The 576,716-nt window shown below is 45.9% G+C and overlaps 4 protein-coding genes, 2 long non-coding RNA genes and 1 other non-coding gene across 10 annotated transcripts; 4 read left to right on the plus strand and 3 right to left on the minus strand.

Moving 5' to 3' along the window:
* Positions 1-34,735: 34,735 nt before the first annotated feature.
* Positions 34,736-361,198, plus strand: XKR6 (XK related 6). Its single transcript, XM_019032720.4, has 3 exons — positions 34,736-36,016; positions 307,216-307,412; positions 333,154-361,198. The coding sequence occupies exons 1-3, from the start codon at positions 35,253-35,255 to the stop codon at positions 334,116-334,118; spliced, it is 1,926 nt and encodes a 641-aa protein (XP_018888265.2). The 5' UTR covers positions 34,736-35,252; the 3' UTR covers positions 334,119-361,198.
* Positions 202,726-202,837, plus strand: MIR598 (microRNA mir-598). The gene has a single exon (NR_106302.1). It is a non-coding gene; the product is annotated as a microRNA mir-598 (primary transcript).
* Positions 361,199-385,562: 24,364 nt separating the features above from the next.
* Positions 385,563-392,174, minus strand: LOC109028082 (uncharacterized). 2 transcript variants are annotated; one of them, XR_008667940.2, is made up of 3 exons: positions 392,010-392,098; positions 390,348-390,449; positions 385,563-385,851 (listed from the first exon to the last, which is right to left on the minus strand). It is a non-coding gene; the product is annotated as an uncharacterized lncRNA (long non-coding RNA). The 2 variants fall into 2 exon arrangements; XR_002007154.3 differs by lacking the exon at positions 390,348-390,449 and having other exon boundaries at positions 392,010-392,174.
* Positions 392,104-467,474, plus strand: PINX1 (PIN2 (TERF1) interacting telomerase inhibitor 1). 2 transcript variants are annotated; one of them, XM_004046635.4, is made up of 7 exons: positions 392,104-392,348; positions 397,304-397,413; positions 399,492-399,584; positions 400,733-400,811; positions 406,241-406,333; positions 412,249-412,325; positions 466,708-467,474. In XM_004046635.4, exons 1-7 carry the CDS (start codon positions 392,330-392,332, stop codon positions 467,230-467,232), a joined length of 996 nt encoding a protein of 331 aa, XP_004046683.1. In that variant the 5' UTR covers positions 392,104-392,329; the 3' UTR covers positions 467,233-467,474. The 2 variants fall into 2 exon arrangements, with proteins under 2 accessions (XP_004046683.1, XP_018888282.1); XM_019032737.4 differs by lacking the exon at positions 412,249-412,325 and having other exon boundaries at positions 392,199-392,348.
* Positions 467,475-501,850: 34,376 nt separating this feature from the next.
* SOX7 (SRY-box transcription factor 7) lies at positions 501,851-508,777 on the plus strand. The gene is made up of 2 exons (XM_004046634.5): positions 501,851-502,327; positions 505,880-508,777. Exons 1-2 carry the CDS (start codon positions 502,090-502,092, stop codon positions 506,809-506,811), a joined length of 1,170 nt encoding a protein of 389 aa, XP_004046682.3. The 5' UTR covers positions 501,851-502,089; the 3' UTR covers positions 506,812-508,777.
* Positions 505,033-506,615, minus strand: LOC134759061 (uncharacterized). The gene is made up of 2 exons (XR_010134919.1): positions 506,542-506,615; positions 505,033-505,286 (listed from the first exon to the last, which is right to left on the minus strand). It is a non-coding gene; the product is annotated as an uncharacterized lncRNA (long non-coding RNA).
* A 23,090-nt stretch (positions 508,778-531,867) lies between the features above and the next one.
* C7H8orf74 (chromosome 7 C8orf74 homolog) lies at positions 531,868-559,337 on the minus strand. 2 transcript variants are annotated; one of them, XM_004046633.5, is made up of 4 exons: positions 559,252-559,337; positions 557,442-557,634; positions 534,421-534,827; positions 531,868-532,223 (listed from the first exon to the last, which is right to left on the minus strand). In XM_004046633.5, exons 1-4 carry the CDS (start codon positions 559,297-559,299, stop codon positions 531,987-531,989), a joined length of 885 nt encoding a protein of 294 aa, XP_004046681.5. In that variant the 5' UTR covers positions 559,300-559,337; the 3' UTR covers positions 531,868-531,986. The 2 variants fall into 2 exon arrangements, with proteins under 2 accessions (XP_004046681.5, XP_055205047.2); XM_055349072.2 differs by having other exon boundaries at positions 557,442-557,655; positions 559,252-559,318.
* Positions 559,338-576,716: the final 17,379 nt, after the last annotated feature.

The raw sequence follows: 576,716 nt of genomic DNA on the forward strand, positions 1-576,716 counted from the left end.
CTCTTACCCCAGGAAATGAATTCAGTGTGCCTGGGTAGGGCCCAAGGTTCTGCTTATTTTGCCTTTTCTTTTTATTATCGTGGCTTTTTAACTTTTTATTGAAATATAATATACATACAGAAAAGTATACAAGTCACAAGTGTTATCACAAGGTGTATAATTTTTTACAAAAGATACACACCCATGGAATCTATACCCAGATCAAGAAACAGAGCATTGGTCAGGTGCAGTGGCTCATGCCCGTAATGTCAGCACTTTGGGAGGCTAAGGTAGGAGGATCACTTGAGCCCAGGAGTTCAAGACCAGCCTGGGCAACAAAGTGAGACTGTCTCCACAACTTGTTTTTAAATTAGACAAGTGTGGTGATGTATGTCTGTAGTCCCAGCTACTCAGCAGGCTGAGGTGGGAGGATTGCTTGTGCCCACGAGGTTGAGGCTGCAGTGAGCCGTGATCACACCATGCACTCCAGTGTGGATGACAGAGTGAGTCCCTGTCTTAAAAAAAGAAAAAGAAAAAGAACATTGCCAGCTGCCACCTCTTCAGGGGCCCTCATTACACTCTCTTCCAATCACTAAACTCTCAAGAGTATGTCTTCATGACTTCTAACAACCTAGAATCATTTGTCTATTTCAAAACTTTATAAACATGGAATCATATAATAGGTACTTATTTGTATCTGGCTTCTTTTCACTTGACATTATGCTCATAAGAGTTTTCTGCATTGTTATATGTGGCTGTTTTTATTCATTCTCATTCCTACATAGTAGCCCCTAGAGTTAAATACCTATTCTCCTGTGTACAAGTGTTTGGCTGCTATGACTAATGCAGCCACGAATAGTCGTTTAAGTGTCTTCTGGTGAATACGTGTACCTTTTTATGTGGTGTATACACCTAGGAATAGAAATGCCGGGTCATTACAGCAGGCATATGTTCAGCTTTATAGAGACTGTAGAACAGGTTTTCAAAGTGGTCCTACCAATATACACTCCTATCAACAGTCGATGAGAGTTCCAGATCTGCAATACTTAGTATTTTCTGTCTTTTTGATTTTAGTCATTCTGGCTGGCATAAGGTGATATCTCATTTTGGTTTTAATTTGCATTTTCCTGATGACAAATGAAGTAAGCACATTTGCCTAGGTTTATTGGCCATTTGGACGTCCTCTTGAAGTGACTGTTCATGTATTTTGCCCATTTTTCTATGGAGCGGCATGTCTTTTTCTTATAGATGTGTAGGAGTTCTTTATATATTCTGCATAAGAGTTTTTGTTAGATATACATATTAAAAATATCTCCTCCCATTCTATGGGTCACCTCTGATTCTCTTAATGGTATGGCTACCACCTTGTGCACCTGGGAGGCAGAGCTTGCAGTGAGCCGAGATTGCACCACTGCACTCCAGCCTGGGCGACAGAGCAAGACTCCGTCTCAAAAAAAAAAACAAAAAAAATCTTTGCCTACTTCTAGGTCATGAAAATGTTCTCCCTATTTTTTTTCTAAAATCTGTGTTGTTTTACTTTTAATATTTAGATGTGCAATCCATCTGCAATAGTTGTTTTGTTTGGTGTGAGGTAAGGATCATGATATTTTTTCCTTTATATGGAGATCTCTTTGATATGAATCCATCTATTGAAAAGATGACCCTTCCCCACTGCACCTCCACATCACCAGTACTGTATTCAGGTGACTACATACATGTGTGTCTGCTTCTGGGCTCTCCATTCTGTTCCATTGGTCTGCTTGTCTGTCCTTGCACCACTACCATACTGTCTTAACTGTTACAGATGTACATAGGTTTTTATACTGGTGTTATAAGTCCTCCAGTTTTCTTGGAAACCTTTCCCTCCAAATCAGGAATGGTAAGGTTATTCACTGTCATCGGTTCCACTCACCATTGTGCAGACAGGCCCAGGACATGCAGTAAGACAAAAGGAGAAGTGGTGCAAGAATTGGAAAGGAAGGAAGAAAACTGTCCATATTTGCAGACAACATGATTGGATAATAAGTAAATTTAGTGAGGCTATCAGATACAAGGCTAATATACAGAAAGCACATGTATTTCTACATATTAGCAAGACATGGAAAAACAGAAATTTCTAAGTAATACCATTTACAATGGCATCAAAAGCTACCAACTGGTTGTGCAAGGCCTCTCCTACATTGAGTACTACAAAAATTTATTGAGAAATTGTATGGAGGGATATACTATGTTCTTGGACAGAAAGATGTAATATTTAATGTTGTCCTAATCAAAATCCCAGCAAGGTGGGGGGTGTGTGTGTGTGTGTGTGTATATATATATATATGTGTGTGTGTGTGTGTGTGTGTGTGTGTGTATTTGAGTCCATCAGAGATAGGAACTCTCCAAGCAGTGGTTAGAATGGAAGCACACCCTTCCCCCTAAAAAAAAAGAAAAGAAAAAAGAAAAGGAAGAGCTAGCTCTGGGAGGCCATTCCATAAAAGGGAAAGTGTTGGCATAACATCATGGATGTTAGCATGTGCACAGCACATCCTAGGAACTTAAATAGCTTGGTTGCAGCTTAGGCTGAGTGAGGGTGGTATAATGAGAGATGGGGTGGGGAATGCCAACCAACAGCCAAAATGTTAAATATTTTAAATGCCAGGGATAATTCAAATTAGAGTATGAGCTTTATCGCTGGTTCCTTGGATTGCCCACACAATCCTTTTAAGCAAGGTAATAACATGCTTTGCACGTGTTAATTCATAATCTCCATGATTATCCTGACAGGAGGTGTTATTATTATCATCCCCATTTCATAGACAGAGAATCTAAGGCAAAGAGAGGTTAAGAACTTGCTCAACCCAAGGACACAGCTCATCAGAGGGGAGACTTGGAGTTTGATCTCAGGCAGTCTGGCTCTAGCATCTCTAAATATTTTAGTCCCCACACTTTGCTGCCTCTGACTATTAAAACTTCATCAGACGGTGAACTTTGGCAACAGTATGAGGGTTGGTTTGAGGCTGTGATGAGAGAAAATATAGGCAGAGAGACTTCTTAGGAAGCAATCAGTGGCAAGTTTCTGAAATCGAGCAATGCCAATGGGAATGGAGAAGCAGGGATAGAGCTGATCAATGTCACTGAGCTGAGATGACAGATTTGCTAATTGGGGGTCAGGGGACAGGAGAAGGGGAAAAGGGAAGTCAATGAATAAACCCTGAATAAAGGTGGAAGTTGGCCGAGTGTCACCACATTTGTAATCGCAGTACTTTGGGAGGCTGAGGCAGGCAGATCGCTCGAGGCCAGGAGTTCAAGATCAGAATGGGCAACATGGAAAACCCCATCTCTACTGAAAATACATAAATCAGCCAGGGATGGTGATGTGCGCCTGTAATCCCAGCTACTCGGGAGGCTGAGGCAGGGGAATTGCTTGAACGCAGGAGGCGCATGTTACAGTGAGCTGAGATGGCATCACTGCACTCCAGCCTGGGTGACAGACCCAGATACAGGCATACTTACACTTAGCATTGTAGGTAAGGAGGCCCTTGCTGTGGGTGTGGGAAAACAGGGTTTTCTATGACAACAGTGCAATAGCTTAAGTGTATATAGTTCTGTTCCCAAAAAGTCCCTAAGTCGTTTCCAAACCATGGCTTCAGCCTTACTTTCTTTATTGCTCAGGGCTCCATTCCTTCTTCTTTTCTTTGTCTCTGATTCATGTCCCATATAGAATAGTTCAGTAATTTATTTCTTGGTCTTAGCAAGGCTAATCCTTGCCCTCTGGATATCAGGGTCCACACCAAGAGGCTTATCCAAGAAAGTTCATCTCCAAGAGGAAGTATAGCACCAGGTGTTAGGATAATACATTTGCTGCTCCATTATAGCACGAAGGTCTTTCATTACTTCCTACATTTAACTTCAAAGGGTCCGCCTTCCACCCTGAAGCCTCCCTCTGGTGTCTTCAACTGTGGGGTGTTATAGTCATGTGTCGACTCTGTGTTTTGATTTGTAAACTGAAACCTTAATCCAGCTCTCTTAAATGTTAGAACGAGTTGAAAAATCACTTAGGGAGCTTGTAGAAATGCAGGGTCCTGGACTTCCCTCCTAAAAATAGTCCTTTTTACTATGCCTGGAGTAGGATCAAGATAGCTCCCTTTCTGACGATTTTTAAACCCCAGCCTCTGTTCCAGATGGTTTTGAGGAAGGTGGTTCTCACACCACACTGAGAGGCATTGCTGTAGTGGGTGGTGGGGATGCTTCCATCTCCCGTGCAGCAAGCCCTTTCCAACCCCCTGAGTGAGGGCCTGGATAAGCCCTTGACATAGTGGCTCATTCTGCCAGCAACTCTGTGAAATAGATGCTATTATTAGCCCATTTCACAGGTAGGAGAGAGTGGCTCAGAACGATCAACCTGCTCCAGGTTTCACCGCTAGTTCATTGATTCACTCACTCATTGACGCTCCATCATATGCTAGACCCTATCCTGGGGGCAAGTAGGTGTCAGAGGAAAGGTATGAACTTACAACTCCAAACCTACATTCTTTACCACCATGGCATAATGTCTTCCTGAAGCATTGTGATGTGGAGGCCTTGTGTGACCGGGCAAAGGATGTAGGAAATAGGGAGGCCCCATCTGGCTGACCTGTGCTGGCTCCCAGGGAGGTACTGTGGGGGCCTGTGGACCTGCAGAGGGCATCCACGGCCAAGCATACACTCTGCAGGTGGAAGGTGTGGGGCCACTGGACCAAGGAAGGCACCGCGACATCAGGAGAGGCAGAAACAGAATCCGCCCGAGCTGGGGGTGCTGAGATTGAAGGAGAGAGTGGAGGTAATGTTACAGCCATCTACTTTCCCCCAAATTCCTCTTTCTTTCCTTCTCTTCCTTCCCGAGTCCTCTCTGCCTCCCTCTATTCATCTTCCTTGTTCCTTCTTCAGCCTCCCTTCTCACTCTTCCTTCTCTCTTGATCATCTCTTCTCTCCCTCTCTGGCTACCTGTCCTGGGAGGTCTGAGTCTCTGCGGTAACAGCTGTATGGCCCAGCCCCTGCAGCTCTCCTGCAACTCCCCTTCCCACTGCTGGGGACATTTTAGGACTCTCTCAGGTCACCCCTGAGTCCCTGGACCAATCATGACAGAAGACAATGCCAACCCTCACCTGAGCCCAACTTGTGTTTGAAGGACCAGGCAGGGAGCTAAGAAGTACAGAGGGAAACGAGGTCTGTGCCTCCAAGACCTCATGGACACAAAATGCAGAGGGTGGGGATGGGTCATGGTATAAAGTGGGAAAATGGAATGAGATAGGTACGAAGGATTCCACCCAAATATCCTCATATCCCGCCAGGTTTTCTACGTCCTGACTGTCATTGCCTTGGTCCATTGTTCATCTGGACCGTTGTCCACCTGGATTCCTGCAGAGACCTCCTTTAGACCCTGGGTGTGCATCAGTATCCCTGGAGGGCTTGTCAAACATAGATTTGCTGATGCCACCCCCAGCATTTCAGATCCAGTAGGTCTGGGGCGGGGCCTGATAACTCACACTTCTAATGATTCCAGGTGTGGCTGCTGCCCCTGGCCCAAGCACCACAATCAGAGAATCCCTGTTCCAACTGATCTTAGACCCAGCTCTCACCATTCTAGCCACTACATTATAAGCGGTATGCGTTATGATTATTTTTTACTTTATTTTTTTTGAGACAGGGTCTTGCTCTGTCACCCAGGCTGGAGTACAGTGGTGCGATCTCATCTCACTGCAGCCTCAAACTCCTGGGCTCAAGCAATCCTCCCACCTCGGCCTCCTGAATAGGTAGGACCATGCCTGGGTAAGTTTTTAATTTTTTGTAGAGATGGGGTCTCACTATGCTGCCCAGGATGGTATCGAACTCCTGGTCTCAAGAAATCTTCCTGCCTTGGCCTCTCAAAGTGCTGGGATTACAGGCGTAAGCCACCACATCCAACCAGAGTTATTATTATTTTTTAAATAGAAATCTGATCATATTTCTCTCCTGCTTAAAACCAGTTAGTGTTTTTACCTTTGTTTGCAGGTTCACCTCAGGCCTTTGAGTCTATCCTGCCAAAAATTCTGGCCCTGTTCCCTGGAACCCAGGCGAGCTGCTCACTGACGGGCTCTCCGCTCACTGACAGGCTCTCCACGGCTGTGCTGCTTTGTTCATGCTGTTCCTTCTCCCTGGGATGCCCATCCCCTTCCTCTGCCTGCTAACTCCTAGCTGTCTTCAGGACCTCCTTGGCTCCTCACCCCTGGAAGCCTTTCTTGCTCTCCCCTTCTCTCCACACCCCCATGCATCCTGAGCACCCCTTGCGCACAGTTGCTCGTCTCGACCACGCTGGTACATCCTCCTTGCCTTTCTGACCCCCTTCCTCCTCCAGGCACACACTGGGCATTCAGCAGTTGATACCTGTGCCCGGATCACCCGTTCTCTGTCTTATAGTCCCCTCCAGGCTCCCATGGTGCATGCATTCCTGTGTTCATTTGTTTATTCATGACCCAGATCACTTACGCAGCTGTACACCCACTTCCTTCTGAAGCACCAGCCTTGAGGCACTTCTGTTGGAGTCTCACCAAGACACAGGCTCTGGATCTGAGCCTCTTCCTTGGGGCTCGTTTCCCTTCCAGCCTTCTGTCTACTGATCTGCCTTGACCACAGTCCCCTTCTAGGGGATGCGACAGTAGATGCTCTGGAATGTGTGCCTCCGCTTCCATGTTTTCAGCGTTGGTGGTGCCATCTATAAAAGCAAATTTCCCAGCAGAGTGAGCCCCCCTCATTGGTCCAGGTAAACCCTGCTGGGCTCCCAGCCCTGTGAGAGTGGGAATTTCAGCAAAAGCAAGGCAGAGCTATCTATGTAAAAAAGGCAAATATCTGTTCCTTAGCACTTTCAGCAGCACAATAGCAGCAGTCCCTATTTTAAACCCTTGGATAATTTGATCTTAATTATGTGGTGTGCAGAGGCACTAATAAGTTTACAAATCTGCCAGCAACACTAAACACATATGTCTCAGAAAATGCTACCCCTTTCTTTGCTTATTGTAGGACTCGGAATGTGGGTAATTGTGAACAATTAAGAGGGAGTGACTGAACGGTGATTCAAGGGAAGCCTCTAGATAGGTTGGTGGAAGCAGCAAGTCTGCAGGGGGATGAAGGGCACCTGGAGGCTAGGGAGGTGGCCCGGAGCCTGCAACGGCAGGAATTGCAGTTGAATGGGATCCAGAAAAGCTCGTCAAGAAAGCCAAGACATGTCTGTAATCCCAGCACTTTGGGAGGACAAGATGGGTGGATCACTTGAGGTCAGGAGTTCGAGACCAGCTTGGCCAACATGGCAAACCCCTGTCTCTACTAAAAATACAAAAATTAGGTGGGCATGGTGGTGGGTGCCTGTAATCCCAGCTACTCAGGAGCCTGGGGCAGGAGAACTGCTTGAACCCGGGAGGTGGAGGTTGCAATGAGCTGAGATCGCGCCACTTCACTCCAGCCTGGGCGAAAGAGCGAAACTCCATTTCAAAAAAAAAGGCAAACCAAGGTGTTGTTCTTTCTTACTTCAGATGGGTACCAAGAGGCCCAGTGATAGGTTTGAGGGTTTCAGAAGAAAAAGGCTGTGTAGCAAACCCAAGCTTCTGCTACCAGCCCCTTGTACCATGGTGGAGTAGAATCAGCGTGGGCTTTGGAATCCACAGTTTGCATGACTCCCAGCTTGGCTCTGCTGCTCGGCAGCTAAATGCCATCGTGCTGGTTACCGTGGCTGTTTCTTGGCTTCTTCATCGTAGAAAGGGGGAAATCCCTGCCTCCTGGGAGTCATGGTAGCACTGACAAGCAAGTGTGAAGCCTTAAGCAGATGTCTCGGCGCACAGTAGGTACGTGAATCACATTCATTCATTTCATTCTCTGCCTCCTTTCTTTGCAAGCAGATAAAATGCTTTTATCAAGGTCTTTTATGACTGGTACATTTCCAGGCCCATAGGAGGTACTTGATCAATATTTACTCAAGGAAGGAACCAATAATCAATAAATACTCTTTGTTACTAAGTCAAAGAACTCAAGCACAGAGAGGTTAAGTAACTTGGCTAAAGCATACAGCAAGTGGATGATAAGCTGGCCTTTAGTTATAGAGGGGGTCCGGATTCAGCACAACTCAAATTCAATCTAGGGCAGAACCCAACTACAGCATGGGGCTGGGCTATATTCCCTGATCTTTATCCTGAAATTGCAATATTTTACAAGAACACTTATTTCACAGAGGAAAAAAGGAAACACCCCAAAAGCTGAGGGAGTGTGAACGCCTGATTACAGGCTTCTTTGGATAGAATACAAACTTTGCTTCTGTGATACGTGTGTTTAGGCAGATTAAACTCATGTTTGATTACAAACCCCAGGATAAAAGGAAAATAAATATGTTCATAAAGCCGAGGAATTCTCAAAGGGAGGAAGACAAAAAAATCATCAGTTAATACTCTGATGGCTGCCTCTAGAAGAGTCTAGGATAGATCCCACCGAGGCATCCCTGTGCTCAGAGCCCCCGTGTTTCCCATTTCCCCCACACTATTCACTCTTCCAAGCATGGTGTTTGTGACCGTCTAGTTCTGTCTGAATCCAGGATACGTTCTGGCTTCATCTCTCCAACTTTCCCCTCCCACACCAAGGCTAAGCCAAGCATCAGACTGCCTCCTGGGCCCTGAAGACCTGAGCTTTGTTGCCCAATGGCCTTTGCCCCTCTTCTCCTTAACCTGTTGGGAAATACTAATCAGTCTTTAAAGCCCAATTGAAATGTATAAATTCCCTCAAAGTCCTCTCCTAGCTCCTTGACAGGAAACAATTGTTTCCTCTGCAGTCCTAAAGCACTTGGTAGTTTTCCTGTTCCATTCATCGAAATCTGCCTTTTATTAAAATATTAAATTTATCTGGGCATGTGTCTGATTTACCCCTGAATGTGTAAATACACTCTTGTCCCCTACCTTCAGAAACCTGAACACTGAATAAGTGTTCAAAGAATGTGACTGGATGGAAACCTCTTTAAATGAACAAAATAGAGGCCCAGGTGATTCAGGTATGTCATGCAGTGAGGTTTCATGCAGTCATTCCAAAAGTCATGTGCATATTTAAAGATACAGGCATATAGCTAGTAGCCTTTAATTTCTACTGCTCTGGCATGGCCACAGCTACTCACTGAACATTCCATCTGCTTGTATTTTTCCTATCCCCTTGCAGTGAGTTATGCAGGGTCATGTGAATATTCTAGCCAATGGAACATCAGCATGAACCATTTGCTAAGGCAGTGAAAAGTCCTTGTGTGACTATCTGGGTTTCTTTCTTTTGCTGCAGTGACTGAGACAGCCATGGGGTCCAGATAGTCCAGCTACAAAATGGCAATACTTCCATCACCTGGATACCTGAGTGACCACACGGAGCAGAGGCACATGTAGGCTAATGTGACAATCAAGTGATATTACACTATATACATACAGTGCCTAAAACAGCCCTTGGCTTATTGTGGGTACTTGACAAATGCTAGCTCCCATCTTCCCTTTCATTCTTCCATGTGGCAGACTTAAAACCGTCCATTTGTAAACCCAGTTATTTAACAGAGGGAGCCCAGGATAAAGAAGTTGAGATGGAGGATTCAGAAGTCCACAGCATGAGGTATTGCTGTAAGAGTGGGCCAGGTAAGCTGTGACGGTGGAAACTCTGGGAGGACCTGCGTGGATGAAGAAACGGGGAGCCTGAGGGTGCCCCTAACTTTGTAGTTTGACATTTGGCTTGCCTGTCCTCTCTTACGTATTGATACCGTTCAGTCCTCGCCCTGGTGGGGCAGAGGATAAGGGAGACAGAGAGGAATCTCTGGACTTCCACCATGACAGCAGAAGAGAGATCTAGAGGGTGGTGTGTAGGGATAAAACGTTACAAAAGGAGTGAGGTTTAGGAGCCTGCAGAGAAAGAAAAGCATCCCACTTAATCCTATTTGTCCTATGGGAGTTTTCCAAAGCCAGACAAAGAAAATCCTATCTAACGTCGGGTCTCCACGCGCACACTGTCCAGGACAGTCTTTATGTTCTTTTTTAACTCAGCATACACTTGGCTGCACAGATTTTAAGAAGGAAAAAGGTTGTTTTAATAGTGTTAATGGGGGGTGATGGGCGAATCATAATCTTATAACCAAAATGGCTCACTCATTTGTGCAGCTATTGAAAGCTAAGGTTCTTTGGTAGGGATAGAAGAAAAGGACTGGAAATAGCTTGCCGCCCACCTACTCTGCAGGAGTGCTGTGTGCATTTGTGAGGGGATGCTTGGCGCTGTGAACTCCGGGGAAGGAAGTTGCTTTGCCAATCCCAAATATTATTGTGACTTGCTTAGGCAGAGATGAAGGAGCGATGGGGGTGGGAGGCTGGCTACTGCATGGGGTGTTTTTCTTTTGGGGCTCCCAAGATACTTCAGAAGCAAAACTCCTGCTGAGAAAGACCCCAAGGAGAATGGAATATATACTCTGGAATCTTATTCCTATGAGCCCCTAGTCGAGAAACAGTGCCTTGTTGTGGCTTCATGGCTTCATGTATCCCAGCTGCTGACTTTTAACCTTATTGAAGGAAGGACACATACAGATCTTGCAAATAACTTAAAGCTTGTTAGAAAAATGGAATGAAGTAAATAACATTAGAGTAATAATGTAATGAAAGTAGAGCAAGAACATTTTGTATCGTCATCCTTGCAAAATAGCTTAAAGTGCTTCTCAGGAAGGACTGCACTGGTATAAAGCTGTGCGTGGAACTACTGAAGTGCAGTTGGGTGGCAGAAAATAATCACAATAATTATCACTGTCTTGCATTTGGAAAGCAGTTTAGAACTTACAAAGCATATTCCACATGCTTCATCTCCCGTTAATCCTATAGCACGGCATTTAGGAGAACACTCGGGATGCTCTCCACTTCAGAGGCAGGAACCATGAGGCCCACCCGGGTGAAGGGATTGGGCATCACGGCTAGTAAAATCCTCCTGCGTCCAATCCATTTTGGTTCCACCAAACAAGAATTCAAAAACAAAATACACCAAGAAAAAGAACAAAGACGCATAATCAGTGATTTAAAAAGCAGCTTGTAACATGGTAAGGAAAGGCTTTACAGAGAGAGCCTTCCACAGTGATTTCTAAACACATTTTGTTTTGTTCCTTGCTTAAGGAAACCATGCTATGGTTTGGTGGAGGAGAGAGGAAAGTAGGCTTTTTTTTTTAAATATACGTAGAAAAATGGAATTTAGAGAGCTCGAAAGGCAGGAGGGAAGATGGCATTGCACTGAGCTGAAGAGACAATAGACCCAGGAGGTGGGAAGACAGGCCTCTTAGATAAATTAGTGGAAATGTTAATTTAACTCAAGAAGAAATTAGGCCAGGCGTGGTGGCTCACACCTGTAATTCCAGCACTTTGAGAGGCCCAGGCAGGAGGATCAATTGAGCCCAGGAGTCTGAGGCCAGCCTGGGCAACCTGGTGAAACCCATCGTCACAAAAAAATACAAAAATTAGCCAGATGTGGTGGCACACATCTCTAATCCCAGCTACTTAGGAGGGTGAGGTGAGAGGATTGTGTGAGCCTGGGAAGTTGAGGCTGCAGTGAACCAAGATCACAACACTGCAGCGCAGCCGTCTCAAAAAAAAAAAAAAAAAGCCATTAGAAGCCCATGTAGGTTTCTGAGAAAGGGCATGACAGCAGCAAACCGCTTGAGAGATGATTCTTACGGCACCCCAAAACATGAAAAGGGGAAATGTGTGTGCAATTGGAGAACATTATGGAGGAAGGAAGGACAGACAAGACTTTGTGACAGAACCAACTCCAAGGGAGACAGAGGAGTCACACCTGACAGAGTCCAGAGCAGCAGGCTGGGGATGGGGCATGCTGGAAGCTGCCAATCAGAGTCACCTAGAAGCTCATCTGCACCACAAGAACTCATCCTCTTCACCCACCTGTGCTCGAATCTACCCTTCCAATTCCACATAGACTCTCTGGAGGTTGGGTGTTGATATGGTTTCGGTCTGTGTCGTTGCCCAAATCTCATGTTGAATTGTAATCCCCAAGGCTAAAGGAGGGGGCTGGTGGGAGGTGATTGGATCATGGGGGCAGATTCCCTCTTGCTGTTCTTGTGATGGTGAGTCAGTTCTCATGAGATCTGGTTGTTTAAAAGTGGGTAGCATTTCCTTCTTCTCCCTCTTCCTCCTGCTTCAGCCATGTAAGATGTGCATGCTTCCCCTTCACCTTCTACCATGATTATAAGTTTCCTGAGGCCTCCCCAGCCATGCTACCTGTACAGACTGCAGAACTGTGAACCAATTAAACCTCTTTTCTTTATAAATTACTCAGACTCTGGCAGTTCTTTATAGCAGTGCAAGAATAAACTAATACAAGTGTGTATTGGGAAGAGCTCCCCGGGTAATTCTCCCATGGGTTACCACGGCATGAGATAAAAGGATAAAAATTAAGACCGCAGTGCCAGAAGAGCTTAGGTCTAACACGAGTAGATAGGAAACATGAACTGCAACTGGCAGTGCTATGTGATAGGGTGGGGTATGTAGAGAAGGCTCTAGGAACTCACATGACAGGGATGGTTCACCCTACATAGAGAAGGGGAGAGTCAAGAAAAGAGACAGTTGAGCTGTTCTCAATCCTAGCTGACTATTTCAAATAACCAATTAAAGCAGGCTGGAGGGCTCCGGGCGTGGGCTGGTGGTGGGGGGACGGGGCGGGGTTGCCTGGGTAATGAGCTGGTTTTTTGCACGTGGTTCTAATGGAACCAGGGTTGAGAACAGCTGTCAGATTTTTTTTTTGAGACAGGGTCTCGCACTGTTACCCAGGCAGGAGTGTGGTGGCACGATCACGGCTCACTGTAGCCTCAAACTCCTGGGCTCCAGTGATCCTCCCACCTCAGGCTCCTGAGTAGCTGGGACCACAGGTGCGTGCCACAGCACCCAGCTAATTTTTTTTTTGGAGACGGAGTCTCTCTCTGTTGCCCAGGCTGGAGTGCAATGGCGCGATCTCGGCTCACTGCAAGCTCCGCCTCCTGGGTTCGCACCATTCTCCTAACTCAGCCTCCCAAGTAGTTGGGACTACAGGCACCCTCCACCACGCCCGAGCTAATTTTCTGTGTATTTTTAGTAGAGACGGGGTTTCACCGTGTTAGCCAGGATGGACTCGATCTCCTGACCTCGTGATCCTCCCGCCTTGGCCTCCCGAAGTGCTGGGATTACAGGCGTGAGCCTCAGCGCCCGGCCACTTTTTGCAATTTTTTCTAGAGATGAGGTTTTTGTTTTGCCATGTTGCTCAGGGTGGTCTCAAACTCCTAGGCTCAAGTGAACCACCCGCCTCAGCTTCTGAAAGTGTGGGGATTACAGGCATGAGCCATTGTGCCTGACCCATAAACCATTTTTTGGAAGAGAGCTATGACACAGCTATGTTTTATAACAATTCTGGTGGGGGAGTGATCTGGTTAGGCTTTGTGTTCCCATGTGTGGAGGGAAGGGAGTGATTGGATTGTGACGGTGGTTTCCCATGCTATTCTCACGATAGTGAGTGAATTCTCACGAGATCTGCTGGTTTTATAAATGGTAGTTTTTCCTGCTCTCTCACACGCTGTTTTTCACCTGCCGCCACGTAATACGTGACTGCTTCGCCTCCCGCCATGGTTGTAAGTTTCCTGAGGACTCCCCGGCCATGTGGAACAGTGAGCCAATTAAACCTCTTTCCTTTATGAATTACCTAGTCTCAGGTAGTATCTTTATAGTGGTTTGAGAATGGACTAATACAGAGAGGATGCGTAAAAAGAGATGCAAGAATTTCCAACATTTGGCTAAATTTATTCAGGCTATGGGGCCCCCTTTTGCCTGCAGTGGTGATTAGGCAATGGCCAGTGAATCTTAGAAAAACGGTATGTTTGAAAGCCACAAAAATGATTGTCTTACTTCTCCATGAGATTTTTGTTTGTTTAAATAAAATGAAAGGTGATACAGTACACTTCCCTTCCAAATTCCAAAGTGTGGAGTTGCCTCACCTCTAGCTAATTGAAGGTTATGAAAATAAGTGATTTCAAAAACACCTGTCCTTCCAATTCAGGACGTAAAATCCATCCCATCCTCAATTTTTGTAAGAGTTTCAGGCAGTGTAATCATATTTTAAGTATCAATCCAGGCACTTGGAAAAGCAGTTCTAGTAAATGAGGTAGGTCTCTGCCTTTGGACTAATGTGAGCATGGAGGGTGGCTCTTCTCTTCCTTTTCCTGGCCCTGTTCCTGCCTTCTTTAAGAAATCTTTGTATTAAATTGAAGTTTCTTTTCATTGTTTATAGTTTTTAATTGAAAACCTTTAGTTCTCTTTTGACTTTAAAATACGGGTGAATTAAAGTTTATATTTAACCCTTTTACACCTGTAATCCCAGCACTTTGACAGGAAGATCGCTAGATACCTGGGCAACGTAGCAAGACCCTGTCTCTACAACATTTTAAAATTAGCTGGGTGTGATGGCATGCACCTGTGGTCCCAGCTACTCAGGAGGCTGAGGCAGGAGGATTGAGTGAGCCCAGGAGATTGAGGTTACAGCAGCCATTTCTGTGCCACTGCACTCCAGCCTGGGCAACAGAGTGAGACCTTGTCTCAAACAACAACAACAACAACAACAACAACAAAACACCCTTTTAAAAACCATTAAATTAAGTTGATTTTTACATGTATGTTCTTGGATTTTACCCTCCTCTTCTCCTTCTATGAATACAAGATACTCATAGATATCTCTTAGTACAAAGTACACAAACACAGACACTGTTTCCAGATGGTCGTACAAGTTTAATGGTGGGTAGGAGCACTGTAGGCCTGAGTTTACAGATGCTTCATTTTATTTTTAGACTCCTCGGATGGATTTCCTTCCTCAGTGTAATCAAGCATTCATTAAATGCCCAGTAGATCAGGCCTGGGGGTGAGGGGCAGAGAGATGAATAAGCTAGGCTTTGCACACTCCTGATCTGCCTACTAAATTTAAGATATAAGTATGGGAACGAGATTATTTTTTCTATTTTAGTGTAATGAAACTGGGGCCCAGAAAGGTTCAGGGCATCGATTGAAGCTTATAGGAGTGGATCCAACAGGACCCTTCTGCCTTGGACCCCATCCAATCGTTCTGTTACATGATGTGTTTCAAGAATGCCTGAGTCAATGGGGAGGTGGCAGTAACTCATCATTTACTTTACTCTTACAGAAAAATTGGCATTTCCGTTATGTACTGTTTTTCTGAGCTTTTTAAGCATGGACTAAAAAAAATGATAGAACCTGCCTGGTAAAGTGCTTATTAAGTGTAGGGAATCAAATATTATACCCTTAACTGTTTCCCGTTAGAAAAGACCAAAATGTTTTAATAAAATATTTTAATAAATGTATTTTAAATGTTCAGTATTTTACTTAACATCCTTTTACACTCATTACAGACCATTAAAAAGTATTAATTGAGCCAGGGACTATTAAATTCCATATGATTGGTACTCATGTTTTTAAAATTGTGTGAGCACTGTAAATAGTGCTGACAATTTTACATTTTCACATAACTACCCTAAAACTTTGAAGTTCCTTAACTATTAAACCACAAAACACTAAAATCCTATAATAAATTCTGGCAAAACCCAAACCACTGTTTTATACCTTAAAAAATCCTAAAGGAATCCTATAATTCTTTTTTTTTTTTTTTTTTTTTTGAGATGGAGTCTCGCTCTGTCACCCAGGCTGGAGTGCAGTGGCGCAATCTCGGCTCACTGCAACCTCTGCCTCCTGGGTTCAAGTGATTCTCCTGCCTCAACCTCCTGAGTAGCTGGGGCTACAGGCACCCGCCACCATACCTGGCTAATTATTTTTGCATTTTTAGTAGAGACAGGGTTTCGCCATGTTGGCCAGGCTGGTCTTGAACTCCTGATTTCAGGTGATCCACCCGCCTTGGCCTCCCAAAGTGCTGGGATTACAGGCATGAGCCACCGTGCCTGGCCAGAATCCTCTAATTCTTTATGTCTCAACTCACTCTTGAACTTCGTTAAGAAAAAAAGGCAACCATAAGTTTCTGAGCTATTAGACACATAAATTGTCGTATTGTCCCTTTTTACTTATTTCTTTGTTTTCTTCATGCATGCAATAAATCTTCCTTTTTCTGTTAGATAGTAGAAGTGACTCCTAAAACTTGCTTAAATTAATCTAAGTAAAGTGTAATTCATTAGCTTCATATTTTGTGTTTTCAAAGTTGAAATTTTAGCCACAGCAGTATCAAGGATTCCACTCTATTTCCTACCCCAACCTTGACAGGTTCTCTTATAATGCTACTTCAACTACTGGGAATACTGGAAATAGCATGAACTTTATATTAAGGTGGGCCTGAATTAAAGTCCCAGCTTCACCACTTTTTGGCTGGGTGACTTGGGCAAATTACTTCTCTGGGTCTGTTTCCTCATGGGCAAAATGAGAATACTTTATCTTCAGGAGAGTGGTAAAAATCAAGTAATAATGAGTGTTGAACTCCTAGCCCAGTGCATGGTGCAAGTAAGTTCACTGAGGTGAGTTTTCTTGTCTTTTTCTGGTAAGCAAAGAAATAAACAGACAAACAAAAATCTTACCTAGCACCTCTTTCTTCTAAGTCACAAATCACACTCTTAGACTTTTCATCCCAAATCAGACATCTTCAAATGTGCACTCCACAAGAGCTGGCTCTTATCTCTATTCTCTAGAAAACGAGGAGCTTTGTTAACTCTCCTCTCCTTTGGGAAATGCTAGCTTTCACTTCAGAAAGCAGAATCTTAGGAGTTTGAAATAAAACTTTTAAAAGCCAGTTTGGTTGCAATTTTAAGTACATTAACAGTATATTTTATTAATTTTTTTTTTTTTTTTGAGAGACTGAGTCTCACTCTGTCACCCAGGCTGGAGTGCAGTGGTCGATCTCAGCTCACTGCAACCTCTGCCTCCCAGGTTCAAGCAATTCTCATGCCTCAGCCTCCCAAGTAGCTGGGAATGCAGGCATGTGGCACCATGCCCAGGTAAGTTTTGTATTTTTGGTAGAGACAGGATTTCACCTTGTTGGCCAGGCTGGTCTCATACTCCTGATCTCAAGTGACTCACCCACCTTGGCCTCCCAAAGTGCTGGGATTACAGGCATGAGCCACTGTACTCAGCCAAAATTTTTTTTTTTAATAATAGTGAATATTGAAGATGGATATTCTTATCAGTGGAGACCCATCAATGGGTATAAATGGTAAATCTGTTTGTTCTGGACTTCTATGAAATTTCCTGCCCAGAATCCTCCTTTTCTTGGGGGCTGAACCTTCCTGGAGCCTTCCCTGAAATGTTCTGACCAAACTCATCCCCCACTACCCCAACCATAATTAATTGGCCCAAGAGAGGGCACCTGGAAGCGGAGCCAATGAATTCTTTCTCTACAATTTTTGACCTATGGGCAAAAGAGGTCAATTAGCACCTGGTGTTACAAACTACAACATGTGAAATTTGAGAACAATATGGACATACTTCCTACCACCTGGATAAATCTGGTGAAACAAGTAGAGATGAAAGATGGGGAGGGGGCCAGGCACGGTGGCTCACAGCTGTAATCCCAGCACTTTGGGAGGCTGAGGTGGCCGGATCCCCTGAGGTCAGGAGTTTGAGGCCAGCCTGTCCAACATGGTGAAACCCCATCTTTACTAAAAATACAAAAATTAGCTGGGCGTGGTGGCAGGCGCCTGTAATCCCAGCTACTGGGGAAGCTGAGGCAGGAGAATTGCTTGAACGCAGGAGGCGGAGGTTACGGTGAGCTGAGATCACACCACTGCACTCCAGCCTGGGCGACCGAGTGAGACTCTGTCTCATAAGAAGGAAAAAAGGATGGAGAGTGAATCTCGGGAGTCTCAGTGCCAGTCGCCACATCCTCCCGCTGTCAAGTGAACTTGTAATTCTTCAGTAGCTGCCAGCCTGGAGGGTTTGCTTTGAGACAGGGTCTCACTCTGTCACCCAGGCTGGAGTGCAGTGGTGCGATCATGGCTGGCTTCAACCTCAGCCTCCTGGGCTCAAGCAATCCTCTTGCCTCAGCCCCCTGAATAGCTGGGACTATAGGTATGTACCACAATGCCTGGCTAATTTTTGTATTTTTTGTAGATTCAGAGTTTTGCCACGTTGCCCAGGCTGGTCTCAAGTTCCTGGGCTCTAGCGATCCACGCACCTTGGCCTCCCAAAGTGTTGTGATTACAGGCGTGAGCCACCACACCCAGCCAAGGGTTTGCTTTTCTTTCTTCCTGAGATAAAGCATTTTGAGTGTGAAAGTGGGAGACGGGGGAAAAGAGGGAAAGTAAGTTCTCTCTTCTTTAGGAAAATCTTCCAGAGAGGGAGGTGGTTTTAAATCAGTCAATCTACCCATAACAGAATCTAGCATCACCACGAGTTACTGGAAAGTTTGCAGATTACAGCCTGCCCTAACTGATTTATTGGGTAATCTGCCTTATATATTATTCATGGCTCCTCCTCTTTGGCTCATTGGCTCATACCATTGATAGTGTACTCATTTGGGGCAAGGATCAGAAGACTAAATGTGTCTGTTTCAGGACATGTGTAGCACAATATTTCAAAATTAAGTAAATTACAGCTAATACTTCTTGTGTGCCTACTATGTTGTATGCACCCTTCCAAAGCTTTCTACATTTCAGCTCATTTCTCTTTTACAACCACCTATGTCAAGGTCATTGTTGTCATCCTTATTTTATGGTTGAAGAAACTGTCGCACAGAGGGGCTAAGTAGCTTGTCCAGGGTCACCTAGGTGATGTGGGGTAGAATCAGAATTCAAATCCAGGCAGCCTGGCTCCAGAATCCTTGCTCTTACTGCCCATGGGATATGGTACATGTGGTTTTCCTTTAATGACCAGATACAGGATTTGGTGCTTCATGACAGTACTTCCTGAGCCCTGTGGGATCACTGGATTCCTCCTGGGGAGAGAAAGTGGTTTTAGACCCGCTGCCATTATCTGCCTATGGTGGTTCAAAAGCTCAGGGATTTGTCCAGCCACTGATAACTGAAGTTTGTTGGAATAACGTAAGCTGTGGCCCAAAGAGCATTATTCCAATTATTCTGTATGAAATTCTGTAGAATTCTATAAGAATTTCCTTATACACAGTAAACATCTAATACCTAATCAATGAATTAAAAATGGAGCAACACCTAGTTATAAAGAGTATCTAAATGTATAATAGGGATTGGACATTGGCCATTTCTGGGTGGTAAGAATACTGATGATTTTTACTTTGTTTTTCAAGTTTTTGTTGGTTTGTTTGTTTGTTTGAGATGGAGCCTCGCTCTGTCGCCCAGGCTGGAGTGATGTGGTGTGATCTCCACTCACTGCAACCTCTGCCTCCCGGGTTCAAAGAAATTCTCCTGCCTCAGCCTCCTGAGTAGCTGGGATTACAGGCAACCGCCACCACGCCCAGCTAATTTTTGTATTTTTAGTACACATGCGGTTTCACCATGTTGGCCAGGGTAGTCTTGAATTCCTGACTTCAGGTGATCCGCCCGCCTCAGCCTCCCAAAGTGTTGGTATTACAGGTGTTAGCCACCGCACCCAGCCTGTATTTCAAGTTTTTAGCCAATTACATGTATCCTTATTTTCAAATCAGAAAAAAAGTATTTTTTAAAAGAAGACATTTAGATGCAATAATTATCTTGCGTCAGTTTTTGTTTCATTTTTGTGTTTTATACTCCAAAATAAATGTTTTACTTTGCATGTTGCATGTCCTAAGTATAAAGTTTTATGTAAATAGTCAATAAATACCTGTTGTCATATTTGTCAATATATTCCATTTTCTTAAGACCCTGTCATTCTTGATTTTTAAAAAATCATAAAATTTAAAAATACAATAATAGATGAAACTCTTAGAATAATGGAATTACATATATGCATCAATCATATGTAACTAGTAGTTTAAGACCCTAATTTTTCTTACATTTTTTGTTTCTTTCAATTCAAGCAAATGCTTCATCACCCCAGGGAAGCTTTCTGCAGGCAGGAAGCAGGAAGAATCTATCAGCTTTCCAAGCCTTCGTTTAGAAATGGCTTCATTAAGAACTATAGGGTATGAAGAGCAAGGGTCTTTCCAAAACAAAGAAGACCTTCCCATATGGATGACAGAAGTGAAGACTAGGGGTGTTAGAATAGCAGAGGCCTCTGTCACTCCCCTTGGGGTGCAGGGAGACGTGGTGGTATCTTGCATGGGGTGTGGTGTAATTGGAATGTGGGGCCCTGGGCACTAGAGGGTCCTGGTCTTATGAATGAGTCCTGATAGCCCAACACTGCCTAAAAACAGCAGAGAGCAGTAGGCCTGCAGGACCTGGCACCCGGTGGTCAGAGATGAGGCTCTTATCTCTGTGTGGATGACTGGTTCATGGCCAGAAGGAGCAGCCCCGTACCAGCCTGTTATAGATTGAGATGTTACCTCTTAAAACCTATGTGTTGAATACGACTGTGTTTGGAGATCAAGTCTTTAAACAGACGTTTAAATTAAAAGGAGATCATATGAGTGGTCCTTCCTCCAATACAATTGGTATCCATATAAGCAGAGGAGATTTGGACACAGAAGCACATAGAGGGATGATCAGATCAGGACACAGGGAGAAGATGACATCTACAAGCCAAGGATAGAGACCTTAGGAGAAACCAACCCCACTGACACCTTGACCTTGGACTTCCAGCCTCTGGAACAGTGAGAAAATAAGTTTCTGTTACTTAAGTCACCCAATCTGTGCTAATCTGTAATGGCAGCCTTAGCAGACTAATGCATAGGCACTGGTCCTATGTGAGACCCCAGAACTCTCACATCCTCAGGTGGGCAACCCCAGGAAGACTGAGGCAGAGAGCTTGCCACTCTTGTAGCATTAGGGCCGGAATAGCAACTCAATTGTTTAATTAAAAATAAAACAATGCCTTATTTCTTCCACATCTAAATTTGCACCCTATAATTCAAACTTATTACCCATGTTCTTTTGTTGCATGTTGATTTTGCTGTACTATATTTTGAGGAATCTGTTTTTATTTATACTATTTGTTTTTTTTAATGTATCTCTCTTAGAACTCATTATTTTTTTACCCATTGTAAGGTTGTTCAGAATCATCTAATACATTTCTTACTTTTCTAGGAAGATTGGCTATACTGATTTTTGTCTTAAGTGTTCAAAACTGCATACACATGCTCATATGCGTGCACACACGCACACACACACGCACACACACACACACATTTTCTTTTATAGGAAGTCTTCAGAGGGAAGTTTCACTATAGAGGAGAGACTTAGGAGAAAGAACTGGAAGCCAGATCTCCCAGTTTTCAGCTGATTCAGCTGATAGGAGGCAGAACAAACCAACAATAAACAGGAAAAGCATTGAAAAGGACTTTGAGACTTCTGTGATTTTTATCAGCAGATGGCAAGTGTAATTTAATCTAAACAAACTAATAATTAATTGGGGAGCAAGAAGGTTGGTGGGCAGAAAATAATCCTCCAGCACACAGATCAAGAAAAGGATTTAGGGATTATTCTTGAAAAATCATTAAAACTATCAGTCTAGAGCATAGTTCTGGGAACAAAGGCAAACAGCATTAGCAGAGAGAAAGCATAGAAAACTGGGGGTGGTACCAGTTATTTTGAAAAGAACTTGTTTGATCTAGTCAGGAATATCATCATGGTAGCAATTGTTATGTAAGAAAGTAATATAAGAATGACAAAACCCAAGAATCAAATGCATCCACTTACACAGGGGACTGCAAACTCCAATGCCTTCAAGGACCAAGCACATAGGTGAATGTGTGAAGTCACCATGGGAATGGTGACTTTTAGGAATGGCGGCAACTGAGTTAGAATGGAGGGCGCTTAAAGGTTTTCAGGTTTTTGCACACACACCCACACATGCACCCACCCACCCATCCACCCACACATTATATTTGCCAAACAAAACCTGTGTGCCTGCTCGGTTCAGCTCTTGGCTGCCAGTGTAGATCTGGGACTAAGAGTTTTGTTTGGTGCCTCTCTTCTGCCTCCTCCCTACTTGGAGGGTCCCTGGAGGGCAAAGCTGTGTCTTAACCTTATATCCTGGCTGCACTGCATCTCCCTTGTTACTTTGCCCAATGAACACTGGCTGCAAGTGCTGAAATGAAGAAGGCACTCCTGCTACATGTAGCAGAAAATGGCTACTGACAATTGCTGTACCTGTTATTCAGTGGCCATGACCTCTGAAGTTGCACATCAAAAAGAGCCCATGTGTGGGCCAAAAATGCCAATTCTGTGCTTGATTCAGCCTCCCTAAACCTACTTTGCATGTGATGTGTAAATTGTTTTTGTCTATATTCCATATAATGCTGCACTTTTTTTTTCTGTTCAGTCTATTCCTCCCTCCAAGCTTGACCTTTCTCCATCCCGATCTTTCCCTTCCTGTCTTTAGCATTATAAAAGGGAATTTCTCTGTTGGTTTTTCGTTTTCTGCTCTCTCGTCTTGGTTCCTTTTGCTCTTTATCCTTTCTTTTTTCTCACATTTGTATTGCAACCTCAATGAATGGTATTGTCAGGGAGCATGATCTTCTGGTTAGTAGAGTTTGTGTTCTTTAACTGAGATTCTACTCTCTCAAACAGTGCAACCTTTTTCTGGTGGGTAATGTTTCTGGAATAGATAGATAGTGAAGAAGTACTTTAGGCTGATTTTTATTTATCTGTTTAAATTCTGTACTATGAGATCTATATAAAAGAATCTACATGACATATATGTAATAAATATGTAAATGATATATATATAAATTATAAAGCATAATAAAATGAATACCTCTGAACCCACCTTCCATCTTAAGAAGTAGAACATTGAAAATGCTGTTGACATCTTGTATTCTACTCAGTGTTTCTTTGATGCCTGCCAATCCTGCCTTAGGGTCACCATTATAAGCATCAATTATGACTGTACAATATGATGGATGCATAATGTAATGCTTTAGTCAAAATGTAAAATAAGCCTCTGAGTTGCTTCTTGCATCTGTCATCTCTTCTCCTTCCCAGATGTCACTGCTGTGGCATGGGCCTTGAGGAGCTCATCTATACCATGACAAGAGCACCCTCATTTGTCTCTCAGTCTCCTTTTCACCCAAGGTTGAACCAGGAGCTGGATACAGAGGCAGGCCTCTAGGAGGGTATGAGTAGGGGGGGATTCAGTCCATACAGACAAGAAAATATGTGTATCAATTAGAAATATGCTGTTAGTTCAGTTTTTATATAACTCCAAATAACTAGCAAAATATGAATTGATTCTATTTACCTGCCGCACTAGTTTCCAATTGTTCTGTGACAAATTACTACAAATTAAGCATCTTACAACAATGCACATTTATTATCTCATAGTTTGTGTTGGGCAGGATTTCAAGGCAAAGCTTGGCTGCATCCTCTGCTCAGCCTCTCATATGGCTGCAGTAAAGGCATTGGCTGGGATTGCACTCTCATCTGGAGGCTCAACTGGGGAGGAATCCACTTCCAAGCTTATTCAGGTTGTTGGCAGAATTGATTTCCTGTGGTTATATCACTGAGGGTCTCACTTTTTTTGCTGGCTAGTGACTGGAGGCTGATCCTGAGTTCTCGGGGTCACCTGTAGTTTTTCTTGCCACATGGGCTTCTCCAACATGGCTGCTTGCTTCATTGCTGCACGGAGAGTCTCTGGCTTCTGTCTGCTAAGGTGAAGTCTTATGTGATGTAACATAATCCAGGAGAGTGACATCCCATCACCTTTGTCATATTCTGTGGGTCACAGGACCTGCCTACACTCAAGGGGAGGGGATGACACAGTGGCATAAACACCAGAAGGGGAATCACTGGGGGTCATCTTAGCAGTCTATCTACTACATATACCTAAGTGGACAGTGCTTTGGAGCAGGAAAAAAATCCTCATCAGGCAGATATATTTTGTTGGGGTTTCTTCCCAAAGATTGTGTGATTATAATTAACTGAAAGTTGGCGTTCTACTGAAATTTTAAAACCAAATGATGCATTATGTAGTGCTGAGTATTTGGAAGGAGAGATTTATTTTATTATTTAAATTTTAAACCCTAAATATACTCCCCAAAGTGCTTTAGTTAAAAAAATTATAAAGTAGATCCGATGAGAGAAAAAGTATATAGTAGAGGGAACTATTTTTCCAATTTTAGAAAAGACAATTGATTCTGTTTGGACTAGGAAAAATTAATCTGGTCCTGAATATGACTTTTTCAAAAGAAAATTCATTTCTTCCTGTTTACATTAAATAAGTATTGAACCACAAAAATCCTGGTTTACAGGGATACAAGTTAATTAGTCAGCCCAGCGTACTTGTCAACTTTTGCCCTAACTTTCACACTGTCATTAAAGCTATTTGTCTTAAACACAAACTTGGTTTTGTCACCTTTCTGATAAAAGCCTCTGAGAATTTCCCATTGCCCATAGGATCAACTTCGTCTTTTTTTTTGAGACAGAGTTGTGCTCTGGCACCCAGGCTGTAGTGCAGTTGGGCAATCATAGCTCACTGCAACTTCAAACTCCTGGCCAAAAGCAATCCTTCCACCTTGGCCTCCCAAAGCTCTGGGATTACAGGCAGGAGCTACTGTACCTGGTCTTAAATCTTAAGCCTGATATTTATGAATCTTCAAAAATTGGCTCCCTTCTACACTTACCATCTTCCTCTCCTTTCATGCCCCTTGCTCCATCCAATGCTGTGAGCAAACCCACAGTTTCATAAACCTCATTGCTCCTCTTTCTTGTCCCTGCCTCTGCACAGGTTATGCCCTGTACTCGGTGTGTATCTACTCACTCTTTGGGAGTTCCAGAGACTTTGCTTCTAGGCCCCAAGGAGAGATGTATCTATTTCTCTTACCAATAGATTCCTTGGGGATAGTGCCTGACACACAGTAAGTACTCAAGTATTGCCTGAATACTTAAATCTCAGATTTATCTTATTTAAAATGAGGGATTAGATGAAATGATGGTTCCTTATAGCTCTAAATTTTAAAAAATCATCACATGGATTAAGAGAATGTAAGACTGCATATAAATAAACTGTGTGGAACAGATTCTAAATGCTACAGGGTTTCAGAGGAAGAAGGTATTATTCTGTGCTGGAATAGTCAAGAACATTTTTTGCTAAAGGAGGTGGAATTTGAAATAGGTATTGAAAGATGAGAGGGAGTTTGAGCCCTTCCTAACATGATGCCTTCTTTATAGTAGGCCCTCATTAAGTTTACTGATTTGAATTGAAATGTAGACAAAGGGGGAGGAGGAAAGACTTTGCAAATGAATTAAAGCAAGACCAGGAGCTCCAGTGCAGGAATGAGCACTGGTAAATGTGGACTAGGAGGACATTTTCCTGAGCAAAGTGTGTTCTGGCCGATAGTGAAAACTAATAGTGGCTCTGTAGGTTGAAGTGAGATTATGGAAGATCTGAAAATGAAGGAGTGCAGTTTGGATTGGTATGGTAGGCAATAGTGAGCCATGACATCTCCTCTAAATAGGATGATATTATAGTATTTTAGGTTTATTAGTCTGATGCTGGTAAGCAGGCTAGATGGGCAAAGAAGAGGATAGTCAGGGAGATTCGGTAGGAGGCCTTCACTTGGATAAAAATAGTTCCTTATATTTTTACACCTCTGTGATTTAGAAGATACCCACTAAGCCTACAAGAGAGGTTACCACAAGCCTTGTAGGAAGGTAGAGAAGATATTAATATTTTAGGAGATATTAATATTCTTATTTTACATGAGAACTGTGATTCAATCTGAATTAGGCCAAGGTCATATAGCTGGTAAATGGTACATGGTAAACGGTGTCACTGGAACTCATACCTACTTTTTTTCTTAACTTTTGTGGATGATTACTTTTATGTGTCAACCTGACTGGACTAAGGGATGCCCAGATGGCTGGTAAAACATTATTTCTGGATATATGTGTGGGGGTGTCTCTGCACGAGATTAACATTTGAATCTGTAGAGTGAGTAGAGGATCACCCTCATCAATACATGTGGGCATCACCCAATCTGCTGAGGGTCTGAATAGAACAAAAGGGCAGAGGAAGGGCAAATGTGCTTCTGTTTCAGCTGGGACATCCATCTTCTCCCACTGCTGTGGTTCTCAAGCCCTCAGACTCGGACTGGGAGACTGGGATTTACACCACTGCCCGCCTTCCCTCAGTTCTCAAGAAAGAACAGATTAAACCACTGGCTTTCCTGCAGTGATAGGTGTCTCTCTCTCTCTCTCTCTCTCTCAAGAAAGAACTGATTAAACCACTGGCTTTCCTGCAGTGATAGGTCTCTGTCTCTCTCTCATTCTGTTTCTCTGAAGAGCCCTAACTAATACAACTTATAAGCCCAGTATTCCTGCCATTAAGAAAAAGACATTTCAAACATTAAAACTGAGGAAGCTATGCAACTTTATAAGATATGTGTATCAGCATAATGTAGTGGAAAGAGCCCTGGCCCAGATATCAGGAATTTAAATCCTAGTCCCCAGGCTAAGGCAACCAGTGTGGCCTTCAATAGAAACATTCTTCTGTGGTCAGCTTCCTTTTCCTCATCTGTCACAGGGCAGTTGTGCTCAAGTTCATTCTGGCTCACTCGTCTTGGAATTTATGTGTCATCAGCTAGAAGTTTCGATGACCCAGTGAAGCTGGCATCATGGCAGCACAAACAAAAAACAACGAAAAACTGGAGGAGATGGTTCATTTTTGGGCCAAGGGTGATGAGTTCAGGTTTGCACATTAGGAAAAAGCTAAAGGGTGTGGTAGACAGAATCATGGCCCCTTAAAGATGACCACAACCTCATCCCCCAAATCTGGGACTATGTCGCCTTATGTGGCAAAAGAAACTTTGTAGATATGGTTGATTTAAGGATTTTGAGATGGGGAGATTATCCTAGATTATATTATGGGTGGGTCCTCATAAGAAAAAATAGAAAGGCAAGTCAGAGTTAGAAAAGGAGATGCAGAGGCAGAAGCAGAGGTTGGGTGAAGTGATTCCCCTCTTTGAAGATGGAAGTGGAGCAGAAGCCAAGGAATGCAGACTATAAAACCGAGAAAAGACAGCAAAATGGATTTCTCTCCTAGAGGCTCCAGAAGGAACACAGCTCTGCTGGCACCTTGGTTTTATTTCATTTAGTTTTTGAGACATCTCACTCTGTCACCCAGGCTGGAGTGTAGTAGTGTGATCATAGCTCACTGCAGCCTTGAACTCCTGGGCTCAAGAGATCCTCCCACCTCAGCCTCCATAGTAGCAGGGACTACAGTTTTTGTAGATACGGGTTCTTGCTGTATTTGCCAGGGTTGGTCTCTAACTCCTGGGCTCAAGAGATTCTCCTGCCTCCGCCTCCCAAAGTGTTAGAATATGGGCGTGAGCCACTGTGCCCAGCCAACACCTTGATTTTAGCTCCGTAAGGCCCCTCTTGGAGTTCTGGTCCTCCAAGACTGTCAGATGAACTTGTAATGTTCTGAGCCACCAAGTTTGTGGTACTTCATTACAGCAGTCACAGAAAGCAAATAGCAGAAGTGACTAGGGAGGGAGGACGAATATTTTTTGAGCCCTTTGTGTGCGTCAGGCATTGAAGTCACAATAAACTGGTAGGGGTAACAGTGTGCTCATCATTTCAAATATTAGGAAAATAAACCTAAGAGCAGAAGTAACTTGCCCAAAGTGACATAGTCAGGAATTGAGACTGGGGGCTGTGTGCGTGCTTATGCATCATGCATATGCTGTGCTGAAAGGCAAAAGCCCACAAGAAGCCTACATAGCGACATCATCACACAATGCTGGAAAACCAGGAAAAAATGTGATTGTGTACAAATCAATGGACCAGGGAGTTGGCAATGGGGAAGACCTTCAAGTGAATGGCCAGGACCAACTGTGTATCAGTAGCAGGTGCTTTTTATACGTGCTATTTCATGAAACACTCACAAAACACCCTGCAAGGTAAATTTTATTCTGCTTATTTTTATGGTTAACAAAGGGAGGCTTCAATTAAGAAAGTACCTTGCCCCAAATACTATAGCTAGTTAATGGCAGAGCTAAGATTTAAATATAGAGCCTGCCTCCTGTGATTAAGAAAAACAAAACATTTTTATTTTAAAAAGGGAAGACCCAGAGAAGGGCATAATTTAACCATCACTTGGCAGTATATGACCCCACCACACAGAAAGGATCAAAGTTAGCTTCGTGGCATGAATGTTTATATAATTATTTGTTCTCCAGGTGTTTAGCACAGTCCTGGATATATTATAGGCACCCAATGTATACTTGTGTAGTGAAATCTGACAGTGGGACAGAGGCGCTTCTGTGTAAGGTTAACTAAAAAGGCTGAAACCCTTAAAGTCTAGATGATGAAGGCTGAGATCTGATGGGGCTCAAGTATAACAAAGTCCATTCTCTCTTTGAAGGATTTCAGCAGGATGAATGAATCACCAGTCTCCTCCCTTTCTCCCCTTCCTGACTGCCCAAAGCACATACCCTTAACACCAAGCCCTTGGGCCCTTAGCACTTTACTTCACCCTGCTGTCTTGACTGTAGGGGCTCCCACTGCCTCCAGCATCAAGCATAACTTTCTAGGGTGCCCTAGCCTTCTCCCTACCTGCATCTTCCCTCTCTAGCCTCATCCCTTGTCCATGCAAATCTTTGTCTCCGGTCAGCCTGATGCCCTGATGGGAGCCCATGGAATCCTTATCTCACACCCATCCCTCCCCTTACCTACATCTCTGTCCAGAGCTCCAGCATTTTGGTGAACTCGCCCCACACCCCGTAATGCCTTCTTTAACTCTTCCTGCTCCTCTCCCTAATTATTTTGTTACTATTGCCAGTGCCACTCCATTTGCACTTAGAATAAAATAAAAATTCCTTAGCACAATTGGAATGCCTCTTTCTTCCATCTCAGTCTCCCTTGGATCCCCTCTCCTTTTTGCCTATGACGTCACATACCGGCCTCCCTCAGGTCGAGGAGCTCACAGCTCAGGCCCTGACATGGGTATTTTTCTGCATTTGGACCCTGCCATCACCAAAAATAGTCCCTCCTGTTTCAATTACAGCTTAAATGTCACCTTAGAGTTGGCTTCCTGATTCCTCATGTTTCAGTAGATCCCATTTTGTTTAAACCTCTTGGTTTTTAAAAAACCTTTTATAAATGCTTTCTTGTTTTCATCTTTATAATTATTCATTTGTATGTTTAGTTGATCACTATCTGCCACTTCCGCTAGAGTCAGCTCCATGTACAATGTGTTTTGTTTTCAGCACCTAGCATGATGCCTGACATGTAGTAGGTGCTTACACACTTGTTCACAAATGAATCTCTTATGTTAATCTCTCTAATCACTAATTGTTCTGTATATCTGAGCATCACTTCATGACTTATCTATAATGCTATTTTGTTGACTCATGTTGCTGGGTGTCTATTTCCTGTCAATAGGACTGTACATTGCAGAAATGATCTCTTATATTTCTTTGTACCAAAAGAAGTTAGATGCAAAGAATCAATGAAGTTAGACTTAATTTGGTGTCTGTCACATTCTGAAATACTATAACCAGGATACGTGTCTAAACTTGAAGGAGACATCACAGTGGGGTTTCATGTTACTTAGGGTCCTGGTAGTATTGGTTGGGATCTAAGGTCTGCACTGAGCCTAAGAACTGTGTATACCCCAAATTTTCTTTGCACTGGAGACATCATATCACTTGGCCAAAAGGCCAACGGAGCCAGCATCAGATACAACCTTGTATCTTTGGTTGAGGACCAGAGAAAAGACTTGGCTTGAATTGGGAGGGCATGTGGGAAGACAAACACAAGGCTTTAAGTCCTAGAATCCCACTTTGTCTGGGAAGACAATCATATTAGGAACTAAGGAACAGAGGTCTACAGTGTTCTATTTCCCATCTCACACTCAATCTGGGGACATGTGCTCTATGCTCATTCTCGGAAGTGGCCTGTATGATTTGATTTGTTATTGCTTGATCTTCATTTTCTTTCTTTCTTTTTTTTTGAGACAAGGTTTCACTCTCTTGTCCAGGCTGGAGTGCAGTGGTGCAATCACAGCTCACTGAAGCCTCGACCTCCTGGGCTCAAGTGATCTTCCCACCTCAGCCCCCCAAGTAGCTGGGACTATGAGTGCATACCACCATGCCAGGCTAATTTTAAAATTTGTTTTTTCAAAGACAGAGTTTTGCTATGTTGCCCAGGCTAGTTTCCAACTCCTGGTTTCAAGAGATCCTTCCGCCTTGGCCTCCCAAAGTGTTGGGATTACAGGCGTGAGCCACTGCACCTGGCGATCCTTATTTTCTTTTGGTTGGGCATGATTAGTTGACTCCACACACGGTAAGTGTACGTATGATAAAGTTACACTGTACTCTGCTCTTTGGGGAGTAAATACATGAAGCTTGTTATCCTTACTTAGACAATACAGTGGATAAAAATATAAAGAAGCTCAAGAAGGGTTTAAATCAATTCACAGATGTCAGAGTTATAACTAGTTATTAAGAGACAAAAAACTTCACAAAATACTGCTCAGTGATGTTGCTGTTAGAGAATACAGATGTACCTACCCCCGCCGATTCTTACCGATCTCTGTGACACTACATATGGGTGCATATTCCCTGCGACCTCCCCAAACTTCCCCCCAAACATTTATTATCTTTCTGCCATCCTTGTTCCTACTCACAGCATTTCTCTCCACCATTACCACCACCCTACAGGTAATCACTTTGTTTCTTAGGTATCTTTCCAGAGTTGCTTTATGCAAATACAAACAAATAAGAAAAGATAACCTTATCTCTTCCCCTTTCTTACAGAAAATGCAGCATGTTCTATTGTTTTGCACTTTGAGTTTTGTGTAACAAAGCATCCTGCAACTCTTTGTATATCATTAAAAAGAAAACTATCATTTTTCAACATCACTGCACCATATTCTGTTGTGTGGATGTACCATAATTTATTTAACTAGTTCCCCTTTGGGTGGACATGTGGGTTTTTTCCTTCCATTCTTTCTGTCAATTGTAAGCAATGCTACATGAATAAACTTGTACACACATACTTTCTGACATCTATGTATTTATCTGTAAGATAAAGTCCCATAAAAGGGATGGCTGTCTCAAAGGGTACCTGCATTTGAAATTTTGGTAAGTAGTGCCAAATTCCCTTTCATAAAGATTGTACCATTTTGCACCACCAGCAACAAAGTATGAGAGTGCTTGCTAACACTTCAATTCTTAATGTCGAATATAGAAATGTAGCTTCTAGGGATAATGGGTTCTATGAGCTTACTCCTCAGCACTCAAAGAAGTCCTGTTTCTATAGAAGTCAATAAGATATAAGGCACAGAATTGATGAGGATGACATCCACCTACTCTTTTGAAGCTTTATGTAGGCTCAAACTAGGAAAATCTTATGAAAAATGTATAAGACAGCCTCTTTGTAATGCTTTTGCTGAGGCCTATCCCCATATTGGAATTGAGGTGTTCTGTTTCCTAGTTGCATACCAGCATTGTAATAGGGTCTCTACTCTGAGTAACACAGTAACACTAATTTCATTTGGAAGTGCCAGTAGCTGCCTGTCCCAGGACAATGGCAGGGTAAGTAGCAGGCTTTGGAATTACACCTGCCTGGATTCTAATCTATGGCTCCCCTTACCCATGTGACTCTGGGTAACTCATTTGACAGACTCGAGTCTGTTTTCTAGACCATTAAAATGGGAATACTAATCCTCATGCCTTTTTGGACTGCCATATAATTAAAAGGAGTCACGTATGGGAGACTGTTTAGTACATAATAGCATTCAACACTAACTTTCCTTTGTGCCTTTCTGAAAATAGAGAATTGGGAAGAAAAACCCCAAAGGGCTTCTAAACATTTAAAATTTATGTCACAATTTCTGTATGTTAAAGCTTTTTAACTTTACTCATAGAAGAGGCTCTAAAAATCTATTTAGTATTGTTTTACATGTAACTCCAACATGCTTTGTTGTTTGGCTTCTCTGTCTATATTAAAGTGTAAATACAGGGGCCAAAGTTGTTAATTGACTGAATAAATAAAGAAAGCAGAGATTAAAAAATACTGTTAGAAAAAACCACCACTGCTACCACCACCACCACCAACCTCAACAACAGTTGGTGCTTAGCAGGCCGGCGCAGGCTCAAAAATAGTTAGAGCCTCTTAGCATAAGGCCACTTCAAGGTCAAGTTGTCAAGAAAAGGTCAACTTTCTGCCTGATGTGCAGAGCACAAGCCAATGGGCAATGCATTTCTTTCACTTTCCCCCCACTTTAAAGTTTTGAGGTATCTCTGTAATGATTGAATTTTATGGAGATTTACATCATAAAATGTAAAATACAATTTTTTTGGCACTTAAAGGTGAAATTTCAGTTATCTGGAAAATTAATTTGCACTAATTTAATCAATACTTATAGAGTGCCCACTATGTGTTCAGCATTGTGCTAAGTGCTGGCTTACTTGGAACAAAAATCGCCCCCAAAATTCTAGGTAAAAGTGTGCCATCCAAAGCACAGTCCAGATTTATGTTAACTTTTCAGTGAGTCTTCATGAGAGGTTTATTATCATTGTAACTGATTTTAATTTTAGAGCCTTCTGGGTTCCATAATGTATCCTTCTTCCAAAGAAAGTAGAAGGACAAAATTGTTGAAACAGCAAATGTAAAGTTGAAGTCACTTGACAGTCTGAGAATCTTACATATCTACTTGAAACTTCAATTGTAATAAACACTTTTGACTCATAAGCTCATTTGTCAGCCTTATATAGTGAGTGTAATTTACTTAGCTAATTTCACTAGTTTATGTTCTTTCAGGGCACACAGAAATAGGAATCATAAATACACCATTACTGCCTGCTTTTGTATCTCATTTCACAGCCTCATAGCTTAAATAGAGAAAATATATTTGAAAGCACAAATTAATTGCACCTATTTTCTAGAAGTATTTCAAAATGCTTTCTTTTATTAGAGATACCAAATACACTCAGCGATAGAATTTAAGTAGAAACATGTCAGTATTATGCAAACATAATAATAACAACAGTAATAATAATAGCAGTTACTCTCTAGTGCTTAGCTGCCTATCAGGTATCATATTGAGATCCTTGAAAGGATTACCACCTTTACTCTGCCCAGCAACTTTTCAGAAAAGTCACTGTTGTTATTTCTATTATATCAAGGTGAAAACAGATTTGAAGAGGTAATCTTGCTCACATTATTCATGTTACTATTTTAGTGAAATTGGGGTTCATACCTGGGCAATCCTACTCTGTATTTATGCCATGTAAGGTGTTATTCATTCAAATTCAGCAAAGAAACAGAATCCCATCTATATGCAGAAATAATCTTTACCTGCTGGCCTTAAGTTTTACTACCATAGGCAGTATAAGGCTTACATATGAGTATGAGTTTTACATACCATAGGGAGTATGAGGCTTAAATCATAGCATGAAATACATGGATACAGTTATATGGCTTGTTTCTAAAAGTTGATTTTGGAATCACTCCCCTCTTCCCAATGTATGGGAGTAAAAATTCACTATTAGTAATTTTTCTAGTCTTCAGAGATTTCACACTGGCATATATACTCATGAAAAGCTGTGTCCTAAAATGTAGTATCCCCATCTACCCTGCCACTCCCAAAACTCATAGGTGCCATAGTATTCAATAGTATCAAAGTAACTATTGAAGTTGTCAAACGCACCTTTCTGCCATAGAACCTCCAGCCATATAAATATTACCGAATTTGTATTCTTAATATTCTAAAGACAGTTATTGGCATTATTAGAAGACTTTAGTGAAGGGAGAAGTAGACAGAATCACAAAAATGAGTTCAAAAATCTAGGGAGGTCAATGAGAAAATTCAGGGATTTTTTTCCCCCTCATTCTTTTTTTAACTGTAAAATGTTCATTTCATCTGATCAGGAACAACTGTAACCATGTAGCTTGCCCTATTTTGGCTATCTGGCTTCAAAAATACTTTCACTGGAAGATCATTGTAATTCAAATCCATTCAGTGCTGTTTCACTTTTGTAATTTGTTAGCTAAGTTTAAGTAGTGTATCCTGCACCTACTTTAATGATATAGCACATTGATAACATTTTTTCCTTATTTAAAGCAATGTTTACCCACAGCGCCTTGGCACCAAAAAAATTCTAAAAGGCACTCCTTACACATTTAAATAACCTGAACAAATAATTGATACAGGTTAAGCCCTGGCTAGTTCTGCATTTTCCAAATTAAGATCACAGAATTTAAAAATTACATATTAAAAAAAAAGTTGGTAGAATATATTTCCATAGGGCAGAAAATATATTCAAGGTCACAATATGCCCATTCATTCCTTGCTCCAACATGTAAGACCCAACCAGGCTGATTTCCAATTGAATTTTGCCTGAAGCTTTTTTAAGGGAATGATGGAAACTTTATTACAAAAGGTGGTAAAGTTGTCAGTGACAGGAAAATCAGGAGGTCAGCAGAGGTAAGAGGAGAGGTGTCTAAATGGAAGTGAGAATCAGTAACTTGCTTGTGAAAATCTGACTTATGTAATTTTTAAAGACCCTCAAAATAAGAGAAGAATAAGAGAAATTTAAAAGAAAATAGAAACAGCCAAAGAGGTGAGACATAGACATTTTGATGGGGGGGGGGTTGTCTAACTACACAATGAGGTCATCCCATCTCCCGGAAGTGACACGTAATCACCTGCTTTGCACTAGCTCCGCCCCTTCCCTCAGAGGTCCCGCCCCTCCACCAGCAGCCGGGAGGGTGTTAGGGGGCGTTTCTCCAGGAGGAAAGCTGTGAGCTGCGACGCTGAGGAAGGGGACCCCAAAACGTCTGGCACTGCCCCCTCCAGGGATCACTTTGGACCGCCTCACTCGGCCCAGCCGGATTCTGAAACGCCGAGGGGTCAACCTGATGGGTTTCGGGGTCAACGGAAGAGGGGAAGGGGAGCCCTGGCGGGGAGAACCCCCCGGTCCCCCGCCCAGCAGCTGAGGCACAGGAGGGCGGCCATCTTGGCCGGGAGGGTAGGGCTGGGGAGCTGCGGGCGCCGTGCGATTGGGGGGCTCGCCCGGAAGTGACGCCAACTACCCGGAAGCGGAGGGGGTTCCCTGGCCCACTCCCCCCTCGTTCGTTTGCTCCCCCGCTTCCTCCCCGCCCCCCTTCCTCTCCATTCGTTTCCCCCCCTCCCCGTTCCCTGCCTTCTTCCCCCCCCCGCCGTCCCTCCCCCCCAACCTCCGGAGCTGGGAAGAGAGTCAAGATGGCGGCGAAATCCGATGGCGGTGGCGTGGGGGTGGGCTTCGCTCAGCTGCACAACCTGGACGAGGCGGTGGGCAGCGGCGGCGAGGAGGACGGGGAGCCCGGGGGAGGCGGCTGCGGCGGCGGCGGCGACGGCAGCGAGCCCGGCGAGAGCAGCTCGATGCACATCTGCCACTGCTGCAACACCTCCTCGTGCTACTGGGGCTGCCGCTCCGCCTGCCTGCGCTCCCTCCTGGGCAGGAAGCCGCGCCGCAGCGCCGCCGCCGACGGGGGGGACCAGCCGCTGCAGCCTCCCGCGGCCCCCGGCGCCGGCCGCCAACCCCCGACGCCCTCGGCCGCGCGGCCGGAGCCGCCGCCGCCGCAGGTGGAGCGGCCGTGGCTCGACTGCCTGTGGATCGTGCTGGCGCTGCTGGTGTTCTTCGGGGACGTGGGCACCGACCTGTGGCTGGCCCTCGACTACTACCGCAAGGGGGACTACGTCTACTTCGGGCTGACCCTCTTCTTCGTGCTGGTGCCGTCGCTGCTGGTGCAGAGCCTGAGCTTCCGCTGGTTCGTGCAGGACTACACGGGCGGCGGGCTGGGCGCCGTGGAGGGGCTCACCAGCCGGGGCCCCCCAATGATGGGGGCCGGCTACGTCCACGGCGCGGCCCGCGGTGGCCCAGGCGTGAGGGTCTCCCCCACGCCGGGGGCGCAGCGCCTGTGTCGCCTCTCCGTGTGGATCTGGCAGTCGGTCATCCACCTGCTGCAGATGGGGCAGGTGTGGAGGTAAGAGCACTGCGGGGTGGGGGCGGGCCGGCCCTGAGGAGCCCCCCTCCGCCCTTCCGGTGCTTCGCGGGGCGGCCCCTCGGACGGGCCCAGTGCGGGGGGCTCGAAGGAGGGACCGGCCGCGCGCCGCCCCTGGCGTCTCCAAAAGACCAGCGTTTGATCTGGATCCCTGGCCACGCCTTTGGCCCGGGGAGGCCGAGACCTGCCGTTGGCCCGTCCTCGTCCCCGCTTCGCACTCGGCGGGGCTCTTGCCCCAGCCTGCCCTCCCCGTCCCCTCTGCAGAGCTCCGTTCCCAGGCGCCCCTTTTCCCTGCCTCCCGAGGTAACCAGCTGCGGGCGCCCTGGGCTGCACCCCAGCTCGCTGTCCGGGGGAGCCTTCCCTCCTCCAGCCGCTGCATTCGGGTTTGTTCCCAGGTGAGACATCCTCCCCTTTTCCCCCGTTCTCCCTCTGCAGTGGCCTGCGTGGGGCCCTGTGGAAAAACCCTTGCTGCCGCCTCCGAGCACTCCTGGATTCCACGCCCCTTCCCCCTCCTGCACTCCCAGCCCCTGTGAATGACTCCAAACCACTGCTCTCCGAGAAGGAAAAAAGACTTTTTTTTTTTGGTTTGCTGGATTAGACGTGTCCTTTTCTTAGCGACAGGTAAAAATGGGATAAAATGTGATGGGCGCGAGCGTTTGGTGTTAACTCTCACTTCCAGAAAATCAATTAAAGCCACCTGGATACCTATTCTGGGGAAACGATGTTTTTGGTAGCCAGGCCAGTGTGTAAGTGATTTATATTTACACAAGACGCAAGCTCGGCTTTGCGGCCCTTTCTCGTTTTGTAAATTTCCTGTGTCCCAGTTCAGTCCCTCACAAACCACTTGCAGGTGTTCTTTCTGCCGTGGCCTTCACTGACTGCCTCACTGGCTAAACTGAGGAAATGAACCCATTCACACCTGGGTACATCTGTGCCCTCTTACTTAAATTAGCTTGTGTGTATTCTGGAAACAGTGAGTTGTAGGTGAGAGCATTTGCAAGAGAAAAAAATCTTACTGAAGATAAATTACACAGGGACAAGCTCTTCAAGTGCATGGCTTCTGTGAGAAGACATTTTGCCTAGGCTGCCCTGACTCCAAGCTTAGTAGGAGATTTTAGGCATTTAGTAGTTCAGGTAACAGATATACCCAGGTTAGCTGAAATAAAGTCTGCTGTCTTTTTAATGGTTTGTCCAGATCTCTATTCAGAACTTATTTAAATAAAAACGTTTCAGAAAACATGGGATTGAATTAAGTCAAATCATGAGAGTAGATGCAAGAACTTTGTCTCCTGCTGGATTTACGTGCAAATTCAGGCTAGGGGAAGTGAGGGTGGTTCCGTAGGCCCTGCACCACCCAGAGTTGTTTACTGGCCTTTCTAGGCTGAACCAAACAGCTTTTTTTCTAGCTGCATTTGTCTGCAGATAATTTGTTTCCTGCTGATAAGTTTATAAGAAGTGAGAGAATAAAATAGGAAAAGGCCGATTAACTTTTAGCTGTTATAAGCATAGCTTGGGGTCAAATAAAATTCTGAAATATGTTTTAAATTTGAAATCTAAATTCCCAAACACCCACACACTCAAAGTCATATCGAATGAAAGGTAGTGTGTTTGGTATTGGAGATACCTTTTTTTTTTGGGCGGGGTTGGGGGGTGTTTTCTGGTTGTTAAGATGCCAGGAATGAAGCAGGGGAGGGACAAAAAGTATGGGGAAGAGAGATTTTAACATACCAGTAGAATTCAGCAGCATGTACTGGTAGGCTTCTGCTGAACAAGCCGAAGTGTGGGCAATAAAAATGTTGGTGTCAGGTTAAAATTCCTGAGAGAACTGTTTCTAATGGAATCTGTCCTGGACACTTACTAGTAGTAAGCTTTGAGACAGAATGAAATTGGAGTAGAATAAAATCCCACCTCCATTCACCTAAATGTTAATTGTTTCTTGGCAAAGTGGAAGTCCAGATTTTAGGGCAAACTGAAAAGTACATTTAAAATGTCAATTTAGCTTTTGTAGTTGTATGTAGGGTAGTATTTTTTTTTTCTGATCTTAACTTTGCTCTGCAGTGATATAAAGTGCCTGTGACTTTACTGTCTAGTTTTTTTTACATCTTTTTTCAAGATTAGAATATATCTCTAAATATTTCCTAAAGTTAACTTATTAAAAGACATGCTAATTTTAGTAAGTTATTTCTTCTAACATAGCTATACTTCAAAAGCAGTATTTACTGAGGAAGGATTTTATTAAAAAAATTTTTTTTCCCAGTTAGATGGTTTTGCTTGAAATACTGCAGGAACAAGGTCTGCTGTTTTAATACCTGCTAGCCATGTTGTTTGCGTTGAAATCATTCATATGTAAAAGCTTTGGAGGAATTCTTGTTTTAATCTTTCGGCAAACAATTGCTTGTCAATGTGTATGAACATACATCATCTCTGTTTTTATTGAAGATCTTTTGGGGTTATAGTTGTTTCCTTAAACATATTTGATGTGGAAACTTTGCTATTTCTTATGGTCACATAACATAAAGGTTAACATCTAATATTTCTGTCATTTGGTTTGGGCCGCATCTCTAAGAAAAGATGTCAGTGAAGTTGTACATTGTCAAAACTGATTCCATTAACCCATGAATACTTGTCTCTTTACATTTTTTAATGTAAAATTATTTGGTTATAGCTTGGACAAAGCACAACACCTATTTAATAAAACTTAGTTTCCCTCGATATTAAAGTGGGGCCCTTCTGTGCATCTTGCCATTCCTGTCAAGATGGCAAATACTTGACGTCTTTTATCAAATAACTTTACAGAATGTAAGAAAATACTTTTGGCTGGGCTGAAATTGGAGCATGGAATAGTGGTTGTCTGTAGAATGATGTGGCCCCATGAACCTGCTTTGCAGAGCACTAGTGTGTGATTAAGGTCTTTTTCATGCATGCCTTACTCCCACTAATTACTAAACATGTAACAGCTTCTGTACAGCTTGATGTGCTTTATTTTTCAGGTGCTTTTTGTGGGGATAACAGGCATGTGAATCACTTATTCCAGGAGCATGAGTCACATTGGGCTTCACTTTTGTACAATGTGTTGTTAATAGAGAGTGAGAGCATTTTCTTGGAGGGTTTGGCTTTAGGAACAGTGTGATTTAGTTTGCCTATTGCATTGATGTATGCAAGTTTTCCCTTCAGCTATTGTCCTTTCTCTGTTTTTGTGTTACTTTTAGAGGTTGCTTAGTGCATTGTCAGTTCTCTTCAGTCAAGAAGCAACAGTTCTTTGACCAAAATTTCATGGCCACATCATTCATCTCCCATTTAATGAATGTAGTTTTATGTGTGTTTGCACCCTTCTATTTCAGAGTAAAAAGAATTTACTTAACTTCTTTGTACGACTTGCCATATTTAAGAGGATGGTCAGTGGTTCTTTATCTTGTGAGATGGGATGTGGTAGAGGGTTGCCTTCAGGAGAGTAAAAAGGAAAAGGCATTTTGCATTTTATAATGGTACCATCCAGCTGAGCAGTCTACAGCTCTGTTTTAGCGTTGTTTTCTGATTTGAGACTGGTGGAAGTTGGATATGCAGCTCTCTACACAATCAGCAGTGAATGTTGCTGGGCTGGTGAAGATGCTTTATAATTTTTTTAATCACTCCCCTGCCCTCCTGTCTGCTCCTCTATGTAGGGATACTTAGCTTATTATGGGTCTTTGTTCATGTTGACTATTTTAGAATAGTGGTTCTTAGTTCTGGCTGAGAATAGAATCTGTTGCAGCACTTAAATAGAAAGGCCGAGGCACTGCTGGACCTGCTGAAGAAGACTCCCTGGGGAGGACGCAAGAAGTCATAGTTTTACAAGACCCGCAAGTGATCACGTGGGAACCCCACGCTTGAGAACTGGATTTCAGGCTTGTTCCACTTGGACAGGAATATTAGATTTGTGTTCTTAATAAATATGATGGCAGAATTGGGAAAGGAATGATCTGGTACCATTAAGTTTGGCCCCTGGATAATACCATAACAAAACGACTTTACCTTGGAAGCATGAGTGTCTAAAAGTACCTCAGGCATACTCAAGGGTGTGCACTAACGGTACTCCATGTTTTCTGTTTTTTGTTGTTGTTGTTGTTGTTTTTTGTTTTTTTGAGCTCGAGTATTAATCTCATTCTGAAAGAATTCGCAAATTCAAAGCAGTCTTCAATAAATGTAGCCCACTTCTCTTTGCCTTTTATAGGTTACAAATAATGTTTATGTTGCGTGCGAAAGGTATAATAATTCTGTTTAATTCTGAAATGATTCTATTAAATAGGCTTGAGGAAACATAACTGGGATTATGAGTGGTGTTGGGATAAGTGATCTGTAATGTCCCTCTAATGCTAAGATTTTGTGGTTTAAGAATGGTAATATTCAATATTTAGATACCTACAGATGAGGAGATTCGTTTGTGTGGGGCCAGGGTACCATTATAGACACATTAATAGATGGTATACTTGTATTTGTGGGCTGTGTGGGTGTGTGGGTAGAGAGAGAGTGTACTTTATATGCTTATTAATGGGTGGGAATCTAATTGTAAAAATAGCTTTTTTTTTTCATTTTATCCATAAACTTAATGGAATTCTGGTTAAAAAGAAACTCAGTGGGAGGCCGAGGTGGCGGATCATGAGGTCAGGAGATCGAGACCATCCTGGCTAACATGGTGAAACCCCATCTCTACTAAAAAATACAGAAAAAAATTAGCCGGGCGTGATGGCGGGCGCCTGTAGTCCCAGCTACTCAGGAGGCCGAGGCAGGAGAATGGCGTGAACCCGGGAGGTGGAGCTTGCAGTGAGCCAAGTTCGCGCCACTGCACTCCAGCCTGGGTGACAGAGCGAGACTCCATCTCAAAAAAAAAAAAAAAAGAAACTCAGTGGGATTTTTCTGAGGGGAAAGTTGAGTAAAATTGATCTAAGAAAAGTATAAATGTGTTTGAGTAGTCAAAAAAAACTTTGAAGAATGTTGAGACTTACCTAATCAGGAAGTGGATGTGCTATAATGTGTCAATAATTAGACCAATGTGCAGAGAAATTAAGCAGATAGTTCGCGAAGGAGAATAAAGAGTCTGTACATATATTGATATGTTAGTGAGAATTTAGTACGTAGTAAAGGTGGCATTGCTCATCAGTGGATAGAAAAAGAATTATTTAACAAATGATATTAGCAGTTGACTATCCATTTGGAAAAAAAAATGAATCTCTACCTTAGGTAAACAGAAATGCTAAAAGAATGAAAGGCGTAAACATAAAATGTTAAACTGTAAAAACACTAGGATGATTATTTTTTATAATGTTGCAGTGGGCAAGACCCTTTGGTACCATCAAGGAAAAGAAGGAGCAGATTTAACCACATGAAGTTGCCTCACCTGGTTTCTTCCCTGCTCCCTCCTCCCATCTGAAAAATCCAGAAATACATGCTTAGCTGTGAGGGTAAGTGGGTTGAATTGAGACAGAGATACTTCCTCCAGGAGAATGAATAAGAAGAGAACATCTCTAAAGATTTATTTCTTGTTTTTGAGTGAACAGTAACCCTAAAAACTTGACATTTATGGTAAATTTTAAAGGGAAGGGGATGAAAAAATGGCATGCTTTGGAGCGAAATTGCAACTGGGGATGCAGCATAGTATTTCCAGAAGGATCCAGAAACAAAGTATCAAAATCTGTATTGTAAGAAGGCTGGTGCTCCTGAAATCTAGCAGGCAGGTGCTTACTAGAAGTCACAAGTTGTTCATTTCTGTCTTCAACACGATTTGATACTATAGACTTATTCATAAGGTCAATTGCCTAGTCAGGCTTATGCAGTGGATAGATTCTGGAATGTTGGAAAGATTCTGTGGGATGCAAAAAGAAACTGTGTCTCTGATGTTGCCATTTTCACCCCAGGATGATTTGCTTTACAACGTGCTGTCTGCAAATAAGTTTGTGGTTAAAATTTTAGTTTACTCCCCATGATGTGCTATTCATCTAGTTTCTTCTCATCAGAAATTCTGGATTTCTTATTTGCCTCTTAAAAAGTAAAACTTTTAAAAAATTTATGAAAATATAGCCTCATTTAACAAGTTCATTGACTTTTGACTAATTGCCTAAAGACAATCCACTGCTTACCACTATTGGAGATACTTAAGAAAAGCACAGGACATAGCCTGGTATGAAGGGAATGACTGTTGGAATTAAGAAGTCAGGTTTCTCACTCTGCAAGTTACAAACAAACACTGGCCTCAGTTTCCTCATATTTATCAAACAAGCAGTTAAATGGATTGATCTTTAATGTCCCTTCAATGTAAAAAAGTTCTTTATGCTACAGGTATTTGTGCTTTGAAAATAGCTTTAGAGAGGGAATTTCAGATTCTGGTTTGATCAGTTAAACTATTTTTAAAGCAAGTGTGTATGTCTCCTAGGTGCTGATTCGGAGTAGAGTTCTAAGTCCTGCCATGGATTGTTTTGACTTATTAAACAAATTCTCATTTTGTGTCACCTACATATAGGGACATTTTGGACTTCTCATTAGTTAATGTTAAAATTTATGGCAGACTAAACCTACTGAGAAACTTGTGCTGACTTTATCAGCTAATTTTGTGAATTTGCAATGTCAGCTAAAATTAAACTATTTTTCAGTAGTCTTTTTTTGTAATCTGTTTAAAATTTTTAGTGGTAGATTAAGCTAAAGCAATATATGCATATCTGTTTAAGCCATGTATTTTGGAGGTTTTTCTGAATTGTTTACCAAGGTTAATTTCTTTTGTTGGGGGGGAGTCAGAAGCTTAAAATTACCTGCTGTAATTTGTTGTCTGAGATGTGTTCTTTAACTTTGAAAAGTTAGTGTTTGTAAAAAAAAATTTTTTTTAGTGATACCATCAGGTCACTTGAGCTCTTTTAGGAAATAATTCTGTTAAGTGAATTTTTTTGTTTGTTTAGATTAAGGTATAAGTTCTCTTTTGGCAGTAGTCGAATTTTTAGGAAAGATGGAATTTGCTAAGAGAATTCAGTGGATATTGTTACAGTGACATTAATATAGTTCTACATTAAATTCAACATTAGATTTTTCATTTCTTTATTTCTAATGTGGGTAGATCTTGGTATATTGTATTATTTTAATATAGCTCAAAACGTACTACAGCACCCTATGGTATTTTACAGATTTCTAACAAAAAATTTCTTCTCATTGATCTCTTTTACCTTGAAATATTAAACAAGTGGTTTAAAAAATAATTTTTGTTTTGAATGGAGTGTTTTTGTCTTCTTAGTTTAAATGAGGAAGCAATTTCTGTTTTATCTTGGTCACTGATTTAGAGCATGGACTGTGCTCATCATTCATTTCTAGGAAGAAATTAGAGTATTCATTTCACAGAGAGCTACATATTGTTTTCTTCACCACCCTCTTGGAGGAAAGGTAGGGTTGATAATTACAGTTTGCCCTTGCCACATGCTTTCACTCATGGGTAGGTGAGCTAAAACATTCGTATCACCATGATGCTTCCTTTTCTTTCTGTCTTAAATACACAGGACAAATGAGGAAAGGCAGCAGATTTGAGGAAGATGCCAAACTCATGGCTTGGGAAGCTTGCCATTGAAGTTGAGCAGGCAGGGCAATCCAGAACTCAGGCCCCTCCAGAGGGCAGGTGCCTGACTTTCTCACTTCAGCTATGTTTCTTCAAGTGTGGCAGAGACTCCTGTGTTAGGAGAGCTCACGGGGCCATTAACATGTGGATTCCAGGCCTTACTACAGACTCCAGGATCAGAGCCTCAGGGAGTTGGGCCAGGGAGTGTGTATTTTTGCTCAATTTTTGTTATTGAAGCTTTGAAGCGCACAGGGAAGTAGAGCAGTATAATGAACACCTGTTACCATTCACTTGGCTTCAGTAATTTTTTTTTTTAAAGAAACAGATTCTCACTCTGTTTCCCAGGCTGGAGTGCAGTGGCATGAGCATAGCTCCCTGCAGCCTTGAACTTCTAGGCTCAAGCAGTTCCCTTGCCTATGCCTCCTGAGTAGCTGGGGCTTGAGGCGTGTGCCACCATGCCTTACTCGTTTAAAAAGATTTTTGTAGGCCAGGCGCTGTGGCTCACGTCTGTAATCCTAGCACTTTGGGAGGCTGAGGTGGATGGATCACGAGGTCAGAAGATCGAGACCATCCTGGCTAACATGGTGTCTATTAAAAATACAAAAATTAGCCGGATGTGGTGGCACGCGCTTGTAGTCCCAGCTACTCAGGAGGCTGAGGCAGCAGAATCGCTTGAACCCGGGAGGCGGAGGTTGCAGTGAGCCCAGATTGTGCCACTGCACTGCATCCTCAGTGACAGAGTGAGACTCCATCTCACAAAAAAAAAAAAAAAAAAAAAAATTTTTGTAGAGATGGGGTCTTGCTATATTGCCCAGGCTGGTTTTGAACTCTTGGCCTCAATCAGTCCTCCTGCCTTGTCCTCCCAAGGATTATAGGCGTGAGTCGCTGTGCTTGGCCAGTTGTTAATATATTTATCTGTATGTGTGTGTATTTAACACATATCCTATCCTGATGTTGCACCTCTAAATACTTCACCTCAAATATGAAATGTTTAGAATAATTCTACAAAGCTACAATATCATTATTGCACCTAAGAAAATTAAGAGTATTTCCATAATTATCCTTAATTCTGTAAAATCATCTAATAGCTGCTTTGTACTCAGATTTGCCTAGTTGTTGTCCCCAGCAAATTTGCTTGTGGGTTTTTTCTCCCCTCCAAACAGGGACTTGATAAAAATTTATGAATTACATTGCTGTTTCTATAGAATAGTCCCTCTCTGTTTTTTTTTTTTTTCTCATGACATTGACTTTTTTCCAGGGTGCAGTCCAGTTCTCTTGTCTACTCATATTTTGCGTTCCTGAGTGTCTCTTGCAGGTGTCGTTTGCACTCTGTATTTCTAGTAAACTTGAAGTTGCATCTAGGGGCTGAATTACATTCAGGCACAAATTTTTGTCAGAAGTACTGCTTTCTTCATGTTGGCATCATATCAGTAGGCACCCCATACCTGTTTTGTCCCACTATTAGTGATGCTAAGTTTTATCCCTTGGTTAAGGTTGTGACTGCCAGATTTCTTTATATAAAGGTAGTTTTTCGCTTTGCAATTGGTAGGTAACTTGTGGGGTCATATGTTAGCAAAGTATCAGTGTCTCTTTTCCTAAATACCGTTTACCTTATGGTTTTAGTGTCTTTTGGGAATCCTTGCTGGAATCAATTATTAAGTAGTTGTTGGTGGTGGGGGTATGTGTTTTAAACAGGCTCCCTGGTAATTCTAACCTTTAAGGTTTGATAGCCACTGCTGTCCTATTAATAGAACTAGGAGCTGAGTTATCAGGTCTGTTGAATGGGTTGCCAGTAAACAGTTAATGAGTTTAAGCTTCGTGTTCATTTTAGAGAAACTAAGATCAATAAAGTGCCTCCTAAGGCCTCCTACGTCCTAGTTTAGTTGTTGGAGAGGACATGTGTGTGATACTTGCAGTAAACTTGAGATGAGCCCTGCTAGTGTGTTACAATGTATGACAAAAATCCAAGGAGAGTGGAGGAGGCATAGAGAAATTACTAAGGAGGAAAGGAAACTATATTGAATATTCTGTGTATGTATATATATATAGTCTCACTTAATTTTCACAAGCATTTTGTGCCCATTTTACAGATGAAGAAGTGAGCTTAAAGTGATAAAGTAACCTATGGCACTGGTGGAGGAAACTTTTGAAGCCAGAGCTCACAGAGCTGTGGGCGGGACAGAATTAGTTTGCTTTACCTCTGGGGCATTGTTGTCTGGCTTATTGAAGATGGAGGAATGATATACTTCAACCTCTGGGGCCTCTTGGTATATAGGCTGAGGTTCTTTGAGACCTCTGATGTCTAGTCTAATGTATTAATATTAAACTCTGCGGAGCTTAGGGTAGGCTTGTAAGTCTTGTAGTTGATTGTAACTGCTGATGAATCAAACAGCTGAGTAATATTAATACCTCTGGATCTGTGTCTTAGGACACAGTTTTCAGTACCTCACTCCATTCTCTTTCTTAGGGTAGATGCACCTTACAACCCCGTGACTTCCACGTTACACAAAGGAATATGTAGGTTTGGCATACCCCACAGGTCCCATGTAAATACTGCATTCAAATATGTTGGTTCTCTGTTGACCTGTTGGAAACATTGAGAACAGCATTTGTATCCCAAGGATATAAAGAAGCTGTTTTCTTTTCTTTCTTTTCTTTTCTTTTCTTTTCCTTTCTTTTCTTTTCCTTTCCTTTCTTTTTTCTCTTTTTTCTTTTCTTTTCCTTCCTTCCTTCCTTCCTTCCTTCCTTCTTTTCTTTTCTTTTCTTTCTTTCTTTCTTTTTTTTTTTTGGGACAGTTTCACTCTTGTTGCCCAGGCTGGAGTGCGGTGGCGCGATCTCGGCTCACTGCAACTGCTGCCTCCTGAGTTCAAGTGATTCTTCTGCCTCAGCCTCCCATGTAGCTGGGATTACAGGCATGAGCCACCATACCCGGCTAATTTTTGTACTTTTAGTAGAGAAAGTGTTTCACCATGTTGGTCAGGCTGGTCTCGAACTGCTGACCTCAGGTGATCTGCCCTCCTCGGCCTCCCAAAGTGCTGGGATTACAGGCGTGAGCCACTGCACCCGTCCAAAGCAGCTATTTTCAAACCTTGGCTGTGCATCAGAATCACTTGAGGAGCCAGATATTTGAGATCCACCATAAGAGACTGTAATCCAAGAGATCTGGGATGGGCCCAAGAATCTATATATTTAAAAAATCTAGGTTTTCAGAAAGTTCCCTAAGCAGTACACAGACAGGGATGAGAAGCATAGTTGTACAGGCTGATTTGTGCCAATATCTATGAGTTAGTTATCAAGGAGAAGGAGCATATGTTAGAATTGTTTGGGAATTTGTTTTTTGTTTTTGGTAAACTTTTTATCACTAGGCATCTTAGATTTAGAGGGGCGGAATGGATAAAAGAAGGTCCTCAGGTGATTCTAATGGATTACCAGTATTTAAACAATCTGAATGGACCTTTTAGCTGGAGTGGCTTGGCGAAAAGTCTGTATTAACCAAGGAGTTGCTGTTGCCATATATTATGCCTGGATTTAGAATGCAGGAAAGACATTTAACATTAAAATTATGACATATAATTGAGGATTCCTTTGATCCAAAAGCTTCTTTCTTTGGAAGTTTGAAGTATTTCAAGGTCATTATTATGAACGCAGATGATCCCCATTAGTGCTCAGAAGTGCCAGGTTAGAGGCATTTTATTATGCTTGGAAATTGATATTTCAATCCAGTGAATTTTGTGTCTCAAATTTAGAAATGTTATATTTGTTGTAATCAGTGCCAAGGATAAGATTCCTAAAAAGAAACTGGTGAATTGAAAGAGGAGACATGACCTAATAGATACTGAGTGTCATTAGAGACAGGAAAGAAGGGAGCAGAGAAGAAAAATGACCTACCTACGTTTTGCTTGATAGATTCGTGGGGAGAACAGCCAGGGGAGGGGATGAGGGGGAGTTGGATGGTGTATGCTGGTAAGATATTAGTGTGGCACATCAGCAAGCATCCCTGCATCTGTGCACACTCAAATACCTTCCCTTTGCACTCCACCTAGAAATGTACATGGGAATGGTGAGAAAATCCGAGAACCTTGTCACGGAGAAGCTCAGGGCCAGAAATCCTAGGAGAGGCTGGGCTGGCAGAGGTGGGGCCTGGGGTCTGTGGACTTGCACAGGGCAGGGAGGGTTAGATCCTCTGCTCATTAGTGATTCCGCATCAAAATGAGCAGAACTCCAAATCTGTCATTTTGTTTGGTCATAAGGAAGACAGCTTTTGAGTAGTCAACTGAAGAGTTAATAAGTCACCCTACACTGTACATTTAAAAGATGCCACTTTGCCTTCAAAGCTGAAGAAAACTCTGAAGGAAAAGATGATGTCTTCCAAAAAGGAATTCTGTGTTCAAAGTTTAAGCAATCAAGTGGTTTTGGTTGGGCCTAGAGGGTGATGGTATATATGGCTGTGGGTTGGAAGGGAAGAGAAACTACAATAAAGGACTCATTACTCAGTTTGCAGATGAAACAAAAGTTGTCAAAACGAAGCTGAAGTTAGAGACAATCACATGATGAGTTTGGAAAAACAGAATTTGAATGTGTTTGTAGTATTTGTGGACTGTGTTTGGGGCGTCCACTATTTGATAGGAACTGCATACTAATTTTTAGGTAGTTTCTGAGCTGTAATGTGGGAAAGGGTTGGTGTGTACCCAAGCAGGCCTTTGTGATTAAATGTGATATGTGTCAGGCATGTTACCTGCTTTTGGATGGGGTCTGATGAGGTTGAAGTGTATTTTTTTGCTTATTGCTTGGCATTTCAACTCACTATCTCAATTAGCGATGGGCTCATACCTACTGTAATGTGATACACACATTCCTGAAAAACCTCTCGTTCTGCAAAATCATACACTAAAAATAACAGGGCTGTAGAAAAAAAACAGGATTAAGGCCAGACTACTTAAAACTATGTAACTTTGTAAGTGGAACTTTAACAAAAGCAATGACAGTTGAAGTAAAAATACAGGGAGGCTTAACTCTTCCTTGAAACTTGCACTCAGCATTATACTCAGATGATTGTAGGGGCGTTATTTTATCCTGGGACATGTTTATCGTGGGTTATATAGATTCATTCTTGGAGATGTTAGTTTATTCTGGAGGCCAGTTTCACCAGAATTAAAGCTCTGTTTCAGAGTGTAGCCTTCATGTGCCCCCACACCATCATTGGGTGATGGAGAGCCCAGCAGATACTGAGGTGACTAAACCAGCCACCCCCATGCCTACTGCTTGCACAAAAGGAAGGTGCTTTGATATGATTGATTTTTCTTAGGGTTGTTTTCTTTTTTGTTGTTTTTTTCTAAGTCTTTCTCATTATTTGTGAAAAACTCTTGGCCCTCAATAGCTTCAAAACGTTAACATGCCGGGAAGAATCGCTCGTGAACCAACACTCCTTCTCCATGATACTGTTGTCATTCCCATTTTGCCAGTCATGTGGGAAGGAATCCATGTCCCGCAGACATGTGTTGCAGCAGTTCTGGCATGTTTTTGAATCAGCGATGGTGTCACGATGCAGCTTTTGAGAATGTCAAGTTTCAGTTGCGTTGGGAAGTTCTTGTTTGGGAGATATCCTATAGTGTTTCAAGGTTAAGTGACATTTCTTACCTTTCTTATGCTTTGTTGGCCCTTGTCTACAATAAAGAACTGAAGTGGAGCTATTTTTGTCCACTTTTACATTCTGCCTCTAAAACCTAGCCATAGGGTGGGATGCTATAATTTCTTGATGCGGCATTGGTATTTGAACAACACACATGAAGCAGGAATGGTTTTACATTTTGGTTCATTTGAAATGTGGTTATAGTGAGGTTTTAAATAAATCATCTGAGCTACAGTAAACAAAAAAAGAGCAACAGTAGCCAGTTGTCAAGGAAAAGACTGATGGGTAGAATAAACAGACTGCTTTCTGCAGTGTAAACAATCTGTTTTCATGATTTTTTTCTCTTTCTTTTTGAAGGGTGATTGGGAGAACTTCCAAATTAAGTAGAAGTTAAATATGAGAGGCAGTAAAACCACAGTGCGTATGTTAGTGATTATTACAGCCTGTTTTCTCAATAGCTCTAATAACAAAAATGTCAGTGACTGAACACAATAGAACAGTCTTGTTTGTCGTGGGGTGGTATGGCTGGTGGTGGCTTCGACGTCCTCAGGGCTCAACACCTCAGCATTCAGTCAGAGAAAGGAAAGAAACTATAGAGAAAGTATAACTGTTTCTTAAAAACTCTAGCTTGGGCCAGGCGTGGTGTCTCATGCCTGTAATCTCATCACTTTGCAAGGCTAAGGTGGGAAGATCACTTGAGTCCAGGAGTTTGACACCAACCTGGGCAATGTAGGCAGACCCTGTCTCTACAAAAATTAAAAATAGATGAGCTGGATGTGGTGTGGCACACCTGTGGTCCCCAGCTAGTTGGGAGGCTGAGATGGGAAGACTACTTGAGCCCAGGAGGTTGAGGCTGCAGGGGGCTGTCATTGTGCCACTGCAGCCTAGATAACAGAGCAAGACTCTCTCTCTCTGTCTCTCAAAGCCCTGGTTTGAAGTGAAGTGAAACATATCACTTCCACTCACATGCCATTGTGAAGAACTAGCCGTGGACCATACCTAGATCAAGGGTGGCTGGGCAACACCTTCACATCACAGGAGAGGGAGCCTGCATTTTGCTGGATAGAGACTCAAAGAATTCTGTGTAGATCAGGTACCTTCCAGATTAAAGTGGGATGGGGATGGGGGGGCATGAATGTGTCTATGTGTGTGTATATATAAAAAAAAAAACGCTATTGATTGCAGAGTACAAGAGACGATTTCCTTTTAAAACTTTGATTTCTGTTTTGATTCGGGACTTGGCAAGCTTTTTCTGTAAAGAAGTATTTTAAGATGTGTAGCCACAGAAGGCCTCTGATGCACAGTCCCCTCGAAAAATATAAAAAGCATTCTTAGTCTGAGGGTCGTACAGAAATAGCCTGAGCCCTGTTTCCATCGATCAGCTCAAACAGGTAACTATTTAAATTAGCTTTTAAAAATACTTGTGAAGTTTAATGAAGAGTGAGTCATACTAAATACACTAAACTATCTTGAAATTATACAACTGGAGTTTTAAATAATTTTTCTTTAGATGATATTTCATTGAGGTAAAAATGACCTTCAGGGACTCAGTGAAAAGTATAGTAGCCATGTGCCCAAGACTCATCAATGTTCCAGGTCTTAAGGAAAAGTTCATTCGGTTGAGGAAAGATTGGATCTTGGTTTGTGAGCACAGCTTATGTACTCTTACAAAATCATGTCCCATCATTGGAGACTTTATTGGGTGCCATCTCCCAGGAAACTATCCCTAAAAGTGACTACTTATTCTCATCTGTTGAATATATAGACCACCAAATAGATATTTTAAAAATGTGCAAAATTGTACGTACATTTAGAAATTTACTCTAAAACCCTATACAGTAAATCTTCAATGTCATCAGTGAGTTCTTAGAAACTGCAATTTTAATTGAAACTACGTATGTGGAAACCAGTTTTCCCATAGGCTAATTGATACAAACAAGATTAAGTTTCTGTGGCATATTTCTGTTCACAAAAACACCACGAAACTTTTACGTAAAGACCAAAACACTTCTAGCATTAAACGTTGAAATAAATGTGAGCCATACGTATATTTAAGAAAGATTAATGCAACGTGAGATAATTCTTACCCACTTATTCCACCTGGTCACAGGTGGTCAGAGCCTATCCTAGGAGCTCAGGGCACAGGGCGGGTACCAGTCCTGGACAGGGTGCCATGCCATCACAGGGCACACTCACACCCGCACCCATGTCCTTAGACTGGGACCAGGTAAATGCATTAATAAACCTAATGTGCCCAGCTTTGTCTAGGAGGAAACCCAAGTACCCAGAGAGAAAAACCACCAGACAGTGGCCCGGTTGGGAATGGATTTTTCTTATCAACTGTGTAACTAAATGATGGTCAGTGAAACGATGTTATTTGAGGATGTGCTGTATACTAAAATATATGGAATTCTATTTGGTTTGTGTGTTAGTAACCCCTGGGGATGGATTCAGATGATCTGAAAATTCCTTATTGAGGCTGTGCGTGGTGGCTCACACCTGTATTCCCAGCACTTTGGGAGGCTGAGGCGGGTGATTGCATGAGCCCAGGAGTTTGAGACCAGCCTGGACAACATAGTGAATTCCCGTATCTACAAAAGTGAAAAAAAGCTATAGGAATTCCTTATAAAGCTGTTAAATATCTAAATATGACTTAAATGTAAAACCAAACCAGAAATGTTTTCATCGAAACAGGTCAGTATGTTTTGTAAGTTCTTATAGAAAACCATAAAATATTTAAAAAACAGAAATCTACCATTCTAGCATTGAAGTTTCTAACAGTCAGCTGTCTTAAATACCTGTTCAGTTAGTTCCAAGTGTTAAGTTACATTTTCTGACATTCTTAATGGGCTTTTAAGAATTAGGTTACTGATAAATGTAATATGTGTGTGTGTGTGTGTGTGTGTATAAAATATGTATTTATTTAGAGGCTATTTAATAATTTAAAAGTTCCTTTCCATAGTATCTCCACCAGTTGAGACTGTACCAGGGGTCTGCATGAGGGCTCTTGTTTCTTCTTAAAAAGCCAAAATCTGTGACCTGTGTGGGTAATAAGTAATTATTATCTTCTCAGACTATTGTACTTGAGAGATTAAACTGCAAATTATAATTAGAATAAAACTATACTCTGAAACCTTTAACAGACTCTGTATGGTGTTAGAGGTCAAATATACACTATGTATGAGATAATTTTTTTGTCTAGCTGATCTTATTAATAGAGTTTTAACACTTTTCATTATATTTGCTTGTATTATCTGGTGCCGGCTCCGTCTTGCCCTTACAGTGGAATCATCTGTTGTAGCCAGGGGATATTATTGCCCAGACTACAGACAGTCCTGACTTATTGGCATTGTATAAAGCATGCTCCAGATAAACACTACTATGTACATTGCTTCCAAAAGTTCATAGTACTGCAAATGTTATAACCCTTATGCTGTCTTTAAACCCTTATTCCTGAGCCTTTCCACTTCATGAGCCCACTTGGGCAGACTTTCCAAAAACCGTATTTAGGGGCCTTATAGTAATATTAATCAACACAGATCTTAAGACGTCTTTTCAAGATCATATAAAAAATGAATTGGTTAACCTCACATTGTAGTTTTTTTTGACTAGCACAGATGTAATCTTAAATAATTTTTAAAAATCCAGAAAATAAGCCATGTGTGCTGGCTCATAGCTGTAATCCCAGCCCTTTGGGATGCTGAGGTGGGAGGATCACTTGAGGCCAGGAGTTCAAGACCAGCTTGAGCCCAGCGTGGTGGAACCCTATGTCTTCAAAAAGTTAAAAAAAAAAAAAAACTAGCCAGGTGTGGTGGCGCATGCCTGTAGTCCCATCTACTTGAGAGGCTAAGGAAGAGAATCACTTGAGCCCAGGACTTTGAGGCTGCAGTGAGCTACACAAGACAGTAAGTGCTAACAGTTATGTGGAGAAATTGGAAGCCTTGTGCAGTGATGATAGGCACGTGGAATGGGGCAGCTGCTGTGGAAAGCAATATAATGATTCTTCAAAAAAGTAAACATGGAATGACCACATGATCCAGCAATTTCAATTCTGGCTATATATCCAAAAGAAAGCAGGGTCTTCAGGAGATATTTGTACAGCCACATTCATAGCAGCACTATTCACAGTATCCAAAAGCGGAAGCAACCTAAGCCTTCATCAACACAAGTGAATAAACAAAATGGATACAAGACGCATTCAAAGGAATGTTTCAGCCTCAAAAAAAAGGCAATTCTAACACATGCTGCAACATGGATGAACCTGGAGGACATTCTGCAAAGTGAAATAAGGCCACCATAAAAGGACAAACACTATGTGATTCCACTTACAAAAGGGCCCTAGAGGAGTCAAGTTCATAGAGACAGAGAGTAGAAAGGGGGCTGCCAGGGGCTGGGGCGAGGGGAGACGTGGAGTTACTGTTAATATGGCACACAGTTCCAGTTTTACAAGATACAAAGTTGCAGAAATGACTGATGATGCATTGTGAATGTATTTAATGCCACTGAACTGTACACTTGAAAATGGCTCAGATGGTAAATTTTGTTGTGTATACTTTGCCACAATTAAAACAATTTTTACAAATACTGTAGATGTTTTTATTTCTTCCTAGCTCTACTACAACTTGAAACACACAAATGAACGAACAAACAAAATCTTTTTCTCTTCCTCACTTAGGACTGTTGCCCAACTTAAAAAACAAAACCACTGCTAACATATCCACACAGCCGACCCATCTGAGTTCAAGGTATGCCTCTTATCAGTGTCCTGGCCACACTGACCAGCTGAGGACCAGTCTCAGATGTCACCTAAAAATACTTTAAAACTGATTACTTGCACTTCTACCGCACAGTGTGACCATGACCAGGTACAAAGTTAGTCCTGGTGTTAATGCGCCACAGTGATGCCTGTAATGACAGGGTTTAAAAAGACAACCCCAGTCTCATTAAGGCTGAAATTATTCCAGTAAAGGACCTGGGTGGTATTTTAAGTCAGAAGAGTGCTCTTTCAAATTCCCCATCCTACGACGTCACCTGTGGTCATGGGGCTCACCACCACCTTATAGCAAGGTCAACAGCCTGGTCCTCCCTTTTGGAGCCCAAGTCCCTAGCCCTGCCATGGACCAGTTAACTTGGGCAAGGTATTTACTCTAAAACCCTGTACTGTAAATAGTGTTTATTTTGGTTAGAAAGATTAGCAACAAACTGGGCGCGGTGGCTCATGCCTGTAATCCCAGCACCTTGGGAAGCGGGTGGATCGCTTGAGTCTGGGAGTTCAAGACCAGCCTGGGCAACATGGCGAGACTGAGACTGAGATGGGAGTGTGGCTTGAGCCTGGAAGGCGGAGGTTTCAGGGAGCTGAGATCTCGCCACTGCACTCCAACCTGGGCAACAGAGCCAGACCCTGTCTCCAAGAAAAAAAAAAAAAATCAGGAACAGCTTTGTGGAAGAAGATACTATGTCATAGGGTTGTTTTGAGTTAAGAATTAATACATGCCAAGTCTCAGAATAGTGCTTGATGCATATAGTAAGTACGTACTGAATGTTAGATATTAACGGCTTTTTCTACCTGGCTCACTACCTGCCCACAGTGTTGAAAATTTGACTTGGCATGGATGAGGTTCTTCCTCACCAAATTTTCCTCCTTTATATACCTTATCTATTCCTCTTTCCACATATATAAATATACAAAACAAACCTTGCTTATGTGTTCAAAATATTAATAAATTCTCCAAATAAAGGTCTAACAATGTTAAAGCAAGTTACAAATATGTCCCTATGACATAATTGTTCTCATTGTTGAGTGGAACCAGGAGAAAACTATAGTCACTTTGTAATCTAGTTATAGGTTGATATATGCTTATATAAAAAGGCTATCCATATTCAAGAATAAAATTAGGCAAGCATGTCATCTGAAATACAGTCTGTCTAAAAGTCAAAACATTGTCTAGCACCAAAGAATCTAAAAATGCTTATATAAGTTTTTAAGAAAAAATTTCATTATGAAATATCATACATATGTAAGCTTTTGACTGAAAAATGTTCACCACTCTTTAGATGATGAAGAAAATATTGAGTATAAATTGTTTGTACAACAACCCTTTAAAATCCCCTCACCAAAGATGGACATTAACCAACCATTCCTCATCCTTTCCGAACAACATTACCAACAAGTCTTAGTGCACTTGTTAGTCTCAGGTCAAAGACCTTTTTTGGTTCCTCTTCATTCATAGAATACATCCCAAACTTTTAAACGAAAAGTATGAAGCCTTGTGGGTCCAGAAGACTTCTAACCCTGTATGTCATTACTGTATTGTGTTTTAGCCCTGACTTTCATAATGAATTGTTACAGCGTTTTATTATTTTTATATTGTAGAGACAAGGTCTTGCTCAGTTGCTCAGGCTGTAGTGCAATAACATGATCATAATGCACTGCAGCCTTGAACTCCTGGGCTGGTGTGCTCCTCCTGCCTCAGCCTCCCGAGAAGCTGGGACTACAGGTGCAGGCCACCACACCTGGCTAATTTTTGTATTTTTTTTTGTGGAGATGGGGTCTCGCTGTGTTGCCCAGGCTGGGCTTGAACTCCTGGGCCCAAGCATTCCTCCCACCTGGGCTTTGCAAAGCCCTGGGATTGCAGGTATGAGCCACTGTGCCAGCCAGTCATGACACCTTTGTATTTCAACCAAATCCTTCTCCTGCCCTGTACTGTTTGTCTCCATGCTTTTGCACATGCTGTTTCCTTTACTTGTTCTCAACCAGGGATGATTTTGCTTCCCCCACCCTTGCAGGGTATGTGGCATGTCTAGAGACTGGTTGTCACAGCTGGAGGGGTGCTACTGGCATCTAGTTGGTAGAGGCCAAGTGTGGTACTAAACTTACTGTGATACAAGGAGAGGCCCTCACCACAAAGAATTTGTTAGTCGAAACATTCCTTGTGCCATAGTTAAGAAACCTGACCTGGACAGTCGTTTCCCCTGTTCTTTGTTCAGGTTCCAGCCATTCTTTATGCTCTCTTGTTACCTCTTCTGTGAAAGCTGGTTCTGATCATTCCATCCAAATAATCAATTTTGACTTTGAATTTTCCCAGACAAAGCACTTTTGTTACTTAATACCTTTTATTATTTTTATTTTTAATTTTTTTTGAGACAGGGTCTCACTCTGTCGCCCATGCTGGAGTGCAGTGGTGCTTATCATAGCTCACTGCAACCTCAACCTCCCAGGCTCAAACAGTTCTCCCACCTCAGCCTCCCAAGTAGCTGGGACTACAGGTTTGTGCCACCATGCCCAGCTGTTTTTTATATTTTTACTTTTTGTGAAGATGGGGTCTCACCATGTTGCCCAGGCTGGTCTTGAACTCCTGGGCTTGAGCAATTCCTCTACCTCGGCCTCCCAAAGTGCTGAGATTACTGGCATGAGCCAGTGTGCTGGGCTACTTTTTAAAAAGTCCTGTTTATAATCTGTTTTCTCCCTTGGTAAACTCCTTTAAGGTAAGCTCTGTATTGATTGATCTTTGTCTCCTGCACAGTGATTTGTATATAGTGGAGAGCATTATCTTTCTGGGTGAACAAACAGCATGAAAGTCCTGCAGTGTTGACACCGGGCAGTTGGGCCAAGAGCAACTGAATGATGGTTGGTGAGGACGTTGGAAGGTGGAGGAGTCCCCTGATGAAACCTGAGTTGGGCTTCTGATGAAGGGTGGGACTGAAACACTAGTGTTTTGAGGGAGGAGAGACAAGGCTATATTATGTAACTATAAAGAAATGTACATGTGGACACGCACACACATGCATGTCAGGGAAGTATTTAATTCTGATAGTACCTTGAGAATAGCCTCAGCCAACCTGGAGGGACTGGTGGCTCAGATGATGGTTTTAATGTCTTGAGTTTGAAATGTTAGGTGGACTGAAAGTATGTAGAGGTTTAATTTAATCTGTCTTTTCTGTATGGTGGCTAAAGTCCAGTATTACCCACTAGAAAATTGTCAGTTAACAGTCACCTAAAGGAATCTACATGTGTGACAGCTGTCCACCTTGCAATGGGTCTTCTAGCTAGATGCTTGTTCTTTTTTGGGTGACTATACTCCTTTAGTGCTCAGACGGAACCAAAACCAATCAGAAAATGAATTGAAAGAAGAGGGCTGGGTGTGATGACTCACACTTGTAATACCAGCACTTTGGGAGGCTGATGCGGGAGGATTGCTTGAGGCTGAGAGTTCGAGACAAGCCTGGTAACATGGGAGACCCTCGCTCTCCAAAAAAAAAGAAAATTAGCCAGGTGTGGTCGTGTATGCCTGTAGTTCTAGCTACTCGGGAGGCTGAGGCGGGAAGATTATTTGAGCTTGGGAGACCGAGGCTGCAGTGAGCTGTGATTGTGCCACTGCACTCTACTCTCCAACCTGGGTGCCTGAGTGAGACCCTGTCTCTAAAAAAAAGAAAAAGGGGAAGAAGAGTTCACTTGATATTTTAGCAGCTAAGTGCTTTGTCATTGCTTTTGTGAGTTGTATATAGAGCCAACGTTACCTACCATACGTAAAATTAGAAATTTTCTGTTTGATCCAATCTTTCCTCCATCCCCCCGATATACATATATATATATTTATCTGTGTGTATATATATATATGTGTGTGTGTGTATATATATATTTCTGTATATATATATATATATTTGTGTGTGTGTGTGTGTGTGTGTATATATATATATTTACCTCTCAGACGTTTGGACTGAAAAATTTGGTGTGGTTTTATTAGTGATTTCTCCATGGTTAGGACATTTGGTGTCCTTTATTTTGAACCTCAATGTGCATGTACAAAAAGTTCTTTCTGGTTGGAATTCAGGTGGTGCTCTTTCATAGCTGCTTGATGACCGAAGCCACATAAGACTCATGAGATAATTCATTTTTAATACCTTAAGTTTTTTGGCCCATTTGTAGCTTTTAAAGTTTCTTACTATTATTGATCCTTGAGGTTGCTACAGGTCCATCCGGAGCTGATTGTCTACAGTAGACAGATTTGTTGTTGAGAGTGCAAAATGACTAGTTTGACCGGAATGCATATTTGCAGCCAGTTTTCAGTAATTTTACGCTTAGTAGTTTTCTTTAAGATAAGCTGTTTCTCCATGGTATGGTTTCTTGCCTCTTCTGCCTGGAGTTTGGAAGGCCCGGCTCCTACCCGGTCACTAGGCCCTGCACTCTGCTTTCTGTGCTGTGGCAATCTCCTGCCTCTGTTAGTAAACCAGGCGCGATGGGATCCGTTTTTTTGGTTGCAGTGGAGAAGGACCTCAGACTTCAGGCTTTCCGTCTCACAAAGGGGCTCAGGTGGAGCAGGACATTAGCTCACTGTGTGAGTTTTCTCCTGGGACCACCATCACAAAGTATTTAATCGCAAGAACTGGGTGGGGTTAAACAACAGAAATGCATTCTCTCAGAGCCTGAGGCTAGAAGTCTGCAGTCAAGGCGTGAGCAAGGCAGTGCTCCCCTGAGATTCTGAGCAGGACCCTTCCATGCCCCTTCCTACCTTCTGGGGTGGCAGTCAACCCTTGCGGTTCCTGGCTTGCAGCCGTGTAACCTCAGCATCTACCTCTGCTGTCACTGGTGTTTTCCCTCTGCGTGTATGTCCAAATTTTCCTCTCCTTATAAGGAAACCGGTCATGTTGGATTAAGGGCCTTGCCTATTCCATTATGACCTCACCTTAAGTTACTACATCTGCAGTGACCCTATTTCCAAATTCGGTCATGTTCTGAATTTTTGGGGGAGGGGGTTAGGACTTCCATCTATCTTTTTGGGAGAGAGAATTGAGCCCATAACACTCATGGTCTTTTCTTAGCATAATGGGTTTTGAAACTCTTTTGTAGTTGACCCAGTGTCAGTATGACTAATAAAAAATGAAGGCAGTTTGCTTCCTTGAAGTTTGAGTGTAGGTAACCCTTAAGATAAGGACATTTTGTGTTTATGAAAATATACTGTAATGCAGGTCATAACGTTGGCAAATCTACAGCTTCACTATAGGAGAGCAGGAAAGAGTCTTTGTAGCTGTGGGAGGTTACACAGCCTGTTGCACCTACCTGCGTGCCAAAGCCCGTAGAAGTGTGGTGTGCCCTCATTTTCCATCACTTCAACCTGGCACATGGTGCTTTTTCTCCGTTTCCGTAGTGCCGTGGTCCCAGGCTTTGGAACAAGTTCTCAGATCCTTAGCTTCTCTATCTTTAGAGTGGACACTCTACCTCCCTAGCACAACGTTTGGATGAGATGACATTGGCGTCCTGTCACCAGTGCACGCATGTTTGCCCTCTCCTCCCCACCTTCTCTTAGCATTGGCCACGCTGAAAGTGGTTGTCAGTGGCACTGCTGGATTCTGTTGCTCTGGTAGCAGGGGCATCTTGCTGCCAGGGTGCCAGGCTTTGCCCAGCATCCAACTACCTAAAAGTCACCAGGAAGACAGCCAGAGGAGGTCTCCTGCTAGGATTTGGTGGCTTTGCGGGGTGGGGGTTTTATTTGAGGAAGATACTGCAGATCTAGGGAGATGCCCTAACTGCTGATGGGGCCTAAGAGTCTTCAAGGCTGTGGCACTGTGACACCCAGAGTGGCTGGGGCCGACTTCATCTGCCTCCCACCCTGTACTTGAGTAGTCTTAAAATTTTGGGGGATGAGGAATGCTGTGGAGCAGTATCTTAATATTTAGGAAAAGAATTTGATGTAAAATCTGGCTTGACATAATTTCTTTAAAAATATATACATACATTGCATAAAGGAATATTGTAATAAAAACACCAGTTAACCAGTATATTTGAAACCATTTTTTCCCAAGTATTGGTGTCATGCTTAAGTTTTCTTTTAGGTGACTTTATTTTTGACATAGTACACGTAACAGATCTTCATTTACCATTTATTATATGAGACATGCCACTTGACTCAGCTAAACCTCAGTTTCTGATTCTATAAATTGGAAATAAGAGTAACCATTTTACTCATCTTAGAAATGGTTATAAAGATCAAAACAAAGGATTTATGCATATGTTGGCCAATTGGAGGAAATAATTTCCTTGGGTTATTACAGCTGTGAGATTTTTCAGGTTTCAAAATGGGATAATTTGTAAAGGTGTTTTAAAGATGCTAAGCACAGGTCAGTGATGATCATGTCATTTTGGAAACATTCATTATACAAGCTGGGAACCTTGTAAAATGAGTTTCACAAGGTCATTTGCTTTATACCCGCAGAGTAGTGTATATTGCAGCTGATCACATTCTTAGGGGTCAGAAATTAATATTAATTTGTCAGGCTTTAAATGTAAATCAGCATTTCCCTGTTTTTCTTTTGAGAAGACCAAAGTTGCTAACCTGTATTCTTGTTCTTGGATTATGCTGTTTGTACAGTAAAAAAGATGGATCATGATGAATGCTGATTAGCACCTTGGGGACTGCTGACGGACGGATGTGTAGTGTATTTTGGAAGGTATGGTGACCACGTTGAGGTATCGCTGGGCTAGTAGGAGAAGGAAGCATAGTGTACGGGCTTTAAAAATCATATACTGCCTTCAGATTGAAGTAATTATCTTCAAGTAGTTAATCAGAAATTAATTTTTTTTGAGGATTTACAGCAGAGAGACCTGAGGAGTAGATTTTGCAAACAGATTCTTTATTTTTCCTAACTTTTGATTGCATTTATTTTATGCTGAATTTATTCCTGTGCCATAAGTTTTTATTTCTTCAGTTTCTTCTCGGGTATCTGTTTCTTCGGTGCAACCTCTTCTTCTGATTTAGGAACAATTTGTTCCTTTTCAGTAAGGATCATCTCGATGTGGCTGGGAGAGCCCATGTATGGGTTAGTCCAGCCATGAGCTCTGTAAGTCCGACGGTGCATCTTAGGTGCTTTATTTACCTCGAAATGCTCAATGGCCAGAGAATCTACATGGAAACCCTTAAGTTCAGCGTGACTTTCACCGTTTTTAAGCATGTGCAGCAAAAGTTCACCTGTGTCCAGCCCCACTGTTTGGCCTGGGCACACCTACCGACTCTACCATTGTAACATCAGAATGATACGATTTCTGTAAAGTGACATCTTTCAGTTACCTGGTGGCTTTTCATATATGCAACCTTGATGGCCTGGGTAATGTCACAAGTGTTTATAAAGTGAACATGAAGATTTAAACCTCTTGATTTCATGATTGTGTAGGGTTTTCTGGGTCAAGTGAGTAGTGAACCGTTTTCCCAGATCACCTCAGGCCGCTTAGGGGAAGAGCAACAAATTCTTTCAGTTTCCTCTCCCCTGTAATTTTATAAAGTAAATTTTCATGTACGTGTCCTAGAAAGAGGAAAAGGGAACCTAGTAATTCTAAATTACTGTGGAACTTTAGTTAAATACTGTCTTGTCCAGAAGGCAGACTTGGGGCATTTGAAAAGGTGAAGGGGTCCGTTGATCATCCGTTCTCTTGTGCTTCTCTGGTGCTGTGGATGAGATAATGAGAAGCCCTCTAGTATGTGCTCCCGAGACTCCAGGTGAGAGCTAGACTTGGAAAGTGCAAAGGGCAGGGCCTCTGTCCTGTAACTGAGCGTGACCTCTGGATGGTTGGTAAGTAACCAGAGGAAGACACTTGGTGCTCTTTGTAATAGTCGCAGCCGCTTTGTTCCTTGCCTCACAGGAAAGAACAGAATGTCTAATTATAATAATCTTCTAATAATTACAATATTTTGTATTCATTTTCTTTTAAAAATCTATTTGAGTAACTACTAGCCTTCAGAAGATGCTGGAAAATAGTATTTAGGCAGCAGCTGGCAGCTCCCAGTGTTGGAGTCGATGCGGTGCTCGGCTCGTAAAGATTTCATTAGCTGGACATACACTCTGATTTCCTTCTTTCTGCACAAGTACATTCTGTTGAGCAGCTGTTTTGGAAAGGGAGGTACAATAAACACTTCTGCACTTGTTTTAAATACGTGGGTTTTGTTGCAGTGTCGCTTGCCATCTGGAAGAGAGAGGAGTGAGTGACTTACTGCTTGAGAGGAAGGGTTTGGAATCTCCACGTGTGTTCCTAATGCAATTTGAGGTTCCCTCTCATTTTCATTCACTGAGAGGTGATAATCGGCAGCTGTAGTCATTTTGTTTTGTCAGAGCCTTAGCCAGTGTGTTGCATGGATTAATAGAATTAATAGAAACTAATCGAGTTGGACCTGATCAGTGGTGGTTTTATTTTTTAAAGCAAATGTACAAAGGAAATACATGATGTTGTCAACAAGTCAGAGAAAAATACAGATATGCATAGAATAAATTGTGAAAGTACTCCCCTTATCCCAGAGCACCCGAGGGTAACCCCATCAGCAGTAAGTTGTCATGTTCTTCCCTCTTTTTTTCCCGCTGTGTCCCGTCTAATAGCTAGGTGTCCAAGTGATCTGTGAGCATAATTCTTTATTCTAGTAGTGACTTGTGGGTGGGTACATACTGGCAGTCGCACACTGGTTCTCTTGAGGCGGCAGTGGCATCAGGGAACTGGTGGGTGGGTTGTGAGCAGAAGAAAACCCTTAAACAGGACCACTGGCCAAAAAGGCTCGCTGTCCAGGTGTAATTGGAATCCCAGTAACAACTGCTTCCTCACAGTGGGAGTTTCCCATGTACAGGACACCCAACGCTGTGCATGTGTGTCACTCACTGAACTCTCATGGTGACCCCATCTTACAGATGTGGAAACCCAAGCACACAGAAGTCAGCAGCTTGTGCAGCATCCTGCAGCGTAATAAAGAGATTCCAGTTTAGTCAGTCTGGCTCCAGAATCATGTTCTGACAGTGCTGTGCCATCTTGTAGGAGCAGAACTCTGTTCTCTGGGAGCTGTTATATATATATGTATATGTATATATATATATGTATATATATTTGTGTGTGTGTGTGTGTGTGTGTGTATATATATATATATATATATTTTTTTTTTTTTTTTTTTTTTTTTTTTTAAGGCGGAGTCTCGCTTTGTTGCCCAGGCTGGAGTGCAGTGGCACGATCTCAGCTCACTGCAAGCTCTGCCTCCTGGGTTCACACCATTCTCCTGCCTCAGCCTCCTGAGTAGCTGGGACTACAGGTGCCCGCCACCATGCCCGGCTAATTTTTTTTTTTTTTGTATTTTTTAGTGGAGAAGGGGTTTCACCGTGTTAGCCAGGATGGTCTCGATCTCCTGACCTCGTGATCCACCCGCCTCAGCCTCCCAAAGTGCTGGGATTACAGGCATGAGCCACCGCGCCCGGCCGGAAGCTGTTATATTTTTAAGTCATACCTTTTTGGCCCCCAAATCAGGTAAATGGAAATTATAGATCTGTTAATGGCTTAAATACTGGATAATAGATTTTATACAATTGATTGAATGTATAACTTGAAGCAGTGTCGCCGCTGCCAGCCTGCCTGCAAGAATCTTTCTTGTGGTTTTGCTTTGTAAAAGTAAATTTTTTCCCCGTGAATCTTCTGTAGTGTTTTATTCTTGGTGTTTTTCTTTGGGGCCTGCATGCTTTCTGGACTTTGCTCCTGCTGAGTAGGCAGACATACCTGGAGAAAGCCATGGAGTAAAGGAAAAGCTTTGGAATTTAAAATTGATTTATGTGGAAGCTTTTTCTGTGGTTGAAAAAAAGTAAAGAAAAACCCTGCTTTCTACATTACCAATTCCCGGCAATAGTAAGCCAAACCTGTTGTATTTGGGAGCAGGCCTGGGTGCATGGAAACTGCTCAGAACAGGGAGGTCAATGCCATTATGATAATCCAGTGACTTCCATGGGAAGCCACCATCATTGAGAAAGGGTACTTGCGCAGATCTAAAATTTGGAACAAAACACCCTGAAGATGGCCAAACTGATGTAACGTTATGTACCTTGGTGGAGTGTCTTGGTCTGTTTGTGTTGCTTTAAAGGAATACTAGAGACTGGGTAATTTTGTTTATTTATTTATTTTTGAGACAGGGTCTGTCGCCCAGGCTGAAGTGCTGTGGCTTGATCACGGCTTGCCGCAGCCTCGACCTCCCAGGCTCAGGTGATCCTTCTACCTCAGCCTCCCGAGTACCTGGGATTACAGGCGTGCACAATAATGCCACGCTAATTTTTGTATTTTTTGTAGAGATGGGTGTTCGCCATGTTGCCCAGGCTATCTAATTCCTGGGCTCAAGCAATCTGCTGGCCTCAGGCTCCCAACGTGCTGGGATTATAGGTGTGAGCCACTGTATCTGGCCTGAGACTGGGTAACTTTTTTTTTTTTCTTATTTTTTGACAGGGGATCTTGCTCTATCACCCAGTCTGGAGTGCAATGGCTTGATGTTGGCTCACTGCATCCTATGCCTCCCGGGTTCAAGCAGTTCTTTTGCCTCAGCCTCCTGAGTAGCAGGGATTACAGGCACCTGCCACCACGGCTGGCTAAGTTTTGTATTTTTGGTAGAGATGGGGTTTCACCATGTTTGCCATGCTGGTGTTGAACTCCTGACCTCAAATGGTCAGCCCGCCTCAGCCTCCCAAAGTGCTGGGATTACAGGCGCGAGTCACTGCACCTGGCCCGAGACTGGGTAACTTTTAAAGGAAAAAAGTTCATTTGGTTCATGATTTTGCAGGCCGTACAAGAAGCACGGCACTGGCGTCTGTTTCCAGTGAGGGCCTCAGGCTGCTTCCACTCATGGCAGAAGGCTAAGAGGGCTTGTGTGTGCAGAGATCACACGGCAAGAAGGAAAGCAGGAGAGAGCCAGAAGGGCTAGGCTCCTTTTAACAACCAGCTCCCGTGGGGACTAAGAGTAAGAATTCACTCCCTGTCCCCAAGGGAATGAATCTATTCATGAGGCATCTGCCCCCATGACCCAAACACCTCCTGTCAGGCCCCAGTACTGGAGATGAAATTTCAACATGAGATTTGGAGGGGAAAAATATCCAAACTCTATAGCATGGAGTAATGGCATTTTGAGAGCTGCATCTCTTGATCTCTGGTAATTAGTGGTTAAATAGACATAGGATATTTTTCCTTGGGCATCTTTTGAACTATGTGTGTGTGTGTGCAGTCGCGCATGCTTGGGTGTGCACTTAATGATAAAACCGGCAACATTTGTAATGGCAGTTCGTGTTACACAGTGCCTCGTATGCAGGTCGGCTGTGTGGTGGACCACACTTTAGCAGATCCTTTCTTTCTTAGCAGTTCTGTCCTCCTACCCAACCAGGCAGTTGACATTTGTGAAAACACAGACTTTAGGATTTTAAGAACAAAGTATATAAAGATGGTGAAACATTTTCTCAGTTCTTTTTCATGATTTCTAAACTAGGAAGAGTCAAGAATTCAAGATTGCTAATCTAAATTCTTAAGTTGGAGTAGTCGTTTATGAAGGGTGATAGAACAGAGTATCATTCTTAGTTACAACAGCAAAGGTTAATTACCTAGTTACCTAGTTCCTCTGTAAATTATTTAAATCTCAGAATATTCTCCAACATTACAAAGACTTAAAAAGCACAGGAGAATTTTGAGAATGTACTCCATGCACAGATGCTATTGTTGCGCCCCGTGAGATTTTGCTTCAGCACTTGAGATGTGTATCAGAATGTTGAAGGGCAGCAATGATGTGTAACAGTTTTATTAAGATATAATTAACGTACTACAAAATTTACCCACTTAGATCATGCGATTCTGTGTTTTTTGTATCTTCACAGAGTTGTGCAACGATTACCACAAATGTGCTAATTTTAGCACATTTTTAATCCTACAAAAAAGAAACCCTGCATCCATTGTAGTCACTTCTCATTTTCCCTTTCCCAGCCCCTGGGAACTGCTAACCTGTAGTCTGTGTCTGTAGAGTTGCCTAGTCTGGACATTTCATTAATGAGTCATAGAATGTGGTCTTTTCTGATTAACTTCTTTTACTTTCACATAATGTTACAAGGTTCATCCATGGTATAGCCTGAATCAATACTTCACTCTTTTTTATGACTGACTAATATTTCATTGGATGGATCTACCACATTTTGTTCATCCTTTTAGTATTTGAGGAACATTGGGCTGTTCCCACTATTTGACTTTTATGAACATAATAAGGCTGCTAGAATTCCTGTAACAAGGCTTTGTGAGGATGTGAGTCTTAATTTTTGTTGGATATATACCTAGGAGTGGAGCTGCTGGGACTTACGATAATTCTGTGTTTAACTTTTTGAGGAGCTGCAAAGGGCAGCAATTTAGCACTCTAATTTATTCTTTTTTTCAGTACAAGACGTTATCTAATAACCAGAAACTTGTTCAACTTAGATCTAACGTCAGATCCAGCTAGGAGTTGCAGACTTCCATTTTTAAGTCTCTCCAAGAGAAATTTTGTTATGTATGTCTATGAGATCACAATGACTGTCCCATCTCTCTCTCTCTTTTCCCCACTTTTTTATATTAAAAATTTATTGTAAAATATACGAACACAAAATAATACCATTTTAATCATTTAAATTTTTATTGTGTTAAAATATATATAGTATAAAATTTATCATTTTTACCATTTTTGCACTTGATCTTAGCCAAAAGGCAAAGAAAGAGTTTAATCATTTTAAAGTGTACAGTTCACTGGCATGAGGTAGATTCACAGTGTTGTGCAATTATCACCACTGTCCATTTCCAGAACTTTTTCATCATCCCAAGCAGAAACTCTGTACCCGTTAAATACTAACTTCCCATTTTCTCCTTTCTCCAGCCGCTGATAAACTGTATGCTAATTTCTCTCTGACTTTGCCTGTTTTAAGTGCCTCATGTAAGTGGAATTGTATGATATTTTGTCCTTCTGTATCTGGCTTATTTAACTTAGCATAATGTTTTCAAGGTGTCCATGGTCTAACATATATCAGAGTTTTGTTCCCTTTTTTTTAAGACCAAATAATATTTCATCCTGTAGATATATACTACATTTTGTTTGTTGATTTCTAGCTTCAGTGCATCATGGTGGCAAAGTATACTGTTAGAGTCTCACCAATGCACCACAGTGTAGCAGTCTCTCATTGTGAGGTAGCACCTGAAGTTCTTTGTCTCATGAGTAAGAAAATTAAGGAGCATGGACACAAAGGGTGAGCTTGGAGCAAAAGTTTAAAAGTTTAATAAGCAAAAGAAGAAAGCTCTCTGCCTCAGAGAGGGTGCCTGGAAGAGGGTTGCCAAGTATGAGGCTAGATTTGGGGTTTTTATGGACTGGGCAGGGAAGGAATGTGCTGACTGGTCTTGGAGAAAGCCTACTCAGCTTGGCCTGGGACCACTCAGGAGCTGAAGTGAAAGCTTGGTCCAGGACCTTGGCCTGGGACCTTGTCCTGGGACCAGTCAGAGGCTGAAGATATGATTCATAGAGGCTTGGCAAACAGTCCAAATCATGTCCAAAACAGGAAAGCAAAGTGCCCACAGGAACCCAGCAGAGCCCACTGTGTACATGCCCACAGAAGGAAAAGAGACTATTTCCTGGAAGCCCACTGGTTATACAAAGAACAAAGGCATTTCTGGGTTGGGCCTTGTTCCTGTATCTCAGTGGGCTGGAGGTTTGTGCAAGTTTTCTTATCTGTGCCTGCAGCCTGACTTTTCAGGCTATTTCTCTTTTTAAAGGAGTTTTGCCAAGGACCTACCCTAACTACCTAACTTTCTGTATCAATACTTTGTATGACTTCAGTCTCTTTAAATTCATTGAGACTTGCTTTGTGGACAAACATAGTCTCTTCTGGAGAGTATTCCATGTAAACTTTAGAAGAATGTGTGTTCTGCTTTGTTTGAAAAAATGTTCTGTATATGTCTGTTAGATCTAGTTGGTTTATGTGTTGTACAAATTCTCTGTTTCCCTGTTTATCTTCTGTCAAGTTCTTCTATGTTATTGAATAGGATGTATTGAAGTCTATTATTCTAGAGCTTTCTACTTCTCACTTCAGTTGTGTCAGTGCTTGCTTCCTATATTTTGGGACTCTATGTTTGGTGCATTTATGTTTATAATTATTATATCTCTGATTGAATTTATTCTTTAATCAAATATAGTATCCTTCTCAACTTCAACAACATATTGATATTAAGCATGTTTAAGAAAGTTGCTTTGTAAAGTCTTTGTGTAGTAAGTACAATGTCTGGCCTTCTCAGGGAGATGTTCTGTCAGTTAATTTCGTTCCTTTGAATCGGCTATACTTTTTCCTTATATGCCTTAGGGTTTTGTTGCTGTTGAAAATGGGGTGTTTGAAAATTACAATGTTGTGTCTCTGGAAATCAGAGTCTCCTCTTTCACCGAGGTTTGCTTTTTTTGTTGTTTTTGGTTTTATGTATCTCTTTTTTTTTGTCAAGTGACTTTTCCCAACTATTTTTGTTGGGATTATATTCCTTGTCTTGTGTGGTCACTGAAGTCTCTGTTTCTTAGTTAATCTTCTGGTACTGTTTTTTCTTTGTGTGTTTTTTTTTTTTTAAGAGATGGGATCTGACTCTGTCACCCAGGCTTGGCAGGAGCCACTGTGCCTAGCCTGGTAGTGTTTTGACAGAGATTTCCTTGAATGCCAGGAGCTAAAACAAATAAACAAACAAAAATACTTTTTCTAGTTTTTGCAGATTGGCTCTTTGCTGGGGCCCTCCTTCAATAGTTAGCCAGACTTGCGTCTAGGCTAGTATTTGGCCTAAGGTAAAAAAGCTTAAGGTCTTCTTGGGTTTTATTCTTAGCATGTGTGTGGCTTTCTAATTTCACCCATATATATGGATGCTTTTATTGCCCTAATTTCCTAAGGTAACTTTCTTCATGTCTTTTCTTCCCAGACCTCAGGTCATCTATTGCATGTCTCATTTGTACTCTTTGACCCCAGGTGTCTGGATTGTTTTTGGGCAATGCCAACCACTTTTCCAGCCTGGATAAGTTTTGAGTTTTAAGCATGAACCTTGTGTCAGTTCTTCAAGTATCCCTGACAGGTTGGAATGGAGTTACTAAAAATTTATGAATACGTTCTACTTGTTCCTTTTGCAACCAGGGTCCAGGGTCCCATTCTTGGAATATGGGCTGCCATCATACTGGGAGGAGATAGGGCAAAGGCAAATAAGAATGCCATAAAGCTTTCCTATCCTTTGAAGTTCTTGATTCAGTGTTCAGTTGGTTGCTGTAAGCATTTGACTGTTTTCCAGAGTTCTGACAAAGTTAGTTCTGACAGTTGGTGCTTGTTTTTTGATGTTTTAGGTGCAGGGAGGTGTATGGGCACTTGGAATTGCCTACTCTGACATTTTTTCGACATCTCCCAGTCAGCCTTGTTCTCTTGCAGTAGTCCATTTAAAAACCCACAGAAGCCTTTCCTTCTACCACCGCCACACACGCTGCAGGCAAGAGATGCCACCTTACTTGTCATACCCTCTTCCTGTATCTCCCTGGCAATCACCTCCATTTCTGTTGTATTTTTGGTATAGTTATTAGCTGAATACTAGTGTTAATATTTTCCCTATTAAATGTTAGGTTAAGCCGGGTGCGGTGGCTCACGCCTGTAATCTCAGCAATTTTTGAGAGGTCGAGGCGGGTGGATCACCTGAGGTCACGAGTTCCAGACCAGCCTGGCCAACATGGTGAAACCCCGTCTCTGCTAAAAACACAAAAATTAGCTTGGTGTGGTGGTGGGCACTTGTAATCCTAGCTACTTGGGAGGCTGAGGCAGGAGAATCGCTTGAACCTAGGAGGCAGAGGTTGCAGTGAGCCAAGATCATGCCATGGCATTCCAGCCTGAGCGACAAGGGTGAAACTCTATCTCAAAAATAAATAAATAAATAAATATTAGATTAAATAAACATTAAATTAAATGCACTAAATGTTAGATTTTTGAAAAATCTTTCGTGATGTCTTAGTCCATCGGGGCTGCTATAACAAAATCCCACCATAGACTAGGTTGTCCATAAGCAACGGCCCTTTATCTCTCACAGTTCTTGGGGGTTTGGTTTTAATGCATGAATTTAGTCGGGAAACAAACTTTCAGACCATAGCAGGTGCCTTGTGATCTTCATGACACCTTGAGGCCACATTTTGGGATTTTTCCCCCACTGTGAACACGCAATCCTGAAATGACCCAAAGCAGCGATAAATATGATTTGATGTATATACAACTTTATAGTAACATCTTCACTGGAAAATGAAGGATAGTTCAATGGTCTTTTTCCTCTTCAGTGAATAGTATGGCTGGCCAACATGGTGAAACCCCGTCTCTGCAAAAAATACAAAAATTAGCTGGGCATGGTGGCACGCGCCTGTAAATCCCAGCTACTCGGGAGGCTGAGGCAGGAGATTTGCTTGAATCCAGGAGGTGGAGGTTGCAGTGAGCTGAGATCACACAACTGCACTCCAGTCTGGGTGACAGAGTGAGACTCCATCTCAAAAAAAAAAAAAGAAAAAAAACCCAAAAAACTATATATATATACATGAATGTATCCATCAAACAGTGGTCATTGCACGTGGCTTTTTCAGAACTTATGGTTCCTTCGTGTAACGTGAGATATAGTATAAGACACAGTATATCCAGGAGAAGACAAGTTCTACCATTGTACGTGAGCTAGAAATGATCATCTCAACAAGAATTTCAGGCTCTTTGATGCAAGAATGTATGGTGTCTTTCTGGTGTTCCTTGGCCACTTCTGTCTTTGATGAATCATTTTGATACTGGCTTGGGATTCACTGTTAATTTTTCAGGAGTACAATCTAAGAGTTAATATACTGCATTTATTTTGAAGACTGAATAGAGGAAAACTAGAAAAAGAGTTGCTAGTAAATTATAATTATGGTTTCTGCTAATCAAATAAGGATGCCGATGCCCAAGAGAGCATGCCATCTTCTTCATCATCCCTCATTGCTCCCACCTTGTGTGTCCAGGCTTAAACTGGAAATATCATTTGGTTAAAATTCTCCCTAAAACTAAAGAAAGTACACCTGTAGTTCTTTTCTTAAAATAGCGATAGCCAGCTGGGCACTGTGGCTCATGCCCATAATCCTAGCACTTTGGGAAGCCGAGGTGGGCAGATCATGAGGTCAGGAGTTCAAGACCAGCCTGGCCAACATGGTGAAACCCCATCTCTATTAAAAATACAAAAATTAGCTAGGTGTGGTGGTGCACACTTGTAATTCCAGCTACATGGGAGGCTGAGGCAGGAGAATCATTTGAACCTGGGAGGCGGAGGTTGCAGTGAGCCAAGATCGTGCCATTGCACTCCAGCCTGGGTGACAAAGTGAGACTCTGTCTCAAAAAAAAAAAAAAAAAAAAAAAGATGATAGCCGAGGGAATGGTTGTGTTACTTAGTATTGACATGCTGCTTCAGGGGATTTTCTTGGATTCAAGGCGTATCTTAACCCTGTTGGTACCTCTGGTTCTTTGGTGTACCTAAGCACATATCTCCTTTAAACCTCCTATTAGTAAGGTGAAGTGGGAAGGTAGGCAGGTGGGATGACCTTTGTTTCACAGATTTGTAAGCAAAGCTTTAGTGCCATTGTTTCTTTATTAAGTGATGGTGTTGGTATGGGAGACAGGTCTCAGGTATACAAGGCTAGGAGTGGTCTTGAGAATGTTTTACATGTGACAAATGGATATTGAGAAATAGTTACATGGTTAGAGAAGAACAGTGTAGTTAGGAATTAATGGTTGGAAAAGAAAAGGGGGATCCTAAGAATCAAAGACCCTCTCTATTGTGGCATGTATGTTTGTGTGTATTTAGTTGTATCTGTCTGCGTGTGTTTGTTTATTGATTGTGTTTTGGCCACATACCTTATAATGCAATGCTTGGTTTTTGAAAGTGACAAAGCCATATATCTTTTAAAATAGGGACTTAAAACAAGAACCTCTCGAATTTTCACTTTATTTCTTTCTTTTCTGCTTTTTTCCCTTTCGGATCTTTTATTTTCCCCACAGGAACCCATAGGGGAGAAGACTTAGAATAACATAAATGCAGGGGCAATGAAACTGAGGGGAAAGGGCTAATGACAGCCCTGAGTAAGTGCTGGGAAAAGAGCCTGGACCCCAGGGGTGGAGAAAAGGAAAAAGTCTAGCGAGTACCTAAGTAATTGACCTCATTCCTAGCATGGCTGCTATGCCACACAATTACAGAGTGTGATATTGTAAAGGATCAGAGAACTGTGGGCTCTGCTTGAGGCACTTTCAAACCTCACTGCTCTACCTGAATTGAAGCTGAAGCCTGTGGGATGATTGACTTCTGACTTTCTGGCAGTGAATAGGCAGACCCAGAAGGGAGGTGGGTAGGAAGTAGTGCTGGCCTGGCCCTGTTTATCTTCCCCACTGTAGGCAGGGGGATTGTACGCTTGAAATCAGCATGAGAGTGGCCCCCCAAAACATGCCCACATTACTATTTGGAAGCGTGTGTCTGAAGTTAGCTACATAGCTGGGTTTGAGGGATGGTTGTCTTTGTGATGTCTCTCTCTACTTTTGGCCTGCGTGTATTTTCCAATGAGGGCTGGGGCAGGGACCACAAAGAAGATTTAGAACAAAGTTAAGTTCCAACCCTTCATTTAGCCCTGTGACCTAGGTAGAACAAGCTACTCTACTCTCTTTGCCACAGTTCCTCAACTGTAAAATGTGATAACAATGATACATTTACCTCAGAGGAAGATGAAATGAGTTTATGTGCTCAGGCAGTGCCTAGCACAAAGTCAGTGCGGTAGAAATGTGGTCTGGGGTAGCAGACCACGCAAACAACAAAGCGATGCGTTCTGTTCCTCCTGAGTGCCTCGACCACATTCAGTGCATATTTTGTTACTCATATTTTGTTTTCTAAATGTTTGCCCTTAGACTTTGTTGTAGGACTTCATTTTGTCGTAGTTACCTATCTCCAGCGGATGCAGGGAAATAGTTACAGATGTGACGAAAGAAAGACATGGTGTATGCAGATTTGGTGGATTTTGTGAGCTTTTTAATTCTAGGTGAGGACTTGGGAAATGATAATGGTGACAAGAGATAAAGTCTCTGATGTGCCAGTCACATTTTCCCTGCAACAGTAATCATTTGTTAGAACTCAATGCAAATAGAAATATACTTGATAATACATTCTTCTGGGTAATATAAGCTGTGCAATGCTTGTATTTTATACAAAACTATATGTTTAAAATCTGCTCATGTTTAAAAGAATGGTGATTATTACGACTGGCCCTCACAGAGCATGGTTTAATATTTTCTAACAATTTTTATTATTAAATTTGTGGATTTTATGATCATTTTAAATGGCGCTGATTTTATTCGAAAATAATTTTAGGTTTACTGTGGTATTATTTTATTAAAGGGTTCTAGTTTCCTTGTTTTCCTGTACAAGTAGAACGAATTGGATAAAATAACCTGTTTCTCTTTAAAGAAGAGCTGTTTTCTTTTTCTGTAAGTGACATTTTTGCAGGCTCATGGTCCAAAACGATTAGCTAGACTGAGAATAAGGTAAGTGATGAATTAGCAAAAATTTCTGTGAACTCCTAAAACACTCTTACCTTGTAGCTATGCTAGGATAGGAATATTGGAGGTGACATCACTGTTAGTGGTAATGACTTAAACTGAAACACTTCGGCTTCTTACAAAGTTCTTTTTCTGGCTCCCAAGTGTCAGCCTGACAGACCGTCTTAAAACCTGGAGGTTCAGTGCCTTACTGGGTTAACCAGTAGGCCTTTGGTAAGAATGTTTAAAAATTTTTAGAAAGTCAGAAGTTGGACTGTTTTAAATAATCAAAATAACTAGTGAAGTTTCTCCTTTGTAATTTATGGAGAAGGAAATATGTTTTGTAATTTTTACCTGCCAAATTATTGAAATTTTCACTTTGCAATTTAGCTGCTTTTAAATGAAATTTGAAACAAAACTACCTGGTACTTGATTATAATTAAAAAAGAGGGTTTTTTGTTTTTTTTTTGTTGTGTTTTGTGTTTCCTTCCACAATTGATCACGATTACTCTACTCTAGGTTGTGACCTTGGTGAATCGGATATCACCATTTGGAAAATTAAGGCCCTAAAGCTGGAGTGAGTTTGGGAGGCTGGAGTGTAGCTCTTCAGGGCCAAGGGGGAGAAGGCGGCTTTTCCTGGGTTTACTCTGTGGTGAGCAGATCAGTCCTTGTTTCATTTAAACAGCCCACAGGCAGCAGCCACTTCTCCTCAGCTTTCCCAGCTTTCTCTACTCTTTAACTCTTGGATTATAGTTTCTTTGCTAATTCTTTTGAAAACATTTGGCTTCCTTTTACAATTAGGTGGGTCCCTGTGTAAGCAAATACAAAGCTTTCTATCTTGGGCATATCACTTTATTTCTCTGGGTCACTTTTTTTACATATAAAATATGATGAAGTTGGATTGCTTTCTAGATGTAGAACTCTGTGAAGTGGGATGAGATGAGAAAAGGTCCTCTGGTGGGCCTTCCTCTTTTTCTTTTTCATTTTGCTCAGTTCCTTGTATTCACTACAACCTGGGTAAGTAAGTAAAATTTATCTTTAGAAAGGCAAGCTAACCTTTCTTTCATTTCCGTCTTTTTCAGTGAAGCCAACCAGAATTTTGAGTTGCAGGTACCTGATGATATACTTCAGTAAATATTTTATAATTTTACAAATATATTAAATATTAAAGTACCAATAATAAGAAAGTTTCTGTGATAGCTTCCAAAGTGACTGACTGACTAATCAGTAAGATTTACTGAGGACTTAAAATGCTCCCAACATAGTAAAGAACTATAGGAGCCACTGAAAGTGTTTACAGTATATGAGAAAGATGAAAACATCTGAAAGAAAGAACTGCCAGGCACTAAATCATGCTCTGCTGAGTGAGTGTGCCCCAGCATGGGGATGATGTGTGCATTGTGGTCATTGTTAGCACCTACTGAGTTTAGTTGTAGTTCAGTTGTAGTTTGTGAGATGCAAGTTATGGGTGAGTGAAAAGAGTTAAAGACAATCTAGGTTTTTAGGGACATCATGAGCAAAGGCACTAGACGGGAATTAGGCTGGTTCAGGTGAGGAGAGGAGAGGAATGAAGAGAGGGTGTGGATAGCTTTGTGATATGGACACTGAGTAGGCACTTTAAGGAGTAGAAGACTTACCAAGGTAGGTACTGGTGGTGGCAAGATAACTCTAGACCCCAGTCAGAGGAGTTTAGATTGGAGGGAGGGAGATACTCGGAAGCGTTTGTGTTGGTTCCTTGAGTTCCATCCTATATCTTTGATTTCTTGAATTTAATTTCTACCAGGTACTCTGCCTAGATCAGTTCCTGTTGGCAGTTTTGATTTGATTGGATGTTTTAAGTCCTCTTAACTTTGCTTTATTCTAATCTGGTTATAATATTATGGAATCTTAAAAATCTTAAGGTTAGAAGGGCCCATATTCACAACCAGTACAGGAGCCACACCCTGAATTTTTGAAGTAGTTATTCTGTTTCTGAATGTGTGAACCCTTTTTTTTTTTTTTTTTGAGACGGAGTCTCGTTCTGTTGCCCAGGCTGGAGTGCAGTAGTGTGATCTTGGCTCACTGCAACCTCTGCCTGTCGGGTTCAAGGGATTCTCTTGGCTTAGCCTACCGAGTAGCTGGGACTACATACAGGCAAGTGCCACCATACCCAGCTAATTTTTGTATTTTTAGTAGAGACGGGGTTTCAGCCTGTTGGCTAGGCTGGTCTCGATTTCTTGACCTCGTGAGCCACCCACCTTGGCCTTGCAAAGTGCTGGGTTTACAGGCGTGAGCCACCACGCCCAGCCTGTGAACCATTTTTTAAGGCATCATTACATTGGTAGATTTCATTCAGAGGTTAAAGTCTGCGTTTCCTCACTTTATCTGAGCTGTACAAAGTCTACTTTTTCAGTATTGGAGCCCCTCAGATAGTGGAAGACAGTTATGATGCCTCCTTCTAAACTTTATTTATTTTCTTTGTCTAAATATTTCACTGTCTCTTCCTTTTATTTCAGGATTCCCCATCATTATTCCTTTTTTTTTTTTTCCCCATAAAGGCCATCTCAGCTTCAGACTCACCATTATTCCTGTCCATCATCTGTGTATGCTGCATCTTATTGAGTACTCAGAATTGAACATAATATCCTTTTAAAAAAATAAATTGTGATGTTTTTAGCAGCAAACAACAGAAAATCCCTACTTATCTGGCTGAAACAATGAGGAATTTACTTTTTTTTGTTTCTGATGTACATTTTCTTCATATGTGATTATTTCTGAAATTGAGACACGTGGTCCATTTAAATGCATGGTGTGTCAGTTTGACAACATTTTTTCCTCACGATGATTAACAAAATAATGATGCATCTTAACCACTGATGAGTCTTACATTTGATGAAACGTGATAATATCTCACATATCAGCAGCTCCTATAGGTAGTGCAGATTCCTGGTTGGTTATTTTATCGGCTTGATTCCATCAAGGACCCAGCGTGGTGGATCTGATTTTAGCTTGCCCTTGGGGTCATGAGATAGCTGCAGTGGGTCTAAGCATCAAATCTCTAATCAACAACATCTAAAGGCCAGAAGAGATAAGGTACCTTTTTTGTGTTCATTTTTAAGAGTAAGCAAAATTTCTAGAAGTTGCCCCTCCTTGGCTAGAATTGTTGTATACCCCATTTCTAAACTTAGAGATACGCAGTTGCCATTATTAGTTTAGTGGTTCTTGGTCAGTGGTTTTCAAACTGGTCTGCATCAGAATGACTTGGAGGACTTATCAAAACACAGATTGCCGGGCCCCACATGAAGAGTTTCTGCTCTAGTTTGGATTGGGGACTGACAATTTGTGTTTTTCACAAGTTCCTGATTGAAGCTGATGCTGCTGATGTAGGGAATGGGGATGGGTCCAGCCTGCCTGAAAGCACATGGCAAGCTGATGGCCATACAGAAGCAGGGTCTGTTAGCAGAAAGTGAGGCGGGGCAGCTGTGAGGACAGCAGCTGTCCTTTTCTCTCGCGATCTAGGTCAGTATTTGCCATAGCTGTCATAACAGACTGCATTGTGGTCATTACTTGGGGGTTGTATAGACTGTTATTAGTAAAGTAAGTCTTGAGAATGACTTACTTAAATTATATGCAGCAGTGGATCAAGTAAGTTGAAGATAATGTTTGTTATTCTCTGATGACATGCTTTCTAGAGGGTGAAGGACAAGGTGGCTTGTCATTGAGACCCCAGAGAATTGGGTACCCCTCTGGGAATATATGGTGGATGTTAGTAACAGCTGATGTGTATTAACTCATTGAAACAGCCAACTAAATTCATGAGCTAGTACCGTTAATGTCCCCCTGTCTCAAGGAGGAAACTGTGGCTTAAAGAACGTAAGTAATTTGCCTAATGTCATACAGCTTGTAAATGGTAGAACCAGGTTTCAGAACCATGCAGTTTGGCCTCCCAAGCCACACTTTTAATCACGTGTCCTACTGAGTGCCGGCAAGCGGGTCCTCAGTTGCAGGAAGGGTAAGACGGAGAGGTTCATTTTATGTTCTTGGCTTGTATGCAGTATGGTGGGATTAGTGTTCTGGTAATTATTCCTTCTCCTAGGCTTATCTCTGCCTATATTTTTGCATTTGATGTACTTGAACCTAAGCGTAGAACTTAAAAAATTGTGTTAGCTGTGTCTGTCCGTTTCGTCATCTTTGCATTTAGAAGCCTGCCATTCCTGTCTGTGCACATGCTGGAGGGAAATACGATTGTATAAATAGAATTGAGCACAGAGACCTGTGTTTAAACATTTTGTTTTGTTTTGTTTTTTTGCTGTTGATGGAGGTGGATTCTTTTCATAAGAGGGATTGTGTTGGTCAGGGTCTTAATGGCGACTAATGAATTAAATACAAAGGTTTTTAGTTGCTCCATAATTGTTGGGAAAGCTAAAGAAACTCAAGGCCAAGTTTCTAGGCACAGCTCCTGAAGCAGACTGAAAATCCGGTTGTCTGATTTCTTGCCAGGCCCTGCCTAGCACTTTCAGCTGGAGCCATCCTGAGCAACTGGTCATGTTCTCTCGCTTGTAGTCTTTGTGGATGCTGTTTTCTTTCTCTGGTACACTCAGTCTTCCTCTTTTCTTGGCGAATGCTTCTCATCCTTCAGGCCCTATTCTAAGTGTTACTTTTAAATTTTTCCTGGTCCTTCCATAATAATCTCGCTCAGACCGTTAGATGCTTCTACTCTCTGCTTCCATTGCACACTGTATTTCCCCTGTCATTATGGCTAACAATTGATTATTGCCTTTCCCCACTCCTCACTGAGTCCCGGTGCCTGGCACAACACCATGCTTGAATGTAGCAAGTTGGGTGGTTCAGAATTGAAAAGTCACTGATTACACATTTGAAGCTTCATCATCAAGAAATAGATACCAATCACCAACTTTTAAGTTGTAATTTATAATTTTCATAATTGCAATTGACTCAACAGATTTTTGCTTTGGTTTGAGTGTAACACCCTTTATAACATATCTAATGCCGCTTAATGGAGATTGGATAACTGGCCTGTTTGCTAATAATTCTTTGAAGTTTGGAAACTGGGAATCTCAGAGATTTGTAACTAGATAAAAGACTCTAAAAAATAAACCTTTTGGCCAGGCATGTTGGCTCACGCCTGTAATCCCAGCACTTTCGGAGGCCAAGATGGGAGGATTGCTTGAGACCAGGAGATTGAGCCCAGCAACATGGTGAGACCTTCATCTCTACCAGAAAAACCCCAGAGAATTAGCTATGTATGGTGGCATGCACCTATAGCCCTAGCTAATCGAGAGTCTGAGGTGGGAGGATCCCTTGGGTCCAGGAATTCGAGGCTGCAGTGAGCTATGATCACGCCACTGCACACCAGCCTGGGCAACAGAGAGAGACTGCATCTCTAAAAATCATATATACATACATACATACATACATACATACATACATACATACATACCTTTTATTTTAAAATAATTTTAGGATTTTTATGTTTACAGAAAAGCTTAAAGATAGCACAGAGTATCCATATACACCTCATCAGCTTCCCCCACTGTTAAAATCGTTTGTGACCATGGTACATTTGTCCAAACTAGGAAACCATCATTGGTATGTTAGTATTATACCCCAGGGTTTATTTGGATTTCTCCAGTTTTTCCATTTGTGTCTTCCTTCAGTTCCAAGGTTCAGCCTAGTGGACCATCTTGCATTTTGTTGTCATGTCTCCGTCTCCTCTGGGCTGCAGCAGTTTCTTGGTCTTTCCTTGCTTTTCATCACCCTGACAGTTTGGAGGAGTGCTGGTCAGGCATTTTGTAGGATGTTTGTCAATTTGGGTTAGTCTGACATTTTTCTTATTAGGCTGGGCTATGGATTTTTGGAAACAATACCCCAGAGGTGAAGTGCCCTCTCATGACCTCAAATTAGAGCATGTGTGATAGTCACATGACATCATGGCTGAGGTTCATCTCCGTCACTTGGTTAAAATCCTGTTTGCCAGGTTTCCTACTGTAAAGTTACTCTCTTTGCCTTTTCCCCCATCTTCCTTGGAAGCAAGTTCCTAAGTGTAGCCTGCCCTGAAGGACTCTGTGTGTGTGTGCGTGTGTGTGTGTGCATCTGTGTCTGTGGTGGGTGGGGTGTTAGGCGTCACCTCCTGGATTGGGGAGTATTTACCTACGTCATTTAGAATTCTTCTGTAAGCAAGATTTTGTCTTTCCCCTTCCCACCCCAAAATAGATATTTTGATTTACCACTGTGCAGTCACTTTGTAGTATTTTGATGACAATTGAATAGATAATGGGTGTCTACTATATGTTAGATACTGTGCTAATTTTGGGGGCAGTAATTTTTAACTTCTTTGGGATCACATGCCTCTTTGACAAACTGATATTTGCTATAGACTTTTTCTCCAAAAACATTAAGATACACAAAATACTGCCTGCAATTTTAGGTGTTTCACAGATCTTTGAAACTCTTATGATTTCAGTTAATGTAATGTCTGCCCTCCAGGAATTCAGCCCAGCTAAAGAGGCAGGCAGGTGGGGAGATAGAATAGGATGTGTTGCATGCTCTCAGACATAGTTTTACATTGGATGAGATGGTAGGGAAAGCTGCAGAGAGGAGATGTTATTTGAATTTCGCCTTGATGAGTGAGGAAGAGTTAAATCAACAAAGGTTGGAAAAGCATTCAGAAGAGAGGGAGAAAAACCGACAAAGGCCTATGCAAAGAAGCATGATGCACTTCGGAACTGATGCAGATTCTGACCTTGCCACAGTAAAAGGTGAAGAGGGAAGGGACTGGATGTAAAATTGGAGAGGCAGGAGAAGGCATAGAGTGGAAAGAGAATTGGATAAGTTTCTCAATTTATGAATTTTAAGATGTTTAAATGACTGTTTATAATTTTGTATGTAAATTATTTTCATCTTGAGTTTTATGGCTTAGCAATCTACTGCTTCACTTGCATAGGGCCTGCATGAGTTCAGGAGTGAGTAGGAGGTGAAGAGATGCGGGCTGCTATTTGAAGAAGTTTGGGTGTGAACGGCTTGGGCAATGAGAGAGGTAGTTGAGGGGCCCAAAGAAGTGTTTTGTTGCAAGTCGGGAGAGACTTGAATGTGTTTAAATAAATAAAGCACTAGTAGAGAAGGAAAGCAGGTAATTGAAATAGCTCCTGCAAAGGTGGAAGGGTTGAGTTCACATAGAATAGGCGCCTCCTTCATTGCATCAGGAGAGAAGGAGGACATGATCTAAATTTGCACTAAATTGCTTGTGTGGATTGTATTTAGAATGATCAGCTTACACAAAACTTACGGTTGCCTTATGGGTAAGTTCAGCTCTGGCCTGAACTTCCATCTTGCTGTTATGTATTCAGTGTGCTTATTTAATTCCTTCTATTAGTGTATTTAAGGTCTTTGCTAAGTTCTGGTGATAGAGGTGTGAGAGCATCCATGTCCTTGATAAACTTAGTTGAGATGATTAAGGTTACAGAATAGGTATATAAAAGGATAAAAAATGGATGTAATGAGAGAAATTCGACAGCTCTTTCTCATGCTTTGGGCTGCAGGCTTTGACCACAGCAGCCATTCTGCTTCATGCTTTTTTTAGGGTTCTGAGGGAAATGAAGCTAGGGTCTGTGGTAGTTTATTTTGTCCTAGATAGTTTATTATTTAAAAATGAATTCAGTTGCTTCTTTACAGTGTGATTTGTTAATTTCTAATCTGATAGATACTATTTATGAAGAAATTGAGCCTTTTATGAGGAAATTGTTCCTGAATAAAACATTAAAATTTTGCTCATGTTTGAACATAGGGTTGATTCTATGCTTAACAAAAAGAGGTTTTTGGTTGTTGTTGTAAAGCCCTTTGGGCATGATATTAATTGACTTTGGAAATTAATTTAAAACAAAACTTCATTAGGCAGCCATTACTTTTGCATTTATATTCTTTCTGCTCTAAATTCCTGGTGAAGACGTATGCACTTCACTCCAAACACTCAAGAACTGATACTGAAGTTTTATTGTTGAAAAACTGTCTAGTATCATAATTACAAACAACTCACTTCAAAGAAAAATTTTCCTTTTGCAATGGATTTTTGCAAAGAACTGTTAATGAAAATATGTGATTTGAACTGGTAATAGACTTGAAACCTTTAGAGTCAGTACATTTTCTGCTTCTGGACTCATTCATTCAACAAATCCGTGCAAAGCACTTTGAGTGTAGCAGCAAGAAAGACATGGTTTCTGCTCTTGAGCTTCTGGTCTAGTGAGAAGACATATTGGACTACAGTGGTTCATGATGGAAAGGGAAGGTGTCAGAGGGAGTAGACGTGGGAGTGACCTTGTTTGTGAGAAGCTATCACCTTTCTAGTATGGTGAGATCTGCACCTTGAGGGGTAAGGAGGACCTGGAGGAACATGGGGGAAGAATTTTTGAGGCTGAGGGGACAGTGTGAGAGATTGCTGGGTGAGGGGAGAGAGATACCTTGTGATGAGGGCAATGTGGTGCAAGGTCTTGTAAAGATTTTGACTTTATCCTGAAAATGCAGGAGAGCCATTGATGACAGAACATCATGTTTGCATTTCGAGTAAGATCACTTTGACTGCAGTGGAATGGAGTGGGACAAAGTGGAAAAATAGACGGGTGGGAGGTTTGAGTAAGGTAGGGAGGCCAGTGAGACTTCTGTAGTGCCAGTGTCTCTGCAAGTGATGAGGATGGTGCTTTGTAAGGACCTGTTACACTCTGTGTGCTGAGATACTGCTGAAATTGTCCAGAGAAAACTGTGTCTGTATATAAAACAAACAGCTGTTGCCTCTTGAAGGAAGAGTAAAGCTATATTTGTGTGCATATAGTTCTTGAATCCCATGTGAGGATCTTGAATTCCATTAAGGCTCCTTATCCTGAAGATAATGCACAACGATTGTGAAGTCTTTATTAATTTTTTTCTCTTGAGAGGGGTCCCTTGTTCACTTTATAAAATGAGATTTTAAAATTTTCACATTATAAAGTCTTTGGTCATACTGGTTTAAAAACAAATTTTTCCCTTCAGTTTTAAACATATCAGACTACCAGTATGGAATACTTGACTCCTAATTAACTAATAATGCAAGGAATCCAATCTGCCCAAATGTTAAATAGTGCCGTTTAAAATTTGGAAGCCTGAAGCAAGACAGTAAGGCTTTGGTAACCGTGGCCAAGCCAAGTGGAATCTTTCTGAGTGATAAAATGAACTTGTAAAATGAGCACAATTGTGGGAGTATGCAGTATCAAGACTGGTGAAGCAGGTGCCAGTGGTTGGGGGCCTCAGGATGAAACCATGGTTCTGGCCAAAATATTGCTGTTTGTTTTAATCTCTAATGCAGCTCAGATAATATGAAGCTGTGCTGCTTGAAAACATTTTATATTTCTTGATTTGTCTTTCCCTTCCAGGAGGAGTAGATGTGTTGTCAGCAGATTTATAAGAATATGATAGAATTTTAGAATTAAAATTTGAGTCCCTTAAGAATTGTAGACTACTGGGAAGATTTGAAGAGGGTAGAGGCAGTCAATGGAAAGAAAAGAGGACAGAAGACAAGGTTCTTTGAGTTTTCTCTTAAAAGAGTTGAAGGGTAGACCCTGTCTATAGGCAGAGAAGGAACCAACAGAAAAGGAGGATTACATATATTCTAGAAACTCTTACTTAATTTTCAAGAAAACTGTAAAAAATACACTGACTGATACCTTCCCAGCATTAGCCAAACTGTGAGTTTTGAGGTGTGATTTCCAAGACTACTCTCACTTCTCACACCAACTGCAAGTTTGGGGTGTTTCCAAAACAACCTTCAGGTCTGACAATTTGCTGGAAGGACTCATAGAACTCACTGAAAGCTGTTACACTTATTGTTATGGTTTATTAAAGGGAGAAGGTACAGATCAAAGTAAGCCAAAGGAAGCCATGGGGCAGAGTCTGGGAAGGTTCTAATGTGAATCTTCCGTTCTCCTCTTCCATGGAGACTGGGCAGTGTTACCCTCCTGGTACTGATGTGTGACTGTACGCATGGAATGTTGCCAACCAAGGAATCTCTTCTGATTTTTGGTGTCTAGAGTTTTTGTTAGAGCTTCCTGAGATAGCATGTTTGATTGATTGATTGCCCACAAAGTTGAACTCCGTCACCATGTGTACTGATATCGTGTGAGCCAGAGCTCCCACCCTAAATCACATGATTGGTCCTTCTCATATGGCCAACCCTACCCTAAGATCCAGTGTGGCCAACCCCCACGCTAAACAAGGACACTTCTGTTAGTTATGACACAGATTACCTCCCACTAGCCGAGGGCAAAGGCCAGATGTCTCTTCTCGGCAAGGCCAGCTTCTTTCCTACCCACCTAGGCTTTTAAAAGGATTGCATTGAGTTTTATGTTGGGAATGGTCTTGAAGGGCAGGGGTGGAAACGGAGAGAACAATTAGGAAGAATACTTGCAGTAGTCCAGAGGGAATATTCATTTGTTTCACCCCTGGTAATGGTGGTAGGGATGATAAGTGGTTGGAGTCTGGAAATATTTGGGAGGAAAGGAGTATGAGGATCTGTTGATGGGTTGGATGCAAATATGCAAGAAAGAGAGAGGAAGGAGTCCAAGATACCTGTTAAGGCTTTTGGCTTGAGCAGATCAAAGAATGGAGATCTCATTACTGAGATATTCAAAAGTCAGTTGTCCATCCTAAGAATTAGATGGTTACTGCTGCTACCACCGATTAAGAGGAAATCACAGAAACCAGCCCTATACTGGTTGGTATATTGCAACTCATTTAAAGAAAATTATTCCTTGTATTTCAGATATTTGAAAAAAGAAATCTGTTATGGCTTATAATCCCCATGTCAGGAGTTCAAATGAGCAAAAGACCAGTTTATGTGATGTTATTACTTTTATATTGACTTTATCAAAGTTTCTAAACTGTATTGAGATATTTTTAATTATTTCCAAAAAGCAGTAGTAGTAGAGTTTTTGGGGCTAAAGTTATCCAACCTATTGATACTGCTCACATTTTCAGAAATGCTTGTTCTGTATGTTATACATGATACATGCACGAGTAATTCCATATTTCCTCACTTCTAACAGAGTCCTTAGTTCCTTCATGCTCTCTCTTGACCCAGTAAATTGGTTTATTTGGGTCAATTGGGAGTAGTTATCTGAAGGAACCATTAAGGTTGAGTTCAGTTGTTCACGTAGCTTTTCTTCTGCTTTGGTGGTGGTTATTTTTATATAGGCTCAGTTTCTTCATTGGATTAAACTGTGAATGTTGGCACCTATAATAATTCACTGGGTAATGTAGAATAATCCAATTGTATTCTAATTGTAATTCAAAAATTAATAATTCTTTCAAATAGCAAGATTTTGTTAGTATTACTCTGTGATCATAGTCAGAAGCAAACCAAACCGTGGCATTCTGTGAGCTAGTGCAGATCTGTGGGCTACAGCTTGGGCCATTTTAAAGCCCCAGTAATCCAGTAATATTTTTGCTGAACTATGGAAAGTAAAACCAGTATGCTTAGGACTGCATAGGAAACTTCTCATCATTCAGAATTTTGATTGGATAATTATATTTGTTTATATCAGTGGCTGAAAGGAATGACCAGAAAAGAAACACTCTGTCCACAAGCTAGTTGAGGATCAACATGTCATTTCTTGGCATGGCGCTTTAGTTCTCTGGGTTACTTAGTTCTGTTCACTTGTTATACAAAAGCAAACAGATGAATGAAATAAAGCAAACTGGGTGTTATTGAAATCAGAATGAGAATCTTCGTTCAAAATTTGTATTTATTAGGACAGACGTTCAGGGAAAGTTCTTCAGGGGCAAGACATCTCATCCTGATAGGAACAGATTATGCTTATGTGGTGAGGTGATTTACTTTTCCATTCTCCCTTCTTCTTTCCTTCCTTCAGACTCTTCCTCCATCTTACCCATGATTTATTATGTATCTAGATTTTTAAAAATCCCACTCAATATATTCGCTTAGCTTTAAAAATGCATTCAACCTTGACTGGCGTAGGTAAGGCCAGCAACATGCCCAGATATTTTCTGGAATCAGAGGCCTGATGGCCTTCTGAATGTTTCAGGAAGGACAACTGTAGAGAAGCAAAGAGCCCTTAAATACTTCAGAGAAGTTTGGGTCATAAACTTCCCCACAGCCTGTATCTCACAGCTGATAGCACTAAGGTCCTTAGCATTCAGGCCCTAAGATTCCCAAGAGTGTCACTTTTTACTGCAGGGAAATTTTTCTTAAGATTCTTATTTGAATTCTATATACTTTAGCAAAATCCTGTGTACCTTAATGTAAATTGAGAAAAAAGGGACCGCTTTGTTTTGATAGTAATTTGTTAATAAGTTTGGTGATTACTATTGTTTGCCTTTTTCTTGTGATCTTCTTGATTCTAAGTAGTATTCAGTCTTCAGTTTAATATCCTTTTGAACGGGACTTGTTTTTTTCCTTCCCAACAAGTACTAAGAATGATCCCATTTGCTTTTACATAGCCAAAATTGTAGTATGAGTACAGGTTTATTAATTGTTCTTCCCCTTGCTGATGGGAGCTACTGGGAACATGTAAAGGCTGATTTGTAATGGCGTTTTAAAAGGCGGAGCGGGGGGATGTAAGGCAGAAGGGAACGTGGATGGATATATTGAACAAGCTTGAGAAAATTAAAAAAAAAAAACTTGTTGAAAGATTGACAAATGGATCATGGGTCTGGATTTTCTGAACTGAGACTCTGGGTTCATCTCTGAATCCACCGTGCTTCCAGACTGCGCCGTTGATTCTGCTATCAGTGCTGCGTGGTTTAGCATGAGCTTTTAGGGAAATGTCACATCTTGTTCACATGGGTAGAATTATATTACATCTGTTCTTACTGAGCATGAACCAAGATTAAAGTCTTGCCATTCTCAACAGAACAAATAATAGAAAATTACAGCAAATGATGTGCATGTTCTTTGCTCTTAATCAATTTTCTGCAGTCCTACAAAACTTTTCCAAAGTAAATGTAAATATTTTCTTTATATACACCTAGCAAATGCACAGTGTATGATTATATTTTTATTAGTATACATGAACTTGGGTTAAAGTTCAATAAATACGGTTTAAAATTGGGAAGGAAAAATTAAATAATTTCAAGGTTGCATACTTTCACTAGTAGAAATTCTCTACTTTTGGGACAAAAATTATTATTTTCTAAATATCCAGTGAGTATGTCACTTGCGGGGGAGAAAGAGGAACTGGAAGAATATCCTGAAGAGGTTAGGGAATGTGGTAAAAGGGGCACATTTTAAGGGCTACTCACAAAAGAGTCTTATATGAAGCATATTAGTTTAGGTTTATTTTTTCTTGGGAGGAATTCTAACATAATTTTAAGTTAAGATAGCACAAAATAGCATTCAGTGAATAAAGTGAACAACACGCATCTTTATTATGGTTTGAGGAGATAGAAGAAAAGAGGAGAAAAAAATAACTGATTTCAAGGTTGGAAGGAATTTTTTTTTTTTTTTTTTTTGAGATGGAGTCTTGCTCTGTCACCCAGGCTGGAGTGCAGTGGCCTGATCTTGGTTCACTGTGACTTCTGCCTCCCGGCCTCAAGCGACTCTTCTACCTCAGCCTCCTGAGTAGCTGGGATTATAGGCGCCCACCACCACACCCAGCTAATTTTTGTATTTTTAGTAGAGACGGGGTTTCACCATGTTGACCAGGCTGCTCTCAAACTACTGACCTCAGGTGATCCACCCGCCTTGGCCTCCCGAAGTGCTGGGATTACAAGTATGAGCCACCACGCCCAGCCTGGAAGGAATTTTAAGAGATCATTCTGTCCAGCTCCTCTTTTCCAGATAGTTAGATATTCCAGTTTAAAAAATGGGACGGAATCAGAGAAGTTTCCAGAACCCCGGGGGGAAGGGGACTTTACGTAATCAAATTTACTTTCACCTTGTTTTCTACAAATGGCTTATGCATAAAGCATAAAACAACAGTGGGTTTGAAAAATTGATACATGATATTTTACATATTCATGGGGTACATGTGGTGTTTTGTTACATGGATAGAATGTATAACGATCTAGTTGGGTTATTTGGGGTATCCGTGACATTGAGTACTTATCATTTCTGTGTTTGGTGAACATTTTGAGTTGTCTTGTAGCTACTTTGAAATACACAAAACATTGTTGTTAACTATAGTCCCCCCACTCTGCTATCAGACATTGGAACTTAAACCTTCTAGCTGTGTGTTTGTATCCATTAGCCATCCTGTCTTCATCCATTGACCAGCCCTCTCCCCCACCCAACTCTTCCCAGCCTCTGGTATCTCTCATTCTACTCTCTACCTCCATGAGATAAATTTTTTAGCTCCCACATGTGAGTACATGCAATATTTGTCTTTCTTTGCCTGGCTTATTTCACTTAATAACCTTCAGTTTCATCCATGACACTGCAAACGGCATGATTTTATTCTTTTCTGTGGCTGAATAGTATTTCATCATGTATATATACCACACTTTCTTTTTCCATTTGTCTCTTGGCGGACACTTAGGGTGAGTCCACATCTTTGCTATTGTGAATAGTCTGCGAGATTTCTTTTTGATGTGCCGATTTCTTTTCCTTTGGACAAATGCCCAGTAATGGGATTGCTGGATCATATATAGTGGTTCTGTTTTTGGTTTTGTGAGAAATCTTCATACTGTTTTCTGTAGTGGCTGTACCAATTGACATTCTCAGCAACAGTAACAGTGGTTTTTTTTTTTTTTTTTTTAACGTGAAGCATAGGCATTCTTGAAATATTTTCATCTCATTAGCTTTTAATATTTTTTTCATATTACAAAAGTATGATGCAGTATGATTTTAAATATGGAACCATTCTGAACATGAGATGTAGACAACATGTAAAGTATCAAATCTGATGTTTTGAATTAGAGTTATGTGCATAATGACATTTTGGTTTACAGCAGACCACATATACGACGGTGGTCGCATAAAATTATAATAGTGTATTTTTACTGTACTTTTTTTCTATGTGTAGTTAAACAAATACTTACCATTTTGTTATAGTTGCCTACAGTATTCAGTATGGTAGCCTGCCATGCAGGTTTGTAGCCTAGGAGCAATAGGCTGTATATAGAGTCGAGGTGTGTCGTAGGCAATGCCATCTAGGCATGTGTAAGTGCACTGTAATAATGCATTTCTCGGAATGTTTTCCCATCTTAAGTGACACATGACTGTATCTCCCACGGGCTCCTGATTCCATCACATTAGGGGTTAGGCTTTCAACATCTGAATTTTGGGGGCACACAAACATTCAGGTCCTGAGACCCCCACAGTTTCCTTATGTGCCTTAGTCATCCCCTCCCTGTCATCCCTCATTTCCAGGCAACCACTGATATTTCTTTCATCATACATTAGTTTGCCATTTCTGGAATCTTACGTTGATGGAATTACACACTGTCTTCTTTTCTGTTTAGCTTACTCAGCATAATTATTTTCAGGTTCATTCATGTTGTTGTGTGGTATTAATAGTTCATTCCTTTTTATTGGTCAGAAGTATTGCATCATATGGAAACACCAGTTTGTCCATTCATCTGCCAGTGGATGCTTGGGTTGTCTGCAGTTGAGGGCTATTACAAATAAACATGACGTGAACATTTGTGTACAAGTCTTTGTGTGGACGTGTTTTTATTTCTCCTCGATGAATACCTAGGAGTGGAATAGCTGGATCATATGATAGGTATATGTTTAAGGTTTTAAAAAACTGCGAAACTGTTTTCCAGAGTAGTTGAACCACTTTATATTCACATCAGCAGTCTGAGAATTGCAGTTGCTTCATATCCTTTCTGTGTTTGTTTGCTAGCACAGCCATAACAAACAACCACAAACTGGGGCGCTTAAACAACAGCAATGTATTTCTTCAGAGTTCTGGAGTCTCAAAATCCAAGATCAAGGTGCCAGGAGCATTGGTTTCCTCTGAGGCCCCTCTTCTTGGCTTGCAGACGGCTGCCCTCCACCTGCCTTGTTACATGGGCTTTGCTCTGAGCATGCACATCTGGTGTCACTTTCTGTGTCCAAATTTCCTATTATGATAAGGACACTAGTCAGATCAGATTAGGGTCCACCATGATAGCCTCATTTTAGTTTTTTTTTTGTTTGTTTGTCTGTTTGTTTTTGAGACAGGGTCTTGCTCTGTCGCCCAGGCTGGAGTACACTGGTGCGATCTTGGCTCTCTGCAACCTCAGCCTCCTGAGTTCAAGGGATTCTCCTGCCTCAGCTTCACAAGTAGCTGGGACTACCGGTGCGCACCACCACGCCCAGCTAATTTTTGTATTTTTAGTAGAGATAGGGTTTCACCATGTTGGTCAGGCTGATCTCCAACTCCTGACCTCAAGTGATCCGCCTGCCTTGGCCTCCCAAAGTGCTGGGATTACAGGTGTAAGCCACTGCACCCGGCCCTCATTTTAGCTTAATTACCTCTTTAAAGACCTCCTCTCCAAACACAGCCACATTCTGAGATACTGGGAGTTAGGCCTTCCTATGAATTTTAGGAGGGGTCAGTTCAGCCTGTAATACTTGCCAGCACTTGGTAAGATCAACTGTTGTGATTCCAGCCTTTCTATTAGGTGTGTAATGGCATCTCTTTAATTTGCTTCTCCCTAATGGCTTGTGATGTTGAGCACATTTTCATATGCTTATTTGCCATCCATATAGCTTTTTTTTTTTTTTTTTGAGACAGAGTCTCGCTGTGTCACAAGGCTGGAGTGCAGTGGCACGATCTTGGCTCACTGCAACCTCCGCCTCCCAGGTTCAAGTGATTCTCCTGTCTCAGCCTCCTGAGTAGCTGGGACTATAGGCGCGTGCCACCACACCCAGCTAATTTTTGTATTTTTAGCAGAGACAGGGTTTCACCATGTTGGCCAGGATGGTCTCGATCTCTTGATCTGCCTGCCTCAGCCTCCCAAAGTGCTGGGATTACAGGCGTGAGCCACCGCGCCTGGCCGCCATCCATATATCTTCTTTAGTGAAGCGTCCGTTGAGATTTCATGCCCATGTTTTGATTTGTTTGGTTTCTTATTATTGATTTTTGAGGAATCTTTATTCTAGGTACAAGTTGTTTTTTAAATGATTGACACATAAAAAGCTGTACATATTTAATGTATACAACTTGATAAGTTTGGGGATACGTTCATGCCCTTGGAACCATTAACACCATCAAGAGCATAAACATATCCATTACCACCCCAAGTTTCCTTTCACCCCTTTTATTTATTTATTATTATTATTATTATTATTATTAATTTTGTGGTAAGAACACCTAACATGAGATCTACCTTCTTAGCAAATTTTAAGTATACCACACAGTATTGTTAGGTTCAGGCTGTATTTTTTCCCTTTGACCATCACCTCCCCATTTTCCTCTTCCCCAGCTTGTGGCAACTAACATCCTACTCTCTGTTTCTATGAGTCTGACTATTTTAGATTCCACATATAAGTGAGATTATGTGGTATTTGTTTTTCTGTGTCTGGCTTGTTTCATTTAACATAATGCCTTCCAGGTCCGTCTATGTAGTCACAAATGGCAGGATTTCCTTCCTTTTTAAGAACAAATGTTTTTTCATGGTGTGTGTTTACCACACTTTCTTTATTTGTTCATCTGACAATGGACATTGAGATTATTTCCATATCATTCTCATAATAATATCTTGTAATGAGTGGGAGTTTTTCATTTTGATGAAGCCCATTTTGTTGTTGTTTTTTTTTTTTTTTTGACAGGGTCTCACTCTACACAGGCAGGAGTGCAGTGGCATGATATTGACTCACTGCAACCTCTGCCTCCTAGGCTCAGGTAATTCCCCCAACTCAGCTTTCCACATAGCTGGAAATACAGGCACATGCCACCATGCTCATCTAACTTTTTAAAATCTTTCTGTAGAGATGGCGTTTCGCCGTGTTGCCCAAGCTGGTATTGAACTCCTGGCCTCATGCAGACCGACTGCCCCAGCCTCCCAAAGTGTTGGGATTACAGGCATGAGCCACCACACTTGGCCAGTTTTTTCTTTAACAGGTTGTGCTTTTTGGTATCATATTTAAGGAATCTTTGTCAAGCCCAAGGGCACAAAGATTTTCTCCTATAATTTTCTTCTACCAGTTCTATAAAGTTTAATATCTAGTTCTGTGATCCATTTTACATTACTTTTTGTATATGGTATGAAGTGTGGATCAGAGTGCTGGTTTTGCTTTATTTTGTTTTCTAAACAATATGAATATTCAGTTGTTCTATTACTATTTGTTGAAAGGCTATTCTTTCTTTACTGAATTGCCCTTACCCCTTTATCAAAAGTCAATTGACCATAAATATGTATTTCCGAGGTTGATTCTGTTCCATTGACCTTTTTGTGTATCTCAATGCCCACACCACACTGTCTTTATTACTAGGTTTTTCATTATAAAGTCTTGAAGTCATGTAAGTCCTCAAACATTATTCTTCCTTTCCAAAATCGTTTTGACTATTGTGGGTCCTTTGCATTTTTATCTGAATTTGGAATCAGTTTGTTAATTTCTACAAAAGCAGTGTGCTAGGATTTTGATCGTGTTGAGTTAGTAGATCAGTTTTGGAAGAATTAAAATCATGACAATATTAAACCTTCTGACCCATGAATATGGCGTATCTCTCCATTTATTTAGATCTTTAATTTCTCTTAGCAATTATGTTGTAGTTCTCAGTGTAAAGTTCCTGTGCACCTTTTGTCAGATTTATCTCTGTTTCATTGTTGATGCTGTTAATGTCATTGTCCTATTAATTTCTATTTTTGATAGTTTATTTTTATAGAAATACAATTGATGTTTTTATCTTCGCGTATCCTGCAATCCTGCTAAGTCTTAGTTCCAGAAACTTTTTTTTGGTAGCGGCTATGGGAATTTCTGTGTAGATGATCATGTCATCTACAAATAAGTTTTATAACAATGTACTTTGATGTGGATCTCTTCATCTTTTGTTCTGGTTCTTGGCCTTTTCAGCAAAGAAAATTATTATCTTTAGTTGTGGGAGACTTGGAGACGTTTCTGGTGCAGACTGAGTACTCCTTATCTGAAACATTTGGAACCAGAAGTGTTTTGGATTTTGCATTTTTTGGATTTTGGGAGTATTTGCATCATGCTTACCAGTTGAGCATGATGTAGATATCTGAAAATCTAATCCAAAAATCTGAAATCCAAAATGCTCCAGTGAGCATTTCCTTTGAGTATCATGTCGTTGCTCAAAATGTTTTGGATTTTGGAGCATTTTAGGTTTTGCATTTTCAGATTAGAGATACTCAGGTAGTTTGTTTCCTTCCTTCCTTCCTTCCCTCCTTCCTTCCTCCCTCCCTCCCTCCCTCCCTCCCTTCTTTCTCTCCCTTTCTCCCTTCTCTCCCTTCCTCCCTCCCTTCTCCCTTCCTCCATCCCTCCCTTCTCTCCCTTCCTTCCTCCCTTCTCTCCCTTCCTTCCTCGCTTCTCTCCCTTTCCTTCTTTCCCTTCCCCTTCCCCTTCCCCTTCTCTCCTTTCCCGTCCCTACCCCTCCCTTCCCTTCCCTTCCTCCAAACTGAGCTGTCTTTGTTTAGGATGTGAACAAGGCAGGGCTCTGGAGATGAGGACTTTTATTTAATTATCTTATGGAGTCAAAATGGAAGGTAGTGTTTGAATGTTTCAGGCAGGGCTTTGAGGAAAGAAGGAAGGAGCTCGGCGGCTTGCTACTTTGCCCTCACCCTATACTTGGGTCTATACCTGGAGAGCAGTTATCGAGGTATCTGCCTGAGTGAGGGAGGACAGTTACCCACAGGTAGCTGCTGCAGGAAAGCATCTGGGACTCAAATTGTTCGTTAGTCAAAATCATTACCAGCCGAGCTCTCAGCACCGTCCTGCGCCTGCGGCCTGGTCTCCAGATTACGTGGTCCTTTCATTTCCTGAACTTCCTAGGGTTCTGAGTTTTGAGTCTACTTCCTGCTTCTCGAGTTTGCTCCAGCAGACCCCTCTGTCTCTTTTCCACTTTCTCAAATGTGACCATCTCTCATCTAGTATCATCACTTCTCACTTCTGTCTTTCCCTCTGGGGTTATACCTGCTTGTTCCTTTATTTCATGAGAGTTTCAGGAGGGAGCAGAGAAGACCTGTAAAGCCTACTTTAGATAGACACACACACACACACCTTTTTATTGTAAAACAAAACTACATCAAATAAATACATACAGCGTTTATGGACTGAATTGTGCATCCCTCAAGCCCCCTCAGCAAATTCATATGTGAAGCCGTGACCCACAGTATGACTACGTTTGGACCTTGAAAGAGGTAACTAGGCTTAAACGAGGTCATTGGGGGGGGTCTTAATCCAGTCTGGCTGGCAACTTCTTAAAAGAAGAGGGAGAGACCCCAGGGACACACATGCACAGAGGAAAGGCCCTGTGAGGACACAGGGAGAAGGTGGCTGTTTGTGAGCCAAGGAAAGAGACTTCGGGAGAAAACAACCCATTTGAGACCTAGATCTTGCACTTCCAGCCTCCAGAACTGTGGGAAAATCAATTTCTGTTGTTGAAGTCACCCATTCTGCAGTATTTTTTTATGGTAGCCCTCAGAGTCGAATGCAGTAGCTTAGCGGATTATTGTAAAGTGAATCCCCTTTAGCCACCATCCAGGACCACAGCAGGAAATTAGAAACTCCCGTATGTGTCCCATCCTAATCACAATCCCTTCCCTTCCTCCAAAGTAACCACTCTTCTGATTTTCCTAGTAGTTGCTTCTTTACATTTCTTTATAGTTCCTTCACCCCATCATACATTTCTAGACACTAAATAATTTAGTTTTGGTAATGTTTTTAGACTGTGTCTTTTAAGTCTCCTAATCTGTAGGTATCACTCCAGCTATTTAATGTTGTTTCTCAGTCTGCGCTCTGCTGATGTAATTCAACATGTTCCTCTGTCCTCTTGTGTTTTCTGCAGATTGGCAGCAGAATGCAGTTACATTGTCGGATTAGGATTTAATCCCTTCAGCAAAATTATATGTTGTAGTGTGTTTTTCTTTTTCGTGTGTTTTAAATAAGGGACTTGGTCTTGCCATATCACCCAGGCTGGACTTCAGAGGGTATTCACAGGCACAGTCCTGCTGATCTTCATGAGAGTTTTGAGTAGTGTTTGTGTTTTATCAGAATGTGTATAGTCTGGTTTTCACTCTTTCTTTCTTTCTTTGTTTCTTTTTTTTATGTTAGCTATTGATGCTCAGTTCCTAGATTTATTAATTTATTAAGGATTGTAAAATGGTGGTATTTGATTTTGTCATTCTGTTTTCATTTATTAACTGGAATAATTGTATAAGAAGATGCTTCTCCTCATCTATTTGGTTGTTGAGTTTATTTAGGAAAGTCAAGATGAATATTTGATTCTTTCCTTTTATTTACACAGCTTTCAAAATAATGAATTGATTTCCTGTCATCCTTAGAACGTGACCAGTTCATTTCTTTTCTTTTTTAAAAAAATCATTGTGATCTCAGAGCTTTCAGCATAGTTGACAAGTTACAATTCATTGTCATTCTCATCCTCATTGAAACTCACATTGTTCCATCATTGATGTATTAGGCTGTTCTTGTGTTGCTATGAAGAAATACTTGAGATGGGGTATTTCTAAAGAAAAGAGGTTTAATTGGCTCATGGTTCTGCATGCTGTACAAGAAGCATGGCACCAGCATCTGCTTCTGGTGAGGGCCTCAGGAATCTTCCAGTCATAGTAGAAGGCGAAGGGGGAGAAGGCATCTCACATGGCAAGAGCTGGGGCAAGGAGCAGGGATGCCACACACTTGTAAGCAATCAGATCTCGTGTGAACTCAGAGCAATAACTCACTCATCACCAAGGAGATGGTGTTAAGCCATTCGTGAGGGATCTGCTCCCATCATCCAAACACCTCCCACCAGGCTGGACCTCCAACACTGGTGATTACATTTCAACATGAGATTTGGAGGGGTTAAACATCCAAACTGTATCAGTTGGCCAAAGGGAGCCTCCTTAAATTGACTCCTGAGTCCTTTTGATCAGACCTTACAAGCCCTTATAGCTTTCTTGCTGTCTGGTATGTCAAGATGTTTCAGGTTCATTATCTACATTTCTTGCCCAGGCCTAGAATCAGCCATTTTCAAAGAAGTCCTAGTTTTATTTAATTAGAAATGATGCTTCAAGACCTGAGTATAGATGCTGGATGCAAATTGTTACTGGGTTTATCATTGCTTCTGTGCCTTCCCAGTAGACAGGGCTGAAATGTATGTGTGTGTATAAAAATAAAACATCTTGAGTTCATACTGATATTTTTACTTCAAATTCAGAACAACTTGTCTTGGTGTTTCCTTTTTTCCTTTTTTTTTTTTTTTTTGGAATATAGTATATAAACAGAAAAAAATGGACAAATCTTATGTGTCCAGCTTGGAGAATTTTCAGAGTGACAATTTGGTGACATCCCTATAACCAGTTACCAGATCAAGAAAGAAAACATCACCAGCACCCTAGACCCCTCCCCAGTCACTCCCCGCTCCCTACTCCACCAAAGATAATTAGTGTCCTACCTTCTAGTAGCATAGATTGGTTGTGCTCCTGGACCTTTTCCCTCTCAGTTGTCATCCTTTTGAGAGTGTGGCTAGGGTCACCAGTCAAGGGCTATGGAGACAGATAGGCTCCCATCAGGAGCTGCCGTTCCACTCCTGATACTGGGCACACGATCACTCATATTGGGGGAGAGCTGTGGAGCCGTCAGTGACGTAACCAACTGGAGCCTAGTTGCTGAGCCAAGAGCACTGGTCTGGGAGTCCTCAGAGCTGGGGTCCACGTCAAGAGTACGCGTTTGACTTGTTTCTCTTTGCAAGCCACCTATCCTCTAAGGACTGCAGGTCATTTGCATCATCTCTTATGTATTACAGCTCTATTTTCCTTTTTCTACACTGAGAATCCTGGCTTCCAGCTTCAGATGGTGCCTTAGTTAAGGCTGCTTGTGAGTCCATGAATCCCATCATGGGGGGGTCTACCCTCATGACCTTATCTAAACCTAATTAGTTCCCAAGGATCCTGCCTCCCAGTGCGATGGTGTTGGGGATTAGTGTTTCAACATAGGAGTTTTGGAGGGACATATTCAGTGCATAACACTTGATGATAGACTATTATAGAATTACTTATTTGCTTTCTCCCACAATACACATAGGAAGTCTCTGAATAAGAGTACTAGTACTAACAGCTTCCGTTATGACTACTGAATACAGTTAAAATCTTTTGCATCTGTTCTCCCCATTCTCCTATGTGTCTAATTGTTGTACTATGTTGACTTAGCATTTAGCCATTACGTGTTGTAATCTCTGCCTCTTAACTCTCATTTTAACTTGGTTCTGCAAGTAACTGTGTAATCAGTTTATACTCACAGCAGTCTTTCATATATGTCTTTGGAGTGATGTTGATTTTCTGAAGCTTATTCTCTAGGAGGTTTCTCTGGAAGGTTTTTTTTTTTTTTCTGAAACAGAGTCTTGCTCTGTCGCCCAGGCTGGAGTCCAGTAGTGCGATCTCGGCTCACTGCAAGCTCTTCCTCCTGGGTTCACGCCATTCTCCTGCCTCAGCCTCCCAAGTAGCTGGGACTACAGGCGCCCACCACCATGCCTGGCTAATTTTTTTGTATTTTTAGTAGAGACCGGGTTTCACCGTGTTAGCCAGGATGGTCTTGATCTCCTGACCTCGTGACCCACCCGCCTCAGCCTCCCAAAGTGCTGGGATTACAGGTGTGAGCCACCATGCCAGGCCAGGAAGGGTTCTTAAGAACAACATATCTTGAATCCTTGTATAGTGATAACTGTCCCCTTGATACTTGAAGGTCACTTAACTTAGAGATAAAATTATTGGCTTGTATTTTCTTTCCTTAAGTATCTTAACTCTCTTTCTCTGTTTCCTTCTGGCATAAACTGTTGCTGGAAATGTGCAGTGATATTTCCCTCTGTAAGTCATGTGGTCTTTTTGTCTCGATACCCAAAGGACTTTTTCTTAACCTGGTGTTAGCCATTTGTGGTTGATAGCCTTAGATAGGTGTGTATAGCTTCAGATCGTTTTTCATTCGGAAAACGTTTCTTGGATTGTAGTCTTCAGTATTTGTCCTGTTCCATTGCTTTATTGTTGCTTTTATAGTCAGACTCCTGTTATCTGTTTCAGGTATTCTTTGCCTGTCTTTAGTATTCATTTCTTCTCTTCCATTCTTTTTATCTCTTCTTTTTTTTAATTAAAAAATTTTCTTCTTCGAGCCGCCTGTTTCTCTTAAAGCATTTTTGTGTTTACGTGTTCTTGTCTTCCATATAATGTTTATGTATAAAACGAGTTTCTCCTTTATTTGTACTTCCTAGAGATTTGCCTGCTTTTTGAACTTTAAAAAGGAAATCATTCTGGCTTACCTTCGTTCATGGCTTGTATCATTTTCACATGCTTTAGCTCAGTTTGAATTGTATTTTCTTCAGTGTGCTTTCCTTGTCTGTGGGGATTTTGCTGCTTAAATCTTTCTCTTATAGTAAGTTTGTGTGGGGTCTGACCTCAGTGCTTTCAGTGCTTCTTTGTATGTGACGCTAGTTTTCCTCAACTCATGGAAGGAGACTTGAGAGATACACTGCCCTGTTAGAGCCCCTTCGGCTGTGGCTTTTGTGCAGGTTTCCTGCTTCCCCTCTCCCAGTTTTACCTGCCTTTTCTTTGTCCATGTCCCTGTTTTGCTCCTTTGAATCCAGTCCCAGCACTTTCTCCTCAGTGTGAGGCCTTGGCTTGGAGTGGGAGCCCTGGAGCATCTGTTTTCCGAGTTCCAGGAGGTGAGGCTTATCTAGTCCCTCGGACCGGACCGCACTCCCTGTCTCTGTGGAGTGGCCAGATCCCTCCTAGTAGCAGCTGCTGGCGAGAAATGGGTCTGCTGTGCTTTTCAGTGAGTGCCTCAGGCCGTTGGGGTGTTCTCCCTTCCCGAGAGCCCATGCCTCCTCTAGTGGCTGGTGCAGGGGCAGTGACTGCTGGGGCCTGGTCACTGCCTCCCTACCTGCCTGTGCCTTGCTGTCGACAGGATTCTTTGAGTTATGTCAGAAATGATGTCTGAGTTTCGGTTTTGCTACTTATTCTGCTTTTATATTTCATTTAGAGAAAATTATAATTTTGTACAGAAAAGTGAAGAATTTTACCTTATTTCATGGAGGAAAGAATCTTTTATAAAATAACACCCTTGTCATGGAGGCCAAGAGAGTAAAATTGCCTGTTAAAGCTTCGTAATTTGCATTTACTATTAAAGGTTAATGGTTTTATTGTGAAATTGCCATAGAGTGGGTTAGAGAACTAATTGCTTTTATTAATAATTAACAAGTTACTGAAAATTATCCAGAATGTGGCAACTAGCTAACTATATATATTAGTGAATATGAATATTATTGAAAATTTCATCTTGAGGTCACGTTTTTTTTTTTTTAATCTGCCAATGAAATGGCCCAGATACTTCATTGTAAAAATATTCCGGCTTTGGAACATAAGTTATTTGTTTTATATAGTTTGCCTGTTTAGAGAATATAGAACATTTCAAATAAAATTAGTCATTTTGTGAAAATTCAGAGGACTGGGAATTTAACTGTCCTTCTGGCTGTAGGAATCATAATCTCCCCATTTTCATCAACCTGAAGACCTCTTGGTTGTAAGAATATTTGGGTTTTGATGTTTTAAAAAACTGATTATTTTAAAAAACTGATGCAACCTTTGTTGCATGGAGATGAGGAAGGCCCAGGAGGGAGGATTAAAATTAAATAAGAGACAGTTTTGCTTCTTAGTGCTTTCTCCACTTAATTATTTTAGTAGGAATCTGAAATCAAATATAGAATGGAAAACTAATGTAGCCAAACCATCTGAGAGCCAATAGTAGAGACAGACATTTAATCACAGCACTTGTTCACTAGCAGTTTGGGTACCTACAGTATGCTATATTGAATGATAATTGTTAACAGCTAGAAACTTGCTTATAAAATGTGGTGATGTTTCTTTATGATAGATGCCTGACCAGTGTCCTATTCCCTCAGTAAGGTGGTTCTAACTCATAGTTGTTCATACTAATGGGAGAAGATGGTGGGAGAGTCTTATCATCTGCTAACATTTCAACATGAGACACCACACATGTGTGTCCTAAGTAGGTGATGCATTGTTGAAGTACCTGCAGGATTTTCGTATGATCTTTGCATTTATAATATCTTTCTGGAATGGGTCTTAAAGTCAGGTCTGAGCAGGTGCTTATGGCATGTAGTCAGATTCCATGGTAGAGGCAAGCATTCTCCCTAAGAATGTTGTTTACATTGAAGACAGCGATGGAGGATCCCACCCTTCTGGTCTGATGTCTTCAGAGGCAGAAGGGGTTGCTGACGGCTTCATCAGGGCATTAGAGAGAATGAGCCTGGTGGGTTTACTGTGGCCAAGGTCGAGTTGTGTCACGAAATAGGATTTTGGACGTAAGTCTTATTCTTTAGTTTATTTAATATATCAGTCTTTTTCCATTATTTCCTCATTTGCCTTAATTGAAGATTCTAGAGTTGCGGTGCAGTTCAGAAAGCCTGAGGTTTAAGGGGAAATGGTAAAGAGAAAAAGGACCGGAGCAGGATTCGATTCAGAGCCAACTGGTTTTCTTCTTTCCTATTTCGGGGGAGTAGCTTCTTCAGCAGACTCTCCGCTGCTTGTGCTCCACATTGCATTGCTCACACCATGGCATGGTGTTTCCATTCATTGTCTCCTGAGTTCATTTGGTGTAGAAGAGCGGGTTCTAAAGAGAACTTCTCCCTGCTGTCTTTTTCTTCCAGAACACTGGGGTGATGGGTATACCGCAGCAGTTGCCTGGCCGTCTCCTAGGTTAGTGTAGCAGAGATTCTATTCTCAGATAAGACTTCCGTGAAGGCTGAAGATGTAAGGGACTGTCCACGTTTGAGAGAGAATTTCTTCTCACTATTCTAGCTAGAATATGTGAATGAAGAAAGATTTCTATTATCCTGGACTCCTTTGTATTTTTTACAATTGTTTTCTTTTTCTCACTTATGCTCTGATATGTATTGGTTTCTTGAAGGAATTAGAACTTAAAGCACTGCTTTAGTAGACATTTCTGGAATTCCTGTCTCCCGCTTTCCTCACCACATACAGCTCTTCTCCACTGCCTACAGCTGTATGTTTTAGCATGATGATGGATGGATGGACTGGAGCTAGAGCAAGGTTAAGCACATATGCTCTGGTTTCAGAAACATCAGAGAGGGAGGTGGTGACATTTATAAGTATTCATCTTTTATTTACAAATTTCACGCACATTTGTAGTCTACTGTAAGCAACATGGTGTCTTCTACCATCTTTTTCCTCTTAAGGGTCAACACTACTATTCTATTTCATATTTACCATTTTTTTCTTTTAAAAGAATTCATGTGGTGGGTCATTGTAGAAAATTTAGAGAATATGCAAATATGCAAAAAGAAAAAGAAATGATGCAACCTGTAACCACACTGTGTGTAGGTGTTCTCTGTGTGGGTATCTTAGTTTGGGCTTTTATAACAGAAATATCATTGCCTGGGTGGCTTAAACAATGGAAATGTATTCCTTATAGTTCTGAGGTCTGGGAAATCCAGGATTCAGGTGCCATCCGAGTTGGTCCTGGTGAAGACCTCTTCCTGGTTGGCAGAGGGAATGTGTTCTTGCTGTCTTCACGTGGTAAAGAGATCATCTCTCTTGTCTCTACTGATAGGGTACTAATCCCACTCACGAGGGCTCCATCCTTATGACCTAATTAATAACCTTCTAAAGGCCCTACCTGTAAGTACCATCACAATGGGGGTTAGGGCTTCAACTTAGGAATTTTTTTTTTTTTTGAGACAGAGTTTCGCTTTTGTTGCCCGGGCTGGAGTGCAATGGCTCAATCTTGGCTCACCACAACCTCCGCCCCCCAGGTTCAAGCTATTCTCCTGCCTCAACCTTCTGAGTAGCTGGGATTACGGGCACCCGCCACCACACCCAGCTAATTTTTAGTAGAGACAGGGTCTTGCCATGTAGGTCAGGCTGGTCTTGAACTGACCTCAGGTGATCTGCCCACCTCGGCCTCCCAGAGTGCTGGGATTACAGGCGGGAGCCACCGCCCCAGGTCAGGAATTTTTGAAAGACATAAACATTCAGTCCATAGTAATGGAGGAAACCAGCATGTGAGTCCTATACGTAAAGTCCCATAAAGCTTTTCATCCTTTTTTATTGCCTTGCAGATACTTCCGGTGGTGGGATGCACTAGTTTTTATGTTCTAAGAAAGAAAAAAAATGGCAATAATTTATAAGGTGCCATCTATTGTAAGAAATATCTCAATTCCATAGATAAAAAAAGAATGCCTCTTAGAATTGTTGAAACACTGGTAACTTTGAGTTATATAAACAATATATTAATCTATTCCTTTAAAATGTTATCAGCCTTTTTAAGTGGTTTTTGCATTTTGGGAGAAATATTTTCTGCTTTTAAAAATGTAGTTTTCTGTATTTTTATCTTGTTTAGTCTTCCTTCTTTCCTTTTATTTTTTAAGTATTTAGATCTTGAATTTATATGAAATGTTTTTCTGTATGGTGGTTTTTTCACTTTTTTTTCCTTTTCCTTCTTTAATTTTTTTCTCCTTTTATTTGAAATTCTACCTCAGAAATTACACATGTACATGTTTTCAGACATTTTTTCATGAATTCACCCATTTTCTGTTCCTCTGTTCATACCGCACTATTTTAGCTAATGTGATTTTAGAATATAGTTTAATATCTGATAACAGCAAGAATTAGAAAAGACCTAAATGACCGATAATAGATCAACTATTTAAACTATAGTAAAAGTCATCTTTCTTTGGGTCTTTCAGTCCTAATTGTTACAATGATATTTAAAGATAGCAATATTAAACTGTAAATAAATCATGATTAACTTTTGGTAACTTTATTCTATCTATCATGGGGGAGATTCTAAATTACAGGATGGCAGAAACTCAATATTTTTGTCAATTAAAAAATTTAGTGCTTTTTGGCCGGGCGTGGTGGCTCACGCCTGTAATCCCAGCACTTTGGGAGGCTGAGATGGGCGGATCACGAGGTCAGGAGATCAAGACCATCCTGGCTAACATGGTGAAACCCCATCTCTGCTAAAAATACAAAAAATTAGCCGGGCTTGTTGGTGGGCGCCTGTAGTCCCAGCTACTCGGGAGGCTGAGGCAGAATGGCGTGAACCCGGGAGGCGGAGCTTGCAGTGAGCCAGGATCGTGCCACTGCACTTCAGCCTGGGCAACAGAGGGAGACTCCGCCTCAAAAAAAAAAAAAAAAAAAATTAGTGCTTTTTCTATGCATTTTTGACATTTATATACTTAAACAAATACAATCAAAATTTGTAGCCAGCCTTTTTACTTCAGCAGAGTGTAATGGAAATATCTTTCTGTATTATTAAATCTCATTCTATGACATAATTTTCTATGGTTGTATAGCATTTTATTGTGGTTGTACTGTAGTTTAATTAGTTGATCTATTATTGGTCATTTAGGCCTTTTCTAATTCTTGCTGTTATAAATAACACCACAGAATACATTTTTGTGAATATAGTATTGTCCATGATTATTTTGCTGGTAGGTTAATTTGTTTTGGGGCTGTGTGTGTGTGTGTGTGTGTGTGTGTGTGTGCGTGCGTGCGTGTATTCAAATAGCCTTCATAAACGGTTGTACCAGTTTACATTCCAACTCACAGTAAAAAGAACCATCCAATCTCTTTTCCAAAAAATATAAAAATATACGAAATGTAAGTCTTCTGTGTTTCAGTTCCCTAAAAATCTAACAAATGCCACACATTCATATGGCATCCACTGAATGTCTGCCATTGTGCCTAGGAGACAGAAATGAGTGCGTAGAATTGTAACTTGTACAGTGTTTCCACTTGGAGTAGTCAATGCCAAGTTGTCCAACAGTGTATGATGCTACCCTTTTCTCTGTATCCTTGCTAATACTTATTAGTTTCAGATATTTTAATTTTTGTTAATCTTGGCCAAAGATACATATGACAGAAGTCTTTGTTTTCCACGGCCTTAAGGCACTGGGATAGGGTATGGAAAGGGAGGTAATCCAGATGGGCAACAGTAACACACACTGTGATCAGTGCTATGAAAGAGGTGGGAGAGGGTTGCTTGGGGACATAGAGGAGAAGGTAAGGGTGGGCAAGGAAGGTGTCATGAAGGAAGGGAGGCTTGGCTGTTTTGAATGTAGAGTGTAAGAGTTCTCCAAATGAACCAGGAACCAGGGTGTGGTGATGAAAGCCATTTATATAGAACAGCAGCATGTTCTGAGGCTCAGGGCTGTGGGCCTGAAGGATGCATTAGGGGAAGTGCAAGTAATTGCAGGATGAGGCTATTTGAAGAAAATCAGGTCAAAAAAGATAAGAGACCAGCTCATGAATAGCACCATAGACAAAGTTGTGGGGTTTAGACTTTATTCCATAATGAGAGGAAGTCTTGCTGGGTTTTAGTAGGAGACGACATGATCTGAATAGGTCTATGATATAATGGAAAGCATAGAGTTAATTATGTTTTGGATGTGGGGTGGTTGTAAGACCTGACATTTCTTAGGGAAGTAACATTGGTCTTAAAAGGAACCAGGCTATTGAGGACATGGAGGATTTTCAACATAGGGTATTTCAGCCACCTCCCTATTTCCAAAGGAGGAGGTATAGCCCTGCCAGCATGCTTTTCCCAGCAAAGGTTAGTCTATTCTTAGACACACAATTCTTTGCTGAGTCCTAGCCTGTTCTGTGTTAGCATTTATTCCTTTTTCAGTCTCCCCAGAGAGTGTGTACTCTGAGAAAAACAGCATTCCCGCCAGTTCAAGGTCCATACTCCGAAAGGTCTTGGACGTTCCTAAGGAGAGCTTGGTCTCCCTCTAGTTTTTGCCCTCTCTCCAGGAGGCAGATCTTAAGGGTATTGTTCACATGCTGTGCCCCAGGGTCCTCTGAGTTAGGTCCAGCTCAGAGGCCCTAATCATTACAGAGGAATGATTATTGCTACAGTGCACTTCCACCTTGCCTCTCACAAAGGAGGGCCTGATGTGAAGCTGACGCCATATTTTTGTAGATCTGTCAACCTGTGATTCTAGCTGGTTACAAGCAGAGCAATGATCATGTTTTGATACCTTACTTCTGATGACTGAAAGCGATAAGCTTTTCATAAATGTGCGTTTAGATTTCAATTCCTAGTACCCACACCTCTCCCTTGTATGCTTGTATTTAAAGCCAACTATATTCATATATTTGCTTTGCAGTACAACTTGAAACTCACTGTCTCCTCACTGTAACATTAGATGTCAAATGAATTACTTTTTGCCATTTTTCTTACAAGATTTTTGATCTCAAAAATGTGTAAATTTATTTTTAACTCTTCTTTTTTACTTGTATCTTTTTAGTCTAAATTGAAAAGCAACTTTTGTCTTTAGAGCATTTATTTCTGGCATCTCCATTGGAAGATTTTTTTTTTTTCGCACGTCATACAAAGCATTACAGGTGAAAAGAAATGTAAGTAATAAAAAAAGTCTTCCAAAAAAAAAATGTGCGTGTGTGTGTGTGTGTGTGTGTGTGTGTGTGTGTGTGTGTATGAATGAAGGGACAAAGCCAGTATGAAGAAAGTAAAAGTTGAAGATTAGGCTGTTACCAGGTATGACAGAGAACTTTCAGTAAGAAAGTTGACCAGGCGCGGTGGCTCATGCCTGTCATCCCAGCACTTTGGGAGATCGAGGTGGGTGGATCACTTGAGGCCAGGAGTTCAAGACCAGCCTGGCCAACATAGTGAAACCCCGTCTCTACTAAAAATACAAAAATAAGCCTGCCGTGGTGGTGGGCGCCTGTAATCCCAGCTACTCGGGAGGCTGAGCAGGAGAATCGGTTGAGCCTGGGAGGCGGAGGTTGCAGTGAGCGATCCGAGATTGCACCACCACACTCCAGCCTGGGTGACAGAGCAAGATTCCGTCTGGGAAAAAAAAAAAAAGAAAAAGAAAGAAAGTAAGTTATTTAGGTTTGGTTAAGAGGCAACTAGTACAGACTGCAGAATAGTGTTGTTTAGACAGTAGCTCTGTAAGTACCACCTGTGACTGTGATGCATTCACTTTGATCTTGAGGATAACTTGTCTCAAAGACAACTGATTACTTGATTTTATCAGATCAGGCTTTTCAAAGTATGGGCCTGGCATACCTGGGAGTTTGTTAGGAATGCAGATTTTAGGGCACTGCACCAGACCTACTGCGTCAGAATCTCAGGGCAGTGGAGTGCAGCATTGCTGAAGTTTGAGACCCACTGTATCAGAGCACAGAATGCAGAGAAGATAATGGCTCTTTGGGCCAGCAGCACTAGGGGAAAAACATACACAGTCATGTATCACTTAACAATAATGTTCTCAGAAATGCATAGGCAGTCTTGTGCCAACATCATGGACTGACATACACAAACCTAGATGGTATAGTCTACTGCACACCTACACTGTCTGGTATAGCCTGTTGCTCTGAGGCTTCAAGCCTGTATACCACATTACTATACTGAATAGTGTAGGCAGTTGTAATGCAAAGGTAAGTATTTGTGTATCTAACCTATCTAAACATAGAAAAGGTGTAGTAAAAATATGGTATAAATAATAATCTGGGACCACCATTAGATATATGGTCCATGATTGACCAGAATTTTGTTGTGAGCGTGTTGCATGACTGGAAAAGGAGAGCTAGACAACACTGACTACTTCAGGGGAAGAGAACTGGCGGCTAATGGCAAGGATGAAAGGAAAACTTTTTATTGTGTACCTTCCTTTACTTTTTGAATTTTATGCTTTTAAGCCATTCAGAAATATTTTTTAAAAAGTTAGCTTTATTTACATCATGCAGTTTAAATATGTTTCTCAGGAATTTTCTTCTTTAACATCATAAATAAAGAAAAACTCAAAAAAATGATTTCATCATGCCTTCTATGTTAATTACTCTTTCTTGTATCTTACATCTTTCCAGTAAATTTCAGTTCCTAAATTCACACACATTTCCACATAGGAAGCTAAAGAGGCGTAATCCAGATTAAGAACCAAAAATGAAACAGAAATAGGATACGGTTGAATCATCTGTGTAACAAATAAAGAAAAAGCCTGGGAACTATAAAGCTATGGAAAATGAAAGAGGCTCACTGAGATGAACCAGAGTGTACAAATGCTGAATTCAATACAATGCCAAGTATTTAGAGTGTTTTTTTTCATTGAGGTTATTATGGCTGTGAATAAGGATTACCATCCACAGCTAGAAGAGAAATCCCCCGGGACAGAATCTCTAAAACACGGTCCTCAGTTACATAACTAGCGATTTATGAAATGTGCTTATATTGTATGTGATGTCATGACATCATTTCTTGGTCTTCTGCTCAGAATTAGGTAGTTTGACTATAAAATCTACTATTTGGGGACACATTTGCTCCTCTGCAAGGTTACTGTTACCATTGCTGCAGACAAGTGGCATATACTTAAGGGACTGCAGTCGTGAAGGTCTATGTTGATTCTGGGAGGTGTGCACATATGTGGGTCCAGTGTTCTTTACAAAGGCCCCCTGTGCGGCATCTGTCGTACTTCTTATTTGTTCAGCATATCCCTTGGCTTGTGATGGAAGATCCACAATCTGTACCTTTGTCTGAAGGAGATACCACCTCCTGAGTGGCCTTTTACATCATCCTTAGGTGGGGATAGTTAACTTAAAAAAACAAACAAACAAAAAAAAACAGGCGAGGGAGAAAAGGCCGTCTTAGCCATAGTAGGCAGCTCCTAGCCCTTTAGCCTAAGGAAGTCTACAGACACTATGGCACTTGGGTGCAGACTTTTAATAAACCCATCTTTTGTTGTTTTTGTCCATTGCACTGTCTGTGTGTAACACACATGTCCCGGTTCTCACCCCTGATCCTGATGGTTCCAAGGAGAGTGGATGGATACTTTAAAGACCAACCACACTACTACGTGGCTTAGTGTAGATATGGTGATAGAACACTTGTGCTTTGGAAAACGTAAAAATCCCGAACTTAGATGTTGACCAGTAAGTGAAGAGGAACTGAATTTTAACTATTTGCTGAAAAATCTATCATTTTGGAAGCATTAAAAAAAATTAAACTGTAAACTGAGTGCACACATCTTAACCCTAAATACATACACACATACACACAACCAGCTACAAAATAGTGTTACTTCCTTAAATGCTGAACACTGTCTAGTTCTAGAAGTGAAAAGGACCTTCTTGTCTTTTCAGAAGTGTGTGTTTTGAATATGTAATGAGATTACCTTTCTGTGGCTTTGGAGAATTAATTTCAGCGCTTTATTGTCAGATCTTTTCTGTAAGAAATGTGATAGGGATTTCCCATTCAATCTGGAACTGAGAATTCAGATTGACACTTGAGCTTTGTACCTCAGATAGCGTTTTTCCTCATCTCCTGTTACATATCAAGCAGCTGAGATTGGTTTTTAAAAAAGTGAAGATTGAATTGTCTTCACACATTTATTGTGAACTTGCAGAAAATGGAAAGGATTATGCTTTAAAGACAGTTGGCTTGGCTGGGTAGAAAAGATCCCTCTGTCCTGTTTCCCTGTCCTCCTTCCCACATCGATTTAAAAAATTAGATGCAAATGCAAAATCCTTAAATTATAGATTTATGATGAATTTAAATTCTGGTAGAATCAAGGTTTTATAACGTGTAAAGTGTCTGACACTAAGCGTATATAATCTTTTAAGAAACGTCTTCTTAACAGTGCGTGGTATTCTGTGACTGTTCGTGTACCATGAATATTCTCATTGGGTTCTAGAGTTAGTTACTGACTCTTGAAGATGGGCATCTAATGGTCCTCCTGTGGAAGTGGAGAGCAGCTCTCCACTGTTTGATAACATTTAAAGCCAAGGGTGAACCACTCAAGAAACATTTGGTGGTTATAATATATTTTTTTTGTTGTTAAGTACCATCAGTAAAACTGAAAAATCTCTTAAGTACCTGACTCCTGCAATGATACAACTGCAGTGATAAACCTTTTAGCTTTTTACATCAGGGGTATTTTCTCACAGAAATAGCCTTTTGAGGTGAAATTCACATAACATACAATTAACCATTGTAAAATGAACAATTCAGTGGCATGTAAGAGTATGTTTACAATGTTGAGCAACCATCACCTCTGTCTAGTTGCAAAATGTTTTCATCACTCCAAAAAAAACTCCTTTATTCATCATAGCCCAAAGTTGGAAGTATTTTCTTGATTGGGCTCTTGATTACATGGATGCATCTGAGTCATTGAATTGAAGCCTAAGATCTGCTTAATTTCACTGTATGTAAGTTTCACCTCAGTTAACAAGAGAGAGCAGAACAAACCAAAAATCTTAATTCTTTTGAAAGAAAGACTTTCTGGCTGCTGTATTAAACAAGCCAGGGGAACAAGGGTAAAAGGAAATCAGTTAGCAGTGACCAAGGCAAGAGATGATGGTGGCTTGGCTGAAGATGGTAACAGTGGAGGTGGTAAGGTGATCAGATTCTGGATATACTTTGAAGGTTGAGCTAATTTGGTCAGCTGATGGGCATAATGGATGTGAGGGAAAGAAAGTTGGAAAGGATGATGTGAAGATTTTTAATGGGATGGAATAGCTATTTAATGAATAGCCATTTAACAACATCAGGGTAATTTCATCTTGTGTATCATTCTCTACAACAGGGTTATACTCTAGGACAGTAGAGTACTACGGGTACTCTAGGTGGTACTTGGATAAACATCATTAAAACTGCCTCACCTTGATGACTAAACAACTCCTTTCCTGCAGTCCCACTTAATGAGATGTACTACTAGAACTGGTCATTTGGAAGATCAGGCATTTGGTTTTAAATATGCATATACCTATTTCACATCTGAGATGGGCTATCAAGTAGGCAGTTGTGATGAAGGAGACGGGAGTTCAGAGGTCTGACTGAGACCTATAAAATCTGGAGCATCAGCACAGATAGTAAAGCCCTGAGATTGAATGACTTTCCCACAGGAGTGAGTGTAGACAGGAAGGCCTGGGAACTGAGCCTGGGAGCACTGGGGCTTTAGAGGTCAGGGAGAGGAGAAGAATCCAGCAAAGGGGAGTGCGAAGGTCTGGCCAGTGGGGTAAGGTGAAAACCAGAGCAGTGTGGTTTCCTGTTTCTAATAGAAAAAGCTCAACCAAACATTCAGATTGTCTTTTACATATTAACTTCCTTCTAGCTAATTTGTTGTTTAATTAGTCCCATATTAATTGGTAAAGCCGTAAAGACTTTGATGGCTTAACTCTTCTATTTTTTACCCTCCACTGATAAATCAAATGCATGTCGTTTTATGTGAAAACTGAAATAGAAAAATGCAGTCTAATTTTAGTGTGAACTATGCATTGAAATAGCCATGTCCTCCTCAGGTAACAGTATTCAAAATTTTAAGATAAAATCGTATTGCTTCATTAAATTTCAACTGGTTAACATCAAATCAGTGTTAAAACTATACCGTAATAGCCCTGGGGTAGACACATTAATGGCGCCCCCCGCAGTGTCCATATTCCAATCCCCAGACCTATAAATATGTAACCGCACATTGGAAAGGAGATTTTACAGAGGTGATTAAGGATTTGGGGATGAAGCAGTTACCCAGGATTATCTGGGTAAGCTGGGCCTGATGTAGCCACAAGGGGCCTCCTAAGTGAAAGAGAGAGGCAGGGTGGTCAGAACTAGAGAGAGATTTGAAGATGTTACACCACTAGCTTTGAAGGCAGAGGAAGGGGCCACAAGCCAATGAATATATGTGGTCCCTAGAAGCTGGAAAAGGCCAGGGAGTGGATTCTCCTCTAGAGTCTCCAGAAGAAATGTGGCCCTTCTGACACCTTCATTTAGTCCACAGAACTATAATTTATCTTAGTTTAAGCCACTGGTAAGTGTAATTGTAATTGTAATTTGTTACATCTGCTATAGTGAAACTAATACTGAAATTTAGAAAAGATGGGTAGCTTATTATGTGTTGAAGTTTAAAAAAGATAAGTAAGTCGTTGAAGATCACATAATTAGAAAAGAAAGCAGTAGAGCTTGGCCTTGAACTCAACCAGTGTGACTCCAGAGCTTGTAGAACAGAATAACCACCTCCAGGCCAGCTGAATCTGACCACAGTCTGGTGGAATTCTAGTACATCTCATTAAGAAGTGGGATTGCAGGAAGGGAATTGGTTATTCATGAAAGTGACGCAATTTTCAATGATGTTTATCCAAGTACCACCTAGAGTACTCTTAGTACTCTACTGTCCTAGAGTATAACGCTTTTGTAAAGAATGATACGCAAGACAAACTTACCCTGATGTTGTTAAATATATGTTAGATGAGCAATTGCTTTGATTTCTTTGCTCAATAAACATTGGATTACAGCTGGTTTCCTGTGTGGCGTGCCTACATGGAGGGAACACACTGAGCCAATGATTTCATCATCTGGGTCCCTTTGGTTCATATCAGTTTCCAACATGACTTGTTTGTGGGGCTTGTGGGAGGGGCACATACATTGGCTCCAGGATTCTAACATCTCCTGGTCTCTGAGGTTATAATTTTCACTTAACATTGTCGAGTCGGCATTTTGGTTTTAGTCCAATGGTTCAGTTCTTTGAAAGTGACTCCAGAGATGGCTCTATTCATTAATAGATTGTTTTGTTGACCCTGTGAGGATTAGTCTGTGGATCTTGGAAATTCGGCAGGTGACTACAATTCTAGAAGGCCTCTTGTGAGATATAAGGTGTTTTCCTTAAGTGACATGGCCCTGCGTTGCAAAGCTGAGAAGTAATATGAAGGAGCATTTTGTAAGTTTGAATCTCTATAATCAAAAACCAGACTAATGACACATTCGCTTTTAGAACTAAAAAAAAAAAAATTCAAGAACTGAGTAGTAGGCCAAAAACAAGATAAAATGTAGCATAAGAAAATGTAGAGTTTTGTACTGTATCACTTAAAAAACGCCAAAGTAAGCCGGGCACAGTGGCTCACGCCTCTAATCCCAGCACTTTGGGAGGCCGAGGTGGGCGGATCACGAGGTCAGGAGTTCAAGACCAGCCTGACCAATATGGTGAAACCCCGTCTTTACTAAAAATACAAAAATTAGCCAGTCGTGGTGGTGCACGCCTGTAATCCTAGCTACTCAGGAGGCTGAGGCAGGAGAATAGTTTGAACCTGGGAGGCGGAGGTTGCAGTGAGCCGAGATCATGCCACTGCACTTCAGTCTGGGCGACAGAGTGAGACTCTGTCTCAAAAAAAAAAAACAAAAACAAAAACCACCAAAAAAAAAACCTGCCAAAGTATAGGTCATAGAACAGCAGACTTACTTGGTATTTGCAAGAAAGACAAAGAGATTTAGAGTTTCTATCAAGTTTGTTGTGAGTTACTAGGAGGTAGTGCCAGAGAAGCAACATGGCATTAGGCTGCATGGGTAGAAGTATAGTACTGAGAACACGGGAGAGCATCGGTTTTGTTGTACTTGGTACTAAACATTCTGAGGGTCCTGGACGTTTTATGAGGGGCTTTGGTAAACTGAAGAGTGATGTAGGTACAGATGCACAGATGTAGAACAGTGGACAGAAATGGAAATATTTAACCTGGAGAGGAATGTAGAATGGAGGAAGAGAACACAGTTGTTTTTAGTTTTTTGCAGGTATGGAATTTGTACTGCAATTAAGGAACAGGGAAAAGTCCTCTCTGTCCTTCGCACGGCTGTTTATTAGGTATTTCAGTTAGAGTGTATAGGTTTCAGGAAGCCATGAGGATCTTCCCTGGGTGGTGACAGGCCTCACATCATCTCCGTTATGGCCCTGCAACAAAACTTCACAATTCTGTATGTTTCCTGCCTAGTAAGCTCACACCTGTTCTGTGGTAATTAATCTCATACTCAACCATGGAGTTATGTTTCTAGATCTTGGTGTGTTGTCCTCCCTCCCCTTTGCCTAAAAACAATAACCTGAGCACGCCTGAAGGCGTCTTCAGGCCTCGATGTGCCCTGTGAATTGTGCGGGGTTCTAGGGTCTCTGTACGTAAGGAGGTGGTCTGCATTTGCCTGGCCCCTCTTGCAGGAAGAGCAGCAGCGGTTGCCTCGCCTCCCATCCTCAGCTTGGTCCTTAGCAGGGTGAGCAGGGCCAGAGTCATGGGCATGTGACCTGTGCACTCCCTCATGGCCCCACGCTTGCTTTCACATTTTCCTACTGGCATCAATACTTTTTTTTTCTTTTCTTTTTTTTTTTTTTTTTGAGATGGAGTCTCGCTCTGTTGCCCAGGCTGGAGTGCAGTGGTGTGATCTCGGCTCACTGCAAGCTCCGCCTCCCGGGTTCACGCCATTCTCCTGCCTCAGCCTCCCGAGTAGCTGGGGCTACAGGCGTCTGCCACCACACCCGGCTAATTTTTTTTTCTTTTTTTTTAATAATAGTAGTGACGGGGTTTCACCGTGTTAGCCAGGATGGTCTCAGTCTCCTGAGCTCATGATTCACCTGCCTCGGCCTCCGAAAGTGCTGGGATTACAGGCATGAGCCACCGCGCCAGCCCAGCATCAATACTTTTTTTAAAAAGTGCCCTGTATTTTCATCATGCCCTGGAAATAATAGAGCCGTCTTTAACTCACTGCTCACTTCTCATCTCTGTCTGCTCCTGCTTCCTCTTGTGGGCTTCCTGTGCCTCCCCCCAACCTTCTCCTACCCCCCTGCAGTGTTTTAAACTCTCTTTTCTTCTTCTTAATTTCTGTTCACCTCAACCAACCCTAAAGTGCTCTTGTACTCACAGTTAGGCTTTTATAATTGCTTGATCAGTTTACCAGTCAATTTCAGTATTTTGTTGAGCTTTGACAAAGATTTTTATTCTAATTCTATGGAGCCCATGTAATAATTGTTTTTTCAGCTTCTGCCTGTGACTTCTCTACTTCAAAAAATGTATGTGCTTGTTTCTGCCAGTTACATCCCATGTTTCACTGGATGTGTGTACTGTGTTCACATCGAGTTGGCCCCACAGCTGAGTGAGTTATTTATGATCTCAAGAGTCCATTAGAAATGAAGGGTAGAAACTTAGCCACATCCTGGTTTGTGTTTTGCCAAAAAGAGGGGTTTCACTCTCCTCTTTGGTAAGATGAATATGCTTGATAATAGAATAGCATTAAGGTTGGCTTTTTTCTCTCTCAAATGATTAAACTATAGTTTCATATGTAAATGCCAGTAAATTAGAATCATTCTAGTAGGGAAGATAAAGTAAATAAGTAAAAATATAGTATGTTAGTAGGAAATCGTGCTAGAGAGAGAGAGCTCAAGCAGGACAGGAGGGGCCTAGAGATTGCTTGGGATTTGATGAAGAGACAGGACTGTTTTAGAGAGGCTGCTCAGGGCAGTCCCTCTGAGCAGGTAGCACTGGAGCCAATCCTCTGCTGCGATGAGGTGGCAAGCCAAGAACATCATGAGGGAGGGAAGGGCAGTCCCAGAAGAGAGAGCACAGTGCAGGTGCCAGGTGGGGACCACGGGACACTGGAACTGCTTTGGTGTGTTTATTTCCAAATAGTGTCTGGCATTACACTGAGATGAGGAGACTTTTTGTTTTTCATTTTTTGTTTTTTTCTCTGGGGTAGCGGTGCATATTGGATTTCTTCAGGAGATTCAGCCTCTTGAAAAATATGAAATATAGACATGTATATATACATAAAGATATATTTGAGTATTTTAAACTTTATATAGTCAAGTATCTTAAACTCTGCACACTTGAATTTTTAATCCTCATGTATATCCATTATGATTATTTCTATTAGTTCCAGTTTGAGGTTGGTGATGATATTGTCATAAAAGCTTTGTCAGGCTTCACATTGTAGCAGATGGTCTTGAAGGTGGGGCATATCCTTGTTCAATGTGACTACTTTAGTTGCCTGTCCAATATGAAGTAGAAAAGCAGATTTCTGGATTACAGTATTTGTCAACAAAGAATTCGCTGATTTAAAAAAAAACAAAAAACCTTTATGTTTATAATGACAAGGTCCATAATCAGATTGTTGTTGGCAACTTAAAGCAAGTTGTCAAGAGAAATATTGTAAATGGTTTTGTTTGTGTGTGGGCTTGGGCTTTTTTTTTTTTCCTTCTAGACAGAGTCACTCTGCCACCCAGGCTGGAGTGCAGTGGCGCAATCTCGGCTCACTGCGACCTCCACCTCCCAGGTTCAAGCCATTCTCCTGCCTCAGCCTCCCGAGTAGCTGGGATTGCAGGTGTTTGCCACCACACCTGGCTATTTTTTGTATTTTGAGTAGAGACGAGGTTCCACCATGTTGGCCGGGCTGATCTGGAACTCCTGATTTCAGGTGATCCACCCACCTCGGCCTCCCAAAGTGCTGGGATTACAGGCGTGAGCCACTGCACCCGGCAGAGGCATGGACTTTTTAATCACTTAAATTTTAACTTATTGTGTTAGTGAGCTTGTTTATTCCATTGCTAGATGAATTGTGTGTTACTTTTTCCTGTCTAGTTTTCCTCTGGAAAACAGAATCAACCATACCAAATATTAGTGAGGGTCCAAGTCAGATTAAATAGTATGAGTCAATCTGCCCTCAAAATAAATATGAACTAAAATGAGATGCTAACAGATTGACAGTGATTACCAATGGTAAACAGACCATGAGGAGAGAGGTTTAAGCTGTCGCTAACTTCTTGAAGAACAATTACATTATTTACCAATTATTGTGGCCTGATATCTAAAGAATTGGCCTGATATCTAAAGAATATCTTATTTTCTAAATAAGAGTGCCAATGCAAAAATGTCAAAATCTTATACCTGCCACTGCTTACGCACCCATTGCCTAGTAGTCAGCAGTGACAATAATTGTGAGACTCCTGTCATTTTGGGCAGGTGGAGGGGCCTGTGAGGGCCAAAATCTAGTCATGCTGGCATGATTATGCCTCCTGTCATCCTGCTGAATGGTTCAGCTATATAACTAAAGAATTCTATCTCTGGTTAGTGTTGATTTGGGGCAAATATGAGATCTGTAAAGTAAAATGGACAAATAATAGTTTCGTAGCACATTCAGCTTTGCCTCCTGCCTAGAGACTGATCTTCAGTGACGTTTTACCAGGCAGCCTGAGTGGTTTCTTGTCTTCTGTCTGTAATAGTGGGTGTGCCATAAAAAGGCAAGAGCGTATTTTCAAAGGAGCTGGGCTTGGAGTCTTAAGATCACTGAAAGAGACTGTGGCAACAGCAGTTCACCTGGATTGGCCTTGTGTCTGGGATGGAAGAGATGAAAAACAATTGATTATCACTTACTTTGTGGCACGCTCTGTGCTATTGAATATTGAATATCCCATTGTGTGTGATGTTCCCCTTCCTGTATCCAAGTGTTCTTATTGTTCAATTCCCACCTATGAGTGAGAACATGCGGTATTTGGTTTTTTGTCCTGGCGATAGTTTGCTGAGAATGATGGTTTCCAGCTTCATCCACGTCCCTACAAAGGACATGCACTCATCATTTTTTATGGCTGCATAGTATTCCATGGTGTATATGTGCCACATTTTCTTAATCCAGTCTATCATTGTTGGACATTTGGGTTGGTTCTAAGTCTTTGCTATAGTGAATAGTGCCGCAGTAAACATACGTGTGCATGTGTCTTTAGCGCAGCATGATTTATAATCCTTTGGGTATATACCCAGTAATGGGATGGCTGGGTCAAATGGTATTTCTAGTTCTAGATCCCTGAGGAATCGCCACACCCACTTTCACACCAACAGTGTAAAAGTGTTCCTGTTTCTCCACATCCTCTCCAGCACCTGTTGTTTCCTGACTTTTTAATGATCGCCATTCTAACAGGTGTGAGATGGTATCTCATTGTGGTTTTGATTTGCATTTCTCTGATGGCCAGTGATGATGAGCATTTTTTCATGTGTTTTTTGGCTGCGTAAATGTCTTTTGAGAAGTGTCTGTTCATATCCTTTGCCCACTTTTTGATGGGTTTGTTTGTTTTTTTCTTGTAAATTTGTTTGAGTTCGTTGTAGATTCTGGATATTAGCCCTTTGTCAGATGAGTAGGTTGCAAAAATTTTCTCCCATTCTGTAGGTTGCCTGTTCACTCTGATGGTAGTTTCTTTTGCTGTGCAGAAGCTCTTGAGTTTAGTTAGATCCCATTTGTCAATTTTGGCTTTTGTTGCCATTGCTTTTGGTGTTTTAGACATGAAGTCCTCGCCCATGCCTATGTCCTGAATGGTATTGCCTAGGTTTTCTTCTAGGGTTTTTATGGTTTTAGGTCTAACATGTAAGTCTTTAATCCATCTTGAATAAATTTTTGTATAAGATGTAAGGAAGGGATCCAGTTTCAGCTTTCTCCATATGGCTAGCCAGTTTTCCCAGCCCCATTTATTAAATAGGGAATCCTTTCCCCATTGCTTGTTTTTGTCAGGTTTGTCAAAGATCAGATAGTTGTAGATATGCGGCATTATTTCTGAGGGCTCTGATCTGTTCCATTGATCTATATCTCTGTTTGGTACCAGTACCATGCTGTTTTGGTGACTGTAGCCTTGTAGTATAGTTTGAAGTCAGGTAGTGTGATGCCTCCAGCTTTGTTCTTTTAGCTTAGGATTGATTTGGCAATGCGGGCTCTTTTTTGGTTCCATATGAACTTTAAAGTAGTTTTTTCCAATTCTGTGAAGAAAGTCATTGGTAGCTTGATGGGGATGGCATTGAATCTATAAATTACCTTGGGCAGTATGGCCATTTTCACGATATTGATTCTTCCTACCCATGAGCATTGAATGTTCTTCCATTTGTTTGTATCCTCTTTTATTTCCTTGAGCAGTGGTTTGTAGTTCTCCTTGAAGAGGTCCTTCACATCCCTTGTAAGTTGGATTCCTAGACATTGTATTCTCTGTGAAGCAATTGTGAATGGGAGTTTACTCATGATTTGGCTCTCTGTTTGTCTGTTATTGGTGTATAAGAATGCTTGTGATTTTTGCGCACTGATTTTGTATCCTGAGACTTCACTGAATTTGCTTATCAGCTTAAGGAGATTTTGGGCTGAGACAATGGGGTTTTCTAGATATACAATCATGTCATCTGCAAACAGGGACAATTTGACTTCCTCTTTTCCTACTTGAATGCCCTTTATTTCCTTCTGCTGCCTGATTGCCCTGGCCAGAACTTCCAACACTATGTTGAATAGGAGTAGTGAGAGAGGGCATCCCTGTCTTGTGCCAGTTTTCAAAGGGAATGCTTTCAGTTTTTGTCCATTCAGTATGATATTGGCTGTGGGTTTGTCATAGATAGCTCTTATTATTTTGAGATACATCCCATCAATACCTAATTTATTGAGTTTTTAGCATGAAGCGTTGTTGAATTTTGTCAAAGGCCTTTTCTGCATCTATTGAGATAATCATGTGGTTTTTTTCTTTGGTTCTGTTTATATGCTGGATTATGTTTATTGATTTTCGTATGTTGAACCAGCCTTGCATCCAGGGATGAAGCCCACCTGATCATGGTGGATAAGCTTTTTGATGTGCTGCTGGATTTGGTTTGCCAGTATTTTATCGAGGATTTTTGCATCAATGTTCATCAAGGATATTGGTCTAAAATTCTCAATATGTTGTATTCAGGGAACCCATCTCACGTGCAGAGACACACATAGGCTCAAAATAAAGGGATGGAGGAAGATCTACCAAGTAAATAGAAAACAAAAAAAGGCAGGGGTTGCAATCCTAGTCTCGGATAAAACAGACTTTAAACCAACAAAGATCAAAAGAGACAAGGCCATTACATAATGGTAAAGGAATCAATTCAACAAGAAGAGTTAACTGTCCTAAATATATGTGCACCCAATGCAGGAGCACCCAGATTCATAAAGCAAGTCCTTAGTGACCTACAAAGAGACTTAGACTCCCACACAATAATAATGGGAGACTTTACCACCCCACTGTCAACATTAGACAGATCAACGAGACAGAAAGTTAACAAGGCTATCCAGGAATTGAACTCAACTCTGCGCCTAGTGGACGTAATGGACATCTACAGAACTCTCCACCCCAAATCAACAGAATATACATTCTTTTCAGCACCACACCACACCTATTCCAAAATTGACCACATAGTTGGAAGTAAAGCACTCCTCAGCAAATGTAAAAGAACAGAAATTATAACAAACTGTCTCTCAGACCACAGTGCAATCAAACTAGAACTCAGGATTAAGAAACTCAAAACTGCTCAACTACATGGAAACTGAACAACGTGCTCCTGAATGACTACTGGGTACATAACGAAATGAAGGCAGAAATAAAGATGTTCTTTGAAACCAACGAGAACAAAGACACAACATACCAGAATCTCTGGGACACATTCAAAGCAGTGTATAGAGGGAAATTTACAGCACTAAATGCCCACAAGAGAAAGCAGGAAAGATCTAAAATTGACACCCTAACATCACAATTAAAAGATCTAGAGAAGCAAGAGCAAACACATTCAAAAGCTAACAGAAGGCAAGAAATAAGTAAGATCAGAGCAGAACTGAAGGATATAGAGACACAAAAAACCCTTCAAAAAATCAGTGAATGCAGGAGCTGGTTTTTTGAAAAGATCAGCAAAATTGATAGACCACTAGCAAGACTAATAAAGAAGAAAAGAGAGAAGAATCAAATAGACGCAATAAAAAATGATAAAGGGGATATCACCACCAATCCCACAGAAATACAAACTACCATCAGAGAATACTATAAACACCTCTACGCAAATAAACTAGAAAGTCTAGAAGAAATGGATAAATTCCTTGACACATACACTCTCCCAAGACAAAACCAGGAAGAAGTTGAATCTCTGAAGAGACCAATAACAGGCTCTGAAATTGAGGCAATAATTAATAGCTTACCAACTAAAAAAAGTCCAGGACCAGATGGTTTCACAGCTGAATTCTACCAGAGATACAAGGAGGAGCTGGTACCATTCCTTCTGAAACTATTCCAATCAATAGAAAAAGAGGGAATCCTCCCTAACTCATTTTATGAGGCCAGCATCATCCAGATACCATAGCCTGGCAGAGACACAACAAAAGAAAAGAAAGGTAACATTTTTTTAAACCAGATTCCTTGACAGACAGTTGGGCTTGTTTTGCAGATTTTTTCTTACATTGTTTTGTATATTAAGAGTACTACTGTATTGTGGTTATAAACAATGTCCTCGTACAAATATTTTTGCTTACATGTGAGAAGAAATAAGAATCTGGTCCCAGAAGTTAAATTTCTGGGTCAAAAGCATGCAGATTTTAACATTTTGGTAAATAACGTCATTATTTTTCAAAAAGTTGGTGCTGGCGTATACCTCTCCTAACGGTCTGTTTGGATGCCTGGTCCCCCACACTCTTGGTATTCCCTGTCACTCTGTTAGCGTCTCATTTGGGTTTATATTGCTTTTGAACGGGTTTGAAGGTATTTTTCTGTATTTATTGGTCTTGTTTTCCTTGATGAATTGTCTGTAATTGTTGCACAGTTTTCATGGGGTTTTCTTTTTCTTGGGAATTTATAAGAACTGTATTCATATTAATATTTGCTAGAATTTTTTCTCAGTTTATGTTGTTTGTTTATAAGTGGTTTTTTGGCCACTTTTTAATCAGTTGTGTTCTTTTTTGGCTCCTAGGGTTTATGTCATAATTAAAGTTCTTCATGTGCCTTAAAATGTACTTTTAAAAATTTTAGCCATATTTTCTTTGAACATTTTTATGGTTTCACATTTTTATGGTTTCACATTTTCAGTTTAAATGTGACATTTCTGGAATTTATTTTGGCTTAAGGAATGGAGATAGAGATGCAGCCTTAAGTTTCCCAAATGGCCAGCCGCTGTCTGCGCGCCGTCATTCAGACATTCTGTTTTCTTCCTGTGGAATCCTTCAGTTTGGGATTTTCTGACTGATAAATGCATTGTGTTTAGGGTGCAAGCTGCATATGTGAAGTTGCAGGACTCCCACAGAAATTAAGAATGCTGTTGGTTTTTGCTGGGTTAGGAGACAAGAGGCGTATGTGTCAGACAGGAAATCTTAGAATCTGTCAAGTGCTGGGAGCAGAAAGAAAACTTCTAAGAGGGTACTACAGTGTTCAGGTTGCAGGTTCACCCCTAGTGTATCATGGGGCTTAACCCTTTCTGCAAAAAAGATTCAGTCTAAACTAAGGAAACAGTTTTTCATGAAAATATCTTTGACGTTGAATGTTCTTAAATAAATAGCATTTGTTTTTATAGAAGTTTGACTCTATAGTTAGTCTAAATTTGTAACTAACTCACTAGAATTCATCAATCCTCTTAAATCGGAGACAGTGTAATATTACTGAAGTGGTGGATGGAGTTTTATGAGTAGTAAAACTTAAGACTAAGTATATAGTTAGTAAGCTGAAATATGCCTCTGAGGATTCAGCCTCCTTATTTTATCATCAAAGGCCTAAAGTGGAAGTAGTGAAGGTTGTGGAGTTAGGACAGTGTCGCAGTTGTTGTCGACTGTAACTTGCATTACACAACATCAAGTGGTTGAAGGAAAAGGGGGGAAATGGCAGCTGTGACTGTGGCATGGATGAGGTTGTGAGATGTAAGGGGGACATCTGAATTCGGGAGGCGAATGAAGCCTCTCAGCTGCTTTTAGTTCTTGCCAAAGAATGGTAGCAAATAGGCCTGGTGTAGTGGCTCCTGCCTGTAATCCCAGCACTTTGGGAGGCTGAGACAGGTGGATCACCTGTGGTCAGGAGTGCGAGACCAGCCTGGCCAACATGGAGAAATCCCGTCTCTACTAAAAATGCAAAAATTAGCCAGGTGTGGTGATGGGCCCCTGTAATCCCAGCTACTCAGGAGGCTAAGGCAGGAGAATCGCTTGAACCCAGGAGGTGGAGGTTGCAGTGAGCCAAGATTGTGTCACTGCACTCCAGCGTGCGTAACAGAGCAAGACTCTGTCTCAAAAACAGAGAGAAAAGTCAAGTAAGAGTTGAGCTGTGGGTAGCCGACAGGTTCTCTGTGTTGACCCAGGACAAATTTGGGATACAAAGATGAGCGCGTTTAAGACTTAGAGTAGAAAAAGGGTATCTATGAATTAGTTATGTTTTCTCTGAAGCTTCCTATGAACTGAAAAGAACAGTGCCCTCCGACATACCTGGGAAAGGAGGAAGGGTTTCACTGCTTGCACATAAGACCAGCATACAGTTTTCCATGTTTAAAATTTGAATGCAGCAAAATCTAAAACTTAAGAATCATCTTACGAACATCCATGGGAAATGTACTTTCAAAGCTTATTGATTTGCTTAAAACCCAGATATGACTCCCAATAGTTCTTGTCTTCTTTATTCTAAGTATTTAAGCATTAACTGCAGTATATTACTTTAAAGTATTTTCTGAGACCTATGAACTTCAGAGTCAAAACATTTCACTTGGTAGTATTTGTCAAGTTATTAAATTTAGTTAGACTCCATGAAAAATTATAGAAGATAAGCCAACTCAGAAATGTATTTATTCTTCTGGTTTTAACCCATTTATGCTGGAGGTTGCGGATTTTTTTTGTGAAAAATCAGGCCTTGGTGATGATCTTGAGCAGTAGGACACAAATAACTCCCACAAGCTTAGCGTTGCAGTAGTGGGACCGTAGGCAGAAATGGGTTAAGATGAACATGGAGCTTAATTTGAATCAGGTGCATATATTTTGACTTTTTTTTGGTAATGTATCATATTCCCACACAATTAAAAAATGTCATTGGTATATGTAGAACCAGCATAGAAATGCAAAACATTGAACAATAATGTTCTTGTAGACTATATGTGATAATTTATGAATAATATTTAATGGTCATAGATGAATGGTGTAAAACATTCTGTAACATATTTGTCTTCATTACAGTATAGCTAGGGCCAATTCTTTAAATATAACTTTAGCAGCAGAATTTCTGAATTTTAAATTATGGCTTCAGTTGAATGAAGTACTCTTAAAATAAATGGTTTTTGAAGGTACTTGGCAGATTTAACCTTTCAAAATAGCCTGAGGCATTATGTTTGGGACCAAAACCACCAGCATTCTCCAAATGAGAGAGAATTAATTTCCAGGATTAAAATAGGATTTTGAAAACATAAGCTTCATACTGAAGAGACAGACACATGATGAGTTGAGGTCATTGACAGCGACAGCAGAGAGATTCAGGGTTCTCAGTGGATTTTGTTTCAAATCTTGCAGCCTCATTCTGTTGTCACTTAATACATACTGCCCTCCTACCTCTTGTGGAATCTCCTTAGCATCATAGCCCAGACTTGAGACCTCAAATTAGGAAATAGATGGCTGAGGACTCCAGACTCGCTGATGAGGTTTAGAACTCGTTCTGTCATACCAAGCACTTAATTCCAGTGCTTAGAAACATTCGGTATTTGTTGAATGAGTGAGTGCCTTATTTTGGTTACAGAAACAGGTTAGTTTTCATGTTCTACGAGTACTGCTATTGGAACCAAGAGTTGTGAATACACAAAAATATATTTCTGAGGGCCAGGCTATTGTTACGGTTTAGCATTGCACTGACCTTTCTTGCCCTGGCACATATATATATGTGTGATCTAAGTAGCTGACTTCATTAAAATATTGTTAAATTTAACTCTATTAAAAATAAATGTTTGGCCAGGTGCGGTGGCTCACGCCTGTCATCCCAGCATTTTGGGAGGCCGAGGCGGGTGGATCATCTGAGGTCAGGAGTTCAAGACCAGCCCAGCCAACATGGTGAAACCCTGTGTCTACTAAAAATACAAAAATTAGCAGGCATGGTGGTGGGCACCTGTAATCTCAGCTACTTGGGAGGCTGAGGCAGGAGAATCGCTTGAACCCAGGAGGCAGAGGCTGCAATGAGCTGAGATCCATGCCACTGCACTCTAGCCTGGGTGACAGAGTGAGACTCTGTCTCAAATAAATAAGTAAATAAATCAATGTTTTATAATCTCAGGAAATGAATCAACTATGACTTCAGCTTTGTAGAACCAACTTGGATTTCAGTTGTTACGATACCCAGCGGCTAACAGGATAAGACGGGCACCACTCCATTCAAAATAGGATTGTGATTCTCTGTGTAGAAATGTGTACATTTTCATTTTTCTGTGATAAAAATGGCTTCTAATATTTTATATTTTAGTGTCATGTTAGAGATTTCATTCCATGCTCATTTGTTCATTCACATGTATTTTTATTTTTAGCTCTAAGCGAAAGACATGAGGCCTCAGCCTGAAATGAGGTTGTTTTGAGGTCATCTGATTTCTGACTAGAAGGTGAGCGATCGCCTCGTCCTGAAACCACTTCAGCCCGAATGGTAAATGGCAAAGCCAGCGAGAGGGAGGCCTTCATGTGTTTCCGTGTCTGTGCTGCCCCAGTTGCTTCCTCTTCAAGATTAAAAACATTTTAAAGTTGTAAACCAAAGGTATTAAACAACATACTGACATATCGTACCTAAATTAGCTCAAATGTTTTACAAAAGGGCTTACATCATAAATGCTAATTAAACCTTTTAGAGCTGTTTTAACATGGCTTTTTAAAGTGAGCTCTTGTGAGCTACCTAATCAGCAACAAAATATTTATTATATGAAAAAACCTGAGCCATTAGGAATTGGAGATTGAAATTTTTTTTTAAACAATAGGGTTTTGCTCTTAAACAAAAGGGAATCCAAACTTACAGGTTTTTAGACTAGAAAGTAAGGATTCTTGCCACAACTTTTTTTCTATGTTAAAGAATTGTAATGTTTTATGTATATGTGTGTGTTTGTTTATTTTACTTTTTAAAATATGAAGTGCCTATGGAGAATGTTAGTTGTATCAGTTAGCTTTAAGCTATTACATGTTCAAATATATTTTTTAGTTGAAGATAATACAGTGGCTTCTTTTTACATTTTAGTAAAACTCTTTTGGGTGGAGGGGAGTGTTATTTAATTATTAAATGTATTCTGATGGACCATGTCCTTTTAAATATGTTGAGGTAGTGGTGCTTATAAGGCAGTTACTATGTTTAACTCTCCTAAAAATAGAATTCCAATAAGGTTTTTGCTTGGAGTTCAGATTCACACTAAGCTATTATTTCAAATAAGTGGTTCTTTACGCTACTTCATTTCTTTTACTACATGTAACAGCATTAATAACAAATATAGTATCACAGATTTACTTATGTTTAGCCTATATTGTGCAGTCATTTAACTGATGAGATGGTAAGAAAATCAAATTTCATCTCATTCTGGAGGGTGCTACAGAAGGCAAATTGTAAGGAACTGAAAACATCTTCATTTTTTAAAAGTCATCTTTATTTTCATGTTTCTCTTCTGGAGGCTCAGTTGTCATGTAATTCTGTGTTACTTAATTTCCCTACAAACAGTATTTTCTTACTGCTTAATCTCAGATGTTGAGAGTGATTTAACATTTATAAAATGTGTTCTTTTTCTTCATGTATGTGGCTTTCTGTAATGATAGGGAGAATTATTCACATACGCTAAGAAAAAATTACTCACAAGCTGGCCATGGAAATCTGGGCCCCATTAGGTTGACTGGGAGAGCAGTGATTTTATGTGTGTGGGCTCTTAATAATTTCTGCTTCCCCAGGCCAGCTTCACCTTGTTCTTAAAGAAAAACCAGTGTGCCCTCAGTGGTTCTTTGTTTTACCATATCTCCTGATGTGTTGTTTTATGCTTTTGAAAATATGAACTCTGAACTCTTGATTTTCTGTGGAATAATTAAATAAGCTGGTCTAAGTAGCATGGTCTTTAAGCCTATAGTAAATGTTTTGTTCATACAGCTCACTTTTGTATATTAATATTTTTAATGAGAAATAACACTGATGTTTTTACTTTTGGAAATTTTGATTTCTTTTGCCAAAAAATTGTTTTTTTTTCTTTTTCAAAAAAGGCCTACCTCTTTGTGGTTAGAACAGCTTTGAAGAGCATGTTTCTTAGTTCATGTGCTAAAAGTTAATGTAATAGAAGCACAAAGACTGTAACCACTATTACTGGACTAAAAAAATAGTTTCTAAAAGTATGAGTTGCATAAGAACAAAATCTGTAATTTTAGTTATGCATCTGAATGTCTGTCACCATGATGACAACTTTTAAAAGAAAATAAAGACAGAACTAATGCCACTTTAAAGGCTCAAATTATGAATGTGGAGATATTTTGACCCAGTAAATACTCTATAATTAAATAGGTGGTGTGGATGAGTATTGTGTAATATTTATTTTGCTTTATGAAAACTGCCTTGTTTTTAAATAAAACTTTAATGTGAGACTTAAGAGCTTATAATGGTAAGATGATAAAAAGTATTAACTTAAAATGTTTTGAAAATTATAAAAGTAATTATTGACCATTTCTAAGAAAGTCTTTCCTTTGACATTGTTTAATTTGTTTCCTTTTTGTTTTTTAGGTTTGCAATTTTTTTTGGTGATGGCATGTTCAGAATCTTGGATCCCTAAGTTCAATATATTGGACATATTTAGGAACTCTGGAAATTATGTTTTCACATATCTAGTAACTTACTAGATGAATCAGTAGATTTCATTAAAGTATATCTAATAACAGATAATTATGATGTACTTCTGGGTTGACATGCATGTCTCTCATTATCAGCTATCAGTATTAGTGTCATGCTTTGGAGACAGTTATCTTTTGAAGGTTTTGGGGTTCTTATGTACCTCATTTTTCCCAGGCAGTTTATGTAATTCCTCCTATGCCTATTGTTGTCTTTTCTATCTGCTTGCAGTGTAAGTTATTTAGATCAGAGACAATTATTTTTCAGGAAGAAAGAAATCATCAAGTGACACTCCTAAAGGCAGTAAAGACAAAATTTCAGTCTGGAACCGGTCTCAGAATGGCCTGTATTAGAATATGCAAAGTCCACCCAAATTATATCCAAATATACTTGTGGCACAGTGCTACCAGTTTTTAAAATGAGACGTTACTATGGAGGGCAGAAGTGCCAATGAGGAGAGAGAAGGAGCTGTTCAGTTTGTCCTCCAGCTGCCACCTCCTTCTATTATTGGCTGAATGAATTAGTGCAAAATTAGTAGCCAAAAGGGTAGACAGTGTGAATGGAAGGGAGGAGAAGGAAAGAAACTTTAATGTCCAAGGAAAGCTTATTTATCCTTTAAAAAATGGAAAGTTGGCCAGGCGCAGTGGCTCACGCCTGTAATGCCAGCACTTTGGGAGGCCGAGGCGGGCAGATCACGAGGTCAGGAGATCAAGACCATCCTGGCTAACACAGTGAAACCCTGTCTCTACTAAAAAAAAAAAAAAAAATTAGCCGGGCGTGGTGGCAGGCGCCTGTAGTCCCAGCTACTCGGGAGGCTGAGGCAGGAGAATGGTGTGAACCCAGGAGGCGGAGCTTGCAGTGAGTCGAGATCGCACCACTGCACTCCAGCCTGGGCAACAGAGCGAGACTCCATTTCAAAAAAAAAAGTAAAGTTGAGTGTATTCCATGTACCTGAACATGCTATTTAAAACTGTGGGCTACTTTCAGAATATAGACTAATGTGTTCTCGACCATTGGAATGAATGAGAATTTGTATTTGATAGGAGAGTCAGAAAGTCCTTGAGCGGCTATCTTTTTTTCTTACCTGTTCCTGGGATTAAGAAAGTTGAGAAGCATTCTGGGGCAGATACATACGATGGTCAAGTAATTGACCAAAGCAGAGAAAGACTGACTTTTAAGACGACATTCAGAGCAACTTGGAAATGGACCAAGGGGAAAGGATGAAGAGAATGCACAGAACTATAGAGACTGAGTAGAAGCTCAGTGGAATGTTCATGTATTCGTTTATTGAAAGTTTCATTGTTGGTGGATTATCCAGTATTTCCGAAACTAGTGTATAGCAGAAGTTTTCATAACATTTCTATTAGATGGCTTTTGGAAGCTGAATAGTCTACCCCAGTACCCCCTGGCTTCTTTTTGCTTTGCTTGTTTTAAGAGAAATTGGCTGGTAATGTATTTAATATAAAGCACAGTGAAAACATTAAGTAGGTTTTTTAAGGCTAGGCGCAGTGGCTCACGCCTGTAATCCCAGCACTTTGGGAGGCCAAGGTGGGCTGAGCACTTGAGGTCAGGAGTTCAAGACCAGCCTGGCCAACATGGTAAAACTCCATCTCTACTAAAAATACAAAAATGAGCCGGATGTGGTGGCGGGCACCTGTAATGCCAGCTACTCAGGAGGCTAAGGCAGGAGAATTGCTTGAACCCGGGAGGTGGAGGCTGCAGTAAGCCGAGATCATGTCACTGCACTCCAGCCTGGGCGACAGAGTAAGACTCCATCTCAAAGACAAACAAACAAAAACAAAAAAAACCACATTAAGTAGGTTTTTAAAAGTCACGTTAAATTTTAATCTGAACCTCTATTGCCTGTTTAGTCATTTTCTTATTACGACAGGCTTTTAGAAACTTTTATTCTGTGATACTTTCATCAATAGAGGTGTTTCCTCTTAGCCAGTTCTAGCCACAATATTGACTGGGCCCAGGCATTTGATACACTCAGAAGGAATTAACCAGGCAGGAGAAAACTTGGTCCCTACTGGAATGAATCGTTTAGAGGCCATCTTAGATTCTGAAAACTGTGAGCACAAATGAAAGCGACCCAAGAGGGAAAAACTTCAGAGCCTAAGAATAAAACATGGTGGTAGGGTTGGGGGATAAACTCGCCCAGAGCTGACTTAAAGTGCTGTCAGGGAAGGAAGTGCCTTTCCTGGGGAGGATGAGGTGGTGCATGCAGGGTCTGGAGCTGTGGGCGTTCTGATGTTGGATAGCCCACACTAGCGGGCTGCAGTGTCTTAAGGGTAGTGGCATGAGATCTTTGGAAGTATCGATACATTTCCTAACAGTGAGTTTGATTTTGTTCTGGTATGTTCTGAATGGATATGTGGCTCAAAGATTAACTTAGCTGAAAATAAGTATATTAGATATTAGGGAAATATTGTTAATAAAGGTCTTCTGTCCCTGTTGGATAACTTCCTAGGAAATAATGTAGACAACTGAACGTAGTGGAGATGATGGCATGAATACAGTCAGGGTTTGATGCTTGCTTCCTAGAAACTTCCTAGAAATAGAACACATCTAGACGTAGGGAAATAAGGTTCCAAATAAAACCTTACACTTTTATTCAGATTTTGTATTGGCCTCAGTTGTACTAGAAGAGCGTTTCAGTATGTGTCTCTTGGGGAATCTGCACCTTCTGGGTCACTGCACTTCACAGTCCGGCATATCACTGAGAATTCAGAAATCTGACTCTTTACCCAGGGACGAACACATCGTTATGAGTTCAGGTGCACTAAATACATAGAACACCCAGAGAAAATGAGCCCGAAACAGTGGTTCTTTTTATTTTGGAAGTTTCAGACAAACTGTTTGGAAAATTGAAGAAATCTATGGATCCTTTTCCTGGGAAGACTGTACAGACATACCTATTCGTGTGGTTTCTGTGGGTGTAGGGCCTGGCCCTGGTCATGTGTCAGGAAGCCCCAATCCAGAAGATCGTCTTCATTTTACCTTGGCCGGCGATCTGACTCTGTTCTCGCGCCCATCTGTGATTGATTCTCTGTCGCCTTGGAATGGAGCATCAGATCTTGAAGGTCGCTCACTGCTTTTCCACGCATAGAACTGAGCCACATGGCAAGAGCTTCCTAATGAAATGGACGGAAACTCTCTGTAAAGGGCTGCCCCAGAAGCACGGGTGATAGAAATAGAGTCCAAGGCGCTAAGGCTGCTGAGCCACAGTCCTCCTAGGCAATGCCTCCTGCTAGCTTAGTGGGTTTATTTCATAAGTTGAGTACTAATGTCCTGTTTTTTAAATGAACATATTTCTTCTAACATTTCTAACAATTATGAAGATTTTCTCCCTAAGTGTGACTTTTTCTTATGTCTTGGGGTATCAGATTTACAGCGTAACATGTGTACTTCAAATTATAGTAGTGACTGGAAATTTAGGATTCTGTTGTTTCATAACACTTAAATCTGCAGCAGATTTTCAGGAAAATGGTCAAGATTCACAGATAATTCCTTCCTTATTCCTTTCAGATTTTACAGTTGTATGGGTATTTCTGAATTTGGTTAATTTGTTGATAAGTGTAGTGGACGTTTAACAGAACAGGTGCACCCGATTATCTGATGAGAAATGTGTTTCAACACAAGGGTCCCTTTGCGTGGTTCCAATCTCTGTTTTGGGATCTGGGATTCTCCACCTGTTACATCGTTCACTGGAGCTTTCCTACAAAATACAGCCTCACTGAGAGGCACATCGTGGAAAAATGAAGCAGCCTGAAGAAACTCTAATACTGGGACCGAGTGGAGAGTTGGAAGAGCACCATCAGCGTGGTGCCGCCGCACATGCAGGAGGCATCGCAGGCAGCATTGCTCTTGGTACATGAGACAGGATACCACTGTCTTTTATGCGTTAGACTGGTAACCAGATAAAATAACCTTGTAAAACAGATCTTTTATGTAAGAAAAATACAACTCTCACCTCGCAAACATTCCTGTCTGTTGCGGATGAACCCAGCAGCAGGAGAGGAGCCAGGGTCAGTCCACTTGGCCTGAAAGTTAACGTCATATATTCAGATGTCAGTGGGTTTCTGTGCATGCTTTTGAAGTATTGTGTTTGGGCTTTTACAACATGTGCCTCACTGTTTCGCATCTACAGAGAGAGTGCCGCTGAGAGAGGAGCCTGAGTGGATCCGTGCCCAGATCTGCATTCTCTGTCCTCACTACTTCTCCCTGCTGGTTGATATAAATGTGGGGATAACGTCGAGCACAAAGGAGTCAAAAATTGATCAGGGCTGGGTGTGGTGGCTCACGCCTATAATCCTAGCACTCTGGGAGGCCAAGGCAGGAGGACTGCCCAAGGCCAGGAGTTAAAGACTAGCCTGGTCAACATAGCAAGACCCTGTCTCTACAAAAAATAAAAAAAATCAGCTGGGCATGGTGGTGTGCACTTGTAGTCTCAGCTGTTTGAGAGGCTGAGGCAGGAGGATCTCTTGAGCCCAGGAGTTTGAGCATGCAGTGAGCTGTGATCGTGCCACTGCACTTCATCGCAGGCGATGGAGTGAGACCCCATCTCTTATTTAAAAAAAAAAAAAATTGGAATCCTGTTTATCCGTGTTGCTTTTCTTTGCCAAGTAATCATAGTACAGTTCCTTTCTAGCCCTTTAAAATATTGCTCATTTTTAGCCCTTTTGTCATAAGTCAAGATAGAAGCATCACAGTTTGTTCCATCTTCTTTCCTCCCATTGTCATGTTTTGCTCTGGGGATGGGAGGTTTTCAGTTGCCTTAAAGAGTTCACTTGCTGCCCTTGATTTCTGTCTCCCTTCCTGTAGGTTCTTGAGGGGAAGTAGAATAGATGTGGGCTTAAGGATCTGGGTTGTCTAAGGTTTGCCTGTAAACATTTTGTAACGTATCTTTTTTACTCTTTTTTTTTTTTTTTTGAGATGAAGTCTCACTCTCTTGCCCAGGCTGGAGTACAAGTGGCATGATCTCAGCTCACTGCAACCTCCACCTCCTGGGTTCAAGTGATTCTGCTGCCTCAGCCTCCTGAGTAGCTGGGACGACAGGTGCCCACCACCATGCCCAGCTAATTTTTTGTATTTTTAGTAGAGACAGGGTTTCACCATATTGGCCAGGCTGGTCTTGAACTCCTGACCTCAGGTGATCCGCCCACCTCGGCCTCCCAAAGTGCTGGGATTACAGGCATGAGCCACCGCGCCCAGCCAGCATTGTATCTTAAAGGTAGCCTTTTAGTTGTGTGGATGACAGTTGTCTCCACTGGACATCTGCTTCATGCCAGGCCCTCTGCTGGGTGTTGGTGTGTCCACTCTTCCCTCCAACCACCATATTCCCTTGAGGCCAGGAATGGACCTAAGGGTGCCTCAGGCATGGGAAGACTCGATACCGGCCTCTCTGGAGCTCGCTGGCTTCTGGAGTTCTGAGTTAAGGAGGTAGTTGAAGAGACCCATGTATGACCCCCAGATGCCAGTAAAACCAATCATGTGCAGAGAAAGTGGTCACGTCAATAAGATTTTGAAAGCAGGATTCATCAAAAAATAGGCCAGATTTGCAGTCTCACATGAACCTGCATTGAACCCTCATTGACTATCCAGGTATGTATTACTTTAAAAAAATAAAAACTAACATAACCTTAAAACATATTAGCAAATTACCCTGACATACTGAAAGTAGGATATTATTCTAAAATTTTTCGTTTATGTATGTAGCTTTTTAGAAACCCTACAAATGTGTTTTGTTTAAAAGGATGTAGTCTGCAATCATTTTCTGACTCTTGCTGTAATAAAAATTAAGTGGCCTAATTATTTAAAAGCTGGTCGTTTGAAATTATTTTTTGAGAAACAGTTTAAAGCATGATACTATTTTTGCTTTTCATGTAATGTACAAGTATTCGCAGAAGCTGCTTGTATATGTTTGTGTTCCACGCATGAAAATGTTGTAAACGGGGTCCATGTATTTCTCCAGTGAGAGTTTCTGATCTTTGGCTGTAATTACCAACTGCTTGAGGTTGGGGTGGCTGGAAATGAATATCAAGCTTTTTGGTGCCTGGAGCCAACTTTGTCCAAATAAAATAGCTTTGTACTGTGAAGGAAGTTTACTAAGTAAATTTTGTTTAAAAAATCCACGTGAATTAAAGGAAAGGAAATGAAGAAGAAGATCGTATCAATACGATGATCTAAATCAGTGTTCTGCAAGTTTTCTACCCAGTCACCAGTGGGAGTGAGTCAGTAGGAATGTGGGGAAGGGAGTGAGGGGAGACCCCCTTGTTGACTCAGCAGTGGTGACGATCGGTGTGTCCTGCAGACCTGAAGCCAAGATCAAGGGGGCTTGAGCACCAGGAGCCCCCGCAGTTCCTGAATGACCAGCGGAGGGCAGGTGCCAGCCTGTGGCAAAATAGGAAAGAAAAGGACAGGATGGGGACTTCACCATTTTTTTCAGCCTTAAATTGTTCTTAAACCTTCATGTCCTTTTCTCTAATGTATGTTCTTGTTTGGTAAAATAAAAAAGTTTGTAACCCTGAGTTCTCTAAAGATATACATTCTTTTCTACTGGTTTGTGAAGTCAGAAGGATGAGAGCTGCTCTTTCTTGGAACCGTGCAATAAATAGCGTATTCATTCTCAGTTCTGCCTAGAGGACCTATTTGCTTTTCTTTGTCTCATAACCCATAACTCACAGGACATTAACCAGGGTGTCCAAGAACAGTCTGGGAAAGTTTAGATAATTACTCCAGCATTGCTGTGTGATGGGAGACGTTTTAAAAACCGAATGTGGTAGAGGTTAAAAGGACAGCCGTCATCATCCTGTTTCACCAACGCTTGACTGAGAACTCTTTCTGCAAATCTCTTGAACAGACTTCCAAAAGTTATATGTGAAAAAGCACCGAAACCTCACATAACGCAAAGATCCACTGCAATACAGGCATTTAGGAAATCATTTACACTACCTTGCTGATTTCACACTTGATCTTAGCCAAAAGGCCAAGAAGCGATGTGGATAACTTTTCAACCTGTAAAATAGCCACCAATCTGCAAAAAAACTAATTGAACACTAATAAATGACCAAAATTGATGCAATGGTTATAACTGGTATTATTTTTATTTCTGATCATCTACAATATCAAGTTTAAGACTGACTGTATATGTCATAGTTTTGTGTGATTAGACTACTTTTATTAATTGTTTTTAAAGAACTGCACAAAAGGGCCCTGAAAGAAGAGAAACCAAGGATGAATCCATGAGGGATTCGGGCTGTGTGGCGATTGCCTTCATTTTCCCAGTGGAAGGACATTTTCCAGAAAAATTTATGCTGAATACCCATTTTTATATCTCGTCCGATTGAGTGCCAACCACTGTGCCAAGGGCTGTATATATACTGTGTCAAGGAGAAAATTTCCAAGAAAGATACTGAGATTTCTTCCTTGGCCTATTTAAAATTGGGGTTGATACCCTTCCTCAATGGATGCCAGCAGGCAGGAAGTTCAGAGGAAGTTGGTGATCTCCAGTCAAATTCACAGTTCTCCAAAGTGTGTCCTTTTATTTCCCAGGATCTTGCAAAACTCGTGCTGAATTGCTCATTAGGGAAAGCTTGCCATACGCTACATTAAGTGTTTCCCTTAGAGACGTTTTCTTAGGAGGCCCAACATTGAATTATTAAACCCTGGGCTATGATTAGTGAGGCAGACACCTGCTTTCTGTATTCTGTGGGACTTGAAAGCAAGAATGAAATTACTGAATAAAATGAAATTGGTACGAGGGATATTTTGGACTTCATTTGCAGTATTACTCCGCGTCTCCTCCCAAGGGTACGACAGCTGTCAGCAAGGGCTTTTAAATTCCACAACAGTGGAAGGCATTACTTTGCCATTAAAATTTTGAATTGAATTTATTTTGAACATTCCCAATTTTGCAGCAGAGAAAAGATGCTAAATCAATACTTATTGAAATGATTTTGCCTAAAATATGACATGAGCAAAAATTGTGTAGATTTGCAGTTTTGTATTTTGAAGAGAAAGCACAAGTTTTTGACTGGGTCCCTTGACACAGAAGCAGGGAGTTTATCTCAGTCTCCCTCCAAAGCAAGCTCCATTTTTAGTCAAATAATATCTCAGAAGTTCTCCCTTAGGAATTAGGATTTTCTTTACTACTTGAATGGTTCTCAGTGACCCTTTACAGCCCCATTTTGACCTTAGAAACCCACATCACAGAATGGATTAGCATGCCATTTTAAAAGCCCCATTTGTGGAGTCTAGAAAATATTGAGATCATTGTCAGGTAGTTTTTCCACTTTCAGAAATAAAGAATTACCTTTCCAAATGCGAGCAACTATGTGGCTCTGGGACAGCTCAGACTGTCTCCCTGAGTTCTTGTGGGGCCTGATTCAGCTGGTGTCTGGCTGGGTGGCTTGATTGAACTCCTGAATGGTTGGAGCTCTTCATGATTTTAGGAAGTTTAAGGCAGGTGTTAGAGCATTGCTTTTCACACTACCAGCGTAAGCAATTCCTCTGTCTTTTTTGTTCATCTCTCTAGGAAGTCACTGTAACAAATTGTAGTTTCTGTCTTCTCCCTGGATTTTATTTTTTGGATTTATCTGTGTAAATTGAGATTAAGTAGGATTAATTCAGTAGCTGCCATTTCTTCTAAAATTAAAAAAACTGCCATCAGCAACTGATCTAAAACTCCATCTTACACTAGTGTTATATATAATATATCAATCTTAAATTCTGGCAAAAAAATGAGAATTTGGTCTGAGTGGAGTAAAAGACTCCATAAAAGCCGTTTCTCTAATCTTTGTGTGCCTGGTCTTTGCCTCCAACCTTCCTGGCTGTCTTTCCTCATGAGGTTGATGACCACCTTATAGGTTTGAAACTCAGAGCAAGAATAAGAAGGCAGTGATGGAAGGGAAGTGCCCAGGGATGGGGTGAAAATCCTCCAAATGCAGCCATTTCTGAGCTAGGGACAGGCAGTGTTGGTTTCTCTCTAGGTTTTCATGAGTGCTGAGCACTGCACATTAACTCTTCCCATGTCAGCTCTGTCCCTCCTCATCTTCCTCTTGCCTGATGGAAACTTTGAATGCTGAAGTAGCCTTTCAGTGGCACGAAACTGTTTTAGCACACTTACACTGGTGCCTCGGTGGGCTTCCGGTTGTGAGTGGGCAGAATTTTCCATAGACTTAGGTTCTGCTGAATTATTGAAAAGATCACATTTCTCAACAATTGGCGTTTGTCCCTTTCCATTCTTGCTTCCTGTCTGTCCCCACCTTTTTCAGAATGAGAGTACAGTAAAATTGTCTTCTCAAAGAGCTATTCAGTAGGGGAGCTTGAGAAGCACAGTGCAGCTGGACATAATGTTGAAGTAAATTCTTTATTGTTGCACATTGATGATGCTTACTAGACTTCAGGCACTGTTCTGGGCCCTTGGGAAGCAAAAGACACAAAGCATGGAGTTGCCATTCTAGCAGCGGTAAACTAACGGCATAAGTGAATTCGAATATGGGAGAGCTCATGGGAAAGAGCAGGCAAGTCCTCGGGATGCTGGGCTGGGATGGAGGGCAGGTCTCAGTATTCCAAGACGAACTTGCAGGGGAAAAGATGTGAAAAAGACAATGTTTATGTCAGTTGGGATTGACCCACAGGTTTGTCTTAAGGAAGAAAAGAACTGTTGAAATTTTTCAGCCAGTGACTGCTTTTCCAGCCACTCCTGGACCCATCCAGGAGCCCTCGGTGTTTCTAAATGCTGCTGGGCACATCATCCTCGTTTCTCCCGCCGTCATTCCTCTTGCCCAGATGGCATCTCCGTGACATTATTTATGGAGGTGGGCATGATCGTAACAAACTAGACTGCAAGATACAACACTAAAATTGTGGCGGGTCGGCTAAGGGAAGGAGAGCGTTTCTAGATGGGGCCTTAAAGGGTGAGCCACATCCCTAAAGGGCTTAGGAGGACACTCCAGGCCGAGATAAACCCACAAACTAAACAGCATGAGGAATGGTGAGCAGGGTCAAATGCAAGGGTGCTTAAAATGCAGATCAGGGAGGGCTGCAAACTTGATGCTAAGGAGTGAGAGTTGCACAGGAGAGGCCACTTCCAACTGCCAGGACTTCTCTCCTGTGAGAGTTTCCACCAAGGAGGGGGAAAATTCATTGGCTCTTGTGGATTCCCAGTTTTTAATCTCTGGCAGATGAGGAACAGAAGAGAAGGTGGTTAGTAAAAATTTCCTGTCTTCCATCTCTCCATCCTTGTTTTTCCAAAATTCAGATAATTTTTTATCATAAAAATGACATAATTTGTAAATAATTTTAGTGCACAAAAATGAACCGAACAAAATTCACTAGGTCACTACTGCTAATACTCCATTCATTGTCATTTCAGATTCCTTTGTTCTCAGCCGTGTACAGTGTACATTATCCAATCACGGCATCTTTTTCAAGGCCGCTCTGCATGAATGTAACCAACTCCCTCTTGCTGGAAGTCCAGCAGTTTACAATTCTTGTTATTTAGGTTCTTTCCAATTTTTGACTCTTATAAACTCAGTTTCAATGACTCTTATGTATAATTTCTGCACTTACCCAAATGTCTCTTGCTATAAATTATGGACACTTTCAAAAATTGGGATGTCTGTAGCTGAGGTGTACAGTACTAGAATTCTGTACTGCAAATACTACCCGTGAGCATTGTGTGTGTGCACGTGTGTATGCTTTTCAAAGCGTTTTAGCGACAGCCTCTTTCGTCAGATGTGCATGGTACCACTGCAGGGTGGGTAAGGGAGATGGAGGTCTCTCCAGGAGGTGGGTGAGGAAACTGTCTCCTAACCACTTCCTCCGGCACCACCTGCCCATAAAGTGCATGCCCCCGGCAGCACCTTCCCATAAATCACATTTGCGGCCACCTTTCAAAGCACTGACTCGGAGGCCAACGCCAACAAAAGCTTTTGTAGTATAAAATGATTGGGACAAATCATAGCCAAACTAAAAACAGAACTTTCTACCTTCCTCCCCAGAAACTGCTTTGATTCCTAGTTCAATTAGCCTAATTAGGCAGATCAAAGAGACAACACATTTTTCTGAGAAGGTGAAAATCATACAGCAAAATTCTGTTGTGTTTCTCAGTGTAGGAAGTTGTTACAAGGGTTAAGTGTGAATGCTGTCTTAGTTGTAGGGGAAAGCACCTTCTGGAAGTGGTCTGATTGGACTTGCACACTTACAGTTGCTCAGTGGTGGCCTTCTATCCGTGCCATCCTCGCAGCCACTTTGTGGTCATAAGATCTCACGATAGTTTGTAGACTAAATCATTGCGTACTAAACACAATGAGTGGAACACAAAGTCTTAATTAAGGACTCCGTGTCCCATTAGGTGGAAGGCTTGGATTAGGTGGAAGTCATAACTTCTATTCTTTTTTAAAAATGAGGCCAAGTGGATTGGCTCACACTTGTAATCCCAGCACTTTGGGAGGTCGAAGTGGGTAGATTGCTTGAGCCCAAGAATTTCGAGACCAGCCTGGGCAACGTGGCAAGACCCCATCTCTACAAAAAATATGGAAAATTAGCTGGGCATGATGGCTTATGCCTGTAGTCCCAGCTACTTGGGAGGCTGAAGTGGAAGGATCGCCTGAGTGTGGGGAGGTCGAGACTGCAGTGAGCTGAGATTGTGCTACTGCACTCCACCCTGGGCGACAGAGTTAGACCCTGCCTCAAAACAAAACAAAATGAAAAGAAAAAAATGAGCCCTACTTAAACTGGCTGCACCTCCTCTCCCTCCCAGCGCCCAACCCGCTAGGGTGCCCTACTCCCCCGTTCCTCAGGGCCCTTGCACTTACTGCTCGCTTTGTCTAGGATGCTCCTCCCCATGTGCTTATGGCTCCATCTCTGCTAAATTGTCTCCTCCGCAGAGAGGGCTCTGCCCAGCCTGTCCAGAGTGGCACCTCTGCCATGGTCTCGCTTAACTTCCTCATCACCTCCATCATGACCTTTCATTATAGTTTTGTCTCCTCCGCTAAATATAAGCTCAGGGAGGGCAGGGGCTTTGTTCTGTTGGTGGCTGTTTTTTCAAGACCTAGAACAATGCATGAGATACATTAGAAATTCAATAACTATATAATATTTGAGCGAGTGAATGAGTAAATCCTTCATTGCCCTTGCCTAGGGAGTTGCAAGGAAACTTGGAGATTTTAAAGAATGTGGATTTAGAAGTAAAGAAAGTAAAGGAGTTATGAAAAAAATCCAGCGACTGTAAGAGAGGAGCTGATCTCAGAGCTCGCTCTCCAGGCAGGGCTGCCCTGCCCAGCAGTGCCATTCCTGCCTCCAGCCCCTTCTCTCCCAGAATTTTCACTTGAAGCCAGAGCCTAAAATTCCCCCAGTTGGAGGTTGACTTGTGCTAATGATAAGCATCATCTTTTAAAAATGTTTTAGTAGATTCATCCATTTAACAGGTATTTATTGGGCAGCAGCAATGGTGTGGCTATTGTGTTAGAGGCCAGGGTGACAAAAGTCAGCTGGACAGCCTTGCCAAGCTTCCAGATTTTCAATGTGACTTTGGTTGGACGATTGCCCTCCTGCTGTACCCAGCTAAGAGAAGACCTCTGAAGAAAGGAGATGTGCTTCAGTGGAGCGGGAGCTGTAATAGGGTGCCTGCCTCTTCCCAGGGAGGTGGCAGCTGCTGCTTTTTGGACAGAAGAGGGCGAAAATGGACAGCGTGCCTACCTGGTGGGGCGTTGAGGGTGCCCAGGGGCTAGGGAAGGGGGAAGAAGCTCATTATTCTCCTAGACTATATCCATAAAGAAAATTCTTATTAATATCTCTTGCTATGTTACACCTACATGAGCTCAATTCAGAACCTAATAATCATTTTTTTTCCATGGGGGAATGTTCCAGAAGTTTCCAAGATTCAAAGTCTATTTAAAACCAACTTTTGAAACAGAACAGAATTTGTATTTCTCCCTCCTATCCCCGCTTAAGATTCAAAAGAAAGTAAAGCTTTTTATCCCTCCAAGAATGTGAATAGATTAATAGTTAAGGGAACAAGATTTCTAAGAGGTTGTTATCACTTGTGCAAGCAATAAATTATTCAAAAATAAACTTTCCACATACTATAAAAGAGGTACCTTGAACATTTCTGTAAGGGATATTTAATTGGAAACAGGAACATAATTGAAACATGCATGACCACATAGTCATCCTAGCCTATGGAGAAAGCTTTTTGGCATAGCTCTGATGAGACAAGATTTCCTGTCCCAGCTGTGAAATTACCAAGATACAGTTCCAAATTGTGCTTTCTGACACCTCGTATTCCGTGAGTGAGAAGTACACACAGCATTAGTAGCATCAGGAAAAACTAAAGACTGCTAAAAATAGGACCTCAAGTTCACCCAGTCCACTGGGTCCTCTTGCTCACGTACCAGCTCTTAGAAATAATGCTACCAGGATTGATAGGCCTCCAGCTCAGTCCTCAAACTGAGTGTGTGTGTGTGCGTGTGTGCGCGTGCACGCATGTGCGTGTGCGCCTGTGTGTCGTGCATGTGTGTGCATGCGTGTGTGTGTGTTGTGCGTGCGTGTGTGTGTGTGTGATTCACCTGGGGATCTAGTTCAATTGCAGATTCCAATTCAGTATTTCTGGAGTGGGTCTTGGGATTCTGCCTTCCTAACAAGCCGGAAGGTGAAGCCAGTGCTGCTGGTCTGTAAACTGCAGAGTCTAGCAAGGCTCTAGCTTGCCAAGAACTTTCACAACAGTGTATGCTGGGGGAGCCCCCTGCAAAATTGCACCGGTTCCCAGAAATCACCAGTCTCACCAGTTGATATTACGTATTTGATGGGCATGTGATTATTTTTGACTTCCACATGAATTCTCTTCTTGCCTTAGATGTTACTAACACTATAGCAAATAGCTTTAAAAAAAACCTGTAGAATTTACGATGTATTTAGTAGTACTTTACATTTGTATAATTTTATTTTTTTTTTGAGATGGAGTCTCGCTCTTGTCCCCCAGGCTGGAGTGCGGTGGCATGATCTTGGCTCACTGCAGCCTCCGCTTCCTGGGTTCAAGCGATTCTTCTGCCTCAGCCTCCCAAGTAGCTGGGACCACAGGTGTGCACCACCACGCCCAGCTAATTTTGTATTTTTAGTAGAGATGGGGTTTCACCATGTTGACCAGGCTAGTCTTGAACTCCTGACCTCGGTTGATACGCCCACCCTGGCCTCCCAAAGTGCTGGGATTACAGGTGTGAGACACCGCACCCAGCCTGTATAATTTTTTTAACCAAGATTTATTGCCTTTTTTTAAAAAAAAAAAAAAAGAAAATATTGCCCTGTGTGTTTAGCAGTGCTGGTATTATCTACTTTTACACATAAGAAAATGGGTTCAAAGTGGCATATTGCTCAAGTTTATGCTGGAACCCAAGTTTTCTAACTTCTCGTGGAATGTTTGCATTGTACCAACTCTGGCTGCGGTATTGCATCCTGAATGTAGAAGTGGTGAGTGGGAGGGTGTGACGAATATGACATTTCTGGAAACCCAATGGGGAAAATACACTAATACTTTTATTATCACTGTGTGTCTCTTGAGGGCTTATGAGTGGGACCAAGTGGGCTAAGGAGACAAAGTCTATATGAGAGTTCTTAGCCTTGCCATGTCAGATGGCAAGTGTCCTTTTGCTGATGACAAACTTACTTGACTATGTCTGAGGAAATCGGATTTAACTTGACTCTAGGCAACCTTCCATCTTCTGGATGGATCTGAAACTTGAGAACTCAGTGGCATTGATTGATGGAGCACACCGTTCTCATCAGATGGTACAAAGGATGTGCAAATCATATGCAAGTGGGCGAAATCTCTCAGAATCTGCCATCCGGAAACCAAATGTCTTCATTCCAGCTAGATTTTCATTTGGTGTTTGGGTGACATTCAGTGAGGTCTTGAGTATGCATATTCTTCATATGGTATTTGTTGAAAAACAGCTAAAAACTGCAAAACAAAGATAAGAAGACACCAACATGGAAGTCAGTTGTAGACTTTGTCGGCTGGAGCCCCAGGACCCAGCTGTTGGCAGGAGGCCTGCCTGTCCTGGGTTGATGGGATATGGGGCAAAGTGAACCTCATGGGGGCCTTTGACTCTCATGGTTACTTTTTCCAGGAAAAGGCTGCTTGACTAACGTCGGTCCATCTTCCTTTTCCAAGCATTTGCCACTGAGGAGTGCAATGGTAGCATGGAAAGCTTTGATCCGTTTGATACCTTCTTCAGTTCAGATACACCAATGCCTTCGTTGTGCAGTATTCTAATGGTGTTTTGTTAAAAACATAATACATGTTCACTGCAAAAAATTAGAAATTAAAGGAAAGTGTAAAATTATTTTTATTATTAAAGTTTTGTAACCTACTCTTCTGTGTAAAACTATTTGAATGTTTCACCAAATTTTGAAATATGATTTAAAAGTATTTGTTGACTAGTTGGCATTCCGTCAGATGGATGCATGCCAGCTTATCCAGTCATCTGTTATTGATGAACATTTAGGCTGTTTCTTATTATGTAATAGGTTATGCTGCAAGGAAGTATCCTTGTACTGAATCTTTGTATACATCTCTGCTTATTCCCTTGGGGTAAATACTGACAAGTGGAATTACCAATTCAAAAGATATTTTAAAAATATTTGTTGGATGAATTATTAACTTTTGTCACTGGTACATATATTTTCCCTCATTTATTCTTTAGCTTTGTTGATAGCATTTTTGACATTCAGAAAAGTTTACTTTCATCTAGTCAAATTTGTCAAGTTTTTATTTTATGCTTTCTTCTGGTCTTGTGGTCAAAAATGTCTTCCCAATCCAAAAATAAAATGACAATTAAAGTTAGTTTTAATCGTAGACTTAATTGGGAAACAGTGGAATTACTAATTGGCAGCAAGTGTTTTGAGGAACATACAACCATGAATTAAATGTGGTCTAGTCTTAACCAGATGTGTGCATCAGAATCACCTGTTTGAGCTTTTAAATGTTACCAGTGCCTGGGTCATATCCCAGATCCACTGAATCAGAAAATGTTTTTGAAAAAGACCTTCCATAAGCCCACAAACTTACAAAGGAGGAGAGCCAAGTTGCACATGATATATACATATATATTTTGGCTTGAGTTACTCATTAGATTTACTGGCATGGCGGGTGCGTTTTGTCACAGTCAGTACATCTGTTCGCTAGGAGAATCAGGCTGCCATTCTAGCTTCCAGAAGAAAGGAGATTCAGAACGGTGTGTGCTGGGGGAGCCCCTGCAAAATTGCACTGGTGCCTAAAAGCACCAGTCTCACAAGTCAGTGTTACTTATTTGACTGGCATGTGATCATTTCTGACTTCCATGCTGATTCTCATGCTTGCCTTAGGTGTTACTAACACTACATCAAGTAGCTTTTTTTAAAAAAAAACTTAGAAGATACAATATATTTAATAATACCTTACATTCATATAATTCTTAAAACCAAGATTCGTTGCTGTTTGATATATAGCAGAATCTCATTTGAGATGGAGGGTTGACCTTGCAGATAATATTTGCAGTTTGGGGAAAGAAAGTCAACCAAAAATGGCCACTTATGTATTTGCACAAACTTGAACGCTACTCATGAGTTAATATTGACAATACATCCCTGTTTCTCTAGTGTGGAGCTGCAGGCTTTCTCGTTAAAGATTTTATAAGAAAATTTGCCTATGTATCAGCCTACTGTTTTTCTTTCCAACTTTTACTTTAAGTTCAGAGGTACATGTGCAGGATGTGCAGGTTTGTTACATAGGTAAGCATGTGCCTTGGTGGTTTGCGTCACAGACCATCCCATCACCCAGGTATTAAACTCAGCACCCACTAGCTACTATTCCTGATGCTCTCCCTCCTTCAGCCTATTTTTTAGTGGCATTCTGTGTTTTAAAGAAGCAGCAGTCCGCCTGCAGGAGAGGAGAGGGAAGGTGCAGGCAGGCCTGGGCTTTGGGTAAGTAACTTGGGAATCTCGGAGCCTCAGAAATGATGATGCTGATTATGACATTGACAATGCTGACGTTGATGCCACCCCAGAGGTCTGTGAGGATGATAGGTGTGGTCATCTGCCTAGTGTCTGGCTGCTAGTAACCACTCCATCGATGTCGGTCCCACCAGCCCCCACTCTGTGCACTGCAGTGGATGATTTGAAGTGGGGTATTTGGGAGACAGAGGGTTCCCAGGAGAGGTCCCTTTGTGTTTTTGAGGTCTTCTGATCCATTTGAGAGGGAAATTACAAATGCCCCCAAATGAAAAGTAGATAATGGCTGGGTGTGGTGGCTCTGGCCTGTAATCCCAGCACTTTGGGAGGTTGAAAGGGGAGGATCACTTGAGGCCAGGGTTTCAGACCAACCTGGTCAACATAGTGAAATCCCTCATCTGCCAAAAATACAAAACATTAGCTGGGCATGGTGGTGCATACCTGTAATCCCTGGTACTCAGGAGGCTGCAGCAGGAGAATTGCTTGAACCCTGGAGACAGAGGTTGTAGTGAGCCGAGATACATACATATATATGTATATATCATGTGCAACTTGGCTCTGCTCCTTTGTAAGTTTGTGGGCTTATGGAAGGTCTTTTTCAAAAACATTTTCTGATTCAGTGGATCTGGGATATGACCACGGCACTCCAGCCTGGGTGACACAGCAAGACTCTGTCAAAAAAAAAAAAAAAAAAAAAAAAGGCCGGGCACGGTGGCTCATGCCTGTAATCCCAGCACTTTGGGAGGCCGAGGCGGGTGGATCATGTGGTCAGGAGATCGAGACCATCCTGGCTAACACGGTGAAACCCTCGTCTCTACTAAAAATACAAAAAATTGGTCAGGCATGGTGGCAGACACCTGTAGTCCCAGCTACTTGGGAGGCTGAGGCAGGAGAATGGCATGAACCCGGGAGGCAGAACTTGCAGTGAGCCGAGATCACGCCACTGCACTCCAGCCTGTGCGACAGAGCGAGACTCCATCTCAAAAAAAAAAAAAAAAAAAATTACATAACGTAAAGACCCTGAAGTATAAAGGGTAAATTTTGAATTATAGAGAGTACATTTATTTCTTATAAGAAATGAAAAAAGGGAAAGATAGGCATGACTTGAAGTAGTTATTACACTAGTTTTTATATCCTTTTCCAATATTTAAGTATAAAATACTTAAACTAAATTTGAAGGCATCTTAGAGAATTTCAAGAAGAAGAAAAGGACCATGTTGCCGACATCTGACTATTATAACTAAGAGACTAAGGTTGTGGCCGGGCACTAAGTGCTGCTGGCACAAGACGCCACCCACAGTGGAGTGCGGGGAGCAGGGAAGCACCAGAACTGCTTGCAGAAAAGTTTTTCTTGCATAGCCATCTTCGTGCTAAGGGCAGTGGGTGAGGCTTTGACTTGAGATAAAAGCTGGGCTAGAAAGCTGGGGAGGATCTGGGCGTGGTGGCTCACTCCTGAAATACCAGCACTTTGGGAGGCCGAGGTGGGCGGATCACCCGAGGTCAGGACTTCGAGACTAGCCTGGTCAACATGGTGAAACCCTGTCTCTACTAAAAATACAAAATTAGCCGGGCATGGTGGCACACGCCTGTGTTCCCAGCTAATTGGGAGGCTGAGGCAGGAGAATCGCTTGAACCCGGGAGGTGGAGGTTGCAGTGAGCCGAGATCACACCATTGCACTCCAGCCTGATTGACAAGAGTGAAACTCCGTCTAAAAGAAAGAAAGAAAAGAGAAAGAAAGGAAAGAAAGAAAGAAAGAAAGGAAAGAAAGAAAGAAAGGAAGGAAGGAAAAGAAAAGAGAAAGAAAAGCAAGCTGGGGAGCAGGGTTGGCGACTGTGGGTAGTCAAGGGCTGCATGGTGGGCAGGAGGCCCTCAGCAGGGGTCCTGGGCCAGTTGCTCCAGGTCTCCTTGGCCCTCATGGCCTCCTGTAAGATGAGGCGGACTGACTGGTTGGATGGTTTGGTCTGTCAGGCCCCTTTCTACTCCAGTCTTCCATGGCGAGACACCTATTTATTGATTATTGCAGGCCAGAAAAATTGAAAGAGGTTGAAAGGGATTCTGAGTTCTTTTCTGGCCAAGGTTCCTCCAGAAGCCGGCAGAATGAGGTTCTTGATCATCATCCAGGGGGAAGAGTTTCTCTTTGGGCTTTACTCAGCCTTTCTCGCAGTCTCCCGGCTCTTCTTTGCAGGGCAGGACCATGGCCAGCTCCCTACGAACGTGAGATCAGCAGTTTCTCTTTCTAACCTTTATCACCCGGGATATCCCCTGTCCCCACTGCAGAGCTTTCACATCATGGCTTCCAGAGCATCAGATCTTTCCAGCCAGGGTCCTCACCTACCCCCCTAAACCTAGAGGGGAGTCTCAGGTCAAAGTGTTCCATTTGGGCTGCAAACTCCATATAATGGGTTGCAACCAGAATTCTAAAACTAAAATGAGTAAAATAAAAACTACCAAAGTGCTTCCAAGGTTGTAAGGATATGTATTATTTGCCAAAACATTTGCTCACTTTTACATTCATAAGTGCGTGTGTGTGTGCGTGCACAATGAGTTCCAGTGTAAAATACATTTCGTATTCTTGAGTTGTCAGAAGAATTTTAAAAGCAATGAGTTCACAGTCCCTTATCGCAAACCTGAAAGTTTTAAGTTTGGCATGAGGTCATTTGGCAGCAAAACACAACCTCATGTAATTTAAGGTTATTTATACTCTTTGTTTGTCTCACTTGCTATGAATATTTGTATGCTTAACTGCAGAATGGAGTTGTACCTTTGACCCCAGTGGGTGTGTTACACTTGATTACTTTTCTAAGGGCCAAAAAATTTTGAACTGCAGGGTTTTTGCATAAGAGATTGCGGTGGATCTGTATAAGAAATATAACGCTTTTCATTCATTCAGCAAATATTTATTGAATGCTTACGATGACCTTGGCATTGTGCTGGGTGTCAGATAAAGGAGGAAAAGTGAGTATGAGAGGAGGTCTTGGGGGACTTGAGCAGTCCCATTGGCGGGATGGATTTGGGGCCACCAGAGCTGGACTTCAGTTTCTTCAGTTTCACATGCAGGTAACTCACCCGGCCCCACGGCTGCAGGGCATCACTGCAAATGGCTTCCAAATGTCCTGCTCCACATTTCTAACTCCTCTGTAAGACTTAACACCAGCATCTCAGGGCAGCACATGTAAAACCAACTCCCACTGCCTCCTCCCCTATTCCTGCATCTTTAATGGTACCATTGGACCCCCTAGCATGGACACAGCCTTGTCTTTGTCCTTGCTACTGGCATCCAGTCATCAGTCAACTCCTCTTGAGTGTTCTTTTCTTTTTCTTTTTTCTTTATCTTTTTATTTATTTATTTATTTATTTATTTATTTATTTATTTATTTGAGTCAGGGTCTCATTCTATTGCCCAGACTGGAGTGCAGGGTGCAATCTTGGCTCACTACAGCCTCTAACTCCCAGGCTCAAGTGGTCCTCCTACCTCAGCCTTCCATGTAGCTGGGACTGTGGGCGTGCACCACCACACCTGGCTAATTTATAAATAATTTGTTTTTTGTAGAGATGGGGTCTCACTGTGTTAGCCAGGCTTGTCTCAAACTTCTGGACTCAAGCGATCCTGCCACCTTGGCCTCTCCCAAGTGCTGGGATTACAGGTATGGACCACCACTCCAGGCCTTTGTCTTGCTTTTTCTCTAGCAATAGCCCTTGCTTGGTTCCTTTCATGCCATTCCTGGTGCCACCTGCTGGTACAGACATGCATTCCTACCTCTCACCTAAGAGACAGGATGGCCTAGAAGAGAACTTGGAGGAAGCAAAGGTTATAGAGACCTAGGCTCGAGTTGTGCCTCTTTTGCACAGCTGGGTTAACGTAGCACACAGGATCAGTTTTCTCATCTATCAAATGTGGTTGATTGCAAGTATTTCATGAATTATATTTAGGAATAAAACTATATCCAGGACACATGAACACCAAAAACAATCTTAAAAGATAAGCCCCAGGTGGTAGGCAGATATTTGCAGGACATAGAACAAACCAAAGATTGATGTTCAGAATTTATAAAGAACCTCCTTCAACCCAATAAGGAAAAAAAGACCCAATTTATAAAAGTGGGCAAAAAATATGAACAGGCAATTTCTGAAGAGGAAATCAAAAGATCAGTGTATATAAAAAGATGTTCAACCTTATTAGCAATCCAGAAAAATGCAATTAAAACAATAACATACTGTTTCATATCTATCATATGGCATAAAATGCAGGCAAGTGTGTCAAGCACTAATAATGCATACTGCTGCTGAATATGTAAACTGGTTTACTCTCTTTGAGACACCTACCATCTGCTGGTGTCATTGCCAGGACTATCCTTCGCAACATTGCTTTTAGTGGCAAAAATGCTGGAAATTAAAAAAAACCATTAAAAAGCGACTGGAGGTGGGTGCAGTGGCTCATGGCTGTAATCCCAACACTTTGGGAGGCTGAGAGGGGAGGATCACTTGAGTCCAGGAATCTGAGACCAGCCTGGACAACATAGTGAGACGTCATGTCTACAAAAAATAAACTAAAACTCAGCAGGGCCTGTTGGTGCACAGCTGTACTCTCAGCTACGTGAGATGCCGAGGTGGGAGGATCGCTTGAGCCCAGGACTTTGAGACTGCAGTGAGCTATAATTTGCACCACTGCACTCCAGCCTGGGTGACTGAGCAAGACTCTGTGTGGGAAAATAAAAAGGAGACTGGATAAATTGCAAATATTCATTTAATAGAATACTATAATACTGTACAACTGTTAAAGCCACATTTGTGTCGTCATGGATAAATGTGAAAAAAAGTTGAGTGAACAAAACAACATAGAACATCTACAGTACAAAACCATTTAAATAAAATTTTAAAACAAACTATTATATATGCTTATGTGTGTGCGTATGAATAAGTATATATCTAGTAAGAATAGTAGAATAGGCGTGGGATTGATTAACAAAAAATTCAGTATAGCGGCTCCTCCAGGAAGGGGAAGATGACGGAGAAGACAGGTTTTACTGCACATTAAGTAATTTATTTCTTGAAAATAGAACTATGCAAAACGCTAAGTTTTGACAAAGCTGAGTGGGTATACATGTGCTCCTTGTAATATTATTACCTTTTACTTATATTGTTGAAATATTTCATTTTTATTTTATTTAGAGACAGGATCTCACTCTGTCACCTAGGCAGAAGTACAGTAGAACAGTCATAGCTCACTGCAGCCTTGAGCTCCTAGATTTAAGAAATCCTCCTGCCTCAACCTCCCTGGTAGCTGGGACTATAAGCATGCATCAATACACCCTGCTATTTTTTTTTAAAGTTTTTTTGTAGAGGTGGGGTCTTGCTGTATTGTCCAGCCTGGTCTCAAACGCCTAGGCTCAAGCAATACTCCCATTTCGGCCTAGTAAAACACTAGGATTACAGGCATGAGCCACTGGCCCAGGCTACTTCATTTTTAAAAAGCACTCAACGCCAGGCTGGCGTGAGTGTGTGATAAATATTGCTTCCATCCCATGCAGTAGGTTTCTAAGGTTTTCTTTTAGCTGACTTGTCGAGTTGCAGTCCCTGCATCTGGCACTCTATATCAGACAAGGTCTGAACATGCTGGTGGGCCACTTGTGGCCCTCCACTCCCTGGTTTCATTCTAGCTTTATGCTCCAGTGGACCTGATGTTCTAGCCGTAGGGTCCCAGGTCACATCCTATGCTTTCCTGCCCCTTTGCTTTGGGTTGTGTGGCTTTGTTGGCTGGAATCTCCTGTCCCTTACTCTGACTATATGACACTCCTTTCAAAGCGTACAAAATGTCACCCCATCAATCCATCCATCATGTATTTATTGGGCATCTTCTATGTGCAAGGCACATACAGCCTACCCTGATTTGCCCTGCCACAAATAATCACACCTTTCACAAAATCACATATTGCCTTATACCTCTAACATGGAATTGATCACATTAAAGTTCACTTAATCTTGCTAGGCTAGGCACTGCAGGGCAGATACCATTCTATTCTATTTTAATGCCTTGCACTTACAGGAGCTCATTAAATATTGGCTGAAAAAATAAATGAGTCTCAGATTGTTTGTCCAGAACATTGAAATCAGTGTTAAGATTACAGTTTAATCCTCATCACTTGAATCTAAATATTTAGTGTCTTTAGCTGATTGATTTTAATAGGAGTACCGTGCACTCCCTCCTGTCTTTGTCACCTAAGGAAGGAAGGAAAGATGTTAGGTCCTACTGTGGCCATTCAGCCCTTTCATTTACTGAGAGCCTAGATTCCAGCGTGTACTTCAGGTATGATTTTGCCTCTCTAGGGACATTGCGCTTGGTTGGAGAGGGAAGACAGGGCCACAAAAAATGAGTAACGTGACAAAGCAATGTGAGATGTGGACCAAATAAATAATGCTGGCATCATGATCTGAAATTGTCTGTAATGAAACAGTTTGCTTTATGCTTGACTGTGTAAGACCATAAGGGGATCTGGGTCAGAATTATCATTTTATGTCAGATTGGGTTTCTGTGAAATCCTTTTTTTGGGAAGGGCTCAAGTAGATATTTAACAATATCTCTTTTACATGTAAGCTGATACAGAGGTGTGGATTTGCAGATGTCTTCTGATATCACAGTGTTACAAGGTGTCAGCCTGAAATATCTTTCTGACCTGACACTGAATAGGATTTTCTTAGCATTTTTTCAAACAGCCATCTGAATTCTTGAAGCTGCTAATCTTGTTTGCATCCCTTTCTCCCTACTACATTCCTGGAAAACAATTTTCAATCTGACAGTGACAATACTTTATGTTTTCAACAAATCAGTTGCAAATTGTTTGTTTTAATGGCTTTTCCTTATCCAGGTAGGCTCTTTGGAAACTTTGGGTGGATGAGGTCTTTATGCAGACTTCACCCTTTACAGGACAGAAATCTCTGCTCTCTGCCTCCTCCCTCTGCTCAAGCATTTCTAGTGACAGAAACTCACTACTTATCATTGGAGATGACCTTTGCGTGTGAGATCAGATGTTCACAAACTGTCTGAAGAATGGGTTGGGCTCTCCCCAGGAAGTTGCTGGATATGTGACTCTAGGATTAGCTAATTCAGTAGCTCAGAGATGACATTGGAAGTCCAGGTTCCCTCCATCTTTTTGCTCTGCCGTCTTCAGAATGTTAGGCTGGTTCCCTTGGTGGTTGCAAGATGCTTTCATTGTTCCTGGTCATCATTTTGAGACCTGACCATGTCCAGAGGAAGGAGAGGAGGTCTCTTCCTATATCTCTCTTTAAGAAAGAAGAAACCTTGTCCATAAGCCTGCCAGCCTTCTCCATATCTCCTTGGCCAAACTTCATCACATTGCTGTGCTGAAAGTTAATCCCTGGCCAGAGGAATGGGACTGCTGAGATTGACATGAGCAAATTGGAATTCATCCTGAGCCTGAGGTCAGTGCCCCTCCCCGAGGGGAGGAAAAGAATCAGGATCAGGGTCCTGTTAGCAAGGAAGAAAGGGAGAAGAGCATGTGGACCGTTCACCAACAGTGGAGGCCCAGTGGGATCTTTGCTGGGACAGTGGTTGAATGCCTCCTCCAAGGGTAGACTTAGCGATATTTCAACACCAAAGCCTCACACTATGGTGTTACAGGATTGGAGGGGAGGAAAAAAGGTGAGCTATAGAGGAAGACTTGTAGAGTGTACAAGAGTTTAGACCCAGAAACAGAGTAGAGTGAGGGCAGGACCGGGGAGAGAGTTCAGAGGGGAGTTCGGGCTTAATTGGTTCTACTTGCCCACACGTCAGCCCTGGAAGTAAAGGCAGAGTTTCGTGGGGCCCATCTCAGCTTCCGAGAGACCATGGAGCCGCTGCCTGGAGCTCGCTAAGAAGGTGGGACTGATCCCTGCGGGACAGGACTGGCCGGGTGACCTCCAACGCCTCTGTTCTGTTTCGAATATTTCTAGTGTTAAATCTTTTCAGAGGATGCTGGCAGCAGCCGTGCCACTGCCTCTATTAGCAGCAGAACAAGCTACTGTGCTTACTTTTCATTTGAAGTCTCCCCTTTCACTGGAGAGGCAGCGGGATCTAGAAAAGACATAGGATCAGAGTGGGACACTGGAGACTTGGATTATATTCCTCCCGCTGCTGGGGGTTTACTTTGTAGCTGAGATAAGTCACTTAACCTCACCGCATCTTTCTAGTGTGTGCAACTTGACTTATTGTCATTGAAAGCTTTTTATTCTATCTGACATTTTACACTTGTCAGTCTAGGGTTGCCTTCATGTGGGCTGGGCAGGGTGTAGTGTGTTTCTCCCATTAGGAATGACTTTCCATGACTGTGATGATAAAATGACAAGGTGTAAGGCTCATGAGCGTCTCCGTGTTGAAAGCCCACCTCTGCTGAAGGCTGCCATTTATGGATAACAGCGAATAGCACCCACTGTGTGCCGGGCACATCCTCGGCCCGGGCTTTGGGCTGGGTCTCATGAGTCCTTTAATATCCAGAATGTCCTGCAGGTCAGGCCAAGTACAAGCTCTATGTTTGCCTGTAATGTGATTGTCTTTCTCAAATAACTAATTTACATTTAAGCAACTGTTTCTAAGCCAGTGAGTTGATGCATTAGCAAGAGTCTGGATCAGAATTATGAATTATGCTTGTTTTTTTTTAAAAAATATATGTATATTTTCTTTTTAAAAAACACAATCAAGTTCTGGTCCTATTCTTCCGTGAGGGAAAGTAGGCAGCTGGCGGGACCGTGAGAGTGTCCTCCGGGGCACTCGGGCCCCCTGCCAAGGAGGAGACTTTGATTAAGAAGCTTAGAGCTTAAGTGAGTGATTCTCAAATTCTAGTGAGCACAACAGTCATCTGGGAAGTTGGTGGAAATGCAGATTCCTGGGTCCCACCTGCAGACATTCTGACCCAGTAGATTTTCAGCATTCTCAGACTCCCTGAGTGATGCAAGGTAGGGCATCTGCAGGTCCTTGCTCCGGCAGCAGTGGCTTCGAGCTGGGGTATGAGGAGGAGGGGGAGAGACTGGTGGAACCAGACCATTGCTGTCCCAGGGCCATGCTGACGGTCTGAAATTGGACTCTTCAGAGGAGAGGCCTGTGGGAGGCCTGCCCATTGCTGACCAAGGCAGGGCAGAAGGGAAGCCTCATGGGAGACCATCCTATGGCAGGCATTCTTTCCTGGGCACCCCAATGAATAATCTCCCGCTCTGGCCCCCTCCTCGTCCACCAATGCCCACTCCCCATTCTCCTGCCTCTGACCAAGATCACTTAGGAGATTGGTATGAGGATTAATGCAGCCCACGCACACACATGCACAGACATGCACACACACACACATGCACATACACACACACACACACACACACACACACACCTCTTTCACCTCTGACAAGCATACACTTGGCACTCTCCGTGGGCTAGGTCCCCTGCAGGAGGATGTGGGCTTCTTGAGAGCAGCAACCGCACCCCATGGCATGTGGCAACCAGAGCAGGCACTCCAAGGACCCTGTGAGTGAGAGCACGTGCTTCGCCTGTTGCCACAGTTAGAGAGACAATGAGGCTCCCACCTAGCATGGGGGCCGCAGAGGAGGACCTGAGAGGGTGATGGGAGGAAGTCTGTGTGATGCCCACAGAGATCTGTGCCAACTACTCTTGGGTGACAAGAAGGGGAGGTAGTGCCTGGGAGGCCGGGGAGTGCTGCAGAGGAGACACTGGAAGGAGGAGGTGGAGGAGGAAGCCAAGGGGACGAAGGAAGGCTGGCAAAGGCTGGATGGAGGGATGAGCTGGGAGGTGGGAAACTGTGCAGGTGCACCTGGATGCAGGTGGTTGCAGGGCATTTACCCTGGAGATGGTGGTGCACCTTGGATGCTGTTCTTCAGCAGATTTCTTTTTGTAGGAGTAAGGCACTGTTTTCATAGGAGCTGACCAACTGCAAATATGTGAGGAAGACCATGGACAGTAGAGCTCTTTCCCATCAAGTGTGAGTAACCTTTTCCTTCCCTCCAAGCTGGCAGCAGTCCCACCTCCAACATAGAAAAGTATGGAGAACCTTCTCTGAGCCTTGGGAAATAGCTAAAATGTTACTGGCAAGTGCTTCTTTCTAGAAGGGAAAAAATAGCTCCCACACATTAACTCTGAAAGCTGAAGTCTGGTAACTTATCTCAAACAGACTTGGACTGAATAAGAAATACACCAGGCTGGTGGGTGGAGCTCTAAATTTACACCTTAATCTCATCATTAAGATCGGATAAGATGTTTCATTAGCGGTAGGTGCTATGTAAATATGAAGTGCTTTCTGAATAAATATTTTCTTTTTTTTCCTTCCAAAATTAGGAAATGCTCTATGGTAAATAGTGCAATTCTTAGACAGGAGAGTTTTATTTTAAAATGACGGTATAAATCATATCTGAATTCTGGGAAGTGCTAAGTGATTCAGCCTTAAAGCAATATAGTAGTTTCTATTTGTGCCCTGGAAAGTCAAGCATGGCTGAAATCGTATGTGGCACATTGCTCAGAATTACTGGGAGCAGTGTACGCAGATGGCGTTCTGACCAGATTTCCAACTCTCTTGGTTTGGTAGATATCAATGGTTGAAGTCATAACCTAATTAGGTCAGTAAGCACTGTTTGTGGATAAACCAAACTGTGGGAAGTCCGATCTGGAAGATACCCAGGCAATCACACAGTGGAACTTAATGTATCATTGTGGAAACTGAGGCTTAGAGGAAAGTATCCAAAGCCATGTGGTTGTGGATGGGGCAGAGACAGGGCTGGAAGCCAGGACTTAGGGATTCCCATTTAGGGTCCCTTTTTCTCCAGATTCCTAATGTTTTTCTTTTAATGTTACTTATTATAAAAATAATATAGTATTAAAGGAGTTTTATTTTAACGAAACAGCAGACTTACAATCTATCTCAAGAACTTTATTCATTTCTGCATTTCCTTGCAAAAATTTAAAACATGTAATCATAGTGGGCATACAGTTCCATGTTCTCTTTCTTAATACATTCAAATCACTTCCTGATATGGTGGTATGCTTTTCACAGTTACTTTTACAGCAGCTTTCCAGAGCTCTTATTGATACTAAGCATTCCCTTCCTATTGGACACTTAGATCGCTTTCAGATTTTTTGACTTTTACGTATAATTGTGAGATAAATATGCATTTGGCTTTTTCTCTATGAACTCATTCCTGTCCTCTCTCCTCATTGAAGCATCCCCAGGCCCCCAAGGGGAAACCCAGCCCAGCACTGGTGAAGTTTTTCATTCTGAAAATGCAAAACTTGAAGCGGGGAATAGCTCAACGGGGGGTGTAATAAAAAGAGAATCCCGTCCCACATGAGGATGCAGCCACCTGTCAAGTCCCAGGGGCGATCGGTGTGAGGGCGCAGTGGTGACATTCCCTGACAGATGGCTCCCAGCTGCCTTTCAGGTTGTGCATCCCCAGAGCTTTACTTGTAATCTGGGGAATATTGCACCGTGGGTCGGTGTATGGGGAGGTAGGGGAACAGGAGGCATTCCCATTCCTTCCTCACTCCTGTAAGGCACTTCCAGGGAGTCACTGAACTCCAAGTGGTGCGACTAGGCGAATGTGCTGAGCCATGTGTGTGGTGGATAATGGCAGTGTGCAGAGGAGCCCCACGGGCACTTTGAAGTGCTGGGCTCCCGCTGGCTGCCGAGACTCGGAGAGGGAGGCTTGGAGAGTGGCCTAGTTCTGCAGCAGCCCCCGAGTTCCAGAGGAGACTCACAGGATCAGAAACCTCAGGGCAGGAGGATTCTAAAGCACACGGAGTCCTGCGCACTGCCTGTGCAGAAAGGGCTGGGAGATGAGGCAGGGAGGAAGCCCTGCCTAGGGCTACCTGGCTGCAGCAGCTATAAAGACGAGAAATAAATACAGAAATAGAAATAATAGAAATACTTGAGGCCACTGCCTGGGACTCCACTTTCCTGCTCTTGGGCTTGTCTTCAGTTCTGCAACCATGAGACGTCAGAGCTTTAACATGACTCAGTCTCCTGTTCAGGAGAGTGTTCAAGGACGGCCCAAAGGCCCAGCCCAGTGGCCAGGCTCTGTCAAACCTGAGCTGTGTCCCAGTTAAAAGGAACTGAGGAAAGCCAGGGTCCTAAGGGCAGAAGGGTGACTTTGGGGACTGCTGTTGGTACAGAGGACTCTTGTTTGACTTTCTCCCAGGCTGCAGGTTGAATCCCCCATTATTTCAGCTCTGAGGTTTACCAGCTGTCTTAACCAAGCCCTTCCAAAATTGACTAACTCTTGCTCCCACATTCGTAACGGGGTGCATAGTGGTTGCACATGATATTGAGCCCCACATAGACTTTGGGAGATGTTCCAGACTCCTGGTTCTTAGCAAGATGGTAAAGAGTGGAGCTGGGCTTCAGAGGTGCTCCCCGAACAAACAGGAGAGGACCACCTTTTCTATGTACAGAGCAGAAATTGGCTCCTTGAATTTCCTCTGCCCAGGTCACGGCTCCTCACCCGACGGCAGCATATTCTGGCAGTGGAAGGAGGTGGGTCTCTGTCTGCAAAGCCTACACCACCCTGGTCTGACTGCTAGCTCCCCTCCAACTGGCACCCTTGGGCATGCACTTCCTTCCAGGTCTCAGGCGAGAGGGTAGGCAGACAAGAGCATCCTCCAGTGGGAACAGAACCGTGAACCACCCACTGCCTGTCGGGCTGGTTGGCATCCAGTCCCACCTCGAGGGGCAAGGGCCATTTTCCTTTGTTGTCTTTGACACAGGCCAAGAGGCAGCAGCCCAAGTGACACCAGGGAAACAGTGGAAATTCCACTGATTCCTAATGAACACTTGCAGAATAAGCCCCTGACTGACTAGTGCACATTAAAGCTTCTCTCTCTCTCTCCACTGAACTGACAGAGACTATTCTTGTTTACATCTCCTTTGGTTGTAAGTTTCCCTTTCAACTTGATGATCAGAACTTGGAGTCAGAGCCGTGGGGAAAGGAGGAAGAATTCAGGCTGAGTGAAGTTACTGCCGAGGACTTGTCCAGACCTGCTGGTGTGGGAATTTCCTGAGATGGAAGAGCCCCGGGAGAGGAAGCAAGGCAGATGCATTTAATTTCTCGATTAAAATGAATTAAATGTCCACTTTTTGATGTGTGATCAAATCACATTTGAAACACACTGGTCCAAATATATTTGTGATGAACTGTCATGCAGATAATGAAAATCATTTCAATAAAATTCTCATCCGTGCTAAGACCTTAATCAAGAGATAACCTATATGACATTGGATAACAGATAACTGTGTAATTCTACCCCTGCAGGAACAGATTCATTCCATTTGAGTGATTAATGCATTAGGAAGCCGAGGTCAAGCTAAAGTTAAAGTCCATCTGCTGGATTTTCCTGGTACTTTCTAGTTTTCTGTGGAAGCAACAGTTTTCAGAGAGGGATTTTAATGCTTTTCTTAAATATCCTTACTTTTCTCAGAATCTGGCTTTAGCAAAATCATGCCATTTTGAGGTAGACGGCTTCTTGCAGTCCTTAGAACAGTATGTTGCTGCTACCTAAAGTTAATGGTTTCACCTTTATTGAAAGTTATGCAGTGGAGGTCTTTGTCCCAAATAACTACAGAACTTTGAGTTTTCTTCTTGATTATTTGCCATTGATATGTCCTGTGAATTTTTTTCTCCTTGTCATACGGATCTTCTTTTGTGATCCACAGTTTTCACATGTGTACAGTGGAGGTGATAATATCTCTATTCTCCTCTCCAAAGAGGTTGGCAGCTTCGACGGGCAAACAGTGCCCAGAGAGGCCTGCATAAGCCACAGAGTGGCCAGACCCAGCTTGTCTCTGGTGTTCTTGCATTGTCTCTGACGGTAGTGTCCTTCTGCCTAGGTTACATGCTTCTTTGAGGTGGCAGACCACCTGGCTCCTCCTCCTCCAGATTATTTCCTGGCATAAGCCAGTGCTCAACAAAGACTTCTTGGCTTACTGGCTGGACAGAAGTAGGCTGTGAAGGTGGCTTTGGAGACCACCTGGGGGGCCTGCCCAGACCTTCACTGTGATGATGAACTGGGGACAGACTCACAGCAGTGGCAAGTGTTGACTTTACATCTCCAAAGTTTTGATTATCACTGTCTGCTGTTTAGAGAACAAGAAGTAGATAAATAGTTAAATTTCTAAAATGAGCCCAATAATCAGGTCAGAGGAATTGCAGAAGATATCTCTTTTGACATGTACTGATCTCTTTTTTTTTCTCCTTCCCCACCCTGTTTCTAAAGCCTGTCCTTTCTTATAAAAAGACACCTGCCTGATTTGGCATAGGCTATAGCTTGGACAAATTGTGTGAGAAGAGATTTCTCTGTGTTCCTTTGCTTGAAGCTCTCTGATTATGGGGACTTAATGACTAGGGGAGCCCAGGGTTTTCTCTTAAGGCAAAGGACCAAAAGTCTGTGTCATCTAAGAAAATTCAAGTGGGTGTTTTTTTTTTTTCTTGCTTTCTGAGGTGGGTCTCTGCAAAGAGTTTAGCGAATTGCTCACTCGAAAAGTGGACTGATCTCAAGCATGCACCCTTGTTTAGAGGTGTTTGGGGACCTTTTATGATTATTTTATTTTTCAACTTTATTTCACTTATTTATTTATTTATTTATTGAGATGAGGTCTCACTCTGTTGCCCAGGTTGGAGTGCAGTGGTACAATCATGGCTTACTTGCAGCCTCGAACTCCTGGGTTCAAGTGATCCTCCTGCCTCAGCCTTCGGAGTGGCTGGGTCTACAGGTGCACGCCACCATGCCAGCTAATTTTTTAAAACTTTTTTGTAGAGATGACAAGGGGTCTCCTTATATTGCCCAGGCTGGTCTCAAACTCCTGGCCTTAAGCAATCTTGCCACATTGGCCTCCCAAAGTGCTAGAATAAGAGGCATGAGCCACTGTGCCTGGTCCCTTATTGGTTTATCACAGCAATGTTACCTGGTCTTTCTAACACAATTCCAAGAAGTATATAAAGTAAAACCAATATTCTTTCTTCCTTGCCCCTTTTCCTGCTTCCATTTCCTTCTTCCCCTTCCAGAGGCGACAGCTACTAACAGTTGGTGCAGTGTAGACTTCCAGATGATCTTATATGGATGCTGCATCAAAACCATATGCAGATAGACAGATTTTATTTTACAAAAATGGGATAATAGTCACTATATTGTTTTGCAATTTGCTTTATCCACTGTGGAAAGTTCTTAAGTCAGAAATAGAATTCTGCTTCTTTATTTTTAAAAGCTGCACTTACTCTATTGTTCAGCATACTTTAATGCGCCAAAATGTGTTCATTTATTCCCCAATTGATACAGTTAGGTCATCTCTCATTCCCTGCCTCTGACACACACACTTCCTCTTGCCATTGCAGACAAGCCAGGAGACACACACAGAGCTCTGCCCCCTGGTACCTCCTGTCCAGAGGCCACTTTTTCATGGGAAGAAGGAGGTGTTTCCTCCCTGGGAGCAGGTGGCTAGGGATCTGCACTCTGTTCTCCTGCACAGCCTTCTGCCTAGGAGGGGCAGAATTCAGGCTGCAGAAGGGTTGGGGTTCTCACGGCCCTGCAGCGCCCTGTTCCTCTAGTCTTGCTCCTTCTTCCTCACCCCGGAGTGGTCCTGATGTGTCCCAGGTCCCCTTTGCCTTGGCCATTGGAAGTTGTGTTTGGCCATCAGCCTAAGTTGGCTGAAATTGACGGCTCATGAGGATGAGGCCTCTGGCCCCCCTTGGGAGGCCTTGCTTGCCTTGGGAGGGGATGTCCACTCTGCTCCTATGGTGCTGAGACTGGAGGCCTGTGGGGCTGGATGGGTTGGTGTCACTGTCCTCTCTCGTCATTCTGGGCCTACCCAGAATTTCCTAACGGGCCCTGAAGGCCAACTGCTAGCACCTTCCTGGACTGCTGCTGAGCCCAGCCTTCGTGCTGTCATGGGGGGCCTCCATCAAGCACCCTCTTGTCTTGAGACTCACAGGAAGGGAGCCACAACCCTCAGGTCCTGTCAAGGCTGCCACTCTCACACCCCATTGCACTTCCTTCCCCAAATCCTCCCTTCCTTAGGACTCAAGGATTCACCAGTGACCTCAAGGTTCCTGGCAGATGGGAAGAAGCCTTGCCTCACGTGGGGTCAGCAGCACATGGAATAGTGGGGAAGACACAGGCAGAATGGCAGACGGCACCTGGTGGATCCCAGCACCAGTATTTAAAAGCTGCGTGCCACCATGAATATTTGAAAGCTGTGTGTTCTTGGGCAAGTGGCAGGAGCTCTCTGGGTCTCATTTCTCTGTAAGACAACATCCCTTAGACTCATGGTGCCAATTGAAGTTGACAATGTCGATAAAGTCTCGGGGCACACAGTGAGAAATTCAATAAGTGTCAGTTCTTCTTTCCCTCTGGAGTTCCTTCCCCTACTTCATCCTTCCAAATGAAATTTTAAAAATAGGTCTGTCTTCCCAGTACACTCCATGAAACTGAATAAATCCTAGAGTCAGGCACCAAGAGAGGCTGCAGAGTATGTTTTCCCAGAGGGCTTTAACAGCGCCACTGTCTGAAGTGGTTTGGGGTCAGGCTCAAGGTCAGCATTGAGGTCCTTCCATGGAGGGTCAGTGCTTGTCAGGTCTGCCCACCCAGAACCTCCCCTGCCCAGCAGGGCCAGCCCGGCAGCCAGTGCAGGTAGACACCGGGAGGCTGCTCCCGGATTGAGCCTCTCTTCTGTGGATCCCCTGGGTCCCCGGTATGATGAGCGTGCCAGGGTCCCCCTCTTGTGACTACAGCAGCAGCAGACTCCATTTGTGCTGACACAGATTGGAGCGGTTGCCATGGGGACCAGAATCTGTGCCCAGATGCATTCTTGCAGCTGGGAAGACAGGATGGGACTCCTCCTGGAGCGGCTGGAGGGTTCCCACTTAATAAGAGGGAGCTGGGCGGGGAAACAGCCACAGGCTCCTTCCTCAGCTGTTCAGCAGCTTCAGCCAAAGACCAAAGGGAGTCCAGGCCTTGAGGGTCACCTCCTCCTGGAGATTTACAGGGCCCAGTCTGGTGCACAGTGAAGCATCAGGCCTTTGCCTGACCCTGAGCCACCAGCTTTCTCCCATGCCCTCCTCCTTGAGTGAGCTGCCTGTAGAGAGGAACTGTTCACTGAGGGCCACAGTCTCATACTCAAAGCGCTTGAGACTCCACATAAGGGAGATGACCTCACAGGGCGCCCCAGTGTGCAGGCCCTGGGAGCCCAGGACCCCCTGTGACCCTGCAGCCACTCTCAGGAGGGGCCATGAGTGTCCACACTTTCTGGATGGTGCTTGAAAAAATGAAATGAGTCTCCCAAGGCCATACAGGTAAAGAGGCCACGCTGAGGCTTTGGACCCCAAAGCCACTGCACGCTGCTGCTTGGGCTTCCCGGCAGCTGGACACAATGCTTTATGCTTGTGGTTTTTCTTAGAGACAGGGTCTTGCTCTGTTGCCCAGGCTGGAGGGCAGTGGTGTGATCATGGCTCACTGTAGCCTCAAACTCCTGAGGCTCAAGTGATTCTTCTGCCTCAGCCTGTTGAGTAGCTGGGACTACAGGCATGTGCCACCATGCCCAGCTAATTTTAATTTTTTTGTAGAGATGGGGTCTCACTGTGCTTCCTAGGCTTGTCTCAAACACCTGGGCTCAAGCAATCCTCATGCCTCAGCCTCCAAAGTGCTGGGATTACACGCATGAGCCACCGCGCTCAGCCAGCTCTCCATGCTTTGAATGGACGAAGGAATCAAACTATTACTTGTAAAGGCCTGAACTTTCTTGTCGTTGGGATTCAAGGTAGCAGTGGGCACGGGACTGCCTGTCCTCTGCAGGCCCAGAGTTGGCCAGGCCACGCCAAGGAGGCTGCCATCGCTGCCTGCGCTGGCTGAGGCCCCGGATCCTGGCTGGACTCGGCTGGACCCTTCCTTACTGTCCTCTGTGGCTTTCTTTGGGGCCTGCCCTGTGCTGGGGGCACTTTGCTACTGTGTCGTTATTAGGTATTGGCATCAATTGATAGGTTAGAAAATTGAAATTTAGAGAGATGAAGGAGGCTGAGGTTGCACAGCTCATGAGACTCTCACCTAGTCCCTGGCCTGACTCCAGGCCGTGGGTTCTTCTAGTGCCTCATGGCGTCACTGCTCCTCTGCTGATGGGGTAAGGGTCAGGCTGGGACCCAACAGGCAGGAAATATGGATTCAAGTCACGATCATAAAATATGGTAAAATATGCATAATATAAAATCTACAATCCTAACCAATTTTAATTGTATGGTTGAGTTGTGTTAAGAACATTCACTTTGTTGTGCAACCATCACCACCATCCACTCCAGAACTTTATCACTGTGTAAAACTAAAAATCCACACCCATTAAACAGCACCTCCCCATTCCCCTTTCCCTCAGCCCCTGGCAACCCCCATTCTACTTTCTGCCTCTATGAATCTGACTCCTCTAGGGACCTCATATAAGAAGCATCATATAGTATTTGTCATTTTTGTGACGGGGTCATTTCTTTCAGCATAATATCATCAAGCTTCGCCCGTGTTGTAGTGTGTGCCAGAATTTCCTTCCTTTTTATGGCTGAATAATATTCCAGTGGATGGATGGACCATGTTGGGTTTATCCATTCATGTGTCAAGTGACGCTGGGGCTGCTTCCATCTTTTTGCTATTGAGAATCATGCTGCTGTGAGCACAGAGTACAAATATCTCCTCAAGATCAAGTTACTTTTTTTTGGGTGGGGGGGACAGAGTCTCGCTATGTTGCCCAGGCTGGAGTGCAATGATGTGATCTCAGCTCACTGCAACCTCTGCCCCCCAGGTTCAAGTGATTCTCCTGCCTCAGCCTCACGAATAGCTGGGACTACAGGTGCTCACCACCACACCCAGCTAATTTTTGTATTTTTAGTAGAGGCGGGGTTAGCCAGGCTGGTCTCAAACTCCTGACCTCATGATCCACCCACCTCAGCCTCCCAAAGTGCTGGGATTACAGATGTGAGCCACCGAGCCTGGCCAAGTTACTTTTTTGAATCAGTAAATTGAGAACAATAGTATCTACTCCATCCACCAGCCAGATTGCTGTGAGGATTGAGTTGTGAATGTGGCTGGAAGTGCTTTGTGCTTAGGGTAGGGGTCATGATAGTCTTTCCTGTCATCAACCTGGGCTGGGAAGAGTCAGCTTTTGCCAAGAGGAATCAAGCACCTACCGGGTGTTTCTGGGAACACTTTCCTCAACCCCTAACCCTGGAAGGAGCTTCACTGGCAGAAGAGAAACTGACTTGGACATAGTAAAGGGATTGCTCGGAGGGCAGAGTGAACAAAGTCCAGGCTCTTTGTCGGTGCCCCATCTGCTTACTTCCTGAGTAAGACCAATAAAGGGGACTAGGCTCAGATTTCTCACTGAGGGACTGTGGCACCTTGTAGACAACTACCCTTTTTTTCCCCAAGAGTTCAAGCCATGGCAGGGTTCCTGTGCTCCCCACATGATGGGCTCCTTATGGGAGCCCCAAACATGATGGGCTCCTTATGGGAGCCTCTGCAGGGCGGGGGCAGCATCCTCTTCCCTCCCCACCTGTACTAGTGCCCCAGCCTCCAGGGAGGGTGCCACCAGCCAAGTCCTGTGGGCCATTCAGAGCCTCTCCTCTCCCCAGGCTCTGCTCTGAGTCCTGAGCTGGTCTGCTGCCCCATGGGGACACTGCGGAGGTTTCCACTGCCCTAGAGCAGCTTTTCCCAGGGCTCTGCCACTCTGCTTCCCTCGTCCTGGGTCTCAGTGCTGTTTTGCTCATCCTGCTCCCTGAGGGCAGCTGCCCACAGATGCTCCAGCATGAGAACTTCATTCAGCGACAGTTTGTGATCCTGTCACAGAGGTCTGGTGTGCAGCCTCTACTTTGGAACCCCAAAGCACCTGGGCCCACCTCACTGGTAGCACATTCCAGTTCGCCATCTCTCTGCCTGTCTCCCACCCTGGACTGTGGGCTTCCTGGGGGAGGGGTGATGTCTCCAGTGCCTGGCTTTGCTCTGGTACATACCAAGTGCTCAGAGAATGTTTGTTGATGGAATGAAGGACTCCCCTACTAGACAAATGCTTGAGGGATGGACCTCCATAATCACCTTCATTTCTTTCTTCATTGCCACATCCGGCATAGTGTCTGGTATCTGGCCAGTGCCCAGGAAATGATTGATTGAATAAATGAATGAAACATGAGGCCAGAGCCTCCATCAGCTCTGGGCAGGGCTGGGCAGTCTTGCAGGGTGGATCTTGCTGGTGCATCGTCAGTGTCACTAACTCAACACTTAACACAGTGACCTGGCAGTGGCCATGGGGCCATGTGGGGGCTCCTAAGACAGAGGAGACCCAAGGCCAGGAAACGGCATACGAGACAGAGGGAGCGCAGCTTCTGCAGTTCCCTGTGGCCTGGCTCCTTCCTTTCTGCTCCTGCTGGAGCAGACAGAGCAGCCCCATCGCTGGGGCCGTGAACCTCGGAGAAATACTCAGATTCCCTGTTGCTCTAAGAATAGGCTCAAAGCTGCGTCTTTGAAGATCTTAGCTTTCTGCTCAAAAGCCTTCAGCAACTGAAAGTCTCCAATTCCTAGTCTTCCGTGATGTCCCCCAAATCTCTCTCTCTGCTTTTTTTTCTTTTTTCAATTCTCTTCTTCAAACCAGCTGAACAGACTGCTGGGTGTTCTCTGTGTGTCTGGCTCATTTCCTGGCAGCATTCTGGATTCCACTGCCTGGACTCCCAGCCCACTGAGTGGGTAGGGAAGCCCTGGGTCACCTGCCCAGATTGAATAGTCGGCCTCAAGGGCTTTCGCTTTATTCTGGAATGGGTCCCTGTCTGTCTGTTTGTTTCTCACTGGCCCCTCTCTGTCTGCCAAAGGCCAGCAGAACAAGCTTCTTGGCAAGGCTTCCCACTTCTTAATCCATTTTCACAACCTGTGATTGAACTGCGTGCAGTGCAGGTATCAGAATTTAGTGACATCTTTTAATTCTCTATTATTGATGAAAAGTTTTGGTCTGGAAAGGAAAACTGGCTTTGGGATTGATTTTCATCAGTTTAATTCATCTTCAGTATTGATCGGTGCATATGTTACAGCGAAAGACTAAATCTGGGCTGTTTCAGAGGAACAGGGAATGTTATTACCAGAGTGTCCAGGTTTGGGGCATTGTCCCAGGACTGTTGACACCTCAGGCATGTCTCACTCTGCCTTGTATGCCAGTCCTTCATATACAGGTCTTCTTCTCCTCCAAAGACTGTGAGGTCTTTGGAGGCAGGATGCATCTCTGAAATAAACTGACCCCCAAAGACCCAATGCAGTTCCTAGCACATAGGTGACCCTCTGCCAGTGTTTGCTTAAGTGCAGTCTCCAGAGTTCATCACAGCGCTTAATTATTATGCATCAGGAGGGATCCCAATACTCAGCTCATACAAGGACACATGGATTCCACAGGGACTCGGATTTTGGGAAAGGTGACGATATCAATCAGACAAGCTAATGAATGATTGCCTTTCTCAGGAAAAGATAGACAGGACCCTAAGTCTGAAATGTGCTAATCACAGGGTACTTTAGCATGTGGGGGCAACTTTTTGTTTGTTTTTGAGATGGAGTCTCGCTCTGTCGCTGAGGCTGGAGTACAGAGGCGCGATCTTGGCTCACTGCACCCTCCGCCTCCCAGGTTGAAGCAATTCTCCTGCTTCAGCCTCATTAGTAGCTGGGATTACAGGCACCCGCCACCACGCCCGGCTAATTTTTGTATTTTTAGTAGAAATGGGGTTTCACCATGTTGGCCAGGCTGGTCTCAAACCCCTGACCTCAAGTGATCCACCTGCCTTGGTCTCCCAAGTGCTGGGATTATAGGCTTGAGCTACCTTGCCTGACCTAGCATGTGGGGGCAACTTTGGCAGGCAGCCTCAGGCACAGTTCAGACACTCTGGCCACACCTGTTTTGCCCTCTGACCACCAGTGTACCCCCACCCTGACCCATGTGTTGTTGCCTGGTAGGGGTGGCCCCCACCTTCTCTACCCAGAGTCCCAGGGGCATGGAGTTCTCTCCCTTCTCTCTCCACTCAACATGAGACCTGTGGACTTGTGTCTTCATCAGTGCAAGATGCATGACCTTGGGCAAGTCTCATAACTGTCTGTAAGCCTGCACATTCCCTTGTACAATGTGGTTGTTGAGAGGAGCTCTGCTGCCTCTCCAACAGACCTTACCAAAACAGAGAGGGGGTGGAGACCTGCTGTCTCTCCAGCAGACCTTACCAAAACAGAGAGGGGGTGGAGCCCTGCTGTCTCTCCAGCAGACCTTACCAAAACAGAGAGGGGGTGGAGCCCTGCTGCCTCTCCAGCAGACCTTACCAAAACAGAGAGGGGGTGGAGCCCTGCTGCCTCTCCAACAGACCTTACCAAAACAGAGAGGGGGTGGAGCCCTGCTGCCTCTCCAACAGACCTTACCAAAACAGAGAGGGGGTGGAGCCCTGCTGTCTCTCCAGCAGACCTTACCAAAACAGAGAGGGGGTGGAGCCCTGCTGTCTCTCCAGCAGACCTTATCAAAACAGAGAGCGGGTGGAGCGGAGAGGACGGTATTGGCTGTACAGGTGATTTCTCATCACTGATGTGGGTTGACTGTTGGGTGCCAGAGGGTTAGCTAGAGATGCGGTCACCACAGAGAGCTTGCTCCTCTGGGAAACAGTCAACCCGCACACTGGCTTTTGGACACACTGTGTTAAAAAAATTGGGTGTTTTGTATGTATTTATCTTGGCTGTGTGTTTGTATATTATTCTGGACTTCGAGCTCTTTGGAGGTCTATATATGATCTGATTTTCTTGGTGTAGTGCATATATTCAGAGGACACAGTATTAGGAAAGGAAGAGTGAATTCCCTGTGATGTGAACAGAGAGGACTTTCACTTGGATTATTGCCCAGTGGGGAGAGGGTGCTGGGCCACCTTAAATCACCTTCTTGGGTCCCAGCCTGACCTTGGGCCTCGTATTCATTTGCTAAGACCATCATAACAAACAACATAGACTCGGCGCTCATAGACTCGGGGCTCATGGACTCGGGGCCCATGGACTCGGGGCTCATGGACTCGGGGCCCATGGACTCGGGGCTCATGGACTCGGGGCTCATGGACTCGGGGCTCATGGACTCGGGGCCCATGGACTCGGGGCCCATGGACTCGGGGCTCATAGACTCGGGGCTCATGGACTCGGGGCTCATAGACTCGGGGCTCATAGACTCAGGGCTCATAGACTTAAAGGTGTAAAATGAGGTCGTATGAAACCCTGTCTCTACTGAAAATACAAAAAACTAGACAGGCATGGTGGCACGCGCCTGTAATCCTAGCTACTTGGGAGGCTGAGGCACGAGAGTCGCTTGAACCCGGGAGGCAGAGGTTGCAGTGAGCCGAGATGATGCCATTGCACTCCAGCCTGGGCAACAATAGCGAAACTTCATCTCAAAACAAATTTTTTTCTTCAGTACCTCCAGGGCCCTACATGCTAAGGAATGACCACACGCCTGTGAGGAAGCTGTGCCTGGGCTGAGACCTCACACCACTTCGCTGCTTTGCCCACCCAGGGTCCAGCTTTGAGAATATGATATGAGTATCCATTAACAAACATTTCCTTTGTTCACAACCCTGTTCCAGTGAATGAGATGAACTGGCCAGGAGGAGATGGCCAACCCTCTGTGTCACCACAGCCGTACCCACTGTGTGCCAGTGACTATGTAGCTTCTTGGGATAGCGCCCCAGTGATGGGTTGGTTGATTTGTTCATTCATTCCTTGATATTCTTACCTGCCATGTACTCTTGGTCTGGTGGGTTCAGCAGGAGGAATGAGGGGCAGCAGGCAGGAAGGCAGAAGGCCTCCGTCTTGTTCCTTGGTTTTCCAGTAAGCTGGGAGATCTTGGGCAAGTCACCTAATTATTGATTCACGATCTCTAAATTAGGAAGCCTTTTTTACTTTGCCTCCTATGTAAGGATTTTATGAAGTTCAAATGGAATCATCTGTATAAGTGTTTTATAAACTGTGAAGTGCTGTGTAAATGTGAGGAATCATTACATTCACATTTTTATCCCATTTGACCTCCTGCTGTTTTGCCCATTGGGATCTACTAGTGAGGCACTGGCATATTTCAGGATGGAACCAGCCTAAAGACTAGCTTTGGGGAGAGCCTGCTCACTCATTACCTGGTTTTCTATTTCTTTATTTTGCTTTGCTTTTTAACCACCACCACACCAAATTGCCCCTTTCTGATCTTCTCCTCCTACCCAAAAATAGGTCCTAAACCCTCAGAGTTTCTGGTTCTTGACTACATATGTGAAATCTAGCAAAAATGTTCCTTTAGAGTCACTGAGGAAATATTTTTTTCAGTGAAGTGTACTGGTACAAACCCAGCTTCCCTCTTTTACCTAAACCTCTCAGCAGGGATTGATGAGGCGTGGATGAATAACATCCATGTTCTACAAAAACATAAACCAAGACGCAGGGCAAATACATGAGTAGTGACAGTCCTGGAGACTACGGGGACCCCAGATGAAAGACTCTTGTCCTCCAGCACTGCCCTGAGGGTCTTCTTTGTATTTCTCCCACATCTGTGTTGTCAGGACTCCCATGTCCAGAACGCAGAAGCCAAAACTGTGGGGCCAGGGGAAGGAAGAGTTCTGCTCAATTCGTGGCTCACCTTCAGAAGATCCCTTTAGGAAACACTGCTTGGGAAATGCCTGCAGAAGGGCGGAAGTCATGAGGAAGCCTGGCCTCTATTGACTAATCCTTGGGTCAATATCAAGGCCCTCCTGAGAACATTAAAATACCCAAGGTTGACTCCGATAGTTTTTCTCTGATGTTTTCCTAGAAGCTGTCCCGTCACAAAGCTTAGCCTGCCAGTGAGTCTGGGCCACACCGCATGCTACATCCCCTTCTTGGAAATCCAGTTGCACAGTAGTGCACTGAAGGCTCTGGAGGCTCTGCAGTAAAGAAATCTTGACCCCTGAACTCTCTTGCACCTATGTTCCCCTCTCCCTCTTTATTCTGTTTGCTTGTTGATCCTCTCTGGAGCCCTCTTCTGGAAATGTCAGTGGGCTGATGGCATTCTAGGGTGCTTTCTCTTATGCTCAGCTTGGGGGCAGGGGAAGATGGCACTTGGGGTTAGGGGTATGCCTCTTACATGACCCATCATGAGGGTCATCAGAGGAAGTGGAGGAGGAGAGCAGACAGGGGGTACAGCCATGTGAGCTGAAGCCTGTAGGACCCCGAGGTGTGGCAACACAGGCTCTGGCCAGGCTCCAGGGAGGGCCTTGCAGGAGTGATACTGCGGGTGGAGTCAGGGGAGACCGGGAGAGCTGGCACCCTCTGGTGGGGGATGGACCGGGGGGGCTGCTTCTGCTTCAGACTGAGAAAGAACCCCAGGGCTCTTGGGAGGCAGAAGGCCAGAGTGGGTCCCTCCAAATGTAGATTTTTTTTTTTTTTTGGCATATCCTTTCAGGTTGGAGAGTGGAACCTGCCTGCCTTATCAAAGACAGTGGGGCCTCTACTCTTTATCCCATTAAGGAGGATCCTAGGGCCATGTTTCTGGGCTGAGCCGCCCCATTTGGTGGCAGTGATTGTGGTATCGGTCTTAGCTCTGCTGATGGGGCAAGACTGGGGGAAGGGAAAACATGGAAGGCCCGGTAATCACTCTTGTAAGTTAGCCACAATCAGGACCCCGAGGTTGGGCTGGCCATGGAGCAGTGGGAGAAGTGCCCCATTGAAAAGGAGCAGCCTGGGGAGGGGCAGATGGGAGAATGTAGGTGCAGGAGTGGATTCGGATCAAGGGAGGAGATTCTGCCTGACGGGTGCCTTTCTGAAGGAAGAAATCAGTTATGACCAGTTTCGCAGGCACTGAGGGGGCAGGGCCCACATTGGCCAGGGGTGGGCTGTTCGCTGGTGGGAGCCCATGTGGGTGTCACACCATCAGTGTCCAGCTGGCTGGGTTGGCTGCAGCTCCTGTAGGAGCCTGTGTTCCTGGGAAGCCTCTCTATGGGGAAAGGCAAGGTGGGCAGGCTGTGTGCAGAGGAGAAACCCACGCTGCCCATGTCCACACAGCTGTGTGGGCACCAGGACCTGCCGAGATGCCATCCCAGGCTGCCTGAAGCAGCAGCTTTCTGCAGAAGAGACAGGGAGGAGAAAGCATTGTGCAGGCAGGGAGCAGCAGGCAGGGAAAAGAAGGGATTTTAGTAGATGGCAGGGAAAACAGGGCAAGAAAAAAATGGGAAATGGCTCAAGAAGTGTCAGGGTCCCAAACATCTGTGTCAGGACACTAATGGCATTTGGGCAGGACAGCCCTTCATGGAGGGGACCATTGCTCACTGAGAGATGTTCAGCCTGCCCAGCCCCCCACCCACCGTATCCCAGGGATGCCCTTACTCAGTCATCAAGATGACCATAGCCGCCCCCAGGCTGCCTCTAGAGAAGGTGGTCACCAAGGCCCCCTTATCTCCGATGGTCTGAGATGATGGAGCTGGGAGGGGCCCTGGGAGGCCGAGGACAGCCACTGGGCACTCAGTCTCCAACTCTAGGGCCACAAAGAGCAGATGGGCTGGGAGAGGCTGTTGAAGGTGAGTTTTTCCCTAAATCAACACACCACTATTGAGTCAGGTGCTGAGGCCGGCCCTGGAGACAGGAGGAAAAGTCATATGTGACCCTGAACCCCAGGGAGCTCAGAATCCAGCAGGAGAGGTGGACGAGCAACAGCAACCACCCCACATTCACTCACTATGCAGACCGATGAGGGCATCCTGTCACCGCATTACCCAGTGAGCATGGGCGCGGCTGCAGTCATGGGGAGACCCCCAGGCTCAGTGGTGCAACCCCAGAGCAGTCCTGTGTTCCAGCTGGTAGATGGGGCAAAAAGTGGGAGGCACATCCACCTCTGAAACGCCTGCTCTTGGAAGTGGCGGAGACTCCTCTCTCCATTCTCTGGACCTGCCATGTGGCCACATCCAGCTTCAGGGAGTTTGGGGAGGGGGCCCGGAAAGAAGAGGAAACTGTCTGTGGGCGCACACCAACCACCTGTCTCAACTCCCCTCAGCTGGTAACAGGAAGAGAAGCAGCACTGGGTGGATTTTTCACCTGGAGAATCTTTACCTTTCAAGAAATGTCTATTATCGCTTGGCCCATGTCTAAGATAAATAATGTTTCACTGTGAGACATAGTCAATAACCACCAAAATATTTTACTAATTTAGAATCCTAGAACGTTAAGGCTCAAAAAGACCTCAGGGATGGTCCAGTTCAACCCTTCTGATGTTCAAATGGGACTCTGATGCTCAGAGGAGAAGTGCCTGGGTCGAGATCACCCGGGTGGGGGGCTCTGCCCAGGCTGCCACAGTGGCTGCTCCAGGTGTCCGGGAGGCAAGGGAATCCACAGAGGATGCAAGCTCAAGCCAAATGTGCAGGTTTATTTTAGGACCTCAAGCTGCCACCCCAGGCTGTTGCCCTTGCCCCTGCTGGGAGAGTCAGAGCCGCCTCCTCCTCCTCAGTCAGAATGACTCAGATGCCCGCGTCAGACATTCTCCCCTCCCCGCCAGCCTGGGTGACGTCTCTCCGAAACTGTCTGCTCCCTAAGACACAACTTACAGGCAAGATGAAGCAGTGTCGCACAGCCCTGTCGCCTCACTCATCCTGCCCTCAGGTCTTGTTTCTGCCTCTTCACAGCACCACCTCCATGAAGCTTCCACATGCACCTCTGCAGACCCATCTCGCACGATGCAGTGGGAGCGAGCCCTTGTGGTGAGGTGACAATGGCCCACATATCCCTCAGTGTGGGGGGATGGGAGTGTGGGTTCTGGGGACCACTGTGTGCAGACACCTGTAGCTCAGGTGGGCCTCTCAAGTGTTCCCCCAGCCTGTTGCGGGTGGGGAGTGTAAGGTCTGGTTTTGAAGACCTGGATGCACGTCCTGGGTGAGCTGCTTGAGCCTCAGCTGCCTCATCTAGAAATTGGCCGCAATGATTGTAATGCCTCAAAGAACAGTGTATGAGAATGTGACTTGTAAACTCTAAAGTGCTGTCCACGTGCTTTGGAGGAAAAGCTTTCCTCAGGACTGGCCTCGTGAGCTGGTCAAGCAGACTGTGGGATTGGGGCTGTCTTGATTGATTGCTGACTTTGAGTCAGCCTGGGCGGGTGACATCTCTATTGGATAAATGTGAAAACCAAGGCTCAGAGTGGTTAAGCCACATCCACAAAGGTGCAGAGCCTGCCAGGAGGCAGAACCACAACTAGAATGGAGCAGCTCTGTCACTGTACAGTCCAGGACTTGGTGGCTTATGTCCAAAATCAAGAACAGACTGAATGTTTCACCAGGGACAGAAATGTCAGTGTATTCCTGAAGATGCAATAGAAATGGTGGGAGGCAGAAAAATTGAGCAGACAGAAATGAAGGCTAAAAATAGTCTGTTTCGAACAGGCAGAGACCAGATCAGTTTGACAGGAGAGAGGGGGTGAGAAGGTTGTCCAGGACTCTGGGATGTGCCTGCCTTGGGCAGAGGCAAGGCGCAGGCAGGGATGTCTTAGAGATAAGAAGGGCTGCTGATTGCTAAAGAACCCATGGGTGCAATTCCCTGGAAGGAAAACCGAAGCAACGGAAAACGCCAAAGTCAGGGCACATTTGGGGGATGCCAAAGAAGGCGGGACTTCAAGATGGCAGGGACTTCAGAGAATGCAGAGCCCCCTCTTCCCCAACCCCTTTGCCATTTTATAGCTGGCTAAACTGAAGGTTGAAGAGTGACTTACCCAGGAACCCAGGTACTGTGGGCACACATCCATTGCTTAGCCCTGCCACACTGCCATGTTTATGGGGCACCTACGACGTGCTCAGTTGCTAGGGAAAAACGCCACTGCCTATTTGAGGACAGCTGCTGTGTAGTAGGAAGGCAGGAGCCAGCCCTGGGCTCAGCGGAGGATATTCCAGTTCCCAGGCTGAGTTATCAGGAAAGCCTCCGGAAGAGACCGGACTTTAGCCGGGCTTGGAGGGAAAGATGGAGTTCACGTGGAATGAGAGGAAGGAGTAAGTTGTTCGCAAGCCCGGAAAGAATACAAACCTTCTCGAGGCTGTCTCCCAAAGCAGGGATTTCCCAGGATAAAAAAAAAAAAACGTGTTAAGTAAAAATGCAAATAGAGTGAAAGAAAAAAAATAAGTAGATGAGACTGCAGTTGGTGTGGCTGATATGACGCTCATCATGGCCACAGAATCTAAATGCCTGGGAAACGTTGCATCCAAGGATAAAGTAATGTCCTCGGTGCAGGCAGAGAGCTGGGTCATATGATGAAGCCACTGAATGGTGGAGTTGGCCAAGGATTTTGAAGATTACATGATAGAACCCCTGGAGAGTTTTTCTAAAGAATAAGGGAGCTGACAAGACCCATAAGACAACTTCCTCTCATGGTTCATAGTTACGAAGTGACTATCTTGTAACTGTGGTTAGAAAAAATTCAGCTCTATAATCTTGTGTTTCCTTCTTTGCCATGGGTGCTGGGGAGCTCAGAGCTAAAGTCTGTACTCAATTGTGTTCATTACCGTGAGTCTAGCCTTTTAAAAGAAAGTTATAGTCAGTCTTCCTTCCACACACATATCCCATTTAGCATGTTTTGTCTTTATTTTTACAATAATGATTTTTTAAATTTTATGCTGTGTCATATCCTTTTAGCAAATAGGCAGGATGTAAAGAAATATTTTTAAAGCAGTTCAAAGACTTTCTACAAGAGTAACAAAGAGTACAGACATGTACAGTATGCTTTCTAGTTTTAACCATTGAGGTCTTTGTCACTTCTTCTGTTTTCGTTTTTGCTTTGTCTTTAACACTATTTGCACTTAGCTCAGGGTTCCATTTTGTGCCCAGTGACAATAAGTATCCTTAACCTGGGATACGTAGATTCATGGACCTTGCCATTTCCTACAGTGGCTCACATTCTTTCACGTTACAAGTTATTTTTATTATTTGTGTGCCTTCTGTTGTGAACGATCACAGTTCTTTTTGGAAGTGGAAGAATTATAAATGCCTGGAGGGAAAAGAGAATGAAAGAATAGAGTATGCAAGTATCTGAAATGCCTAAGGAAACTTGACAGAAGTTGATTTATATTTGACAGATGGCAGAAAATGAAAAGTTTAATGAGGGAAAAGCTGAGAACAATTCAGTGACAATTCTTGCGGTATGCTTTTGACTAAGCACTTTATTTCTTTCTATAAATTATTCTGCTTCCTTTCTTTTAAGATGTTGGGGGCTTTCTTCCCTCTTGGCATGATAACAGATTAGGAACTATGTGATCAGATGATCACATAGTAGAAGAGTCAGGATGAAACAGCTGGTTAAACAGTTTTAGTTTGTTTTTCACAAGGCTCTAATTAACTAAGGCAGAGATGGACAGGAATGGAAAGGAAAGCTTTCGCCTCTCTTTCCTAGCTGAAAGATTAATGGGGAGGGAGTGTGTCTCAGAAAATAAGTGGGGTTGTGGTTGGAGCACTGGGAAGGGAGGAAATGCATGAAAGATGAAACCATTTATTGGGAAAGAAACAGGAAATGGGGCAGAGCAGAGTGAGACTGGAGGACGCAGGAAAGCAACACGAGGAAGTGATACATGAAAGAGAGAGAGAACCCAAACACAGTAGAAAGGGAAGGATTGATGGATGTTGATATAGAAGAGAACTTCGGAAGGTTGTATGAAATAGAGGCGGAACAAGGCACTCAGTAAGCTTTTTGCCAGACCCGATGGCAAGTTCAGAAGATTGAGGGAAATTATTAGCTTGAGGAAAAAGTTCAAAGAGAAAGAGATGCATTCTGGGGCCATCAGTTAAATCCCAGTGTCCAGTAGCCTCTATGGGGAGACTTGACGAACAGCAAATGGAGAGTATCTGTGGCCAGGTGCAAGTTGCAGGTGGGAAAGAGAATGGGGGGATTCCAAAAAACGTTACTGAGCCAAGCATATCAGGAATTCTTAGAACTCCTCATCTCCGTGGATGTTCCTGGCATCGGCCTCTCCCCATATATTAAAATTTAACCCTTACTGGTACCTCCCCTACCCAAGCCAGGCTTGCCAGCCATGTTTTGCAGATACATGTTTGTGCTGGACTAATGCTGGGTGCTGTAATAATACATCAATGCCATAACATAATCTCAGTAGCATAATAGGACTTTTTTTTTTTTTTTGAGGCAGGGCCTTGCTCTGTCACCTGGGGAGCTGGGGAGGAATAATGCAGAGGTGAGATGGTGAGATCGTAGCTCAGTGCAGCCTCCAACTCCTGGATGCAAGTGATCCTCCCACCTCAGCCTCCCAAGTAGCTAGGAGTACAGGTTCACACCACCACATCTGGCTAATTTTGTTTTGTGGGATTTTTTTTTTTTTTTACTTTCCTTTTTGTTCTTTCTTTGCATTTTTTTAACTTTGATTTATTTTTCTTTATTAGTTCTGTCCCTCTGAAGACCAGCTAATCTTATTTTATGTTACCTTATTTATTTATTTATTTATTTATTTAGGTAGAGACGGGGTCTCACTTATGTTGTCCAGGCTGGTTTTGAACTCCTGGCCTCAAGTGATCTTCCTGCTTTGGTCTTCTATGGCAGTAGGATTACAGCCATGAGCCACTGCACCCAGCCTTAATAGGATTTAAATTTATTCCTTGTCCATATAGGAGTCCAAATGCCAATTTGTGGCTGGCATTCCGTGTGAGGATTCAAGAACCCAGGCTCCTCCATCCTCCATCTCCAGGGGCTCTGGAGTCCTTCACTTCTAGCCAATGCATGAGGAAAGAGAATAGAGAATTACCTGTGGGAGAATTTCAGTACGACGTCTGGAAGGGACACCCAGTTCCACTCACCTCCCATTGGCTAGAACTCAGGCTCACGGCCACGCTGATTGCCAAGGAGGCTGGGAGGTGGGGCTGGCTCTGTGCCCAGGGAAAAGAGAGAACAATTTCTGTAAGTACGTAGCTGTTTATGTCACAGTATTTAAAAAAAGAGTTTGTTCCATAAAATAGATGAAACTCTAACTAAAAACCAGATCACATTAAAGAGTAATTATGTTTACTATTGTGGGATTCTTTGCTTTTAAAAGATCTAGATAAATTGTTTTAACTAGAAGCTGTCCCTCGCTAGTGCATTTAATCAGCCAATCAGCCCCTGTTTTGCCTGGGTCTTTGCTGGATCAGGCAGGCAGAGGAGAGATGGTGATAATGAAATACCTCCTGACCTCATGGAGCTGGATGTATTGGTGTGTGTGCATTTGATTTATAAGATCTTACTAGGGGGATAAGGAGAGTTGGGGCTAAATGAAGGAACATACAAATAAAGGCATCAACCTAGGAGGAGATCTGATTCCATTTATAAATATTCGGCTTACAGATCATATGTCACAGTTGGCCCCCTGGGTCTTTTGAGAAGCCTGCAGCTCCTCCCCACTCTCTGGCCTTGGCTCCCAGGCCTCTTGGCATGTGATAGTTTGTGTTGCTCTCCGTGGTCCACTTCCCCCCAGCGCCTGGGCATGGACTAGCCCAGGGCAGGATGGGCCGATGTGTGCAGCTTCTCCTCTTGTCCTGTCATACTTCCGGATGGGATATTATTTGCTGTCTGCTGTCAGGTCTGGTTTCTCTGAGCATCCTGGTTTTCCCATCCTGTCTGTCCCATGGAGTGCGGTGCTTTCAGATGATTTTCCCCTGGATGTATGAGCCAGTCACTGTCCTGGTTTCACCCTGTTAGAATTCTTGCCTTTTCTTTGGAGGGAGGAGCAGGGCCAGCCGAGGGACACAGGCAGGGACGCTAAGAGCAGCAGCAGCTGATGCTGGCCGCATCCTTGCCTGACCGAAGCACACAGACTCATTTTAACAGCCTCCAGTAATGTCCTCGCCCCATCACCGATGGCTGCCCTCCTGCCTCTTCTTCAGCCCAGCCCCCTTCCTTCTTCTCATTCTTTGGGCCAAGTGGGTTTAATGGGCTGGCCTCGCCCTGGGCTTCTGCTCCTGGAAGAGGGGAATGGATGTTTAATTCTCTTTCCTCTGTACTTTCACAGCCCCCGGGACATGCCCTCCCACCAGGCCAGGGTGGTCTTTCAGGGCATGTTGAATGAATGAATGAATGAATGAATGAACGGATGTGCATGAGGGAGACTCACCCAGACAGGCCTGTGCTTCTGCAACATGGGATTGTCAGATGGTGGCTCTTAGTCACAGTGTCTGTTCCCATTTTTACTGGTTCAGAATTTTTTTTTTTTTTTTTGAGACAGGGTCTCACTCTGTCACCCTGACTGGCATGCAGTGGCATGATCACAACTCACTGCATCCTCAGCCTCCCCAGGTTCAGGTGGTCCTCCCACCTCAGCCTCCACAGTAGCTGGGACTACAGGTGCACACCATCACGCCTGGCTAATTTTTGTATCTTTTTGTAGAGATGGGGTTTTGTCATGTTGCCCAGGCTGGGCTCAAACTCCTGGGGCTCAAGCAGTCCTCTCACCTGGGCCTCCCAAAGTGCCAAGATTACAGGTGTGAGCCACCACACCCAGCCGATTCAGAATTTTGAAAACAGCACTCTCCAAGTGAACATCTATTCTGCTTTAGCCCCAGCAAGGAACCTTTGCCATTCATGATGCTGTGTCCCAGCTGTTTCATCCAGAGCTGGCAGACGGGCCATCTCCAATCCTCAGCCCTAGGTGGACGTTGCCTTCAGAATACAGGCTTTAGACCTGGCTCCAAACCCAGCCTTGGAGATCTTGGGCAAGTTGTTTCTCCTTGTTGAGCCATTATCTGTAAAATGGGGATGGGGGTAAGAATATTTACCCTTCATCAGGGTTTGTATCAGGATTAAAAGAGGTATTTCCCTTATGGCACACTTGCTATCACTGGAATTATTTTGTCTCTCCTCATCTACGAGACTTGTTCTCTGCTGCATCCACAGAGCCCAGTGCAGGGCAGGATGTAAAAAGTATTTATTGGATGAATTGCCAGAGAAACACCAAACTCAGCACTTGGCGCATAGTAGGCAGGCATTGAATAGCGGTGATTCCTGTCTACTTTGTCTTCCCTGTCTTCCCCTTCTAGATTGCGAGCTCCTTTGTGTGCGGGAAGTGTAACCTCCTCTTTGTCAGGACTTTGTAGCCTCTTAGTCCCTTGTATGCAGGAGAAAAACCCAAACAGACCAATAATCATGTAGAAACGAGTCCCTGGGCATCCGAGGATCAGGTCAGGGTCTCCCACAACTGTCCCCCTGGGAGTACAGGGAGCACCCCTAGTTCCCGGCGGGTGGCGCCATCAAGTCACTGCGGGGCTGCGGAAGAGGCAGGGGCTCTAGGTTTAGCATGGTCTAGGGAAGGTCTGCAGTGCAGGCTGGACGCGGGGAGGCCTGGAGAGGTGGAGGCGTGGAGGCATGGAGGCAGGGAGGCGGGAGGAAGGGAAAGCCCTGCTGCTGGCTGTCTCCTCCCCACACTAGCTGTCTCACCAAAGTCTGGCTATTAGTCAGTGTCCAGATGTCACTTCCCTTTACCTGCTAGCACCCCTAAGCCCAGAACTTGGGGTTCTCTTTATCTCCGCCTGCCACCCTCCCCAAGCTCTGATCCAACCCTGAGCTTGTGGCTGCTGTGGGGAGTGGAGGTAAAAATGGTAACACCAGAAGTGCACTTACATCAGAATGCTTAAAAAAAAATGGAATTATTACTCCCTGGAATGAATTTTAAACCAGACCTTATTGCCTGTATCTGGCCACTGTCAAGAAGGGGAATCCCCTGAGTTGGGCGAGCTATTGGACTTAGAGATCTTGTGAAATGCCTAACACCCATCCTGTCACCTTCAGGGACACTGCAGGAGCGTTGTTTTTTAGGTGCCACCCTGCGCGCCACCTCCCTTCATCCTGAACACTCCTGGATCCTGGAAATGCTCTTGTCCCCCTGGACCGCGCTCCAGCGGGGTCGCGCAGGGGGTTACAGGGGGTGAGAGGGAGCCGCGGGGCGGGGTCCGGGGGGCGCGAGCCGGGGAGCCGGGGAACAGAGCCGCGCCTGTCCCGCCCCGCGCCCCCCGCACCTGTCCCGCCCCGCGCCCCCCGCGCCCCCAGCGCCCTGCTCCTCCTCCACTGGCACCGCCGCGCGCCTGGAAGAGGAGCCGAGCTCTTGTCGCTCGCCGGGCCGGGTTGTAAACAAACACTGGAGCGGCGCCGCCCGCGCAGCAGATGGCTCCGCAGCTGCCTGTCGGGCGGGGCCTCCCTCTCGGCGCCCGCGCGGGGACGCGGAGCTGCGCGGTGCCCTCGGCCGGGGACTCCCTTCAGGTGCCAGCCCGGCTCCGGTTCGCTGGGGGCTGGAGAGGGAAAACGCAAGCCAGAGTCTCCGGGGCGCTCATTCCTTTTACTTCCGTCATTCGTTCCTTCATTCATTCGCTCAGCAAAGATTTCTGAGGCGCCAGGAGCGCGCTGGGCCCGGCCTACACGACGCTGGCCAGCGCAGGGGGTCGCAGCTTGGGGAGAGCAGGGGCAGAGGGCCCAAACCGCGGGAGCCCTCGAAACCCTGGCCGCCACGCCGTGGATCCAGGCTGTGGGATGCTGGGCCTGAAAAGCCCTTGGTCTGGATAGGAGGCCTTCGGCTTGGATTCAGGCACAGCTGGGTGAGAGCCTGGTCCTGCCCCGCTTTCTGGCTCAAGGGCTTGGGCCGCTATTTCAACTCTCTGAGCTTCAGTTTCCTCTTCTGTAAAGCGGGGATAATTCCACCCACCTGGCTGCGAAGTTGTACAGATTAAGAACAATGTGCATTTGTGTTTTCTTCTGTACACCTTCGCGTTTTCTAAATATCCCACAGTGGCTATACATTCCTTTCTTTTTTTAAATTTTACTTTAAGTTCTGGGATACATGTGCAGAACGTGCAGGTTTGTTACATAGGTATACATGTGCCGTGGTGGTTTGCTGCACCTATCAATCCGCCATCTAGGTTTCAAGCCCCGCATGCATTAGGTGCTTGTCCTGATGCTCTACCTCGACTTGACCCCAGCCCACGACAGGCTCCGGTGTGTGATGTTCCCCTCCCGGTGTCCATGTGTTCTCATTGTTCAGCTCCCACTTATGAGTGAGAACGTGTGGTGTTTGGTTTTCTGTTCCTGTGTTAGTTTGCTGAGAATGATGGCTTCCAGCTTCATTCATGTTCCTGCAAAGGACATGAACTCATTCTTTTTTATGGCTGCGTAGTATTCCATGGTATATATGTGCCACATTTTCTTTATCCAGTCTATCACTGATGGGCATTTGGGTTGGTTCATTTACGTAGCAAATAGCCTTTGCTATTGTAAATAGTGCTGCAATAAACATACGTGTGCATGTGTCTTTATAGTAGAATGATTTATAATCCTTTGGGTATATACGCAGTAATGGGATTGCTGGGTCAAATGGTATTTCTAGTACTAGATCCTTGAGGAATCGCCACACTGTCTTCCACAATTACATTCCTTTCAAAATGAGAAAAAAATGTTGCAGGAGATTCACTCTCCCTCCCTACTTAAAAATTCACCCATTCCGACTTAAAGATACCACCCCCTCCCACATGGGTCACGCTGGATGCTGGCAGAACACAACTCAAATGGGGGAGACACAGTCCGATATTTAGTCTTCGAATATTCTAGAATAGATCCTGGGAATAAAATAAGTTGGGGATGAAGGTGGTCATTTAGAGTTAAAGGCAACACATGTGCCACAGACATATGACAAGACACAGACACAATGATTTTCAAGCTATTTTCTTTCTCTTCCTTCATTTAACAAGCACTCATTACACCTTCAATGTTTGTAAGATGCGGCAGGTGCTCAGCGCTGTGATTCATGTCTGTGCATTGTGTCCTCAGGAACTCCTCATTTAGTAGTAGGAGGTAGGTATGAATGTAATAAAAGGTTAAAAAAAAGCCCAAGGTCCCATTGAAGGAGTGAGGAAGAGCATTGTGGAGGAGGTGAGGTTTGACAGGTGGGCATTGAAGGTGAGGACAGGAACAGACGGTGACGTCAGACCAAGCTTGGACACAGTCGCCAATGAAGCCTGGGTCCTTCCTCCATTCCACCCAATGCAGGGACTCCTGCTGAACAAAACTACACCCGCCCAGCCTCTGTGACCGTGGGAATTCATGGGACTTCCTCACATGTGTGAAATGAGGGCAAAGCACTTACCTCAGTGTGTTGTCGTGAGGATGAGCCACGACGATGCACGTGACAAGGGCAGAACACTGGGACCACTGGACAAATGTCACTTCTCATCCATTTGTTCATTCATTCATTCGAAAGGTGGTTTTTGAGGCTCTCCTTTGTGCCAGGCCCTGTTTGTTTCAATGTAGTGAACAAAACAGACAAAAAGCCCTCTCATGCAAGCTTACATTCTAGTAGGGGAGGGAGACAGAGAATACCAGAAATAAATAAGGTATCTAGTGAGTTAGACAGTGACAAGTGTGACAAAGACAAAGCAGGCAGTGTGGAGTATGGGGGCTCCTTATAGAGTAATTGATGTTATTCCTTATTCTTTAGTTTGGGTGACAAATAGGATCCATGAAGAGAGGGAGAGTCATAGGAAAATGTTTCGTGCTTAGATTGGGTCAGGGGCATCAACAACGGCTTTTGAGTAAGGATGTGATTTGGGCTGTGCTTCAAGATGGTGACATGGCTGCACCTTGCACGCAGATTGGAGGGAGTGCAGCCAGGCAGGAGGGAGCACCCTGGCAGTGAGAAAGGGCACAGTGGGCTCCAGGCAGCCAAAGACAAGGCGTCAGACGTGGGCTGGTGGGCACCAACGTGGGGGTAGAATCCACCTTGCCTGCGGGTTTCTTAGCCTGGACTGGGAGAAGTGAGACTGGAGACCTGAAGGGTGAGACTAGAGGCCTGAAAGGGGCCAAGAGAGCTGCATCCTCCCAGCTGATCCCCTGGCTGGAGCCTGAGCAGACGGGAGGAGCAGGAAGGCAGATGCACCCAAGACTGCAAGACATGGAAAAGGGTTCATGGCTCCCTCTCCCACTGAAGAAAAGGTAGTGGGGTCACAAAGAGTATGAGCACACTTCAGACTTCACCTAAATCAATGGTGACATTAATTGCTGCACTTGTGTGGCTGCCTCTGTAGACCACTCAGGTTCCAGAATGCGGTGGCCCCAATGATCTGCCCTTCCCCAGTTCCGGGGAAGCTGGGGTCAGACAGCCAGAGGTGCCTTTATGGGGATGGTGCTCTTTGAGGAGTTGCATTTGGGGTAGCTGAACATCTCCAAACCAAGTGCCAAGAGCCTGCCATGTGCACAGAAATGTCTGCCCACCCTTTTGACACTTTCCGGGTGAACACAGGGGATGTTTACCCAGGAGTCCTCAGAAGAGCCTGTGCGCTGCCGGCGTTCTGGAGCAACTGGGGAACCCACGTTTAGCAATGTGGAGAAGGGAAGGAGATGGGAAAGGAAGGCACTTGTGGGAAATGTAAATTACAGCAATGTAAATAAAGAGCTTCCCAGTAAACGCATAAATAAAAAGCAGGCAGCAATCCCCTGGGAATAGTAATCAGGCTCAGCTTGCTTCTGCCTCCCAGTCTGAGGAGCGCAGCAGGACACCTCCGGAAGCCTCTCTCATCTAGCGCTCCTAGAGGAGGAAGCTCCCCAGCCCCAGCAGCACTGGGTCCAGGAGGAGTTGGGACGTCATCCACGGCCTCCTATGGGGCATCCAGCAGGGGGCGCCGGTGAGAAGTGGGGTGGGAGAGGAATCCTGAATTGAGACCCAAGGGCTGCACAGGCCCGGAAGCAGGGGGAGGGGGCCTTCAGACAGGCTTCCTGTTGTTGCTACTTGAAATTAGTTTGCCTGGAACACAAAGTGTATGGAGCGGGGGTATGAAGGAAATCAGGTTTTACAAGGAGGTTGTGTGACCAGAACTGTGATCCAGGTTCCCCAGCCCAGGCCTTCTTGCCCACCCCCCACCCCATGGCTTTCCTCCCTGTGCAGTGGACTTCAGGGCCCGCTATGCTGCCTCTACCAGGGGAGGTCACCACGAGGCTGTGCAGGTCATTCTGGAAAGCCCTATGTGCCTTGTGCAAGCAAAGTCCTAGGTGAATCCAGGAGGCCCCCGTCCATGCAGTCACCTCCAGCTCCAAACCTGTTATTTGTCAGACAGAGCTGTCCTGGGACGTGGATTTGGGGGCAGCGGCCAGACTCCCCAGAGGGGCTGCCGTGCTGTGAGGCGGGGCGGGCGGAACCCCATGCCGCTCCCTGCAGGGCTGAGGGAGGCCTTCGGCTCTCCTAGACCCAGGAGCCTCCTCAAAGACACCCCTTGACCTGCCTCTAGGCAGGCTCCTCTGAGCCCTCAAGGCCCCGACCTTGGGCTCTGGCCTTGGCCTGCTTACTCCAGTTTTAGCAAGAATCCTGCTGGGTCAGGATTTTAGTGAAAATCCCCCACCCTTGATATCTGATCAGATGCCTCCTCCCCCACCCTAGGGATCTTATTGCCTTGGCCTGCCTGCAGCCTCCACGTTTCCTCTTAGTGATATCCTTTCATCCACCCCACGCTGCTTCTGGGCTGTGAATCTCTACTTTCTTTGTTGTCATCAGAGTTGAGCCCAATCTCTCTCACTTCCTGGAAAACTCCAGGGTAGTAGTCCCTATACCTGGGTGGCAGTCCCCCTGAATAAAGTCAGCCTTACCATTTTAATAAGTGTCAGGAATAATTTTTTCTTTAATACCTCCTCCCACAAACATCCAAGCAAAGCCTCTGGGTGTGGCCATCTGCTTGTCTACAGCCCCCTCTGGCTGTGTTTTGACATTCCCCTCCTGCAGAGAAGACAGGATTGGCCTGAGCCCAGGCTTCCACTAGCCCACAGGGCCTTTGCATGAATTAGGAAAGGGCCTCTTCCTTGGGTGGCTCACCTTAGTGTGACCTGGACACCTGTATGAGGTGGGCTGGCCCTCCTCCTCCCAGGAGCTCCCAGGGTCCCAGTGAGCACCACCCTGGCAGCCCCCGCCCTCGGACCCTCACCCACACCAGCAATATCACACCCCGTCCACGCACACTTCTTTCCTCCTTCCCACCCACCAGCAAGAATAGGCAACTGTTCTGGGTTGTTCCCTCAATGGGGGTAGGAATTGGGTTTCCTAAAGGGCTGGCAGGAAGGAGAAGTGACTGCACGTCCCTCCCAGAGCATGGCGGGGATAGGGCCCTATGAGGCAGGCATGCGTGTGTGCTTATAACATTGCCAGGTGGATTTATGTAGCTCTTCACTGCTACTGCAGGACTCTGTGCCCACCCATGCACTCTCAGATAAGTTGATCTACAACGTAAATGGCACCCTTCCCCAGGACATTGCATATTTGGGCAGTGTGCAACTTGAACACTGGTACATGGACAGATTTCTTGTACAGGGCACATAGTCCTTGAGTCAGGCTTCAGGCCTTGCAGCTTCTAGTGGTCGTCAGAGGAGGGTTAGTAGTTAGGACAAACTTACTGTGTGCTCTCTCTTTTCACCTCTGGTCCTGCTCAACACTTGCTGCCCAGATGTGGCTTGCTTTGGAACAATGGCCATGTCCAGAAGAGGGAGGGGGATATGGCTCCCCTTGCATGCAATTCTCTCAAACCTCTGACTTCATTTAACCACCCGCAGTGACACCTGCCAGCAACCGTGACAGCGCATGCTTGGAACTTTCACCCTTTGATTCCCCACCCAGCATTCCTACCATATTTTATTTCGCACAAAACAGTGTTATCACATAATGTTAGAGGAAATATAAAGAAGGAAAAACATCCAGTCCAGTTCTGTCTTTGTAGCACATTGGTTCAGCAGTTCGTTGCATTTTCCCATGTTCCCTCCAGAAAGCATGTTTGTGCATGGCTGAAAACTCTGTATACACATGTTAAAATCATCAAATTCTAGAGTGCGTAAAGACCTAGGTAATATCTCCCCTTCTCTTCCCTGCTTAGGTGGCATGGGGGGATGTTTGCTGGAGAGAAGGAATGGCAAAAAGTGAAGTCGTGTGGGCTGGGGGATGTTTTTATTTTTATCCACAGGACAGCACAAGTGAATCTTGGTCCCTGTGGGAATTCTCAGGAACAGAGAGCTAGAAACAGATTTGATCAATGAAAGCTGGTTCCAGAGAGAACAAGCCATTGATAAATTCTAGTACTGCCAGTCAATCAGAGCTCATCTGTTTCTGGGAGCCAGAGTCAGGAAGGGGGTGCAGGAGGCGCAGCACCTGCTGGAAGCCGGTGACCAAGACCTGCAGGGATGCCACCCATCCTCCTGCCATGAATCATTCATTACCTCCTCTGTCTGGGAATGGGGAAGAGATGCAGCTCTCTGGGAGCCAGCTTTCTTTCTAATTAGCACCAGAAGGACCTGGGATTGATCTCTGCTGTGGTTGATGGGTTTACCCTGGCGGCAGGGGAGTCAGGCCACTCACGGGAGATGGTTAAGCGTGCTGGGCCGGAGACCTTGGGGTTACTTAATGCAGAGACTTTAGAGACTTTGGAAATAAAATAAGCCCCTTGCCCCTAGCCCTTGCCATCTATGTTTTTTAAGTAGCAAGATGCCTGAGGCCTGGATGAGGAAGTGATTCCTCCACGATGGCACATGGCAGCCTAGTAGCGGATCGCAGCCTGCTGCTCCTGCGCAGTGTCTGCGGGGCTCAGAAGGAAGCCTGCGGTCCCTTGGGAGTCATTGGCTGCACCCTGGGTGCACAGGGTGGCGCGTGGAGGGTCAGCTGGGCTTCAGCCCCTCCCACCTAGGCTGGGCCCCGCGCAGTGCTCTCTGGCACCCCTGACTGAGCCCCTCAGCACTGTGACCAAACATCCCAGACACGCAGCACAGGCCGGGGCTTCAGCGGTGCAGGTGCCCGACAGCCCAGAAGGCTTTCTACAGGTGGCCAGGAAGCCTAGGAGAGTTTAGCCCCTGCTAGGGGTGTGCGGGAGTGGGAGGAGGGTGGGCAGCAGAGGAATCCTGACGAGCCCTCCAGAGGTCCCCAAGCTTTCCTGGAGTGTGCTGCTCTGGGCTCACTCCCGGTGGGCAAGGCCATTCCAACTGGAAACAGGGGTCGGGGTGGGGGTGGGGAAGAGAGGAGAGGACACCAGCTTTAACTCAAGGTGCGGGCAATGGGGAGAGAAAACCAGGGGGAGAGAGAACTGGGCTCTGGGCTCCCCCACAGGCCAGACAGCCAGAGCCTCACATCCAGGAACGGGGCTGAAGGAGATGCCCCCACCCTCAGCACACCCATCCCTTCACCAACTCACCCATTCAACAGAGCCTTACCTCATGCCATCTGCATGCCAGACGTCAGCCAGTGTCAGTCCTGGAGACTCCACAGGGAACTGGACACACAAATTTCCTGTCTTCGAGTTTGCATTTTCGTGGGGAAGGCCATAAACAAACAAAAGAGACATTTTCATTTCAGATGACAAGTGCTCTGGGAAACAAGAGCTGGGGGACAGATAGTGCCTTATGGGATGGGGGTGTTGTTTTAGATTTGGGAGTCAAGGGAGGCCCCTCTGAGCTGCTATCCTTGAGCAGAGACCTCGGTGATGGGAAGGAGCACATCAGATCCAAGAAGCCTTCCACGCAGGAGACCCCAAGCGCAGCTCCCCTGGGGTGGGAACCTGCTTGGAGAGTGGAAGGAGCAGCAGGGAAGCCAGTTTGGTTGGAGCAGAGGGGGTGAGGGGTCTGGGGAAGGGGACAGAGAGGCAGGCGGTGGAAAGAACATTGGATTTTATGCTGAAGTATAAGACTAAGCTGTTGAGGGGAGGGAACTTAGAGGACGAATCAACAGGTGCAGCAAACCACCATGGCACACGCATACCCGTGCAACACACCACCGTGACACACGTACCTGTGCAACAAACCACCGTGGCACACGCATACCTATGTAACAAACCACCATGGCACACGCATACCCGTGCAACACACCACCATGGCACACGCATACCCGTGCAACACACCACCGTGGCACACGCATACCCATGTAACACACCACCATGGCACATGCGTACCTGTGCAACAAACGACCTTCGCACACGCGTACCCGTGCAACAAACCACCGTGGCACACGCATACCTATGTAACAAACCACCGTGGCACACGCATACCTATGTAACAAACCACCGTGGCATATGTATACCTATGTAACAAACCTGCACGTTCTGCACGTGTATCCCGTTTTGTTTGTTTGTTTTTTTGTTTTTGCTTTTTTTTAGAAGAAACACAGAAAAAAAGGCTAAGCTATTGGAGGGCTTTCAGCACTGGAGGGCTGCAGTCTTATTTCAACCTCAAATCCTTCATTCTGGCTGCTGTGTAGGGTGGAGGCAGTGGGGAAAAGCTGCTCGTGAACTGAGTCAGTTAGTATCAGCCAAGGAGATGAGAAGGGAGAAGCCGGCAGGTGCAGACATACGTTCTGCAGGTGGGTTAAGAAGGAGCAGGCATGGGGCGTGAGGAAAAGAGGAGCCAAAGATTTGCCTTATTTTTTTGGCTTGAGCAACCGGATAATGTGATGGTGTCCTTTACTCCACCGGGGAAGCCCGAAGGAAGAACAGGCCTGGAGGGGAAAACTTAGGAGTTCAGTTTTGAATTTGGAAAGTTGGAGATGCCTGTGAAACACCCTTGGGGAAGTGTAGGGCTTGGAGATGTCACTTTGGGAGTCATCGGTATCTAGATAATGTTAAAAGCCATGGTCGGGAGGAAAGTACCGAGGGGGAGACTGGAGAGACAGGCAGCTGCAGAGGTCTGAGCTTGCTGCACCTGGAGGACAGGAGGTGGGGGAACCAGCAGGGTGATCGGGGGACAGTGAGCTAGAAGCAAACCAGGAAGAAGAAGTGTCTGGAACCCAAGGGAAGAAAGGAGTCCAGCAGATGGGGGGTGATCCACTGAATTAAATGCTACAACAAGGCCAAGGAAGAGGGCTGCTGAGAGCTGGACATCAGACTTGGGAGGACTAAGGGCTTTGGTGACTTTTTGGCAAGAATGAGAGACTGGCAGGGGCTGCTAGTGAATACTGGTAGTTTCTTTGAGACGTTCTGCTCCAAGGAGAAACAGAGAATTAAGGTCCATAGCTGGAGGAGATGTGAGGTCAGAGGATGTTTTCATTTTTGAAATATCTGGGCTGTTATTCTGAGGATGAGGGTGACCACCAGAGAGAAGAGTGGGTGGTGCAGGGAGGAGTGGGGAGCAGCACTGGGGAATGGGGGATAGGTGATGAGGAATGGGGCCAATGGTTCTGGGGACATGGTCATCCGTCTGTGGGGACATGAGGGAAGAACAGGCAGAGGGTATGTAAGCGAGTGGCTAGTGGTAGAAAAGGGAAGCGATTCTCTACCAAACAGCTCTTCTCTTTGAAAGAAAAATATCCACAAGTGTTCTTTTCCTGCCCAGTAGTTTCTTTTCTCTTTCTTCATAGCTTTTCTGGGATATCAAGTCAGGTTCTCTCTTTTTTTTTTTTTTGAATAAAATGAAAGCTCTTTCTTCTGTTTCCCTCTCTTTTCTCCCTTTTCTGTCCCTTGGATTTGGCTGGGGACCTAAAAATGTTTCTGTCAACAAACTTGTCTTTTTCTCATTGTTCTTCATAGAGTTGTAGACTGTCGCAGCTGGAAGGGATCTCCGAGGCCATCATCCAGGCCTATCCCCTTATTTTACACTGATGAGGAGATCGTGGCTTGGAGGGACGAAGTGACTCGCTCCAACCAGGACTTAATGTGGATGCCACGATTGCTGAGATCAGCCGCGATCTCAATGATAGCTGATGTGGGCCATATTCTTGAATCCTGTCGCAGTTACATCGCCCCTCCCTGTATCTGGCACGCTTGTCTCTGTTACTCAGCCAGCTTCGCTGAATCTGCCTGTCTCATAGAGTACATGGTAGACGTGTGCTAGCCACAACAGCACCGGCCCTGGGAGTAGGGGGGGAATCCATTCCTGATATTCCTTTGTAAATGTTTCTGTTTTGCAAGTGAAAACCCCGAGGACTGGAGCGTGTTGCTCAAGGCCAGGGAGCAGCTCCTAGTGGAAATGCGAGATCTCTGTGGTTGCAGCAATATGATTTCCTCACGCGGGGCCCGGGAAAGGCAATGAACGCTGTATTTTGCGATGGTAAATTGAGGCACAGAAGGGGGAAATGTCCTTCTAGCCTCTCTGCAGCAGACACAGTCTTTCTCTCCTGGCTGTGTGTATGCGCTGTTTGCCCCTTGGTGACTCTTGAAGGCCTTTTAAAGCTAAGTAGGAAAAGACTAGAAAAATTCTGCCCAACAGATTTGGTTAACTTTTTTTTCTTCTTCTTTCTCACCCATCATTGAGAGAATGTTTTTGGTTTTTATCAGCCAGAGCCAGGTGTTTCCAGTGTTAACACTGGTGCCTCCCCTGCCAGCCCACGGGGAGGTGGGCACCTCAGCCAGCCTTGGCAGCCCTTCATGCTGGATGGGTCTCGCTGCCAAGCCTGCTCCAGGGCCTTGATCCATTTCGCTCTCTCTCTGGCTCCCCAGTAAAGAATCCCTCGTAGTGGTGTCGGTAGGGTCTTCAGGTATTGGTATGTCTTCACGTACAGCCGCCCCTGGAGGAGGCTAATTCCCGCAGCACCCTGCAGAGAGGCGCAGGGAGCAGCCAGCCCCGGGTCAGGGGCTGTGTTCCATCAGGCATCCACCTGTTCGCAAATAGACTCAAATAAAGTCCCAGCCTGGAAGGGCTCTGAACCTTCCTGCCGGGTCATGTCCTGAGAAAAGGGAGAACAGATAGAGGTTTTGGCTACTCTCCAAACAAGAATTAAAAGAGGCAGCAGAGATGCCAAGAGCAGGTTTCATTAAGCCAGTGGGTGCCTTGCAGCCATTAGCACCCCAGGTGCCTTTTCCGAGAATGAGCTGCTCTGCAGTGCAAAGGCAGACAGAGCATCCATTCCAATGGGCTCCTGAGCAACCCAGAACCCAGAGCCCTTTCCTCCCCAGAAAAGCTTCTTGCCACCAAGGCCAGCCACTTCAGCAGGGTGACCTCCAGAATACCACCTAGGGCATAGTCGCGGGATCTTGTCCCGACTCATCTTCAGCAGACACCCTGTTGATCTCATTGATAAGAGCCTGCAGCCACCTCAGCCACTGTGCACCTGGGCAGCCAGGCAAGCCCACTTAATTCACAGACAGGCGGGGCCGGCTGGAGCGAGTGGGCAGGACAGTGCCATGGGGCAGGGGTAAGGAGGGGGAGGCCAGCGAGAGGACAGAGCAGAGGCTGTAGGCCTGGCCCAGAACCACACAGAGCCAGGGGCAGCGCCAGGCATCAGCCACCGGGAGGTCTGGGGCTTCACAGGACAGGGGGTAGCACAAATGCTGCAGACCAGAGGCCTGAGGAGTCCAGAGTCACCCAGGAAGGGGGCTTAGCCTCCAGGGCTCCCTTCATTTGTAGAGACCCCTGGGCTAGCTCTTCTCCAACCTCACCGTGCATCCGAATCCTCGGGGGCCTTTAAAAATACAGATCTCCAGGTTTCGCCGAGGCACTCAGACACGTAGGAGTTGGTCCCAGGAACCTGTATTTTTAACACACGCTCAGGTGTTCTTGCTGTCTGGTATTGCTATACATATTAAGAGACCTCAATATGCATTTCTGCAAGTCTGAAACCATTTCATCAAAGGAGCACAGGGACTCTGGTGGGCGGGGCGGGGAGAGAAGGAAAGGCCTCCAGAAAGCAGTAGTTTCCCTCCCCCTGGAGAGAAGACCTGAACTTCCTTCCTGAGTCATCTGCCCTAAACAGCCTGATGTTTCAGAACTGCAGGCAAAGAATGTTGAGAAACAAGGGCCGGATTCCCCTTGCTGATGGTGTGAGATGACCTGCCGGTGAGATACGGAAGTTCAGCCCCATAGTGTCTAGGCGCTAGGCTTCCCCAGGGCTGAGTGTTACCAGCTCAACAGGTGGCGTTCTGGCTGCTGCAATGACTGAGCGTGGGGGGCGTGTGATGGAGGGATACAGACAGTCCCCTTGTCATCACTCTGGGTTGCCAAAGAGGTGGAGCTATTCAGGGTTGCAATCAGGAGAACACAGGTGCTGGAGGGTGACATGTCTGTGTTTGAGAATTTTCTTGGCAAAGCAGGTAACTCCTCTAAGTTTAGAGTCCCCATCTGTAAAACTGGGACTTTCAACACTAATCAGAAGGTTGTAAAGATTAACTGAAAGAAGTGTCATCCACTGAGCCTGTTCCTGGGATCATGTAGTGAGATTCAGTAATCGCATGTTCACTGTTGTTAAGGCCAATTTTTTATGGTAAAATACATGTATTAAATTTACCATTTTAACTATCTGTAAACGTATCGTTTGGTGGCATTAAGTACACTCGCACTGTTGTGCAACCATCACCACTACCCATCGCCAGAACTCTTGTATCTTCCCAAACTGAAGCTCTGTCTCCATCAAACAACAACTCCTCATGCCCCCTTTTCCAAGCCCCTGGCAACCCTCATTCTACTTTCTGTCTCTATGAATCTGCCTCCTCTAGGGACTTCACAGATGTGGCATCATGTGGAATTTGTCTTTTTGTGACTGGTTTCTTTTTCATGGAAAATGGGCCAATGACATATTTGAAATGTAGTCTATATTTGCATTAAAGCAATAAATGTACACAGCAGTGGAATCACCATCCTACTCCTGAAACCCATGAAAGCCACGTGGTGTCCATGATGAAAAATTGAAAAATAAAATAGTCTTAACATATCTTTTGTGTTACAACTGGTTTAATGAACTCTGCTTCCCCTCCCAGCTTTATTGAGGTATAGTTGACAAAAAGAAACTATGTATTAGTGGTGTACTATGTGATGTTTTGATACACTGTGTATACATTGTGAAATGATTACCTCAAGTAAGCTAATTAATGTAGCTTCCCCTCGCATAGTTATTTTTTTTCTTGCTGTGAGAATATTTAAGATCTATTCTCTTAGTAAATTTCAAGTAGACAATATGTTATTAACTATAGTCACCATGCTGTGCGTTAGAGCTCCAGAACTCTTTCATCCTGCCGAATTGAAACTTTGTGCCCTTTGACCAACACCCGCCCCCCATTTCCCCTCTCCCCAGCCCCTGGCACTCACCGTCCTCCTCTCTGCTTCTATGAGTTTGAGTTGTTTACATTCCACACATAAGCGAGATCATGTAGTATTTGTCTTTCTGTGCCTGGTTTATTTCACTTAGCATAATGTCCTCCGGGTTCATCCATGTTGTTGCAAATCACAGGATTTAAATATCTTTTAAGGATGAATAAGACTCTATTAAACATTTATCTATGTATCTATATCTTTATCTGTCTCAGATTTTCTTTGTCTATTCATCCATGGATGGCCACTTAAGTTGATTCCTTATCTTGGCTATTGTGAATAAGCAGCTGGCTTATTTCACTTAGCATATCCTCTTCAAGGTTTATCATGTTGTAGCATGTGTCAGAATTTCCTTATTTTTTATAACTGAAAAATATTCTGCTGTATGTAATAACCACATTTTCTCTATCCATTCATCCACCGGGGAACACTTGAGTTACTTCTACCTTTTGGCTAGTGTGAATAATGTTGCTAGGAACATCATAATGTTCATATAAAGGGTACAGATATTTCTTTGGGTCCCTGCTTTCTTCTTTTCTTTTCCTCTCTTTCCTTTTCTTTTTCTTCTTTTGAGACAGAGTCCCACTCTGTTGCCCAGGCTGGGGTGCAGTGGTACAACCTCGGCTCATTGCAACTTCTGTCTCCCAGATTCAAGTGATTCTCCTGCCTCAGCCTCCTGAGTAGCTGGGATTACGGGCACGTGCCACCATGCCCAGCTAATTTTTGTATTTTTAGTAGAGATGGGGGTTTCACCATATTCATCAGGCTGGTCGCAAACTCCTGGCCCCAAGCAATCTGCCCACCTCGACCTCCCAAAGTGCCGGGATTACAGGTGTGAGCCACCGTGACCAGCCTGAATCCCTGCTTTAAATTCTTTTGGGTATATACCCGGAAGTGGGATTGGATTATGTGGTAATTCTCTGTTTAACTTTTTTGAGGGACCGCATACTGTTTTCTACAGCAGCTGCACCACTTTACATTCTCTCAACAACAGCGCACAAGGGTTCCAGTTTCTCTGCGTCCTTGACAACACTTGGGATTTTCTGTTATTTTGATAACAGCCATCCTACTATGGCTGTGGCTATTGTTTCTTTTCTTTTTCTTTTATTTTTTAACTTACAAGTGATGAGACACAGTAAACGTTTACTTTCTTCCATTTTCCTTGTGGTAACCCTCAAGTCACACCAGTGCACTGCGTCTGTGGTGGAGACTGTGGAAATTCAATAAGGAAGGGAGCAGGAAAAAGATAGGAACAGGAGAAAGACCTGATGTGGTTGGTGTTGTGGAGTTTTCATGATGATGGCTAGACTCAAGCATCTTCTCTGAGCTGTCCGCAACACTCAGCACTATACACACATTATTTAATTTAACCCTCCTAATAATTCTAGGAGGTCGGTAGTAGCATTATCTCTGTTTTATAGCAGAGGAAATGGAAGATTAAAAGAGAAAATAGTTTTATAACTGGTCACACAGACCCTAAGAAGTAGGAACCTGGATGGTGATAGCTGCCCATCCTCCCCTCTGGCATTATTGGGACAATCAAAATCAGATTGATATATTTAATATCTTTAAGAGTGGTTTGAGGCCATGCACAGTGGCTCACACCTATAATCCCAGCACTCTGGGAGGCGAAGGTGGGTAGATCACTTGAGGTTAGGAGTTCGAGACCAGCCTAGGCAACATGGTGAAACCCTGTCTCCACCAAAAAATACAAAAATTAGCCAGGTCTGGTGGTGTGTGCCTGTAGTCTCTAGCTACTCAGGAGGCTGAGGCAGGAGAATCACTTGAACCTGGAGGCAGAGGTTGCAATGAGCTGAGATCACGCCACTGCACTCCGGCCTGGGTGACAGAGCGACACTTCATCAAAAAAAAAAAAAAAAAAAAAGAGTGATTTGAGGGTGGAAATGGTAACACAAAGAGCAAATAAGGGAATGTTACAAGTAAGCAAAGATCACTGGAGTTGAGCTTAGAAAGATGTTGTCTTTCAGCCTGCTACCTATCTTCTCTAAGCCTTCATTTTCTCATCTGTAAAATGAGAAAATTGGCTGGGTGCAGTGGCTCACCCCTGTAATCCCAGCACTTTGGGAGGCCTAGTTGGGTGGATCACAAGGTCAGGAGTTCAAGACCAGCCTACCCAACATGGTGAAACCCCATCTCTACTAAAAATACAAAAAATGAGCCCAGAGTGGTGGCATGCACCTATAGTCCCAGCTACTTGGGAGCCTGAGGCAGGAGAATCACTTGAACCCAGGAGGCAGAGGTTGCAGTGAGCTGAGATCGTGCTGTTGCACTCCAGCCTAGGTGACAGAGCAAGAAAAAAAAATCAGAAAATCATTACCCTGCCTGCTTATAAGACAGGGTTGTTGGGAGGATGATCTGAGGGAATATTTGTAGATGTGTTTGCCATAAAGTACACTTCATGCTGACCTTGGCGATGGAAGGGCCCCAGGTGTGTCAGCTGAAAAATCACACTACTGATGAATTTAGAAAGGAGAGCTTTATTTCTTAAGAAGGAGATCGCAAACTGCAGGCGGGAAATGCAACCACTGGTTGAAAACCAAAAGCAAGCACTTTTTGCTGAAGGGGTTGGCTGAGAATACATATTCAACAGGTTCTGGGAGGAGCTATGAATATTCATGAAGGGGGAATGCATGCACGCATAGTAAGCAAAGATGCACATTATGTTCCATGTTCATTTTAGGGTGGAGACTTAACATTTAAATGCATTACAGTTAGGTCCTGTACGTTAAAAGGTGAGGCAAGGACATGAGGGCACTCAGTGCTCAGCCTCTGTAAACCAGCCAGAACCAGTCCACGGTCAGTGGTCTTATCAGGAGAAAGTTACTGAAATCAGTCTCTTGTCCAGTCAAAGCTGTAGTTACGGCTGGTGGAACAGGGGTTCGGTTAGTCACTGTCTGGTGGAGCTGCAAGTGTTTTACAATTGCTTATCTTGAGGCCGGTGTTGTTTAGCTGCTGGAGAAAAAGGAAAGCCTTGTGGCAGTTAGAGCTTAGTTGATTCTTTAAGTGTAGGAGTGCCTGACTTCACCATTGCCTGCACAGCCTTAGGTCCTGTTTATAATTGGGTATCTTATCACCACAGAGTCTGTTCTGTCAGTCGTATGATCTCTACTTTAGCATTAATGCTGGTCAGTTGTGTCTAGTGTTTAAATGGAAACGGGAGTATGTATAATTAGGTGCATCCGACCTCCCATCCTGTCATGGGCGGGAACTTAGTTTTTAAGGTTTCTCTGGGGTTCCCTTGGCCAAGAGGTGGGTGGGACCAGTCAGTGGTTTGGGAGGCTTAGGATTTTATTTTTAGTTTTCAGGTGGGAACACTCTTTCCTTCAGTAGAGATTTCCTGGACTGACTCTGCCCAGGGGAAGTGCAAGACCCAGTGCCTGCCCTCCAGGGGCTCTGCAGCTGCTGGGGCAGAGGCTGAGGCACAGGGGATGTAAAACAAACTCCTCAAGGCCAAACGTGAAGGAGGGACTTCCAGAGAGTCCCGGGTAGGTAAAGGAGGGAGAGGTCAGGGTCGGCTCCCTGAAGGAGCAGGAAGAGGAGGCTGGGTGGCCCCGGAGGAGATGGACGACTTCCTAGACTTGCAGGCATCCAGCCGCTTAGCTCCAAGCATGTGAGCTGAGTTCCTGCTACAGAGGAGACTCACTCCCAACACCCCACCTCGCATCCTCACCAGTGCTCGAGTACTCACGCTAAGAGCGTTCATCTTTTTTTTTTTTTCTCTTCCTCTTCAGTAAAGACGCATTGGGCATATATTATTTACGATAATTAAGTTAATATTTTATATTGTATAGGTTTAAATATTTTATCCTCCCATAATGCATGGAGTTTCTAGGGAGCCCTGCGTGCTCTGAGTACTCCGCGGAGGTATCCAACCAGGACCCCTCTGGGTGGGCCCCAGCCCCCACAGGGCTGGCAAGAGCACTACAGCAGGACAAGCCTGGGCACCACCACTGCCCTGGGCTCATGGGGCTGGCCAATCTCAAGTCTCCTGCACCCTGCCTCACTGAGTTCCAGAGGCCTGGCAGGAAGAGGAGTGCGGGGAGGACTCTTCTGGGCCTAAGTGCTAGGGAGGCCCAGGGAGCTGCCTCCCCCATTTCTGCCAAGGCAGGGGCCACGGAAGGGTCCACTGCTGGGATCCAAATGTTAGTCCAGGTGGCACATCCCAGATCTGGGAAAATCCGAAATCCAAATGCTCCAAAATCCGAAGCTTTTTGAGCACCCACATGATGCTCAAAGGATATGTTCACTGGAACATTTCAGATTTCAGATTTGGGATTTTTGGATTTGGGATGTTGTACTAATCCATTTTCATATTGCCATGAAGAAATACCCAAGACTGAGTAATTTATAAAGAAAAAGAGGTTTAATGGACTCACAGTTCCACCTGGCTGGGAGGCTTCACAATCATGGCAGAAGGCAAAGAAGGAGCAAAGTCATGTCTTACATGGTGGCAGACAACAGAGTGTGTGCAGGGGAACTGCCCTTTATAAAACCATCAGATCTCATGAGAACTCACTCACTATCTTGAGAATAGCACGGGAAAAATCTGTCCCCATGGTTCAGTTACCTCCCACCGGGTCCCTCCCATGACATGTGGGGATTATGGGAGCTACAATTCAAGATGAGATTTGGGTGGGGACACAGTCAAACCATATCAGATACTCAACTAGTATAATGCAAATATTTCAAAATAAAAAAAAAAAAAAAAGGAATCCTAAACACTTCTGGTCCCAAACATTTTGGATAAGGGAGACTCGACCTGTGATAAACTGCCACAGTTCTGCTGTGATGTGAAGAGTGAAGAAGGCAGAACAGTATGTTTAGAATGCCTCCTATTGGTAAAAACGGGAAAATCAGACAGGTGCATGTGTACTTGCTTATTTAATCATAAAGGACCACTGCAAAATTACAGTATGGTGTGTACCTTTGGGAGGCCAAGTGGGGTGGGAAGAGGACTTTATACACACACTTATATATATACAGTACAATGAGTGTGGGTGTGTATACATGTGTGTGGTTTACATTTGCATTTGTGTGTGTTGTGTTTATATATGTATGTGTGTGTGTATATGTGTTGGTGCAGAGAGAAAACTTCCTGAACTGTATCAATGTATTAGACCATTTTTAATGTCTTATTCCACCAGTAGTGTAAGGTCCCAGGATCTTCCCTATCCTGGCCTGGGCCAGATGGCAGAGGGGTTTCTTTCGAGCCTCTTTGAGCCCCCAGGGCCCTGGGCCCCTCTCCTCTTCTCCCTCTAGTCCCACCTAAGATGACCCACAACCCCACTACCCACGTACCAGCAGTTGTTAACTTTTTTGGCTCCTCCCTTTGCATCTGCATCATCAACATCATTCCCAAAACCTAAGTTGATTTTTTTTTTTTTTTGAGACAAAGTCTTGTTCTGTCACCAAGGCTGGAGGGCAGTGGCAAGATCTTGACTCACTGCAACCCCTGCCTCCCAGGTTCAAGCGATACTCCTGCCTCAGCCTCCCGAGTAGCTGGAATTACAGGCACGCACCACGACGCCCAGCTAGTTTTTGTATTTTTAGTAGAGACGGGGTTTCACCATGTTGGCCAGACTGATCTCAAACTCCTGACCTTGTGATCCATCTGCCTTGGTCTCCCAAAGTGCTGGGATTACAGGCGTGAGCCACCGTGCCCGGCCTGATGTCATGCTCTTTGCACAATGTTTTGTTCTGCTTGTTTTCCCTTAATGCTCTGTTACAAGCATCCTCCAAGTTTTTATAAACTCCTCATGAATAACATTTCTAAAATGCGTTTCAGGGATGTACGGTACACTGAGCTGTCCCTAACGTCTCAGTGGCATCTCTCCTCTGATCCTGATGGGGGTGGCAGCCACTTCCACCAATGCTGTTTGAGAGGCTGGAATGGGCCATTGTCCATAAGGTCCACATTGCCCCTAGGTTCCCGCAGCCCCCACCTAGCATGGAGGAGATGCTCAAAGCATTTGCTTCAGTATCTGCCCGATGTACGTAGATACCTGCTTCTGGGAGTCTTCTTCAGGCCCCCAAACTGAGATTTGGTTTTCCCTGAGTTGTCCCTGTGAGAGAGACGCTACAAGCAATGATTCTGTTTTACAGGAGGCCATTAGCTACAGCCAGAGTGTTTATGTCCCCCAAATGCATGTGTTGACATCCTAACCCCATGTGCTGGTCTTAGGAGGTGGGGGTTTGGGGGGCGATCAGTCATGAAGGTGCAGCCCAGTGATGGTGTTAGTGCCCTGATGAGGAGGGCTTGTTCACAGTGAGAAGGCATTGTCTACGAACCAGGAGAGCCCTCACCAGACACCAAATCTGCCTTCATCTTGGATTCCCAAGCCTTCAGAACTGAGAAATGAATTTCTGTTGTTTGTAAGCCTCCCAGGCTGTGGTAGGTTTGGTTTTGTGTTTTGAGACAGGATCGCATGGTCACCCAGGCTGGAGTACTGTGGTGCAGTCATGGCTAACTGCAGCCTTGACCCCCTGGGCTCAAGTGATCCTCCTGCTTCAGCCTCCTGAGTAGCTGGGTCTACAGGTGGGTGCCACCCTGTTTGGCAAATTTTTTTTTTTTTTTTTTTTTTTTTAGCAGAGATGAGATCTCCTTATGTTGCCCAGGCTGGTCTCAAATTCCTGGACTCAAGCAATCCTCCTGCTTCGGCCTCTCAAAGTGCTGGGATTCCAGGCATGAGGCTGTGGTAGTTTTGAGGGACTGAGGCAGGGCCGGAGCCTTGGGCAGGAAGGGTCCTGTTCCTGCAGGAGTGGAAAGTAGGGCATCGTGGACCTTATGGACAAGGGGGTGGAAGGTCCCCCCGGCCTGGGTCCTTACTGCAAGGTCTCACCCTTCCCAAGGAACTGCCTGGGCCTCCGTTTTCTTCTTGCTTCCTCACCTCCCAACAGTGAGGGAGGCAGAGGGTGGCGGGATGGGGATAGGAAAGTGAGCAATTGCTGGAAGGTGGGAAACCCCAGCCGGGTGGCATAAATAATTCAGCACCTCAGCAGTTAACGAGTTATGCTTTTAAGGCATGGACAGGAAGCTTGTTCCGCTAACGTGCTGATGTCCTTTTGCTCTTTGGAGAGCAGCTGTCCCCGGCGTTCGTAGAGCTGTGCTCGGGCTGCTTCCCTGTGCTTGTCAGGTGGGGGCTGTATGCCCAGGTAGGGCCGGGACGTGCACTTATTCATTTGCAGGTGCATATTCAAGGCCCTACGGTCTCTCTCAGCTGCCGTCCTTGGGAAGGGGCGAGTACAGATGGGAATTGGTGGGAGTCCTTGTGGAGGGCATGGGCCACCAGGCTGGAACTGTTACCGCCGGGCTCTCCCCTCTCGCACCAGAAGGTCTTGTTCCATTCACCCTGGACGTTGGGGCCAGCGCGTGTTGTCTCTGTTCCAAGTTCTTTGGTGGCCCCAGCCATGGGTCCATCAAGGCCCACTGTCCTCATCTTGGAAGAGAAAAGGCACACAGAAGTTACTCACGGGCAGTGCGTGTCCCTCATCCTGCACACACAGCGTGTCCAGTAAGCAGGGAAAGGCTGGCCTTGGCCTAACCATGGCTGTTGCAGGCCCATCCGAGGCTGCAGAGCCTTCTGTTCCAGGGCTTCCTTGCCCAGCCACCCTTTGTAGCTTTACCAGGGCCTCAATCCCCTCTCTGATGTTGCTTCCTCCTGCCTTTTGGATCTGCACTCTCCCTCTTTTCTGTTTCACACCATGAGTGAGATCTGGAATGGATTTTATGACTTCAGTACATTGGCTGGTGGCCTCCCCTTAGCTTTGCATTTCTAGGGCAGCTGAGTGGGGCGGCGTGTGCTTCCCTTCTTGTCCTCGGCGGTGTGATGACACTACAGGCTTCTTCCTCCCAAAGTCCCCTGAGGTCTCCCTGGCTCTCACTGGGCCTGCGCCACTCTCTGGGGACCATAAGCTCTGAGTGGCAGGGTCTCAGTGCCCACCCTCCCTGCAGCTGGGGGTGGCGTCGACAACTGAGTTGGGCGGTAAGCAGCCCTAGTGGGAAATGAGTGAGTGTAAGCAGGTAGCTAAAGCCGCAGAAGCCCACCTAGCTGCCTCTGGCCAAACTAAGCCAATCTAAATCACTTAAATTTATTACATGCCTGAAGTCGGCCAGGCGCGGTGGCTCATGCCTGTAATCCCAGCACTTTGGGAGTCTCAGGTGAAAGGATCACTTGAGCCTAGAAGTCCTTGACCAGCCTGGACAACATAGGGAGGCATCGGCTCTACAAAAATAAAAAATAAAAAAATTAGCCAGGCGTGGTGGTGAGTACTTGTGGTCCCAACTACTCAGGAGGCTGAGGCAGGAGGATCATCTGAGCCTGGTAGTTTGAGGCTGCAGTGAGCTGTGATCATACAACTACACTCCAGCCTAGGCGACAGAGCGAGACCCTGCCTCAAACACACACACACACACACACAATGACTACAATTACTTCTCTGAGTCCAAGAAGTGTACTCTTCCCTTTTCCCCACAATTTATTAGTGCCTCTCCACACAATGTGTCCCTGCTCTCTGATTTAATTATACTTAAAATACCTGTGTGACCTCGAGTGACTCACATGATGTCATAAGGACTCAGACTCCTTAACTATAAAACGAGAGGGGTGTCCTAAATTAGTAATTTTCTAACATTTAAAAAGCAGAGACACTTTTTTCTCAAATTAAATCCTACACAAGCTCCCCGCTAAACAAGTTAGATACAAGTAACATTTTTCATATAAAGGTTCCCATAAGTTAAAACTTAGAATGTCACTTGCTAGTAAACTTGCAAATGAGAAGAACGGGCCCCTTTCGATGACATACAAATTTGAAATCAGGGATCAGGGATGGCAGTTAATAGTTTGTCTTAGACATTAGTCTTAGCATTCAATTTTTTTTTTTTTTTTTTTTTTTTTAGACAGATCTGACTCTGTTGCCCAGGCTGGACTGCAGTGGCATGATCTTGGCTCACTACAACCTCTGCCTCCTGGGTTCAAGCAATTATCCTGCCTCAGCCTCTTGAGTAGCTGGGACTATAGGTGTGTGCCACCACACCCGGCTAATTTTTTTTTTTTTTGAAACCAAGTCTCGCTCTGTCATCCAGGCTGGAGTGCAGTGGCACGATCTCGGCTCACTGCAAGCTCTGCCTTCTGGGTTCAGACGAATCTCCTGCCTCAGCCTCCCAAGTAGCTGGGATTACAGGCGCACGCCACCACGCCCAGCCAATTTTTGTATTTTTAGTAGGGACAGGGTTTCACCATGTTGGCCAGGATGGTCTCGATCTCTTGACCTCGTGATCCACTGGCCTCAGCTTCCCAAAGTGCTGGGATTACAGGCCTGAGCCACTGCGCCTGGCCCATTCAATCATTTTTACATGTGTGTAATACAGTATTGAGAAATACAGCATTGAGGCTGGGTGCAGTGGCTCATGCCTGTAATCCCAGTACTTTTGGAGCCTGAGGTGGGTGGATCGCTAGATCCCAGGCAATGGAGATCAGCCTGGGCAACATGGCACAGCCCAGTCTCTACAAAAATACAAGGATTAGCCAGTCGTGGTGATGTGCACCTGTAGTCTCAGCTACTCAGGAGGCCTAGGCAGGAGGATGGCTTGAGCCCGGGAGGTGAAGGTTGCAGTGAGCCGAGATTGTACCACCACACTCCAGCCTGGGTGAGAGTGAGACCCTGTCTTAGAAAAAGAAAAAAGTATTAAAATTCTTGATCAACTCATGTAATCACATAAGTGGTGGTTGTGGATGGTAAAAAGTTTTTTTAACAGCTCAACTTATAATTGTTGGGTGAAACAGATGCAGAAATTTGAGAAGTGTTGTGTTATTTCTGTGTCACGTAGCATCACTAAATGATATCCACGCCTCGTCATAAGTATAAGTAGGATCATAATAAATACAAAACCCTGCAGAAGGCACCGACGTTTTCAGCTGGCTTTCATACCCAATCTAGGGGGCATCTCCAGCAGGGGAGAGCTAACTGAGAGAGCTCGCCAGAGCGGTTCTAGCTCAAGCCAGTGTGCACTGCCCAGGATGGGGCACGCCCCACCCTGTGCTCACAGAATAACACACGCAGCCACCTTCCAGGGAGTTCAGACATGAAAATGTGACCTAAGTCTGTGGCCCGAGGTGGCCTCCCAGTTGTTAAAATTTGGTATATAACTTAAGGTTTAAGGGCTGTTTTTAAATTGTGGTTTAAAAACACAGTTACGTCAACATCATGAAAATGTGCCTTAAACTTCTGTTGAACCCTCCAAAGAACCCTCACCCCCAGCTCTTGAGAGCAGTGTTTTTCAGATCTTAGCATGCATCAGATTAAGCATGCTAAATTCTCAAAATTTACTGTGCAGCCACCTGGCTAATTTGTTAAAATGCAGATTCCTGGACCCCACCCAGAGATGCTGATGTAGCAAGTCTGGGGTGGGGCCTGAGAATGTGCATTTCTAACAAGCTCCCATTGATGCTGATGCTGCTGGTAGCAAGATTCACATTCAACGGTTTGGAAACTCTTTGACCAGAGAAGATATCTTTCGGGTTATTCTTACTTTAAATAGGGGCACGGTGGCTTCCTCTAGGTCTCCCTCCTCTCATCTGAGACATGAAGAGATTGGATTAGAAACTTTCCTAGAATCCTATAAGCTTGGAAGTGCTTCTCTCTCTGCCTGGTAAGAAGGAACTTCCAGGCTGGGTGTGATGGCTCATGCCTGTGATGTTAGCACTTTGGGAGACTGAGGCAGGGGGATCACTTGAGCCCAGGAGTTAGAGACCAACCTAGGCAACATAGTGAGACCCCATCTCTACAAAAACTAAGAAAAACAATTAGCCTGGTATGGTGGTGGGTGCCTGTGGTCCCAGTTACTCAAGAGGCTGAGGCAGGAGGATTGCTTGAGCCCAGGAGGTCAGGGCTGCAGTGAGTTGTGACTGCACCACTGCACTCCTGCCTAGGTGACAGAGCAAGATCCTGCTTCAAAAAAAAAAAAAAAAAAAAAAAAGACGTTCACAGGTAACTCAACTCAGATTTCTCACATGCATCTGGTCAGATACACAAAGAGGAGCGCTAGATGTAGGTAGAATCAGACCTACCTTTTTCAGGGAAAAAAATCAGACCTGTGGCATTTCAGGGAAACCACTTACCTCCCTCTCCTCAGTTTCACCATCTATCACATCAACTCACTAATCTCCTCCCTGCCTCCTCACAGGGATGATGGATCTAAAAATGTGTGAGAAATGACACACCACTGTCTGTACGCATGTAAGGAGCTGTTGTAATCAATATCTTTGAAATGCTTATTCATGCAGAACAGGATATTTCAGGTCTCCAAATTCTTCAGCGAGAACTTCGAGATGCAGCTGGGTTCTTGAAGTTCAGCTGCAGAGCACAACTTGCTCTTAGGCCACTGGGGTTCCTCCCCAGGCTACCCTGGGGCTTCCTCCTCCCTTTATGTAGATCTGATGAGTCCCAGATTACCCCACTTCTTGGATCCTGTTTGGGTGCAGAGATTTGGCCTTAATTTCTCTTTCCTGGAGTTGCACTTTGCCTGAAGTGCAAAGAGCCCCATTCGTGATTTGATCTCCTGGCTCCTGCATGGCCAATGGGGGCCCAAGCTGCCACAACGCAGGAAGATGGCTTGATGATGCTGCTGATGCTGGCGGTGATCCCGATGGTGTGAGCTGGAAATGGGGTGCTACGTCATCGTTGTCATCGTCATCATCATCATCCGAGCAGCCACCAGATAGCTTGCACCCACGCTGGGCTGGGCACGAGACTGGCTGTTTGTCATAGTTTGTCTTTCGACCTCATGGCAGCTCTTTAAGGTAAGTATCATCATCCCCATTTTACAGATGAGGAAACCGAAGCTCAGAAAGAATCAGTAACTGGCCCAGGGTCACACTACTACTAAATGTGTATGCATATGAAACGCAGAGTCTTCAGGGCACTGGCTGGCAGTCCGGCAGTCCCACATCCCTCACCCACCATATGTGGCCTCTCAGGGTTTGGCTAGTACATTAGCATCACACCGCAGGAGAAGCCCAGCTTATGCATCACTGTGAGGGAACAGGCAAGGCTGGCCGATATGGATGGAGATGGGTGTGCTGGGTGGGGACAGAGCACAGAGCAGCCCTGGCCATGGTAAGTGTTGCACACACCCACTTCCAACCCATCACCCCTTCCCCATCAGAGGCAGGAGGGAGGTAAGAGGATGGGCAGGCCTAGGGAAGGGCAGCTGTCCCAGCAGGGGCCTGACAGTCATGTGCTGGTATCTTTAGGGGACTGAGCTTAGGGACAAAGTTGTCTCCCATTCCATCTAGTTTTAAGCTGCTGTCAGGCTGACCTGTCTAAGGTGCATGTCACTCCCTTCCTGGAAAGCCTGCCATGGCTCTCTGTTGCCCATAGAGTAAAAGCCAATCTTACCTGCCTAGCATCAGGTACCCATATTCTCTGGCTCCCCCATCCTTGTGCTTCATGTGGTACATTTCACCTGGAGCTCTAGACACATGCAGCTTCTTCCCCTTCCCCATAAATATCCTGGACATTTTGCCTTGTACCTTTACTCATGATGCTCTCTTGGCCTGTGACACCCTTCTTGTTATTTTGTTTGGCTAAACTGTGCTCGTCCTTCAAAGCTGCAGCTGAAGTGCTGGCTTCTCCATGCCGTCTTCCTGGATCTTTGAGATCCTCCAGCCTCTCATTTCCCACACTGTGCAGCCTTTCCTGTTGAACTCCCTCAGCTTCTCTCTCTTCCCCTTGTCTGGCACTCACCATTCCCCATTATTCTTTTATCTCCTACACAGGCCATGTCTCCTTGAGGCATGCGTTTTATGTGATTTGTTTTTTTCTGATTTAGTTTGGTCGTGGACTGTGCTTTGCAGACATTTGGCACTTAACACATAACGTTGACTAAGCAGGCTATGCTAGAGCAACAAGGGACTGCTCTTGAAATTTGAGGATGTGGTTATAGTCCTGGCTCTGCCATTCCTGGCTGGCCAACCTGCTTCTCTCCAGGCCTCAATTTCCTCATTTGTAAAATGAGAGAGCTGGATTCTATGGGTGGCTCTCCAAGTCTGGTATACGGAAGAACTACTTGGGGAGCTTTTTTAAAATGTGTATTTCTGGACCCCTAGGAGTCATAATCTGAAGATATGAGTGGACCTGGGTATCTGCATAATTCACACACACCCAGAGGCTTTCTCATTCAGTTGGTTCTCAGACTACCCTTTGAGCGACTCTGTTTCAGGTCGACTTTGGGGAAAGGCCTTTCTAATTCTAAGGGGCTGGTAGAGCAATGAAGGGAAGCAGAGGTTATGGGGCAGTGCCCATAATGAGTGGGGCAGGGGCCATTAACAGTATCATCACCATCACCATAGTCATCATTGTCATCGTGATCATCTTCTTCATTTTGTTTTTCTTCATTGTCATCATCATCATTACCATAGTCATTACCACCATCATCATCATCAGCATCATCACCATCATCATCATTACGACCATCATCATCACCATCACCATCATCATCATTACCACCATCATCATCACCATCATCATCATCACCATCATCACCATCACTATCGTCATCATCACCACCACCACCATCACCATCACTATTGTCATCATCGCCATCATCATCATTAGCATCTCCACTGTCACCACCACCATCACCATCATAACCATCCTTAGCACCACCATCCTCATCACCATCATCCTCACCAACATTACCATCATCATCAACCCCTTCATCATCATTACCATCATCATCGTTACCATCATGATAATCTTCGTCCTCTTCATCATCATCATTATCACCATTACCATCGTCACCACCACATTACCATCAACATCATCTTCATCATTATTACCATCATCATCCTTACCATCCTGATCATCGTTTTCATCTCACAACCATCACCATTATCATCACTACAATCACCATCGGTACCATCATCATCATTGTCATCTTTTTATCTTCATGGTCACAGTCACCATCACCATCACCACCAGCAAAGCCACTACTGCTCCTCAGTGCTCATGAGGGGAGGGCCAGTGTCAACACCTTTGTGGGCATTACCTCCTTTAGTCTTCTCAGGGGCCTTGTAAGGTAGGTCCTGAGAGGGCAGGAGGCAGGGTTTGGAGGGGTATTTGACCATGCCCTGGAGCAGACCCCTAGCTGCAGTCTGCAATGGCCCCAGTTCCCGAGCCATCCTGCTGTTGGAGTGAGCCTGTACCTTCTCTGGCGAGCCTGGGGAGGGCAAACAGTCTTGCCCTCAACTTCCCTCCCTTCTTTCAACACATCTCTATTACAGCCCTGCCTTGTGCCAGATGCCAGGTTTGAATTTGATCCAGGCCAACATTTTTTTCATGTTCACAAAACAAAGATTTTATTTTTTCTTATCCCCAACCTCTTCCTCCCTAATGTAAACTCATGTGAAAATAGCATGCGTAGCTGAGCCTCGGGCCAATTTGTGTCTTTGTACTCAGCACACACACTCTATCTTTCACACCACAAACAGCTTTGCTCAGGAAAATATGTTTTCTCTCTGCAAAACTGCCATTTTCGGGAAACACATAGAAGGCAAAAAGAAACTATTTCACTTTTTCTTCCCCTGGAAAAACCCACCAAGATGTTGTTTTCCTTTGCTTTTTCTGGAGGGGAGATATTTTTGACAGCTTTCTTCCCTAATCTGGCTCTCAGCCCTGCGTCTGGTGCCAATTTGTAAAAGAAGCAGAAGAGAAACTAGATGAGCAAAGGCAAGATTCTCCCAGAGGGGCAGTAGCACCCTAGAATTCAGGAGTAGTAAGGGACCTCTGTGGCAAACCTGTTGCCTGCCCCACTGGGGAGCCCTGTCTTGGGAGCCCTGTCTCAGAAGCCCTGAATGGGGACACGCACACCTGCTTGGAAACAGCTGTGGCTAGGCGGAGGCTGCCTGCTGGGGGGATCTCCCTGTGCACTCATTCAACAGGCATCTTTCCAGACTTCCTTAGGATAGGCTGGGGACTGGGCTGGGTGCTTTGGGATGCAAAAATAAATCAGACATGGATTCTGCATCAGTACTTTCCATTCCAGTATAGGAATGAAGATACGGGCAGGGCCATGTGAATAAAGTCCTAGTTTCACTGTGACGTTTATTTTAGCCAGAGTTAGGAGAGGTTTGGAGGAGGTGGTGACACTTGGGCTTTCTAGCAAAAGTCTTCTTCTAGAATGCTGCAATCAGGCCTCATGTGAAATCTGCATGAAACCCATTTGCTCTCCATTCCTTCCCTGGCCCTGCTAAGAGGACAGCCCCTTCTCAGCAGCACAGTCCTGGGATGCTGGCAGATCCCTGCTGAGTGTCCCTGACTCTCCGGCCTTACTGTTCTACTCTCATGGCCTGTCTCCTGGAGTGGTTCTTTCTGCTGTGGGCCCCAAATTCCTGCAGCCAGGAACCCCCGTGGGCTACACTTGTCTTTGCACCTCCAGTGCCTTACTCAGACCTGCCTCAGACCTTATTGCTTACTCTCCTTCTAGTTGAAGAGAACCCACTGGGCTGGCATAAGCCCCATGGAGAGATCTCAGGAGACCCAATGCAAGGGTGCAGCTGAGCCGTTGGGTCACTGTGGATCAGGAGATGGAAGTCTGAAATATCCCTCATGCTTTCATGTTCTTGCACGCACTCTCTCTCTTGCCCTATTGCTCTCGCTCTTTCTCTGTCTAAGCATTTTCTCTCCCAATACCAGATTCTGATTGGCCCAGCTTGGATCAGGAGCCCACCTCTGGTTCAATCAGTAGCAGCCAGTGAACAGGGTCATCTGAAACAAGACCACCGTGGTTCCCCTCTGTGAATGAAGGGAGCAGTTAGATGGAATGGGCTTGCCGTGAGCCAGGAGAGAGCCAGTAGGTGTGCACTCTACCAACTCTGCCTTTTACTAGCTGTGCCACTTCTCAGAGCGTCAGTTTTCTAATATTTAAAATGGTCATAAGAGTACCTACTTCATAGGACACTTGTAACAAATACCACATTTATTGAATGGTAGTGACATAGGTGGTCAATGAGAAGCCTGAGAGGGCATTTCCCTCCTCATTTTGGGGCTTTCAGATGAGGGCATTGGAGTAGGGAGGTTTCACTTCATACCATTCCCACCCTCCACGCCTGGGAGAGACTGGCTGGCTGGCTGGCAGAGGTGAGGAACTACCGCCCATTAGGGGGATGCTGTCCTAGGGGAACCTGCTGCTGTCTACAAGGGATTAACTGAGTCCCTCCCCTCACGCCACCCCCAGGAATGTCCCTCTCACTTGTGGGACCTGAGGTTGTAAGGGACCCTTGCAGAGGTCATTGCTGGTGGGTTGGCACTCGGGCACATGCTAGATTTCTCAAGAGGGAGACTTTTGCTGGGGGCTGTCACTAGGCTTACTTTTTACTTCGACATAGATCAAGGATCAAGGGTATGCAATCTGAGGATTGCTGGACACCTTCTCACTGGAGGGCATCCTGTTGGTGAGCAAGAGTCACCAGCTACCAAGAGAGGCCTGTTGTTTGATGGCATCTGCAGAGAAACAATGGCAGCATGTACATTCTCAATCTGTGCAGTTTAGAATGACCCACAGTTTCTGTGGCTAGCCTTGGGACCATTCCGGAAGGCCTGTTGTCACCCAGATGGAAAGGGAAGGAGGATGAGGGCAGTCCAGGCCAGGGGACTGTATGTGGAGCCACTCGGAGGTGGAAGTGAGCCCAACTCGGGCAGGCAACAGAGAGGGGGTGGACTGAGCCAAAGCAGGGATCTGTGCAGAGTGAGCTGGGACAGCTGCAGCTAGGGGTGAGACTCCTGCAGACTGGGAATACTAGAACAGAGTGCACTTTATCCAAGCAGCAGTAGGGAGCCATAGCGGGTTGTGGAGTGATCTACATGGTTTGGGTGGTATTGCTGTTGCAGATTTGTGTGTATGATGACTGGATGAAGGGAGATTGGAGGTATGGACACCACATAGACTGTTGGAGTTCTTCTGTTATGGATGGAACATGGCTTCAGCCAAGATCATGGAGCAGGGATAGAAAGGAAAGAATCCAAGAGAGATTTTGAAGGGGAAATTGAGAATTGAAAATTAGAGTAAGAGAGAAGAGTTAGAGTGTCCTGGGTTCCAGGGGACTGGCTAAAGGGCAAGCGGAGATGGCACTGAGGTGAGGAAATGGGGGGACTGGCAAGGAGGGACAATGAGGTCGTCTTCTGTCATGGCAAATGTCAGTCAACTGGGCTGCTGTGAAGAAAGCCAGAGACTGGTGGCTCACATAGCAGACACTGATTTCTCTTGGTTCTGGAGGCTGAAGTTTGGGACCAGTGTGCCAACCATGCCCGAGTTCTTGGTGAGGACGGGAGGGCACCACCTCTTCCTGGTAGTATGCTCACATGTCCTTCATTGGTTCATGCACTTCTGTTTATAAGGACACAAATCCCATCATGGGGGCTACATCCTCATGACCTCATCTAAACCTAATCACCCCCAAAGACCTCATTTCCTAATACCATCACATTAAGGGTTGGAGATTTAACATACGGATCTGGGGAAACAGAGTCAGTCCCTACCAGCGAATATGAGGGGTCTGTAAGGGTCTCCTAAAGGGACAACTGATGACAGCATTCAGAGACAAAAGGAAATGGAGATCTTTGCACAAGACCAGGTTGGGTGTGGGATTTGGGGCTCAACAGCCCAGAAGGAAAATTGGGGCTGTGAGAGTGAAGGGGCCTGGGAGGGATGATAGAGATAGGGCTGGGTTCTTGGGGACAGCTCACATGAAAGAGCAGAGCCTACGACACAGGACTGGGAGGGTATTTGAGGACTCAGCCAGCATCACTGGTGTCCTAACAGGTGAGGCACCAGGCACAGGGTGGGGGTGACTTCCAGCCGCATGAGGTATTGTCCTGGCCCTTAAAGAGCTCATAGCTAAGGAAGATGGAGAGACAGGTACCAGGGAGCAGCCTAGTCCAGGGGGCCACCTGCAGAGAGTTCAAATCCCAGCCTGCCACCTGCCAGCAGTGTGACCTTGGACAAGCCACTGAGCACATCTGAGACCCCATTGTCCTGTGTGTAAATGTGGACTGTCATAGTGCCTGGGCCATAGGGTTGCTGTGAGGGTCAATGGGACAAGGTATGGAAAGACCTCTGCCCAGTTCCCAGCCCATATTAAGTGCTTGCCATGAGCTGTAATTATTAGTAAGCGGCAAAGGTACATCCACCAAGTGCCAAATGCTACCTGTAGGAACCCCAGTGAGATTGGATGGCTGGGGTCTGGCCAGAAAGGTGGAGCTCCTACAAACAAGAATAACATGGCAATGAGCTCATCAAAGTAGCATGCCTCTCGTTCATTGCTGGTGGGAACTCAAAATAGTACAGCTATTGGTGGTTTTGTACAAAACTAAGCATACTCTTCTACAATCCAGCATCGTGTTCCTTGGCGTTTACCCAAAGGAATTGAAAATTATGTCCACAAAAATCTGCATACAGATGCATATAGCAGCTTTATTCATACTTACTGAAACTTGGAAACAAGCAAGGTGTCCGTCAGCAGGTGAACGGATAAACTGTGATCCATGCAAACGATGGGATATCATTCAGTGCTAAAAAAGAAATGAGCTACCAAGCTATGAAAAAACATGGAAGAACCTATTCCTAAGTGAAGGACGCTACCCTGAAAAGGCTACTTCGTGTATGATTCCAACTAGATGACATTCTGGAAAGGCAAAACTATAGAGAGAGTAAAAATCTCAGTGGTTACTGGGGTTGGAGGGAGGCAGGGATGAACAGGCTAAGCACAGAGGATTTTTAGGGTGGTGAAACTGCTCTGTATGATAATACTGTAATGGTGGGTACAGATCATTATACATTCACCAAAATTCACAGGATGTTCAACACCAAGTATGAACCCTGATGTAACCTATGGACTCTGGGTGATGACGATGTGTCAATGTAGATTCATCGATTGCAACAAATGCACCACTCTGGTGGGGTGGGATGTTGATAATGGGGGAGGAGAGGGGCTTCTAGCCCAGCCTCAAAGGCTGTAACTGTGGGCCTTGTAGGTAGGAGGCGCCAGGTGGAGGGGATATTTTTAAGATGTGTGATACAATGATGACCGTCCTCACTTGTTGAACACACGGAGTACCTACTCTCCTTCTGTTCTTACCCACAAGTAACGGAGCAAATAACTGGCCCCAGGCCACACTGCCAGTAGACATGGTTGTCTTGGCCTTCATCTTGCTGCAAGGCCTTGAGCCACTGGCCCAAGATCGTCATCAGCTCAAGTGAGTTGCTGAAGCCTAATGTGATGTGACTTGGAGTAATTTACTACTTCTCTGAGCCTCAATTAGCTTGACTGTAAAATGGGGGTGAATGCCTACTTTGTAGCATGGTGGTGAGAATTAAATGATGAAATGAATATGAATGCTCTAGATCTGCATTGGCCAATAGGAATATAAGGTGGACCATAAATGTGAATCACATTTGGGGTTTTAAATTTTCCAGTAGCTACAATAAAACAAAAACAAGTAAAAAGAAGTAAGATGAAATTAATTTTAATTCTATAACATATTTTATTTAACCCAATATACATAGTCACATGCCATATAATAACATTTCAGTCAATCGTGGACTGCATACATGAGGATGGTCCCATAAGATGATAATACCATATTTTATTGTACCTTTTCTACGTTTAAATATGTTTAGATTCACAAATACTTACCACTGTGTTACAACTGCCTACTGTATTCAGTACAGTATTGTACGGTACAGGTTTGTAGCCTAGGAGCAACAGGCTATGCCTTATAGCCTAGGTGTGTGGTAGGCAACGCCATCTACGTGTGTAGTAGGCCAGACCATTTAGGTGTGTAGTATGCAACAGCATCTAAGTGTATAGTAGGCTAGACCATCTAGGTGTGTAGTAGGCAACACCATCTAAGTGTGTAGTAGGCTAGACCATCTAGGTGTGTAGTAGGCAACACCATCTAAGTGTGTAGTAGGCTAGACCATCTAGGTGTGTAGTAGGCTAGACCATATAGGTGTGTAGTAGGCTAGACCATCTAGGTGTGTAGTAGGCAACGCCATCTAAGAGTGTAGTAGGCTAGACTATCTAGGTGTGTAGTAGGCTAGACCATCTAAGTGTGTAGTAGGCTAGACTATCTAGGTGTGTAGTAGGCTAGACCATCTAGGTGTGTAGTAGGCTAGACTATCTAAGTGTGTGGTAGGCTAGACCATCTAGGTATGTAGTAGGCAACGCCATTAAGAGTGTAGTAGGCTAGACTATCTAGGTGTGTAGTAGGCTAGACCATCTAAGTGTGTAGTAGGCTAGACTATCTAGGTGTGTAGTAGGCTAGACCATCTAGGTGTGTAGTAGGCTAGACTATCTAAGTGTGTGGTAGGCTAGACCATCTAGGTATGTAGTAGGCAACGCCATTAAGAGTGTAGTAGGCTAGACTATCTAGGTGTGTAGTAGGCTAGACCATCTAAGTGTGTAGTAGGCTAGACCATCTAGGTGTGTAGTAGGCTAGACCATCTAGGTGTGTGGTAGGTGTGTAGTAGGCGACACCATCTAGGCATGTGTAACTAATTCCGTGATGCTCGTACAATGATGAAATCGCCTAACGACACATTTCTCAGAATGTATCCCTGTTGTTAATTGGTGCATGACAGTATAAGATATTATTGTTTAAACATGTAATCAGTATAAAATGTATTCATGAGCTGTTTTAATCTCTTGTACTGATTCTTTGATATCTGGTCTTTGATATCTCATGTGTATTTAACAGCAAATTTCAGTTTGGACCAGCCACATTTCAAGTGCTCAGTAGCCACGTGTGCCTGGTGGCTGCCATACTGGAGGCATGGCTGTATATAAACATAGGCAGTGCTACACCTCCCTCCACAAGCAGGGCTAATGTCACACCCCAGAACTTCACTAATTACTCATCCAGCTCACACTCTATCTGGTGTGTATTAGTATTATTAGATCAAGAGCTTTATTTCATGCACCATGATGTATATTAACAAATCCTAACTCATGAATTCACAAACCTGAAATCAGAGGCCCATGCAAACACAGGAATTAGGCTTTTGTTCCTGAAGCAATTTGTGTTCACTTCTTTCCGTGTGCTTACCAAGCCTGGCATTAGTTGTGTGAATTTCCATCTCCCCCAGGCCGCCCCCACTCTAAGCTTCTTGGAGGGAAAGGATGTGTCTCTGGCTTCCTGTATCCCATTGGTAACCCCTCCCTGCACCCCAAGTGTCTGGCTTTCAGCAGGTCTTAGCAGGTATTCAATAGGTATTTTTTGAATAGATTCCATTAACCAAAGGCATCGGCTCCTCTTAGAAAGGAAGCATATTATAAAGAAAAGGCTCTAAAGTCAGATTATGTAAAAATGTGTTGAAAGGCACAGGGACATCAAAGGTAACCACTGAATTGAAGTTTTTATTCGAGTAGACATGAATCTGGCGGAGGTGAGTACAGGGTTCCTGCGGATGGGTGTGTGTTTGGGAGAAGAGGCAGGAACAGAAGTGTCTGGAAATCTGTCACAGGCATTTGAACCTATAATGAAATAAGTCCTGCTCACCCCTCTGTGACATGCTCCAGTCGGCTCCAAGGCCTTGTAGAAAGATGGGGGTACCCCTTGTTCCCATCACTGCTCACTTCCTGGATCAATCAGACTGCACCACCCCTCCTGTGGACTTTGGTTACTGGGAGCCACAGGGCCTGAGGCAGCCACTGTAGAGAGCCGGTCTTGACCACCTAATGGTGAGTGTGCAGCCAGGCCAGTCACAGGTGCTGTCTCAACTTGGGATGTGTGTGTAACTCTGGGAGGAGGAGGGATGGATGGTCCACTTCTGGAAGTTCCCAGGGCCCCAACACCCAGGTTTTGCAGCCGTCTGCTAGTCTGCACTGTCTTTAAGAGGGATCAGTTCTAGATTGTCTTCCCCATCCCATCTGTGACTTGGCCCTCTTGGGCCTCCCTGGAGGTCAATAGAGGAAATACCTTCAACAGGTGGTGGAAATGTGGGAGCAAGGTTGCCTCAAAATAGTCAGGGTGATTCGGCCTCATGGGCATAGTTCTGACAGTACCAACATGGGACAGATGAAGTCTTGGAGAGGCTAAGCCCTGAGGATAGTCAGACACTTGGTAGGTTGTGGTATTTGAGTTTATTAATAAGAAAGTAATGGCTACCACTGACTGAATGCTTATTAGGTGCCAGACAATTGACTAGGCGTTTTACCTGGATTACTTTATTTAAATCTTAGAGCATCCCTACATCATGGGTTCTGTCATAGCTCCATTTCACTAATAAGGAGACAGATGTGCAGGTTGGGGAGTTGGTCCCAGGTCACCCAACTAGGGAGGGCAAAGGTTGGGGAGGGATGGGAGTCAATAACCCAAAGTCATGAAATGAGAAAGGGAGTAAACACTTGGATGGAGAATCACACACACACACACACACACACACACACACACACACACCCCTCCTAACAGGTATGTTGTCTGCAACAAGGCAAAAATAATTCATTAATATCTCATTTAAACTTGAGGGCGAGGGAATTCCTGAACCACCTCTCTGGAGCAAATAATGGAAATTGGGAATTGATTGTCGATTACCTTTGATGAAGACTTCGGGATGTGTGCCATGTCTTTGGTATAGGGCTGCGTGTTGTTGTGACGCATGTGAAGAAATACATCCAAGGACTTTCCTAAGCTCATCTGCAGCCACAATTCCCCCACCCGATTCTTCTCATAGGGTTTTAAGTTTGCTGTCTGCAAATGGTCCTCATTCCGGAGTCTCTGGGAACCAATCCACCTAGCTGGAGAAGGACATTGTACCCTGGTAATGAAGACAGGCATACAGAGGCACAGAGTTCAGGAGGGGACAGTCAGCACCACAGGTGGCTCCGCAGCAGGTGAGAAATGATCCGCAGGAGGCCTTCATGGAGCCAGTGGAAAGAATCTGCTCCAAGACATGCTGAAGGCTGAGTTAGCAGTCCCTTGCTGTGGGGTTCCTCAACCCTAAATAAAGGGGAACAGGCCAGACCTTTATGCCACCTCTCACCAGCTCCTCCTCAAGTGACCACCACAGATTCTAAGATAGAAAATCTCTTTAGAAAGCAGTCCCAGGTGGCACAGTGGCTCACACCTGTAATGCCAGCACTTTGGGAAGTTGAGGAAGGAGGATCCCTTGAGCCCAGGAGTTTGAGACCAGCCTGGGCAATGCAGCCAGACCCCATCTCTACAAAAAATAAAATTAGTCGGGTGTGGTGGCACTGCCTAGAGTTCCAGCTACTCAGAAGGCTGAGGTTGGAGGATTTCTTGCTGTGATCATGCCACTGCACTCCAGCCACCAGCCTCAGATGACTTCAGGGGCCTGTGAGGTGCCTCACTGCTTCCAGGGCAGTACAGGGTCTGGGATCTGCAGAGGGTTCTAGTGCCTGCTCTGGGAGCAGCCCTGGGTGCAGAAAATGCAGGGCCAGCTCAGTCTAGGAAATGGGGACATGGAGGGAGGGCCCTCCCCAGCTTTCCACCTGCGCATTTTCTCACCTCCAGCTGACTCAGTGATTGAGATGAGTTCCTGTCTCTGGTTTTGTTCGGCACATCAGAGTCTGCGACTGAGCCTTTGGTCTGGAGTTTGAGCAAATTGGAGCTGAAATTGCCTCGGCAGGTACCTTGGAGCGCTGACACCGCAGCACCAGCCCTGCTGCGGCCGGGAAGGGAGGGAGGGGACTGCCTTTCCTGTGTGTCTGTGGGTCACGGCCTTGAGTTAGAGCCCCGGGCCTCCTGCGCTGGGACGTGGAGGACCTTACACAGGTGCCTGAGGAACTAAATGTTGATCAATGAAATATTTATAACAAATAAAAAAGTGGAAAAGATTTCTCTGCTTTTGTAGTCTGAATGGTATAGTTGAAAAGACCCAGCTTTAAAAATAAAAAGCTTGGGTCTTGGTTCTACCACTTACTAATTGCAGGGCCTTGGGCAAGATAACCTCTCTGGGCCTCAGTGTTTGCATCCGTAAAAGGGGAATAATGTCACCCTTCTGTGGGTCGTAGGGATGGAAAAAGATGACACTGGAGGAAGCGCATGCATTCTCCTCTGCTCCTGCCGCCCGCTTCACCCATTGGCTGGTGACTGAGTTTGGGATTTTGACACTTAGTCTTTGTCCCATTCATGTGTCTAAGACCTAATTTCTGGTGTTTGTATAAGGTCATTTTGTGGTCTCCCACTTGGAGTGGGCCCTCTGCCTTGGACCCAGGGGGACTGCTTGGACATGTTTGAACAGCAAGAGAGTTTTGGGTCGCTGCAGGCAGAGCATAAGTACCTGTGTCCACATGTAAATTTGCTCTCCCCTAGCAATGGCCATGATCACCCAGGTGGAACAATGGGGCTTGGTTACAGCCCATGCACCTTTCCCAGGGATGCTAAGGCAACAGCACTCTGCAGCATCTTTCTCTGAACTGTTTGTGCTACTGGCACCTACTGTTTTGTGCCATGGTTACATGAATGAGAAGGGTTGGACCTCTTTAAGAGAGGGCCCCTTTCTATCTAGGATGCACTGTCTGTGGACTGAAAGCTCTCCAGGGCAGGGGCTTCTTTGGTTATATTTCTGAAAAAGCTCCCCAGTGGGCCATGAACTCCTTCAGGCCAGTGCCTTTGTTTCTTCCCCTTTGTTTTCTGCAGTGTGCAGTCCAGTGCTCAGCTGGAGACAGAGGCTAAGGAAATGCAACTAGAAACACAAAGTAAGCAGCTGGTACCAGCCAGCAGTGATGGTGGGAGGAAAGTAGGAAGGAGGAAAAAGGTTTATATGGAACAAGGCCAAGTTCAAGAAGCCAAGGTCAGGGAGACAGGCTTACCCTAAGGTTCCTTGAGGGCAGGGATTGTGTCTGATCACGTTAGTATCTCAGGAGGCTGTCAGTCTTAGCATAGTTGAATGAAGCAGGAAAGTGAAGAGAGAACATTTGAGACTCTGAATGGATGAAAAGAAGCACCAAGAATATATAGCAGTCATGATCTCTGATGTGCTTGACAACAAAGTCTCTATGGACTCTGAAGCGTTTGGGATCCTGTGTGCTTTAGGCTCCTGGGTCTTGAGCAGACCCAGCCACTGCTCTCTGAGCTGGGTCTGTTTTCTGCTTGAAAGGGACAAAAGGCTAGAAGCTACTAATGAATTGTGCTGGGCCCTGAAGAAAGAAATGACTATCCATTTATATTTGTGTTATGAATGTAAACCATTACTTAAACAAGGCAGTGTCTCTGTCCATGGGTTTATACATTATACACTAAGCTCATCCTTAATCCAGTGGAACTTAATGGAATCCAGCAGCAGCTAGAAACTCTCAGCAGTCCATCACTTTAGCTGTACCCCTTGTTCTACTCTAAGTGCAAGAAAAATCTAAGCTTTTTACCCACATGAGTGTAGGAAGAGGGAAGACAGGGTTCTGTATAACCCTTCCTCTCCCTGTGGGAGAGGTAGGAAGGAAGACCTTGTAGGAATGATTGTAGGAAGAGGGAAGACAGGGTTCTGCATAACTCTTCCTCTCCCTGTGAGACCTGCAGTGCCTTCCTATAAGAGGCTGCAGTGTCTTAGGACACAGAGTTTCTGGTCTGAGACTCTGAGAGAAGCCCAAGATTCCTTCCTAGGGCAGCTGTTGTATGGAGATGGTTTAAAATCTGAGGAGACTAAGGCTTGATGTATCTTAAAGCCAGAAGCATTTGTCTCATAGGACCCCCTAGGGTCCCTTTGTAAAAGGAGAGCCTGAACCCCCATTTCCCAGGGGCAGATTGCATCATCTCCACAAGTAGCTCACCCTTAGACAGTACCTACTCTGTGCCAGCCACTATGCTAAGCAATTCACATATATTGACTCTCTGATCATCACGACAGCCCTAAGAGATAGTTACTCATGTCAGTGCCATTTTACAGCGGATGAAACTGTTGCACAGAGAGGTCACCTGGCCTGCCCAAGTACACACAGCAAGTTTAGGGGGAAGCATACTTCAGTAAGGATCTCAAAAGTTACATTCTAGACCCTCATATTAGGAAAAAGGCATAAGAGTTCAAAGTTGACCTGAAAAGCCATAGCCCATGAATGCCAATCAAGGCCTCCTTGGCTCAGATTTTGAGGACCAAAGGACGGAAAGGAAGCTCTTAGGGGCTGGGGTGTTCCCTTCTTGGAAGCACCCAAAGGCTTCTGTCTGTCACAGCCACAACTCCCCGATACATGTATGACACTTCCCAGGCTGCAAGCACATTTCTTTCCTCGATGGGTTCTTACAAGCACCCTATGAAGGACGGGGAGAAGCAGCACCGTTTACAGGTGAGGTCACAAGGAACTTAGCACAGGGCTTGCCACATCATTGGGACTCAATTCTTATTTGTCAAATGAATTACTGAATGACTAGATATTTGGATGGATGGATGGATGCATTTCTGGAGGGATGGCTGAGTGACAGGAGAGTGGACTTGTGCTTCCATGTCGGGGTGCACAGACGGTGTCGGCTTCCTACACTGAAATCATATGAACTCTGGCCAAGCCCTGGCTCCACTGAGAGCCTGAACTCAACTCCCAAGACCGTTATTTGGAGTCCCCTCATCCTATGCCTGCCCTGTAAGTTCCCATGCTCCACGGAGTCAGGGCAGAAGCAAGCCCTTCGCAGACAGGGAAAGGGGACTGGGCCTTGGGTGGGTGGGGATGAGGCCACCATCTCCTGTCCTCTGCTCTGACAGGCCCCACTGTTACTTGGAGAGGCCTGCCATTCCTTCCTGGGGGAAGAGTGCCCTATCCCTTCTCTCCAGTGGGTTATCAGTGGCGGTTCCTCCACTATTTATAGCCTGCCGCCTCTCTGCCCCACTCTGGCCTGGCTGGGAAGTGAGCACCACAACCTCTGATCGGATTTCTCTTTTCTGGGTTTGAGCTTACACAGAAGTACAGCATCCTCAGAGGCCACAGCTTCTGAGCCTCAGGGGTGCCTGATCAATGCTCCTACTTTTAGCTGAAGGTTGGAACCAATTAACTGTGTTAGCCTCTGCCTCTGAGGGCTGTGTCTGCAGGTGTGGCTGGGGCCTGCCAGGGTTACAGCCCTGCAGCCTCAGCTCACCATGTCTTGGCGGTCAGAGCCAGCTGTCACACTGCTCACACCACCTCTAGGTGGAAACTGGGGCCCAGACCTGGGCCTGGGTACAGCTGGAATGTCACCTGCACGTTCTAGCAGCCTGTTCCTGAGTTCTGCCTCCTGTGCCTGTGGCCAGGCTGCCCTGTCTCCATCCCCAGAGGAGGCAGCCCAGCAGCCCACCTCCCTCCAGCCAGTCACAGCTCTGAAGAGCTGGGATGGAGGAAGAATAGTTACAATGGGTGGTCCTGAAGTCCAGAGGCGAAGGGTTCAGCTCCCCTGTTCTTGTGTCTTTACCAGGGGATGGAGGCTTCCCGGGGTGAATGTGAAGTGTCTGCCCATTCACAGTCTCCTCACTCATCTTTGGTGAAGATATTAGAAAGCAAGTCAGAGAGGAGAGGGAGGGTGGGTCAGTGCCAAGCAATTCACATTGGCTTTTGGCCCCATGCTAGACCCTCTGAGGGGTGAAGGGACAGGAAAGTGAGTGAAACATGTTGGTCTTTTAGGGGCCCCGGGCCATGGAGATGACAGACACACTTAGGTCTCAGTGATGCACGGCAGACTTTATTCTCTAACAGGACTCCAAAAATGCCACCAGGAAGAAGGAATGAAATTTTAACTGGGGGGTGGGAGTGGGTGAGGGGGCCTGAGGATTAAGGCTGAGCTTGAGGAAGTGAACACGGAGCTAGGGTGGCCCAGGCAGAGGGTCAGCTCCAGACGAGCATGGTGGCAGGAGAGACAGAGTGCCTTTGGCAAGCAGGAAGTGGTCTGCTGAGGGTATGGCATGCAGAGTGGGACAGGATTTCTTAGGGGCAGCAAGGCAGGTCGCTAGGTAGAAATGAGGCTGAGGCCAGGGAAAGGAGTTTGGGTCTTCTTTTTTGGCAATGGGGAGCTATTGATGGTTTGGGGCAGGAGCTTAATGGACCATGTTTCAGGAAGAATCTTTTGGTGTTCTGTGTGTTCATGTGTGTGTGTAAAACTTTGCTGAGAAAGACAACATTTCACAAATAAGGATCCATCCCTCCCAAGTGCATTCTCAAAGATGGCCTAGAAGAATGGAAAATCTTGGTATTACCTGTAGTTTCTCCTGGGGACACCAAACTTGTTTGGTAGTTTTCAGCTCTTGCCTTCATGTCCTTTGTCCTCCTCTCCCTGGGGACCCCCATATTATGGAGGGAAGTGCTAGCCTGGAGGCCAGGTGGTGGAGGTATCTGTCATCTGGCCTCCCTCTCTTGCCATCGCTCCCTTCCTGAGTTTGTGCAGGGGAGGAAGGCCCTGGGATGCTGCCTGTCAAATATCTCTGCAGGTGAGGAGCTGTGCACAGCATTCATCTCAGGAGCAATTTAGACATCGAGGTCTCATCAGGAAGGAGGGGTATGAACCGGGCTTCTTGAGGTCGCTATGGCAACCAGTTACAGTCTTAGCTGATGGCAGGGAGGGAGTTGGGAGTCAGGGGCTGAGTCACCCTGAGGGGGAGGCTGTCCCTGGGTGGGTGGGGGGATTCAGGTCAGACAGAGGGAGGGGCTGCTGACAGCAGCGTAACCCTTTGACATCCAGAGCTGCTCCTGAAGGAGGGCTGTCTAACTCGGGGATTGTCACATGTGTATAGGTTTGAAGTCCGGGCCCAGAGGACCGGGGTTGTGCACCTTTGTCATTTCAGGTGCCTGGGGACAGGTATAACAGAGGAGATGGGAACAGGAGAAACAGATGGGCTCTCAGAATCCCTCTCAACCTGGCCTCAGCCAGCTTTCCTCCTCTCTGAGCACAAGCTACACCCCAGCACCCACTGTCATCTCAGGATCCGGGGATCCAGCCCCACCAAACTGCTTCCTGGCCCAGGACGAACAAGGCCCTCTATTCCTATGGGCACCTACTGGTGCCTCTGACTGATGTGGTTTTTCTTCTTCTGGGACCCTCAGCCCGTCCTCAGAACCCAGGTCAAATGCCTGCCCCTCTCGTGTTTCCCAGCACCCCTCCCTGTCCTCTCCCAGGGCACTGCCACATGGATCAAGTGAGGCTCTGTGTGGGTGTCTCTGATGCCCACCATAATGTCAGCCCCTCTCGAGCAGGCCCAGGGTCTCTGAGTGCCGGAACCCAGCCACAGGCAGCTGCAACAGGCTCAGCAGATGCTTGAAAGAATGAACAAATGTCTGGTGTTACTTGCAGGCAAGCTTGCAGCCCTGGAGCTGCGCTCAAACTGCCTGCAGCCAGCACTTGAATTTCCAGGCTAAGCTGCCGTTGTGGTTAGTTCCAGGGATTTAAAGCACTTTACAGGTTGCCTGGCGTAAGCAGCTGAAAACCTGCAGCTTCGTGTCTATTGAGGAGGTTGCCAAAGCCTGGGTACTGTCCTGGCCAGCCTGGGGTCCGGGTTGTCCCTTCAGGACATATACCTATATCTATACGCATATCCATCCATCTACCTCCTATCTACCTACTGCCTACCTATCTGTGGCCTATCTATACGTGTTACAATGTTATATATCATCTCTATCTCTGTCATCTATATGTATCTATCATCTATGCCTTTTTATCATCTATAACTATCGTCTTTATCCAACCATCTGTCATCCACATCGTATCAATCATCCATCTATGATCTATCCATATGTATCTATCCATATGTATGCAAATCTCTACCATCTACATCTTTCATCTTATCAGTCTATCTAATCTATCCATCTAATCTCTATCTAATCTCTCTAATCTATCTCTATCCTGTCTGTCTATCTAAAGGAAAGGTGACTTGCTCGCTGAAGATCTGGGTGGTGGAGGGTCTCCTAGGAGGTGAAATTGAGGAGGGAACTGGAAAAACAGAAGAGGAGAGGCCTTTTGGGCTCGGCTGGCCCGAGAGAGGAGTGGTGGGAGAGCAAGGACGCGCCGGCTCAGAGCGGGGCAAGGAGGAGTTGGGGAGCAAGCGCAGGCCAGGACGCTCCCCAGTGCTGGCCGCGGAGGCAGAGGCGGAGGCGGGGCCGGGGGCCTGGGGTGACGTCATCCGTGGCAGTGACGAGGAGGCGGGGCCTTGGAACTCCCCCTACCGAGGGCCCGCGCTGCAGCCAGCCGGAGGGCGGCGCTGTCGGGGCGCGGACGGGGACTTCCGGGTGGCAGCCAGGCAGGGATGGTGGGAGGGAAGGCGTGGGCGAAGGCGCTCCCCGCTTTGAAGCAGAGGGCTCAGGTTCTAGCTTGTTGTCTGCGCCTCTAGAGACCCCGCCCCCAGACCTGCGCTACTCCCCCTGGGTCCGGTGGGCAGAGTCCCCGGCGTCCCAGCGCACACTCCCCCAGGGTCCTCAGCACCGCACGCCAAGTCGCCCGCAGCCGTCGCGCTGCCTCGCGGCGCAGAGCCCAGACCCTCCCCATCCAGGGCGCGGGGCAGAGGGACGCAGAGGTCCCCGGCAAACCGCCGCGTCAGGGTGCGGGGAGGAAGGTCCCGCCCGGGGACGGGGCTTTTAGTCCAGCTGGCCGCCCTCTCCCACCGTCGGGCTGTGCCAGGGAAGCTGCACCCCCACGGTGGGATGCGAGGGGGCCACAGAGCGGAGCGCCGGGGGGAAGGACGGGCGAGCTCGGGGCTTGTGGGGGCGCAGTGGAAGAGGGCAGGGATCGCCGACGGTGCGGGGCGTTACCGGAGGTCTGCTGACCAAAGCGAGCCGGATCGTCTGAGCCCTGCTGCGCGCCCTCATGGACCCCGCCTGCAGCCCAGTCCGCAGGAGTCGGGACTTGGAGAGAGGCGTGGGTCTGAGCTGGCACCGCCGCCCACCTTTGGGGCGCCTCGGGCACAGCACTTCCCCGGCGAGCCTCAGCGTCCTCCGCGGACTGCTCTAGATACGCCGAGCCCACCCTCAATTCCTCTCGGTTTCCCTCCTTCCCCTCTCCCACTTCTCACCTTCATCTCCCTCCCTTCCTGTCTTACCCCGAGCCCGCCCCCGGCTTTCTCTGCTCCCTCGCTCCTTCTGGTTCTGAGCTCAACCAGTCTTTGGAGGGCCTGGGGGGCGCTGGGTCCCGACCGCAGCCAGCCCCGCTTCTTGCCTGAGGCCGGAGAAGCCCGGAGCCCCCTGGCTTCAGACACTCATCCCCTTGGTCAGACCTGGCCGGCTTTCTCTGCCAGCGTCCCCCTCTCCTCCCTCTTCCCCTAATTCTCTTCAGGGTCCCTCCCCGAGGTGGGGGTGGGGGGTGGTTTCTAGCAGATGTGGGAGTTCCGGGCAAAGAAGCCTCCAGTGCGTTTAGACACGTCCTTGTTGCTATAAATATTCTCCTTCCCCTAAACCTTTCCTAAATAATCTCAAAAATCTGGACCGAAAAAAAAATTAATCCCTCTTTCCAGAGAGTTGGGCATCCCGGATGTGCTCAGAAGAGTAAAAATAAAAGTGCAGCATGAGAGAATTTCAGAGCAATGCTAAGGAAGTTGAAATTGGAACTAAAAGAATTTGGGTTACTTAAAAAAAAAAAAAAAAAGTGCAGCTCACAGCATTTCCCGAGTGAACACGGCCAGATGCAGGGCACCCATATCACGCGATCAGAGGCGCCCCCAAGCGCCTCCTCCCAACCCAGGCCCCGGCTTCCCTGGTCGTAGATGAGTTTTGTCTGTTCTGGGAATCTGAGGGAACAGAATCATCAGTCCCTGTCCTCTCACGTCTGCTTCTTCGGCTCAGCATCTTGTTGGCAAGTTCCATCTGCGTTTTGCCTGTGGCTGAAGATGGTTTGGAATTTGGATAACCTGCTGATGAAGACATAGCTTTTCTCTCTGAGACAGTGGAGGGGCAGCAGTGTGGGTCCATCTTGTCTTGGATTCATGTTTTTCATTATTAATTTTGGATTCGGGGGTACGCGTGCAGGTTTGTTACATGGGTATGTTGCGGGATGCTGAGGTTTGGGGACCCGGAGGTCCCTAAAGGGCTTTTTCTCACCGTCTTCTGGGTCTTATGACTAACAGAGGATCCACGCTGTTACCCATGAGGCAAAGGCTTTGCCCCATATCTGTGTTGAGTGATCCTCAATCATGGGACCTACATTTTGTTAGCAAATTGCCTTTCCTTTCCCCCAGGGAAGACTTTGAGCTGAGACTAAACCTGGGAAGGTGCTGCTGAAAAGCTGTTGGGGGAACCTGCCTGCACCTCCCGGCCTCCAGGAGGGAACCGATAGGAAAGGGGAGGCTCCAACCTTACTGGAAGTGTTTGCAGGGCCTGTTGTGTAATTAGTGTCCTTGGGGAGCCCGCAGGGGGTTTTCCTGCCTTTACAGAAAGATCATTCACAGGCCTGCACAGGTTAATAGTTTTCCTTTAGAAACTTTCCTTTTGTGGTTGGTCCTGTGCGTGCTTTTGAAAATCTGGTCATTTTTAAAACAGTTTTTCCAGAAGGGGCGCTAAGGGCCGCTACACTCCTTTGGAGTCTTTTCTTTCTCACACATAATAAAGATTGAGATTACATAGGGAGGATGAATGCTTAGGGGCTCTGAAAATATGGATTATGCAAATGAGCTATTTAAGGACCTTTAAAAATGCTGACCCGGTACGAGAGTATTTACTGGCTGTTAAAAAAAGTGGATTGTCTAAATGGGCATTTGGGGACCTTTAAACACAGATTATGATGGATCTAGAGAGCCTAACAAATCCCTTCTGGCCCGTTAGGCCTGTCTGCCGTGCGAGAAAAGGCACGTTTGGACAAAGCTGACTTTTTAACGCGGTGACTGGGAATGGATTTGGGTCTGTCCTGCGGGCCTGGATGTTGGTGGCTTCACAGGGACCCTCCCGTGAGGGGCTCCGGTACAGGTGGGCTGGAAGGCAGGGCCGTGGTCAGGATGACTCAAGAGGTCCCAGGACTTCAGATAGCAAATTCCTTCTGTGTAAGGAACCCTGCTGAAGTAGGTTTTGACTTTTGTTTAATTCATTCTGCAAAACACGGCTGGGGAACTGGTATAAACATGGAGGTGCTGGTTTCCAAACCAGCTAGGGGAGGCCTCCCATCCCCGCTAATTCTAGGAGCACTCAATTAATGGATGGGGACATTCCCACCAGCAACACAGATCCGGGGCCAGATCTAGGCACTGCAATTTTTAAAAAGGGGGTGTATTATATTATGTGTCTCAATGAATTTGTGGCAACAAATTGCTGGTACAAAGACAGTTAAGTCCTTTGCCATCAGGAACCCACCTCTGCCAGGCTGACCCAGACAGAGCCCCTAGAGGCAGCTGGGGAAACCTAACACGTATCTCAAATAAACATGAGAGCCGGCTTCCTGAAGCTTCACCCCTGTGGCCCTCAGGGTTCATGTTCTTAGATCTCACTTTGTGATGGGCTAAAGTAAACCTTCCTCCTGTCTCTCCTCTCCTCTCCTTGATGGAGAAACCTTTAGAAAACCACGTGGTGGTTAAGGTCAGCCTCCTCAGCCTCATCTTAGAGACCATGGGCAAGTCCTTTTACCTCTCCAAGCCATGGAGCCCTTATATGTAAAATGAAGATATAGGTGGTATCTGCTGTTAGGGTCACTATGAGAATTAAATGCCTCATGGTGTTAAGGGCTTAATACATGTTAGCTTGGAAACTCCTGTTCTCATTTGAGCTTGGCACCCAACCTGCTGTGTGACCTTGGGAAATTCACTTCCCCTCCCTGGGCCTCGTTTCATCTTCAAGCTGAGGGATAAGGTATGTCTACAGACAAATATCTTGTTAGAGCTCTCATGGCTCTTATATGCCAAGATACTACAACTTGGCAAGACACCACTTTTTCTTTGGGGTATCTGGGATGTCAGCAAGGCATTGGACGAAAAGTGTCCTGAAAGTGCAGAAGCTTGTTAGAATGGAGTTGCATTTATTATGGCCATTGATTAGACATGGCCTGACATGGGATAAAATGTATTAGTTTGTGGCAGTTAATGAGCTGTTAATGTACTTCTGGATGTGTTACATCGGGGCCAGGATGAATCCAAAGAAAAGATTAAAACAAGATTAACCCAGAAAAAAGGAGGGGATGCAGATTGGAGGAAAAGGAGAGGACAGTGGAGGGGGCCTGCAAGCTAGGGGGAGGTGTGGGGGGCACTTTTTCTATAGTTTACATTTCCCAGCTCTTTTTCCTCTCCCATGGTACTGGCAATGTGTGGGTAGACTAGGGATGTAGCTAGGGACTGCTGTCGATGGTGATGGTGATGATAATAGCAGCCGTAACAACTACACTCACAATGATAGATACTAACAGTTATTGAACTCCTGCTACATGCAAATGGTGTTATGAACACTTTACATGTATTAACTCATTCAGTTTTTCTTAAGATATAGGTGCTGTCATTATTCCCATTTTACAAATAAGAAATGGAGAACCAGAAAGGTTAGGTAACTTGCCAGGTTAAATTTCTCTGCATAGCAGTTCCCTAGCAGCTGAGGTCCCAAAGGGGCTTGGGGGTTCATTACTGCCCCTTCTGTCCCCATGCTGGCTGTCAGGGCTGGGGAGTGGGGTGGGGTCCCGTGACCTGAATGACAGATGAGTGGTAGCTTCTGCATTGCTGGCCCTGGGCACAGTTGAGGTAGGCGGACTCCTCCATCTGCTTAGATGGGGACTGCGAGGCCCTGCCTGCTGTGTCCCAAATTCTCCTCTTCAGAGTCCTTAGTGGGGCTGAGAATAGCTCAGGGCTCCTGTCACAGACATGTGGACACCCCACCTGTGGAAGCATTTTGGCTCATTTGTTCCCTGCCACCTCCTGCACCATCTCCGAGCTTGTGGCTTCCAGCAGGTGCACACCTGAGCTGCCACACTGCACTGGCCTCCCTCCCTCATGCTACCCCCCAACCCCACAGTGCCATGTGCTGCCCTGCAGTGGACCCAGAAGCAAGTCCTAGCTCTTAGCTCAATGGCTTCTGCCTGCAATATTCTTCTCCTGTCACTCCCACAACCAGTTCCCTTCCTCCTTCAGCTCTTTACTCAAACATCTTTTGAGGCCTTCCCGCCTTGCAGCCTCTGTCCCCAGGCATTCCCTGTCCCTTTCCCTGCTCTATCCTTCTCTGCAACACTTATTGCCATCTCTATTACTTACCTATTTGTTTGCTGTCTCTTTCGTGTTAGATTAAGTTCCACATAGCCAGAGGTTTTTGTCCTGTTTCTTCTCTGCCGTTTTCTTAGTGTCTGGAATAGACCTGGCACTTAGAAGAAACTCTGTAAATATTTGTTGAATGAATGAATGAACAAATAAAAAATGAAGGAAAATGTTCAGGACCCTCCTCAGCCTGGTGCTCACCTGCTTTCCAGCCTCGTCCGCTGTGTACCTGTGCCCTTCTGGTGACAGCCTATCCACTGTGTGGCTGCAGAGCAGGATGCCACCTCCCCCGGGAAGCCTTGCTGGCCACCCCAAGAAGGGCTTCCTTTCTGGTGGTTCCTGTGCCTCTCCTGCGTGCTGTGTGATGGCACTGATGTCACTGTATTGTTGAAATGCTTGTTTCTGTGCTAGTCCATTCCTGTAGGTGGGGACTCCTTGAAGCAGGAACGGTGGTGTAGGGAAAGGAGCGTGATTTTGGAGCCAAGTTCAAATCCCAGCTCTGCTGATGACTGCTGTAGGACTTCAGGCAAGTTACTGAGCTGGCCCAAGCCTCAGTTTTCTCATCTGTTAAACAGGGATAATAATAATCTTGACTGATTGGGTTGCTGAGAGATGTGGAGACAATGTATACAGTGTGCTCAGCAAAATGCCTGGCATAGAGAAGGCGGTCCTGGCCCTGGGCACAGTTGACATAACCAGCGGTCACATGAGTGAAAAGGAGACACATCACTCAAGCCAGTCTTCAGCCCCACTCATACCACGACTGTGGTGGGGAGCTCCGTTCTTTGCCTCTTGTGACTACCTGGTTTAACTTTGTGTCAATGTCATGACAGGAAAAAAAAAAGGTGGGGAGGGGCCGTTGTTTTAGAAAAAAAGGTAATAAAGAAGCCTGTCAATGAAATGGAAAGCACGAATCTTGGAACTGGGGGAAAAATTGTTTTAAAGCTATAAAAATCATTTTGGGGAAAATTAAGAAATGTTGAATATTGACTGGTTGTTATTTGTTATTATAATAAATCAAAGATAGATTTCTTGGTTGGGATTTTAAAAACAAATGTCTAATGAGTGTCAGTTGTGTGCTAGGCATTGTGCTAGGGCATTTTGCCTGTGTTGCATTATTCAGTAGTCACAACACCCCATGAGACAGATACTGTTGTCTCATTTTATAAACAAGAAACTGAGGCTTAGAGAAGGGAAGTCATTTGCCCAAAGTCATACCACTAATAAGTGCCTGGGACCAGTTTTTACTATTACTATTATTATTGGTATGGTTTGGATTTGTGTTCCTGCCCAATTCTCATGTCAAATTGTAATTCCCAATGTTGGAAGAGGGGCCTGGTGGGAGGTTATTGGATCATGGGGGTGGACTTCCCCCTTGCCAGTCTTGTGATAGCAAGTGAGTTCTCATGAGATCTGGTTGTTTGAAAGTGTGTAGCACCTCCTGCTTCTCTCTCTTCCTCCTGTTATGGCCATATAAGAGATGACTCCTTCCTTTCACCTTTCACCTTCCACCATGATTGTAAGCTTCCTGAGGGCTCCTCAGCCTTGCTTCCTGTACAGTCTGCACAGCCAAGAGCCAATTAAACCTCTCTTCTTTATAAATTACCCATTCTCAGGTAGTTCTTTATAGCAATGTGAGAACAGACTAATACAATTATTTTATTTTTGATAAACACTTTAATTTAGAACAGTTTTAGATTTATAGAATTGTTACAAAGGTGTTACAGAGAGTTCCCCTACACTCCATACCATTTCCACTCTTAACACCTCACATTAGTGGGGAACATTTGTCAATGATTAATGAAGTAATATTGATACATTAGTGTTAATTAAAGTCCATGCTTTATTCAGATTTCCTTAGTTTTCCCTGATGTCCTTTCTTCTGTGCCAGAACACCTTCCAGGATGCCATTGCATTTAGCCATCATGTCTCCACAGACTCCTCTAGATTCTGGTAGTTTCTCAGACTTTTCTTGTTTTTGATAAGCTTGACAGTTTTGAGTGCTGGTTAGACATTTTACAGAAGATCTGGGACCAGTTTTGAACCCAAATTTGTCTTAGTTCTAAGCTCATGCTATCTCCATCAAACCTATAACTATTTTTTGTTTGTGTTTTGCCTTTTTTTGGGACAGGATCTCACTCTCTCACCAAGGCTGGAGTACAATGGTATGATCTCTTCTCTGCAGCCTCAACTTCCCCAGGCTCAGGTGATCCTGCCACCTCAGCCTCCCAAGTAGCTGGGACTACAGGCACACACCACCATGTCTGACTAATTTTTGTATTTTTTGTAAAGACAGGGTCTCTCCATGTTACCCAGGCCGGTCTTGAACTCCTGGGCTCAAGCAATCTGCTTGCCTTGGCCTCCCAAATTGCTGGGATTACAGGTGTGAGTCACCATGCCCGGCCAAACCCTATACCTTTTCAATGAGAGGGTGAAAGAGACATGCACCACTTACACACACGGAACTTGATTGATTGATTGATTGACTATGGAATGATTAGCTAAAGATCAAGAAGCTCCAGAACAGGACCTCCCACTGCCCCGCCCCCCGCCACCACACAGCTGCTGACTACTCAGGAGAGGTGTAATTTGGGGCCTGGCTTTTTGTCTGTGGTAACAACACCCCTATATGCCACTTTAGACAACAATCTAAAAGGAAAGGATCCTTCAGGTCCTCGCTCTTTCTGAGTTGGAAGACCTTTGTGCATGTCAAGAGATTTCCCTCAGCCTTGGTAGAGAGTGATGGAACCCAGGCTGTTAGAGCCCTAGCAAGCTACAGTGGTTGCAGGGCCTCTTGCTCCCTGCGCGGGGGGGCCTGCAACCAATGGCATTCAGTGATATGAGCGCTTGACCGTGGCTCCATCAGGGCTCCTGGAAGCACTCAGCCCAGACATGTGTCCACCGGTGAACTCTTTGGAAAGTCTGGGGAGGTCGGGGTGGTGGTTCACACCTGTAATCCTAGCACTTTGGGAGGACGAGGCAGGTGGATCATTTGAACCCAGGAGTTTGAGCCCAACCTGGGTAATGGGGTCATATGTACTAAAAAAAGAAAAAATTAGCCAGGCGTGGTGGCATGCACCTGTGGTCCCAGCTACTTTGGAGCCTGAAATGGGAGGATGGCTTAAGCCCAGGAGTTGCAGGTTGCAGTGAGCAAAGATTGTGCCTCTGCATTCCAGGCTGGGTGACAAAGCGAGACCCTGTCAAAAAAAAAAAAAAAAAAAGCCTGGGGAGCCCCCTTTAGGGGATGCGTCCAGCCTGAGGAAGAGGGGAACAAAGAAGGAAAGAAGGCCTGGCTGTAGTTTGTGGACTTTTCATGGACTGCCTACCTGCCTCAGTGTCCGGGTGCTGACGCCACCCTTGGGCCTTTTTGCATCATGTTGGAGCCAAGTGGCCAGTGAGGCTGGTGGGGTGGGATGGATTGTGGAAGACAAGCTAGAGAGATTGGGCTTCATTCTGTAGACAGCAGAAGCCACCGAGGGTATTTGAGCAGGACAGGGCATCGTGAGGGTAAAAGGAAAGAGTAAACGTGGCAGCCTTCCCCCACGTGCACAGGTGAGGTCCTTCACTGCCCTACCCCTGTGTGAACGCCTGAATGCTACAGTCAGAAAAAAGCAAATGCCTGCTTCCCTGTCTTCTCTCCCAGGGAGCACCCACACATCCAGGGCTCGCCCCACGCTGCTTTGCTCTGCTCTGCTCTGCCATGCCCTCCCCCAACTCCGTCCCTGCCATCTGCTTCCAAGGGCTCAAGCTCCCTGCCTGCTTGTTGTGCACTCCCGAATTTTACCTCTCCTACCACTAGGAAAAGGTACAAGCCCAGAGAGGAGAAGGGGAGCTGCAGGAAGCCAGGGTACACCAGAGATAGACTGCAGGCACCTTGCCCTGCTGCCTCTGTTCCCCCACCCCCAACCCTTACAGCAACCAGGAGTAGGTAAGATCTGGGTAGATTTCCTTTTGCTTTTTTTGTTTGTTTGTTTGTTTCCTGCCTCTTCCACTGAGTGTGCTTTGTTTTGAGAGGGAAGAGCTGACTCCGCCAGTCTGTCTTCCTCTGTGGGTCAGGCATAATCTGTGCTGCACCTGACTCATCAGTGTTGATGGCGATGATGAGGAGAGCTGAATGGAAATGACATTACTGGCTGTGTTTCTTCGTCCATGCGAGAGGCCGTAGCGGAGGTCTGTTGCTGTAGGCGTGATTTTGGCTTTTAGGCGTCAGATGATCCTTGAGACCCAGGCTTTGCTGCTGAGCGACAGAAGCTTGCACATTAGCCCCTAGTCTTGAGGCAGGGATGTTGCTTAAGATGCACTTGGCTGCAAGGAACTGAATACTGAAGAGAAGCTCAAAAACAAAGGCATTTAACTATCATACATGAGAAGACACTGGAGATGGACAATGCCAAGAATGGTCTAGCCATTCCAAAGTGTTTGGATGTTGAATTCCTATCTCTATGACTCTCCTGGCCTATCCCTCATGGTCATACATTGGCTGCCACAGCTCCAAGCATCAGAACAGCATCCCAGGCTGGAGGCAAGAAGACAGATAAAACAAGCCTTTTTTTGTAGCAGCTCTTTCCTCTTATTCAGGAATTAAATCCTGATCAGAAGCCAACTAGTAGGGTTCCTCTTAGGGTCCATTACCCAGAATTTGGTCTTATGTCTGTCCCTACACTAATCATTAGTAAAGGGAAACAGGATGAACTGCTTGACTTGGACCAATCGTATTCACGCCCTGAGGCTAGGGAAAGAGTCTACACTCTGTGTTGCAGCTAGAATAGAGATGGGCTTCTATAAACCAAGAGAGGGGAGGCAGCTGGTAGCTGGCAGGGTAACCTGCAGCGGCAGCCACAGGGAACTCCATATCCAGCTAGAGAGAGCCATCTGGCTTGGTCTGTAAGGTCTCCAAGGACAGAAATCCTACAAATTCTGGTTGTAATGGCCCACTAAGCTCTCTAGGTCCTCTGAGCCTTTGCACATGCTATTCCCTCTGCTTGGAACACCAAGCCTCACTGCCCTGGGCCCAGCCTGCATGTCTGCAGACACCAGCAATGCAGGGACATTGTCTTCACTCTGTGTGTACCCACAACCCTGTTCATCTACAGATGCCTTACTCTATTCCTCTTGGTGGTTTACTTTTCTGTCTCTCATCAATAGAATATACATCCTCACAGGACAGAAAAAGTATGTTGGTCATTGATGTCTCCAATGACTGGCATGTCTCAGACATGCAACATACGATAAGGGATGGATAGTGACAATTGTGACCATAGGGGCAGCACACTGTTCCCTCCACCCTAATAATACCCAGGCAGAAGGCCTCCTTTCAGTGCCACATTGTCCACAGTAGGCGCTGAATGAAGGAATCAGTGTCCTACTAGGCCACTAACTGGCTCTTCTGCTTCCATTTGTTCTCTCCCCAGCCCATTTCTCACCCTACTCTCTAGTGAATCAATCACCAATTAATCTCTTATTTTTCTTTCTCTCCTCTTTAATTGAAAAATTTTTAGTCAGTCACAGTGGTTCACGCCTGTAATCCCAGCACTTTGGGAGGCTGAGGCGGGTGGATCACTTGAGGTCAGGAGTTCGAGACCAGCCTGGCCACCATGGTGAAACCCCATCTCTACTAAAAGTACAAAAATTATCCAGGCGTGGTAGCGGGCACCTGTAACCCCAGCTACTCGGGAGGCTGAGGCACGAGAATTGTTTGCACCCAGAAGGCAGACTGTGCAGTGAGCTGAGAATGTGCCACTATGCTCTAGCCTGGGCAACAGAGGGAGACTCCATCTCAAAAAAAAAAAAAAAAGAAAAAGAAAGAAAGAAAATATTTTTATTATATATGTCTATCATACAAACCTTGAAAACTGTAGATATGAAAAAGAGGAAAATAAAATATAATCTCAGAATTCAGAAATAGCCACTGTTTAAATTTGATTCCTGTCTTATAATATTTTTGCTAGCAAATTCATATATAAAATGGGATTACAGTGTGATGTATTTTTCCTTAATGAACACATCATACCATATTTGCATGTTAATACACACTCGTATCATCGTATTTCATTGTGGGAAAATATAAATAACAGAAAACTTACCATTTTAACAATTTTTAAGTGTACAGTTCAGTGGCATTGAGTACATCCATGGTGTTGTACAACCATTACCACCGTCCATCTCCAGAACATTTTCATCTTCCCAAATGGAAACTCCATGCCCATTAAATAACTGCTCCCTGTCCCACTTCCCTCCAGCCGTTCCATTGGAGATATGTATATATATATATCTACTGCAGTCACTTCTTATCCAAGATTTCACCTTATATGGTTTTAGTTACCCAAGGTCAACCATAGTCCAAAAATATTAAATGGGAAATTCTGAAAATAAACAATACATGAGTTTTGAGTTGTGTGCCATGTTGAGCAGCATGATGAAATCTTGCGTCATTCTGCTTGGGATGTGAATCATCCCTTTGTTCCACGTATCTATGCTGGACACACTACCTGCCCTATACAATGTGACTGTATGAGAAAAATACTTAGTATATATAGAGTTCTGTACCATCTGTGGTTTCAGGCATCCACTGAAACGTATCTCCCATGGATAAGGTTGCAGGGGGACTGTACCACATTCTGTTCTACTTTCTGTTCCTATGAATTTGACTACTCTTGGTACGTCATTTAAGTAGAATCATACAATTTCTGTCTTATGTGATTGGCTGATTTCATTCAGCATAAGGTCTGCAAGGTTCATCCATGTTGTAGCATGGGCCAGAATTTCTTTCCTTTTTAAGGCTGAATAATGTTTCATCACGTGTATAAGCTACATGTTTATCCATTCATTGTTTGGTGGACACTTGGGTTGTCTCCACCTTTTAGCTATTGTGAATAATGTTGTTGTGAACATGAGTATACAATTATCTGTTTGAGTCCCCGCTTTTAATTATTTGGGATATATCTTCAGAAGAGGAATTGCTGGCTCATAGATATCATTTTTAATAACTGCAGAGGGTTCCACTGTGGATGAGCAACAAGTTTTGTTTAACCAGCTCCCTATTGCTGGCCTGGTAGCCAGTTGCTACTTTTTGTAAACATCAGGATAATAAACCACCTGGTCAATATATCTTTGTCCCACAGGAGCTTTATTATTTATTTATTTATTTATTTTTGAGATGGACTCTCACTGTGTCGCCTAGGCTGAAGTGCATTGGCGTCATGATCTCAGATCACTGCAACCTCCGCCTCCTGGGTTCAAGTGATTCTTCTGTCTCAGCCTCTTAACTAGCTGGGATTGCAGATGTGCGCCAACATGCCCGGTTAATTTTTGTATTTTTAGTAGAGAGGAGGTTTCACCATGTTTGTCAGGCTGGTCTCGAACTCCTGACCTCATGATCCACCTGCCTCAGCCTCCCAAAGTGCTGGGATTACAGGCGTGAGCCACCACGCCTGGTCCCACAGGAGCTTTTTAACATAGACTTGAGCATTTCACTGCCCCAGCCCAAGACTCCCAGGGCTCCTCATAACTCCCAGACTTCACTCCATCTCTGCAGCTCAGGGCTCAGTGGACAAGGTCCTCATGTTCTGGTCCTGCTGTCACTGCTCTGCTCACTCACTCTTGTGATGCCCCAGGACCCGCTACTCCCCAGCCACCCGCCCTTCCTTCCCCACTCTCTGCTTTTGCACCTGCTGTCTCCTCTCCTTGAAGTATATGGCCATCCCTCTTCCCACCAGGAGAACTTGAAAGTCCTCTGGATGGTTCACCTGGACTATTTTCTCCCTTGTGAACCTTTTGCTCTCATCACAGGCAGAATTAACCACACCCTTCTCTGTCCTCCATACATATGCCTGTTAGAGCATTTATTATGTGTTAGCATAATTATTTATTGATGGAGACAGCTTGGAATGACAGAAAGAGGGCAGAGTTTGTAGTCCAAAAGAGCTGCTCCAGAATCCCAGTTCTTACAGTATGACTTTGAGCAGGCTGCATGGCTTCTCTGAGCCTCACTTTGCATTTGTAAAATGAAGATAATAATTCCTACTTTAAAAGGATTATTTGAGGATTAAAGACAATGTATTCCCCAGTACTTACACAGATTAGGTATAATAGTATTAGTATCAGTCTGGTAGCTATGACAGTGATGACTGACACTGGTGAAGGTGGAGATGGTGGTGATTGATGGTGATGATAGTGACTATGATTGTGGTGATGGTGATGATGTTGATGATAATTATGATAATGGTGATGATGATGATATTGTTAGTGATGTAATGACGATGATGGTAGTGATGATGGTGAGAATGGCTGTGATGATAATGATGGTGGTGGTGGTGATGGTGGTGATGATGAGGTGGTGGTGATGATGATGGTGTTGACAATGATGTTGTACTTGTTCCTCTGTTAGAACCTGATCACTACAATGCCAGGTGGTGTGCAGCTTCATCTGTGCTTCTTTGGTGTCTGACATAGAGTACGTACTCTATTATTTCAAGGCTCACGTGCTTTGGCAGGTGGTGGGCTGATGCTTCCTGAATTAACCTGGTTGGCTGAACCTTCCTTCTGAATCCTCCCCAATTGCAAATTTTGTGAGCTGAAGCAGGGAGTGTCCCTGACTTGGAATTGTTAGATTGGAGTTTTGTTTTTTTCAGTGGTCCCCTTAGCCAGTGACCCCCCTTCTCTGGACTTTGGTGCCCCAACAAGGGCCTCCTATCCAACCTCTGATTCAACATCATGATTTTCATTCAGAAGTGCCTTGCTCTGTAACCATACCCAGATGATTTCCACCGGTGAGTTTTATATCCCAGCTGGAATAGACATCAGCACCTGAGGAGGGAGACTGTGTTTATTTCCCTTCTATCTCCTTTCTGCAGTACCATGCTTAGCACTGAGCCTGCACCTTGGCTATGATGGTGGTGGGACTGGGTGGAAGAAGACAACGCTTGGGGCCGTTGAACTCGCACCACCCCCTGCGCCTGGGCCATCCCATGGTTGGCGTGGTGAGCATGATGACTTGTCACATCTGTGTCTCCCATCAGGCATGTTACCAAAGGCCTTCCTGTGCTGGCTGGGAAGGTGACCAGATGGCAAAGCCCCGCCCAGCCACAGGGCTCTGGGTATGCACCACACCTTCCCCCTTCCTGCTTGCTCAGTGTATCGGTTGGCTTTGATTCTTGAGTCTTTTTCTCCTGCCTTCTCCTGGAGGTGAAGAGAACTGCAAACAATGTGTACTGCTGCACGCGGGCCTCCCCCAGGCCAACGAAACTGCTGGGTGAGTGCTCGCTGAGCCTTCCCCTGCAAAGGTCATGGTCCAGCCTTTCCAGGCTATGCATCTTACTTCCACTCCAGCTCTTCACATCCGATTAAAGATGGACACAGTCTTTACAATACAAGGAAAGTGTGCCACGGGATGCTTTTGGAAGTCAGAGGGGAGTGGCTTTGTGGAGGAATGGTGCTGGCCCTCTCAGGATTGGGGAGGGTGAGGCATTCACAGCAGGGTGATGCCTTTGACAAAGTGCACAGAGGCGGAAGCATTTGCACTTTCTTGGCAGGGACCTAGAAGGAGGTTCTTTTTTTTTTTTTTTTTTTGACTCACATGGTAACGACATGGATTTGTCTTCTTAGGGCATTTCCTAAAGGAGAAGAGAAGACTTATCTGTATAATCCCGTTGGCCTGGTTAGAAAACTGAGGTCTGCTGGAAGGAAGTGCTGTGGGGAGCAACGGGTATGGTGGGGCTGGAGAGGCTGAACAGCAGAGGGACCAGGTCTCTCCGAGGTCTCTCCAGGCCACGGTGAGACCAGACCCACAGCACAATGCCGCTTGCCCCTGATAGGCAGTGAGCTGCCTGCCTGGGCTGCTCTGCCCACTGGGAGGCTGGTAGGTTCTGAAGGAGCCAGGCAGGAAGTCCTTGTGGACTTCAGCCAGCTTCTCATTAACACATGGGGCTCTCTCTGCCCCTCTGTTCTAACTCTGCCTGAGCTTTTGCAGTGCAGCAACAGCTACAGCCCTCATCTCCAGGAATGGGGGGCCCTGCTGACTCTTGGGTGGTCCAGAAGCAGGGTAAGGGGAGGCCTGCCTGGCCCAGAATTGGGATCCAAGCACTCGCTCTAGGGGTAGACAGGAGTTTTTCTTTACATGTTAGACATGTTTCTGCTCAATTGGGATCAACTCCTATCTTTGCAGAGGTAATAGTTTGAATATTCGAGAGTCTAGCTGTGGTCTCTTCCTCACTGTCAACTTCAGCTTGTAATTGAGGGTTCCTCAGAGCAGTGCATTATGAAGAGGCCATTTCTTCACTAGCTGGCCCTAAACAACGTTATGAAGAGATCATTTCTTCACTAGCTGGCCCTAAACAACATTAAGAAGAGGCCATTTCTTCACTAGCTGGCCCTAAACAACATTATGAAGAGGCCATTTCTTCACTAGCTGGCCCTAAACAAGTTAGTTTTTAGCTTTCTGAGCCTCTGTTTCTCCATCAGAAGGGGAGTTCTTCCTTCACTGAGTTGTGGTTGAGTAGGAGGAGAAAATTTGTATATGGCACCTAACACATAGCACGTGTTCAACCAATTTTAGGATTTGGTTTCTCACTCCCCATGTGCAAAGTCATCCAATGAGGCCAGCAGTTGTTCTGCATTTTCCCTCCTAAATCCAGAGTTCATATTTGAGGTTTGTTTCCATTGGGGGTGGTGTCCACCTTCTGAATCAGAGGAAGGGGGCAGGGGACGCTTGGCTGCCAGAAAAGCAAAGGCTGAGCCAAGGAAGGGGTGTAGGCATTGGTTGATGGCTGGAGGGATATGCTTTCTGGACCACGTGTCTAGAAAGTGTTCGTGGAATCTCATCTGGGAATTTCCTTTCCCGGCTATGCATCTTACTTCCATTCCGGCCCTTCACATCCACTTAAAAACAGCCTTCTCCACCATGAGAAGATGAACTAGCAGAGAGAGCTCTAGTGTAGAATCATGAGACCCCAAAACATGTAATATGTGCCTTTATTTTTATTTATTTATTTTTGAGATGGAGTCTGGCTCTCTTGCCCAGACTGGAGTGCAGTGGTGCGATCTTGGCTCACTGCAATCTCTGCCTCCTGGGTTCAAGCAATTCTCCCACCTCAGCCTCCCGAGTAGCTGGGACTACAGGCGTGTGCCACTGTGCCTGGCTAATTTTTGGATTTTTAGTAGACGGGGGTATCACCATGCTGGCTAGGCTGGTTTCAAACTCTTGACCTCAAGTGATGCATCCACCTCAGTTTCCCAAAGAGCTTGGATTTCAGGCATGAGCTACCACACCTGGCCTAATATGTGTCTACTGAAGTGGAATTATGTGCTCCACGAGGAAGAAAACAACATATTATGATGCATTGCTACTTGTTTCTCCTTTGCACACCATTTCAGCCTTGCAAACTGTTTCCTCACTAGAGGACACCAGTAAGGGGCTCTTTGGCCCTCCTGTCCTGTTGCCTTCTAGCTTTGAAGGAGCTTCTAGGTTCACCACCTAGAATGAGTAGAAGGAAGACAGGACCAGGGGTTAGGAAGGCTTGGTTCTTTTTCAGTATTTCTTTAATAGTCTTGGTGCCTCTGAGAGAATTCATCCCATAGTCTGTTTCTTTGTCTTTAACATGAGTGTGTTGGCTTAGGTGTTCTTCAGTGCTCCTGAAAGTGGAGTTTTGAAGTTGTCCTCACAGATGGAGTGCCATTAGCCAAACCCACAGTCTGGGAAGTCATATGGAGACCGTGAAATCAAATACCTTCCTTGCCCGTATTTCTCTTAATCCTTTGTTAGTTTATAAGAAACACTGGTGCTCTCCTAGTTGGTCTTAACTCTTGGCATGTGGGGAGATGCCTTCTTGACCCTGCCCCATGACTTGCATCATGGCCTGGAGCTGAGCATCTCATGCTGTCCCGAGTCACCTGCACCAACCCAACAGCATACAGAATAAGGCTCATTTCCTTATTCTTTTTGTGCTACCTCCTTGTTTGGTCACATATGCAGAACATCCTTTGTTGGAACTTTTATTTTGGTAGCTTGGTCACATCTGCAGAACATCCTTTTTTAGAACTTTTATTTTGGTTCTATAAAACCAATATATGGGAGGAGAGGATACTCCCCTCACCATAGCATTGACGAAACCCTTCTTTTCTGAAACTAGAATCTGGTGACCAGTGATTTATTTCTTGAAAAAATTTCTTCTGAAAGTAAAGTATATATAAAAAGAAAACTCTCACTAGTAAGTCCACTATCCAGAAACCGTCTGTCAACATTTTGCCTCATTTTATTGTAGTATTTTCATTCACATTAATGAGAACATATTCTAAATACAATTTGTATCCTGAATTTTTCTTTTAACACCATATTATGTGCATCTCCTTAGCCAATAGAATAGAATTGGAATGCCTGTGCAGTATTTTCATGCAAGAGGTGAATCATAACAGTCATTTCCTTAATGTTGGGTATACAACTTGTTCCCACTTTCTCAATGGGCATAAATAATCCCACAATTGAGCCCTTCACACACACAGTGGGTCCTTAGGACTGAAATCCCTGTCCTGATATTAATGCATGCTTGATGGATTTGAAAGAATAAGGCGGCTAGACCTAGGAGGGAGAAGAAAACAAACGTTTTTGTAAGAGTTTCTGTTTTCTTCCAAGCATTGAGAGGAGGGTACTTGGTCCTTTATGTTGACCCTCAGAACAATCACTGGAGCTAGGTTTTCCTGATGGGAATCCGAGGCTTGGAGAGATTCAGGGGTTTGATTCTCAGGTTACACAGTTGGTCGACAGCTGCTTCAGGATTCCATCCTGGGTATATTGGGCTGCATAATTGGCTTCTCCCTTGCTGCCATGCTGCTTGGAGGCAGAAGGGACAGAATCTGTGGGGTCTGGGACTAGTTGTAGGGAGCTAGTGAGTCCACCAACAAAAGGGGGTGGTCAGGTTGCAGGGGTAGGGGTGCTTCTCTGCAGAGAGCCCAGCGGAAATGGAGCTGGCTGGGGGGAGTGGAGGCAGTGAGTGTCCTAGCTGGGTGACCTGGAGAGAGCCAATCCCCTGGGGCTCAAGGCTGTCAGCCAAGGTTTGCAGCCTGCTCTGCTGGAGACAGAGCCCAGGTCTCTGCCTCATCAGCTGCTGCTCTTGTCCACACTTTGCTCTACCACTCCTAATAAATCTGAATCAAATTTTCTTGACATTATACTCATAAATTTGAAGTGGAGCTCTTACCAGGCCTGTCAGTAAGATGGAGAAGGGAGAGTGAGAAGGAGAGGTGAATTCTAGGAATTTGGGCTATTTTTAAACACAGACTCGTTATTCTAGGGCTTGCAGGTCACTAGTGCCAGAGAAGAATTCTGCAGACGTGACAGCTGGTGTTAAAACAATTAGGCTCAAAATGACAACTAAGAGGTGTGTGTGTGTGTGTGTGTGTGTGTGTGTGTGTGTGTGTAGCCACTCCTTCTCTTTCTTCTCCTTATATTGTTGGGGAGCTTGCTTGGGAATGCCTTGTGCAAGGCTAGCTGTGTCAGTGGGAGAAGGGGTGTTCTTAGAAGTGAGTGCTGGATGCTTTCTGGCGGGGGGAGCTGGCGAATCTTAGAAGTGAGTGCTGGACCCTCTCTTGGGGGAGCTGGTGAGCCCCAGTCACCTGTCGTCCTGCTGCATGCATAGGTGTCTCTTCAGACCTGTTGTCTCTCCTCTGTGGCTTCAGCCTTCTCTTCTGTAAAATACAGCGTGGGATTAGAATCTTTGTAAATTCCTCTTCAGCTATGGGAAGCATCCTGTGATTGAGACTGCAGGTGCCTCTCAGCGTGCTATTTTAAGGTCAAGTTGCTTTCTTGCCTTCCCCCTCTGGCCCCAATTGTGCCTGATACTCTAGTCCAGAGTTCCAGGCATGCTGCTTGTGAACGTGGAGTCTCTGGGAGGGATGGGAGACAGCTTTGTTTAGCTCCTGCTCCTTCCTTGTCTTCATCATTCTTCATTATCTGGACCCAATCCCCCTAGTAGTTTCACTTGCCAGCACCTCCCACTTTACCCTCATTGCATTTCCACACCCTCGTTGCATTTCCACATGCCTCCTGCAGAGGCTCATGACTCTAGGCTGTGCCCTGGCACATTCTCTCCCCTGGAATGGCGTCCTCTCCATAACCCTCATCTCATTTGTAAGGAGAAACTCTATACATGCATCTTAATCATTTTTTCCTATGGCTATCTCACCAGCTAGAATAAGGCAGGGTCTGTGGAATGCTCGGAGGGGGCTGAGCTCAGACCGCCACCCCTGCTCTCTGGGTTTACATCCTGGCTGCCCTACTTGTTGGCTATGTAGCCTTGGACAGCATTTGTACCCCATCTCCCCAATCTGTACAATGGAAATAGTAACAGTGGTCACCTCAAGAGGTTGTTCTGAGGATTAAAGGAGTTAAAACAGGTCAAGTTCTTGGAGCACAGAAAAAAACAGGTATGTATAAGGTGTGTTGTTGGGCTGAGCATGGTGGCTGGCATGAACTCGATGCTCTGTGTGTCTTTGCGAGGTGGAGTCATTTATAATAAAGCATACATAAAAGCTACGAAGGTTGTACTGATGATGGAGTTTGAGAAAAGCAATAATGAGGACACTGAATGACCTTCCTGGAAAGAAGGTGCAGACGATGAGAAAGGTTGTGGCGTACGTGTGTGTGTGTTTGTTGATGTGGGAGAGGGGCAGAGTTAAAAGCAGACATTTGTTGTTATTTTATTTTATTTTTTAAATAAACGCAGGGTCTCTCTCTATTGCCCAGGCTGGAGTGCAGTGGTGCCATCATAGCTCACTGCAGGCCTAGACTCCTGGGCTCAAAGCCATCCTCCTGCCTCACCCTCCTGAGCTGCTGGGACTATAGGCATGTGCCACCACACCTGGCTAACTTTGTATTTTTTTGTGGTTTCAGGGTCTCACTATATTGCTTAGGTAGGTCTCAAACTCTTAGCCTCCAGTGATCCTCCCACCTTGGCCCCTCAAGGTGCTAGGATTACAGGCATGAGCCACCATGCCGAGCCCAGACTTTTCTTGTTAGTGTCTTCTTTCCCTAAGGCCAGCCCCTTTCTTATGGACCAGAACAGTCTTCACCCAACACACCCATCCCTTACCCCTGCCCCTCGCATATATTCCCATTTACACCACTTGTAGATACAGGAGACAAAAACCTAAGAGAGTGGAGTTGGGGGTGTATGGTGTTCTGTTCTTCAAAGAGGAAAATTGCAGAGAAAACCTGTAATTGGGAAAATTTTCTTTCTTGCTCTTAGCAGTATAGAGATGTGCTCTAGTCCTTCTCACTTAACTTCTGCTGCATCCAAAGAAGGTAAGAAAAAAAGCAGAGCATATAAAAGCAACTCAAAGCTTTCCCTCAAATTAGCTGGGAGCAGTAAGAAAATATTGTCAGCAGTGGCAGAAATTACTGATGAAGGAGGAGAGGGCCCGCCAGAGCTTTTGACACCAGCTCACATGCAGCTGAGGGGGCCTACTGTTCCGCACACCCCCAGGAGCACCTCTTAGTAGAAGTAAAAAAATCACAGTGGGTTACAGTGGAATATTTTAGTCAATTTCTATGAGAAAGATTATTGACCTGAGAAGTTGGTAACAGATAATGATTACTGAAGAAAACATTTCATTTTCTAAGCATTGCTGCCTTTAAAATCCCTCTCTCCATTTATATCTATATGAATCCGTAGTGTAGAATTCCAGGTCCTTGGTTGTGAAAGACGTTATAGAGAGGATCTATTTAAATCCCTTTATATCATATAAACAAGGAAATGGAGGCCCAACAAGAGGTGGCTTGCCCAAGGTCACGGGCCAGTATAAGTTGCAAGCCATTCGTCTGATTCAACTGCAGGTGCTCAGGCCTCATCTCACCATGATGGTGTTCACCAAAGAGGAAGGATTGCCCTCTCACATTTGCAGCCTCTGGCCTGGAAGAGTCTCCTTTTCCTCCGTTTACTTCACCCTCTGGCCAGGTGCAGCCTTCATTGTAGGCAGCTTTCCTGATTTCTAGTTCAGCCTTGAAAATTAATGCCCTCAATTTGTTTTTGTTGTTTTGTTGTTGTTGTTTTTTTTTTAGGCGGGAGATAGTGTCTCACTCTGTCACCCACACTGGAGTGCAGTGGCATGGTCACAGTTTACTGCAGGGTCAACCTCCCAGGCTCAAGTGATTCTCCTATCTCAGCCTCCCAAGTAGCTGGGACCACAGGCATGTGCCACCATGCCTGGATAATTTATATATATATATATATATATATATATATATATATATATATATGTGTGTGTGTGTGTGTGTGTGTGTGTATATGTGTGTGTGTATATATATATGTATATATATATATGTATATATATGATATAGGGTTTTATATATATTATATATAATATATGTATTAGATATAGGGTTATAGTAGATATAGTAAATATAGTAGATATATATATATCTACTATATATATCATATATATATATATATGTGATATAGAGTTTTATCATGCTGTCCAGGCTGGTCCTGAACTCCTGGGTTCAAGTGATCCACCTGCTTCCGTCTCCTAAAGCACTGGGATTATAGGTGTGAGCCACCATGCCCAGTCGACACCCCAAATTTAACAGCTCACGAATGGATTTTTGCCATCTCCTGCCTCTTACCGGCATACACTGATAGTAAAGGCAAAAAAGCTCTCGTCTATACATCCTGTGTGATCATGGATCATTAAGGCTTTTTGCAATGTTGACCTAGCCTGAGTCTCACTGGCTGCAGGGCCTTCTCAGACAATGCTGTTCGTACAAGGAGGCCCCACCATAGACGGGCGAATGTAACACAGGGCTTGAGCTCATCTCTCTTTGAGTGGCCTTGGCTAAGATGGGACTTGTGACACTGGAAGTGTGTTTTCTGTGTATCCCCGTCTTTTCTTCCCCCATCCACATGTTTTTGCTGTCCCACCCACTGCTGTCCTTTTTCTGGGCTAAAATTTAGGGGGAGGCCTCATGAGCTTTGGAATTTGATTTTTATTTGCATTCTGGCTGTATTGTTAATTAGTTCCATAACTCAGACAAATTGCTAAAGTCCTGAGTTAGTTTCCTCATCAGTAAAATGGGTATGTTTTTTTCTTCCATAGCTGTTCTGCTGATTAAATGGAGTAAGAAACAGATAAGTGGAGAGTAGACATTCAATGCACATTAGTTTCTTAAGGCTCGGAGGCACCTGAGTGTGGAAATAACACAAAGGTTACTCCCAACTCTGATCGTAGACTCTGGTTCCCAGATTTGATTCTTAGAGCAGATGTGACCGTGTGGGGACCAGGCATGAGGACAGGCACCTTGCAGAGCCCACCTCTGCCCTTCCTCTGGCAAAGAATCTTGCTGCTGGTCTGCTACTCACCCTGCATTTTGAGAAGCTAGAACTCCACAGACCCAAGCCCAAGCCTTCCAGCGCTGCATGGGGGGTGTCACATCCAGAGGATGCAGCTGAGTGCCATTCCCAGGAGAGGGGCCTAGAGCCAGGCTGGGGGACCTGGCTTAGCCGAGGCTGCCTCTGAAGACAGTGCAGCAACTCAAAATGAGAGGGTCTGAAGGTGCATGAAAAGCTCAGGGTGGATTCAGATTGGTGGCAATTTCTCCAGGATTTAGTTCTTAGGAGCTCCCTGGCAGGATGACAGTGGGAAACCAAATTGCATGGTGGGTTGTTTGCAGGGAGGACTTTGGCTATCAGTTAGAGGTTGGGGAACCATGTCCAGGGGGTGGCAAGACTTTCAGGGGCCCAGCCAAGGGGACTGCAGTTTCTAGTGGGTCCCAGCTACTGAAGGTAAGTGAAACACCAAACAGGATCTAGGCCTCATGATAGGGCAGACCAAGGCTTGGTGGGCACAGAGGTTTGCTGAGTTCAGGTCTGCAGCTGCAGAATTCACTCCGGGCCCTACCCTAATTGCCATAGGGTGGGCTGAGGCTGCAGATATAGGGCTATATAGCTAAGGCTGAGTGAGGTAGGGAACCCCAGCCCCTCTTTGAATAACTGGGTTTTGGGGGCAACTGAAGCCACAACAGAAATATTCTTAAGGACCACAGAGGAGGAGTAGGAGTGGCATGAGTGGGTCAGAAGTCAAGTGGGCTGGGGGCATGTTGCTGGAAGACAAAGGGGCTCCCAGTGTAGGGTGAGCTAGGAGCAGAGCAGAAGGGAGATTCAGGGGACAGCCCCCGGCCTCTCCCCTGCTCAGCACCACCTCCTCTGCACCCTGCCTCAGTAGCCGCAGGTGCAGGGCCACCTGCTTTTGGAACTGCTGAGCACTGCAGTGTGTCCACCCTGAAGACACAGGCCCTGGGCCCGCTCAGTGTTCAGCCTGCCACCTGGCTGAGAGCATCATCCAGATGAAGGAGGCATGCAGAGGTGTGGGACAGCTGGGTCCCCGCCTCCTCCCTCCTCACCAGTTCTTCCCACCCGCTTTCTTTCCTTTCTTCCTTCTATGATGTCACCTCTCGCCACTGCCCTCACACCCCCATCCCCTCGGCTTCCTGACTGCAGGGCCGCTGCTGCAAGTGGTAGGTGCTGATTAAGATGGATGGATTGGTAAGAGGCATTCAATGTGACTTGAATAAAAAGCATCCCAGCCTCGCCTGGGCGCGAGAGCTACCAGCCAAAAAGTGGCGTCACTCAGAAGATTACTTTACTACTGGAGCTTGTCCTTAAAATAGTAAAAGCCCTCCGTGTTCCATTCTGGTTGCTATTTATATAAATGTAGATACACACACATATACACTTTTAAAAATAATCTTGCCTCTCTTTCCCACCTCCCACTTCTCTTTCTCCGTGTTGTTTGCTACAGACCAGACACCCATTTTTAAAAGACATGTGAAGAATCCAGTCATTGGGAAAGGTGACATTCTAAGACCTTCTCAGGTAGTTTGCCACCTCAGGTCGGCGTGGTGGTTGGTTAGCACCATTCGGGAACTTCGTGAGATCATGGAGACATCCATTTGGTGGCGTTGTCCCAGGGGCTGTGGACGTGTCTCAAGAACCATCTCCTCTTCCCATCTCCTGCGTCAGTTGCAGCATCACGTGTCTCTTGGATACTTTCTCTCTAGATGCAGAATTGACTTGGTGCACAGTCACTGCTTGGCTGACAGGAGGGAGGAGGTCAGGGAATTGTTCAAGGTCAATGGTGAGAGGGGGATCTGCTCTAGGTTGTTTCTCTTGATGTCCAATCTAGGTCTTCCTTCATGATAAGAACAAGAGGGATTAGAGTTCTCTTTAACAAGCGGATCTGTCTGCAAGGTTTGCAGGCTGCTGCTCATTCAAGGTTGAGCCCTGAGTTTCTCACTGTCTGAAGGAATAGAGACCTTGTTTAGAAGCAATGCCAGTGAGCTGATGAAAGAAGCACATCTGCCCCTCCACACGTAGATGGAATTAGGGACCAGTTAGACACAGAGATCCGGCACAGTCAGAGGGATGGGCTTTCAGATAGATGGAGTCTTCATTCTAATAAGCAACCACTAAAATCTGTTGGTCTCTGGTGTGTGAATATGTGTGTGTGTGTGTGTGAGAGAGAGAGAGAGAGAGACAGAGAGACAGAGAGACACAGAGAGAGAGTTAGTTTATGGTTAATGGGGCTGTAGAATTTACCACCATCTATTCATTTGTTGTAACCTCCTTTAAAAACATTTGACAGCTGAACAGCAACAGGCAGGGTGATGATGATATCATCAGGCTGCTATTTATAGATTTCCATCCCCTGAATAGTGCAGACCTTGGTATTTAGACTGTGGAGGCCTGGCGGCAGGACTCACGGCCAGGTCTGTTTCCTGCTGTACTATCACATGGCTGTCTCATGACATCTGTTGTTGGCCACCTGTTTATAGACAGGAAGTTAGAATGTGGATACAGAATCTAAGTGGGGAATAGAATTATCCAGGTTTATTTTTCTACTTTTGTTTTTATAGTAGGCTTTACCCAATTCCTGTATTTGGAAGCAAAAACAGGGAAGAACAGTGTTTGAGCCAATTCCAATTTAGATACATGGTCAGGTGTAAAAAGAAAAATGCTGTTTTACACAGAATGGGGCAAGAAAATTGAGAGGCAATGGGAGAAAAACATTGAAGGAATTCTGCAACTCTACCTTTAAATAAATTTAGAAATCATGATTCTGGTCTGATTTGGATCCAGAGGTTAACCACTGATTGCCCACTCAAGTCCCCAGAGAACCCTGCTTAAACCTGGGTTACACTTCGCCTGGAAGATTCCATAGAGTATGCTTTTATATTGATTTGAGCTGTTGTTTTGCCTCAAGTTAAGACCTATGGCAACCCCGAGGACCCAGAAAAGATAGATTCATCGTGTTCCGGCCTTTACATCCAAATTAATCTTGAAATAGAACCTATTTCTTTGGATAGCTTCTGAATCATAACTATCCTCAGGCCAGTCAGTTAACCAAGTAAGCAAGGAAGAGCTAACTGGAATCCAAAGTGAAAGAGGCAGTTGCAACTACAGGAAAGCTTTGAACGCTGAGAACTGGGCTGAGTCACAGTGGATTGTGACCATGGACAGCTCCCATCAGCGCCAGAGCAGACTTTTCTGCACCATGACCAGCATTTCCCCCCTACTCTCACCTACTGCGGATGTGAAAATAACAGTAAGACATTCCCAGCTGGGGTGGCTCACGCCTGTAATCCCAGCACTTTGGGAGGCCGAGACAGGTGGATCACCTGAGGTCAGTAGTTCGAGACTAGCCTGACCAACATGGTGAAACCCCGTCTCTACTAAAAATACAAAAATCACCTGGGCATGTTGGTGGGTGCCTGTAATCTTAGCTACTCAGGAGGCTGAGGCAGGAGAATCGCTTGAACTCCGGGAGGTGGAGGTGGCAGTGAGCTGAGATCGTGCCATTGCACTCCAGCCTGGGTGACCGAGTGAGACTCTGTCTCGAAAAAAGAAAAAGACATTCCCCAGTGGCTGGGCATGGTGATGCACACCTGTAATCCTACCACTTTAGGAGGCTGAGGCAGGTGGATCGCTTGAGCCCAGAAGTTCGAGACCAGCCTGGGAAGCAGGACAAAATCTCGTCTCTACAAAAAAAATGTAAACATTAACTGGGCATGGTGGTGCATGCCTGTGGTCCCAGCTACTCTGCAGGCTTAGGTGGGAGGATCGCTTGAACCTGAGAAGTTGAGGCTACAGTAAGCCATGATTGCACAATTGGGTGACAGAGTGAGACCCTGTCTCAGCAACAACAGCAACAACAACAACAACAACAACAACAACAAACATTCCCCAGCAGCTCCACACTCTTAGTATGTTCCAGCCACAGTGTGTTGTGTCCATGGACAGCTCCCACCAGGGCCAGAACAGGCTTTTCAGCACCATGGGCAGTATTTCTTCTCCAACTACTGCCGGTGTGGAAATAACAGACATGCTCCCCAGCAGTTCCACAGTCTTAAAATCTCCCAGCCACGATGGGTTGTGACCATGGACAGCTCCCTTTGGGACCAGAGCAGGCTTTTCAGCACCACGGCCAGTACCCCAGCCCCAACTTCCCACCTGCTGGTCTAAGAATAACAGTAAGACCTCCACAGCAGCCTCCTTCTCTAAGAGCTCCTGGATAGAGACGCGTTTGTACTAGAGCACGTCTTTGCTGCCACTGCACTGAAAATCACATGCAGGTATAAACCTCTACTCATTCAAATACCTGACTGTCACAAAACTTTTTGTTTGCTTGTTTTAATATAGTGGTGGGGACACGGCAGTCTCAATCAGCGTTTACACGGTGCACCACTGCTGTCTGGGAGATAATGACTACCTATTGTAGATCACACGCAGAAGCAGCGTCCATAACCCGATTCCCAGTTTGGCATCTGCTCTGCAGACCTCTGATTCCCTAGATACAGATTGAACCATGACACACTTCATCCGATCCTGTTACACGTAGCGAACAGAGCTCAGTCAAAAGATACCAGAAGTGACAGATTAGTATGGCTAGATCATTTTTACATGACACCTGTGAGACTACTTCCCATTCATAAGGTGGCACTTCTTCCTAATAGTCTGTGACCCAGACAGAATATTTGCCTCCCGTGTCACCAAAATGTTATTAATAATACTTCTGAACAGTACTATGTGATAGGCACTATACTAAATGCTTTGCATCTGTTGTTTAACATTCACAACTTCTGTGAGGTGGATACTGATATTGGTCCAGTGTTATTGATATATGTGAAATTAAAAGAGGCTAAGGAACTTACAGAATGTTGCCTATTCACCAGTTGAAACCCAGATTTAAACCTCTTCTTCCAACCACTCTGCTATATGGTGAATGCCATCATTTTATCCTTTTCTCTTCTTCCCTGGGGCTTCTTTCAATTCCTGAAATGGATTTGCTTTTTTAAATTAAATGTAACGTAGATATCAATCATCTCGGGTCTCATATGGTTTGTGATTTCGGGCTAGTTAAGTTTTAGTTAACTATGAGGTCCTATGGTAAATCACCATGGAATGGCCCTTCTGGCTGTCTTGTTTTCTTACAGACAATTCAACGAAAGGAATTATAAGAAAATATTAGCCCATGTAAAATTCTGTCAGCCTTGATGGTATCTCACTACTCATTTCTGTTAATCCAAGCAAATAGGTCTTTTATTCAACCACTGGGCTCTGACTAGACTTACCTGAATATTGCCCCTGTGAGGCATCACCCAGCTCCCTGTATAACCTCCACAGAGCTCATGCCCTTCCTAGGCTGCAGACATCACTCCACTGTCTCCTTCTTGGCCCCTAACCCAGGTGGTCATGGTGAGTCAACATAAGGATGTAGCTTGCCTATGGGCATATTCAGTGATTGTTCGGACAGATTCTATTGCTCATGTCAAGCAAGTATTTTATGTGTCCAGGATACTGTCGTCTGCCTTTTGCTGTGAGTTGCCTAAGACACTGTGACTTTGGGTCATCAAGAAACATTCCACAAGCCACCAGACAGCAAAGGGAATCTGCACCTTAACTCCGCAGCAGGCCTCTGACAGAATCCAGACGTTGACTTTGTAGAATCATAGTTCACATGTTTTGAGGGTATGTTCTGTGACAGATTGGGACCAGTAACTGTCTTTGACCTCTTTTCTTCCTTTCATGCCCCACGTTGGTGCCGATTTCTGTGACTGTGATACCTTCATTCTCCTTGGCTCTGAGCAGCTGACATGTCCCAGACAGGCCCAGTGCTGTGCCCTTGTCAGCAGTAGATCATGGACTCACTCCTGGTCCTCAATAGCTCTCGTTTCTGTGTGGACCTTGCATGGAATGGAACTGTGCCTAGCATTCCTTCCCTTTCTGATCTTCAGTTGCATCTACATGACAGTGGGGGTTCTCAGTTCTCCTGGAGATGGAGGTAGTGTCTGTGTTTGCTCTGTAAGGGATGCCAGGGATTTCCACAGAACAAAAAACAAAAGGTTGCAAAGGAGACCAGGATATACGAAACAAAACGACTGAGTGTTTCAGAGAGAGCGACTGACTTAATTCACCTGCTCATTCATTGAAGAAAATTAATGGAACACCTGCTCTGTGCCACATGCTGTGGTAGGTGCAGGGGAAACAGTAACAAACAAAACAGATTAAGCATCCATACCCCATGGAGCTTACATTCTATAAGGGAGTCAGATAATAGATGAAATCTATAAGGAAAATGTGAAGTGGGGATAAGGGGCAAAAAACAAAGCAGGGGATGGGGATATGAAGTTGGCAGGTGGTTGAAGGGAAGGGTGAAACTTTAGAGGGGATGGCCAGGGAACAGCCCATTAAGTTGATTTAAGTAATGTTTTTTTTTTTCAGTGGAAAACAAGGGGACAGCCCTGGGCATGTCCAAAGTAGGAAGGACAGCATCATTAACCCCTGGGTACTCTCAAAAAAGTGGTTCTTGAGTAAAGACCTGAGAGAGGTGCAGAGTGAGACCTGCAGGTGCTGGTGAGACAGTAGCCCAGGATTCTGCTAAGAGCCATGGCAGGAGCTTGCCTGAAACGTTGGAGGACCAGAAAGGGGGCCATTTGGGAAAGACAAGAGATGACAGAAGTGGTAGACAGAATGTCCTGGAGAAAACTGGGCCCATATTATGGAAATCTTGGGACCATACTAAATGCTTGGGGTCTTAATCTAGGTGAAGTGGAAAGTCATGGTAGGGTTTTGAGCAGAGAAGAGACAGGGTATGATTACAGTTTAACATGGTCCCTCTCACTGTGTACAGAATACACTGTGGGAATGTGGGGAGGAATGGAGGCCAGTTAGTGTCCACTGCACAGCAGTAATCCAGGTGAGAGATAGGGGTTGGGTTGTGCATAGTCACACAAGGGATGATGAGAAGTGGCTGGAATCTAAACATATATTTGTGGCCAACAGTATGTAATAATACATTGGATATGGGGTGTGTGAGAGAGAAGTCAAAGTTGACTCTGTGGTTTGGTGCCTGAACAGCAGAAAGAATGGCTTCCCATTTTTCTCAACTGTAAATTGATAATGATTCTGCTCTTATCCAGTGGACTACTGAGAGGTTTTGAGTGAACTGATCAACTAGTAGTACCACTTTACATTTCCAGGACTGTAAGTGCCTCTTCAGGACAAAGAATTGTGGGATCCAGTTCAACCCACACATAGATGCATCTGTTAACCATGTTCTGTAGTTTCTTTAAGACATGAAGCTGCTTAAACATTACTTTCTTAATACATGGGTAATATTTATAGATTACTACATATCATGCACTTGGCTAAGGATTTACATGCCCTTTAATCCTTAAACAAACTTATGACTTGGGAGGCTGAAGTGGGAGGATCACTTGAGTCTAAGAGTTCAAGACCAGCCTGGGCAACATAGTGAGATCCCCATCTCTAAGAGAAAACTATTTAAATGTTAAAAAAAAAATTGGCCAGTCATGGTAGTGCACACCCATAGTCCCATCTACTTAGGAGGCTGAGGCAGAAGGCTTGAGCCCTGGAGTTCTATGCTGCAGTGAGCTATGTTTGCACTCCAGCCTGGGTGGCAGCGTCAACCCTATCTCTTAAAAAAAAAAAGAAACAACAACAATAAAAACCTATGAAAAAGATCTTAATATTCTTACTTCATAGATAAGGAAACCGAAGTTGAGTGAGATTAAAAGGAATATTGTCTAGATCATTCAGCTGATATATTTGATAGAACAACAATTTAAACCCAGGTATGTATAATTCTAAAGCTTGTTCCCTCAACTATGACATTCTACTGCCTCCCACACACTTTTTTCTTACTCAAAAACTACCCAAATCTACTATTGCTGATCACAGAATTCCACCATCTTTTGTAAGAAAAAAATTCTCATAAAACTTTTCCACAGCCTTGAGATCGTGAAGTATAAAGATAATGGTGTCCCTTTTATCTTTCATAGTTGTTACAAATTTTAAAAACCATGTTTGTAGATCCTTTTATTCTGGGCATCATGTTATATTTAGAAAGGCTGTCTAAATGATGAGATTATAAAAATATTCTTCTATTTATTTTCTAATTCTGTCATTTCATTTTGTGTTTACATAATTGATCCATCTGAAATTTATTTAGAATACATACGTTGTGAATTTGGTATCCACTTTTATTTTCTCCAGATGTCGAATCATCTGGGCCACCATCACTTATTAAATAATCTACTCCTCTGATTTGAAGCACCACCTTTGTCATTTATGATATTCCAGTGTGATCTTCAGTCTTTTTCTGGTCTTTGTAATATCTCCAGTAGATCTGTCTACATCTTTTATGCAAGTACTATAATGTTTCCACTATTCTGTGTCTTTGTAATATTTTTATCATCTATTAGTAGTCTCCTTCTCTCCTATATTTTTCAGAAATTTTCTAAATATTCTTGCTTGTTCATTTTCCCATGTGAATTTGAAAATCAGCTTATCTAGTTAAAAATCCACTGGTTCAGGCCAGATGCAAATTTTCTAAATATTCTTGCTTGTTCATTTTCCCATGTGAATTTGAAAATCAGCTTATCTAGTTAAAAATCCACTGGTTCAGGCCAGGTGCAGTGGCTCATGCCTATAATCCCAGCGCTCTGGGAGTCCAAGGCAGGTGGATCGCTTGAGCTCAGGAGTTCAAGACCAGCCTGAGCAACATGACACAACCCCGTGTATTAGTCTGTTCTCATGCTTCTAATAAAGACATACGGGAGACTGGGTAATTTATAAAGGAAAAAAGGAAAGAGGTTTAGTGGTTACACTTCATGATCTCAAGGCTGTGGGAAAGTTTTATGAGAGGTTTTTTTGTTTGTGTGTTTTTGTTGTTTTTTGTTTTGTTTTTTTGGTTTTGCTTTTTATTTTTTTAACCAAAAGATGGTAGAATTCTGTCATCAGCAAGAGTAGGTTTTGGTAATTTTTGAGCAAGAAAGAATTGTGTGGGAGGCAGTAGAGTGTCATGGTTAAGGGAACAAGCTTTAGAATTAGACATACCTAGATTTAAATTGTTGTTCTATCAAATATATCAGCTGAGTGATCTAGACAATATTCCTTTTAATCTTACAATCATGGCAGAAGAAGTTCAGGAAGAAAGAGCAAAGGGGTGTCTTACATGGTGGCCTGCTGGCAAGAAAGTGTGTGCAGGGGAACTCCCCTTTATAAAACCATCAGATCTCATGATACTTATTCTCAATCATGAGAACCACACAGGAAAGACCTGCCCCCATGATTCAATTACTTCCCACCAGGTCCCTCCCATGACATGTGGGAATTATGGGAGCTACAATTCAAGATGAGATTTGGGTGGGGACACAGCCAAACTGTATCACCCCCTCTCCACAAAAAATAGAAAAGAAATTTAGCCTGGCATGGTGGTGTGTGCCTGTAATCCCAGCTACTCTGGAGGCTGAAGTGGGAGGATTGCTTGAGTCTGGGAGGTGGAGGTTACTGTGAGCTGAGATTGCACTACTGCACTAAAGCCTGGGCTACAGAGCAGGACACCATTTCAAAAAAAACAAAAAACAACAACAAAAACCCACAATCCATTGTTTTTTATTGGGATCGTATTAAATTTATCAATTACCTTAAGAAGAATCAACAACTTTACAATGTTGGGACTTCCTAAGAACATCAGATGGCTTCCCATTCTTGAAGTCTGTTATTTGCATAGTAGAGTTTTAATGTTTTCTTCATGCACATTTCTTCAAATATATATATATATATATATATAGAGAGAGAGAGAGAGAGAGAGAGAGAGACAGAGAGCCATGTATTTTATCTTTCGTGTTACTTTTAAAAAATGTTTTCATTTGGAAAGCTGATGGATTTTTGTTTATTAATTCTGTACTCTGCAATCTAGTCATATTCCTTTACTATTTTAATCATTTATCAGCTGAGTTTCTGGACTCTTTCACCTGAAAACAATGATAATTTTACCTCTTCCGTCTTAATTTTTATAATTCTTTCTTTTTCCCACCACCTGCTGCCTATAGATCTGTCTTTCTAATTAAGTTGAATAGTGCCCTCAGGCCAATGCTAAAAATCTGTATTGATAATAGACATTCCTAGGAAACTTGCAGTGTTTCCCAGCTAAGCGTGGTATGGCCTTTTGAGTTGAGGGGTGTGTGTGATTGTGTATCCATGTAAGAATTGTATTATGTTTTAAAATAAAGAGTTTTATTTTGTTTGAGAATGGATGTTGAATTTTAGAAAATGCTTTTTCAGTATCTATGGAGATGGTTGTATAATTTTTCTCTTTTGATCTATTAATATGTAAAGTTCTGGTAATAGGTTTTCTAATACATCCCTGTATTTGTGCAATACATGCCTCGTTTGTCTAAGGTATGTCATTCTCTTGCTGTGCTGGTAGATTTTGTTTGCTAATGTTTTATTTAAGAGTTTTGCGATAATATTCCAAGTAAGATTGGCCCATAGTTTTATTTATGTTTTATTTTGGGGAGTTTGATGTCAATGTGATGCTAGTTTTATAAAAAGAATATGTAAGGCTGGGCGCAGTGGCTCACACCTGTAATCCCAGCACTTTGGGAGGCCAAGGCAGGCGAATCACGAGGTCAGGAGATCAAGACCATCCTGGCTAACACGGTGAAACCCCAACTCTACGAAAAATACAAAAAATTAGCCGGGCGTGGTGGCGGGCACCTGTAGTCCCAGCTACTTGGGAGGCTGACGCAGGAGAATGGCGTGAACCTGGGAGGCGGCGCTTGCAGTGAGCTGAGATTGGGCCACTGCACTCCAGCCTGGGCGACAGAGTGAGACTCCATCTCAAAAAAAAAAAAAAAAAAGAATATGTAAACTTTTCTTTTTCTATACTCTTGAACAGTTTAAATAGTGTTGCTGTTGTCTGTTCTTAAGGATTAGGTAGAATTTTTCTGTAAAACCTAGTGGGCCAAGTTCTTTCAGTGTGTTCTGCTCTGTGATGACTATTTTTTTCTGTGATAATTGTTCTCTTTACCTTTTCTGTCTTTCCAGAGGTTGGTTTTGGTAATTTATATTTTTCTATAAGATAATTCATTTCATTCAGGTTTACAAATTGATCTTTACAGAATGGAGCAAATAGGCCTTGCAGGCTTCCTTTAAGGTCTTCGCGGTCTGTGGTTGTTTCCCGATCACTGTTTCTTAATTTGTATGTTTGTCCTTTCTTCCTTTTTTCTTGATGATGTTAACTAATGATTTATTTTATTTTTTCCCAAAAAAAGCAGGTCTTGAATTTATCACTTCTACATTTAAAACATCTTTGATTCATTATTTTTAATTTTATTAATTTTTAAATAATTTTAATTTTGCTTTTTACTTTCCTTGGGTTATCTTATTGCATTATTTTTTTCTCAAGATCTACTCTGAGCATATTTTTGTTCAGTATTATTTACAAATTGCAAGATGTTTTCATATATTCTTTCATCTGATGCTTACAACCCTGTAAGTTAATTGGTATGAGCCTTCATTTCACAAATGAGAAAATAGGCTTAGAGAAGTTAAATGGCTTGCTCAAGGCCATATAGCTAGGAAGGAGCAGAAATGGGTCCCAGTGGAGCCAGCTGTCACTGGTGCTCTTGGTTCAGCCTATCCTCAGACCCCAAGCCATGCTTCCCTGGGGCTGCGCTCTCTGAATACCTTCTTGTCCTTGTACCAAACTCCACCTTCCTTTGGTCACTTCAACACCTACAACCACAGCAGGTTAAGGTCACAGCATCTAGAATCTTAGAGAAACGCCAGGGCCTCTAATGTTGGCCACAAATCAGTTTCAGATTCTTTTGTAGACTTGCACCCACATCACTTTCTCATGAAACGATCTGACTCCGGGAAGATATCTCCCGGACTTTTCACCATTACTAAACTTGACAGCAAACAGAACATTTCTCCCATTTTCCTTTAGTCACAACAGGGCTATTAATGTTCCGTCTCAGCCTGGGAGGTGGGTTAAACATACATCGAGGCCCAGGTACAGACTGTAGAGAAGCACTCATGTTGGAGGAAGCTGCTCTTAAAGAGCATTGTGCTTTCTCATTTTTAGAGGTGGGACCTGAAGCCCAGAGAGCTGATTCGCCTGTCATTTTTGAATGCGTTATCCTATGACATCTTAGACAGAAAAAACAGAATACATAGGAAATCTCTTTGGACTTCCTTCTTTCTTGAGAAACCATACCTTTCATTTGCTTTCTTGGAAATGATTTTCAACTGGGAGAAATCAAAGAGAAAGTGCAGTTCTCTTATCTTTTATTTTGTTTTACTTTGCTGCCACATATTATGCCACCTACCATTTGCCTTTGAAACAGAGCTCATTAGAAAGTCATCAGACAAGGGTTGAGTTGACGTGTGTAGACTTCATTGATTGCATTTTCTACCTTTAAAGCCCTTACCGTAGTAGCTGCCTCAAGTTGGGGTAGCAACTAAGGCTTCTGCAGTGATCACAGCCTTTAGTGCATGAAAGTTTATTTGAATGGCATGAGCCTTGTTTTATATAGGCAACTAGCCATTGGAATTCTGAATAGCCTTAATCCAAGCCATGAGCTTTTCCTAAACAATTAGCCTTTGGAATGAAAGCACAATTCATGGATTTGCCCATCTTTCCATTTATCAGCCATCACTTTGACATCTCTACTTAACCACAAAATGGTGGCACCTCCACTGGAGAAAGAAGGAATAATTGGCAAAAGACTGAAGCTAGAATAAGAAGGATTAAACTTAGCTATAAGGAAGAAATTGCTTAAGTCATTAGACCAAGTTTTCAGGGGAAGCTGGGCAATGACACTGCCTGGGCATCTTTAATAGAAGTTCTGTTATATTTTTTTGCCTGGAAGTGCGGTCAGTGCTAAATTTGGGAGGCTTATTCTAGATCCCTGGGTCTATACATTTATTATTTTTAGATTTAGAAAATGGCAGAATATCTTTTGCTTTTGAACTACTTCTTTCCAATGTCTTTGTTAGTGGAATTCAGAGAGATCTGGCAACTTCCTGGAAATGCTTCATCTCTTTCCAAAGCTCATCCTCCTCACCCGCAATCTGATCATCACCAAGCCTCGTTGACTGCCTTGGAAATATCTCCTCTACTTGGCCCTTCCTTCTGATGAGGCCTCCATGGGCCTCACCTGGAACATGCAGTGCATCCGAAAACACGTGGACTATTGCTAGAGTTAATCCTGCCATGGGAGCAATTCATAACTTCACTCTCGAAAATCTATTTACTCCCTCGTATGCACCGGGGACAAGCACACATTTTTCCATGGAAAAGTGGCCACAGCTGCCCATCTCTCACTATTGGAAGAGCTGTTCCTTTGCTCACTAGCATTAATCTGTTGTCTGGTCCTGGTTGACAGTGGGAGAGTAGAAGACAACAAAGGCTTTGGGAGATAGTGGGGGTAGGAATTTAAAATGGGCAAAAGCATCTACAGCTACCTGGTATTTTGACCCTTCAAACACACGAAAGAACAATGTTGGGCTCTTCTCTTTTTTTTTCTGAAACAGCTTATGGAGTTCTGCTGCCACCTCCAGTGTCCCTGTCTCTAGTCCCTCCAGCCTTCAGCCCATCAGTAATGATCTATACAACTTGGGTGGGTCAGTAGATACAGAAATAGACAGACAGACAGATCATAATCCATTATTCATGATCCATGCAACAGGAATAGATATTGTTATCCATCAGTCATAATCCATGGTATATAGATAGATGATAGATAGGTGATAGATGATAGATAGGTATCACAATCCCGAGTCATAATCCATACAAGTTGGGTAGGTCAATAGATAGAGAGATAGACAGACAGATAGACAGAGATCATAATCCATAATCATGATCCGTGTAACATGGATAGATACCATTATCCATCAGTCCTAATCCATGGTAGATAGATAATAGATAGGTATCAAAATCCATCAATCATAATCCATACAACATGCTAGGAATGTGCTAGGCACGTTCCTGCCGTTAAGGAAACAGCAGTGAACCCAACGAATGAGCATCCCTGTCCTCATGGAACTGACATTCCTGAGTGGCCTTTCCTACTTATAAGCCAGGTTAGATCAATCCCCTGTTTAATATCTGTTGATAGCTCCCTGTCACCCATGGGATCTGGTGTGGACATCTCTGCCTTGTATTCAGAGCCCTCCTCAGTCTGAACACAGGGGGCTTTTGTTACCCATCTGGCCCCTTCCCCTGCAGCCCCGCAAGCTGCAGCCCTCCCCAGACCTCCTGGGCACTCCAGAACCTGGTCTTCCTGCCTCTGCCTGGAAGGCCCCACTCAGTGGGGAACTGCAGCCTCATCCTTAGTACCAAGCTCAGATGTTCCCCCTTCTTGAAGCTCCCTCTGAGGCCACTCCCTCTCTGTGCTCCAGGCCTGCATAGAGCATCTCATTCCAAGCTCCCATGTCTGTTGGTCTCAGATGGGGTTTTCCTTGGGACAGAGATGTCTGCCTCAGGGTTTGGCATGAGCCAGGATGGGGCAGCAGCAGGGTTGGGTTGTGGTGTGTGAACCCGAAGAAACCTTCCCTGCCTGTTTACCCTTCCCTTGGGGTCACAATAGAGGTCCTTATAAGTCCCCCAAACACCAAGAGGACCAGAGACCCCTCTGCCCTTGGAAAGAACTCAGCCTGGAAGTCTGTGCGTGACGGCACAGCCCTGGATCTCCCCTCCCCGCAGCACAGGGTCCTCACTCAGAGCTGAGAGAAAACCCATACGGAGGGTCCAAGTAGCCACAGGGAACAGAGGTTCAGGAGCTGCTGTGGCCATTGTCCATTTCAGGCAGCCTGACTTGTCCACAAGGGACCTGCAGACATATGATTTCGTGTGTCCCCCAAGGAGGAGCCAGGCTGCACTCAACCCACCTTACGGAGAAGGAAATGGCTTAGGCAGGTGAAGTGGCTTGACCAACTGCCTTGGCTGCTTCAGGGGCTAGAGGGTCGGGGGTCTTTCTAAAGGACCAGACTGGAGGAGAGACTGTCAAAGGGACTGGCTCTGGTGTGGAGGTCCTGCTGCCTTATCCCCTTGGGAGGTGGCCTGGGTTCTTGGCAGGTCCCCCAGGAACCAGGAACATGCTGGCTGCCTGGGGCCACTGGGACCCCTGCAGCTGCTGACCCAAGCCTTCTGCTTGCTTCCTCATTTTTCTGCAACACAAAGGAGCATTATTAGGTTAACTTATGTGTTCTTTCAACAAATTCCTATTGAGTTCGCTGGGCCCTTGGGGGTTGGGGGACTAGGCTAGTGGGCCTGGCCCTTCCAGGAGCCCTTCCTAGTGGGAGGAAACAGGGAGGGGCAGAGTAGGATGTGCCGTGAGACCCCCAGAACCTCCTAGGGACAGTGAGCTCTTTCTCATTGGGGGATGCAGGGAAGACTGCAAGGAGGAGGTGACATTGAAGATGGGATTGGGTCCCTAAAGTCAAACAGGCTTTGATAGGAAAAATTAGATGATCAGGAGGCATTCCAGGCAGGGGGTGGACAGATGGGTCTGGGCATGGCAGCAGAGTAATTTGCCCGAGGGCACCGTCTCTGTGAGATGACAGAGGGCTGAGGCTGGGCCAGTGGCAGGATGACATCTGGGAGGCCTGGAATGTCCAGCTGAGCAGTGTGGCCCTGCCCACAGGCCACGGTGGCCACTGAAGTTTCCAAGGGAGAAGAATGACATGGGACAAGGCCGTGCGTCAGCACGGGGGGAGGAGTTGTCTGGCTGCCCCTGGCCAGAGAGGGAGACTGGGGTCTGTGGCTGAAGCAGAGGGTGGGCGTCTTTGTCAAAGCAAAGAACCAAGGCAAAGAAGTGAAGAGGGTCAAGCAAGGCTGGAGGAAGCTCATTTCTATCTATGTTAAGGGCAGAGAATGATCTGCATCTGGCTTAACTACCTTGGGCCGAGTGTCTTGGGGTGCCTGTTTCTTTCTCTGGAAGAGAATGCACGAGACCCTAATAAAAAGCCCAAGTGATAAAATACGCCTGTTTCCCATCAAATCAGCCTTCAACAAATCGTCTTCCCCCTCCCCCATCACATCATCACATGCATTATTTAATTTGTTTGAGATGGAGTGCATTTCACAGGATATATAAATCCATGGAAATTTGTTAAGTCTTGACAAGAGTTATTGAATGTTATATTAAGTTTCTCAAATTGGCCAGTGTTGGATGGCTTACAAATTATTCATTAATGCATAACATTAAATACCAATAAATTGCATGGTATAGTTATGAACTATCCTTGAAAGTCATTAAATATGCATATCAGGCAATAAATCTATTCTCTGCTATGAATCTGTTCTGAATCATGGTGAGTTAGGGCTTAGGTGGTGGTGGTAATGGGGGTGGGGCTAGGCCCTCATTGAGTGTCACTAGGACCTCAGTGGGTGCATGGGAAATAGAGGCCAGTTCCTTTCCGTTTCCATCATTCCTGCTGATGAAGTGGGAAGGAGGCTAAATAAGGCAGACCCACTAGGTTTATAATGTTAATCAAAAGAGCAAAAACCTGAAAGCTGGAGACATGTAGGTGACAGTTTCTGCTCCAAAATGGTACGTTCTGGAGTCATCGCCTGTATCACCACCATTTGCCAAGAAAACGGCTGCCATTTATTGAGGGTCCACACTTTTTCAAAAATTAGCTTTTCAAAAATTAACTTTTCAAAAATTAGCTCACTGGATCCTTCCACACACTTGGAAGGTAAGTGCTATTACTCCTGTGACAGTGGTCCAGTAACCTTCCCACGTTACTGCCTGATTCCAAAACTTCTCCTCATTCTATGACCCCCACACTGTCTGTATCCCCGAACCCGCCTCCGTGATAGACCTTTCGAGGCAGAGGGACATTAGCACTCATCTCTCTCTGAGAGCGGCCACAGCAACAGCAATTAGTTGGGGTGCCCAGCCTCAGCTGTCCTGGCTGTTGAAGATGGCTCATGCTAATGGGCTGGGGCTTGGATAGTTCTGTTGTTACATATTTTGGGTTGCATCCAGGGTTGCAATTTAGTCTCATCCCAGATTCCTCCAGTGGCAGGGGACTTACCGCCTACCTAGACCCACTGGCTGACTGCTTGGCTTATTAGAGAGTCTCATCTCTTAACCTGTGCAGGGGGTGAGGGAATTTGTCATTCTCCACATGTATTCTCCAGTTGGCCACCAGAGGGCAGGGTGTCCCTGGGATGGGGGAGACCAGTGGACCCTTGAGGCATGGGTTCTAGGGCTTTCTTTGCTATTGAAAATCTCCATGGTTTCAGGCAGGCCACACCTCCTGGGTTCCGTCTTAGTAAAATGAGGGTGCTGGCCTGGACAACCTCTGCAGTGCACCCCAACCTGGGGAGGTCTTGAGGCTGCTTGTAAAGGGAGTGCCTGTGAGACGAGGTCTCTTGGGGATGCAAAGTCAGAAAACCTCACCAGCTGTGTGATCTTGGGCATGTCAACTGGCCTTTTTTGGATCTGCTTAGCCCTTGGCAGCTGTTCAACATTTTCTGGTCCTGGCCTCGGTGTTGTGGTGGGATGTGCTGGGGAAGACAACCTGCATCCATGGCATGCACGCTCAGCAGGGACCACCTCCTGCATCCACACAGACGGCCTTGGTTCAGTGTAGCCCCCCAGCCCACTGGGGCTCAGGCAGCCAGATGTTTTCTTTCAGGGAGGCCACATCGATATTGGAGGATTGCAAGTAAAATCCTAGGTAGCCTGCTCTGAGAGAGAGAGACAGAGAGAGAGACAGAGAGAGAGAGAGAGAGACAGGTGAGGTAGCCTAGTGATATGGAAGCCACTGAACCACTTCCATGGCTTTGTGACATTCATTCATCCAGAAATGAGACACAGTGGCTGCCTCGTTGTCTTCCTGGATCACGGACTTTGTACTCTTGAACGTGGAGACTGTCTTTCTCACCCTCCTTTGACCATCGTTTGGCACATAGCAGACACCTGGTAACCATGTGTTGTCCAAATGATAGCAGGCCTCCATGCACAGGGAGCCCTAACACCACCCGGGGGGCGCAGAGGGACAGGCACCTGCAGGCGTGTCTGGTTCTCAGGTCCTGTCCTGCAAATGGGGACTGGATGAGCTGCTGTCTGCACGCCTCTGGGTCTCTGGGAGCTGGTCTTCCCGGCGGCAGCTTTCCCTTCATTGAGCTTCCACCATGACATGGGGTCAGATGCCCATGGCAGGGGAAGGAAGGAGGACCCTGCTGGGGTCTTGGGTGGGCTTGTTTACAATCAGTCACTCATTCAACAAATAGACTTTTCTGCTCATGACCCCACTAAACCCTCCCACAACATGGCGGCGGGGTTGGGGGGGGCACTTTTTTTTTTTTTCTTGAGATGGAGTCTTGCTCTGTCACTCAGGCTGGAGTGCAGTGGCGCGATCTCGGCTCACTGCAAGCTCCATCTCCCGGGTTCACGCCATTCTCCTGCCTCAGCCTCCCAAGTTGCTGGGACTACAGGCGCCCGGCATTGCGCCTGGCTAATTTTTTTTTGTATTTTTAGTAGAGACAGGGTTTCACCTTGTTAGCCAGGATGGTCTCGATCTCCTGATCTCGTGATCCGCCCGTCTCGGCCTCCCAAAGTGCTGGGATTACAGGCGTGAGCCACTGCGCGGTGGGCGCTTTTGATACCTCCGTGTTCCCATGAGGGAGGCTTGGAGATTGAGTGAATTGTCCAAGTGGCAGAGCAGAATCTGAATCCAAGTCTCCCTGCAGAATGTGGTGGAGGTGGCCAGGCCTAAGCAGACACAGTGTGACTCGGCCTTGCCGTCAGCTGGGCTGGGCTGGGATTTGAATTCTGGCCTCCCAGCCCCCTGCCAGTGCTGCTGTAATGGGGCTTTGTTTCCCCTTTAATTGAAAATCTCACTGGGACAGATGTCTCCATTTCCTCCAGCCCACAGAGGAGTCACACAGATCCGCGAGACCACACGCATTGTGCAGTGGCGTGGGCCTCAGCAGAGGTGTAATTTTCCTTCTTTCAGCCGTGTGCCCAGGGCAGGCGGTGGGCGAGGGCATGGAAACTCTCGCAGTGGGGAAGCACATGGCTCTGGCTAGCTGGGAGGACCAAAGGCGGCTCTTGGCTGTTGTTTGCTTTGTAGGGCAGTGCACCTGCACCTGCCTTTAGGCACGCTGGGGAGGACCCTGGACTTGTTTTCATTGGTGGGCAGCAGCTGGCCTCAATGCACTGTGTTCTTTGCTTGGAGAAGTCGCTCGAAGCCTCCTGAAGGCTGGGTGATGGGGGAGCAGCCTGGGATGGCGCCACCCACACTCCCCCTGCCGGGGCAGCCAAGGGATCGTTGGCTGCAGGAGGGTGCTAGTTCCTCTCAGGTTCCCTGTTGCTATCAACACAACTGCCAGGGCTTTGTCTGGGTCCTGCAAGTACTGGGAGCATCAGGGCAGCAAGGACTGTGTTCCGGAGAGAGAAACCGAGGCCTCTAGGAGAGATAGGCAGTTCCCGAAGGTCACCTGCCAGCAAGGGGCAGAGCTGGGATTTGAACCCAGATGTTCTTTTTTAAAAAAAGCTTGGTAAAATATACATCACATGAGATTCATCATTTTAACCATTTGTAAGTGTACAGTTCAATGGCATTAAGCACTTCCATGTTGTCATGCAAGCATCATCACCATCCGTCTCCAGAACCTTTTCACCTTCCCCTGCTGAAATCTGCACCTGCTGAACACCAACTGCCATCCCCCAGGAGCCCAGGAGTTCCCACCTCGAGCTCTGTGCGCTTCCTTCACTACTTGCCACAATGGCATCTTTTTCTATGGAAGCACCTCCTGGAGAAGAAGGAGAACCTCACTGGGGTAACTTTTCTTGGCAGGAGGGAGAGGGTGAGAATGAAGACAAATATGAGAGAGTTTTCCAGGTGGCCTGAGTGTTTGTTAATCCAGCCCCTCACTGTCACGTCTTCCCCACCAAGCTGGGAGTGGGGATGAAATAAAAAATTACTTTTCCTGCAAAAAGATACGGCTCAGTATGTGGCTGAGCTGCCTGGGAACTAGAGTCTGGCAGGGTCCGTGGTCCAGGCTTAGGATTGGTCAGGGAGACGGTAGCCTTTCTGGGGAGCATCTGCCTCCCTCTGAGCAGGTGGTTTCAATTCTGTTGCCCTCACCTGGTTTGGAAGGAAACTCAGGAGAGAATTAGCTGGCACTGGTCTTACTGTGACTGTGGCCAAGGTGCTCTTCACCTGTCTTCCCACCAGGCACAGGCCCTCTCAGGTGCAGCATATTTTACTCTAATTCCCAGCTTATTCACTAAAGCCAGAAATGCCCAGCGCCCTGTTCGCTTACAGCTAACATGTGGGAGCCCACCAGCATCTGCTGAGCCCAGCAAGCTGCCAAGTACCTCCTGGGGTACTTACTCTTCCTCCCCCACCATCTCCTCACAGAGCCAACTGAGAGAGAATGACAAGAGATCACTGGACCAATGGAAAAATACATATTTGAACTAGCTTTATCATTCATTTCCTGTGTGATCTTAAGCAAATGGCTTAGCCTCTCTGGACTTTAATTTCCCACTTGTAAAAAAAAAAACTGGAATGATAATAACATCCAGAAAAATGAAGTCATTTAGAAAGTATCTATGCACTGTGCTAACAAGAAGCAGACACTCAAGAAATAGCAATAGTGGACAGGTGCGGTGGCTCACGCCTGTAATTCCAGCACTTTGAGAGGGTGAAGTGGGTGGATTGCTTGAGCTCATGAGTTCAAGACCAGCCTGGGCAACATGGTGAAACCCCGTTTCTACGACAAAAAACACAAAAAATTATCTGGGCGTGGTGGCATGCGCCTGTAGTCCCAGCTACTTGGGAGGCTGAGGTGGAGGATCATTTGAGCCCCAGAGGTGGAGGTTGTGCAGTGAGCTGAGAGGGTGCCACTGCACTCCAGCCTGGGCAACAGAGACTTTTAAAAAAAAGAAAGAGAGAAAGAGAGAAAGAAAGAAAGATCAGTAGCCTTATGCTTTCCCTGAGCATCAGTTTTCTTATGTATAAAACGGGGATAAAATAGGTTTCAGAGGGTGGTTGGGAAGATTGAATGAAAGAATTTATGGGAAAGACTGGCTGGTGCAGACGGAGCTCTCAGATAATATCACTCTCTCCTTACTTCTCAGGTCGGGGTCCAGGGGCCAGGGAACCCATGGAACCCATGGAACCCATTTAGGGGAACCCCTTGCAGGTTTTCAGGGCAGTGGGCATTTTGATGACTGACCTTGGAGGAATGGCCAGTGTGGCATTTTCTCTCTGTCCAACTAAGACACTGGGACATATATGACCCATTAGTGATGGGTTATTTTAAATTCTCAGCTCATAACATGGGCCAAGCTCACTCTTTCAAAATAGATGTTTCATCAATTCCTGTTAATTAAAACTCTAGTCGTATAATGCATGTTCTCAGGGAACATTCTGAATCATCTTCAATAATACTCCACTCTTGAAGAGGCTGATCGTAAGGCTCGTCTATCAAGAAACCAGAAACAGCAAACTCCTACTGAATGGGCAAACTAAATGTCCCAAACACCATGAACAGTTCGTGAATGGTCCTCCCAGAGGCAGGCCAGGCTTTCCCTTACAACCTGTGCACGGGACTCTTGGTATAGCTCTTTAAAAAAATGTTTTCATTATGGTAAAATATACATAGTATAAAATGGACCATTTTAACCGATTTTAAGTGTGCAGTTCTGTGGCATTAAGTACATCCACACTGTTGTGTAATCATCACCACCGTCCATCTCCAGATGTCTTATTATCTTGCAAAACTGAAATTCTGTACCCACTAAACAATGACTCCCCAGTCCCCACTTTTCCCCAGCCCCTGGCAAGCCTGTTCTACTTTGTCTGTGAATGTGACTCCTCTGAATAGCTCACATAAGTGGGATCATACAGTATTCGTCCTTTTGTGACTGGCTTATTTCACTCAGCATGATGTCCTCAAGGTCTGCCCATGTTGTAGCTCATGTCAGAAATCCCTCCTTTTAATGTGCAATACGATTGCATGATAAGGATTTTGCTCAGCCATCCATTCTTCGGTCGGGAGTACCCATTAGCAAGCTTGTTCGTTCCTGGCTTGCTGACTCATCCCAAGACCATACACTGATAAGCAGCAGCCTTTGGAGTTTACAGAATGCTTGCACATATCTGTCCTTTCCATCTTGAATCAGCTCAGCAGGAAAGAATTGGTAATTGCCAATGGTCAGTAATTGGCAAAGCCGACACTCAAACACTGGTCTGACATCAAACCCCGAATTTCATGTTGTTTTTTTCCTAGAAAGCTCTGTTCTGTTTAGGCTGGGCTGATAATCAAAATAGAACCTAGAGTCAAATCAAAAACGAGGTCACCCCGAGGCCCCAGCTGGGCCCGGATGAACCCCCAAGCAGTCGGGGTCGGAAGGCACTCAGGGTGTTCCAGCCAGAGGCGATTGGCACTCGGAACAGAAATATTTAACAACAGGTCCGAGATACTGATGCATTCAACTGAATGTCACTTCTGGGGTTAGGGTCCAGTGGGATTGATCAGAGGTGGAGGGAAAGAGCTGTGGCAAGGAGAAGAGACTGAAAAATCCATTTTTGGAAATCAACAATAAATTTGACCCCAAGAAAAATTTCCTTTATTGTATATGACACCTACTGTAACAAGCAACACACATTATCTGAATGGGTGAGTTCCTCATTCCCACAGTGGACTCCATGGTGGCCCAAGATCTGAGCAAGAGGATGAGGTGGTGGGTGGCCAGCGTCCCCTGCCTCCTTCGTGTGCGGAGCCCACATCCCTCCTCTCTTTGGGACTTTAGTGTCCCCATTGGCAAGAGGGGATATTTTCATGGTCCTGAGAAAATAGTACAAAAAGTGAAGGTAGTTAGGACCGCTGGGCAGGGCCAAACCACTGATTGGCCTTAGGTAAGTTGCTCAACTTCTCTGGGCCTAAGTTTCTTCCCCTAGAGGAAGGGTTGATCTCCTTTAGTTTTCATGTTCTGTGATCCCTCTGGAATATTGATCCCTACTCAACTCCAAAGTGTATGGAGGCTGCTCGTAATTTTATTTTTTTATTTCAAATTAAATTAAATTAAATTAAATTAATTAATTAATTTTCGAGATGGAGTCTCACTCTGTCACCCAGGCTGGAGTGCAGTGGTGCGATCTTGGCTCACTGCAAGCTCCGCCTCCTGGGTTCACGCCATTCTCCTGCCTCAGCCTCCCGAGTAGCTGCGACTACAGGTGCCCACCACCACACCTGGCTAATTTTTTTGTATTTTTAGTAGAGATGGGGTTTCGCCGTGTTAGCCAGGATGATCTCGATCTCCTGACCTCGTGATCCGCCCACCTCGGCCTCCCAAAGTGCTGGGATTACAGGCGTGAGCCACCGTGCCCGGCGCTGCTTGTAATTTTAAAACACACAAAAACAGGAAACTGAAAAGAATACAGAATTTTTAAAAACCCCAAGCAGAAGAGGTCAAAGAATAGACACGCCAGGTTCCTAAGTTGAATGTGACTGCAGTTGAACACTCAGTTTATTTCTGAGCTTCCTGGCAGCTGAGACAAAAAGGGAAACATGTTATATTTTCTGATAAAAGGGTGCTTCAGATTCTCCTTAGGAGAGAGACCTCTTCCTGGCACTGGAATCTATTACAGTCTTCATATCAAAGGCAGAAAAAACAATGTCTGGCTGAAATTTTGTTAATGATACAGAGCTTTTTTTTTTTTTTTTTTTTAAGGATCCTTTTCATTTTGCTCCTTTATAAAATCTAAGGGCAAAAATATTACATTTTATCCCAGTAAAGGTAGTTCTCTAGTTAAAATAATTTAGTCTATGTATGTTACAGACAAAACTGAGGCCCAATAAATGCTTAATGAATTAACAATCCACCCTGATGAGGAAAAACACTGAGAATCACAGGAATGAACAGTTGAGACACTGTGTCTTGCAAAGGAAGACATCTCAATGTCTTCCTCATTGAGATCAGACATCTCAATGAGGCTGGGGCATTTCTGGGCTGTGACAGTTTCATGTGCAGATCCTCCAAGGAGTGCTTGTTGTGTTATTGAGACTTTGTGTCTTGGTGCTTAGGACAGTGCCAGTCACATGGTGGAGAATAAATATTCACAGTATCATATGTTAGGTGCCAGACACAGTGAATTAAGATCAGAAAGGATCCAAGAAAATGTTTGGTCCAGTGCCCTCACTGGACAGATGAAGATGCAGAGGGCTGTTGCGACCTCAGTACCCATCCCCTAGGCCACCACTCTGCCAAGACCTGGTACCCTGTACTCTTGGATGGCAGATATGTCTGTACAGTTGAAGAACTGGGTCTGTCTTCCCTCACCTCCAGAGAACGCATGCAAAGGTGTGGTGATGCACTGAGTTATGGGGTCCCGGAGCACAGAGAGCAGCCAGAGGCATCTGACCAGAGCCCAACAGCCCACTCCTGTGAGAGGTGACAGCCCAGTGAAATCGTTCACAAGTGCCACCCATCTGTGGCAAGCATTTGGGGCTCCGACTTATCACCTGAGCAGGGTGAACTTGGCAGGCTCTGTGGGCCTCTGGGGTCAGCATGGGGTTTCGGTAGAGACCCCACATGGGAGCTTAGAGGAGCATTTGCCTATTCCTCACATGGGTGAGAGGCGGGACGGCAGCATATCCCATCTTCGGGCTGCACTGCAAATAAACCACCCCAGGCAGGTAGGCGTCAGGCTTGGCAGTAAGCTTTCTTGGGACATCAGCTTCTTCCATATACTGTGGCCTCCTGGCTAGGGGCAGGGCTGCAGCCTCGAGCTCAGCCCCAATGGGTGGGGGGCTCCTGTTTCCATCTTTCATGTTCAGTCCTTGTTAAAGAACGTTACTCAGTGTTTGTCTCTAGGCTGTGCTCCAACAGTTCCTCTGGCCTTTCAGGATGACTGTCCCGCCAGCCCGTGATTCTGTTTTAGGTCTTCCTTTGGGCTTACTCCGCATTCTCTTGATTTCCCCTTAAGCTGTGTGTTCTGGCCAGGGATGCCTGCACAGGACACGTACCTACATTTCCCATGTCCTGTTGGCTCACAGGGAGATCTTGTATCTACTAATGTGTAGAATCAAATCCATCATCTTTAATTAAATCTATTCCTGGACAGTCCTTTTCCCGGAGTTCCTTTGGATACCACTGGGTGACATCCTCAACCAGATCTAACTTGATCTGAGACCATTGGAGCATAATTTCTAAGAGTCTGGGCAGCCTCCAAAGCAACACGGTGGGTGGCAAGCTGGCAGTTTATGGGTGTGGTGGAGAGTTTCAGGAACCACGCATCTAAGTTGGAGTTTCTCAAAGTGGCAGCTAAGATCACCTGCTTCAGGATCCCTGCAGTGCTTGTAAAAAATACCAGTTCTCAGGCTCAACCTCTGACCCAGGAAATAAGAATTTCTAGGGGTGGTTTTTGACAATCAGGATTTTTGTCACACAAGACTGTGATTCTGGCGCACTCAAGTTTAGGACCCTCTGCTCCAGTTTCCTAAGGAAATTTCTGACAATTTTAATTCTTATTTTGCCACTTCTTGAACTTTAACTTTTAGGTGGAAAATAGGCCTTCATTTAACATACTAAATTGGAAGTTAGGAATAAAAGGATAGCCACTCCTGTTACTGAGAGGACAGACTGCTGAAGCGGCTGTCAGCTGTTCAGAGCAGGCAGGTGGCTCCCCAGCCCCAGAGCCCCTGGACTGCCCGAGCCCTGTGCCCAGAAATCTTTCTCATTTTCCTCCTTCTATTTTCCTCTTTCTTCTCTGTTCTTCCTCAAAGTCCCGTATTTTCTTTTCCTTATACTCCTCCAATTCTTTCTCTTTCTCCTCCTGGTGGTTTTATCCGATGGGGTCAGGCAGGAGAGAGGGAATGCTCCTGAGCTGGCAACTGGGGAGAAGGTAATACAGTGGTGGGCAGAGTGTGGGCAAACACCGAGGGCTGGTGTCATCCCCTGGAGCTAGGAACAAACACCCTAGGCCTGGAGGACAGGAGGAGGGAGGGTCACTGCAATCCAGAATGAGTTCTGCAGAGGAGCTCACGACACTGTCTCAACTCAACCGAAGGGGGCCATAGGCCAGCCCTGAGGGCACAAAGCTGGGGAGAGCACCTGGAGGGAAATGGAAGATGCCAGCCCCACAGGGAAGGGAAAGAGACACACATTCTACTGATTCATTTAACTTATTGATTAAGATGCTAAGTTCTCTGTTCTCTAATTTTTTAAATGGGTGAGCCGAGTCCAATCTGCAGAGGCACTTTCCTCTTTGGCAGAGAGAGAAGTGGGGGCAGCTGACAGAGGACGGAGGGGAACCTGGGAGGCCTAGGAGCGGTGGGAGATCTGGTTCAAACACCAGCACAGACCAGACGCGAGGCCGGGAATGGAGAGGCGACTCCCACCTGCCCGAGCTCCAGGATCCAGGGGGACAGACCCTGGGTACCAGGGGGAGCAGCAACAGGCCCCTCGCTCACAGGAAAGGCTGGGGGGTGCTGCAGGGCCTCTGCATGTCCACAGGTGGCCCCTGAACCCAGAGGGCGCCGAGTGAGGGCTGAGGGGCCGAGGTCTCCATCTGGGCTCTGATGGAATCTTCTAGGGCTCTGGGGTTCTGGCCAGTGTGGAGCCGAGGCAGCCTGGAAACTGTCCTCCTGCTCTCTAGCGCATCCTCAGGGTGAGCTCTCTGACTTCAGTGGGCTTGTCCCACCTGCACCCACCAGCTAAGGCCTCACCCCACCTGCCAGGAGCAGGAGCCTCCTGGAAAACAAATGCAGAGACCGGCTCCAGCACGTCGCTGTAGGTCCTTTGCCCTGCTTTCTTGCTGCTGAATGCAGAGGCTGGCACCGGCAAGTTGCTGCAGACCCTCTGCCCTGCTTCCTTGCTGCTCCAGGACAACCCTCCCCACCTCTTGTTACCTTGCCCACTTCCTGTGGTCAGAGCCTGGCCTCCAGCTCCAGGGCTGGGCACTCTGGTGTCAGTCCATTGCCCCAGACCAGGCACCCCACACCCCCCGACCTCTGCCTCAGTGCTGCCTGCACTGTCCACCTGGTCTTGGCTCCTGTACAGCCTCTTTGGGCAGCCCCAGCCTTTCCAGCTCCCACCTCCTGGCATAGCCCCCAATAAACATCAGACTCAGGGGCCAGGCAGTTAAGAAGGGCTAGAGAGAGGGCACTGAGGCTTTCTGGGAGGTGTGGGAGTTTCCCACAGCAGCTTATCACACCCCTACAGTGAAGCAACTCAGGTGTCATCTCACTGGATCTCACAATTGCTGTAGGAGGGATGTGTTGTTGCCTAGTTGACGTAGTGAACCTGTTTCACAGATGAGTAAACGGAGCCCCAGAGAAGATGAATGCTTTTCTCATAGATTGCACTGCCAGTGAGTATGGGCAGGAGGGGTCTCTATATCCGAGGATCACGCACTGTCATGCAGACCCATTACGCAGGGATCTTGTTGGAATGCGGGCTGACTCAGCAGATGCAGGGGTGCAGCCTCTGCGTTGCTAACCAGCTCCCGGAAGTTGCCGGTATCTGCTTCCGAGACCACACTTTGAGTAGTGAGGCTCTAGACCCATGGTTCTCAAGCTTCGTAATTGCCTGGGGAGATTGAAAGACGACTGAGGCTGAGACCTAGCCCCAGAGATCAGAGTGCCACCTGTTCACTGGAAGTGCTCTTCAGGTGATTCTCACAGGTGGCCAAGGTTTAGACCACGGCTTCTCAGACGTCAGTGTGCCGCAGGATCCCCTGGAGGGTTTGTTAAAACCTAGTTTCCTGGGCCCCATCCCCAGAGACCCTATTCTAGAGATCTGAGGGCAGGGCCTGAGAACTTGCATTTTTATTTTTATTTATCTATTTATGTATTTATTTTTGAGACAGAGTCTCACTCTGTGGTCCAGGCTGGAGTGTAGTGGTGCGATCTCAGCTCACTGCAAGCTCCGCCTCCTGGGTTCACGCCATTCTTCTGCCTCAGCCTCCCGAGTAGCTGGGACTACAGGTGCCCGCCACCACGCCAGGCTAATTTTTTTGTATTTTTAGTAGAGACGGGGTTTCACCATGTTAGCTAGGATGGTCTCGATCTCCTGACCTTGTGATCCGCCCGCCTGCCTCAGCCTCCCAAAGTGCTGGGATTACAGGCGTGAGCCACCGTGCCCGGCCTAACTTGCATTTTTAATACATTTCTCGGTGATGCTGATGGTGATGGTACAGGCACTGTGTTCTGAGTGGGAAGGCTGTATACACCAGCGGCTCCCAAGGGTGGTCCATGGACCAGCGGCATCAGCATCACTTGGCAGCTTGTTAGAAATGGAAATTCCTAGGCCCTACCCTCGACATACTGAATGAGAAACTCTGTGTTTCTTAGTCAGTGTTTCAGCAATCCTCCCACTCCAGTAGTCCGGATGTACCCGAGGTTTGAGAACCGCTGCTGTGCACCTGGCACGGTTGCTGTGTTTTAGCAATCCTCCCCCCAACCCAAGTTATCTGGATGTACCCGAGGTTTGAGAACCGCTGCTCTAGGCCTGGCATGGTTGCACCTCAGAAGGATCCCAGCTCAGTCTCCTCAGCCCAGGCTGGAAGGTGAGCTTGGTGCCCTTGAGGAATCCTAGCGTTTGGGAGGTTGAAGGCCGTTTTTTGGTTCCCAGGGGACCAGGTGGCCCACACCTGCTGGGTGTGAGACAGGAATGATGTGGACTCGGCCCGGGCCAGATGAATCATGAGCTCCTCTCCGTTGCGTGAACGGTCGGAAGCAAGAACATCTGTTCAATCGTTCTCACTTTCGTATTTTGTGCGGAATAAGAGTTAAACTGCCAAATCCCGTCAGACAGCCGTCTGTTGCCCCGGTAACACCCTGCAGCTGCCGGAAAGAGAGAGATGGCGCTTCCGGGCACCAAGCCTTCATTCTCCCAAGTCTCAAGCGAGCTGTTTGGTGCCTTGGTTTTCTGTCTGGAGAGAGGGGAATCGGGAACCCGTCCCACAGGCCCCTTGCGTGCCTTAGCAGCTCATGTACGATGAGTATGTACCGAGAATGTTCTTGTGTTCCTCCTCCCTGCATTTATGCAGCAAAATGTTCTCTGCCCAGGAGGTGCCATGCTAGGTGCAGCGGTCAACAGCAAACCAGGCAGACAGCTGCCTCTAGGCTGTGTCTTGAGTGGGAAAGTCTCTGGGGCCCCCAGATCCCTGGGGGACCGTGGTGCTCGGCTGAGCCTTCCACCATTGCTCCCGCATCTCTGTAGTGAGAGGATCCAGGGCACGTGCCCTGCTTGCATCCATGCCCACAGGGCTGATGTGCTTGCCAGAGCTCAAATGAGCCGAACTGGGAAGGAAATGGGCTTTCTCAGAACTGGCAAGGAAGGACTTAAGAAGGACGTGTGTCCACAGGACCCAGGGGACCCGCCATCCATGAGGCCAGAGCTTGCTGGTGTTCAGGTTCTGGGGCCTTGGCAATATGGTTTCCTAAGCTGAGAGCCCAACAAGCAGGCTTGTGGTCCAATCCAGTTGGTGGCCCTTGGCCTGTCCCTTTAAGAGAGGAAAGGGAAGGCGACGTAAAGGGGAGGGTTGGATCCCTAGTGGAGGAAGCCTCTAAACACCCCTGCACGGGGTTGTGGATTCTGTTTTTAGCAGGGCCCTGGAGTGCTGGCCAGGGAAACTAAGTCCGAATGCAGTTCTCACAGACGTGGGCTATGTCAGGGGAAGGGGCTTTAGAGGATGCTGCAGGTTTAAGCCCAGGACTCATTCCCTGTGCAGTGAGAGCAGGTCTGGCAGTGAGAGTGGGCCCAGCTGCAGCTGCTGGGGAAATCAAGGGACGAGGGGCCCCTGCCCTGACCAGGTGACTCCAGGGTGGGCAGGCAAGATCCTGCGGGTGAGGTCATGTAACTCTGCCGGGAGCGGCAGGGACAGGCAGGTGCTGATTGTTGGGAGGACCTCAGGGGGCAGCTTCATTTTTATTTTCAAGACCAGGATGTTGTCCAAATGCCCCGTGAAGGTTGAGATGCCATTTTTTGCTGACTGAAGTGACCCCAGTATGCTCTGGGTGAATTGGGCTCCCCTTGGAGAATGATGTGTGTCATGGTTGTTTCAGGTGCTGAATGTGGGAAATCTGGGTTCCTGCCACTGAGGAACATCACTCATGAGTGGTTCGGAGCCTCCAGGTCTAAGCTCCGGCCCGAAGAAGGCTCCATGTCATCAGGACAGCCCCGAGGGGTTCAACCAGCTTCGTTTTGCAAAACTGAGCAGACAGGTGTCCTAGAAGCCCCAGGGAAGCGTGGGGCTGTTGGGTTTTTAGAACCAACCATTCATTTCTCCCACAACCACAGTCCAATCAAGGTGTTCCCCCAGGATACAGGAGAAGCTGAGGCAGCCCCTGCCCTGGGGAGGTAGGTCAGGGGAGTAAACGCAAGACAGGACCCCAGGAGAAGATTCTCAGAGCTGAACAGCCCATTTGAGGCACAAGATCTTGAGTGGTAGGTACCCTGTGTTGGTGGCCCAGGGCTGAGAGGCTGATGTGCAGTCCCTGCCACCACCCTCTGCGGTAGGGATTATGTTGCCCATTTTATAGACTTAGAAATGAAGGCTCAGGGCGGTGAATTAACTTGCCTATTGGCACTCAGCTGTGAGCTGGGATTTGAATCCAGGACTGACCCCAGTTCACGCAGTGTTCACATCATTCATTCGTTCAGCAACTACTTAGGAAGGGCCTTCTTGTCTGGGTACCTGGAATCTCAGCACTTTGGGAGGCTGAGGTGGGAGGATTGCTTGAATCCATGGGTTCAAGACCAGCCTGAGAAGCTTAGGAAGAGCCTGTCTCTACAAAACAATTAAAATTAGCCAGGCATGACGGCATTTGCCTGTGGTCCCAGCTACAGGTTGGGAGGCTGAGGTGGGAGGATTGCTTGAGCCTGGGAGGTCGAGGCTGCAGTGCTCCATGATCATACCGTGGCGCTCCAGCCTGGATGACAGAGTGAGACTCGATCTCAAAAAAAAAAAGAGGAAGGGTCTTCTTTGTTTCAGGCCCTGTTTGAGGCACTGTGGATTCACTCTGAGCAAAAATTCCTGCCCATATTGTCTGGTCATCCCAGTGACAGCAGGAAGACTGGAGGCAGGTATCGAAGCAAAGCCGTGTCTAGGGATATCCGTGGAAATGCCTATGGAAAAAAGTACAGCAGATAAGGGGAGGTGGAACATTTGGGGCAGGGCTGCTCTTTTAAACAGGGTGGTCGAGAAAGGCCTCACTGATACACTGACGTTTGAACAGAGGGGATTGCCAGTGCAAAGGCCCTGAGGCAGAGCAGGTCAGAGCCGACAGCTGCCGGTGTGGCTGCAGCCACATGAGCAGCAGTTGGTGGTGGAGAAGGCCAGCGGGGAAGTGGGGCCTGTGTCAAGACTGTGGCTTGGACTCTGAACTGGCTGCCCCTGGAAGGGCTGAGAGAGGAGAAGCGGGATGTTCTTGGTCTGGTGCTGTTGGGCGTTCAGTCTGCTGACTGCAGGGGTGCCGGGCAGGAGCCAGGGAACCAGAAATGATCGAAGGACAGGCTCAAAAGATAGTCACTATTTAGAGATTCAAACAGGGGCCACAACTGGGATCCTATCCGGCTTCAAAAACAGATGAACCAGGCCAGGTGTGGTGGCTCATGCCTGTAATCTCAGCACTTTGGGAGGCCGAGGTGGGTGGATTACCTGAGGTCAGGAGTTCGAGACCAGCCTGACCAATATGGTGAGACCCCATCTTTACTAAAAATAAAATTAGCCAGGTGTGGTGGCGGGGGCCTGTAATCCCAGCTACTTGGGAGGCTGAGGCAGGAGAATTGCTTGAACCTGGGAGACAGAGGTTGCAATGAGCTGAGATCACGCCATTGCACTCCAGGCTGGACAACAGAGGGAGAATCTGTCTCAAAAACAAAACAAAACAAAACCCAAAAACCAGATGAACCAGAATATCAAACTAAACATGGAACAGAGAAGATAAGCAACATTGAACCAAGTTCCAAAAGTTGGAACTTCCTTACAAGTTCCAAAAGATGTAAGACATCGTAAATAAACAAAAATACATTTGAGCCTTCTAGCGGAAATCCTCCCTAGGCTGCAGCCCCGGGAAGAAGGAAGTCAAGTCCTACCTCTCAGAGCACCAGGGGACCTCCCTCTTGGGGTTCACTGCAGCCTGACTCCCAGCCCAGCATGGCAAATGGGGACTACAAGTCAGGGGCTTCAGAAATGTGGCACGATGGTGTCCCCCAAAGCTGGTTAGGGAACAGAGTTGTACTATGTGACTTGATAGCACCTCTATTGTATGATAATATTATGTTTTGGGGTTTTAGGGGAAGCATTTAAACCTACTTATGGTTTGCATTTTCTTACTTCTTTAAAAAGATTGAAAATAAGTCCCCTCTGTGCTTCTAGGAGGGGCCATTTCCTCCCACTCTGTCGCCCCCGCGGAAAGTCATGATTAGGCCAACACATTTTTCATTGTACTTCAAAGAATAATGCACAGTAAGATCAGCATTTTAAGTGGAGAGGGTGCTTTCATGCCCTTCCCCCAAATAAAAGGGATAGCTTTTACTCTCAGAAAGGTGGTGTATAATAGCTATGCGTTTGTGTTGGATGAATACTAAATGCCCATGTTATTGTCAATGAAACAATGATTCTTGGGCCTCTCAGGTGGTGGAAGGACCAGCCACTCTCACTGGGCTCCCTTCCTCCTGGCAGCGTTCCCCTCGGAAGGCAGGTTCACTCCTGCCTGGCATAAGAACTGGACAACTGTGGGCAAATGAAGCGATGGAGGCTGCATGTTAAAAAGCTAAAAGGAGCAAACCAGAGTTCAGAATCTCGTTTTTCCAGCTCGCTGGGCTGCAGTTGCCTGCCTCTCAGACCGTGCACAGTGTTGCCAGCAAGCTGGAGGTGTGCTGGGTCTGTGTGTGCCACCCATGTGGGTGGGACCACATGAAGGAGCTTCTGCCCAAAAAGATAGTCCTGAATTTCTCTTTGGGTTTCTTCATGTACTCATCAAGTGTGGACTGTGTGTTCACTCTGAGCCAAGGCTGGGCCTGAGTTCTGGCTTTCAGTGATTCCACCCCGACTCCTATTTCCCCAGCCGCCCCTAGCCAGCCTCTGAGGATGCCAGGCCCAAGCTCTGCCCAAAAGGCATTCTGCAGCATTGTCAGTGTCTCTGGACTCACAGCTCCCACTGTCACTCAAGCCGCCACCTCCTCTTGTCTGGAATGTTGCCAGTCAGCAACTGGCTGCCACATGGCCTCCAGCGTCCCGGCTGGTGGGCACACTAGAGCCGGAGGGATCTTCTTAATTGGTAAATTGGATCTTGCAGCTTCACTGTTTAAATCTTTTCAGTGGCTTCCCTTTGTACTTAGAAAAAAATGCAACTTCTTCTGCTGGGATTCATCCGCTCACAGCCTTCCCCTCCCCCCTCACTCTGCCTCATGCTCTGTCCCTGCCTGCCATGCCTCCGATACTCACCTTTTGTACCCCAGCACCCGTGCCGTCTGCCCCTCGATCTTTGCCTGGCTGATTCCTCCTCACTCAGTGTTCAGGACAAATGCCCCTGGCCCTACCCCATCTAGCAAGTCTAGCCCTGTCTTCCATGTTTCATTCATGGCTCTTATTGTTTGTTTACTTGTGTGCTGTTGACTTTTAACTCTCTCAGTCCCCACTGGAATGCAAGCGATCTCCCAAGCTCCTAGAATTGTTCCTGCCTCTTCACAGGCCCTTACGCTGTGTGTGCTGCAGGAGTGAAAGGGTGATTAGATGAGGGAGTGAAAGGGAATGATACCTCCTGCCTTGGGACTGTGAGGCGCTGGCCTTGGTCTCAGACCTAAGGTTCTGATTCTCAGATTCTCCGTGACCCTGGACAAATCCTTTGTCCCAAAGCCTCAGTTTCCTTATCTGTAAATTGAGAATGATGCCCCTGTGGCTGGGCTGTGTTGAGGATCAAATAAGATAACTATGCAGAAGTGGCAGACAGCTGACCTAGAGTGGAAATTCGATGAGTTTTCATTTCTTCCTTTCTTGTTGAGGCGTGTGAATATTCCCTGATCAAAGGAAAGGCCTCCGTCTCTCTTACTTTAATCATTTCCCTCCCCCGGCCTTCAGAGTAAGCATGCATCTTGACCAGGAGACTGGGGCAGTCATCTGCCAGGGTAATGCTATGACCGTGCCTGATATTTATGGGTTAACGGGCTTGATAGTTCCCTTGACATCCTGAAGTAGACTGTACCTCTGCTGTTCCTGACCCGCCTGCTATACCTGCACCCACCTGCTATACCTGCACCTACCTGCTATACCTGCACCCACCTGCTATACCTGCACCCACCTGCTGTACCTGCACCTGCCTGCTATACCTGCGCTCACCTGCTGTATCTGAACTAACTGCCTAGGAAAAGACCTCTATATGTTTTCCTGATTGGAAGAGATCTTTAATGGGGCAGGTTGAAGACTGAGTCATGGACAAGGCCAGAACTAGGGTGAGACACACAAGGTGCCAGGGTGCAAATTTTAAGGAGGCTCCCTCTCACCTTCAGGCTTTTGCAATCCCAGGAGCAACCCCTGAGTGTGAGTGCTGCCTTAAATCCTGCACTCTGGGCATTTCATTGCCTCACCGTAGTTCCAGCCCTGGTCACAGAAACTCATGTTTGGAAGGAGAACCACTTCCCACCCATTCTCAGACTCCTCCCAGAGGGTTCCTGCCATTGGAACACCAGAGGAAAGGGCGCAAGGTGGTGTCTGTTCTGAGAGGATTGTTCCTCTGTCTTTTCCAATACTGGATGCCCTGGACAGAATGTTTGTGTCCTGTGAAATTCATATATTGAAGGGTAACCCACAGTGGGATGGTATTAGGTGGGGCCTTTGGGAAATCATGGGTTTACATGAGGTCATGAAGGTGGGGCCTCAGCAATGGATTAGTGTCCTTATAAGAAGACGAGGAGACACCAGCAAGCTTGTTCCCTCTCTCCACCACGTGAGGACACAGCAAGAAGGTGGCTGTCTGCAAGTAGGAAGAGAGCCCTCACCAGGAACCAAATCCACTGGCACCTTCATCTCAGACTTCCCAGACTCCAGAATTGTGAGAAATAAATATCCAGTGTTTAAGCCACCCAGGGGTATTTTGTTATAGCAACCAGAGCTGATTAAGATACTGGCCAAAACCAGTCTCCCTATAACATCTACCCATTTCTCCTATGCCCAGAGGTGGTCTCTGTGACCACCCGTGGGTCACAGAGAACCAGTGTCCCTTTCTACATGGCAAGCCGAGGGGACCCAGTTCCTCTCCCACTTCTGTGGTCTCCAGGCCAGGCCTCACCATAGAGTGGGGAGGGAGGGACACTGGAGAGATCCGGTGACCAGGAGAAGTTGTTCAGTGGAAGCCGCGTGAACTGTCATTATCTATGCATGAGCTCAGTCCAGGGACCCCCAAAGCGAGCCAACACCCAAAGTGACCCAGGAGAGGTGGTCACAACTCAGAGTGTCAGCGTCACACTCTGGTTACAGAAGCCCTGCAGGGTTTCCCCCGGTCTGTGGGCAGATTAGGCCCTGTTCTCAGGCTTGATGCCTTCCTGTTGAAATGCAGCTGTAGCTTTTGCACAAAAGGTGAGACCCGCTGTCACCATAAAGCATCCAGGCCTTGCTGCTGCTCCCTCAGAGCTGGATAATGACTGTGATGACAATAATAGTTCCTAAGGCTTCTGTTCTGTTTCCTCTCTGCAGAAGTTCTGGAAGCTAAGTTGTACTTTCTCATCCAGTGATGAGCCCATCGTTTCTCTGTAGGACAGAGAAGGAGGAGTGAGTTGCTCCATTTTACAGTTGAGAAACTGCAGGCAAAAATGGCCACTGCCTCCATCAGTGGGCGGCCCAGGCTGAGTCCAGGCTCCTGCCTGTGTCTTCCTCTGTAAAAGGGCAATATTGGCTCCTGTGGCGATCACACCCATTTCTACCCTGTCTTTTCTGACTTCTTTCCCTCATGGGTGCTGGCATGCCATGTCCCGGGTGATGAAAGCCTCCCAAACCACTAGCCTTGCCAGTGATATCCAGCTCTCAGGATGACCCCTTCCCTGAGTAGCTGGATGTGGGCCCTCCTGGGAGAATGGCAGCACCAACTGGGCAGCCCATTGTCACTATTGATTTCACCAAATGAAGCACAGTGAAAACGAAGATGAACATTCTAATCCCATAATCGCATTAGTGCCGGCTCTAAAGAGTCACAGGCCCCCCAAGCCCCAGCACTCGGGCCTCTGTTTCCCAGGCTCTTCACAGATGGCACACAGAGAACGTTCCTTCTCCAGATGACTTGGCTTGGTTGCCGTCCAAACGGGAACTTGCACCTCATGGAAGGGCTGGCAGAGTCCATTTGAAGACTATTTTGAGATTCAGGGATTAGGTAAACAGCAATGAGCACTGTTCAGATTTTCCAGTCTGACACAGTGAGGGAAACTGAGGCCCAGAGAGGGCAAGTGACTTACTCAAGATCACACAACACAAATGTAGGCCAAGCCACTTTCCAGATCACGTGGGTTTCTTTTTTCTTTCAGTTCAGTAGATTTAGAAAGTACCAAAGTTTAATTACAAATCTAACTATAGTACACCAAGGTTTTTTTTTTTAACACTTTGATTCAGTTTTTAAAAAATCACATTGGGGATCATTTTTAGATTCGATATCGTTGTTGGATCCTAACTTGGTTTAGTTCAAGTTTCTGGACCCAAACCAACATGATCTGTGTGGATTTCCCCACTCCCCAGTTTCGCTTGTTCTGAGGAGGGATGGAGAGGCCCATCCTGGGATGAGGAGAGGCCCCCCCATTGGTGAGCCCCATTCCTCACTCCTGGATGGCCAGGAGGGATGGGGCCATGCTGCCCAGAGTGAGACTGGGCATCAGCGGCTCTTGGCAGGCGGAAGCTCCATCTGCCCTGCAGTCTTCTCTCATTTTCCTTCCTGTTCGTGACTGCGCCATCAGCATCCCAGGGTCTGCCTATCTGTCTCCTGGGAGCCTGCAAGACATTGATGTATCATCCCCAGTCACTGCATCCTGTCATTGCTGAGGGAGCAGGTGGGGAGAGGGGCACATCATGGGCCACAAGAGGCTCCCTGAGCTCTGTGGACCCCAGGGAGTAGAAGGGTCTGAAGGAAGGGAATGGAGTGTTCCAATGGGGACACGCCTGGAGTAGACTGTACTTGCACCCACCTGCTGTGCCTGAATCCGTTGCCTAGGAAAAGGCCTTTCTGTGCTTTCCTGATTGGAACACAGCTTGGATGGGGCAGGTTGAAGACTGAGTTATGGCTGGGCAAGGTGGCTCCCGCCTGGAATCCCAGCATTTCAGGAGGCCGAAGCTGGTGGATGATCTGAGGTCAGGAGTTCAAAAACAGCCTGGTCCACATGGTGAAACCCAATCTGTACTAAAAATACAAAAATTAAACGGGCGTGGTGGCACGTGCCTGTAATCCCAGCTACTCGGGAGGCTGAAGCCAGAGAATTGCTTGAACCCAGGAGGCAGAGGTTGTAGCAAGCCAAGATCACACCACTGCACTCAAGCCTGGGTGACACAGCAAGAGTCCATCTCAAAAAAAAGAAAAAAATACTGAGTTATGGACAAGGCCAGGACTAGGGTAAGAAAAGCAAGATGCCAGGGTACACATTTTAAGGAAGCTCTCACGTTTAGGCTTTTGAAGCCCAGAATAGGAGAGAGGTCTTACCTGTATCTGAGAAGCTGAAGACAGATTAATCCCAGTTTCTAGTTCAATCCCTTCTGTCCTCACTGGCCACAGCAGAGGTGCAAAGGGGCAGCCGGTCACTGTGCTATGATTATTGGCTCCAGCCCTTTGAAACCATTGGCGCGATGCTTCCCTTTGACATCTGCTGTTCTCCTAAAGGCAATGATGATGCTGGTGCTCTCGGAAAGCCCCATGAGGGCTGTGGACTCCTGACTCCTGGAGTTGGCCCTGAGCTGTCTTTCCAGTGGTATCTGAGTGCCATGCTTAGAGCTGTCCTCTCTGTCGATAATTGGCTGAGCTCCCAAGTTGAGGCCTGGGCCCTTCATCCTCTCCAGCCTCAGGGAAACTCTTGGCCTTCTTGGGGAACCTCCCTAAGGGGTAGGTGCAGTGCCTGCTTTGTATGGGGTGTTGGGCAGATCCTGAAGATGGGTCTCCAGGGCCCAGGGATAGACGCCTGGCAAGCCACTAGTGTCCACCCCCACCGTCCATCCCGGGGCGCCTTTCAGATGGGCAGAAAGTAAAGGAAATGAAATGACCGTGATGACAACCGGAGTGAGGGAGGCCACAGAGGAAGGCTCTGCACATTCACTTTTGAGGATCAGCCCTAGAAAACTGTAAGAGGAAGAGAGGGTCCCAGCTCCTTTCTGCCTACTTCCTCCTGGCAGCACTGGCCCCCAGGAGAGGACCTGTGAGGGGGAGCAGCAAGGTGGCCGGAGAAACGAAGGCCAGGGAGCCAGGAGCACTGGGCAGGCACATCCCTCTCAGGGCTCAGCCTTCTTCCTTTGTAAAGGGAAGAGCTGGGTTCCTGCCCATTCTTCTCCATCTTTCTGTTGTCGTGCCCTCACCCTCTCACCCAGCAGCCACTCAGGGCCCTGAAGCCCGGGGCAACAAGGAATCGCCCCATGGCCACAGCTTCCCTCTCAGCATTTTGTCAAGGCAACATGACATTGAAATAAATACCCAGGGCTGCATGGGAAGAGGAAGTGTGCAGTGTGGGCCTGGATCTCATCCTACCTCTGTTACAGTGAGCCTCAGACAAGTTTCTCTACATCCCAACTTCTTCTCTAGAAAGGGGAAACTCAGGCTAGCTCATTCCCATGTTTCTGGCATCTCTGTGGGTGTCTGGCAGGGGAAACAGAACCACATAGCTTGGGTTCACCTCCCAGCTCTGCTGTCTACTACTTGTGTGACCTTAGGCAAACTACTTGCCTCAGTTTCTTCATCTGTAAAATGGGACTATGAAGAATAATGTTACATGAGTTAATACATACGACACACTTAGACCCATATCTGACTTAGAGTCCTCACTGCAGAAATGTTACCTTGAAAAGGCAGAGAGGCTGGATGTGGTGGTGAGCGCCTGCAATTCTAGCACTTTGGGAGGCCTACATGGGGGGATCACAAGAGCCCAAAAGTTCAAGGCTAGCCTGGATAACATAGTGACACTTTGTCTGTACAAAAAATAAAAAAATAAGAAAATTAGCTGGGCATGTTGGCACACACCTATAATCCCAGTTATTCAGGAGGCTGAGGTGGGAGGATTGCTTGAGCCTGGGAGGTCAAGACTGCAGTGAGCAGCAATCATTGTAGGCTGTTCTTGCATTGCCATAATCACAAGTAGATATCCACATGCAAAAGAATGAAGCCGGGGGCCGGGTGCAGTGGCTCACACCTGTAATCCCAGCACTTTGGGAGGCCAAGGCTGGCGGATCACTTGAGGTCAGGAGTTCAAGACCAACCTGGCCAACGTGGTGAAACCCCATCTCTACTAAAAATACAAAAATTAGCCGGGCATGGTGGCACATGCCTGTAATCCTAGCTACTCGGGAGACTGAGGCTGGAGAATCACTTGAACCCAGGAGGCAAAGATTGCAGTGAGCCAAGATTGCACCACTGCACTTCAGCCTGGGAGAAAAGAGTGAAACTCTGTCTCAAAAAAAAAAAATAAAGAGAATGAAGTTAGACCCTTACCTTACATCATTACAAAAAAACCAAGTCAAAATCATCACAGACCTAAATGTTAAAGCTAAAACTATACAACTCTTAGAAGAAAACATAGGCATAAACCTTCATGACTTTGGAGTAGGCAAAGCCTTCCTAGATATGACACCAAAAGCACAAATGACAAAAGAAAACATGGACAGATAAGACTTCATCAAAATTAAAAATTTCTGTGCTTCAAAGGACACCATCAGGAAAGTGAAAAGACAACCCATAGAATGAAAGAAAATATGTGTAAATCATGTGTTTGATTAGGGACTTGTATCCAGAATAAACAGAGAACTCCTACTCAATAATAAAGAGAAAACCCAATTAATAAATGGACAAAAGATTTCAATAGACATTTCTTCAAAGAAGATATATAAATGGCCACTAAGCACATGAAAAGACACTGAACATCATTAATCTTTAGGGAAATACAAATCAAAACCACACTGTGATACCACATCACACCCCCTTGGAGGGCTAAAAAGACAATAACAAGTGTTGGCAAGGATGTGCAGAAATTGGAACGCTCACTTGCGTTGTTTGTGGGAATACAAAATGGTGCAGCCACGATGAAAAACAGCTTGCTGGTTCCTCCAAAAAGTTAAACATAAAGTTACCATGTGACCCAGCAGTTCCACTACCATGTATATACCCAAGAGAATTGAAAACATATGTCCATATGAAAATTTGTAGATGAATGTTTATAGCAGCATTACTCATAATAGCCAAAAAGTGGAAACAACTCAAATGTCTATCAACTGATGAATGTGATAAACAAAATGTGGTATATACATATAATGGAACATTACTCAACAATAGAAAGGAGTGAAGTACTGATGCATGCTACACTGTGGCTGAAACTTGAAACATGCTAAGTGAAAGAAGCCAGGCACAAAAGGCCATATATTGCATGATTCCATTTGTATGAAATGTCCAGAATAGGCTAATCCATAGAGACAGAAAGTAGACTAGCACTTGCCAGAGGCTGTGGTGAAATGGAAGAACGGGTAGCAGCTGCTTGTGAGTTCAGGATTTCTTTTGGGGGTAATGCAAATGTTCTGGGACTAGATGGTGGCGATGGTTGCACAACTCTGTGGAAGTACTGAAACCGGTGAATTATACATCTTAAAGGGGTAAATAAATACAGCTATTATCTAGATTCTTTCCACACTTGTAAAATAAGATGAATAGTGCCAGACCCACTGAATTGTTGCAGATTCAAATCTAATAATGTAGGGCTGGGCAACATAGCAAGACCCCATCTGTGTTAGGTCATTCTTGCATTGCTATGATGAAATACCTGAGACTAGGTAATTTATTAAGAAAAGAGATTTAATTGGCTCACAGTTCTACAGGCTGTACAGGACGCATAACACGGGCATTTGCTTCTGGGGAGGCCTCAGAAGCTTACAATCATGGTGGAAGGCCAAGGGGGAGCAGGCATCTCAGATGGTGGGAGCAGGAGCAAGAGAAAGAAGGTGCCACACACTTTTAAACAACCAGATCTCCAGAGAATTCACTCACTCTCTCGAGGAGAGCACCAAAGAAGATGGTGCTAAACCAGCAATCCCCAACCTTTTTGGCACCAGGGACCAGTTTCGTGGAAGACAATTTTTCCACAGTCTAGGAGGGAGGATGGTTTCAGGATGAGTATTACATTGATTGTACACTTTATTTCTACTATTATTACATTGTAATGTATAATGAAATAGTCATACAACTCACCACAATACAGAATCAGTGAGAGCCCCGGGCTTGTTTTCCTACAACTAGATGGTCCCATCTGGAGGTGATGGGGACAGTGACAGATCATCATGCATTAGATTGTCATAAGGAGCGCGCAGCCTAGATCCCTCGCAGGCACAGTTCACAACAGGGTTCACACTCCTATGGGAATCTAATGCTGCCGCTGATCTGGCAGGAGGCAGAGCTCAGGTGGTAATGCTTCCTTGCCTGCCACTCACCTCCTGCTGTGCAGCTGCGTTCCTAACAGGCCACAGACCAGTACCTGTCCATGGCCCGGGGGTTGGGAGCCCTGTGCTAAGAGGAGGCTCAGGTTCATTCATGAAGGATCCGCCCCCATGATCCAAACACCTCCCACCAGGCCCCACCTCCAGCACTGGGGACTACATTTCAACATGAGATTTGGGCAAGGATACACATTCAAACTATATAACCATCTCTACAAAAAATAAGGAAAATTAGCCAGGCATGGTGCCACGTGTCTGTGGTCCCAGGTACGGGGGAGGCTGAGGTGGGAGGATTGCTTGAGCTCAAAAGTTCGAGGCTGCACTGAGCTGTGATCTTTCCCCTGCACTTCAGCCAGGGCAACAGAATGAGACCCTGTCTCAAACAAAAGAGAAGAAAAAACAAATATAATAATGCAAGGAAATAACAGTTCAGCACATCACAGGATGCTAAAAATATGAGAGGTTCTGACGTACTGACTGTATTAGTGTTTGTTGGGGGTTTATGGACTGTGCATACAATGAGCAAGCTCATGGATGATGTGGGTGGTAAGTGGGCCTCTTTCTACCCTGACTGGCTGCCTCCCAGGTCACTACCCCGTTACCCAATCACTTCAGAGCGGGAACGTCACAGGGAGCCCTGTGGGTGAACTTGGGTCCCCTTCCTGGGCAGGGGCTTTGAGGCAGCCCCTGAGGCAGGTGGGCTGAGGCCTGGGATGGGGATGGGGGCTTTGAAAAAGCCTGGAGAGGGGCAGGAGGGCTTCAGGAGGTCATGCCATGGACCTGTGCTGCATGTGCCCTTTATAGCCAGCCCTTCCCCTTCCCACTCCCCTACCCACTGGCTCACGATTTCCCCTGCTGATCCTGGCTTTTTCCCAGCCAGCTAGAGGAGGGCAGGGGGCTGGCTGTGGCCTCTTGGTTCTCCTGTCGTCCCCACTCAGCCCAGCCCTTCTGCAGGGGCCTCTTCCCGACCTGGCATCCCCATAACAGCTCCCACCCCTGCCCCCTCCTTTGTCCGGGCTCCCCACTCCCAGCTCAGGCCACGTCAGGAGGAAAACCTCGTTTCTCCCTCTCCCAAGGCCACTGACATGCAGCTGGGGTGTCTTCTGCCTGCCCTGCTTCACACCTGCTGTGCTGCAGCCTACTCAGAAGAGGCAGCGCCTCCCAGATCCCCACTCCCAGGGGAAGATGAGACTCTGCAGCAGAATAGAATGATGGACCGTTAGGTCATGGACCAGCCTTCCCATTCTGCAGGTGAAGACCCTGAGGTCCGGGGAAGTGCAGGGCCTGTGTAAGAGGGGAAGATCAGAAGGAAGCCACGCAGTGTGAAACAGACTGGTAGCCACTGCTGCTATTTGGGACTAAAACCGAGTTCCTCCCGATGCAGCTGCCGGTGATTCTGTCTTCACTCACACCTTCCCAGCCTTCTCGCTGTTCCACTGCAAGCCCATTCCCCTCTCTGAGCAGCAGCCTGGCTGTTACCCATGCATCGCTCAGCACCTTGTCCCATTCTGGTGTGCGTTCCCCTGTCACCACTGTGGAGGCCACACACACACACACACACACACACACACACTTTTCTATCCCTCTGTTTTATTTTCCCCACAGCCCTTGTCCCCCCAGCATGATTTTCCATCACTATTTGCTCATTTGAACACTGTCTACCTCTGCCTGGAAACTGAGTTCCAAGGGCAGGGACCTGGGGTGCTGTGGCCTCCAGACTTCCTGGGCACCTGCTGCAAGGGACTGGCCCAGAACAGCAGCCCTGGGGTCGTGGATGGATGGGTGACTCCGTTTGGCGTTTGACAATTTGGAAAGCACAGGAAGATGTCAGGGCATGCTGCTGAGGTTCTGGGGCTCACAGTCAGTCCTGGATGGAAATCCCCACTCCCCATCCTTGCTGTGTGGCCTTGGGCAAGTAACTCGCCATCTCTGCACCTCAGGGTTCTCATGTGTAGAAAAATGTAGTGACAGTACCTGTGCAATGGGCAATTGTGAGGCTTTGATAGGACGGCATCTGAGAAACTTCTAGCAAGCTGCCTGACCTGGAAAGTGTTCGACACTTACTCCTGGATGACCTTGGGAGGCGAAGGTTTGGCCAGCAAGCCAAGGGCCTGTGGTGCTTGCCAACTGGATTGTATGTTCTCGCCATCTCAAGTTCTTTTCGGAATGTGCTGAGGTATGAACGAATGAATTATTAAGCATTCTCTGTCTAGGAGACTAGGTTTTCTGTTCTTGTCAGGGGTTTTCAGTCTAAAACTGTTGTGGGGACACATCCCTTTCTTCATTTGCACCTGCTGGAAGTCAAGAGAGAATCCAACAAGAGACCCTTGTTCCCACTTTATGAACGAGGTGACTGAGGCTCAAGATGCTGATGTGGTTCTTGCCATCTCGGGGCTGGTCAGTGGGAATGACAGGAAAGGCCTGGACCCGTGATCTCTGCCACAGTCACTCTCCCCCAGCCCTGGCACAGGGAGGGTATGCACTGCTTCTAGCAGTCTCTACAAAGAGCTTGTGCTCCCTGGGAAGATGAGGCCCTTCTGAGCTTGGGCCTGCACCACACTGGCTTCAGCAGGGACCTAGAGGAGGCTGGGGGCTGGGAGCACAGAGGAGCCCCCTGCACTATCCATTGGCCAGGTTGTAATGGCAGCAGGAGGTGAGGGCTGCTGGCCTGCGACAGGGTGGGGTCCCACCCCCACCTGTTGGGAAGCTGCCCCTCCCTCTCTGCTGTGACCTCTTCTGGTCTCAGCCACCCCTGCTTCCATCCATCCTGCCATGTGTCACGCGTGCATGCATTCCTGGGCCAGGAAGGGTGGAGGGGCAAGGATGCTCAGTTTCAGACCTCAGAAAGCTTCCAGCTACAGCTCTGTGGGTTCTTTTTCATGGAGAGGAGCCAGGAGAGGGCCATGTTGGAGGAACTGTGAGTACAGCCTGCAGACCCCTGAGTCAAGACAGGCCGGGCTGGGAAAGGGACTCCTGGCCTGTGGAAGTGGGCTCTTGCTCCAGCTCAGAGATGCTGCTGAGATTCACCTCCTCCTGGAATCTTCCTTGCACCCTCCCCCACCCAACTTGGGCTAGGAGTTCCCTCCTCTGCCACAAAGCTCCCCATGCTTTGGGCACAGCATAGTCTATAGGCACCGGTCCTTGACTTTGTGTCCTTGGATGAGTTACTTAATGGTGCTCGCCTCAGTTTTCCCATTATAAAATGGGGATAACAATAGACATACTGCCTTCAGTCACGTTCCCCTATCGGAGCACCAATGGTGTCCCCCGGTAGTCTTGAGTGTCTGGCTCCGTGCCTGGCACATGGGAGGCCGCCCTCTTTTCCGGTGACTGTTCTAGGAACAGGTGTGCCTTCCTGGCTACAGAGCGAGAGCTCAGAGCCCTGGGGAGCTCCAGCCCTGGCTCTGTGGTGTGGCTGGCCCCTGCTCTGCATCCTGCCCAAGTCTTTAAGGGGCTTCCCTGCCTCCCAGATCCTCATCCACGGTGCTGCTGCACCCCAGATGAAGGGGGCCCATGCTGGGTCACCAAGGGCAGGCCTTCTCCCTGCAGGGCAGTTAAGGAGAGTCCACTAAGCTGGCCCGTAAGACTCAAGGCATGGAAGGGACTTAGAAACGGTTGTTCCGCTTTTTATGTTATGGAGGGAGAGGCTGGAAGTGGGAGTAGGGGGGTGATTTGCTCCAGGCCCTAGAGCCGGCCCCTGCAGAGGCAGCCCCGGGACCCAGGCTCCTCCAGCCAGTGCTCACCCCGGACTCCCAGGGTGTCTCCAGCAGCGTGTGGAGTCGTTGCCAGGAGAGGGCAGCGTGAGTGTGAGGCTCACTCAGTGGAGATGTGGCCTTTGCTGCCCTGCCCTGGGTCTGACTTTGAGGAGCCTCCCGAGAGGCTGCACCGCCTAGAGCAGGGCTGGGAATTGATGATCACCTGAAGATTTGGGCTGTAAGATGTGGACATGTCACTGGCCACCCTGGGTGGTGCTGTGCACGCTCCACTAGATGCCATCTTCTATTTTGAGCCTGTTTCCCAGGGAGGCCCCAGGAAGCAACACAGATGAGCATGTCTTCCCAGAATGGGGCTGGTGGACATGGATACAAGGAGGACTGGATGAGCCACAGCTACACGCCGGGGTGGGAGGTGCTGGGCCTTCCCCATGGGAAAGCAGCCAGCTGGCAGGGGGTGCTATAGGAGGGGACAGACCGGGTCCTGCGGGGTGGGAGGTGCTAGAGGACGGGACAGACCAAGTCCTGCAAGGATAGACCATGTCCTGTAGGGTAGCTACTGAGCTGGAAAGATCTCTGGGCAGCCGACCAGGCCCTACAAGGTCTGCAGAGTCAGCTGCCAGGGCCTGAGAGCTCACCTGGTCTTCACCGCTCATCTCACTCATAAGGAAACAGAGGGGAAGAGCTTCCTGAGGCCACTCAGCCAGGGCAGGGTGCAGCAGAACATAGCAGCCTTCTCAGCTGGCAGAGGTTTCAAGAGCCTAAGTCTCAGCACACACAGCAGATGCGGTGCTGGGCATCTTCCACAGGACCAACAGTTGCATGGGATGAGGGACAGCAGGACGCTGAGGGAGAGGGTCCATCTGCTGGATGGGGACAGACCTGAGCCCAAATCCCAGTGCTCTAGTTCTTTTGCTGTGTGACTTTGGGAAAGCTTCCAAACCTCTCTGAAGCCCAGCCTCTTCACCCATAGCTGGGATACTGGTTTTACCTCATAGGGTTGTTGCGAGGAACCAGTGTTATTTTGGTGGTGCCTGGCATACAAATGGCAGCCGCTGTTATATCCTGAGTCCCCTTCTCTGAGGGAAAGGTGGCTGTTCTGCAGTCACCTCTCCCTAACCCACCCTGCACCCTGGACTTGGCTACACGACTTTGAAAGGCATTGCTTACGCAACCCCAGGCCTGACAGCCACTTCATCCTGGAAGGTAGGGAGCTTTTGAGCCCAGAGCTGGAAAGATCGCCCAGGAATGCTCTTCCCTTGGCTCTTGGGTCCCTACACCTGTGTGATCACATCCCCAAAGCCCTCCTGGCTCCCAGAATGAGGGAAGAACTGGGCAAAGCCCAGAGCAAAGGGATCCACAGTTCCCCTGGCGATGGGCTATTTTCAAGGGACTGGATGAAAAGACTGGGACTTTTCAGCCTCAAAAACTGAAGGTTGGGAGAAGATGCAGGCAAAACATCTTAGATGGTGAATGAAAGATCACCTTTGCCAATACTTGGGTCCAGGGCCCCGGGGGCTACACTGTGCTGTCTTTCTCCTCCTTCTTTGGGTGTGGGTAAGTGGTGCTTCTCTTCCCTGATCACCAGGGCCCTCTTGGTCCTTTCTGACCTTCCTCTTCCATGGAAGCTAAGCGATGGAGTTTTCAGGGCTCCATCCTGGGCTGCTCTCTCTCGATCCCCCAGGGTGACCCCAACCATGCCCCCAGATTTGCCATCTGTGCTTCCTCAACTCCACTATCTGCATCTCCAGCCTGGATTGTCATCTTGTGCTTCATAGAGACACCCACATGGGCTCCTGGCCTGGACGTTCCCCAGGTATCTCACTCCCAAACCATCGCTCTCCTTTTCGTTTCATCCCGGTGAATGGCAACAGCATTCTTCTGGTCAGTCAAACCAAACCTCAGACGTGTCTTCATTTTCTCCTTTTTCCTCTGCCACTGAGAGCTATGATTTCCCCCTTGCCAGCATTACCACCATGGAGCAAGGTCTCCTCACTCGTAGTCACTGGGACTACTGTGTCTTCCGCTCCAACCCGTCTCCTTAACTGCAGCCAGAGTGAGCCCCCTGATACGTCATCCGATCCTCACCATGCCTGCCTCCTGCATGCATCTGTGCTCCCAAGGCCCTTTCTGTCCAGCCTGGCCTCCCCTTATTCCTTCCTCTCTGTCCCCACGCAAACCTGGGGTATTTTGACCCTCTGGAACTGTCTACCTGGAGCACCCTCTTTCCCTTAGCTGCTTGGTGAACTCTCCCCCATCCTTGAGCACTCAGCTCCAATGCCTCTGATAGAAATATCTCATGTCTAGCAATGGAATTAGAAGCCTTTCCTGCTGTTCCTACCTTGTTGCCAGCTCCTGAGGCGTGTCTTCTCCACTGGTCTGTGAACAGCATGAGCGCAGGGACCATGCTGGGTCCCCTGTGCCTACCCCAGGGCCTGGCATGCAGTAGGAGCTCAATTAGGTCTGCTGAGTGCTTGAATACGACTGAGAGGGGTTTGGATCACTGCAGTAGAGTGCTCAGGAATGTCATAAAGGGGCACGTTTAGGGCAGATTGAGGGACAGCATAGTCCATGGGGAGGGAAAACCGCAGGACACGCCACTCCCAGGGGTGGGAGGGGCGGATGAAAAACCTCCTTAGTGTTTTAGATAAATTCATTAATGATAAGCCCACTATGGGCCGAAAAAGGACACTAGAGTGTTTCAGCCACACCCTGCACCCGAGGCTTACACAAAGGTACAAGCACGTTCACTGCCCTGGGTGGGCTCTGCGGCCTGCTCAAGTGCACGTGTCCATTACACGATTCAAAGCCCCCGGTGGAGTGTGGGTGACTTCACTTTGGGTCGGGGGTCCTTTCTCATAGCTGTGAAGTGCTTGGATCAGCTATTCGTGTTCCCCTCCTGTGGGCAGAGCTGATCTCACCACCATTCCCCATGGGCAAACTGTGCAAATAGGCTACTTGGGTCCCGGCAGATTGTGAGCAACCTGCAGGCAGAGTGACACAGGGAGGTGTGTGTGGTCAGGAGGTCTTTAGCTCTAATTTGAGTGAGGTCAAAGTGGCCTTTCCATCATGGGCATGGCAGCGGTCACAACTCCACGCTGAAAAGCACAGGGCGCCACCAGCAAGGGGCTTGTCTTGCTTGGTTGGAGAGAGTGCGTGGGGGCTAGAGAGGAATTAAATATAGTCCCCATATTCACTCCGGGCTGGGGACTTAGTCTGGGCTGGAGAGTGAGGCTTGGGGACAGGAGAGGGAAGGGAGGAGCAGAGCTGGGAGTTCCCATGAGCTGCTCTGCACACCACCCAGCTCTCGGGTTCCCCAGCAGAGACGCGGCGCTAGGCCAGAGCCTGGAGAAGGGAAGGGCTATGCGTACCCTTGCCCTGGGGGCTTGGAATAGAGACATATGAACTTTCCAGAGTTCAAGGATTTTATTAAGAAGTCGCCCAATGTGTTCATTCATTCATTAGAGAAAATCAAATGCCCGTAAGTACCAGGTCATGTGCCTCATATCAGAGATATAAAGATAAACAAAAAACCAAAACCTTGGTCTCTGTCCTTCTGGGAGCTTAGATGGGGAAACAAAGGGAAACCCACATTTCTCCAATACATAGGTTTGCCAAGGCATTTTGGTCTTTTCATTTTTATTTATTTATTTAGAGATGGAGTCTCACTGTGTTGTCCAGGCTGGAGTGCAGTGGCGCCATCTCGGCTCATTGCAACTTCCACCTCCCGAGTTCAAGCAATTATCCTGCCTCAACCACCCAGTTAGCTGGGATTATAAGTGTGCACCACCATGCCCAGCTAATTTTTGTATTTTTAGTAGAGACAGGGTTTCACCATGTTGACCGGGCTGGTGTCGAACTCCCGACCTCGGGTGATCCGCCTGCCTTGGCCTCCCAAAGTGCTGGGATTGCAGGTATGAGCCACCGTGCCCAATAGCATTTTGGCCTTTTTAATCAAGTTTTTTGCAACGTCTTGGAGAAGGCCCTGGTGGCCTGAGCCCTACTTGCTGGTGGGGAAATGAGGCTGGGTGGCGTGGGGTGGAGCCAGTTTCACCCAGGCAATGCTCTCCTGAGCCCTGGGATGTTTAGAGAAGTCACCTTCCAGCTTGACCCTACATCCAGAAAGACTGCATGGCGACATCTACCGCATTCTGCCTCTGTTCCCAGAAGCCTCAGGGTGCTTTCCTCTGCCATGTCCCCTGGGACCCTGGAAAGAAATGCCATTTCATCCCTGCGTTCTCAGACACGCACCCTGAGCCCACCACCATTGTTCAGCTGATGTCAGAGATGCTGGAAAGAAGGGCTAAAAATAGCTCTGATTTCATGTGCTCTCAGGGGCTGGGTTGGCAGCTGGGCCCCCACCTTTTCCTTGTACAGAAGGCATCTCTGCTCTAGGGTATGTTGGGGGTGGGGTGTGTACAGGGTGGAGGGGAGCATAGAAGTTTATCAGAGCCAGCCAGGCTGTGGAAGGTTCTAGAGTCTGTTCTCATACTCTGAGCCTGTGAACCAGAGGTCTGTGGCCCTGGTCGCGGCTACATGAGTGCATTATTTTTGCAGGCCCTTTGAGCTGCCAGATCTTGCCTTTGAGTGGTTCTGAGGGAGTCTGAAAGTGGGATTTGTGTGTGGGTGTGGGGCACCCTGCCCTGGCGTGTGGTGAATGGCTGGAGTGGAGAGGATTTTCGAAAGGTCAGTGGGTCCAACCCTTGCCTTCTGTGTGCTGTGAGCATCTGACAGGCTTGTTTCTGTTTTCTTAAACTGTCCAGGGAGTGGCAGGAAACCTGTCTCGTTGTAGGTTCAGCCAGCTGTGCTGGTCACTAAGTTCTTTCTTGTGTTCAACTCAAATCTTTCCTGCTTGAATTTAGCTGCTGCCCTTGTCGTCTACCTTTGAGAACATCTAGTTCATGTATTTGAAGCTAGGGTTACAGGCAGCTCTTGGTCGAAGGAGACCAGCTTCCATCAGAGTCATCAGAGCCAGGGCCAAACTCACTTTAGTGCACTCTGATTGGATGTTACCGTGGTGGGTTGGGGGGCGCTGGGTATATGGATGCCCCTCCTGGAGGTTAAAATCTAGCTGGAGAGGCTTCTCTCTTCCTAAGGGACTGGGTGCAGGGTGGGGGTTAAGGAGAGCTCGGATATTGGAGGAGAGAGGCCTCCAGGGGTGGGAAACAGAGGCGAGCACCACATCCGGGCAGGGGGAGACTTCCGCCTGGCTTTCTAGCAGGGCCATTGAACTCCCTGATCCTCAGCGTCCTCATCTGTAAAATGGGGCTCGCAGATGATCTCATTCATAGGGGTGTGGACAGGAGTGAATGAGAAGGGGAGGGAATGAGAAAGAGAGCAGAAGAGCATAGTGCCCTGGCGTAAAAGCACTCCCTCTCGAGTCAACCACCTGGGTTTGAACCCCTGGCATCCACACCCTCTTGCTTTGGTCTCTTCATCTGAGGACGATCGTAAGGCTTTCTGGAGGCTTAGATGAGTTGGTAGATGCAGAGCGCTTCCATTGTGCCTGGCACAGAAATGGTAGCTACGGGAGGACGAGCGAGGGGAGGAATTTCACCAGGTCAAGGAGCAGGCATGTGGCGGGGAGCTTGGCCCTACACAGGGATGGATCTCCAGGCAGAGGGGACAGCAGGAGCAGACACAGAGAGGGGCACCCCTAGGAAGGTCTGGGGATGGAGAGCCGTGGATGTGGCTGGAGGGCAGGAGCAGGTGTGGGGAACAGGCGAGAAGGCAGGTCGGAGTCAACCACGGGAGACTGAACTCCAGGGTGCAGAGGCAATGGGGGCCACCCAGGTTACTTAATGTAGCTTAGCCTCAGCTTCCTCATCTGTCAAATGGGACTGGTCATCATAGTAACTGCCTGTTTGCCTGGCAAAGGCTTACAGGCTGTACCCTGTCCTGTCTGTGACAACTCAGACAGTGATGCTCCTGAGATCTGCGAATGGTATGGAAGGGTGCCAAGGCCTTTTGCTCTGTCCTGCAGCCTGCTCCTGAGCTATGATCCCAGGAAGCAGCCACTAAGGCTCTGACCTGGGCAGAGTGAATGGCAGGCAGGTAGAAGAGCCCCAGATGGGTATGGTGCCTACCTGGGCCATGCAGCCTATGGTCCTGAAGACTTCTTGGCCCCTCCTTTGAGCCATTTTCTCCTGCAGCCACTGCATGTGGCCACCTGGCCCTAGATCCTTGCAGCCCTGGGATGTGGTCAGACATGGAAAGGACAAACAAGGAGGCAACTGTTCCACCCTCAGAAGGATGCGTCAGGCAAGAATGCGATCTTGCAATGTCTCAAAAGCTTTGCTGTGGCTGCAAGTCAGGACTCCAAAATAAGCTAGGCATGGGATAAGGGAAGGGGTTGTAGCGTGAACAGGACGGAGGGAAGGCAGGGGTGATTGGCAAGTTGGGGCATCAGTGAGCTCGCGAGTGCTTTGGCGGCAACTAGCTTAGCCCTGTTCTCAATAATGGAGGCAGCGTGGCGCTGAATTTGGAACACCTGGATCTGCTCACATAGTGCTTACTTAGTAATTTGAGGGCTCCTGCTGTCCTCTCTGAGGTGAGCTGAATGTGAGTTTGGCTTTTTGCTCTGTGTGCCCGGTCTCTCTGCCTCCCTGTGGAGGCCACAGTGATGGCGAGTGACCGGGAGCAGGCAGTCCTGGGAGCAGGCAGTCCTGGGAGCAGGAGGGGAAGCACAGGCACGAGACCTCGCCCACAGCAATCCAGGCTGGCTGTGGACTCAGGGCCGTGGCGGATGTGACTGTGTGTCCACAGGTATCTGTATAGATGGAAGCTGAGCTGTGTGTTGCATGTATGGATATTTGGTAGTTTGCATGTGTGTGTGTGCTCTGTCAGACACAATGCATCTGTGTGGAGTGTGACCATGTGGGTGGATGTACTTTGTGTTGAGTACGCTGTGTGTAAAGTGTATGCATATTGTGAATGCCGTGTGTGTATGCAACTGTGTGTGGTATGTTCGAGTGTGTGTGTTCATGTGGGAGGTGTGTGTATGGGTGCGGTTGTGTGTATGTGTGAGATAGTGCACCTGCATCCTCCCAGGATAAGAGTAAAGATGGTTTGAGTAAAAATCCCTCAGAGGGGATAACTGTGTCATTATCAGCTTCAGAGAAAAGCTGTGCTCTGCCTTTGAGGTCGGCTTTCTGAGTCTTTTTGGAAAGAGCTTGAACATTTCTTGGCCACGAAGGGGTCGGAATGCAGCCCACAGGCCTGGCTGCTGGGGCAGAGGCAGCCGTGGAAGGGCCGTTGGGGTTCTATGTGCTGCTGTGACTTTGGGCCTGGGGCCTCCAGGGCTCCCTTTGTGAGCCCAAGGGTTGCAATTGACATGTTCTAAGGCCCTGCTGGTCGAGGGTGGGGAGCCTCAGCTCCCCAGCCTCCTCACAACCTCCACAGCACTCAGCACCCGTGAGCACCCAGGCCACGTAGCCACACAGACTGTAGGCTCTGAGGTCAGGAGGCTGGGGCTGAAGCCCAGCCCTACCACACAGTCCCTCAGCACATGCCCTGTGGGTCTTCCCAGGAGCCGGCCTCTGGTAGGGGCTGGGGACCCAGTGCAGGGCAAAATCAGGCTCAGAGATTGCCTGCGGGGCTGAAGGTCCTGCAGGAGTGGCTGAGCTTAACCTCAGCTCACACAGGTGCTTGGCAACAGCCCAGTGCATGGGGTCAGCAGACGCAGCTGGATGACATCAGCCAGTTCCTTTGCCTCAGTTTCCCCATCTCCACAGGGCCCATGGTGCCCATCCTGGGGTCAGGGCAGAAGCAGGAGGCCTTGCACGTGCTGAGTGCTCCTAAGCGGTATCACTTTGTGTGGTTGTGGTTGTGACACTGTCCCCTCTGTTCCTGCCCCCAGGGAACCAACCTGCAGACAGTCAAGGGCTGAAGGGTTGCCTGGGGAGGGGGGCACAGGTGGAAGGTGTTGGTGGGAGGAGGCTGTGAACCCGGAGGAAGGACAGGAGAGAGGGTAGAAGGAGCCTGTTGGACAGGGCCTGGAGGGGTCTCCGCGTCATAAGGCAGTGGGAAAGGTAGCCTCCTCAGACTCCTCTCCACTGAGTCTCCTCCAGGAGTCATTGAGGAGCCCCCTCACCTCCTCCCTGGGTGTCTGAGAAGCCTGGCCCGGTGGCCGAGTCACTGTGGCTGCAGGGACCGGAGCTATGTCCCTGCGTGACCCCAGCCTTGGCATCCTGTTCATAACCAAGCCTGGAGCTGATGGCAAGGAGCAGCTGAAGGGAAGGGGCTGCCCTTCTGATCGATTTCTGGTGGGAAGAATCAGTGGGTCACAGCAGCCACCACATATGGAACAAAGCAGTTTGCTGGTGATGGGCCCGCCGGCCTATTGCAAAGGGGATGTGTGTGGCATCTCGGGGTACAGCTGGTTGTCCCGTACAGGTTGTTTGTGTCCTGAATATGTGACACTGCTGCTGGCCAAGGCAGCTCCTGGGATAGTGGGGAGAAGCCACTGGTGAGATCTCGGGAGCCCCAGGAGGAGGGTGGGACCTGTGTTGCGTGGCTCTGAACCAGCTCTGCTCCCGGACCAGCCGTCTGCAGGTGCCGACAAAGAGATCAAAAAGGGGTTTCCCCGGCGGAACTCAGCCTTCTGCTAGGGCTTGCTGTGCCACTTGGGGGTCACAGGTGAAAATCGGGGCCTACTATGGCCTCTGCCCAGCCAGTTTCCCATGGCTTCCTGGGGCTGCAGCCCTCCTGGTTTGGCACATGGGCTCTGGAGGGAATGCTGTAGGTTGTCCACAGTGACTACTGCGGGCCCTGAACCTGGAGCCCTGAAGGCATGAGCTATGTGGCATTCTCGAATGTTGACCAAGGAGGAAAGCTAAGTAACTTGCAGTGAGAGTCCTGTGAGTGTGGTGCCCAGACCTGCTTTGTTCCTGCTCATGATGCCACCTCTCAGCTTAGGCACTTCCCTCCCTCCCCGTCTCTCCCTCTCCCTTCCTCCATTTCTTTCTTTCACTAATGTGGGTCCAGGGCATACCATGTGCCAGGCGCTCTGCTATATGAGGGGCCATGCCAGTGACCAGCACAGACATGGTCCTGCCCACTAGGCCCTCCCTGGAAAGGTGCACATTGCATTACACGTCGACGCAGGATTTCTCGCAAACACTCCACGTGCTTCTCAGGTGCAGCCAGGATTGAGACCCCTTGTGCTACGATGTGCACAGTCAGGGGACACACCTGGGGGAGGGGGAGGCTGGCTGCTGTGGACCCCTGAAGCCCAGGGAGAAGCTGGAGATGCACAATGAAGAGCAGTTCTCCCAAGGATGCCTGACAACCTCCTAGGCAGCAGGGCCCAGCCCCTGGCCTTGGGAATGTCTTCTGAGGACAGCTCTGCATTGCTCACAGTGCCCAGGAGGCCTGAAGGTGGGCGAGGCCCCTGGTCTCTGGTCGAAAGCAGAGCTCTGCATTAGGGCAGGAATTTCAAGAACCCAGAGACTTAGGGGAAGCTTTACGAACCAGCCTGGAGTCTTAGGCCCCTTCTGCGTGACCACCACTCCCAGGTGGGATACAAGCGCTCATAGAATCAGGTTTCTGAATAAGCCGCTTGAGGGGTGAGAGCTAGAGATTGCTAAGGCCACTGGGTGCAGGTCAGGTGCCCAAGTAGGCAGTGAGGTCACCCCTCTCAGGAGCTGGCTTGTCCCCCAGGGGCCTGGGTCTCTAGGATAGGACGGTGGGAGCAGCTGTCCCTTAAATCCTGGTGATCCCCACCCATTTGTTCCTCGAGCAGGTCAGGGTAGCCTTGGGAAGTCATCAGTAGAGTGTTCCTCTCAGTCACTGGTCCTTGGGGCCAGGCCCAAAGAGACATTCGTCAGGAGGGAGAGAAGCAGGAAGTGTGGTGGGCAGGCCTGGATTCTTCTCTGCCAGGGCTCTTCCTGCCCTTCCTTCCTTCCTTCTTGCCTGGTTGGGCCGGTCAGCTGTTTACTAGGGAGCGGAAGTTCTGAAGCCCTCATACTTCCTTGTGCTGGGAGTGAAGTTTCCTTTGGGCCTTTCCGTCCAGGGTTTGTGAGCTCATTCCTTCCAGAAGGCTGCAGAAGCAGGTCCTGGGAGAAGCAGGTCCTGGGAGAAGCAGGAAAAGGTCCTTGCAGATAGTGTTCAGGGACAGATGGATTTCTTGTGGCCCCACTGAAGCTTAAGCTTTAGGGCCCCTCACTTTTATGGGCCTCTAATGGGACCCTGTACTCAATTTTGAATAAGTAATTTTGTATTCTTTTTCTTTACATTTTTTAAAAATTTAAGATTCTTTTTTGGACAATTTTGTATATTAACATTCACATAGAGTAAAATTGACTTGTATGTGTGTTTGTAGAGGTCTTTGAGTTTCAGTGCATACGTGGATTCACATAGTCACCACCATAATCAGCTCACAGGACGGTTCCATCACCCCAGAACACTCTCCCATGTGCCCACTTTTAAGCAAATCATCCCTTAATTTCAACCCCTGGGAACTACCAATCTGTTCTCCATCCCTCTGGCTTTGCAGAATATCATATAAGTGGAATCACACTGTATGTAACTATTGAGACAGACTTCACTCATTTAGGATAATGCCTTGGAGATTCATCCAGGTTGTTGTGTGTGTCAGTGGTTTGTTCCTTTTTATTCCTGAGTAGTATTCCACAGTATGGATTACCATAATTGTTTATATATTCACCTGCCGAAGGATAGTAGGCAAGTATGAAAAGAACTGCTAAAACATTTGTGCACACATTTTTGTGTCGACATAAGTCTTCATTTCTAGAACACCTAGAAAGGGAACTGTGGGTCATATGTGGAGAGTATGTTTAACTTTATGAGAGACTGTCCACTGTTTTCCAGAGTGTCAGTAGCATTTGCATTCCCACTGCAATATATGAGCATTCTAGTTGCTCTGTATTCTTGACAGCGCTTGATAGTATCAGTGTTTTTATTTAGCCATTTTAACAGATACAAAGTACTATCTCATTGTGGGGTTTTTTTCACTGTGATTTTAATATACATTTCCCTATTTACTTGTAACGTTGAGCTCCCTTCTCCCCATGTTTATTTGCTATTGTGTATCCTCTTTGGTAAAATATCTGTTCAAATCTTGTGCCCATTTAAAAAATTGGATTGTTTTCTTACTAGTGAGCTTTAAGAGTTCTTTGTTTATTCTAGCTACAAGTTCTTTGTCTGATATGTGATTTGCAAATATTTTCTCCCAATCTGTAGCTTGTCTTTTCATTCTCTTAACAATGTCATTCACAGAGCAAAAGCTTTTAATTTGGATAAAGTTTATCTTTTTTTGTTTTTTTTATGGATCGTGCCTTTGCTGTCATTTAAGAACTCTTTGTCTGATACAAGGTACAGAACCACTCCTGCAGTTTCTTCTTAAAGTTTTATGGTTTTACACGTTAACCTATGATACATTTTAAGTTAGTTGTTGCATATGAATGACTTATTATTACTACATCATTTGTTGAAAAGACTATCAACATTGAATTGTCTTTATACCTTTGTAAAAAACCAATTGGCCATAATTATATGGGTCTTCTTCCAGACTCTTCTGTTCTGCTGATCTATGTTTCTCTCTGGGCCAATGCTACACTGTGCTGTAGCTTTATAGTAAATCCTAAAATCAAGTAGTGTGAGTTCTTCAAATTTATTCACTTTTAGAATTGTTTTGACTATTCAAGTTTCATATAAATTTTAGAATTGGCTTGTCTGTATTTTAAAAAAAATTCCACTTGGGTTTTTATTGGAACTGTGTTACATCTATAGATTAATTTGAGGGCAATTGTCATCTTACTATATTGCATCTTCCAATCCATGAACATGGTATGTCTCTGTATCATTTAGGTTTTCTTTGATTTCTTTTATTAGCATCTTGCAGCTGTGGCATACAAATCCTGCATGTTTTAGTAGATTTGTCTCTAAGAATTTCATTTTCGGAGCTAATTTAAGTGGTATATATTTTTAATTTTTAAATTTTCAATTATTCATTAATCATTTATAGAAACATAATTGACTTTTACAGGCTGATCCTGTATTGTGAGAGCTTGCTAAATTAACTAATTATTTATATGAGCTTTTTGCTTAGGATTGCTCAGGATTTTCAATCTAGACAGTCATGTCATTTACAAATAGGGACAGTTTTACCTCTTCCTTTGCAATCTGCATATACTTTCTGTGTTTATTTTTCTTGACTTACTGCACTGAACAGGACTTCTAGTATGATGTTGAATAGGAGTGGTGTGTGTAGACATCATAACCCCGTTCTTGATCTTAAGACAGAAGCATTCAGTCTTTTATCATTAAGGAAGATAACCGGGAGTTTCCATAAATGCCCTTTATCTACATAAGGTTAAGGAAGTTCCCTTCTATTTCTAGTTTGCTGAGAAAATTAATGGATGTTGAATTGTGTTACGTTTTGCTTCTGTATCAATTGTTATGATGTGTGGTTATTAATGTCATAGATTACATTGATTGATTTTTGAATATTGGAGCAGCCTTTCATTCCCAGGATAAACCCCAGTTGGTTCTGGTACATTGTTCTTTCCATATATTACTGGATTTAATTTGCTAATATTTTGTTGAAGATTTTTGCATCTATGTTTATGGGAGATGTTGTCTGTAGTTTTATTTTCTTGTACTGTGTTTGACTGGCTTTTGTATCAGAGTAATGCCGGCCTCATAAAATGAATAAGGAAGTGTTTCTTCCTTCTTTATTTTCTGGAAAACATTGTGTACAGTTGGTGCAATTTCTACTCTGTTTGGTAGAATTTACCATTTTCCTTAAAGAAGGGTTCTCTAAGCCTCAGACCCCATAAAATGTGAGCTCACCCCTGTTTGGGGCTTTGAAGGTGGGTTGTTATCCACAATCAGAGATTTCAGTGCTGTTTCTGACAGTGTCATAAGAAGCAGCTGGAGACTGTGGGCCCAGATAGGTGAATGTTTAGCCCCCTGCCCCTTGTAGAAATCACTTATTTTCTATCCCAGCCAGTCTTGGGCAGAGCCATAGCCAACCTCAGAGGGGCAACATAGTTTGGACAAGACCTTCTCTGATTTTCCTGAACCATGACTGACGGTGTGGCTTCAGGTAAGTCACTTAGTCTTTCTGAGCCTCAGACGAGCCAGCAGGAAAAAGAAGATGACAACCGTGTCTCCCTCAAAAAGCTGTGCTCAGAGGACTAGATACTTCTGCTGGAGGGAACAGGAGCTTTAAACAATTCCATGGCTTACAAAGTAAGGAAAGGAGATAGAACCAGAAAGATATAAGCAGAGTGGGCTGGAGGGAACACAGGAACAGGGCACCTCAGGGAGCAGTAATGGCTGCTATCTGCATGATGACTTCTAACCTCCTGTCTGTGCTCACAGGCATGGTCTTATTTAAGGCCCCTGTGACCCTCTGAGGGGGCACTATGGTATGCATTCATTCGTCCATCATGTCCTGGGTTCTACTCTGGACTAGGCATTTTATACATGAGGAAACTAAGGCTCAGAGAAGTTAGGAAATGTCCCTCAAGGTAACACAGCCAGGTGGCAGAGCTGGAAGGGAGCCCAGGTGTTTTGGGCAAACTCCTTTCTTCCCCACTGTCAGGCAAGTTGGACTGAGTTCAGAAGTAAGGAGACACATGGTCTACCTCTGGGAGGTGCGTGGGCAGGAGCAGTCAACAGCACTGGCCCCGAAGCCAGACTGCCTGGGCTTGAAGCCCTGCTCAGCTACTTAGCTGGGAAGAGCAAGGCGAATGTTTTAACCTCAGTGCTTCAGTTTGCTGTCTGTAAAATGAATATTGGTAGGTAATACTGCACCTGTAAAATGAATAATTAGTAGGTAATATTGCAGCTACCTCATAGGGGTGTTGTGAGGATTAAATGAGGTAATATGTGCCAAATGCCCATAATAGAGCCTGGCACAAGTGAATGTCACACAAACATGAGGCATTATTGTTTATAAAGATGCTAGGCCATCCTTTGTGCTCTGTGAGGTCACACACCTGAAGAAAGCCAAAGTTATAAGATGTTGACAGAGGCTTGGAGATCCCTCCTGCCTGCCCCTCCTGTGATGGGAATAGCGGGGCCCAGCCATGGGAGGTGACTTGCTCAAGATTGGCCATTCCCGCAGGCCATAGACCAGGCCCAGCTTTCTTGAGCCTGTGCTCCATGAGGACACGTGGCGTTGCTGCCTTCACCCCCGTGTATTTCATGATCCGAGGCTCTTAGGGGAGATATGGCGTGACAGGAGGTGACACCGACTTTGGGAGCAAGTCCGGGAGAAGAGTTGGTGTCTTCTCTCCCAAGAGATACCTTCCTGGAGAACGGTGCGGTAAGCTTTCTGGAACCCGCCAGGAAGGTGGAGAAGGAGGGGGCTTGGAGGAATGGCAGCCAGTCCTGAGTCTCCTGCCTTGGTTCCCCCCTCGGAGCGCACCTCTGGGCTTGCACCCCGCGCCCTGGCAGAAGAGGGCGCGAGCCTGTGGGATGAGATCGCGGGCCTGTGAGATGAGATCACTTGCCTGGAGCGGCGTTTCCGCGACGCTTAGGGTCTGGCGCCACCGTGTGGCCGCGGGTCGAGGCCGCTTCTGCAGACGGGATGGGAGGCTCTGCAGGAGGCGGCTGGCAGCGCAGCCTCAGAGGTCACCCAGGAGCTCGGGATTTTACACACAGGAAACTGAGATCCCGAGGGAGAGCAGCGCTGGCCCAGGGGTTTAGAGGGGACATGGCTTATGCCTTCCTCCCACCCCACCCATCTGCCTCGTTGTTTCTTGGCAGCTCCTTAGATCTTGAGGGAGACAGACACCAGGTAAAGCTAGGAGGAAGAATCCTAGAGCCTCGAGGACAGCAGCAGCCGCGTGATCGCAGGAGCTGCCAGGATCCTCCTGCATGAGAGGCAAGGGCTTTGCACGTGTTGTGGTGGACAAGCAAGGTCATGGGGTCAGGCCTGGGTTCTGATCCCGTCCCGGCCCCACAGCACTGAGTGACTGAGGCGGCAGTGGCTCGCGTTCTGGCACCGGGGCCCTCCACTATAAAGTGGGGGTTGGACTAGACCTCCAGGATCCAGACCTAATTATATTGCAAACCAGTACCCCTCGGTTGTGTACTGTGGACCCAAGGACTTAAGAGTAGCAGAGGAGGGACCGAGCCGGGAGCAGTTGGAAAGGATGAGCATTTGCATTGAGGCCTGGCTGTCAGGAACTCCTGGGCAGGGCTGTGATCAGTCCCTACTACAGTCCCAGAGGTGCCTGTGCGGGTGACCCAGGAGGCACCATGCTGTCCAAACGGTTTTGCCTGGACCCTGGTGCCCTCTAGGCCCCAGCGTCTGCTTGCTAATTGGCTCAGGGAGGAGTGGCACCCTCTTTGCCTACATCCACCCTGCCTCTTCCCACACCCAGGAGAGCATCAAGATTGGCTCCTCCTGGCAGGCATCCCAGTTGAATTGGTGTATTCTGGGCTCGTTGTTTTCCTTTGCCCTGGCCTTGGTGGGCAGAGGGGCCTGTGGCTTTGGGAGAATGTGGCGTGGAGGGGTAGAACTGGTGCTCCCTTTGCCTGGTAGGGCAAACCTGGTGAACCTGGGTGAACCTGAGCACTGGCATTACTGACCTGGGACCCAGATGGATAGGGTTAGTGCTGCCATATAACCATTACTCCAGCTGCTGGGCCACTTGTGAGGCTAGAAGAAGCAGAGTCTGTAGTCTGAGTACCCCTGAGACCATTAGGTTTGCGCTCTGGGGCCTGGAATGATCTATGGCTCATGGCTTGTGTGCTGCAGGTGCCACCTGTTGAGAGAGCCGGGTTTGGGTCACAGGGAGCAGCTCTGATCTGGGAGACACACGGCACTGAGGCTTCACTCAGCACACAGCTCTCCTAGGCATGGGTGCTAAAGCTCTGAGCACGCAGCCCTGCCTCGGTGCTTCAGCTGGAGCATTCATGTCCCCTGATGCCCTGCCTCCCCGCACTGCCATCACGGTTGATCAGCCTGGCCCTTCTATCACACTCCATCAGGGGCTCACCCTCAGCCCCTCCCAAACTACCGATGATGACATCTGCTTCCAGGAACCTCCCTGCACACATTTCTTGCTGCCACTATCTCTTCCAGGCAGTCCTCTCCTCAGACCCCCAAATTTGACACTGCTCCCTTCACCTTTGCTTTCCCCTTCAGCTCCCTCCTACCTCTCTGTCTCTCTGTGTGTGTCTGTCTCACTGTCTATCTCTATGTCTCTGCCTCTATCTCTCCGGGTCTCTCCCTCCCCCTCTCTTAGTGACTGTGAGCTCTGACACTAGGTGCAACCTCCCCCTTCCTCTTCCTGAGCCTCTTGCCTGGTTCCTTGATTTTGTGAACTCACGGGCAGGGGCCCAGACCAAGGCAATGCCTAGTGGAAATGCTACAGTCAGCAGGTGGCAGAACCTGGAACAGAACCAGAATTTGGTGGTTTATTTCATGCTAGAGCCTCAGTTTCCCCATGTGTTGAATGGTGATAACCAGACCTGACCCACAAGGTGGGCCAGGGACCCCAAGAGACTGTATACCTGGAAGGACCTGGCCCGGGGGGCCTGGTGCCCCGACCTTCCTCCCATGTCCCTCCCTGATGGGGCCGTCATTGCAATGCCAGCCTCACTCTGGTTCTCAGTAAGATTGCATCTCTGCTCACCACAGGGGGTGGGTCTGGAGAGAAATGAGGCATCCATTGCAGCTTCCCTGGCTGGGTGCCTTCAGGATCCAGGCCCCCAAAGGGCCTTAGGAATCTAGAGAGAAGCCGGGCACCCCTCGTCAGATGGTGAGCGGGGCTTACTGCACCTGGCATGTGTGTTTGAGGTCACCCTTGTGGCTTAGTAGCGGCGTGAAGAATGGGTTGTTCTGGGGTAAGAGTAGACAGTGGAGGACCAGTGAGGAGACTCCGGCATCCCTCCAGGCAAGAGGGGCAGTGGCTGGGAGCCAGCTGGCGGTGTGGCAGTGACAGAACAGACCATCCAGCAGCCCTGAGTGTGTTCTTGGTAATACCTGAGGCCAGCTGGGCCTGGATAGGGTGTCAGCCATGCACTGAATCTTTAGGAGTCAGGCTCAGCATTTCAAAAGGCACAGTAGTGGGTCCTAGAATGTCCATCCCACAGGACAGTCAAGGACAGGCATGTGGTTCTCTCCCACTGCCGCTGGCACCCAGTTTACGGTTCCTGTTTTTGATCCTGACTGGGCCCACAGAGCTGTGCACTGTGGCCCTTGCTTGTGGGTGAGCCCGGTCCACACCCTCTACCCTGGCCCAGACTTGGAGCCTGTTGGCTGAGTTTGGATGGTGCCTTAAGTCCTTCTCTTGCCTTGGAGACACAGTTCCAGAGAGTTCCAGTGAAATTGAGGCTGGGGTTATTATATGACCTGGGGAGATGCCGACTGTGCATATCATCTCACTAATCTTTCCATGCACCCTGCGATGCTCTCATTCTGTCCCCATATGAAAGATGAGCGACAAGGACACAGAGCTGGAATAACTAGTTCAAGATCCCCCACTTAGCAAGTGATGAGTCAGGCCTGCTTGACCTGTGAACCTTGCTCTTCCCCCTACCTGCTTCCTTGGCCCCTCAGCCCTCCCACACAGAGCCTGGGAGTGGTCCTGAGAGGGCGGGCAGCGAATCTGCTCCTGTGTCCTGGGCCCTGCTGGGACGCAGACTCCATTGCAGGCCCTGGGTCCCCCTGATGTCCAGGGAGGGTGTCCAGTGGCCTGGGTGTGATCCCTACTTGTTCCACTATCCAGCGACAGGAGCCTGTGCAGTGGGGGTGACCTTTCTGAGCCCACGCTGTTTCCTGTCTGTATCATGTGAGAACCACACCCTCCTACGTACCACCTGGGCATGGCCAGCCAGCGAATGGCACGTAGTAGGAGCTTCACAAATGTTCACCCGCTTCCCTTCCTTTCCTCCTCCAGAACAACAGAGGTGATAACCTTGCTGGATTGTTTCCCCCCAGGGTCCTGAACCTGAAAGCCCACCCCTGTCCCGGAGCTCACCTGAGATGCCTACCTGCAGACCCTGGCAGGGCATCTGGCCCCACAGTCTCATCTTCCAGATGAGCAAATGGGAGACCAGGAGGCGGAGGACCTGCCTAGGGGCCCACGAGGGGTCAAATCCTTTCCTGACCTGCCCCGCCCCTCCCCCATGCCTCAGCATCATGTCCTTTTGCCGGGAGCCCCCCAAAGCCCCATCCAAGCCTCTGGGAACTTCAGAGCACAGGGCGTGGGGGGGATGCTGAGTCTCTTGGTTTTAGGGGGATGGCAAGGGTCCTCTGGAGCCCCTGCACCCACCCATGCTCTCTGTGTTCTCCCCATCTCTCTGGGCAGGTATATCCGCACCATGTACCTGGGGATTCAGAGCCAGCGGCGGAAGGAACACCAGCGACGCTTCTACTGGGCTATGATGTATGAATATGCAGACGTCAACATGCTGCGCCTCCTGGAGACCTTCCTGGAGAGCGCGCCCCAACTGGTGCTACAGCTCTACATCATGCTCCAGAAGAACAGCGCCGAGACCCTGCCCTGTGAGTGCCCGCCGGCCGCGCCCCGCCACCCCGGCCTGCCCTCCACCTGGGGACCACGGCCGCCTCCACACACTTCGTGCCTGGCACGCTCTGTGGGCATTGCCCATCCTGCCCTGAGTCCCCAGGACGCCCGGCCCCCAGTGCAGTGCTGACGGGGCCCACACCACACTCAAGAGCTGCACAGGCATGTCCTGAATGTATGTGGGCTGGCTTGGCACCTCCAGGCCACTTCGTTCATGTGAGCAGAGCAGAGCCAGCTGGGTAGAGGGCCCTGGGTCTCCCCATCAGGGGCAGTGGCCCCTGTCCTTGGGTGCTGACCTGAGCCAGGCATTTGCACGTCTATGGGAGGGGAAGCCACAGACCAGAGATAGCGTGGGACCACAAGGGGCCGTCATGTTGGGCAGCACTAATGGTTTCAGACCCTTTAAACTGTGGTGCTCTTGCTTCAAACCAAGCGCATGTGTAAGCCCCATTTGTAAAGCAGCTTAAGTAGCTCTGTTCAAGTTCCAGCAGGGGAGAGGGCCCAGGAGGAGGAGGGGCTGGAAGCGACAACACATGGGGTGACATTTGAAGGGATGTCATGGGCAAAAAGGAACATCCCAAAGTGTAGAAGTTGCAGGGAGATGCTTATCCATTCAACAAGTGAGAGACAGTCCATGGAGCCATGCATGAACTGTCTTGGGAGGTACGGAGTTTATCATCACTAGGAGTATTCAAGGCAAGAAGTTGCTGAAGAGACTCAGCCCAGAAGTTCCTGACTGCAGAGCACTCAGTGAGTGTGTGTAATCTGGGTAGCCAGGCAGCCATGAGGAGGGGTCCGCTGTCCATACCCCACCTCTCCCTGGCCAGCAGCACCTCCTGGTCTCTTGTATTCTCACCTCCAGACCCCGCAGGTCCTCTTGGTGCCCCAGCAGGCCCTCCGTGTCACCACGTTCATGGACACCCACATGGACCTCCTCACCAATGTGGTCTGGCAAGAACAGCCACACTGCCCCAGGCCTTTCTCTGAACAGATGTGCCTCCTTACTTTTTCCAAGCTGGCCCTCTCTAGGCTCCAATCCCCCTAGGTACTTAGGCAAAAAGGGGATTTAATCTTCAAAAGCCAGTGGAAGACTGAGCTGTTCAGGCTAGTAGCTTGCTGGTGGCATTCAAAGCCTGGGGACCTGGTTATGAACCCAGCTGTGCTGCTGACAGGCTCGCCTGTCCTATACAAACTCGGCTCAGGTGAAGCCTCATGTCCCATCTACTGAACCAGAACAGCCCTCAATGGAGGCTGCCTGGTAGAAAAAGGGGGCCCAGTGTATCTGTCCATCCCACAAAATGCTGGCTGCAGTCCTGCTGGTCCATCACAGAGGCAAGGAAAAGGGGCCGTGTGACCCTCGGAATGGACACAGGGAAAGCCAGGCCTGAGACCCACACTGAGCTGAGGGACCAGTTCCGCCCTTTGACAAGGCTTCAGGAAGCATAAGCTGCATGCTCAAGGCAGCCACAACCTCTGTCTTCTGGGCACCCACAGAAGCAGGAGGGGTATGGGGATCTTCAGCAGGTGCTGCCAGTGGGGTGACACCAGCCAACATCTGCCCTTGGGCATCTGCAGTCCTCACTGTCAGGAAGAGGCCCCAGGTGGCCCAGGGGCTCCAGCTTCTTGGAGTGACAGCCCAGCTGGTGCCTACAGGACCAGCAACTGGGGCCTGGTGCCTACAGGACCAGCAACCGTGGCCTAGAGAGGAGAGCTGGAAGGAGCCAACTTGATGTCCAGCTCCAGCTGGGACATGCGGAAGCTAAGCAGGAGGCCTCGTGGAGGATGGCAGGTCTGACCACTCATCTGATCCCTCCCTTCTTTCTTGGACACACCCACATGCACACATACTCTCTCCTGGGCACTGAGAAGAGCTTGGGAACACAGGGAAACCTTGATGATGCTCCATCTTCAGGATGCCTGAGGACCCAGGCTGTATGCTTGGCAACGAACTGGTGTGATTGGCTGCCCACAGCTGCGGCCATGGGAGTCCCTGCCTCATAGGATGGCTGAGAAAACACATGGTGTGAGCATGGACAACATGCAGCAGTTTGAACATCATTTGTTCTCAGCGCCAAGAGACTCATGTGATGATTGATTTTGGAGCAAGACCAGCATCATAGGGATGTCTTTGAAATGCGCATTCTTGCTCTACAAACCTAACCATAAAGGAACTCTGTGGAAGTGAGCACTGAGCCTGGGTAGCAGCTCCTGGTGCCAGGATGTGCTGCCAACTGGCAGGGCAATGTCTGGTTCCCTGGTGAGGCCTCCATATCCAACCTGCCCTCAGATCCCAGGGCTACTGCCCCACAGCCCAGGGCAACAATGCTCTCAGGGCACATTTGCCGGCACTGGAGAGGGACACCTTTCTCTCCCATCTGAGTCCTTCTTTTTCTCAAAATGAACTCAGCTGCTGTCTGAGACTTCAGCTTAGCCCATTTGTGCTACTATAACAAAATGCCTGAGAGTGAATAATTTATAAAGAGCAGAGATTTATTTTCTCCCAGTTCTGGAGGCTGGGAAGTCCAAGATCAAGGTGCCTGCAGGTTCAGCTGCCTAATGAGGGCTGCATCCCCTGGAAGGGAAGAAAACTGTGTTCTTACATGGCAGAGGGCAGAAGGACAAGCTAGCTGCATGCTGTATGAAGCCCCTTTTATAAGGCCCTCAATCCCATTCACTAGAGAGGAGTCCTTATGGCCTGATCACCTCTCAAAGGTCCCACCTCCTAATCCTAACACACTGGCAACATCTGAACTTTGGAGGGGACACCTTCAAACCATAGCAGACTCTGCTTATTTAAACTGCCTTTTGCTGTTTCAATTTCAAATCTTCCCCACTCTGTACCACCAGGGCTGCCAAGTTATGCCTCCTCTCATCTTTTCCTCTTCCAACCTTTGGCCAGATCTTGACACCCCAAACAGATAGGGCAGGTAGCAGGGTGGTGCACAGATGGGCTCCTGATGGGGCATTTGAAATCCAAGGACCTGGTCACCACTTATACCCTCTTGTGATTTTGGACCTTCATCTTTTCACAATCCCATTTTCTCTTTGGTATACTGGAAGAAAGAAGAATAATACCTAATTTTCTGTGGGGATGCAATGATATAATGCACAAGAGAGCACTCTGTAAACTTTCAAACTCCACGGGCACATAAGGGGCTGTGTTTATCATTTCCAGGGCCAGGTGGAGTCATCCTTTTATAGGGCTCTGACGGTCACCTCCCCATCCTCATGGTACCACCCACCATGGGCCAGACCTGCTGGGGATGGGTTTGCAAAGACGCCTATCCTTCAGGAGTTTATGGACTGGCATGGGCCAGGTCCTAGGGAGATTTCTCTCCCTTTCTGGCCCTCTGGATCATCTGTGTCCCAGCCTCCTTGTTATGCCTGTCCTTTCTATGATAGTTTCTCAGATTATAAACAGAAAGGGCTGGGCACCAAATCTCTGGAGAGAAAAGCCAGTGGGGATTCCTAAGGGGCAATGGATGTTGCTTCCTAAATGTCCTCTCATGTGGGAGCCCATTGGGGCCAGGGTCTGTGCAAGGACAGGGGCCACTTGGGCATGCTGCCAAGAGCAGACCCCTTGGAAAAGGAGCCGGGAGCGACCCAGTGTCATGCTGCTCTTGGGCCTTCACCCCAGGGAAGCCCCTCCTGTGTCCTCTTCCCTGCAATCCCGTTTTTGTGCTAGAAACTGGGAGGTCTGGTGAGCATTTCCCCAGGTTTGTTTGGAATGTGGAATGGGTGTTTCTCAATACAGCCTTTTGTGGTTAAATATATTTGGGACCTGTTGGACTAAACAAAGGCCAGTGGCCATCCTTGTCATTGGGTTGTGGATCTCTAAGCCAAGAATGAGGCTATAGCATCAGCTGGGTTTACGGGAAGGAAGGACACTAGCCATCACTGAGCACGGGCTGCCTGTAAGGGGCTTGGCATTTCTCTCTTACTTAACTTCTAGAGTTGTGTCCTCATCACCAGACAATTTTGTTATGCTAGTAGATGCCATTCCCATCTTTTTAAGCTGCAGGAAATGTACAAGCTTTAAAGAAAATCAGTTTAATCATCAGAAATTGGAAGAGGGCAGAGAAAATGTGTGGACTTGGAACAGACCTGTTGGTGGCATGGCCTCTCCCAGTCACATGGGTGCCTGGAGGGTAGCAGCATAGAAAGCTGGGGTGACTCCCACCTGTTACTTGACAGCTGTTTGACATTAGGCAAGTTACTGAGCATGTCTGTTCCTCATTTTTCTCATTTCTAAAATGGGGATAATGCTAGTACCTATCATAGAGAGTTGTTATGAGCATGAAACATCATGACAAATGTGAAGTGCCTTGTAAGATATCTGGCTGTTTTCTTGGTGGTGGTAGTGGTGCTTTTATTGTAGATGGACCTTCTGAATTCGCCTTCAGGCTTTACTGGTGAGATCTGTGGCTCACCGACCTTGCTTTGGTGGGTTTTATAATGACTCTTGTCCACTGTATACCATTAGGGCTAGTAGATGGTTGGAAAGATCACTATGACTACCACTTTAATAGGTGAGTTTTGCATGGATTTGCCAATGCCAGTCTCTCCCTCCCTTGCCATCTCTCCACCCTCTGTTTCTCTCTAATCACTGGGCTAAGAGAACAATATTCAGCCTGCAAGACACACTTATACTCCAATTTCCCCATAAATACAGACTCAAGGGAAATAATAGTAATATATCATACAATTATTATGCTGGAGTCATTTGGACATTTCTGCAGGGTCTTCCTTAAGCCTGATGTCTTGAAAGTTTAAGTAAACAGAAGAAAAAATAAATGATGGGAGCACGTAATTCTGACATGTCACATTTATGCCGGTGGTGAGTCTTGTGTCTGCTAAGGCTCCGCTCCTGTTCTGGGTTGTGAAAGGGTTGGAAAAGCAGTCCAGTGCAGTAGGAAAAGTCAGACAGGGCTGCATGCAGATTCCAGCTCTGCCATGTATTGACCTTATGGCACCAGGCAAGTTACTTTCCTAAGTTTCCTCATCTGTAAATTAGGAATAACAAGTACTTTTTGGGTTGTTGCAAAGGTCTAATGAGCTCCACATCCACCTCCACAGTGCATCACCTGGCATATTCTGGGTACATGATACACTCTGCCACTCAACAAAGATGTGTTACCCAGGAGCCATGCTATGTGTGGAGGAACAATGGGGAGCATAACAGGCATAATCCATGCTATCATGAATTTCCCATTCTGTCTGGGGACACAGCACAAAAACAATTAGACAACGCGTGATGGCAAGAGTATTGAAGCAGACAACTGGGTGGGGTTGGAGAAAGCCCACTTTAGGCAGGGGGTCAGGAAAAGCCCCTCCAGAGAGCTGCCAGTTAAGCTGAGTACAAATGATGAGCAGGAACCAACTTGGGAAGAAAAGAGACAGCCTTCTGGGCAATGGGAGTAGCTTGCACAAAGGCCCTGAGGGAAGGAAAGCCTGACTTGTTCCAAAAAGTGAAAGCACCCAGCATGACTGGAGCTTGGCAGTTGGGGTGAGAGAGGATGGAGAGAAAGGCAGGGCCCCAATTGAGAAAAGCATAGGGGACCCCAGGAGCTTGGATTTATTCCAAGGGCAGTGGGAGGGGCTGCAGAGGAAAAGCACACCACCAGGCTTGCTTTTGAAGAAGGTCCCTTTTCTTTTACACAGGGAGGGAAGCAAGGGCTGAGCTAGGAGCACCTGTTGGAGGCTGTGGTGGGCCAGGTGTGAGGTTATGGGATGGAGAGTCTTTGGGGAAGGATGCAATGGACAGATTTGAGGTCTGTTCTGGAGCATGAGCCAACGGGATGCAATAGGGCTACTGGGGGTGGTAATAGAAAGAGAGGTGGTGGTTTCTCACTGGGTGTGCTGGGAGGAAGATCTTTGGGGAAGCAGGGATTGGGGGATGGATGAAGAGTGATGGCTCTGTCCTCCTCCCTCCTTTGGGGATTCTCCGATGGTTCTGCACAAACATAGGTGCCATGCACAACGCCTCAAGCTTGGAAGTGGTAGAGCTGGGATCTCTACCTGGAGAGTCCTTCTCTAAAGCCTGTGCCCATAAGCAAGGACGGCTGTGGCTGAGTCTGGAGGAGACAGATAAATCTGTGCAGATTCTGCAGAAACCGGCCACTGCTGACGGGATGGAGCAGAGGGTGGCTTGTGCCATGTCCAAGCTGGGCATGGATGTGGACTGTCAGCTCCAGTACACGCATGTGTGCATGCCCCAGATGCCATCACAATGCATGGTCAGAAAGCGATGTTTCTGTCTCTTGCCCCCAAAGTCTCTGCCCAGAACTTGGCTTTTTGCAAATGTCCTGAGTCTTCCAGAGCCTCTTAGGTGAGCCTCTTCCAAGCACTCAGGGGGAAGCCTCACTGTCTTACTAGGAAGCTAAGCTTGGCCTGGCAAGGAGGCAAGGGGAGGGGTCTGGGACAAGGACCCTCCAGCTCCCCAGGACCCTGATAGTGAGAAACACACATATGGGCTCACCGCCCTTTGCCTAGCCTTTCCTTGGAGATCATTTCTATCCTGACCCAGAGGTCAAAAGAGCTTATCCAGACAAAGACTTCAGGGCAGGATGGGTGGCTCTGGAGGAGATGGATGTGGGATGATACTATTATCATTTTGGCCCCAAAACCTTGGAAGACCCTGAGATTCTTGATAGATAACAAGATTCTAGCATCTTCTAAGGCTGCCTGTCTACCTGTCTCCCCACACATAAAAGCACAGAATCTTTGTGCTGGAAACAAGCATTTGAGAAAATGTGTAGTTCAACCCTTTTCTTTTACAGATGAGGAAGTTGAAGCCCAGAGAGATCAAGGGACTAGTCCAAGGTGACGGACTCAGTTAGTGAGAGGTTCACGATGAAAACTCAGTGCCCTACATTTCCAATATGGTGCATGTTTCTCTGGTCTCCTTAGATCTCTCTGGCCCTGAAAAATCAGGGCACCCCAGGAACCCTCAGAGGAAACCCCAGGTGCCCTCAGATATCCTCTGAGCCATTGTGTGCCCCTCAGACTCTAACTCAGCAGGGGGCAAGACTGGGCATCCCCAGGTGGGATCAGACTTGTGCTGGGGCTGGAACCTAGAGTGACCTCTGACCCCAGAACGTGGCCAGCTGGTGCCATGTAGACCATTCCTGCTCAAGGGACACACATTGGGAAGACACTTCTTCCTAGAGCAAGGAATTCTCTCAGAGATGATCAAAAGCAGACCTCGACATGTTGCATAAAGTCACACGGTCCCACTCCACCATGCAGCACTTGGCAGGATCTCCTGGGAGTGGAGGTGGGGGAGATGCTGCCCATCAGGCCTTCCAGCCCCCCTCCCTGTTTAACACAGGGAAACCGAAGCACAGAGAGGGAAGGAAGTTGCCCAAGTCACACAGCAAGGAGGGTAATTAGAAAAGCCTCCTATACTTCTTGCCACCCTGGGCCTGCAGTTGAGCAGGTCACACAGCACCTAGAAGACATGGCCCAAATGCCATGCCTCTCCCAGAGGGTTTCCTGCTCCCCACCTAGACATCCATAACCACAGATACCAGCACCAAATTTGTGCCAAAAAAAAAAAAAAAAAAGCATCTTTGCTAAGACAGGGAAGCATGAGAAAATTATAAACCCTGCATATAAACACTGATTTTCCGTTAAACAAACCTGGAGCTCTGAGATACAATTAGGGATCTTTGTGTCTCTTCAGTGCTAACTTCCTTGCTAGTTTTCTTCTTTCTCAACTTCACTTGCAGTCTCCTTTTATATCAGAAGCCCTTCTAGAGGCCTGCGTTTGAGCTTCACATTCACCTCTTTTTCCAGCGAGAACTCAGACTGACTGCGTCCAAACATCTCAGAAGGACGATTCGCTTTTCTCTGCTCCCATTAAGCAGAAATGTCTGTGCCTTTCTTTTTGGCTCCAACCCGGCAAGCACTTACTTCTTTTTTTCCCTGGTGAGGATGAAAAGCATCCCACACGAAGCATCAGCTCCACTGCTCTGTCTCCCTGGCCAAGTATCCCTTCTATGGGTAAAGCCTGCTTCTCTCCCCAGGTGGAGGGAGGGCCGAGGGGCCCGACTCTTAGCGGTTGGATCAGTTGGATCGGTTGATCAGTTGAATGGCCTCCTCTCTTTCCTCTCCCCAGTGAAAGACATCCACATCTCTCTTTGTGGGAGATTTCTTTTTTCTTATGTGAAAATACTTTCTTGTCTCTTTCCAGTCCTGTTCATATGGGACATTAGCTGTCACCGTCTCTAAATCAAGGACACAAAAGGTGATTACTTCAAACTTTGGGATCTTGGTTAAAATAGGGTGAAGCTGCCACCCAGAAAGGGGTGGTGATTTGGTTGTGTGAGGTGAAGGTATTGGATCTGAGCTCAGCACCAGAGCCATGAATTTTCCATTCCATTTCCTTAGGAATGAGAAGTAAAATTTGTTCCCAAAACAACCAATCCACTATGTCAAACGACATTGCATAATGACTCACCTGGTCCAGAGTTCGTATGTCCTGGCCCCTTGCCAGTGCTCCACGCTGCCTGGTGGACCCCAAATTGAGCAGATCCCCTCCTTCTCCATGGCTCGCAGTGCTGATCTTGGGGTCAGGTGTCTCCAAGGAACACTCTGGGCTTTCAGCCCCAGCGGCACATACATCTGCCAGCACACGAGCTCCACTTCCGGGCGCTCATGGCATTGCAGTGCCTTGGCCTCGAGCAATTAAATCAAGGGAAAGAGGACCAACTCCCTCTTGACCCCCTTCTCCGGCTGGCTCGCATCTTCACCCACAGCTGAGATGGAGAGAGATGCAGCACAGACCTGCCTGCCTCCTCCCACTAGAACATGGGCTTGGCCTCTCCTACTTCCCCAGGGATAGCCTTTCTCTAGCTCTATGTTTCTCTTCTCATTTTGAGGAGATGCCATTTGGAATCTGCTTGGCGTCTATAGCAAGTCCTGCTCTAGCTCCAAATGGCTTCTTGTTAAACAATACATTAAACCATTACCCTGTTAAATGGAGTTTGCAAGAATTTTAAACAGAGACTTGAACACTCGCACTGCACCACTCTGGCTTGAACCTGCATGCCATTTTGAGGCCCTCCACTGAGGTCGCCCTACCAACCAATGGCGAGAGGGAGGGTTCTTAAAGCAGCAGAAAAAAAAAAAGAAACAGGAGAAAGGCAAACTCAATGGGTTTCATGACAGTGAATGCAGATGAAGTAGCAACTCGGGACTTGGAAATGTTTGCACATGAAATGCTGGAACAGAGAGACATGAGCGCAGGCTTCCTCAGCCAGTGCAAGTGAGCGAGGTAGCTTCGTGGGGGCGGCTGTGACACCGGCAAGTTTAGAAGCCTGAGTATTTACTGCAGGTGGAACGTTGATTCACTTATTCAATAACTTCCCTAATCACCTACTATGTGCCTAGCACGGTTCCAGGAGCTGGGGACAGATACAGCAATGAAAAAACAGAAAACCCTGCCCTCGTGGAGCTTCTGCTTTGTGTAGAGAGACTGGCAATAAACAAAGCAAATATTTTCTCTATTAGAAAATGGAGTGAACAGAGAGCAAGAAAGCTGGGAAGAGAGGAGGGAAGGGAGGCAGAGCCATGTGCAGTGAATAGCTATTATGCAGCTCTCTACTGGTCTTCAATAGGGAGACCACGAAGGCGCCACTGAGGTGAGGGTGGGGCCGAGATGTGCAGGAGGGGAGGCGGCCAGGCTGACAGACACCTGGAGGACAGTGCCCTGAGAAAGAGGAGTGGCCCAGACAAAGGCTTTGAGCAAAGGGAGGGCTCCCAGTGTCTGAGGGCAGCCAGGGAGGAGAGAGGAGGGGGACCTCTGTACTGGGCACCAGGGGCTCCCCAGGAGGCCAGCAGGGAGCCCTCTGCTTCCACAGCCTGGCCTGCCCCAGGGTCTTAACCAGGGAGCTGTTCTTCTGTGAGATTTCTCCTACTTTCCTACATGGGGAATTGGGTTAAGGACCCCCCCTCACAAGTCTGCTGAGCTAAGATGCTGCAAGGGAGACTGCTCAGATCTCCCAATCTCATCTTCTCTGGGTCCCAGAAACATGCAAGGAGACAGAAGAGCCTCCTGAAGCCCATTTCAGCTGTAGCCTAAGGAGGAGGAGCATTGGGGGAGTCACAGTAAGTTGTAGGCAGCAGGGGTCCTTAATTATTAGACATCACATCAGAGGCCATCAAGAACCTGAGACCTCGTGGGAGCTTCCAGCTGCAGGAAAGACTACAGCTAAATGATCTCCAAAAGATCTTTCCCATTCTTTACGAATCTCAGCAAGGAAAGCCCAGGAGTTTCACGAATACTGTCTTCTTGTTTATGTCCCTCTCACTACTGGGGATGCACTACTCATCCCCAGTATATACTGTATATACTCAGGAAGAGGCTCCTAAAGGGACACCAGAGTGACTCCCAGTGAGCTGTCCCACCCCCTGCCTTGCTAAGACAGGGAAGCATGGTTGCGGCGGTTACAGTGATTACGGCAGTGGGCTGGGTGGGGGGGCACTCTCTTAGCCTCACCTTTTTCATCTGGGAAGCTTACTCCCGTAGACCCATTCAATCCTGAACCACTCTGAGGTGTTAGGTTGGTCAGAACGCCAAGAGGAGTTCTAGGGGTCTGGAATTTGCCCAAGGGCCATCCCGAGGCAAGATTTGGGCCCGGACCTGACCAAAGGAGAGTCCTGACTGCATTCCCAGCCTCTTGCACCCCAGGCTGCCAAGCCCTGCTGCTGGCTTCTGAAACCTGTTATCTGCAACATAACCATGGGGCCCCCGTCGCAGGTCCTCCTGCCTCGTGCTGCTGCTGGGACCCCATCCTTTTCCACACCCGTCACCCTCACTAGCAGTCACCAAGGACTTTGGGTCCTTCTCTGCTTATCGGGAACCTCCGCAGCCTTCCTGTCACCTGGGAGAAAAGGTGCCGCCCTTGAACACCACGTGAAGCCCCTAGTGGGGGCCAAAGGGGCCTGGCTTTGCACACCTGCTCTGCATCTGCATCGATGGCTGAGTGCACCGGGGCAGGCCCCTCCCCATCCCTGAGCTTCAGTGATCGTGTTTGTAAACACTGGTGATCTCTTCTATCGCAGAGGGGTGTTAGGAGGCAGAAGTGATGACATTTGCTCTTGGCAGAAAGGAAGCACCCAACAGCAATGGCTGGGGGGTGCACACAGCCTCCATCCTTATCAAGGCTTTGGCTGAGTGAAGTGCTTTCACCTGGCAGGCTGTGTCTCCCGGGGCACTCACGGCTGAGTACCTGGCTAAGGGGAAAGGCAACGGTTAACCTCTGTGAGCCTCATTTTCACCTTATAAATTGAAATAACCCTACCTGCCTAATCTCCTCACAGAGGATGCTGGGGACCCTGGCCAGGCTCTGGGGGTACAGAGACGAAAAAGGCAGACGGATCTCTGTCCTGGGGCTTACATTTCAGTGGAGGCAGGCAATGAACAAGTATATGAACAATGTAATTTCAAATATATATTGAGTATAAATATAGAGACTATACACACACACACACACACACAAACATACACAGAAAAGATGACATACATACACACCCTTTATATATATACTCTCTCTATATATATAGATATACTCACCCTCTCTATATAGATATATACTATATATATATACAAGCACACACACCCTCTTTCTCTCATCTCTCTCTGTATATATATATGTATGTGTATATACACTCATCTTCTCTCTATAGATGTACTCGCCCTCTATAGATATGTACACTCTATATATAGATATACTCGCCCTCTCTTTATAAACACACACACCCTCTTTCTCTCTATATATACACACACCCTCTTTCTCTCTCTCTCTCTATATATATATGTATATATACTCACCTCTCTCTATATATATATGCACACATACACACCCTCTTTATATATACTCACCGTCTCTATATATATATGTGCATATACACTCATCCTCTCTATAGATATATACTCTCTCTCTGTGTGAATATATATATATATATACACACTCACCCTCTCTCTATATATAGACACACACACCCTCTTTCTCTCTTACATATATATACTCACACACCCTCTTTCTCTCTCTCTACATATATATATGCACACACACATATATATACACACACACACACCCTCTCTCTTTCTCTATATACACTCACTCTCTCTATGTATATACACACACATACACACCCTGTCTGTCTCTCTCTCTCTCTCTCTCTATATATATATATATATACACCCACCTATCTTCTCTCATATATATATGCTCACTCTCTTTATATATATATGTATACTCACCCTCTCTCTATATATAATCACCCTCTCTCTCTCTCTCCATATATATATATATACACACCCTCTCTTTATATATGTATATACACACCATCTCTCTCTGTATATATATATACACACACACCCTCTCTCTCTCCCTCTCTCTCTCTGTATATATACACACACACACCATCCCACTCTATATATACACATGCCCTCTATATATATACATATACTCTCTCTATATATACACCTCTCTCTAGCGCTCTCTCTCTATATATATATACACACACACAGATATATATACTTACCCTCTCTATGTATACACATTCTTTCTTTGCATAAATATGTGTGTATATATACTCACCCTCTCTTGCTCTCTCTCTCTCTATATATATATATATTCTCTCTCTTTCTCCATATATGTGTGTAAACTCAACCTCTGTCTCTACATATATGTATACAATCTCACCCTCCCTCTCTATATATACCTATTCTCTCTCTCTATATACACACCTTCTATATGTACACACACATATACACACACCCTCCCTTTCTATATATACACATACCCTCTGTATATATACATACATTGTCTCTATATATACACACCTCTCTTTTTATTTATATATATACACACTTACCCTCTCTATATACACACACCCTCTCACTCTCTCTCTACATGTGTATATATATACTCACCCTCTCTTTTTCTCTTTATAGATATATATATTCTATATATATATACTCACCCCCTCTGTCTACATATATATGTACAATCTCACCCTGTCTCTCCCTCTCTCTCTGTCTATATATATAGATATTCTCTCTCTATATATCTATTCACCCCCTCTCTTTCTACATATATATATACAATCTCACCCTCTCTCTCTCTATATATATATATATATACATATTCTCTCTATATATATATATGTATACTTACCCTCTATATATACATATTTTTATACAATCTCATTCTCTGTATTTATATACATATTCTCTCTCTCTGTCTATGTATATATATATATATACTCACCCTCTCTCTCTACACATATATATAAAATCTCACCCTCTCTCTCTATATATATACATATTCTGTCTCTCTCTCTCTCTCTACACACACACACACACACACACACACACACACATATGCACACCCTCTATATGTATATATACTCAAAATCCATGTTTTTACCCACGGCTCACAAACAGTAAACTGAGGCTTGGAGAGAGTCAGTGCATTTGCCCAGGTCCACATGGCTGGACCCAAGTCAGCTGTTTGCATGGAACCTGTGTCCTTTCCAGAGCATCTCACTGCCTCTGTCAAAACACAGCCACTTCTGGGAGCAACAGGGCATTGTGCCTGGTGGGCTGTTGCTCCTCAATGAGAATGGATTTCCTGGCACTCTCCAGGGAAAGCAGACGGCCATCTCCACAGTTTGCTCCAGGCCAGCCAGGATCCAGGCACCCTTGAGCCTTGTGCCATGCCAGCTGGGTGGCTGACATTTGTTCTAGAATCTCTAAAGTTTGCCTTCATGCAGCTGGCTGTGAAGCTGGTATTTTGAGATCCCTGACAGAATCTTAAAAAGAACAGACAAGTGAAGCAGGGGACTGGATTTAGCGTTCCTCCTCCTGGGCCCTTTAAACCCTGGTGTTTGACCTTGGAACTCCTTGAGGGGAGGTCTGGTACTTCCCTGTTGTCCACCATATTCCCAGAGTGGCCGCCAGCCCCCAGCCGGCTGCTCAGAAGAGCCCAGGGTCCAGGAGAGCCACAGTGGTGTTTCTCACATGTCTGCTTTCCTGCAGCTGTAGAAGAAATGCATTTGGGACCAGTGCTGAAGATTGTGGTGGTGGCTCTTTCTTTAGGAACTATAGGTTCTTTAGGAACCAGTCATCCACTCTTTATCAGAGCTGGAGAGATGCAGTCCTCATGGCCTTCCCAGGGTCCCTGCATCTGTACCTCCGGGCCCGTTAGGATACCCACCACTTCTCAGGGGGAATTCTTTGGAAGGTCTAAATCTTCAGTTATTAGGCACAGCCAAGTTCACTGTCTGTTTTTTAATTGATTTAGAACATTGAGGAAATACCCTATCACAGTTTCAACCTCAGCATGATTATATTTGGGGCCAAGTCATTCTTTGTTGTGAGGGGCTTTCCAGAGCATTGCAGTATTTAGCAGTATCCCTGGCCTCTACCTGCCAGATGCCAGCAGCACCTGCATCCGGAGTTGTGACAATCAAAAATGTCTCCAGATGTCGACAAATGTCCCCTAGAGGCCAAAATCACCCTGGTTAAGAATCATTGCATTGCTGTTAGTTAAATGGGTGATTCTGGGTGTTGTAAACTGAAAAAGGTCCCCCCAGCCCCCCGAGATGTGAAAGCCTCAGAATAAAAAGACTTGCTTAATACTGTAAGCTTAGGCAAATTCTTTTACCTCCCTGAGCCTCAATTCCTTCCTCTGAAAAATAGGGACACTGACAGGCATTCTCATGGGATTATTGTCCCATTAAATTCAATGAAATAACATATGCACAGAGTCTGGCATACGTAATGTCTGACGCACTGAAACATTTAGTAAATGTGAATTCCTTTTCTTCCCTGTCTTTAACCCCAAGGTTTTCTTCCTAAATGACGAAGGCATAAATGAATGCTCCCGGGGAACTCCCTTTCCCGTGTTTGGAGAGCACTGTGGGAGATCATGGCGGCTAGCAATGGGGATTATGATCCCTTCCCTTGTTTGCCTACTTAAGAATCCAAGAATAGCTGTGGACTCATTCATGAGAAAAATACCCACACAGTTTTGCATGTAATTCCAGAAGTACCAAACCAAATCCCTGCTCTGCCCTTAGGGAGCTAGCATTCACCATGGAACATAGTAGAAATAAAAAACCAAAAGCAAGAGAAAAGTTGATCAAGATGGTGCAAAATGCTATGGTGGAAAAAAAGCAAGAAAGCACGAGGGAGTCTTGAGGGGTATCTTAGTCCATTTTCTGCTGCTATAATACAACAGACTGGGTAATTTATGAAGAATAGAAGCGTATTTGGCTCATGGTTTTGGAAGCTGAGAAGCTGAAGATTGAGAAGCTGCATCTGGTGAGAGCCTCTTTGCTGTGTCTTAACATAGCAAGAGCGGGGAAAGAGAGAGAGAGAGACAGAGCTCAGGCCAAACTATTTTTTTTTTTTTTTTTGAGACAGAGTCTTGCTCTGTCATCCAGGCTGGAGTGCAGTGGCGCAATCTCAGCTCACTGCAACCTCCACCTCCCCAGTTCAAACAATTCTCCTGCCTCAGCCTCCCAAGTAGCTGGGACTACAGGTGCGTGCCACCACACCCGGCTAAATTTTTGTATTTTTAGTAGAGATGGGGTTTCGCCATGTTGGCTAGGCTAGTCTCAAACTCCTGACCTCAAGTGATCTGCCCACCTCGGCCTCCCAAAGTTCTGGGATTACAGGCGTGAGCCACCGTGCCCAGTCCAAACTACTTTTTAAAAGTCAGGAACCCACTCCCTGGATAACCAACCCACTTCTATGTTAACTGCACCAATCCATTCAGGAGGCAGAGCCCTCATGGCCTAACCACCTCTTGAAGGCCCCACCTCTTAACACAATGCTGTAATGGTGATTAAGTTCCCACCATATGAATTTTTGGGGGACACATTCAAACCATGGCAGGGAGTTGCAGTTTTAAGTGTGGTGGTCGGGGAGGGCCTGGCTGAGAAGCTGATCGTTGCATAAAGGTCTTGGTGAGAAGGTGACATTTGTGTAACAACATAGGGATACTGGAGGAAGAGCATTCCAGGCAGAGGAAGTAGCAAGTGCGGCTGGAGCATGTCTGAGGGGCCAGCAGGAGAGGACCCCAGGGAGGGCAAAGGGGACTTGACAGATTAGATTTAAGAACAGCTCACCCACTGGAGGCAGAGATTCCTGGGAGGGGGAAGCAGGCTGGTTCCATGGATGACTCCATATACATATATCTATATATCTATATCTATATCTATCTATATATATATATATGTTTATGGCAGGGCAGCCCTGCCGGCCCTTCTAAGGACTGTAGCTTTTACCTGGGGTGACTTAGCACATCAGTGAGGACAGGCTGGCCATGCTGCAGTTTAAAATACCTACACAGTTCCAGTGGCCTTGAGCATTTTCGATTTCCTTCATGCTCGTTGCATGTGAGTCAAGGGTCCCTGTGGAGCAGCCTCTTCCTGGAGCATGGGTGAGCACAGTCTTCTGCCCGGCAGGGCCACACATCCCTTCTGCTCACGTGCCTGGCCAGAGCAAGTCTCAGCCACACCTCAGTCCAGCAGCGTGGGCGTGTACATCCTCCCACGCAAAAGGCGTTGAAAATCAGTGACCCTTGATGGTCCACCAGGCACTGGAAGCCACGTGGAAGGAAACATTGTAGCTTAATCATGTTGGCTGCTGTAGTGTGGATAGAGTGTTGGGAGCAGGGCAGATGCAGAGAGACCAGTTAGGAGGCCATTCTGGCAATTCAGGCAACAGAAATGGAACAGAAGTGTCGTCAGCTTTGCAGTGGCTTGAACACTCAGGCAGGGCCTCCCCGGGGTGGGTCTTCGGCTGTGTAGACCCACAAATTTGACTTTGTCAGTGCTCACAGAGATGATCAGAGGGCTGACATGTGATAACCAAATTAATAAGAAACTGATGTATAAGCCTCAATCATAATTCTTTAATTTGTGGTTGAAGATGGAGAGAGATCTTTCCCAGTGGTTCAGAAAATAATCTGAGTTTTGGATTCAGACAAGCCTGTATTCAAATTCTAGTTCTACAACTTTTTAACTGCTTCATGTGGAAAAGTTACTTAATTAGTCTGTAAGCCTCAGTCTCTTCATCTTGAAATCAGTCTGCTGCTGCTGATAGCATGGTAAGGAAGAATAATTGAGTTAACATAACAATTGAGTTATGTGCAGTGCCTAGCATAGAGTCTGGGTCAAGGTGGCTGTTCAGTAGAGGGAAGATATCACTGTTATTGAACTTACTAGAAATTAGCAGATGACATGATATGCATGAAGTCAGAGGCAAAAAAAGAGATCTTTCATAGAAACCATGGTAAGGCCTGATATTCTTTCTCCCTTGGCCCACTCACTTACGTTAAAGAGCTTTTTGTCCAGCCAGAGGATGGTGTGATCACTCAGATTTTGGCTTTCCTGAGATATCCAAATCCTCCTTTCTTATGTTTACACCAGATCACTTCGATCAGTCTTGGGTTTTTCCTGATCTCCTCGGCCACATATTTGTCAGTCTTGAGGGCTAGGGCCACAAATGTGATTGCCGTCTCTTCTCTTTGACCCTTCTCCTTCTCCTTCTTCTTCTTTTTCTTTTTTTTTTCTGAGATGGAGTCTTGCTCTGTTGCCAAGCTGGAGTGCAGTGGTGTGATCTTGGCTCACTGCAACCTCCACCTCCCAGGTTCAAGTGATTCCCCTGTCTCAGCCTCCAGAGTAGCTGGGACTATGGGCACGTGCCACCACACTCAGCTAATTGTGTTTTTGTATTTTAGTAGAGACTAAATACATGGTTTCACCATGTTGGCCAGTATAGGATGGTCTCAATCTCCTGACCTTGTGATCCACCTGCCTCAGCCTCCCAAAGTGCTGGGATTACAAGCGTGAGCCACCACGCCCAGCCTCTTTGACCCTTCTTAAGGGTCCATCTGGAGATGTCAGAGATTCATTAAAGTGACCCCTTGTGGAAACCTCACATCTGGATCACACCCTCTTCAAGTACAGAAATGCAATGAAAATGAGTATGTCAGTGCTTATGAAAGACTGTGCACGAAGCAACCTGTTAGACCTGAAATTATTTGCCATTACAATGGCAAAACCACAATTACTTTTCACCAGTGTATTATTTCCTGTGTACATATTTTCAGCAAAGGTTTTAAAAGAAGAATGCTTTTTTTGTTGCTTTCTCATTAGCACTAAGGAATTTAATTCTGACTGATAACCAGGTAGTGCCCTGCATGCGAAGACCACATCTAGGAGTACAGCACTGAACGTAGAGTAGGCACTGAATTTGGAGACAGGCCCTTCTAATTTGCATAGACACCCACCAAGCTTTTCAAGAAGGATGGCTGATCCTGACCAGTGGTGTGCTGGTAAATGTTTAACAACCAACATTTAGCAGGATTTGGTGGAGCTCTGGTTTGTACCATTTGCCAATTGCTGTGGTGTAAATACTCCCACCATGCCAATTTCAAGCCCGCAACATGACATCAGCCAGCCTACAGTTTAACAATTGGCCAGCTCCAGCACGTGCAGATCCAGATTCTGGGGAGTGAAATAGTCTCGGGTTTCAGTATGAGCTGTCTTGCTTACTAGCTGTGTGGCCTTGGGCAGGTTGTTTAACGGCTTTGAGCCTGGCTCATAGAAGGCATCAGGATGCTTGTTTTCTTCCCTCTTCGTTGCCCAAATAGGAGAGTACCTTTGTCACATCACTCCCTTGCCATGTCTCCTGTGGGAAGGCGAGGACGGGAGACAGTGGGTTATGCTTAGAGAGGCGGTGGACACAGCTGCCTTATCCTTTCCTGGGAATATTTCCAAGAAGAGACTGGACTTTTTTAAAATGTGGGAAGACAGAGGGAAGTTTGACAGATGGAAGGGGAAGAATTGCTGTCTAAAAGGAACTCATTGTGGGAAAAATACAAAGTAGGAATTTGAAAAGCAGATGGTGGAGATCCCCCAAATGTTAGCTTCCCCAGGAGGGAGGGAGGGAGGGAGGGGGCCAGGGTTGAAAGAGGGAGATGTTGTCCTTGATGTGCAGACTGACAGATAACCAGCTAAGCCTGTGTCCTGTTTGGGGCATCTCTAGAGGCCCAGCCTCCTGGGGTACAATGCCATACAAGTTAGGTGAGCTTGCAAATGTCAGGATATGGCTGTGGCCACATCCATGTCTCTTCACTGCTGTTTCGGTCTCCTCATCTATAATATGGGGATAAGAAACCTGGCAGGAAAAGGCTGCCATAAAGAGCTCAAGAAATGGCAGGAAGAGAACTGGGGAACAGCTAAGGGTGGGGTGTGAAGAAGGACAGAGCAGATCCCAATCCCGACTGTCACGCAGAGCCAGGAGGAGAAGCACAGAAGCAGTCCTCCGAATGCTGCACGACCTGAGTGACAGCTCTCCACTGGGGCTGATTTGGGAGGAAAGCAGGTGGTGGGAGAGTGGGGAGAGCAAGTGGCCTGCCTTCGGGAAGCTTGGAGAAGATGAGACAAGGAGAGGAGGGACAGTTTCAGGAGAGGATGCAGGGTCCAGGGACCATGCTGTGTAAATGGGAGAACCTTGACCCTGGCTGCCCGCTGCTGGGAACAAGCCAGGAAGAAGGAGCTGGGGAGGAAAGAGTCAGGAAGCTGGGATCTGGGGAGCTGCACACAGCTGACTCTTTCCACTTCTGTCCTGCCTCATGCTTAGGTCCCTCATCATCAAGTGTGTTTCCGACTCATGACTTAGCGGTGGGGCTGAGCTGATGCTCTCGGGCAGAGAGCAGGTGAGGCAGGGCTGGGCCTGCACCTCCCATTCTGCAAAACACATTCCTGCAGTTGAGCCCAGCTCTGGCTCAGGGGCAGTTGGTGACCATCTCTAGGCACTCCTGCAGCTTTCTGGAGCATGCCTTCCCCCAGGTGCTGTGTTCAGCCTACAGGGAGCTCTGGACATTGTTTCCTCCTTCAGGTTCCCTTATTGGAGATGTGTCGGGGCTCCCATACGCTGGCCCCCTGATGCAGCTCCACCCTGGCCCATCCCAGTCACAGCCTCCCTTCCTGGCCTGACCCCTTCCGTGGCACCTCCTTGCTCTCCTGCCTCATCTGCTCCCTCCAGATTCTAGGATCTCATCCTTTGCAAGACGCCCTGTCACTGTGCTTCCCATTCAGTACAGCACCCATATTCACACGTGTTGCTTTGTTCCCCAACTGGCTATGACCCCTGGGAATTGAAAACACAAAACAGGACGTTCTCTGATGACTGCCTTTCTGGCTCTGTGTCATCGGTCATAAGATGTGGCCGTTCCATTTCTGGAACCTGAGACCCCAGGGCTGGTGATCAGAGCCCAAAGGCCCTTTCTCCAGGCCTTTCTCTGGGGAGTTGCCCTTCCCCAGCCCCCCAGCCCCAGGAGCTCTGGCCCAGAGACTTCCCAGCCAGTGGCACTGCGCTAAGGTCAGCTCAGTGGGCATGCTGCCAGCCCTGCCTCCTGGTCTTCACCAGGGAAAGGGAGCTGTGAAGGTCACTGCTCAGAGCTTGTCACAGCCAAACGTGAAGCGTGTAACAATTTCTAGTCTGATCTTCGGAATGCAGACACTGATGGAGCTGGAAGTGGAAGGGAACCGTGGAGGCTCCTAGGCCTGTCCAGGAATTTCACTGGGGGCTTCCACAGCCGGTTCCTGTGTGCTTGGGTCTTACCTAGGAGAACGCATTGACTTTTGAGTTGACTTCAGACAAGACAGAAATTTTCCAAGTGAGCCACTGCAGAGAAGGAAGAACCTGTACTCCCTCCTTCTGTAACAGAACACACAGCAAGCTTTGAAGATGGATCACTTGGCAGTGGTTGTGCACAGTTCTGTCCGCACGGTGTGCGTCTGCTCAGGCTGCGGTCACAGAGCACTGCAGATCAAGGTGCTACTGGTCTGAGAAGTCTCTCCTGAGGCCTCTCTCCTTGGATTGTAGACGCCTGTCTTCTTGCTGTGTCCTCATGTGGTCATCCCCCTGTGTGTACCTGTGTCCTAATTTCCACTCCTTAGAAGGACCCAGTCACACAGGGTTAGGGCCCACCCTAATGGCCTCGTTTTACCTTAATCACCTGTTTAAAGGCCCTATCTCTAAACACAGCCACATTCTGAGGTCCTAGGGGTTAGAGCTTCAGCATATGGATTTTGTGGGGGGGACACAACTTAGCACCTACCTCCCCAGGCCCTTCTCAATAAGAAAATGCATGTAGATGCTCAGTGAATCCTGCCAAGTTCTCCGGGACAACCAGGTGCACAGTTGGGGAGGGTTCAGAGCAAGAAGTGCATCTTCTATCCTGGCTTCCCATCTCCTGCCCCAGTTGAGTCCCCAGAATTCACAGGCTGTCCTCAAGGCACCCTTCGCTGATGGCCCTCTGAGGAAGAATTGCAGTGACAGTCCTGTGGGGGCTGCAGGACTTGTTCAGGGAAAAAATGCAGAAGTGGCTGAGCCATGAACATTTGGTCCCTTGGCCAAACATAACGCTGTAGACAATGTCACAGACAGGTCCAGATGAGTTCCTGCGGGGCAGGCTGAAGACACGTTCATGGATGCACTCCATCACAGGTTTTTGAGTCCCACCAGGGCAAGGGCTACCCTCTGTTGAGCATCCAGTAGAAACATGTTCCCAAACGGGGTCCTGAAGTGAGCCTGGCTTTCCTGGTCTCTTCTCAGGGATTGACTCAGCCCACTAGGTGCACCAACTCTGGTCCCAAAAAATGTGCCCAGAGCCTTGGATAGAATGGGGAATACTTTGGTGATGAGGTAGATTAGAAAGTGATGGGGGTAAGAGTTTTGACCTCCCCCAGGCAAGTGCCCTCCTTACAGGATCATTCTCGCCCCTGTTGCTGGCAGAGAGAGAGGGGCAGGCACATCAGGGGCACGAGGCCTGTACACCCACTCCCCATTGCTCTGTGTGGTCAGAGGTGTTCTTGGTCTTGGGCAGGTGGTGGAAGTTCACCTTCTCCTTTAACTGTTTGGAGCATTTCACAGTTTCAAGGATATAGCGTGGCGTTCGAACCCTGAAGAGCCAATGGCTGGACACCAGAACAGGCTCCCACCACTGGAGAAGGCTGATGACCTTTAGTACAAAGGATCTTGAGAAAGGTGTTGCCTGCTGGATATCTGGAAAGCTGAACTGACAGAGGGACCAGACAGAGAAAGGATGGAGAGTGGGAGCAGCGCGACATGGCAGGAAGCATGCCGTCCTCATAGAGATGGCCAGCGGTTCTCAGGACAGTCTTGAGCGAGCCACCCAAGCCCCTGCACCTCTGCTTCCTGTGGAATGGGTGGGTTGAAGTGGATGGTCTGGGAAGCTCCCCTGGATAAGAGGTTTGGCCATTCATAAGTTGACCAAGTCAGGAACAGATGAAGCAGAGACTTAAAACTGGGCTGGCCATTAGCTCGCCAGCAGACTCCCCAGTCAGATGCCTGGAATCACAGTCTTCCATGGGACCATTTCCCAAGCCCACCTTGTAAGTTAGCAGTGATGTCTTGCAACACTGAGGAATGTCTGTGCAGTACCCTTGGGCGAAATTCTAGAAGCCGCAACTTCAGTGCCTGGTCAGCTGAAACAAGAGTAGTTTCAGCACCACCGCCATGAAGGGAGTTGCAGGAACAGAACACCCACCTTCAAAACCACAGCGACACACCTGGAAATGGGGTAGGTAACTCTGAAGGCGGAAGAATGGAGAAGAATTGTATTTGGCTTTGCAACTTGTGGCTGATGAGCATTTGAATTCCCATTTATTCATTATTGGTGTGAACGGGGCCATTGTCACAGCACAGAGAACAACAAAATCAGAACAGCAAAGTCTGAGGGTGATCCTAACTCTGCACCCCAAGTCTGCTCAAAGCATGCTTAGAACTGGACTGGATCTGACCAGGCCCCAGCGGAAGCTAAGCTGCTCCTTCTTGCTTTATGAGCTCAGCACTCACACTTTTCTGAGTAGAAGGTAATAGAGTTTGCTTTATTAGAAGGAACACAACAATCAAGCCTTCTTCCCACCCAGCTCCCATAGAACTCCCATCTGATTACTATGGGTTGGTAGGACCTACCAGATGTTCATGATTAACATCAAGCAGTGAATTCAGCTGGAGAGCAAGGATGTCATGAGGATGTTTAATGGAATTTTTTGAGGGTGCTTCACTGCTGGGAATAGCCTGGTCCAGACTATGAAGATGTGATTTCAGCAGGGCGTGGTGACTCATGCCTGTAATCCCAGCACTTTGGGAGGTCAAAGTGGGAGGATTGTTTGAGCCAAGAGTTCGAGATCAGCCTGGGCAATGTGTTGAAACTCTGTCTCTAGGCTGGGTACAGTGGCTCATGCCTGTAATCCCAGCACATTGGGAGGCCAAGGTGGGCAGATCACTTGAGGTCAGGAGTTCAAGACCAGCCTGGCCAACATGGTGAAATCCTGTCTCTACTAAAAATACGAAAATTACCCAGGCATGGTGGTGTGCACCTGTAGTCCCAGCTACTCCGGAGGCTGAGGCAGGAGAATCACTTGTACCTGGCAAGTGGAGGTCACAGTGAGTGGAGATCACGCCACTGCACTCCAGCCTGGGTGACAGAGTGGGACTCCATCTCAAAAAAAAAAAAAAAGAAGAAGAAGAAACTCTGTCTCTACAAAAAATAAAAATAAAAATCTTAGCTGGGTTCACTGGAGCATGCCTGCGGTCCCATGTATGGGAGACGGGAGGATCACTTGAGCACAGGAGGTTGAGGCTTCAGTGAGCAATGATTATGCCTCTGCACTCCAGCCTGGGCGACAGGGTAAAACCCTGTCTCAAAAAAAAAAAAAATGTAATTGCACATCCTCTGCCCTCCAGAAATCTGCAACCTACATCACGTTACTCCTAAGGGGAGTTCTCCCTGCTGCACCCTAACAGACAATGTGAGCACTAAAAGGTTCCCTGACCAACCATGTGCAGCCACTGCAGACACACATGAGATGTCCTGTGCGTACCACAAGTGAGGCAGGACATGTATCATGTTCAGAACTTTCTAGAAAAGAAAAGGAAAATTGCCATGAATGCTCTTTGGATGTTTTCCAGATAGATTTCCATGGAGAACTTGGGATCGTGTTGCCCCTGTTTGTTTCAAATCTCCGTGGTTGTTATTACTATGAAAGAGTCACACATGCCCATTGTAACAGTTAACAGATTTTTTTATTGCACCATACTGTTCTGCAAGCTAGGACTCTGAGCTTCATTTGACATGATGGAAGGAGGGGACCTTTGTGAGACGGGTGAGGCAGAGCCAGTGCTGGGAGAGTGTCACATGGCAGAGAACTTGGATTCTTCATCGGGCTTTCGAGAGTTATGGGGAGTTGGGCAGGTCCTGGGGAGAGACGAGCAGAAGCCTGGTGGTTTGGGGAAGTTTAACCAGTGTCTTGATGAATGGGGCTTCTGGATCTGATCTTTGAGCTTAAGGGAGAAAATGACTGGGTAACCTTGATTTCAACCTGGAAGAATGTAGTGGGGGAATTGTGCTCCGTGGGAGGGTAAAGCTTTCCTAAGGAGGTCGTTGCCAGTGGGACAGCATTCGGCCTCCTGTTGCATTTACTTACATTTAGTTGTGAAATTTTGGGAGAAAAGACCAACAAAAGAGGCCCCAGATGGACTGTGGAACTGATGAACGGGGAGTTGGGGGTTGGTGATGGGGGAAATCTTGCTTAAACGGAGATTGTATGACAGCACTCGAATAATGACTGGTTGTTCATGGGTGGATTTGGGGAGACTTCAGTAGCAATGGATTGTGTTTCATTTGGTTTGCTTGCAAATATCAAGTAGTCAGAGTTGGATATAAAATTGCTCTATAGCAATATGAGTATGACTTGGGATGAGGCACACTCAAACTCTCTGAATATTTGCCCGTTGTGGGAGGAAATGCAGGGAGTGAAGTGCAGAGGCCTTGGAAGCCTCAGAAAACCAGTAAGGGGAAGAGGCACCCCCAAAGCCCAAGTGATACCGTGTTGAACCCAGAGGGCAACCACAGAAGGACAGAGCTTCAAAAGTCAAGGCTTAAGAGCACATTGAGCAGCAGTAGGTTGGAAAAATCAACAGGGATTGTGGAGAGGCCGAAAAGACCAGAGTGGGTGAGAGAGGAAGTCTGTGAAATGGGCGGGATATCCCAGTGTCCTGGATCTTGTTGGCCTTGGGGGGCGGGTCAGGGAGAAGCTAACTGGAAGAAGGTTCAGGAAAGGGCCTTTTGGGACTTTGAGTGAGGTGAGGAAAAGGCAGAAGCATGATTCCAGCACCTCAGAGGAGAACAGTGTGGAATTCAGGGCAGCGGGTAAACCCTTGGTCTTCACAATTGGCGATTCGTCCTGTGGGCTCCTCTGAGAGCACAGGCTGCTGGTGACAGGGACGCCAATGCCAGCCGCACATCTGTGTGCCACAAGAATCGCAAGATTCCTTAAGGCGGAACCCACAAAGGCCTGCCCATGGCAGACGTGGCCCCACCTCTCAGCCCCCTAGCAAAACACACTGGCTCAGTATCACCCTTGAGCTACTGAGCTCCCAAAATGGCAAATGGGGTTGTTGAAACAAAAGCTCCATCTCCCAAGTTGTCAGCGTAGGGAGCAGCTGTGACCTCCAAGTTCGGTTCCTGATTCTGTGTTTCTTTCTCCCTCCTCCTTTAGATCGTGGTGTATGTGGGCGTCTCCTCAGCCGGCAGCTTCGCTGTGCCCTGCGGTTGATGTCCAAGGTTTTGACTGTGTGGGTTTGTGTCTTTCCGGCAGGTGTCTCCTCTGTGACTTCCCTGATGTCCCTGGCTTGGGTGCTAGCCTCCTATCACAAGCTGCTGCGGGACTCCAGGGACGACAAGAAGAGCATGAGCTACAGAGGGGCCATCATCCAGGTCTTCTGGCGCCTCTTCACCATCTCATCCCGAGTGATCTCTTTTGCCCTCTTTGCTTCCATCTTCCAGCTCTATTTTGGGATCTTCGTGGTGGTTCACTGGTGCGCCATGGCCTTCTGGATCATCCATGGCGGAACAGACTTCTGCATGTCCAAGTGGGAGGAGATCCTCTTCAACATGGTGGTAGGGATTGTGTACATTTTCTGCTGGTTTAACGTCAAGGAAGGGCGGACTCGATATCGAATGTTTGCATATTATACGATAGTCTTGACCGAGAATGCTGCCTTGACGTTCCTTTGGTATTTTTACAGAGACCCGGAGACCACTGACTCCTATGCGGTGCCAGCACTGTGTTGTGTCTTTATTAGCTTTGTGGCTGGGATCGCACTGATGCTCTTATACTATGGCGTGCTGCATCCCACGGGACCACGAGCTAAGATCCTTGCCAGCTCCTGTTGTGCCGAGCTGCTCTGGGGCATCCCTTTGCCCCCCGATGTTGAGCCCATGGCGCCTGAGACCCCTGGGTACCGGGGGACCCAGGTTACGCCCACCAGAGCCGTAACGGAACAACAGGAGGATCTCACGGCTGACACTTGCTTGCCCGTTTTCCAAGTGAGACCCATGGGGCCCCCTACCCCGTTGGGGCGTCCTTACCTCCCAGAAGGGCCCCTCATTAAGATTGACATGCCAAGAAAGCGATACCCAGCTTGGGATGCTCATTTTGTAGACAGGAGGCTGAGAAGGACTATTAACATTCTACAGTATGTCACCCCCACCGCAGTAGGCATTCGATATCGAGACGGACCACTCCTCTATGAGTTGCTACAGTATGAGTCTTCACTCTAAGAGCATCTTGACCAAGTTGAGAAGGGGACCTTAAGTTTGGTTTGCGGCAAACAGCACTTGCAAGAAATATAACCCTCCCTTCCCCCAATACACAGAACCACCGCCACCACCACCAACACCGCCACACCAACACCACCACTACAAAAAAAAAGAATTAATAAGTCACAACCCCTTCAAATAAGCTTTCTTTCCAGTCGCTGTATGTATACAAAGATATTCTCTATGTTTTGTAAGTAAAAACAAAAAGAAAACCTTTCTTTTGTTTTTTACACATAAGAAACAGTATTGAAAAATCCCACGCTATGGTTCATAGGGTGGAGAAGGAGGAGTTATCTCCACTCCAAAAGAAAAAAAAAAAGTTTTTTACCTTACACCAAGTGTAGATCATTTATGGGATTGGTGCTGATTGAAAGAACAAAACAAAACAAAACAAACACAAACAAACAAAAAACCTTCAACTGCCTTATGCCCTTAGGTGCTGAGTTTCATTAAGTACTGTCACGTTTTCTCATGCAAAACTCTCTGGTGATTTTTGTACCAGAAGAGGGAAAATTAAACAATTAAATGAAACAAATCTAAAAGTGAAACAAAAACCAACCAACAAATATAACACAAAGCAATTATTCTTCCTATCTGATTATTTGTATTGAAGAAAACAAATTTACCAAAAGCAAAAGCATAAACCCCTCCCTCTTTTCAGTTTCTCCCCGTCCTCTCCTGACCTTCTCCCCACTTTGCAGAGCCTTCTAGGAGCTCAAGGGCTGTTTGAAACTCAAATGGCTGAAGAAGCTACTTGAAGGCTGATTATGTGCCATTTTAGCATTTGCCTAGCAAGAATCACATTCGTTTCCCAGTGAAAAGCAAACCAGAACAAAACAAAAAGCCACCCCAATAATTCGGTAAGGACAGGATATTCTAAAGCAAATTAAAGGAGATTTCTGTACACATAATCAGTAATAATAAAACTCAGCATAGTAGCAAAAAGAACGACATCAATTTAAAGGCACAATACTTAATCAGTGACTGGCAACAACGATTAGTTCCATCATTTTAAGGCTGTGAATGGTAGACATTTATCACATGTGATATTGTGTAAAGCCTCTTCTGTTTCCATTTGGTGGGAAGCCTTAAATTGATCTGGAAAGAATTCTTCATTTTTCATTTGTGCTTTTTTTAAAAAAAAATAACACAAAGAGGAAAACTAGAATATATATATATATATACATATATATAAAAAGTCAAAATTGTAATAACTGACCCATTTCAAAGACTGTTTGGTGCTTCTGTCTTTCACCATTGTGGTTGGCTGAAAATCATTCAGCTCACCTGGTGCATCTGGGTTGAATGGGAAATTTTGTGTGTGTAGTATGTGTGTGTTTGTGTGTGTATGTGTGTGTGTGCCCATAGCACACGTATATATGTGTGTGTCCCTGCTGCAAAGTCTTGCCAGAGATATACAAAACTGATGTAAGACGGACTTGGATCACGGCTTGGTTCAGCAGAGCATGGGGGCGGGGGCTCTGGAGTGGCGGGGAAGTGATGCTGCCTGCCCACGAGCCCTGGTTTGGGTGGCAAGACTCACACCAGCAGTGGACTGCAGGCCTTAGAGGCCATGCCATTTGGGTGAGGATTTGATTCCACTGTTTATTTTCTCATTGTATCAAGTTGAATTTCTGCAGGTGTTGCAAGTATGTTCAACCATTTAAAATTTTTTTTATTTTTCAAAGTATTGTTCCTTTAAAGAATATTTCTGTTCTAGGGCATCGTTTCAATCGCATCGTATCTCTACTTGGGCACAAAAAAAAAGGAAAAGAAAAAAATCACAAAAAAGATATATATATAAGTATATATATATATATATAAACACACACAATATTTTAAAGTAAATACTGTTAGTCTTTGCTGTGTGTAGCTGCGATTTTTTTTTTCCAAATATATACCTGTTTAGGGTGCAAGACCTCACATTGAACTATTCTCAACAGAAGTTCAATAACTGAGGGATTTTTTTAATGTTTGTGGAGTTTTGTTTTTTTTAAAATAAAAAACAATTATTATTCAGCGAGGCTTCTCCTTCCCACCCCCTTCATTGTTTATCTAAAACCTTTTTTTTTTTTAAGAACGAGTTTCAAATATCAGTTGTGAAACTGTATGCTCTCTTCTTTGTCGGGACTTCCTGGACTTCATGCGTCCTTACTAAGCATCGTGGTGCTGTCCTCTCCCCGTCCCTGACTCGGGGGTCCCCTCGGGCCTCACTGGTGGGCAGGTGGAGGAGGAGCCCCCAACTCTAGGAAGCAGGACGAACAGAGCACACGCAGGCAGCAGTGAAAACCAGCCAGGAGGGCTCGGCGCGCCCATTAAAGGGACCCGCCCTTGGGCCCCTGGAGAGTCACCTGGGAGTTGGAATCTAGTCAGAGGCACTTTTCTGAACCGCACCAGCGTGCTGCCTTGCAAGGGCTTCACGCCTGAGCTGCACGGTGTACTCTGCTAGGCTGGGAAGGTGAGGCCATTGGAGGGTGGGGCATCCGCTTTAGCTGGTGGGGTCCCACCTCTTGTCTGCTTCAGGTCTGGGGCTCTGTGCACCTGGAGCTGGCCCATGTCTGTCCTTAGCGCATCTTCCGTGAAATGCCCTCATGCATCCCCTCGGGACTTCTGCCACTTTTGCTTGTGTGTCTGTTCTTGGATTTCTTTCTTTCTTCTTTCTTTTTGTTTCAGCGCAGTCACGGGTTTTAATTCACCACCTCTATTTCACTCTTGCACACTTAGTGTGTGTGTGTCCGTGTGTGTGCATCCTGCCATGTTTACATGAAACTTACAAAGAGAACGGTGGTGGATGCTGAGCTGACCGGGAGCACCAGGAGTTGGGATGGCAACTTCCAAATCAGGGAGGGCCTCCAGGGTCTTAGCCACTAGGAACAAATGAGGAGATCACGGGACATTTCAGCAATCTTTAATTTCACACTTCTCACTTCAAAAGGCACCCTCGCCCCTCTCTGGAACCCCTCCATCATGCCAGTACTTTCTTCACAAAGAAAATGAAAATATGCATCTGTGAGCAGCAGCAGGGAAAGCTGGTTTTGCAGAGATGCAGGAAAAGGAAGAAAAGCAAGGAAAGAAGTAGAGAGCAAGGCAGGGAAGGGGCAGGGGAGACCTGATGGCAAGGACCAGGCCAGAGCTGTCCTCAGTGTCCTCTTGTCATCAGCCTCTAGCAGCTCCCCACACTCCCAGCCACCGTAAAACTCTCTGGCCTCATCTCCACTGGGGTCTTCTCTTCCCCCCAGGCCCTTCCCCTTCCAGTGACTGGTCCTGGGCGTCAAGGCAGGATTCCATACACACTCAGTGCTGAGACCATCTGGGGACTGTGTCTCCAGACCCAGATGACTTTGGTCCTGAAAGCCCGGATCCTTAAGGCCGCCCCGTGACAGGGTCACTCTTTGTCCCACATTAAGTCTTTGTCCCACATTGGACATTAAATGCCCAATGTCCCATATTTTTCCTTTGCCTCAGTCCCTGACAACCCTCTAGGGCTGCTGCTTCAGCTGCTTCCCAGAGGAATGCCCGTGATGTTTTTAGGTTTTTTAAAAATTTTAAATCTCTGGGCCCATTTCTTTCCCAGGACCCCCTGATGAAAAATAATCCATTTCCAGTATTTAGGCCTGGTAAGCACATTGGTGCCCAGAGATGGAGAATACAAAAACTATCTCCTTTTCATTCCCTAATGACCCCCCCATCAAGTATGCCCACTAAGACCCGTATTTTATTCCTCTAACCACATAGAACATTTGGCTCTACTTTTTCTTCCCAGAAATTTGGTAGTATCGCTAAACTATAACTAATGGTGTTAGAGTCGTTTCTGCAAACTCTGCTTCTCCCTTGCTCAGCAGGTCTGCCTCTTCTCCCAGCCTCTGTGTAAAAGGAAACTTCAGTCCCCTCAGATGACATTAGGATAATGTGCCCCGAGTTCACTGCCTGAAGCCTGTGACATCCGGAATGGGAGCTCCCTGTCTCTTAAGGCCATGATGAGGGGTGCTAGGGAGGCTTCAGTCCATCAGATCAACCCCCTCTGGCCTCACTCACCCTAAAGCTTCCCGTGTCTCTAACACTCTCCTGCACTCTGCCTCTGGAAGGTGTCACCTGGTTCTGCAGGGTCGGGCTTGTCCCAGCAACATGGGTACCAGGATACTGGTAGGACACTCACCCAAGCAGATCTGCGGCCAGAACGAAAGAGGCGCCATCTCCCTTGCCCAGACATGCCGCCATCACAACACAGCCTTGGGCAGGGAAGACGACATTTCCCCATGGCCTGGGGATCCCCCACACCACACCTCCCCAGGCACAGAATCATTCAAGACCCGATGGTTCTCATGGCTCTAACCCAGTCCCTCCCCAGCTGTGGCCCCTCTGAGTCCCATGATCCTGTCTGGCCCGTGGTCATGAAGGTGATTCCCCTGGCTCGGGGGCGTCTCATGCCACAGATGTCTGACCCTGTCCAGATATGAGCCTGATTCTCAGAAAGAATTTACAGGTTTTAGAAAAGCACCAAATTACATCATTTTCTCCATTCTTCTTCCAGTTTTATTCCCTCCCACTGCACAGTCATAGGGGCAGAAAAGAAGGTCTCTGATGCGGATCTGGTTTGAAGCTGCACTGGGTGGGCCACAGCCTTGCTTCTTCTTGCACATCTAAACCCCTTCGCAGTCTCTGCAAGCTAGATAGAGGAAACACCACCTTCCTTCTCCCATCTGGTCTGCTCCTTGCTCATGGGAGGGCTAGAACCAACCCCAAGCTTTGATGCCCCCAGACCTTAGCACAGGGTCCTCTCTCCATGATCCAGGGACAGAGCAAGAAGAGCACGACAGTGTGCAGGCTCAGAGCCTTTGGCTTGGAGCAAAGGATATCAGCTCCCAGAAGAGAATGAGGCAGGCTATATTCTCATGCTCCTGGCTCGCTCGGATGAGCTGGGTTGGGGATGTCACCTAGCATTCGTTTGGCACAGATGGTAGCATTTTCTTTGCCAAGAAAAGTGGCTCCTTACTCAAAACGAGCCCTTCCAGGCCTTGTATGTGTGATGACAGCTGCTCTGGATGGTGGCTTCATGATTGAAGGAAGGGAATCTCCTTGTGTACCTTTAATTTGATTTTCTTACCAAGAAGCTAAAATCTATTTTTTCTTTGCCAAACTGAAAAATATTAACACAATCAGATTTGGTTAGGGAGGTTGAGATTTAAATTTGGATACTGTAAAAGGAAGAGAGCTTATTGCAATTAATTTCACCAAGATCCATGTGATACTGTCTTTGTTGACTAGGAAACCATCGGGGAAATCTGGAGGAGCTTAAAGGAGACCTGGGGAAGACCCTGCAGGAGTGAAATGGAAGGACCCAGAGGGGCGGGCTCACCCCAGGGGCTGGACCAGCCTTACAGGGAGCAGTTCTATTCATTTCTCTCTCAAATATTTATTCGTCACTAGACCCTGTTGGGCAGCCCCCCTCATCAAGCACAACACAGTTACCCCTTAGGAAGTGAACGTAAATCGATGTTGGTTCCTCTTATCAAGATCCAGCTGAGAACGAGATGAGCACAATGGGAACCTCTTTAAACCTCTTTAAACTTCTGTCCCTTCTCCTCAGCCCAAACTGGCAACATTCCATTCTCACCCACAGTTCAACCTCCAGAACATGGAAATGGCAGAGGCCAGCCAATCACAGGTTACAAACCCATGACCTTGCAAGAGGACTTCCCCCGGCATCCTCAGTCAATGTGTGTCTGTTCCAATTTCAAAACATGTAAAAAGGCAAAAAGGCAACTCTACCCTCCCAGAGATTTTTTTCTATCCCTCTTCACTGGGGAAAAAAAAGATGATGCTTGATCTGAATTCTTGCAGTGGCAACACAAGCCCCTTTCTCACCCATTCTTAGCTATTCTAAACATTTCACTTCTTGCTGAAACACTGCATCTTGTGCTGATGGCCAGATATCAGAAGACAAAGGTGCTGCCTTGATCCTGCTGCAGACTCCTTCCTTGGCTCGCCTGGTCCTGTCTGCCTTGTTCAGCTTTCCCTGGCACCATCTACTCCTTACTCCTGTGGCTTTCCTTGCACTGGCTGGCAGGCCATGGCTGATATATCCTGGAGACAAAGGTCGTGAGTGCTATTAATGACAACTCCCGAGGGCAGCAGACGGACCACTGTGGGAGTTCCCCCTGCTCTTGGCCAACACCTTGTGTCAAGGGCTAAGAATAGACCACATCGGAAATGAGCAGGCAGGACCTAGGGACACCTGCCCCAGGCTGCCCCATCACATGCAGCACAGTGCGCAGGTCCCAGGAGGAGATGCTGCCCTTGTGAATCCCTAACACAAATCCTAGGACCCCCAACTACTGCTAAAAATCATTCTCAAACCAATGAGGACAAAGAAATAATTTCCCTTTAGTATAGTGCCAATTGGTAACCCAGTGCACATCCCTCTATAAGCACATTTGGCCATCTGTCACGGTGGATACAGACAACCCATCATCTGTTAGATGAGCTCCCCTGGTCTGTTTGTCCATCTTCAACATAGCTCTGGGATCCTTGGGCTAGAGTGGGCCCGGGAGATTTGTTTTAGCTACAGACTTCCTAGGGGCTTTCCTTTAGACCCAGAAAGATCAGGAAATGTCACAGGCTGATTCAGGGTCCCCACTGTGATCGTGGATAACTCACTTCACCTCTCGGTGCCTTGGTTTCTCCATCTGTAAAGTGGAGAGAAAGAAGGCCAACCTCTTTCTTCTCTCCTGCTCAGGGATGCTTGGAGGATTCGTCATTGTTGCCTGTAGCAAAGCCGTCATATGAGAAAAAGTGGTGACCTCATTTCTTGGGAAATGGAACCACAGAAGGAGAGAGTGTTTTCCAGGGGCAGTGGCACCTGGAAGCCACAGGATGAACAGGGAGCACAGCGGGACAGGGAGGAGTCTCACATACCTGTAGTTCTTAGAGACTTCATAGCACTGTGAACCCAGGTCAGTGGTAGCCTGGTCAGGTGACCCTTGGTCACCTATCTTGAGCCGGCCACTTGTAATTCTAACACCAAATCTCCTGATGTTAATTCTTCCTAAGGTATCAGAGAATATATGGAAGGATGCATTTGAACACTGATATTCATTGCGCTTTGGGCAGACAAGAGGAGTGAATGGAGAGTATTTAGAGACTGTTTTTAAGGTGGTTGCAAGCTCTTCAGGAAATCTCTCTCACCTTTGTTCTTCCTTACAATCTTTTTCAATCTTGATGCTCACCTCATCAAATGGACTCACCTCTTTCCCTCTCTGCAGAGTACAGAAAAAGAAAAACACCGAATCTTTTTCTTTTTAAACAATTGTTCCATCTGCCAAAATGTGGGTCCCAATGGTGGGTTTTCTTCCCTCCCTTGTGTGCTTTGAGCGGAACCTGCAGGCAAGGATTCAGAGACAAACAGGGCTGGAGAATAGCACTAATTTTTTTTTCTAAAACAAGGTATTTTTTTCTTATAATTCGTATTGGAAATGTCACATTGAATTTCTTTTTCTTTCCTTTTTTTTTCTTTTGACTATGGTTTGACTGTTATCAATTCAAATACCAAGATACACTCTGAGCAAGAACACAGACCTGTCCTGAGAGCCTCTGCTTTTCTTAGGACCTAACCTGGAGTGAGGGCAGGTGGGAGCCCAGGAGGCACTGGGGTTCCAGGGGGGCCAGCCGTGAGGGTGATTTTCTATCAGCTCTGAGAACCTTCTTGGAAAGAAAAATTCCAGAAGCTTCAACTGTTCTGCATCAGTCAACCTGGCTCTGGCCTTTTCCTTGGAGTTCAGGTGTATTTTCGTATAGAAATTCTCACCAAGAAAAAAATGCCCCTCCTGGAACTGTCCCTAAATGAAATGGAGCTCACACGAGCAGGTCTCGGTGGCTGCTGCCAACGCCTCCTGCTCATTCCTAGCGGAGCCCTGACCAGAACTCCTTTCCCTCCTGCTCTGACCCTGCTCTCTGAGGTTAATATTATTGTTTTGACAGCACAAGGGACGAGATCATAGTCTGGAATTCACGAATGACTTGTGCTTGACCGTGCATCTGACTGTTCTGTGGATAGGTCAAGTCCTGCTGGGATGGTTTATTTCCACAAGGTATTTCTGATAGTAACAAAAGGAGAGAATACATGAGACCTCCTACCTGATTCTCCGTTCTCATCAGCACCCGCTTTTGACTGGGATGGATGGTGAATGAACTGTCCCAAATTTGAGAACAAGAACTTTGAAGATGGACACATGGAGCCACGGGGAACAACAAGACTCAGTAGATGGGTAGGAAGAATGGTGACGAAGAGGAAGGCTTCCAGAAGTATGCGGGAGGAGAACATTAGCGGCCATCTAGGCATTCCTTCCTATACTCTCTGGGGCAGAAATAGAAAAACGTATTCTTTTCAAACAGAGGAAATTGATTTTACGGAGTGACGTGCTTAAGCATTTTTTTTAAACAAAAGGCTCAGAGAAAATATCTAAAGAAAGGAGAGGCACATTCTCAAGAACAGATCATGTTATTGGAAGTAAAAAATCCAGGACTATCCTTCTACAGACCTAAGTCAAGTCACTCTTAGGGCCAATTTCTCTTTCTGTAAAATGGGAAGAATATCGTTGACCTACCTCACAGGGGTGTTGTGAGGATTAAGTAATCATGGCTGGTAAAGCGCTTTGAAGATAAAAGTATTATGGTGATCAGGCTTGCTTCCTGTTTAAAAATCTATACACCAATTGAGCATCTACTGTGTGCAAGGTGCAGTGGAGGAAGGGAATATGATCCAGTTCCTCCACTCTCTTTTGATTAATGGATATATTTTAAAAGATTCCAAGAGGACAGAATAACAGAGTTGTCTCAATGTGGGTCAAGAAAGGAGTTCTCTTTCTGCCCCAGAAAAGCTACTCTCCTTTCCTTCTCAAATATTTAGACAAGAAGGAAGGGCTTTAAATTCTTTGGCTTCCATCAGAGAATGCTCCTGTGGGAAGCAAACAAATACTGGTTGTTCTGCTTCCTTTGTGGGAAAATGAAGGCAAATAGCAGTGAAAGTTCCTTGTGACCAGCACATAATGGTTCTATTATTTCAGTTATTCCTTCTAGGCTCAGCTTCAGTTTTGCCATAGCCTTTTTCTTCTGTCTTCAGACCCAGAGAACAATTCACTTATGCTGTCCTGGAATAGCTGGGGATTTGGGGTTGGTTGGTTTCCTTGGAGAGTCTGGTATACTGTTGTTTGCTGGAAAGTCTTGGCTTCCAAAGACAAGGGTCTTTACTCGAAAACAAATCAAAACATGCGACTGCCATTTTTTTTTTTTTTTGGTGGGAGGAGTTTTCAATTTCTTAGCTGCCTCACATAAAGCAAAGCCTTTTAAAATGTCTCATTCATTTTTCCATGTGCAAAAAGTTCTTCCCTTCCCAAACATACTGAGTGAACCAAGTCTGGATTCTAAACTGTAGCACACGTCAAAGGATTCAGATGATGTGTACAGTGCCGTGCTGGAGGTTCACAAATTTCTACAAAGAGCCAAACCACCTACTGCGCTAAGCAGGTTGGAATTCCAGCCCCAAATCGAAGCTTTCTGGAAATGCTCCCAGAGCCTTTTAGCTTTAGGAATGCCCTTTCAGTATTGCTAGGGCAGTCTCCCTGAATCCTCAGAAATCTTTCTGCCACAGAAGAACATCCTCAGAAGCCAGTGGGGGCTTCCTCTGTGTATTAGAACCAGAGAGAAGCCACTTGTTATTTTGAAAATCATTGTATGATGCCAGCCTTTAAGGAAAGAAGAGAGTTATTTTCTTTTCCTTTCAGAGGGAAGAAAGGACTGAGAGAAAGGGAAGGTGATTTGATTTGCTCTTTGGTTGCTAGAAGAGACGTGAGACTCAGAGGTCCATGGTGGCCTGTATCTTGGACATGGGACTGCGGAGGCCCGTGTTGAGTTTCCTTAGGCAGCTGAGGTAGTGCTGAGGCGCTACGCTCCTTTCTTTTCAACCAACCCTGGGCTCAAGGAAAGGGGGGCCTCAGTTTGGTGCTGCCAACTTGCCCAGATCATCCTCAGCGTCTCAGCCACATCTCTGCCCCTCTCCAGCCTGTGTTCACGAGTGGCCCCCAACGTTGATTCCAAAAGGCCTGCCTTCTTCGAGGCCTATGCTTCTACGCACATTGCTTCAGGTCAGAGCTGTCTGTCCAAATGCAACCGCTGCAGCCTTTTCACTTGCCTTGACACCACTGTTGCTGCATGCTTCCACCAAATATGCCCCCACCCCTGCAGGAGCTGTCATTTCACCCCCACTGAGAGGGCCTCCAGCATTGCCCTGGGCCTCCAGGATTGCCCTGGGCCTAGCCTGCCTAAAACCCAGGACAGGCTCTGCTTCTTCCTTTTTTTATATCCATGTGCCTTTAAAAGGCGTGGCCCTGGGTCCTAGTTGAGCCTTTACAGAAGTGGAGGGCTGGAGAGAACAGGTGATGTTACTTAGGCAGTTGGGACACTCACTGATAACCTGTGAAGCCAATGTGGGCCAGTAACTCAGAATGCTGTTTTCCCAGCGGCTGGGCTGTCTAGGGCATTCGCTCTTCAAAATAACGACAATCCCTGTGATGTGGTTGCTCACATCTCCCCCTGCTGACCGCTAACCTCATGGCACCTGCTCATTATTGATGGCTTCGTTTGTGTTTGAAATTACATTGATTTTTAAATGCCAGAGAGAGAGAGAGAGCTGAAAGCCACACGAACTCTGAGATGATCTGAGATTATGAAATTGCTGTGAGTTATGCAGAACAGAGGAGTGCATGACCATGTAACTACATCCAAAACTTATTGATCCATCGAGATACATAAATGTGCCGGTCTTGGGCATATTATTTGTATATATGCATATGTATCTTTTTCTTAAAGGGCTGAAATAGTTTGATGAAACAGAGTATTCTGATGTTTAGGGCTCTTGCCGGGCTTGAAATCGACCTAGTCTAGATGGCTTTTTCCTTTCTGCCAGGCAGGGCAGAAAGGGGTCATAAAGAAACCTGAGCTGGTTTATGCCTTCATTTCCTCCGTAAGTGACAGAAAGCCAATAGCAGGGTTCTACGGGGTCTTGAGAGATTCTCTAGTTGCTACCAGTATTCTCAGCAGATTCACAGAACAACCTGGGATCCCCAGGAAGCAGCTTTCTAAACAACTCCCCAGAAGTTCTGGAATTTGAATCACACTGAGTACATCTGATCCATTAGCGCAGCAGTCGCCTCAGTAGGTAAAGAGAGGGGAGTGTGCTGTGGACAAGTAAGCTTGGACGTTACCGCTCTGAGCCCGGCCAGTGGTAGATGATCTTTGGCTGCCAGGATCTCTGGCCAGTGACAACCAAACCTGCTCTGTCCAGCTCCCCCGCACCACCAATCTCTGCAGGCGAGTTGGAGGCTGGCCCCTTGAAGCCATGAGGACTTGGGGAAAGAGTCTCCTCTGCTTAAATATGAAGTCCTCCTGGCATCTCTAGTAGACAGGGGACACTGCAGGGAGTCCTGCTTTGCGGGAGGCAGAACGCATTTTTCGGCAGCTCTGGGTACCTCCCCACAGCAGCAGCAGCGTTGACAACTCTGGAGTCCTCCAGACAGACTTCAGCAGAAACCCAGGTGCCCACAGCGTGCAAGGCCACCCAGAGCCCCTTCTGCCCTCGGACAGAATTGGCATGACCTGGAGCGACACGATACTTGGTTATGTGGGAAAAGAGCGTTTCAGGTGAGCTGGAGGAAGCAGGTGCTCATGCAGCGGGGCACGCTGAACCCTAAGTTTCTTTCTGGAGCAGAGTGTGGTTCTGAGCCTCTTCTTCTGGCTGGAAGAGCAAGGGAGGCCACCTGCAGTGTTGGGATCCATGGTCTCTGGATGTTTCCGATCCAGGCAGGGGCTTCATAAGAGTCCACCTGGAAGACCTGGTGTCAGGTGTGAGGCAATCACAGGGTCTGTCCAAGCCTGAAGAAACCCTTTCAAGCCCAGATCCCCAGAGGTAGCTTTGGATCCCCTCCTCTAAACTGTCACACATGCACAGCCTGTGTTTCCTGACATTCAGGGTGTGGCGTGCGGCCAGTGGCTCCAGACGGTCATGCCAGCACCATCCGTCCCGTCTCCTCCCCTCCATCTCTTCTCCCTTCCCCAGGCATGGTAGCCCCAGTAGTGAGGGCAGCAAATTGACTCTCTGCTTTCCCTACGATGGCCAAGTATATTCCAGCTTCCACAACCCCTTATCTCTAGCCCTGATCCCCGTTGTACACAGTTTTCATTATCTTTTTCCTTACATGGACTCGTTTGTGACAAGACATGTTTTTAAGAAAAATTTTTGTCTTGTTTTTCTGGTGTAACAGAGAATTGGCTTTTTGGGGTAGGAAGAAAGAATTAGGAAAAAGACATGGGAAGAGGACAGTGCCAAGCTGGAAGGGTTGATGATGCCACCCTGCCTTCGGCGTGGTGGTTTTCTTTTACTTTAAAAAAAATTACACATCTGTTGCAGAAAAAAAGTTGGGGGCTTGGGGAGTAGGGAAAGAAGGCAAGAAGGAAGCGAGGAAAGAGAGAGAGAGGTGGAAGAAAGAAAGGAGCCCCCTTGGGTGTCACTGTCATTTCCTGATGTCTGGGGCTGCCACGGTGGTTTGTTGTTTAAAGGAAATCCATTTTTCTCCCTGCAGCTGGGCTGAGCTTTCCAGCACTTTCCGGCTCTGTGTGTGCCTGAGAACGGGCCACGAGGTCCTGGCTCTGGCCTCACTGACTTCACCCCGCAGGGTCATTTTGGGCTTCTCTTGCGCCTGGTCACGGGCTCTCTCAACCCCTCCACCTGCCGCAGGGAGGCAGTCAGCAGAGGCCGGGAGACTGGAATCCAATCTCTCTTCTCATAACAACGGTGATTTTCATGGGCATTATTTTTGGGATTTGCTTAGCTTTTCTTGGATACTTTTCTCCCGAGAAGCTTTTCCATGTTCACTCCGTAAGGTTGAAGATGCTGCTAACTGATGCTCTCTAAAGCAAAACTAGTTGAACTTCTCAGGGAATTCAAAGCCTTGAGTACATACAATTTGTAATTTTCCCTAAAGGGTTAGCAAAATAGTCTCACTGCTCCTGTCCACCCTGAGCATTGGCTGTCTGACAAACATGTTTGTGTATGTATTTGTGGGTTTTCAGGAAGCAGAGTCATAAACATCATTACTTTTGAGATTCCAAATATTTCCCCCCACCACCATGCCGAAACTGTGCTTGAGCAAGCATCCATCTATACAAGGAAAGGTTGAGAACGTGGCATCTCCAAGCTAATGGCGGGTGCCCCTGTTCCTCTTCCACTTTCACTAGGACAGGAAGTTTGCTCACTGTGTGAAGTTTTAGTCACCGTATGAAACTCACCTTTTCCAGCTGGGATTCCTTCCTTCTTCCCTTTGCCTCCATGTATCTAATCCTCATGGTTAGTTCTTACATCCTGAGAAGAGCCGAGTGAGTAGAATACAGCTTCCAAAGCTCATACCATGTTTTCCTTTACTCTGGAGTTTGCTGGTGTTAAAAATAGTCTATAGTGAACTATAGGCTAAGGAGAAAGCCTGTGAGCTGGACCTTCCTAGATGCAGGTTCATGACCACCTCCTGTTAACCAAAGTCTCGACCTAAAAGAATAGAAATGACTTGATTTCTAGCCCCCATCTCTCTGGGGGAAGATCTCTGTGGAAGTGACTTAGCCAAAGTTTTGGGGGAGGGCTAGAAAGTACCTTGCCCTTGATCACCCTCAAACTACACAGGTATTGCTTATTGACACCCTGTGTGACAGGTCAGGGAGAGCCCTTATGTGTGTGATTGATGACACACTATGTAATTAATGCACCCTTAGGATGGGGGAAGAAGTCCTTATTCTTAATTAATTTAACTGAGCACCTCATACGTGCAAAACATCGTCTTTGCCCATAGATAAAGCTGAGAGGGGAGGAAAGTACTGAATGAAAATTCCCGAGGTGTAAAGGCTAAGAGCAAAATCTTCACTTCCCACTCCTAGCAGCTCAGAATGCACATTGCCATTTCGACTTCACCTAGTACAGTTGCTGGACTGGTTCTTGGAGCACTAAGAACCTTAGATCAGTGGAAAGGCAGAGGCATGGAAGCCAGCAAAATGGGCAGAGACCACTGTCCTAGAACCACAGGAAAAGACTCCCAGACACTCCCGTCTGTTATTGTAGGTGTGTGGTGGAAAATAGTCTAAGAGGAGATCCAGGGAAAGGGAGGTGGTGGTGAGGTGGCTTTTCTGTTCCCATGAAGGGGCTAGGGAAGCCTCCTTGCAAATGGAGAACTCTTCTGGCAGAAGTCTTTTGTTTGGCCCTGTTTTCCACACAGCAAAAGTAGACTTGGGTAAATAATTCAGATTGTTGGAAGGTGATAGGAATCATTTATTTTCCTTATACTGAACTTGGGAGCATTACTTTTGGTATAGACAAGCATCAGAATTTGAAAACCTATTTTAGCTAAAACCTCCAGCTCAAGGAAGTAAGTATATCACAGAGGCTATTGGGTGGGACCCCACCCCACCCAATATGCAGCCTCTTGTCATTGAGAGAAGCATTGGTCCAGGTTTGGGAAGAAAGGTCCCAGTGCAGGGAGCCATTTTGATCCTGGCCCCAGGTCTCCCTATCTTGTCACCATCAGCTTGGACAGTGGAAAGTAAGTCTTGGGAGCCTGAAGTTCACACCAGCATGGCCAGTTGACCTCCCTTGTACAGCCCAGACCTAAAGTCAGGAAGGACAATGGCTGGAGAGAACGCTGTGCCGCTGTATCCTCCACACCATGTTCAGATCTTCCTGCCACAGATACAGGATCCCCATTCCCACATGGGACGTGGCTCCCTGCCTGGAAGGAGAAACCTAGGAAGGAGTATTTCAAGGCCGGCAAGTATGCTAATAAAAATTAAAATGCCATTTAATATCCACTCTGCAGTCCTTCACTGCCTCCTCTCCTTTTCTGGTTCGTCAGTGGCACATTTAACTCTTGGTGCTCCAGATGGCCAATGACTTCCATTTTCTTGGCCAGACTATGAGGATGGAGTAATGTTGAGTCAAAGTCAACACCCATGGTTCTCAGCTATGTGGACAGATGTGGATATCTGTCTGTCCTTATTAATCTAGACCTGGTGCTATTTGTGGCAAACTGTGCCTATGGATGTAATTTCCTTCATTTTCTTTCTTTCTTTTTTTTCCTAATGCATTGCAACTGAGTAATTATGCTAGAAAGACAGATTTCCATGTAGGACTTTCCTTAGCACACGACTTTTGTCCTTCTTTTTTTTTTTTTTTTTTTTTTTTTACTGTTTTAGGAGAGCTGGGTTTTCAGTGTCTGAGACCCCTTATTTTTAAAAGAAAAAAGAAACTGTTTTTTCTTTTCTATTAGCCAAAAAGAAAATCGCATTAAAAAGAACAATGTCATGCTCTTTCTTCCCTCTCTCCCTGCTGAGTTGGAAGGGACAGATGCACATGAGCTGGGAGCTTTTGAATCAATTGCTCAAAAGACTTTTCTGTTCCCCCACCATGGCGAGGTCAGGGCAGTGACAACAAACAATTTAACTTCTCGAACCTTGTGGTGCCTTTTCTCGTGGTGCTTCTCTGTTGTGTAACTCCACTCAAGGCGGCCACTTGCAGCAAACAGCAATGCCAGCAAATGGTATTATGTGCCAGTGCAGTAAAAGACTTTAATGTATAAATATATACATAGATATAGATATATCACTATAGTTATATAACTATATAATTGAGGTTCTGATGCAGCTTTGGTGGGAGTTGATCATTCCTCTACAAAAATATATACTACTCAACTGGAACTAATGGGTCTCTTGAGGGTATTGACATTTGGGAAAGGCACAACAGATGAGATGGGTTACTCTCCTGTGACAAGTTTTCTTCTTCCTTCTTGTGAAAGTTGCTGTCTCCGTAACACAGAATATTTGATAAGGGAGCAAAGTGCAGCTTCTTTTGAACTTCCTTTGGTGCTGATATATATTTCTTTTAATTCTTTCTTTGTTTTGCTTCCCCATTAGTGGCCAATAAGCTGCTTTCCCCAAAATCTTGACTCACCAATCAAAGGTGGCAGGGGACAGTTTGGGAATAAGAGGCTGGAAGTTGGGCATCCCTCACTTCGTGTCCTGACTCAGTTTCCCCTGTGACCTGCATACGTCCCATACATGGGTTCTCCATCTACAATGAGTATCATAATATTTACCTCATGGGGAAGAGTAACTTAAAAGGATTAACTGATGATACTGAATCACTAGATCATTATTAATTTGGAGACAGCAACTTGACATGTTAAGATTTTGTTTATATGTTGCTAAGACTTAAATCTTGGGGTTTTGTTTTGTTCGCCTCTTGTTTCTCCATCTCTGCTGTGTTTTCTGTCCTGCCTTTGGCAATACCTTAAATATTCTGTAACTGATGGAGATTCACCTAGGGCGTTGGGTAGTGCTAATTTCTCCCAAGGGAACAACATCACTAATACTGTATAAGGTGCTAGAATCAAACCTCATTTTATATACTTTGGTTCTTAGAGAAAAACAAAACATGCAGAATTCTTTCTGTGAAGCCTTACTATAGATTGCTATAGCCAATTGTTTATCCAAAAAGTGAGACAGAGAGAATAGAAAATGAAGATAAGATGCAGAGATTCTGTATAAAGTGTAACAAAAAGACCTTTGCTATTTCTTATATTAAGGTAAACTATCATATATATATATTTATATACATATATATATATGTTTGAGGCAGATAGAATGGAAAAACCTACAGTGTGGTCATCTTTATTTTGTCAGTTAATTCACAACTTTTAGTATGTGTGCAAGAGAGGTTTGGAGTGGGGATGGGATAAGGGATGCCCAGTGTGATACGGGAAATCATTCATCTTTCTGTTCTGTTCCACATGTTAGTAGAAGGAGTAGGCTGAATGAGAGGAAAGGGGAATAAATCAAGACATAGATGTGCTTTTTAAATGTTCTGAGCATTGATGTTATGCTTTTGTGTTGTTTCTTCTTTATTCCAAGGTTTCTCTACAGTGCTGTAAAAATGTCCCCTGCCTAGGGAGTTAACCAATAACGTTTACCTCAAGAAAGCTTAAAAAAAAAAAGAGGCAGTATTTTTCCCATCTCTTAAAAAATACTGTCCCTCTAACCAAAAGGTGAGGCATTTCCACAGAAGTTCAGCAAGAGAAGAGAACCATTTCTGAGGCTTTCCTTCATGTCCCCATCCTTTTCCACCGCACCTCACCCCCTTTAGTTACTAATGAAAGAATCCAAGAGATGAGTTTTGACCAGAAGTGGGTTAGGATGTGATTAAAGTGTATTATTGGTGAATATAAACTTTGCCAGAACTAGCAGTGTGGGGTCCTTTCAAAGGATGGCTGTGTACTTCAGATGTTTCATGCTAGCATGTGTGTGTGTGTGTGTGTGTGTGTGTGTGTGTGTGTACTGTATATATGTTCCAGTGTGTGAAATGTCTGGTGGACAGAGAACAAAATACCGCAAACAGAAATGAACAGGAAAAGATATATATCAAATGCTATTTTATCAGATGATGCACTTGTTCACCTTGATGAGAAGCCACTGTTTCACAACTATGCAATCTCCCAGTTTTTCTCCCCACCCCTTCACCTTAGATTTCCAAACTGTTTTCCATAATCCTCACAGATTTTTTCCTTTGTACAAGAAACACAATATCCAATCCCTGGTTCAAGGTGAGCATGCTACAGTGATTCTTTTCCTAAATTTAAGAGCTAAAGAAAAAAAATTTTCCTTTTCTTTAATTGGAAATGATTCAGTGTAACCTCGTTTGGTTCTGTAAGTGAACTGATGTGTATTTTCTGTTTCAGTTACATGTTTACAACTTGTTTTCATCCTCTTCTTGGTTCAAAATATTTATTTTCTTTACAGATTCTACTTTTTATATATGTTTTGGGGATGTGTTAAGGCAAGAAGAAAAATTTGGCTTAAGTGGAAAAATGAGCATGTGACCTCTGGGGCCGGGGGTGGGGAGATCATGTGTACCTGCAGCTGAATTAGTACTTACATCATGGTCCTGAGTCAAGACCATGGCAGGGAATCTGGTGGACTCTGGGGAGGAACTGACCTGAGTGTTTTTCTTTCCTTATTTGTGGTCGTCTCTATGGAGTAACCTATCCCCAGAGGATGGACTAGTGTTTTCTGCCTTAGCTTTAGGCCAACTGTGTCCTTCCTAGCTACTCCACCCAGTGCCAAATCCCATGTCCCTTCTGTTGCACCACGGACTCCTAATACCTCTCCTCCCCTGCCAGCCACTGATGGCAACTTGCCCAAGTGGGGTTAATGCATCTGCTTTCATTTCGAAAGTTAGATATAAAGGGAATCTTTGAGAGCCTAGTGTCAAAAGTGCTCAGGAAATTGGCCCTAGACTGTGTGCCATTTGGAAACATTTGAAACATACTCATAGCTGCAGTGAGGGCAGCGGGTTCTAGCACATTTACAAACTACCATCAAGCCACTTCGGCTGAGCAAGACTTTGAGAGGTTTTTAAAAAATAGTTGAGAGAAAGATGATAGGTCACATGGTTACACAAAGCACAAACTTGGCAGGGGAAGCCCTGTACGCAGAAGGCAGCTTTGCAACTTCTCTGGTTGTCTGCACAAGTCTGAGTTTTGCACATGGTTTACAAGTCTTGCACAAGGTGGCCGAGCCATCCAAGACAGTTTTTAAAAGAGAAATCCAGACACTGCCTAACTGATCCAGCACAACATGCTTCCACTCGGCAGCAGGTGGGAGCTTAGATGAAATTCCTTTGGAATGAAGAAGGAAGTCGGTCCTTTGATGAAGTGCATTGTCTCTTGTGGCCTCATTCCTTGCCTTCCCCTATCCTGCACATTCTCTTAGCTACTCAGGGGATCTGAACAAAGAGCTATTCATTTACTTTTGTCTTGTTCCATAGATCACATCTGCTGAGAACCATCCTGGGAATTTCTCACCCATTCTTTGGTCTTCTTTCTTATATATAATAGGAATAAAGGGTTCCTCTTCTCCCTCAAGTGAGTATTTTGGAGACTTTCAGAGCTGTCCTGGGACCTGGACCTGCATAACCAGACCCCAAGAAGCTTCCCCAAAGCTGACTTGTCTTTAAGGCTCAGGAAGTCCACGGGGGATCTGTTCCAGGACACCATGAAATTTCCCAACTCCTGGCCCTCTCTAAAAATCAGCTGTACATTTGGAGGAGCCTGTTGGAGGTTGCCAAGGTCTGGACCTGTGACCCTAGTCCCCTCTAGCCTGCCCCATCGGCACTCAGGCCTCTGGGTCTTCACTCACCTTGGGCAGAATGAAGAGTGGCCAAAGGTTGAAAGTGGTGGAGATCCCTCACTCCTTGCTTGCCCAGGGCCAAATCAGAGTGTCCAATACCCATTTGGGGGCTGTGACAACCTGCCTCTCTGGGAAGGGTCATGCCCACCTCTGCAGTCTGTGGCATTGTTGAGTTTCTGCCCAAATCTAGACCCAGGAAACCTGCCTGTTCGGAAGCCTGACAATTCATTCCCAGTGTAAACAGAGCCTTTGCTGGAAAAATCTTCCCTATCAGAGTGGATGAGTCCGACCCTGTGCTATGTGGGCTCTTGCCATCCACTGGACCCTGAGATCCTGAGTGGCCCATGGATGTACAGTCCTGAATGCCAGGCCAGAGAGGTCAGGGGTGGCCAAGAGCCCTGCAGGGCTGGCTGCTTCTGAAGAAGGAATCTGGTCAGAGATGTTGTGCTTCCCCTGATGGGAGTAGGAGACAGTTCCTTAGAGGAAAGAAGCATTTAGAATTACTGGGGTCTCAGGAATGTCACATGTCAGAACCAGTCCAGTGTGGTCTGAGCGGGTGACATCAGTGATGCAGAGCAGAGCCCTTCTGGGGAGGATGAGAGGACCCAGATTCTGCTCACAGTAACCAAGGGCCACAGATGTGTCAGGCTCTGTGCCCAATGCCTCCATACAAATCATCTCCTCTAAATCCTGAGGATCACCTGGTGAGGTGAGAAATCCCCTCCCTTTTACAAATGGGGAAACTGAGGCTCAGGGAGTCCTCACATTTGCACAGGGTCCCATGGTCAGTCGGGGGTTCAGCTGGGCGCAGACCTCAGTATCTCGGTTCTGCTTCATCCCTAGTGGTCCTGCTCCTCTTCCAGGTGGACTCCACCTCATCCCCCTCCTCATGGCTCACAAACACCAGGGAGTTCACAGTGCCTGGTGTGGAATGTTTGGGACTAAATCCAGGAAGCCTGAGCATTTTTGTTTGCATTCAGTTGGCCCAAGAAACTAGGATAAGAGTGGGGAGAATTCAGGGACGATTAATGAAATACAGCGTCACACGGAAAATGATGCCTGCTTTCCAGAGGTCACCCTGAGCCTTACCCCTTCAGTTATGTTCTGGAGTTATGTTCTGGAGGAGCTGCGTGGAACTGGAGCCCTCCCAGGTGCACTCTGAGTTGTCTGTTTGGGTTGTCCTGAGAACTTTAGTGTCTCCTATCTGTCTTGTTTTGTTTGTGTTCTCCATGACCTTGAGAGATGACTTTCAGATAAATGGATTATTTTCCTAAGGATATAGAGGGGATGAGAAGTCGGAGTTAGAACAAATTAAGAAATTTAAGCTTCACGGGGTCAGTTCTGAGGCAGTTTTTGCAGACAGTGGCTGTGACTCAGCAGCGAGAAGGAGCAGTCCCGAAAGGAACCTGTGCTGGGCTAGGGAGAAGGCAGGCTGAGGTTGGGGGTGACCATGCCAGGGCCTGGGAACTGGCATCTGCTCCTGTCCTCACTGCTCTTGGGCGGGCCATCGCCTTCCATGAGCCCCAATGTCCCAGTCTCTAAAATGCAGGCATGAACTTGGTAACCTCTGTGATTGATCCAAGCCAGAAAGGTATGAAAAAAGTGAGCCAGGCAAATACATTTGATAAAATGTCTTGAATGTTGAATAGATACCTTCAGATTTGGGAACAGAAACCACTCTAGGACCCTAAGTCAACAAATGCAAATACCAACATCAAACTAGCAGGCTGAAGACGGTGATTTTCACTTCCATGTGAACTGATTAAAAACAATAGAAATGAGAGAAGAGGCCGGGTGCAGTGGCTCACGCCTGTAACTCCAGCACTTTGGGATGCCAAGGCGGGAGGATCACCTGAGGTCAGAAGTTTGAGACCAGCCTGGTCAACATGGTGAAACCCTGTCTCTACTAAAAATACAAAAATTATCCAGGTGTGGTTACACCCACCTGTAATCCCAGCTACTCGGGAAGCTGAGGCAGGAGAATCGCTTGAACCTGGGAGGTGGAGGTTGCAGTGAGCAGAGATCGCACCACTGCACTCCAGCCTGGGTGACAGAGCAAGACTGCATCTCAAAAACAAAAACAAAAACAAAAGAGAGAAATGAGAGAAGAGCATAAGGGAGAGGGTGATGGGGAGAAGAGCAGAAACGGACAGGAAGAAAGAGATTAGAGAGACTGGTGCGAGGGGAATGATAAGACTGCCATGTTCTTCCTCCACCAGCAGTCTCGTGTTTTATGTTTGTTTACAACAATTATATCAGCTTAATGGCTACCGAGCACCTTCTGAGTGAGGACATGCACACACACACACACACACACACACACACAAGTTATTCTAATCCTGCCAATGTCCAGTGGTTACCCATGGGGAAAATCCCTCAGTCCTTGAGCATAGCTGGGGCTTCTTCAGAGCACAAGGAACAGTGGAATCTCAGAGTTTGAAGGAGACTCAGACACCACCTAATTTTTGCTCATCCACGCAGTCACTGACAAAAGGCTATCATACTTATTGTCACAGGTCTCCAAGGACAGAAGCTCCTTGCCTCCATTCATCATTGAGTACCACGTAATTGGACAGTCTTCCCTTGGAACTGGCCTACTGCTGCCTGTTGTGATCCAGACTGGTTTCTTTTGCTTTGGGCTTCCAAGGGGACAAAGCCCCTGCCTCTGGATGAATGATCTCTGGGACACTTGGAAGTGCCCTTGGCCTTGTCTTGCCCAGAAACTTCCGAAGGCAAGAGTAGAAATTGTACCTCACCTTGTCTTTGCATCCTGAAGTTCAATGCTTAAGACAGACAGCAATCCTCCCACCAACCTCACAGCCCATCCACGCTGGAAGCAGCTGCTCATCTTTTTTGTGTCCTGTTATTATACAGACTCAGATGAACTGTTTCTCATTCCTTTCCATTCATCAGGTCCAGTGTTTTATGTTCAAAATTCAAATGTAAGTCTTCACTTGAAATGGATCGAGGAAGGTAGGAGGAGGCCCCTGGGTATTGCCTCCAAGGGGAATATGTATTTATAGGGTCTTCAAAGCCCTCAGAGCACTGCTGATACCGTCCCCTCTTCCCCAAACCAATCCTCTTGTTGCATTTCCCAAAAACTCAATTCAACCTGGATCATGGCCTCCATGCAGCAGGAGCTCTGCTCGACATTGGGAAGACAAAGAGGAAAGATTGTCTCTTAAGGCACTCACAGTCCCCAGGGAGACAAAGCACAAACCTATGGGCACTACAATCCGGCTTCTGGGAGGACAGGGTGGTCCTGCCCAGCAGAGCTGACTTCATGCCTCCCAAAGTTCACACGGCTTCTCATCAAGGGCCTCTCTCATCAGTTCCCTCTCCCAACCTACCATCATCCCCAGATGAACCAGGCATTACACTAGGACCCCCTCAGTCTTCCCCCTAACCAGGGCTGCAACTGTTCCCAGCTATTTCTCAACAGAGCAAATCCTGCCAAAAGTAGGATCATGTCCAGAGTAAAAATAACCACTAAACAATCCAATGAGCTTGATTCAGTTCAGCATTTAGCCCAACAGATGCCTCTGAACCCTGTATCTTCCACATTTTCTCTAGAGTCTCTAGAGCCTTCTAGCCACGTCCGACAAACCCAAAAGTTACTCCTTGGTTTTCTTGCCCAAGTCCCTTAGGTCCCTTTTGGCCGCCTGTACTGATCTGAGCTGACCCTTCTTTGGTTGGTGGTTTCATGGCTCTGTTCTCCAAGTCACTGCCTCAGGAAACCAATGTCCATGTCTGCTTTCTTCTTACCCCATCTTCCTTCCATCCAGGACAGAAATATGAGGACAAAGAGGTCTCTGCAGTAGCTATCACTGCCTGACAGAGCATTTTATAGTAAAATTGCATTCACAGTTAAGATCAAGGCTGATGGAAGCCTTCTTGGTGGCCTGTTGAGCTCTCCATTGGAAGAGTTGTTCTTGGAAATGAGAAGGAGAAAGGGACCATCTCAATGTCCCCATGTGGTAGATCTTGCTTCAACCACTATGCGTGCAGATGACCCAAGAGAGGAAAAGCTGGGCCAGATCCATTACAGCTAAACTGATTTCCAGCCAGCAGGTGTCAAGGGCGCTCAGAGTGGTCCCTGACACAGTGGCTGTGGAAGTGAGTTCTAACTCTAGGGAAGATGAAGAAACCCTGACTCCCTTACTATCGATGTTGGGCTGCTGAACTCACAAGGTGCTCCAACCCCACCTGGCAAGAATACATAGAACAACCCTATGGGATGGGTTACTCCTATTTAGATAAATTAAAATTACTTCTTTTTTTTCTGGGCACAAAAAGCAAAAACAAAGACTTTCTTAATTTCACCAGGGTTTGCAATTGAACACATCTGATTCCCTGACTTAAAGAAATATATATGTATAGTTTTCATTTTTGAGCAGGTATTTTTTTAATGGGGCTTATTTTTGGATTTGAGATCACTGGGCTTCTTGCCTTGTGAATCAATGCTTGCTGCTGTATTGCAAATGCATACATTGGTGACCGCAGTATTAAGCCAAATTTAAAATCTTAGTCTCCTCCATCTGTAAGTGTTATGTATCTACCTCATTATGATTTTTTTGGTTTCCTGTGCTTTCGTGTTGTGTACAATGTCAGAGGTGAAATGTAGATAAAAATATATATATATATAAATATATATTTTTTGCTTTGCAATAAAGTTCAAAGCTATAACACAGACTATTCCTGAAATATCATAGACTTTTATTGTGCTCTATCTCCTTAGTTGTGAATTGTCTCGGGAACCTTTTTGCCTATTCACGAGAGTCAATATTGTTGTGTTTGTCATTTGATGAATTATTCTAATTATTTTAACTGTACTTTTTTGACACATTGAATAAGACACTAGGATTCTTGAACAACTCTTGGTTTCAAAGGTGCTTTATTTCTGTGGACTCTAGTGATCAAATGGAAGGGAAGTATCTCTGCAGACTTGAATCTTTCAGAAAAAATTATGGATCTCAATGCCATTGGGCTTTGGGTTTAGAACAAAAGGTTCGTGCGTAGGGGGAAAAAGGAAACATTGGTTTGGCTTTGACTTCTTGACGCTTTTGGTATTTATTGATGTCCAACCTTATTTCTTTTTAAAATTTCAATTTCTTGGCATGAAATTCGGTATTCATTGACTCCCTGGCATTCTTGTGTGACGTGGCTGCTTTTGACTTTTTGACTCTGCCATTTTCCCTAGGTTGATTTTATGTGTTGTGCTATTTGGTGGTGAACTATCCTGTGCCCAGCCCCCACCTCTTCTCTAAACGTTCTGGAACTCTCTTTCATACCACATGTTAAGAGGAACGGTGATTTGGAAACTTTTGTAGTCTACAAGCCAGCAATGCCATAAAGACTCAAGGTTTTCAGAAGAATCCTGACCAGTTACAGTACAGGTTCAAGGGATTGTGAATAGAAGGTGGATTGTTTGCAATGGATTCCCTTTATTTATGTGCTTGAACAGAATTGCTATCCTTTAGCTAAGCACATGTAGGTTGTGAACCCTAAATAATTTGTATGGTTCAACCACCCTTGTTTTTTTGTGTCTTTGGCCAAAATATAAGGCTTTTCTTAAATTCCTTCAATATATTTTAAACAGTATAAAGAAAAGTCTATAAGTTAGAATAAAAGATCCTTAAAAATGATACTTCAACAAAACCCTTTAAGTATTTTATTATTCCCCAGTTCTAGGGGGCTACGGAAAAGTGATCTTTGAAAGGGGGAATTATTTCCACAAATGGTGACATTTCCCATAAAATATATGCAATGCTATAGAAAAATAAATATTTCATAATATGTTTGTTTTTCTTTTTCGATTATCATAAATAATTGCTGGTATGTATTAGTAATGGACATTTTAACTTGTATTCGGGGAGGTTTGCTTTCTTCTTTAATGATGCTGAGTAAGCATTTAAAACAACCTGGCTAGGTTAGACTTTGCCTGTTCTTGACTATTTCTCTCTTTTTATGGTATAAAGGTCTGTCTATGAATTGAAATGCAGATAAAACATGTACTGAAGGTAGAACACACTGATGTTGATTTGAAGGGAAAAATATAATGATAAATATATATATTTATATATATACACACATAAGTAGGTGAGTGGGAATATATGATATATTCACACACACGCAAACACACACGTGGGCACAATGACAGTATGCTTTCAAAGTTGGTTTTTTGATTCTGAGGAATTTGCCACCTCACTGAGCTTCCCAAGATTCCAAAATTTCCTTTGAAATAATTACATGTTTAAGAAAGAAATGTTTTGCTTGTTTTCTGTAGGTACTAGAAAACACAATTCTTATGATTCCCTATTCTTTCATATCCATTGTGACATATCCATTGTGCACTCAGAGGAGCCTGTTTTTAGGGAGACTTTGGGAGGATCCTTTCTTGTATTACCACCTTTCACCCCACCCAATGCCTTGAGAAAATTAGCTACAGAGCCACCTACACCTGCTCATCTTGACTCTTGTCTTTCTGTTCATCTCAGTTCCCCAGTTTTTCCACAGGGGAGGCCTTGTTTCCTGGAGACCCTCCTGAAGTTTGAATACTGGAGTGAACTCTCTTTCCATGCTGGTTCTGGGTCCTCTCCACACCTGGTGCCACCCTCCCTGGACTCCCAGCCCCATTGCTCCCCAGGGCACAGATAACAGGAATTTCAGAGTTAGTAGAAGGAATTTTTTGCTGCATCTGTGATCGAGGCATTTTAGATATACATGTTCGTAGCCCTAAGCATGAGGTTTAATCTATTTCTTATAGAGGAAGGGTTCACAATGGACCAAACTCTAAGGGTAACCCAAGGAGATGGCATAACAGGACTTCTGACCCAGACCAGCCAGTTTTGTTCTCATAGTGACTTTCTGCTCACTCATGAGCAAAACTCCCTTAGTTGATAGGGAATCCCTGATATGTCAGAGCCAGTATGGGAACAGGGAAAAGGAATTGAACTTCAATTCACTGTAAAAAGCATTTTCTTCTTTCTCTTTCCTTTTCTGTTTGTAGACCATATTTCTGCAGAGTGGGCTGGTCCTTGGGGCATGACCATTGTTGGGTTATTGTGGGGAGTTTTCTGCACTGCTGGGAGGATGCTGTAGTTTTGTTTGCTTGTTTTAAATCTCATTATTACACCTCTTTGTTGCCTGCAAAGGGAGAAGATGCTGTCCCCAGGATATAATCATTCTAGATAGAGATGCTTTCAGTTCTGTTTATGGTTGCCAGTTGCTATTGAACTCCTAAGGAAATCTCCAATTTGGAAACCATTTCTGACTGCCTGTTTGGGTTCTTGGTTTTCTGCTTCTGGGCAAGAACAGCTTCTATGCTTTAGGAGCTTTGAAATCACTGGACCAGAGGAAGCAGATGTATTACAATGGGATGTGGCAGATTATGCAAGAATTTCTTTTACCCTAAACTCAAGGTGTTGTACAGCTCTGGTAGAGGATTTTTGACATTTCGTATGTTCTCAGGCCACTGGGTCTTCCCAGTGACCTTCCCTGCAAGGACAATGTGACAGATAATGAATCTGTTTTACCCCAGTCGACTTTCCTTGCCAGAACAGTATTCTCACTTCAAATTCAATTAATCATTTGATTATCAAATATTTATTGAACACTTACTCTGCCAAGCAAAGGGCTAGTACCATAGGGATATAAAGATGAAATAAACCTCAAGGCATGTAATACAAGATATGAGAAATGTATGTTAAAAACCATACTGCAATGGAAAATGGAACCTAAGGAGAAGTGCAAGATGCTTTGGACGTCCAGAACAGGAAGAGATACTTCCAAGTGAAGGTAGAAGGGAAGGCTTTGAAACGATGGCATTTGAGTTGAATTTTGAGGGATTCACGGCCTGCATGCAAATGAGTGAATCTGGCTGGCCATGCCCATAGTCATGATGAATCCTTCATTCGCTTACCATATTGATTTCTTTCTGATGAGAAAACAACAGAATTTTCAGAAGCACATATTCAAGCCATGTGATGTCTTCCACTGTCTGTTAACATTCACCCCACCTTATTGAAAGAATAGCCCTTCAGCTGAAGCTAGGTTAAACCTTGGTTTCGAAATGTGATTCGGGGAATGGCTCTTCCTTGTGGATAACCACACTCCTTCTTCAAAGACTTCATGGACACCCCAAGAGTTGGACTTGCAGTTGCTCAGATGTACCCATGTGCATGCCTTGGCTCAAAGCTAAGCCCCTACAGCTTTGGTGTATCTAAAAACCACTCCTCTAGTCCTCCACATGTGGTGGAAGACAGGAGGAATGAGGCTTCAAGTGGTGATTTGCATGTCTCCATCTGCAAGGCACATCAGAAGAGTGGAAGGTGTCAGTGGACCACTTTACATGTGATTTCTGGAACCACTGAGTTTTTGAGGCCAAAGGGAAGGAACTTGAATGAAAAATGGAATTTCTTAAGGCCCAAAGCTGCCCAAGACACAGGAGATTCCAGTTTCTGATTCTTAATAGGGTTTTAGTTCAACCCTGGTCAGGCAAGCTTCTGGATATTTGAGGCCAGTGCAATCTCCTAGAATTGGTTGAGCCATGCAGAACTTGGCTGGCCCCAGGCCCTCACTGTAGCAGCCAAGGAGCTGGTTACAGTGGTCACAGCATTTCCTAATGAGGAATTGAGTCTTCAGGATGTGGGGTAAGTCCCAGTTTCTCCTATAGTTTGTGTAGTGTTTGCAGGTCTTTCCAGATACCATGAGAAAAGGAAGCCAAGACAGTTTTTTTTTCCTGATCCTTTCCTCAATGGTCCCCAGTTCTCTCAGCACTACACACAGATTCTTCAACAGTTTGTGCACCTTATTTCATCTTCTGAGACTTTAAGAAACACAGAAACAAAACCATACAGACATTGAGACGAGAAATGCAAAGGCACAGAGAATTGAGACAAGCGGGAGGGCCTCCCCACAGACAGATCTGCTCCTGAAACTGGTACTTAGCATTTAAAGTGTGGCCTGGCCTTTGACCTCAGATTTTCAGCTTGTCTAAGTGGAAATGCAGGGGATGGCAGTTCTGAATCTTAGAACTTATTAATAGGACAGGCAGGCTTGGGATCCCAACTGGAACTCCCCAACTTCCTTCAGTCTTGTTCCTTATAATTATTCTCTTTTTAACTTCCATAAAATAACTCTACTGTTGCTGGTCCATGGCCTGGAATCTTTTCATAATGGGTGGGACGGTGACCACCTGCATCCCTGGAGCTGATAGACAAACCATGTCAGCCAAGCATACATTCAGAAAAGTTGGACTTCTATTTTACACAAATCATTTTTAACTCCCAGCTTCAGGATATTAAATTTTAATCATTCCCTTTACCACCCATCATCTGGGGCTCTACCAAGCCTGACCACCATGCACCACAGGGTGACGGTGACCCCAGACTCTCACTGGACCCCATATTCCCCACATCCATGATGTCTGCTCAAGGGTGTGTTGCCCAAACCATCATTCATCTCAGATTTAACTCATATTTACTGAGCACTTGCTTCATGCCAATTTGCTAAGTGCTTTTCTATATATTTTCTTAGTTTATTTTACTTATTCCTTGTAATGACCTTTTTCAACTAGAGAAATATAACACATTAGTTTAATTTCCATGTGAGAAAAATGTGACCTAGACAATTGAATGATTTGCTCAACTTGATTCAAAAGAAATAAAACCACGATGTGGGATCAAGTGTCTTGGCTGAAAGTCTTCTGGCTTTTCCGCCACACCTCTGCCTACACACTCCCTTGCTTAACTGATGGGACATTCTACCTTTCTTTTCTTCCTGCTGCCTCACTGAACTTTGAGAGGCCACCTCCCTGTGTGGTACATTTTATCTCAGCCTGCAGGAGCCAAGGCTGGTTTGACCTGTGTCTAAACAACCCACCTTGAGATTGCCTAAGAGCAGGGGCCCTTGAGGCATCAGCCTGAGACTGACATATGGAAAAGACATCTTTTTTTTCTCTGTTTCCAAAGATTTTTGCTGAAAATAATACATAAAATGGATCCTGTGAGAACCACTTTTAAAGCCAATTGGTGTTCTTCTGATCTTTCCCAGGAAGATCTTTTGGCAGAATCTCTCTATGTTGTAGAGAAGAAATCAGGGCATTGGGTGGCATCATTATATTTTGAAGCCCAAACTGCTCAAAAGGAACTGAACAGCAAATCTCTGCCTCTAGCTAAAATTGCTGCCTCCAACACCACTGACCTGAAGTACTGGGCTCTAGCTTGGCTTCAGGAAGCTTGCAAAGACCTCGGTGTTGCCCCATGTCAGCTGTCAAAACTGGCAGCCACCTCCCTGAGGTTAATGGAAGAGATTTCTTCCCTTGAGAACTAAGGGCTCAGTGAGATTCCTGGACTCACGCACAGTCAATTCATTCTGTTCATTAGTCTTCTAACTTACACACTCATTATTCATCTAGCAAAGACCCCAGACGTGTGACTAGACCCTGTCCATAAGTAATTCACAGTCTGGTAGGGAGCTAACCTCTGTACATCCAGGGCTGAAAAGTAAGATGAAATTAATGAATGCAGATAAAGCTCTCTCAAGTTCAAAGGAAAGGAAGGCATCTTAGCACCACCAAGCTCAAAGAAAGAGGAGATGACATGGGCATTAAGGACTGTTGAGCCTTCCTCATGAATGGCACATCCTGCGTTAAGGACATTAGGGAAGGTTATAAGGAAACAATTAAGACATATGCCCCCTTCTTTCCCTAAAAGTAACTCCCAGTGTGCACCAATATATTGGCTCCTTTGATAGCCATCATTAGAGGATGCTTCCTGCAATCATCTTCCTTCTTAATCAGTCACCAGGCGTCCTTCTCAAACAGGAAAAAATGGCTTAACCACAGCAAGAAGAGACAAGGGGAGGAGAGAGTAAGGAAAAGATTCCTCTACTTTTGAGACAGATTGCTTTAGAAAGAAAGCAAAACGTAATCATGTTATCCTTGGTCTGGAAATTGAAGAAAGGGCCCCCTTACTGCCTCACCCCAAGGAAAGAAGAAGGACCTGAAACTCAACATCCCTATGCCTTTCTAGCTATCATTCCTAGCCATTGTTTCTACGTGTCCACAGACCCCATGCCTCCATCCTGAGCCTTTTGGACTTATAGAGTTTAGATTAAGCAATATACTATGAATAGGCACATGGGTTACAGAGAACAAGAGAAAAGGATATTCTCTTAGGAAAAGCCAAGAGAGAAATGGGACACAACAGCATGACATAGCAGTCAACACAGGCCTTGGATCAGTTGACTAACCTTGAAAGGTTCCCTGTGAAATAAGAAGCTCCAGGTTAATACCACATTGCCCCTTTAGGCCAATAATGAATTCTGATCAATTCCACTTAAGAATCGTTCATTGTTTCTTTGTCACTGTTCTAACCTCATGGCAAATGCTGAGATATATCTTGAGGTGATTTATCACAAGGGTTTCTGAATCAGGATATATCACATTCATTGCATCCATCACTTACCAGGCACCCATTTCCAAAATATTACATATTTATCTCCAAGTAAGTCCATTTTTAACACTACAGATTAGGTCAATGGTGAGTGCCTTTTTTAAAAGTCCCTACTAATTAGCGGTGATGAGAAATAGTGTTGTTTATTTTTTAACCTTCAAGACATAGCTATTGTTTCTTCCTCAATTTCCTAGTTCAGTTTGGCAAACTGGACCACTAAAAGTCCACTAGGCGTTTATCTAGTGATTTCTTTAAGCATGGCTGGGTGAGAGCAAGTTGAAAATGATGTCTGTCAGAAGAAATTAGAGAGTTAGGAAGCTATGCTGTTGCATCCCAGGACCACAGAGAACTGTTATCCAGCCCTACCTCCCCTCCAAGCAGGTTCACCCGTTTCTACATTCCAGTGCAGCAGCTGGAGTCCTGGATTTGCCACTAACACACCCCACGTGCCCAAGCACAGTTTCATCTTCTGCAAAATGGTGACACTACTTAAAGTTCCTGCCCATCCTAAAGTTCTGTTATCAATACCCACTCATCCAACAAATGGCAAGAAAATTTAGCTTCTCCTTAAATCCATGCTAATGTTTATGAGCATAAGAACCCAAGGAGATCCTCCTTACATAGAAGGCAAGCATCTAAATCAATTCAACGCTACTTTTCTCTTGCATTAAAAGATGAAGCCAATACAAAAATTAGCTGGGTGTGGTGGTGCACACCTGTAATCTCGGCTACTCAGGGGGCTGAGGCAGGAGAATCACTTCAACCCAGGAGGCAGAGGTTGGAGTGAGCTGAGATCATGCCACTGTACTCCAGCCTGGGCAATAGAGTGAGACTCCATCTCAAAAAAAATAAAAATAAAAAGATGAAGCCAACTGCTCACCCTAATAAATATACTCACAATATATATCTTGAAGGTTAAAAGCAAAAACAAAAACCACATTGCTTCCTCTAATCCTCTTTTTGTTATTGATGTCAAGGAGTTGAAATGTACTGGGGTGCAGACCGGAGCATTAGCTTGTCAGGAGATGAGAATCAGCCATATGGGATATACAGAGATTATTGACGAAACAAAATAAAGCCAAGCAAAACACTGCAAATTCTACTGTCCTTAGAACGCCACTTAGCAAACGACTGCCGCTGTAAGAAAATGCTTTGGGTATGGAAAAGTATCAAACTTTGAGGTTGTCCGGGGAAGGCCGTGACGCTTTTATCAGAGGTGAATAAGGTTTTCCAGCACAGTTCCTAAACGCCTGTGGGGCGCTTTCACATGCAGTATCTCATTTGATCTTCTCAACAACACTGTGAGTAATAAAGTCACACCCAACATGCAAATGAGAACACTAAAGTTCAGAGAGGTTAGCCCACCTGAGGTCACACTACTATAAAGGGGTTAGGGTCCAATTTCAAATCCGATGCTGCTGTCTGTGATGTCCAAAGCCCCTTCTTTTGAGAGTTGGCGGAGCAGCAGACCACCTACCTCCCCACCAAGGCCCTGGACTGACAATGCCTGTTCTTCACCATGCCTAGGAATCCCTTTCAGCCAGGGTGGCTCCCAACAAATGGTAAATAGAACCAGATGGACCTAGGTACCAAGAGTAGGACATCACAGCCTTGTCCTGGGGCATTTTCAGGATTCTTTAAGCATATCTTTACCCTTAAAGCCACACTACACATCATCTCATTTCCTAATTTTATTCTGTCCACTTCCTTATGTAAATACATCTATGATCACAAATCCTCAAACATGGTTTCATCTACAAACTGCCAGGCCAGAGAAACACCATTTGGAAAGAGCTGATCTAGTAAAGCAGAGTTCTGGGGATTGATGTCAGAAGAACATCATGGTGTTTGCTAAGGCCATTCAGCCAAAGCAGCCTGTGCCTCTTAAAAATCCTCCATTTGAGGGAAGACCCATGGTCAGCGGCTCCTTAGTTGGCTTTGCAGAACCACTGCCTTAGGGGGGCTGAGAGCAATGAGCAGAGGGTACCACCTCTGAATCGCAGAGGACCAAGTGGTGGCTGTGTTTTGAGTCAGGGCTGGGTGAGGAGTACAGAGAAGGTTTCCAGGACAATTGCCTTACTATGATAGGTCATGGGTGGAAACTGAAGTCTGGGAAAGCTTAGTAAGAGACGGGATTCAGAAGGCAAGTAAGGTGGGATCTCCTCTGGCCCAAGAAATGAATAAGTGTGAGCACCTTATGCAAAAAGCAAAGGACAGGGGCACTGGTTCTGCCTGATTCTGTCACTCCTAAAACAAACCCCAATGTGTGTGCTGGAGGAGGCCATGTGCTGGACTGATCACTGCTGTCCACTTCTACCCATGAGAGTAGGAACCAGACTGGTGTGGATGCTGGTGGACACTGAGCCTGTAGGGTCAGGGGGATCATTTTTTTCTTATTGAGGAGTGTAGCAAAATGTTTAGAGGAAGTCCAAATTTCCTGCTATGGCCAGATTTTAACCAAATGATCGAGTGCTTCCTGGGCTCGCACTAACATCTCACACTCTATTTCAAAGTAAGAAAAACTTCCTAATGTGGCAGAGGAATTTGCATTTCTTCCCTTTCTTGGGCCATGGGTGTGAGTAAAGGGTTCTCTTACCTGAATGCAGGTCACTAGTAGGAGGTAGGTGGATCAAACCACAGGCTACATCCCAGGGGAGACAAGAGAGGGTGCTGCCCACACCCTACACAGGGCTGGCCAGTCCCATTCCCCTACTGCCTCAACAGCAGCCTCTTTCTGTCTAAAACTGCCTCCTTTCCAAGTCACTTAACCTAGGAAGAGTTGCCCTGTGCAATTAGGAGGGACTTAGACTAGGGTAGAAGGGGCCAATCCAAATGGCTCAAAGAGCGGCTATCTTGGGTTTAGGCCCCGGGATAAGGCTAGAGAGGGGCCACATGAGGAAGGCCAAAGACCAACAGGGATGATGTGTGGCTTCTGTGGGCTTCTAGCCTGCGGTCCGTGCCAAAGGGCCATCATCCACCCTCGTCTTGGGCATGCAGGATTCCTGGAGGCATTCTGATGCATCCTGCCTTTCTCAACCTGTCCCAGACTAGTTCTTGCTACAAATTTCAGAAGAGGATTCTCCCTCAGTCTCCCTTGCCTCTCCTCCTGTCCTTTGGCATGAATGTGAAGACCATTGCCTGATCACTTCCTTTAGCCTCTCGCTGTCTGCCAGACACTTGCCCAAAGGTGAGGCTCTCGGTGAACAGCAACTCTTGTTCCCAGATGGCCTTTTGCGTTCTTGACTTTCCCTTTCTTCCCGTGCTGACCGTGAGACTCTGAGGCACAATGGCCTTGACAAGGGTCCCTCGTTTATCAGCTGAAGGCTCCTCCCCAGCCTGGCCTCCCAGCTCTCATTTTATTCTATTTTTCTTTCCTCGTGGTGACCCCATTGTGTTTTCCTTTCATTCCATGAGGTGGTGCCTCTTCCTCTCGCAACAGCCTGGGATGGTGTGGGTGACTGGTGTTGAAGCACAAAGCAACACTGCCAAAGAGGCTTATGGTAGGAAATAATAATAATAATAATAAGTATAATGGGAAAAGCTCAGTGACGTGGGAAACTCCCTTCAGATCCTCCACTGGTCAGCCCCGGTTTTCCAGTCCTTTTCTTGTGGAATTTTAATACCATCTATTTGTTATGATTGTTTTTAATGGAAGAAGAACATCATGCTAATGAGTTGTGCAAAGGACACCATTCTTTTGTTACTATAATTTAAAGGGGTAAAGACTACAATGAACCGTGTTTATGTTCAGATATCCATTTATTGTGCTGGGTTGATTTCAGACTGGTGCATTCTCACTTATCAGGGACCTCTGATTCTAGCAGAACAAAATCAGCTATTTACTCTAGTTACTGTAAGCAGACACATAACTTTTACTGTAATTTGAAAAACCTTGCACTGTAATGGTTTAAAAAAAGCAAATCTTATTGAAACTGATTTTGTATTTTTGATTACATCTGAATTTTCACATTTTTGTATCTAACCGTGACCACGGTAGCGCTTCCATAGCTTGTGTTCAAGGTCTCGTTTTCTTTCCAGATTGAATTCCTAAGATTGTGTTGATGCCAGATGTTTAAGGGGCAGGACTGGGGCCTGGCTAGCAGAACCTGTCATGGGGGTTGTGTCTTCGGCCAGATCATGAGCTGGCAACAGGAAATCTTGCCTAGATGGAGCAAGCTGATGTCGCGTTTCATTGCGTGAATTCCCACAGACAGTTCATATCTCCAACTAATTTAAGGCCAACAGTTTTTGGCCAAACCTTTGCCAAGGACTCTCTCAACTGAGCTGCCCCCCACCCCTGCATTACCCAGCTTCCTGGGTAAGGGAGGACATTTTTGAAAACAAAACTTGTGAAATTAATTTGTGCTTATGATTTTTTTCTTCTTGCTGGAAACATGCTGGGAAGCAGACAGCATGATGTTATCGCTCTTTCTGCTTTTCCAAACCAATACACCTATTGTACTCTTTTGTTTCTTAGTGAAGAAAATTCTAGACACAGACCTAAATATGAACTCTTTTCCTCCTGTATTTCGGATTAGCAATTCTCCCTATGTATTCCTAACTTGTTGAAGTGTTTTCCTTCTTAGCATTGCTTCTCACACTTTACTTTTTTTTTTTTTTTTTACTGAACAACAACAACAAACCCACAAAGGAACAAATAATCTCTTTCTCTTTTTCTCTCTTTCTCTCTCTGATGTGTAACGTTGTGTTGTCCAGATTCTGTATAAAAATATGTATATGATGTATCTGATATTTGGCAGCCACTGGCTGCTACTTTAACCAATATAATTAACAAAATGCATAATGTTGGTGTTTGATTTTTTTTTTACAAAACAAAAAAACAACCTAGTTAAGATGTTTGTGTATTTTTGCATGGTTAAAATGTACTTAGTGCATTGAGAAATGTCGTGGAGGCACTCAGTGAAAAGGCCGGTTTACTTTTTGATCTTAATGGTAATTGGTTGTTGACTAGACTAATCCCTATGATGTATGTCTTCTTTAAGTTAGCATATTTCTATTTATAACTTGCTTTAGTACTCAAGATTCAGCATAGCATATCTATCTATCTCTATTGTATTTACTGTTCCTTAAAACCAGGTTGTGGAAGTTCACTTCGTCTGGCTCAAATGTCTCCATTGCCGATTTCTGTTGAAATGTGTTCCATTTAATTTGCTGTACAGTCCAGATCTGAAGCACCCCCGGGGCCCATGGACAAGGGCTGTCATCTCTCCTTCCGGAGGCCTATTCCTTTGAGCAGTACTGTGGTTTTTCCCTTGTCATGGAACATCTTTTTTTTTTTTTATCCTAGTTATGTAAAGGAGGATAAAAGACAGGAAATTAAGCAGAAATATAAGAAGTATTTATATTTTATACAAATAGCGCATATAATATATTATAGAGAGTTAGACAGGCAGACTTTAAATGTGAATTAAGCAAAAAGGCAATGAAAGATATTGAAGGACTCAGAGAGATCTTGGGTTTTCCTCCCAGGAGTGGCACCATTTCAATAGGAGAGCTGCAGAAAAATGGGCTGGCCTTCCTTGTGCCTCAGTTTCACTCTAGGTAAGATTAGGAAGGGCAGTGTTAGGTGAGAGAGGCATCTACATTTTCTTGGGCCTTCAGTGCATTTAAAGCAAAAGTGGATCTTCATCTGCTTAAGAGATTGGATCGCTGTATGTTTAGAGACAGTGCTCGCAGCATCCCCTCTCTCCCCTTGGACATCTGGACTTGCTCAGAGGAAATGCATGTCTTAAAAGGCGCAAACTATTCTGGTTCAAGATTACCCTGATTTTCTTCTTGCTGGGATCTCAAGTCATCTCTTCAGCCAGGTACTTCTGCACAGCTTTTGAAAGAAGGCAGATTTGGAAAGCAATATCTCTGGGAAATAGAGGTGAATCTCTGGTACAGGGTTCATTTGTTCTCCCTAAAGGAGTCAGAATCATGGACTTCTTTTTTTCCCCTGGGCACACAGGACTTTGCCATTCTATATTTTTCCAACCCAAACTCTGAGAGACACATCTCCCCCACTCCCAATGCTAGGAACCAGCATACACAGAAGGTATTAGAAGCACCTAGACAGATGTTTCCAGTGTCTGTGTTTTGGCAGACATTTGCCTTTTGGCAGAATAGTGTACCTATCCACAGTGAGCCATTCCCCCCTCCGCAAATCTGGAGACACAGCCAGTCCTCTGAAGTCTTGGGCTTATTGGCTGTGCAGTGAAACGTTAATCCTGATGGCCAGCCAGGTGGAAAGCAGGACTGTGATGCCTCTGCCTCTCTGACTCTTCACAGTTAAGAGCTCAGAGTGCTTTACAAAGATCTTGTTTCTCATGGCCACTGCACGCCTCCATGATGTGCCTGGCCATGGGCACTGATCATGTCACTGTCTGCTGCTGGTGGGCATCTTTCAAGATCTTTTGAAATTTTCATTAGGTTCTAATGCACCTTTTACTTTCCCTGAGTTGAGGTTGAGCGCAAAAGGGCAGGATTCCACAAAGATGTGGCAGACACTACTGCTCTCCTGTTTGGCTCTTTCAAGGGCAGAATCTAGATGGGGCATTGTGGACAGGCTGACATTGGTCAGGAGTCCCAAGGAACTTGCTAGAAAATGTACTCACCATTCCCCCGGAACAAGGTTGGCCCTCTTTGGATGAAAGGCTGGCAGAGCCCTTCACGATCCTAGAATTCAGCCCCTACCTCATGTCTTTTCCAGACTGGTATCAGTTCTCCAGGACCATAGACTACAAATGTCAGGAAGGTCTCAGAGCATGTGGAGTCCCATCTCCTCTCTGTACAGATGAGGAAACTGAAGCCCAGAGAGAGATGAATTGATTTACCCAAAGAAACCCAGCACAAAAGGAGCAGAGACCCCCTCAGACCCTGCTTCCTGATGCTCCTTTGTCCCCCTCCTTACTTATAACCAGCAGCTCAGAATCCTTTTAATTTGTGAAATTCAGATATCATTCCCAAACTCTCATGTTTGATAGAAGTCCCTAAGTTTCTTTTCCCAATGATTATGGTCAATGTGAACATCCCAACCCAGCCCCGTGTTAGCCAAAGGAAGAGGGTTTGGATTTAGGATGTGAAATGAGCTGATGTCTCATTAACCTATATTTTTGAGGGGTAAGGAAGAACAATGAAAATAAGGAACAGCAGAATCTAAACCTATAAACTGCCTTTACTAAATCTCCTGTGAGAACAGCTTTTTTCTAAAAAATCTCAGTGGTCCATCCATCCACCCAGTGACCCTACCTGTTGTTCAGCCATCCCAACTTTCCTGGACGTCTTCCATTCCAGAGGCATCTGATTTCTCCAGGAAGTCCCTTTTAGCAGAGCCCGTTTCAGGAAACCCTCAACTTTTTAATCCAAGCAGGTGTTCATAATGTTTGTTATAAATTCCTTTTATTGTACCTCTCTCTGCTTTTATCTCAATTGAGCCACCAGAAGCCAAAGCGTGTTTTCCTCATGCGAAATAGCAGACCAGGAACGTCTTGTGGTGTCATTCTTCTAAAAAATGGCTGTTGGCCTCCTGGCCTCACCTTCCCCTTTATACGAGCCTGGAGGCACCTGGCTTAGCTGGTGCGTTTTCCTTTGGGAGGACTCTTTGAGGTTTGTCACCCAAAGCTTACAAAGATATAGTCTAGAATGTGTTTTTATTTGAATTTTTGTGGTTTTATTTGAATTTTCAAAATAAAGTCTGTAATTTGCTACTGAGGCCCTTGATTCTTTGTCAACCCTGAGAAGGGCCCAGTGAGTCCCTACTCCTTTCCCCAGCTTCCAGTTCCTAACAGTCTCATTCTAATTAAATAGATACTTTTTTTATTCCAATTAGATTATGGTGCTGTTTCTCAAAGAGACCAAGTCCCTGAGTTGAAGATCTTTAAAGGGCTTTATTCCTTTAAAAAGGTGCCATTCCAGCCCTTTCCAGCCCTCACCTCCCCACTCCCTTATAAGTGACACCCCCCTTCCCCATCAGGCCCTGACTCAGGCTCCAGAGAAGACTGACCATGACCCTGTGCCACGCCAGGGGCCCAGGCAGGACCTTTAGTGACCTTTCCTGGTGGTGGGTGTTCCATGAAGAGGTGAGCAGCTATAATAAGTGCTTTGTCTTGCCAGAAGTTAGGGTGGGTTTGGGTTCTCCCTTTGAAACACGGGGGCTGAAGAGCACTCTCTGGTGTCTTTATGGGAGAAGAGAGCGTCCAGAGTTGGCCAACGCTGGGGGCAGTTATCTGTGCAGCCAGCCAGCTCTGCAAGAAAGGGGACTGCAGCTGTGACCCCTAAGTTAGGGCCATAGGTCCCAAAGCTAATTTGTTTGATATTAATAAAAATTATAATTATTATCTATTTTAAAATAGAGTGATAGGGTTGGAAACATGGTATTTCACGATTGCACTGTCCTAACAACTCTTTCTCACGTGGTTCTGGAATTCCTTCCCACCGTGTAGCTATTCTGGTAGTGCACGCATGTGCACCTGCTCTATGTCCTTGCATTCCATATCAAACCTTCCTTTTTGTATGTTACTATTTGTTTTCTAAACCTAGTCCATGTAATTCCTGTATTCCCCAATGTTCTTAAACATACCAACACAGGCACGGCCCATGGCTGCTGCCTGCAGACCAGCTCGTGGCTCAAAGCAACATACAGACCTGAGGCTGCTATCTTTACTGAGCTCTGTTCACACCCTAGAAGGGTGTCTGCAGCTCGGCGAAGCAATAAAGGGTGCTTGCCGTTATTATTATGTTCCTAAGGCTAATAGGCAGGGTATTTAAAAATAGCTGCCTGCCTTTCAATATGTAAGAGCAGAGTTGGAGAACATACATTGATGTAAGAATGCAAATCCAACCAAAATATCCGAATCCCTGCAGAAAGAGCACAGGGTTCCAGTACTGATTCTGCAGTAACTCCCTGTGTGACTCTAGACCCTTAACCAGTGGCTCTGTCTGTAACGTGAGGGATTCCTCTAGATTACCTCTAAGGGGTCCTGTTTTGGGTTGTGGATAACTTAGAAAGTATATTTAAACACATATCAAAGTCGAATTGTACGATAAAGTTCCACAGCCCTACCAATTGATTTTGACAATGATCATTAAATCTTATGTTGTTCGTACCCTCACAGTTTGATTATCACATTCACTTTATTAATTTATTATTATAATTCTTAGATGCCTGGATAAAATGACACCCATTTTTCTTAGGATCAAAACAAGATAGCTTCCACCAGAGAAAGAAAGGCCAGGCAGGGAACTGGTCCCCACATGGCTGGCCATTACAACTGCTGCTTCTCCCTGCTCCCATCTCATCCCCACGAATGTCTCACTCATGGGTGGCCCTGAGTCATCGTAGAACACTGTTTCCATGCCTCTGCCTCCTCAGGCCCCAGGCATCTCATGGAGAGTCCTTTCTAGACTGCCATCTCATGCCAGAGGGTGGAGGGATTTCCGCCTGGCTTACCACAGTTGTGTGTGGTTTGTTTGCTGGCATTCTTTAGCAGCAACTGCTTGAGAGCCAGTTCTTCAATTCCAGGCAGTCGATTCACCCAGCATCTTGCCAGAAGTTGGCTCAGAATAACAGGCAGCTCTCCATGCTCATCCTTCCCATAGCATTTCAAGGTAACTGTCCATCTCCTTCACTCTAGAGCAAGAAGAAAGGAGAAGCTTCTTCCATCCATTCTGTTCTGTCTCCTGCACTTTGTCCTGTGAGTGGAGTCAAGTTAAAGGAGCTTCTTTCACTTCCCCAGAGACTCCACCAGGACCTCACATTCCCAAGGGCATAGTAGCTGCCATTCCATCTGTTCTAGGGAGAACATTCATGAACCCTGAAAGGCTGTCCTCTTCTCCAGCTGAGCATAGGTCTCGCTCGGCCATACAGGCAGCAGACCTGGTTTTCCAGGACACGTGCCATTCAAGGCCATTGGGATGGGCTGAAAGGTTGATAGCAAAGGTCTTGATCTATCTTTTGCAGGAACCTTGGTGCTTCCATCTTCCACTTGCCAGTCGGGTGACCACAGAAAAGAGATTCTGGAGAGTAGAAACTTCGGTCAAGTTGCCCCAAGTTAGGGATGAGCCTTCTTTCCATGGAGCCTTCCAAAGGGCAAGCCGTCTGCTACTGTGTACTGTAAATTCAGAGCTTCAGGAGCTGAGGCCTCCTGTGCTTGGGGGAAAGGTAGCTGAGGAGAAAGGGACTCCTTCTCACCTTTTGTTTACCTTTGATCTGGCTGAACTTAGCTGCCCTTAACTTCTAGTTTGCTTAAGTCCTTATTGCCTTAATAACCACCTAATAAGCAGTCAGAACCAGGAGAGAAGCCCCTCCCGTGGAATCCATTGCAAGCCTGTCCCCAGTCTCCCCACTGCTGCTATGCCTGAAAAGAGCCCCAGCCCCGTCTCCAAAGCCCAGGGTTCGCCTCTTGCTGAAAGAGCAACGTTCCCAGGCTGAGGACAAACCCAGGACTGCTCAGGCGGAGAGATCCCTGCCCCCACGTTCACCACTGACAACCCAACTCCATCCTCAGTCTCCATGGCTTCAGATCTGGACTCCGCACCCTCCTCCACCTCCACCTCTCTTCCCAGAGACCCTCCCCACATCATGCTCAGTGCTGTTCCTGAAGACCATCTAGACTTTTGTGTTCTCTGGAACATTCTACTCACCTTCAGCTGCAGCACATTTCTTCAGCCTCTCCACCAAGCTCTTTAAAATGAAAGGCAGTTACTGTCTTCCCTTGGACAATAATGAATGTATCTACTGTATGTGCAGACCATGTCGAGAAGTGGCTGGGTTAAGAAAAAAGAGGGTTTTTGTAAAGCCTGTTTATTTTTTTAAGTCAGTTTTGAGCATTTCTATTTTACCACCCTTCACATGGTTTTGGGGAACCCGAATTGTATCAAGGTCTCATGCCAAAACAAGCCAAAAGTTGTTTTCTTTACCTTTTTCCTCCATGCACCATGATTTCAATGATTGTTTCAGTGTCATTTTAAATGTTTTCTTGTGACATGTACTGATGATAAAAGTCATCTTGACAAAAAAAAAAAAGATTTATACATGAATCAGAAAGTATTTATTTCAATTTTGTACCTTTCCATTTTAATACATTATAATGTATTGACTCAACGGAGATAATATAAACAGTTCATTTTAATAACACACGTGTGTGTGGCTTTTCCTTTATGCATGGTGGGGGAGGGGCAAATCATCGTGGAGTGGAAAATTCTGGCAGCTGAGGGGCATCCATTGTGAGCAGAGGGTGGCCTCTGGCTGCACCAAATGCTTCCTGCACCTGGAAGTTAGAATCAGCTGGCACTGAGAGAAGAGGTGTTAAAGGGAAATTGAGAAGGTAAGTGGGTGGTGACGTCTCCAGGCACCAGCTGCCTCACCGACTGACACACACCTTCCACCAGGTAGGAAAAGCCATGCACAGAGCAGAGCTACCCACTCCCGGAGCCTAAATGCAGGCTGGCAATTGGAGGTTCAGAGAAGGGCCAGGTAGGGGAAACCCCAAAGAAGCTAAGACGAGAAGAAGGTGGAGAGGAAACTCAGTGCTGAAAATGAGGGTCTGGAGGTTGGGAGAGGCAGAAAAGTCCTGGGTTGTATTTTCTCAATGTAACATTTTTCCTCCTAATGCCTTTGCTAGAAATTCTGCAAATAAATCCTTGGGGCAAACTGGCTTCAGACCAAGCCCCATGGACATCCAGCAGACGTTTCTTATTGCCCCATTAGGAGTATTTCTCACTGCTCAATTAGGAGGAATATAGCATCGAATACAAGCATACTCATTCCAGACTCTCCCGGATGGTGTGTGGCAGGTGGGGATGGGGTGAGGCTGTGGCTGGTGCAGGGATAGAGCAGGGAGAGCCAGGAGGGAGGGAGGGCATGTCAAAAGCGACTGTATCCAGAGGGCTTGATTTAAACATTTTTCAAAACATATGTGGCAAACAGTGTGGTGAGTGTATCTCACGACGTTATTCTCCACTCTTCTCTGCATGCTTGGACCTGTTCCACTTTCAAAATGTGTCATTTTGGAAGGAAAGGGAGGAACAACTACTTGAAAGGAATACACGTCAGTATGAGCCCTTTCTCCTCAGCAGAAGGTTGCCCCAAAGTACCTCCTCTGAGGAGAGAGAAAGGAGAGAGGAGGAGAGACAGCTTTCATCAAATGGGGCACCCAGGACTCTGGGGGAGAGAAGGCACGTTCTCAACAAATGGCCCTTTGATCCATCTCCCTCAACGTCCCTGTTCTCTCCATTCCCTTTTCTCCTTCCCAATATTTTCAATTCCGAATCTTCTATACCCGCCTCCTGGGTACATCCCCTTCAGGGCAGGCACCCAGAGCTCAGGCTTGTCTTTGTCAGAAAAGAGAATGCCATGGAACATAGAAACACTGAGGGGCAAGTAGAGGGGCCTCTTTCCCTTCCTCCATCACCCGCACCCCACCTTCAGTGTGTCCTGAGAACACGCGTGACTCCTGGGCAGGGGACTGTGACTAGATTATTTCAAGTCCTAATCCAAGATGTTAGAAAGGAATCAGTCACCAATTATACCAAATAAATGCCTCTTTGGGCCTAAGAAGGGGCCAGTCTGGGGACACGTCTACCAGGAAAGAAACAGAAAGCCCCCTCCCATCCACTCGTTTCCAAATCTCTTTTCCAAGCCTCTTATTAAACTGATGAGGAATCTTCAGCTTGCAGAAGGTTCAGCTGTTTAGAGAGAATTTGGGTTCTGCGGAGAAGATATGGGAAGCTCCTACTGGTTAGTTTAAACTATTAATAGAATCCTTCCTAAATTGAATTCTCATCAAAGGCAATTAGAGAGGACTCTTTTGAATTCTGGCTCTTGGGGAATTTAGGTCTGGGATTTAAGATTCTGCCTCTGTGCCAGCATATAATTGTGCTTGTGAATCTGGACCTGTCTTAGCCCGTCTGGGCTGCTGTAACAAAATACCATAGACTGGGGGGCTTATAAACAACAGAAACGTGTTTCTGACAGTTCCGGATGTGGGGAGGTCCAAGATAAAAGTGCTGCTGGATTCAGCCTCCCGTGAGGGCTTTCGAGTCACAGACGGTGCCCTCCAGCTGTGAAGAGGCTCTCTTGGGCCTTTTTCTAAGGGCACTAATCCCATTATAAGGAATCCACCCTCATAGATAATCACCTCCCAAAGGCCCCACCTCCTAATCCCATCACCTTAGGGGCTGGGATTTCAATGCTTGAATTCTGAGGGTACACAAACCTTCAGATTATAGCCGATCCTCTTTTCTCTGTGGTAAATGGAGACACTTGGGCTTCCTTGCTCCCTGGTAGTTGGGGTTGCTGGGGGACTATTGTGAGCAAACCCTGTCACTGAGTGAACTGCTGTCCAGTTAGCACTTGGTGGCATGCACACACACACACACACACACACACACACACACACATCCACAGGGCTCCCCACTCCCAGGTGGCCCACCCATCTGCCCCTGGGCCTTTGGCCCCAGCCATCTAATCATGCATTATGGAGGCCCGTTTGGACACACTTCTAAAACCAAGGCAAATGGAAGTCGAGCTACCCCTTCCTTTGTGCCCTCTCTTCTTCCTCATCCTGCTTCCTGCTTCCTGCTGGCTCCCTCTCCTGCTTACTCTCTCCCAGGCGGCCTGATCTCCTCTGCACCCAGGTGGAAGCCCATTGATTTGAATGATGGTCCCTTCTCAGAACCTCAATGCCACAGGCAGGTTGTGATTGCCCCTGGGCGTCACGGGTGGTTCACCTCATCATCCCCACCCTAAACTCAGGGAGAGGGGCAAAGAATTCCATGTGGCCTGGGGCCTGCCTGACACCCCCTTGGCTGCTAGAACTCTTAAGATTAAGTCTCCTGTTGCTTCATTGTCTAGTGGCTGTCTTCATCCTCAAAAGATGTCTTCCGTCTGGTGCAGTGAGCTGGCATTTCTTTTTTTTCTCAGAGTGGTGCTGGGGGCGCATGCACTCCTGTAAGTTCACACTCTTCTCCTAGCTTCCCAGCCCCTCACTTTACATCCATCAAGGCCTTTGCCTACATTGCTTCAGGGAAAGACCCACCTTCCCTGCCCTCCCACACACAGGCACCATGATTGCAAAACTGTGAGGCAGGAATGGTTGTAGGAGAGAGGCAGGGAGGGCAAGGGAAGCCCCGGAGCCTTGGACCATCATCACCTGGCTACAGGAGACACCTTGTCCTTCAGAGCTGCTGCTCAGATCCCCTCCACACCCCTCCACCAATGCTGGAGAGGGAGCACTGATCTAGCCCAATGTTGAGTTTCCAGAAGAGGCTGCAGCGTGCACGGGACACAGAAAGTGGGAGCTGGTCTCACAAATGAAGAAGGGAAGAGGCTTCAGGGGCTCCTTCGACATGACGTCATACTTAGGAAAAATATACAGCACAAAGCAATATTTAAGGATTTTTATGTACTTTGAAAAAAACCCAACTCTACCTGAATTATACTCCCAGATGCAAACTCTCCCCATCCACCTCCTCCTGCATGGGAAATGTGGTCTCAGCATCTGGGGAGGAGCTTTCAAAACTGGCCTAGGAATATGGAAAATCGGATGGATCCTGCCCTCTGCCTGGGAATAACACAGAGACAGAAGCCAAGAGGAGGAAAGAGCACACTCGGAAAATGTTCTCTTTTGTGTTCGTTTTCTGGGAGTAGCTGGTCCTGTATAGGCCCCAATCAAGGGCCTAGAATCATAAAATACTGTTGGATAAGGTTAAGAAAAAATATATGTTCCTTTGGGAAATCAGGTCCGATTACAGCCTACACTCCCTTATTCTCCTACTTGGTGAGGGATGGTTTTATTCTCTCCCTTACTCTCCTACTTGGTGAGGGATGGTCCTGGATTTGCTGTTAATGTTTAGGTCTAATTATGGCTCCTCTCAGCAGAAAACATCCTCACTGTCAGCTGGGTTTTGGCTGGAGTGTGAATTTCCATGTGGGGCGAGCATTGCCCCTCCAAGGGTCACCTTCCCTGGAACCTCCGAGACCACCAATGTGGTCTTCCCTTCCGCGCGCTGTCCGTCCCCTCCCCGCGATCTGCTTACCTTCCCCGCGCTGACCCTTCCCTTCCCCGCGCTCCCCTTCTCTTCCCCGTGCTGACCCTTCTCTTCCCTGCCCTCCCCTTCCCCTCCGTGCGCGGACCCTTCCCTTCCCCGCACTGACCCTTCCTTTCGCCGCCCTCTCCTTCCCTTCCCTCATGCTCCCCTTCCCTTCCCCGTGATCTCCTTCCCTTCCCCGCGCTCCCCTTCCCTTCCTCGCGCTCCTATCTTTTAACCCCACAAGCACGCGTGAGGTGAGCTGGATCTTCCCAAGTGCCCTCACTGAGCATCAGGCAAGAGTCACAGGTGACAAGTAACCACTAGACAAGGAAATACAAACAGCCGAGCCTCCAGGGGCCTTCCCCCTGCCGGCCTTCTCCCGGCCTTCCCCCTGCCTGCCTTCTCCCGCGTGTTCTGAGCTATTTCCGCCCTGGGCCCAGTGGGTTGGCACAGCCGCCAGACACCGTGCCCAAATCCTCCATTTCTCAGCCCCTTCCCTCAATAGCTTGCCGGCTTTTCCAACTAGGCCAAGAGAGACGAATCCCACCAGGCCGTTTCCCTGCCCCTTTCTGTTGCTTCCCAGAACCCTAATTCTTCTTCCCCTCGTGACTGATGCCACAAATAGCCTCGCCTTTTAGGGGAGACCACAACTCCACAGGGGCAGCCTTATACTTGTTGTACCCAAATAATCAGTTATTCAAAGAGTTCCAGCTCTGGGATCAGAATGCCTGATTATTATTATAACAATTCCTGATTATTATTATTATTATTGGCTCTTACTATCTGTAACCTTGTTAATATCTCCATGCCTCAGTGTTCTCATCTTTAAATGGGGACAATAGTACCACCCCCCCTCACAGGGATTTTGTGAAGAATAAATAAAATTACATATATATAAAACATGTCAAACAAAAACGGTTAAATAAAACTCCATAAGGTTAAATAACTGATAACTTAGCAATACCCACCCCTCCCCCCAACCCCGGGGCCAGCCCACCTGGGTTTCCTAATCTGCCTGGCACCTCTCCCTACCCACTGACTCCCGCCTCAGCCTTTACTCTGAAAACATCAGAGGAGAGTGCTCAGAATTATGCCAAAGGCAGTTCTTGTCCAAACAGAAAGCTCTCACGCGGCTTCTTGTTTCAAAGCTCAGCATTCATCTGGGCTTTGTTATATGAACAGGGGTCCTAGGCCCAGGGAGAAGGAAAGCTTAGGATGGAAACTATTTGGGATGTGGCCACGGTGCTCTGGGGGCTGACTCGGTTAAACACAGACTCATCATCACAACTGCCTGCTCCTTCCTTATCTTACAATCCACTTTCGTACGTTGTTCCCCGCCGCCCCCGCCCACCGCCTCCGCTCCATATTCTCTTTCTCTCCATATTACAGATACAGAAACGAAGCCTCACAGAGGCCGGGTTACCTCCTTCCCTGGGGAGTGGCAGAGTTGTGCCTGGCCTGCTGTGGGCCCCAGACTCGTGCTCTTCCGGCCACAGCCCCTGGCCAGCCTGCTGCCTCCCACTCCCAAACTCAACACGCCCCCTCCTGGAAAGCAAAACAGGTACTCACTGACTGCAGTCAGCCCCACATGGATAACTATATGGAGCCCTGTGGGGTCTAGTTAACGGTGGATGGATGTGCCAGTCCTAGGAACAGCAAAGCAGGAGGAAGAGCTCCTGAGACAGAGAGGGCACTGAAGTGAGTGCTAATGGCAAGGCAGGCAGTGTAGCGTGCACAAAAGCTGGAAGGAAGTTCCCTGCCCAGAAGACCTACGGGGAGACATCAGAAAGGCAGGGTGGCTGAAATCATGAAAAAGCATGAGCCCTCGAAGGGAATGAGACTATAAGGAAAAGAGGAGAAGACCAAACAAGTTCAGGTGATAGCTAAGGCTACACATCTGCAGGAAAAATAATAGCAAAGGGAGGGAAAAGAAAATGCAGGGAATTTCTGGGCATGGTGGCTCATGCCTGTAATCCCAGTACTCTGGGAAGCCGAGGCGGGCAGATCACCTGAAGTCAGGAGTTCGAGACCAGCCTGGCCAACATGGTGAAACCCCATCTCTACTAAAAACACAATAATTAGCCGGGCATGGTGGTGGGCGCCTGTAATCCCAGCTACTCTGGAGGCTGAGACAGGAGAATCATTTGAACCCAAGAGGTGGAGGTTGCAGTGAGCCAAGATCGCACCATGGCTGTCCAGCTTGGGTGACAGAGCGAGACTGTCTTAAAAAAAAAAAGAAAGAAAGAAAAGAAAAATGCATGGAATGGCTGGGTGCAGTGGCTCACACTTGTAATTCCAGCACTTTAGAAGGCAGAGGCAGGAGGATTGCTTGAACCTAGGAATTCAAGATCAGCCAGGGCAATATAGTGAGACCATCTCCACAAAAAATAATTTTTTAAAAATTAGCCGGGCGTGGTGGTGCTAGCCTGTAGTCTCGGCTGCTCAGGAGGTTGAGGTGAGAGGATCACTTGAGCCCAGGAGTTCAAGCCTGCAGTAAGCTATGATCACACCACTGCAGTCCAGCCTGGGCGATCGAGTGAGATGCTGTCTTAAAAATTTTTTTAAAAATAAAAGAAAATGTAGGGCAAGCAGAATATGGCAATGAAAGGATTCAGGAAGGTCAGGCAGTGGCAGAGAATGAGTGCCATGAGGCTGGGAGAGATCTTTGGTATTGGAAGGGACCAGCACACTTTGGAAGGTGCCTATATCATGACATCTTCACTCTGTGAACACTATGGAAAAGTGAGGACTTTCCCACCCTCGGTCGCAAAAAACAGCGTTTTGTAAATCTCATCCTCCACTAGAAGTCAAATTTCGGAGTCAGGAGGCATCCCCGTCATCACTGGCTTTGGGTGCGCCACGTAGAGTTGGACTTCAAAGAATCATTTGTTCTGTGAAAAAGGAAGTGGCCCCAAGCAAGAGTTGACATCAGTGAATGAAGCTCTTCCCTTCACTGTACGTCACTGTTACCTGGACATGTGGTGTTTACCCTGATGTACGGTTTCTGGTAAACCAAACTAGAGTCCATGACCAGACTCCGGGCCTAAGTGAGGCTGCTTCTCTGCCTTGAGTCTAACTCCTTCCCCAGCTGGCTGATCTATAAGCCTGCCACACTCGTACTCACAGAGAGGGAGAGAGGTGGAAAGCAAGATGGGCAAGGCTTCCCGGAGAGACAACTCTGGCTCAGCCCATTCCTTTTGCCATCAGAGAGAAAGCCACATCTAAGTTTGTGGCTTGTGACTTTTGCCACCCACAGTGACTTTGACCACTAGAAAATGTGGTCCAATTGGTGTCTTGGAATCTGACCCCATCAGTTCAGCACATTGTTAATTGTCTAATGGAGGAGTAAGCTGGAGGGTAGCCCACAGAATATGTCTTCTTAAGCCCGCCCCAACTTTTCCCAAGCTACTAACAGACATAAAATGTGGAGTCATGGCAGAGCAGAGCTGCCGCAAACACACTATGTGCACCAGAAGCCAGGGTGTCTACAGAGGACCCAACTGTGGCCAACTGAGTGACACTTTCAACAGCTCCGCATTCACATAGGCATCCTATAGGGGTCAAGTGGTTTCCAAAATGCTGACAGATTTCTGTCATGGGTGCCTATAGTGGGTTTCCAGCATGCCTTGGAGTGAGTAGATGAGTTGGAGTTGAATTTCCAGGCAAGACACTTATGTCCATTCCATGTGCAGACCGCACTTTCCACAGTTGCATGCCCCTTTTCTCAAATTAATGAATAGAAGGTATTTAAACTATTCTGATATCATAAAGAAGTAACATGTATTTTTATTATTTATAAGTTCTGATAATATAGAAATGCATACTGTAGAAAATAAAAGTCTTCTGTAATGTCTTTCCCCCCTCTGCTGAAAATATCAGTATTAACAATTTGGAATAGAGTCTCCCCCAATTTTTCCATGCATATAATAACCATATATGTATGTATATATAGACTATTATATATACCTTTTTTGTATTTAAAAGTGGGATTTTAAAAAATGGGGTGCTACAGTTTTGCAAATGGTTTTGACCTAATATCTCTTGCAACAAAGTTTTTTTAAAGGGACTATGTATAAATTAACACTGTATAAATAAAAGTGTCCTAAAAGACTTAGAGATATTTCCTTAAAGTAACGCCTGATGCAAGTATTTGTACTCTATGGTCATGGCCTCCTCTTTATCACCCCCCTCAACCAGCAATAACCCCCGGCTAGTGATGTAACAGGTCACGATTCTGAAGGGTTCTATGTCCAAAGAAACTCCCCCCCACCACCCAGGAGTCTCTCATTTGTTACCTACATGGGCATCAGTTGTGGACAGATCAAGACAGTGGCCTTGGTGTATAGTTAAAAACAAAACAAAATTGTGTGCACTGAAAACAGGCACATCATATACTGAGTTCCTTCTCCGTGCCAGCTACTGTCCTGAGTGGTATATATCACTTCATTGAATAGCAATGCATGTATTGTCTTAGTCAGTTCAGGATGCTATAACAAAATACCAGAGACCGGGTAACACAGTCTTATAAAAAACAGAAATTTATTTCTCACAGTTCTAGAGGCTGGGAAGTCCAAGATCAAGGTGCTGGCAGAATTGGTGTCTGGTGAGGGGCCACTTCTCACCATGTCCTCACAGGGTGGAAGGGACAAGACTCTCCAGGATCTCTTTTATAAAGGTATTAATCCCATTGATGTGGGCTCCACCCTAGTGAACTAATCACCTCTCAAGGTCCCACCTGCAAATACTCTCACATTGGGGGTTAAGATTTCAATATGTAAATTTTAAGGAGGAAACCAATGTTCCATCTATAGCATCTACAGTACCTTTGAGGTAGGTATCATTGCTATTCTTACATAAATGGGGAAAAGAAAGCAAAGGAAATTTAGTAACCTGCCCAAGGTCAACAGCTGGTAAGTGGCAGAGGAAGACATACATACAATATGAAGAATAAGAGATGGAGCAAATTAGGCACCAAGAGCTGCTTGTAATTCTCAAGGCAACTGGCAGTGGCCACTTGCAGTATCATGAGGCATCCCATGTGCTCACAGCAACCCCATGGATTAGCAGGTGAGGAATCAGAGAGGGGACATAATTGCAGGTGTCACAGCCAGATTTGAACACTTAACTTTGGAGCTCATTCTGTTAATTACTGCAGCAAGGCAAATCATTATGGGAAGGACAGACTATACCCACAGAGCTCCACAGGCTGTGGAGTGCTTACCTGGAGGGCAGCAGAAGCTAGAAAGAAAGCTTTAGAAGGGGTGAGGGAGAGCCAACAGTGAGACTCGGGAAGCCTCCTTAGATCACTCCAGAATGTCCACCCATAACCACCGGGATAGAGCCCCTGCCTGACATGATGGTTTCTCACTTAGGATAGGGGTCTTTAGCCAGCAGTGCAAGTCTGGAGACCCTCTCAAATGGGTGACTAAATCGGTCACCATCCCTCTCTCCTTTCATCATCTTGACTCCCACCTCATCCCCATACCTTCCTTGGGCAGGTATCTGTCTCCCTGCCCTATCCCCACTGCCCTCTCCTCTGCCACCAGCTGCCCCTGCAAACATTTTAGAATATAAGAAACTAAAGTGTCACTATCTCACTCAAAGGTTAGGGAATGCTAGTTTAGGACAATAAAGAAAGCAGTTATCAGACAGTGAGGAAATCAGGTTTTTCTTTTGACATAATAATGCTAATTTGGATTCCTGGGTGTGATTTTTGATAGTTGGGACTTACAGGTGTTCACAGTCCTTTTGTGATGGCTACAGCTTGACATCACACAATGTTGACAGGAAGTATGCACAGAGAAGGAATCTAAGGCCGGAATTGCTGCCAGGAAGCCAGAAGGCATCCCTGGACTGTGATTAATATAGCGTCTTCTTTTCTTCACACTGCTCTTGGCTAGAGTTTGTCTTCTTTGAACTTCTATAACATACAGAAACTGTAAGAGAAGACAAGAAAAATGATTACAGGAGCCCTAGGGGATGAGAGCCCTGAGTTGGCATTAACTTGGCATAGGACTTTAACAAAAACATTATCACTGACAAATTCTTCTGACCCAGAGACACAAGCAACAGAAAGCTGAGTTTAAAGCAGATTGCAGGGGCAACAACCTCACAAAATCTGAGACTTTCCCCCAGGGGATGGGTAAATAAACATGTTGTCAATCATCCATTTCCACTGTGTTGGACTAAGTGGGCAGGCCTTTTAGGACATGATGATAGAACTGTCAGAGAAAGTGAGAAGGTCTTAGGTAGGGGCTGCAGGAAAAACCCTCCATGGAGTGATGAGCCTTCTGTTGCTTGGGCAATAGCAACTGGATTGATACGTTTGGGGAGTGTATGCATAAGCATAGGAGAGGTCCTCCAAAACTTCGTGGAAAGGTCATATTATGCATGGATTTCAATTTTTTGCACCAAAATACACTTGTAATAACTTGTTATAACATGTTTGAACATGATCTAGTTTGAGGCACTAAGACATCAATTTGAAAGAGCCCCCTTTCAGAACAACATGAATTCTGCTAAAATTGAAGCAAGAACAAACACCAAATTTATGGTGAAGCTTGGGTGGAATGGTGAAATCACTGATGCTTTATAAAAAGTTTATGGGGACAATGTCCCAAAGAAATAAGCAGTTTACAAGTGGATAACTTACTTTAAGAAGGAATAAGATGATGTTAAAGATTACACCTATAGTGGTAGATCATCCACATTAATTTGCAAGGAAAAAACTAAGCTTGTTCATGCACTAATTGAAGAGGGCTAATGATTTACAGGAGAAACAATAGCCAAACCATAGACATCGCAATTGGTTCAGTGTATACAACTCTGACCGAAAAATTAGAGTTGAGCAATCTTTCCATTCAATGGGTGCCAAACTATTGCATCCAGATCAGCTGCAGACAAGAGCAGAGCTTTCAGTGGAAATTCTAAACAAGTGGAATTAAGATCCTGAAGCACTTCTTTGAAGAAGTGAAACAGGAAATAAACCACAGCTTCACCAGTACAATCCTGAAGACAAATCACAACCAAAGCAATGGCTACCAATAAATGGAAATGGTCCAGTCAAAGAAAAAGTGGACTGGTCAAAAGCCAAGGTCACGGCGACGGTTTTTTGGGATGCTCACACACAAAAAGATGCCACAGGCTGCATCAGTTGTCTTTAGGCAAATTAGAGAAATAACCCAAAATGTTGGTGAGGGAAGGGTGCAGGAGAGACCTACAGCAAATATCAATGGCAGAATTAGCTTGAAATACATGAAAAAAAAATCTCCTCTTCCTTTATCCTGCCTCCCCCAATGTCTACAATATACACAAATCTACTAAAATTTAAGATGCTCTTTCAAATGTTTAGTTTTTTTTTAAACAGCAGTCGTTCACAGCACATGATATTTTATTTTTCTGCATCATGTCATTTCAGGCTTATCTGTCATCACTAAAGAAAAAAAAAACATTGATTCTGTAAATGCCTGATGGGTTTCTCTTGCAGGCTAACCACATAGACCTGGTTTATCAAGACAGAGGAATTGCAACAGAAGGTTTAATACACATAGAGCCAGCTAAATGGGAGACTGGAGTTTTATTATTACTCAAATAAGCTGTCCCGAAAATTCAGAAACTGAAATTTTTATACAGTAGTTTGGCAGGCAGGAGGCTAGGGAATGGGGATTGCTGATTGGTTGGGTTGGAGATGAAATCATAGGTAGTCGAAGCTCTCCTCTTGCATGAGCCACTTCTTGGGTAGGGGCCACAAGACCAGACGAGCCAGTTTACTGGCCTGGGTGGCTCCAGCGGATCCATCAGAATGCAGAATGTTATGGTCTATTATAAAACACCAATCTTAGGTTTTATAATAGTAATGTTATCTATAGGAGCAAATAGGGAGGTTAGCAGTCTTGTGGCCTCTGGCTGTATTACACCTGAGCCACGGTGGGGCTGTTTCAGGGAGGGGCTGTTATCATCCTTGTTTTAAAATTAAACTATAAACTAAATTCCTCCCAAAGTTAGTTCAGCCTACACCCAGGAATGAACAAGGGCAGCTTGGAGGTTAAAGGCAAGATGGAGTTGGTTAGGTCAGGTCTCTTTCATTGTCATAATTTTCTCACTGTTACAATTTTTGCAAAGGTGGTTTCAATTCAAAGGCAAAATTTGGTTTCTTGGCTTAAAACCTTTACAGTTCTAATTTGCCAGTTACAGACAGAATGATTCTCCTTTTTAAATACTTGACTTTTATTAAGTACTCACAGCTAGTATACAAATTGTAGGTTATTTGAAATAGTCAGAGTATTAGCAATTTCTGCTTCCGGCCATGATGGAGTAAAGAAACTGGATTTACCCTTCCACCTTCACTACAAAGCTGGGAAAAATAGACAAAACAATGGTTTTGAGACACTGAGCAACAGGCAGTGAAAAACTGCAGTCCTAACAATTTGGTAATAAAGGAGGTGAGCCCTTTGATAGTCCTCATTTCTTGCCTGAAGAGTTTCCAGGTTGCAGCATAGGGAGACGGAACTCAGACAGAACCTGGAGGTCTCACTGAGCTAAGGTGACAACAATCAAGGAAGCTAGGATTCTTGTGGCCGAGTGTCAGAGAGAAGAGAATTATACCAAGGGAAATTCCAGATATTTGCAGAAGCGTCCCCTCAAGTCTTCAAATGAAGATTGAGCAGCACTTGCACTGGAGGAAACTACTGGGGAAGAACCACCAGAGACAAGAAGGCAGAAAAATCCCCAGAGCTCACACAGAGCCAAAAGCAACTTGCGTTTCCCCAGTGGAAATAATTTCTAAACACATGGAGCATCAAGCAGAGTCCTTGACAGGCTGCTGCTTTAACAATGGGACCAGATTATAACTAAACTTAAAGACTATTGTGGGCCCATCTAGCAAAACTTACACAAAAGGCTTGCAAAGGCCACATTTTCCCCAAAGGATTTAACTATCCCAGAACAAAATATTTGAAGGAATACAAAAGCCTTCAGCCCCCAATAAAGTAACACTCACTACAATGTCGGATGTAAAATAAAAAGGTAACCAGGTGTGAAAGATGCAGGAAAATATGACTCACATCAAGAAGAAAAATGTACCAAAAAAAAAAAAAAGCATTAGGAAGATCAAACAACAACCATAACCTTACCAACTAGATATGGTTTTCAGTGAAGAATTAGAGTATTACCTTTTAGACTTTAATTTAATATGTATTTTTTAATTACTGATATTAAATGAACTATGAATTATTAAACCATTGGTATAACTTGGTGTCCTAGAGATTTTTTCCCCTTTACGTATCTTGAGCACTTTCTCATGTGTATTTCACTTTTCTGCTTGTAAGAATCAACATTCACTTGGCTTACCTTATGTAATGGGAGGTATACTAGAAGCATGAAAAGGAAATAGGACTCTCAGCTAAATGAACCAAGGGAGGAAAAAAGACAAATAATTGGACCTCACAGGGAGTGAAGGACCAAGAGTCCAGCCAGGCTCTGCAAGCAAGTTCGCTGGGGCCCCAGGGCCTCTCCAGAGCCTCAGGAGAAGCTGTTAGTGAATGAGTGTTCCCTCTGATGCTCTGCCTTAGGGAGACCTAGCCCTTATTATCTCAGTCTTCCTTCTCTTCATACATCTTTTGGCTTCTTTTGTTGTACAGAATGGCTTCTGGCCTGGATCATTCAAATCCGTCCTACATGCCTGATTAGCGTTGCCTATTCTAGAATTTCATATAAATGGAATCATATATCATGTACTTCTTCCACTGAGCATCATGTTTTTGAAATTAATTCAGGGGCCAGCGAAATTTTTCTTAAAGGATCAGACAGTCAATATATTAGGTTTTGGGGGCCACACAGTCTCTCCCAACTGCTTAGTTCTGCTGGTGTGGCCAGAAAGCAGCCAAACAATAGATACATTAATGAGTGTTTATCTGTTGTTTAGCTGCTTTCTGGCTACACTAGCAGAACTACGTACTTGGGAGAGCCAACTACCTGCGTAGAAAAAAAAAAAAAGAGAACCTACTTTACCCTTGAGTCCATTCATACCTTTGCTCATGTCATGGACTGTTATGCAAAGAAAGGTCTGTGGATCATTGGTATCCACATTTTTAGACCCTGTTATAAATGCAGAATCTGGCTCATGCCTGTAATCCTGAAACTTTGGGAGCTGAGGTGGGAGGATCACTTTAGCCCAGGAATTTGAGACCAGCCTGGGAAACATAGGGATATCCTGTCTCCACAAAAAATAAAAATAAAAAAATTTAACTGGACGTTGTGGCACATGCCCGTAGTCATAGCTACCTAGGACACTCAGGTGGGAGGACTGCTTAAGTCAGAGAGGCAGAAGCTGCAGTGAGCCATGGTCACACTATTACGCTCCAGCATGGGCAACATAGTGAGGCCCTGTCTCAAAAAAAAAAAAAAAAAAAAAAAGGCAGAATCTCAGACTCACCCTAGGCCTGCTGAACCAGATGTGCATTTTAACATGATCTCTGGGTGACTGGCGTGCACAGTCATGTCTGTGAAGTATTGCCCAAGGGAGTCTGCTGAGACACTGAAGGACAAGATGGAATGGGTTACATTGGATCACCTTCTTTTAACAAGTGCAATTTCCACTCCAGCTGGCCATTTAAAATACAAACAAGATTCTGTAATTTTTTTAAATCCCAAACTTAATAATATTCTTTTTCAGTAGATGATCTCCATTAATATTTCATAGCCATACAGAATGCTGGGGTTGAAACAAAATTTGGAAACCATCCTGCATTCACCAAAAGGCAGAGTCCCTTCTACAATATTCCTCTGTGGCCTCTAACTGAGCATTTCCAGGAGACACCTCATTGTAACAGAAGATCCAAGGATAACTAACCATTTACCACCCGAACCATGGCAACAGGCCATAAATGTCTGCTTCGATCTTCTTGACCATCTTAGAGACAAAATTACCTTTCTGAAATCATATACCAACACAGGAGGTGCTTGAAAAATTCTGATTTCCGACTAATTCAGTATTCTCCATTCTATATAACTACCTTCCACTCTCTCTGGCATAATCAAATAGATCTGCTAATTATCCTAAGATTTTTGTGATCCTGCCTTCCTGAGTCCAGTGCCCTACTTTTAACCTTGTTCCCTATGTCACAATGTCACAGCTTTCCTGCCTTGGCTGGGAAAATTCCATTCACTTGCCTCCCCTCACCCCCTGAGTATTCACTGATAGCTATAAGCATCCTTTTGTGTTTCTTCTAACTTTTACGAAACTAGGGTTTACCTTTTTCATGCAGATTCCTAGTTAAAGGGAGAATTTCATTGTAAACAAGAATCTAGTCCTTCAATTGCTTTTCTTGGCACCTGAGTGGTGCTCTTTTTACCTTCCTTTTATGTGGGAAAGGCTTCTGTGTGCACTGTCACCTGAAGTTTACCGGAGAGTCACTCACCCAAAAACATGTCTTTACCATACTTAAAAGTGTTATAGCTAGGAGCTTATTAGAACTCCCCTGGAGACAGGGACCCTTGAATTAAATTTTGCAAACATCTATGGAGCCTTACCATACTCACATTATTTTGCGAGGTGCTGGTACGAATACAGAAATGGATATAATAAAGGCAACCTTCCAGTGTGTGCACTGTGGTGGAGAAAATAAATAAAACCTTTGCCTTGTTGAAGGCATCCCATTATTTAAAGAGGTAACATTTTCCCCAGAACTATTTTGTGTGGGGTCCCACAAAAAAACCGATAGATAGCAGACCTATCTTCTGATATCTATCTACTATCTATCTATCATCTATCTATCTATCTATTTATCTATCTATCATCCATTTGTTTATCTATCTCAGAAAGCAGAGGTAGGGTACGAGGAAGAGATGGGACATTACAATGCAAAGTCCTCCCCTCCAGCCAAGTTTTTCAAACTCCTTGTCCATACAACATCCATGACCCTAAGTTCAGCTCTTTACACATTTCTTTTCCCCGTGAGGCTGAGCTGCTTGAGGGCAGGTCACGTCTTTCCACTACCCTTCTTGCCGGCACCTAGGGCTTCCTGATGGAGACCCTACAGGTAATCCACGTGAGCTTATGCTCCGCGGCAGACACGCCCAGGCGGGCTTTACTCACATCAATCGCTTAGTACGCACACTCCCTCTAGCCAATGAACGAATACGTACTCCTTTCTCCACCTCCTGCAGGGCGGCCACCGCCCCCTGAGTCCCTCTTTGTCCCGTCACCCCCCCAGGTTGCCCCGCCCTGCTCCGCCCCCTCGCCGCCGCGTGCTCGAGGAGCGAGTCGCGCGCTACTGACGTCAGCAGCACGCGCCCCGTCCGCTGCAGACCGCCGGCGAGGGAGTTACGCACGTCCTGATTCTCCTGGAGTCTCCAGCCCGCCCAGTGGCCGCAGTCACCCAGGTCCAGAGGCGGCGGTATCACAGGCTCTCCGACATGTCTATGCTGGCTGAACGTGAGTGTCGGAAGCGGAGGCCCGACCCGGGCGCGTCGGTGAAGATGCCGGGTGACGCGCACGGCAGCCCGGAGTGGCTGGGAGCTCGGGTTGCCGGCGCGCCTGGCGCATGGGATCGGGGGACCGGGGAGCCGAGCCCGGCTCTGATTGTCCTGCTCGCCGCAGAGCTCCCCGAAAGTTGGCCGCAGGTCTGCTAGTGAGAGAGACCGCGAGTGTCTCCCGGAGACGCGGTCCTCAGAATCACCCTGGGGCGCGCGCGAAGTGGGTCAGAACACCGGGTCCCGGGACTGGCCCCGCCGCCGCCCTTTGTGGGGACCCGGACTGGTTGCTTCACCCCCCCGGACCTCAGCTTCCTCAGGTTAAAAAGAGAAGGTTGAGCAGAAGGATCACTTCAAACTGTAATCACATTGTCCAAGATGTCTTGGACCCAGAAAAAGAAAAAGCAAAGGAGTTAGAAGTCTCAAATACGGGACGTCAGCCACTTAGAGAGGGAGTGCAGGGCTAATGTGTAATTGTAGGTGAGACTGGCGTTTTTGACCTTGTTAGTTGGCCACGGCGCCCCATCCTGCCTGTTTACCTTTGACATTTATCTTCACTTCGTGGAGTCGGTGAAACCCCTGTCTCTGGAGAGGCTGCTGAACTTCTGAATTGTACCTGTAGCTAAGGTCGGTTGCCGCCAGATGGCAGTCATGCTTTGATCCTGAAAAGCGGGTCCTGCTTGGCGAGTTGTATAGTGAGCAAAGAACAGAAACAGCTTATTTAACAGATCAAGCCGACCAGCACAGGGATTTTGTGAAATAAGTGCTGTTAGCACTCTCTTTTCTAAGAGGGTGGAGGACTTAGGAGCACAAAACGAAATGGGTCAGGCACCATCCCGATTTTACAGGGGCAGAAATTGACATTCAAAGGAAAATAATTTGCCCCTAGTCATTGAGCTAGAAAATGGCAAAATTGATCCAGTTATCTCTGTATCTTTATGTTCTTGCCAGTAAGACCAGCGGAGACCCATAGAAATGAGTATGTTTTAGACTGAACCCATAGGTTCTATTTTTTCACCAGTAAAAAATGAGGAGTCAGGGTTAGAGCCTAGATAGGTAAGATCTCTTCTGGTTTTCGTATTGTTTGATGTTTGCTTAATTCAGCATGCACTTGGCGACTTTGGCCCTAGTTCTGCTATTCATTTATGTCTGTTCCTTTGATCAGTGTTTGTGAGGCCACAAAATCTTCTCAATATTTTTATCCCTAGGTGGCCTTAAATCAGTGAGATGGTGAACATGAACATAGTTTGAAAAGTCTGAGGTATAGAGGTGTAAAATGCTATTTGTAGACATCAGTAATTCAGATGACATGATTTCAAGAGAGTGTTTTCAGTTCTCCTCTTCCCAACGTTATTCCAAATTGTCAAATCCTTGTCATTATAATATGTAATATTTTTGTGTTTTCTTTTTCATAATTTGCTAAATGGGTATAGCATCTTCTGTAATTAGATACTTAGGATTGGTGTTGTTAAGAAGAAAAACCTTAGACAAATTATACAGAGTTTGATTGAGCAAAGAATGATTCCAGAATTGGGCAGCCTTCAGAACTAGAACGGGTTCTAAGAACTCCCGCCTGCTATGTGGTCAGGCAGTATTTATGGACAGTAAACGGAAGTGAGGTAGAGACAACTTGGTTAGGGTTACCGCTCTGATTTGCCTTAGTTGAATCAGCTGGCTGCCTGTGATTGAAGCCTAGCTGCTGTAATGGATTGAGGCTCACTTATATGTTATAAGAGTATACTCCTACGGTAGGCTTTCGGTTCCTTTAAGTGCTCACGTAGGTTGTAGTTCCTTATGTAAGGACTCAAGTACGGAGGCCTCCTCAGGCCAAATTTAATTTAGTGTAACAATACTCTCCTTCTGATCAACCTCTGAATTTTGAGAGATTGTTTAAAACTTCTGCTTCTGGCTCTTGGGACTCAACACGCCCTTTAGAGTAAATGGGATCCTAGCATAAGTCATGTGGTATTGAGCTGTTGTGCGGATGGTTTTTATTGGATTTGCCCCAAAATTATCCCGACAGACCCATTTACAGTTAGATCTCCACATAGGAGTACCTGCTAGAGGATGGTTAAATACATCCCAAATAGTGATTCTGCAGATTCAGGGCATTCTACCTGAGGCCCAGCGCCATGCTGTAAACACTGCTGTTCCAGATCGTGTCAAGGGTCCCCAAGATCATCCCCAGATTCAATGATGTGCTGGGGGATTCAGACACAGGACTCAGCATATAGTCGCACTCACTGCTAAGATTTATTACAGCAAAAGGATGTAGAGCAAAGCCGGCAGAAGGAAAAGATGCACGGGGCAAAGTCCAGGCTAAGCCAGGCGTCAAGCTTCCAGAGCCCTCCCCCAGGGAGTCACACATAACACGCTTAATTCCTCCAGTAGTGAGTTCTGAGAGCAAATATGGAATGTTGCCCACCAGGGAAGCTAGTGAGAGACTCGGTGCCAGGGATTTCCTGGGGCCTGGTCACATAGACACCCTCTACCTGGGAGGCACCAAAATTCCAGGCTCCCAGAAGGAAAGCAGGTGCTCAGCATAAACTGTATCATTTGCATAAACAGGCACAATGAGCCACTCTTACCAGTTCTGCGAATGGTGGGAACCCTTGAGTTCCCTGTTAGAAACAGGCCTTTCAAAGGATAGCAGTCAGGCCTTCTGTGTTAGTGAACAAAGCTGAGATCTGAGCACAGAACAGACTGTGGCATGAGAATTACAAAGGACATGTAAAAGGTGATCCAATTGGAACAGCTCAGAGGCAGTCTTTTCCTTACCATGATTTTCCACACCTGGAAGCTTGGGTGACATTAGAGCTGGGAAATGTTCCGGGGAAGCAGGGTTCTGGTCAAGTTAAGTCTGGGAAGCATGGCAGGCCTGCTCTGGCCTCCTCTAAGAGGATCTGCACATTGCATAGTAAAGTTTCCGGGAGATTCTTCAATATTAAATTTAGTTTAACCCAGTGTTACTCATTTTCAATGGGAAACTGCCAACCCCCCGCCCCCCCAACATCCTTGTTTGGAAACACTGGTGTGATCCCATTGATTGAAGCTAACTGCCATTTCCCCAGGGGAGAGGAATTGACCTTGAATAGCTAATCTCTTGTGTAGGCGTTGTAGTTTGTTTTATATAAGTAGGTAATGTGAAGCGTGTGCAGTTCTTAACTGCAGAGGGTGAGCTTATTCTCAAAACTGTCTCCTTCGTACAAGCCCTAGTCAAAGACCCCTGGCAAGCGCTGCACAGACTCATGAACTCTGACAACTGATGCCAGCTTGCATATAGAATACTGGCTAACAGGCTTCTCTCTGGTGTGTTGTTCATTAGCAGAGGCAGTGTTATGCTGAGTATTTGCCAAGATAAGTAAAGTGGTAATTTAGATGGAACATTTTTGGGTCACCTTTTTTTTTCTGCAAAACACTACAAATTCGAGCCCAACTTGTTTTGCTTTGTTAAGGGCCTTTTTTTCTGCCTGTGTATTTGTAAAGGATTTCCTATTTTTGCTGGAGTGTGCATAGTTATGGGCCTCTATTGATTTTATGTGTGCCACAGTGAGCCCCTTTGACAGGGGGTCATGTTATTTTTTAATTATGTGATGAGATGGGCAAGGTAGGAGGGGTTGTGTTGATGGTGAGACAATGTGCTTATATTGATATGGCAGATAAATGATAATGACACTTCCAAATTTCTCATTTCGCCACAGTCTACTTTTGGGTTTCATATTCTTGTTCTTTGAACCTTTGGAGTTCTTTATTTTTGCCATAATTTTCCTTAAAACTACGGTGATAAACTGGAGTTCATAATGATCAGTAATTTATATGCATTAAAAAAGTTGCTTTGATGAGATTCAAAGCAGTTCCTTTAATTCAGTTATACTCCTTCCTTCCTTTTTTCCTCTCCCTCTTCTTTCCTCCTTTCTTCCTGTTTCCATTCTTCATTTTTATCGTTTATTCCATTCACATATTTATTGAGTGCCTGCTGTGGGCACGGTGATTTTTTTACTTCTTGCAATGAAGCCTCAGAAAAAAGACATGAATATGAGCCCTAAGGAGATGATGGTCTAATGGGAAACCGGAAAGGTGGATATAAATAGCCCTAATACAGTGGATGTTAAGAAACAGATAAGTTATTCTAGAAGTTCAAAGAGGGGTCAGAGGGCTTCAGGGCATCTTAGTGAGAGGGATGGGATTGTTATTATCTGTAGGTCACATGTGTGGAGGGTACAGTTGACTCTCCCCAAGAGCGTAATGACTATTGTATGTTGTGAATTAAGACTATAAGCTTTGAAGTCAGTAGGAACAAAGTTGGTTTAAAGGATCTGGTTTTTGCTTGGGGATGTTGGGCAAATTTCTTTCTCTAAGCCTCAGATTTTCATATCTGCCAGTGACAATGGTACTATCCACACTCGTTGGGTTACTGTGAAAACTGAATATTATGTACAGCGTTTGGAGCAGGTCTCAGGTTGAATAATTGGCATTTACTATTTTAAGCGCATCCTTGGTATTGCATATTCTTTTGTATGTAGTAACGCATGGCAGTGGAAGCTGTGATGCTGCTGCTACTACTGCTGATGGTGATGAGGATGCTGGTGTCCACAGGTGCTTTCAGTTGTGCTGATGGCGGAGTATGGAAGGCCCAGCTCTAGTATCTTGAGCATTTGCTTTGCCACATTATGAGGGAACATTTCAGTTTTAATCTTAAGAGGTCAACTTATATGTCTAGAATATACATTTATTAGGGAAATCAGGATAAATGATCCAGTCTAACATTCTGTTGAGTGTTGAATTAATTTCTGTATTGTAATGTATGTCATATTTTACATACATACATAAAATACACAAAGTTATGCATGTGTATGTTTGTGTGGTATTTTGCAGGTGTCATCTGCATTGCTGATGATAATGCTTTTTCATTTACAGGTCGGCGGAAGCAGAAGTGGGCTGTGGATCCTCAGAACACTGCCTGGAGTAATGACGATTCCAAGTTCGGCCAGCGGATGCTGGAGAAGATGGGGTGGTCTAAAGGAAAGGTATTTTGGAGAAAAGCAGAAAAAATCTGAGCTATGAAAAGAGATTAGAAATGAGGGGAAAACTTCCTTCTTAGGAGACTGGAAGAAACTTATGCTTTGGATCAGTAAGTGATTTTGATCCCAAATCAAAAATTGTCGTGACCTTATGATGATAAATTAGGATTGGACCTAAGTGTCAACTCTCTATCATTTAAGCTCCCATGCTTAGCATCTTTCATAGACATTGCAACTAGGCTACACGCTTTTTCCCTTTCCATTTATTCTTGACTCCAGTAGAGCTTCTGCTGATACCTCTACACTTAAATGGTTCTTGTTGAGGTCTTTAGCGATCTCTTAAGTGCCAAATCATTGGGCCGCTTGTTTTGTTCTCACATTACTTAACTCCTCAGCAGTGCTGGATGTAATTGACTACTCTCTCCTTGAAATACTTCTGTCTTGGCCTCCACAGTACTATTGTCTCTTCTGCTCTTCTTTTAACCTCACTTGTCACTCCTAAATTTGTTGCTGTCTCTTCTTTCTGTAGACTTTTGATTATTAGGGCTCCTTGAGGCGCAACCTTAGGCCCCTTTTTTGCACTTTGCTGCGGTGATCTCATTCATTTTCTTGACACACTTTGAATTAGCTAAAGTCTGGGAACTGTCATTTTTCTATATTGAGTCCAGTTCTGTCCTCTGAGCTCTAGATTTGTAAATTCAATAGCCTTCTTGATACTTCCACTTGAGTAAGCATTTCAAGGGTATCATTTCTATTATAAAACTCTTGATTCCCCCAAATATATTTTTCCCAGGTTTTCCCCATTTTTCATACGTGGTACCGTCTGCCACTTATACAAGCCAGAAACCTGAGAGTCACGCTTGGTTCCTCCGCCCTCTTGCCTCCCGCACCCCAGTCGTCATTCTTCTCCAGCCTCCCGCACCCCAGTCCTCTCTTCTCCAGCCTCCCGCACCCCAGTCCTCTCTTCTCCAGCCTCCCGCACCCCAGTCCTCTCTTCTCCAGCCTCCCGCACCCCAGTCCTCTCTTCTCCAGCCTCCCGCACCCCAGTCCTCTCTTCTCCAGCCTCCCGCACCCCAGTCCTCTCTTCTCCAGCCTCCCGCACCCCAGTCGTCATTCTTCTCCAGCCTCCCGCACCCCAGTCGTCATTCTTCTCCAGCCTCCCGCACCCCAGTCGTTATTCTTCTCCAGCCTCCCGCAGCCCAGTCGTCATTCTTCTCCAGCCTCCCGCACCCCAGTCGTCATTCTTCTCCAGCCTCCCGCAGCCCAGTCGTCTCTTCTCCAGCCTCCCGCACCCCAGTCGTCATTCTTCTCCAGCCTCCCGCACCCCAGTCCTCTCTTCTCCAGCCTCCCGCAGCCCAGTCGTTATTCTTCTCCAGCCTCCCGCAGCCCAGTCGTCATTCTTCTCCAGCCTCCCGCACCCCAGTCGTCATTCTTCTCCAGCCTCCCGCACCCCAGTCGTCTCTTCTCTAGCCTCCGGCACCCCAGTCGTCTCTTCTCTAGCCTCCGGCACCCCAGTCGTCTCTTCTCCATGCAGGGCAGAGCCCTGCTTCAGCCATTGTCATCACTTGAGCTCACTGACTGGTCAGACTCTCAGCTGCCTCCCTTCCTCCCTCCTTTTTCTCCTCTGGCCCATTTGCAGTACAGCAGCCAGAATGATGTTTTAAAATATGGAAATTAGATCGTGTCATTCTTAAAAGACCAGTGGTTTTCCATTGTCTTTAAAATAAAATCCAAATTCCTCCCGTAGGTTATGTGAGATCTAGCCCCTCCGTCATCCTATTTCCTTCATTCCTTAATTTGCAGAAGCCACCATGGGTGCCTCTGAGGTTTCCCAGTACACTGAGTTTTTTCCCACCTTCGGGTCTTTGCACTTGATCTGTCCTTACCTGGAAAATCTTACAGATGAGTGCTAATTGATGCAGAGGACTTAGAGTCCTCCCTCATGTTGCTTTGTGAAAGTATTTAATGGAGAGAATCATCAACTCAGAACACCTGCCGTAGGCATCTGTGAGTTTTGTAGCAGTGCTCTGCTTCTGAGTATCAGTGAGAGGAATGTTCTAACTCTCTGTGTTTAATCTCCACAGGGTTTAGGGGCTCAGGAGCAAGGAGCCACAGATCATATTAAAGTTCAAGTGAAAAATAACCACCTGGGACTCGGAGCTACCATCAATAATGAAGTGAGCAGCAGTGTGTGCCTCCTGGGTGTCTTTGCATAATTGGCTTCAGTCTTGTAAATCTGAAAGTTGATTGGTTCATCTGCTTCTGACCATTGGTGCAGCACTTCTTTTTATTCATGTTTCCTCTTGAACACTGACGCTTTGAATGCGTGGCACTGTAACTCAGAGTCAGTGGCCTACCACGCTTTTCATTTTTAGTATCATTGTTCCCTTTTGGAAAGGATCTAAACTGAAAAGTTTTGTTGCTAAGTTTTTGCAGCTAACAGGATCTGGTAGGAAATCTGGGAAATTACTTTAGGTAAATTGAATTACTTTGGTTAGTTCAGTATCTCTGAGTAGTGGATTGGCGGAGCTAAAATTTTTAGCCACTAAAGAAAGAGTTTATATAAAGTTGATTTCAAATGTAGTTGTTGAGGGATAGATAACACAGATATACTTATTTTCTTAGAAGAAGCATTGCCCAGTAAACCTATTCCATATTCCTTTACCTTAAGCATTCTTAAAAATTGCTAAGAATGTGAGTAAGGCAGATTCCTACACTGAAGCCCTGCTTCCCACTGGTTTGGGAGATCTTCATTCTCTTATAAAAGCCAGGTTCATTTTTTTATAATAAACTTATTAGGTGACCACTTTATAAATGGGAACTCATCGCTTCAGGGGACTTAAGGTTCTTCCTCCTCCTCTTCCTCAGAGTTTTGTAAAATTGGAGTTGATGCAAGTCATTAGAAGATTTTAATTCTGCCGAGCAAAGAAGAGCATTTCTGTGTCCCGCATGGTTCCTGTCCTTTCAACTATGGAATTTCCCCTAGTGAGAAAAAAATAGTAATTTCATTATGTTTTACTTTAACGTTTAGCACACAGGTTGCCTGTTGATTATTTACTATAAACTGACTTGATCGATAAGTCATTCACATTTGAAATCAGGCCTTAAGCTTCCATGAAGCCCCTTTTTAATATTGACCTGGATAAAGAGCATTTTAACTTTATATTATTTCTTGAATCCACTTAAATTTATCAAATAGTATTTTGATGGAACATTTAAAATTTCTTAATTAACCACTGGATTTCCTTGATTCCAAAATGTATCATCTCAGTCAGTATAGGTAAACTACAGGCTTACCTCTCGTTCATTTCTTTGATATTTTCAGGACAACTGGATTGCCCATCAGGATGATTTTAACCAGCTTCTGGCTGAACTGAACACTTGCCATGGGCAGGAAACCGCAGGTAGGGAAATCAGATGACATAAGTTCTCAATGAAAATATGTTTATCTACTTTTACTTTTTGTTTTTTGTTTTTATTATTTTTGACACATAATTATACATATTTATTAAGTATAGTGTGATATGTCAATACCTGTGCACAATTTGTAATGTACACATGTGTTATGTTCATCAACGTAATTGGCATATATATCACTTCAGACATTTATTATTTCTTTGTGTTGGGAGCATTTAAAATCTGTTCTTCTAGCTATTTGAAAATATAAAATAAAATATTATTTATTATAGTCACCCTACAGTGCTATAGAACACTAGAGCGTTTTCCTCTTATCTAGTGGGACTTTTATATCCATTAGCCAATCTTTAGCTGTTCCTACGTAGCTATTTTCCTTACGCAGCTCTAATAACCACTATTCTGCTGTCTACTTTTATGAGCTCAACTCTTTTAGCTTTTCCATATGAACGAGAATATGTGATATTTATCTGTGCCTGGCTTATTTCACTTAATGTCCTCCAAGCTCACCCATGTTGCCTCAAATGAAAAACTCTCATTCTTTCGAAAGGGTAAATAGTATTCCGTGGTGTGTATGCACCACATGTTTCCCCGTTCATGTGTTGGTGGACACTTAGGTTGATTCCGTATCTTGGCTGTTGTGAATAGTGCTCCAGTGAACGTGGGTTTGCAGGTACCTCTGCAACATGCTGATTTCCTTTCCTTCGGGTAGTGCCTGGGAGTGGATTGCTGGATCATATAGTAGTTCTATTTTTAACTTTTTGAGGAGCTGCCATACTGTATTCTGTAGTGGCTACATCAACAGTGCATAAGAGTTCCAATTTCTCCGTATCCTAACCAGTAATTATCTTTTATAATTTTGATAATAGCCATCCTAATGGGTGTGAGATGATGTCTCATTGTGATTTGGATTTCCATTTCCCTAATGACTGATGTTAAGCATCTTTTCATCGCTTATTGGCCATTTTTATATCTTCTTTGAAGAAGTGTCTAAGTACTTTGCCCATTTTTTAATTGGATTTTGTTGTAATCTGCAAGCATTTTAATAAACATTCTTGTTTATAAACAGTCTATTCCTTGTGTGTCATGTGTGAATAATCAAAAGATATTTGGTAGATTGAAAGAGAATTTTGTGGAGTGAAATAATGAATTAGACTTGAGTTCAGCAAACATTTATTGAGCTGTGTGCTGGGTACTAGTTTAGGTGTGAGGATCTGCAGAGGTATAAGACACAGTCCTGCTTGGAGGTAGCTAGCAGAATATGCTGGTAATTACCTGGTAAAATCACAGCACACATCTAACCATAGGAAGGTTTATTGCAGTGCCGTGTGTGGAATTGAGCCCAACAGCGTGAAGGGAAAGGTGCTTTGTTGGTATTTTTTCTAACCAGATTGGACTTTTTGTTGGAATGTGTAACTTGGACAGTTTTCCTTATCCATAGGATCATGATTTTGAAACAACCTAACAGTTCTGTGTGTGGTCCTAATATGAAGGGCGATAATTTATTAGCAGAAGAAAAAGATAAGGAAAATGTTTTCTGAGAATACTGAATGACTCATATTAGGAAATGCAGGATCTATGAAGTAGTAAAGTTCAAGGACAGTATTCCTTACTAATTATACACAGAAAACATCTTGATATTTACGATCACAGTTGAACTCAGTAGAAACACAGATAAGAATGTAAGCTTGGCTGGGCACGGTGTAATACCAGCACTTTGGGAGGCTGAGGCGGGCGATCACCTGAGGTCGGGAGTTTGAGACCAGCCTGACCAACATGGAGAAACCCTGTCTCTACTAAAAATACAAAATTAGCTGGGCGTGGTGGCGCATGCCTGTAATCCCAGCTACTTGGAGGCTGAGGCAGGAGAATCGCTTAAACCCGGGAGGCGGAGGTTGTGGTAAGGCGAGATCACGCCATTGCACTGCAGCCTGGGCAACAAGAGTGAAACTCCATCTCCAAAAAAAAAAAGAATGTAAGAATGTAAGCGTGAACATATAAGACTTGGAGATTAAATAGAATACAGTGGTTTAGAGACAAACACTAGAGTCAGACTGCCTGGATTTTAATCCTGGTCTGACTTTTCATTTGTATGACATTCGGTAAATTGCTGAACATGGGTGTACCTCGATTTCCTCTTTGGTTAAATGGAAGCAGTAGTATCATCCTTGGAAGGTTGTTGTGAGGACTAAATGCATTATAACATCTAAGAAAAGCAAGCAGAGATACTCAGCACTGTAAGCCTCCTGATAGTGTGGCTGGCAAATCTAGAGCCATAAACCACGATTAAGGCCAGAAAATTTACTTTACTCTGAAGGATTTCATAAAGAATCTAGGGTTTTATTTTCTCTCTCTTGTTTTTGTTTGTTTGTTTTTTTTTTTTTTTGAGATAGACTCTCGCTGTGTGGCCCAGGCTGGAGTGCAGTGGCACAATCTTGGCTTACCGCAACCTCCGCCTCTCGGGTTCAAGCGATTCTCCTGCCTCAGCCTCCCGAGTAGCTGGGATTACAGGTGCACACCACCATGCCTGGCTAATTTTTGTATTTTTAATAGAGACGGGGTTTCACCATGTTGGTCAGGCTGGTCTCCAACTCCTGACCTTGTGACCCACCCACCTCAGCCTCTCAAGGTGCTGGGGTTACAGGCTTTAGCCACTGCACCTACCCTCCTGATTAGTAGATCACAGTTAATAAAATTAGCAGATCTGTTATAAATTTTAATGAATGCTTATTAAACACATCTCTTTGGCAGTGCACCTCCTGATGAGCTGGGTTAGCGTAGGGGTGTGAGGGCTGGGCCAGCTGCTTTGATTGCTGCTTTGACAACAGTATATTCCCTTGTCCCTCATTGATCCCGGTAAGAGGAAAGTTGTGCCTTTCCTTTGTAAAGTGGGAGGGGACACCCGGGAAAGGACGGCCAGATTGGTGCATAACTCAGACTCCGAGCAGTTTCAGGCATGAGTGCACGTGAACAAATAGATAGAAAGTGATTCCTCAAGGCCTGGGGGTGCTCACGCATCCTTCTTGATACCTGCATGCTGAGAAGGTAGAGACGCTCACCAGGCGATTCTTCTGCCCTCTCAAGGCTGAGAGAGCTGCTCTGTGAGGGCACGGTGTGGTGCTTCAGGATGTGGCCTCTCAGTCATGTCTGCCTGGGCTTCGGTCCCATCGCGGCGGCTTCCTGGGTGTGCCTTATCAGTGTCGTCCTCTGTAGTGAGTTCAGGCATCACAGCAGCTCTCTTATGGAGTGGTTGTGGGAAGGAAATCCAAGAATTCGTGGAAAACCTCCAGTCCAGCGCCTCGTCCCTCATACACTTGTAGTCGGTAGGAGCCGCTTTAAGCTGATAACTTCCTCTGTGATTTGTGATTGGAACATCAGCATTGAAAATGTTACGTGCCATATGAAGTGCAAAAGAGAAGAATTTACTAGTAGGATGTCTTTGCAAAAAATCCAAGGTGTCCCTGGGAAGTGGCTGCAGAAGAGAATGTTTCAGCTTGTGGAAATAATGAACCCGTGCTGGGCTTTGCCTCAAGTGCGGAACATCTGCCTTCACGTTCTTCTGAGCCTGCTGTATAGTTCCCATAGGGAACTATACCTTTGAAATAAGTGACTCCTGGGAGGGGCTGCAGTGCAGTCACACATTGTTGAATGGACACGTGCTTGTTTCGCTCCACTGTCAGGGTGAGAGTTTCTTTTTTTCCAATTTCTCTTATATCCTCTGAAGAAGGTTGGTTTGTTGGATTTTTTTTTTTTTTTTTTTGAGATGGAGTCTCGCTGTGTCACCCAGGCTGTAGTGCAGTGGCGTGATTTCGGCTCGCTGCAAGCTCCGCCTCCCAGGTTCACACCATTCTCCTGCCTCAGCCTCCTGAGTAGCTGGGACTACAGGCGCCCGCCACCACCCCCTGCTAATTTTTTTTTGTGTTTTTAGTAGAGACGGGGTTTCACCATGTTAGCCAGGATGGTCTCGATCTCCTGACCTCATGATCTGCCTGCCTCGGCCTCCCAAAGTGCTGGGATTACAGGCATGAGCCACCGCGCCCGGCCACTTTTTTCCCAGTTTCTCTAACCTCATATCTGAATGTTCTTAAAACTAGGAAAATTTAGTCTCTCTTCTGCCTGTGATCATTTCTGTGGCACTCTTCTGTCTGAACTTGACAAGCAGATACAGGTGAGAGAATGCAGGTGGCTAGCTAATTTATAATTGACTCTAACCCCAGATCAACCTGCTCTGATATTTCAGGCAAGGACCTACTTTCTGGCTCACATTTTCCCTTCTGTCAAAGGCGTTACCACTCGGATGTCTTCCTCAATGGTGTGTTCCTGCTCCTTTTGCCCTTCCAGTTGTCCTTCCCGAAACCCTGAAAAGGTGGCTTGGAGCCATTGCTGCTCCTCCATGCGTCACCTAATCGTCATCTCTGATCTGTATTTAGGTGATCATTTAACCTGTCTTACCTTTATTTACTTTTTAAAGGAACTTTTTATTTTGAAATAATTACAGGCTTGTAGGAATTCGCAAAATAATTCAGAGAGTCCTGAACGTCTTTCCCCCTGTTCTCCCAGGGTGGAGAGACATTACATTGCTGTGGCTTTTCACAACCGGGAAGTTGACATTTGGTGTTACTGTTAACTGCACCACAAACCTTAGCCAGTTTTCATCATTTTTTTTTGGTCTCCATTCATTTGTACATGGGCGTATGGTTCTGTGCAATTTTATCACAAGTGCAGATTCATGCAGCAACCACAATGGTGAAGATACAGGATTGGCCACCACGGCACAGCAACCTCATGCCTCATCTTTGTATTTGTACCCACTGTACCTTCATCCTTGTCTCCTGGAAACCATTCATCTGTCCTCTCTCTCTGTAGTTTTGTCATGTCGAGAATGTTCTGTAGATGGAGTCATATGTTATGTTTGTAGATGGACCTCTGACTAGGCACAATGCCCTGGAGTTTGTTTTGGCCATTGCGGTGGCAGCGGCCGCCGCTCTTCACTGTGGAGTCGTATTCCACTGTAAGGATGGCCCAGGGGTTGCTCAGCTGTTCATGCATTCACACGTTGAAGGACTTGGGGGTGATTTTTGGTATTTTGCTATGATGAATAAGGCTAATATGAACATTTGTGTCTAGGTTTTTGTGTGAACACAAGTTTTCATTTCTTCCTCAAGGATTTTCTAAATTTCTGGAGGGCAGCCTGGCCTGATCCATAGTATGCAAATTAAGGAAATATTTCTAATCATTTGACCCGTAGAAAGAAAAAAGAGATCCAGCAGAAGGGTGCTGTTGCAGAGCAAATGAATGAAAGAGTTCAATCATTAATGATAGGGCTCCTAAAATTTTCTTTCAGGACTATCCACTGTTAGGAGAATAAATGAGATTGGATTAGAAAGACTTTAATGTATTTTTTTCATCTTTTTTAAAGATTCCTCGGACAAGAAGGAAAAGAAATCTTTTAGCCTTGAGGAAAAGTCCAAAATCTCCAAAAACCGTGTTCACTATATGAAATTCACAAAAGGTAAGATTAAGCATTTCTTTACTTGTTATTGAAATCTATGTGTTTGTCCTGAGTTGCTTGAAGCATTTTAGCTCTGGGCCAATAGCGACTTCATGCTTTGTGGACAGCTCCGACTGCATTGCTGTGAAACAGTGCTGGAGTCTTCGCATTGACTGTGGTGTGCCTGAGGATCTTGTTAGAATTCAGATCTAGGAGATCTGAGATGAGACCCAGATTAGGTTTTAGACTGTGAACAAGTCCTGTGGCTGAGCTAAAAAATGGAATCAGCTTATATTTAGAGGAAAACGGGACTTTATGTAGCTAGGTCAGAAAATAATTTTAATTTGTTGCTCAACGTTTTTAGCTGCATGGTGTTTTTTCACAGCTGAAAGTTGGTGTTAAATAGCTCTTAATATGCCAGGTTAGAGAATTATGCTCTATATTGATACCTCCAGTGTGATAAAGCACACTCCCTGGTTGACCCTTTATTCCACGTAATTTCTCCATTTCACAGCGTAGGCATTCCATAGTCATTGCCAAGTCGGGTAAAAAGCCGTTTGAGACCTGGGTGAGAATTCCTTTTCCTTCATCACCACCTCCCCAGCCCCTTCCCAGTATGTGAAATCATTTGTGCATGCGGTTGTCGTCTTCAGCCACTAGGTGGCGATCTTGCATTGGAAAGAAGCAATTTAACCTAATAGAACCAACTCCCCAGTTTGTCTATAGAACAGTATCATGAATTAGAAACCTACTTATTACATAGTTTACATAAGAAGCGTGATGATGCTGCTGATGCTGTGATATCTAGTCTCTATTGATGGTTCTTTCCTGGGAGGTTGGATGTGTTTCTAGCTTGATATGCCAGGAACAAGCACATCTCTGCTTTGGTCTTCTAGGAATGTCATGCGTATCAGGGCATTGCTGGGAAGCTCTTAACTTGTACAGCCAGCCTGGATAGCAGTGGGAGCTGGAATCCCCACTACTCTGAAGTATTGATGATGCTTTTCATTTAGGGCCAGGAGCCCAAAAGTGAGGGCTGGGTTTGGTTGAGGTGAGAGGCCGTGGCAGAGCTGAGTGGATTGGGGATTGTGTGCAGGGAGAGGCTGGGCCTCCCTTCCCTCTCCAGCAGCCGTGGCTCTTCCGCTTCCTCCGTTCTTTCTCTCACGTGGAACTTTCTTGGCTGTCGCCCGTATCCCTTCTGACTGGGGTTCTTCTCCACCCCAGCCTGCTACGGAACAGAATACAGGCTTCCTTGGCCCTCAGTCCTTTTGAAGAGAGGGTACATGCTCACTTCATACCCAGTCCCTGAAATAGCATTTCTTTTTACATTAGACTGTAGAGAAAAACTAGAGATCACAGAAGGTGCTGTTGCAGAGCAAATTAATAAAACTCAGTGACCTGTAACTTTCGGATGATGTGGCAGCCTTTTACGCTTTCACTTTTGCAGGTAGAATCTTCTAATTTTCCTTTGGTGCCAGACTGCATGCATGATTTCATCTGAAGCATTTGCTGAGGCTGGGATAAGCCTCTGTAATCTGCTTTAATCTAATGGATGCCGGGAGCATCTGCTTTCTATTTCTAGTTAAGCCACTCCTTTGCTGGGTGACCCTGTGAGACCGCTGAGTGCCTCGTGCCTTTGTTTTCTGTCTCCCAGCGAGGGTTCTGTATCTATTAGCCTTGCCTAGGGAGAAGAGGGAGTCAGTATGCAGAACAGAAAGATTCTCGGATCTATTGTCAGATTGCAGAGAAGAGCTGGAGTGGAGACGGGAAGGACATGCAGACTGGGCCTACGTAGGAAAGGGAGAAGGAAGCAAAAGTCCAGGGAGTGAAGAAAAGAATGGTTTATCAGCTAGCTTTCCAATCACGGTGCAAACTTATTTTAAAGTTTCCTCTAGGGTGGACTATCTTAGATCACAGAAAATCTCACTCTGGCCATTACTCGCTCAGACAAGTCACCTACCCATTTCCCTTCAGACTCAGTTTCCTCTTTTGTAAAATGTGGATACATTTGTAAGTGACTATTAAGTTCTAAGGTAGGTTCTGTTTTGTGATTTATTAGAAATGACCCATTTCCTGGAACTTTTGCTTTTGCAGCATTGTAGATAATAAAGATTTTCACCAGTGGGTATGCTGATAACGACTGTAACTCATTCACTTAGTTGATGAGGATGATTCATATTGCAACTCATGTATGGTCCAGGAAATCAAACAGGAAGATGCAATTGTACATAGCTTGGGAAGAGTGAAGATAAAAATTTTACTCTACTAAGATTACAGTAGCAAATAGTGTTGTAAAATTTGCTACTGCCTAAATATCAGCTGTATCATTATTTTTATTTTTATTTTGAGACAGGATCTCACTCTGTTGCCCAGGCTGGAGCACAGAGGAACAATCTCAGCTCACTACAGACTTGACCTTCTGGGCTCAAGTGATCCTCCTGCCTTAGCCTCCCATTGTGCTGGGACTACAGGTGTGAGCCACTGCACCTGGTTGGTTATATCGTTTTAGTTCTGATATATAATTATTCCTTTCCCTGGTCCTGAGTTTGTAATTCTAACTTGAGCTAATTTATTGTATAATTTTAAAAGTCAGTTTTATCATACTTATTTAAAGGCTCAACTCCAGCTTGGTTTGTGGTTTTTTGTATTTTTTTTAATGCAAAAGGTCTCTGCAGATAGAGGCTATATCTGCAGAGGGGAAAATGTCAATCGATACAAAGCCATTTCTGAGGTTTTCTGACTGGATGGTGAGACATTGGCAGGAGAGCAGGAGAGCAGTGCTTCCTCCCCTCAGTTATGCAGTTGTTGGATGAAAGTTGCATAAACTGTAATTGTACAGCTTTATCCTGGGAATCTTGCAGACTTCTTAATCCTTTGAGAGTTTGGGCTATTTTATGTGCTACTGAAACAAGGAAACTACATGCCTAACGCATGTGCAGGTGCTCGGCTTCCTGGTCGGGAAATACAGAATTGGTATTCACAGCGCAGTGAGCCCCGCCCCTGAGTCGCACACTGGTAGTGAGGAGCATTCAGTCTCCTCTTCTGATTCTTTTGACATTTAAATAAATATCAGGTAGCACCTGGTAGGCTTTTTGAAAATTCTGACTCTTATTATTGGTTATTAGGGTCTGACCTGTGTCACTCACACTGACTCTTTCCACTTTCCTGGTTTATGGTGTCTTTTAGTGGAGTTACCCTTATCTTCTGCCCTCGGTTGACTGCCAGTTCTGTGTGTTTGCCATTTAAAAAAATAAAAATAAAAGTATGTCATTTTATTTGTCCTTCTTGCTTGAATAATGCAAATGAATTTTCTAAACTATTGAAGCTACTTACATAAACCTTAAGTGTTTTTTTATTTTAGCAAACATATTCCTTGCCCTTCGCTTCTTTATTCTCAGCAGCTCAACTCTGCTTTTCCATAGAGTTGGTTTTTTGAGCCTCAGTTCTAATACAGCTTGTTGGGTTATTGCTAAACTGTTTCCAAATCATCTTGATTCCTAAGTTCTCGTGATTATGAAAGTTTTAGTTGCCTCCCATGTGGATTTCTTGGTAATGTAAATGTGTCTGACTATAGCAGTAATGTTCCTCCCTTCCCAGTAGCTACTCTGATAGACTAGGAAACTGATAATCATGATTATTAGACAAACAGCTAAAGCAATCCTAAATAGAGTATTCTTCCTTGAAAGCACCTGCTCATCCTTGCAGGAACTTTCAGTTTGACTCTTGGAGGCCTTTCTTACTAGTTCTGGAAATGTTACGCATTGAAGACTAATAGATGAACCAAATCCAGATAGATCTGTTTCCTATTCAGTTTTCTTGTCATTTTCTCTAAGTTTATCAACAGTATTTTCTATGACTTGACCATAATTCAGAACTGAAACAAATAAGCTTTTTAAATGCTTTTTAAATTTGTCGTATTTATTCAAAAGCGGCCATAATTTCCTGGTGTTTATAAGCTTTCCATCAGGACCATTAATTAGTAACTATCTCAAGGTCACTTCCATCTTCACCTTTTTGTCCACCTTTTATGTTCCTTTCCACTGGTCTCTGACTCTTCTTTCTTCTCTGTGTTCTTGTTTTCCAGATCAAATCCAGAGCAAGGCCTGTAACAATCCTGGTTTCTACATTTACTTAAGTGAACTTTGCTAAAGGCTAAAAATTTCTGATACAAGAATCCATCATCAAAACTTTAGACACAGTTGCACCTTCGTTGGTATAGCTTACTCTCTCTACCAGCTTGACAGTTTTCCCTTTGACTTTCAGATCTGTTTTGAATCTGTGTGTTGACATTTTGACATCGTGTTTTAAAACTGTGATCTCGCATGTACCCTCTCTTCCTTAATCCCTCCAGCATTCCTTTTAGTCGAATTGCTGTAAAAGAGACCTGAATTTGCATTTTCTAGAATGTCTCTATTCCAGAGGATAGGTTAGGGATAGATGGCCAGTACACATTTTGAATTAAGTACAGTTGCCTTTTCTGAAGTACAAATTGTGCTTTGCATTGGAAAATGGGTTGTGCTGGCAGCAAAGCTGTGAGGACATCTCTACACCTCCGATGAGTTTGTCCACCTCTTCCCGCTACAACCAGTTTTCTTCCCCACTTTCCCGGTTCATTTTCTGCCCTATCTGTGATGTGCATCGTCTATTCTTAAGTAGGTTTTCTTTTGGGTCTTTTTGTGTGGGTCCTATTTAATCATAAATGAGAAGCAAGAGGGCTTAGTGTCAAGCTCAGGTAGGAAGGAGAGCAGCAGGCAGAGCCCAGAGGAGCCTGCCCTCCTGGCAGGAACAGGTCATACCGCCTGGGCCACTTCATCTGGTACTGCTGCCTAGGAAACTGGTTTTGGCACCTGGTTTTGCATTAAATTGAAAGGTGTTTTGTTTTATTAATTTCACGGAGTCACTGAGAAATATCATATTTAAGTGCCCCAGTGATAGTCAGTGAACTAGAACCTTCTGGGTCATGACGTTACTTTGCCAAGTCAGTGTGCTACAGGAAACCAAGAAGACAAGTGAGTCTGTGACAGTGGAACTCGGCTTCCAGCGTGAGACTCACATTCCTGTGTCTGACCCAGAACCTCCCTCGCCCAGAGCCTCAAGCCTTTACATGGAGTAGTTATATTTAAAAATGCATGCTGTTGACAAATGGGACTAGATTTGGCTGACTGCTCACAGAGGATTATTGGGTAGAAGTGGAAATTCCAAAGAAGTGAATTTTAAATTCGTTGGTTTGTGGGTTTGAAATTAAAGACTTTAGTGTTTTAAATAAGAAGCATAGAGCCATTTAATTTCCTGCTCTCCCTATGGAGCTTTTTATTTAGAGACAATATAGCTAGAGCAGTAAAGAACATTTTAAGAAGAAAAATCTGAAACCCTGTCACCCTTATACAGTATTTTTGATTTACATATATTCTTTTAAAATTTTTATTTGTTGAGTTAATTATTAAGGTCCTGTGTGTCAAATATGATACGTTCTCATTCATGTGCATATGTGGAGTCTGGAGCTGTGTATCTAGTAATATTTTTTCATGTGTATTTCGTAATCTTCTAAGTAAGTAGCTCATGTCTCTGAAGCAAATGAGATCTATTTTTAAATGAGGAACCCAGAGACCCAGGAATTGCACCTTGAGGGCATAGTGGGAGTAGGGTGAGCTGTAGAATTTAGCTTTCCTTGCAGTCAGTATGCTCTAGGTTGTTTCTACAATTAAGAGAATGTCAAGAGTTCTGGTTCTAAAACATTTACTTGGTTTTAAAATTTAATTAATTTTGTTTACTAATGAAAGAGTTGTAATGAAAAAGTGGGTAGAAAGTCAGTAGTTACAAAATTGTTTCTTTCTTTCCCAAAAGGCATTTTCCTTTGAGGTGCTGCATAGTTCATGTCTGCGCTCCTTCTTTTAGGAAGAACGGTCTTACTGAAAAGCATCACATTGTTTTTCTAGGGAAGGATCTGTCATCTCGGAGCAAAACAGATCTTGACTGCATTTTTGGGAAAAGACAGAGTAAGAAGACTCCCGAGGTATAAAGTCACGTACAGTTTCCGTGTTGCGCTTTAATACTGTCTGATTTTCACCTGTGTATAGGACTGTTTCTATCTATGACTAGTACTTTTCTGACAAAGTTTCCAAAACACTTTGGAGGCTTCATGCACAGCCTAGATATGATCCTTTTAATAATATTAGCGGGTAGATAATGTTTTATAAGGAATCTTTAAAAAAAAGAATAAGTGTTTTCTGGTGTTTGGCTTTTGTTCTTTTTGTTTTGGTGTGAGGACTAGATTAAACTTGGGGAAGAATACCCATTGCCGATACAATCAGAGGGGAAAATATCTCTTCCATGGCCGAGAAGGGGAGGGATTTTGTCTGTTCTGCTCAAACTGCATTACTCCATTTGGAATGGAGGTGGGAGGAAGCATATCACCTTCATTCTCTAGAACCAGCATGTCCCATTCTAACAGCATTTGAGACAGCGCTAGATCAGCACCATCTATAAGGGGGTTTGATGGGTATTTCCTCTATTATACAATATTATTTGCCTTACAACTAGAAGAAAAGAATGGGGTGACTAAACTACACCCTCAATGGAATGAACTCCATAATTTATTCTAATTATTAAATTGGGCTGTATAATATTGCAAAGAATTTTTTGTGCCGTTTTGAAGTGTAAGAGACAGCCCTGGATATAGTTTGAGATATATTAGGATTATGGATTTCTAAAGGTAACAGGCTAAAAATATTTAGAACTGGCATTGTCTGAGAAAATCTGGAATATATGGTTGTGACCACTATTACTCAGCTAATCTGATATGTTGTACTGATGATCTTTTATTGGTTTGTAGCCAGGGCCCTTGGTGACCATAGAACAAAAAAGGAGACTTGGTTTATTGATTCCTGGCATTTTTCCAGACTGACAGAAATCTTTATTTCTAGGGTGGTAATTTGTTTCTTAATAGTAATAATTTTTTAGAGAGTCCAGAATTACCAGTGGTTAGAAGTCTCATTTGGTGATTCCCTGTGCAGATTGGGACTGAATTCCTGGGTCTTTTAGCCCCTTTCTGCCCCTGCACCCTCAGCAGATGGAAGCAGCAGGCTGGGAAAGGATACCTGGCTTTGGTGCCTGCGCGGACTATGCTGAGTCACGGGATAGGCAGTGGTCACTAGGGAGGAGCCGCTCTGACATCAGGCCGTGCCGGCTGCTCCTTCACAAGGGGCTGCTGGAAAGAGCCATGGTCAGACAGGCTGGCTTCTGGTTGTACCTCTGCCCTCAGTGCTCACCGTGAGACCTGGACTAGGCCACTCTTCCTTGTTCACCAAGGACATGGCCTCTGGCTTATCCCAGCCTCCTCTCCAACCCCTCTTCCTTGACTCTCTCAGTCGTCTCCGCGTCCTCAGGAAGAACTAGAATTCCAGTCCCACGCCTCTTGCACTCCATCTCCTTTGCTCTGCCCAGCAGCTGCCCCCACCCCACGATCACACCCTGAGCCTTTGTATCAACTCCACGTCCCTCCCATACCTTGAGATAACTCCCATCTCCCCAGCCCCGTGGGGCTCACGTGCCTTCTGTACTGGCGTTTCCACATCCCTGCACGTTGATCCTCTCTTCTGCCTGCCGCTCACCCACCACCCCCAGCTTTTGCCTTCCCGGACACCCTCTATGAAAATGTACAGTTGAACAGATCAGGGAGGGAAATATTACTTGTGGGCTTTTGTAGAACTTTAAGAGAATTTTTGTGTTTGGTGCAGAAAGCTCTTAGTTGTAAGAGATCAGAGGTTTCTGATCCTCTGGCAGATTTCTGTTTGAGAATTTATTGGTGTTGGGTGCCTTGAGGTTTTCAACACTGTCTGGTGTTACTTGACTCTTTGGTAGCTAAGTCATATTAAAGTGAGACACCCACCTCTGTTTGAGGAGCTTCAAAAGCAGTTCCCTAATTCTAGCCCCAGGAAAATCTCTTTTGGTCCAGTGTGTGTAGAGATGATCAACCTTGATGCAACATCGTGTTTTGTGTGAGATTTCCATTAGTCACATCTCTCTCTCTCTTCCAGTTCAGTGTTTTCTTCCAGTGATAAATTTACGTCCTACCTGTTGGTGAGGTGGTCTTCTACCAGGCCCTGCTCTCTGTCTGTAGCCATAGTTCTCAACAAGGTCGTCCTGGCATTGCCTAATGAGCTTTAAACAAATGCTAATGCCAGGGTTCTGCCCAAGACCGATTAAATTAAATCTTGGGTCAGGGTCCAGGTATCTATATTACAAAAGGAGAAAAATTTAAAAAAATTTTTTTTAATTCCTCCCCAACTGTTGCAGCAGTTATTCTGACGTTCAGTAAGGAGCGAGGATTGAGAACACGGGGATAGCCTGCCATGCAGCTGTACTGAGAGCATCTGGCTTCCGGGTCGTGAGTAACCCTGAGGACAGAGCTCCTCAAGTCCTGCCGTGTGTACAGGTCTTCCTTGTCAAACTGCAGATTCCAACTCAGGAAGCCTGGGCGGGGGCTGAGAGCCTGTACATCCCCATCCGAGGAGCCCCCAGGTGACGCTGCTGCTGGCCTGTGTGCCACACTGAGGAGGTCGCGTCTAGGCAGTATTTTCCATTTGACATGCCCACATGTGTGCAGAAAACAGAATCTATTTAAATGTAATCACATTTAAGACAAACAGAGTATCTTTCTATAAAGCAAAATGACCTCTACATTTATCTTTGACATCCATGTGGATTTTCATATGTTAAGTTTGCTTTTATTGAGGTATACCGGTACCTTCCTTGAGTAGACTATTGCTAAGAAACCTTACCTTGTTAGTTACAACAGCCCTTATAGTCAAAGGCAGGAGGACTTTGATCAGATTTGTTTGAAAATACAACCTCTTTCGGCTCCCATCCTCAGTTGGCGGGAATGTTGCATGTTGTTGCTTCGCTTGACTCTCATAGCCCCGTCGGTCTGGATTTATATTTGGCATTGCAGAGGCCAAGGTGTTGCTGGAGGTCACCTACCTCCGGAGTCCTGGAAACCGTGGTAGTGCGGGCCATTAAGGTAGCAGTAGCTCTGTGGGTGCTCTAGTTAGGTGCTGATGCTGATCTGTCTTCAGCATCCAGAGTTCCAGAACCTTGGCATTAACCACGTTCTTGGCTTGGGTAGCAGCATCACCCTTGCAATAAGGGAAGCCTACTGATTTTAATTTCTACAGCTCCTGACTGCCATCGTAGAATTCCAATTTTATTAAGCACCTGTGTGCCAAACCCTGTGCTGGATTTTTCTCATTTCATCCTCAGAGCAATCCCGTCTTGTAAACATCAGTATCTCCTCTGTAGCAATGAGGAAACTGAGGCACAGAGAGAATTGTTAGAACGCTCCAAAATGGCACACGTGGGCTTTAAATCTGTGTCCCTCCAATTCCAAAATCAGCCTTCTTTCTGCTATACAGCAGTCCTGCCGAAGTTAATGAACTCTCTCATTTAACAAAAAATCTACATTGAAGGGGGTTAGTTAGGCCTTAGCTTCTGTTGAGCTTCACCAGAGACACCAGTGGTTGATGCTGTATCGTAACTTTGTGGGAAAATGATTGGCTGTTGCTATTTTGTGGAAAATAATGGTTTAAATTTCAAAACTTCTTTACCTTACCTCTAGTCAGAGGTGAGCTGTTAGGGATTGACAAGCATGTGACCAGGTGTCCAGGCCAGCCTGAAGAACGACTTGACTTCCTTATTGGCTGGAGGCTGAATTAAGAAAGAGCTTGAGCATCTGGAGCATAGATGTTGTGTTGCTTGTGTATTTTTTCGTCTCTCTATTGAACTGGATGATCTGAATATATTTATATCTAAGAAACATCTGCAGCCCTTGATTAATAGTCATGAGGGTTTTTTCTTTAACTTTTTATAGATGAACAGGATGTTGCAAAGATAGTACAGGGGTTCTGTGTACCCTTCATCTGGTTTTCCCCAGTGGTTACATCTTACGTAACTACAGTACAGCATGATGAAACCAGGAAATTGGCATTGGTACCATCTGCTCATACAGCTCTGTGCCCCTTTATCACATTTGTGGATTGTGTAACCATTATCTCAGTGAAGATCCTGAACTATTTCATTACCACCAAGGCCTCCCTCGTGCTAACCCCAATCATAGTTGCATACCCCTCCAACACCGCCTGTGACCCTGGCAATCACAGCTGCCGACAGAATTGTCTGATTAGGAGTGGAATATCGTGTGTACAGACCACATGGTCTCTCCGTTTGATGCTGAGGCTGCTCAGATCTGCAGGGGTCACTACCCAGTGCTAAAGGCCGGTTGTCGTTTCCATGATCTACTTCCTGCACTTAGCCATGCTCAGTGTTATTTTCTATTTTATGAGTCTTTAGAGAACTCCTTGTAGAGATCAAATCATTTGATGTCTTTAAAGTTCACTCCAATTGGTTAAATCATTTACTTAATAACTTCAGGGGTATGTTAAACTGTGAAGTGATATGTAAGTACAAAGTGGTATCATGACAAGTTTTGTCATCTGTAGCCTGCTGGTGTTGGAGAGCTCATGGTGTTGGCAGTATCTCAGGGTACACTCACTATAGTGAGTTTGTGACCTCCTTTAAATTGCATGCAAAACGTGTGTGGGCCCACGTGCAGAGCTTTCATTGGATTTTCAAAGGTGTCCTTGGTCCAAAAAGAAGCTTTAAAATCTAAGACTATGCATTTAAAAGTCTTCATTCAAAAAAAAAAATACTTAAAATGTAAATTTTCTTTGTGAGCATAGTAGGAATGAACTTTGTGTTGTGTAGTGGAACAAACTATGCCAAGTAAAGAATGTGCTCTCTTAATTATTTTGAATATAATGTATAGAAATTAAAAGAAAATTATATCAAAGCGAAACAACAATCCAAGCTAAATGCAAGATTTCTAGGACATGTTTATGAAACTTAAATCATGCTTTCTGTCCTCTCTCTGACCTTTTTGCGTCTAATAAAGAAATTGCTAGCTGGGCATAGTGGCTCGTGCCTATAATCCCAACATTTTGGGAGGTCGAGGCAGGAGGATTGTCTGAGCTCAGGAGTTTGAAACCAGCCAGGGCAACATAGTAAGACATCGTCTCTACCAAAAATTTAAAAAATTAGCCAGGCTCAGTGGCATCCACCTGTAGTCTCAGCTACTCAGGAGGCTGGAGATGGGAGGATTGCTTGAGTCTAGGAGATTGAGGCTGCAGTGAGCTATCATCATGCCACCGCACCCCAGCCTGGGTCACAGAGTGAGACCCTGTCTCAAAAAAACAAAAAAGAAAAAGAATAAATTGCTTCACTGTGTTTTACATGTGGACTTTTTCATTTGTGGCATACACTGGCCAGCGAACACCTTAGAGAGGATTTGTGTTCTCATTCCTGGGTCCCCAGCATGTGACTGGCTCCAGTGCTTGGCACGTGGTAGGGATTCAGTCAGTTGAAGCCTCATCATTCTTCTCTTTTTAAAAAATGGACTTTGTTGCCATAAAAATCATGGTTTATATAGCATCATGGTTGATATTTGAAATGTCTTTTCCTTTTGAAACGTTCTAATAAATATTTCTTCTCTGAGAGTAGGAAGTACTCATAATCTACATTCTACGCCATGCACAATCTACTTGTGGATGCTTGAGAAAGGATTATTGAATAAATGTTTGCTCACACCATTTTATGTTTTTAAAAATCAATCCAATTTGCCAGAAACTGGCTTTCGGACCTTGCATTTCTCTCTAGAATAGTTTTTCCACAGCTCTGGCTGTTTTTCATTGCTCAGAAGATAAAGCATTCCTACTGCTTGAAGGACTCTCCTCTGACTTTATTGGTGCTTCGTGTTTCCTCCAGACACAGCAGCTGTCAGGAGGTGCTGTTTCCCTGCTGAATCCGGCTATTCAGAAGTACTTGTTTCAATGGTGAAAGACCATCACGAACTGCCAGTTGCTCAGAAAACTTCTCATAAAGTGTTCTGTGTGGGGACGGCTGGTTGCACATTTCTAATTTCCAAGTTCTTCCTTTTCCCACCATCTTTGTTGTATATTGATTTGGAAGATAATAACTGGTTTGGAGTGCACCTAAATTGGAGATGTATGCACTTTCTGTGGAGACAAAGAAATGATCGAAGATAATGAATTGAGATTCCCAGGGCCCCTTGAGACCTGCAGCAGGTACTTGTGCTGGCCGGTGCCTGCCGGGGCCTGTGTACATAAGCGTGTGTCTTCTCTCGCTTGGTTTGCAATTTGAAGTTGGAGACACTGAAAAACAAATTCCATCAGTTCCTATCTGGTTGAACTTCCTGCTACTCTTTTTTTTTTTTTTCCTCTCTCATTTTTTTCCCTCCCCCACCTTCCCAGTTTCCTTCCTCTCTCCAGCTTGTTTCCGGATTGAGCCTTATCACTAGAGAAAATACTCCGAAACTGGAGTGAGGATGGAGAATGTGTTACCAGCATTCTCACTTCGTTTCTCTGTTTAGCATGCTTCTGGCATGGGATCCTGGCAAAATAATTCTCCGTTTCTTCACCTCTCTAACCTGATTGAATTAGAACCCTCATGAGAGTTTCACTCTCCCAGGATACCAGATCAATGATCATTTTCGTTGCAGTTCTTCTGCTGGCTTTTGCTTTTTGAGGCAAAGCATGACTTCTTTGCAGTTTGTGTTCCTTTCTCATCTCTGTCAATCTCCTTTTTTTCCGCATTGCTTGCTGATTATCCAGTCTGAAAATGAATTCCAAACAGACGCTTCTGCTTTGCTTGGTGGAATTCATGAGGTATTTTGGACCATTCATTTTTCTGGTTGGATTCAATGCCTTAAGTTCCTCATGGGGAAGATCAATGAGAAGAGTCTCTTTATTGCCTTAATTTTTCAAGTGCCTTTTAATTCAAGGGTGTTTCTCCTTTTCCGAATTTTCACACTGATACCCAACATTTATGGTTAGGTGAGTTTCAAGAGGGGTTTATAGGAGGTGGACCCCCCTTCCTGCACCCATCGCTCCACCCTCCCCCCACTCCACATCTGGACAGCAAAGTAATCTTTTAATTAAGAACCTTGTAGTTAGGGAGAACTATAAGCCCACAAACAAGCCAATTAATACACTTGAGTTCCAAAATTCATTTTTTCCCAACAGTGATGACTTCAGTAATTCTTGTCATCATTTTGACCATTGATAACAGAATCCTGATTCAAAATGATCCCTGTGAGCTGGGACAGTTGGCCAAAACATTTTCACTGCTTTAAGGTGAAAGCTTAGGAAGATACATACAGTCATTTACTTCTAGAAAGATCTAATTTGCTAGCAGCTAGATGAAAATTAGTTAGAAGGTAGGACATGTATCCTGACCACAAGTTTAACCTAAGCCAAATTGTGTCTGGTCGCACCTGTCCTGAGTGCAGGCTGGGCGTTGTCAGGGAGGCTGGGCGGTGTCAGGGAGGCTGTGCCCACTTGCTGAAAGCAACAGACTTGTAGCTTGTGTTCCTCACAGGTGACTGTGCTTGAACGGCTCTGTGCGGGCCTGGGTGTCATGGGTGTCATGTTTTCAAGGAGTACGTTCAGGGAATTGCCTTCAGGGACAGTGGCATCTGGAAAGCATGTTATGCACAGAAACAGATGGAAGAAATGGGTGTAGTTATCAGGGTGACAGTTTGGACAAAGGAAGAACTAGCACTGACCGATGAAATTCATTGAAAGGTAACAACTCAGGAAAAGGAAGCAGCCTGCATGGGCTGGCAGAGCTGCTGGCCACAGTGCACGTCTCCTTGGGAGTGCCCTGTGCAGGTTCTGGTACCAGGCAAGAGTCCCAGCTAAATGCATTCAAGCCCTTCCAGCTGTGACCTTCTCTCATTCTGGAGTAAAGAGAACACGTGAAATGATCCCATTTGAAACGGTGCTGGCAGGTTTAAGTCTTGACTTGAAGTTTTACGTTTTCCTCGACCACAAAGGAGAGGACATTACTTGGATTCTTCTTGATTCTTACATACTTGAGCAATTTTGGCTTTATCTACTTATGCGCTTTATTCAGTAGATGAATGTGAAAGGCTCTTGATGTGTCCAAACAAGAGATCAAATAGACTTCAGGTAAAATAGCAAGTCATCTGTCTTAGCAGATTCAAGACTTAAAGAGTAACTGGAACTGCTGAGTGTCAAGGTGAAGTTACCTTCACCTTGGGTAGGGTGTTCCTATTTTATCTGTAAACTCAGTTATCTATAAATGAGTTTTGAGTTACATGTTTGTGTAGCACATTCTGTTTTCCAAAGATGGCCTCAGTGATACCTCTCATTCCACATGCTCTTCTAAGTGGGCCCTTACCACCTCCACACCAGGAGGTGGAGTCTGGCCCCCTCCCCTCTACCCAGGTGGGCCTGGAACTTGCTTGTAGCCAAGACAGTCTAGCAGTAGGGTTCCAGGTGACTTCTGAGGCCTCGTTGGCTGGAACACTTGCTCTTGAAGCTTTCATGTAAATAGTCCAGCTGCCCCGAGCCCCAAGCTGGGAGGAGGCCCGGTGCCCAGGCAAGCGCCCGTGGAGAGACCATGATCAGTGAGTTATGCAGGCACCCTGATGTTGCCTGGGGGAGCAGGTGCCTGGCCAGCTCCCCTTTTTGCTAGCTCTCCCCACCTTTTGACAATATCTGCGTGAGAGACCCTGAGCCAGGACTGCCCAGCCCAGCCCTTCCTCGAATTGCTAACCCACAGAAATAGGGTGAACAGGGAAATGGCTGATATGTTTGAAGCTACTGAGTGTCAGGATAGTTTATTGTGTAGATAAATGAAATGGCTGTCTCAGGATTTGTCTTCCTGTGGTTCTGTGATTAGACATTGATGCCTGGTATCAAATATATATACCTGGTAGAACCATCTGAGCCAGTAGAATGAGGAAATCAGGTCATCTAATGAATGTTCTACTCTGGTTTCTTCTAAAGGGCAACTCGTTCAGGGCCATATAGTGTTGTGAATAGGCACTTGAGATCTCGTTTCATATGCCTGCATTTGAGCCCAAGAGTAGTTTGAAGACTGTGTGATTTGGGGCAAGTTATTTAACCTCTCTGAGCCCCAGCTTCTTCGTTTGTAAATGGGGATAATAAAAGATCCAGGGAGGATTAAATAATAAGCCACGAAGAACTCTTAGCGAAGTGCCCAGCACATAGTAAATGCCCAGTGCAACTTAGCTGCTGCTGTTGCTGAGACCACTGTCATCACAGTCAGCACCAACACTCTCACAGTTTAAAATGGCCAATAATAACTTATATGAAACATCCTTTAGAACTGAGAAAATTGTATCTGTGTGTGCGTAGTCACAATATTTAATATAAACCTACTGAGTGAACAGGGTCATTGCTGAGAAGCACGTCCTTCTCAAAGTCCTCTCGTGAAGTGACTCCTGTCTGCCATGTTGCCATTACAGCAGTGGTAGAGGACATCCTAACGCGTCAGTTTTGTTTAATTGATGTTGAAGATAAGTAATGACTAAGGCAGTGACCTTCTAATACCGTGTTCTCTGCAGTTTTGGGTGGAAGTACAGACATTTGGTTACTTGTTTTACTTCACAGTAGTGAGCACCTGCTGACATGCTCGGTAGTTCCCTTGTTGACTGCTTGCCTTCTCTTAGGAGACTGGGATCCCCGTGAGGGCAGGAATTTTTATATTTCCTCATATCTAGAATTATGCCTGGCATGGAGTGGGTTCTCAATAAGATTCTTGCTGAATTGAATTCATCTGTTGAAATATGCCTTAAACAATTTGGGGACACAGGCAGGGAGCTGCTCGTGCTCACTGAGTCTGTCAGGAGGCACAGACACACAGAAGAATTGGAAATTGAGCTAGGCCTGAAGGGTAGGAGTTCTCTGGCTGGACAAGGCATCAAAAGGCAAAAGCAGCATGAGCCACGAGTCTTCCCGGCCTCCAACACAAATGCCAGTGGGGTCCAGGAATATAACTAGCAATGTGGAAGTCATCGTTAAATCAGTTGGGAAGGAAGGAAACAGTAGTGTCTTGTCTGAAGGCTTCTGATATGGTTTGGACGTGTGTCCCCTCCAAACCCCATGTTGAATTGTAATCCCCAGTGTCGGAGGTGTGGCCTGGTGGGAGGTGTTTGTGTTGTTGGGGCGGATCCCTTATGCATGACTTGATGTCCTCATGGTAATGAATGAGTTCTCACTCTGAGTTCACACGAGATCTGGTTGTTTAAGAGCCTGGCACCTCCTCCTGCCATCTCACCATGTGATGGGCTGGCTCTCCCTTCTCCTTCCACCATGATTGGAAGCTTCCCGAGGCCTCACCAGGAGCAGATGCCATCGGCACATCTCCTATGCAACCTGCAGAACTGTGAGCCAAAATCAAACCTCTTTACTTTATAAATTACCCAGCCTCACGTATTTCTTTCTAGCAATACAAAAACAGACTAACACAGCTTCCAAGATTCATAAAATTAGAATGATGAACGAGGATGGTGATGATAAAGTGTGTGATTGCATAGCAAAGATGAGCTCCTTAGACCCGCCTTGATGAGTGTGCTGTCAGTGGACATGTTGAAGATGTGCTTCTTGTCTTGGCTGTGTGAATGTTCCTATCTGTCCTCTTCTTGAACTTCACTTCTTTGTGTTTTCAGTGCCCTCACAGCATAGGAACAGGTAAGAAGCTTAGAGAACCCACAGTGCAGTGGGATATTGGCTGGCTGGAGTGACTTTGGTGTGAATAGTGCTTGAGATGGGTTACTCACAGCCTCTTCTAATTCAGAGTGCAGGGAAAATGAGCCCCGTGAGTAAGAAGCATTACAGAGCCAGATTTTCTATTGAGCACAGCTTTTGATAAAAGGAAGAGGAGCTAAATATTGACTTTTGGGGCCTGTTCTATCAGTGGTCTGTAAATCAACAGATAAATTATTGCTCTTCAGAAACAGGAAGGCTACTCTTTCGCTTGAAGACATGTGTGCCTTTCTTTTATTTGTTCTTTCTCTTTATTGGTAGAGGATCTTCCCTCCAGCCACTTGCTCCTTAGGGGTTTTGTTAAGGACTGAAGGGGAACTGAAGGGAGCTCTTTTGATTTATCTTCTGTTCTTTCCTTTTGGTCACTCCACAGGGCTAAAATAGCCGAGTTGGCTTTAATGTGTCGCCATTAGAGACCAAACATTAGCTGAAATAAACCATCATACCTCACAATGAAAAATGTCCTCTGATTGGCTAATTAATCAGTCAAAGGGGAATGACATGGCTCTTGGCTTGAGGGACTCTGCTAGAGAGAAACAGGCTGTTGATAAATGGTTTTCCAACAAATTCATATATCAAGGAAACTTAGTCATTTTTTAACTACAGTTTGTGTGACTGCAGTTTTTTTTCCAACTTTTCCTTTTCTGCTGCTCTTGCTTTTTAGGCTGTGTTTTTGTGTTGTTGATAGAAAAATATAGGTTTTTAGATATGAGAAAATAAATGCTTCCTACTTATTCATGTCAGATAGGCTGACTGGTTTTGACTATCTAGGTTTACCAGTAGGTGAAAATCAGATTGTTTTTCCCAAGACGAAATTATCTTTTCCTGGCTTCCTTCCGAGTTAAGATCTCCAGCTTCTGGTCCACATTGCGTGAGTTAAAATCTTGCCTCTATCAGTTGCTAGCACTGCGCTACTGGACACGCTATGTAACCTCTCTGTACTTTAATTTTCGTATCTTAAAACAGGGATAATAGTAACATCATCTATTAGGACTGTTGTCAAAATTAAATGAGATCACATAAAGCATTTGAACAATGACTCATAGATAGCGATTATGTGTTAAATGTTTGTTATTTTTTAATCAAAGTAATATATGCACCTAGATGTAAAAAAACTAAGCTCCGCCAAACAGCTTTTAAAGAAAGAGCATTCTGTAGTCATCCTTGCCACTCCACCTCACAAGCCTCCTCCCTACAGCACTTTCAATTCTTCTTCAGTTATTTGGTATTTACCTTCATATTTTACAATAATAACTTGCATTGACATTTTTCCATGTCATAATTTTTAAAATGTGGACTTCTGTTTTGGTAGATTAAGATCTGGGCCTTTACACCACTCAAACTACTGATTGTATTGTATAATAATTAGTGAATTTGTTATTTGGGGTTTATATTTTTATTGCTATGTAAATATCATACCCTGCTAAGCCAAATAGTGTACAATAATAACATTTCCTGTAACAATTTTTGATTGTTTTCTGATGGGAAACAAAAGCATTCTATATATCTGTGTGATTTTGTTTTTTCCCTCTAGACTCTTTGGTAGCCTCTTCATATAAAACTTTCAGTGTGTCAGCTGCATCAGATCATCTGTCAGCTGGATCCGTCTCCCAGGAGACCTCTCTCTTAAGATTTCCACCTCCCCGCTCCCTCAGGACTAGTTGCTGGCTCGGCCATTTCCCTGGCCTCCTGGACTTTTCCCCAGCCTTGCTCCTTTTAGCTCCTCTGTGTCCTCACTCATCTTCCACAGCTTTCTGAAAAGGGCACAGGTCTGAAAATCTCTATTAATACTGTGCAGATGGTCTGGGTATAGAATTCTGACTTGAAAATCATTTTCCTTCAGCATTTTGAAAGTATTACTCTAGTGTCTTCTGATAGCCATTGTTGCAGTTCTTATTTTAGTCCTTAGCACAGATGTGTTTATCTCATTTTCAGAAGGTTTTAGAATCTTAACATGCTCAGATTCTAAAACCTCATGGGAATGAGTTGGTTGGGCGTTTTTATTCACCAGGCACTTGGTAGAACTTTCAGTATGAAGATTCATATCCTTTCATGAGTTCTGGAACATTAGCTGTTTCATAATTTTTTCCCCTCTGTTTTGTCAGGAAGCCAGTAGTTCAAGCACTGACATCTTGAATTCCTCCTCAGATTTTTCTTTTGTCTCCAATTTTTCTGTATCTTTGTTCTACTTTGGTGAGGGGGGGTGGTGGGGGGGATTTTCTTGATTTTTATTTTCCAGCCTTCTTATTATAAGGTAAGTTTTGCTGTCATATTTTTAATTTTCAAGAGCTATGTCTTACTGTCTCATTGTTTGTTATTTTTTAATAATGTCCTGTTCTCGTCTCATGGATACAACCGTATGTTCCTCGGCCTCTGGAGGCATTGTGTTTTTCACACATTCGCAGATTGTTTTCCTGTCTTGGTCCTCTGAGTTCCTCTTTTCTTTTGGTTTTGGTTTGCTCCCTTCATGAGGGAGGATTTCCCCCACATAGTCCGATGATCCTTTGCCATCCGCTGTAATTTAACAGTCAACTAATGAAGAGCCATTTGGAAGCTGTTTGCAGAGGCAGCCTTCTCAGATGGGGAGTTTGCCATTTCCTTAGGGAACCCCCAGATGTCAGAGTTGGCGGGTCTTTCTGTCACTGGGGCTTGGCTTCTCTAGAGAAGCCCTCTCGCTGGGGCCATGGACGTGGGCTCTGGTGGACTAGTGGGGAGGTCCTCCTACATGCCCTGGCCTCCCTCCTGTCGGGAGCACCTCCCCTGCCCTCCGCTGCATCCTAGGGCCTGCCGGCAGAGCCTCTGGGGGTCAGTTTTTCCAGGGGTTATACCTTCTGTTCCCTCACATGTTTCTCTTGTAGAGGAAACACTGGCTGCTGTTCCCCACTCTGGAAAGTGGTTGGGCCATTAGGCTCAGGGTATTCAGCAAATCGTTATTGAAGGAAAGGAGTGGAGAAAGACTAAGAGAAAACCCTTTCAATTCAAAAGTGTAACAAACCCTTTTCTCATCCATCAGTTCCACAATGTTATAAACTGTTTCCTCTCAATACATGTCAGAGGGGTGGGAATCGTTGCTTTTTTCAAATCTTAGCCCTGGCATCATTCCCATTTTAAAACACAAACAGAAAACACAAAAACTTACTCTGTTTGCTCCTCAGATTTACTTCCTTATGAGTTGTATTTAAGTAGGGCCGTGGTCTCATGGAGACCTCTCCCCCACATGTGCGTCCATGAGCTCCTACTGCAGCTTGTTGGATCCAAGCCTGAAGAAGGCTGAGAAAGCCCCCACTGTGCAGTGAAGGAGATGGTGCTCTGCCTCCTCCCTCAGCACTAGCGTGGCCCCTTCCTGTGCTCTGTCACCCACTCAGCACTAGTGTGGCCCCTTCCTGTGCTCTGTCACCCACTCAGCACTAGTGTGGCCCCTTCCTGTGCTCTGTCACCCACTCAGCACTAGCGTGGCCCCTTCCTGTGCTCTGTCACCCACTCAGCACCAGCGTGGCCCCTTCCTGTGCTCTGTCACCCACTCAGCACCAGCGTGGCCCCTTCCTGTGCTCTGTCACCCACTCAGCACCAGCGTGGCCCCTTCCTGTGCTCTGCCACCCACTCAGCACTAGCGTGGCCCCTTCCTGTGCTCTGCCACCCCCTCATCACTAGCGTGGCCCCTTCCTGTGCTCTGTCACCCACTCAGCACTAGCGTGGCCCCTTCCTGTGCTCTGCCACCCACTCAGCACTAGCGTGGCCCCTTCCTGTGCTCTGCCACCCACTCAGCACTAGCGTGGCCCCTTCCTGTGCTCTGTCACCCACTCAGCACTAGCGTGGCCCCTTCCTGTGCTCTGTCACCCACTCAGCACTAGCGTGGCCACTTCCTGTGCTCTGTCACCCACTCAGCACTAGCGTGGCCCGTTCCTGTGCTCTGCCACCCACTCAGCACTAGCGTGGCCCCTTCCTGTGCTCTGCCACCCACACAGCACTAGCGTGGCCCCTTCCTGTGCTCTGCCACCCCCTCAGCACTAGTGTGGCCCCTTCCTGTGCTCTGCCACCCACTCAGCACTAGTGTGGCCCCTTCCTGTGCTCTGTCACCCACTCAGCACTAGCGTGGCCCCTTCCTGTGCTCTGTCACCCACTCAGCACTAGCGTGGCCCCTTCCTGTGCTCTGTCACCCACTCAGCACTAGTGTGGCCCCTTCCTGTGCTCTGTCACCCACTCAGCACTAGTGTGGCTTCTTCCTGCAAGTTAAGCATGAATCTTCGAGTACTCTGGTTGTCTAAAGTGTATCATGGAAATATGCCATTCCTAACTTATCTTACTGAAACATGGGGTGGGTTGCAGAAAGTGCTCTGAGCCTCCATAGATACATGCTGGTTGTTATTACCCTGCCGTGGATGTCTTTTGCGTGTGCCTCCTGTAGCCAGCAGGCTGTCTGTGCTGGATGGTTCCTCCAAGCACGCCCTGCAGGAGGTGGCAGCCGGTCAGGTAACTTGCCCCTGGCTCCACTTTCCTTTCCCACGGAAAGAATGTGAGGCGTTCTGCCAGGAGAGGCAGGCCTCACCTGTTGCAGGTTTGCCTTTCTTAGTAATAACAATTGTCCTGTTGGGAAAGATTAGTGGAAACTGTAGTTGTGATGTGGAAGAGAAAAGAGGAATGAGCTGAGTGCCACCAGTCTTCACTTCAGTCCGAGGTCTGAACTCCCTTTGTAGCGTCAAACCAAGTCTTCTCGGGGGTCCTTCTTGCGTTTTTGATTAAAGTATAGGCAGGGTCACTTCATATGAGAATGGTGTTGAGTGGATTAAACCCATACCCAGGGTTGTGGGGGAAAAAGTACAAGCACTAAGCACATTTTTAATAATTGGATATCTTACTTAGCTAGAGTTGTTGGATCTTGAGTGTGATCTGTGATTTCTTTTTTTTTCTTTTGACATTACCAGGGCCTGCTGATTTTGTATTTTTAATCCTCCAGCATTCATCCTGCTTTTTCATTCCTTCCGATGAAACCATTCCTAATCATTATGACCCCTAAATTATAATCCTAAGTAGCCTCCCCGGCCCCAGTGTTTCCTACTTGCAGGGCATCCTTTCAGAGTGTTTTGAGAGCTTATTCTCAAAATCGGCTCTTCTCCAATGCTGCTGTCCCATGTCAGCAGTGCCCAGCGTATGACAAATGCAGCTCCCTTAACACACACACCAGACCCTTGCCCAGCTCACGCTAATCTGCTTCCCTGATGCCGATGCTTGCTGGCTCCTGGTACGGACCTCCCGGGACTCTTCTCACCCAGCTCTGTGTCACCCGCTCTGCTGCTGCCTCTTTCAGGACCCTGAGCACGTTCTGGCTCATTATTTTATTTGGCAGGTTTTTATTAAATTCTTCTGTGCTAGGTACTGTTCTAGGCTCTGGTGATGCGAGTCACTGCCCCCGGCGGCTAACACCGCAGTGACATCTTCATGGAAAGTTTCCTCATCTCCATCCTGCCTCTCCACTGCGCTCTGCGTTGGTCTGAATTTGCTGATTACTGTCTGCTGCCTGGCATGCTGTCCTTTCAACAGTGTGTGTCTTCCTCTTCTGCCCATATAACAGAGGCCATGGCTTTGTCCTTTCATAGGCCCTGGCTCAGGGTCGTTAGTAGTTGCTCACTAGGTAACTAGGTGACTATGAGTTCGTTGGTATAGTTAAAATGATAGCTAATTTGAACTTCTTTAATACTCATGGGAATCAAGGGTAGTTTTACATTGCAGGTTGATTTCCTTGCTTCTTAATTGATAGCCCTATGAAAGAATTATTCAGTTTCTCCTTCCTACTAAAATCCAGACACATTATCCACTATACTAAGAGTTATACAAAATTCACTTTCATAGTAAATCTGTTTTCAACAGAAAAAGAGTATTTTTCAGTCTAATAAAGAACCTACTATTATTTATGGTTCAGCCTTAGTACCATGGAAGTAGAACAAGCAGACCTTGTGTGCTCCTGACATAATGCAGTATAAATCTGAACTCTTCCTGCCGAAAAGCTGAACCTAAATCTAATCAAATCTCTAGAAGTATTTTTCATTCACAGATAATATAAGTTATAGAGATGCAATCTTAGAAGGAAACAAACAAAAATCCAGAATGTGGGACAGAGCTCAAAACAATTGACCCAATTTCTACAATAAGTCAGTGGAATGAAAAAAAATATGGGATTGTGGGAAAGAATAGGGTGTGGTAACTAGAAAAACCGTAAAAGATACAAGTATCATGTGCTAGTGTAGGCTTTATTTATGAGCTGATTTGAACCATAAAAAGACATCCATGAGCTGGTGAGGAATCTGATGAGAGATCGTATTAGATGCCAAGAAATTATTGTCTGTTTGATTAGATGTGCTAATGGCACTGTGATTGTGTAAGGAAATTTCCGTACTTTTTAGTGGTTTTTACTGCAGCATTCGGGATGAAATGACTTGATGTCTGGGATTCACCTTAAAATATTTCAGCAAAGAACAAAGCAATGATGTAACAGTGTGGCAAACTTTGTTAATTGTTGATAGGAATATTAGGGTTCACTAATTTTTTTTGTACATTTGAAATTTTTTGCACAATAAAAAAGTTTTTTTAATCTACTAATAATATGTTCTTTAACATTTATTTAGTCCCACCACAGAATGGTTTAATTTTGTGTGACATTGAAGTTCACAATGTCATGGTCATCCTGCAAGTGTGAAGTTGCTAGTGTCCAATTTATTTTTGCCCTCATATGTCCTAGTTTATTTCTTCCTTAAATCCTTTCAATAAGTCTTCTTGCTGTGTATACTAATATTAGTAGAAGTCAGGGCTGGAAGCAAACAAAGGGAAGAAAGATAGTTGTCCCAGGAGAATCCATATCTTGGTTCTTTACTGGAATATAATTCGCCAGTCCTCTGAGCAGAGCACCCCATCCCCCACCCTGGAGGTCTGGTACGTTCCCTTCACAGAGATCTTCGCCCAGATCCCATGGGACAGAAGTGAGGTGTAGAAGCAGTAGAGTGCCTGGTTCCTCCGGGCCCCTGCCCTCTGTGTACTCCTGGCTAGTGGGGAAATCAAGGTTGGGAGTAGCAAGCAGTTAGGAAGATTTAGGAATGCAGAGTAACCAATAGGTTTTTGTTGATACTGGATTCTGGCAAAGAGATAGGAGTTCCAGAATGGGAGCAAGCCCAAAAAGTAATTTTTAAATCATAAGATGATGGAGTGGAGTACAAAGCTATTCCAGGCCTGGGATATCCAAATTTGATTGATGTCTCCAGAGTGCAGGTTGTCTTCATACACGTCAACCTTGTTCTTGTCTGTGGGGTGAAGTGCTCCAAGGGAATGTCATGAGTGTAGCAGTGTGTGAGTGACCTGCTGTGTGTAAGTCACAGAAGTTTGTCTCCTTGGCAATGGTTCCCCAGGTGCGGTCAGCCTTGTGAACTTCCCCCTAAAGCAATTCTCTGTTCCAGGGGAGGGAGTTCCCTGGCATTGAATGCTGCAGGCTTTTCGACTTATTCCAAAGAAGTTCTTGATTATGCTAAAGTTTTTTTTTTTCCCTCTGCTCTTCCGTCCCCCAAACTACCTTTTTAACTTGTTCATTTCTTTGAAGCATTTGGGCCCTTTGCTTTTTCTTCTTTGTACATCTTCCAGTTTGTCAGTAGGATGTAGCTGGCACTTGTACGGCACGCAGCGCATCTTCTGCTTCTCCATTGCAGGGATGGGGCAGTACTGTGAGATTGCTGCATTCCAGTGGTGCTTGTGCATTTGATGTTTTCCTTGACACTTCCTGTGACAAGGTCTCTCATGGGGCCAGGACGATATCCGTGGTCAGCGATGGAGGTTCCTTTATCTTTTAGGCAAATCTGTTCTCCTAGCAGTCTGGATTCTTGAGATATTGCTCACAGGTTTAAAGCATCCAGGAGCCAGGTTAGAATGATACCACAAATTCTTTTTCATTAGAGGTGGTTTGCTGTAGTTCTGTAAGGACTGATTGCTTTAAAAGTCAGAAACTTAGGCTCAAGTCCCAGCTCTGTCACTGAACCCTCAGTGTGACTTTGGATCACACTGGAAATTTTATAGCTGGAAAAGACCATCTAGGTCTTCCCTGGACTTGCAGAAAAGGAAACTGAGGTTTATAGAGGTTAAGCTTGCCCACTTCAGAGCTGGGCAGAGAGAATTCCAGCTTTTTGCTTCTAGGCGAGGGGACCACACCATACCTGCTCTGATCTTCTTCCTCCTCACTTGGGAAATGTGGATGACAGCCTATGCTCACTTTAGCAGTTGATGAAATTGTGTGGATTGAAAGTACTTGGAGACTCTTTAAGGCATAAAGCAAATGTGCAGTCATCATTTTCTTGGAGGAAGTAAGTCTAAGCAGATAGCTGGGGCACTGTCATCCTCTCCTCCTTTAGCATATGGGAGGGGAGTTGGAAGCACGCTTTCGTAAGCCATCAGTGGAAATCCATCCCTTTCCTCTATTCACTTCCCCCTTCCTTCCCTTTCTGCAGGATAGGCGTGATTAATCTGTGGTACTGGGAAGAAGAGTTCACTGAGGTTTTTGTGTTCTGGAATTCGGTTTTCTACTAGCAGTGTCTTCCTAAAATATATTCCTCTTTATCTTGCTGAGATCATGATAAAATATAGAGCTTCTACTCCATTATCCATCTATTAAGAAAATAGAGAGAGCTGAAGAGACTGATGCCAGGGACTCCCCCAGGGGCCGCCATCTCACACTGACTCAGTGTCCATCTTGCAGAAAGGAGAGTTGGGACAGATTTGTCATCTGCATGCTTCAGTATTTGGGTCCTGTAAGCTGAGTGCCTGGATCAAGTGGTATGGTCTGAGGTGGGAAAGCAAAGAGAAGAGAGTGCTGTCCTTTTTCATTTGGGGCTAGTGTAACATTAAGAAATTTTACTTTATTCTTGGCCGGGCGTAGTGACTTACGCCAGTAATCCCAGCACTTTGGGAGGTGGAGGCAGGCAGATCACTTGAGGTCAGGAGTTCAAGACCAGCCTGGCCAATGTGGTGAAACCCCATCTCTACTAAAAATACAAACATTAACTGGGTGTGGTGGTGTGCACCTGGAATCCCAGCTATTCAGGAGGCTGAGGTAGGAGAATTGCTTGAACCCAGAAGGCGGAGGCTGCAGTGAGCTGAGATCATGCCACTGCACTCCAGCCTGGGCAACAGAGTGAGACTTGCTCTCAAAAAAAAAAAAAAAAAAAAAAAAAAAAAAAGTTTATTCTCAGTCAGATCATGTAAATAAACTCCATTCTATTGTTTTAGAATGACCATGACCAAGAAAAACCCAAGTTACTTATAACAGCTCTTTCAGTAAAAGAATCACAGAATAATTATCATTGACATTATTTAAAACTCTGCGGTAACATCTGATTGCATCAGTGTTGTTTAGCAACAGGTTGACTCTTAAGTCGGACAAGTTCATTTATACATACGCAGTGTTCTTGTTCATGAATCCTTAAGAATAATACCAAATGCTGTACATCAGACTCTTGTTAGGTAATATTCCTGCACCCAAGGTCTCACTTTGTGGAAGTGACAGTGGAGATAGAAAAAATGTTATTTCCATCAAAACTGAGAAGGAAAACAATCCTAAAGACTAGCAGTAACAGATGCAAGAATGGTGTGGTGTAGTAGAAAGAGTCCGGGCTGTGTCATCACGCAGACCTGGATCGCAGTCTCAGCTCTGCCCTTGTGAGTCATATGACCTTAGGCAGGAATTTAACCTTTCTGAGCCTTAGCAGTCAGCTAGTGGAATGACAAATAGCCCAGTAAGGACTAACTCAGACCCTGGTTGAGAACATGTTCCCTATTCAGCTTTGTTGGAAGTGGCCCTAACTTGGAAAAAACCTACTTTGCCCAGTAAAATTCCCAGCATCCATGTTCTAGTCTGTAGTCCTTGGACATTGTCCTCCCTTGATCCCCTGCCAGCGGCTCCTCTTACCTAATGGCCCTGTGTCATGTCCCGTCACTCAGACATGCAGGGGTTGTGGTTCTGTCTACTGCACCCCAGTTTAGAGACGGACAGTAAGTGGGATTAGACTGCTGTGGGGTGGTCACCAATGTGGTCTGAGTGGCTCCGCTTTTGCCTGAATGCTTTCTCCCAGTCAGGCCGCTCACCTGTCCATTTCAAAGCGTATTGAAGGTGGACCTCCATAAGCCAAGCAGGTGTGTTGGGGAATGAACTGGAATCTTTGGTGGCAGGTCTAGAATGCAGAGTAAGAGAAATGGCAGAGCCAGGCAGAAGAAGGATGGAAACAGGAGCAGACACGTCTGTCCCATCATTTCCCCAGCAACTGTCAGGCCTCTGGGGGCCTCAAGGAGAACTGTTCGCTTGTAAAAGCAACAGCAAACACGTGAAGCATGAACACACCCTTTAAAGTCTCATCAGTTCTGTTGAGACCATCTTAAATTGATGATTGTATTCAAATATAGTTAACAGCATAAAACATAAGTTTAGGTTTATAATAAAATTATTTAAGTGAATCTGTTACTTTTTGCAGTTACTCTGTCCAGATATAGATTCCAAATGCACTGAAGAAAAAAATTGACAAACTAGAAAACCTTTTTTTAAATACTGTGTTTTATTGAAATAAAATTTAAATATTATAATACAGGTGATCAGTTTCCCAAGAAAGTAGGAAGGGTTCTTACCTCTAATTTCCTTGCTGTGAAAGTGTACGTGAGTACAAACTCTTTTTTCTAATATCAAATCATTGCTGCTTGTGCACAATTTGGGAAAACTGATTATTTTCTGAAAAGCTAACACCAGGAGGAGCTACTAAGCAGTAATTGATTCACCGCCTCCAGTTCTAAGCTGGCAGAATCACCCGGTGGACTTATTAGAAATGCATATTGTAGGCTCTGGCTCGACACTAGAAATCAGCATTCTTAACAAGCTCCCAGGTAATATGGTATGTAATTTCAGAAACACTGACCAGGCCATTAGACTGAAAATAATTCACCTTTTCTGAATTTAGAAAAGGTGTCTCTACCTTTTGAGAGAGTTGCAAAAGTAATTGAGGAGGAGATGGAAAGAGTTTAGTTTTACCTGGCTTACTGCCAAGAGACTTTCCTAAACGGCCATCGGTGCAGCTTTTGAATTGCCTGGTTGGCTTTTTTTCCCCAGGAGTCCTGGCTACATGTTTGACTGATAAAAAGAAGTTATTTTTCTCTTCTTTAGTAATTTCCACTGTTATATTTTCTTTTGTATATATCAAGTGGAAGTGTAACTTCACATTGACTTCTTAAATCATGTGCTAGTTAAAAACTGGTAAAAATTACATGTTGCCACAGTCTCATTCTGATTTGTTTCCAATTATGTTTGAGGGAAATGGATTTGGGAGGGGCTGGAAGTCAACTTGAAGTAATAATTTCTCAAGGCTGGAGCCTGTGCTGCTCTCAATATTTCAGCAGCACACATGTGAGTATGCACACACGCACACTTCAGTGGGCATTTAATAAGCATTACCCAGGCCACATGGACTCTAAAAGAAATTCAGTTAAGTTTTCAAAAATGTTGGCTGAGCAGTTTATTCAAAGGCAGCCTACCCGTGTCCTACAAACATCCCAGAAACACGTGTGTGGATGGGGCAGTTCCAGGATGGAATCTGTCTCCCCGTCTATTCCTCACTTCTAGTGTAGCTGTTACTCCTGAAAAGTCAGTTCAGTACTTCATTATTTTCTTTAAGAACACTTGCTTTATTTCTGATAGAGTGAAGTAGTAAGCACTGTTTAGCTCATCATTTAGAATGTCCCACCTGCATGCATTGGTAGATGGCTGAGATTCTCCTGACATGGTTGTGTTAGTGTAGATTTCTTCTCTCCATCAGACAGTGGAGAGGTCACTAGTTCCTGCTGTACCATTTCCTAATTCAAATTTTTGAATAAATTATTATGAATTATGAGTTAATACATCTCTGTGACTGAAAATAAGCTGTTTTCTTTCTCTTCAAATTATATGAAGGTATGAAAAGGTGGTTTGAAGCATCTTTTGCTGTGATGATGAAGTGCTAGAAATAAAGTGAATTTCAGGCGCCCCTGGTGGTCCTCAATGCTTAGGTTTCTTCTGAATCTGATTCAGGGGTCCTCTTTTTATTTTGAATAAAATAGTGGCTTACATATATTCCTGAAGCTGCAGTAATCTACATGACTTAGGCCATGTTTGTTTTTAGAAAGTTGTTTCTGTTTTTTTGTTTTAAACAACAATATTGTCTCCTATAACCATGTGTTCACAACTTTGAGATCAGGAGAGGCCACTGTTGACTGTTTGAGGCTCTGCTAGCAGGCTTGAGCTAAGTGCAGTAGAAGTGTCTTCCAGCACACCCTTTCTGTCACACAGTCAGTGGCTTACTAACAACAGTAATGCCTTGTATTTGAGGGAGCTTTTGGTTTTTAGAGTGCGGTTGGAACACTGTTTCCTTCTAGGTCCCTGAAACACCAACCCTGAGAGGTAGGAACTACTCATGAGGAAGCTGACAAAGGTTAAAGTAACCTGGCTGAAGACTCAGACTAGTGAGCGTGAAGACGCCTGCTGAAAAACCAGGCCCTTCTCCCTCCACAGCAGCAACACTCTCCGTCACCCGCTTTACTGTACTGGAGGTTCACGTGTGTTACTGGGTAGGGGAGACAGAGAGTGGATCAGCTTCCTTTCAAGCTGTGGGGCTGTTTCTTCTGCTTGGTTCTTACTGTCAGCATTGCTGTAGGGCAGTTTCCCAAAACGTGTTCCTTGGAACCATCAGTGTTGCTGGTAGATGTTTGGTTTGGGAGGAGGGGAGTGCTGATAGTTGTCATTGTCACATGTTCAGATACATTTGGGAAACACAGATTAAACATGTAGATATTTAACAATTTTTTTCATTGCATCCTTCTTAGAGCCTTTTATATGGTAATGAACATGGTTCATCTCTAAAACTTAATGTTACTTTTTTGACTGGAACCCTTTTTTTTTTTAACAGCTCTTAGTATAAGTTGAGAAAAGCTACACAAGGTTATTAAGGGAAAAAAATCACAGATAAAAAATGTGGGCAGAGTAATGGATTCTTATCACCTGTCTGGAGTGAACAAGTTTGTTTTCTAGGACTTCCCATATTTTAAACATTGTATCTTTTAAAGGAAATCTATTATCAGAATAGAACTAAACAAAGAGAACAGCAGCCAGGAAAGCATGCCTGGCCAGCTGAGTCCTCCTCTCACAGAGAGTTCTTCATTCCCTTTCCCAAGCTGCTCTCTGGAAGGGGGTGCTGATGGCTGAGTGAGTCTTAATGGTAAAGGCTGGATACGAGAGGTAGAAGTGGAACTCATCGGATTCTTGCGGGTGTCTCTACTCTGGTTGAAATTAAACAAATCGCACCTCTTTTACTGTCCATTTCCCCCCAGGGATCCTGTGCCTTTCACATGCCTGGAGTCTTTGACTTCAGATGGAAGTTCTTTTCCCCCAAGCTGCCCTGTTTCTTGGGTTTTGCTCACAGTCCCTTGGAAGCCTCTCTTATCTGAGCCAATCAAGCTCCTTCCATGCCCTCAGCAGATATTCTGTGTGCTCTTCTAAGTCATTATCTGCGCTTTTCAGAATCTCCCATCCCGTTATCATTTGAACTGACTGGTTGTCCAAACCTCTAAGCTCTTTCACCACTTGGCCTGCAAAGTCATCAGCCAGTTCGCTTTTTGAAACACCTGTACCTTTCTTCTGTGACGATAATAGTTTGTCTTAAACCACCTTTAGGCAACTAAAGCAATGGCTCTGTTTTATTCATCCATACAAAGCTTTGTTCAGTTGAATGGGACAGAAGCTTAGGCATCATGAAAAAAAAAAATCAAATGGGATTTGTGAATAGGGCCTTTTTGTTGTTTTTTTGCTAACTGTCATAATACTTGGCATTCCCTAACAGAGATTTTGGTTTAAAAAGTGAGATCACTTTACTGTTAACTTTACCTATTTAGGTAATACAGTATGCTTTGAGAGTCTTGGGATTTTTTCTTACAAGCAGTGACTATAAAAATAAGTCATAAAGTCACAAGTTAAAGACTTATTGGGCTGAGGCAGGTGGATCACGAGGTCAAGAGTTCGAGACCAGCCTGGCCAACATGGTGAAACCCCATCTTTACTAAGAATACAAAAATTAGCCAGGCATGGTAGTGTGTGCCTGTAGTCCCAGCTACTTGGGATGCTGAGGCAGGAGAATCACTTGAACCCGGGAGGCGGAGATTGCACTGAGCCGAGATCGCGCCACCGCACTCCAGCCTGGGCGACAGAGCAACGCTCCGTCTTGGTGTGGGGGAGAGAGACTTTTAATTTTTACTTAAGGTGACGTTGATTGTTAAAAATTTTGCCGGCATCTGTAGAAAGGACCCTTTCTGCTTCATTGATTAGAGCAACTAAGAAAGACAGCCTGGGAGCAAGCCAAGCCCTCTGTTTGTAGCCAGGTCAAAGACATTGCTATGAACTGAACTTGGCAGAGGCAGAGGTTTGATAATCCTTAGCCCTGGAGATGTGGTGAATTTTCTTACTTTGATATTAGGATTTTCACCCAACCAAATGATTTGTTTTTTGAATGAATTGACTTCATAAATGCAAAATTCTAAGGTTAAGAAGCTTTTGGATTTTGTCTTCTGATTCTCTGAATGCATACCCACTTTCTAGATGAGTATAATATTTGTCCTTTTTAAAAGTATTTGGAAACGTGAGGTGTTCATTTCTAGCGTCACCCTCCTTTATCACCACCTGCGTTCTTCAGCAATGTTAAATCTCTCAGTCTGACACAGATGGGAAGTTTGCTGTGAATAAATACAGTAGATAAATGGTCTTTCTGTTCCTGGGAGGAATTCAGAGCACTTGTTATATTGATGTCACTAAAAACAAAATGCAATCTTAAAAACGTACGTGCACTCCGATTTTAGTTTTAAACCCCTAAAAGTCTAATTTGAACGCATCTTCCCACTCATTTAAAAGTAGTAACAGCAGCTGAGCGTGGTGGCTAATGCCCGTAATCCCAGCACTTTGGGAAGCCTCGTGATCGGATGGATCACGAGGTCAGGAGTTCGAGATCAGCCTGGTCAACATGGTGAAACCCCGTCTCTACTAAAAATACAAAAATTAGCCAGACGTGGTGGCAGGTGCCTGTAATCCCAGCTACTTGGCAGGAGAATCACTTGAAACCAGAAGGCGGAGGTGTTGCAGTGAGCTGAGATTGCGCTAGTGCGCTCTAGCCTGGGCAAGAAGAGCGAAACTCCCTCTCAAAAAAAAAAAAAGGTAGCAACAGGCGAAGGGTTTGCTCCTTTTTACTTTGTAATACTGTTCAGATATTTTAAGTCAATATATGATGAAGCTACTTTTTGTGAATAAACAAAAGTTACTTTTCTGTGTAGGTTAAAGGAAATATTTGAAATTTTAAGATCTGTATGTTTTAAAATGTAATTTAAAATTTTATTTTAAAAAATTGTAATTTAAAATTTTAATCGTGATAGATTACCAGTGATTGAGCATTAATATTTTGGTTCATCTGAGCCCATTTCTAAAAATACCCCTTCACTGCCACTTCATAACGTTCTCACTTTTGAAGAGAAAAACTAATGAAGAGAGTTATTCTGGTGATGACAACTGCTTAGCAACTAGTAAGTCCATTTTTTAAAACAGTTTACTTTTGTTCAAATTTAAAAACATTCCTGATCTTTGAATGTAGTTATCTTCTTACACAAATGCTATGTTGAGCAGCGTAGCTTTTACACACCCCAGTGGAATTATTTTGTCTCCTCTTTGAATCTGTTACTAGATACTCATTGCAATATTTGTTTGAAGTTTATCTTGAGTTAAATCTGTACAGGTCATAAGGAATATACTAAGAGGCTCCTCAGTGACTCATGTTGTCATGATTTGTTACAACAGCATTAAGTGTATTCATGTTGCTGCTTTGACAGAGATCCCTGAGGCAAAATGGTTTGTAAATTCACTATACTTTTGTTTTTCAAGTAAGGTCTTTTTTTTTTTTTTCTGGCTATTGAAATTAATGACCTTTAATAATTAAAATTAAAACAAATGCCCCCATTCCAGTGGACGTCTGTGTCCTTTCTTTAGCATTAATTCCTTAGAAGCTTTTTGGTAGAAAGGTAATGGTCTAGGTCAAGCTTGTCCAGCCCATGGCGGGTGGGCTGCATGCTGCCCAGGGCAGCTTTGAATGTGGCCCAACACAAATTTGTAAAGTCTCTTAGATGTTGTGAGATATTTTTGCAATTTTTTTAAAATAGCACATCAGCTGTCATTAGTGTTAGTGCATTTTATGGATGGCCCAAGACAATTCTTCTTCTTCCAGTGTGGCCCTGGGAAGCCAAAAGATTGGACACCCCTGGTTTAGGTGAAAACATTTGGGCAAACTAAGCTCAGGAGCATAACTCTTGGCTCAGAAGAACTTGTCAATAATAATTTGGTTTGTAGACCAGTTTATTGAGCATTATGTAGATAATATGCTTGTTAAAATAGTTTAGAGGATGCAGACACTAGGAGTTACAGAGTTGGGGACAGGAGCTCTTCAAGCTTACACTTCTTGAAGCACCTCAAGCAGAAGATCATGCTTTCGTCATCATGTGTATCTACCCCTAGCAGAGTGTTCGCGCATAGTAGGCACTCAGCAGATGTTAGCGAGGGTCAGAATGGCACGCCGGGAAACACGTTCATTTGGAGCAGGATCTAGCAAATCCATGGAAGTGGCAACAAGACAGTCTGGACAAGGGCTGAGGTGCAGTGTGCGGTCAGCTTCCACCTGGAAATGAAAGCTGCTTGACTGGGAGAGGTAAGGGGGCATCTCAGATAATGAGATGGTGTATTGTGTATACTCACACTAACTAACATAGTAAACATTATGAGCTAAGTAATTCACACAGGTGACAGCTATCCCATGAGGAATACAATGTAGACTGCTGTTTATCACATCACAGCAATTAATCCTGTCCCTGAAGTAGTTCTTTTTTTCCTATTACAGTCACCTATAGATACAACCATTTAATCTCAAGATGCTAAAAATACCTTTGCCAGAGTACCGGCGGCGTGTATGTGGTATACCATCTGCAAGCCTTTCATGAATTCCATTCCTGAGAGTATTTCTGTTTGTTGTAAACTGCTTTACTTCATCTGTTTCTCCCAGAACCACTCCTGAGTGGTGCCGGGTGCCAGGCGCTCTTAACCATGGACTGTGAAGAAGAGGCACAGTGTGTCCCTTCAGGGAGCGCACAGCGTCACGGGGGAGGGACGGTCAATGATTTTGATGTGGTTTGGTTAACTGTTGAGCTGGAGGCAAGGCGTGCACGTGGCCCCCGGGGCATCTCCCTCTCAGGTGGGTTCCTGCCCTCCTGGAGGAGGTGTTGTCCTTGCTAGTCCATAAAGGACAAAAGGGTCAGTAAGAGAAGATGCAGGAGGATTTTCAAGCAGAAGTAGCAGTGGGTGTGGACGTGAAGTGGAAAGAGGGCGGAGAGGAACCTGCAGCTGCAGGCCCATCCAGCGCGGAGAGTGCAGGGAGAGCGAGGCCAGCGCATCTCCGGGGCCTGCTGTCATCCAATGAGAGGATAATTCTCTAGGTCTCTAAATAGCTGGACCTTTATCCAGAGACTCAGACTCCAATAGCTGATCGTAATACAGACAAGCTCCAGCGCTACCCTTGCAGGTCCTGAGCGGGAGAGAGGGGGCGGTCCTGGCCAGCACGGAGAGTTAAGAGTCTCATCACTGCCAGGTGTAACTGGCACCTCTGTGGAGAGACTGAGATGGGGCATGTTGTCCTGGGGGTCTCAGGGCCTTCAAAAGCTACACGCTTCTGGTCAAGAGGGCAGGATGTCTCCCCGCTCCCAGGCAGGAACCGCGGCAGCACCACAGGCCAAATGCGAGTCCTTTGCCTTGCGCAGTGCTGGAGGGAGGTCGCCGCCACCACCCTGGCGTCTCTTCCAGGGTTTACAGTTTGTAGTCAGACTCTCTCTAGAAAGCCAGGGGGCCAGCAGATCGCCCAAGCACATCAGCAGCCGCCACAAAGATGGGGGCTGGAGCTCCCCAAACCAAAATAACCCACCAGTCCTTTTAAAAGAATATAGCTGTTTCCAACTTTGCACTGAAGCCTAAATTCTAATTGTAGCTTCACAAGCAGGTTTCAACAGTCCCCTTTATTCTCAGGTGGAGTTTACCAGCTGGCATGCCACAAGTGGATTGTTGGTGATCCGAGGGGTTGATCTCCTCAGCCCTCGTCACGGCCAGGAGCCTGGAGCAGCTGCCATCCCTACTAAGCTGGTCACTTCATACTGTGCCTGTAGTGACCCAAGGATGCTGTGTACTGAGCATTTGCGACGTGTGCTTCCACCGAGGAGGGACGGGAGTCACTAGAGGCTTCAGATGCTTTAGCTGCAGCTGGATGTTGAAAAACAGAGTCTTGTTATGAATTAATTTTGACTTTTCTGGTGGGTGTTGAAAAATAAGCTGAGGATCTAAAAAGGGGGGATTTTGGCTGGGCATGGTGGCTCATGCCTGTCATCCCAGCACTTTGGAAGGCCGAGGCAGGCAGATCACGAGGTCAGGAATTCGAGACCAGACTGGCCAACATAGTGAAACCCCATCTCTACTAAAAATACAAAAAATTAGCCAGGTGTGGTGGAGCGCACTTGTAATCCCAGTTACTCCGGAGGCTGAGGCAGGAGAATCACATGAACTTGGGAAGCGGAGGCTGCAGTGAGCCAAGATCGTGCCTTTGTACTCCAGCCCAGGCAACGGTGGGATACTCTGTCTCAATAAAAACTGGGGGAGAGAGGGGGATTTTTTCTTCCCTGAGAGCCCCCATTAGACATCTGCAGGGAGTATAGACTGTATGTTTTGCGTGTACTTGAGAGCTCCTGGGGCTTTGAAGTATGGGACGGGGCTGGTTGCTTTTGCATTTTAGAAAGATCCCTTTAGCAGCAGAGATAAAGCACTAAGAATGAAGAGGGCAAGGAGGGGCCAGACTGAGGCAGGCAGGTAGAGGTTGCTGTTCCAGAGGATGCCAGAGCCCGAGCCTGAGCCTCAGCCTCAGCCTGAGCTGCTCAGTGGTGGCAAGACCCAAAGAGAAAGGGGCAGCTTGGTGGAGGCATGTTGGGAGGTCGAGGCCCTGGGATTGGGGGCCGACAGTATGGACGAGTTGAGGCTCCGACAGCTTGGATGGATGGTGACACGGCTCCTGGGAGAGGAGCGCACGGCAGGGCAGACGTGCAGATGGGAGCAGCTCTGGATGTGAAGCCTCTGCTGGCTCACCCTTGCTTCCTCCCCCTCACTTGCCTGTCATCTCATCGCTCGTGCTGTTAACTTTTCCTCCACGTCTGACCTGATGCTGTGAGGTCCTTCACTTCTTTCATGTACTCAACAATGCATGTCAGAGCCCTCTCTGCCATCGAGTTGTGACTTCCTGAAAAGCCTCCTTTGTTCTCATTTGAACACTTTTTCTGTCATTTGCTGTGCTGGAAGACTTTTATTCAGCCCCGTTAGATCCCTTACAGACACCAGCCGGTGGGGTGTAGTAGGGGAGTAACCTTGAGAGAAGCATGGGGCCCTTCTGGAAGGGAAAGGGATGAGGAGGGAACCTGAGTCCTGAGAGTGAGTGCGGACGGCGCCTCCACCTGTGTCTTGTCGAGATGAGGGTCAGGACCTGCCGCTTGGCTGTGACAGCATCCTGGCCTCCTGAATGCAATTGTCCTCACAGAGAGAGCACTCTGCCCTAGGCTTGTAGGGTTTTTTCGGTGTGAGTTTTAATTTCAAATATTTTTAAATTATAAAAGCAGTACCTGTCCACTCTAGAAAAACCATGACCTGTACATAGTACATTAGGAAGATGGGGGAAAAATCCATGATCCAAACAGCCAGAGATAACCACAGTGAAAAGCTGGGCACGTGGAGGTGTGTGCATGTGGTCTCAGTGGTGTGTACCCTTCCTGTCTGTCTCAAAAGCAGGGTCATCAGATACGGACAATACTGAACTTGAAAAACAATTGAACACGTTTTGTCTCTTTAGCAGCTTGCGTTTTTGGCTCTGCCACTGGGCCTGTGACATGTGTTGTTTATGGTCCCTGTGCTATTTGAGGACATTCCTAAAATGCTACTCCTCTGACCACTGCCCTGTCTGCATTGCAAGGGAGCTCCCCTCTGGACAGAGGCTAAGATGAGTAAGTTCTGGAGACCTAGCATACAGTATGTTGACCACAGTTAATAAGAACACACTGTGTACTCGAAATTTGCTAAGAAATTAGATCTTAGGTGTCCCCACCACTCCCAAAGGTAACTGTGAGAAGTGATGCATGTGTTAATTAGCTTGACTGTGGGGATCATTTCGCTATGTATATGTAGGTCAAAACATCACATGCCACACCTTAAACATAGAGTTTTCCTCTGTCACTTATACCTTATTACATCTGGAAAAAAAGGATGCTCATCCAGCATGGCTCCTCATCTCGCTGGCCCATCTTCTGTCTATGCAGGGTCCCCTCAGTTACACTGTAGTTACATGGTCAGTTACCATCAGCCTTGGAGAAGGTGGGATTCTTTTATTCCTGCTCCATGTTCTGTCTGCCTATGAGAAGCCTGCTCATCCCGCGAGGGAAGGCGCTGCAGCAGGAGGGAAGGGGAGGCTGGCAGGAAGCCGGTACTGGGCTTGTCCCTTTCACGCTCCCACAAAGGGTTCTGCTCTTCTATCCCCACCCCCACCCTCATCCTGCTTTTCCTGAGCTCCTCAGTTCTGGTATTACATAATATTCCTGTTAGGACCAGTTCCTGTTTTGCCAGAGAGAGGAATTGTGACTCTTTCAGGGAAAAACCCTGTTCTAACATTAGTAGCGGTCACTGGCGGCCAATCCATGATCTCATAAGGGAAACCCACCGCTTTGCTGTCTGAGTCAGCGCACAGATGGGGTCACCTTTCTGCCTTGGTTGGCTTCCTCTCAGCCTTGTTTTTCTGCAAGAGTCCACGATGATTTCTCCTAGGATAATGGAACTGCCAGGCTTCAGGTAGGCCACTTTCTGTGACCACTTTCACTTAGACACAGATGCCTTGGGTTACTTACTGTACTCCAGGAAAAACTCTAATGATATTATACCAACAGATATACATTCACTTTTTTTTCTTTTTTTTTTTTGAGACAGGGTCTTGCTCTGTCTTCCAAGGTAGAGTGCAGTGGCACGATCTTGGCTCACTGCAACCTCCACCTCCCAGTTTCAAGCGATTCTCTTGCCTCAGCCTCCTGAGCAGCTGGGATTGCAGGCACATGCCACCATGCCCAGCTGATTTTTTTTGTATTTTTAATAGAGACAAGGTTTCACCATGTCTTCAACTGCTGGTCTCCAACTCCTGGCCTCATGTGATCCGCCTGCCTTGGCTTCCCGAAGTGCTGGGATTACAGATGTGAGCCACTGTGTCTAGCCTACATTCAGTTTTTAAAACTGTTGCTTATGGAGAACTTTACGTGTGTATAAAAGTAGAGAGAATAATAAAGGAGTCTGTCTGTGCCCGGTACCTAGCTTAACAATGATCAGTTCGTGGCCAGCCTCATTCCAGCTGTACTCCCACCCCTCTTTCCCATTACTGAAGCAATTCCTACACATCACATCATCCTATCTGTATGTATTATATATCTAAAAGATAAGGACTCCATAACACACAGTCACAGTACTGTTATCACACCAAAAAACGTTAACCACAGTTTCTCAGTATCATCAAATCCAGTCAATGTTCAAGTTTCCCCAGTTGTCTAATAACTTTTTACTTTGAATATGTATTTGAATCTAACAAGGTCTGTATATTATACATTAATTGATAATGTCTTTCAGACTCTCTTAACCAATAGGTTCTCATTCCTTCTCTCTTTTTTCTTTGCAGTTTATTGTTGAAGTCACTTTGGATTCCTTGTCTTACAGAATTTCCCATTTCCTGAATTTTGTTGATTTCACCTTCCCAGTGGGCTTTAATATATTCACTTCGTAAAGAGACCCTACACTGACTCACTTTACCACATAGATTACCATCCCTGCTGAATCCACGTTTATCCTTAATTTCCCTTGTGTGGCTTTTTACCAAAAGGTAAATGGTTCTTGCCATCCCATAGCTTACAGTGTAATCTGAAAGATAATAATATTGTAAACTCTTTCAAAATACTAATGTCAAATAGAAGATATGTCAGCCAAGCATGGTAGCTCACACCTGTAATCCCAGCACTTTGGGAGGCTGAGGCGGGATTGCTTGAGCCCAGGAGTTGGAGACCAGCCCGGGCAACCTAGCAAGATCCCATTTCTACAAAAAATTTAAAAATTAGCTGAGTGTGGTGGTGCGTGCACTTATAGTCCCAGCTCCTTGGGGGGCTGTGGTGGGAGGATTGCTTGAGCCCAGGAGTTCGAGGCTACAGTGAGCTGTGTTTGCGCCACTGCTCTCCAGCCTGGTGATAAAGCAAGACTCTGTCTCTTGAAAAAAACAAACAAACGTGTGTGTGTGTGTGTGTGCATAAAATATGTGTATGTGTGTATATTATATATAAATACATTTATATATAATATGTCAAATATAGACATTTCTGCTATTTATGCATTCATGAAAAATATTTTACAAAAATATAAAAATAACAGAGCTCGTGGGAAAAATTGGGTAAGAGTCAAACTGTTAAAATGTATGTCGTTTTACAACCAGAATACTTGTTGCCTACCCCTCCACACACACAGTAATTGTTCCCTCATGAGATAATTCACTGAAATCAGGGGGGCTACTTGGGAGTCTTAAAAATGTTCAAAGACAGTCGAATAGACATGCTCCCCATTAGGGGTCCACAGTGGGGTGCAGTCTGCCACTAGCTGAGGGCTGTCTGGGGAGAGGCGCTGGGTGCAAGTGCAGTTTGCAGGTTGGTTCCTGGGAGTTGGCCTGCAGAAAGTTCCTAGGAGTGCTTTCAGGACTGCTTTCTGGGGGAGCAAGAGGGAGGAAGCAGGATTACACAGGGAGAGGATTTGGCCTGCAGTATACACTGAAGTTTTCAGCTGACTCCACAGGGAGCTCTTTCCAACTGCCCCAGATCTTTGGAGGGGGCAGAGTCTTTGTGCCCCTGCATTGACCAGTCACAGGGTCCAACCCTGTGGGGTGAGCCCTTCTGGGGCATAGCTCACGCTTAATTTTCCTAAAGTAGGCTGGAGGGGTCCTGCCTATGCTGCAGCCACGCTGAGACTTGGGACTTTTTCTTTCTTTCTCAGGGTTATAGTTCTGCTCACACTGTCTTGGCTCCCCTTGCTTAGGAAATGTCACGTTTGAACTGTGCAACTCCCCACTTTTACTGGCACCATTCCCCTGTTTACCAAGACAGCCACGCTACTTGGTGTTGTAGAAAGAGCCAACCATGCAAGAGAATAGGAAGGCCTCTTCACTTTTGTATTGGCTTCAGGAAGGTGTTGATGCCGTTTATAGACCTAACTCTGATGTTCATTTATCAGGTTTATCAGTCCCAAGAAATTCACCTAAAATGTAACGTCTCTTTAAATATATTGGCAAGGAAGTGAACAAATGATTAAGAATAATTTTTTAAGATAACAAGGCATTTTGAATAGATGAAAATGTGAAAAATGAAGGATTATAAACCAAAGGCACTAGTGGATCCACATACAACCTGGATGTCCTCAGTGAGGAAAGTGACTGCCTCCCTTTTACTCACCGTGGTCTAGCTCTGCGCTCGCCACATAAACTCCCTTAATCTGGTAGTGATATACCCAGTCCAGAATCTTTTCAGGTAGCTAATCCTTCCATCTTTAATTTGATTTTGAGGGTAACAAACCTAAACACTTGTCTAGCTAAAGAGAAAAGAACTATTCTCGGTACACTATTTGTGTTCCGTTAGAGTGTGTAGTGTTTGTTCCTTACATGGAGTGGGGTGCTGTACACACGTATATGTAGGTATACATACACAAGCAACAGACCTCCACACACTGGGTACTTAAAAATCGGTCTTTCAACACAAGTTAGTTCAGTGTTGTGAAAAGCATTTGTATTTAAGATCTTTCTTATTTGAGTTTGGGGTTTAAGAACTTTTGTTCTAGAGGAAAAAACAGCTTCAACCCCAGCTTATTGTTCAAACTGTCCCAGTGGGATTGCTATAATAAGAACTAATTGTAATTAGTACAACAAATGTTTGTATAAGTGAGTGTTATCCTATTGCTTGAAGCTACCTGAAAGTGTTTTTTTATAGTAATTTAAATAAACATTTTCCTGTGCCTTAGGAGTGCTTTGTAATTCCAACTGTTTGTAATTAAGTCATTTGGATAATTTATCACGGAAGCATGATTGGATGGAGTCTAAGAATCTTGTCTTTTCGTAGACTGGTTCTAAAGTAAAGTATTAAAATAAGATTCTGATGGGTTAACTTGCTAGGCCAATCCTTCCATAGAATAATGCAAGAAGCAGCTTAAACTTAGCCTGAAGTTAGTAGGATTTCCTTAATAGCTGTAAGTGTAGTTCAGAATATCTCTTGATGCTTATCTGTCATTAAATTGTAATCTTATATAATTCCATTGGAACTACTTTGTAACAACCAGAAATTTCTGTTTAAAACACGATCTTGAACTAGCTTAAAACGTTATGGGAATTTTCTAAAAAGAAGTTTTTTTCCTTGGTAAGATTTAAATGATACGCTCTTTATGTTTATTAGGGATCAGAGTGCTGGTAGGTTTTTCTGTTTCTGAAGGTTCTGTTAATTCTTATCTGAAGCCACCTGAGCCTCTAGGAAGTTCACTCAGAGTTTGCATGTCTTGGAACAGCGGGCAGTCTCTGCCAAAGAGCACAAGGCTGAAATGCTTTAGTCTTTGATTTGTCATCTGTTGTTCTTTGACAAGTTTATCTTTTCTGCATCAAAAAGGCTTGCTTTAAGCAAAGTAGTAGCAGTAATGACATCCCCCCTCCAGTCACCTCTGTCCCCTAACTTTAGTCCAGGCTCCTTTAATTCACGTTCTGACTCTTAAAATCACATGGAGGTTTTAAATTTTACCTGACTGGTTTTGAAGCATTTTGTGGGCCTAAACTCCAAATAGCTTTTTAACAAGTGCTTAAACTTACTTTATGCCTTTCAGTAAACTAGGTTTTGTGAGGTTTATTTTTCTGCAAGCAGAAAAGCTAACCTAGGAAAGCTACTTTCCCTAAGTAAATCTGAACATTTCGTGTCAGCACCCTTTCTAAAAGGAACATAGCTTTTATAAGAAATTGTTGAGTAGACTTTGGGAATCAGTGCAGTTAGTTTTCTTTTATTTCTAGGTAGCGCTGAAACTTGTAAGTAGAGTATCAGCTTTAAAATAATTTATCCAATTCCGATTCCCAAATTGTTAAAGTTTTAGATTGGATTTGTGTGCCTGCTTACTTTGTGATCCTAAGGAAAGCCACTTATAAGTCTTCTAAAATGTATGATGTGCTTTATAAAGTAAAACAGTGATATTATTCATTTAGTTAAATCAGTCATTTCGTTTTAGATCAGCCTCCTCACTCTCATCCCCTGTGTCCTCCCTGCTATGGAGATCTGTGTGTTATTATACAGGCAGAAGCATGACTTTCACATTATTTTGTTTTTTAATGGACCTCAGATACTCTAAATTGGATTAATCATGATGCATGACACATTATCATCATTGGTCAGAGTTTATTTTAGACTCTTTATAGGGATTCTTACAAGGCTTTAACCACTGTTAGGCTCATACTGTGGAGGCACCTTCTTAACATTAGTGAATAAAATCAGCTGTCTTTGAGTTGAAGTTACACGTGATTCATAAACAGAGCCTACTTTCTAGTCATCTATGTCTTAAAATGTTAGGATCAGGCTTGAATTGACTCAGTGTCTTTATACAAGGCTATAGTCTTAGAATGACTCCCTTCAGGGTAATATCTCATTATTTCATAGTTCTAAGTAATAGTACTTTAATCATTTTCTTCCTATCTGTTTCCCTCTCCCCTCCAATTCCTTTTCCTACTTAACTCAGATGTTTTTCTTGCTACCCAGTAGCATTATTGCATGACAGATGATTAAATGGGTAAGGTATAATCCCTGTTCACAACCTCATCAGGAAGTCTGGGACATTCACAGTCAACTGGAGCAAAGGCCTTGAGTGCTGTGCCAGAGGACTGGGGGCATATGTGATGCAGCGCTGGATTCAGCTTGCAGAGATCAAGGAAGATAACCTTTGTATGTGTCTTGAAGGAGCAGCAACTGGCAGGTTCAGAGGCTTTCCAGAGAGAAAAAAAGACCATATCTGCAAAGACACGGGTTCTTGAAAGCACAGGTCCTTTTGGGGAACAACAAAATACTGATGGCTAGTCTGTAAGTGCTCCAGACACTTCTCCTTTCTGTGTTACTTTGAAACAAATCCATCCCAGAAATCACTGTTTCATCCACAGGTATTTTAGTACTTGAGTATTTATCTGTAAAGGTTAAGGGGTTCTTTTTTAAAATGTATAACTCCAGTGCCATTATACTCTATAAAAATTTATAGTAATTGCATACTATTAATAAGTGTTCAAAGCTCAATGTTCATAAATGTCATAAATTTGAGTTTTCTTTAGATTTTCATCGAATTAAGATTCAAATAAGGGTCACACGTAACAATTGGTTGATATATCTTTTAAATTTCTTGCAATCTGTGGAGTCTCCCTCCATATTTCTTTCTGTTCCTCTTTCATTTTTAGAATGAAATTTGGAATGTGTGTTTCCCCTTATTAGTAGATTACTCTGAGGAACAGTGCATATAGGAAAGACAGAATAAATATTTGTATCCTTTATTTAGCAATTTCCAAATGAGGAGGTGCTCTAGCATTCTCCAAAGATGACTGGAGGGTTTTCCTTTTTTTATTGCTCATGAATTGAAATGTTTGATGTTTCAGTGCGTTGCAGCTATTATCTTTATTGATGATCAAATTTTCCATTTCTACCCAATGGGAGTCTGGCTCCTGAGTACTTTTTTTAATCTGGACAGATCTCGCTTTGTTGCCCAGGTTGAAGGGCAGTGGCACCATCTCGGCTCACTGCAACCTCCGCCTCCTGGATTCAGGTGATTCTGCTGCCTCAGCCTCCTGAGTGGCTGGGATTACAGGCGTGAGCCACCACGCCCAGCTAATTTTTGTATTTTTAGTAGAGACGGGGTTTCACCATATTGGCCAGGTTGGTCTTGAACTCCCGACCTCAGATGATCCGCCTGCCTTGGCCTCCCAAAGTGCTAGGATTACAGGTGTGAGCCACTGCGCCTGGCCTCTGAGTACTTAAAAAAAAAAACAAAAAACTTTTTTTTTTTTATCGAGTATATTTAAAGCTGTACATGTTATGAGTTACATATATGTAGTGACATAGTTACCCATTTTCCCTTCATGGCAAGAGCAGGTGTAATCTCATTTAGTGAACCTCCTGACAGAGTACACTGTTATTAGCCACAGTCCCCACACCATACCTTAGATCTGAAGTGCAGAGAGCTAAGGTACAGCGTGGGGACCTACACACCTGCTACTTTGCATCCTTTGACCTACATCTCCCCATTTCCATCCCCCACCCTGCTCCAGTAACCACATTTTATCTTACTCTCTATTTCTATTCCATCTTATCAGTGAGATCATGCAATATTTTTCTTTCCTGTCTGGTTTATTTCACTTAGCATGGTGTCCTCTAGGTTCATCCATGTCGTGGCAAATGGCAGGATCTCCTGCTTTTTAAAGGCTGAGTAATATTCCACTGTATACATACATATACACCACAGTTTCTTTATCCATTCACCTGTGGACAGACACTTAGGATGTTTCCATGTCTTGGCTATTATGCAAACTGCTGCGGTGAACGTGGGAGTGCAGCCATCTTCACAAGGTGATTTGATTTGCTTTGGGTATATTTCCAGAAGAGGGGTTGCTGGGCCATACAGTAATTGTATTTTTAATTCCTTTGGGAACCTCCACACTGTTTTCTGTGAGGGTATGCCAATCTGCATTCCCATCAGCAGTGTACAGGGTTCCTGTTTCTCCACACTCTTGCCAACACTTATTATCTCTTATCTTTTTGATAATAACTCTCCTAATGGGTGTGGGATGATATCTCATGATGGTTCTGATTTACATTTCCTTGATGGTTAGTGATGTTGAGCATCTTTTGGTCATGTGTATGTCATCTTTTGAGAAATACCTGTCCAGCATGTTTGCCCATTTTTTAATCAGGTTATGTATTTTCTTGCTATTGAGTTGCATGAGTTCTTTTTAAGTTTCAGATATTAACTTTATATCAGACACATGGTCTACAAGTATTTTTCCCTAATTTGTAGGTTGCCTTTTCATTGTGTTGATTGTTTCCTCTGCTGTGCAGAAGCTTTTTAGTTTGATGTAGTCCTATTTACATATTTTTGCTTTGGTAGCCTGAGCTTTTGGTGTGATATCCACATTATTGCCAAAAGCAGTGTCAAGGAACTTTTCTCCTGTGTTTTCTTCTGGGAGTTTTATGGTTTTAGGTCTTATGTTTAGGTCTTTAATCCATTTTGAGTTGATTTTTGTATATGTGGTAAGATAAGGTCCAGTTTCATTTTTTTACATGAGAAACCCAGTTTTTCCAGCACCATTTATTAAGGAGACTATCCTTTCCCCATTGTGTCTTCTTCATGCTCTTGTCAAAAATTAGTTGACTGTAAATGTTTAAATTTATTTCAGTTCTCTAACCTGTTCCATTGGTCTGTGTGTCTGTTTTGTTGCCAGTACCATACTGTTTTAATTACTACAGCTTGTAGTATAATTTTAGATCAAGAAGTGTGGTGTCTCCAGCTTTGTTTTTCTCTCTCAGAATTACTTCAGTTATTCGAGGTCTTTTGTGGTTCCATGTGGATTTTAGGATTGTTTTTTCTATTTCTGTTAAGAATGCCATTGGTATTTTGGCAGATTACGTTGAATCTGTATATTGCTTTGGGTAATGTGGACATTTTAATAATATTCTTTTAATTCATAAGCATGGAATATCTTTCCATTTATCTGGTCCTTTTTCGTTCATCAGTATTTTATAGTTTTCAGTGTACAGGTCTTTTACCTCCTATGTTAAATTTATCCCTAAGTATTTTGATTTTTTTTTTTGATGCTACCATAAATGGGATTGTTTTCTTGATTTCTTTTTCAGCTAGGTTTTCATTTGTTTGGGATTTATCCTTGGCGTGCAAGGCTGGTTTAACTGTGTAAGTCAGTCAATGTAATGCATTATATTAACAGATGGAAAGACAAAACCACATGATCATCTCAGTCAACACAGAAAAAGCATTCAGCATCCTTTATTGGTAAAAACTCTCAACAATTTAGGTGCAGAAAGAAAATTTCTCAACAAAATAGAGGCCATTTATGAAAAACCCATAGTTAGTGTCATAACTGATCGGGGGAAGTGTGAAAGCTTTCCTTCTAAGATCTGGTTCAAGACAGGGATGTCCATTCTTGCCATTTCTGTTCAACATAGTACTGGAAGTACTATCAAGAACAGTCAGATGAGAAAAAGAAATAAAAGATCTCTGAATTGGAAAGAAAAAATTAAAATTATCTCGTTTGCAGATGACCTGATCCTATATGTAGAAAACCCCAAAGACTACCAGAAAACTGTTAGAACTAAATGAATGCAGTAAAGTTGCAGGATACATGATCAACATACAAAAATCTGTGGTATTTCTATACACAGATAATGACCTGAGTACTGTTGACATGACCCTAAGTGGTATTTAATAGCTTCCTTCCAATCTAGTGTAAGAGTTTCCAGGTCCACTGTGTACATTTTCTGCCCCACACTTGGAGTCGTCCCTTTCTCCCTGATTCCTTTCTTTGTGGTAAGTGATATTTAGCGACACAGTCTAGGCGTTGGGGTTGTTCATTTCTTCCTAGATTGGTCTTCATTTGTAGGCCTTGTTACGTGTATAAAACTATAATTTCTTTATGGTAAAATATATCCTGAGTTTATAGTCATATTGCCGGATTAGATTTAGGACCACAAGTACTTAACCCCACTCATCTTTTATCTTTACTTACCCACAGTAAGATTCCTGGAATCAACAGGTTCCAGAAATAAAAGCATTAAAATATCACAGTACTCATTTGCTTATTTCCCATCATACACACAGTAGTTACAGAGTAATGCCAATAACTTGATCATTTTAAAAAAAGAGAGAGAGAGATTCAGAGGGTTTGTTTTGGGTGTGTGGCAGTTCTTTTTGTCTTTATGTATTTCCTATTCAGTCTATACAGTTAAATTATTATGTTCTCAGTCATCTGGAATTTCTTTTTGTGTGGCTCTTCACCAGCTAGTTGCAGAGTCAAGTTTGTTTCATTTCACTTTTAGAAATTGCTTTTTTGAATTTGATTTTGTTATATGTCCATTGACTTCTGTGTTCCATATTTTATTCACTTCATTATTTTATACATTTATTCTTGGTTCTGTGGTTTGAACTTTGCACAGCCTTTAAGTGGAACCTGACGCCCAAGATCTTTCTTCACAGTGGTCATCTCACTGTCAGACTCTGCAGGGCTTGCTGCTTACACATAATCCTTTAAAAAATACGGCTAGATTGTAGGCAGTCTTAAAAGTAAACAAAGAAAATACATCCATACTTGGCATCATTTAGGATATGTTATTTCTCTGCTACCCTCCATTCCAAAATGGAAGAGTAATTTTTCTAAACCTAGGAACAGACATTCCCGTTTCAATCATGTGATAGCTGGGAAAGAGCTAACCTCTCCTCCCAGAGGCGCTCTGCAAGCTAGCGTCCATAGTGGGATGCTTGCCAGGCCCTCTTTTCACTTCCCTGCTATGCTTTTGTCATTTTTGCAGAAACTTACATGGGTAAAAGCCCACCCTCTTGGACAATCTGGGACAAAACAAAGATTTAACTATGAGATTTAACAAGAGAACTACTCATTTTATCCAGATAATGGAACTATCTGTTTAAATAGCCCTTTCAAAGTAAGTTCAGCAGAGCACTAATTTCATGGGATGCCGGTGGGTGTTTACCAAAAAGGGTTCCAGGATCAAATAAATGTGGGCCATTCTGAAGTTTAACAGCGGCCACGTGTCTCGGATGGTGATATGCATTATGAATCAAAGGGAGGAATAGCACAGGCTTGTTTCCCAAACTTACTTAGACCATGAATCCAGCCCAGTTTCTCATAAAACAACATGCTGGCATTGGAAAAGTGCTCCGTTAGAAAGTCAGGCTGCCGCTCACTTGAACCCTACAGGAGATACATGAGACAGAGAAATGTGTTAACCTATCCCACGGGGATACATTCAGCAAAGATCTGATTATGAGAGAACTTTACAGGACAAATGATTTGGTTTCATCGACAACAATTTGCAAAAACGAGAGGGATGTTCAGCCTGGAATATCAACTTAGCATGTTTATATTGATATTCCAGGTTGAATATCCCTAAATCAAAAATCCGAAACTCTTCTGGTCCTAAGCATTTCAAATAAGGGGTACTCAAACTGAACTTTCTTGAGTTCATTATCAATAACTGAGTCCATAACTAAGTTAAAATTTCCCTGCTTAGTCTAGGTTTTTTTCCAAGAGTTAGATTCACCCCCTCCCTATCACCCCCTCCCTAACCCAGCCCCCGAAGACCAGGGTTTCTGAAGAGTGTAATCCTTGGATTCACAGATGTTATTTGTTGCAGAACAAGGCAGCTCATCGATGCCGTTCGTCTGTATTTGGAGGAGTGTCCCGTAGCCTCCCTTGTTCTTTGCACTGTGAGGCAGATTGTCCCGTGTGAGCAAGTGTGTCCTGGCCCCAGGAGATTGCTGGGTGTGCAGATAGAGGCTTGCGTGCCTGTGGAAGTCACCCGCTCTGCAACCTGGACCCCGCAGTCTTTCCACAGAGCATCTGATAGCAGATCCATCCTGTGCTACGTGCCCAGGAGCCAGTCGCACAAGGCAGTGACGGGCAGGGTGCGAAGCAATGAAAGTGGTGGTTCATTCTAACCAGAACGGAAGTCCTTATAAAAACATCTCTCCTAGTTGCTGCAGTTCCAACAGAGATGCAAAATCCATGTGTTTAAAAAAAAAAAGGCAATTTTGGGGGGACCAAACCATTTTAAGATACATGAAGAACCTCTTCTCTTTCCTTTTCTCATTCTACACCCTGCCTACCTCACTCCCTGCAGTCCCCAAGCCACTCGCACACCCAGCCCCCCTTCAACTAGCTTCGTTCATTGCCAGCCATGGTGCTGTCTGCTCTGGAAAGTGGCAGGAAAAGCTGATAAGGTGCCGAGGACAGAATCTCTGGTCTTATCTCACTCTAGCACATGGTGCCGAGAGTGCATCCTTTTCCTGTCCTAGGACAAGAGACATAAACTGGCCATCTCCCGGCAGCAAGGACTTCAAACGGGGCTTGGGCCTGCCTCTGCTTTCTAGAGGAGCCAGAAAGGAGAAAGTGGGTCATGACTTTTTGAAAGTTGTTTTAGTACCAGTAAAAATTTATGTTGTCTTGTAGATCAGCAAACATAACTTCATAATAAGACACTCATAAAGAAGAAATGAGAAAGCAGTGAGGGTGAGGGCAGGGCCTGCCAACACACCCAAGGGTTGGAAGTCGCTGGGCTGTTCTGTTTGGTTAGAGCTTCACCAGGACACACGTTTGGCCTGAAAGGATTAGATTTGGCTTTTTGTTTGTTGACAGATGAAGCAAGTGGTTTTAAGAGCTTTTGTGATAGTAAGAAACTGACATACATATGGTCTAGTGCAGGAGAAGAGGAGGGAAATACTGGCTTATTTTTCCTTCTGTCCTTCTCTCTTGCCAGGAAAGCAGAAATAACATTCCTCCCCAGATTTTCCTTCTGTGACATCATGAAAACAGGAAGAAGGGGGACCTTTCTTTGGGTTGCAGTATGGGGGAAGGGTTGGCGGAGAAGGCAAAGCTCTGCGTCTCCAGCCGTAGTCTGAAGGGAGCAGGGTGGCGACTCTGGTGACAGGTCTGGGCAGCACCATCCCGTCCCTTGCTTCCCCTTCCTCTTGGTCCCTTCCTGACCTTACGACGCAGAGCTGGAAGAGTGGGCAGCCTGAGGTCATCATCAGCCGTTATGAGCCTCAAGAGGACCCAGTTAGCAACTTGAGGCGGGAGTTCAGTTTTGATTCTGTGTTACCATTTTTGGAAGAAATTGGTTGGCTGTACAATTCTGACAGCCAATTGTTGACATTCCAAAGGTTAATGACAGTGTTAAGAATTATATATATTATATAATGTTAAAGACCAATATTTATTTATTTATTTATTTTTTGAGAGGAGTCTCACTCTGTTACCCAGGCTGGAGTGCAGTGGCATGACTTCGGCTCACTGCAACTTCCGCTTCTCAGGTTCAAGAGATTCTCCTGTCTCAGCCTCCCAAGTAGCTGGGATTACAGGCTGCACCACCACACCCGGCTAATTTTTGTATTTTTAGTAGAGATGGGGTTTTGCCATGTTGGCCAGGCTGGTCTCGAACTCCTGACCTTAGGTTATCCGCCTGCCTTGGCCTCCCAAAGTGCTGGGATTACAGGTGTGAGCCAGCGCCCCCAGCCCAAGACCAATTTTATTCTCGAAAGCTTTTGCCTTCTCCTTTTACTGAGTGCTATGGACTTATCTAGGCTATAATGAATGCTAGAATTGTAATGGACCTTAAAAATGTAGCTGTTGATTTTCAAAGTGGATTCCATAGAGTTCTAGCATCCCCAGGGGCTTTTACAAGGGGATTCGAGGGGAGGGTTGGGACATGAGGTTTGGGTTGCCCCCACCCCGCTGCAGCCAAAGCTTCCTGAGATGTTGTACAGATTGGCCTTCTGTTTAAGATTGTGTTTGAAGAAAGTCATGTGAAAAAACTATGTTGATAAAAGTTACTGAGGAGCCTATTTCCCTGTCTTGCAAATGATTGCATTTGAGGCCTGGAAAGGCCGGTGACTTGTCCTAGATCACATGTTCTGTCAGTTGTGCTTCCAATCTTCTGACAGCCAGGTCATTGCCACTTCTACTATCTTAAATTGAGTACCCGTTTTCTGTCCTTTGCTAGCTGATATTTTATAGCAGTGCCACTCAAAGTATGGTCCATAGACAAGATAAAGACAGAAATTAAGAGTAAGCATTTAGAAGCTTTTCTAGTAGTTTGACAATAATTTAGGACTTGGGTTTTAGATATCTTTTTTAAAACTTCATTTTTCTGCTAACTTTTTTAACTTTATAAAAATCTTGCCCTGTAATCCTGTAATGGATTCAAAATTTTTAAAGGCAAAAAAAAAAAAAAAAAAAACCCCACAAAACAGACAGAACTAATCCTTTACCCCTGATAGTTTGAGAAGCAGCATGCTGGAGGGCATTGAATTTCTGGTGGTTGGGTGGGTTCAGAACTGCAAGCAATGCTTTGTTGCCAGCGAGGCAGGTCTTGCTGCAAGAACCTTTTTGGATTCTGAGCATGCAGGGAGACAGTCTTTCTTGTACTTTTTCACTTAAGTTTTCAATATATTTTTTGTTTATAAAATAAAAACTTATAGCTTGTGTAAAACAAGAGAAGTTATAGGATTATATATTTAATAGCAGTAACAATTTTTATTTTTTATGAGCTCCTTGGAATTACAGTCTCAGTGTAACTGGTTAGGGTTTTTCTTGAGTAGAATTGGCTTTGTAGTTGGTTTGTTGTTGTTTAGTTTTTGTCTATGCTAAAAATAAGTTGTGCTGGTATATTGCCTTTTTTTTATTGTGATAAGAACACTATCTGATGTATTATTTTATATCATTTACTTTTTTAACATGACTAATTTCGGAATTGTATTTATTCTTACTAATTTCGGTATCTTTTAAACATAGAGTGACTTTGCTTTGCCAAATTTACTCCTAAAAATATTTCTCAAATATTTTTATTTGCTACATTGATTTCTGGTGAAAGAAAGAGTATGTGAAAATATTAGCCTTATGTAGTTTACAAGAATTGAAAGAAGAGACTTTTTTTGTTAGTCAACTATATTCACCTAATTTACCTTTCTTTTATGAACAATCATGACTACTTAATTATTCCATGTAACTATGCATACCCTATTCCTAGTTTCAAAATAAATATTTTATTCTCTAAAAAGACCTTATTCGGCTGGGCATGGTGGCTCACGCCTGTAATCCCAGCACTTTGGGTGGCCGAGGTGGGTGGATCACCTGAGGTCGGGAGTTCGAGATCAGCCTCACCAACATGGAGAAACCCTGTCTCTACTAAAAATACAAAATTAGCTGGGCGTGGTGGCACATGCCTGTAATCCCAGCTACTCGGGAGGCTGAGGCAGGAGAATCACTTGAACCCTGGAGGCAGAGGTTGCGGTGAGCCGAGGTTGTGCCATTGCATTCTAGCCTGGGCAACAAGAGTGAAACTCCGTCTCAAGATAAAAAAAACACCTTATTCTTTTTAGAAATTAGAAGATTTTACATTTAATAGAATCTTCAAGAACTGCTGTGCTTTCTATAGTAAGGAGCCTGCATTTGAGTTGTCATGGTTCTTCAGCAATTTTCACCTCTTCCTGTGGAATAAAGATGGAAGAGACAGAACCCTCTGGAAGCTTCTGCTCTGTTCTGTGAGAGGCCAGTGCTGGGTCTCAGCTGTTTATCAAAGCTGTTTGTCCTGCCTCTGGAGAGCAGGGGAGAGAACCATTTGACCTGGAATTATAAAATGCAGTCAATTTGGATTATTTTTAGACATCATTCACAGAAGTTGAGGCCTGTGTCACATTGATCATCTCCAGCTCTGGAGGAGCCTCGTTTATCTTCCGTGGCCAGTGTGTCGGGAAAGGTTGTCACTGCAGCTTTCCGAGCCTGAGGGCCTTTCAGGGAGGCGGGAAGCCTGCTCCTCTTTCTCTTTCCTCTTTTTCCACAGAGGCTGGATGACTCTTGTCAGTGATCCTGATGTTGGTTACTTGAGAAGCTGTTGCCATAGAGAACCATCCTTTTAAAACATGTTTATGTCGCCTTTTCCTAACAAGTGGCAATCGGAATAGCTGGTTAGGCATATGGGAAAAAATAAAAATAAAAAGACATAAAATTAACAGCTCTGTTACCATTGGCCTTCATATGAGGAATTTGGCATTCTGTGTATTTCTCTACTAAAGTCCAGCCAAGCTATTCTCTCCCTTCTAGTTCGTATTATCTTCTCCAATGTCCGGTGTGTCTGAGTTTGTAACTTCCAAGCGGAGTTCTGATGCCTGATACTAGAAAGGTATCTCTGCATACTTACTGGGTTGCTGAGAGTGCTCTTGGATGTCACATCACTTTTTAAACAAATTTTTTCTTTACTGTCTTTTGCTACTCAAAAGCAGGCAGCAGTTAGCAGCCTCTCTGCTGCTTGCTGACACAGTTCAGAAAGGTAGGCATTCTGTCGCTGGCAGGAGACAGAGCTTGAGGACTTTGTCAAAGCCCAGCGTCCTCCAGTTCCATACATGTATATATGTACATGTGTATATATAAAGGTATATTGTGTGTGTGCACTTGAAAAGCACCTGCCACTTCCAGAAGTCAGCAGTATTGTATTAACAGTCACAGAGCCGATTTTATAATACATTTATTCAGTAAATATTTACTTAGCACCTATTGTATGTACTTGTATAATGAGAAAGAAAACAAATTTTCACAAGATTTTTACCAAGGAAATTCAAAACTTTAAGGACACTGGTATTTGAAATTCATGTAATTTTTACATGTCATAAAATAGTTTTTTGTTTCCTCCTAACCATTTAGAAATGGTAAAAAAAAAAAAAAAAAAAAAAAAAATCATTAAAAACTAGACCCACGGCCATAGTTCACCAGTCTCTGTTCTAGAGAGAACCCTCTGGAACCCCTGCAGAGTGGGCTTCTAATACATGCCACAGGTTCTTACACCTGTTTCACATGTGCACGCACACACAATTTCTGTGTTTTCCAATTGAGTTGCTGCATAATTCTCATTCTGTTATTATATCTTTGTTTTTTAATACCACTTCAAATCACAACTCTCTTCAGTCAATGGGGTTTTATATTTGTTTTTGACTCTTGTGATACCTGCTAATGCTAAAACTGATTGCGTCTCCCAGGCAAATTCCCCGAGGCTGCTCATTGCCGAGACTTGGTATGTTTAGCCTAATTCCAGATGTGAGCGATGAATGTCTTGAAAAATGTACAAGATTTCACACTTGAAAAGCTTTTTGTGAGTGTAAAAATAGCTGTTCGTCAATAAAACACTGGATGTTTTCAGTTACATGGAAACCACAAAGGAAAAGCATGAAACCACAGAGGTTCCATAGAGAGAAGAGCAGGGCCGCCCGCCATAGTGGCTCAGGGCAGGCTTTCCAACGAACGGCTGTGAATCACTGCCTAGCTCAGCCTTCAGTGGCAAACCCATTTCAATGACTCCCTAGAATCAGCTTGTCCAGGTTGTTTTCAGCTAAGATATAATGTAGGCTGTGCCTTCACAGCTTGCTACCAGAGGCTGCTGGTGGAACTTCCATCCCACTGCTGTTCTCCAAATGAGCTGCTTACCTTTGTATGTGATATGCCCGAGAACTCTCTTCTCTTTACCAAGAACAGTTCTCTTCTTTAGCAAGAACAGTTCAGTCTCTACTGGCATTGCTTGTGTTCAACTAATCCCACAAAAAGAACGTGGCAGTTCCCATACCACACAGTACCTTGCTTTTTTCCAACTGACTTATCCTCTCCAAGGCAACTATGGTAACATGTGGAATGATAGAGCAGAAGGAGAAATGGATGGATCACTGGACTGAGTTTCTATTTATTGCTAAGGGCCAGGAAGGAACTGGCTGACAGCAGACGACACTCAGATGTACTCTGCAGTAGTTAGAGAAGCAGTTTGCATCATGAGGCAAGGGAAGGTGCTATCTGATGAGAAGGGGGTGGTTTCATGTGGATGGGAGGAGTCTGCACTCAAAATGCTGATTCTCTTCTTACCCTCCCACGCCCCTTCTGGACATTAGACCTGCCTGATGTGCAGACAAGTTCGTGCTGACAAACACAAAGCATTTGGGGCCAGTGGGTGGTGGTGGGAGCTCTTCACAGCCTTGGTCCAGCTGGGTTTGGTGTCTTTGTGCCTTTGTTGAGCACTTACTGTACCTTGTTCCTCATTAGGGAGGTTGTGGATTGTATGAATACAAATGAAATATAAATGGCCCCTGTCCTCAAGAAACATGTTTCCTTGGGAAGATGCTAGCAAAGCAAATTAAACAAATACAGAAAATAGAAGCAACAAGTTGCTATTATGGGGAATAAACAAGAAAGGATGTTCACATGGGATTGGACTTGTGGAAGGAAGCAGTCACACACTTGATCTTCAAGAAAGTGATGCACGGGACTGTGTACAGGGTATGTGGAAGAACATTGTAGGCCAGCATAGGGAGTGACTGGGTCAGTTCATCCTGCCCCTTCTGTTGGAGGAGTTTAAAGTACACACACAGCTGACAGTGGGGTCTCCACAATCCCTTTGTTTTGAGGAGTCACGCAGAGTCACTTCATACCTGAAGGGATACATGAAGACATAATTTGTGTTTGTCAGAACTGCCCCACTGAAAAGTTTGGAAAAGGTACAGAATGTTCTGTCAAACCACTCACTTGCCAAGCTTTCTTAACTTTTCACAGACTAACCCAGCACAGGCTGATGACAGACAGGCTGTGGTGGCAGTGAGCATTTGTTCATCACAGGCAATAGCCATCAGGGCTCACAACCCCAGTTGCTAAATACATTACCCTTGAGCTCTGGGTGTCTACTTTGTTAACAAAGTTCATTGAAGGATTACTGTTGGAGCATGACCTCCGTGTCTTAATGTGGAAATCAGAAAGCTTCCATCATCCTGTCACTTAAGATCAGTAGTGATGTATGAGCAAGGCTGGCGAGCTGAAAGACTTGCCTTTGAAGCCCATTCCCTGGACTGGCGTGTTGATCGTAAGTAGGGGGATTCTGTAGTAAGGTGCACCTGCTCCTGGCACTTCACTAAGGTCTCTGTGCAAACTGCTTCATTTCCTTGCCCCAAAAGATTCTTTTGAGAATAACGGAGAATCCTCTCTATTTGGGCATTGTACTAATAATCCATCTCAGTATACATGTTTGAATGACACAAGAGCAAACTCCTCCATGAGCCCAGAGGAGCTTGCGCAGATACTCATGTAGCTGCAGAGTCTCCAGATGGAGGAACCTAAAAGAAGCAGAACAGACTCTAATTCTGTAGACATCTGAGAAGAGTTGATACGTGTAGCTTCAGGCATCTTTCAGGGACCGGAGAGGACTGTGGTGTATTGTAATTGATACCCGCAGGGACTCTCTGCAGGGTCAGCTTGCCTTTGTGCCCACTCTTTGTTTTTTCCTCAGTGGTAATTCGGAATTGCCAGAGATGGCGTTAAGATTCTCCAGCTCTAATCGTGACGCACAGTGTACGCCCATGAACCACCTGAATTGACCTGTTGCTGATGAGGAAACTGAGTCAGAGAACCACAGCAGCCACCTTTCCATATTGGCAGTGTCCAGGCGGAAGCTGTCCAGCATCTGCCCAAGAGAGCTTCTTGCCTGGGTGGAAGGTTTGGACTTGGGTTTCACTCTGTGCTTTAAAACAGTCAAACTTTTTCAAGTGAATGTACATGCTAGTTTGATAAATTATAAAACTCTTTTAAGCCTGGCTTCAGGCTGTTTTTTATTTATATGAATTGCAAACCAAAATGATGTAGTTTTTTTCTCTTTTGAAAGTACTATTTCTGTGGATATTTTTTCTGCATCAGTCAACTTAGGTGAGTGTAGACCTTAGTCTCTGAATTATGTGGTCAATTGATACATACTTTAGTTTTGGGGTGGCTTCTGAAGAGAGAGGAAAGGTGACAAGGCAGTCCATGAGGTGGGAGCTAGGAGTCGGGGTCCTGTGGTACAGGGAGCAAGGGCTTTGCACCTGGCAGCCTTAGGGCTGTCTCTCTCCTGCTGTGTTCCAGCTGTGAGACCTTCTGCGGATTAAGTGCTAGGAGTCTCACTCTTTGCCTGTGTGATGTGGAGAGGACGCCTCTCCTCAGGTTGCCGCAAGAGTTGGCTGAGATGCCACTTGATGTGAAGTGCCTGGCACGGTGGTGATAGCTGCCTTCCTCAGGACACCCAGGCCTGATCACTTTGGGTGAAGCTTCCTCACGTGATTGAGCAGGGTGATCCCATGGGCCTGGCTTTAAACTCTCAGGGCTCTGTGAACTGGGGAACAGGTGCTCCAGAGTCATCTCAGTTCAAAGCCACAAGTACTTATTGATTGGGTAGAAATTAAGTCCCACTTACCATTTGGGAAAGTCAGTCATCAAATGTTTTTGACACATGTGATGCACTCATTAGCGCTGAAAGAAGGGAGAGGACTGTGAGGCTTGCTGTGAACAGACTAGGCCAGTCCTGCTTATTTTATTAGGTTGGTGCAAAAGTAATCACGGTTTTTGCCATTAGCGGCAAAAACCTCCTTTAGCTGAACAGCAAGCATTGGAATTTGAAAAAGAGAGAGAGACATTTCCCGAATCCCTGAGCTTAAATCACATTTGGCAAGATGATTAACCATATTTCTTGGTAGTATTTTATATGGAACCAGAAGTTTTCAAGTTACTCTTAAATTTGTTTCATTAGGTTTTGGCACACAGTTAGCAAACAGACATTCTCAACGTTTATGAAGCAGTGAACGTCGCATTTAAATTTTTTTTATTTTTTGAGGTTGTATTGTGTGTTTAATGGAAATGTGGGAAATTGCAAGTTATTGTCATTTCAAAATGCTTAAAAGTAACTTGTTTTCTCAATACTTGTTTACTTTGATAGAGACCAGATGTAAAAGCATTAGTTTTCTTGAAAAGATGTATATATTTTTATGTGATGCCATGGTCAAGAATGCAGAAGCAGGATTAGAATCTCTGCAGTGAAACTGAGTCTCCGACTTTGGTGTATAAAAGATGAGTCCTGGCCGTTGCTCCTGCAGGAGTCAGATTTTCAATGTATTTTTCCTTTGAGTCCATGGTCTTGTAAAATAGGCACGTTTCTGTGATGTGGGAGGGTGGCTACCCCCGCATTAAGCAGCTCTCTCTAGCCAGTCATTGTGTGGCCAGCACTTTGCTGGGAAGAAGTAAGACTTGGGTGCTGGCCCCTCTCTAGCCTGTCTCCATGCCCTGCCAAGCCTGTGCAGTGACCCGTGCCTATTAAACTTACATCCCAGAAGTTGATGATGAGCATACTTACTTTCTGGAGTTACGAAGACCCGCTGAATTCAACAAGTGACTCAAAAATGGTCTTGTATTTCCTGATAATAAAAAATGTGATTAATACCAGCAATTAGTTCCGGTGATTAAAATCAGGAATTCACAAGGTAATAAATAGATAAGCAAGGTAAGGAGTCATAGGATTCGACTCAGATCTGAGTTCCAGCCTCAAAAATACATTCCAAAAGAGTGGCCCACAGACTGCAGGCTCCTGTAGTGCTGTGCAACTGTCAGTGAGACTTCTGTTGCATAAACGAGCCAGCCGTCGTCACCGAGTCTGTCTCTGTGTGGCTGTGAGGGTGCCTGGTCACCGAGCCTGTCTCTGTGTGGCTGTGAGGGTGCCGTCGTCACCGAGTCTGTCTCTGTGTGGCTGTGAGGGTGCCTGGTCACCGAGCCTGTCTCTGTGTGGCTGTGAGGGTGCCTGGTCACCGAGCCTGTCTCTGTGTGGCTGTGAGGGTGCCTGGTCACCGAGCCTGTCTCTGTGTGGCTGTGAGGGTGCCTGGTCACCGAGCCTGTCTCTTTGTGGCTGTGAGGGTGCCTGGTCACCGAGCCTGTCTCTGTGTGGCTGTGAGGATGCCTGGTCACCGAGCCTGTCTCTGTGGCTGTGAGGGTGCCTGGTCACCGAGCCTGTCTCTGTGGCTGTGAGGGTGCCCGTCTGTGGGAGGCAGGATCTTTCTTGTTCATGAGCCTGGGATTGGCTCGTGCCGGGAGGGCCTTGAGAAGATCCTTCACTCTGCTGTGCAGCATTTCAGCTCTTTTTCAACATTTGAAGAACAAAAAGACAAATCTCCTGGGGCAGATATTTTTTTATTTTTCTCAAAATCACCCTATGGAATTCCAGCACAAATTGAATAGTAATAGATAAAATTAAAACTTCTTCCCAAAACTCAGTTGATTTATTCTTCATGTTCTGCCCATTTTGAAATTCCAGAATTGACCACATGATTTTTTTTTAATGTACCCCTTGGTGAAAGCTGTCTGAGGCACTTGCCACTGAAGGCCCAATTGTCCATTGATACATCATAATATCGATTCTGCTGGAACTGCAACTGGGATGTTATCTTGGATTCCACTGAGGTGGCTTTTGAGGACCACTGTGTCGAGACTATACAGGGTCTGTTTATAGATGGTTTGTAATTCAGTTACCTGCACAAGCAGAACCTTGCCAGCCAAGTTTAGGATCATTAGGAGAATCCTGATTTGGAGATTTCTTTATTCAGGAGCCGTTTCCCACCCTCCCATCATGAAAGCGTAGAACACCCAGCCTCTTCTTGTGAGATAAATGAGTATGAAGGAAGAAGTTGGGTGACTATGAAAACCTAAGTTTAGCATGATTGCTTAATGACTTATTTCCAGAGTCTCTGTGGGCAGAGTTGCTGCAGACATTGATTTGACTTCGAGCATATTCCTTATAGTCTTCAACCCGAAGGCACTTCCTGCCTCACAGGCACGCCTCCTCACCTTACTGCCAGCCTCAACCCAAATGGCGATTCCAGCATTTCATTCTTTATCCCAGCCTCTCTCCTTAGGAATTTTCTCTCGCTTCTCAAGCTTTACAGCAAAATGTACTTTTAGATATATACATTTTTCACATTTTTTCTTATAGCAGATATTACCTGACAATGCGATATACTCATTTAAAATTAAAATCCTAATCCCAGCTGTTATGTGTGAGTAACTCACATTTAAAAACAGCCCAAACACAGTCCCGAGTATCCAGTTTTTGTTAGGGAAGGAGGGGGCATTTCCCTACTCCCCACCCCCAGCTGAGGGAAAGAAGCCCCCAAGCTGGCCCGTTCGTTCAGGGAGGAGGCTGAGACACACGGAGTCTCCACTCTGCCCTCCCTTCAGGAGCAGCTGCCAGAGCGGCCACGCTCCACCTTTTGGGGAGAAAGGGTGCCCCCGGCAAGCCAGGTTCCGGGGTGGAATGCGGCTCCTGTCCTCATGGAAGGTTAACCTATCCAGGTGGCGTCTAAGTGTCTAGATCAACACAGAGGCCCATGTAACCCATAATGAAGGTGAAATCGGTGTCTAACAAAATCACCAAGCTCTGGAACACCAGTGTCCCTGTTTCTGATGGGAGATTCTGGGAGCTTAGTCACCACAACACTTGTTTCTAGGGAGACGTTTACTCAGAATTCCTTCGAGGCGGCTTGCCTGTTCCCTTCTGACATTAGCTTCTGCCTGTCATCTACCACCCCACCTAGTACCCAGCCGGAGTGTGTGGCCGCCTTGCTCCGGGCCTGCAGTTCAGGCCAACCAGAAGGGAGAGAGCCCAAAGGGAGCATGTCACTCAGCCTTGTCTCCTAAGTGCTGGGTGTGGGCGCCGGGTGTGAGCGCCGGGTGTGAGCGCCGGGTGTGAGCGCCGGGTGTGAGTGCCGGGTGTGAGCGCCGGGTGTGGGTGCTGGGTGTGGGCGCCGGGTGTGGGTGCCGGGTGTGAGCGCCGGGTGTGGGTGCCTCCTGGGTGCGGTGAGGGATGAACAGTTGATGCTTACCTGCCTTTTAACTCTTCTGCCCACCATAGGGCGATGCCAGTCCCTCCACTCCAGATGAGAATGAAACCACAACAACCAGCGCCTTCACCATCCAGGAGTACTTTGCCAAGCGGATGGCAGCACTGAAAAACAAGCCCCAGGTTCCAGTTCCAGGGTCTGACATTTCCGAGACGCAGGTGGAACGTAAAAGGGAGAAGAAAAGAAATAAAGAGGCCACAGGTAAAGATGTGGAAAGTTACCTCCAGCCTAAGGCCAAGAGGCACATGGAGGGAAAGCCCGAGAGGGCCGAGGCCCAGGAGCGAGTGGCCAAGAAGAAGAGCACGCCAGCAGAAGAGCAGCTCAGAGGCCCCTGCTGGGACCAGAGTTCCAAGGCCTCTGCTCAGGATGCAGGGGACCATGTGCAGCCGCCTGAGGGCCGGGACTTCACCCTGAAGCCCAAAAAGAGGAGAGGGAAGAAAAAGCTGCAAAAACCAGTAGAGATAGCAGAGGACGCTACACTAGAAGAAACACTAGTGAAAAAGAAGAAGAAGAAGAAGAAGAAAGATTCCAAATGAATCCTTCCCATCCGGGGCCTTCCGACCACTCAGCTGTCATGGCACTGCGAGGGCAGACACCTCTGGCCTGAATTCACAGCAGAGTTCACCCCAGAGCGCCTGGGCGCATCTTGTGGCATGCCCGTGGGCTGCCGAGTCCTGCCCTCTCGCCACATTTCCCCCAAGTTACATTCCCAGGAGGACCTTTTTAATGTTCTAAATCGTGGCTCTCAGACACAAATAAATTTTTTTGTAAACTCTGAGCCCTTCAGCAGGAGAGTTTAATTATAATCATTACAAATACATGCATTCATGTAAGTGTGCACACGTGTGTGTGCATGCGCGCATCTGTGTGTGTGTGTGTGTGTGTCACTATCTCCGTTTGCTCTCAGTTCCCTTCAATAACAATGAATGGTGCTTTCTTCTGAAAGACTCAGCCTAATTAAAGGATTAAGAGGCAATAGCTTGGATTCAGATTGTTCTTTTTGTTCTATAGCCAACCAACATTTTGCCAAGTAGAAATTATATGATTACATTCCCAAATCAGAGAGGTTTTTTGTTGTGTTTTGGTTTTGATGGGGAAACGCGTTAACGCCCTCCCCTGCACTAAGCAGTGGCAGCCGACTGTTCTGAGTGCTTCCCCCGCCTCTGCCAAGCTTCAGCAGTGGACAGACTCAGGGCCAATGTCATCTCTCCGCTCTCACAGGAGGACTCTTGCCGTTCCTGTGCCAAGTGTGGGTACTGTCATGTGTTTCCTTTTGGGGGTCCTTCAGAACAAATCACCTAATACTGATTTATCTGTTACATGGCTGTAAATAGTGACTTATTTGTCACGATCAGGAGGTCCTCAGAAAGCTTAAGAAACTGAGAGGCTAAGGCCGTGAAATTAAAGTCAGTCTTTGGATTGGGACTGCCTTATGAAAGTCCTTAGAGCAAAAGTCACCTTTCAGCCCTGCTCCCAGCAGTGGTGTCACAGCACCATGCTTGTGCCGCCCTCACCCTCCGCGCCTTGGCCCGTCTCCCTGTGTGCCAGCCGAACTCTCCCTGTGGGTTCACTCGGATGCCTGTAGACACTTCACACCATCCCTGGGACACAGGAGAAGAAAACGCTCAGCTGAGGTTCTGGAGTCTGGCCCTGCCACCTTCCCAGCCCTGTGTCTGCCGTTCTGCCCTCTGCGCCGCCTTCATCTCCTCCTGCTATTCCTCTTCATCCGCGTACGTGTTTATTCCCTCTTTCTCACGCTCCCCTCCTAGTTCCCAGTTTCCCTGCACCCCCTTTCCCCACGTCCCCATGTCCCCAGCCTACCATGGAGGCCTTGAGGCTGCCTGGCCCTGCTTCAGGCAAACCTGGCTGAGGCCCAGGCGGTGTGTTGTCCTCCATTTGATATAGAGATTGTGGCCGGTGACAGGAACTCAAACTTGCCGCCAATTCGGTGACCTTTTCCCCTTGATTTTAACTCTCAAGGTCACACATTAGATAGGAAGTATGGTCCCGAGATTCTTGAAATGTAGAGAAAATACATGAAGGACATTTGGGTGTAGTCTCTAAGGATGCTGCGCAGTGCTATTTGTTTGAAAAGACACACACACACACACACACACACACACACACACACACACACACAGAGAGAGAGAAGAGTCTTATGAATATAGAGCCTGATGACTCGTCTCTGAGTTTTTCATGTCCCCCCGAGTTTAGAATCCCAGGCTAATAGAGCCTCAGCGGTTTCTGAAGTCACTTTCTCCACAGAGGGCACATGCCCAGGTTCTCTCTGCCTGTCCCATCTTGCCTGTGAAACAGAGATCCAGAAAGAAGTGGAATGCATGGAACCTAAGGGGAGCTAACTTTCAAAAATAAATAGATGCTGATTGGTTGTTTTTTTTGGCCTTTTGTTTTAACTTCCTTTACCAGTAAAAATGAGAGCCGGGAGAATATACCAAAATGTGTGCAGGCGCATTTAGGAGGCAGGTGGAATGCATTTAGGCCAGACATGGGTGCAGGGGCTGGGTGGGAAGACCAGAGGAGGGAGGTGCAGAAGGGAGCTGGTAGTTCCTGGAGTTAGGAATTCCAAGGCAGCTAGACTGGAAGATTGTTCACATGCAACTGTTGGTTTTTCTTCTTTTTTTTTTTTCAGAGATAGGGTCTCTTTCTGTTGCCCAGGCTGGAATGCAGAGGCCTGGTCAAAGCTCACTGCAGCTTCGAACTCCTGGGCTCAAGCAGTTGTCCTGTCTCAGCCTCCCCAGCAGCTGGGACTGCAGGCATGTGCCACCACACCTGGCTAATGTTTTTATTTTTTCTAGAGACACGGTCTTGCTATGTGCCCAGGCTGGTATTGAACTCCTGGCCTCAAGTGATCCTCCCGCCTTGGCTTCCCTAAGTGCTGGGATTACAGGTGTGAGCCACTACACCTGGCCCACATGCAACTTTTACTGAGAGAATGTAGAATGTGGTGATGACTGTTTTCATAGGCTGGAGAAAGGCCTCCTGAATATTTTGTTTGTTTTTTTTGTTTGTTTTTGTTTTTGTTTTTGTTTTTAGGAGAGGGAGTTTCGTTCTATCACCCAGGAGGGAGTGCAGTGGTGTGACCTCAGCTCACTGCAACCTCCGCCTTCTGGATTCAAGTGATTCTCCTGCCTCAGCCTCCTGAGTAGCTGGGATTACAGGCATGGGCCACCACACCTGGCTAATTTTTGTATTCTTAGTAGAGATGGGGTTCTGCCATGTTGCCTAGGCTGGTCTCAAACTCCTGAGCTCAAAGTGATCTGCCCACCTCAGGCTCCCAAAGTCCTGGGATTACAGGTGTGAGCCACTGCTCCTGGCCCCTCCTGAATTATTGTAATAATTGAGTGGGCAGCCGGAGAATGAGTCACATGCTCAGCAAAGAGCAGATTTGTTCCAAAGGAGGTGGAGACTCTCTTTTCTCTAGATACCCTCAGCTTTCATTTTTCTGTGTCTGTTTTTCAGTCCACTTGGTTTTCTGGATCTAAGTGGAAATTAGAACAACAAGACAAATACTCTGCATTTTATGCTTGATACTTTAAAAATGAGTAGCATATGATCCCTGTTTTTCTTTGAATTATTTCACCGGGTAAAAATACTTTAATTTTAGTATTATTCAGTGCTTTCCTTGGTTCTTTCCGTTTAAAGAGGAAAAGTAGGCTCCCAAGAAAATATTTGTCCACTGAAGAGACTCTTCTGTGTTGTCCTGCAGCAACCTTCTCTCCTTTTCTGTTAATTTTAATGGATGATTATTATTATTGTATGAGGTCTTGGATGCCTGGCCTTATTCCAAATACTTCAAATAAGCCAACTCATTTAGTCCTCAAACAACCCAGGAGGTAACCATTATCATCATTCCCCTTTTACGGAAGCGCCTCGCAGCCTTTTATTTTATTTATTTATTATTATTATTATGTTTTTTTTTGAGATGGAGTCTCGCCCTGTCACCCAGGCTGGAGTGAAGTGGTGCGATCTTGGCTCACTGCAACCTCCACCTCCCAGGTTCAAGTGATTCTCCTGCCTCAGCCTCCCAAGTATCTGGGACTACACATGTGCACCACCACGCCCAGCTAATTTTTGTATTTTTAATAGAGACAGGGTTTCGCCACGTTGGCCAAGCTGGTCTCAAACTCCTGACCTCAGATGACCTGCCCGCCTCAGCCTCCCAAAGTGCTGGGATTACAGGCGTGAGCCACTGCACCCGGCTCTCAGCCTTTTTATAACTAGACTGATGCTGTTCCTAGAGGCCCCGCGATGCCCCAGCCCGCTGTCTACCGTAGTCACAAACCCGCGCCCCTTTTCCTCCATCCTTGCCACAGCCCGTTCCACCTGCAAGCCTCCCTATTGCAGATGCTCTTCATTGTTACTCTTAACTGGGAATGGATTTGAAAGCAGCAGGCAAACTGCAGTTTCACAATTAATTTGAGTTATGATTCGGATGAGCTATAGAAAATACTTTTGAGTTATGCTGCACATTAGACATTCTCAGTGGATTTTCTTTTCCAACTTGGTCAAGAGGTGGGTGGGAAATTGGGTGAGTTGGTTTCTTAAACCCTGTTTGCAAGTCTGAAAAAGAATGTTTTCAACTTGTAGAAAATACTGATGCTTTTGAGAGATGAAATCCCAGTGAGCATCTCTTTCCTAGCGGAGGTCATCCCTCTGCCTCCCTCCTCCACCTGTTCACTGACTGGCAGGCACACGCTGAGACCTGTTTATTAAGAAACAGCATCAGAGAAGGCTTTCGGCACAGTCTGTCTGAGTGATCTCAGCCCTTGGATCAGCAGGCAGCAGCTGTACGTTGATTGGAGTAAGAACCTCCTCGTCACCGCCCTGTTTATCTCGCTGGTTCTGCAGCTGCTGCGTTTCGGAGCCTGTTGTGCCGGCAGGCAGGGCAGGAGGTCAGGTCGGGTGCTCGGTGTGTGATTTTATAGTGCTTGGTTGTTAATGAGCAAATTAGTACCGTGTCCTAGTAAAGTCGATGACTAAACTCCTTGCATAAAAGTGTCCGATCTATTTAGGAAATACTGAATATACTGCAATGACATACACAAAGCCTTCATGGAACCAGTAAAAGGGAGGAATAAGCCAGACAAAGATGGCAGGTAAAGAAGGGTGGGTGGGGCCGGGCCTCGCCTGCTGTGGACGAGTGGGTCGGGGGCTGGTGCAGGGTGCGTGAGGCGCACTTCCTCCCACCTCAGCTGCCTGTTGTGCAGGCATTAGCAGTGAACTTTTAAGGAAAGCAGCAGTGAAGTCTTTAGCTAGGGGGGAGAATTTTGTAATCAGTTATAGCTGAAATTTTCTGTTTGTATGTTCTGTGTTGAGTTTCCTTAGAAAAAGGTGCGTGGGTGCTGAAAGCAGTTATTTGTTCTGAAAACATTTATTGAACACCGACTCTGGGCTCCAGGCCAGTTGACAGCGGAGTGACTGACGCATTACAGAGCCTACCCACTTTCAAGTTCTACAAATGTGTGTCATTTAGAAGGTACCGCCGTGTCCTGGATTCATCTCAGTACATTTATGCCCGGGACGCAGCCTCCTCCACCGTGGCTAGCAAGTGTCCTCTCCCCTTTGGCATTCATGGATGAGCTGTGAGAAGCTCTTTGCCAGCTCATTTGACTTGAACCTGAGGAGGAACTGTCTACACTTAACAACATTTCTAACTCTGTGATAAATTCGCCAAATTATAGTATGTGCCTTCCTCCACATAGAATGCATTAGAAATGTGTTTTGCCTACGTGGAATGGCTCTTAACAGGTCAGTCTGAAGATAAAGCCCAGCTTCCTCCCTCCTCTCCTCTCTCCAGAGGATCTACTGAGTGTGCAGATGGGGTGCACAGAGATGGGAGAGGAGAGGTGGCCTCCAGGTAGCCTCCACCCACTAACTGGGGATGCCCCTTGAACCTGGATGGAACAAAAACAGGTATCAACACACGTTTGTTACATGGAAAACTGCTGAAGGCAAACTCCGACTCCGGCCTTCAAACCTTAGAGAATCAAGGTCTTGAGCAATCTAGAGTGACCCCAGCACCTTGACGGAAGGAAGCACCCTCATCTTCACCTTTGTGAGGTGCGTCGCTGCCCCGGTGAGTAACTGCATCTCAGACCGTTTAGTCTCCTTCTCCAACTATGTCGACTCCATGCAACTCCTAAGCCTCCGCCTTTTCTGAATACTCCTTGGCTCTTCCTCCTTCTGCGGTCAGCTAAGTGTGGGAAGATGGGACACCCTTGAGTGTTTCTGAGCCGTGGGTTCTGTCCTGTCACTATCCATTTTCTGTATACATCTGCATGGCCGGCGTTTTTGCTGCTTTCTGTGTGATTCTCAGGTCAGCATCTCTGTCCCCACCAGTCTCAAGCTTTCGTCCTGCGTCTCCAGCCGACCGTCCAGAGGGCCTATCACATTCAGTGGGTCTAAGTGGAACCCATCCTCTCCAGGCTGCCTCCTGTCCCCCATTATTATTATGGGCACCCCATGCTCTCGTTCAGTCTCACCCCAACATCAAGAGGCGTTATCAGCAGTCCAACCTAATCAAGTGTCTGCCACCACTGTACACTAGGTAGGTTCTCACCTTCAGGAAGCTCCCCGCTCGACACCCCTCTGTCTGACCCCTATCTGGACAGTGCTGCACTGCACCTCCCATCGTTCCCTCGGTAATGCCGCTCCCCCGGACCTGCACTCCCGGCTCTGCCTCCTGCCCGCAGTCCCGCCCCTAGTGCATATCTGTGGCTCCGACCAGGCTTCCCTTCTCCACCCACTGGCTTCAAGACCCGCCACGGGTGTCTTCCACTTCTCCAGCCTGTCCTGATCCGGCCCGCAGAAGCAATCTCTCCATTTTCTGAATTTTCACAGCGTTCTCTGTGCTTATCAAAGTCTACTTGTGTTTTGGGGTATGTCACTTTCCCCATTCAACCCTAGGACCTCTGAAGGGAACCTTCATGTTTGTATTCCTATAGCACCAGGACAGTGCCAGGCACAAGGAAGGTACAGCTTGCTCGCTCGCTCGCTCTCTCTCTCTCTATCTCTATCCCCCTCTTTCTCTCTCTCCTCTTTTTAAAGTAGAGACAGGGTCTTGCTTTGTCACCCAGGATGGAGTACAGTGGCACAATGAAAGCTCACTGCAGCCTTGACCTGGGCTGAAGTGATCCTCCTGCCTCAGACGCCTGAGTAGCTAGGACTACAGGTCCATATCACCATGCTCAGCTAACAGGATTCTTAAATGAATACAAATGAGCAGACCACACCCAGGCAAGAACCCGTGTTCTGAAGGCCTCAGGTATATCCCAGGACGAAGGTGTCTGAACAGGGATGCTCTCCTGTGGCTACACCCTGCCCCCCGCACTTGTGGTTCCCTTGACTCCCAGCGCTGCATTCAGTAGATGAGACCTCATCACCCACCTAGCTTGAAAGCTTGATTCTGAATTCGTCTGCATGTCTCCCTAGGTCTTCCTTGTAACTGTCCCCTGGCCACTGGGATCTCAGCGGACTCATTCCCAGGGCCTTGTTTTCAAGTCTTCCTTGACCAAAGGGTGGTTGTAGGATTAAATGAAATGTGGCTCAGCAAAATACCTGACAGCAGGTGTGCAATGCATTTTTCTTCTCTCCCTCCGCACATACAAGAGGAGAAAATGAAAAGGAAGTGCTGCGGAGGATTTTTAGGGCAAGGAAATTATGATCCTAGAACGCTGGACACATGGCGTCTTATATCTGTCCAAACCCATAGAATGTGCATGTGAACCGTAACGTAACTGGCTGTGGGGATGATAATGTGGCGATGTAGCTTGATCCATTGTCACAAATGTACCACTCTGGTGGGGGTGTTGGTAGTGGAGGAGGCTGTGCCTGAGTGTAGGAGAGGTGGTACATGGGCATTCTCTGTACCTTTTAATTTTGCTGTGAACCTAAAGTGGTTCTAAGAAAATAAAGTCAATGTTGGACACATCAGCTCATATCTGTAATCCCAGCTGTATTCATTTTCACGCTGCTGATGAAGACATATCCGAGACTGGGAAATTTACTAGAGAAATTTAATTGGACTTACAGTTCCATGTGGTTGGGGAAGCCTCACAATCATGGTGGAAGACAAGGAGGAGCAAGTCCTGTCTGACATGGATGGCAGCAGGCAAAAAGAGAGCTTGTGCAGGGGAACTCCCCTTTTTAAAACCATCAGATCTTGTGAGGTCCGTTCACCATCACAAGAACAGCACAAGAAAGACCCGACCCCATGATTCAATCACCTCCCGCTTGGCCCCCCCACAACATGTGGGAATTGTGAGAGTTACAAGATGAGATTTGAGTGGGGACACAGAACCAAACTATATCATCAGCACTTTGGGAGACCAAGGCAGTAGGATAGCTTGAGGCCAGGAGTTCAAGAGTGGCCTGGGCAATAAAGTGTGACCTCTAACCTGGGCAATGTGGTGAGACCCCATCTGTTACAAAAAATAAAAATTAGCTAGGCATGGTGGCACACGCCTGTGGTCTCAGCTACTTGGGAGGCTGAGGTGGGAGGATCACTTGAGCCCAGGAGGTCGAGACTGCAGTGAGCCATGTTTGTGCCATTGCACTCCAGCCTGGGTGACAGAGCAAGACCCTGCTTCAGAAAAAAGAAAGTCTTTTTCATAAATGCCAAGTGCTCCTCACGTGATACTAGGGAACCCAGTCCTGGTCAGGAGGGTAGCTTCCATCCTCTCTCCGATGAGGGACTGGCACCAGCAGGCGCCGTCCTCTGCAGAGCCATTCCTAAGGCTCCTGAGCCACTTTTTACCTGCTCCGGTGACTGTCACCCAGGACCAACAGGCTCCAGGATGTGCCACAGGAAGGTGTGTCCAGGTCATCCTGGAGACAGCAGAGTCCCAGGAAGGTTCAGGGCTTGCCACTGGAGGTGGTAACCTGTGCAGGCCCTGGGGCAGGACTGAGGTGTGGGCACAGTGACTCAGACTGCTCAGGTGACAGGCTTCAGGTCCTGCCCTTGCCCAGGACTCCTAGGCAGCCCCAATAGAGCAAGTTAATTGCAATTTAGCCTGGAGGGATTACAAAATCATTCTGCAATGGGCAAGGCCCTTGCAATCTGCAATGAACAACTGATGTTAACTGAACTGGAAGAGGGACAATCGGAGTGTATTCGGGACGCATGAGCCAGTAGGTCTTCCAAATCAGGGGACCCTTCCCAGCATTCATCCCTGAAACAAGCAGTCGTGCTCAGCACAGCCCCGTAAGAGCCACATTCTTACGCTCCTCATTTTGTAGGTGGAGAGACAGACTCAGAGTCAGTAAGTACCTTGGCCAGGCTCACCAGTTCATAAAGGGGTGGCAGAAGGGTGTGACCTCCATCACCCCAGGCTTTCCCCCCCTCCCCACCCAAGGACTAACCCCTTTTCATCCTAAAGATGTGATGGGGACTATCTATGTTTGATTTTTGTTTTTAATAATTGAATTTCTTCTGCATGTTATTTAGTCCATTTTGGCATGTAGTATACCTTTGTGCCAACTGCAGTGTAATTCATGAGTTAGAGGAGAGATATAGAAAATGCTGCGGGAAAACACCATCAGATGTGTTCATTCAGCCATTCGTTCCACAAGCTTCAGTGGTGAAGGCTCTGTGCTAGGGGCTGGGAATACAGGTGTGAAAAGACATGGTCCCAGCCCTCAGGAGCTCACCATTTAGCTAACTGTGTCACTAAAGTTGGAAAAACAAAGCCATGTGCCTCCTTGGATAGTCACAATTTTATGTATCCAAATTCAAAAGGGCGCTGTCAGCCTTAAGAGGGTTTTCAAGCCAAGGAATGCTCATTTGGTGTCCAAGGGCAGCAAAACCCCTGTGCGTGGATGCGCGGGTGTGAAAGCTCGGAGTTAGAAGAAGCTTGTGCCCGAGTACGTTTTTATCCTCACAGTGAAGTTCAGGAATGATGACTTTGAACCCCTTTGCTAGGGTTTGACTTTTGTGTTTTGTGTTTTGAGTTTTGCTTCATGGACCTTGGATTTTAGAACTGAAAGGAAGCTTAGAAATTTCACCAGAGAGGTTCAAAACAAGGCAATGATTTGATGCAGAACAACCGCAGACAGAAGAAAAGGGGTGGGTGGCATCTTGTGACCTCTCCCTGGGCTGGGGTCTTCTTCTGGCTCGTTCCTGAGGGGTGCCAGGCAGCAAAGACCACTTGGCTGCAACTCTACTGACTGTGACAATATGTGAGTCCTGAGTTTCAGGAACCCCAGTCCCTGCATTTTTCATTCCTAGTGTTTGACCAGGATGGTGGGAAGAGGTTATGGTAACCAAAGAGGCTACCTGATATGTATGTCTCGTTATCATTACTAATCCTTTATTGAGCTAGATGTTTTAGAAGTATTTTCTAGACCCGGTGCAGTGGCTCACACCTGTAATCCCAGCACTTTGGGAGGCTGAGGCGGGCAGATCACGAGGTCAAGAGATCAAGACCATCCTGGCCAACATGGTGAAACCCCATCTCTACTAAAAATACAAAAATTAGCTGGGCATGGTGGTGTGTGCCTGTAATCCCACCTACTCAGGAGGCTAAGGCAGGAGAATTATGTGAACCGAGGAGGCGGAGGTTGCGGTGAGCTGAGATCACACCACTGCACTCCAGCCTGGTGACAGAGCAACACTCCATCTTAAAAAAAAAAAAAAGAGAAATATTTTCTAATTTGTTTTCAGAGCAATGTATAGGTAATTACGATTACTCTGATTCTGGGTATGAAAAAAATGGGACTCTGGTTGATTGACATTTTCTCAAGGTTACACAGCTGGCAAACAGCCAGGTCAGGACTGGAGCCCACACCTGCGTGACTCTAAAGTGCCCACTCTTCTGTGCTGCAAGAGCCTCCCAGCTATTCCTTAGGGTCATTATGTGAACATGTTGTGGGGGAAAGCACAACGTATTCATCATTCAGGGCTTAGTTCAGCAGCCACCCGCTTCCCTGACACCCTGGTCTGGGCTGGATGTCCCTCTTCTGCACTCCTGGAGTGCTGGGTACATCCTTATCACAGGAGCAGCTTTCCCCGCTCTGTAGCCCAACACCTGCTACTGTCTGTCCCCTAATTCATGTGTAAGAAATACTTTTAATAAATAAATTTGACAAATAAATGATGAAATGAATAAGTGAGTAAATGAAATTATTTCCTCTTATTTCTCTATTTTTGGGCAAGTGGGGCCTTTCAGGGTGGTAAGTGGGCACCTGCAGGCCATAGGAATCTGGCTACTGCTCAAGATTGCATTTATAAAATCAGACTTATTAAAGTATAATTTACAAACAATAAAATGCACCACTATTAAGTGTGCGATTTGATCACTTTTGAGAAGCATATGCAGGTGTGTAATGACCACAACTACTGCGATATAGAACATTTCCATCCACCAGTAGGTTTCCTCAAGCCCCTTTACAGTCAGTCCTCTCTCCCACATGCCCTTGCCCCTTGCAACCACTGATCTGCTCTTTACCATTATAACTTTATTGTTTCTAGAATCTCATATACATAGAATCACTCCCACTTAGCATAATGCTCTTGAGATTCAGCAATGTCCATGGTTTTTATTGCTAGCTAGCTTCCATTATATGGATAGATAACAGTTTATTTACCAGTTGATGAACTTTTGGATGTTTTTGCGGTTTTGGACTCTTGTGCATAAAACTTCTACGAACATTGAAACACAAGTCCTTCTTTGGGCATCCACTTTCATTTCCCCTGGAAAATGCCTAGGAGTGAACAGGTTGGGTCATATGATAAACGTTTGTTTAATTTAGAAACTGTCAAACAGTTTTCTAAAAGGTACCACTTTCCATCCCTGCAAGAAGCTCATGAAAGTTATGTGTGCTCTGCAACCTCCCCAGCACTCGATATTCTCAATCTTTGAAGTTTTAGTCATTCTAAAGCATAGCGGTATCTCATTTTGCTTTTGGTTTGTATTTTCTTCTGGATAGCTAATGATGCTGAACACTTTTTAAATATGCTTATTGGCTATTCTTATATCTTCTTTTGTCAAGTGTCCAAATCTTTTGCCCACATTTCATTGCATTTTTCTCTTATTACTGAGTTTTAAGATGATTGTTCTATATAGAAACCTCTAGAAATCTACCTAAACCACCTCCTTGAACTAATAATGGATTTAGCATGCTTACAAGTTACAAGAACAACACACAATTTTTTATACTTTACTGAACTGTTGAAAATAAAAATTAAAAGCACAGTATTTGCCTGGCAAGGTAGCTCACTCCTGTAATCCCAGCACTTTGGGAGGCCAAAGCAGAAGGATCACTTTGAGGCCATGAGTTTGAGACCAGCCTGAGCAACATAGTAACACGCCGTCTCTACAAAAAAGTTTTAAAAATAGCCAGGCAAAGTGGCATGCACCTGTACTCCCAGCTGCTCAGGAAGCTGAGGTGGGAGCATCACTTGTGTCCAGAAATTTGGGGTTACAGTGAGCTGATTGCACCACTGCACTCCAACGTAGACAACAGAAAGAGACCCTGTCTCAAAAGAAAAAAAAGCACAATACCATGTACAGTCACTTTTTAAAAGATTAAAATACTGAGGACATCAACAAAATGGCAGACCAGGAAGCTCCAGGCCCTTATTCTCCCATAAAACGTCAAATAAACAACTACAGACTGACTAAATTCACTTTATAGGAGCTCTAGAAACCAACCAAAGATCTGTAGCAACCAAGCAAATGCCAATCAGGAAAAAGCCACACTCAGAATGGTAGGAAATTCAGTGTTGTTTTTACTTGCCCATGCCTCACCCATGCAGTGAAGGCCAGAGGAACAGGACCAATTTTTGACTCTGTACCTTGGGCCAGAAAGAGCAGGGTGGAAATTGTTTGTATAATTCTCGCCTATCTGTGGGATGTCCAAGAAACCAGCATCTGTCTCTCCTGCCTCAGATGGAAGGGTAGCATAGTTTGGAGCTTACGCTGGAAGCATCAGAAGGAAGTGGGGTGTACCATGATGTGTGAAAACTGTAGGGGGACTGTAGATCTGAAGACAACTGTGAGCAAGAGATGATGGGCAGAGGAATACAATAGGCCATCTAAGGCTCTGAGAAGAAGCTGAGGTGGGACGCTTTGGAAAATTAAGACACTTGAAAGCAGCCAGAAGAAATGGGGAAATACACACACATAGGCCCAGGTAGGATGCATGCCCAGAAGACCTGAGCAGCCCTTAAGCCTTTACCCTGGGCTTATCTCTAGGTTCAGGGGCTTGATAATAAATAACTCTAGTCTTCAAAAATTGGAAGAGGTGTGCTTCAAACGTCCATCTGATTACAAGGCATACAGAGACACAGGCAAACATGGTCTATTCAAAGGAACAAAATAAACCTCCAGAAATAGTCACTGAGGAAACACACAGAGTACTTACTAGAAAAAGGCTTTAAATGACCATCTTAAATGTGCTGAAAGAGTAAAAGCATGGGCAAAAAACTAAAGGAAATCAGGAAAACTATATATATAGCTATATATATATATAGTTTTTTTATATATAGTAATATATATATAGTGGTGAAAATAAAAATTAAAAAGCACAATGCTTGCCAGGCAAGGTAGTATATATATATATATAGAGAGAGAGAGAATATATATATATATATACACACACACACACACACACACTATATATAGAGAGAATATATATATATATACTATATATAAACAAAATTAGAATATAAACAGGGAGATAGAAATTATATATTTAAAAAAGAATTAAACAAATTCAGGAGCTGAAAAATACTTAAGGGAATTCAGAAATTCACCAGAGAGGCTTAGCAGTAGCCTAGAACAGAGGGGAAAGAAAGCAAACATTGAATTTGAACACCAGTCATTTGAAATTATCAAGTCTGAAAACAAAAAGGAAAGAAAAAAGATGATAAAAAATCAAAAAATGAGCCTAAGGGACTTATGGGACCTGAAGAAGTAGACCAAAATACACATTATAGGAATTCAAAATGGAGAAGAGAGAAGGGGATAGATTATTTGAAGAAATAATGGCTGAAAACTTCCCAATTTTAAGGTAATACATGGAGATACAAATCCAAGAAGCTCAAAGATTTTCAAGTAGGATAAACCCAAAGAGACCCACACCAGGATACATTATAATCAAACTGTTAAAAGTCAACAAATTTTGAAAGTAGCAAGAGAGCAATAACTTATAATGTACAAGGTATCCTCAATAAGACTACCTGTGGATTTCTTAGCGAAAAAAACCTTACAAGCCAAAAGGCAGTGGGATTATATATTTTAAGTTATGAAGTGGTGGGGGGAACTTATCAACTAAGAATTTAATCTCTGGCAAAACTATCCTTCAAAAATGCAGGTGAAATTAAAACATTTCTTGATAAACAAAAGCTGAGGGAGTTTATTACCAGTAGACCTACCCTACAATGAACACTAAAGGGAGTCCTACAAGTTGAAATATAAGGATGCTAGACAGTAACTTGAAGACATATGAAATATAAAGTATAAGGGTAATACATGGAAAAATATAAAAAAGTTTAAATTATTTTAATTTTGGTTTTTAATTCTTTTTATTTTCTACAGGAGTTGTAAGGCAAATTTATTAAAATAAATACAAATCTATAATAATGGATATAGACTGGCCACAGTGGCTCACACCTGTAATCCCAGCACTTTGGAAGGGCGAGGCAGGTGGATCACCTGAGGTCAGGAGTTTGAGACCAGCCTGTCCAATGTGGTGAAACCCCATCTCTACTAAAAATACAGCAATTAGCTGAGCATGGTGGTGTGCACCTGTAATCCCAGCTACTCAGGAAGCTGAGACAAGAGAATTGCTTGAACCCAGAAGGTGCAAGTTGCAGTAGGCTAAGATCGTGCCACTGCACTCCAGCCTGGGTGACAGAGTGAGACTCCATCTCAAAAATAAAGAAATAAATAAAAGGATATGTAGTATATACAAATATAAGTTGTAACACCAGTAACACAAAGTGGGGAGTGGAGGGAGGATCTATAAAGGAGTAGAGTTTTTTAATGTTACTGAAGTCAAGCTGGTATCAATTTAAGGTGCCATAACTTTAAATGTTATATTTAATGTCCACAATAACCACAAAGAAAATATCTAAGCTAGGTGCAGTAGTTCATTCCTGTAATTCCAACACTTAGGGAGGCTGAGGCAGGAGGATTGCTTGAGCCCAAAGTTCAAGATCAGTCTGTAGAAAAAAAAAATTATTCATGCATAGTGGTACATGCCTGTAGTCCCAGCTACTTGGGAGGCTGAGGTGGGAGGATTGCTTGAGCCCAGGAGGTTGAGGCTGCAGTGAGACATGACTGCACCACTGCACTATAGTCTGGGCAAAGAGTGAGACTCTGTATATGCAAAAAAAGAAAATGAGAAGGGAATCAATATGTGCCACTACAAAAAGTCAACTAAACACAAAGTAAAGCAGTAATGGAAAAGTGAGGGGCAAGAAAGCTGTAAGATATACAGAAAACGACAAAATGGCAAAAGTAGTGCTTTCTTATCAGAAATTGCTTTAGATGTAAATGGATTAAATTCTCTAATCAAAAGACATAGAATGGCAGAATGGATTTTAAAAAAATAGAATCCAACTATATGCTGTCCTCAAGAGGCACACTTTAGATCTCATGACAGAGACTGAATGTAAAAGGATGGAAAATGATATTCCATGCAAATAGCCAAAAGAGGGGAAAAGTTGGCTATAATTTTAAATACAATAGACCTTAAGTCAAGACACTGTTACATGAGACAAATAAGGACATTAAATAATAAAAGGGTCAGTTCACTAAAAAGATAGCAAAAACATAAAAGGTTAAATTATGTTTTTGGATTATGTTATTAGATTATGTTCAGTTAGAACATAGGAAGTTCTAATGTTCGTACACAAACATTAGACCTCCAAATATATATGAAGCAAACATTGACAGAATTGAATGGAGAAATAGCCCTGCAATAATAGTAGGAAAATTCAGTACCCACTTTCAATAATGTATAGAATAACCAGACAGAAGATCAATAAGGAAACAGATGACTTGAACAACAGTATAGACCAATTAGACATGAAAGACATATACAGATCACTCCATCCAACAACAGCAAACAGATTTTCCTCAAGTATATATGGAACATTCTCCAGGAAAGACCGTATTTTAAGCCACATAACAAGCCTTAAGGAATTTTAAAGGTTGAAATTATACAAAGTATTTTTTCTGAACACAGTGGAGTGAAACTAGGCAACAACTGCAAAAGGAAAACTGAAAAATTCACAAATTTGGGGAAATTAAACAACACATTCTTAAATGACTGTTGGGTCAAAGAAGGAACACAAGGGAAACTATGAAAGATCTTAAGACAAATAAAGATGAAAATACAACAACAAAAACTTACACAGTAAAAATAGTATTAAGAGGGAAATTGATGGTATAAATGCTTACACTAAAAAAGAAGAAAGGTCTCAGATCAGCAACCTAATTCTACGCCTTACAGATCTAGAAAAAGGAGAGCAAACAAAACCCAAAATAAGAAGAAAGAAGAAAATAAAAAAGACTGGAACAGATACAAATAAAATAGAGAATAGAAAAACAATAGATAAAATCAACAAAACCAGGTGTTGATTCTTAGAAAAGGTCAATAAAATTGACAAACCTTTAGGTAGATTGACTAAGGAAAAAGAGAAAACACAAATCAGAAATGAAAGCAGGGACGTTCCACCAATTTTACAGAAATAAAAAAGGTTTATAAGAGAATAGTATGAACAAATGTATGGCAAGAAAATGAATAACCAAGATGAAAAGGCCCAATTCCTAGAAATACACAGCCTACCAATACTGAATATGAAGAAATAGGAAATTTGAATAGAGCTACAACTAGTAAGGAAATTGATTTCATAACCAAACACCTCCCAATAAAGCCTGGGATCAGATGGCTTCACAGATGAATTCTGCAAGGTATTTAAAGAAGAATTAACACCAATTCTTTTTAAACTCCTCAGAAGGTTGAAAAGGGGGAAACGCTTCCAAATTCATTCTATGAGTTTGGCGTTGCCTGATACCCAAGCCAGATTAGAACACAAAAAACTACACAATTGCATCCCTTTTGAATATAGATTTTAAAATGCTCAACTAGCAAAATTCACCAGAATTTAAAATACTGCTGGGTATGATGTCACATGTCTGTAGTCCCTAGCTACTTGAGAGTCTGAGATGGGAGGATTCCTTGAGTCTAGGAATTTGACACTGTAGTGTGTGATGATCACACCTGTGAATAGCCACCATACCCCAGCTTGGGCAACAACATAGTGAGACCTCATCTCTAAAAAATAAAAAAATACTAGCAGACTGAATTCAACAGGCTATTACAAGGATTCTACACCATGATCAGGTATGATTTATTCCTGAAATACAAAGAATGTTCAACATGTAAAAATCAAGGTAATTCACACATTAAAACAATTAAGGAGGCCGGGTGCGGTGGCTCACGCCTGTAATCCCAGCACTTTGGGAGGCCGAGGTGGGCAGATCACGAGGTCAGGAGATCAAGACCATCCTGGCTAACACGGTGAAACCCCGTCTCTACTAAAAATACAAAAATTTAGCCGGGTGTAGTGGTGGGCGCCTGTAGTCCCAGCTGCTCAGGAGGCTGAGGCAGGAGAATGGTGTGAACCCGGGAGGCGGAGCTTGCAGTGAGCCGAGATCACGCCACTGCACTCCAGCCTGGGCGACAGAGCGAGAGAGACTCCGTCTCAAAAAAAAAAAAAAAAAAGAAGGAGAAAAATGTAATCATCTCAACTGATGCAGAAAGAGCACCTGATACAAATCAACATTGTTGATTTAAAAACAATTAACTGGGAATAAAAGGAAACTACCTTAATATACTAAAAGCCAAATATTTATATAAGCCCCATAGCCAACATCATACTCAGTGGTAAGAGGCTAAAAGCTTTTTCTCTAAAATCAGGAGCAAGACAAGGATGACCACGCTCACCTCTTCTATTCAACATAGTACTATAAGTTGTACCCAGAGCAATTAGGCAAGAACTGGGGGAATAAAAGGCATTCAAATAGGAAAGGAAGATATAAAGCTATCTCTATTCACAGGTGACATGACCTTATAGTGTAGAAACCCCTAACGATTAAACACACACACACACAGTAAGAAATCTTCTGCAACTAAGAATTCAGCAAAGTTGTGGGACTCAAAATCGACATGCAAAAATCAGTTGCATTTCTATTCACTAACAAGCAACAACCTGGAGAAGAAATTTAAAAAATTTCCCTTTACAGTAGCATCAAAGGGGTAAAATACTTAGGAATAAACTTAACCATGTAGATGAAAGACTTGCACAATGGAATCTACAAAATGTTACTGGAAAAAATTAAACACACAAATGCATGGAAAGACATCCCACATTCATGGCCTGGAAGACGATATTGTTAAGATGTCACTACTACCCAAAGCAATCTACAGATTCAATGCAGTCCCTATCAAAATCCCAATGTCAGTTTTTTATAGAGATAGAAAAATCCATGCTGAAATTTTTATGGGACGTCAACAGTCCTTGAATAGTTAAAACAATCTTGAAAAAGGAGAACAAAATTAGAGGTCTTACACATTCTTTTCAAAATGTACTACAAGCTATGGTGATCAAAACAATGTGGAGATGGCTTGAAGAGAGACATAGAGCCCAATGGAATAGGAATAGTCCATAAAGAAATCCTTACATTTATGGTCAAATGATTTTCAACAAGGGTGCCAAGATGGTTCTATGGAGAAAGGACAGTCTTTTCAACAAATGTTGGGAAAACTGGTGCTATGCTTTAAATGTGCCCCCAGAAGTTTATTTGTTGAGATTGTAATTGCCAATGTAACAATATTAAAAGGTAGGACCTTTAAGAGGTGGTTGGGTTGTGAGGGTGGAGCCCTCAAGAATGAATTAATTCTTATGAGAGCAGATTCTTATAAAAGTAAGCTTAACTTGATCTTGTGATCTGTCTTGTGCTTGCTTTTGCCCTCTGCCTTTCTGCCATAAGATAACCCTCACCAGATGCCAGTGCCATGCTCTTGGATTTCCCAGCCTCTAGAACTGTAAGGAATAAATTTATTTTCTTTAAAAGTACCCAACATATGGTATTCTTTTATAGCAACAAAAAAATGAACTAAAACCACTGGATATCCACATGCAAAAAAAATAAATTTGGACCATTGCTTTACACCGTATACAAAAGTTAACTCAAAATGGATGAAAGATCTAAATGTAAGAGCTAAAACTACAATACTCTTAGAAGAAAACACGGGGGAAATTTATGACATCAGCTCTGGCGATGTTTTATTGGACAGGACACCAAAAGCACAGGCAAAAAAAGAGAAAATACATAATAAGCTGGAGTTGTCAAAATTAAGGATTTTTTTTTTTTGAGACAAGTTCTCGCTCTGTTGCCCAGACTGGAGTGCAGTGGCACAATCTCAACTTCCTGAGCTCAAGCAGTTCTCTCACCTCAGCCTCTGGAGTAGCTGGGACTGCAGGCACATGCCATCACACCCAGCTAGTTAAAATTAAGAACCTTTGTGTATCAAAGGGCATTATCAACAGAGAGAAAAGACAACCCCTGGGATGGGGGGAACTATTTGTAAATCATATATCCAATAAGGGATTGATATTGAGAATGTATAAAGAACTCCTACACCTCAACGACAACAACAAAAAATGATTTAAAAATGGGCAAAGTACTTTAATAGACATTTCTCTAGAGAAGATACACAAATGTCCAATAAGCATGTGAAAAGATGTTCTACATCACTAGTCATTAAATGCAAATCAAAAGTACCATTTCACACCTACTAGAATGGCTACTATCAATAAAAGTGTTGCCAAGGATGTGGACAAATTGGAACCGTTGTGTATTACTGGTGGGAATGTAACATGGTGCAGCCACTATGAAAAACAGTATGACAGTTCCTCCCAAATTAATTACCATATGATTCCACTTTTAGGTATATGCACAAAAGAAGTGAATGCAGGGCCTTGAATAGATATTTGTACGCCTATGTTCCATAGCAACATTTTTCACAGTCGCCAAAAGGAGGAAGCAACGTATGCGTTTATGGACTGATGAATAAATTAACAGTGTGGCATATACATACAATAGAATTTTATTCAGCCTTCAAAAGGAAGGATATTCTGACAAGTCACACAAGAATGAGTCTTGAAGACACTATGTTAAATAAATAAACCAATAAAAAAAGACAAATCCTGTATGACTCCACCTATATATATTCCCTAGAGTGGTCAAATTCATAGAGGCAGAAAGAATGGTAGTTGCCAGGGCCTGGGAGGACAGAGAATTGAAGAATTATTCAGTGGGTGCAGAGTTTCAGTTTGAGAAGATGAAAGAGTTCTGGAGGTAGATGGTGGTGATGGTTGCACAACAGTATGATTGTACTTGATGCCACTGAACTGTACATTTTTAAATTGTTAAAATGATAAATTTTGTGTATTTTGCCACAATAAAAAAATTAAATACTTAGGTTTACAGCTAACACGACATGAATAGGATATGTATGTGGAAAACGAAACAATGCCTTTCACATGCTTACCTGCCATCTATGTATCTTCTTTGGTGAGATGGCTTTTGACCATTTTAAAATCGGTAGTTTATTTTCTTATTGGATTTTAAGAGTTGAGTTTTAAGAATTCTTTGTTTATTTTGGATAACAGTCCTTTATCAGCCATGTCTTTTGCAAATATTTCCTCCCAGTCTGTGGTTTGTCTTCTCGTGCTCTTGATGCTGTTTTTCTCAGAACAGAAGTTTTTAATTTTAACGAAGCCCAGCTTATCAATTTGTTCATTTATGGATCATGCTTTTGGTGTTGTAGCTAAAATGTCATTGCCAAACCCAAAGTCATCTAGATTGTCTCCTATGTTATCTTCTACAAGTTTTATAATTTTGTGTTTTACATTTAGGTGGATCTTAGCTCACTGTAACCTCCGCCTGCCAGACTCAAGCGATCCTCCCACCTCAGCCTCCAAGTAGCTGGGACTACAAGCGCAAGCCACCACATCCAGCTAATTTTTTGTAGAGACAGAATTTCACCATGCTTGTGTTTTACATTTAGATCTATGATACGTTTTGTGTTAATTTTTGTGAAGGGTATAAGTGTCTGTGTCTGGATTCATTTTTTGATTGTTTGTTTTGCATGAGGAGGTTCACCTGTTTTAGAATTATTGAAAAATCTCTTCTTTCTCCATTAAATTGTCTTTACTTCTTTGTCAAAGATCAGTTGACTATATTTCCATAGGTCTGTTTCTGGGTTTCCTATTCTATTCCACTGATACATGTGTCTATTCTTTCACCAATACCACACTGTCCTGATTACTATAGCTATGAAGTTAGTAAGTCTTAAAGTTGGATAGTATCAGGCCTTCACTTTGTTCTTCTTCAATATTTTGTTGGCTATTCTAGATCTCTTGCCTCTTCAAATAAACTTTAGAATTAGTTTGTCAATATCCACAAAATAACTTACTAAGATTTTGATTGAGATTGCAGTGAATCTAAAAAACAAGTTGGAAGAAACTGACATCTTAATAATATTATATTCGTATCCATGAAATGAGAATAGCTCTCCATTTGCTGAGTTCTTCTTCAATTTCTTTCATTACAATGTTGTAATTTTCCTCATATAAATCTTGTATAATTTATTTTGTTAGATTTATAATTAAGTATTATGGTGGGTTTTTTAGTGCTGATGTTAAATAGTGTTGTGTTTTTAATATCAAATGCAAATTGTTTATTGCTGCATATGGGAATACAATGGAATTTTGTATATTAACCTTGTATCTTGCAATCTTGCTATAATTGCTTGTGAGTTACAAGAGGTTTTTTTGTCGATTCTTTGGGATTTTCTACATAGGCAATCATGTCATTTATGAACAAAGACAATTTTATCTTTTACTTCTCAATCTGTATACGTTTTATTTTATTTTCTTGTTTTGTTGCATTAGCCATGTTCTAACACAATGTTGAAAATAGTAGTGAAAAGGATTACCCTTGCCTTGTTTCTGATATTGACAGGAAGGCATCTAGGTTTTCGCCATTAAGTGTAATGTTAGCTGTATCATTTTTGTAGATGTTCTTTGTCAAATTGTGAGTGTTCTTCTGTTTCTTGTTTCCTGAGATTTGTTATCATGAATGGGTACTGAATTTTGTCAAATGCTTTCTCTGTATCTATTGGTTCAGCTTATCTAGGTTATCACATTTGGGGACATAGAGTTGTTTATAATTTTTTATTATGTTTTAATGTCTATGGAGTCAATAGCTATTTCTTCTTTTATTTCTGATATGAGCAATTTGTATCTTCTCTCCCTCTTTCTTAGTTAGCCTGGGTAGAAATTTAGCAATTTTATTGATCTTTTCAAAGAATCAGCTTTTTGTTTCAATGATTTTTTTCTATTGATATTTTGTGTTTAATTTTATTGACTTATGATGTTTTTATTATTTTATTTTATTTTGCTTACTTTGAGTTTAATTCACTCCTCCTTTTCTCGTTTCCTAAGGTGTAGGCTTACACTATTGACTTTAGTTATTTCTTCTTTTCTAAAGTACACATTTAATATTATAAATTTCCCTCTATGTACTGTTTTCTGTACTTTTCATGAACCTGGATAAGTTGCATTTTCGTTTTTGCTTAGTACAAAATATTTTAAAATTTTTCTTGAGATTTATTTTTTTGACCCATGTGTTATTTAGAAGCATGGTGTTTAATATCCAAGTGTTTGGGGGATTTTCCAGCTATCCTTCTGTTATTGGTTTCTAGTTTTACTTCATTGTAGTCTGAGAGCATACATTGCATGGCTTCTCTTCTCCTAAATTTGTTTAAGTGTATTTTATGGCCCAGAATGTAGTCTATCTTGGTGAATGTTCCATGTGAACTTGAGAAAAATGTGTATTCTTCTGTTTTTAGGTGAAGTAATAGATAGATGCTAAGTATAGCTAGTTGATTGAAGGTGCTATTGAGTTCAGCTATGTCCTTACTGATTTTCTGGCTGCTGAGTCTGTCCATTACGGAGAGAGAATGTTGAAGTCTTCAACAATAATCCTGGATTCATCTATTTCTCCTGGACATCTATCAGTTCACTGCATGTAGTTTGATACTTTGTTGTTAGGTACATATACATTAAGGATTGTTATGTCTATTTGGAGAAATTACCCATTTATTATAATGTAATGCTTGTCGTTATAGCTGGTAATCTTTCTTGCTCTGAAGTCCATCTGAAATTAATATAGCTACTCTAGATTTCTTTTGCTTAGTGTTAGCATAGTATATCTTTCTCTTTTTACTCTATCTGTGTCTATATATTTAAAGTGGGTTTTTTCTAGACGAGTTAGAGTTAGGTCTCGTTTTGTTTTGTGACAAGTCTTTTATGGTCTCTGTCTTCTAGTTGGTGTATTATATAGTTTGGATATTTTTACCCACCCAAATCTCACATTGAAATGTAATCCCTAATGTTGGAGGTAGTGCCTGGTGGAAGGTGATTGGATCATGGGGGTAGATTTCTTGTGAATGGTTTAGCACCATCCACTTGGTGCTGTCCTCATAATAGTGAGTGAAGTCTCCTGAGACCTGGTTGTTTAAAAGTACGTGGCACTTCCCCTCCTTCTCTCTCTCTTGCTCCTGCTTTTGCCATGTAATGTGCCTACCCCCACTTTGCCTTCCACCATGATTGGAAGCTTCTTGAAGCCTCCCCAGAGGCTATGTTTTCTGTACAGCTTGTAGAACCGTGAACCAAATGAACTTATTTTCTTATTAATTACCCAGTCTCAGGTATTTCTTTACAGCAATGTGAAAATGGCCTAATACAGTGTATTTGGAACATTGACACTTAATATGATTATTGATATAGGTGAATTAATAAGTACTATATTTGTTACTGTTTTTCATTCGTTGCCCCTATTCTTTGTTTCTATTTTTGTCTTTCACTCTTTTTATGCCTTTTGGGGTTTTAATTAAGTGTTTTTTAGATTTCATTTTTCCTCCATCCTTTAATTACCTTTTTTTTTTTTTACTTTCTTAATGGTTGCCCTAGAGTTTGCAATATACATTTTACAATTAATTCAAGTGTACCTTCAAGTAACACTGTACTGCTTCACAGATAGTGTAAGTACTTTATAATAAAGTATTTCTGACTTCTGCCTCCTGTCTATCATTGCTGTTTTTCATTTCACTTATCCATAAGCTATAACAATCACTGCAATACATTGTTATTTTCATTACTTTGAATGAACTGATTATCTGTTGGCCAGGTGTGGTGGCTCTTGCCTGTAATCCCAGCACATTGGGAGGCTGAGATGGGAGGATCACTTGAGCCGAGCAGTTTAAGACCAGCCTGGGCAACATAATGAGACCCTGTCTTTGCAAAAAATAAAAAAATTAACCAGGCTTGGTATTGTACACCTGTGGCCCCAGCTACTTGGGCTGCTTAGGTAGGAAGATTACTTGAGCCCAAGAGATTGAGCCTGCAGTAAGTCATGAATGCACCACTGCACTCCAGACAGGGTGACAGAGTGAGACCCTGTCTCAAGGAAAAAAAAAAAACAAAAAAAGAAGAAGAAGAAAAATAAAAATATGTTTTAATTTTGCCTTCACTTATTCCTTCTTTAATTGTCTTTCTCCATGCAGATCTGGGTTTCTAACCTATATGATTTTCCTTCACTTTGAAGAACTTCTTTTAACATTTCTTGCAGGGCATATCTACTAGTGACAAATTCCCCCAGTGTTTTATTGATCTGAGAAAATTTTTATCCTCTACTTTTAAAGGATAATTTTGCTAGATACAGAATTCTAGGTTGGTGGGGTTTTCTTTCGACGCTTAAATTTTTTCATTCCACTCTCTTCTTGCTTGTATGGCTTTGAAGAGATCCAATGTAATGATTATCCTTATAGGATAGTTAGGAAGATGATTTTTTTCCTCTGGTTCCTTTCCAGATTTTTTTCTTTGTCTTTATTTTCCATGACTTGGATACAATATGCCTACATGTCATTTTTGGCGTTTATGCTACTTGGTGTTTTCTGACTTTCCTGAATATGTGATTTGGGAAGTTCTCCGTCATTGTTGCATCAAATATTTCTTCTGTTCCTTTTGCTCTTTGGTCTCCTTCTGGTATTCCCATTGTGTGTATGTGATGTGTAATTGTCCCACAGTCGGTGGATATTCTGTTCCATTTTTTTCTCAGTCTTCTTTGTTTTTCAGTTTGTAAAGTTTCTACTGGCATATTTTAAAGATCATTGATTCTTTTTCAGCCATGTCTAGACTACTAATAAGTCCATCAATGGCATTCTTCATTTCTGTTACAGTGCTTTTTATTTCTAGCACATCTTTTGGATCCTTTCTTAGAATTCTCGTCTCTCTACTTGCATTACCAATATGTTATTGCATGTTGTCTACCTTTCCATTAGAACCCTTAGCATGTTAATCATAGTTATTTTAAATTTCCAGTCTAATAATTCCAACATCCCTGACATATCTGAGTTTGATTCTCATTCTCTGTTTCTTTAAACTGTGCTATTAGCCATTTAATATGCCTTGTCATTTTTTTGTCATAAGAGGAACCTGGTACTGACTCCTGTGGAGGTTTCTGCTCATGGGTTTCTGCCCTGGTAAGTTGTGATTCTCGGTATCCACCTTTTTGTCTCTTCAATCATAGGGTGGTGGCTTGCTTTATGACCTGAATTACTTGATGGAGCTAAGAAGACTTGTCAGTTTTCAGTTTGTTTAGCTTTTTCTCTTGTTGTTAGGATGGGATTAACGATTTCCAGTCTCCGTACATGCTGGACTGGGTATAAAAAATCTCATCCTTTTACCTTTAGCTAATCTGTGTCTTGTATTTAAAGTGGATTTCTTTAAACCATCATATAACCATATAGTTCTATCCTGCTTTTTCTTAAAATCCAATCTGACAATCCCTGCTTTTAAATGGAATATTTAGGCCATAAACATTTAGTGTGGTCATAATTATGGTTGTGTTTTAATCCAACATCTTACTATTTGTTTTTTATTTGTCTCATCTATTCTTTGCTTCCTTTTCATCTTTTTCTGTCTTGGATGGATTCGATTAATTGAGAATTTTATTATTCCATTGTATATACCTCAATGGCATATTAGCTCTTTTTAAAAAGCGGTTGCTCTGACATTTACAGTATACATCTTAAATGGTCAGTCTATCATCAAATTATGTTATACCACTTCACATATATATACAAGAACCTAACAAAAATATATTTTCATTTCCCTCCTCCTGATCTTTGTGCTATTGTTGTCATAAAATTTTACTTCTATATATGCTATAAATTTAATAATACATTATTTCTGCTTTAACAATCAATTATATTTTTAACAGATTTTAAAAATATTAAAAAAGTATTTTATGTTCACCAATTCCCTTGTGTGTATCCAAATTTCCATCTATATCACTGTCCTTTGCCTCAAGGAGTTCCTTCAACATTTTCCATGATGTTGGTCTTCTAATGAATTCACTCAGCTTTTATGTGTTTGAAAAGTCCTATTTGGCTTTTATTTTATAAAATCATTTTGCTAGGTGTAGAATTCTAGGTTGAGTGGTTTTTAAAATTTTTTATTTCGGTACTTTAAAAAATGTTATTCCATTGTCTTCTGGATTGCATGGTTTCAAGCATGAAGTCTGCTTTAGTTTTTATTTTTTCCTTCTGTATGTAATGTGTCCTTTTCCCTCTAGTTGCTTTCAAGATTTTCAGCAGTTTCATTATGATGTGCCTTAGTATGGTTTCCTTTCGTTTTTTGTTTTTTGTTTTTGTTTTTTTTTTTTTTTTGGTGGGGGATTGTGGGCTTTTTGAATCTGTGAATTTATAGTTTCCATTAAATTCAAAAAACATTAAGCCATTATTTTCCCAGATATGTTTTTCTAATCTCTCCCTTTTCTTCTGAGCCTAACTACTTTTATGTTAGGCCACTTAATATTGTCTCACAAGTTGTTACTTCTGTGTTAATTTTCAGTCTTTTTCCTGTTTTTCCTTTTGGATTGTTTATATTGGCATGTTTCTTGTTTACTAATATTTTATGTTGCAATGTCTTGTCTACTATTAATCCTCTGTAGGGTATTTTGTATCTCAAATATTCTACCTTTCAAATTTTGATTTGGCTCTTTTTTTTAGATCTTTTACGTCTTGTTTTCAAGAACTGTGATCTTGTTTTCCTCTACCTTCTTGAACACAAGGAGTATATTTAAAATAACTTTTTTAACATCTGTATCTGCCAATTCCATCATCTTTGTCATTTCTGGTGCTGTTTCTATTGACTGATTTTCATCCTGGTTGTGGATTGTATTTTCCTATTTCTTTTTCCATCAGACAGTAGTCTTCTGAGGATACTACCTGATGTCCCATGTATTAGGAGGTCTTTCCACCTTGTCTTGTGGGAATAGAAACTGTTTCTGTCCTGGTATGAGCTCAGGAGATTATTCCACCTAATTTTTTTCCAGTGATTCTTTCCATAGCCTTCGGATTTTTTTCACTTACATGTGCAGATCATTGTCAGGCAAAAATTCAAGGAGACCTCTCTTTAGATCTCTGAAGCCCTCTCTCTATGCAGACTCTTCTCTGCTTCATCCTCTCTCAGCTCAGAACTTTGACTTTTCAACTCAGCAACACCCTGGTTTCTGTTTTAGTTCCCCTTCCCTGCATCATGGCCTGGAGACCTTCTCCAGACAATGATCAGGGGCACGTATTGGGTTCACCTCATTTGTTTCTCTTTTCCAGAAATACTGTGTGCACTGTCTGTTGTGCAGTGTCTGAAAACTCAGACATTGTTTAGTTTTGCATTTGTTTAAGGTGGGGGGTTAATCTGATCCCTGTTACTCCATCATAAGCAGAAGTGGAAGTTTTTATAATTTAAAACTTACTTTCTTATATGTGATGTTGTTTGTTTGGATCCAAGTTCATTTCAGTCAAGCCCTAAATCCCATGGATTAAGGGCTTAATTAAGCAATGAATGATATTTTGGAGAGAGCCTTCAATGGAGTCATTTTGCCAGGTCTGTCATTTCATTTCTATGAGCCTCAGTTTCTTATCTACACAATTAGGGTGGTAATCAAATACCTTCCCAGCTTACCTTATAAGGTGTTTGAAAATGAAATGAGATGGTATGTGTAAGAGCACCTTAAAGCTTATATTTACACAGGTAAACATGACTGTGATTAGTACTGCTCCACATAATATGTGAACTAGATCCAGTGTCAGAAACGTAGGGGATGACGGCTATTAAGAAGCCAGTTGAAGAAGGGCTTAGAACCCATTTTCTCTACCTGCACTGAAATTCTTTTCAAAATATCCTTGACAAATCCCTCTGATTAAACCCTACAAATTCGAGTTCCAAATATAGACACATCACTCATTAAGCTTTTTTTCAAATAGAACTTCAATGCCCAGCTCCGGCTCTGTCCTTTAAATTGCTTTATATTTCTAAGTACATCTTGTGCCTCAGCATTCTCCATCTCAAAAATGAAATTACTATACTCCTATTTCTATTAGTTTCTTTTGAGGAACTTTGAAAAACCTTTCAAAGGTATGGCATTGTGTAAGGCTTCGTTTAAGTGTGTGGAAAAAGAAGGTGCACTTCTTTGCCCTGACATTGGCCTTGGGGTGGGAAAGAGCGTTATGAGTTACAAAGGTAGCTACTTTGTCTGTTATAAACCTCTGGTGTTCTCACTTCCACCGTCTCACACATACACATACCTCATGGTTTTAAAACACAGCCACAATTCTGTGACACTCCCCACTTTAAGAGGTGGAGGTTTATATTTCCTCTGGTTAAATCTAGACATGCTTGTGACTGCTTTGAGCGACAAATATTGGTTAGAGGTGATGTTATGTGACTTCTGAGCCTAAGTCTTAGAAGGCCGTTTAGGCTTTGCCTTGTTTATGGGGACACTCATTCTTGGCGTCCCAAGTTGACATATCAGATTTACTCTGAGGCCACCATGCTAAAAAGGAAGCCAAAAACATACGGAGAAGCCATGTGTAGACATGCCACAGCTTAGCCCAGCCTTTGAGTCACCCCTGCTCTGGTGCAAGACTTGTGGGTGAAGAAGCCTCCAGATAATTCTAGCTTCTGGCCATTCAGGTGACTTCTAGTTGTTCACATCTTTCCAGACTCAGACACAGTGAAGCAGACACAAGCCATACTCAAATTTTCCATTAATGTACTATATTTTAAACCAGAATGGTACTCAGTCCCTGCTCTTAGGGAGCTTACAACTTAGTGGTAGGGAGCCTTAGAAATATCAGGACTTGCAAAACCTGTTACTTGATCTGAGTGCTGCTTATGTGGTGTGTTCACTTGGCTAAAACTCCGTGCACTTCTCTGTAGATACACATTTTATCTTACAAACAAAACTTCTCTTCAACACACATTTTATCTTACAAACAAAACATAGTAGTTTGAAATCCACACATTAAAGCAATCTCATAATCTAAACAAATACGAAGTATCTTCAACTTCTCACACTGGAATTGTTGGCTGATGACAGAATTCTCTGTCATGACATCTCTATCTAGGCTGTCTCATCATTAGCCTGATCCTATTTACCCAGAAGTCAGACGTGTGTACAGATGTCCTAAGAAAAAGCTTATTTTCCATGTTGTATTATTATGGGTTGTTTCTAATCAGTTTCACTTCTTCATCTTAGACATTTGGAAAAGAAGAGGCAATAGGATAAAAAGAAATAAATATCCCCTTAAACCAACTGCTAATTTATCTTGTAGTTTGTTAACTTTTCTATTGAAATTTGTCTGAAAGTCTAGCTTCTGACCCATTAAATAAAGATCATTTCTATGCAGTAATCTGACACACCTGCCCTCTTAAAGGAAAGCTGATAATTGTTCAGAGTGGAGTGGAAGAAAGTTAGTGTAGAAAAAGGGCGTTCTTGGCTTGGGACTCACGTCCCTCAGTGCTAGGGAGAAGCAAACACAAATCACAGACTGAGCATTAGATTATCTCGGTGCTATCCAAGTGGACAAAATGTAACAAGTCCTTCATCTCTCGGGGCCTCACTGAGGCTCCGGAGCCTGTGAGTTAACCAGTGAAGTGACTTGCTAAAATGTGCACAGACAGTAGTGGCAGGTTGGACTGGCCTTGTGGCTTCTGGTTCCAAGTCAGTGTTCTTCCCACCACGGAAGTTTTAGGTATTATCCACTGGAAACATGATTCATCAGAGACAAGTGGTGGGTTGGGGTGCTCACAAGCGTGTGTGTACAGGGGGGCCTCTGTAGTAACCAGGAATGCCTGACCCGGGAAAACTGTACCTTAGTGATTTAAGCAACTACAAAAAGGTTTTGATGTTATAAGGGGTCTACACTACCCACATTCAGGAGCATTCTAGTCTTAAAACAATATTCCTTGTTCCCTAGGTTCATATGGAAAAGCTACTGGACCTCAGATTCTGTGAAACTGACCTAATATCCTTGTGTTCTGCCTGCTTCAGTCAGCGCAGTGAAAATGCAGGTGTACATCTTAAATACCTGCTCGGTTGGTGTGTGTGTGTGTGTGTGTGTGTGTGTGTGACAGAGTTTTGCTCTTGTTGCCCAGGCTGGAGTGCAGTGACACGATCTTGGCTCACTGAAACCTCCGCCTCCCGGGTTCAAGCAGTTCTCCTCCCTAGCCTCCTGAGTAGCTGGGATTACATGCGCGCGCCACCACACCTGGCTAATTTTTGTATTTTTATTAGAGACGGGGTTTTACCGTGTTGGCCAGGCTGGTCTGGGACTCCTGACCTCAGGTGATCCGACCGCCTCGGCCTCCCAAAGTGCTGGGATTACAGGCGTGAGCCACCGTGCCCGGCCAATCCGTGCTGTTTTAATCACAGACAGTTATTCTGAATTAGGACCTTGATGGGTTTCTCTTCGATGACTATGGAGAGATTTCCGTGGGTTGAACAAGGAACTCCACTACAGCGTCTTGTAGAAAAGCCGAGTTGCAGATTCCTGGACCCCGCATGGCGCGGGGGGCGGGGCTGGCAGGCCTGGCCGGGTCTCCCCTCTCTCCAGCCCGCACCTCGGCTGTGGCCAGCAGGGTTTGGCCCCTTGCTTTTCACGTTACCTTGTTCAGGACACGCCTTAAACTGAAGGCACCCTGTGGATGAGGAAAGGTGCAGTGGAACTTCCAGAGACCAGGCTAGAGGGGGCGCAAAGCCAGGAGGCGTCGCAGCGGCTGGTTAGAAGCACATCCCTCGAGCTGGGGCACTACCGGGGCGCACAGGAACCTGGTAGTCCAGGCGTGAGGTCAGGAGCCTTGCGCTGGGGTCTGTGCTCTGGCATTTGTAGCCGCACCCTCACCCGCCTTGTATGGGAAATGGCTCAGTCCTAAAACTCTGGGCCTTCTGCTTCGAGGGTTGTGTGGAGGTGGGGATGAGCCAGTGAATGGGAACCTGCTTTGCAAAGACTGCCAATCAAGTACAGACAAATCAGCGTGATCAAAGATGGTGATGATAATGACTTCAACCTCTAGCCTGGTGTGAGGAACTAAAAGCAACCACAGAACACTTGCACCCAACGCCTGCGGGCGCTGCCGCGGGCCTCCGGAGCATGCGCGGTGGCCCCGCCCAAGGCAGGCCGTGGGCCCGGGACACGCCTGGTCCGGCTCAGAGCTCCGGGTTCGCGGCGGGTTCGGAGCAGGTGCCAGGGGTACCGTGGCGGGATTCCCCTCTCCCTCCCCCTCCTTCTCCCCCTCCCTCTCCCTTTCTCCCCAGGGCAGCTGAAATTCCTCCGTTTGGAATAGAATAAGAACAGCTCCTGGAGAGGAAAGTTGTGGAGGCCCGACTTTTTTTTTTTTTTTTTTTTTTTTTTTGGTTTTCGCCCACTCACGATTTCATATTTCACAACTCAGAAAAGTCTACGAGGAGCTTTTACAAACACTGTGTCAGCCACCTTGTATTACCCCATTTTACCGGTGAAGAAACTGAGGCCGAGATTAGTTAAGTCAGTTATCAAAATACAAGTGAATTGCAGGAAATTGGAATTGGGGATTTCTGGCTTCGGGCCCTGTGTCCTTGGAAACCAGTGTTCACAGAACTACCGAGCTAAACGGACAGAGAAGGGGGTCGGGGAGAAAGGAGGGAGGGAGGGAAGGAAAAGAAAAGAAAGAAGAAGGAAGAAAGAAAACATCTTTTAAGAGTGCAGTTCAGGTAACTCACGCGGGAGGAGTGAGCTCTGGTGGTGCCGCCAGGCCGGCTGCGTGGAGCACGCGCGGTGTCCAGTGTGCCCCGCGTCACCACACCCGGCCCTGCCTCTCCGCCTGCCTCTGCTTGGCGGCCCCTGCAGGAACCCCCAACCGGTCCTGCTGCGGGTCAGAGCCCCGCAAGATCCGGCCCGGTAGCCCTGGGCCTCGACCTTTCTCCTCCAGGTCTTCCAGGGTCCGCGCCGTGATGATTCGCCGCACCTAGCCTCCACCCAAGAGCCGCTGGACCCACCGCTGGCCGCGGCCCCTAACCCAGCGCTGGCGACAGCAAGTGTCGGGATGCCAGGGCTGGCGCCCTCCCCCTCTAGCTCAGCCCTCCGAACTCCAGGCTTTGGGGTCGCGTAGGGTCGGCGCGGAGCTCTAGAAGGACTGAAGCTCGGCAGTGACCAGAGAATCGGCGAGGTTATGGAGACCCCGCGTCCCTTGGCGTCGCCTGCACCAGGGCGCGCTCGCGTACAGTTGCCAAGGTGCATAAATGCGTCGACGCAAGGGAATGAAGGAATGGAGCGAGCGAGCCCGGCTACCGCGGTGCTGACAATTTCGAAGCCCCGGGCGGCGCCCGCGTCATCGCTGGGAAGGTTAATGTTCACCTCCTGGACAGCCCAGGCTTGCAAGCTCGCTGCAGAGGAAAAGCAAGAAACTAAACAAGTGCAGACAATAATCACAACACGTATTCTCTGGCCCCGTCCCCGTTGTTTTCTCTGTTGTTACCATCGGTGTCTGGGATCTAACTTGACCATTCCGTCTTCCCTGGGGAGGGCGCATCTTCCTAACCTGGTGCCCGGGCGCGGCCCCACGGCTTTCGCGCTCTGCTCTGGGGCCATGCAGGGAGGGCGCTACGGGCTGCGGCCGGGAGTGGGGACGCCCGTCGTCGAGAAGGGGGCGCTGTCCTCTCGTGGCCTCCGACCCTGCAGAGCACTGCCACCGCCCTGGAGCTCAGTAGGGTCAGAAAGTGTCGGGGACGAGCTCTTCCCGGGATCCTCCGCCGCAGCTCAATCCCCCCGTGGGACCCTCTTTATCCCCTTTCTCAAATAGCTCCCTTCTCCTGGCCGGGCGCGGCCCTGGATCCCACGAGGCGCACTCTGGCCTAGGGGTTTTGCTGGAGGCATATGCGGGAAAGGGGTTGGCCACTGGAAGTGGCCTGGGCTTTGCAGGGTTGGGAAGTCCGCCTAGATGGAGGACGCACTCTCTTCAAACGGCCCCAGCTGGGTGCCCCGCCGCTCCGCCTCTGGTTCCAGGATGCTGCCCCAGCGGTGGGCACCCTGTTCTCTGCCCGCGCTGCGCAGCGCGCGCCCCGCCCCACACCCTTAGATTCCCGGCCCACCAGTGCAGCGGTTGGGGCGCACCGGCCTAGGGTGCTGCTACTGAATCCTGGCTGGAAAAGAGGGGCAAACCCAGCCATCTCTTTTGTGCGGAAAGCTAATTCTCGGATGAAAATTGTCCCCGGCTCTAGAGGTAAAAATTAGGACGTGAACACAGAGACGCTGCAGTTCGCCTTACGCTTGCCGGGTCTTAGCTGTGGGGCCCGTTGCATGTTGCATGCAAGGCATCGGTCGCTGCGCGCGGGGACATTGAAATCCGGACTCAGGCTCACGGGCTTCATGCCTAGAGTTATATTAACATCAAGCATCACAGGCAGGGTTGGAGCTTTCTCTGCATTTATCTCACCGAATCTTCACAACTGCCCTGGAAAGTCAGTTTTATCATCGTCCCGTGTTAGGATTAGGAAAGGAGATCCAGAGAGATGTGACTTGTCCAGAGTCGCGCGTTCAGTCACCTGAACACTAAGGTTCTGACTGCGGACCCCACGGCACCCCCCCACCCCCACAACGCTGCCTCCTTCCAGGATCACCTCTGTGGAGCCCCGCACATGGGTGGCGCTCAGTAAATTTTAAATTCCAGGATCTAGTCAAACCTGCCGGCTTTCATTCAGTAGGTGTCTGAGCTATGTTTGCTCACTCATTCTGCAGGCCTTGAGCGCCTACTGTGTGCCGGCGCTTATATGAGAGCGCGGGAACAGCGCTCCTCACAGCGCAGCCTCACAGGGGGCCTGGTGACAGGGGAGCTGCGATGAGCGCGGCCGAGAGACGGCCGTGAGCTCCCAGCTTGCAGTCCCCAGGCTGCACGTGGGCCCGGCACGCACGGTCGGTCTACACCAGGGTGTGCAGATGAGGGAAAGTGGGGGAGTTCGCAGATCGCAGCGCAGCCAGGGGGGACGCGAGAGGGCGGGAGCGACTCCACTCGGAGAAGCGGGACTGCCAATCGGAGGAAGAAAGAAAAAATATAAGGAGAAAATTCAGGGTGAGAAGAGCCAGAAGTGAGGGAGCTGGAGGCCTGGACCCGGAGACTGGGTGCGGGTGGAGTGAGAGGAGAAATCAATCAGGTGGCTGAGAACCAGAACGACGGCCTCGCCCTCCTGAGAGCCAGGGGCGGCGGGGGCGTCGAGGGGTCTTGGGTGAGCACTGCACAGAACCCGAGGCGGGATGCGGCCCCCAGCCCCGGCTCCGGCCGGCCTCTGTGGCGGCCCAAGTTGACTGGGGCTGCGGTGGCCGAAGCCCGGTCATTTTCGAAAGGAATGGCAGTCGGAGTGTTAAGAACGGCTGCTCTGAGGGGTTCATGGTCAATGTCTCTCACACCCAGGCGGGCTCGGCGAAACCTGGTTGGGTTGGATTTTTCCGAGGCTACACGCGCAGGGAGGGAGGTGGAGTCTGGCCGGGGCAGGCAGGGGCTGGAGCGGGCCTCCAGCGCCTGCCTTGCGGCTCTGCGGCCCTGCGGGTCCAGGGCAGGGGGCGGGAGGCGGCCCGGGGCAGCCGGGCGCAGATCCCCGGGCAGGCCCTGGCGGCGGAGGGGCGGGCCGGGGGCAGGCGCCGGGAGGAGGCCCTCCCTCACTCCCTCCCTCCGTCCTCCTCCCTGCAGGTCGGAGCGGGGACCCGGCGGCGGCCCGGGACGCAGGGAGGGGACCCGCGCCGACACCGAGGGAGGGGCCGCGCCGCCTTGGAGAGTCATTGGAGGACGCGGCCGCCCGAAGCTGATAAATCAGGGGCCAGGTCGCGGCTGCGGGCCAAGTTGGACGCCCCGACCCGTGCGAGGGCCAGGTCCGCGCCTGCCCCGCCAGGCGAAGCGAGGCGACCCGCGTGCGGCCATGGCTTCGCTGCTGGGAGCCTACCCTTGGCCCGAGGGTCTCGAGTGCCCGGCCTTGGACGCCGAGCTGTCGGATGGACAATCGCCGCCGGCCGCCCCCCGGCCCCCGGGGGACAAGGGCTCCGAGAGCCGTATCCGGCGGCCCATGAACGCCTTCATGGTTTGGGCCAAGGACGAGAGGAAACGGCTGGCGGTGCAGAACCCGGACCTGCACAACGCCGAGCTCAGCAAGATGCTGGGTGAGTGAGCGCGCGGCCGAGCGGGCTGGGGGCCGGGGGCTGGCGGCGGGCGGCTGGCGGCCCGGCAGGGCGGGTGCGAGCGCGGAGCCTGGGGAAGACCCGGCACGCGGGACGAGGGCCCTCTTCGTGCCCGCGTGGCTGGCCATCTGCGCGAGCGTGGGTGCTCGCGGTGCCCAGGATTCAGAGCGGGGGCACTTGGCGCGGTCCAAAGTGAAACCGCGCGGCGGGCAGGGAGGCTCCTTTGCTGGGACAGGAGCGGAGGTCGGCGCCCCAGGGGGCGGGGAGACGGGGCAGCGGCCAGGCCAGGACGCCTGGCGACAGGGACCGGCGTGCATGGACAGGGCAGGGACGGAAACGTTGAGGCTGGGTGGAACAGGCGTTTACTAGGAATACCGAAGCGGGAAAAGCCAGCATTCCCTGGACCTTACAATTGGGCCATCTCAGAGGAAGGCTGTCACAGATGAAATTATAATTAACGAATATTCCCGAAGAGAGACCCTGAGGAACGAATCCTTGCTTTAACTAAACAATTAAGGGGAAAACAAAAGAAAAAGCTTACCCAAATAGACTCGATTCGTTCATCTATTGCTCAGTCTCGAAGGTGTAGATAACTTGATTCGGATGCTTGGGCTGTCCTGGAACCCGGTCTCTTCCTGAGCTGTCCCCGCAGGGACTGGGGACACGGACCCACCAGGTCCAAGAGGTCCAGAGTGAGGCTGTTAGGACACACCCGAACAACCGGAGTTCCTATGGGGGTTTCTTTTTTCTCCGGTGTCGAGCTGAGTACTTTTCAACCCTGCCTAACCCCTGACTTCTTTGCCTTTCGACGCGGTTTTTATTCGTTTTAATCGGGGGAAAAACTTTCAAAGCACTTGGTGCACGCAGCGGGAGACAGGCCCTGTAAGAAGGGACGCGTGGGCACCCGAGGCCGGCTCTACCCTTCCCAAACCCCACCCGGTCCGGAACAGAGCCCTTCCTTTTTTCGTCGGAGTTCAGAGCTCAGGGCTCTTTCCCGAGGCGGAACTTTGGGGATAGGACTGACGCCCCTGTTTCTGCTGGCTAAAGCCGCAGGCCGCAGAGGGGGTCCCAGGCCGAGCCGTCCTGCGGTTTAGCTGCTGTGCAAAGCAGTTGATGGAGTGCTGGTTGCAAAGGGCCCAGCCTGGTGGCCGGCTGCACCAACTCGCCTTAGTGGTCTGGGGCCTTCTGGGGCCTTTTTCCTCAACAAAAATAGTAACGTTTATATTTTACACAGTGTTGGCATAAAGACAAATGTATTAATATGTACAATAATAAAACATTTTATTTAACCTGTAAGTTTATATTTTTCTTCAGATTTTAAAAGAAATGAAAATATGTTTGTTGTGGATCCCCAAACGTTTTTTTCCACGGACCGTGGGCACTGTGCCTGTTGACCCTGCCAACAGGGGGAAGCAAGCCCCTGCTGTGACCGTGACAGAGGAGGAATTCTGTGCAGGCCTGGGCCAGGGAATGGGGAGGAGAGAGGGGTGAGGAGCATGGCTCTGCAGAGTTGGGGAAGCCTGCTCCCAGGAAAGGGGCAGGGACAGGGACACAGGAGACAGATGCTTCCTGCGAGTTGGTCCCGGTCGGGGCCTGCACTTCAGCTTCGGGAGGTTACAGTTCATTCTGCAGAAAAGACACGGATTCCTTCCTGCTGAGCCATGCAGCTCCTGGCACTGGGTGAGGGAAACCGCAACACTGGTGCTTTTCACAGTATGGACTTTGTGCACCTGTTAGTAGGGGGCAGCAGGATGATCCCCTCCACCTGTGTGACATTTCCTTCTCGGCTCTTTCCTTTCTGACCTGAGAGGAAGAGGCTGGATATGAGAGTCTCAACTTTTTCCACTATAAACCTTCCAGACGTTAACATTAAAAGTGTGACCTAGTCACACTGGTATTTAAAACATATTATGAATGAGAAAGTGCATAAAGAGAAGTAGACATTTGGTAGCATTTTTAAATGAACACGTATTTTATTAATTGTATAACATCCAGGTACATTTAAAAGCTACGGCCACATTTTATACTGAGACCACAGACAGAGTATGGGGTGCACCTGGATCTTGGGCCACTTGCAAAAGCTTTGTAGCCTCAGCCACAGGCTGGGAACTGATGACCAGCTCTGAATCTGCAGCTCCTAACACTTTCAAGTCGCCCTTTTAAGTGACAGCTAATGATGTTAATTGAAAGCTCCATGGAATTTCTATAAATTTTCTCCCAAGTGGTACAATGCCCTTAATCATTGCCCTCCCCTGGCTCTGAGCCCCTGGACCAAAGGAGCCAGTCGACGGAGGCACTGAGGGCTGCTGTGTGCATGGCTCTGCACCTGGCCCTGTGCAGAATGTGCTGAGTGGAACACAGGGCCCTTTCCTTAGGCCTTAACCTGTAGGCTAGCGGGTCTCAAACTTCAGGACACATTAGCATCATGGGAGAACATGTTAAAGTTGTAGAATCCTGAGCCCACCTTAGGAGGTAGCAAAGCAACCCAAGGGGTCCAGAAGCCCCCCACCCCTAGAAAACACTGCAGAAGGGTGTGCAGTGCACACTGTTAGATGAGGGGAGATGCTCCGGGGACTTGAAAAGCAACAGACAAGCAAGCAATGGTGAATAGAAGATCAAGCGCAGCCAGCATATTAGCACCAGTGGGTTGCAAGCATGGAATAATTTTTAAAGAGAGAGTTTGGAGCTGGAGAGTGTCACAATATCTTTATTTTATACTGAAGAAAATAGAGACTCTGGAAAGGGCAGGGAATGGCTTCTTCATGGAGATCTGTGGCTAAGCAGGTGCCCTGGCACCGTCAAGGGTTCCCAAAAGATGGCTGGCTGGAAGTGACGGTTTGCATGTATATGTGTGTGCATGCATGTGTCTGGGTGTGCATATACGTGTTGCAAGCAGATGCTAGCATTCTGGCCTCGGTCATCCAGCAGGGTCCTATTCAACCTTCAGAGGTAAGGAATAGGTATTTGTTAACCTAAGTGAGAATCTCTAATTTACTGACATCTGTGAAAGTATTGACTGAGCCTGGGTTCCCTCCCAGAAAGGGCTGTGAGATTTATGCCATAGGTAAATATGATAGTATCTCTTTAGCCTGCACTAATCAATGAAGGCAGAGATTTTCATGAGAATACACAAATGTTTAGAATGGACCCTGGAAGGGTAAAAAGAGCCCCAATCAATATCGTGATCATTAGATATTTTCTTCCTGTAGCTGACATATGGTCAGGTGGGCTTTTCACTGGGGACCCCGCGTGGTAGCGTGGGCATGCTCTGGCGGCTTTTATATGAGAGGTGATGCTTTCTGTGTGCACCGTGCACGATCTGGCTTTGTGGATGCAAGCAGAGGGGTTGATTTCGCTTCACTGTGCCTGCAGGATCTGGGCTGGGAAGAGGGTGCAAGAGATGCCCGTGTCCTCTGTGGCTGAGAGGGGGAAGGGAGGTGTGTGTGCATGTGCACGTGTATGTGCACGCGTGTGCATGTGCGATGCCTGCGGGGCACAACACTGAGCATGGCCTCCTCTGCCTTGTGTGAGCAGGAAAGTCGTGGAAGGCGCTGACGCTGTCCCAGAAGAGGCCGTACGTGGACGAGGCGGAGCGGCTGCGCCTGCAGCACATGCAGGACTACCCCAACTACAAGTACCGGCCGCGCAGGAAGAAGCAGGCCAAGCGACTGTGCAAGCGCGTGGACCCGGGCTTCCTCCTGAGCTCCCTCTCCCGGGACCAGAACGCCCTGCCGGAGAAGAGAAGCGGCAGCCGGGGGGCGCTGGGGGAGAAGGAGGACAGGGGTGAGTACTCCCCCGGCACTGCCCTGCCCAGCCTCCGGGGCTGCTACCACGAGGGGCCGGCTGGTGGAGGCGGCGGCGGCGGCACCCCAAGCAGTGTGGACACGTACCCGTACGGGCTGCCCACACCTCCTGAAATGTCTCCCCTGGACGTGCTGGAGCCGGAGCAGACCTTCTTCTCCTCCCCCTGCCAGGAGGAGCATGGCCATCCCCGCCGCATCCCCCACCTGCCAGGGCACCCGTACTCACCGGAGTACGCCCCAAGCCCTCTCCACTGTAGCCACCCCCTGGGCTCCCTGGCCCTTGGCCAGTCCCCCGGCGTCTCCATGATGTCCCCTGTACCCGGCTGTCCCCCATCTCCTGCCTATTACTCCCCGGCCACCTACCACCCACTCCACTCCAACCTCCAAGCCCACCTGGGCCAGCTCTCCCCGCCTCCTGAGCACCCTGGCTTCGACGCCCTGGATCAATTGAGCCAGGTGGAACTCCTGGGGGACATGGATCGCAATGAATTCGACCAGTATTTGAACACTCCTGGCCACCCAGACTCCGCCACAGGGGCCATGGCCCTCAGTGGGCATGTTCCGGTCTCCCAGGTGACACCAACGGGTCCCACAGAGACCAGCCTCATCTCCGTCCTGGCTGATGCCACGGCCACGTACTACAATAGCTACAGTGTGTCATAGAGCTGAAGGCGCCCCGTCCGGTCAGCCCTCGCGCCCCCTCCTTCCTGTGCCTTGAGTGGCGGAAGAGCCGTCCAGCCACACCAGCTTTCCTCCCACCGCTCAGGGCAGGGAGGTCTGAACTGCGGCCCCAGAGCCTTTGGCCTAAGCTGGACTCTGCTTATCCGAGTGCCGCCTCTATCCCCTTCCCCACGTTCCAGCCCCTGCAGCCCGCATTTTAAGTATATTCCTTCAATTGAGTTTTCCTCCAGCCCCTGAGGGTTGCTGTCTCCCAGTAGAATGTTCACTGACCTCTTTTCTTTGTAGCCATCATCGAAACTAATGGGGGACAGACTTGATAGCCAAGGTCCCTTCTGGTCCAGTTTTCTGATTTAGGGTTCTCTCAAGATTAATAAAGGAAGATGGGGAAATTTGACTCATTAATGAGCTCGCTAACCTACGATCCGGTGATAATTTTGTGTGCACAGCCCAAGGACCACGAGGCTTTCTGCACTTTCTGCACTCCCTTCCAAAGTGACCACAAAATTCCAAAGGGACTCATACAATTTGAGAAAATACAGTCAACCTGATTTGAGAAATTAACCAGTATGGCTAGCTATATCACAGAAAATGGGATTGAGTTAAAACTATTTATTTTAAATATACATTTTAAAGCAGTTCTTTTTTTAGTTAATTTGTTTATTATACACACACTTCAAGAGAATATGCACAGTCTAGGCCAGGCACGGTGGCTCACGCCTGTAATCCCAGCACTTTGGTAGGCCGAGGCATGTGGATCACCTGAGGTCAGGAGTTTGAGACCAGCCTAGACAACATGGTGAAACCCTGTCTCTATGAAAAATACAAAATTAGCTGGGAGTGGTGGTGCATGCCTGTAATCCCAGCTGCTTGGGAGGCTGAGGCAAGAGAATGTCTTGAACCTGGGAGGTGGAGGTTGCAGTGAGCCGAGATTGCACCATTGCACTCCAGCCTGCGCAACAAGAGTGAAACTCCATTTCAAGGAAAAAAAAAAAAAAAAAAGAATATGCACAGTCTGAATGTATACCAGGAGTGTGAGAGACACATGCCCACTTCATGCAACTCCTAAATTCAAAGTCTAAATCAGATATTTTTATTAACAATGACAACTTGTTGCCAACTCCCTGTTTCTAATGACCAAAGAGCCAGGGTACCTAAAAGGACTTTGCAACCAAGCAAAGTCACTGTCTTCAAATCTGCATACACACTTTCCCCTCTGTAGATTCAAAAGGTGCTTCCTTCCCGGCGTCTCCAGCTTCCTTACTCTCTTTTCTGGGATTTCTTTTTCTCTTCTTTCTGCTCTTCCTCCACTGCTGAACTGGTCCCTAACTGAAACAGCCCCTGACTTAGCCCAAGCATGCTTCCTTTAGCTGCTGTGAGAATTTGTCTTCCTCACCAGCCAGGTCCTCAGGCAAAGTCCTCAGCCAGTGCTTTAGAGCAACTTCCCGCAAATCAGAAACTCACTGTGATTCCAAAAATGTTTCTGAGCCCTGGACCCCTGCCCCCAAAATATTTTCATCTTTCCCCCAAATCTCCTTTGAAGGAGCATGCATAACAGTGTGCTGAAAGACAGTTGTTGGTTTTTTGATTTTAGCATATTATTTCCTGTATGAAATATGTTTTATATAATCTCCTATTATTTTTATCTTATGTTTTGTATTGTTGATAAATCCTTTTTGTCCTAAGATGTCCTATTGTAAAATCACTTATAAGATATGATTACTCTTTATGCTATTACTTTATATGCCATTTGGTAATAAATAGTAAATTGTTGATGATGTGATTGACTGATGCGCAGTCCAGAGCATGTATGAATAATCTTATAAAACAGTATCACAAACATTAAGCTAAACTGTTTCGTTTTTTTGAAAGAACAACTCATACTTTGGAACAGTTGTCAATATTAATTTGTTGAAAATATTTAATTTAAATAAACATTTTTGTACCATGACTGTTCTATCTTTTGAAATATAGTTTTGCAAAAAGAAAAGGTTTCCAGGCAAGACATAAATGTTACATCGAGTGCTACTTGTGGTATTGATCAAAATGTTTTCTACATCGACTTTTTTATTTTAAAAAGTTGTTATCTGGTAGGGATGGTTTATTTTATTTTATGAGTTATGCTAAAGAGATAAATCCAAATTTTATGCATTGGAACCTGCTGTTTTTATTGACAATAAAAGAAAATGTCAACTCATGACCTACATGTAGAACGATTTTCTCCTTATGATGACTTTACACTCGTAAAGTGGAATGAGCTGACTATGAGGCTGTCTGAAGAATGAAAGTAAGTTTTTTCTACTTGTTTGCTTACTTAAAACTGTCACAGCTTTTTTTTTTTTTTTTTTTTTTTTTTTTTTTGTATTTTTAGTAGAGACGGGGTTTCGCCATGTTGGCCAGCCTGGTCTCGAACTCCTGACCTCAGGTAATCCACCCGCCTCGGCCTCCCAAAGTGCTGGGATTATAGGCGTGAGTGTGGTGGCAGGTGCCTGTAATCTCAGCTACTTGGGAGGCTGAGGCAGGAGAATTGCTTGAACCCAGGAGGTGGAGATTGCAGTGAGCTGAGATGGCACCACAGCACTCCAGCCTGGGCGATGGAGTGAGACTCTGTCAAAAAAAAAAAAACTGTCACATTTTTTTTCTTCTTTTTGAAATAATCTCGAAACACACCTGTGTTTATGGATGTGCTGTGGAAATATGTCACAGGCTCTCAGAACTCACTGGGGCATTGTGGAGAAGGCAGGAGAGCACACAGAGTAGTAATGAAAGGATGCAAATCTGGTGAGGGTTAGGAGCAACATCCCAGCCAAAAAGCACTGGAAGAAACTGAGGATGACTCAGTCCCTGTGCAGGTCACCTCTGTCTGGCTTTTGTCCATGGGGAAGCAGTTGTAACTTGCTGGAGTTAAGGGCAGCTGTGTGTTTTCCCAGGCCCTCTGGGCCAAGGAGTGGGTCTTGGGAGAGCCCAAATGGGCATGCGTGTTCCCTTCAGTTCTGATCCTAATCTATAGTCATTACTTTAATAGCACCTTATAGGTGTGCAGAGCTTTACGGAAAGTTTTATGGGCTGTTTCTCATCCACAGCCCCAGGTGGGGCCCGTCATCCACCCACCACGTTGTGCAGCAGGGGACACAGAGGCCCAGGGTGGGCGTTGGCGAAGGGTGGCTGGCTCGTGTGCCATGTTACCTGTGTTTTAGCATCGTCAGATGTGTGTTGGCAGCATTCGTCGGTCTCACTGCTGGAGTTGGTGCTGCCTGATTTTCCCCACTTTACTATGGCATGGAGTCATATGAGGTCCAGTTCATACCCATCATGGCCCAGGGAAAGAAAGAAAGAGGAGAGGCTGTCATAGGCCAGAGTGAGATGATGCTGAAGACCTTGCTATCCAGGCCGGTGGCTGCGGCTACGGCCCGTGCATCTGCAGTGTCACGGGCTACCTGGAGCTCCTGTCTACCAGTGCCTGCCTGGCACATCAGCCCGCCACTGCCTCATGGGCATTTTTCATTCCAGGACACACTGTGGGGGTATGGTTTCTGTCTCTGGGAGGGCAGGAAGCAGGCTGACAACCAGGCCACTCTTCCACTGTGCTCAGCTATGGGTGAGACAGTCGTGCCCAGGAGCCAGGGGCATCTTTGAGTTTTAGTTGCCCATTCTGGCACATCGCTGCCTCTGGTGCAAAGAACATGTCTTGCTTTAGCCAGTGGGAATCAATGGCAATGTACAGTTAGAAGTTCCTTTTCTGAATCCTATGTGCTGCAGTTCCACACTTTTCCCTAAGGTCCCTCAGCGCCAGCTTGTTGCCCAGGGCACACAGGTAGCACCAGGGTGGGTTCACTGTGGCTCCCACTCTGGGCCCCTCGCTGTGCAGGGTCCTGGGAGGGGCCTAGTCATGTGTTCACATGGCCACCGGTTTGTAAAAACTTTGCAAAAAGGAAAATGCTTTTGTATTCTTTAGGAGCTCCCCACCCCCTGCCCCAACTGTGCAAGCCTTAAACCTCATAACACCGGGCTCAGCCCCATGTGAGCACCCCTGTGATTGACCCTGTTCTTTCCAGAAGCTTCTCACGCAACCCTTGCCTGTTGCAGTGTACCCTACCACAGGAAGCCTATGGGGCCAGGGAAATTGTCACCTTCTCTCTGTTCCTGTGTTTTCACCAATGCTAATCCTTGATTCCCTGACCTGGGCGACCCTCACTTCTGTCACCATCTGGTGACATCACACTCACTGTCCTAGTCTAGCTCAGACATGCCCAAGCTCACTCAGCAGAGGGGCCAGTCACTCTCCTCCCCAGGCGTCCACAGGACTTGGGCAGACCTTGGTTACTTCGCTCACTGCTGACCCTGGAACCATTCGCCCTGTGCACTCTCTCCCGCAGGTGACCCACGGAGGCTGCTGGACAAACAAATGAATAAACATATAAATTAAAAAATCACCTGGGATGCCCTGTAGGTATGCTGGTTAATCTTGGTGGTAAAGACCTGAATGAACCTTTCTGCGTCTCTAACTTTAACTCCCATTTCCTTGGAAACCAAGACCTTGGGCTCTTTGTGTGTGTCCTTCTTGGGGCTCTGAGGCTGGGTCTGATGTGGCCATGACTATTCTCCTACACCTGCTGGAGTGTAGCCTAGCAGAATTGGGGTGGGGGGATATGGGCACGGAGACATAAGGAGAGCACTCCTCTCCTGCCCCAGCGTGGAGCAGCAGAAGAGGGCTGAGGGCAGAAGATTGCTGTCATCCATCTTGTCTGCCTTTCCTTTTGAGGACGCCGTGCTCCTGGTTTCATCCCAGTGAAAGGAATTTGTAAGGGATGGCGGGGCAGGGGGCAGGGGCGTTGGGGGTGCGGGGAGGGAGGAAGGAGGAAGGAAGGAAGGAAAAGAAGAGAGAGACATCTATATGAATCTACTTAGCTGTCTTTCTATATATCTATCATCTATCCATCCGTCCATTCACCCCATCTCTCTCTCTGTCTTTCCTTCTTTAATTATCGTTCCATACACTCCTTAATCCATACACACCCATCCATCAATCCAGCCAGCCATTCAGCCGTTCATCCTACCTTTTTCTTTCTCTTTATTTCTTTATTTCTTCCTTTCTCTCTTTTCTCTTTTCCTTTCTCTTTTTTCTTTTTCTTTCTCTTTCTTTTTTCTTTTCCTTTTTTTCTTTTTTCCTTTCTTTCTCTCCTTTCTTCCTTCCTCCCTCCCTCTTTCTCTCCCTCCTCCCTTCCTTTCTTCCTTTCTTTCTCTCTCTCTTGCTTTCTTTTTCTTTCTTTCTTCTCTATTCATCCATCAACCTACCCACTCATATATCTGTACATCCAGCCAGCCAGCCATACATCCTCCTACCCACCCACACCTCCATCCATCCATCCCATACCTTACCTGCCTTCTCACCCACCCATCTATTATCTATCCATCCATCCACTCTCCATCCATGCATTCATCCATCCATCCATTTATTCACCGATATTTCAATTCTTAAAAGGGACATATAATGTTTGTCAGAAGTATAGAAAAAAATAACATCATAAAGAAAAAAGTAAGTCATCTATTGTCCACAACTTAGAGACACTAATGGTAATACTTTGGTTGTATATCTATCAAGCCCCTTTTTCTTTTTTTGATGTAGATATAATGCATATATACATGTCTTTTGTAATAGACATTTTATCCATTAATATTACATAAACTTTTTTCTATGCCATTAAATTTCATTTTTCTGCAAAAGATGTTCTCTTCCTAGTTGAAAGATTAATATAAAAAAACTGTGGGGGGGGGGGGGCCGGAAAGAAAAACCACCCACTACATGACCTTTTTTCAACACACTCATGTTTGTACACTGAATTCCCTAGTCCCACGTTCATGCACACGTAATTGTACATGCTGTGAACATTGTGTAGCTATAGATGCCACTTGCATTCAGCTTTCTCTGTTCAACATTCTGTTGTAGAAATTTTACCACATTCATATCCATCTTCATATTTATCATTTTTGATGACGCAGAATACCGCACTGAATACAGGGATCTTATTTTACTCGACCATCCCTTTGCTATCAGATCACTAAATTGTTCCTTTTTTGCCATTATCAACAGCACCGCAGTGAACATCTATTGGTTTGCACCCACAGCTGGATTCCCAGCAGGGAATCACTGGGTCTGAGCACATGAGCATATTTGCAGGCTTTGCTTCAAATGGTTCGTTGGTTTCCCAGCGTCTCAATTGATCGTCGAAGGAAAAATGACTCCTTTCCATTCCCAGAATGAATTCACTTTTTCTTAACGGGAAGAATTAAAGTCTGAAGACTATTTATAAGACTGCCTTCAATCTGACCGGGCTCCTTTGCGTCACTTGTCCTGGCACCTCTGCCTTCTCCTGTGCTTCCTGACGGCTTCCAATAGCAAATCGGGAACGTCCGTTTCCCCAGACACCACTGTGAATGACACACTCTTCCTTGGCTTCTGACCCATTTCTACTGCTCTCAGCCCAAGACATGTGAAAGTGGTTTTTATCCTGAGTTTAAGCGTCAACCACTTATATGGGGCAAAGTATTGCTCTATGAGTTACCAAGGCAACTGGATTGGTCCTCCTAGGTGTCCCAGGTGCATGCGCCTATGCTGCTGGCAGCATCCGCAGGTTGCTCGGAGCGCCTGACACAGGGAGAGGATGCCCGAAAACAGTCGGGACCTGGGGGCATGGTCTGGCCCTACCCATCACTGGATTTTAATTGGGACTTGGGTAAATCCCTGGACCGGTTCTGTCGTGTAAGGAGGTTATGAGTGGATTCATATGCATTTTAGAAATGGCAGAGCTGTATGTGAATGCATAGGAGGGCTATTGCCTATTTTGGAGTTCTTGAGACCATTTGGATGTTTTTAGGCCTGGAGGCGGATACTAGCTTGAAAAATCCAGAGCCACGTGTTCAGCGATTGCCACATGCTATGGATTGTGAGGGAGAAATGAGGGGAGAGGACCCCCTGAGTAAACTTAATGTGGACTATAGAGGAACTCTGTCAGTTTCCTTCTTTGGGCGCAAAACTGGGATTGAAAGAGACCATTTGGGCCCTTTCTTAGCCTATTCTCCTTCCTCTAGTGAGGATGTCCTCTTTGCCGTTCTTGGTCGATGGGCTTCTGTTTGGCTGGAGAATCCTGAAAAGAAAGAGGAATTGCTTTCTATAAGTTAGTCTAACAAGCTTCATCATCCAAAAGTCCTTCCTTCCGTCTCACCTAAGTCCCTCCTGCTGCAGTCCAGGTCCATGTGTGCTGACGTCATCTGCAGAGGTTGGAGCAATCCTGGTCCCTGCAGGCTGGCTGTCACCCTTCTTTCCCCTGGGGACTGTGTTTGAGCCTCGGGTAGGGCCTGTGGTTTCCTCTAGACCCCCTCTCTGGTGTGCGTTCCCCTTACTTAGAGGCCGAGTGTCGCGTGGATGTGGGGGTGGGAGGGAGGAGATAAGGCTCATTATACAAAGACTGGGAGAGGAAAGTGGGGTTTCAGCAGGGGATGAGAGGGGGTGCTCTGCGGGTGCTTCTGGAATGTTCTGCATGTAGGTGTAGGGTGTAGTAATTTCTCAGAGGCTCATGCTGATTCCTGGCTCAAATGGTGTTTGGTTCCCCATCCCCGGCCACTGTCCTTTCTTATGGTTACTCATCTCCATCTGTCTGAGTGGCTGTGGGGTGGCGTGGTTCTGGGACAAAGCTGGAGGGGGGACGATAAAACGTGGACAATATTCCACCCAGAAAAGTCACTGGCTTCTGATGAATGAAAGCTCTGCAGCCTCCAGGGGCCTCAGGGAGGCTGGTCATTGGGTTTTAGATGTTCCGATGTCGACACCTGCGAGGTGAGGCTGTGACTTCCAGGCCTGAGAGGTCGTGCAAAGTGGGTGGGTGGCCAGAGGCATCCCTGGCTTCCTGCTGTCTCAGCCCAGTAGCTGGTGTTCCCATCCCATCAGAGAACCCGAGGGGGCATCGTAGCTCCTCCATCCCCATCCCTGGGAGCCACAGAACTTTCTTCTTCTTTATTCCTTTCCCTGAAAAACAGCAGCACCGGCTCCCACAGCTCAGGGTACCGTGAAAGTCACGGAAAGCATGAAACATCATAAGATCTGCAGGAGACAGGAGACTGTAAGGGATCCATCCTGTCCTCCCATCAGGCCATTCGGAGGTGTCCTGAGGTAAACAGCAGAGTCGCATTGGTGCCAAAAAGAACCGAGGCTTGAAATTAGAAGATTGTAATCCTTAATCAAGCTCTGTAAGCTTGAAAAATAAAATCACTGACTGTTTAGGCTGGCGGGAGTCACTGTCAAGCCCAGATTTGATGAAAGAGGAAGTGGAGGCCCAGAGAGGGAATGGTGTCCTCCCCAGGGCACGAAGCTGAGAGAAGTCGGTGAAGGATTGTGGGGGGAGCTTGGGTGGTAGGGGGAGAGCTGGGGAGGTGGGATCTCCCGGAGCCAGGGTTAGGGAGCACAGGGCTGCGGAGAGAAGCCCCCAAGGCCGAGCTTTTGGAAGGGCTCAGCTGCATCAGGGTCTCACCATGGGGCAGGGGCTGGCACACAGCTCCCGAGGTGTAGGGTGAAGTGGGGAAGGGGCCGGGAGTGCAGGCGGGAGGGGACATTGAGGCTTAGGGCTTCCGTGTATTTAGGGTCTTCCCAAGGCCTTTGCTCTCATGCTGCTTGTCTCCGTGGGTGCTGGCCCAGGACAGCGGGGCTGAGAACAGGCTCCGGAGGAGGGGACGTTCCAGTGTGCACCTGCGGGCCCACCGTGGGAGGGAACAGGTGGTGGCTTCCAACAGCCCGGGCTGGCATAGATGGGTCCAAGGAGACCACCCCGACATCCCCAGCACCCTAGGCCCTTCTTTCGGGTTTCTGCCATACTGTGACCAGGCTGCAGGGCCCTAGTAGGCGGCGGGTGGCCCAGGGCGCCTGGCGAGGCAGGCAGAGCTAGGGGCAGCAGACCCAGCACACAGCACTCCAGTCTCCAAGGAGGAGGAAGACTCACAGGAGGGGCCAGAGAAGGCCGAGGAGCAGTGGCTGCTGAGTGTTTTCCTGCCCATGGGAGCTGCTGTGACCAGGAGCAGGAGGATGTGGCCGGAGCCCAGTGTTTCCTGCCTGATAAGCCGGCCCCTCCCTGCAGAGCCCTGGCCGCCCTACCTTCACGCCTGCTGAGAGCCCTGCCCAGGGAAGGGCTGGCCCAGGAGGAAAATCACTTCTCCAGATTAGCTCGCTCCGGCCGGCCTTCCTTCCCCACCCTGTCCCAGCAGCCGCAGGAAGCCGGCGGGGGCCCAGCAGCCCAGAGGTCCCTGCCTCGGAGCACTCAGCCTCTATGAGGGCCCCACCACCCCGGTCCCCCCAAGACTTTGGTCTTCTTGCTCCAAAGTCAACGATTTTCAAGGATAGCAGTGACTGCACATCATTTGTCTTTATCAGACCCCCTGCCTAGCATTTGGACTTAGAAAATTGGTCACTTTATTCATGAAGAGTCCATGGACCAGCCTCTTTCCACCTGGTTAGTTGCTGTCTCTGTGGCCACCTTGGAAGGACATCCTCTGAGCTGAGGCTGTGGGCTTTGGATGCAGGCTGGCACAGAGAAAAGGCAGGGGCTGGCATCCCAGGACCCCAGCGCCACCCCAGCTCTGCCCTGAGCTGTGTGGCCTGGATGAGTTCCCACCCCTCCCTGAGCCTGGCTGCCCGTCTGTTACTAGAAGGGCTGAGCCACATGGGAGTTGAGGGTCTCCCTCCCTCCCAGAAGCATCAGGAATGACGAGGGGTGCTGGCCACTCCCAACGGCAGCCCAGAGTCCCGATTCCCGCTGAGGAAGAGGGCGGCGGCTGGAGGGAGAACTCCCCCTTTTCAGTGTCATCTTGGGCTGTCCCTCTGGTTTTTCCACTCTGTGTCCTGCCCCTCTAGGGCCAGTCTCCTGCCCTGGGGGATTGGGATGTGTGGCTCCAGCTTGGGAATGGGAGGTGCACAAGATGGAGGGACAAGAGAGGAGGTGGTCAGGAGGCCTGTGGCCGGGAGAGATGCCTGCAGCATCTGCCAAGTGCCCTAGCTGTGAAATAAGGACCGAGGTCCTGGGAGACTAGAAGCCTGCTCAGAGGCACAGTCGCAGATGTGAGCTTCCCCAGGCCTGCGCCAGCTCTCAGACAAGCCTCCTGCCGCAGCACAGCCTCCGATGGGCCCTGGGCCCAAGGGACTCCCCTCAACCTGTAGGTGGGCTCCACCTTCCCTACAGACCTGCCTCCCGAGCCCCACTGACACAGGCACTCCCGCCTTCCTCAGGGAGCTGGCTGTTGGTAACAAAAGGTTCATGAAGGGGGTGTTTACTGGCCAGAAAAGATGAACCTATGCTCGTCTTGGGGACAACACTGGCACGCGTGTCCCCGAGAGCTGACTGCACAGGCACGTTGGAGAACAGGCAGCAGCTCTGCCGTTCGAATCTGCAAGGTGCGGCGTCACTTCAGGATTTCATGCCACCCTCCCGGCAGTCCTGACACAGACATGCTTCTGTCCTTTCACAGGTGGCAAAGCTGATGCTAAGGCCGGGTGAAGGGCCGAGGGAGGCCACACAGCTGGGTGGGCCGGGTCTCCACCGATGGAGCAGCACACACACGGCTGGGGAGTGGGAGCCTGGCCCCCAGCTCCCCTAGCCTCCCCAACTCTCCTGCCCCGGTTCAGGCCCAGGAGGGGCGGCCATCACTCAGGCTGCTCATGGACGTGAGCCTCCCCCATCCGCAGCTAAGCCTGGGGTCCTGAAACAGCTGGTGGGTGGCCCAGAGGCAGGTGGGGAGTTCTCTGTGCAGTGAGACCATCTGCACCCAGGCGTCTGGCACTGGGCTGCCCCTGCTGCCTGTGTCTCCCGAGCATGGAGGGGCGAGTGAAGGAAGGTTGGGGTCTACTTAGGCCTTTTCATCTAATGCTCTGTGGGGCTGCCCACTGTGTGACCTTGGGCAAGTTGCTTCCCGTCTCTGGGGCTCAGTAAATTAAAAGGCAGGACTCGACAGTTTCCAAGAGCTGGAATATTCCTGGTTCTCTGAGTCTGTGAAAAGGGAGAAAGGAAAAGGGGAGGGTTCCCTCCTCTCTGACCCTGGCCTTGGCATGGGGTGGTCTCTAGGGAGGTGGCAGCGGGGGAGTGACCTGGGTGGGGGTCCCACTGCACACAGCCGTCGCAGGGTGAGCCTCAGGTGCTGTGCATGGCTGGGCTGGAGCCACAGTTACTGCATCCAGGCAGGGAACACCTCCCACGACACCATCTCCATCCTGCCTCAGCTGCCCTGGGCTGCTGCCACACCTTCTGTCACCAGGCCATGGCAAGGGGCCCCCAGACACCTGGCCTGGCCTTGTTCCCATGCATAACCGGCCCTGGCCTCGCCTCCTGGGAACTCTGCCCTGCCTTGCCCACATCATCCGATCCCTCCACCCCTCCACCCCTCCACCCCTCCACCCTGGGTGTTGGACTGGACGGGATGGGGCAAGAGGCCGCTGTCATCTGAGCCCAACCTTGTGGATCCTCATGTAACCCTTGCACTCAGGAGCGCCCTCCCTGCCAGGCTGGGCCTGGTGTGAGGCTGCTGCTGGTCTCCTGTGGGAGGCAGGGGCTCTGTGCCCCATGGACTCCCAAATTCCATGCTTTGAATCCTAACATGACTGTCCGCCCCAGACTGTCACCCCATCACTCACTGGCTATGACCCTGAGTCTCCCCTGTCCCATCCGGCTAGAGAGATGATGCTTCCAGAAGATCTAACGACATTTCCTTATTACTTAAAAAGTTTTATCTGTCCAATCCTGGCAATAAGATAAAGCTTAAACTTCACAGGGGGACATTCAAGGCCTTTTATAATCCAGTCCCAACTTACCTGGCCCTCGTCACCTTATGCAGTCCCCATGACACACTGTGTGTTCCAGGCATGGCCAATTTCCAAATAGGATAAGTTGCCTCATACCCCAGTGCTTTTTGCATAAGCTGTTCCCTCCGGAATACCTTTCCCCACACCTTTTCTCCGTGGGTTCCTGCTCCGGTCTCAGGACCCAGCACAGTGTTCCCCCTCTCAAAGAGCCTTTGCAACAGCCCTCCACCCACTCAAGCCCACCCACGCCCAGTCCCCAGCCATGTAGTTTGCAGGCCCATTTTCCGTACATTCTCACAAGCCTCTCACATAGCTCTCACAGCGTCATGATGCAAGCTCTGTTTTTAAGTCTGTCTCCTCCCACTAGTCTGGAAATGTATTTATCTGGGAAAGGCATTTTATATATCTTTCACGCCATGGGGCCTGCTTCATGCCAGGCACATAGTAGGTGTCCAGTCAATGCTTGTTGGAGGGTTGAATAGCTACACAGGGTGCAAACACTGACTGGTCCACCCTCTGCTCAGCCTGTGATCTTAGACCATTTGTTTCATTTCTCTGTGGCTCAATTTTTCTATCTGTAAATTGGTCCTGCTTTTGGCCAAGAGGTTTCAGATTACGGTGACAGAAGCAACAGGAATGGCTTAGGAGAGGGCCGAGGGTGCGATGTTAATTCCTAATACAATCGACTCTCGATGATCCCTGGAAAAGTTTAATTCTTCACTGGATCCCTGCCACTTCCTGGGCTGTGTCCGTACCCCACCCTTTCCATCAGTCAGGAATGCTATTTGTAACACTGTCCTCACCAAAGTGTGTGATTAGGAAGAAAATATGTGACACATATGGACACACACACACTTCACAAAATCTGGCTCTCCTGTTGACCCCATTGGGACAGGTCCTGGTGGGGCTGACACTGATGATTCATGTTAGGATTTATCTCAGTAAGGAGTAGGCTGCTCACTCTATAGTAATAAGGGTGCTAAGTTCTCTCTGGAAGTAAAGTGGACCTTCGGTCAGTTATTCTTCCAAGCCCGATTACAAACCTTTTATTTTAAAAATGTCATGTAGGTACACGTAGGAGACTTGTAAGTACAGAGACACAACGAAGAGAAAGCGTGCAGCGGGAGATTCCCCTATCGTCTCACCGTGCAAAGGCATCTTTTGTCAGTATCTTGTACTGCTTCTAGATTTTTTTTTCCAGATGTGTGAGCTCGTGTAAATAACTTTCTTTTAGAATGTTGGGTTTGCATTGTTTTGGAAACTTACTTGCTTTTTTTTTTTTTTTTTTTTTTTTTTGAGGTGAGAGGGTGTGATGGTTATATTGAATGTCAACTTGATTGGATTGAAGGATACAAAGTATTGTTCCTGGGCGTGTCTGTGAGGGTGTTGCCAAAGGAGATGAACATTTGAGTCAGTGGGCCGGGGAAGGCAGATCCATCCTTAATCTGGTGGGCACCATCTAATCAGCTGCCAGCACATATAAAGCAGGCAGAGAAACATGAAAAGGAGAGATGGGCCTAGCCCCCCAGCCTACATCTTTCTCCCGTGCTGGATGCTTCCTGCCCTCAAACATCGGACTCCAAGTTCTTCAGTTTTGGGACTCGGACTGGCTCTCCTTACTCCTCAGCCTGCAGACAGCCTGTTGGGGACCTTGTGATTGTGTGAGTTAATATTTAATAAACTCATATATATATAGAGAGAGAGAGAGAGAGAGAAAGAGAGAGAGAGAGGAGAGAGAGAGAACCCTGACTAATACAGAAGGTCTCGCCTCGTCACCCAGGCTGGAGTGCAGTGGCGCCATCCTGGCTCACTGCAGCCTGGACCTCCCAGGCTCAAGGGATCTTCCTACCTCAGCCTCTTGAGTAGGTGGGACTACAGGTGTGTGCCACCATGCCTGGCTAATTTTTTAATTTTTTGTAGAGACGGAGTCTTGCTATGTTGCTCAGGCCCAGGTCTTGAACTCCTGGGCTCAAGAAGCCTCCCAAAGTACTGGGATTACAGGCTTGAGCCACTGTGTTCTCACTTTCTAAATGTTAAGTTCTGTTATTCCATTGAATATCCGTTTCCAAAGAACATGTTTCCCATTCTGCTCACAATCATCCGATCCCCTCCCCACCCAGCCAGTCAGCCCTGGTTGGAAAGGCCTCTCTGGCAGCCTGGGACATAGGGATGCCCACTTTCAGTTCCATGCTGGGTACCCAGGAGGGAAGTGACTTGTCTGAGGGTTACAGGGTGAGTCAGCAGCTTGGCCCCAGCTACCCCGAGTGCTGGGAACTGGCCCCGGGTTGGCCTCAGCCTCTGACGTGTGCCGTCTTGCTCAGGGCGGAAACCTGTCTTCCTGGGGAGGAGGGGCAAAGGCCCCGGGGTGCCCCTGGCCTGGAGATGCCTCCCTTTGCTAGAAACTGCACAGGAGGCTTGTGGTGGGCATTTTCCTAAGTGTGTCTCTCCTGTCCAGCTGGATTGTCGCCCTGCAGGATATGTTCTTCCTGGTTCCTATGCCCCAAGGTGGAGCCCCATCCAGCTCACTGCTGAGGGGAAGGGAAGTGCGGTTCAAAGGGGAGCGACCTAGGCCCAGTGCGCAGCTCCTCCACCTGCTAGCTGAGACCCACATGAGTCACTGCATTCCCCTGAGCCCCGGCTTCCTCATTTGGAGGAATTGGGATCCTGAGACCCCCTCACCCAGTGGAGAGCTGCAATGACTTTCACACTGTGGTCAAATGACTCAAAGCAAGTGCTTGCTCCATAAATGGGCACTTCCTCCTGCTTTGTCCTGTCATTGCCCATCTTGGAATCTCAGAGGCTTCCTACCAACAGGACCAGAGCTCGGAGTCTCAGCCTCACATTCAGGGCCCTTGGCCGCATTCCCCCATTAATGATTGTTGGCACCAATACAGGCTTGGTAGAGGGCATGTGGCACCTTGGTAAGCACGTGGTGAAAAGACAGTAGGGCGCGCTGTGCAAAGGCAGCTTTGAGACAGGTCTCTGAGTTCCGATTTTGAACTTTGTGCACAGGAGCTCCCCAGTTGCCCCCTTACACAGAAATTCTGGAACCCATGGCTCCCCCTGGCTCCCCCAAGCAACCTGTCTCTGACCACTGCCTTTAACTACCTTCCAGTCTCCTTCTGCAGTCAGCCTCTGCTTAGTTCAGGGTTGGCCCTGCCCAGCCTCCCTCCCAGGCCTCCTGTGCCCAAGTCCTGACTCTTCTGTGATGGGGTTCTGCCTCTGTGTTGGGGGGAATGATCTCCTTATGGATTGAGTGTGGGATATGTTGGCCTCTGGACTTGATCAAACTCCTAGAAGAGTAGAACGTTGATCAGTGTGCAGGGTGATTTAGGGAAAGGAGTGGATGGTTAGGTCTGCCGGGCCTGGGGTAAACTCCAACCAGTTCTTAATAGCTAGGGAACAACAGAAATTACCCAGTTCTTATCCATAAAATGAGGATAATGAAATGAAATGCCTGACCCATGGTAGATACTCAATATCAAGAGAGAGACTGCTTTCATTATATTATTTTTGTATCCTCCTCTGTGCCTCACGCATTCCAGGGCTTCCACAAATGCTCATGAAGTGTGGAAGCTGCCCACTGTCAGTGTGACAGCCAATGTGACCAACTGGGTCACTGTGAATGGTTGGACCATTGAAAATGACTGGATCAGTGTGAATGACCAGGTCAGTGTGATCAACTAGATCAGTGTGATCAGCCGGGTCAGTGTGATCGAATGGAACTGTGCGATTGACCAGGTCTGCATGATCGACTGGATTAGTGTGAATGACAAAGTCAGTGTGATCGACTGGATCAGTGTGATCGAATGGGTCTGCATGATCAACTAGATCAGTGTGATCAACCGGGTCAGTGTGATCGAATGCAACTGTGTGATTGACCAGGTCTGCATGATCGACTGGATTAGCGTGAATGACAAAGTCAGTGTGATCGACTGGATCAGTGTGATCGACTAGGTCTGCACGATCAACTGGAAGAGCATGATCAACTGGATCCATGTGATCAACTGGATCTGTGTCATTGACCAGGTCTGTGTGATTGACTGGATCAGTGTGAATGACGGGGCCAGTGTGATCAACTGGGCCAGTGTAATCGATTAGATCAGTGTGATTGACTGGGTCAGTGTGATTGACTGGGTCAGTGTGGTTGACTAGATCAGTGTGATTGACTGGATCAGTGTGAATGACTGGATCAGTGCAATTGACCAGATCAGTGTGATCAACTGCATCAGTAAGATCGACCGGGTCAATGTGTTTGACTGTTAGTGTGATTGACTGGGTCAGTGTGATTGACTGGATCAGTGCGATTGACTGGGTCAATGTGTTTGACTGAATGAGTGTGATTGACTGAGTCAGTGTGTTTGACTGAATGAGTGTGCTTGACTGGGTCAGTGTGATCACCTGGATCAATATGATTGACCAGGTCAGTGTGATTTACTAGATCAGTGTGATCGACTGGATTAGTGTGATCGACCAGGTCAGTGTGATTGACTGGGTCAGTGTGATTGACTGGATCAGTGTGATTGACCAGGTCAGTGTGGTCGACTGGCCCATGACCGGTACCAAAGCAGTCCAGCCTTTGGCCTGCATGAAGTGGGCAGTGCCACCCAGCGGCATTTTTGGACCCAAGTCTGAGTTCCTTTTCCATGTTGACAGCCTCAACCTGTTTATAGGGTCCCTTCTGTGCCCAGTTTCTGAAAAGTTTTCAAAAACTGCTTACAACAGTTTGGAGTGTGGCATTTTGGGGGATGAAGATTCACGAGGAAACCAGGAGGTGGAGTTTCCTATGGGAAAGGCCGCAGTCTTCACATCCCTTAAGCTTGCACTGAGGTGTGATATGGAGGACCTGGGTAGGAATCCAGACCCTGTGTTGCAACCTGCACTGCCAATAACCAAGACAGTGACTTTGGACAAATCCCCTTCTTCCCGTTTTCCTTCTCCTCAGCCAGAGGTGGCTGAGGTGGGTTACCCCTAGGATTCCAAAGCTCTAATATTTTAGGACCCCGAGGTCACAAAACCTTCTAGTCTCAAATAAGTTATCAAATTAATATTTTATTCTAAAATTTCAGGGAAAGTAGTAGTGACTATGTGGGTTGAGGGAAGGTTACTGTTGAGTAATGGCTGGTTGTGTTAATTAATTGATTTCTCTACTTAGTTGTTTATTCAAGTCTTCGTTAATGTAGTGTTCTTTGCCAGTGGGGCAGGTTAAGAATGGCTGAAAATAGCTTGTCACTCCCTGAGCTAAGAGGTGTGTCTTATTTTCCTACCCTCTTTCCTCTGGGCCAGGCCTTACACTGCTTTGAAGTGATGCTCTGCCTGTTCTGACCCTTTTCAGGAAACCGTCAGCTTCTGTTTCCTCCTTCTTAGAACCCAACTGCCATGTTGTGAGGAAGCCCCAGGCAGCCATATGGAGAGGCCCATGTGGGAGGGAATCAAGGCTCCCCATCAACAGTCTCTGTCAACAACCAGCATCAACTTGCCACCACGGAGGCCACCTATCTTGGAAGTGGGTCTTTCAGCCCCCTTTGGGCTGCCCTAGCCGATGGCATGTAGAGCAGAAATGAGCTGTTCACATGAACCCTGCCCAAATTGCAAAATTGTGATTGTTGTTTTATTTATTATTATTATTTTTTGAGATGGAGTTTCACTCTTGTTGCCCAGGCTGGAGTGCAGTAGCACCATCTTGCTCACTGCAACCTCTGCCTCCTGGGTTCAAGTGACTTTCCTGCCTCAGGCTCCTGAGTAGCTGGTATTACAGGCACACACCACCACGCCCAGCAAATTCTTATATTTTTAATAGAGACAGGGTTTCATCATGTTGACCAGGCTGGTCTCAAACTCCTGACCTCAGGTGGTCCACCTGTCTTGGCCTCCCAAAGTGCTGGGATTGCAGGAATGAGCCACCATGGCTGACTGTGATTGTTGTTTTAAACCACCGAGTTCTAGGATAGTTTGGTATGCAGCAATAAGTAACTAACACAGACAGAGCTCATGCTGGCATATGGGAACACAAAGATGAAGTCCCGTGTCTTAGCCTAGGTTCCTCCTCAAACACAGAACCCAAGACACAGGTTTACTTATAGTGTAGCGTTTCTTTGGGAAGTGATCCAGCAGTAGCAGGAATGAGGACCAAAGACAGAAAGACAGAGAAGAAGGAAAAGCTAATATAAGGTGTAGTATCCCTGAGTGGTCCACCACTGTGATTGACTGGGACTTGGTCTCTCTGGGACCTTTTGAGGAACATAGAGCTATAGCTCAGAATTGTCCCCCTAGTGGGGTGTGGTAGCTCACACTTGTAATCCCAGCACTCTAGAAGGCTGAGGCAGGAGGATCACTTGAGCCCAGGAACTTGAGACCAGCCTGAACAACAAAGTGAGACCCTGTATTTACAAAAAAATGCAAAAAATTAGCTGGGAGGTGGGAACTCACTGTCAGAAGGAACCCCTGCCTTCAGACACAGTTCCCCTTTTCAGAGAACTGTCAGCTTTTGCTTCCTCCTTTTTAGAACCCAACTGCCATGTTGTAAGGAAGCCCAAGCAGTCACATGGAGAGGCACATATGGAGGAAAATCAAGGCTGTAGTCCCAGCTACTTGGGAGGCTGAGCTGGGAGGATAGCTTAAGTCCTGGGAGGTCAAGGCTGCAGCGAGCTGTGATCTCGTGCCAGTGCACTCCAGCCTGGGCAATAGAGCAACACCTTGTATTAAAAAAAAAAAAAAAGTCCCCCTGAGGGAGAAAGGGAGGAGCAGTTGGTCACGGGCTCCCACCTCCCACTGGCTGGGTCATTCTATGGAATGCTAAGCTCCCTGCACCCCCAGGATGTGCAGGAGAAGATGCCATGTTGGCTCCTGATGGTGCTCCATGCTATGACATCAAAGAAGTCACAGGAGAGGAAGCAGCAGACATTTGGCATAGACTTGAGATGAGTGCTGGCCATATGCAGTGGGAGGAACCCATGTGGAACAGTTTTCTCTGACCTTGGCTGGAATCAGAGGTGAGGCCAAGAAGGTAGGAGGTGACTCACAGAGGGGTTGGGGGTGACAGGGACCTTTGAAGAGCTTGCAGACTCAGGTTTCTGCTCTGCACATGAAGCCACCTGGCTATAACTGGCTGAGTCTGAAGGCAGGGGTTCCTTCTGGGCAGTGAGTTCCCACCACCACATTCAGAGTCTGAATGTGAGTATCCCCAGGACACCCATGACGCCTGGCTGGTACTGTCCTGGAGGCAGTTGCCACTGGCTGGTTAGTGCTTCCTGCAGAGTCCTGGGCAGCGCCAGCCAACTTTTACCTAGAGCTCTGTTCTTTTACCAGAAAAGTTCCAAAGCCTTCGTCTACCTGTCTAGTCTAAACCCATTCACATCAACATCTGATGCATTTGGAGTCCTCGGGAAAAATACGCTCAGGCCGGCTGACTTGAGAAGCCCTGGGCAGTGCCACTTCCTCAACTTTGTGGGTCAAGGGAGGTGAATTTCCAGATTCTGTTGGAAACCTGAAACCCACAGCAAGGCCAGCCTCCTGAGAAACACTTCTGAAATTATGGGGCCTGGATAACACAGCCTCGTGGTATTGGAGGTTTGGGTTAGGTTTAGAAACCTATGTTTCAGTTGCCAGGTGCTGGGAGCCGTGTTCCTAGAATATTAAGCAGGAAGGACACAGGGTTACCTTGGTTCTCATTTCAAAAATCTGGGCCCTGGGAAAAACCTGTGTTCTCTCAGCGTTTTGAGTAGGTAGAAAAGCACTTAACAGGAAGCGCCAGAAAGCCCTCTGAGTTCTTTGGGGGACACATCTTAAGCAACACACTGAGGCGCGCTGATGATGAAATGTTCGTGGCTGAGAGTCGGACTCAGTGCATTTTAGTAAGGCCGATGCCCTCCTGAGCCAACTCATAGGACATTGCTGTTGGGGCAGGCATTTTCTGAAGAGGGCACTATAAGGATGGTTAACTTCTATTTTGTTTTGCTCAAATTCCTCATTTGACTTTTCGTGTGCAAGTTCTCAGAGAAGAAGTTCTGCTTCTGAGTCCGGAATAGCTTTCCATCCAAGAGTGGACACTGTGGTCTCCCTCTGAGTCCAGAACAAAAGGGTAGCTCGTACCCAGGGGCCATTACACAGGTGGGCAGGGTGACGGACTTGCCCAGGGCCTGTGTCCTTGGAGGCAGTGGGTGGGGCAAGAGCCCTCATCTGGGGGTAAAAGATGTGCTTCTGTATGGGGTTCTCCCACTATTAGTCAAGTGACCTTGAGCAATCCTTCCACCTGTCTGAGCCTCAGTTTCCTTGTCTGTCATGGTTGAAGCATTCTCTGCCCTGCCTGTCTCACTGACCTCATTCAAATACTGGGTATGTGCGCATCGGCTCCCACAGCCAAACGCTGGAAGACGGGTGGAGCTACCTCCAGGGCTACTGGATTAAGGAAGCAATCTCTCAATCAATCTCTCCTCTCTTTTGCTTCCCTTTGCCTGTTGGCTTCTTTCTCTCAACGCTGGTATCGCAGCTACAGGCTGCTCTGGCCTCCTGCAATCCTTAGAGCTTCACAACCAAAAGGAAGAGAACCCCAGCAGCTGTAGAAAGAAACCCCCCAGAATCACTCATCCTGGCTGGGGGTGTGGTGGGTGGGTTGAGGATGGGATACTTTGATTGGTCCAGTTTGGGCCATGTGCCCATGTCTGCTCCAATCACTGTGGCCCAGGGCAGTGGAGCACGATGATTGGTCCACTTGGGGGAAGGCTCACGCTGTGGCCAGGAGACGCACTGTGGCCGGGAGCCCGCAGCAGAAACACCAGGCTGCCCCCACTCCTTTAGGGCACTGATGTGTCTTTTCTGTGTCCTTACATATGTGACCCATCCCAGTATCCGACATGCAGTAGGCACTTTCTACATGTCTGTGGAATAGCGTTGACAGTGAGGTTTCTGATACTCCAGAGTTACTTGAGTTAGATACCTGCTTCTGGACTTCACAGCACCCATCCCTGTTCCCAAGTACTGCTTATGTTCCATTGCTTGTTAGCGTCCTGCATTAAAACGTGAGCTCCTCAAAAGCGAGGATCTTGTCCGGCTTGTTTACCGCCGGGTCCTCCGTGCCTGATAGCCTCTCGTACAGATAATTGGTCAATTAATGTTTGTGAAATGAACATCAACTGTCTGTGAGCCTCAGTGTCTTGACAGAAGGAGCCTGACTCTGCCCTTTCAGGTCGCCCAGCGCCTTCACCATCCCTCTCCATCCTCACTTCCAGTTTCTGATACTCTGAGTGCAGTTATGACTTAATGTATGCCCAAGAGCCAATTCTAAATACATTTCTGTGCCTTAGGTTCTGTTGTTTATAAACACTAGTGAGACCATTGCTTTGACAAAGGTGCTAAGATCTACAAACATCTATATTTGTGTAATCATCTTAAAAATGAGTACTTTCTAATGTTGAACTTTTTAAGTGAAGTTCAAATAGTATTTGCAGTAGTGAGAGGTGTTTCGTCTGCACCAGAATGAATTCTCAAAAGCTTTATTTTGCCAGAATTGGATGAATAAAGTGAACCATTATTGGAATTGATTGATGTTTCAATTGATGCATCTGGTGACGATAAAACTGGCATTGTTTCACCATATGTTATGTGAAATTCTACTGAGATGCTATCCAGTGAATGACCACTGCTTTATTTTCAGCTTGCATATAAGAAAACTTAGAATACAGAGCAAGCTCGATTTTAAACTGCCACCTGCTCAGTTGCCCCTATGCATGTTAAATTGTGGATTCCAGATTCTGGACAGGCTTCTTCCTCTTCATTTTTTTTTTTTTTTTAGGTGGTGTCTTGCTCTGTCACCCAGGCACTGGAGTGCAGTGGTGCAATCTTGGCTCACTGCAACCTCCACCTCCTGGCCTCAAGCGATTCTCCTGCCTCAGCCTCCTGAGAAGCTGGGACTACAGGCACGCTCCATCAAGCCTGGCTAATTTTTGTATTTTTAGTAGAGACAGGGTTTTGCCATTTTGCCCAGGTTGGTCTCGAACTCCTGACCTCAGGTGATCCACCCGCCTCAGCCTCCCACAGTGCTGGGATTACAGGCACGAGCCACCACGCCTGGCCTGGATGGGCTTCTTAAAGTTCCTATGAACCTTTGAGGTAGCTGCTGACGCTTTTTGAGCAGATTTCTCGGTAGTCGGTGGCATTGCTGTGGTTCCTGGCAGATGCTAGACGCAGAGAACAACTTTGTGCATGTTACAGATTCGTCATTAACTTTCTTAAAAAAGAGAAAGTCAATATATTTACATTTTCATTACTCAGGCACTTTCCTTTTTTGTTGAGTTCATTGCTACCAAAAGGGTTTATTGAAAAATTAAAATGCAGTGGCAAACAATAAGATAACTAAATCGCTGTAGCTTTGTAGCACGTGGTAAGTGGCAAAGTCAATGCAGCAAGGCCATGGGGACTCCCCTCTGTGAACTCTTCTTTCTCCCAGCTCCTGGACATACTGCCTATGTGCCTGGCTTGTCTCTCTCACTTTTCCCACTGACCCCAGAGCCTGGTGGCTTCATGCATCTTGCGGTTGTGCAAGTGGCTGAGGCACTGAGCAGTTGGTGGGAGCAGAGGTGCCGCGTCCTTCTCTCAGCACTACCACCACGGGAAGAGCTGGCTCTCCTCAGTTACTTGTGTCTGCCTGCATTTCAGTGCCTCAGGAATGGCCCGGGCACTGTTTTTGAAGGGTTCCACTGAGTCAGGAGAGTGTTGGGAGGGAGAGGCAGGTCAGCGCTCTGCCTCTTCCAGTTGCAGCCTCAAGTGTAGGTGAGAACTTGCTCACCACACACCCCATGTGCCTACGCACCAGGAGAGTCCCACACCATGAGATGCAGTCATGGCAGGAGCTGAAGCACAGGTGGGGAGCTACCTACCTCCCCCAGCTTCTTTTAGAGCAAGTCTTCGGCAAACTCCACTAAACAATGCAAAGCTGGGGTGCACGCCAAAGCAGGCCCAACACTGGGATAACAGGAGTCACCCAGGACAGACCCAGAGAATGCAGAACGTATGGTCCCTTTATCCACAGGCTCTAGCAGGTATTCCGGTTTCAGATGGATTTGAGGACAGTTTCTCAGTTTGGGGTCTCCACTTCTGGGTGGTGTGAGAGTTTAGGCCTTGCATGAGTAGGGGGCATGGGTGGGAAGTCCACTGTCCCACAGTTGTCTCGGTGTCTACCCAGTGTCTGCTGTAAGAGGATGCTCCCTGCTGCTGCCTCAGGTGGGTGGGAGGGAGGAGTTTTCCCGTGGGACCACCCATTTGCTATTCTTAGCTTGAGACAGAAAGCCCAGTTTTGACTTCCATGGAGGATGAGGCCCGAGGCCCAAGACCGTTCTTCCACTCGCTGCTGTGGCTTCCCTCCACATTTCTGGCCCTGTGACTCTCCCAACACCTCCCGACCCCTTCATAAATACAGCTCAGCTACACACCAAATATATGTCTACCATGCACCACACCCGGGACTCCTGCAGATGCCAGTGGGGGCTGAGGGAGGAGGGCGGCTTCTCACACTGGCTCAGGACTCCATCACCTGAAATGCAATTCTTCCCAAGGCCACTTCATTCACTTGTGGGTCTGGAAGGCCTTGAGATCCAGCTGGGCCTGTCCTCTCCTCCAACCTTGCCCCTCAGATGATGCCAGGCCCCCAGGCCTCCTCTGCTTATCCTTGAACAAATGCCACCAAATAGTCATGGAAGTCATGTGGAAGTTAGCCAGGAGTGGGTCTCTGGCACATGGCTTGGGTAGAAGCTGTACCCACTTGCCCCTCCACCAGCTCCCACACGCACATGTGAGTACACCCATCCACACTGGCTGTGAGGGTTTCTGGGACCCTGGTGAGGCCCTAGACAGAATCCGATGGCAGCTCTCACACTTCCCTCAGGACCATAATGGTTTCTTCCATACAGTAGATATAGTTGTTCAAAAGTGTTTATGGAATGAAAGAGGAAGGAAGAAATAAAAAAAATTTAAGAAACTCCCAGAACCTCCTTCCTCTGTCCCAAGAGGTATTAGGCAGTACATCAAGTTTCCTGGGGATCAACACACCTGGCCATGGCATCAGGGTGAGATGGGAGGAGAGTCTCAGGTTCAGCTCCCAGCAAGGCTGCCTCACCTCCTGGGGGCTCCTGTGTCCTGGACTTCTCTGCCAGGGCTGCAGAGGGCTGCTCTGCTCCTTCTGCAGGGCACCCTCGCTAAGTCTCCCCAACCCCCTAAGGCAGCTGACTCTGCCTGGAAACACAGACACCAGGCACACCTCAGGTGGCACAAACTAGAAAGTAGGTGGCAAAGGAGAGATAGGCGGCATGAACTAATGACATGAGCCTGCCTTATTGGGCACAAGGGGTGCAGCAGGCAGATGGCAGAGCAGGGCAGGGGCAGTCTCGGGCTTGGGAAGAGGCAGTACATGGTGACCCCCTCACTGTTCTGATTTTGAGGGCCACAGTCACCTGTCAAACCAACAGCTCCAGGACGTGTGCCGCTGTTTGCATGAGAGGCGTGACGCCCCTGGGAAGCAGCACGGAAGCAGGAGGCTTCTGCTCTCTGCTGTGTGACTTCGAGTAGGTTATTTTCCTCCTTGAACCTTGGAACCCTTGACACATGGGAATAGCAAACCTCACCTTGTCTTTCTCCTAGGACGTCTTAGTGAGAGAGGGACCAGAGACACCATCCCACATCACCTCTACTCGACAAGATAGAGAGCTGGGGCCCAGAGATGAAAGGGACACAGGCAGCATCACACAGCAGATCCACGGCAAAGCCGGCTCCAGGCCAGGTCTCAGACCTCTGGGACAGCACCTGCCCCCTGCCTGAGTCCAGACAGTGCAGATGCTCCTGGGAGGAAGAGTTTTCTAGACGGCACATGGCTCTGGGTCCTCTTGTGGGAGACCTGCGGGCTGGACTGCATGCAATGAAGCCTGTGGTGGAAATGTCAGGAGGAAGAATCCTAGGATAGATTCTCCTTACATGGCATGGGATTCCGCAGAGGGCTTTGCTGGTGTGTGGGGCACCCTCACTCTTACTGGCTTGCCCCCATGGGTGGCTCCATCTTCAGCGGAGCTCAGGCTTGTCAGCATGTGAAAAGTACCCCCAGAGCAAAGCTCTGTGGTTTTCAGAGGTCCACAGCCATCTCTTGTCACTCAGAGGAAATAATTGGGATTGGATTTTAGGTGGTAGCAGGTGGTTTCCAAGACAGAGACCAGATGATGGCATGGGTTTGTTTCTTTTAATCACGAGAAGTCTCTCTGTGGGTGCTGAGCTCACCGTGCCGCAAGGCTCATGGCTATGGGTGGCTGGTCCCCAGTCAGTCTCGTGTGGCAGTTGGGGCCTTCTACTTCCTTGTCTTCACTTTCTTTCCTTTGCTCGCTCTTTGGGGCTTCAGGGCTTCCTCCTGGCCTGCGTGGCTGGTGATGGGGGGCGGGAGAGGGGTGGGGGCGTTGAGGTTCAGAGTCTTCTTCTGAAGCTTCAGGTCCAAGATGGCGAATGTGTTCTGGATCTGGTGCTGCAGCAGCTCCTGCAGGAGCTCCATCTGGGTGTGGACTGCCTGGCAGACGAGGCTCTCCAACTCCTGGAAGGAAAGGGGATGGCCAGTGAGCAGGGCTGGGGAGCCTCGCCGGATCCAGTTCTCAACTCAGCCCCTGTTGCAGGTGCGAGAATGTGTCCACTGTCCAGCCGTCTCACCCTGCCCATGGGCCGTGGTTGCCTTGACCTCTGGCTTCTGGTTGACTTCAGCCAACTAGGGGCAGGAGGTCTGAGGGTGGGGAGGTCCTCATCTTCTCCTGACTGGCTGTGGCCTGGCCATGGCTACAGACTATGGGTAGTCACACTCCCTGTCCCTCAGCCCTTGCCTATAACTAAAGCTCTCTTTTTGGATTCCAATAGTCACTCCCTCCCTTTTCTTTTCTGGCCTAGAGTGACGGCCAGGCTGTTTGAGTGTGTCATTTGTTCTGGGCCCATCGGCCAGTGCCATATTTCCTATATACCCTACTTCCTCGTCAATGCAGGCTCCATCTGGATACCCTGCCCCCCAACCATCCTCATTCTCACCTTTCAAAGTTCTAGTGGTAGCTTCATGGGAGGGGACAGGGGAAATTGCTTCAGAGAGTGGGTGTGTCCTCCACCCAGCCAGCCATAGGAAGAATGGAAATGCAGCCACTGTCCACCCATCATGTTAAACAGGAAACCCTGTTGGTGAACTCCATCAGAGTTATAGCCCACAGAGCCTGGATATATGGACCACGTAACTGTGTTTCTCTAGGATCCCTGTCCGAGCAACCACACAGAAGAGGAGCTATTGTCAGGGGACACACTGGAAGCAACTGGTTGGCTGTAGTGCATTTCTTTGAGATCTTGTATTCACTTAAAAGATATGCAAAATTGTGCATTTGCCCCAGAATATCCTCTTGTTGTTTTTGTAGAAAAAATTATTGGGGAAGGTTGTGCTATAAGAGAATGCATGGTGTTTTTTGTTCTATGCCCTTGAGTGCCCCATCTCAGGTGCATAGCTGGGGCACACAGTGTAGGGGGCTCTGGCTCACCAGCTCCGCCAGGCAGGGGCCAGCAGTGCCATGCTGGAGGCTGGGCGGCAAGCTGGGAGGAGCAGGCAGGAACAGCTGTGGGAAGTGCAGGGCAGTAGGGGCCACTGTGGCCATGCCCCACCCTGCTCCGTGTGCTAGAGCAAGGTCCCTGCAGGGGGCCAGAGACATAGACTGTTGCGTGGGTTTTGTTGGGTCTTTATTGAATGTCTTCGTGAACTAAGATCACATGGCCCCCTGATGTGCTATTTGTCTGGAGACTTATACTTGGATGAGCACCATCCAGGCTGCTATGCTCATTGCTCTTTAGAGATTTTCCTCTGTGTGTGTGTGTGTGTGTGTGTAACCCTAAAGGAATACTTCCCAGCGCCATTTGCTCTTCAGCTGATGATTCAGAAACCAAAATCCCTTGGAACTCACAGGCCCTGCAACTCCCCCACTCCAATGCCTGAAACACAGGCACATACATACACACACACATGCACATACTTGTCTCTCAAAGTATGTTCAAAGATGATGCAACAATGATGACTTCAGTGCCTATGTATAGCTAAGAAACTAATGTAGGCTTGGCCAGGCCCTCAAGAAGTCAGCTACCCTGAGGCTGGGGTCGTCACGGTCATTGAAGAGCTGGTCGTGGGAAATGCTGGTAGCTAGAGCCCCAGTGGTCTGGCAGAACCTCCAAGAGGGCAGCCCAAAGTCTGAGATCCAGGCACCGGATCCTCCTAAGTCCTCCCTGGGCCCCAGCTCCAGCCTTTGTCTCCCTGGTCACATGACCCTCCCCAAGCTGTCCCCATGTCCCTGCCTCCTCCATCTTCTCCCCCAGCCTAGGGGCATGCCGGCTCTGGATAATCTGCAGCAGTTCCAAAGCTGGAGTCTTTTTCCTGCCTCTCTTGGTGGAATCTGTCACTGACCAATGACACAGAGGAAGGAACTTAGACTTCAGGGTCAGCCAGGCCTCAGTCCAAATGTGAACTCTACCACATGCTAGCTTGCTGACCTTGGCGAGTTGAAAAGTTCTCTGAGCCTCAGTCGTCTCATCACTAAAATAGGGACATGAATTTCTACCTTTAGTCTACCGCGAAGCCTGTGGTAGACTCTTGATTCCTCCCTGCATCTCTCCCCCTCCCCTGTGTGCCACTGAGGAGCTCCCATCTGCAGTGACTCCAGCCCTGGCTGGTGTCTCTGCAGGCCCAGGTGCCCACCCACGGCAGGGGGGCAGAGCCTCACCTGTCTCTCCAGGACCTGGCCGGGCTGCGCAGGCGCGGCGGCAGCGAACGCCTTCTGCAGCGAGTTCTCCCGCTCTAGGCGCAGCGCCTCTTTCAGGAGCAGCACGTCGGCGCGCTTCTGTGCCTCGGCTTCCGTCAGTGTGGCCACCTGCTGCTCGTGGATCCACAAGTCCCTGTCCATGCCCTCGGCCAGCGGGAGGGGCTCGGGTGGCATGCACACCTCCAGGTGGGCAACGGTCAGGTCGACCTGCTGGTCCTGGCCCAGGACATACTGGTACAGTTTGTAGTGGCGGATGAAGGTGTGGTGGAAGTAGTCACAGAGGGCCAGCAGGTGGCTGGTGTTGAAATGGCCCCGGTAATCTCTAAGCTTGTTCCCCAGGATCGTCACAGCCTCAGTAATGGAGCAGCCTGTGGGCACAGGGGCCAAGAACAGAGTGGGAGTGGGACAGAGCTGCCCTGCCACGCAGTGGATGTGGGCTCTGCACCCTGACAGCCTGGTCACAGAGCCCATGTCCCCACTGTATTTTTAAAAAATATTTATTTCTATTTATTTTTTTGAGACGGGGTCTAACTCTCACCCAGGCTGGAGTGCAGTGGTGCAATCGTAGCTCACTGCAGCCGCAGCTCGCTGCAGCCGCCAACTTCCAGGCTCAAGAAATCCCCCTGCCTCAGCCTCCTGGGTAGCTGGGACTACAGGTACATGCTACCAAACCTGACTAATTTTGTTTATGTTTTGTGGAGATGAGGTTATCACTATTTTGCCCAGGCTGAACTCCTGAGCTCAAGCGATCCTCCTGCCTCGGCCTCCTAAAGTACTGGAATTACAGGTGTGAGCCACCATGCCAGCCCTAACTGCAATTCTTATTACCATGCATTAGCTTTTGAAAGGTATGGAGTGTACCACGTTTCTTTTTTTACTTGCAGTAACTTACACTTATCCCATTTTTTTCTTACAAGATTACCCCAGTATAATCATGTAAATGTGATTATATGATCTCAGTATAATCACATTATCATTACCAGTATTTTGTCTTTTTTTTTTTTTTTTCGAACTCCTGGGCATAAGCGATCCTCCCACCGTGGCCTCCCAAAGTGCTGGGATTACAAGAGTGAACCACCACACCTGGCCAGTATTGTGTCTTTTGATGCCTGTTTTAAAGACTTACTTTCGCTGTGCTTTATCTTGTTTCTACTTCTAACTCTTTAGGAAGGAGATGAGAATGTAGAAAAGGAATTCCCATAAGAGTGGAGTAGGAGGCGGTGGGGCATGATGGCTCACATCTGTAATCCCACCACTTTGGGAGGCTGAGGCCTGTGTATCACTTGAGGTGAGGAGTTTGAGACCAGCTTGGCCAACATGGCAAAACCCCGTCTCTACTAGAAATACAAATATTAGCTGAGTGTGGTGGCAGATGCCTGTAATCCCAGCTACTTGGGAGGCTGAGGCAGGAGAATTGCTTGAACCCAGGAGGTGGAGGTTGCAGTGAGCTGAGATCGTGCCACTGCACTTCAGCCTAGGAAACAGAGCAAGACTCCATGTCAAAAAAAAAAAGAAAAGAAAAAAAAAAGTGGAGCAGGTGGTGATTGATTGATGCCCAGGCAACTGCTGTGCTGGTGGCTCATGTTGCAGAGTTGGGAAAATATTATTTACCCCATGCAAAGCATTGGCTCTGAGGGCAGCACCAAGGGCAGTGCTCCTTGTGGGGGTGACCCATCTCCCCACTTCTTCTCTCCTCCTCTCCCCTTCACTCCTCCTGCTCACGACTCTTTCAGGTGCTCAGCACAGTGGTCAGAGGCAGGGCTCTCCCATCATCTGCTTGGGTCTTGACAGAGGAGGTGGTTCATGAAGGGTCGTGACTGAATTACATGCCTACCCTGGTGAGCAGATGAGGAGACACCAGGCAGAGAGATAGGCAAGTCAAGGGCAGCAGAAGAGCACGGCCCTGGCGTGGAGACCTGGGTTCTCACAGACACCATCCTGGAAGTGTACTGTGGACTTGGCCAAGCCTCTTCTTCTCCCTGACTCAGTGTCCCCCTCTGAAGAATGAGGGCTTGGGCCAGGCGCCCACCAGATCATGTGCTTTGGAGAATCCCACAGTTCCTTCTGCCGACAATGAAAGTAACATGCTGTCGGCAAGGAGCCGGGCTTTTCCCCGAAGTAGGGGACCTGGCTTGTCCACAGACTCCTTCCTTTTCTCTTCCTTCATGTGAGCCCTCCATGGGGTCCTATGCGGTTTCCCCACCCCCAGCTAGAGTGCTCCATGCCCCTTCAGCAGGGAGTGTCTCAGTCTTGCCCACGAGGTTGTTTTGAAGTCTCCCCACCCCCCATGCCCTTCATGTTTCCTCTTGGCTGGTCACTGAGGCTGTCTTGCTCTGTATGGAAATATTCACCTTGAATCTCCCCAAAATACCCAGAGGGTGGAGACATCATGGTCTTGGGAAAATATTAGCAAAAGGGCCACCACTCCACTTGGAGCCATGTTAGGATGTGCTGGGAGTGACGCCTGGATTCTGGCAATCTCAGCCTCCTGGGGGAGGGAAGGAGGGACTGCTCCATCATGCAGAATCACAGACTGGAGGCTGTACTTCTCCTTTCTGTCATGGCAAACCAGCAGGCTTGGAGCCCAAGGGTTACACTCCTCTCGGGAGGGTACTGGGTTTGGAGGTCTGAGATACTCTGTCTCTCCTAGATATGACACGGGCCTTTTTCTCTCAAATGTAAAATTCAGAATAGTGATACTGACTTCACAGACTTGTTGGAAGGGTCAAATGGGGTAAGATGTCCAGCTTCGTACAGAGCCTAATACAAGCCAGCAATCAATAAATGCTGTAGAAAGAATTTATTTCTACCTTTGCAAAAAAAGTCTCTCCCTTCCCCTTTCCCCTCCCCCATCCAGCCTTCCCTCTATTCCTTCCTTCCTTCATCTCTGTCCATCTTTCCATTCATCCATTCTTTCACCCACCCATCCATCCATCCATTGTCCTTCCACTTATCCACCCATCCATCCATCCATCCATATTTCCACCCACCCATCCATCTTTCCACCCACCCATCCATCCACCCATCCATCCTTCCATCCATCCGTCCACCCATCCATTCATCCATCCATTCTTCCATCCATTCATTCATCCATTCTTCCATCCATCCATCTATTTTTCCACCCATTTGTTTATCCATTCACCTATTCATCCATCCATTAATTCTTTGATCTATCCACCCATCCATTCACCCATCCTTCCATCCATTTGTGAAAGGAAAAGAAAAACTTGGGAACCCAATTCACTATGCCAAAAGAAAAAAATTAAGCTGAAAGTTGAGTAACACAAGAAACTGTCTTTCCTTTGATTCCTAAGCAGGTAGCTACAAATAAAAGGTTAAATATCTCCACAGGTAGCTACTCTATGTTTGCCTTATCTTATATAAAGTGCCAATTTACTGAGCAAGGGAGGAATACATAATTGATTATTCCCCACCTGCTCCTTTTCTCTTGCAACATGTGGATTACCATACCCTCCTTCTGTCCCCTCCAGCCCACTTTCCCCTTTAAATATTGAAGCCTTCAAAATTATCTTTGGAGAAAGGAACAGATCTTTCTCCCAGGTACATCATTAACCTTGGCAAAATAACCTTCTAATGAGACCTGTCTCAGATACTTTTCAGTTTACACATTTATCCTTCCATTCATCCAAGATTAGTTTGTCAAACGGTGACTGAACCTATAAATTGTTACTGTCTATTAATTACTCGGCACTATGCAAGATTCTGGCAATACTATGACAACAAATAAGTCATATCCCCTGCTCTCAGTTGCTTGCAGGAGAGACACAAGCAGATAATGACAGTGCATAGTAAAGAGGAACAGAGTTGGGTGAAGAACAGCATGGGCTTCAGGACCGGGTCCTCTTAGAGAAGGCGATGTGTGAGCTGCATCCCAGAGTGAGGCTGAGCCAGGCCCAGAGGTGGGGCCACTTCACAGCCCAGCTGAGTGACAGCAGAGGAGCAGGCAGCAGCCTGGCCTGGGTGGGAGCAAGGTGAGGCTTGTTGTCGTTGGCACCTAAAGGTGGAGGCAGACGATGGCAAGAGCTGCATGGAGAGGTGGGTGGAAGACAGACCCAAGGGCCTTGGATGGATGCCACACTCAGAAGCCAGGGCTCTGTCTTCTGGGCAGTGCACAGAAGGAGCAGATCTGAGCGGCAGGACCTGGCCGTCCTCGGACGTAGGGTGTGCAAGACAGAAACTGGCACAACCCCCAGGTACTTACAGAGGATGTTTGAGGGACAGTGGGCCTACCAGCAGAGAGAATACCATATGATGAGACGCTGACATCTGACATGACCCCTGCCCTCAGACAGCTTCCAGTCTTAAAGAGGAGACAGTTGAACAAATGATGGCCACCTTTGTATTCTCAGCCCCCAGCACTGGGATTTGTGCACAGGCGGGGCCCAATCAAAGTCTAGAGAGTAAGTGAACCAGCTCTAATATGTCAAGGTGGAGGTGTTTATTCATTAGGTCAGCAAATACTTATTAGGGGCTTTCCCTGTGCCAAGAATTCTTCCAGGTTCCAGAGAGGTGGTTGAGGAGTGGGGAGGAAACACACAGATATCTAGCTCTGCACAAGGCTGTGTGGGGTTGGCAGCACACATGACAGGAAGAAGGTCAGGAAGGGCTTCCCTGAGGAGGCAGTAAAGGAGCTGGGATGTACTGGGTCAGAGGGGTTTACTGGGCAAAGAGAGGTGGTGAAGGGCAAGGCAAGAGGCGGAGCAGCTTGTGCAAAGGCCCTGTGGTTGAAGCAGGCATGGCCCACTGAGGGACTGAAAGATGGGGGAGGAAGGCGGTGAGCAGGCTGGAGGTCTGCAGGCAAGGAGCTGCCTGGCTGGAGATGAGGCTGGGTAGGCCAGGCCCTGAAAGCCCCTAGCATGCCCTGCCCTACAGGGGTCCCACTCCCAGGACCACCATCTGGCAGAGGCCTTCTCCACTGCCCATCTCCCTACCCCCGATGGAGTCTTTCTCCAGAGTACTCATCACGATCTTCGATCTTGTGCATTTTACTGATGTGATTTGTTCTTGGTCATTTTCCCTCCACTATCACTCAAGCTGCGAGGGAGCGAGAGGCCGTCTTTTCTGTTCACTGCTGGGTGCCAAGTGCCAGAGCAGTGCCCAGCTCCCAGGAGGTGTTCTGCAGAGAAGGAGAGACTTGTTGAATGGACACAAGGGAATGGGCGGCCACAGCACTTTCAGAGGCCATGGCAGGGGGATCCCTTGAGCCTGGGAGTTCAAGACCAGCCTGGGCAACATAGAAAGACCCGAACACTATAAAAAAAAAAAATAGCCAGCATGGCGGTGCATGCCTTTAGTCCCAGCTACTCAGGAGGTTGAGATAGGAGGATCACTTGAGCCCAGGAGGTCAAGGCTACAAGATCGTGCCACTGCAGTCCAGTCTGGATGACAGGGTGAGACCTTGTCTCACACACACACAAAATGATTTATTTAGGGAACATTCCCATGTGCCAGGTGCTGGGGGATGTTGCCTGTGGCCAAGGCTTTCACCATGGAGGCTGCTGGGCTGGCAGAACAGGCCCCAAAGGCCAGGCCCACCCAGACATGGCAGAAGGGTTTCCAGCAGGTAGGGGGTGAGCGGAGCCAGGTTCCAGGGAGCCAATTCTGGCAGCAGGAGGAACGAGCTGTGTCAGAAGGAAGGGCCAAGGCCTCGGCGGGGATCAGCCTAGGGCAGGGTCCAGGTCCTGCTTCACTGACCAGAAGCTCTTGGCTGCTGCTGTCCTCAGAACAGTAGAGACCCCCTGGCCCCACACGCCCTGTGACCCTTCCTGTCCTTTCACTCAGAGCTGGGCATCAGAGCATGCAGACCTGCCATCAAATGGCAGGAGCTTCCCCGCAGGGATGCAGTGAGATAAGAAGGAGCTCTGAGAGGCCAGGGCATCTGCACATGCCCCGTGTCGGGGGCACCAGGCTGGAGTCCAGAGGATGGTGGGAAAGGCCACCCCAAGCAGAGGGGCCAGGAGCAGTGAAGGCCGGAAGTGAGCAGGGCACAGCATGGCTGTGTGCACAGGGCCACACCCAGCTGTCCAGGAGGCAAAGCTGGATTCTGGGGACTGAGCTGGGGGACCCAGGGCTTGTGGTCAGTTTGGACAGGGTGGTTCATGACAGCCCTATGTGCCATGTGAAAGAGTTGACTTCATCATGGAACACCAGGACCTCCAAGGATAGCGTACATAGGATTATCAAATTCCTTGGGGTTAAGAACCTGGTGGAGAGGTACTGAGGCCAGACGTGAGAGGTTGGGGCCATCCCAGAGGGAAGTCGGTGGCCGCATGGAGGACAGCAGAGGCTGCCCATCGAGGGATCCCAGAGGGTGAGCAGGCATGAGGCCATCATTTTTGATCAGCAAGCTGGACTCTGGGCCTTTGTGGGTGCGACAGTGTGTGAGCTTCATCAGAACTTGCCAGAAGGTGCCCTGCTCCTCCTCCAGCCTGGCCTGGCCTGATGGAGCATGGGATGGGGTCACCTGCATCCTGCAGCTGTGGGTGGCTGTGTCTGCCTCATTGGCGAAGGCCAGCCTCTGAGCCCCTCTGTTCATCCCCAGCAGCCGTACACAGAACCCAGATTTGAACAGAGAAGTCTGCCAGGCTCAGTAGTGTGAATGTGCTCAGCAGCCGTGCCTGGGTGTCCTGGCGGCTTATCATCCTGGCCGATGCCCTACTGTGGCCATGGGCTGTGGCCTGCTCCTAAGAGGTCATACAAACCAAGTGTAGACCTTGTCCTGGGTCAACAGGGAAGGAGTCCCTGGGCTGAATTCTAACTTTCGGCCCCCAGACACTCTTGGCTGGTTCTGGGTTTCAGCAAAGCTTGTTGGAAGCCGGCTTATGAGACACACTTTCTTGGCCTCGGACCACACTCCCTGGGCCTCGGGTTGAGAAGTTCCTGGTGACTCAGAAAGCGGAGGGATTAAGTCTGAGGGAGAAGCCGCTGGCTGCCGGGCGGACAGATCTGTGCCTGCAAGTTTCTCTTCAATAACAGGGAGTGGCCTTCATTTGCATTGGCTGCTGGGAACTTCCTGAAGATGGTCCCCAAGCCCCTGGAGGCCAGCACCTGCGAGGAGATGCAGCACGAGTGGAGGAGGAGAGGAATGAGGAGGGGAAGGGCGGGGGAGGCTTGCTAGGCAGATGTCAGCACGGGAAGCTCCACGATCAGGGCAGAAACGGCTCGGACCAGGGGGCTCGGGTGGCTTCCTTGGCCCCTCACACCCGGAGTCTGGGCTGGGCGAGCGGTGGGGAGATGCGCCACATCTCTGCGGGGATGGAAATGGGGAAGGCTGCTCCTTCTGGGTGTACCTGAGCGGGAGGACCCAGGTACCCCGATAAACAAGTTTGGTTCCCCCATCTTGCCTCCCAGGGGCAGGAACCAAGTCAGGCTACAGCGTGGCACTGCTCACCTTTCCCAACACCTGAGCGCCTACCAGGGCTGGCCCAGTGTGGTGGGAAGCAGACAAAAGCAAGCGCCCAGCATCTCCACCCAACAGCATCCTTCATCCCCCGCACCCCGCACTGCCCCCCTGCCCCCTTTGTGCTGCTGGGGAGACTACTAAACTCCTTCACCCCTGGGTGCCGGGGAATGTACTGCCCAGGTGAGCTCCCCTCAGTTAGGGAGCACCCACCGCCTTGTGCCATGCATGCTCTGGGTCACTCGGTCCCCCAGCTCCCAGCACGGTGAGGCTGGCACAGGCACCAACCCCTCTCCTCCCGGGAGAGAACCTGAGGCTCAAAGAGGCTGAGGGATTTGCTCAGGGCCCCTCAGGTGGTATTCAAACTCCAGGCCATCCAGCTCCAAGCGGCTTTGGGGTCTTTTTGTAGATTCTTGGAGGTGGACACTGCAAGGGACCTCCAACCCCATTGGTCACATTTTCCAAAGAACGTTTTGCAGTAGCTGTTACAGTTGACCCTGGGACAACGTGGGTTGGAACTGCACAAGGAAGGAGTCCCTAGGCTGAATTCTAACTTTCCGGCTCCAGACACTCCTGCGGGTTCACTTACACATAGATTTTCTTCCTGTGCCACCCCCAAAACGCTAAGACCAACCCCTCCTCTTCCCCGGCTTCCGCCTGTTCAACATGAAAATGACGAGAAGAGTGGCCTTGATGATAATCCACTTCCGCTTAATGAAGGGTAAATGTACTTCCTCTTCCTTATGTTTTTCTTAATACTTTCTTTTCTTCAGCCTACTTTATTGTAAGAACACGGTACATAATACATATTGCATACAAAATGTATGTGAATCGACTGTTTATATTATCAGTAAGCTTCTGGTCAACGGTAGGCTATGAGTAAGTAAATTCTGGAAGAGTCCAAAGTTACACATGGGTTTTCAACTGCACAGGTTGGCGGCCCTAAATCTCGTGTTGTTCAAGAGTCACTTGTATATCATAATGAATGTTTCACAGCCAGAGAGACCTTTAAGATATGTTGGATCCAAGGAGATTAAATAGAGCTTTAATATGCTAATGAGCTCAACAAAATATGCAAATGAGCTTAGCAGATCACCAAAAGGCATGGTGCGTTTGCAATGCTTCTCAAATCTATTCGGGGCAAATAGTCTCTCTGGACCAAGGAGCACATCTCTCTGGACCAAGGAGAAATGTTGAGCTTGTCCAATCGTTTTTCTCTACAAATGGGGAAACTGAGGCCCAGAAAAGGATGAGACTTGCCTAAAGCTAACCTGTGGCAAAGTCAGGACCTGAGCTTCAGCCCAGGTGTGAGGGGTCAGGAACCTGGTGGTAGAGCTGCCTTCCCCATCACCACTCCCAGTGTAGGGAAGGGTTGATGTCTATTTCTTTTCATTGCCCCAGCCCTGGTGCTTTTTGATAGGTCAGAAATGTCTGTGAAAGCTTGGCTGGGGCACTGACTGCCCAGGGAAGGGAACGGAGGAGCCAGGGAAGGAGACTGGGCCAGGTGCTGTTCTTGGAATTTAGCTTTGTGGCTGCCCTGCTGTCCACGGCCTGGGGACAGGCAGGATTGTCAGGAAGAGCCCTGAGAACTTGCCACCTTTGCTTGAGACCTCTTCTGTGGATCCTGCCTGTCCCGGGGTCCCGGGACTGCTGGTCTTCCCACCTCCTACTGCAGCACAAGTGGTCCCTTCAGGATGACCCCTTTCCAAAGCCACCTGGTAAACTGCAGGGAGAGGAGAGAGGGCAGGCTGTTTGGGCCTGACACTCCCATGGGGGAAGAGGAGCAGCCGCATCCCTCCTGACCTCATCAGGATGGGCCCGGACTGGCCAGAGGAGGACCACGCTGGCTGGAGATGCATCGTCCTCCTGCCCTGTGACTTCGGCACCAAGGATTCAATAGCTGTGTGTTCTGTTCTCAGCCACCATTCACGGTCACACAGCAGCCACCATTGAGCCTAGGGAACACCTGGACTGAAGATGGGACTGAAGATGGCACTGATGCTGGGGCCATTCCTTGAAGCTCGGCTCCTCTGTCAGGGGCAGTAGGGTATGTCCGGTATGAGCACAGACTGGGGATTCAGGCAGATGCAGGCTAACCTAAGGCTGCACAACTTCATCACTTGCAGAAGTTATTTTGCCTCTCTGGGCATCAGTGTTCTTTTTCTTTGTCTTTTTTATTCCATTTATTAAAACTGGCCCAACTATGATGTTAGAAGTCAGTAGTAGTTTCTGGAAAGAGTCAGAAAGAGGCTTTTGGTTGCTGATAATTTTCTTTTTTTTTCTTTTTTTTTTTTTGGAGATGGAGTCTTGCTCTGTTGCCCGGGCTGGAGTGCAGTGGTGCAATCTTGGCTCACTGCAGCCTCCACCTCCCACGTTCAAGTGATCCTCCTGTCTCAGCCTCCCAAGTAGGTGGAACTACAGGTGTACACTGCCACGCCTGGCTAATTTTTGTATTTTTAGTAGACACAGCCTTCACCTTATTGGCCAGGCTGGTCTTGAATTCCTCACTTCAGGTGATCCACCCACCTCGGCCTCCCAAAGTGCTGGGATTACAGATGTGAGCCACTGCACCTGGCCTGGTTGCTGATAATGTTTTAATTCTACTTTCTAGTTCTGGATGCTGTTAAATGGGCACACTTTCTGAGAAATATCAAGATGAAGATTTATAATTTATGCATTTTTCTGTGTGTATGCTATAATTAAAGATTTACTTTAAGAAGATGGTGACCCTGAAAAATAAGTTATTCCTAATTTGTGCAATGATGATAAAATCACAGAAAAGTAAACAGATTTAAAAATAGTATTTAAAAGCAGAATCTTTTTTTTTTTTTTTTTTTGAGATGGAGTCTCATTGTGTCACCCAGGCTGGATTGCAGTGGCGCGATCTTACTCAACTGACTGCAACCTCCGCCTCCCAGATTCAAGCGATTCTCCTGTCTCAGCTTCCTAAGTAGCTGTATTTTTAGTAGAGATGGGGGTTTTGCCATGTTGGTCAGGCTGGTCTTGAACTCCTGATCTCAGGTGATACACCCACCTTGGCCTCCCAAACTGCCGGGATTACATGTGTGAGCCACTGCGCCTAGCCGTAATGCAATCTATTTCTATTATGCAAGACTTTTAATAAAAACCATTGCATATATTGATTCCACGGTATAAGAGACATGGGCAGCAGTGTTCTTACCTGTAAAATAGAGGCAATAAAAATCTCTACCTCGTAAGATTAGGGGACAGCATGCATATATGATGCTTTCCACAGTGCCTGGTACACAGTAAGCACTCAATAAGTAATGCCATTGTCACCGTCATTGCCATCATCAGGCCTCTGCTGGCATTCCTACTCCCTGGTGGGGCTGTGTGGGCTCCTGGACTGAACCTGGTTTGGCAGAGAATGAAGCATGGCTCTAGGACTATAACCCTGGAGACTGGATTTCTTCAATCTAATCCCTTCTTGGCGGTTGCCTGGTGATTCTACTCACCTATGGTGAGATGGGCGGGCACGGTGCCCCACCCAAAGAGTAGTGGAGGCTCTTTCTTTCCTGGTCACTCAAACAGTGAAGGGGACAGGACAGCTGGGAGTGGGCTGGGTCCCCAGTTATGGGTAGGGGAATAGGACACCACTTACTGCATAACTCAAGAGGCCCTTGTGCTTTATCCTCTTTCTCCCCACTATTGTGGGTGCCTCCATGGCAAGAACCTGCTAGATGGGCCAGACTTCCCAAATCCAAATTCTCTTTTTATTACTATTACTTTATTGAATTAATTAATTTTTTAATACCACCAGGTATTCCAAGGCGGTCTCCCATCCAAGTACTAACCATGTCCGACTCTGCTTAGCTTCCAAGACTAGACAAGATAGGCATGTTCAAGGTGGTGTGGCTGTACACCCAAGTCTAGATTCTTGTACTGAAAAGCGTGTGGGTGCTTATGAGAACGACAGGGCAGATAATGGAAAATCTTCCCAGAAAGCTCTGGACGTGTGGTTGCTGCCCAGTGCTAAGCTCTCAGGAAATAATACTACCACTACATTAGTCTGTTATTTTACAGTTTTAAAGCATTTACATTATCCATCAACTCATTTGATTATCACAACCAACCTATGAAATAGGTATTTGACACCATTTAACAGATGAAGAAACTGAGGTTTAAAGCATGCATGTGGCTTGTCTACTGCTATTCGCTAGCAAAATCAGGTCTCAGTCCAGATCCTCCAACTCCAAGAAGAGTACACCACAGCCATTTTTTAGGAGTGAATGGAAGATATATGAAATATACAGCACTACAATATGTCCACTAGCATTCTTAGATTTAAATTTAATTTTTCAATTCTTGTAATATACATAACATAACATTGACCATTTTAACTACTTCCTTTCTTTTTCTTTTTGAGATGGAGTCTCGATCTGTTGCCCAGGCTAGAGTGCAGTGGTGCAATCTCGGCTCACTGCAACCTCCACCTCCCGGGCTCAAGTGATTCTCCTGCCTCAGCCTCCTGAGTAGTTGGGACTACAGGCACATGTCACCATGCCCAGCTAATTTTTTGTATTTTTAGTAGAGACAGGGTTTCACCATGTTAGCCAGGATGGTCTCAATCTCCTTATCTTGTGATCCACCTGCCTCAGCCTCCCAAAGTGCTGGGATTACAGGCGTGAGCCACTTTACCCGGCCGATTATAACTATTTTTAAGTTTATAGTCTATGGCATTAAGAACATTCACACTTTTTTGCAGCCATCACTGCCATCCATCTCCAGAACTTTCTTATCATCCCAAACTAGAACTCCATATCCCTTAAACATTAGTTCCCCACTCCCCCTCCTCCTGGCCCTTGGCAATCCCCATTCTACTTCCTGTCTCTATGAATTTGACGACTCTGGGTTCGTCATAGATGGACTCATATGATATTTATTCTTTTGCATCTAGATTATTTCACGTAACATAATGTCTTCAAGGTTCCTCCATGTCGTAGCATGGGACAGAATTGCCTTCCTTTGTAAGGCTGAATGATATTCCATTGTATGGGTAGACCACATTCTGCTTATCCATTCATCCATCCATGCTCACTAGGGTGGCTTCCACTTTTGGCTATTGTGAGTAATGCTTCTATGAGCATGGATGTACAAACACCTCCCCAAGTCTCCACTTTCAAATCTTTTGGGTGTGTACCCAGAGAAGCCATTGTTGAATCATATGCCACTTCCATGGTTGCTTTTTTGAAGAAATGCCATATTGGTTTCCCATCCACTATGTCTTTTAACTTTGTTTGATAAGATACGGTAGTCCGCCCTTAACTGTAGCTCCAGTTTCCTTGGTTTTAGTAACCTGTGGTCAACCGTAGTCCAAAAAGATTAAGTAAAAATCTCCGGAAATAAATAGTTCATAAGTTTTAGATGTTGCACCGTTTTGAGTGGCATGATGGAATCTGCGTCATCTTGCTCCGTCACATGTGGGGAGTGGATCACTCCTTCCTTCAGAGGACCCCCACTGTCAATGCTACCCTCCCATTGGTCACTTAGGAGCTATCTCCGTTATCAGATGGGCCGTCGACGTATCGCAGCGTTCATACTCAAGTCACCCTTATTTGACTTAATGATGGCCCCAAAGGGCAACAGTGGTGATGCTGGCAATTCGGATATGCCAACCAGAAGCCACCAAGTGCTTCCTTTCAGTGAAAAGGTGAAAGTTCTCGATTTCGTAAGGAAACAAAGAAACTCATATGCTGAGGTTTCTAAGAACTACGTAAGAACAAATCTTCTATCTGTGAAATTGTGAAGAGAGAAAAATAAATTTGTGAGTAGTGGATATAGGGTGTGGTACCATCCCCTGTTTCAGGCACCCCTTGGGGTTTTGAAATATATCTCTGATGGATTAGAGGGGACTACTATAAACCAATATCCATACTAAGGGGAAAATCTACTCAAACACTAGGATTAGAAATATTTCATTGTTCTTTTAAAGACATCTTTTTTGGTCACTTGCCTAGGGCTCAGAGGGCAAGCTCAGGACCACATGTTTTAAAGAGTGTCATGGACTCTTGTCCACGCCCTTCTCTTTGTCCATAATGGTCCCCCTACCTGGTCTGCTTAGGAGACTTGGCCCCTCAGCGATCCTTGCCCCCATTTCTCAAGGAGCTAGAATGATTCATGTGAAAGAGCTTTGGCAGAAAGGACAGGCTCTGCAGCCAGAAAGTCTCAAGGTTAATTCTGGTTCTTCCCTCTATTGTGTGATGATTGGCAAGTTATCAAACGTCTCTGAACTTCAGTTGAGTTAGTGAAATGTGGACAACAGTACCCATCCACCCAAGACTGCCATGGGGATTAAATGAGATGATATGGGCAGAGGGCTCAGTGTGCCACGTGTATGGCTGAGATTATGATCATCATCCCCTTCCCTGGTCCTCCTGGAAGCACGGGGCTCCTGTCCTGCTGCAGTCACCTCCTGCCTAGCATCACGGGAAGGCCGGCTCCTTAGCGCGCAGGGATTTGGGCTCACTCTGGGCTTGCTGGAGAGTGGGGCAGAACAGGGGCCAGCCGGCAGAAGGCTCAAAGAGGCAGCTTTCAGTGCAACAGCAGGAAGAATTGTCCAGAAGCACTGGCCGCTCACTGGCAGAGTAGGTCTCCTCTCCAGAAGTGAGGAGGCCTTCCCCATCAGTCTGACAGCTGAGGGCCTCAGATGCTCAGACACCGGAAAGACGGGATTCCTGGATGTCTGTCAGGTGGGGGTTGGATCCAGTGACCTCTGGGGCTCCTCTCAACTCTCATAAGCTGTGAGGATTTCCATGGAGCTGACGGTCCCTGTAGCCACAGCTGGGGCACTGCCAGTGCATCTTGGCCAAGCCCTGCAGCTGACTCGAGCTTGGTGAGGGGAGCCCTGACTTGGCGTCCTGGTCATCCTCATGGTCATCATCCCCCAGAGATGAAAGCGACTGGGCAGTCCCACAGTCTCAGGGACACAGTGTCATTCCCAGCCTGAGATGTGGCTACTCCATCCTCATACCTTGTCCCCTCTGATGCTGGGGGCTCCAAGACTGACCAGTAAGTCCAGCTGATGGAGGAAGAACCTGAGAAGTCAGACGTGGGAAGGGGCCCTGAGAGAACGTGTACCATCTGCCCACACACAGGAGGCACATCCAGGCCAGGACACCTTAGCCAAAGGGCACAACTCACCCTGCCAGCTAGGCCTGGGCCACTCACCGTCCTGGAGCCTTGCTGCTGGGGCCAGGATCCCAGCCTCTCCTGTGAGCAGCTCTGGGTGACCCAGTTAGGAAGTCAGCAGGTGTCTGACCTGGCTCATCCAGGTGTTGCTCCGTCTGCACTCCGCAGCCCTGGCCCACTCGCCATGGGGGCTCTCCTGGGCTGCCTGCTTCTCAGGCCTTCCTTCACCCCTGGATGAATGGATAGGTCCCCATTGTCCAAATGAAAAGTCACTCAGCTGCGTGGATGCTGACCTGGGTTCAAATCCCGACACCACTCACTCGAGGTGCGGCCTTGGGCAAGTTACCCAATCTCTCCAGACCTCAGTGTCTTCATCTTTCAAATGGCACCTGCGAAGCCAGGTTGCAGTGACAATTACAGAAGCTGTGTTAAAGGCCAAGCACATGACACACAAGGCCTCCCTCTGTGGGACAGATAGTCTCTTGCGGAAGGCAGGGGAAGGTTTCTATGGCCCCGTCTTGATTTCTGACCTACTTACTGACACTGGCTCACCCGAGGAGTGGTGACCTTGCTCAGTGTTACAGGCTGGACTGCTCACACCCTAGTTTACGTGTTGAGGTCCTAATCCCCAGTATGTCAGGACATACTTGGAAAGAGGGTCTTTATAGAGGTGATTAGGGTCAAATGAGATCATTAGGGCCAGCCTTCATCCAACAGGACTGCTGTCATCATAACAAGAGAAAATGTGGACACACACAGAGACGCCAGGGCACAGGTGCACAGAGGGAGACCACAAGAGGAAGTGGGGAGAAGGCGGATGTCCACAAGCCAAGGAGAGAGGCTTCGGGAGAAACCAGCCCTGCCAAGGCCTTGACCTTGGACTTCCAGCCTCCAGAACTATGAGGAAATAAATGTTTGTTGTTGAACCCACACAGTCCATGGTTCTGTGCAGCAACCCTGGTAAACTAATACTGCACGGAGGCATCTACAAAAGGAGAGCTGCTCGTTTGTCCCAAGAAATGCTCCTCTAAGATCTCAATCTAGGGCCGCTGTGGAGACTTCCACCATCCATCAATCATGAAGTCTCACTTAAAGGCCCCTCCAGGTCTCGCCTGAGGGGTGTCAGGTTCTGGTTGGGAAGGAGGGGTCCCTGGAGGCCTTTCCCAGGCTGCAGAGGCTGGCATCTTCTCTCTGCTTCAGGGGTCTTGAGAGGCTGGAGGCTCCTCAATGTGAGGGCGGGGTACTTCAGGGCTGCTGGGCAGACCCTAGGCATGGCCATGAGTGTCCCCACAAGAACTGTCATGCCAGGAGCTTGGAAGAGTCACTGCCTCCTGCGCGCCCAGGCTGCTGTGGGCAGGTGGCTGCCTTCCCATCCTAGGCTACCTGGGCAGCATTTCCTTTAGAACCAGGAGTAGCCATGGGTGGAACTGCAGATGCCAGGACCATGACGCTCTTCACCAGGCACTCACCCGGCTGCCCTGTGCCTCCACTGACCAGTCACAAGTCCCGCCTCCTGCCAGGCCTGGGATTTGCGGGCCTGGCCATATGCAAAGGTTCTTCCTGCTTCAGCTGTCTTGAAAGAGCGTCCGAGAGAGGCCGTGCCTGCCACACGTGATGATGATGAAGGGCGGAGCAGCACAGAGGTCAGAGTGGTGGTGGGCTGGGGAGGTCCTGCAGGTTCCAGGTGGCCACAGGTGGGACACCTCCAGGCTCAGTTTCCTGCCAAGGGAAGCCTGAAACAGGGGAGGCTGTCCCCACCTTCCCTGCCCCCTGTGCAGGCCTCCTGGGCACCCTAAATCTCTGCGGCTCCTCAAGGCCCCCACATCCCTCTCCTCTCCTGAGCCTCCCCAGGATTAGATAACGCTGGCAAACTGTGCCCCCTTCCTGTGGTTTTCTCCCACCAGGACGTCCCAAGCTGGAAGACTTCCGCCCCTCTGTGCCACGGCTGGTGGCTTCACCCTTGACCCGGGGGAGATGGCTGGATGTGATCTGCCCAGAGCTTCCCGGAGGCTGGCCAAGAAGGCACAAGGAAAGGACTCCTTCTTCTGGCCTCGTGTGGAGAGCAGAACGTCCTGGAGAGGCGTTTGCCAGGCCAGAGCCAGCTGAAGCTTTTGAAGAAAGGGCCACCTTCCCTCCCTGCGCCAAGGCCTGATCGGACTGGGAGATAAACTGCACTGGCAGCTGTCCTGGCAGAGCTCTGAATCACTGCTGTGCAAACATGACCCTCCTTCACTGCGACTGCCAGCTTTGTTATCTAGAATGCAAACATAATGCAACCATCCTTAGCTCCAGATTAACAACAACAAAAACATCCCTGGAGAAGCTGCTTTCCAAGACGACTGAAAGCCCAGTGTGGATTTTAGCCCAAACAGAGAACCCCCACCCCTGCCCGGGCTGCCTGCACCCACATTCTGAGATGGGGACAATGCCGGGAGGCAGACAGGGTGGGATGCAAGGTGGAAAAGAGCTGGAATGTGCCAGGGACCTGACGTGCCACCTACGCCAGCTCTTTCTGCCCCTGGCCGCCTGGGCCCTCTCCTGAGGACGGCAAACAGTTTCCTGCTCTCTCAGTCTGGTAGGCAGCAAGGCTGGCTCCCTTGTGTGCCCAGGGCCAAGCATGAGTGTGGGCAGCTGGTTAGAGTCCAGGCCAGAGGTGGTCTGGGCCTCCCTTCTGCTGGCCCATGCCTTGAAACTCTCTGCAGGATGAAGGGAAGACAAGAAAGGGTGTAGACAGTGAGCACCCTGATGGCCCACGTGCAGCTCCTTCTTGCCCTGAACCATGGCTGCAGAGGGTGGCACCTTCTGTCTGTTTGACTAGTCTTGGACATAGGTGGACGTGGACATGGGACCATCCTGTGTCACCTCCAGGCATATGGTAGTGAACATTGATTAAGCACTTACTATGTGCTGGTCACCCTGCTGTGAGTGCTGCATGTCTGATTCATTTGCTCCTTCCTATAAGTAGGAACTGTTACTGCCCCCATTTGACAGAGGGAGAAACGGAGGCACAGAGAGGGAAACTATTGTTCTCAAGGCTATGCAGTGTAGTGACCGCAGTGGGATTTGAACTGAGACTTCTTGACTGCGGAGTTTGCTGTTTGCTGCCTCTCACATTGGCGGTGCTTGCAGTGTGGAAGGAGCGTCACTGGAGCAAGACCAGCCCCTCGCCGCCTCTGCACATCTTGAACTCTGTGTCTCCATGGGCATCGGGAATTGACTCATTTATTGGTTTATTCATTCACTGGTTTCTTCCTTCAACTCCTATTCTGTGCCATATGCATCGCTCAGCACTGGGGGGTCGGAGGGGACAAAGATGTACAGGGCGCAGACCCCTCTCTGGCAGCTGCAGCCTCTCCAGGCCAGGCCTTCCTCACTGTCCAGCTGAGGACTCCAGGGAGGCCTGTGGTCTGAGTGGAGAGAGAAGGGGGACGGCCTGGTGAAGCAGGGCATGAGAAGGACGGACGAGGCAGTCATCACAGGAAAGGAGCCGGGCCAGGCACGCCTGCAGGGCCCAGAGAGAACGCAGCTGCAGAAACGCAGGTGTGAGGCACCCAGGCCGTGGCCGTGGCCATGGCCGTGGCCTGGAGAGAGAAGCTAAGCCCATGAGGCCCAATGTGGAGGGGCCAAGATCAGCTCTGGGTGATGCGATCCAAGGACGGGGAGAGGCTTAGTCAGGAGGGGAGTTTACCCAGGGCTGGAGGGCACAGGAGAGAATGGAGGATAGATAACGGCTGGTGACTCAGAGCCTATGGTCCAAACCTGCGCAGTGCCACTTGGATGTCACCAGAGAAGATCAATGTTAGGGCTGGGGTTGGGCAGAACTGGAGCAGAAACAACTGAGCAAAGCCGAGGGAGGAAAGGCTGTGATTTCCACGAGCGATACTGCAGGACTTCCTAGGCCGCTGCTGTCCGGGAGGGGCAGGCAGGAGACCTAAACTTCCAGGTGGACCGTGGAGCCCAGGAGGGTGCCTGAGACCCCTGCAAGCGGGTGTAACATGAAGGCCGACTCCAGTGCACACTTTCAGGGCTTCCTCTATGCTGAGCACTGTTCCAGGGCCATAAATGAACTCAACAAGCCTGTGAAGTGGATGCTGTTCTTGTCCCACATTTACAGACGAGTGACCTGAAGCACAGAGAGGTTGAGGGAATGGCCAAGGTCCCACAGCTAGGAAATGGCAAAACTGGGTCCCCAGAAACATGTAGGGCTCAGCCTGGGCCTGGAGGTGACGGCAGCGTTTGTCAGTGAGGAGAACCCGGGGAAGGAGGTGCAGCTGGAATTCTACCCTCGGCAGCTGGGGGACTGCAGGGCTTGTTCACGCTCTCACGAGTGTCCCTGTGCAAGGCAGTAAGAACACAGGTGCTGACTAGGACGCCACCTGGGCCAGCCTCCTGGCTCAGGGACAGCAGGCACCATCCTGAATGGCACCGTGGTGAGCCGAGGTGCAGGAGGCCTGGCTGTCGTGGGGCTCTGCACCCTGGGATGCTGCGGCTGCACTCCGCTGCCTACTCTCTCCCCACTGCAGCCAGCCTGGCATGGCTGTCAGGAGCCAGCTCTCCTGGTGGGTCAGTCACCCACTGGGCAGAACTGGGACAGTCTCATTTGTCCCATCTTGCTCCTGACTTCTGAAACAAATCTGCAGTTTGCTTTCTTTTTTCTTTTTTAATTACTTCCTGGTCCTGCCTCTAGTCCTGCCCCATCTCCTGCAGTGCAGGGTCACTGGGGCAGTGCAGGGGCTGAGGAGAAAGGGCCCTGGCACGTGTCTACTGGGCCTCGTCCTTGCTAGGGCCCATCTGAAGCGGGTGACCCCTGACTATGCCAGGTTTCTGGATCACATCCTGCTCCCTCGAGTTCCCGGGTCCTTGTGTCTCCTAAAAATAAAGGTGCCACTCACTGGGCGCTTCCCAGGCACCGAGCACCATGCTGTGGGCTTTAAGGCACAGCCTTATTTGATCCTTCTAACAATCCCAGGTGGAGAGTGATCCTGCATCCCCATTTTTCTAGATGTGTCCACAGAGGTTCAGAAGGATGAGACTTGCCCTAGACCACGCACCCAGTAAAGGGCCAGGTAGGACCTGGATTTTCCCTCTGGACCCCCAGCCTCCTGATGTCTATTTTCAGCCAGTTTAATTTCAGGCATGGGAAGCCCACCTAAGAGCTTGTTTCGAATCCATGTTTGTATTAACCATGCCTCACACGCTTTCAGATGATATGAAAGTGAGAGGAGGAACTGGTAAGGTGGATGGCCCAGGATTAAGGCTGAGCAGATTTCAGGAGGAAGGAAAGGAAGGCCAGTCTGAACGACGTGGTATCCGTGGGGGTGACTGTGAGATCCTGAAGGTGTATTCGAAATCGCCATTGCACAAGGGCAGGATGGGGAAATGGTTAGGGGCTTTAGTGGACTGCCAGCCTGATGCCAATCTGTGTACCTGATGCTGATAAAGCCAGTGCACCCATCGGCTATATAAACGGGAGCATCATGACCAACACAGGGGAGGTGGTACATCCCTGACCACCTCACTGATTGCTGTGTTTGAATCCAGATGCCGTATGTTAAGAATAATACTGACAAACACAAGGCTACCTGGATGAGGGCAGCAAGAGAAGGGGCAGAGGTTAGTTAGGAGGTGGTGGGGGCAGGGTCTATGGGAATGATGTCATATTAAAATAAAAAAAGAGATGGTGTGGTATGGGTGGTAGTAAACACAGGCATATTTGACTCATTATATACAGCATCTGAAGACTAAAATATGGTAAATAATGAACACATGTTAAATAAATAAAATGACATATATATGATTATGGAAGCTCTAGATAAATGTATGTAGCAGAAATTTAGCTAGCATTTCAGTAAGTATTTGAGTTTTTAAAAAGAATAATGAAAGGTACTAGGATGTCTAGTCCAAATGGAAAGATGTACTTAGTCGCATTATATGAAGCCCAATAAATATGCTCAGGGCCCACAGGCTGCTAAGAATCTGGAAGACAGATTTGGAGAGGGGCGGAAGGCAGCTGTAGGCTAGATACAAGAAAGGACTTCCTAATGATGAGTGTGGTCATGTAAGGAATGAAGTGCAGGAGGAGGAGGGGTTCCCTGTTCCTTAGGGGGTGTCAGTAGAAGCTGGAAGAGCTTAGTTGGCATCCAGGAGCTCCCTGCAGTCAGGGAGAGGAGTTTTCTGTGCACTCAGTTGGTGAGTCCATGAGACATAGCTGTGCTGTGTTGATAAGGCATGCTCCAACCAGAAGTGCCGAAAGCTCCAGGGCGCCTAATCTTGGGTTGAAGTTGGGTTTGCATCATCATCGACTGTTTTCCAAGGGTTTGGCCTGTGGAGGCTCTGATGGGGACTTGAAAGAGTTCGCTTCCCACCTGCTTGCGGCTGACATTCCTCTTCCTGGTTGTCAGTGTTTGTTCTGGCCACGAGCCCCTCCAGAGCTCAGACACCGGGATTGAACTCTGATACCCACATGTGGCTGTGAGCAGTGGGGAGGCGGGGCCTTGAGGGATACCCTGAAGGCTCCTGTCCATGAGGCTAGGGATGGCAGGAGGGGGATGAGATGTCCCGAGAATCTCTGAGTCCAGCCTGTGAGTGATGCCGTGTCTTGCTCTAGCCTTTAGGCTGGGACCACTGGGTGGGAACGCAGGCTGGCAGGAGAGAATTGGAAGAGAACCTGGCAGCCAAAGAGATTAAAGAAAGGCTGACCCAGGTGTGCCTAAGGCTGGGAGCACTGGATGCCTTCAAACAGAGGTGCTGTGGGACGTTCTGTGTGTCTGAAAAAGCACTCGCTGTTTGGTAAATCGATTGCAGAATGCAAGATTTGAAAGCAGTGGACCAATCAAGAGAGGGGGTGGAAATGGTGCTGGCCCTGGGGATGGTCAGAAGTGGTGAGGTTAGAGAAGGACATGGAGGTGTTGCCAGCAGAACTGAGTGATGAGCTCTGGGTGCCTTAAGGATGGCGCCTTGTGTGTGAGAGACACAGCATCGCGCAGCCTGTGTGATTGGCAGCTACTAAGATTATGACCAGAAAGCCAGGGAAGACCTCTAATGTACCTCACTTAAAAAAAATTATTATGCTTTTTTGTAAAATAATTTCAAAGCAAAATAAATTAAATGAAAAGTTGCAACAATAGTAGAAAGAAACTCTTCCCAGTCCACTTAAAAGAAGTGCCCCACCCGACACACCCCACTGAAGCATCCTTTCACGTGTATCTCCTAAAGCAGGAGCATTCATCACCACGACCCATCCAATCCAGACCCTCACCCTGAACATGTCACTACCACCCGGTCCCCAGACCACACTCTGGTTTCCACAGTTCTCCCAATAACCTCATTCATAGCAAAAAGACCCAGACAGGCCACAGGTCACGTTTGAAGACATCCCTTCGCCTCTTTCAGTTTGGAAAGGTTTATCAGTCTTTGCTGGGCTCTTATGGCCTTTGAGTATTTGGAGCTGGCAGGAGAGCTACTTTGAGCCATGCTCCTAATTTGCTGTTTTCTCTTGATTAGATTCAGGCCATGAGTCTTTGTTGGAACCATCACAGGAGAATGCTGGCTTCTCACTGCGTCTGACCAGGCACACGGGATTCTGTGTGTGGCCTTTTACTGACAATGTCCACTTAGATCATTTGACAAAGGAGGCAGCTGTCAGCTTCTTCCCTGTAAGAGTATTCCTTTCTCTTTGTCACTATGAAGGATGTTGTGGGAGAGGTTCTTAGAAAGCATGGAAGTATCCTATTTCTCATCAAGCATCCGCCCATCACTTTCAGCACCCATGGATGGTTCTCAGTGGAATGAAGTATCACTGTGAGGGCAGCCACAGAGAGCCTGCCCCATGTATTTGCTTAATGAATGAATCTGCACTTCATTGCCCAAGAGGTGGGTGGAGTGACCACAGCTCCTCATGCCACCAGGTCCTTTTCTCATGCAAGCCCTGCACAGGGCCAAGGAGTGGGTAATGCTGCCTCCATGCACCCACCTGACTGCATCCCCTGTCTTTGCATGAGCAAGCTCCACGACTCCCCCGGCACCTGCAGCAAAGCCAGATCTCCTACCAGGAACAACGTGCAGCCCTTCAGGTCCATGAAGGGTTTTAAGTCAGGGAAGGTGACACATTTGATTTATGTTAAGCAAAACCAAACGAAAACAAAACAAAAGCAAACACCCTGGCTGTTGTGCAAACAGCTTGGAGTGGTTCAGATTTGCAGTCAGGCAGACCAAAGAAGACTCAGCGAGGATGTTTGGGAAGGCTGAGTAGAGACCTTATTTTCAAGCATGTGAGGAGGCCCAATGCCAGGGAAGGGCAGGAAGGGGCCCTGGCTCCTCCAAGGCTGCTGGGGCTGTGGACCGCAGGGGAGTCCTATGTGCACCCATCCCATCCCGCCAGCCTCTGCTGACTCCTGCCCTGGACACGCCGTACCTTTGGTTTCCCTTAGCAGCTCTTCTGTGAACTTGACCACCTGGGCCACCTCCACCCATGGGAAGCCTTTGCCCACTGCAAAGATGATGCTCTCGTAGAGGGTGTCCAGCAGGATGCTCCTCCGGCAGTCTCTCTGTTCGTCAAACTCCTCCCAGTTCAGAAGCCTCCGCAGGCGCTCCCGACCTTGTGGTCTCTGCAGGGAATGACATGGGAACTGCAGGGTATGATGTGGGGGTTGCAGGGCATGATATAGGGGCTATGGGGTGTGATATGGGGGCTACAGGGTGTGATATGGGGGCTGTGGGGTGTGATATGGGGGTTGCATGGCATGATATGGGGGTTGTGGGGTATGATATGGGGTTGTGGGGCATGATATGAGGGCTGCAGGGTGTCATATGGGGGCTGCAGGGTGTGATATGGGGGCTGCGGGATGTGATATGTGGGCTGCGGGGTGTGATATGGGGGCTGCAGGGTATGATATGAAGGTTGTGGGGTATGATATGGGGGTTGCGGGGTATGATATGAAGGTTGTGGGGTATGATACGAGGGTTGTGGGATATGATATGGGGGTCGGAGGGTATGATATGGGGCTGCAGGGTATGATATCGAGGTTGCAGGGTATGATATGGAGGCTGGAGGGTATGATATGGGGTTGCAGGGTATAACATGGGGTTGAGGAGTTGAGAAGCCATCTCTACTGGGTGAGACAGTTTTGGGGTCCCCACAATGGTGCTCCAGAGCCCTGAAGAGTAACTAGGTATGTGGGTACCCCTGGGAAGAGCTGTGCTTTGGTTTCTGGGCAGCACTCCCTCCTCCTGGGACTTGCTCTTCTTTTAGGACTTTCTTTCCTCTGAGAGTTCTCATGCTGGCCACTGCAGCCCAGGTTTTGTGTACCTCCAGCAGGCCTCAGGTTCTGAAATATGATCCCTATCCCCCTGCCTAAAATAAAATTTGACTTTCCTGAGTCTACTCTTAACCGGCTGCAGTAGAGGCATTGATCTGACAATGAAATTTATACTACAGTGTAAGTGACTGACCAAGAAGGGGCTTGGTGAGGTAATGCTTTAGCAGAAGGAATGAGTCTTGCTTGGTGAAAATTCAGACACACGGGCAGGCCAAGAGGAAAAGGTAAACTTTTTTCCCTGCCTAGAAGTAAAAACCCATTTTACTTGAGAGTTCAGCTGGCCCTTCTGGAAAGTTCTTATAGGCTACCAGCAGATGTAGGAGAAGCAAGTGCCACTTAAAGGAAGTGGCAAAAAAATGTTTGGGGTGCAGCAGAGACCCACCCACCACACGCAAGAGTGTTGCTTTCCTGGGGCAAGGGATCCTCTGGCTGGGAGGACCCCAAGGGACCCTGGAGGACCAATGGTGGCCTTAGTGACAGAGGGAGGCCCAGAGTCCTGTCCTCGGCCCCCAGAGACTCCTCTTCCACTGCCACCACTCTTCTGCCTAATCTAGACAGCACCCCCTAGAAAGCAGCAGAGCCTCCCCCAACACACTCCCTGCACACAGTGGCTCACAGGACCCTGAGGGTCCCAGAGGAGGCAGGCACAGTCCCTCACTTCCCTTCAGGCAGGATCTGCCCCTTCTGGGCCTGCATATGGGCTTGAAAAACAGCCCACAAGGTCCAAGGGCTGGTAAGCGCTGGCCTGAAGTTTGGGCCCCACATCTGGTCACAGCCTCAGAGGTGCTGTGCTGAGCCGGGGTGGCTGCCCCAGGGTCTCCTGAAGAGGCGCTTCCAGTGCACATCTCCCTATGTGCCCAGGGTGAGCGAGTTTCTGTTTAAAAGCCACATTTTCTCTTCCTTCACCTGAAATTGGAAGACTTCTTTCACTCCCTGGGGTGTTAAGAGTGCCATGGCCCCTGCATCTGGTTGCCAGGAGACGGACCCAGACTGACTCAGAGTTTCCGGAACCCTGGGGGTGGCCAGTGCCAGCTTTGTTAGGTCACGAATGGCTTCTCCCAGGCTTCTCTCCTCCCGGCCCCTCCTGCGATGCTCTGGGCCTGGTCACCTGCACCTGCTCAGGGACAGGAACCCCCCTTGCCTCTCCCTTATAACCTGTTCTCCTTCAGGAAGTGAGCATTCTGAGGCTTCCCATAAACACACACACACACATACACACACTTGCACACACATAGACACATGCACACACGCAGGCACACACGTGTACACACACGTGCACACGCACATGCATGCACACACACACACATGCACACATGCTGCCCGTCATCCTCATGTTCTTCTGACTGTGCCTCATGCCTCCTGCCCGCCCACAGGTCGGGGTGTTTGTCTCCACGGAAAGGACTGCCGGGCTTGCTGCCTCCACGTCCTCCCTGACTCCTCCTATTAGGGTCTGGCCTCCCGGACCTCCTCCACTGGCCAGTAGCATCCATGGCTCTGTTTCTGGCGTCATGACTTTGCTTTGGGGTACAGCAAACAGTTCTTCAGGGGTGTCCCCAAGTGTAGTGCCCAAGCCCCTGAAGGTGGCGATTGGGAGGGGTCCGCTCCTTCTCCGGGCCAGCCTTGCTCTTCTCTGTCGTGGAAGTCACTGGCACCCACCGGTCGCCTGGGAGGCAAGTCCTTCCTTCCTCTGCCTCACTGCCCAGAGTCCCAGTGAGGAAAGCCTGTTCCTACTCGCCAGGGTTGGTGGGCAGCTGCCCAGGACCCCTGGCTCCCCAGGTCACCCCATTTCCCCAGGGGGTTGTCTTGGAAGAGGCTCTGGCCATCCTGAACCGTCATCCTCCTTCAGCCATGTGACTGCATCAAGGCCCCGCCCACCTTCCTCCCGTCGTGATGGTGATATTTCAGGGCCCTCACTGCCCTTCCTGGCCACCTAGTCTTCAATGACTTTATCCAACCACGTGACTTCAGTGTCCATCCACAGAAAATGACTCACACATTTACGCAGTGGCGGTGTTCACCCCTCCCCGTCTTGGAGTGTGCGACTCACCACACCTCTCCCCAAAGAACGGATGGATACCTGCGGACCTGCGCCACCTGTGGGGTGTCCAGGGGTCCTCGGGGGCTTCTGAGTGTTTGGGGTGTGTCGCTGGCAGGAGTCCTGATCCAGGGTCAGACAGGGGTCTCCATGTCCAGTCTCCTCTGGCAGGGGCTGTCCTGAATGCAGTGCTGGGTGTGTCCCCCAGGCTGACAACATGCCTCGGCCCTCAGGTGGAGCCCCTCACTTGAGTCCTTCCCAAGTCTGTGGCCCTGGGACCTCCCCAGGATGCAGCTGGGATGGGGCTCCATACCCCAAGCCTAGAGCCCCTTCTCATCCCCTGTCCTATCCTGCTCCATTTTCTCAGAGTCAGTATTAGTACAGCGTTTTTTGCTGCAATTGTCAAGAGACTCAGCCTGACCTTAGGCCAAATGCGAATGTGCTGTCTCACATGACTGAGAAATCTCAGGTCTACTTAAGGCAGGCGGGGGCCAGGTACTGGCACGGAGCTGTCAGGAGCGCCTCCCTGACCCCTGGTTCTGCTTGCCTGTTCTTCATCCATTCTCAGGGTCCTCCCTAAATGCACTTCTAAATCCTCCCACCTGGCCGAGTCTTAATTGACACCACCAAACTCAGGCTCTACGAAAATTAGTTCTTCTGGAAAAACCTCCAGATCCCTCTTCACCCCTGGCTCATCAGGTGCCCTCCACTGCTCAAGCCATGCAGTGGCATGATCATGGCTCACTGCAGCCTCCAACTCTTTGCCTCAAGTGATCCTCCTGCCTCAGCCTCCTGAGTGTCTGGGACTACCGGTGAACACCCACCACACCTGGATAATTATTCTTAATTTTTTTTGTGGAGATGGGGTCTCACTATGTTGCCCAGGCTGGTCCCAAACTCCTAGCCTCAAGCCATGCCCCTGCCTTGGCCTCCTGAAGCTCTTGGATTACAGGCGTGAGCCACCACACCTGATGGACTGGACCTCATTCTTGACTCCTCACACTCACTCCTTTCCAGCTGCCTTGAAGCTCTGGGAACTCTGCCTCCTAAATATTTATTGAGCCCATTCTCTTCCCTGAATCCCATTGCTACCCCAAGTAGAGTTCATTCCCATTTCTTGCCACCCCACCCCCACCCCCACACCTACACCATCCATTCTCCACACTGTTGCCAGAGGTAACTAAAAAAGTAAATCTAATTATGGACTGGCATTGACAAGAGCACTCGCTAGGGTGCCGCTGTGCGGCATCGTTTTTCAAGAGGTGCTTACGCTGGTATATATATGTCTCACTTAAGATCTCTGAATTTTATTTTATGTAAATTACACCTTCTCCCCTTTCTCTACACACACAAATACATGCGTATATGAAATTAGACTATGTCAATTTCTTGCATCCAAATCTTCCATGGCTGCTCATTCATAAGCCCCAAGGCCTTCATGTGGCTGTCCAGCCTCACGTGACCTTTTCTTCTCCGGCCCACACTGGCCTCTCGCCCACTGGCCTTGGCTTCACCCACACTCCTTCCAGGACTTTGCCTGCTGCCCTCTCTCCCTGGAATGCTCTTTCTTCCCTTGCTCTTCTAGATAACTCTTTCTGGCTTTTCATGTTTCAGGTTAATCATCCCTTTCTCAAGGAAACCTCTCCTGAGTCCCTGTCACACGCTCTTGTAGCATTAAATGCACCCCCAGTAGCACTTTGCACATTGTAATTTTTTCATTTCATGTAGATGATTGTTCTAATGCTGCTTTCTCCTAGATTGTAAGACAAAGAGGGCATTTTGTTTTATTTATGACTGTGTTATTTACCGCTGTACATACCTGGCACATAGTAGGCACAATTGTGTGTTGCATGGCTGTGTTCATTTCTATCATGGCTCTTATGACATTGCACCTTGTGTATTGATTGAATGGTGGCTTCCCCCTCTAGCCTGCTGGTCCTGCAAGGGCATGGACAATGTCTTAGTCACCTCTGGAGCCCTGGTGGCCACTGCAGGCCTGGATGGTGGCTGGGACTCAGTACAAGTTTACTGGTGAATAATCAAAAGAATCACAAAGTGACATTGATGGCAAAAACTGGTTACAGACAGAGCCCACCTATGTTCTTGACTGATTTTGGCCACATCCAATGTTCTCTTGCTAAAGAAACATGAACATTCTCAAATCTCTTCTGAGAGCCATGCAAAAGCCACATGGCATGGCAGGCTTGAGCTTAATGGCATTTGTGGTGTCTTTTCCCGTTTATTGTGTGTGGGATGAATATTTGAATCTCAGTTTACCTATCCTAAAGGCCTGTTTGGTAATAAAAATGAAATAAAAGCCTCACAGAGTTACCAAACAACAGTGAAGAGTGTTTTTCATTAGTAGATGGTTCTATTTCAAGAGCTTCAAATTCATTATGTCTTTTAATCCTTGCAACAGTTCTATAAGATGGATATAATTATTAACATTCCCATTTGATATAAGATGAAACTGAGCATAGAGGGATTAAATATCTTGTGCAAAAATCACATAATCTAAACAATTGGCCATGCTATCAACACTGCTGCAGGATTCAGGAGTTTTCCAGGTAGAGCCTGATGTTTAGGCTTCTAGTTAGTACCAAAGCAGAGTTTACTTCACCGCTTGCTTCAAGCTACAAGAATCACCTATACAATAGAGGTTTTGACTATTCTTGGTTGCATGCAAGATTTGACCATTATTTTTCCCTTTTTATTCTCTATCATCATTATCATCGTCAATACGGTTTTTATCATCTTCATTGTCATCATCATTGACCCCCTGCTAAGACATGAGCTTGGATGCTGGAAATATAAGAAGGTATATTGGTATGGTCACAATATCTAAAAGTATTCCATCTGGAAGGGAGCACATAGATCCTTTCGCCCAAGCCCTCGACTTTTCTAGATAACAGAACGAGGTTCAGAGAAGAAAAGAGGGCATCAGTAGTCAGATGTCAAGGTCAGGATTCGAACTGAAGCCTCTGATCTGATATTAGTGCTGCTTCATCTGCATCATGTTACCTGCCTGTGATGGTCAGTTGTATGTGTCAATTTGGCTAGGCTGTAGTACCCGGGAATTTAATTAAACATGAATCAAGATGTTGCTGTGAAGGTATTTTACAGATGTGGTAAACATCTATAATGAGCTGACTTTAAAGTAAGGAAATTGCTCACAGTATTGTGAGTAAGGCTGAAGTCTTGAGGCAGAAATGTTTCCTTTTCAGGAAACCTCAATTTTTGCCAGCCCTTCAACAGATTGGAGGCCTTACAAAAATTGAGGTTTCCTGGAAAAAAAAATTTCTGCCTCAAAGGAGGCCTTAAAAAATTGAGGTTTCCTGAAAAAGAAACATTTCTGCCTCAAGATTTTTGCATCGACTACTCCCTGAGCTTCCAGCCTGCAAGCCTGCCCTACAGATTTTGGACTTGCCAGCTAATGTGATCATATGAGCCAATTCAATTCCTTAAAATAAATCTCCTAATTATCTGTTATCTATCTATCTACCTACCTATCTATCATTTATCATCTATCTACCTATCCATCATCTATCATCCATCTATATATCTATTATCTACTCATCATCTGTTATCTATCTACAGCCTATCTACCTATCTATCCATCAATTATCTATTATCTATTAATCATCTATCTATCATCTATCTTTCATCTATGTATATCATCCATCTATCTAGCATCTAACATTCAATTAACTATTATCCATCAATTATCCATCTATCTATCAATTATCTATCCCTCAATTAACTACTATCTATCAATCATCTATCTTTCTACAATCTATCAATCTATCCATCCCACTGGGCTTTCTTCTCTGGAGAACCCTAGTTGATATACTGCCCTAAGTAACTTACATGGCATAAGTAACATTTTGTTTACAAGTAACATTTTGTTTACAAATACAACATATTTAAATTTAAAGAAAATACATAAAATAATAAAACAACCCAAAAAACTATTTCTACCTACTAAGAATGACCAAGGAAAATGTGAAAGCAGTCTAATAGGACAGTGGACAGATCAGCTGGGAGATGTCAGCTTATGGTATCAAGAGAACCTGAGTTTCTTTAGTGAAGATACAAAGAACGCTTATGTTCTCAAATATTTATTCTCTACTTTTGTCTTCCTAATGGACCCTGATATTTTGTGGAGGAGGGGCAGGTACAGCAATAGGGTCAGCCAAAAGCTATCTTCCTCAGCCTCTATTTTGGCTAGGAGTGGTCCAAGGATAAAATTTCTCCCGATATAAGCAGAACTTCTTAGGTGGAATATCAGGAGAGATTTTTAGGAAGACTATTCTCAGCTGGGACACACAGTTTTGCCTTTTTTTCTCCTTCTCTTCCTACCTAGGACATGGGCACTATGACTGAGGCCTCAGCAAACATTTAGGATCATAAGGGAAAAGACCAATCTAATCAGAGAGGACTTGACCTTGACACCATGGTACACTGAGCCAATACAGCAGTGACTATGCCTGGACTTCTCATCAGACGACAAAAACAAACCCTTTCATGTTTAAGCCACCACACTTAAGTCATGGTACTCACAGCTCTAACATCTCCTAACTTATGACTATGGTACCAGGAGTGGGGTGCCATAAGTAAAAGAAGCTAATACTTGACAGGGACTGAATGAAGAAGGTAGGTAAAGAAAAATTAATATATCAAACATTGCAGACTAAAACCTAGTGACCTTGTGATGTATTTGAAAACATTCTTAAAAACTGTGTCACCTGCTGTACCTTGGGTCATGTACCACACACTAACCAAGGCTGTAGCATTGCAGAATATGGCAGGAAGAATCGAGATTGCTAGCAGTGAAGTTCAGAGACAGAGAAATAAATCTGAACTAGGGTGGGACAGTCTGCAAGCAGAAATAGATGGAAATACAGCCTTTCTTTCTTTCTTTTTCTTTCTTTCTTTCTTTCTTTCTTTCTTTCTTTCTTTCTTTCTTTCTTTCTCTTTCTCTCTTTCTTTCTCTTTCTCTCTTCTTTCTTTCTACAGGGTCTTGCTCTGTTGTCCAGGCTAGAGTGCAGTAGTGCAATTATGGCTTACTGCAGCCTGAACCTCCTGGGCTCAAGCAATCCTCCTGCCTCAGCCTTCCATGTACCCGGAACCACACAAGAATAACACCAAACCTGGCTGATATTTTTTAATTTTCTGTTTTTTGTAGAGATGAGGTCTCACTTTGTTGCTTAGGCTTGTCTGGAGCTCCTGGGCTCAAGTGATCCTCCCACCTCAGCCTCCCAAAGTGTTGAAATTACAGGCATGAGCTACCACGCCTGGCCAAATACCGCTTTTCTAGAAGACACATCCTCTACCTGTGATCTGTAATCTATATTGAATGAGATCACTGCAATTTTTGTTGTTCATATGTTTATTTAAGATGATTTTTTAAAATTGTGACAAAATAAACATAGCATAAAATGTACCATTTAATCCTTTTTACATGTACAGTATTATAGCATTAAATACATTCACATTGTTGTGCAACCATCACCGTCACCCATCTTCAGAACTCTTTATTTTCCCAAACTGAAACTCTGTATGCATTGAACACTAACTCCCAGTTCTCTGGCAATCCCCATTTTACTTTCTGTCCGTATGAATTTGACTACACCAGGGACCTCATATAAGTGAGCGCTTGCAGTACTCACACATCGTGCAGCGTTTGTCCTTTTGTGACTGGCTTATTTCACTTAGTATAATGTCTTCAAGGTTCATCCATGCTGTGGCGTGTGTCAGAATTGTCTACTTTTTAAAGGTTGAATGATATTCCATTGTATGTATTTACCACATTATGTAAATACATTGTATGTATTTACCACATTATGTAAATACATTGTATGTATTTACCACATTATCCACCTCTCCATCAATGGACACTTGGGTTGCTTCCACCTTTTAGCTATTGTGCGTAAGCTGCTATGAACCTAAGTGTACAGATGAGAACACTACAATGTGGAGTCCTGCAGGATCGATGCAACCCAACTGCTTCTATACCCCAAATTGAACAATTTATAAGTAGTGATTTCAAAATGGCAGCCACAGTGGGATAAACGACCTATCTCATCAGACAAAGCAATGGTCTCCTGGCAAAGACAGGCTTTAACCTTCTAGCTGGAACTTATTGGTTTAGAAATTACCTCAAGTTGGTAGCTATATTTTAAGTGCTAGAGAATGGGGGATTGCACAGTGGCTATGTCCAATAAGTAAAAGACAAGTAGCTTCAGCCCTAAAAATTATGCCTGGATAAGATCTTTGGTTCCATGTGTTACTTGCATGAAATCAACTGGAAGCAATTACAACTAAAGTGAACTAAGTTTTGAGAAAACCATTTCACTATAGAAAACCCAACATGACCTGCAACATCCTTTAACTCTTAAATCTCTGAAGCTATTTGAGAACCTCGAAACCCAAATGAATAAGAGGTAAGCTTTAAAAGCTGTGCATTTATAAAGAAGGTTATCCTCCCAAACACTCTTCTGAGACAAAGCTAGGCAGACCAAGCTAGCTTAATAATAGACCAAGAGGAACCTTCCAGAGAAAAAGTAATGGAGGACTAATGCTTAAGGGAGATTCACCCGGAAGCTGGAGCAAAATCGGCCAGGTTGGTTTTAACCAAAGAATGTAATCCATTGCCAAGACAGAGATCCCTCATTATTTCTGTTCAAGAGTATTTGATAATTGTCATGGCCCAGTGACTGCTGAGTGTTTCCCATTATTCTCTGTTGTTGTTGTTGTTTTGTTGTGTTTTGTTTTTTTGAAATGGAGTCTGGCTCTGTCACTCAGGCTGGAGTGCAGCGGTGCGATCTCCACTCACTGCAACTTCTGCCTCTCGAGTTTAAGTGATTTTCCTGCCTCAGCCTCCCAAGTAGCTGGGATTACAGGCACCTGCCACCACGCCCATCTAATTTTTGTAGTTTTAGTAGAGATGGGGTTTTCGCCAGGCTGGTTTCAAACTCCTGACCTCACTTGATCCACCTGCCTTGGCCTCCCAAAGTGCTTGGATTACAGATGTGAGCCACCACGCCTGGCGTTCTTTTTTCTTGAAGGAAGTTTTTACTACAGTTCCCTTCCTTTTCTGCCATTATGTATGGGATGTGCTAGGGGCAAACTCTTCGAGTTTGACTGTTTATAACTTACAAGGACCACATCTAGACTTGATAGAGAGGACAGCCTTCCCAGAGACCCTGTCTATCCCTTAGTGGAAGGGCCAATTGTAGGTGAATATGAAAAAGATGTTTATGGCTGAAGGGTCGCTCCAGGGGATGGATTGTGGCGGACATTGCTTGTGATCTGTCCAGTATTATTCTCTCCTAGTCCTTTTACAAGAGAATTCCCATTTTTGGGGGGTGCCAACAGCAATGTACACTGTTAAAAAAAATGACATTTTGGTGCCTCCCTTGCAGATTGGATGAGTCATGTGACATGATCCTTGACAGCTTTTCTGGGCTTTGGGAAGCCCATTTACCCTTTATGCCTTTCTTTCCTCCAGCAGGGAATGTTTATCCATCCAGCAGGGATGATTGCTGGAGCTCTGGCAGTCACATTGCAAGCACATGAATGGGCATCCCATCCCGGGGTCCCTGGTGAGAGCCAACGCTTGCTGCACCAGTCACTGATTCCTAACTCTTGGACTTTCTGTGATGTATGAGAAGGAAACACCCACATTTCACCCACATTTGAGTTAAGCTGCTGTTGCTTGCGCTTAGAGTTCCACATAGCTGCACTAGGTGCTATAGGCTTGAATTGCTGAGGCTCAGGTTGGGTCAAATGAGGTTGTGAGGTGGACCAGGCAGCGAGGGGCTGTCGTTCACAGAAGTAAAGTGATTTGCCAGAGCCAGGAAGTGGGGGTGTTGAGGCCTCAGGATGTCTCCTTTTGTCACCCGTGTGAGCTGCACCTCCTACTTCCTCTCAGGTCCCTGAGAAAGGGACAGTCAGGCCATCATCTTGGGAGACTTTTCCAGGACGGGGGATGAGTGGGAGCATGGGGGTGGGGGCTGGGAAGCTTTCTCATCAACATAAAAGGAACTCCATCAAGGACAAATCATCGTGATGAAACTCGAGTCTACCCCATGGTGGACAGTTTCTCAGAACATCAATTTGGGCTTGTGAGCTCGCAGCCTTTTAGACAGATCGGCAACCTTCATTTCCCTGGGGAAGTAGCAGCCAGAATAACATAGGTCTTGCTCCCACGTTACCATAAGCCCAGGCCCCTGGAGGTGGCAAGGGGAAGATAAACAGTCCAGAAAGGCCATTTTCAGGACACAGTCAACCTAAGCATGCTTCAAAGCAGTCGTTCATTCATTCATTCACTCAACAAATGTTTACTGATCCCTTAACAGTAGCCACACTGCTAAGAGCATGAGCTACAGAGATGGCATGTGAGGGCTTATATGATGCTGCCGTGACTTCCGGCACCATCTGGCGAGATCTGCTCTGCTGAATCCCCACTGCTGGGCTTTCCATGCCTCGGGCATGCCCCTCCTTATGCATTTGTGCCTTTTTCTTCTGTCCAGAACACTGGTACCTGCTTGGCCAGCTCACTTTGGCCAGGCCTTCATCCAATGTCACAACCTCGGATTGCATCCTCTGAGCATGCCTCTGCAACAGCTCCCCCTCCTCTCACCTCCCCACCCAGCTTCATCCTCCTCCCCGGCAGGTTACCCCTTGCCCTGGACTGGTTTACTATGTGTTTGTCTTCCCCACTAGGATGTTACTTAGGACAGCAGGGACCTGGCTTTCTCCCTGTGGGGACCTGTGCCCAGAGCAGTGCCTGGCATGGAGTCGACCCTTCCAATGTATTTGTTGGATGAAAGCACCCAGGCGGAGTGTCCAGAGCTCCCAGGACAGGGGAGGAGTACACCATGTCACCAGCCTGCACCTGGAATGTGAAGACAGAACCCTCAGGGGACTGGGATGGGGGAGAGGCGGGCCCTGACCCAGATGCGACCACTGGCTGCAAAAGGTGACTGCACCGGAGATAGAGCAGGACTAACTGGGGATTGAGGGTCCAGCAGAGAGAGAGGAGATGAGCTGCCTGGGGCCGGCTGGGGATCACTCTGCCCCAAGTCAGGGGAAGCGGGAGGGTGATGGGACCAACCATGAGGTGGGCGAAGAGGTGGGTGGTGGGGGGAGGTTGAGAAGAGCCATCCCTAGCACCACCCTAACTTTAGTGTGGGAAAGTGCAATGTGGAAGTGAGCTTTAGCGCTGGGGCATGCCCCCTGGGGAGAGTCTTTTGTTTTTAATAGTTTCTTTTTAATACCTTGTTTTAATAGCTTTGGTTTTTAGTTTGTTTTTAATAGCTTCTTTGGTTGTGGAAGGATGGCTGTGTGCGATTCCTGGAGCCAGTGCTGGCTCAGGGCTCTATGTAAGAAGGGGCGAGGCTTCAATATCTGGACAAAAGTAGCTTCTCCAGCCAGGAAGGAGGTAGAGAAGTCACGTGGACAGCCAACACCGTCTGCCACAGTGGCATCGACCTTCTGCCTGGGGATAAGGAAACGTTGGCTGGAAAAGAGATGTGGCAGGACACTAGATGGGTAGGAAAGGTGGAGGATTAGGGCTCTTCGTGAAGAGGTTGGAGGCAAGAGTGAAGTGGGGGCAGTAGGGAGTTCCAGGGGAGATGCCACCAGGACACTCCTTCATGCAAGGAGGGTTGAGCCCGAGGGCTTGGTGTGCAGGGCTGCATACTGGTCACCCTCAAATGTCCTCCCTTGCAGGCCTGTGAGCTAACCCCAGCTGCCTTTCCTAACCCCAACAGATGATAGATGAGAAATTGGCCGCAGTAAACCAGACTTGGGTCTCACTAGGTGAAAGCATTAACCCCCAAATGCCCCCATGGATCTGCGGAGAGATGCCAAGTTCCCTATCCAGTAAGACGGGGCTGGAGCCTGTTTACCTGAATCTCTGAAAAGAGAGAGACCTCAGTCTGATTTTCACTTTACAAGAGAGCAGAGATGATGTCATTGTGGAGGTGGGGGCAGGGGTGGGTCTGCAGAGGTTTGGAAGTGCATCTGTAGAGAACAGGACACCTGTGATTCCAAGAGTGGTCCTGCAGTACTCAGACCCATGTGGAAACTTAATTTCATCAAAGCCTGTCCTCTGTCTGCCTGGGAGGGCTGGCACACTGGCTGGAGGAGTTCCGGTCAAGGCCTCTCCTGGAGGGGAGGCTGTGGCTGGGAGGTCAGAGGCTGGGGAGGGTTGGTCTGAAGCAGCCTTTGGAAAGGAGGGAGCGATCTTGGGAGCCTGAGAGGTGAAAGGAAGAATTGGAGACCCAGAACTTCAGCCCGTGAGAGCACTGCATGTTTATTTGGTATCTCCTGTGCCTAGAACAGTGTCAGACACATAACCAAAAACCAGATCCATATTTGTTGAATTAATGAAAGAAAGAAGCCCCTGATGGTAGTAATTTGGCCAGCAGCAGCCCTGGGGGTTTACCAGTTTACAACTGGTCGCGCACTTTGGAAATGAGCCCAGGTTCTCGAGTCCTCCCTTATCTGTGGTTCTGTTGAAAGGGGAGAGCTGAGCTGCTGGGGACTGTGGGAGTCGCACAGTGGGAGTCCCACAAAAGCTGGGAGGACGGGGCCCTGAGTCCGTGAATTCATGGTGTGAAGGGGGAATCAGGTCCTCCCAAACTTACAAGTTGGAGTCCTAACCCCCCATTCCTCGGAATGTGACTGTATTTGGAGATAGAGTCTTTAATGAAGTAAATAAGGTAAAATGAGGTCATATGAGAAGGGCCCTAATCCCATAGGACTGACGTCCTTACAGAGAGAGGAGATTAGAAAACAGACACTCACAGGACAGCCATGTGAGGACGCAGGGTGAAGACGGCCATCTACAGGCCAGGAGCGGGGTCCCCAGAGAAACCAGCCCTGCCAACACCCTCCACTCGGACTTCCAGACTCCGGAACTGTGAGGAAATACGTTTGTGCAATCTAAGCCCCCGGTCTGTGGTCCTGTGTTACGGAAGCCGAAGCCGACTACAGTGTGGGTGCCAGCCTTGCATGGGTATGAGCCAGGTCGGTGGCTCCCTCTAAAGAAAGGGGAAAGACATGATGGCTCCCAGGGGAGAGAAGTGCTTCTCCAACAACGCCTGGGAAGGAAGAACCTATTTGTTTGGTTTAAAAAGTTTGAACCTGTTGTCGGTCAGTACTTAAAAGAATACAATAAAAGGAATTATTAAAAAACGTGTTAGACACACAAAATACGAGCCAAGCGTTCTTGCACCTGGATATCACCACAAAGTCAAATCGCTGTAAGTTTCTAAATACATACCCACCATGTCTGCCCTTACCCCACTTTGTGTAAGTAACAAACTGCCCACAACTCACTGCTGGCTGCAATTCCTTTTAGAAGCACTGCTCTCAGGCCCTGCCACTCATTCCAGGATTGGTCTGGCCTTAGAGATCAGACACATGGGGAGCCGTGTCCAGCGGGGAGCTCCAAGGGGTCCTGCGAGCCACACCCCCAGTGACGGCGCCCTGTAAAGACCACTCATGCATGGCCTGGCTGCCTGCAGCTGAGAGCCTTCTCAACAGTAAGGAGAAAAAAAATGAGCATCTTTCCCACCCAGGAGTAAAGAGGTGTGCAGAGGGGAAGGAAAGAGAAGAATCCAGAGGGTAACGAGAAGACAAAACTCCTAATCCAACCACAGCAGCCACCTCAGCCCTGCAGTAAGGACTTGGTAGATTTCCTGCTGAAGTCAATTTGAGCTCACGTGACTGTAGAATGTTGCTTACTGTGGTGTCTGGGTAAAGACAATCATAGAAACAGAACTATAACAGGACACAGAGCAACTTCTTTCAGGGAGATTTGCTATTCCTCTGCAACGAGCAGAGGAACAATGTTAGGAATAGCTCACCTCCTATTATCCTGCCCAAAGGTCCGTGGAGATGGTGACTCAGGGAAGCTGGTGAAGATTTGGAGTAGCAACTGTGAGGGCTGGACCTGACCAGGGAATGAGAGAAACCTTGAAAACAGCATCAAAGACTGGACCAGGGAATGAGTAAAACATTGAGGAAATGAATCAAAGCCTCAGTTAATGCTGAGACTGTGAATTTGAAGTAACCTAAATCCACAGAAGTGAGCAAATTATTCCAGAAGCTTCCAATTGGTGCAGTGGAGGAGAGGAAGGTAGGTCGTTGCATTGATCTGCAAGAGAGTGTATGAAGTGTGTCCCATGAGAATGGGGCTAGGCAGAGAGCCACTGTAGAGCCAGGAAGCAGGAGAAGGCATGGGAGCAAAAGGGCTGAAAGGCTACCGGGCAGTCCTGTGGTGAAAGCAGGAGAGGAGAGGAGAGAGCTGCAGGGATAGGAGACTGTGGTCTGAGACTGAATTCTTTGAGTTTAGGTTTCTAGAGCTGATCACATCTGGGCGATAAAGCCTGGGGAACAGATGGGGAGTGAGTTGGTGAGTTGGAGTGTGGATGGAGTGTGTTGAGTTGAGGGGATCTGAGGCCAGGTTGTGGGATGGGTGCCACACAGACATAGGGCCATCAGGGAACAGTGGCATTTCTAAAGTGGACAGGGAGATTCTGCATGGCCAGGTGCCAAACTCCTCATGAATGAGGGAGCGAGTCCATGAGGTCCAAGGACGACAGCAGCAAGGAGCTGCCAATGGTGGTGGAAGCTGAGAGTGGGCATGCCCTTTGAAGGAAGGAGGGGCTGTGCCCACGTGTAAGAATGATGGCCCGGCAGCGGCAGCTTGTGGAAAACCAGCCCATCCCTAGGAAGGCCTGTGGTGGCAGAATTCCCTTGAGAACAGCTAAGGAAGTGACAGTCCAGAGGCTGCACTGTCCTGGGCTGTGTCCAGGTGATGTGGAGCCCGCTGTAGTTCTTACTCAGTGCATAAATGCCCCGTGGCTGGGTTTACATACCGGTGCCAGGAACCAGGCCCCAGCAACAAGCTGTGGCTCCTCCTCTCACCTTTTTAGGACCTGCGTTGTCCCCTCCCTCCTGCATCCTCAGTCTCTCCCCATCACTGGCCACTTCCTGCTGCCTGCTCTGGGTACCATCTTGTTTCTTTCCTGCCTTGCACTGGCAAACTTCCCAAACAAAAGGTTTGTCATTCCTGCCTCTATTTCCCCACCACCTTCTCACCTATAGTCTCTCTCTCTTCTGCCCTCTCCTCTCGACTGAACAGCTCTCTTGAAGGCCACCAGGGCTCCCTGCACTGCCAAGAACTGGTGCCATTTCCCTTTTATTCTCCTGGGTGTCTCAGCAGCCATGGCTAGATTACCATTCCTGCACCCTGCAAACACAATTAGCCTGTTTTCACACTGCCGTGCTTGACTCTTCTCTCTCCATTCCCTTTTTGATGCTTCATTCTCTTTCTTATATCTTTAATAAAATCCCTTCTTGGGGCTATGCTGTTCTCTCTACCCAAAGCACAGTGTATTGATGAGATGCATGGAGGCCAATGCCAAACTGCCTAGACCCAAATTCTGGCTCCGCCACATACCAGCCAAATGACCCTGGGAAATTAGTTCTCATTTCCATGACTCGGTTTCCTCGTATGGGAAGTGGTATGATAATACCTACCTCCTAGGGTTTTTGAAACTCTAGACAGTGGCTGCTATATGATAATTATGAAACCTCTCTCCTTCCGAGCTCTCCCATCTACCCCTCTAGCTCCAGATAAGGCACATTTTAAGTCTTTGTCAGACCATCCCATGAAATTAGTTTCATTTGGAGTGAATTCACGTTCTCATTGATGATTTTGTCGACTGTCTTTCTTTACATCATATTTGTCATGTGACTTTAAATGTTGGTTTCAGGCTCACCTAGAGTAGCGGGTTTGCTTTTGTTCTGTTTTCTCTCCCTCTCTATCTGCTACCCTCCCTGGGTAGTAGTTTTGTGGTGGCCCTCATGCAGTTCCCTAGTCAGAACCGAATCTCCTAGTGACATTATGGGAGTTCTTCTTCTGCAAATATATTGGGGGATATTCTAGACTTAGTCACCAGCCATGCGGCTGAATCTTTTTAGTCCCTCTTACTTATTATACCAATGGCTTCTTATAAACCAAATAATTTTTATAAGTTAGAATAAAGTTTATCAAACCCAGCGGTTATCAGCTGAAGTCCTGATTCTTCATGCAGAGCCCAGATTATGAGTAGCACAAATGTATTTCAGACACTTTATGTGTATTACACCAATGGCTTCCTATAAACCAGGGTTTCTCAATCTCATCACTGCTGACATTTGGGGCTGGGTAATTCTTTGTCATGGAGAGGGCTGTCCTGTATTGCAGGGTATTTAGCAGTGTCCCTGGCCTCTACCCACTGGATGTTAGTAGCACTGCCCCCTCCAGCTGACACAACCAAAAATGTCTTCAACCATTGCCACATGATCCTTGGGCAACCCCTGCTCCACCGGCGGAGATCTAGTATCATAAAGCCACGCCCCCACACAGGGGTCAGCATTCCCTTTTACAGCTTCTGTGTCTCAAAGGTGTGGAGGAGCCCAGCCAGCCTGTGGTCTCAGTCCTACTCACTGCTTTGTGTTTTTCTTCTAATTTTGGGCAATAGAGATGTTTGCCTTTTGGGGAGTGTAGGGGGAAACCCTAGTTATATCTTTTTATTGTTCCTTTGTTTCATTTGGTCCCTCATGGCTATGAAATCGGAGCAGAGGGTGTAAATTCATGCACAGATATTCTGCTTCATCTGGATCAAATTGCCCTCTCCTTTTCATCCTTCAAGAGTGATGTCCTCCTTCCAATCATGATAGTCTTTCTAGCTTTGGAATATTTATAGCACTTACTGTCAATACTAGTCACTTTGCGTATTCTGCTTTCAGCCACTTGGAAGGGTTGTCAAAGTCTAGGATTGGTATTTTACTTTAACTGGCTTATCTTTTGTGGCTACAATTTGATGTTGGCTTCTCTGAGGTTTCTTTGCATATTCAATAGTGGCTAAGAGGGCAGGTGGAACATAGTAGGTATTTGGGAAACATTGAGCCATGAATCTCTTGTTGGTTGGTACAAAGACCTCTGAGGCTCAGGTTCAAAAGTTCTAGCTACCGTCTTGCAGCTTTGAATCATTGAAGTAGGTTTTCTGTAGTACAAATGCTATTTGACTATGCAACTCACAAAATCAGAGATATTACACTTGGTCATTCTTCGAGGTAAGGGAGCCCTGGGTCCTGATTGCCTGGGGACAGTTGCGGTTTACTCCTGCCTTCCAGATGAAATTGATAGTGTCTTGTTTCACTCCCCAAAGTGCCTTGGTTTAGCTGATAAAATATGCGGCAACCCCACTTTGAGGCCACTAAGTATACTCTCCTTTATAAGTGTGGACATCGAACAAATTATATTTTCCCTTTACTTACAATGTTTTCCCACATTCCCCTGGGGAAAAGAAGGTAGTGAAGTGTTTTATTGCAACTCTGTACTTATTCATGGATTTGGATGAACTGGCATTTACTGAATAGCAATGACTGCTGTACACTTTGCAGGTAGGTGCTCACTGCATGTGAACCAAACGTACATCATCTGAAATGCCTTTGCGCTACTCGTATTCTGTGCTGTGCATGAAGCATCTGGACTTTGGCTGATCACTACTGTGTTTGACGATGCTTGTGCTAACTTATTAAAATTACCTGGGCAAGCCTATCTTTCACCTACAGTGTGATCTGCAGCCCAGAGCCCTCATCCACACACATCTGATCACTGGGACTGACCTGCTGTGTCTGTCAGCCAGAAGCAAGGCTTAAGTGATTTCATTTGTAGAACTGATCAGTTCAATGCAGACTACACATACACTAAATCTTCGCCTCTTGATGGCAACACACCCTGAGTCCCCATAACTTCCACAGGCTGCCCTTCCACCTAGTTAATTTCCAGGGAGGAAACTGCCAGGCTGGAGGTCACAGTTTGTCCCCTGCCTCCAGGCAGCCCTGCACTTAAACATGTGTATTCTAAACAAACAAAAAACAAATTTCCAGCCCTCCGAGAGAGTTGATTTGAACATTCCAGGCTCCTGTGGCTCCCCATAGGCACTGCCAACCTAAAACCAAAATGATCCATTTTGTCTGAAATGAAGAAGGAGGACCCTCTGAGGGGAAGCTGCTGTTCGGCTTTGGCGGAGAAAACAGGTGAGGATGGGTTGACTTCTCAGCTGCTTCTTTCGGGCCTCCATATGCTGCCTCCTGCCCGATGCAATATCATCATGTTTCCTTCTCTGCTTTCTTCCGGGAGATGGAAAACAGTTCCCCACCTTTCCCCTGGTGTCCCCCACTCAGGACCTGGTGTTCCTGCCCAGTACCACGGTGGGCGGGGCGCTCCCCCAATCCTGCAGGCCTGTCATGGCCCACCCAGACAGCT

The sequence above is a fragment of the Gorilla gorilla genome, chromosome 7 (assembly GCF_029281585.2).
Source record: "Gorilla gorilla gorilla isolate KB3781 chromosome 7, NHGRI_mGorGor1-v2.1_pri, whole genome shotgun sequence".
Classification (NCBI taxonomy): domain Eukaryota; kingdom Metazoa; phylum Chordata; class Mammalia; order Primates; family Hominidae; genus Gorilla; species Gorilla gorilla.

Bases quoted from the DNA above. Each gene is read 5' to 3' on its own strand.
- XKR6 (XM_019032720.4), top strand. From the start codon at position 35,253: ATGGCGGCGAAATCCGATGGCGGTGGCGTGGGGGTGGGCTTCGCTCAG. The intron at 36,017-307,215 runs GTAAGAGCACTG...CTCTCTGGGCAG, and splicing joins CAGATGGGGCAGGTGTGGAG to GTATATCCGCACCATGTACC. The intron at 307,413-333,153 runs GTGAGTGCCCGC...TCTTTCCGGCAG, and splicing joins CAGCGCCGAGACCCTGCCCT to GTGTCTCCTCTGTGACTTCC.
- SOX7 (XM_004046634.5), top strand. From the start codon at position 502,090: ATGGCTTCGCTGCTGGGAGCCTACCCTTGGCCCGAGGGTCTCGAGTGC. The intron at 502,328-505,879 runs GTGAGTGAGCGC...TTGTGTGAGCAG, and splicing joins CGAGCTCAGCAAGATGCTGG to GAAAGTCGTGGAAGGCGCTG.
- PINX1 (XM_004046635.4), top strand. The intron at 397,414-399,491 runs GTATTTTGGAGA...TAATCTCCACAG, and splicing joins TGGGGTGGTCTAAAGGAAAG to GGTTTAGGGGCTCAGGAGCA. The intron at 412,326-466,707 runs GTATAAAGTCAC...TGCCCACCATAG, and splicing joins AGAGTAAGAAGACTCCCGAG to GGCGATGCCAGTCCCTCCAC.
- C7H8orf74 (XM_055349072.2), bottom strand. From the start codon at position 559,299: ATGGCACTCTTAACACCCCAGGGAGTGAAAGAAGTCTTCCAATTTCAG. The intron at 534,828-557,441 runs GTACGGCGTGTC...CTGTGCCCACAG, and splicing joins GCTGCTAAGGGAAACCAAAG to GCTGCTCCATTACTGAGGCT. The intron at 532,224-534,420 runs GTGAGGCTCTGC...CTTTCCTTCCAG, and splicing joins GCCAGGTCCTGGAGAGACAG to GAGTTGGAGAGCCTCGTCTG.